The sequence below is a fragment of the Phyllostomus discolor genome, chromosome 1, assembly GCF_004126475.2.
Source record: "Phyllostomus discolor isolate MPI-MPIP mPhyDis1 chromosome 1, mPhyDis1.pri.v3, whole genome shotgun sequence".
Lineage (NCBI taxonomy): Eukaryota > Metazoa > Chordata > Mammalia > Chiroptera > Phyllostomidae > Phyllostomus > Phyllostomus discolor.
The window spans coordinates 56,426,865-56,984,833 of record NC_040903.2 but is presented as its reverse complement, the minus strand read 5'-3'; the positions used below and the strand labels follow the sequence as shown (position 1 = coordinate 56,984,833).

Here is a 557,969-nt window from a genome sequence, read left to right as displayed (position 1 = left end):
TGTGAGCAGCCACCACCTGAGACAGAGGCCCCAGGTTGACAGATGCCACTGCAGCTGCCTTCACCACAGAGATGACTAGTGGAGGCCATGGAAGGCCTGAGCATACAATGAACCAGGATCGGCACAGCTGCACACCCTGCATCACACACACCGTGACACTGGCTCCTGGGAAGAATCCCATTCTGCCTTCCCTCACCTCTCACACAGGCTAGAGGAGGATGCTCTCCCTGCCTCTCCCAGAACCCTCAAAGGAGCACACTCAGGTCCCTGCCAGCTATGAACAATTCAAGGTTTTGCCTGACACAGGAACCATGATTATCTCAGCCTCCCTGTGCCCAATTGAGTATTCCTCTGAGAAAAATGGAGATGAAAGAAATGAAAAGATTTGAGCCATGCCCAACTGAGGTTAAATAACACATAGTTTGGCTCAGAAATGGTGTCCATAAAATATATATACATATAACTCCCAAGTTAAAGAATATATCTACAAACTATGTGATATCTAAAAATTTAAACTTCCTATACCCGTAGCTCCACTTTCCTTCTCCAGCTGACTGCCTTCCAGGAGTCATGGCCAAGCTATTGAAAGAGTAAGTTGAGAGTAAGTCAGCATAAATGTTGAATCTTTGTGATGTGTTAGCTGCTGGCAGACAAAGATGAAAGATCAGAGTCTCAGGTTTCAAGAAGCTTTCAGTGATGCAGGAGAGACAAAGAAGTAAATCAATACAGGACATTGTTGGAATTACCAGAGGTTGCCTCCTTGGGAGGTCAGAGAAGGCTGCATCTTGAAGGATACTTTCCAAAAGCACAAGAGGGAGAGAGGCACCCAGGGCTCATACGGAGCATGAGGAAGGCACGGGAGGCCCTCCCTGGGAGCGGCCTCTGAGAGGGACTGCAGCTCATAACCCCGCGCATGTTTGGGAGAGCTCTGCACACCACTTACCACATATGTGTTCTGCTCATAAAGACAACTAAGTGCACATTGTTGGCTAACACACATGAAAAAAATCAAAATAAAAATAGTCCTTGTTCTAGAAGCATCTATGACAAATGGTCTGGAGGGTGGGAGACAAATATGCATTTATTTGGGGTAGAAGATTTCTAGGTAAAGCTCCAGGGGCCAGAGCAGAGGTCCCAGGCTGGTCCTGTGAGGGGACTTGCAGCAACTCCACTCCAACCTGGTTTGAAGGCTGGACCCCTGGTCCTCTACAGAGTACCACACAAAGGGAAGTCTCCTGTGGAAAATCTGGGTTCTGTGGAAACCATGTTTGTCTACAGACAGATGACTTTAGAACAAGTATGGTGTTAGAAGTAGCCATGGGATCAGTCATCCTTAAGAGTCATAAGCTTAAGAAATGTTCAAACACATTTAATAAAGGAAAAGAAAAACTTACCAAATTACTGTGCTTCAAGGAAGTAAATAACTAGTGAAATAGTTTTCATGTGATTAAATAAATTAGATTTAGAAGCAATGAAATGTTTAAGCATATGCACTACCCCCTGAGTTCCTCTCCCATAGAGTATATTAGAAATCATCTATTCCCATTTCAGACAGAACTACATTGGATCATACCCAGTTGTAGCCAAATTCTACCAATATCAGTTCTACTTCTTCAGATCCATTGCTCCCTCTCTATCACTATAGCCACTCATCTCAGTTTTGACCCTAATTTCTAACTGGGAATGTTGTAGTGGCAGTTACCCTTCATGTACTATTTTTGGTTGCAAGTAATAAATTCTAATTTGAACTAGCTTAGGAAAAAAATGTACAATACTGGATATCCTCATGGAATCCAAGGAACCTCAGGAACACGCAGGACTTAGGAAGGGCAGTGATCACGGTACCCAGTGCCTATAGCCACAAGAGCTCATGCTTGCTCCCCCTAGAGCCCTGCCATCAACGACCTGACTCAGTTCCAAATTCCCAGGGTCTGTCTTCAGTTCTTATTCTTAAGGAAGAATCTGATTGGGTGAGCTTTGAGTCAAGTGTTCATCCTGATCAAAGTGACCATGTCCAGGCCTGGCCAGACTGGCCCAGTTGGTTGGAGCGTTGTCCCATAACAGAAGGATTGCACATTTGGTCAATCCTGGTCAGGGTCCATGCCTCCATTGTGGGTTTGATCCTCAGTCCAGGCACAGACAAATCCTAGTACAGGCACATGTGGGAGGCAGCCAGTCAATGCATCTCTCTTGCATTGATGTTTCTTTCTCTCCCTTCCTTTCTCTAAAAGTAATGAAACATACCCTTGGATGAGGATTAAAAGAGATAAAATAAAAAATGACCATGTCCAAGACAGTGGAAACATGTAGCACAGATATGGCTCCCAGGGCCCACCCCTGTATATCAGGGATAGACGTCAGGGGAAGAAGTGTGGCTTGAGAGCTCTGTGGGGTTGACAGCATCCTGATAGGCACCATTGGTCACTTAATGTGCACGTGCACATACACACACAGCAGCAATGTTGTTCACTCACTCAATCATTCATCTGCTGGCAAATATTTATTCAGTGCCCATGAGGCCTGGCCCTGGAGATATAATGAGAATGAAAAACAGGCAAGGTTCCTGCTGTCGTGCAGATACATCTAAGTGAGAGAAGACAATAAAACAAATAAATGTAAAATTGCAACTACAGAAAGGAATGGTACCTGATGTAATGAGAAGCTGTGATGAAGACATCCCTGAGAAATTAATTTAAGAGCTGAGATCTGAAGGATGAAGAGCAGCCTGAGTGAAATGGAAAAGACTGGTGTTCCAGGGAGAGGAAAGCACACATGTGAGCTCCCTGTGGGGAAGAGGAGCGCGATTAGCAAAAGACACTTCTTTTTTCTTTTTTAATTATTAACTATTAGAGATGTCCCCCATTTACCCCCTCCACTCAGCCCCTACCCTCAGCCCTGCCTTCACCACAGCGTTGTTTGTGTCCATGGGCTATGCATATATGCATATATGTTCTCTGGGTAACCTCTTCCAGTCCTCCCTACCCAACCCCCACCCCTCTGAGATCTGTCAGTCTGTTCCATGTGTCCCTGGCTCGGTTTGGTTTTGTTGGTCTCTATTACACTCTAGAGTGCAATAGCCTTGCATGGGTGGTTCACTGCTTGCTCTCCAGTACCAAGAAGAGGAAACAGCCCCTGGCTGCCAGACTTCCTAAATGGTTAGAGAGCAAGGAGGAGACTGTGCCAAGGTGAGGCTGGAAAGAGAAGCAGAGGCCAGGCCCTATAGGGCCTAGAAGAGCATATCTAGGAGTAGTGTCTTAGTCTTAAAAGAAAGGAGAGTAGGTTAGCGGATTTTTGTTTAAAAGGAGAACTATTTAAAATGTGAAGCAATGATTGGAGAGGGTCCAGACTAGCTATACCAGCTGGGAGGTTAAAACAATAGTCCGAGAGAGATGGCAGAATTTCAGACTAGCAAGTGATGGCAGATGTAGACATGCCAAGGCCCACTGTTCTCAGAGCCTTCCATCTCCACAGAATGACTTTTCCTCTCTAGTCTGCATGTTCCCCTCTCTCAATTCTTCAGCCTATGGCCTATCCAGGCCTGTCCAACCCATGGCCCATGGGCCTCGTGTGGCCCAGGATGGCTATGAGTGATGCTCAACATAAAATCATAAACCTTAAAACCTTTTTGCTCATCAGTTTCATTAGTATTTATGTATTTAATGTGTGGCCCCAAACAACTCTTCTTCTAGTGTGGCCCAGAGATGTCCAAATGTTGGACACTCCTAGGCCCTATATATTTAATGGCCACCACACTCCCTTTATCAATTAAAGGGAAGATCTGAAGAAGACAAGGGGAAAATAATATAAATCTTTCTTAAAAACAGAAAAGATCTTTTTTATTCAAGTTATAGTACAGAGAGCAGAATGAACACATGTATTTCCAGCTCTATCTTAGCCAAATTGCTTTGAAAGAAGAGAAAAAAATGAGGAATTAATTCACAATAATCTTAAAAGGAAAAGGATATCATTAATGGACCAGAATTTAAATATTTCTGAAAGAGAAAGACCAGAGAGACTGAAACAGTACAGAGAAAGCAGCAGCCCCATACTGACTTGAGAGAAGCTATCGCAGAGTAGAGAGCCAGTTGTCCAGGCAGGATCTAGAGAAGTCTAAACTCCACTTTGACAGGTACATGGGCAGAGGATGCAAGAAAGGTCAACCATCAGAGTACTTAACGTAGGGTGTGTCATCAAAACAGCTGCATGGGTGACCTTAACGCTCACCGTGTCACACGTACCTACCCAGTAACTTACTAAAGCTGACAACCTGGCCTTTAATGAAATTAAACAACCTATTGTCACCCCTTGGCCAGAAAGAGCCAAGATTATATTGCATTTATAAAATAAAAACTAACCAATATGGAAATAATTATGTTTGCTGAAAAACAAATCAACAGATACAATAAATTTGAGATATCTAAAAATAATAAACAATAGACAAAGAGAAGGAAAAGGCAAGTGAAAATTCAAGAGAATTATGGGTTCAAGCCAAGAGTTCCAAGAAAATAGAACAGAGAAAACTAGAGGTAAGGAAATAAAGATACAAAACCTGAAAGTAACATGGTGGCCTAAATTCTCATACCTACTTCCTAACTGAAAACAGCAAAATTATTGGATAATATATTTAAAACATCATATAAGCATCATGATCTAGCTACAAATAAAAAATACACAGGTCATCTTAGCAAAGGCAGAAATCCAGAGAAGTAAGCCTAGCATTAAGCCATTTTGCCTTGAATTTATTTGTCAAACTTTGTGAATTAGACCTTTGATTTCATGGGAAGAAGGAGACTAAATGGCCTCTCTTTGCTAGCTCTGTTCCTTGCCAAGCTGTGGATGGCTGTAATCACCAAAACTTGCAAGCAACTCATTTCCTTTTTAAGATGTTTTCCCTCCCAAGCTGTGAGCTCCTTGAGGCCAGCAATTTTACTATTCATATTTGTGTACCCACACCTGCCACTGTGCCTGACATGTTGTATGTGCTCAATAAATATTTTATGAGTAATTAAAAGCAATAAGAATAGCCAACCAATGTCAAAGAACCACTATTTGTACAGAATAGAATCATGCAGAAACTCACAAAGGCCAGGAAGTTTATTTGCTGCTGTAAATTATTGTTAGTAAAAATGACCTGTAGCACAATTGGTTCCCTAAATGTTTGTGAATTGTCAAAAGAAGATGAAGCCATCTTTAATACACATATTAAACAAAATAAAGCATTGGTAGCAAATTCACTTTATTGGCCTCTAATAAAATGTATCAATACTTACTGTGCCTTTATAGAAACCCAGTTAACTGAAAATCATACTTTTCAATCATTCTAGATTAAATGGGGCTTGATTACACTCAAAAACTATATTAAAATATATTTCACCTTACAGGCAACTCATACCTGAACAAAATGTATTTTAGAATATGTTGAAATCTGGGATGAAACTAAACATAACACTCTGATTTTAGAATCCAACACTTGGGGATATAACTTGGGCAAAGTATATTTCGGTAGAAGTATCAGACAGAAAACTCCCTTGAGAGAGGGCCTTGCCCTGCATCTGCCACACTTTCATCTGGGAAAACCCAGGAATGCTTAAATACCTTAGCTGTTGCCCAGATTTCCTTGCCTTGCACAGTTACCATCTCAACCAGGTCGCCCAGGTTTCTTTGCACAAAAATGTATCTGGCACAGTTTCAGCAAGCATTCTCTCAAGTTTGGTACCTCTGTCTTTGATTTTTTTTAAATCTTTAAACATATTATTTTGCCCTAAATAGCTTCTATTATTCACTTAGGCAAACTTGACACAATCCAAATTTTAATGGATTCTGAAATAATATTCATGAGATTTTTTTTTCTCTAATTGCTGTCTTACCTGATTAATGCATACTCCCAACTGTAGCCAACAGTTGCCAACTGCCTCTACCGCTACATCATATTTCATCAAGCTCCAAACAGGTACAAAAAAGGAAAAAGGAATAGAAGACATATAGCTCCAAGGTTGGATCACTTAACACTGGAACAAGAAGTAACTTTCCAGAAAAGGAAAAGAGGACCCAGGATCCCTGCTCCAAGCCTTTACTTGCTCAATAGGAATTCCTCACAAACTTTTCAGGAGCCATTTACTTAGAATTCTTTCCTGTCTTTCAAGAAAAATCTCAGTCAGGAATCTATATCTCCAGTGTCCCAGTTTACAACAGTGAACAAGCCTATCAGCTGTACCCATGTGCAAAGCAATCTGCAGTAAGTGCTGGAGACTCATTGCCTTTCTGACCCTCTCCCTGCCTTCTCTTTCATCCCTGCCCACTTCTGCCCTGTTGTGAACTCAGTTTTGCTAAATCTGGCTTGCTAGACTCTAGATGGATTCAGAAGCATGGGGAAACTACAGTACATGTTGACTGAGGCAAGAGCTAAAACCTGACTTTTCCCAACATTGTGGGTCTGAAAGATACACTGCAAGGGACTTACATTGGGAAACAGGATTACTGTACACAAAGCAAACTGCAAGTATTAGAGATGCTCCTGAAATATTCTAATTATCATTAGTAACCTGAGACTTATATCATCTAAAATTATATTTGTCTCACCTCCACACAGAAACCTGTGACATCTCCCTAAAACCTTGTAAGAAAATTTTAAATAGTTTCATTAGCTTTTTTCAAAATCTGGTATTGAAGAAAACTGTCATCTTTTTTTGCATAGAAAGCTCTCACTGGGGCTTTTAAAATTCCAGTTACAATTTAATTATCCCCTGGAGCCTCTCACATGGCTACCAATACTTTACATAAAAATGCTTCACTTGAAATTCATGGCCACAATTTCTAAAAAATTAAAAAGGAGAGGATAAACTACATTGGTAAAGCTGGACTTGTATCACTCAGACCATTCCAGTGAATTTACTTCACCCAAGTGAACAGTGTAACGTAAAGGGAAAAACTGTGAAATACGTCAACTGCACATAAAACCAGTAGAAATTTCAGGAAGATGAATGAACCCAACATTGAACTGTACCCCTAATGTCTGAGTGTTCCTTCCCAATACTTTTCACCCCTTATCCTTTCCTCTACATCTTAATCAGCTTATTCACATGCAATACTCCCAATAGTCCCTCCCCCACACACTCACCCTTCAATGTGAGAGGAAGTCACCTGAAGTTAACTTTTCATCACCATGTTTTTAAAATATATTTTATTGATTATGTTATCACAGTTGTCCCAATTTTTCCTCCTTTACCCTCTTCCACCTGATACCCACCCCCATTCTCTCTGGCAATCATCCCTCCACTTAGTTCATGTCCATAGATCATGTACATAAGTTCTTTGGCTACTCCATCACCTATACTGTTCTTAACATCCCCCTGTCTATTCTGTACTTGCCAATTTGTCATTTTTTTGAAATATATTTTATTGATCATGCTATTATAGTTGTCCCATTCCCCCCCTTTATTCCCCTCTGCCCTGTACACCCCCTCCCACCTACATCCCCCCACCTTAGTCCATGCCCATGGGTCATGTATATAAGTTCTTTGGCTTCTACATTTTGTATACTACTCTTAATCTCCCCCTGTCTATTTTCTGCCTACCATTTTTGCTACTTATTTCTTGTACATTTTCCCCCATTCTCCTCCACCCCTTCTGCACTGATAATCCTCCATGAGATCTCCATTTCTGTGATTCTATTCCTGTTCTAGTTGTTTGCTTAGTTTGTTTTGTTTTCCTATTTGTTTGTTTAGGTTCAGTTGTTCATAGTTGTGAGGTTGTTATCATTTTACTGTTCATGGTTTTGATCTTCTTTTTCTTAGATAAGCCCCTTTAACATTTCATATGATAAGGGCTTGGTGATGATGAACTCCTTTAACTTGTCCTTATCTGGGAAACACTATATCTGCCCTGTCATTCTAAATAATAGCTTTGCTGGATAGAGTAATCTTGGATGTAGGTCCTTGCCTTTCATAACTTTGAATACTTCTTTCCAGCCCCTTCTTGCCTGAAAGGTTTCTTTTGAGAAATCAGCTGATAGTCTTATGAAAACTCCTTTGCAGGTAACTGTCTCCTTTACTCTTGCTGCTTTTAAGATTCTCTCCTTATCTTTCATCTTGGGTAAAGTAATTATGACGTGCCTTGGTGTGTGCTTCCTTGGGTCCAACTTCTTTGGGACTCTGAGCTTCCAGGACTTCCTGGAAGTCTATTTCCTCTGCCAGATTGGGAAAGTTTTCCTTCATTATTTTTTCAAATAAGTTTTCAACCTCTTGCTCTTCCTCTTCTTCTGGCACCCCTATGATTCGGATGTTGGAATATTTAAGTTTGTCCAGGACATTTGTAAGCCTCTCCTCATTTTTTTGAATTTTTGCTTCTTCATTCTGTTCTGGTTGAATGTTTATTTCTTCCTTCTGGTCCAAACCATTTATTTGAGTCCTGGTTTCCTTCCCATCACTATTGGCTCCCTGTACATTTTCCTGTATTTCACTTTTCATAGCCTTCATTCTTTCCTCTATTTTGCAACCATACTCAATCATTTCTGTGAACATCCCAATTACCAGTGTTTTGAACTGTGCATCTGACAGGTTAGCTATCTCTTCTTTGTTAAGTTGTATTTTTTTTCTGGACCTTTGATCTGTTCTTTCATTTGGGCTTTTTTTTTGTCTTGGCACACCTATTATGTACTAAGGGGTGGAGGCTTAGGTATTCACCAGGGTGGGGCAACCCATATTGCTGCATCATGGTTCTGTATGTGCAGAAGTTGTCCAAGAGGGAACGATGCTACTTGTTCAGCTCTCTGCCAGCTTTCAGTCACTTCCTCCACTACCCACAAGGAAATTGGGGCCTTCTGGTGCTGATTCTGTGTGGGTGGGTTTGTGCACTTTCTAGGACCCTGTGCATTTCTCCAACAAACTCTCCTGTGAGCCAGGCAGTTTCTCCCACCAACTCAACCCCCATAGGTTTTTTCAGTCAGAGGTTTTGAGGCTTGATTTTCCCATGCTGGAAACCTGGGCTGCATGGTCTGTCTTGTTTCCCAGTTGTTCCTCCCAGTTTACCCACACACAAATGTAGGGCCACACGCTCCACCAGCTGCCACCTTGCCTGCCTGGTCCACCAGCTTCTGCCTTGCCATGAGTCCTCTCTGCCTGCCCTTCCATCTCCACCACTCCTACTGGTCTGGATGAATATTTCTCCTTTAACTCCTCCTTGGTTGTTGGAATCCATACAGTTCAATTTTCTGGCAGTTCTGGTTGTTTTTTGTTTTTAAAGTTGTTTTTGTCCTTCTTTTGGTTGTGAGGAGGTAATGCATCTACCTATGCATCCATCTTGGCTGCCCAATTTGTCCTTCTTAATCCCTGTACCTTTCCCTCATTCTCCCCCTTCCTCCTCCCAGCTGGTAACTATCCGAATGATCTACATATCTATGATTCTGTTTCTTTTCTGCTTGTTTGCTTAGTTTGCTTTTTAGATTTAATTGTTGATAGCTGTGAATTTATTGCTTTTTTAATTGTTCCTAGTTTCAGTCTTATTCTTTTTCTTAAATAAGTCCCTTTAACATTTCATATAACAATGACTTGGAGATGATGAACTCCCTTAGCTCTACCTTGTCTGGGAAGCACTTTAACTGCCCTTCCATCTAAATGATAGATTTGCTGGATAGAGTAATCTAGGTTGTATGTCTTTGCTTTTTGTCACTTTGTATACTTCTTGCCAGTTACTTCTAACTAACAAAGTTTCTTTTGAGAAATCAGCTGGCAGTCTTACCGGACACTCCCCTCTAGGTAACCAACTTCTCTTGCTCATTTTAAAATTCTCTTTTTATCTTTAACCTTTGGCATTTTAATTATGATGTGTCTTGGTGTGGTTCTCTTTTTGTCCACTTTGTTTGGGGCTCTGTGCTTCCTGGACTTCCGTGTCTACTTCCTTCACCAAATTAGGAAAGTTTTCTTTCACTATTTTTTTCAAGTAAGTTTCCAATTTCTTGCTCTTTATCTTTTCCTTCTGACACCCCTATGATTTGAACGTTGGTATGTTTGAAGTTGTCCCAGAGGCTCCTTACCCTATCCTTGTTTTTTCAGATTCTTTTTTCTTCTTGCTGTTCTGATTGAATGTTTTTTTCTTCCTTATGTTCCAAATCATTGATTTGATTATCAACTTCATCTGCTCCACTGTTGGTTCCCTATAAATTTTCACTTGTTTCACTTAGTGTAACCTTCATTTCTGCCTGGGTCTTTTTTATGCTGAGGTACCCAATGAGTTCCTCATAAGCATCATAATAAGCTTATGATCATCATAATAACTGATGATCATCAGTTATTATGATCATCATAATAATGAGCATCATAATAACTGATGTTTTGAGCTCTGCATCTGATAGATTGTGGATCTCCATTTTGTTTAATTCTTTTTCTGGAGTTTTGATCTGTTTTTTCATTTGGGCCATATTTCTTTGCCTCCTCACTTTGGCGGCCTCCCTGTGTTTGTTTCTATGTATTAGGTAGAGCTTCTTTGACTCCCTCTCTTAGTAGTGTGGTCTATTGTAGAAAAGTGCACCAGTAAGTTAGATGGGTCAGTGCCAGGGTCCAGTCTCAGTAGGGTCTCAGGGTCCCCGAAAGATGCACGGCACAGGCAAAGAGACTAGAGTGAGACACCCGGGGAGCCAGAGGACAGCCAGGCTTTTTGGGCCCGACTGACTCACTGAGAAGAATCAATCTTTATTTCTATAGGGGAGGTTATACAACATTCAGTGCATAGTGTGATTATTAAAACAGAAATGGTTACCATAGAAATAATTTCAAAAAGTACAGAAGGTTTTACAGATCAATCCTGTTAAACAAAGAAATAACTAAAAAGTACAGGAGGTCCCACAGATCAACCATATTAAACAAAGGTTATTTTGACCAAGAGGGTTATTAATCAGATAGCCAACAAAGCTATATGGGCACAAACTTTCAGGTGCCAATTAGTAACTAGGTGTCTATTAAGATTCTAAGGATTGGTCTAAGTTAAAAGGGTGCAAGGGGTGATTTATAGGTTATGTAGAAATTAGCTATTGTCTGTTGAGGTTAAATTTGTCTAGGTTAGGTTTCCTAGGTCTTTTGATTTATACATCTTGGGGGGCCATGTTTTGTATTCATTTCCATGTATTGAGATTATTATTTTCAACTAGAACTCCTTGCTTCTTTACACTCCTGTCCAGGGTATGGGAGAGGTAGTGGCTCTAATAAATATTAAACTTTTAAGTGGTGACTTTTTAAGAAACATCCCTAGCAACAGCTTCCTTCAGCATTCTGGCAGTTGGTCTGCCCATAGTTTAATTTTGTCCTTAACTTCCCAGGTGGGAAAAGTAGGTAGCACTAGGGCTAGGGATTTCTGTTCTGTGGTCAGCAAGTCATTTCACACAGAATCAGAGGCATTTGTGCAGAATTTTTGTTATAATGCACAGGTATCTAAAAATCCCACCACCTATTGCTATCAGGGACAGGCATACAGGAAGAGACAGACAGGAGATCCGGCCACAGTTGCCTCTGCTGTGCAGATGCATCTCATCCATCCCAACTGTGTCAAGGGTTGGCTGTTGGTCAGCTCCTGACAGGTCAGAGCCTTAGGTAAGCACCAGGGCAGGGCAACCTATGTGAACCAGGTTGATGGAATCTCAGATATGACATGGCTACTATGTATCTGTGTGGTGGAGGGCTCAGAAAGGGGACAATGCTGCTGCCTGGCCTCTAGAGTTTTGTCTGTGAGAAAGCTATTCCCAAGCACTCACCCGATGCCCAACACTTCAGTTTCTCCCTATATGCCACTAGTGCCCTTCCAGCTGCTGCCCAGGTATGGAAGCCCAGAAGGAGTGAGTCTGTATAAATCCTAAGTCTGTCACAGACCCTTTAAGAGGACACTCCTGAGAATCCTGCAGTTTCTTCCACTGACTGAATCCCCACTGGTTTTTATAGTCAGAAGTTATGGGAACTTATCTTCCTGGCACTGCAACCTTGGGCTACATGGTCTGGTGTTGGGCTGGGATCCCTTGCTCCCGAGGTATCCCTCCCAATTTTTATCCATCACATGGGGGTGTGGGACCACCTACTCCACATCTCCTTGTCTTTGCACCTCTCTTCATGCCTTCACATTCTTCCCCTCCTACCCATCTGGATGAATGTGACTTCTCTAATAACTTGGTTGTCAGACTTCCATACAGCTTGATTTTCTTATGACTCTATATGATATTTGTTTTGTAGCCTCATTTTATGTTTTACTGTGGTTGTGAAAGGAGGTAAGCCATGTATACATATGCCTCCATCTTGACCATAAGTGTTTCATCAGCATCTTTATGGCTATGTCTAGCATGTATTTGATACTCAAAAACTAGTACCAGTATTATTATATCAGGGAATGTTTTCTAGAATCTAGTATCATATTGTCACCTCCATAGTTACAACCTATTAAAATGGTAGTGCCAGGCAGTTGCAGTATCTTCCTCAAGGAACTCACATTGTTTGCCCCCACTTGATGCGTACCTTTTAACTCAGACAGTACCTGCATTTGCAGTATTAACCTCGAATGTTCACTTAAAAAGAATGAATTATTCTAAGAAAAACTATATTATCTGGATCTTTATTTTTATTTTCTTCTACTTCTTTCACAATGCAGACACAAGGAATACATTGATATTTTTATTTTCAGAGCATGTGGTCTTCCCACAATGAACATAAGTTCTTGCAGTCTCTGTCATCATCATGAAGTTCTGGCTTGTGTACTCTTTAACCTCAATTTCTAAGGACATGCAGAAAATAATTATGTGGTATTCTTGCCATTTTCTCATCTTCATTTCTAACTCTCTATTGTGGTTCTTGGAAGGCAAATCTTTTCTCTTGCCATTTATCTATTCTTCATATATAATTAGACCCCTCAATTTCCTTTCACAAACAGAAAGTGGAATGGAACACAGTTAAATCAAGAGAAACTGTATTCTGAGCCATATTGTCAGCATACTGATGAATGCTATCACTGAGCCTGGTGAATTATAATTAATGTTTCCTTTAAAAAGTAAAATGAATATTTGACAAAGGAGGCAAAAACATACAATGAGGTAAAGAGAGTCTATTCAATAACTGGTGTTGAAAAATTGGACAGATGCATACAAAGGAAATGAAACTAGATCATCTTCTTATACCATATGCAAGAATAAACTCAAAATTTATAAAAGACTTAAATGTAAGGCTCAAAACCATAAAATCCTGGAAGAAAACATAGTCATAAAATCTCAGGCATTTCCCATAGCCGTAATTTTTCCTGATATATCTCGTCTGGCAAGGGAAGCAAAAGAAAAACAAACAAATGGAAGTGTATCAAACTAAAAAGTTTTTGCAAAGCAGAGAAAACCATCAATAAACTCAACAGACAACCTATTGAATGGAAGAACATATTCATCAATGATACATCTGATAAGGGATTAATATCCAAAATTTATAAAGCTCAACACCAAAAAAAAATCTAATTAAAAATGGGCAAGGGACTTGAATAAACACTTCTCCAAAGAGGACATACAGAGGGCCAATAGACATATGGAAAGATGCTCAACATCACTAATCATCAGAGAAGTGCAAATTAAACCACAATGGGATATAACCTCACTTCTATCAGAATGGCTATCATCAATAAGTCAACAAACAAGTTCCGGGGAGGATGTGGAAAAAGGGAACCCTCATGCACTGTTGGTGGGAATGCAGACTTGTATAGCTACTGTGGAAAACAAAATGGAGTTATCTCAAAAAATTAAAAATGGAACTGCCTTATGACCCAGGAATTCTGCTTCTGGGAGTATATCTAAAGAAACCTGAAACACTAATTCAGAAGAATATATGCACCCCTATATTCATTACAATGGTATTCACAATAGCCAATTTTTGGAAGCAGCCAAAGTGACCATCAGTAGATGAGTGGACAAAAAAGCTTTGTGGTACATTTACACAATGGAATATTACTCAGCCATAAAAAGAAGGCAATCTTATCCTTTGTGACAGCATGGATGGACCAGGAGAACATTATGCTAAGTGAAATAAGCCAGTCAAAGCAAGAAAACTACCATATAATTTCACTCATGTGTGGAATTTCTAATGAACAAAATAAACTTACAAATAAAATAGAAACAGATTCATAGATAGAGAACAGACTGACAGTTGTCAGAGGGGAGAGAGGTTGTGCAGCTGAGTAAAAAATGTGAAGGGATTAAGCAAAAAAAAAATAATCCCAACACCTAGACACAAACAACAGTATGGTGATTACCAGAGGGACAGAGGGAAAGAGGGGAGGGGAGGTGGAAGAAGGTTGAGGGGGGATAAATGGTGATGGAAAGAGGCTTGACTTCAGTGGTGAACACACACTACAGTATACAGAAAAATGTATTATAGAATTGCACACCGAAACTTATATAATTTTATTTTATATATTTTTAAAAGATTGTATTTATTTATCTTTAGACAGATAAGGAGGAAGATAGGGAGGGAGAAAAACATTGATGTGAGAGATAAACACTGATGGGTTGCTTCACATAATCACTCCAACAGAGAAATGAACCCACCAGCCAGGCATGTGCCCTGACTGGGAATCAACTAACCAACTGAGCCACACCAGTGAAGGCCTATATAATTTTATTAATCAATGTCACCCCAATAAATTCAATAAAAAAGACAAGTAAAATGACTGGTAATCTCCAAACGGCATATATGAAGCATTATACTCTCCACTGTTCAAGCCTGTAATGGGTACCCATTGGTTCTGTGAGATTCTACTATAAAAACATCTAACAGTAACTTACAATTAGGAAAAATGCACACACACATAAGTTTGGGGTGGAGGGGGGGGAAGAGAGAGTGAGAGAGAGAAAATGAGTGAGTGAATGAATGAATGGAGTCAGTGAGTAAATTAATAAGTCAATTATTAATATATTGGACTCTATATAATTGCTCTTCCCATTTCTGCAACCCCCCAAATATGATGGTAAGAAATAGTAAGAACAGGGGAAGAGTCAGGTGACTACAAGCCAGAATTGGCTCCCACCGGATGGAGGAGTTGGCTGCACGTTTCTCCATGTGGCACAAAACCCCACTGCAGGGCTCAGGATGCTGAGGAAAGAGGGTCACTGGCCCTTTCTCAGTCAGCTGGTTCTTTGCTGCTTTCTCCCCTCACCCCCTGCAATTAAGTAGAGAGCCCAAGATTCAAGAAACCATCCTGCAATCATTTGGAATATGATCGTGATAAAAATCACTTCAAATATTTTGATAAAAATATAAAACCTGGGTATATTTTTCTGTCTTTATTTTACCTTTTACAGTCCTTCCAAACACTCTATTCCATTTTTAAGTCCAGTTTTTTTGCCAAAATAATAAAACATGAGGAAAATCCAGCCAATACAGAAAGGTAGAAACAGAAGCTGGAAGCCCTTTCACAAATCCTTGAGAACCCATGTGGGGAGATTTGGCTCTATCATATCAGTGTTTTTTCTATGTTGTAAATGCATAGCAGTATAGGTATACAGATTAATAAACATATAGAATAAAAGTTGTATGTACACCTACATTTAAACATATTTGTAGGCATAGGGTGGTTTGTATATTTTACATGTATCATTGGCATAAAGGCAAGCATATACAGGGCAAAATTTGAGAAATACATAGATGTGTAGGGCTATATTTCTAGACACATTTGTATTTGTGTGAATGTGTGTGTGAGTATATATACATATATCATTTTTAACATATATAATTGTCTTCCACATTTTTCTGTTAACCCTGGCACAATTCTTCTCAGGATGGCAATTGCATTGCTTAAGAAAAGTCTTTGGCAAAGTCATTTGGAAAGGAGGTGAGACACCAAGGACATGGGTATCTGAAGGAGACAAAGTACCACAAGAGATAAATTAATTTTAAAAACCATTATTATCTCTGTTATGGCTGACAGTTATTTAGTATCTACTATATGTCAGGTGGTGTTTTAGCATGACCAAACAATTCCACAGAAGCACATGAGCAAAATATACTTCTGCCACAGGGAGGGAGGGAGGGAGGGAGGGAGAAAGGGAGGGGAGCAGAGGAAGTGACAGAAAAGGGTGGGAAGAGGGAGGCGGCCCAGCTGAGCACTAAGTGAGGTGCAAAGACAGTGAGGCAGCCCCAGCAGTGAGCCCTGTCTTTCTATGTTCACATCTCTTTTTCTACCCTTTCTCCCCTAGAGCAAAAGTTAATTCTGTGTGTTTCTTTCAGGCACAGAAACTTAGTGAATCTTTTTAGTGGCTTTTGTCAGTTTACTTTTTAATGTGTGGAGGAAAATTTTTGGTTTTTCTTTTATTTTAGTTTTGACTGTTGGTTTTCTTTTGGCAATAAAGTTTTAATTTTTACAGATGCAAATTTATTAACATTTTCTTTATGGATTCTGGTTTCATGCCAATTCATAAAGGCCTTCTATACTCCCAAGATTATAAAAACAATTTTTGCATGTTTTCCTTTATCACTACTGTGGTTTTATTATATTTAAAATTTTGTTTCATCTAAAGTTTTTTCTGCTTTATATTGTATTTAGGAAGTAATGCAGGAATCTACTTATTAATGACTTACCAGTTATTCCAACATTACTAATTCATCTTTTCACTGATTTGAAATTCTATTTTTATTTATACATGAAATCTTATTACTTCTTGCATTTATTTCTGTATTCTCTATTTCTTTCCATTGATTAGTCCATTTATTCTAGTATGAGTGCCTTACTGTATTAAGGGGACTTCATAATGCCAACAGCAAAGATTTATTGAATTCATATTATGTGCTGATACTGTTATGTGTTTTACAAGTAAAACATAAAGCATAGAAAAGTGCAATAATTCACCAAGTTCACAAAGATATTAAGTGGAAGAGTCAGGATTTGATACTAGATAGTCTCTAGACAGACAATTTCTTAGCTATTACCCTCAGTTGCTTCATAATTTCCCAAAATCTTGGTCTAGTTTTACGTAAGGATCCTAGTGAATACAACACTGATTTGGGAAGACTTAATAAGCATAAGATGTCCTCCTGTCCATGAGTAAGGTATGCTTCTCTATTTGTCTTCTTTTAAATCCCTCTGTAGAAATATTTGAAACCATCTTTATTGTGTCAAGATTTGGTTTGTCCATTTTATTTCCTAACTGATTATTGCTTATATAAAAAAAACTATTAACAACCTTACATTAATGTCAAGAAATAATATAGTGATAGCCTACTCTTATTTGTGATTTTTTCTGATACCCATCTTCCTTTATTTTTTAAATTATTTTATTATTGTTCAATTACAGTTGTCTGCATATTCCTCCCAGCACTTCCCTCATCACAACCAAACCCCCCTCCCTCACTTGCTTTCACCCTCCCCCTTGGTTTTATCCATGTGTCCTTTACAGTAGTTCCTGAAAACCCCTTATTTGTGATTCTAATATGAATGCTTCCAGTGTTTTGCCATAAGTATATTCCTACATTCTGGTTTAGCAGATGAATTTTAATATTAAAGAAGTACTCTTTTATTCTTGTTTGACTATGATTTTTTTAAAGTCAAGTATGGCCCTTGTTGGTGTGACTCAGTGGATTGCACACCAGCCTGAGAACCATAGGGTTGCCAGTTCGATTCCCAGTCAGGACACATGCCTGGGTTGCAGGCCAGGTCCCTGGTTGGGGGGGTGGGGGTAGCATGAGGGAGACAATGACACATTGATGTTTCTCTCCTTCTTTCTCCCTCCCTTTCTCTAAAAAGAAATAAATAAAATCTTAAATTAAAAAAGCATGGATGTTGAATTTGTATCAAATGCTCCTTCTATACCTATCAACATAATTACATCTTTATATCTTTTCACCTGTTAATATGGTAAATTATGTCAATAAATATCTTAATAATAAGCCTTCCTTAATGTCTTAGAATAAACTCCATTGGGTTTTGTGTACTTTTTTAGTTTATTGCTAGATTTTATTTGCCTTGTTATTTAGGATTTTTGCATAGATATTCACACATGAGACTAGTCTATAATTTTCTCCTTAGTACAAAATATTTTTGGCAAAACTTATATGCTGGTTTTTATTTTTAAAAAAGACCTTTCTTTTTCTCTGTTCTAGTACAACTCTAAAGGCATCAGAATTATCTATTTCTTGAACATTTGAAAGAACCCACTAAGGAAAACTTTGGATCCTAGTACTTCTTAAAAGCATAGCTTTTAGAAAACCTGAACAAAACAACAATAGAAACATGAACAAAGCTGATACCATTTTGACAAATGTCAATAGTTGGTTCAGATTGCCATAGTTTAGAAACAAACTGGAGTTAGGTAAACCCAAAGCTTATCCACAGACAGGACAGAGTACAGCCAAGATGCTCCACAAACAGATCGCTGACATCACAGACAGAGGTGTGAGCCCCTAGACCCCAACAATGCCCCTAGGAGATACACAACTGATGATGGTGGCAGAAGCCTTACTGCCTTCCTTCCAGGCAGCCCTGGAAAGTGGACAACCTCCATTCAATCAGCTGTGTGGACAAGGTCAATGTCACATAGGAGGTAAGAGGCCTTCTCATGGCTATGGGGACCTTCTGGCTCACAGAGGAGATATGGGCATCAAAGAAGTGATTAACTTCTTTACCCCAAATTCTGTCATTTTTGTGTGTGACTATTTTTCTAATTTCTCAGTTTTTATTTAAATTTTGTTCTAATGTTATAAAGTATCAGTACAACTAACAGTTTTCGATATCAGTCAATTCAATATTATATGTGATTCTGATACACATGTTCTTGTTTTCCTTTATCCAGATCACTTGTGAAAACATTTTAAAGAAAAAATTTTCTTCCTAGTGTAGCACCACAGAAGGCTCAGGCTTTTTCCAGAAAGAACTATGGGTTTAGAAGAAAATGTCTTTAAAAATCAGGAAGCCAAAAGCACAAAGTTTTGACTATACGCCTGTAGTAACAGATGGTAATACTAATTGTTGTTCAGGAATTGCATATTGTTTTAATTTTCTCAAGGGTAAAATATGAAAGTAGATATGCACAGATTTCTAATATTCTATGTCTATGCTCACCAAAGGAGCTCTGCAAATTATGTAACTCTCTCATTAAAATGTATCTTCCTTTTTTGAAAGGATGTGACCTTTTTATAAATAGAAACATTTTAGAGTGTATCAAAAATACCACTACTTAGAAAACCTCATTTGAAATTAAGTTGTATATTTGCATGTGAATGATATGCTATTTCTGTTCATTTCATTATAATCAGCATTATGCTTCCAGTAATATTCAGAAACTTGACTAAAAGACTTTCATTGCAAGTCAGTGTGATGAAAAGTTCTATATTCCTCACAGTTCAAAAAGACCAGAGCTCACTCCCTGGTTCACAGGCTCCTTTATCATATTATATGAAATTTTCAAAACAGTTGGAAGATAAGTATCATCTTCCAGCCATGCCACCTGGGTGAAACATACAGCTAAGAATTAAAAATAAAATATCATGTTAAAGGAGTGTGAGGTAGAGGATGTGTAGTTAATCAACTTGAATGTGGACAGGATACAATACTGTATACTGTACAAGGAGAACCTAACTCGAGACTTTGCCAAACCTAATCTTCACCTTGAAAAGATATCTTCTAATCTGATTAAATATATAGGAATTACCTTATGTCATGGACTTATGATATAACCAGTGGAACCTACCTACATTGTCTTCTGTAAGACATTTGGAAAATTTGGGAGGAAAGGTTCAGGATGGACTTTTCTGCCTTCCTTCCTCGAAACTATTTCAGTCAATGCCTTGCCCATTCACAGAGCAGGTGAATTTACTGTGAGAGGGCTAGTCCTTTGGACTACCATGGCCCTTTCCACACACCCTCTTTGAAAATGCAGGGAGGTTCAGTAATATAAAACATCAGTGACATCTTCACCTGAGAGGCTTTATCAAAAACCTGTGCAGAGAGTGTGGGTAACACAGGAAGGTAAGAAAGGAGAAGAAAATGGGCCTGTGGGGACACAGAGGATACTCTGCCAGTGTTACTTGAGTTCAGTGATTGAGTTGATGTTTTCCTCAGTAAAATGCTTCTAATATTTAACAAAATTGTTTCAAGTTTAGTTTCTTTTTCTTCGACTTGTTTCAATCATGAAACAACCTTGGTCATATAGCTTGTGTGATTTGAATTATGTTTATAACAAAGGCTTTTCTGCCACATTAAAAGAAGGGACTGCTACCACCTTCACTACACAGGGAGAACCCAAATAGCTAGTGAGTTAATTTGCAAGTCAACCACAATCTTGTTCTCATTTTCCCAATTAACATAGAGCTGATATGAAAAGGTATATAGACATTAGCAGCAGTCTTGACTCTGCTTTTCAGCCTAGAACTGGGCACAGAAATGAACCTGGTTCATTAGATATTTTTTTTCTCCCAAGAAACTGTCAGAGAGGGAGGGAGGGAGGGAGGGAGGGAGGAAGGGAGAAAGACCCCATATAACTGGGATGGGGATTGGGAAGTCACTGGAGCGTCTGCAGTGTCCATATTCTCTCTTAGAACTCAAGAAATGAGGAAAAACCATCCTGTTAGAAAGCAGGATGCAGTGGGTATGCAGAAAGGGTCCTGGCAGTGTTGCAGCACCCAGCTCCAGTTCCATACTGAGTCCAACTGGGATCCATGAGACACCTCTAGGCCCATTTAATAAATTTCCCACCACTACCACTTCATTTTTTTTTTCAGTTAGCCAGAATTGAACTCCGTTGCTTTCAAACAGGGTGGAAACCAACATGGTTCTTAGGATGGTACCCATCTCTGCAGATGTACCCTAATCTGTAACCACAGACTACACTAAGATGTCAGAGAGGAGAATTTCAGGTAAGCCTTCTGAAACAGAGTGCCTATTTTAATTAAAGATCAATGTATATTTCAGGAAAATGGCATGCATGCCATCCACAAGACTGAGCAGTTGGCCACTCCTTACAGAGGTAAGATCTGTCATTGGTATACCATGAACTTGAAAATAAGACACACAGGATTGCCCTCTGGAAATATAAAACAAATAATCAAGACACAGTGGATTGGATTAGACACATAATAAAGTACAATTTATAACAATCACAGTAGTACCTATGCCAAAAACTTGACTATAATATGACTGAATATGTACCCCTGAAACTAATACAAAATAAATATAGCTGTAACTGAAAAAAAACATTTTTAAGAAAAAATGTACAGTGAAGTCATACATTTGAAATGAAACAATTAGGCTAATCGAATTTGGAGATGACTTTGATCATCAGTAGCTTGGATCTGGGCCGGTAGGTTTCTGGCTTAAAAATACAGGCTAAGGGAATGCCCTTCTAGTCACTCAACGGGATGCTGCTCAATTTATGAATTGCTTAATAAAGCCAATTAGATCTTCAACACAATACAATGTGAAATTCTCAAAAAAGTATAAAACCTACAAAAGGAAATATTTTCCATTGGTTTTATTTAGGTGAATGTATGAGATCTGTCCAGAAAAAAATCTAGCCATTGTTAGTATAATGAGAATGGTTTGTGGGACATTGATGTAACCTGGCAGCCAAGGAGAGAGGACTGGAATGCGCATGTGTGAACAATGATGACTTCCCTGTACTAGTCAGTGGAGGTGGTAGATGCCATTGAGTGAGCATGTGCATCATGTGGCCATTGCATTCAAAATGAGTGAGTAGGCAACAAATCTGCATCAAATTTTATGATAAGTTTGAACATTCCTCCACAGAAACTATTCAGATGATTTAGAAGGTCACAGCTATGAACAATCAGTGATTGGCAGCCTTATCACGACAACACACCCACTCAAGCATCATATCTCCTGTAGAGTTTTTTGGCAAAACATCAAATCACCCAGGTGACTCAGCCCTTCTACAGCCCAGATTTGGCTCTCTGTGGCCTCCAGCTTTTCCCAAAACTAAAATCACCTTTGAAAGGGGAGAGATTTCAGACCATCAGTGAGATTCAGAAAAATACAATGGGGTAGCTTATGGTGATTGGGAGAACTGTGTGAGGTCCCAAGGTGCCTACTTTGAAGGGAACTGAGGTGTCATTGTCCTATGTACAATGTTTCTTGCATCTTGTATCTTCTTCAATAAATGTCTCTATTTTTCATGTTACATGGCTGGATACCTTCTATGCAAAGGCCTTATATTATATGAGTTTTTATATAAAAAGTACCTATATAAAATTGGCACAGTATTTTTAATGTTTATATTCCATAGTAATTAAAGGCATGAAGAAGACATAAAGAAATAAAGACTATAATATTACCATACTAATAATTGCACAGCTCCATATCTAATTATAAAGGTTGAATTGTGTTCGAGGAATTAGCTATATATTTGCCTCTAGAGAAATATAGTGTAGTTGTCTATATATTAATGAATTCTTTTATACTATGTCACATTTACTTAGGTCCTCTATGTATTTAAATGTTTGAAGTGCCTTACAAGCTTGCCATGTTTTTAAAATAAAATTTTGTTAAGCTCTGACAAAAAGCTGTAGTACATTTTTTATGAAGAAAACCAGTTTCTTACATTTATAATGAATATTGAAATAAAATATTTTCACATTACAAAATATTTTATTAAGCTCTAACAGATTTTTAGTAAAAACTTGAATAAAATTGAGGAGCTACACATGATTTATGGCTAAGAGAGCAGTAAGTAGAATTTTGGGTGAAAAAGTGCATATTTTAAAATACACAAAAAAATATCACATAGTAATTAAGATAATGGTTCTCAAAATGTGTTCCTTTGAACCCTGAGGCTCCCAATCCCTTCTCAGGGCATCCATGGGGTCAAAATCATTTTCTTAATGATTGTAAAATATATCTCTTTTTTTTTACTATGTTGACCTTTCAGGGCAAAATTAATAGTGAGCAAAACAGCATATGCTTCAGCATAAATCAGGGCACTGGCACCAAATGTAACACTATTCTGGTAGTTATTTGAGTCTTGCTAGCATAAATTTATAGTTTTTGAAAACATAGTTTCCCTAAAGACTGTCCTTGATGCTGCAATAAATGTGATTGCCTCCACCCATGAGAACAAAGGGATGAAATGATAAGTACTTACTCATAATGTACTTCTACTCATACTTTACTAAGACAGTTGTCTCAAGAAAAAATAGTCTCATAATTTAGTTGCAAGCTGAACTGTCCACTCTTTTCATGGAATATAATTTTTACTTCAAAGAATGACTGACAGAAAAACTATGGTTATTCAAACCTTGGTATGTAGCAGATGTTTTTCTAATGAATGAAAGGAGTCTGTCACGACAAGGAAAACAGTTGATATATTTGTTGCCAAAAATAAAATTCAAGCTTTGAAGCAAAAATTGAAATTTTTTAAAATTTGTATCCATCACCATGAACTTGACAATTCTGGTAAGATCAAGGGTGATTTTAATGAATATGATGTTTTATATTATATAATGAAATGTGTCAATATTTCAAATATCTGCTTAATTCAATAGCCAATATTTTCCACATGGCTGATTCATGAGGTTACAAAATTATATGCATTCAACGTGTAAGATAGAAAAATGGATTTCAGTTTCACCATTGCAACTAATTTCTATCTGAAAATGCTACTGTAATATACATTTCCTTTGCCAACAGCCCATCAACGTGAAGCCAAGTTGTCTTCATATACTTCAATCTACATGCATACATCTTCCCCACTCTTCTCATTTGACGAAGGGCTGTTTAGTTGACTTAAGGTTCAGTCTTCCTTATTCAGAGAAAAAATCTATTTGGAGCATTCCTATGTGGAGTGATTCTGTGATTTCTCTCAGCTTTAAGCAGAGCCTGTAAGTATTTAGAAAGAAGCAGAGTATCCTAAGTAAATATCTGTGGCCTGATAGATGAGTGTTATCATACTACACATCACTCAAAGGTGTCCTAGAGAATGAAAGATATCTAACTGGGAAAGGAAAGGGGTACTTCCTCTCAAGCAAAAGCTTGGTTGCTCTTGGATACATTGTTCTGATTTTTTGGAGGGGAAGAGGATGTCTTAAATCACAAGCTCAGTTATGTGTAAATGTCCCTTTCAAAAGGATAGGGGCTGAGAGAGAACGTCAGGAGTCTGTGTTTAGGATAACAGAAGATGGGAAAAGGAGAGATTTTCAAGTGACTGGCAGGCAAGTTTGAATCAAGAGCTTTGAGAGAGGAAGTGCTTAGCATCTTTCAGCAAGGTGGATTTTATGGAAAGGATCCTGTGGTAAGGAATTTCTCAAGAAATGTTATGGAATATTAGAGATGTTTTTCTTATCCCTACTTTGTTGGTTTACACAATCCTTTCCCAAATCTTTTACTTGTGTTTATACAAGACTGTGTGTGTTCAAAAACAATAAACACCAACTCTCTCTTTTTGGAAGGCCTTAGCTAATAACAAGTATCCGGTATGTATAAGATAAAACTATTTGGTATGATGAAGCAAGAAATGCTATTAAAAATGGACAAAAATGGTCAATTTCACCATAATCAATGTTGAAAATTATAGAAACAATAAATGTTCCTTACCATTCCATATTTTGTATGAGCTCTGTGAGACAGACCAATCCATCAGCAGTATTTCTCAGAGAATTTACAAGATAAAGATAAAAGGGTCATAAAAAATCTCCCACCACTTACCTTTATCTAGCCTTTGAAACCTGTAAACATTTATATAGGTTTTTCAGGAGACAAACCCCTGGTTCAATTTGTATCCAAGGTCTTTGAAGATAGTCATCAGTGTCTGCCACCTTTAAAACTCCAAATCACACTAGCACAGTCTCTCTTGACATATGTCTGTTGGTCTGATTTAAAACTTGCTCATTGAAACTTTTACTTCCACCTGTACAGCCTGAACTCTAAATATAACCCATTGTTCCTTAAGACATGAATTCAGTGGAGTGTAGATTCTATACAGTATTTCACACAATATTAAATGTTTATATTCAATTACTGCCTTAGTTGATCTTAAGTGTCATAAAATATAAAATTTTAATTACATAATTAAATCACTAGAGTCATTTACTTTTAGCTAATACCACACTTACATGGTCAGAGCCAACTATTTTAAAACCTCATTTTAGTGTTGAAACATTTCCAATGGCCTTATTTCAATTGGGTCAATACCCAATTGCCAGGAGCAGCAGTGTTCAGTGGAAGACCATCTAAATGTGCTCTGACATCAGGCCCCCCTTTTCCCACCTGGTTAGCTGCTTTCAAAGCCAGGCTCAACAGCAATGCTTTGCATCTTGCTCCTGACCCCACAGAAGTGTTTAAGAGGCTTCCTGGCTGGGGCAGAACTCTGTGTCTACATTTTCTCACCATCCAATTGTTCTCTTTCTGGGTCCCTTCCTCAGCCATTGCCTCAGAGCAGTTTTCTGAGATTAACCCATTTCCTATCTGGACTCTGTTCTTGAAACTTTGACTTGGCTCTCCCTGGACCCAGCTTCCTGCCCTGCTTGTGCTGACCCTCAGAATCAGAACCCTGCTAGCACAATAACCAGTTACAGCATCACCCTTGGGAAATGTCCTCATTCCCTTTACCCCACATCTGCCCAATTGCTTGTTTGAACTCACACAGTTATCAGTTTTTAGTCTTCTGCTTTCTTTCTAACCCACTATTCTTTCACATTCCTTTCCTTTTTAAAAATAATGTCCTTGGCTTCTATTCCCTCCTCTCACTCCTGCTTTACCATGTCAGTCTTCTGACCCTTCTTTCTCTTACTCTGTTTCTATGTCTCATCTTTTTATTTTATGTTCTTTCTTTTTTCTCTTCCAGATTTTTCTCTTTTCTCTTCACTTCCTTTTACGCTACAATGTAAGTTTTTATTGCAATGCCTGGCAAGTAGCAAGCATTGCCAAATTATGTGGTTTTGAATCAGCCCCCATATGTGCACTTTCTATCTGGGAAACTAATTGAGAAAATACCAGGTATTCACAACTGTTTCAAATTAAGGTTTGCTACAGCATATTACAAAATGAGCTTGCATCACATCCTAGGTCATTCTCTGGGCCTCTCCACACCTCTGCCCTGACTCTCCAGGAGAACCTTCCTGACCCTTGATGCTTGCCCAGAAATTCTGAACTCATAGTTCTCAATTTACATTAGTAACACCTACCAGCCAGAAGAATTGCACCTCCTCAGTGCTGCAAACTATTTGCTTTTTAAACAGTTTGTAGTGGTGCTACCCTTGGAAAGTCTATTTTTCTAAACATTGCAGAACTTTTTAAATTGAAAGCCCAAGCTTAATCATAAAAAAGGATAGCCTTCTAAAATGAGAACATTTTAAGGCATATAATCCAGTTCTGAAAATCCTTAAGAGAAAAATTCATGGTAATTTTTCTGTTGGAAAGTTATATTGAAGCAAGGCTATTCTGAGTGTTCTAAATTTGGACAGTCATGAGAAATGAGCTGATGAAGAAGCTCAAGAAGCAATGTGTGGCCACGCACGACTCTCACTTCCGCTGAGGTATTACCAACTCTTTAGAAGGAATGGTGTTTCATCCTGAAAATTACCTGCCGCTGAAAATCTCCTCAAAGTGTTTCATATTCTGTTTCCATTTCTATATTGAACTCAGTGTGTAATGAGTTTATAACACTTTAGAGAAAACTGATAATCAAAACTGAAAACATCTGGTGAGGAGTGAGCACTGATTCTCAGATGGACAGATGCCCTGCTGGTGAATACCTGCTACAATCAGCTCTAGTTTTGGAAGTGTCTGGGACAATGAATCCAAGAGATAATGTGTCAATATTTTGTACCATGTGTGTTTTTTATCCTTACCCAAGGATATATGTATTGATTTTAGAGTGAGTAGAAGGGAGAGAGAGAGAAACATCAATATGAAAGAGAAACATTGATCGAATGCTTTCCATTTGTGCCCCGACTGGGAGTTGAACCTACAACCTTTTGGTGTACAGGGCAATGCTCCAACCAGCTGAGACACCCAGCCAGGACCCTTGTGTATTTTTATTTTAAAAAAATTATTTGGGTAAGTATAAATTGGGAAAACTGCATTTCTTAAAGTAAAATTTAAAGAAATAAAATTATACAATTTAAAATTATAACTTAAATTATCAAGCAAGAGTTTCCTTCTTAGTAGAAGATGCCTACTGCACTGCCCAAATAGCATAGGTATAATAGGTAAAGATGGTGCTGCTAGTAACATATTTTTTTGTTACCAGATACTTATCAAGAATTTATTGAAAATCTATGTATAGGGAATTCAGAGGCTTCACAACAATATCTGACAGTGTAAAAAAATATCAGTTGAGCACTCACAGAAAATGAGAAAAAGGAAGAAACTGATGAATCTATAAAGTGGAAGGAGACAGAAAAAAAGTAAACATAGTAAACATAGACATGCTAAAATAAAGGGGAAATAAAAACAATCTAAGAAAACTAAGTAGTATAAGATGTATTTTGTGAAAATGCATAGCACTAGGAGAGGATGGCAGCCAAGACTTTGGGAACATGAAACTAAGAACTAGAGCAACCCTGATGATTTAGAGTGGTGCTCAGAAAAACTTTCAGTGTCTTTTCATGATGTGGAAGATAAAAGTGACCCTTTAAAAAGCAGTGCAAGCAGGATCTCCAAATGGCTCATCAAGCCCAAGAAGCATATGGACTTTTAGCCTCCTCCTCTGCCACTCACATCCATACTCCAGCCCTTGGATTCAGCTAGTTCCAGGAGCCTATGGTCTTCAGTTAGCTTCATAAGACAAACACAAAATAACAAAACAAGAAATACAAATTTAAAATAATTACAGCTACCAAGAAGGTAAGTTTGGCCCACTGGGAAGAAGAGGGGAAGTTTAAAGAGAGAAGGAATAATTCATTTCAGAACCACAATCCCATACTACACTTGCAACAGGAAAGGTATTCTACAAGTTTTGGTCAACTTCAATACATAAACATAGAGGGGTATATATAGGAAATAATCAAATGGCTACCTGCCGATTATATTTCATTTCTAACTTAATTACATATATATACTTAAGTCACATATTATTTAAACATCTTGTAATTTAGCAATGTTCATTTTTCCACTCTCAAATTCTAATAAAAAATATATTCTAATTATTCACCTGTACCTTTGACATCATCATCTTCACCATTACTCAAGCCACTTAGTCACTGAGTTCAGTTATCCAGAGCACATTGTTGTTATATTTTGTATGCATGATTCTGGCTGTGAAATCTTTATTCCAAGTCATGAATAACAATTCCCAGAATATTGTTCACTTTCTCAGTCATGTTACAGGTGCATATTCTTAATCTTTAAACATTCCTACTAGATGTATGACTCTTTAGAAAATATGTTAAATATTGAATAAACACAAAATATTCATGACATATATAAGAATTCAAAAATCATAAGAAAAAAACTAATGCATCCCATGCTTAACTTAAAAATAAACATTACTCGGCTTTTTGGAGCCCTCCTTGTGTCCCTCCCTAATTTTATACCTTCCTCCTTACTCCACTTCTTATAGTATTTCATCATTTTAAAGACTTTTTACATTCCTTTCATTTTAGTTATGGTTTTAGACTTATGGTTGTATCCCTGTGCAATATGTGGTTTCATTTTGCGCATTTTTATCTCTTTATAAATGAAACCATGCATGTCACACAACTTGCTTTTTTGGCTTAACATTATGTTTGTGAGATTCATCCATGCTAAGTATGCATAACTATAGTTCACTGATTTTCACTATTGCAATATTCTATTGTATAATTATATCAGCATAAATTTATCCTTTCCACTACTGATGAACATTTCAGTATCTTAGGTTTTGCCATTCCAAATAATGCTTCAATGAGCATTTTTTATGTCTCTTGGTGAAAATTTGAGAGATTTTTCTAGTGTATTTCATTGGTTTGGGTACAGCTGCAAAAAAAAAAAATCTATTCTATACAAATTTTTAAAGAGTTATTACAAAGTTAAAACAGATTATAAATTAAACTCCCTATTACAACTCACAAAGCTATAAGAAAAAGGAATGGGGATTATCTTTATACACAACCATGAAGTAATCATCAAAATATAATCTTTTTTTATTCCAGAAAGAATTTTTTTATTCCATGAATGTGAGAGAAATATCAATCAGTTGCCTCCTGTAGACACATCAACAGAGAGATGGAACCTGCAACCTAGGCATGTGCCCTAACCAGGAATCAAAACTTTGACCTTTGGGTTTGCAGGACAATGCCCCAACCAACTAAGCCACACCAGCCAGTGTTCAAAATGTAATCTTAAATGAATAAAAGTGAGCTCCTGGAACAACTTCAAATGTACCAACATTTGAATTATAAGGGTGCCAGAATGAGAAGATAAAGAGCAAGAAATTGAAAACTTATTTGGAAAAATAATTTTAAAAAACTAATTGGTGACAGAAATAGACATACAAGTCCAGGAAGCACGGAGTATCCCAAACAAGATGGACACAAAGAGGCCCATTCTAAGACACATCATAATTTAAATTTCAAAGGTTAAAGATAAAGAAAGAATCAAAAACAGCAAGAGAAAAGCAGATGTTACTTACAAAGAAATTCCCATAAGATTGTCAGCTGATTTCTCAAAAGAAACTTTGCAGGCTAGCAGTGACTGGCAAGAAGTATTCAAAGTGATGAAAAGCAAAGACCTATAACCTAAATTACTCTATCCAGCAAATCTATCATTTAGATGGAAGGGCAGATAAAGTGCCTCCCAGGCAAGGTAGAGCTAAAGGAGTTTATCATCACCAAGTTTAAGATTATATGAAATGTTAAAGCAACTTATTTAAGAAAAGAAGATTATCAAAATTTGGAACATTAAAATGGCAATAAATTCACAACTATCAACAATTGAATCTAAAAAAACAAACTAAGCAAACAAGCAGAACAGAAACAGAATCATAGATATGGAGCTCATTTGGATAGTTACCAGTTGGGAGGGGAAGGAATGGCACTTAAGGTGCAGGGATTAAGAAATATAAATTAGTAAATACAGAATAGGCAGGGAGATGTTAAGAATAGTACAGGAAATGGAGTAGCCAAAAAATTTATATGTACGACTCATGGACATGAACTAAGTGAGGGGAATTGCCAGAAGAAATAGGGGGCATCGGGTAGAGGGGAGCAAAGGGGAAAAATTGGGACAACTGTATTAGCATAATCAATAAAAGATATTAAAATATGTACATATACTTTCATTCACATACACCCTTTAACTTTTACAGGGTAGACTATAAAATACATTAAGGATTATCTTTTGGTGTTACAGTTTGAAGTCCATGTGCCTAACACTTCAAAAGGCCAAATCTCAAAATATCCGAGTGTAGAGTAAGGAAAGGGTTATTCCTCAAATCATTCTTAAGTACAAAGTTCAGACTTCTTTTATGTCAGGGGAAGACAGAATAGAAGTTGACTTTGTAAAAAGTCAAGCCTCAAGCAGAATTCCTTTAATGCTTCTCATGTCTAAAGCAAAAGCTATTAGCCTGGACCATGGCAGCAATGTAGGCTTGAAGAAGACAGAGTCAGAGACACTGATCATCTTGTTCTGTTACATAGGGTGAGGGAAGGGCCAGAGAAAGAAACTAGATTTTTCAGAATATAGCATGTATTGTAAACTTGACTTTATAATTACAGGAATATTTTGTATGACTAATAAATCAAAGTAAAAATAAAGCAATCCCTAAATATCAAAAGCAAAATGAACAAATATAGTCACCTGAGTATCCAATCAATGATTTAACCACACAGAAATTATTTCAAATGATTTTAAAATACAGTAATTTGACAATATATCAAACCACTTATGAGACAATTTGAAGAGATTCTCACTGTCTAAATATGGGACAATATGACCAAGAAAAATTACACACAAACCATATTTAAAAACCCAGTCATTCATAATGATACTGAGTCAGGTTAGTAAGAAGCTAGAAAAATTCACTGGCAAGTGGAATGGGGAAACTAAGATAATTATACAAATGGCCAATTAACAGCCAGTTAATGAATCTCAAGATCTTATCTTCCCTAACCAAGGACACTTAGGAGCAGATGGCTTACATCTCTTTTCCGCAACCAGAGTGAATAGCTTAAATCACCCTAGTCAGGGAGATAGATAACAGAGACCCAGTGAGTGCCACCAGTGCCAGCCAAACCCAAGGACAGATGAAGTGAGGGTAATAAATAAAGAAGACTTAATTAGAGCCAATCAAATTCAAATAGAGGTGAAGTTCACCAGAGAATGATCCCAAACCCCTCTATATACTCATTTTGATGCATCAGCATATTAAAAGGCACACCTGGACAGCTGGTGAATATTCTGATTGAAATCCTCCCCTGAGACCTCCCCTAAAATTACCACCTACAGAAAACAGATAAAAACCCCTCAAAAAAAGGACCTAGTATACACTATCCCTTTAGCACACCAGCCCTCCCCACCCCCACCCCCCTTTCTCAGGCATATATCTTTGCTTTCTTTCTTCTAAGCCCTAAAGAGGTCCTGGCAAGGTTTGCAACCAGGAGAGGAGTGGACCATGGCAGCTCGTCCTAGGCTAACTCCCTGATCCTATGTCCAAGGACCCTCTTTTTGCCTCTGTAACTTGTTTCCTGAGTCCAAGCAGCCTAGCATGGCTCACTTCTTCTGCCTTTGAGACCTTCTTTCTAAAGGAGTCCAAAGCAGCTCCACCTAGGCTAACTCCTGCTGCTGTGGTCTTGCCTATTCTATCCAAAACCCCTCCTTCCTTTCATTGTCCCAAGCTTTAATAAACATACTCTCAAAATCATCTGTGATTTTTCTTGAATTCTTCCTTGCATGAAGTCAAGAACCCACACATCCCAAATTGTGACAGAGCAGACCCATCTCAGCCTGGTCCTTTCCCAGTGCTAATGCTAAAATAACCAAATTAAACCAACAAGTGAACTTAATAAATCATTTAAGGGATAATTGGAAACTGAAGAGTCAACCAAGACAGTGACATAGGAGGGTCCTCAGCTCCTCTCCTCCCACAAGGCACCAAACGTGCAGCTACACAGGGAGCACTTCTGTGGGTGGGGAGAAACTAGCAACTCAGTGCTTCCTACACATCTAACAAATGAGAAAATACCCACAGGAAAACAGAGCAAAAAAGCAGAGATACTCTCTCACTATAAACCCCACCCCCAGTACAGCACCACAAAAGTGAGAGGATACCCCCAACTCCTAGCTTACCCTGAGGAATGAAGTATTTGGACCCACCTAGCACCTGAACTTTTATCCTAGACCCAAGAATGTACTCATTGACTTTAGAGAGAGGGAGGGAAAGAAACATTGATGTTAGAAACACCAATCAGTTGCCTATCATAGGCAACCCAACTGAGGATGAACCCACAACCCAGACATGTACCCTGACTGGGAATTGAACCCATGACCTTCTGGTTTATGGAACAATGCTCCAACCAACTGAGACACACCAGCCAGGGCTAGCACCTGAACTTTTAAGATTATCACCAGAGGTATGAGCTCCCAAATAACCTAGCTCTGAAAACCTACAGGCTTGTGCCCAAGAGACCCACAGGACTTAGCAAACAAAGAAGCAATTCTTAATGATGCAGGACACTTGCTGGAGCTATCCCTCCAGGCCTTATCCCAGAGGAAACAGGCAGTATTGCCCATCTCCCAGTCTTTCCCTGAAAGAGGTTTATCTGCATACTTTCAAAGCTGCTGCTGAGGGCTGGGCTTCTAATTCAGTAGGCACTGGGGACTAGGAAAAGAGAATAGGAAAGCCAGAGTATACCTCTCTTGCTTTCTCCCCCTAACCCACTCCAAGTTACCAGCATTCCCCTAGAAGTTTGTACAGCATCTGGCTTTCCAGCTTTTCATCTGTCAACCAATGGAAAAGCCCCCAAATCAGATGGCTCTAATACCCAATAGGGGTTGCACTTGAGTGCCACAGGATTGCAGCAGGCAAAGAAATAGTTCTTAATGGATGCAGGGACATTACCTTGCAGCTATACTTTTAGACACAGATGGAGAAAGCAAAAATGCCCATCTCCAAGTTTCTCCCTGGAAGGGACTTAACTACACACTTTCCCAGCTGCAACCTAAGGGAGCAGCTTCTAATCAGCCTGCATCTAGGTAATGATTACAATCTTCCCTCTTTGTGAAACTGATATAATGATACAACTCCTAGCTATATTTTCACTATTATATTGTATTATCACACTATATGTTTCTGCTATATAAAATTATATGTGGGTCCTTGAAAAAGTCCTTTTGGTTTAAATTAAAATGCTTTCTCTCCCTGAGTGTCTGTCTCTCAAGACCCTTTTACCTAGAACTTTTATTTGAGGACTAATTTCAGAATGTTAGTATTTCTGAAAAGCTTATTATTTCATAAGTAAAGCATTGTAGAGTGTACTGGAGAGCTAATCTTTTCAAACAAGAAACTCTTCTTGGGAATAAATAATTTGAAATATCTTCTCCCTACTTCCCCAAACTCCCACATCACTGAGTCAGTAATTCAGTGGCTATCCCTTCAACAACCTCTTAATCTGTTTATATCTGTGTTCCTCCATTTTTTTTCCTACCGGTCTCCTCAGATGGTTCAGAATTAGTGGAAAAAAGTGGCAGAGAAATCATTGGAAGCCAGGTGTTAAGAAAAACGTGCTTATTTTAGCAGTTGAAGAGATAGTTCAGCACCAAGGACAGGGGCACCCTTGGCAGCCCAAACTTACTTCCCTGTCCTCTCCTCCCCATTAGTATTTTTTGGTCATGCCATAACTGTATTCTTTAGGTTAAGTGCTCCCCCTCATTGCTGAGCTTATTTCTATCATAGCTGTCATCTTATACTGAAATTACTTGTTTCTTATATGTCTTCCTTACCACACTTAAGGGTACCCTCCTTAGCCTCACTTAGCACAATTCCTGGTGCATAGTAGACTCGGTAAATTTTACATGAATTAGCAAATGAGTCACTGACTCAATACATAAACAAATATATTTCTGAAAAAGAAAGAGTGAGATCTAAGGACACAGATAAAGCAAGTATGCAAGGAAGCAAAAGTCATATATTTGTTATTAGTAATTCAAACATAAGCTCTCAACCCTTGTGGCTGTTCATCAGAATGATCTGTAGAGATTATTAAAAATGCAAAACCCATGATGCTACTCCAGGAATTACGAATATGAATCTTGAGAATGGGGCATGGCACGTGTAAGAGAATGGGGGACAGGTGATATCCAAGGGCATGAAGTAGTTCTTCTATATATCGCTTTAAGTGCTGCTATCCTCGAGGGAGAATTGAACATCTGGGAGTGGAGAAAGCTCCAGATTTGTTTGTAAGAACAACAGGAACCAATATTTTCAACTAGGATAAAAAGAAATCAGCAAAAACTAAGTCTTTATGCTGACATCTGCTGGTCTCCTCCTCCTGCTGTAAGAGTGTCAGTGAGGTTATTCTTTCAGGCACCCCTTTCCTATTGGCAACCTACAGGTTTAGAGTCTTCAGAACCATTTCATTTCCTAGGTGGTGCCAGCACACAGAGCAGGTTCACTCTGCTTTAACCAAGGAATCAAAGAAATGCCAAAAACAGCACAGTGGACATGAGAGAAAATCTGTTTTGGGTTTTGATTTCCATTCTTTTAGCAAACTTCACCTTTAAGGTTATCATTGTGGAACTAGCTGCAAAAAATTGTCATCAAAATGTGAGTGCTAAGTATGTTTCATTAAAACTTGAAAGCTTCTACATGTATAAATAATTTGAACTGCCAGGCACATTTCAATTATTTCAATGAAAGGAATTTGATATTTTTCCCTTGTGTCCAAAAACTGGAGATTTTAATTTTAAACACTTATATAGAGGGCTTTCTGACAGATTTTCTACAGACTTGGAAGCATTTATTAACTGGACTTCATTATTCATTTCAATTCAATTAAAAAAGATTCCTGAGTCTCTCATTATATCCATCATTGTAGCAGTTGACCAAGTCCTTTCCTAAAGTAGCTTATGGTCTGGTTAAAGGACATAAGGCTGGCCTCAAATGATATTAATGGAGACTCTGTCCATCCTCCTCATCACTCTTTTGCCAGACCTAGGATATTCCTATCTTTTATAACGTAACTCTCCTGATAGAAAAATAATTCATATGACAAGGCTACAAGGCAGCTTAGTTCTTTTGTTTGTTTTTATCATTATTGTATTTTTCCCATTACCATTTATCCTCCCTGCCCCCAGTAATCACCACACTGCTGTCCATGTCCATGAGTCCTTTTTCCTTTTTTCTCAATCCCTCCACCCCCTAACTGCCCCCTCCATAGCTGTCATGCTGCTCTCTATCTACAAATCTGTCCCCATTTCCCTTGTTAGTTCGGTTTGTACATTAGATTCCACATATGAGTGAAATACAGTATTTGTCTTTCACTGACTGGCTTATTTCTCCTAGCATAATGTTCCCAAGGTCCATTCATGTGTTGCAAAAGATAAAATTTTCTTCTTTTGTACAGCCAAGTAGTATTCCATTGTGTAAATGCCCCATAGTTGTTTTAACCACTCACCTACTGATGAACACTTGGGCTGCTTCCATATCTTGGCAATTGTAAATAATGTAGCCATGAACATGAGGTGCTTGTGTTCTTTCAAAAGACAACACATGGAACAGGAGAACATATTTACAAATACATCCAATAAAGGGTTACTATCCAAAATTTACAGAGAACTTACAACACTCAACATTGAAAAACAAAAAATCCAATTTTAAAATGTTCAAAAGACCTTAATAGAAACATCTCCAAAGAAGACATATAGATGGCCAATAGACATATGAAAAGATGTTCAATGTCACTAATTATAAGAGAAATGCAAATTAAAGACACAGTGATATATCCCCTCACACCTGCCAGATTGGCTATCACCAGTACTTCAACAAACAACAAGTGCTGGCAAGGATGTGGAGAAAGGGAAACCCTTTTGCACTGTTGGTGGGAAGGCAGATTGGAGCAACCACTGTGGAGAGCAGTATGCAGATACTTCAAAAAATTAAAACTGGATCTGCCTTTGACCCAGTGATCCCATTTCAGGGAATATATCCTAAGAAACCCAAAACAAATACATTGAATGCAAAAGGATTAAATGCTCCAGTCAAAAGATATACAGTAATTGAAGGGATAACAAAACAAGACCCTTACATATGCTGTCTAGAGACTCACTTCAGATTGATGTGAGACACACACTGACTGAAGTAAGGGGATAGAAAAAATATTTTGTGGAAATGGAAAGAAAACAAAACAAAACAGAGAAGCTGGGGTAGCAGCACTTAATACCAGACAAAATAGACTTTTAGGCAAGGGCTGTATAACAAGAGACAGAGAAGGACTCAGCAATGCCACTCTGATTATTTATCCAAAGAAACCCAAAACAGTACATTGAAAATATATATACACATATATGTTTATCGCAGTATTGCTTATAACAGCCAAGATATGGAAGCAACCTGTCTATCAGTAGAATGGATAAAGAAGTGGTGCATATACAAATGGAATATGATTTGGCCATAAAAAATAATAAAATATTGATATTCTGGGTGAATAGGTCACACAGAGAATGAACGACAGATGATTTCACTTATATGTGAAATCTACAAACAAAATGAATGAACAAACAGACAGGAACAGATTCGTAGGTAAAGAGAACATTTTGAGGGTCTCTAGATTTGGGTAGGGGTGAGATGAAGGATGGGTAAGAAAGGTGAAGGGATTAAGAAGTCCAAATTGGTAGTTACAAAATAATGTGGCATAGGGAATATAGTCAATAACATGAGAACTGTGTATGGTATCAGAGGAGTACTAGATTTATCAGGGTAATCACTTTGTAAGTTATATAATTATCTAATCACTGGGTTGGACACTTGAAACTAATATAATATTATATGTCACCTATAATTTAAAAATTGAAAAATTGAAAAATAGGATTATTGTAAGAGCTTTATTTTTTAAGATTTTTAAATTTATTTTTAGAAAGGGTGTAGTCAGGGAGAAAGAGAGGGAGAGAAACATCAATGTGTGGTTGCCTCTTGCAGGCCCTCTACAGGGGACCTGGCCTGCAACTCAGGCATGTGACCTGACTGGGAATCAAACCAGCAACCCTTTGGTTAGCAGGCCAGCACCCAATCCACTGAACCACACCAGCCAGGGAGTAACAGCTTTATTAAGATGCCATTCACATACTCTGCAATGCATCCATTAAAATGCACAATTCAAAAAAAAATATTTTTTCTCTTGTATTTATAAAAACTCTAAAACTTGGTAATTTAATTCAAAATGCTACCTATGTTCCAGTAAGAGTCTTTTCATTCAGCTATTTTTCACAACTGTATTTGAAACCATCTTCACATCCAGACCTATATTTTTCTCCTTAAGAAATAGTTTGATATGTTGCTCCTCTAACACTTCTAAGTCAGAGATAAGTTCTGCTACACATTTCTCAGAGAGCATTTCTCTCTGGGAAAGACAGGAGTTATTAGAGTCCTTTCCTAAAGACTGTCCTGAAATAATATCGTTTTATACAGCGAACACTAGACCGAAAGTCAAGAAAACCATAGCCTGAGCAACTCACCTAACCTCCCCAGCCTGTGGATACTTTTGTCAGCTTCTTGTAAAAAAAAAAAAAAAAATGCTTTGAAATTTAACACAGTGAAATGCCCATATTTTTGTTCAAAGTCTTTTGAGAATTTGCCAATTATCAATTTATTGTCTCTCAATTCCAAATACACTGTTTCTTAATTTCTTAAAAAAATGTAACATTTTACTGAGATATAATTCACATGCTATGAAATTCACCCACTTAAAGGGAATAATTCAATGGTTTTTCAAGTACTCACACAGTTGAGCAATCATCACCACAAGCAATTTCAGGATATTTTCATCTCCCAAAAGCAAACCCCATACACTTTAGCTATCACCTCCCAATCCTCCAATCTGCCTGCCTCAGGCAATGGTTAATATACTGTCTGTCTCTACAGTTTGCCTGTTCTGGACAGTTTATATAAATGGAATCATATAATATTTGATCTTTTGTAACTGAATTCTTTCCTTTCGTATCTTTTCCACTTTCATCCATTTTATGCCATGTATCAGTACATCATTTTTTATTGCCCTATAACATTCCATTCTATAGATAGGCCACCTTTTATTTATCTTTTTATCAATTGATGGGCTTTGGGTTGTTTCCACTTTTGTGAATAATATTGTTATGAACCTTTGTGTATAATTGTATGGACAGGTTTCCATTTCTTTTGGGTGTACACTGCCAGATCATTTGATAACTCTGCTTAGGATTTGAGAAACCGCCAAATTGTTCCAAAGCAGCTGCACCATGTTCCATTCCTATCAAGAGTGTGTAAGAGTTCCAGTGGCTCCACACCCTCACCAACACTTTATGATCTGTCCTTTGACATCTTTTTGGCATTGAGAGCTATCCTAGTGTGTGTGAAGTGGTGCCTCGCTGTGGAATTCACCCCTCCACAGTGTGCTTTGTGATAGTGGAGCTAGACCTTGCAAACTTTTTTTCTTTTTGCCTGCTGGCACAAAGTGAGTCTTCTCTGCAGAGGGCATGCAAGAGGAAGGGACCTCTCTTCCTAATTCTTGTGTCCTTTTCTTCCCACTCCAATGGTCAGGCTGCCAGTAGCATGTGAAAGACCTACTAGTGCTCACTTATCAGTGAGTCTGGCTGACACCCTGGCCAGGCAATTTCCTTCTCACTAGCCCCAGGCCTACAGGTTTGGGTGAGCTCTGGTCTGAGGCACTTCAGGAACCTCATTAACATCTGGAAGGCAATGGCTGTACCCTCTCCAAGGAGGTCTGAAGATCAATCTTGGGGTGGGAGAAGCCTGTTACAAGTCTGTTCCTTTTTTAGATTCTCTCTCTTAGCCCTAGAGGTGACAGCTGTTCCCTACCTTTGCTGCTGTTGTATTATTTGCAGTTTTGTTTTACCTCTTTTGGTAATGCCTACTTTTTCCCAGTTAATAATTGCTAAAGTCTGAATATTTGTTTCCCCCCAAATTTCATATATTGAAATTCTAATGCCAATTGTGATGATATTAATAGGTGGCAGAGCCCTCATGAATGAAACTAGTGCCTAGTGCCCTTGTTCAATAACAGACATCCCCAAGAGCTCCCTTGCCCCTTCTGCCATGAGAGGATACATGAGAGGTCTGTGACCCAGAAGTGGGCCCTCGCTTAACCATGGGTTAGGTCTCCTAACTGGATGCTTACTGATCCAAAATTTGCCTTCTTTTAATACAATTGGATATAGTGAACATTTTTTATTAGATATACTGGAGTGACATTGGTTAATAACATTATGTAAGTTGCAAGCATACAATCCTATAGTACATCATCTGTATATTGCACTATGTGCTCACCAGCCGAAGTCTAGTCCCTTTACCTTCTTCATCCTCTCTTAACCCCTATTCCTATCAGGGAAACCACCCAAACCACCGTCCTGTTACCTGTGTCTATGACTTTGTTTGCTTTGTTTGTGCATTTATGAACTTTTTCAATTAGTCATATTAATACCACACTAAAACACAGTTCAATTATTTTTATAACCTTAAGTGTGTTAAACTATCACTGCAGTGTTATCTAAATTCACCTTTGTAAATTTACACAGTATTAAAATGTCAAAATCTCTAGTAAATAATTATGGAAAGAAAACTATAAAGGGAAATTCTACAACTGCTGAACCACCATTATTAAAATGAAACTACTATAACTTTATGTGATAGTTTACTTTCAAATTTTAATTAACTGTCATTTTAAGTGCATGCAAAAACATGTGTCCAACTCAGCATAAAATAGAAATGAGATGCTTTGTGCATTTGTAAGAAATGTATCCTTTCAGCAACTTCTTCCTACCATATATAACTATAATGTTATGATGTGTCTTCAGATTACAGGGAAAATGAAAGTACTAGACTATGAAAAGGAAATGGACAAAGGGGACTTTTCTCTGACCAAGTAGTTTTTAATGGAAACCAAGGAAGTGGCACTGCACTGTCATCAACTAGTACAGCCAAGTCTATAGACAGCCAGCCAGGGCAGGCATGGTCATGAAATGGACGGAACTCAATTAGTTCTTCTCTAATTTATTTTTATCTTCCCACTTCCTTAAAGCTGCCCTAAATCATGTCAGAAGCCCACATTCACGCCCAGTAGCCAGCATTTGCTCTAGCACCTGCTGACTTCATGTTTTTTTGAAGTGCATTTGACACTTCCTGCTTTGCAGATAACTGCTGGTAAATCCTGGTGTGAATCCCCTGATGCAGCATTGTGCCCTGCTGTTGATCCATGCTGTCCAGGCTCTGAGGCTGAGCTCCAGATTGCCCTGCAGAAATGCAGCCTAACTAGAGTTGACTTCGATACTGCCGTTTATGTTGCACATAGGCTACAACTCTCAAGGTGGTTCCTTGAATATATTTCTTTTTTTCTTGTTTACCTTTGTATTTAATTATATACATAAAAAGTACATATTTATTACAGAAACATTAGAAAATACAGATACCCAAAATTTTAAAAAGCTTTCACATGGTGATAATCATCACTGACATCTAAAATATATATTCTTTTTTTTTTAATTTTTTATTTCAATCATTGTTCAAGTACAGTTTTCTCCCCCCTACTCCCATTCCAGCCCCTCCACCCAACCCTCCCCCCTTCCCCCCATTACCCCCCACCCCTAGTTTTTGTCCATGTGTCCTCCATAAAATATATATTCTTACAAAAGTAGTTCTAATAATACAATATGCATTGATACATTAATTACTTTTCTCCTAAATCATGTATTTTCATATATATATATATATATATATATATATATATATATCACCATTTCAAACTACTGCTTAGTTCTCCATTGAAGGAGATACAGTATGTAACTCACCCCTAACATGCAGTTGCTTCTATTTTTTGCTTGTACAAACAACACTCCAGTGGATTTTCTTGTACATGTAACTTTGCACACCTATATGATTAGTTCCATAAGGTGGATTTCTAGATGTGGAATGTTATCTTTAATTAAATTTATTATGGTGACATTGGTTAATAGGATTATATAGGTTTCAAGTGCACATTTCTATGATACTAGTTCTGTATACTGCACTGTGTACTCACCACCTACAGTCAAACCATCTTCTGTTACCATATATTACTACTACCCATTCCCTTGAACATATTTCTTTTTAAAATTTTTCTGGTATTTCAGTGGGTGGAGGTTTCAGTACTGGGTGTATGTTGAGTAAAGTGGTCTTATGGTTATGCGTGTGCTACATGCCATTGAGTCCACTCCAATTCCTGGCAACCCTATGAGTGATGTCCACAGTGTCCTGTCCTTAACAGCCTTCCTCAGCACCTGTAGACTCATGCCTATGGCTTCTTTGATGGAGTCAATCCATCTCACATTTGGTCTTCCATTTTTTTTCCTGTCCTCTGTTTTTCCCAACATTATTGTCTTTCCCAAAGAACACTAACTTATCGTACTGTGCCTGAAATGGAACAGCTTCAGTGTTTTAATTTTTGCCTCCAGCAATGTTCGGGCTTAATTTGCTCTGGAACCCACTTCCTCATCTTTCTAGCAGTCCAGGGTGTCTGTAGAGCTCTCCTCCAACACTGTATTTCAAATTAATCAATTTTTCTCTATCAGCCTTCTTCACTGTCCAACTTTCACATTTGTACATAGTAACTGGAAATACAAGGGTATGGATGACCTTAGTCTTAGCTCTAATGACACATCTTTGCTCTTGATGATCTTTCCTAATTATTCCATTGCTGCTCATGGTTATAATGCCCACTTAATAGTAGCAAAACAAAACAGCCCAGAATCAAGAGGTAGAGGAATCCAAATACACTACCTCTTTTGGTTCCATTACATCCCAAGACATGGAACACTTTAGTTTATAAGATAAGGTGATGTAAGAAAAGGGCACAAGCTTTGAGATAGCCAAACAGAGTTAAAATTTATTTTAACTCTCACACAATGAAAAGATAGTATGCGAAAAGAGTAAGTGACTTGAAAAAAATGAAAGAAACTTCTCATTAATCTGTAGTATGCCTACAATTGTCAGTCAAATATCAGTTATGACAATGTCTCATAAGTCAATTCTCCCAACTATGTGAAAGCTCCATCCAGCTGCCACAAGGCATAGCTTGTCTTCTATGTCCCCCCACAAATTCACATGTTGAAGCCCTAACCTCCAGTAAGACTGTATTTGGAGATGGGGACTTTAAGGAAATAATTAAGATTAAGTGAAGTCATAACAGTGGAGCCTTGATCTTATAGGACTAGTGTCCTTATAAGTAGAGACACCAGAGAGCTCTCTCCGCCACTACATACCCCCAAATTTCCCCACCCCCTCTATGTACATTCACTGAAGAAAGGGCATGTGATAACATAGCAAGAAGACCAGAAGCAGACATTCGCCAGAAACCAAATCAACCAGACCTTGATCTTCCACTTCCTGCCTCCAGAACTGTAAGAAAATAAATTTCTGTGGTTTAAGCCACTCAGTCTTTGATAATTTGTTAAGGCAAACCAATGTAAAACATAAGTCTACTACCAAAGCATACTTGAAAGAACTATAAGCCTCAGAAAAAAAATTGTTTATTCTTTGAATAACTTTAATTCTTATGTATAGCAATCAAGCTCACTTAAATGCAAAACATGCATAACTTAGCATCCCTGATGTTGCAACAAATAACTCAATGTATAAACAGTTACAGTCTATACCCATAATAAATGCCTCCCAGTACTAAAAGACTAGGAATATTGAAATATATTCAAGTGAAAAACCATTTTATTTCAAACTAGTTTTTATAGAATTAAATAATGAATAGGAACTATTACATTAAAAGCACTAAGAAATGTTTGCACACCAGAATTTTACCAATATAAAGAGAATGATAATGCCTTTGAATAAAAATTACTTGAGGGTAGACTAACTCAGCCACATCCTATATTCCAATCTTTAATATTTTTAAAAAATTATAATTTCACTGACTTTAATGTTCACAGATTGAGTGTGGTCCTTCACTGCTAGCTGATGTCAAATGTGACTGGCAGGCACATTGCCACTTAATATGCCTGAAAATAAGCCACACACAGAACTGAGTGCATCGTCTGCAGCAGGCTTAAGGATCACTGGCTCATAGACACTTTGCCTTATCAGCCCTTCCACTCCATCTCAAACTTTGTTTCACAGCCTCTTATATGTACAAGTTATTCAGCCCAGTGTCACTGAGTTGTATTGAGATTTGGGTGATTCATAGCTGAAACAACAAAGAATTTTTAACTTGGTTTTGGTACTAAATACAGGTATTTCCATCTGTCATATAATGCTCCTTTTATTATTCACTGGACATGAAGTCTACCATTCTTTGTTCATTAGCTGAGTTAGAGGCTAGAAAAGAGGCACTTTGCTGATCTCCTAAGTATCAACACAACAGTAGACAAGTCAGATTCTGCAAGTACCAAGAGGAATGTCCCTAACAACTACAAAAATCATCAGTAACAAAGTCACCTCCATTGTGCAAACCATCTGATCATGTACATGGGGAAGCTGGAAATGTACTTTCTCCATAGTTTGTCTTTCCCACACTTAGGGATTCTTTAATAATTTGTGAAAAGAAACAGTGACATTTCATAGGGCAGGTTTTTGTCTTTCAGTAGAAAGACAAAACCATGGCAATCAGAACCATCTCTGTTCACTAGCTGCTATAGACTGACTTGCAGAGAGGACAAAACACAAAAGAAACAAAATAGAGATAAAGGCAAGTGACAAAAGGCAAGAATTCTTGAAGGTTCTAAGAACAAGGAAGTAAGTAAAGTATAACCAAATGCTTGAGAGAAAGACCCAAAGTCTTCACACATGAAAAAGAGCAAGAGTTTAAATGTTTTGGAAAAATCAACAGAAGTCAATATAACTAATGACTGATAGCTTCAGCATTTAGATGTTGAAGTTCATCATTAAATCTAGCTTCAGTTCATCAAAAGTTTTGTTGTTGTTACCTTAGTTAACATAAGTGAGAATTCTCAAACAATGCATTTCATAGTGTCTTAATTTATCTTAAGTGTTCTTATGAGCTTTATATAAACCCAAACAGGCACATGTTCACTTAAGCTGAAATTAGATCTACAAAATTTATGTGGCATTAACTTAGCAATTTGCTTTGTTTTCTAATAAATGTAAGAAAGTCCTGAATTTACTGCAATTACTAGATAAAATTTTAGTTTATATGTAAACCAACTCTAACTCCAATCCACAAGAAATAAGACTATAAATAAGACTAAATTCTGCATACATTAAACAGAGAATGGCCCTGGCTGGTGTGGCTCAGTAGATTGAGTGCTGGCCTACAAACCAAATGGTCACTAGTTCGATTCCCAGTCAGGGCACATACCTGGGTTGTGGGCTAGGTCAGATCCCCAGTAGGGAGCACATGAGAGGCAACCACACATTGATGTTTCTCTCCCTCTGTATCCTTCCCTTCCCTTCTCTCTAAAAATAAATAAATAAAATATTTTTTAAAGAAAGAACGGTTATTCATTTTTATGGTACAAAGCCAGCTCACAACTTAAATATATCTCAAAAGTACAGTTCTTTCATTGTTTTTACCTTTTTAAAAATGAATTTATTGGGGGTGATACTGGTTAACAAAATTATACAGGTTTCAGGTGCACGATTATATAACACATCATCTGTATACTGTATTGTGTGTTGACCACCCCAGGCAGTTTTTTAAAATGTTGGTTTCACAACATGTAAACACTAGATAGTGTTCTTTCTGGACAATCCAAGAGCTGTCAATCAGGCTTTTCTGTTTTCCAAGGAAGCTAGCAGGCAATCCACGAAAGAGATATGCTGTTACCACCTTCCTGATTGGTCCTTCCGAACATATTTAAGGATAAACAGAGATCAGGGAGCCCTTGTGAACCTCAAAGAAAGAACAGACACACCAGCATAAATGGCTTCCCTCAGACATCTGACTATCAATTTGCTAAGCAATTGTGGCTGGTTGTGTGTCAACATGAACCAACTGATTTAAAGTAATTTAAAGTACATTACATGTAAAGAATTGCTTTAGATCAAAGATAGCATTGGCAATGCCCTTAATCTAAAGCACTTCTGAACAAACTATACAGAAGAAACCAGCTGTGTCTGTTTCTCATTGGATTTATGTAGTTTGAAACACAACAATTTGTTCCCAACAGCTCAAGTAGGCAATCCTATCTTGGAAACAGTGACTGAAAGAGCAGTAGGAATTGCTGGTGTGATCCAGGTGAAGCTAAATATACTGGCACAAAAGCTATCGCCAAAATGCCAGATATAGCACTGAACAGAAGAGAGAATCTTAGAATTCATCAGAGTCCAGCCTGGACCCTGGCTGCCCCAGAGACAGTGATGTGTCTGGGTACCTTACACCACATTTGCATATGCTCATTAGTCCCACATTTGTACCATTCTTGATTATATAAGAGATCAAGGAAAACCCTTTGAAGACACTAGTCAGACCCATGGAATGCAAGGCCTGGTGGAAAACAAATGTGAAGATATCAGCCTTCCTGTCACGGGATAAGGTCATCTTGTGTGAGTCAGACACTGAGTTCATTTGAAATGTACAATAGTTAACTTTGTTTAACTGTTGACATCTGTGAAACACGGCCACCACCCTCTGTCATTAGATAATTAAAACAAGCTGACTGGCATGTGAAGATTATAAACATGAAAATATTTGCTTCAGTTGCAAAGCTGATTAGCACTCCTGAGGTATAATTCAAGGGTGTGGCAGGCTCCACTGGGACCCCACTGCTAAAACCAGCACTCAGGGAAGGGTCCCCACCACACTGCAGAATTCGAACTCCACTGAGCTCAGACTCCTCCTGACTGTTATTTAACTATAACGACAGGTGGCAAATGTTTCTACAGTTATGTTTAACAACAAAATTGAGGTCATCCACAGTAGCCCATGATGCCTAAACACCAGTCTGTTGTTCTCATTGGGTGCAGTGACATAGAGTGCTTTTTATTCCTTTAATCTGGAGATTTAGCCCAGGGTAGCTTTGAGCAGCAGATTTGGCTCAGGGTAACTCAACGTCTACAGGTCAGGGGTTGGCAAGCTGGTCCCTACCAGGTACTGAATAAGCCATGTCACTGACTGTAGAGCAGGCAGGAGAAGCCCCTTCATGTGCCTGACAAACCTGACTTTCTTGCACTTTTTGACTACAAAAATAGCTGCTACCACACAATCCAAAAGGGCATCTTTCTCAGACATCTGAATGCCCAGACATCTGAAGCCACCTATTTAGAAAGGAAATAATCTTCATAGCATCTACAATTTTAAATGATTTTCAATGAAATAAGTAATGTTCCATTTTATTTCAGCCTAAAGACATCCCTTTACCATTTCTTGTAAGACTGATCCAGTGGTGATGAACTCCTTTAGCTTTTATCTGGACAACTCTTTCTCTCTCTTTCAATTCTTAAGAACAACTTTCCTAAGTAGAGAATTCTTGATTGGCAGTTTTTTTTCTTTCAGAACTCTAAATACCTTCCACTTCCTCCTGGCCTTCAAGCTGCCTGATAAAAAACCCACTGATATTCTTGTAGGGATCCCTTATACATAATAGGTTGATTTTCTCTTGCTGATCTTAAGGTTCTCGTCTTGTCTTTAGCTTCTGACAATTTAATTATAATATGTCTCGGTGTGGGTCTCTTTAGATTTATCTTTTTGGTACAATTTGGGTTTCCTGAATCTGATATGTTTCTTTACCCAAGTTAAAACAGTTTTTAGCCATTTTTTAAACTAAGATGTCTGCCCCTTTCTCTCTCTTTTGCCCTTCATCAATCCTTCCAGGGATTGGTGTCCCAGAAGTCCCTTAAACTGTCTTCACTCTTTTTTACTTTTTCTTGTTGTTAGTTTGTTCCCTTTTTAACCAAAAGATTCTAAAGCTATACTCCAAAAGATGACTAGCCCAAAGTGAAGGAGGGGAAAACAGAAAATTAAAATAAACAAACAAAAAACTTCTGAACCATAAACACCTATCTTTTTTAGGCAAAAATTGGTTTGTAAGCTATACTACAAATTCCAATGAACTCTCCTTAATGTATCATAATTCAAACTAAATACACTTCCAATTTCAGGCAGGATTCCCACAACTACAGAGAGAGCCCACCTAATCAGGCAATAGGCTTAACCAGTAATAGCTATCCAGTCCCAGAAAGGACTTGTACAGTAAGGTAACTCCCAGGTCATTTGCTGATAAAGGGGACAAGTGCTCCAGGAACCTCAAGGCATCATTCAATCTTACACTGACATTTTCAGGTTTCTATCTTCAATCAACAACTTTTCTAATGTCTCATTAAAAATTCTCATAAAGATGATAACCAAGCCCTCTCTCAGTCTCTTCATTTTTAATCAAAATACACTCCTCCCTCACATTTGCAGCTGTCCACCCTGAATCATATTCTTTATTCCTGGAACTAATGTTGGAGAGGAATGATGAAAAAGCAGGGGCTTTTTGTGAACTTCTCCATGGGCTCAGTGAGCTCATCCCACAAAGGGAGATGCTCTGGGACCACACTCTTTCACTCCTCAAGGAAAAAAAATAAAGAATTTAACCCTGATAATGAATTCTTGCCATCAACCATGAGGGAGTTCCTATTTAATCAATGACCTAGTGCTAACTTTTCTTGAGTGGGGTCAGTTACTTGTATTAATTAAAGGAAGTATCGAGGAAATCCAAAATGTCTAACTCAGGTCATTTGGGCTTTCAAATGTATTAATTCCTTGGCATCCAGTTTACCTTCTAAATTACATCCTGTCTTGGTAACTATTAAAATACCATCGTGCTTCCTAAGAACTCACAGCCAGATATAGAGGAATTCCCAAAACAATGCTGAGAGGTGAAAAGAAGGTAATTGGGAACTAAAATTTCCCCCCAAAAGAGGTGAAAAGAAGGTAATTGGGAACTAAAATTTCCCCCCCAAAGTCAGAAATTTGCTAATTAATATACAGGTGGACAAGAATTAACAGCCTGTGTGTTTGAGTTTCTGAGAGTGTATATATATTTATATGGAGAGTGTGTGTGTATTTCAAAAAGCCTCAAGTGATCAAATCTGGATCTGTTCTTATCTTTTCTTACACTGTTAGGAAAAAACAGATATTTCATCAGTCGATTATCTGACATATACAGACATTTTATCCTTTTACCACATGTATTTGGAGAATTGATGCATTCACCTCTATCTTAAAAAGTATAATAATCATATTGATAATCCTCAAAAAAATACTGACAAACTGTATCCAACAAGACATTAAAAGATTATATGCCATGACCAAGTGGGATTTATCCCAGGGAAGCAAGGATGGTACAATATTTGCAAATCAGTAAATGTAATACATCACATAAACAACAGCAAAGAAAAAAATCACATAATCATATCAATAGATGCAGAAAAAACATTTGATAAGATACAGCACCCATTTGTGATAAAAACACTCAGCAAAGTGGGAATAGAGGGAACATTCCTGAACATAATAAAAGCCACATATAAGAGATATACAGCCAACATCATACTCAATGGACAAAAACTAAAATCTTTTCCATTAAGATCAGGAACAAGGCAAGGTTGTCCACTTTAACCACTTCTATTCAATATAGTATTGGAAGTTTTAGCCACAGTGATCAGACAAGAAAAAGAAATGAAAGGCATCCAAATTGGAAAGGAGGAAACAAAACTGTCATTGTTTGCAGATGACATGATAGTATACATAGAAAATCCTATAGACTCTAACAAAAAACTGCTCAATGTAATAAATGAATTTGGCAAAACAGCAGGATACAAAGTCAATACCTAGAAATCAAAGGCATTTTTGTATACAAACAATGAAGCAGCAGAAGCAGAAATAAAGAAAAAAACCCATTCGATATAGCAAAAAGAAAAATAAAATTCCTAGGAATAAACCTAACCAAGGAGGTAAAAGACCTGTATTTGGAAAACTACACAACACTGAAGAAAGAAATCAAGGAAGACACAAACAAATGGAAACATATACCGCGTTCATGGATCAGAATTAACATCATCAACATGTCCATACTACCCAAAGCAATTTACACATTCAATGCAATACCTATTAAAGTACCAATGACATATTTCACAGACATAGAACAAACACTTCAAAATTTATATGGAAGCATAAACAACCCCAAATAGCTGCTGCAATTTTGGGAAAGAAGAGCAAACTAGGAGGGATCACAATACCTAATACCAAACTGTATTACAAGGCCACTGTAATCAAAACTGCCTGGTACTGGCATAAAAACAGGCACATGGACCAATGGAACACAACAGAGATCCCAAAAATAAACCCAAGTCTCTACAGTCAATTAACATTCAACAAAGGGGGGCAGCAACATAAAATGGAGTAAAAATAGCCTCTTCAACAAATGGTGTTGGGAGAACTGGACAGCTACATGCAAAAAAATGAAACTCAAGCGCCAACTTAGACACCATAAACAAAAACAAATTCAAGGTGGATAAAACATTTAAATATAAGCTGTGACACCATTAAAGTTCTAGAGGAGAACATAAACAGGAAAATCTCAGATATTTCATGCAGCAACATTTTTATTGATATGTCCCCTAGAGCCAGGGACATAAAGGAAAGAATAAACAAATGGGATCTCATCAAAATAAAAAGCTTCTGCCCTGGCTGGCGTAGCTCAGTGGATTGAGCGTGGGCTGTGAACCAAAGTGTCATAGGTTCGATTCCCAGTCAGGGTACATGCCTGGGTTGTAGGCCATGACTCCCAGCAACTATACATTGATGTTTCTCTCTCTCTCTCTTTCTCCCTCCCTTCCCTCTCTAAAAATAAATAAATAAAATCTTCAAAAAACTATAAAAAAATACAAAGCTTCTGCATGGCTAAAGAAAACAGTATTAAAATTAAAAAAAGAACCAAACATATGGGAAAACATATTTGCCAATGATACCTCAGACAAGGGTTTAATCTCCAAAATATATGAAGAACTTACATGTCTCCACTCTAAGAAGACAAGCAACCCAATTAAAAATGGGCAAAGAACTTTAATAGACACTTATCCAAGGAGAATATACAGAGGATCCAGAGACACATGAAAAGATGCTCAGTATCGCTATCACAGAGATGCAAAATAAAACCATAATGAGATACTACTTCACACCAGTCAGAATGGCCATCATAAGAAAAGCAACAAACAACAAGTGTTGGAGAGGTTGTGGAGAAAAGGGAACCCTAGCATACTGTTGGTGGAATTGCAGACTGGTACAACCACTATGGAAAACAGTATGAAATTTTCTCAGAAAACTAAAAATGGATCTGTCTTTTGACCCAGCAATTCCACTGCTAGGATTATATCTTAAGAACCCTGAAACACCAATCTGAAAGAACCTATGCACCCCAATGTTAATAGCAGCACAATTTACAATAGCCAAGTGTGTTGGAAGCAACCTAGGTGCCCATCAGTAAATGCATGGATCAAAAAACTATGGTGTATTTACACAATGGGATTCTATGCAGCAGAAAGAAAGAAGGAGCTCCTACCCTTTGCAACAGCATGGTTGGAACTGGAGAGCACTGTGCTAAGCAAAATAAACCAGGTGGTAAAAGACAAATATTTTATGATCTCACCTTTAACAGGAACCTAAACAACAAAACAAATAAGCAAAATATAACCAAAGACACTGAAATAGAGAACAGGCTGACAGTGACCAGAGGGGAGAGGGGGAGGGAATTTCAGGGGGATAGGAGAAGGGTTTACAAGAACAAGTATAAAGGACACATTGACAAAAACTAGAGGGGGTGGAAATGGGAGGGAGGTGGGGAGGGCTGGGGGATGAGCTGGAATTGGAGTAAAAGACAGAAAACTGTGCTTGAACAACAATTAAAATTTTTAAAAAAGAAAAAAGTATAATAATCATATTGTGAGTCACAAAAACAGAGATGATGTTTTATATAATGTTTTGGTCCCCTTATTCTGAGGAAATTATCTACTTTTCTTATTAAACTATGAAAAGATAAAGAAACTTTAAACTGGAAATTCTGTTTAGATATATTTTGTTTGCAAATCTGCATATAAATGGGTATTTAGGTTACATTATTTTTGGCAGTATATTTTTTGGCAAATAAAATTTTTCAGGTTGTTCATTATGTACATTTAAGAATTAATTTAAAATATTTTACATTGACATATTTACACTTACCCAAGTAAAACTTAACCTAAAAGTCATAGTTATTTCACCCTGACCAATGTGGCTCAGTTGCTTGGGCGTCATCCCACAAAGTGAAAGGTTGCCAGTTTGATTCCAGTCAGGGCACACACCTGGGTTGTGGGTTTCGTTCTCCAGTAGGGGCACCTGTGAGAGCCAACCAATTGACATTTCTCTTTCTCTTTCTCCCTTCCTTCCCCTCCCTCAAAAAAAAAAAATGTCATAATTATTGTGACAACATTAGGGAATTCAGGCCACTGCCTTACAAGGGTATTTTTAAATTAATGATTACAATATTTCACCTAAAAGAACTGATCCATGTTTGTGGAACATTTAGACATGGGAAAAAATAAGCAGGGATGGAGTTCATTTCTCACACTTCAATGTTCTCGGAAAAACTGCAAAATTCCTCACTTTCACGAAAGTCACAGTCCATGGAGCTTCCTTCACCCTTAATCACTTCTGCATCAGCTTTCTGCAGAGATTCTGACTTATAGAGATGGCTCATCCATACTTGCTGTTGTTCTGTGAATTTCTGCTGCAAACCAGCAATGCCTGTGTGCTGGCTTTTTAGCATCTGTATGAATTTTTTTTTGTCCCTTTGTGATCCCCAGTGGTAGTGTGTCCTCGGATGGGACTTCATTTTCTCCTGTCATGGGAGACAGCAGTGATGAGTCCACATAACTGATCACTGTTTTTCCAGCTTAAGCACTGTGAGAAGGCTATGTGCTGAATTTAAAATGGCAATTTTAATAATGACTTCTTATTTCAGAAACTTTAAATTTAAAGAAAGGCAAAGTCTCCCAAATATTGTACCTATGCACCAACATGAAGTCTTAGCCTCTTCACTTACTTGCATATACAAAAAACTTAAATTACTTAAGATTTTATTTATAATATCAAAATTTAATAGATGTTTCTGAACATCAAAAGTAGTAGGACTTAATATAAAAACTCTGAGGGTTAGCCCTGGCTGGAGTGGCTCAGCTGACTGTGCATTGCTCTGAAAAGCGAGAGGTTCCATTCCCTGTCAGGGCACATGCCTGGGTTTTGGGTCTGTCCTTGATCAGATCATGTACCAGAGACAATCAATCTGTTTCTCTCTCAAATCAATGTTTCTCTCCTTCTCTTTCTCCCTCCCTTCCCCTCTAAAAATAAATAAATACAAATTTTAAAAAATTCTATGAGGTTTATTCATCCTGCACACAACTGTAGCTCAGCACAATGCCACATAGCCTGTGGTTACCCAAATTTACCCACAAAATTAAATTAACCATAAGAGAGAATATCATTATGCAGAAAATGCTAACTTGGCAGTTAATCATGGCCTTTAGAGGGGAAGGATAGTTGGATCATAATTCTTTTCTAACCCTCACCTGAGGATATGTTTATTAGTTTAACAGAGAGAGGAAGGGAGAGAGAGAGAAAAACAATAATATGAGAGAAAAACATCAATTGGTTGTCTCCTGTATACACTCTAACCAGGAATGCAACCCACAGTCTTTTCAGTGCATGGGATGATGCTGCAAACAACTGAGCCACCTGGCCAGGAAGGGATTATAACTTTTTCATGTGCTTATTTGTGTGCCTATGACTGGGTAGGGTATGTGCATGTGTGTGTTTTCACTTAATGTTCTGCTCCAGAGAGTGACTAATCTGATTAGAAACAGACTCTGTTTGTTTCTATTTATAAATCTAGGCTTGTTTATAGAAGGAAGGAAGGAAGGAAGGAAGGAAGGAAGGAAGGAAGGAAGGAAGGAAGGAAGGAAGGAAGGAAGGAAGGAAGGAAGGACTAACAAGGCTAGTGGATGCCAAAAACAAACAGCTCACAAGAGAGTTAGGGAGATAAATTAGGAAGGCTAATTTAATATGATAACCATAATATACTAATATCCCCTCCCTTTTTCTACTCACAGTCACAAAATTCATTTGCGTAACTATATGCCTGGATATTTGACTGCTAACATTCAGACAATTCTGCCCAAAAGAAACCACACAAGTTTAGAAAAAAGAGTGAGAAATTTTATCTAATGCCTGGAGATATAAAATAATTGTTGCTACACTTACTAATCAATTCTACAGAAAAATCAATAACTAAGTGGCACTAAGAGCTAAACTAATTTTATGGTTTTAAATAAGCTTTTTAGGGAAGGAGAAAAAGTAATATGGGATCTTGCTAAATATTTTCCTAATAAAAATCTCATTATCCCACACAGATTTTTTAAAAAATAAAAAATCTGCTTGAGGACTTCTGTACCTATGTTTTCTACAAATCATTTTATGAATTTGTTTAGCCAGCACTGAGATGTTCAAATAAATTATATAGTAACATTTGGGATAACAAATCAACATCCTTAAAGCTTCCGTTCTGACATCATAGAAATATTAGCATTACTCTCATACCGAAGTTAAATTCCTTGTTCACGTTCACCAGCTTGACTTCTAGCAAGTGTGAGTATCCTTTCATATGTTTACTGGTCATTTAAATGTTGTCTTCTATGAATCATTTTTGCCCTTTCTTTCCTTACATGTTTTCTATTAATTTGAAGAAGTTATTATTACAGATATTAATAGTTTTGCCTGCCATATCCACTGAAAATAAGTTTTCCAATCTACCTTTTTATTTAGTGTATAATTATTTTTGCCATGAACTTCAAAAATATATATGTAGGAAGACATATCTGTCTTTCTGATTACTACATTTTCTGGTTTGGAGGATTTCTCTATTCCAAAATTTGCTCTCCTAAATGTTATTCTAGTTGTTCACTGTTTTCTAATAGTAAATCTTTACCTTTTCTGTATATAGTATAGTATAAATTTTTACTCTTTCTGTATCTAGCTGTGTGTGGTTTTGTTGTTGTTATTTCCATGCATATAAAAATGTGTGTATTTGTGTGCAGTCTTGCCCCTCATAATGATGGTTCAGTTAACAACACACCACACACACAATGGTGGTCCTATAAGATGATAATGGAACTGAAAATTCCTATCACCTAATGATGTCATAGCCTTTGTAATACTGTAGCACAATGCATTACTCACATGTTTGCGGTGAGGCCCGTGCAAACCAACCTACTGTGCTGCCAGTCATATAAAAGAATAGCACATAAAATTATGCACAGTATATAATACTTGATAATGATAATAAATGGCTATGTTACTGGTTTATATATTTACTATACTATACTTTTTATTGTTATTTTAGAGTGTACTGTTTCTATTTATTTAAAAATGTTATGCCTCATTATGCTGGCAGCAACCTCATATATTTTGTGTTTACCACGTCCCTCGATTACATCATTTTCTCTTATGCTTGATTTATTTTGTATTGTTTTGTGCAGCAACATGTTGTACAGGCTTATAGCCTAGGAGCAATAGGCTAAGACCCTATAGCTTAGTGTGTAAGAGGATATACCATCGAGGTTGGTGTAAGTACACTCTGTGATTTCACGCAACTGTGAAATTGCCTAATGATGCATTTCTCAGAACATATCCCCATAGTCAAGCAGTGTGTGACTGTATATTACATATATTTTAATGTCTATCAGGGAGAGTAATGTACCTAAAATGGTGGAAGAGGGACCCTTGCCTTTGTCCCCAGTGAAGGTCAGCAATCATACAGTTACCCACAAGCAAAAACAGCTCTGGAAGAGCTCTGGAGTTCACTTAAGAAACTTCAGTAACACAGTGAAATGAAAAACTTGAGAATGACCACACCAGAAGGGAAGGAAGAGAGTTTCATTTGCCTGTGTCATCTCAGCCCACACAGTGCCATTGCTGAGCACCATGAGGAAGCTCCCCAGTTAGAAAAAGTTCCCCTCACAAGGAATGACATGACCCTCTCACCCAGCCTTTCTGGCTACCACACCAAGGTCCCACTTCAGTTTCACCCCACCCAGAGACCAGCAAAGCTGAGGTGTACAGAGAAGGCTAGGAGCAAGAAAGAAAAGCAATGTTTACCAACCACAGCCACATAGCAGGAGTGACTATGGTTTCCCAGAAACCTGCTCTGGAGACAAACTCAGCTGCTTTCACAACTGAAGAAGCCAATGCCAATGTGGCCACCACAGACCCCTTATATATTTCACTGGCTTTCACCCCAAAGGCACCTGCAATTGGCCCCCTCAGCCAAGCATGTGCACACCACCAGCTCCAGCCACTGCCACTGCTTATCCTGGTACTTAGTCATTGGACCTGGAGGCACTGCTGAGGACTCCAACTACTCCTGCAGCCTTTGTGGACCTTCTCCTGCTCCCCCTACAGTGCTCACAGTGCTCACAGTCCTCACTGCCATGGAGCCAAACAGCCTGATCCATACCCCCTGGAATCAGTGCCACCAAGTGCCTCTGCACTTTGGTGACTTGCACAACTAGACCTGGAGTCACAGTATACTCCAGCATTGCCCCATCCATAAGTGAAAGTCTTCCCTTACCAAAGGGATTTAATTATAACAAGTATCTTTTCTGAGCATAGTTTCATACTAGAAATCAGTGACAGGAAAATGAAAAATTTGTTAAGTATGTGGAAATTAAACAACATACTCCTGAATATCAGTAAAAGAAAAAATCAAAAGGGAAAGCAAAATATATCTTGAGACAATGAAAATGGAAGCATACTATATCAAAACCTATGGGATGCAGAAAAAACATTTCCAAGAAAGAAGTTTATAGCAATAAAGCTCTATAAAGGATGTCCAAACCTTTTGGTCTCTGGAACACACTGGAAGAAGAATTATCTTGGTCACACATTAAACACATTATAAAACATAATCACAAGAAAATCTCATAATGTTTTAATTAAATTTACAATTTTGTGTTGGGCCACATTCATAGTCATCCTGAGCTGCATGTGGCCCACAGGCCACAGGTTGGATACCCCGGCACCTACATTAAGAAAAAAAATATCAAATAAACAACCTAACTTCAATGAAACTAAGAATTGCTTTTTGCCAAAAGAAAAAATTAACCAACTTTAGCTAGACTTACCAAATTAAGAGAAAGGACTCAAATAAAAGTGTTGATGAAAAAGAAGACATTGCAACTGATACCGCAGAAATACAAAGGATCACAAGAGACTATAATAAATAATTATACATCCACAAATTGGACAACCTAGAACACATGGGTAAATTCCTAAAAGTATAAATCTCCCCAAAAAGAAAAGACCATGGTCAGATGGCTTCACTAGTAAAAAGAATCAATGCCAATTCTTTTCAAACTCTGTAAAAGATTGGAAATGAGGTAACCCTCCCCGACTTATTTTACGAGACTAGAATTACCCTCATATGAAAGCCAGAGAAGAACAGTTTAAGAAGAAGACATTCACAGGTTAATATTTCTGACAAACATAGATGCAAAAATCCTCAACAAAATATTAGCAAACTGAATTCAATAGCATCTTAAAAGGATCACACATCATGATCAAGTGGGATTTATTCTTGGGATGCAGAGATGGTATAACATGAAAATTAATTAATGTGACTTAAGTCATACTAAGCATATTCTCTGACCACAATGCTTTGAAATTAGAAATCAACTGCAAAAAGGAAGTAAAGAAAACCATTAATATGTGGAGATTAAACAACACACTACTGAAGAATAATTGGTTAATAGAAGGAATAAAAGGTGATATCAAAAGTTATGTAGAGACAAATGAAAATGACAATACAACATTAAAACTTCTGGACTGCAGCAAAAGCAGTAATATGAGGGAAGTTTGTATCATTTCGGGCCTACCTCAAGAAATGAAAAATCCAAAGTAAGCAACCTAACATTACATCTTAAAGAACTAGAAAAAGAAGAACAAAAGCAACCCAAAGTCTGCAGAAGAAAGGAAATAAAAATTAGAGCAGAACTGGATGGAATAGAAAACAAAAAGACTACACAAAAAAAATAATACAACAAAGAGCTGGTTCTTTGAAAAGATTATAAAATTTACAAACTCCTGATTAGACTCACTAAGGAAAAAAAGAGAAAAGACTCATATAAACAAAGTGTCTCACCATAATAAAGGCCATATATGACAAACTTTTAGCTAATATCATACTCAGTGGTAAAAATCTGAAAGCCTTTCCTCTAAAATTAGGAAAAAGACAAGGATGTTCATTCTCATCACTCTTACTCAACACAGTTTTGGAAGTCTTAGCCAGAGCAATAAAATAAGAGAAAGAAATAAAGGGCATCCAAACTGGGAATGAAGAAGTGTCACTTTTTGCAGATGATGTGATTCTATATATAGAAAACTCTAAAGACTCTACCAAAACAAACAAACAAAAAAACCTACTAGAAACAATAAACACAGAAAAGTTGCAAGATACAAAATCAATGTATCTAAATCCCCTGCATTCCCATATACTAACAATGAAATTTCAGAAAAAGAAATAGAAAAAACAATTCCTTTTTCAATTGCAACAAAAAGAATAAAATACCTAAGAAAATAAAGGATGTGAAGGACCTGTGTGTTGAAATCTACAAAACATTATTAAAAGAGGTTTAAAAAGAAAATGAAGTGCAAAGATATTCCATGTTCATGGATTGGAAGAATTGACATAGTTAAAATGTCCATATTACTCAAAGCAATATACAGATTTAATGCAATCCCTACCAAAACTCCAATGTCATTTTTTTAAATAAATAGAACAAAAAAGTCATCAAATTTTCATGGAACCACAAAAAAAACCCCAAATAGCCAAAGCAAGTCTAAGGAGAAAAAAAAAAGGACACCAGAGGTATCACACTGCCTGACTTCAAATTATACTACAGAGCTACAATAATCAAAACAGCATGGTATTGACAGAAAAACACACACACCGACCAATGAAATAGAATTGAGAATCCAGAAATAAAACCACATGTATATAGGCAAATGATTTTGACAAAGGAGCCAAAAACACACAATGGAGAAAATAAAGCCTCTTTAATAAATGGTGCTAGGAAAATTGAAAAGCCAGATGCAAAAGAATGAAACTAGACTACATTTTTTCCCCAGGTACGAAAATTAAAGCAAAATGGAGCAACAACCTAAATATAAGATCTGAAACAATAAATTACATAGAATAAAACATAAATACTGAACTTATAGACCTTGGTGTTAAAGAAGATTTTATGAATTTGACCCCAAAAACAAGGGAAGTAAAGGTAAAAATAAACAGGTGGGACTATATCAAACTAAAAATCTTCTGCACAGGAAAATAAACCATCAACAAAACAAAAAGGCAAACAACTGAATGGGAGAAGATATTTGCAAACAACAGCTCCAACAAGGGGTTAATATCCAAAATATAAAAAGAACTGATACAACTCAACACCAAACAAAAACTACAATTAAAAATGGGCAGATGACCTGAACAGACACTTCTCCCTAGAACTCATACAAATGGCCAACAGATATATGGAAACATGCTCAAATTCACAAGCTATTAGGGAAATGCAAATCAAAACTACAATGAGATACAACTTCACACCTGTTAGAATGGCTATTATCAACAAAACAAGTAATAACGAGTGTTGTTGAGGTTGTGAAGAAAAGGAAACCCTCATTCACTGCTGGTGGGAATGTAAACTAGTACAGCCACTATGGAAAACAGTATGGTGGCTCCTCAGAAAATTAATGATAGAGTTACTGCCCTGGCAGGGAAGCTCAGTTGGTTAGAGGACCGTCCCAATATACCAAAGTTGCATGTTCAATTGCCATTCAGGGCACATACAAGAATCAACCAATGAATGCATAAATAAGTGGAACAACAAATTAATGTTTCTTTCTCTCCCTTCCTCTCACTCTCTCTCAAATCAATAAAAATTAAAAGTAAGAAAAAAGGATAGAGTTACTGTATGACTCAGAGATCCCTTTTCTGGATATCTACCTGAAAAACTTGAAAACACTATTTGCGAGGATATATGAGTATGCGCCCCTATGTTCATTGCAGGATTATTCACAGTGGTCAACACATGGAAACAACCAAAGTGTCCTTCAATAGATGATTGGATAAAGAAGATGTGGCATATATATATACTATGGAATATAAGGGGGAACCCCCCAAAACAGAATTTATTTATAAAAAATGTGTCTTTATTCTAACATGTTTAAACTTCAGTCACCTTCAAAGTGCTCTCCATTCGATACAATACATGTAATGAGACATTTTCTCCACTGCTCCAAACAGTTTTTGAACTCATTGATTTTGATGCCTTTTAGTGCTTCTGCCATTTTTTTCACCTCTTCCATATTGACAAAATGTTTCCCTTTGATGACTTTTTTTCATCCAGAGAAACAAAAGGAAAAGTCACTTGGGACAAGATCAGGTGAATAGGGAAGGTGAGACACAGGGGTCATGCCATTTTTGGTCAAAAACTACTAAACACTCAGTGTGGTGTGGACAGGTGTGCTCATAAACTACCCATTGCAAAGTGGGTAGATGTATTGAAAGAGTTCAAAAAATTCACTTGTGCCAAATGCAGCCTCTCACAACAACACCAGCTAGTACACTGATACAGATGGGTTTCTAGAACACCCACCTAGTGGGGGAAGCCTCTATTATAAGGAGCCCATCCTCCAGAAGATAATTCCAGCTTTTGGGGGTCCCACCTCATACTACTCAGCCATAAGATGAAATACTGCCATTTGTGACAACGTGGAAGGACCATGAGAATATTATGCTAAGTAAAATAAGTCAGTCAGAAAAAGCTAAGAACCATATAATTTCACTCTTATGTGGAATACAAAACTGAAACTCATAGACACATACAACAGAGGGAAGAGGGGTGAGAGGGTAATAAAGAGTAAAAGAAGCCAAATATATAATGACGGAAGATGATTTGACCTTGGGTGCTGGGCACACAATACAATATACAGATCATGTATCATAGAAATCTACACTTGAAAACTATATAATCTTATTAAGCAAGGTCCCCCAATAAATTTAATTTAAAAAATCAGTTACATTGCTATACAGTTACAATGAACTCTCTGAAAAAAAAAATAAAAGAAAACAATCCCATTCATAACAGTATCAAAAACAATAAGATGTTTAGGAAAAAAATTAACCAAAAGGTTAAAGACCTATACACCACAAACTATAAGACATTAACAAAAGGAGCTGAAAAAGTACAAATAAATGGAAAAATATTCATGCTCATGGTTGGAAGAATTAATATTGTAAAAATGTTCATGCTACTTAAACTAATCTACAGATTCAATACATTAAAACTAACAAAATACAATTGTTGGTATTGTATTTGTATTCATGCTATACAATAACATAAAAAAATATGTAAAAATAACTTCAACCACAGATGTGAAAACTATAAGACCTGAATGAAAGAATTTGAAGTGCTCACAAACAAATGGAAATATAGCCTGTGTTAATAGAGGGGAAGAATGAACATTGTAAAAATGATCATACTACCCAAAAGTATTTATAGATTCAAAGCAATTCCAAACAAAATTCCAATAGCATTTTTCCAGATATAGAAAAAACAATCTTAAAATTCTTATGCAACCACAAGAGATCCCGAATAGCCAAACCATTTCAAGTATAAACAAAGATGGAGGCATCACACTTCCTGATTTCAAACTGTATTACAAAGCTATGGCATTCAAAACAGTATAATATTGGCATAACACAGACACATCAATGGAAAAGAACAGAAAGCCCAGAAATAAATCCGTATATGATCAACTTATATTTGACAAGGGAGCCAAGAATATTCAATGGGAAAAGAAAAGTCTCTTCTATAAATAGTGCTGGGAAAACTGGATATTCACATGCAAAAGAATGAAATTGGACCTCTATCTTATACCACTCACAAAAATTAATGCATTAAAGAATTAAATGTAAGAGTTGAAACCATAAAACTCCTAGAAGCAAACATATGGAAAAACTTTTTGGCATAGGTGTAGGCAATACATATTTAGATTTGGCACCAGGAGCACAATCAACAAAAGCAAAAAGCAACAAGTGAGACTACATCAAACTACAAAGCTTCTACACAGCAAAATAATCAATCAATGACATGACAAGGCTAACTAAGAAATTGGATAAAATATTTGGAAAGTACATATCTGAAAAGGGGATACTGCCCAAACAATATAAGGAACTTACACAACTCGATAGCAAAATAATCCAATTTAAAAATAAGCCAAGGACCTGAATAAAGATTTTTCCAAAAAGACATACAAGTGGCCAATATATACGTGAAAAGGTCAACATCACTAATCATCAGCAAAATGCAAATCAAAACTTCAATGAGATATCTCCTCACACCTATTAGAATGGTTATTACTAAAAAGACAAGAGATAACTGCTGGTGAGAATCTGGAGAAAAAGGAACACTTGTGCACTATTGTTGGGGATGTAAATTGGTGCAGCCAGTATGAAAAACAGGATGGAGGTTTCTCAAAAAATTACAGAACTACCATGTTACCCAGCAATTCCACTCCTGGAAATACATTTGAAGAAAGTGAAATCACTTTCTCAAAGAGATGCCAACACTCACACTGGCTACTGTGGCTCAGTTAGTTGGAGCTTTGTCCTATAAACCAAAGGTCATAGGTTTGATTACCAGTCAGGACACATGCCTAGGTTGTGGGTTTGGTGCCTGGTCAGGGTACATGTGAGAAGCAACTCATTAATGTTTCTTTCTCACATCGATGTTTCTCTCCTTCTCTCTCTCCTCCCTCCCCCTCCCTCTAAAATATAATTGTTTCCTCAGATGAGGTTTAAAAAGAGAAAGATTGACACTCCCATGTTCACTGCTGCATTATTTATAATAGCCAAGACATAGGAACAACCTAAGTGGACACTGATGAATGAATGGGTAAAAAAAAAACATACACACACACACACACACACACACATATATATATATATACACATACATGTGGGGTAGCTCAAGACATGGCCCCTCCACCTCAGAAAACAAGTGGCTGTCTGGCCAGCAGCCATAAGGAGCAAGGAAAACAGCCAGTATCTAGAGTCCAGCCTTCTCAAGGCCCCTGTGTTTATCACAACCCTGTAGCATTTTCACACGCTACCATGGCTGCCTCCCCACTGCCATTGCTTCCTACCCTATAAGTAGCACCACAGCTGGAGACGGTGCAGTCGTTCTCCCACCAGTCCACCACCATTGGTGCCCTCCCCTATAATGTGAGTAATAAATGGCATTGTTCACAGCATGCTCACGTCTACTGGTCCTCTGGGTGTTTTTTTCCAAAACATGACAAACACAAGTGCAGTGTAGCTACCCGGTGTGGAGCTCCTGCACTACAATATATGTTTATTTTTCAATTCAGTTTACATTCAATATTATTTTGTATTAGTATCATGTGTACAGCACAGTGGTCAATCATATATTTCACAAAGTGTTCTCTCCAGTATTTCAAGTACCTGCCTATCACCATACATAGTTATTACAATATTATCTACTACATTCCCTATTCTAAACTTTATACCCCCATGATTAATCTGTAACCACCAATCTGTACTTCTTAATCCCTTCACCTGCCCCCCTACCCCCCACCCCTCTGACAACCATCAGTCTGTTCTCTGTATCTATGAGTCTGTGGAAACTATTTTTTTAAAGGACCAAATGGAAATGTTAAACCTGAAATTACGATCAAAATCAGTTGGGTTTAACAGTAGAATACAGATCTCAAATGGGTAAACTAGAAGATAGGTCAGAAGATTAAATCACAGGAAGAAAAAAATAAAATTCAAAACTCCAGAAAAGAGTATAAGTGACATACAGTCCCAGAAAGAGAAGAGGGCAAAAGAAACTTTTGATGGGATTAGAGCTGAGAATTTTTCAAAACTGGCAAAAGGTATCAAACCACACATTCATTTCGGCACTCATTTCTCTGCTGAGAGGATTAGCTCACCGTCACATCCCAGGTCCCATGCTTGGCTTGTCTGCCCTGAGGTCTGCTGGGACCTCAGGTGTGCTGGGATCTGCTGCCTCCTCTCCACCCTGCCTTTGTGATTATCAAGCTCAATGCTCCTCAACCCTCAGAAGTTCTCAATACTCACTCAGAACCTTTTGGAGAACTTTGCAAAATTACACGTGCTCAATCTCTTTCTCCACAACTGAGATGATGAGTTACCTGCTCTAGGGGTAGGTGTCTGAGTATCTGGTGTTTTTATTTTTATTTTTTTAAGATTTTATTTACTTATTTTTAGAGAGAGGGGAAAGGAGGGAAAGAGAGAAAGAAATACCAATGTGTGGTTGCCTCTCACGCATCCCACACTGGGGACATGGCCTGCAACCCTGGCATGTGCCCTGACTGAGTATTGAACCAGCAACCCTTTGATTCGCAGGCCAGCACTTAGTGCACGGAACCACACCAGCCATAGCACTACCTATCGTTTTTTTTAAAAAGATCCCCAGGTGATATGAATTTGTAATCAGAGTGGAAAATCACCATCAGCTGCCCAGCCTGGTACCAGATGAGTTCAATTATATGGGAAATAATAGAAGCTGTTTTTTGCCCCAAATCAAATGGAATTCTCCACTTCAGACTTACCAATCACAAAGCTGCTCTTCTGATGTTTTTCTCTGAGAGGTTCCTATTCCTATCCTTCAGTGGACTCAGAATTCAAGAGAGGAGGAAAAGGATATTACTTATTAGCCCTGCAAAACCTAACAATCATTTGGCTACAGATTTTAATCTTGATTCATTTAACATGAAGAATTAAATTCAATCTGATATTTTAGTCCTGTATCTAGGTATGTGAATACTTATAGTGATTGAAATTGTAATTGGCATATGTCAGGATTTCAAGAATATGTAACAAGTTATGAGGCCTTATATCATATAAAAAGATCAGAGGTATCCTCATATTGGTCCCTGTGAGCTTTGTGTTTCTCCCCATTGAGTTTTACCTGCTTTTCCTGAAAAAGAAGTTGGTGATAGGAGATTAGTGGTTCTAAGTGGCTGTGAAACTACATGAAAGGTTTTGAGAGTGACTCTACCAGACAGAAGCAAAAAAAGCACTGCTGCATAACCACTGACCCATCACCTACCACCATCACCTGCATAATATTGTATATGAATTTATCATGAGGAAGATGGTCTCAGTATACAGGCAAATGAGCTAAACAGTAAGCAAGAAACAGAAGATAACAGAGTTGGCCCCTTGGTAGGAAGACAGGAAGACTTATTTACCTGACCAAGCCATCACTAGGAAGAGAGCAAAATCAATACTCACCTTTCGTACAAGTTGGTGGGAGGTGTTTGATAGCTTCCAACCAGGCATGGCTCTCAAATGTGTTATTCTCAGTAAAATTCCATGTGAACTGTGACATTGTATATGAGTGATTCATACAACTCTGACATGTTTCTGATAGTTATATTTGTTACTAAAGAGCTTCTTTATGCAAATGCAATTTGTATACTAAAAATACTGTTATTTGCATTGCAATGCATTATAAATTTATTTTTTATATTCTTTGTAATAGTCTTGATTATTTAGCCCAGTAATATTTAATTACTTTTCTCTTCATCCGTGTATTCTTTGCTTCCGTAAGTGGCATGTGCAGCAGCTTGAATGGGAAATCAACATGTGAGTTTCACAGACTCATAGATACAGAGAACAGACCAATGGTCGCCAGAGGGGAGGAGGGTTGGGGACTAGGTAAAAAGGTGAAGGTGTTAAAAAGTACAAATTGGCAGAAAATAGTCACAGGGATGTTAAGTACAGCATAGGGAGTATAGCCAATAATATTGTAATACCTGTGCATGGTGCCAGGCAGGTACTTGAAATACTGAGGGGACCATTTTGTAAAGTATATGGTTGTCTAATCACTATGCTATACACCTGAAATTAATACAAAGTAATACTGAATGTAAATTGAGATTGAAAAAGAATCTAAAAATCTGAGTTTCAAGCCAAAGGTAGCCTACATTACAAATCACCTTATCACACACACAAAAATTCATGTTGTGCATGCCTGTCCACACGCACTGGGACGTCCGGGACATTGAACACCTTCTGGCTGTGTGTGGACGCCTCATGCTCCTCATCTCTTCACTTGCCAAGGACGTGCAGAGTCCCCATTTATAGCTATGAGGACATTTCACATCAATGCCACAGACAGTGTCCTAGTGTTGATGACTACACGGTTGTGATTACTAAATTGACAGTTCTTTCTTTTAAAAAGGAGAGTGCAGAATCTATAATCTCCTTTCTTGAAAGTAGGTGACAGTGAACCCTCTGGAGGATGCTGGTGCCTGTACATACTTGTCATCACCAGGACATGTTGCTGCTGAAACCCCACTGTCTTGGCACCTGTCTGTGAGATCCAGTCTCTACATGAACAATTTTCAACCTTATTTTACCTCGTGGCACACATAAGCTGATTACTAAAATTTTGTGGCACAACAAAAAATATGTATTTTGCTGATCTTACAAAAAATAGGTATAATTTTGATTCATTCACACTGGATGTCTATTGTCATTTCTTGTGTTGTCTGCTGCCATTTTTTATTTGACAATCTAAGGGAAAAGAGGTTGGTGCCCTGACTAAATAGTCAAGTGTTGCATGTTTTAAAAATTATTTTTTTAATTTAATCTTTATTGCATTTTTCCATTACCATTTAGTCCCCTTATACCCCCTCACCTTGCAATCACCACACCATTGTCCATGTCCATGAGTCCTTTTTTCTTTTTGCTCCATCTCCCCACCCCCTAACCTCCCCCCTCCTCACTAGCTGTCATCTGCTCTCCATCTATGAGCCTGTACCCATTTTCCTTGTTGGTTCAGTTTGTTCATTAGGTTCCATACCAGTTGAAAATTACTGCCCCAGATTATTATGACCATTGAATAAGAGCAAACAGAGGTTCCCAGGAGTGAGAGAGTGTAAGATTGGGGGAGGAGAAAGTATTAAAGCAAAAGGGGTAGGAAAAAAACCGTGTTGTGAATAAACAGATACTCCTGCTGGAAAATACTTAATTTATGGGCAGGGAAGAGGGAAGGAATCGTTTAGCAACTATTTAGCTACCTCTGAAGTACTTTATAAATACTATCTCAACTAATCATCATAGCAACCATATGTTTAAATGCAAATAATAACATAAGACTCTAATATAAGACATACATTACTTCTACCTAGTAATTTTCCTTTAGTTTCTGAAGTAAATTAAATTATTCCAATTGAAACAGTTCAGTAACAAATGATTTAGAGAGTCCTGCTTAGATGAAAAGTATGTAACAAGCATAAGGAAACTATAGCATCACACTTATTTTACACTCACACACATGAGGGTCCAAAGAAGGAATGGGGAGCAGGCTGGAGGACACCAACAAGGCAACCTAGCTCTTTGAAGTTTGCTGGAGTTAGCTTCACAAGGTGCAAATGAAAGAGAATCATGGCATTATGAAATACATCCTAAGGAAAAAATGAGTAAGATTCTCTCAGAGTAATAATAAAAATAACTTAGAATTAGTTAAATAAGGATGGGAACTGAAATAAAAGAAGACTGTTGGCAAAACAGTGATTTTTACCAAAACCACCTCATTGACTGATTGCAGGCATAGCTTCAGGAAAGAAAAGCTATTCCATATGTGGTTTTCTCTTATTTGTCCCCTATCGAGAGTAAACTACAATTAAAATGTAGAGAAATATTTTTGACATGGTTTTAACTAGAAATTTAAATTTCCAGCAATGAGTTGTTTTATACATTTAGCTTAGATCGTAGCATATAAAACTGAGTAAAGCAAAACAAACTAGAAGTAGTTGAGATAGCTTTTGGGGGTCTTAACAACTCTGCTTGGTCATTTGATTACACCAGCATCCTCTAGTATCATTAGTCATTAACACTGAAAAACCTACTGCCTCATGCCTCACTATGCTTGAAATCCTTTGGTTCATATGGACTTTTTTACTTTGACCTGATTCCTTCTTCAATCTTGGCAAAGAGGGGAAGGAAAACAAGAAGGGAGGGGGAAAGGAAGAAAGAAAGGATATGGAAAAGAGAAGGTAAAAGAGGGAGGGAAGGGGAGAAAAGAGGGAATTCTGGAGTAAAGTGAATTAGAGAAAAACTTCCAATTCAAATTTTTTCTTTGCTGTGTTCATTGAAAGCATACAATAAACATGTTGTTACTAATGTAGCGTCTGAAGATGGCTGCCTGAGTGGGCAATGGAGTGCAGAATCCCTGAGGTCCCCAGAGGAGGAGATGCAATGCCGACTGAGGACTACTCCTCCAGCCACTCTGAGCTCACCACTTCATCCTTGGTAGAGTGTACAAGGGAAGGCACCTGGACAGTGTGAAGACCACATTAGCCTGAAGTTACTAACATCCATTCCTATTTATAGTTTTCGAAATAATCTTGCATGTGTGATCTGCACAACCCTGTGATTCAGGCAGGAAGACAATATTATTGACCTCATTTTACACTTGAAGGTGGGGAAGGAACATTAGAAAAATGCCTTCTTCTAATCTATGTTTCACAATCTGATCATGAATGTTTAAACTGAATATTCCACACAACTTCTATTAGAAAAGGCATCACTTTAGGATGATGTGCTTGGGGAAATGAAGGCTCTCTGAGTTCCCTCAGCCCCCTACCTCAATCTGCCCCTTGCCTGACTACTGCCTCTACACCTCTGTGGCTTTATGAGACTAACCTAACAGGAACAAGAGGTCATTTTTTACCTGAGACTAACAGGATGAGAAGATTTCCTTCAAGTAAAAAGCACAGAGATGTGCATTCTCGGTAATAGAGACCTCCCCAATACTCAGGAACAGACAGGAAGACACCTGCATGGCTTGAACTTAGTTTGCTATGAACAGAGGCAACTATGAGATGAGCTTGGAGAGGCAGGGTAGGCATCAGATCTTATAAAGCCTTGAAGGTCACAGCAAAAAGTTTCAGTTTTACCCTGAGTACAAGGGCAAATTTAAATTTTATGTGAACAAGGAATGACAAATCTGATATGTGCAGGGAGACAGGACATATAGTGGTTAATAGTATAAGCCCTAGAATCAGACCACCTAGATTCAAATACCACTTCTGCCACTTATGAAATATATGAATGAAGACATGTTATTTAATATCCACATATCAGTTTCCTCATTTATAAAATAAATATAACAATAGCACAGCATAGGGCTGTATTGAAATGATTCATTGTAAAACATGTAGAACAGTGTCCTGGTGTACAATAAATATTAGTAAATGTTACTTGTTTTATTTAAAAAAATTCTGACTTCTGTATGGAAAATGGATTGAGGGCAAGGAGATAAGCAACAAATTAAGCTGGGAAATTACTGAAGTGGCCCAAGCAATAGCTCAAGGGGCTTAGACAAAGTAGGTGAGGACAGACATAAAGAGAAGAGTATATGTTTGGGAAGTAGTGTCAAAAGGACATGCTAAGTAATGCATTAGACAAGGTAAAGAAATAAAAATAGAATCAATAATGACTCCTGAGTTTTGGACAAAGGGATCCCTTTTACAGAGATGAGAAAGACTGGGAGGAAAATCATTTTAAGGGAAAAATTGAAAATTTTGTTTTATTTACATTATGTTTAAGATACCTGTTGGTACCCAAGTGGAAAGGTGAAGAAAGTGGTTAGATAAAACCAGCTAAATGTAACTAAAACCATTGAGAATCTTGTGGCCAACAAAAGAATCAGGCTCACCACAAATAAGATTAGCAGGTAACCTGTCTAGCTTAACCATCCTGGTTACTGATGTCTCTCATTATCAGTGGGCTGATTTGCAACTGTATAAATTGTACAATACCGGTATTAATACAAATGATTCTTGACCTCAGAGATGTAAATTGCTTGTGTCTGGTGAGATAAAATTGACAATTTCCTTGAGGATAGACTGGTCTTTTATTTATCTACCTCTAAATTCATTTCAGCTTTCCTTTATTGCATACAAACATGTGTTTCTTTAAATTTTCCTTTGAAACTATTGTCAAAGGAGCAAAGTTTTTTACAGCTTTGCTGAGATACAATTGACATATCATAAACTGCACTATTTGAAGAGTTTGACATAAGTACACACCCATGGAAACCATCAACAAAGTCAAGGCAATGAACATGTTTATCACTCCTACAAGTTGCCTTGTGTCCCACATAATCCTCCCTTTTTCTCCCCTTCCTCCCCTTCCCAGTGCTTTTTCTCACTTGAGATTAGTTTGAATTTTCAAGAATTTTATGTAGATGAGATCATACAACATGTGTTCTTTTTTAAATCTGGCTTTTTTCATTCACCATAAATATTTTTGAGTTTCATCTAAGTTGTATCAGTAGTTTGTTCCTTTCTGTGGCAGAGTAGTATTCCATGGTACAATTATTACACAATTTCTTTATCCATTCATCTATGATGGACATTTGGGTTGTTTCCAATTTGAGGCTGCTATAAATATTCATGTAACAAGCCTTTGGGTGAACATATGTCTTTATTTCTCTTAGACAGGTACTCAGGATTGGCATGATCAAGTCATGATAAGAGTATGTTTAACTTTTTAGTGAACTGCTAAACTGTTTTCTGAATTGTCATACCATTTCCACTCCCACCCTTATTGCATGAGTGTTCCACTTCCTCCACACTGTTGCCAACACTTGGTATGATCAATCTTTAATTTTAGCCATTCTAGTGCATATTTAGCAATGTCCCACATGGTTTTAGTTGGTACAAATTTTGTTTAATTTTCATTCTGGAATGTAAAGCTCTTTTTAATTATAGATGAAATACACTATTATATTAGTTTCAGGCATAAAACATAGTGATTTGACATTTACATACCTTACAAAGTCGTCACCACAAGAAGTCTAGTAACCATCTGTCACTACATTATTACTGCAAAATTATTGACTATATTCCTTATGTCATACATTGCATCCTTATGACTTATTTATGTTATAAGTTTGTACCTCTTAACCCCCTTCACCTTTTGCCCATCCCCTCCACTGCCCAACTCTCTGACAACTACAGTTTGTTTTCTGTATCTATGAGTCTGTTTTGCTTGTTCATTTGTTTAGTTTTTTAGACTCCCCGTATAAGTGAAGTGATACAGCATTTGTGTTTCTCTGACTTATTTCACTCAGCATGATACCCTCTAGGTCTATCCATGTTGTTGCATATGGCAAGATGTCATTCGTGCCTGAGTGATATTCCATTTTGTGTGTCACACACAGACACACACACACACACACATTCTTTTTTATCCATTCATCTATTGATGGACACTTAGGTTACTTCCATATCATTATTCTTATAAATAATGCTGCAGTGGACACAGGGGTGAATATATCTTTTTGAATTAGTTTTATTTTAGTTGGTACAGAAGTTTTATTCTCAACAATTACTTTAAGATTCTGGTTAAGACATCAGTATTTTTATGACTCCCCTGGGCCTTCCAAAGCAGAGAATCACACTGGATGAAACGGGTGACCTTTTTTAATAAAAAAATATATATATTAAATATTGACTTTATAGCTTGCATTTTCACACATTTTACACTGAGAGCCCTAAACCACCTTATACCAAATTTGGTCTTTCACACAAAAGCTGACAAGTGGAAGCTACCACTGGCCACCACTGTGTGAAAGGAAATCGGGGTGGAAAAAGAGGTTTTTTAGGCCTTGCTAGGGTTAATACTGAGTGAGCAGAAACTGAATATGGAAGATGTACTATTCTCAAAATAAATAAAGAACTGTTACAATAATAAGACAACAAAACCAAATAAATATGGGCAAAAGATTTGAATGTACATCTCACTAAAATAAGACATACATAATAAATAAGCATATTAAGAGATGCTCAACATCATTTGTCATTGGGGAAATGCAAATCAAAATGACAAAGAGATACCACTCAATACCTATTAGAATGGGCTGAAGTTCAAAACACTGACAAAACCAATTATTGGGGAGGATGCAGAGCAACAGGAATTCTCATTTATTGTTGATCAATATACAAAATGGTATGGTCACTTTGGAGGGCAGTTTGGCAGTTTCACCAGATTCATGAAAAGCCAAACATAGTCTTATATAATCCAGCAATCATTTTCCTAGGAATTTACCAAACTGATATAAAAATTTATGTCCACACAAAATCCTGTATATGAAATATCCATAACTGCCAAAAAGCTGGGAACAATCAAGATTTCTTTGGTGAATGGATAAACAAACTTCAGTGTATCTACCCTAGAATACTATGCAGTGATTAAAAAAAGAGAAAGAGCTATGAAGCCACACAAACATATGGATAAATCTTAAGTGCATATCAATAAGTGGATAAAGCCAATCTGAGAAGGTTACATACTGTATGATTCCATTTATATGACATGCTGGAAAAGGGTAAATAAAAATGCTGTTAAGAGGAAACTATTCAGTCTGTCTTCTAGATAAGTGTTGGCTTTTTTTCCATTTTTATCTGACCCTCCCACCCACCCATCCACCCACACATCCATACACACCCAAACATTCTGACTTTTGCAATCATATTCATCCAAATGTTTGCCACTGTTTCAACAAAATCATAACTGTTCTTCAAAAAAAATGCTAGTCAAATAAAATCTGCATTAGTGGTCTGTTACCAACTCTTTACTAATTAGCATTTATAATCATATACAAATTATAATTGTCTTGCTAATTTGATATTAGCAAAAATATTAGTTAATGTCCAGGAGATAATATGCCCCATGACCTCACTTCCAGAGCCAAAGCTGTTCAGAACAGAAGAAAAATACCTAATTAAATATGGTCAATCAGAATCTGACTTCTAGGAATTTGGAAGTATAACATAGGGACACTCTTCAGTCCCAACTGTTGTTTGAGATGGGACATGAGGTCAGTCTGAACTGGGCAGCAAATGTGAATGCCCAAGGCCCAATGTGCCCTCTACACGAGTGGTAGCTGCTAACTGCTCATAGTTGAATACCTCTCCAAGCACTATCCTTGATCAAAGGGAGCTATTTTTCTCTAAAGGTATGCCCTCCTTTCCAGGGACAGCCAGCATCCAATGGCTGGTCAATATGGGAAGGTCAGAGGCCCTGCGTCCCTTGCCAGAGCTCTTTATAGAATTGGTTAAGGCCTCTGTTGCCAATACACCATAATGAAACTTCTTCCCAACCCTTCTTCCTTTACTCTTTTTTAGGCATCATTCCTGAGGTCATTCTCAATGAACTTTCTGCACAGAAATTTCCATCTCAGAGTCTGGAGTCCAGGGGATCCGATCCAAGGCAGTGGTCGAGTTTCACATAGAGAAAAGAAAGTTGGTTGGAAGGAACAGTTGGCCAGTGAATATTGATATAAATTATGTCAGCATAAAAAGAGATGAAATCCACAACAAAATACTACAAACTAACTTCAGCAACACATTAAAAGGATTAAACAGCATGACCAAGCAGGAATTTATTTCTGGGGTGCAAGGGTGGTCCAACATGTAAAAATCAATCAATGTAAAGAACTACAGTAACAGAATGAAGGGGAAAAATATCATATGATCCTCTCAATTGATACAGAAAAGATATTTGAAAAAAAATCAATATCCTATCATGATAAAACTCTAAAGAAATTATGAATAAAATAAACTATCTCAATATAATAAAAGCCATGTATTAAAAACCCACAGCAAACATCATCTCAGTGGTTAAAAACTGAAAGCTTTTCCTCTAAGATCAAGAAGAAGACGAGGGTGCACACTCTCACCACTTCTATTCAACATAGTACTAGAAGTTCTAGCCAGAACACTAAGCAAGGGGAAAAAAAAAGTCACCCAAACTGGAAAGGAAGAAATAAACTTATGACTGTTTGCAGATTATATAATCTTGTGTGTAGAAAACCCTAATGATTCCTCACCAAAAAAGTTAGAAATAATTAATTCAGCAAAGTAGCAAGATACAAAGTCAATACACCAGTATTGACAATTCCATTTACAATAGCATCAAAAAGAATAAAGTATTTAGGAATTAATTTAACCAAGGAGGTCAAAGACTTATACAAAGAAAATTTCAAAGCACTGCTTAAAGAAAGTAAAGAGGCCCAACTGGTGTGGCTCAGTTGCTTGGGCATCATACTGCAAAGTGAAAGGTCACCAGTTCAATTCCCCATCAGGGAACATGTCCTGGGTTGTGGGGTTCAGTCCCTGGTTGAGGCACATATAAGAGGTACGCAATTGATGTTTCTCTCCCTCTCTTTCTGTCTCCCTTCCCCTTTCTCTATAAGTAAATAAATAAATAAATAAATAAATAAATAAAATCTTTTTTAAAAAGAAATAAGTAAATGGAAACACATCCCATGTTCATAGATTAGAAGACTTAATATTGTTAAGATGTCAATATTACCCAAAGCAATCCACAGATTCAATGCAATACATATCAAAGTCCCAATGATGTTTTTGCAGAAGTAGAAAACCACAACCTAAAGTTCATATGGAAACCCAAGGGACCCTGAATAGCCAAACCAACCTCGAAAAAGAGGGACAAAGGTGGAAGACCTATACTTCCTGATTTCAAAACTTACTACCAAGCTACAGTAATCAAAAAAGTATGTTACTGGCATAAAGACAAATATAAAAACCAATGGAATAAAATAGAGAGCACAGAAATAAACTTTCACATATATGGTCAAATGATTTTGAATGAGGGTGCAAACACCATTCAGTTGGGGAAAGGATAGTCTTTTCAACAAAAATTAACTCAAAACATATCAAAGACTTAAACGTAAGACTTAAAATTGTGAAATTTTAGAAGACACTATACAGCAAAAGTTTCACAACATTGGCTTTAAAAATGATTTCTTAGCTGTGACACCAAAGACACAGGCACCCAAAGAAAAAAATAGATATATTGGACTTCATGAAAATTTTTAACTTTTGTGCATCAAGTGATAATACCCACAGAGTAAAATGGCAACCCTCAGAACAGAAGAAAATATTTTCAAATCATGTATCTGTTAAGGGTTTGACACCCAGGATATATAGAGGACTAAAATTCAACAGTAAGAAAACCAAACAAACCCACCTTAAAAATGAGCAAAGGATTTCAATAAACATTTCTCCACAGAAGATACACAAATGGCCAATAAGCACAAGAAATGATGTTCAATCTCACTAAATCAGAAAAATGCAATCAAAACCACAATAAGATACCATTGCCTACCCATTAAGGTAGCTACTATGAAAAAAAAAAAAAAAACAAGAAGAAAAACAGAAAATAACAAGTGTTGGTGAAGATGTGGAAAAATTGAACCCCTTTACACTGTTGATGGGAATATAAAATGGTGCAGCTACTGAGTAAAAAAATATGGCAGTTCCTCAAAAAATTAAAAGTAGAATCACCATATGATCCAATGATTCTTTTCTGGGCTTATACCTATAATAATTGAAAGCAGAAACTCTAAGAGATGTTACACCCATATTCATAGCATTATTCACAATAGCTAAAACATGGAAGCAACCCAAGAGTCCCTTGACAGTAAGAACGAATCAGCAAACATGTGTATGTGCAGTGGAATACTGTTCAGTCTTTAAAAGGAAGGAAATTCTGACTTAAGCTACATCCCAGATGAAACTTAAGGCCATAATGCCAAGTGAAAAAGAAAAGAAAGCCATTTTAAAAAAGACAAATACTGTACAATTCTATTTATTTGAGATACTTGGTCAAAATAATAGATACAGGAAGCAGATGATGGCTGCCAGGGACTGGGGGCGGAGAGAATGGAAGGAGTGTTCAATGGGTATACAGTTTCAGTTTTACAAGATGAAAAGAGCTCTGGAGACGGGTGGTGGAGACAGCATACGACATTATAAATGTATTGAATAGCACTGCATGTACACTTAAAAACGATTAAGATGATCGATTTTATTCATGTGTATTTTACCACAATTTAAAATTTTGAAAAAAGAAAAGAAAAAGAGAGATGGAGAGACTTCCTAGTGGTCCTCTCGTTCTGCAGGTAGGGCCCACAGAGGCCCAGCGGTGCTTCCTGTCTGACTTCACTGAGCTGTCACAGCTTCTCTCCACGAACTTCTTTTGGCTTGAGCCAGCCTGAATGGATTTTGTCCCTTGCAAATTAAACAATCACTGTTCGTTTTGTAGTTTTAGTCAATGATATCAGGTAGCAACCATAACTGCTTTACAGACACATGCTTGGGGAGATACTGTATGTGTATATGTGTCTTAGCATTTCACAGATGTTAATGCTTATCAAGTAACCTAACACTGGGCTCCCATGGGCATAACCTCTGCACAGTGTCAATGCAAAGAAACCATCAGCCAAGTTTAATTTTAATGAAGTACACAATTCTTAAAACCCCCCTTCCTCTCCATCTTACTCTCCACATGTCATATCCTGCAGTGTCCCCAAAACATCTTTCTCCTTGCTTTGCTCCCATCTTACCATCAAAAATCATCTCCCAAGCCTTCCTGGGCTCTTTTCTTTCCTACCTTCTACTCCTGCTATTATTCTTCCATCCAGGACTTTTCTTCCTCCTGCTGACTATCATTGGGGTGTGTGCAGGAAGGGGATGGCTGAGAACAAAGGCCAGGGACAAGTAGAAGGTGAAGGGTCAGGCAGATGGAGAATTTTGTTGGCAGGCAAGAAGAAATACATATACTATACATAAAACATACAACTAACAATAGTATATTAATTATATATGTATGCTATGATTAAAATAGAAATCATGAGAGGAGTTACTTTGTATTGCCAGTTTATAAATTAGAGCACAGAAGCTTTAAAAGGACAGAAAAATGAGAAGCAGAAGTACCCAAGATAGCATCTTGAATATCTATTGCTGTGAACAACTGAAAACTTTGAGGCTGAACACCGCTATTTATCACTACCTCTACAGACTCTGTGGGCTGATTTGGCTCAGCTGGTGTCTCCTGAAGCTGTATTTGGATAAGAGCTGGGGCCGGAGTCTGCAAGCCTTGGCGTGGCTGGGTGTTCAACATGGCATCTTCCCCCATGCCTGACGCCTCACTGCTCCTCCATGGGGCCTTGCTCCCTGAGGAAGTGGTCTGCCGGATGACTGTTCAGGGCTAAAAGAGACAGATAAGTGCTAAGCCCACCACCACTTCTGCTTTCCTCAGTTGGTCAGAGCCCTCACAGTACCTGCCCAGATTCTACCTCTTGATGGGGAAAGGAGAGATGATAGCCACCATCTTTGGAAAATACAGTCTGCTACAGATGGCATTAAAGTGATATATTTAAATCAGAAACAAATATTCCCTAAAATTAAGGACAACTAAATAAAAATAATTGAAAAAAACTCTATAAAATACTACACAAAAGAAAAAATAACCCCTCCTAAAAGACTGCTGCAGGATTCTTGACACAGATCAGCTCAGTCTCTTGCCAGAAGGTGAAAGTGCTCTTTAGCCAAAATATACATTGGACTTGGTAGATATGCCTAACAGTGAAGTAATAAGACAAAACCAAATTTAAGACAAAACTCAATTTAAACCAAGTTCTTCTATAGTCCCGTAGCCCACATTCTCTAGACACTAACCACCATCTGTATTTATAGTCCAGGAAGACTTCTTCTAAGTCCCTTCACAAAGAGGAAGCCACCTGGGGAGTTGTCTCCCACACCATCATCCCATGATATTGTTCTTCCTTGCCTGTGATTTATTCCACCATCGTCTTCACCACCTCCTATGCTTTTTCACTGCCACTTTTGTTATCTTTAAGCTATTTCTGGAGTGTTCCTCTATCCTAGGACTTTAACTGAGGATAAGGATACCATTATCCTTATTGGTATACCATTTCCAATGGATACCATTTCCATTGCAATTTTCTAAAAGAGAAAGTTGTGTTATTCTTTCACACTCCATGAAGGTGGAGTTCAGAAGGTGAGTTTTCTGTTCTCCATGATCCTCATTGCTACTTGCAGACCATTAGTAGCTCATCTTTAAAAAATTAAAAAAGTGAAAACTTTTCTCAGGAGGCATCACTGTCCCTGATTTCAAACTATTCTACAAAGCCTTAGTAAACAAAAACAGTAAGGTATTGGCATAAAAACAGACACATATGTCAATGGAACAGAATAGAAACCCAGAAGTAAACCCACACATATATGGGTTTACAACATTCAATTTATGACAAAGGAACGAGAATAAACAATGGGAAAAAAATAGTCTCTTCAATAAATGGTTTGGAAAAAACTAGACAGTTACAAGTGAAAGAATGAAACTGGACCATCATCTTATACCATACATAAAAAGCAATTCAAAATGGATTAATGACTTAAACATAGATTTGAAACCATAAAACTCCTAGAAGAAAACATAGCTGTAAGCTCCTTAACATAGGTCATGGTAATGATTTTTTCAATCAGACACCAAAAGCAAAAGCAACAAAAGCAAAAATCAATAAATGGGACTACATTAACCTAAAAATTTTCTACACAGCAAAGGAAACCATCAAAAAAATGAAAAGGTGACCTACTGAATACAAGAAAATATTGGTAAATCATATATACAGTGGAACCTGAGTTCTCAAGCTTAATTTGTTCCAGAACACCCTTTGAGGAATGATTTGTTCAAAAACCGAATCTCCTTTGTTTGTCGCCTGAGAGACATGTGATTGATCACACAGGAATCAGCATGAAAGGCTTGTCAGGTAGAAAATTGAGACTGGAAATTTTGCTAGACAATCGACTCAACTGTTTCCATGAACAACTTGTTTGAGAACCAAATTGTTGAAGAACCAAGACGTTCAAGAACCAAGATTTGACTGTATTTGAAAAGGGATTAATATCCAAAATATATAAAGAACTCATACAACTCAATAGCAAAAAAAATCAATTTAAAAATGGGTAGAGGATGTGAATAGACCTTTTTCCGAAGACACATACAGATGGCCAACAGGTACATGAAAAGATGTTCAACATCACTAATCTGTAAGGAAATGCAAACCAAAACAATGAGGTAACACCTCACAGCTGGTAGAATGGCTATTATCAAAAAGACAAGATGTAACAAGTGTTAGTGAGGATGTGGATAAAATGGAACACTTGTGCACTATTGGTGGGAGTGTGAATTGGTGCAAACACTATAGGAAATAGTATGGTGGTTCCTCAAAAAATTAAAATAGAACTACCAAATCATCTAGCTATTCCACTTCTGGGTATTTACCAGAAGAAAATCCTCATTTCAAAGAAAATGAAAAGAAAACTTCTCATTTACCCAAGAAAACCTCTCTCATGTTAAAACCCTGATGTATGACTTCCAGTCTTCTTTTAAGATGGCCTTAAATTTTGTCATCAACCTGTTGTCCAAAAGAATCGTGAATTACACCTATTTCCTAATCAGTTAGCATTTTGATTCTCTCAAATTCTTCCAGTCTCAACAAAAGTCATGTGGCCACCCCAATTCTGGATGACTTACACAAGTACCTAGAAAGATACACACAACCCCTTGGCCTCTCATTTCCTTGATCACCTCAGCTACCTAGGCCTATGGTCACACCCTGAGTAGTGTCAGAGCCCATGATCTTGCTACCTCTGGAAGCAAAATTGCTGCCTGTCTTCTGACCACAATAACCCATCTTCCCAGCTGGCTAGTTTGGCCACTTCCGTCATGGTTAACTGTTCTCCAAACCTAGGCAACCCAGCCCTGGAGAAGAGTCACACAACTGAGCAATTGCTTCCACCATAATCACCAATTTCAAACAGAGCCTCAGGCTGCCTGCAAAAACTATTACATTTTTTTTTATCAAGACATTCTCCCATTCTCTGTAATGACCCTGTCAAACTTTCTCCAACTCCCCTAATCTATGACCTGCCTACCTCTTACTTCACTTTCAGCTGATGTCCCTACTTCTTTTTTTACTTTACAAAGAAAATAGAAGCTTTACATTAGAACTTCCTTATTTCACAGCTCTCAAAAAGAAGAAAATCCTTACCTACTCTAAAATACTGGCTCACTTTCTGATAAAATGGAGGAGGTATCCTTTCTCTTATCTAAGGACCCACCCATTAATTTGTGCTTTGGACCTTAAACATTTCCTCATTTTCAAGAACTGTTCACCATTAATTAACTACTTTCTCTTTAATATTCAACCCCTCACTCTCATCCAGATTCTTCCTATCTGGAAACCATTTTTTTAAATAAATAAAACCTGCCTCAATTGCATATGCCCCACTTGCTGTTGTCTCCCTCCCCTTGCCTCCTCTTCACAGGCAAACTACTCAAAAGGGTTATTTTGCTTATTGTGTTCAGTTCTTTACAACCTGTTCACTCTTCAACCCAGTCTGGCCTCCAGTCCCTATATTGAAATGGTTGATTAACATTGTTAAAGTCAATGGGCAGGCCTCAGTCTTCATCTTCCCTTTCAACATCTCCCTCTCACTTTTTCCCATTCTTGTGACTTCCATCACACTGCCTTCTCGAGGCTCACCTCCCATCTGTGTAGAGCTCTTCCTGTCTCCTGTGCAGACTCACCTTCCTCTTTAATGACACATTGCTGAAACTTACACTTAAGCTGTTTCCTCATCCCACTCTTCTCTAAGCAACCTCACAATGGCCACCTTGGCCACTTATAGGTAGATTACTCAAACTGTCTGTCTCTGGCTCTAAACCACACTCTCCTCTGAGCACCAGGTTCTTTACACACAGCTCTCTACTTGAGTCTCCAACTAGATGTCCCAAAGGCTTATCAAGCTCAACTTGCTCAAAAGAAAACTCATTATCTTTCCTTCCCCAAATAGTCCTCTCCCAGGGTCCCTCATCTCAATGAACAGCAGCACCATCCACAATTATCCAAACCTGACTTTTAGGAGTCATTTTTGGCTTCTTCCTCTTCCTCACTCTGCCCATATCCAGCCATCACAACCTCCTGTCACTACCTTCTAAATATCTCTCAGGTTCATCTATTTCTTTCCATTCTACTGCCACCAACCTAGTCCAACCTAACATAATCCCTTACCCAACCCAGCTCAGAAACCTTCCTGCACCCGCTCTTTTCCTCACTTGGTCAATTCCCTAAATTATAGCAAAAGTTTTCATCCCATTACAATTTTTCTAGAACATAAATCCCACCACCTCACAGCTTGAAATATTATTTAACACACTCATTGCTTTTAGGATAAGAAAACAATCCTTGACATGGTCCTTATGGTCCTACAGGGTTTGTCCCTACTGACCTGTCTTCATCTAGCTTTGCCTCACAGGACAGTTCCCAGATCTCCAGTCACACTGGTTTACACTAAATTCCTGATCCCTCTGCCATTCCCCGACCCATGCTCTAGTTCATCAGCAAACACTGGTGGCTCTGCTCTGAAACTGTGTCTTGAAACCAAACTCTCCTCACCATCTCCACTGTAAGAGTCCAAATTAAAACTACCATCACCTTTCACCTGGACTATATATACAGCACAGCCTACTCAGTGATATCCCACTGCCTTTTCCCTTGTCCCATTCAATCGATGTTCCAATCACCAACCAACATGACGGCATATAACTGAAATCAAATCAGGCACTCATTGCTAAAAGCTTTCCAATAGCTCCCCATTGCAATTAAAATAAAATCCAAACTTCTCAAGTATGGCCCCAAGGTCCTGCTTGACCTGATCCCTGTCACCTCTCTGTTACCGTCTGCCACTGCTCTATTATTTTGCTATATTCCAGTCACACAGGCCTTCTTTCTAACCTTCTACATTCCTATCTCAAGCCTTTTTCTTTCTCTTCCTTCACTTGAATGCTTTTCCAAGTTTCTGAATGGCTGCCCTTTTCACTATTTTGCAAAGAGGTGCTCCCTGACCTCTGTCCTTTCTCATGAAAGTCACTCCACTGTTTGACTTGATGGCCTATATAGCACTGTGACTCTGTTCAGAACCCCCCCAGTGGCTTCCCATTACTCACAGCAGTGCCATCCATAGACAGAATATTCCCTTCCCTGTCCTTCCAAAATCTCAAGAGATCCCCTAACTCAGGACCTTTGAATGTACTATTTCTTCTACCTGGAATATTCTCATCCTCAAATCCACATGAATTAACCTATCATGCATTTAGCTCTGACTCAAGTGTCACCAGTTAGATCTTCCTTCATGGCCCCATTTAATATGCCCACTGCCATCACTATCCCTCACCTTTTCATTTGCCTCAAAATACTTACATGTGTCTATATAAGAAACATATAAACCTGAAGAAAATTTTTGAGTTTATTTGAGCCAGACTAACAATTGCTGGGAAGCAAAATCTCAACAGATTGAGAAAATGCTCCAGAGAATGGCAGTTTTACACCTTATTGTATGCATTACAATCAAAGGCACAAGGAGGGTTACAAGAAATTCATTGGTGACAGATTAGGGAAAACAAAAAGGGGGAATCTCTGAGACTGGACAAAAAAAATAAAATGAAGAGACAAATACTTCTGTTACACTGGTGGGTACAGGATAGTTAACATTTACAGCACATAGCTGGTATGCATGAGAAACAGACAACAATGAGGGGATCTGTTGTCTCTGTGTTCTGGTGGGAGATTGCGCTCTGAGGAATCTGGGAAAGATTTTTCCAACATACAAAAGGTAAGTTATCATGGAGGCAAAAACACAAGAGACAGAATCAGTTAAGGTAAAGATTGACCTTTGTCAGGAAAGACATCAGCCCAGGGCATGACTACCTGCCCTGACCCTGGCTTATACTTAGGAAGCTTTGACTGCTGTAGGTCTCTGAGTTTGTAAGGACACATCATTCAGGCCTCCCTGAGATTGTCAGGTTTAGTACATGGCCCCTTTTTTGAGCACACAACCTGTTAAATATTGATTGTATTCTGTTTTCTCCCAACTAGGATGTACCATTGGTGAGTGAAGGAATTATTTTCTTCACTATTTATCTTCAATGTTTATAGAAGGGTAGGTGCTTAATTGGTTCTCATTAAATAAATAACTGAAATTACCTAATTTATATGTCTAATTTATATCTTTATATCTCCACCACCTCCCCATAGAGAAACATTTGAACGCAGCTGTAGGAGGAAAGAGGAGGTTCATCCAACCCCCTTTGCAAATCGTAACTGATTTTAACTTCTGTATTTTCGGATCTCCCCCTTTCTCTCAGGAGACTGCTCTCCCAACAATCAGAAGTTATTTCCAGTCAGTCCTTACAAATAATACAGCCTGGCAAGTATGCATTACTTCTTTTCATCACTGAATCTTTGTAATACATTCTTAGAAGTGCAATCTCTGGGTCAAAGGATGATTGCATATGTAAAGTAAAATAAATAACTGTTGCTGAAAATACCACCCCCGAACCCCAGGGCTCATACCATCATGATTTTGGATTTCCACCAGCAATGTGTGAGGCCACAGCCTTGCCCTCAGAGTGTGTGTGGTTAAGCTTTGGGGGTGGGAGGGTTGCCAATCCGACCGTTGAAAAACGACCTCTGCAGAGCGCGCCCGTCCCCACCCCTACCCAATACCTCCACCCACTCCCGGGGTTACCGCGGGAGCAGCAGAACTGCGAGCAATGGTGCGTTCCCACCGGTGCACTGGCTGAACGCTCGGGGGCGCTTCCTTACCCACTCCCGCGCTGCGCCACCTGCAGGCTGGCTGCATGCTACCGGGAAGAGCCCTTGCACAACAGACTCAAAAGAGGAAGCACAGAAAGGGCTGGAGTAAGCACTTGGAAGACAGTTTTGAAAGAAATCGCTTCTCGGCTTTTGTGGAACCGTCATCTGGCCCCAAATCCCCTAGCCACTAATAAATATGTCGAAGCGACAAAGTAGAGTCAGCTCGCCAGGGAACGATCCTGAGAGAAGGGGGCGAGGCACATTTAAGGGAAGGATGAGACGAGTCACAACTTTTCCCAGAATTAAAAGAAAAAAAAAAAAAAAACGTGTTTCTTCAAGGTTGTAGTGTAGAGGGGGCTAGTAAGAGGAAATGAGACACAAACCCAATGAGTAGGACAGAGCAGGCTAGCTTTTTCGCAGTCGTTGTCCATCTATGTTTCTCGTGTGTGTCTCCAACCAGGAGCCCCCTTTACACTTCAATGCAAAGTAGCGCCGCAAGCGCCCCACGTCTGCGCGCCGCGGGGGAAGGGCAGGGCTGACACCACTTCCTCCCCGAGACAGCAGACCTGAGCCGAGTAGAGCCCAGTACAACGTGTCCCCTTCCCGGCTGGTGCCCCGACGCAGACCCGCACCCTGCCTGCGACCCGGTTAAGTCCAGCACAGCCGTCAAGGTAAGCTGTGTGGACAGGCCTGGGAGCGCTGGGAGCTGCACCTGGGACCCTCGGGGCTGTCACCGCATCATGTGTCACGCCCGTGGGGTCCCAGGTTCGACCCAGCGTTCCCGTGTGAACGCGCTCCCCCATTCCCCATTAAACCCCGACTCCTGGGGTCCCCACTGGTGATGGCCTCTCTTCACCCAGCTCCGCGAGGGTTTGGGGTTGGGGTTCGCCTTCCCCGCGCTGGATTTCATCAGATTTGACTGATTTCCTGCCCCGAAAATTGCTACAAGATCTAACCAGGAACCGGTATGAGCTGTCGTCTGTCAGCCAAGTCCAGGAGCCTGACCAACTCAGACAGGATTCCTGGAGCATTTCAGGGCACTGTAGATTAAGTGCAAGTCGTGTGGGAATTTGAGTTTCCTTCCTTTAAAAGTTTCAGACAACTGTTTCTTCTTTTTAAAAATAACGTTTCTCCGAATTATTGTCCTATCGTTAAAAAAAAAAAAAATAGCAAAGCCCTTGCTGGTGTGGCTCACTGGATTGAGTGCCAGCCAGTGAACCAAAAGGTCCCTGGTTGGATTCCCAGTCAGGGCACATGCCTGGGTTGCAGGCCAGTTCCCTGGTGGGGGTGCCGGAGAGGCAACCACACATTGATGTTTCTCTCCCTCCCACTTTCTCTAAAAATAAATAAATAGAAAATCTTTAAAATAAGATAGAAAAAAAAATCTGGACATCAGGCAGAATTCTTGGAACTTGGCTTGGAACTGAAAGTCCAAAGTGCGGTTTTACAGCATGAAAGAAACAAGTAGGATGCCTTACATCCTGCAGGACCTCAGCGCAGGGTCCCCACTGAAAACCTTGCCCAGTGTACCTCTTACTCTCCTTCTACGGCTGTATTTTTTATTACTCACACATGTGGAAGGCTAAATGTTCTGTGCCTAGCCATTCACAGCAAAGCAAGTCAAAAAGAACATTTAACGTGACCATTAGAGAGAGAGAAATGTAGTAACAGAGGAAAGTAACATAGAGGGAAAAGGCACATGAGTTTATTACTCCCCAGGATATTGTTTCTGGTGGTATAATGTGGTTTGAACAAAGGCAAGGGTACTAGTTATTAGCAATTTGAAATGCTAGGCCTTTGAGTGGAAATTTCAGAAAGAGAGCTTTGGTCCCATTGCATAAACCTCCCGTGGCAATTTCCCCCTGGCTTCATTGAAATACTGGAATGGCACATGGGCAGTCTTACAGCAAGTCTGGCTGGCAAAATTCACAGATGGTCCGCTAAGGAATACGTCGTGTTTTCCAAATGGTATTTCCTGTCTGCTCAATGTGTCATGAAAGGTCTAAGAAATTTAATGTCATCTTAAGACTTTCAGTACTTAATTATTTTCACAATGTTGTTATTTGTGTCTTTTCTGGGTATTTGGGAGACTTGGGTTCATGTCTGCCTTTAACTAGAACAAGGATGACACTGATTAAGTTGTCCTAACCTTTCTGCACCTGAGACATTTTACCAGTTTAATGAGATTATTGGACTACATTATATCTGTCATTAAAATAGCAGTTAAGAAATTGCTATAATGCTTTGAATTTGTCCTGTCTAGAATGCCAACAAAGTTAGAATTGCTAATCATTAACCAAAAAGAATGGAGAAAATGATGATAACAAATTTTGTTAGGTTCTGAAATATCAATGCTTTTGTTTCTCTAAAAACAGAGTCAATTTCTGGCCTATAGATGTTGAAAAGCTGAGTTGATGTGCCCAGGTTTGGGCAGGTCAATATTAGATTTCAAAATTCTTCCATTGTTATTTCTCAAGACATGTAACTGTAATGGATTACTTTATGATTTAGTTACTTTAAATCTTAACCATAATACTTACTAATGATGTAATGTCTATTAAATTTTTCTATTTTTATATCTTAGGAATGAATACTATTTACCCACTTCTTTTGTCTTTTTTCACTTGTAAATAAAAAGGTCTAGATATGTTCATATTATTCTTTGAATGAGCTATTTATAAAATTTATTTGTGTCCATGACTGTGTTCAATATGCACTTAAAATTTCTTTAAACTATCATACTTTCAAAAAGCATCATTATTTTCATTTACTTCTAATCCTCCTCCATTTTATTTTAATTATTTTTATACCTAATACCTTTTAGTGATTCCACAAATCTTATAATAAAGTTTGTACTTTATAGTCTATCACACCAAAATCAATTTTATAGAAGCTCATGAGTTTATTTTATAGACAATAGAATGATCTTAGTAATTCTTGCCTCAAAATACAACATCTTCTGAACGTAATTAATATTTTACTGTGAAGATATGTATATATTTTATAGCAGTCTTGTCATCCTAACTGGCAAGTAGTAACTTGAACTTTAAGCATTTATTATAGATTTAAGTACATGATAAATGCCAGAATTTACGGCATTGGTACACTGGTTGTATAGTAATTTTTATATGTTTTATATATATATGTTTATATATTTGTTTATGTTATATTTGTTATGTTTATGTTTATAATTGTTATGAGAAACATGACTTTTAGAGGAAACTACTATGTATTTGAAAAAGTAACAATTAGATTTCCCTTGAGAAGAAAGAATAGTAGCACTAAGGTATAATGTTTAATGACCTACAAATAGTTTAAGAAGCTAGATTGTGCATGAGATGTGACAAGTCAGGGCCTGAGGACAGCTTCTAAGGACTAGAGGATGTGACCTGCCACCACTGCATTTCTGTTGCCTAGCCAAATTCCTGGCACCATAGGCAGGACTCCAAAAGTATTTGTGCAATGTACAGATACTAGGTCAGTTCCCCATTTGGGCTGTACCATCGAAAGGTCACAAGCCCAGCTGACCCTGTTGGTACTGACCCTGAAGCATGAGCAGGCAGAAGTGTCCCACCGCTCGGAAGGACCACACCTTCTCAGTACATTCAGTACATTGAATTCGTGACTCAGTTTCCAAATATTTCATCAGCATTGACTATGCCCTTGAATCATTAAGACTCATAAGAGCTGTTTTCTTTCTTCTTTGTCAACTCAGTTTCCTCTTTATCACCAAATGGTAATTGTAAACGATAATTGTAGCTTACATTCTGTACCAGACAGTGTGCTAACTAATTTAGATGTGTCATTTCATTAATCTTCACATCCTGGGCTTATACTATTATTGTGCTCCCACTTTCATCACTGAGCAAATGAAAGCAAAGAGAGGTTAAGAAGATTACACGGAGTGTCAGAGCACAGTTGACCTTTGAACCAAGCCAGTCTGATGCTAGATCTGGACGTGCTATACCAGGGACAAGGGCTTAAAAGGTGAAAAAACAAGGGACCTTTCCTTGGTGCACTTCCAATCTATCGGGGAGACATCACTGGGCAGCTACAGTCCTATATGTGACCAGCACCTGTGCTGAGACAGCACGTACCAGACCCTTCCATCACACTGGGGTCCGAGAAGAGAGGCTGAAGGAAGTCAAAAAACTTGCCTTGTTAGTTTTTATTAGGTTCTTCTTAGTGGGAAGACAAGGTAGTGTAATCAATTGTGAAGTTATTATCTTTATATGTGTCTTTTGAAAAAATAATCTTTTTTGGCAGCAATAATATGTCTTCATTTTTATCTTTATTATATTCTAATCCATCTTGATATCTTGCAAGTTTGATTAAATCAATGACACAGTATAATTTTTTTTCTAATTCTGCTGGAGATCTTTCTGATTTGATCTCATAGCACAGGCTCCTCAGTGAGATGGTTTTCTCAAGACATAATCATTAGGCTGAATGTTCTGGTTTATCGAAAGCATTCAGAAAGCACGCACATGTGTTTGCGAAGACCTCAAACAGGAAATTAGAAGACATTGGTCCTTGGGAAACTGAAATTAGAGTAGAGTCTCTACCTACCATGGACATACTTAGTTCAGTAGTAGCTCGGTCATTCATGAAATGACCAAGATTCATAGGTAGTTACCTGTACCTTATAAGTGTAATAAAGAATGTGGAATTTAGGAACTACTGATTTTTACATACTGCTTAGATACAATTACAATTGTATCTATTTTAAATACAATTCAATCACTTCAAAGATATTTGCCAAGTACTATTCTAGGTGCTTGGGACATGTTGGTGAACAGAAGAGACAAAGATCTCTACATTTGTGGAACTTATATTCTGGTAAGGAGACACATACAGTAGTCAATAACCACAATAAATAAGTAAATAATATAGATATTAGTAAGTGAAAAGTACTATATTAATTTCAGGTGTACAACATATGGACTAGACATTTATATACTTCGTGAATAGAGAAGCCCCGTGGCTTCTCTGGTTGGAGCATCATCCCGTTGCCAAAAGTTTGCCAGTTTGATTCCCAGTCAGGGTGCACATAGAGGGCGACCAATCAATATTTCTCTCTCACATCAATATTTCTCTCTCTCTCTCCCCGCTCCTCCTCCTCTTCCACTTCCTCTTCCTCTTCCCCCAACTCTCTTTCTCTTTCTCCCTTCTTCTCTTTGTAAAAAAAAAAAAATGAACAAACATATCTTCAGCTGAGGATTTAAAAAAAAGACAAAGTTGAGCAAAGTAAAGTTACAGTATTATAGAAGTTGGTCAGGCTTGGCCTCGTTGAGAAGATAAGATTTGAGCAAAGCTTTAAAGGAATTAAGAGGCTATCTGAGGGAACAGTGTTCCAAACATAGGGAACAGCCAGTGCCAACGCTGTAAGGAAGGGGGATACCTGGTATACTCAAGGAACACAAAGGCCCATGTGGCTAGAGGTAAGTGAATAGGGAGAGAGTAACAGGAGATGTGGCTGGAGTAGAGCTGAGAAGAGGGTGAAGAGGTGGCAGATCAAATAGGGTCTCCTAGGCCATTTAAAAACCGTTAGCTTTTACTCTGAGTGAAATTGAGGGGCCATCGCAGGATTCTGAGAAGAGGAGTAAACCTGATCTGTCTGACAGTTAAAAGGCTTCCTCTGGCTGCTTAAGAATAAACTGGAACAAGCAAGGATGAGAGCAAAGAGCCTATCAGGAAGCTTTGGGAATTGGCATATATTTTGAAGATAGAACCAACAGGATTTTCTGGCGGAAAGTGTGAGGAATAAGGAGTCAAAGCCTTTGGCCTGAATACCTGGAATGATGGAATCGTCATCTAGTGAGAGAGAGGCAAGCCTGTAAATGAACACATTACAATGTGTCACGTGCAGTGATAGGTACAGAAATAATATGGTGAAGAGAGTGGTTATAAGGAAGGCATTGTATGAGGGTGACCAAGAGGCGCTTTGAAAGATAAAGATGTTCTGAGGTGGCCCGGTGGAAGAAGGCTGCCCTAGACACCACGTGTATAAAATAGTTCAGCAGTACTGGAGCACAAAGCACAATGGGAAAGGATATGGGAGATTCTGATTTAACACCTGGTTAGTAATATTCAGATTATATTGATCTGGTACAGTCACCCTAGTGAGCTTTCAGGCAAATGCTTAGGCACTTGTAATAACAGAGCTGTAGCATTCTAGACCAGCACTCTCCAATAGGAATATAATAGATAACTTTAAATTTTCAAGAAGCCACATTAGAAACAGTAAAAAGAAGCAAATGACTTCAAATTTAGTAACAAACCTTATTTAATATATATCTAAAATGGTCATTTAATTAATATTAATTATAGTAAATTACATTAAATTTAATATTGAAATTAAAATTATATAATTAAAATAATATTAAAATTACTGATGACCTCTTATATTCCTTTCTTTTTTGGGGGGAGGGGACTAAGGTAGGGGTGTCAAACTCATTTTCACCAGGGGCTACATCAGCCTCTTGGTTGCCTTCAAAGGGCTGAATGTAATTTTAGGACTGTATAATTTAACTCCTCCTTAACAGTTAAGCAAGAGTTCGGCGCTGCCACTGGGTAGAAACAAGGTGCTGGGCTGGATAAAACAAGGTGGAGGGCTGGATTCGGCCCGAGGGCCTCGTGTTTGCCACCTGTGGACTAAGTCCTCCAAACCCACTGCGTTTTACACTTGCAACACATCTCAGTTTGGACTAGCCACAATTCAAGCACTCAACAGCCACAAGTGACTATCTAACTGAAAGGTGCAGCTCTTGATAATGGCACAAATATTGTGTCCTGACTGTGTGTTGACTCTTCATGTAGGGTATTAGATGAATTATGAATTAGGTTGAAGGGAACAGCATTTTCTATCAATATAGGGCCCGTTGCTGGAACCCAATGTTAATTTGTGCTTAAACCTACACCCAGAATGCTTTATTGGCCTTCTAGCAACAGAAACAAATAACCTCAAGTCGTCATTGCTTACTTTTCTGTTAATTCTTTCTCCCCACTCCCTAACTGTTGGACTTCACCTACTAATAACAGGGGCTGAAAAAGAAGGGAAATAAATGGTGGAGCTGTAAGTCATAAACCCACATCCTGCAGAGTGATCTGTTGCTCTAGGCAACAGTGGTTGCCAACTTTTTTTTTCACCTGCTAGTTAAGAAGAATAACACACCCCCATCAACAGCAACGCTCTTTGCAGTGGTTCTCAACTCCAGAAATGCACATCTCTCCCAGGGGAGGCGGGTAATGATAAGATTTGGAATGTAGAGCTGGAGGTGCTGAGGGTACAGTTTGAAAAGTCTCAGGGATACTCTGATGCCATCCCTCTCTTTTTCAGAACGGTTAAGAATCTCTGTCCTAGAAACACTCCTTATGGATGTCCTCCCCACTTGGCTTAGTCTTTAATAAATGTGTCTGGCCTACAAGAAAATGGTAGTCCAACCCACTGTCCATGTACACAGAAATGCAAGTAATTATCCAGGTGTGGACTTGGGGATGTGTGTGTGTATGTGTGGGTGTGGGTGTGTGAATAAGTGACTGACATTTGTCTCCACTGGTGATTTTCGAGGAGTAATATAGCAATAAAAGTAATAGTGATGATGAGTATAATAATGCCTGAGAGTAGTAACACTAATATCACTTTTAACATGCCAACCACTCTACTAAGCACTTTACAGATACCATCTCATTCTTCTGAGGTGGGGACTATTTTCATTGCCATTTCACAGCCGAGGAAGTGAAAGCAACAGAGAGGTTGACTAACTTGCCCAAGATCACTCAGCAGCTAAGTATATGTGCTGAATACACGATATGCGTCACACAGTTGGGTGAAAATACAAGACTCCGTGCCTGAACTCACAGTGTGATGTGGATGGAAGACAGACAGAACCATGTATATTAGATCTGGACATACCGACACTGTAACAACAGCATGAACAAAACAGCTGCCACTTTCCACCTCTTCATAACCACAGTCCACATTTCAGAACTCAGTGTGACACTGGCTTTTGAGTTAGACCTGGGCATAGTCCAGTCCACCACTCACAGGAGCTCACACAAATTATTTACCATATTTTTCAAACCATAAGATGCACCTAGGTTTTAGAGGAAAATAGGAAAAAAATTTTTGAAACAAAAAATGTGGTAAAATATTTAATAACATAAATAACATAATATTTCACCAGTGTAAATGTAAACAGAACTCACCAGCAGCATTAACAACCATTACTCCTCCCAAATTTGGGGGGGTGGGGCACACAAAGTACATCTTATAGTCCGAAAATGTGGTAACTTTTCTGGGCCTGAGTTTGATAACATATAAAATTACAATACAATAAAATTAAAATACAATAGTGTCACCACATTATAAGATTGTTTTGAGAATTAAATGAGCTACTGTTATAGGTATCTGACCTACAGTAATTGTTCCATATTTATAACTCCTTATTCTAAAGTAGATGCTAATACATATTAATATGAGCTAGCCTATATTGACTTCCAATGCTAACCATGACATTATGCTGAGTACTAAGAAAGTTGAGGTGTAAATTTCTTTTTTTTTTTATGTTAGAAAATTTTTTTTATTTTAATCATTGTTCAAGTACATTTTTCTCCCCCTACTCCCATTCCAGCCCACCCACCCAACCTTCCCCCCTTCCCCCCATTACCCCCCACCCCTAGTTTTTGTCCATGTATCCTCCAAATTTGTTCCTGTAATCCCTACCCATTCCCCCCTGGAATTCCCTCTTCTCTCCCCTCTGGCCACTGTCAGGCTATCCCCTATTTCAGTGTCTTTGGTTATATTTTGCTAGTTTTTTGTTTTGTTTTGTTTTGTTGTTTAGATTCCTGTTATAGGTGATATCATGTAGTATTTGTCTTTCACTGCCTGGCTTGTTTCACTTAGCATAATGCTTTCCAGCTCCATTCATGCTGTTGCAAAGGGTATGAGCTCCTTCTTTCTTTCTGCTGCATAGAATTCCATTGTGTAAATGTACCATAGTTTTTTGATCCATTCATTTACTGATGGGCATCTAGGTTGCTTCCAGCACCTAGCTATTGTAAATTGTGCTGCTATGAACATCGGGGTGCAAAGGTTCTTTTGTATTGGTGTTTTAGTGTTCTTAGGATAGAGTCCCAGCAAAGGAATTGTTGGGTCATAAGGCAGATCCATTTTTAGTTTTCTGAGGAAGTTCCAAACTGCTTTCCATAGTGGTTGTACCAGTCTGCAGTCCCACCAACAGTGCACTAGGGACCCCCTTTCTCCACATCCTCTCCAACACTTGTTGTTTGTTGCTTTGTTTATGATGGCCATTCTGACTGGTGTGAAGTGGTATCTCATTGTGGTTTTAATCTGCATCTCTCTGATGGCTAGCGATATTGAGCATCGCTTCATGTGTCTTTGGATTTTCTGAATGTAGGTGTAAATTTCTCCACAGCCTCATCCACACCTGTGTCTATCACTTTGATGATGAGGTGATCAGGGGCTACAGGACAGACCCTGATCACTCTTGTAAAAGGCCTCAGGGGGGCAGTTCTTGAGGTTTGGGGTTTTTTTATTTTGTTTGTTTTGTTTGGTTTGGTTTGGTTTGGTGTCTATGTGTTTTAAGCCAAGGATTAATTTTCCTGCCATGTTAATCAATAATCTTTCTGTGGATCTAAACTAGTTTTGGTGGAGTCAGTTCTTTGCAGGAAGCAATCATAAACATACCCAAAATCCATTTAGATTGCTCCTGGATACCATAGTACAGTACTTGCTGCTATAGTTTCTTTTTATTTTTACCAGAGTGCCTGGTTAACTGATATGTAAATTTTTGCAAATGATGCAGTGAGTATATTCTAAGGGAATGTGTTTTGGGGAGTGGGGTCCTTTAGGTATAAAACTCTCTGCTCTCAATAGCACCCATTAAAAAATAATGACTCACACTACACAAAAGTAACTCAAAATGGATCATGGAACTAAATGTAAGAGCTAATATTACAAAACTCTTAGAAGAAAGGATAGGAGTAGACCTTTATGACTTTGAATGAAGCAGTAGTTCCTTGGATATAATATGAAATACACAATCAAAAAAAGAAAAGAAATAGATAAATTAGATTATACTCAACTTTAAAACTTTTATGCTACAAACAATGCCATCAAGAAAGTATAAAGATTAAAAACAGTGCATAGAATGGGAGAAAGTATTTAATTTCCAAAGCATATATCTGATAAGAGACTTGTATCCAGAATACTGAAAGAACTCTATTGTAACAACAACATAACATATTTTAAAGATATAACAATACATAATTATATAAGATATAATATATAATCCCTTTTAACACTTGGAAAAGGATCTGAGTAGAGTTTTCTCTGAAGAAGACACAGAAATGACCAATAAGCACATGAAAAGATACTCAACATCATTAGACATAAAAGAAATGCAAATCAAAACCACAGTGAGAACCTGACACTCACTAGGATGCCTATCATCAAAATGATAGACACAGGTATGGATGAAGCAGTGGAGAAATCTGAACCTTCATATACTGCTGGTAGAATGTGAAAATCATTCCATAGCTTTGGAAAAAGTCTCACAGTTCTTCAAAAACTAAATATAAAGTTACTGTATAGCCCAGCAATTCCACTCCTAGGAACTCCAAGAGAAATGAAAACATATGTGTGCAAAATCTTGTACACAAATATTTATAGCAGCGTAATTCCTACTAGCTGAAATGTGGAAGCAACTCCAGTGTCTACCATCTGATGAATGCACAATCAGACCCATGTTTCAATTCAGTGGAGTACTCAGCAATAAAAAGAAATGGCATGCTGATGCACATTAGTGTGGAAGAACTTGCTGGGGGAGGGGGTGTAAGGGGACTAAATGGTAATAAAAAATATAATAATGATTATATAAAATAAAAAAAGAAAACATGCTATGTGAAAGAAGTCAGCTACAAAAAGACCATATATTATATGATTCCATTTATCAGAAATGTCCAGAATAGACAAATTTATATAAAGAGAAAGTAGAGCGATAGTTTCTTAGTCCTGAGGGGTGGGGGGTGGGGTGAATGGCAAGTGACTGCTTAAAGGGTATGGGGTTTCTTTTGGGGAAGAAGAAAATATTCTAAAATTCTATCGTGGTGATGGTTGCAGAACCCCATGAATATACAAAAAAACATGGAATTACACATTTTCAATGGGTGAATTGTATGTTATGTGAATCATATCTTAATAAAGCTATTTTTTTTTAAATACAGAGCACACAACCTGTGTTCAAGGTGATGCTCTAATCACTGGAAAGATGAAAAGATGCATTAGAATTAATCTGTGCTCTGGCTTCAGTACATTAAGTGAGAGCATTTGTTATGCCAGGAGATTATAAAGAAAACTATAGTTATGACAGCAGAGCAGGTTTTATGGGGAGACCAAGGTTATGCCTAAAAGATGAACTTGAGGAGGGTGATTGGCTTGGACTGTGGATGAATTTAAAAGCCATGTACATTAAAGGGTTTAGATTATATTCTACAGACAGTAGAGAACAACTGCAAAGTTTTGCTATTTGAAAAGATAAGAGCAGAACTGGGTTTTAGAAAGAAAACTGGTGGCATTACAGACACTGCATGTAAGAGGGAAAGACTAGAAGTATGGAAATAAATAGTAAACAGGAGGCAGAATCATGGTAAGACCTGTGGAAGAGCTGAACTAGGATGGTAGATAAGGAAAGAATGGTACAAATTCAAAGGCATTAGAAAGGCTGAATTGACATGACACACTGACTGATCAGACTGGAGACTTCAGGAACCAAGTTAACAAGTGCTCTGGAGTTCCTGAGAAGGATGGCTGAGGGGAGCTAATCAGGCTATCAGGCAAGATGAATGTAGGCTGGTTCGGGGCAGGAGGGAAGTTGTTATCTGGGGAGAGGGCTGGTTGTGTCTCGCCGGCTCCGTTTAGAATCAAGGCTGAATCTGGTCATCACAAACACCCACAGCTATTAAGTTAGCCCACGCTAATGGTGTTTCTTCTCCTACCCTGTTCTTGCCTTTGTCTCATCTGCTTTCCCACTTCCAAATGTAGGGCTTCTGTTTTAATTTCGCAATTCTGGTAGCTCTTTTATTTAACTTTGTCAAACTCTCCCCTGACACCCAGTTCAGGCCTTACTTCACTGTACTGTTCATCCCACTCCTTCTCCAGGATCTGATTTTCACCCAGGTCCTTTTATGTGGACTTTCTCTTCTGTTCCCACAATAACCTCTGGCTTAGATCTAGCTGCACCACAGCCTATATTGGCAATCCAGGGGAACTGGGGATGGGGCAGAGAAGAGGAAGCTGGAATGGGGTGATGTTGCAGTTGAACCTCTAATGGGACCACCTTTGGAAATGCCCTGCAGATCATGCGAAGTCTAAATTCAGGGCTTAAAGTGAAGAGGGAGATGGAGACATCAATAAGTAAGATGCTGCTGCTTCATTCAATGTCTTCAGAGACTAGATAATAGGAATAAGGGTAATATAAATCAGGGAGGATCTATCTACCCCAGAGATAATCTGAATCATAGCTGAAATGTCATTTCACAGCTGAAATCAAGTCATTTTTATGAAAAGGCAAATTTTCAGCCACCTTTACTCCAGAAATAAGTGGTAAAGTAGCTACAAAACAAAGACTTTATAATATGCTAACCAAAAAAATTAAGACTATTTCATCTTATGTGTTAGATTGTTAAGATTATTAAAGACTGAATTCTTTGATGTTCTTGAATATATTTCTGCATTCCATGTGACATTATTATTCATTTTATTCCTACACTGTTACTGTTCTGTTTTAATTATTGTCATTGTGGAAGTTTCTTATTATTTCCCCCAAAGTGTCCCCTGAATTTAACCCTGGTTAAATTATGTATGTGTACATGCAGTTTTCATTGTGGTTATTTTTTAGGTCATTTGAAATTCTTCTTTTGAGATTCTCTTCTCTGATCCCTAAGTTGTTAGGAAAATGCTTTACCCTTAAGGATTTTTAAATTTATTTAATCTTTTATTATTAATTTATATTTTTATTATACTTTGGTTAGAGGATATAGCTTATACAATTTCTCTTTTAGGGAATTCATTGAGATTTTTTCTGTATATGACTAGTTTTTAACAAATAGCTTATGAGATAAACCTGATTTTTACTCAAATCTTATATAAGATTTTTATTTTTTCTTCCCCATTAGTCAATGCAATATAAAGAGGAAGTGTACTACCATTGCTAAGGTCATAATTTTGTAAACCAAAGTTTCAGTATTATATTTTGGAAAACATTGATTTAATCTTCAAAATAATTTGCAGAAATAAAAGAATGTATTCTTGGCTGTAAAGTTTAGTGATGAATCAGTTCTGAACCAACACAAATAATGCTAAATTGTTAATTGTGGTAGTTACCTCAAGAAAAATAAAGAAAATAACTAGACCATTGTGGTTCAGTTGGTTGGGCATCATTCCACAGGGCAAAGGTCACCTATTTAATTGCTGGTCAGGACACACACCTGGGTTGCGGGTTCAGTCCCCAACTGCAGCATGTGCAAGAGGCAACCAATCATGTTTCTCACATCAATGTTTGTCTTCCTCTCCTTCTCCCTCCCTTCCCCTCTCTCTAAAAATAAATAAATAAAATCTTTTTAAAAATAGTAATAATCAGCTGATGATAAGAAAAACTCTTCCTAGAAAGTTACTGAGCATAATAACAGAAAAAGAAGCAAATAAATTACCAATTTTACAATAAAATAGTCATCATAAAATTTGTCAATCAGAAATAACACACAAAGGATACATTTTAGTATGCATTTTGTTTTCACTAAGAACTTGGCGGAGTCTAGGCAACAAAGACAAGGAACTATTGCACTGCACTTTCCACTTCAAAGTCTCCTCCATTTCAAATTGATCTCCAACAATGCTTTGGAGAGTAAAGTCACAACTGAGTGGGGTGGAGAAGAGCTTCTTTTCCCCTCTTGTTGAGAAACCCTCACAGTAGAACTTAATAAAAAAGGCAACTAGTGGAATGGGAGGAAATATTTGCAAATCATATATCAGATATAGAGTTAGTATCTAAAATATATAAAGAACTTACTCCACTCAATAACAAAAAAGCACTTTGATTAAAAAATGCACAGAGGATCCAAATACACATTTTTCCAAATTAGACATCCAAGTGGCCAACAGATACATGAAAAGGTGCTCAACATCACTAATCATACAGGAAATGCAAATGAAAACCACGATCATACCTCCCTTCATTCCTATTAGAAAGTTCTCATCAAGAAGATAAGAGATAACAAGCATTGACAAGGTAACAGAGAAAAGGAATCCTCGTGCACTGTTGGTGAGAATTTAAATTAGTTCAGCCACTATAGAAAACAGTATGGAGGTTCTCCCAAAAATTAAAAATAGACCTACCACATGATGCAGCAGTTCAACTTCTGGGTGTATATTCAAAGGAAATGAAAGGGTCTCAAAGAGAAATCTATGCTCCCCTGTTCACGGCAGCATTATTCATAATAGCCAAGACATGGAAACAACCTAAATGTCTATCAATGGATGAATGGATAAAGAAGATGTGGTTTTTCATGAAACTGGCACTGAAAGCAAAGAAGGAAGACCTTACCCCCACCAAAAAAAAAAAAAAAAAAAAAAAAAAAAAAAAAAAACCCACAAAGCCAAAGCAAAGGCTTTGGAAGGCAAAGAAAGTGGTTCTGAAATGTGTCCACATCCACAAAGAGAAGATCTGCACATTACCCACCTTCTGAGAGCTAAACACACTGCAGCTCTGAAGGCAGCCCAGATATTTTCAGAAGAGAGCCCCCAGGAGAAACAAGCTTGATGCTATGCCATCACCCAGTATCCCCTGACTACTGAGTCAGACACAAAGAAGATGGAAGACACTGGTGCACTTGTGTTCATTGTGGATGCCGAGGCCACCATGCACCACATCAGACAGGCTGAGAAGAGGCTCCGTGACATTCACATGGCCCAAGTCAACACCCTGATCAGGCCTGATGGAGGGAAGAAGGCATATTTTCAACTGGGTCTCCAGGTGTTGCCAACAAAATTGGAATCATCTAAACTGAGTCCAGCTGGCTAATTCTTTCTTCTTTTTTAACTTTTTCTTTTATTAATTTTAGTGGGGGGAGGAGGGAGAAACAGAGGGAGAGAAACATCAATCAGCTGTCTCCTGCATATACTCAGACTGGGGACCAAACCCACAACCTAGGCATGTGCCCTGACCTGGAGTGGAACCCTTAACCCTTTGTTTTACAGGATGACGCCCAATCAACTAAGACAACTGGCCAGGACCAGCTGGCTAATTCTAAATAAAAAAAATATTACACTGTAAAAAAAAGATGTAATATTATATATATATATGTATATGTATATATATATATATAATCATGTATATATAGTCATGTATATACACACACATATACATACAGTGGAATATTATACAATTATGAAAAAGAAGGAAATCCTGCCATTTGCAAAAACATGGATGGACCTTGAGGGCATCATGCAAAGTGATGTAAGTCAGACAGAGAAAGACAAATACTGTATGATGTCACTTACATTTAGAATCTTTAAAAAGAACTCCTTAACACAGAGAGCACAGTAGTAGTTGCTGTGAGCTGCATGGTGGGGGAATTAGGGAGATGTCGTTTAAGGGACAAACTTGCTGCTAATAGATAAATAAGTCCTAGAGCTCTAATCCATAGCACATTGACTATGGTTGGCAATATTGGTTTGTAAACTTCAAAGTTGCTAAGAGACAACATCTTACTTATACTCACCACAAAAAAGAAAGAAATGAAAATTATTGTCATGATAAAGGTGTTAGCTACCACTGTGGTGGTATTTATATTGTAATATGTAAATGTATCAAATCAACACATTGTACACCTTCAATATACACAATGTTAAAGGTCAATTATATCACTTTTAAAATATATATACAAAATATATGTATACCTGGTTTTGCTCGCATGCCTTTTAAGTCACTTCTATGGACTTGAAGCCAATTGTGACTCTTGCTTTCTCATATTACTATAATATTACAGTATAAATTATGTTTATCCTATTAGTTTACATAAGTGTTATTATAGTCTTCATAGCCATCATTTTTAATGGTAACAAGAAAACCATTGTGTATATACAGTAATTAACTCTTCCCATATTTGTTGGATATTTAGATTGTTTTTAATTTCTTGCTCTGGCCAAAGGTTCAGTTGGCTGGAGCATTATCCTGTGCACCAAAGCACCGAAAGGTTACAACTGATCAATGTTTCTCTCTAATCTCTCATCTCTCTCCCCACCCGTTTCCTCTCTCTCTAAAATTCATGAGCATATTCTTAGGTGAGGATTTTTTTTTAAACATTTTTTAAAGATTTTATTTATTTATTTTAAGAGAGGGAAGGGAGGGAGAGAGAGAGAGAGAGAGAAACATCAATGTGCAGTTGCTGGGGGTTATGGCCTGCAACCCAGGCACGTGCCCTGGCTGGGAATCGAACCTGCGACACTTTGGTTCGCAGCCCGCGCTCAATCCACTGAGCTATGCCAGCCAGGGCTCGGATTTTTAAAAAATAATAATTTCTAGTAATGCTACAGTTCCATCTTCAGGCATATGGAGTTCTTCCACAGTTTATAAATTCCCCTGAGTTAAATTTCCAAAGGTTAAATTAGTGAACAAAAGAGAAAGAACTTTTCCATGATATTTAGATATTTAATAAATATTTATTGATGAACAAATGAATATAAAGGAGGGTCTTTTAAAGCTCCTGGATTTTAGGCCATGCTTGGAAAACTTACTACTCGTCATGATCAGAAAACAGGATCCATAGATTTTAAGTTCTCATCACAATGAAAGAAAAGTGCTAATTATGTATTGTGACAGATGTTAACTAGACTTACTGTGGTAATCATTTCTCATTATTTACAAGTATTGTATTATCATAGTGTACACCTGAAACTAATATAATGTTATATGTCAATTATACCTCAATTTTAAAAAACAGACTCTAACTTAATCAGGAAGGAGTTTATCACCAGGTGTATGGCTGCCTACAACACTGGGAAGATCAGAGAGTTAGGTCTGATGTTAACAGGAATAACACAGCCAGGAGAAACGCCCAACCATGCTTTTAGGACTGTTCCAGCCAACTCCCACTCCTCAATCTAATAGGGACAGGGCAGCTGCCCCCAGAAGATTCTGTTTCTCCACATGTGGCTCTCACCTCACATTGCTCATAGGTCTCCCATCACTGTGTCTCCTTTACTGGGTTACAGGAAAAACCCTAACTGCAAGGGAGTGTGGGAAATGTTATTTCTAGATTTTCAGCATCCATATTAAGAAAACATATCATAAATTAAGAAACTTGGAGTGAGGGGTCAAAAAATCTGGTTAGTAGTATCTACCACAAAATTGTAAAGAAGGGAAGGGAGGGAGGGAAGAAAGAAAACTTTTCTATTATTCTTATAGTTTTACTGTTACACTTAGGTTCTTAATCCAACTTCAATTATTTTTATTATTTTGTGTATGATGGGGATCCGATTTCATTTTTTCTAAAGAATAGCTAGTTGTCCTGATATCATGTATTAAATAATATATTCTTTTTCTACTGATTAACTGCCAAATTTTCATATATTAAATCTGAATTCCAAAATCTCTGTTCTTTTCCACTGGTTTATCTGTGCAAACTGTAAAGTACCAAAATATTTTTTCTTTAAAATACCTTTTTTGTTGTTATTTTAAAATAACATTTTTTTCTCAGATGAAGTTTAGAATCAGTTTGTCAGCTTTTCTTCAGTTATTTTATCAATTTGGGGGTTTAATTGGAATCACGAAAAGTTTTGTCTCCATTTAGGGAGAAAGCGGCATCTTCACCACACTGAACATTTCTTTTGAGTAGCACTGTGGTCTCTCCCCTTGTTCAGGTCTGCCTTTATGCCAGATAGTCGTCTCTACCTAGAACTGGAAAATTACTCACTAGTGTTTCTATATTTTTCACAACTTTTGTTGCTGTTGTAAGTTTGATTTTTGCCATGTTGTTTTCTAATATTTATTGCTGGATGTATAGAAATGTCATTGTTTTAAATACACATATTTACCTGACATCGGCCATCTTATTAATTCTACTCACTTCACTCTCTAAATTTTCTCTATGTAGGCAGTTATATCACCCACATATTATGCTAATTTTGTCTTTTCCCTATGGCCAATGTGCCAACTCTACCATGGTGCTTTCATAAATAAAGTTATATTGACACTAGCCATTCTTGTTCACATATTTATCTACAGCAATTATTACCCTACAGCAGCTGTGACAGAGACTATTTGACCTGCTAACCCTAAAATATTTACTATCTGGACCTTTATAGAAAAAGTTTGCCAAATCCTGCCATAGACTATAAATTTGAGACCTTTTCCCTGGACTTTTGTTTTCTAAGACCACCTGAACAAACATAATAATAGCAATGATGATGAGACTCTCTGGCTTGTATCTGACTTTAATGGGAACACTTTCTGCATTTTACAGTTAGAATAATATTACCATTGCTTTTGAGAGGTTTTTATCAGGAGTGGATATTGGATTTTACCAGCTTCCTATTCACCATACCTTGAGGTGATCATAAGAGCTATCATTTAATATTTAATGTAGTGAATTACTGTTTCCTACTAGTGAGCTGTTCTTGTATTCCTAGTTATTATATATTATTTTAATATACTCAAATTAATTTTCTAAAATTTTATTTGAGAATTTTGTATCTATATTTATGAATGATATTGTTTTCTTTTCTTTTTTGAAATTTATGAAAAATTTATTACACATTAGAAATTCCTGAGTTGCTTTTCTCATTCGATATGTTTGCAAAATTCATCCATGTTGATATACATAGTCATAGTTCATCTATTTTATTTATTTTAAATTGGAAACAATTTTTATTTTTATTTATTTTTTAATTACTTTATTGTTGTTCAATTACAGTTGTCTGCATTTTCTCCCTACCACTCCCCCCACACCCCAGACAAACCTACCTCCCTCCCTTGCTCCCACCCTCCCTCTTGGTTTTGACCATGTGTCCTTTATAGTAGTTCCTGAAAACCCTTCTCCCCTGAAAACCCTTCTCCCAACTATCCCCTCCCACCACCCCTCTGGCTATTGTTAAATCATTCTTAATTTCAATGTCTCTAGTTATATTTTGTTTGCTTTTTTCTTTTGTTGACTATGTTCCAGTTAAAGGTGAGATCATATGGTATTTGTTCCTCACTGCCTGGCTTATTTCACTTAGCATAATACTCTCCAGTTCCATCCATGCTGTCACAAAGGGTAGGAGCTCCTTCTTTCCTTCTGCTGCATAGAATTCCATTGTGTAAATGAACTACAGTTTTTTGATCCATTCATTTACTGATGGGCACTTAGGTTGCTTCCAACACTTGGCTATTGTAAATTGTGCTGCTATGAACACTGGGGTGCATAGGTTCTTCTGAACTGGTGTTTCCAGATTCTTAGGGTATAATCCCAGCAGTGGAATTGCTGGGTCAAAAGGCAGTTCCATTTTTAGTTTTCTGAGGAAATTCCATACTGTTTTCCACAGTGGCTGCACCAGTCTGCATTCCCACCAACAGTGCACTAGGGTTCCCCTTTCTCCACAACCTATCCAGCACTTGTTTGTTGATTTGTTTATGATGGCCATTCTGACTGGTATGAAATGACATCTCATTGTGCTTTTAATTTGCATCTCTCTGATTGCTAGTGATGCTGAACATCTTTTCATATGTCTCTGGGCCCTCTGTACGTCCTCCTTGTAGAAGTGTCTATTCAAGTCTTTTACCTGTTTTTTAATGGGGATTTTTGTCTTCGTGGAGTGGGGTCGTGTGAGTTCTTTATATATTTTGGAGATCAAACCCTTGTCCAAAATATCATTGGCAAATATGTTTTTCCACATAGTTGGTTCTCTTTTCATTTCAATGCTGTTTCCTTTAGCCATGCAGAAGCTTTTTAATTTGATGAGATCCCATTTGTTTATTCTTTCCCTTATGTCCCTTGCTTTAGGGGACATGTCAGTGAAGATGTTACTGTGTGGAATGTCTGAGATTTTCCTGCCAATGTTTTCCCCTAGTACTTTTATGGTATTGTGACTTATATTTAAGTCTTTTATCCACCTTGAATTTATTTTGTGTATGGTGTAAGTTGGTGCTCGAGTTTCATTTTTTTGCATGTAGCTGTCCTGATCTCCCAACATCATTTGTTGAAGAGGCTATTTTTACTCCACTTTATGCTTCATCCCCCTTTGTCAAATATTAATTGACTGTAGAGACTTGGATTTATATCTGGGCTCTCTGTTCTGTCCCATTGGTCTATGTGTCTGTTTTTATGCCAGTACCAGGCTGTTTTGATTACAGTGGCCTTGTAATACAGTTTGATATCAGGTATTGTGATCCCTCCTGCTTTGTTCTTCTTTCTCAAAATTGCTTCAGCTATTCAGGGTCACTTATGGTTCCATATAAATTTCTGAAATGTTTGTCCTATATCTGTGAAATATGTCATTGGTATTTTAATAGAGATTGCATTGAATCTATAAATCGTTTTGAGTAGTATGACCATTTTGATGGTGTTAATTCTTCCAATCCATGAGCACAGTACATGATTCCATTTGTTTGTGTCTTCCTTAATTTCTTTCTTCAGTGTTGTATAGTTTTCTGAGTACAGGTCTTTTACCTCCTTGGTTAGGTTTATTCCCAGGTACTTTATTTTTCTTGTTGTTATATCAAATGGGATTTTTTTCCTGATTTCTGTTTCTGATATTTCATTGTTGGTATACAAAAATGCCCTTGATTTCTGAGTATTGACTTTGTATCCCACTGTTTTGCCAAATTTATTTATTAGGTTGAATAGTTTTTTGGTGGTGTCTATAAGATTTTCTACATACACTATCATGGCATCTGCAAACAATGACAGTTTTACTTCCTCCTTTCCAATTTGGATGCCTTTTATTTGTTTTTCTTGTCTGATTGCTGTAGCTAGGACTTCCAGTACTATGTTGAATAGGAGTGGTGAAAGTGGACAACCTTGTCTTGTTCCTGATCATAATGGGGAAGTTCTAAGTTTTTGCCCATTGAGTATGATGTTGGCTATAGATCTCTCATATATAGCCTTTATTATGTTAAGGAGTGCTCCCTCTATTCCCACTTTGCTACGTGTTTTATCATAAATGGGTGCTGTACCTTATCAAATGCTTTTTCCACATCTATGGATATGATCATATGATTTTTGTGTTTCATTTTGTTTATGTGGTATGTTTATTGATTTGCAAATATTGTACCATCTTTGCATTTTTGGGATGAATCCCACTTTATCATGATATATGATCTTTTTAAACGTATTGCTGGATACAGTTTGCCAATATATTGTTGAGGATTTTAGCATCTATGTTCATCAGTGATATTGGCCTGAAGTTTTCTTTCTTTGTTATGTCTTTATCTGGTTTTGGGATTAGGATGATGCTGGCTTCATAAAAAGGGTTTGGGAGTCTTCCATGTTCTTGAATGTTTTGGAATAATCTGTGGAGAATAGGGGTTAGGTTTCCTTTAAATGCTTTGTAAAATTCTCCTGGGAAACCATCTGGTCCAGGGCTTTTGTTTGTCAGAAGATTTTTGATTACTGTTTCAATTTCATCAGCTGTTATTGGTCTGTTCAGGCTTTCTGCTTCTTCACTGAGTTTTGAAAGATTATATTTTTCTAGAAATTTGTCTATTTCACCTAGGTTTTCAAATGTCTTGGCATATAGTTCTTTGTAGTAATTTCTTACAATCCTTTGTATTTCTGTGGTATCAGTTGTAATCTCTCCTCTTTCATTTCTGCTTGTGTTTGAGTCCTTTCTGTTTTTTTCTTGATGAGCCTGCTTAAAGTCTTGTCGATTTTGTTTATCTTTTCAAAGAACCAACTCCTGGATTTATTGATCCTTAGAATTATGCTTTTAGTCTCTATGTCATTTAATTCTGCTCTGATCTTGGTTATTTCCTTCCTTCTACTAGCTCTGGGCTGTCTTTGATATTTATGAGTGATGTTGTTTCCTTAATTTCTGATTGATTTTTTAATAGCAACCTATTCTCATTATGTCATCTTAAATTTCTCTAAAGACATCAGTTGAAATTCCTTAAAAACCCTTTTTATATTTCTTTCATCAACTCTTTTTTCTCTGGTGTCAGTATTCTGGTTATGAGTCTTGATGCTCCCATTCTCTTGTTTTTCCTCAAATTCCCTCAAGTATTTCATAACCCTTGGTTACTGACTCATAATTTTAGTTGAAGGACTAGAATAATATAGTAATGTGGTTTGCATTTACTTGTCAGCTGTGGCAAGCCTCTTTATTGACTAGGAGGCTAACTGTAGGGTTCTGCAGATGAGTGTGGGACTTAATAGACAGGCAGCTTTCCCCTAGAGTTTGGGTAACAATCAGATATATAAGTTTCAGCCCTGCTTAAGTGCTGTTTGCTGAGACCAGCAAAGCTTTGTGCTGGAGGTGGGGCATGTGAGAGTTCTTAGTATGGAGGTTCCTCTTCCCACTCCCTTCTGATTAATTGATTAAATTGGGGTCTGCCTGTTGAGGTCCAAAATTTCCAGACACTGCTCTACTTGTGTTGGGGAGCTCAAGACCCACCCTAGGAACCAATGAGACATTGGCCACATTATTTAAGGCAAGAGTTCTGGCTGATTTTAAACTGGGGACAATTGTGGCATTTCATTGCTGCTTGTGACAGGGAAATCAAATGGCCTGTAGCAGTCAGTCTTTTAAATAATCCCTCCTCCAATTGGGTGTCCCCATATTCTTATCCTTGCTGACCCTGACCTTGGGTATTTTACTTGGCTAAATCTTTAGCAGCCCCCTGTCGGCCCATACTAAACTCTTTCCTTAGCTCTAGTTATTCAATCTACAGAGTCCCTTCTCCTTAACATCTTCCAGAACTTCCTCAAAATTTTTGTCTAGTAATGCCATCCTTTTTTGCTTTCCAGACTGTTATAGTAGAGTCATTTCACTAGAATTTTAAGGGAGTGCACTAACCACCATTTGGAATCAGAGGTTTTCAGTGTATGTTAAATATACCTACATGCAAGCACACTATGTCCCCATTAGTGCACCAGGGTCTGACTATGCTAATTCAGTCTCCACAAAATTTTTATGAGTAAGGTTTTCTTATCCCCACTTTACAGATGAAAAAGCTGAAGCTCCACAAGGTTCTCAAGGAGTGCCCTTGAGTAAGTTGCTCAAGGTCATGAAGTTGTTAGCATTGAACTCAGATTTGACTCATCCAGTTATCACATTCACACCAAATAAGTGTTTTGATGATAGAGCAGGGCCCCAGCAAGTACCATTTGAATGATGATCAAGGATAATTCCAAGTTCCTTATTCATTGTTTTTTTTTGTTCTTAATCCATGAATAAACAGAGAATTGGTTCCAGTGACTAAATATTACTAACAGAAGACTCTGGAGCACTTTGTGCTTTCAAGTACATTATTTCCATTCTATGCTTGTGCTTTCTCATAGCTGTAAGCAGTTTAAAATGCAGCAGCTATAGACTGGTTGTAATCATATGTAGACTGTGTGGAAAAATATATATATAAAATTAAATTAAAATGCTCCCATTTCCCATGTATAAAAATAATACCCACAGGATAATCATGTAAATATCCTTCACAAAGAAATTGGGAAAATTTATGTAGAGCCATTTAATATTATCAGAGTCCACGGAACTGATTAGCACCCTTTTTTGCTTCATAAATGTGCTCAGATCTTTACTAGTTGGCCATTAGTGATGTTCTGTAGACAAGTTAATTTTTACCTAGTTGGTCTTATCAGAGACACAAATTTCTGTAATTTTCATGACAAACATCTCATAATTTTGGTCAAAGAAATAAAATCAAATTATTAATATTGACTTTATTATATATTATATAGTATGATGTAACTAATTGTAATTAATAATTAATTATTTTAATTCTGATAAGTAGATACAAGGTTTAAATTGTCCATAGAAAAAGCATTAACCTTTTTAAATTAAAAAAATAGTATAACCTTGTCATAAATTTTTAGTTTTTGCCATCTCCTTCTTCTCATCTTTAGGTGGCTAACAACTGACATTTGGGGGGTTTTTTTATACATGGAATTTTGACATGAACTTGTCACTTACCAAATGTGTGCCCTTGCATGAATCACATTTATCTTAGAGACTCAACTTTTTCACTTGCAAATGGGGATGACACATAGCATTTTGTAAAGCAGTTGAAAGGATGAGAGGTACAGCACATAAAACATGGAATAGTGTTCAACGCATGGAAGGTTTTACAAATGGTAGTTACTGTGATGATTTGTTCCACTTCTCTACTGCTGCGTAACAAACCACGCCAAACTTAGTGCTGTAAAATGGGCACTTTCATCATGGTCAGGGATCTTGTGTCAGGGATTCCCACAGGCTACAACAGGGTGAGCTGTCTCAGCTCCACAATGTCTGCAAGCTTAGCTGGGAAGATTGAACTGCTGGGGGTGACCCACACAGCCAGAGACTAGGCTCTTCTGGAGAGATTTTCACTCACCTGCCTGGCTGCTAGGCTGGGTGGGGACTGGTGACTGGAGGGCCTCCTATGGCCCCATCCAGGTGGCTCAGGCTTGTCACAGCGTTGCCACGAGGCTTAGAAGGAATGTCTGAAGGAAGTTCTGGGAGGCCTGGGGGGTGGCCTACCCTCCAAAGCCATACAGTGTCACTTCCATCATACCACCTCCCATCAAAGAAGTCACAGCCTGTTCAGATTCAAGGGAGGGGACATAGACCGCATGTTTCAATGAGAACAGTGTCAAAGAATTGGAGGCCAACAATTACCATCATCATCATTATTATTATACTGTGGATATGCTTTCTGTAATAAATAAGGAAAGGAAGTGCTTCATAATCCTTCAGGAATTGTGTAAATATTTGCTTCAAGAGGTTATGCAGTGAGTGCCCAGGACAGGAACATTAATGGTAAAAATGAGTTTGATTCCTCAATATCTAAGGGTAAACACCAGGTTCTTTTTCATTCTGTTCCCTTAAATGATAAAAAAACATGATAATTTCTAATGCATTTTTAACATTGAGATAATGGAAGGTATGGCAAGTACCTTCTTTCCTTATGTCTGTCACAAGCCATTTCTGTCTGGGCTACAGGTTTTAGTTCTCATAATCCCTCCACTTTCTGCCTTGTAGGGCCTTATTTATTTATTTGGACTTTGCCATCTACTTATGCAGCAGTGGTTCTCAAACAATAGAAGCACATGAAAGGCATGTTAAAACACACATTGCTGGTTCCCACCCCCGACGTTTTTGATTCAGTCATTTTGGAGTGGGCCTCAAGAATTTGCATTACAAAGCATCTAGGTGCTCCTGCTGCTGCTGCTCCTGCTGCTGCTGCCAGTCTGAGGACCCCATACTGCTGGGGTGGAAACACAGAACCAAATCCAAAGGTTAGCTTTGGACTTCTCGTAAGACACGTGTACTGAGGAAACAAGGACAAAACAATACAACCACTGTTACCACTTACTGAACATTTAACATGTATCAGACATTTGGTAAGCCGTTTGCACACATTATCATATTTAATCCTTAGTAAACCCCAGCAAAATATTCCCACGTTATAGATTTAGAAACTGAAGCTATTAAGGCCGTGTAAGTTTCCCAGCACCATGCCACAGTAATTGCAGAGCTGAACCCAGATCTTTCAGAATGCGGGTGCATGCTTTTGCTCCTTCCTGCCATCCATCCCACTGTCTTCTCAGGCTGCCAAAAGTAACAAGTCACCCAGGAAAGTAATTGTCTTTCTTCTCTGACCCCCTTTTATTTTATTTATGTCTTTCATATTATTGCTTTAGAATATTATTTTCATGTCAGTCATCCTCTTTAGAACGTCACCTTCATTCATTTAACAAATATGCAAGGTATGGATTTTAGCAATTACCACGGAGTCTGGCAGAGAATTTGCATCCCATAAATGCTTCTTGAGCTAATGAATGAATGAATTCACAAGTGAAACATCATGGTAAAAAAACTATCACTGTGTATGCTAATGAGATTAGGTGAAAATAAACAAGTGATTGCTATGTATATGTTTGTATGTCACCCATTTCTCTAGCTTATGCCATCCTAAGGGAACAATCGGGAAATCTGGTTATTACCTAGCCACCCTCAAAGGCATGTGTGCAGCCCCAGCTCAGAGCCCTCCCTGGGTCACTCCTGGAGTACTGAGCACACCTCACATGAACCCTCAGACATAACTGTCCTGTGCCAAGGACTGCATTCATTCCTACTATACCACCTGTGACTACCAGCTACGGCACTGATGCTGTCCCTGCAGGTTACATGTTGTTCTTGTTGTGTCTTCACTTTCACCTTTCCTGAGGTGGCAGCTCTGCTTTCCTCTTTTGATTGCTGTGCAATTAGCTTGGACGTAGCAGTTATTCTGGACTGTTCCAGTGTTGCCCACAAAACAAACCTGCGTTCGTGATTTCTCCAGGGTTTCTAAAGATACAGTCTATTTTTTAAAATTCTCTCCCCTTTCTCTAAATTCATGACCTTTTCACCCCTCCAAATACAACCAAGAACATCCCTGCACCCAAGCCAGCTGCTTTTCCTGGTGGGAAAGAGAGTGGGGTGAGAGGGTAGATCCACGGCAGGAGATTGCTGACTCCCATACTACAGCATGCTGTAAGCACCATCACTCTCCTCTCCAAAACCATGATGGGACTGTCTGCCCTCAGCCTGTGTCCTTGCACATGAGATTCCCAGGCTTCCTGGAGGCTAGAAAAAATGGCTGCAGTTTCAATTGCTTCAGGGTATTCAGACCCATACTTACTGAGCTCTGTGATCTAGGCCAGACCCTGTTCTGTGCATTTCTCATGTATTAATTTCTAGAGTTCTCACTTTGACCCCATGAGTAAGCTTATTATCACACTTTTTCAAACAGGAGAGGAGGAAAACAGAGAGGTTAAGTAACTTGCCCAAGGTTACAGAGCCAACAAGTGGCACTAGACTCTGTTCGACTCTGTGTCCTCGTGGGAGGATCTTGTCTGTCCTGTGCAGCTCAGTGGTCTCCTGGACCAAGGCTCACCGAGGTGGGCCCACATGCCATGAGGGAAATGCACACAAAATAGAATCCCACCACACTGCAGCTCAGCTACTTATGGAAGATGATTTTGGAGGAAAATATAGATGTTTTTGTTTTATTTTAGGAGGTGAGGTGAATCATCCTGAATGTGGGAGAGTAAAAATTCAGTTCCTTTCATGCTTTAATATATGAGAATGAAAAGTACTGTTAGTACCATATTTGAGGGACAGGAGAGAAAAGTTACTAAAAGAAATAGGCAAAGAATTAAACCTGAGTTGTCACTGATAATTTTTAAACGTACTTCAAGTTTTTTTATATAAATTTTTGGCATGACATCGTTCACCCTCATAGATATTGGACACACAAACAGTCACAGATATGGCTGTAAATACTTTGCAATTGCAGAGAAATAAATGGGACTCACTCCGCTTGAGCTCACTAATGCAGTCTTTATCACACTTGACCATGATCTTCACCCAGTCCTTGGGGTTTTGGTGCCAGGTGCAGAACATTGACCAAGATACAGAAACAGAAAGTGCTTCACCCCACAGAAAGGCAAGAATTGGTTATTTCCAGCTTTATCTTTAAGCCACACCACATATATTTTTTCTGCAAATGAAAACATCTGGCTCATACCATCATGTCTTGAAAGGGAAAGCAAAATATAAATTTCCAGTAATAGAGAACTCATTAAATGATGGTGCAGTGCATCCACATTAAGGATGCTTGGAGCCATAAAAATGACTTTGGAAGAATTCCAAATGATAGAGAGGGAAGCATTTTACAATATCCATGGACCCCACCTTCTCAGGAATGTAGCTGTGTTCTTATCTCTGTTTCCCACTCGGAGTCTGTTTGGCTACCACTCTCAGAGTTCCTCCAGAGATAACCAGTGACTTCTGTGTGGTCGAGGGCAAAGGTCAGGTTTCAATTCTCATCTTTAGAACATTCAGCATTGTTATCATATTTCATTGATTAATACATTAACATTTTCTTTTTGGAGTGGGGGATGCTGCGTTCAATGTTCAGAAACATTTTAGGATGTAGCGTGCAGTTTCGTGGAGTTATATGTCACTTCATGTTAGTGTTACAAATGAAACGTGAGTCTTTGTTTCTTCAAACTGAAAATCTAAAGATTCCAAATTAAGAATCTGGGATGTGCAGAGCATTTCAGGACACTTGATGGAGTCTTGTTCCTTAAGGCCTCTGGAGTTTGCAGTATGATTGTTAGGCTTATCAAAGAAAGTTATGAACTTTCTATATTTCTTGTTTGTTTTAAAAAATAAGACTTATTTTTCTTTATTGTATTAAGCTCTGGTGGAAATTAAACAACTTCTCTTGAATTCCAGTTAAAAGCATTTGGTAGGTAGGCATTTGGTATCTAAATGATAATTCTTCACGATGCACAAATCTGCCCGACCATTTCCTTTTGACTTTGAAAATTATTATCAGAGACTTGGCAGTTTCTGGTGCCATGAATTGTGTGTCCTGGTCTGTGAATGGCAGTCTTCTTCAGACAGTAACTTTGTATTTCAGTGCTACATCATTGTAAATCTTATTGAAAGCTTTTTAAATGATGATTTGTGATCCAAATTCAAGTTAAGTTGCACTGTGTGTTCTACTATCGATACAGGTAACTTAAATGACAATTACATGAATACACACCTTTTCTGCTCTACTCAGTTTGGCCATTAAAAAGTACACCAAACCTGATCTGTTGGTGGTAGCGAAATTTCATATTCTACTAGATGAATCATGATTTCAGAACCATTAACTTTTTAAAATATGTTTTTAAATTAAAGAAATACGTTGCCTTCCTTTTGGCTTCAAGGTTTTCTGGTGTTCTGCAGCAACCTATAGATTTATTCTGCAATTAGAACCAACTCAAAACAAACCATCCATCTGGAGGAGTATTAGAGTAGATCCAGCACTTCAGTGGCTGCATATTGTGGTAGACTCAGCTCCTGGGTGGCTATGGTTTCTAAGCAAAGCTTGGATTATGTGTTCTACCTAGCACCGATTCCCAAGCCTCAGTGGACATGCCTGGTTCTCATTACTCCAGTGATGGCCAAGATCGTGACTATTAATTCTTTAGAATCTTTAATAGACATGCTCCTTGTACACATAGAAGTTAAAAAGCCACTTGACACTAATATCCCCACGCTTGGATATTTAAGAATTTTAGCAGTCACAGAGGGAAATCTTCTTGCACCAGAACACATTGGTCTTTACTGCCAAAACAAAATGAAAAATTGAAGCCACAGTGTTTTAGCCCTCTCTTTATTCTTTCCTACTTTCAGCTGAGAGTCTGAGAGGAGAGAGGAGAAGACCATTTTTTTGAAAATTAGCAATAAAAATCTTATGATTACCAGAAAATTTCCATTTCAACCTGTTTGTTAAATAAGACATTCAGACCCAGGCATATGCTTTCCTCTTCTTTGACAAGGATGGATCTCAAGGTCATGCCCAGATGTGAACCTTACATGGTTTTTATGAGAATTAGATGAGATAACATATCAGCAGTGCACAGGATGGATTTTTTTATGTTGTCTTTGCCTGCCTTTACTTTTTATTCTCCCCTCTTCCTCTTTCTTTTTTCTTTTCTTTTGCTTTGCTTTGCTTTGCTTTTTTCAACTCAGGTCTGTCTGACTTAAAAGACTGTTTTTTTTCACCCCTCAACTTTTTATTTTGAGACTTCAAAACTCCAACAACAACAAAAGTCAGAATAGTGCAGTGGACTCCCGTATTGCCTTCACCCAGATTTACTAACTATTTATATTTTATCACATTTGCTCTATTTTTTCACCATTTATCTGTTAAGAACAGGCATTCCCTTATATAACCAAAATACAATTATCACACTCAGGAAGTTCAATTAATTAATATATTTTACTAATTTATAGTCTAGAGTCAAATTTTCCAAATTATCCCCAAAATGGCTTTTTTTAAGAATCTAGACCAGTTATTTTGTTCATTTCCCTCACTTTGGAATTGCCATGTCGATCCCTCTTTACTAGCCAGGCTCAGGCCGCACACGTTGGCAGCCGTGTTGCAGAGGTGATGCCAGGTCCCCGGTCTGTCGCATCAGGGGCACGTGATGTCAGAATGTCTCATGAGTGATGATTCCACGTTTGATCATTTGGTTAAAGTGTGCCCACCGGGTTTTTCCATTTAAAGATATTCCCTTTCAAAAGTGTTTTATGTTTCTCTGTGTCATATACTGTTTCACCTCTGAGCTCTGTTGAGCATTTTGGGTTATATTCAACCCTCTCATCTGTCACCTACCCTGGAGCCTGACTCAGCAGAGTGGGGGTGAGACTTTGAGTGAATATCTTTCCCTAGCTGTTTCATCCACCGGTGTCAACATCCATGTTTATTCTTGTCAGCCTACACTGCAGAGGTTGTAGAATCATTTTCTTTTTTTTTTTTTAATCTGTCTCCTCTCTTCATTTCTCCTCTGGTACTCTGCTGTAATGCATTCATTTATTCAAAATACAAAAGTATTCAAATACTTTTGAAGGTCTTCCATGACCAAGGCAGGCACCATGCTCAACACTAGGAATACAAAGGTGTCCCCTGGCCTTGGGAAGTTTAGGTGACTATATTGCATTTTATATTTTTTATTCATCCATTCACTCAGTGTCTATCATGTATCTACATTGCTCTACTTTCTGGGAATTCAGCAGTAGGTAAAACAGTCAAATTTCTGTTTATGGGGCTTACTTCTAGTTGTTAAGTGAGAAGAGAACATAAACAGGGAAAACTGGAGTTGTGGGAAAGAGCTGATTTTGAAATAGGTCAGGGAAGGCCTCAGTAATAAGAGAACATTTAAGCAAAGTCCTGAAGGCAGTGAGAGAGGAAACCGTTTGGGGAAGTGGGGAACAGGTGTTTCAGACAAAGAGAAAGACACACAAATGCATGCTGACAGTGTTAAGGGACAGCTGGGAAGCCCAGGTGAGCAGACTTAAAGGAGATAAAATCAGAGAGGCAGGAGCAGAGTGGTGCTAAGTAACAGCTGAATGTGTGAAGTAAGAGAGACATTGGGTTAAGGGATGCACTTTTGGAGTTGGCAGCATGTGTGTGGTATTTAAAGCTTGAGATCACCTAGGGAGGAAATATAGATGGAGCCGGGGAGGAAAACTGGTGGATCAGGAAGATGACAAGGAGCCAATGGAGGAGGCTAAAAGAAGAGGCCAGTGAGGCAGGCAGGAATGGATCTGAACCCCTGGGACCTAAATCTTATACCATTTAGGAGACTCCCTTTTATTATGAATAATTTAAGAACAAAAGTCAATATTAATTTAGAGTGAGAAAGGAAATCACAACAAATTCCTAATTCTTTAAAATGCATACTATAAACATCACAAAATCCAAAATGTAACACACTTATATTACTACTAATTAACTGCCTGGTATGTTTTCTTCCACATTTTTGGCTGCATATTCTTTGATCAACTGTCCATTTGAGGATGAATTTGAAATACAATTTTCTATGGAAGAACATAATTTAGTTTTTCCTCTGGCACAGTGCTCAAAATTAATTTTATTATTGATAGTTTAGAAATAGTCAACTTCAGCTGTGGCTGGTGTGGCTCAGTGGATTGAGCACCAGCCTGTGAACCAAAAGGTCACCAGTTTGATTCCTAGTCAGGGCACATACCTGGGTCATGGGCCAGGTTGCCCAGTTGGGGGTGTGCAGGAGACAACCAATCAATGTATCTCTCACACATCGATGTTTCTCTCCCTCTCTTTCTCACTTCCTTCTCTCGAAAAAATAAATAAATAAAATATTTTTTTAAGAAATAGTTGACTTCAGTGTCACAGCTCTCTCTGATAAGGTTCCATCTGTGACTTCCTCTGTGGTTTTGCTCTGGGCTCCTTACCCAGGAGCAAGACCTCAGAGAGCTGAAGCATCTACTGCCACTAGATGTAGCATGACACCCTATGGCTCTCCATGGCCCAAAAAGTAGCTGGTGTGGCTCAGCCAGGACCACACAACCTTCGGTTCCTGCCCTCTCCCAACAGCTAGGTTGGTCCTGAGGGTGATATAAGGTGGCTAAAATGAAGCCTGGGTCAAGGTGACCCCATGCAGGGAGCAGAGCACAACAGTATCTCCTTTAGATCTTCTCCCTGAAATAAAAGATGGGGTCCACAGTCTGTGAGGTCTACTATGGATCCAGCCCTTGCCGGATTCCAAGCCAAGTGGAGGTGGTACTGGCAGCCTACCAGCCTCACTCCAAGCCTGGGGACCCCTACCAGGATGATCTCCTGACAGAAGAACAGTGTTCCAGGCTGCTGCTGGGTGCCAGAGGAGAAAAGCAGTCTTAGAAGAGGCCTATAAGTGAGGAGCCCTGACCCTTCAAAGTCAGTTGGCCTCTGTTAGGAGGAAAAGCAGGAAAGAAAGCTTTTATGTAGCCAAATGAACAAAGTATTTCCAATGCAGAGGGATCCATGCATGATGTTAAATTCTATTTAAGATGCTAAGAATCAACCATTGAATTAGCAACATGAAGGTCATTGGTAATCTTGACACAGTTTGGTGGCATGGTGGGAATGAAAGTCCAATGGGGTAATGTCTTAGTTATAAATACCCATAAATTGGATGGCTTAAACAACAAACATGTGTTTCTCATGGTTCTGGAATCTATAAAGAGTCCAAGATCCAGGCTCAGGCAGATCCTGGGTCTGGTGAGCACCTGTGTCCCGGTTTGCAGAAGTCTGTCTTCTTATATACTCACATGGTGGGAAGAGAGAGAAGAACAAGCTGTCTCACGTCTCTTCTAACACAAGGGCACTAATCCCAACAGGAGGGCTCCACCCTCATGCCCTAATGAGCTCCCAAAGTCTCCACCTGCAAATACTATCATGTAGGGGGTTGGGGTTTCAATATATGAATTTGAGGTGGGTGGGGACACAAATATTCAGCCACAGCAGGGTAAATTCAAGTACCTATAGAGGCAAGTCGGTAACAGTGTTTATGTATGAAAATTAATGTCCACAGTTTTTATTTACAAATGAGTGAATAATTTTTTCTATTTTAATCTCTTCAGAAAACCCTAAATTATGTTGTCACTTCAGTTACATGTCACAGTAGATCCTAAATACAAAAGCATTTCCCCATTTCTTATATAGTTGCTCAAAAAAATAAAAAGGGAACTTAAAATCTCCTCTCTTTCTCAACCCTTGTATATCCAAATGCAACTAGTCTACAACTTATTTCCCAGAGATATGGAAAAGCCATTTGGAGAGATGGAAGTGAGAATACTGTGATCCCATGAGCTGACGTCTGTGTCCCTATGTCACATGCTATTTGCTTCCCAGTCCTGTCGAACATTTTTGTGTCTTTTACAGCCGTATCACTTTTCATCTGCCCCAGAGCTTGATTTAGCAGAGTGTGTCACTCTGCCCCACTGCACCCTGCATTCTTTCAAAAGCAAAGCAATTGGGGAATTAGTGAACTTAAAAATAAAATCATACTTTAAATAATATGGTAACCCATTTCATGTCCTGTGTATATATGTGACTGTTTCTACATGGTGAAAAATTCTAAGGCTTTTCAAAGCAGCCCCTTAGTGGTTTTTAAATTATTGAAATAAATCATATTATTTTATGATTAGTTTTTCATTTTAAAATGTTTTTCCATCTAACTTTTGCCATCACAATATTGCTTAACAAAGAACCATATTGTTTGGACCATTCCTTTTGCATTACCGTACACATACACATACACATACACATCTACAGTGTCCACATGAATTTCCTTTGTGACAGTTGTGTTGGTCCAAATTGTTTGTATGACCATAGTGATTATCCTATTTATTAAATTAATAGGTCTGTTTGTTAGTCTGTTTCTTAACATTTTCACTTGTCTCAGGTGTGCCAAACCAAGCCAGTTAAGTTGATGCAAGAAATTTCTTCATCTTCGTTCTTTGTTGAGTATGATTTGATATTTTGTGTAAGTTCAGAGATGCTTCTGTTTCCTGTTTTATGTGACACAGAGGCTTTAGCTTCCTCCTCCCCCCAAACATTGCAAGAACATTTAACCATGTGCTGTGTTGTTCTGTGAACCACTTCCTCTTGATAAGTGCCTTCCTTCACTGCATTTTGAAAAAAAACTACACAGAAGGAATCAGGTGAAATCCAATATTGCCAGTATTTTCCAATCATACTGTACTCTTGCTGCTTCATAGTTTCCACCAGCACTTGTCATCATCTGGATTCTGCACAACATAGTTCATACTATGTATGACTCCTATCATGAACAAATTTTTTTAAAATTTTTTCTCTTCTTTTGTGTCTGTAGTTGCACTGCGTGAGCTGATTTTTCTCCTTGGAAAAATAAACATTACTATTTTTTAATTTTAAAAAAATAAAAATTCAAAAGAAAACTGATACCGACAGAGTCCCAGATTTTACACCTTTTTTCTCATTCTAGCTATCGTTTAGCTCTGGCAACCTAGCTATTGGCCCAAAACACTGTTCACCTGCACTAAGAAATACATGATAGGATGTAGGGTAAAAAAAAATGAACAGTCTCAGTGCAACAATGCAAACATTTTGACTTAATACTCTTTAACATGGGAAGGCATATGATATGTAGATTAAGTCTCTTAGATAGTTCATCCTTGGCACACTGATTAAGAAAAATACAGCTGGGGAAAACCAACAGAAAAAAGCTACCAGAAGTTTGTTTAGGCCTAAAACAGTATCTGGGATCAATAAATATTTGCTGACTGACTTAAATTGCATAACTTGAAGCAAGTTCCTTAATCTCTGGGTACCTTAGTTTCCTCATCTGTAAGATTAGGAAAATAAAATTGTCCTATCTTGGGTGGTGGTGAGGATGGATTTAATCAGAAATCCATGTAAAGCACAAGGACAGGACCTGGAACAGTGAGATCACCTAATAGTGAGTTATTATTTTTATTATCAGGCAGATAGAGGGGATGGGGAGAGTTCTCTCTCTCTGTGTCTCTCTCTCAACCCACAGCCATTCTCAGAAGCAAAAGAGGGCTGCTTTCTCCTTGGTAGATAGGTAACAACTGTTTTGCTAGAATTTTGAAGATCAGTTCTAACATGTCTGAACTTAACAGAGTGATCATTTTATTGATCAGAAAATCATTTTTAAAAAATTTTACCAGTATCTAATTTTATTTTTTTATTTTTATTGAATGTATTGGGGTAACATTGGTTAATAGAATTATATAGGTTTCAAGTGTATAATTCTGCAATACATCTTCTGTATATTGTATTGTATGTTCACCACCCCAAGTCAAATCTCATTCCATCACCACTTATCCCCACTTTACTCTCTTCTACCTACCCCCCTTCCCTCTGGTAACCACCACACTGTCATTTGTGCCTATGAGGTGAGTTTTATGTGTGTGTGTGTGTGTGTGTGTGTGTGTGTAATCCCTTCACCTTTATCACCCAGCCTCCCAACCCCCCTCCCCTGTAACAGCTGTTCTCTGTATCAATGAGCCTGCTTCTACTTTGTGTTAGTTTATTTTGTTCATTAGATTCCACATATAAGTGTAATCATATGGTACTTGTCTCAGAAAGTCATTTATATAATCCCCATGTTGTGTCCTTTAAATTTTTTACTAAAAAGTATTCTTTTTCTTTAATTCTCACTGTTCTAAAATTATTATTCTGTTATCAGTATCAGTACCTCAATCCAAGTAAAGATTATGCATAAGAGCACAGCTGAAAAGATGAGCTTTATAGCCATGCCAATTAGACTGTCCATGAGTTCATAACATCCTAGTTGGGCACCACAAGAAAGCAAACTTTTGACAAACAAACTCCTTATAAAAGTTTAAATAACGTGAAGCTCTTTATGGCATTGATGCTGGCTGCCACTGAATATATCATTTCTGTATAGCCAAGAATTGATAATAACAACAGAAAAATATTAACCTTTTGATTTTATGAAGTTGTTAGATGCACTTTATAAAATCTGTATGAAAAGCAGTCTTCTTAATTGTACTTTGTTTTATGGAAAATTTTTATAAGTTTATTATTACCTATTTTATTTAATACACAAACTTTTATGTTTATGAATAAATCTTTCAGTTATATATGCATTAATAATAATATTAATAATAAATAAACCCTTAGTCTAATATTATTATATTATGCTCAAAATGTAGTTTATAGCAAGGAAGTATAACATTTTAAGAGAGCAGTATTTGAACATGTTCATCTCTGTGTTCATTTTAATATCATTTAAATTTTAAACAAATTTAAACATCAGCACATGATCCAATAAATGGTTTTGGGAAAATTAGACAAATACATGCAAATAAAATGAAACTAGACTACCTTCTTACACCATACCCAAGAATAAACTCAAAATGGATTAAAGAACTAAATGTAAAACTCAAAACCATAGAATCCTAGAAGAAAACATATTCAGTAAGATATTGGATATTTTTCATAGCAATATTTTTTCTGATATTCTTCCTTAGGCATGGGAAACAAAAGAAAAAATAAGCAAATGGGACTATACCAAACTAAAATGTTTTTGCACACCAAAAGAAACCATCCACAAAATGAAAAGACAACCCACTGAATGAGAGAACATATTTGCCAATAATATTTATTATAAGGGGTTAAAATCCAAAATTTATAAGGAACTCAAACAACTCAATACCAAAAAAACAACAATTCCAATTTAAAAAATGGGCAAAGGACCTGAATAGACACTTCTCTGAAGAGGACATACAGATGGCCAATAGACACATGAAAAGATGCTCAAAGTCACTAAGTATCAGAGAAATGCAAAGTTAAACCACAATGAGATACCATCTCACACCTGACAAAATGGCTACTACCAGTAAGTCAACAAACAGCAAGTGTTGGCAAGGATGTGGAGAAAAGGGGACCCTCCATGCAGTGTTAGTGGGAATGCAGATTGGTGCAGCCACTGCAGAAAACAAAATGGAGCTGCCTTATGACCCAGCAATTCCACTTCTGGGAATATATCCCAAGAAGCATGTAACATTGATTCTTAAGAATACATGCACCCTTTTGTTCATTGCAGCATTATTTGGAATAGCCAAGATTTGGAAGCAGCCAAAGTGCCCATCAGTAGGTGAATGGATAAAAAAGATGTGGTACATCTACACAATGGAATACTATTCAGCTGTAAAAACAGAAGGAAATCTTACCTTTTGCAACAGCATGGATGGACCTAGAGGGTATTATGCTAAGTGAAATCAGACAGGCAGAGAAAGACAAATACTGTATGATGATTTCACTTACACGTGGAATCTAATGAGCAAAATAGAAACAGACTCACAGATATAGGGAACAGACTGAGCTGTCAGAGGGAAAGGTGTGTGGGGGGCTGGATGAAATAAGTGAAGGGATTAAGCAAAAAAAAAATTCATAGACACAAACAACAGTATGGGGATTACCAAAGGGAAAGGGAGGTAGTGGCAGGTAGAAGAAAATAAAGGGGAGATAAATAGTGATGGAAGGAGACTAGACTTTGAATGGTAGACACACAACACAATATACAGATAATGTGTTACAGAATTGTACACTTAAAATTTACATGATTTTGTTAACTAATGTAACCCCAACAAATTCAATTAAAAAATAAACATAACAAAAAATAAAAAATAGTAATAAATAATTTGTTGCCCTGACCAGTGTGGTTTAGTTGATTGGGCCCTGGCCTGCAAAGCAAAAGGTCACCAGTTCAATTCCCAGTCGGAGCACATGCATGAATTGTGGGTTCAGTCTCCAGTCATGGCATGTTCAAGAGGCAAGAGATTGATGTTTCCCTTTCACATCAATGTTTTTCTCCCTTTGTCTCCCTTCCTTTACCTCTCCCTAAAAATAAATAGATAAATAAATCTTTTAAAATAAATAAATAATGTGTTTTCCCAACATTCTAACTATAATCAAATATACACCTTGAAGAGAATTTGGAAACTACAATTGCATCAAAAACAAAATAAATAAATATACCCACATTTTAAAAAATCTGGTATCAGCAGATACACACATAGGCACATACAAGTTCTGTCCAGAAGGTATCCACCCATACAATGTGAAAAACAGAGACATTTATTGAAGAAGACACAAGATACAAGAAACATTGTACACAGGACAATGACACCTCAGTCCCCTTCAGAGTAGGCACCTGGTTACCTCACACAGTTCTCCTAATCTCCATCAGCTGCCCATCATATTTTCCTGAATCTCATCAACGGTCTGAAATCTTTTCCCTTTCAAAGGTGATTTTAGGTTGGGGAGAAGCCAGAAGTCACGGGGCATAAAATCTGAGCTGTAAGGGGGCTGAGTCACCTGGGTGATTTGATGTTTCACCAAAAACTCTGCATGAGACATGATGCATGAGTGATGTTGTCATGATGAAGCTGCCAATCACCAGTTGTCCATAGCTGCAGCCTTCTGAATAGTTTCCATGTAGGAATGTTCAAGCTTAACACAAAATTTGATGCAGATTCGTTGCTCTACTCACTCAGTCATTTTGAATGCAATGGTCACACTGTACACCTGCTTACTCAACAGTGTCTACTGCCCCCACTGACTAACTAGTACAGAGAAGTTGTCATTGTTCATGCATGCACATTCTAGTCCACTCTCCTTCGCTCAGGTTACATCAAAGTCACACAAATCTTTCTTGTCATATTAACAATGGCTGGACTTTTTCCAGACAGACCTTGTATAATTTATTCTCTACTTTGAACCCAACACAAGAAAGAGACATATAATTCTAAGTAAATACCAAAATGCATAAGTATATTATAAATTATATATTAAACTGACACAGATAACCTGATGTATTACTGTATAATGAAGCTGTTCTAAAGTAATACATAAATCTATGTTTATGGGGTTGAAGTTAATTAGATAAATGATGTGAGTAAAGGAATAATCAAAGTAGAAGGCATAACTTGTTTTTATACATCAAATAATGGTTAATGAACCAACTACTTGAAATAATAACTGAATACATTGAATCAGCTAAGAAGGAAAGTCACTGATAATGTCACTCAAGCTGGGTAGCTATTAGATTTTGCTCAAAAAATTTTGGGTTTGAAAACTGATTCAAGGTTAAATAGATATGAGCTCCAATGAAATCTTGTATTTACCAACAAAATGTATTTGTGTAAATAACAGTATTTACTTACTTGGAGAGCAGTGCAAAAAGTGAGTGAAGTTCCATAAAACTAGATAACAGCTTAGAAACAGATGTTTGTTTAATTGCTCTGATAGTTATAGGAAACATGGAGTTTAACAACTTCTAGGGACTGTCCAGCCCTGGAATGCAGTGTCAGGCCTCTAAGTGCGGTGCAACAGCGTCCGCATTCAGTGCGTATGAGGTAGGACACTAGCTTTCTATGCAGCCTGAGGCCTAGCTCACTTTTTTCTTATTAGTTTCTGAGGTTACTTAGCGTTTTCTAACACAAAGATGAACAAGATCTGATCTTACTAAATAACAGCTGCCAGTCTGGAAAGAGATTCTAACATGGCAACAAAAAGAGCATGATTCAGACTGGCAAATGCTCTTGTTGAGTATATAAACACCAAGGGCTAGATGCTATTTTCTTTAAATGTCACAACAATCCTATGAATTATATATGATTCTCCTCATGTTATAGACAAGGGAACAAGCCTAGGGGGGTTAAATTCATTATCAATGTTGTTGCTGGGACCCAGATTTACTGATATGGTTCCCAGAGGCAACAGCCGACAAATGTGTCCACTGATTTTGAAGACACCATTGAAGTATTGACACAAGAGCTGGATGTTGAATGATAAATAGAATTTTATGAGGGAGACATAGACAGAAGAGGATATTATTTCAAGGGGATAGCATATACAAAGACAAAGAGAGTTTGTTAAAGCTCTCAGCTTGTTCAGACAGGGTCGGGGGCCCTGAAGGGCATGAGTTGAACCCTGAAAAGTAGGTTGTGGTCAATTATGATGGACTTGAAAGATATGCTAAGACCTAAACTCTCTCTGCTTCATCTTGATCAGTCATGGAAGTTTTTTAAACAGGAGGATGACACCTTCGCATTTGTATTTCCGTTTGCCAGTGATGGTGGTGAGGTTTGAGGGGGTCTCTGGGAGACTCTAGGCTGGAGGAGCTGATGAGGGATGGGAAAATGGGAGGAGTCAAGGATTATGCCAAGGTTACTAAACTGGACTAATAAGTGAATAATGACCATTAGCCAAATTAGGGCACTGGGAGGAGAATGCACCAGAGGGTGAATAAAAATGAAAATTCCTGTTACATATTGAATGGGTGCTGTCCTGATCTAGGTCCCAAATCATGGAATTTCTAACCCAAATGGCAATGACACCTGCAGCCTAACTGAATTACATATAGGAGGCTAACTTCACCATAGACATAAAAAAAATATGCTATTGCTCATGTGTACCAGAGTACTTAGGATAGATTTTTCCAGCTTTAGTGAGATACAATTAGCATGTAACAGGGTGTAAGTTTGCATACAACATAATGATGTGATACATGTGTGTATTGTGAAATGATCACCACAGTAAGTTTAGCTTACACACCCATCACCTAACATGCATACCATTTTTTGCTAGAGATAGATTTTTAAAATATGTATATATGAAATTTACGTATGTGGAAAAGAGAAACTATTTGGGGATGAAAGCTGAGACTTAGAAATTTGAGCCTTAGGGAAGTATTCAGCATTGGGGGAAATTCCCTTGGAAATTCAGGGAATCTTAGGCAGGATTTAAGCCTCTCTCCTATACACTGCTTACCACCCTTCCTTCCAAAAAAAAAAAAATACTCCCCAACAAATCTATCTGATAAAGGACTATTCTAGTTTTCTCTTTTACTCAACAGTTTGTTGTTCTTCCCAGGACACAAAAGGAACTCAGAAATGACATACTCACAAAAAGATGTGAATTCCACCCAACATGATGTGCACATTGCTTGTTTTGCAATCTGTTACTTCACCAAGGCTGCTCCACCCTGCTGTTAACCCAAACAACACTTCCAGCCCTGGTGGCTGGGTGTTCTCACTCACTCTCTCTGCTTCTCGCTTTCATCTTGATTTTGACTTTGGAGAATACCACACATACAAATAGACACATTCCTATTTTCTCACACTTGTGTGTGTGTGTGTGTGTGTGTGTGTGTATTGTATATGTCTGTGTGCTTTGTTCTGTCCATTCCAAAAAAAGGTTTTCTTGCAGGGCAGGATGGATAAATCTATAAAATGATTATATTTACAGATTAATGCAAATTTATGAATATATATTAATAATAGCCTTTAACTCAAATGAATGTCTTGTTATTTTCACCAGGGATGCAACTCCTTTAAGTTGTGGTTCATTCAGTAGCAGACTCACTGATGACTTGATTTACAGCACATTTTTGATGCTGACTGCTTTTAGTGTTTTCATATCAACAGATTCTGGGGTAAAGGAATGAAAGGGCAGGAGGAAAGATTTTTACAGATGAGTCTAGGAGTTTCAGCAGAAGTTATGAGAATGTACTGTTTTGAGTTATTTCCATCTTAGATGCATGATTCATTCTGGCACGCCCTTAACCCATTCTGTGTCAGAGGTGTGTACAGGCTGAGAACCACAGTCTTTGGGCTCAGTGGGTTTTTCTGACTCATGGATATCATGTTTCCTTTTAAGACTTTATTCTTTATCATTTTAGTGCTTTTCCAAATTTACTGATATAAGATGAAACATCAATAGCAGGATTCTTCTTACTAGCATTGTCTTTGGTTCCTGTGAGTTTATTGTAAGACTGGCTAGCAGTTTTGAGGTCAAAACATAAATCTGTTTTTTCCACTTTGACTGGATTACTTTGCTGTTATTAAAATATTTTAATGTGTCCTGGTTGTAGTTCCATAGATTGAGTGAGGGCTTGCAAACCAAAGGGTCACCTTTTTGATTCCCAGTCAGGGCACATGCCTAGGTTGCCAGTCAGGTCTCCAGTAGGGGGAGCATGAGAGGCAACCACAAATTGATGTTTCTCTCCCTCTCTCCTTCCCTTTTCCTCTCTCTAAAAATAAATAAAAATCTTTTTAAAAATTTTAAATATTAACACTAATACTGTCAACTTTATCTGCTAATAATAATTAATCTGAAGGATTCCTCTATTTTTGTCACATTACTGTACTACATGATATTCTAATGAAAATGAATGGGCTGTTCTGAAATTTTACTGTTAATTCTGTTAATTTCCTCTTATTAAAACAATGAATGGAATACCATAATAATTTCTTGAGCAGGTCATTTATGAAACCCCGGGTACTTTGTTTACTGATATACTTTCTTTCCTCCACTATGTAGGTAATTTGAAGAAAGAAGAGTAGGATACAGATATTTCCTAAGCACCTGGGAGGGGATAAAACTACCTGCGAATGGATCCAGCTTTGACTCCCCTCCCCACCTGTAGTTCTTTTTCCTTCTTCTGACTGCAATAAACCCCAAGCCCAACAACCCACATAAAAAAGCATGAACATCTTCCGTGTTTCTTCACTGATGCTTTGTGCAAGTCCTCCCTGACCCCTTAGACCTGCTCACATAGACTCACACCAGCAGTGTCTGCCTTGCTGTTACTTTCATACCTGGGTGCTCACCTGCCTACCTTGTGTGATGGGACCCTGAGCATTCACTGAATGACTTCCTTGGATTCCTCCCTGTCCCGTGTATATGCACACCTGGTTCTCTCAGGTGTGTCTGCTCCTTAGGAATACACTTGTCCCATGGTATCATAGACCTCTTGCATTTTAACTGAAGTCCTTTTCCTGGCCTTTTCTTGGCCAGGCCAGTTTTGTAGTCACCCATGCTCTTGCAAGATGCCTCCCCCACTGGAAGCCAAATAGGGTGTCTTGGAAAATTAACAATCATCATGGGAATGATAGTATGGCTATGGTAAAAAGAGAGAGAGAAAATGAGGGAGGGAGGGAGGGAGGGAGGAAAGAGTGAGAAAGAAAGAAAGAAAGAAAGAAAGAAAGAAAGAAAGGGAGGAAGGGAGGAAGGGAGGAAGGAAGAAAGAAAGGCAAGCTGGCCATTTTGAGCTACATACTGAAATATTTATGAAAAATAATATTTGTCTCAAAATAATTATTGGGAAAAGATACAGATACGATATTTAAATTTAAAAGATCAGCCATGAGTTGATCCTTGTTAAAGCTGGACATTGGGTACATGAAAATCATGATATTATTTTCTCTAGTTTTGTATCTGTTTAAGTTAACATGAAATTATTAAAACACAAACACACCCATACACACACATAAATATTGTTTGACTTAAATATTACATGCCAATCCTCTACTTTTACCAGACTTATTAGCTTGAACTGTAATTAGCATTAATCTTCTAACATTTTAGAGCATTTAAGATCCTTAGAAATTATCTCCAGCAAACTCCTCATCTCACAGGTGAAGTATTATAGTTAATTCCCTTTGCTAAAAAGTATACTACTAATTAGTATCTGAAGGACGCCGAGTAATCATGTCTTTTAGTCTCTTAATCCAGCTTTGCAAAAAATGTCAGGCAGAAAGTAGCCAGCTGCACCTCAAGGTGTTTGGAAACATTGTATGGAAGCACTTCTCCTCTCTTGGGCAACCACTTCTTCTGTCCTGGGTGAAGAAAGGTTCTTCTGTGGGGTACAGCATGATATATTTCTGTCTCATCGCTTGATTGTGTCACCACTTTAGTCCTAAGTGTTTATCATCCCACTACTTCCAAATAAATGCGCCAAAACTGCTATTTCAGAGAATCATGTGGTAGAGACACTTACCCGCCCCTGACATGTGTCTGTTTGAATTTTTAAGTGGAGGTGAAGTTCCACATCTCTCTCCTTCATAACCACCTGTGTGAGGCTTTCTCCTCTTCTAATAAAGTGTCCTTTGGCAAGGTGAATTCCTGAACAATGTCCACTTTGTGCACTTGGCCCCAAAGAGACTAGTTTAGTCTGATTGTTGCTCTGAGGCCGTTTCCCAGGGTTTGGCTCAATCTTGGACCAAGTTAATTGGAGAGGAATCCATCATGGAATTTCAGACTGAAATGAACCTTCCTCTCCATAGGGCCTCCTCTTCTTGCCTTGTCCGCGGATGGGGCACTTGGAGAAAGAATAAGAGGTGCGACAGTTCTCCAGAAGTCAGGCTTTTATTGGACTGTTTACATCTGGGTTTCTTTCTTTTTCAGATGGGTGAGTCAAATGATGATATAGACCAAATGTTCAGCAATCTGCTGGGAGAGATGGATCTCTTGACCCAGGTAAATCCCCCTTTTTAACTTTCAAATTAGAAAAACATGGGGCTACCAATTTTGATTTTGATAAGAAAACACCTTTTTAAAAACTGGGCATTGATAATATTACATACTGCTGACGTTCCTGCGGCAGTGCTGGGGAACGGAATGGAGCTCTCCTCATTACACCGGGTGCCAACAGACTGCCTCCGCTGGTCATGCGCACATCCGGTCGTGGCGGTTCTCATGCTCATCATGAGCCACTGTTTAGCCAACAGAGCAACCTTCCCAAGGGAAGTCCTCCTACAGCCACCTCCCTGAACAATTTCTCATGCACTTACCCTTATAGAAAGGCTACCCTAAGAAAACTGCATGATCTTCAGTAAATATTCTTGCCCACTTTTTGAGGAAATGCTACATTTTAAAGGACTAAAAGGGAGTTCGTGGCCTCTTTGCACTTTAAGACCTTCATTCCCCCAAAGTAGTATGACGGCCACCCAGCCCTAGGCTGCAGGTCTAAGAAAGGTCAGGTTAACTCAGAGATCAGTCACTGGCAGACTGAGTGGGGCCCGGAGGCTGCGGGCCTGAGAACCCCTGACCCAGGCTGCTGGTGCGTCTGGTCGAGTCCTCACAGATGTGAGCTCCTCACTTCCTGTGTCAAGTGCTGAAATACAAATAACCCAGCTATTCCTCATTAAGGTAGGGGTCTTAAACTTTTCTACAAAACAAATGAAGAATTGTGTATGTTTGTAAAGAATACTGTGTAGTGTAGATGTCACAAATGCATCATTACAAGAAACTTTTTCTGTTGTTTGTAATACTTATCTCATTCCCATCTTTCTCAGTTGACTTGTTTTGTTTCAAGATGTACTTATTAGAATCATTTTTAAGTTGTAATCTTTTGTAGGGGAAAAAATTACATGAAACATTTTCAAATAGGAATGTCATTTCTAAATTTAGAGGAAAACTATGTAAACAGTAAATGACTTTTGACTTAATGGTTAAATTACTGCAGAAGTGTTGGTGTCGTGATTAACTGTGGGGGGTGGGAATCTGTTTCCACAGAGTTTAGGAGTCGACACACTTCCTCCTTCAGACCCCAAACCTCCCAGAGCTGAATTTAACTACAGTGTGGGTTTTAAGGATTTAAATGGTAAGTATCATAATTTCTTTCCTAAAGTAATTTGAAATCATGATAATGACTAAAATCAGTGTGAAACTACAATTTGAAAACAAAATGTAAGGAACCTAGACATTATGATAAGTATAATTTTTATAGCTCTGGATTTAAGATTGCATTTTTTGTGTCTGGATTGAATTGAGAGTGCAAGAAGATAATGTTGCTTGTAATGAAAAGGAACACTATCTTGTATTTGTGTAAAGTTTCAAAACCATCTTGTGTTTTTTAAGAAGTAAAGGGAATTTCTTATTTCTGGGCTTTTAGAGTAATAGAGTACAGTAGACTAAGAAAATATTAATAAACAAATATTTCTTCAAGGATAATGTTGAACTGTTCATTTCATAATGATTAATAATATATGAATGGATGTTCCAAATATAATATATTTTAATTTCTGTGTATAACTAATATATAATATAATATATTGCTCTATTTGACATTATTTATTCTCCCTGAGATCATCATGTTATTTTATTAACAAAAATCTCTCTTCTTGCCCTGGCCTGGCGGCTTAGTTTGTTGGAATGTTGTCCCACACACCGAAAGGTTGCAGGTTCAATTCCAAGTCAGAGCACATACCTAGGTTGCAGGTTTGATCCCCAATTGGGGTGCAAATGGGAGGCAACTGATTGATGTTTTTCTCTCACATCAATGTCTGTCTGTCTGTCTGTCTGTCTGTCTCGCTCTCTCCCCCTTCCTCTCCTTGAATGAGAATTTTTCTAAAAAATCCTCTCTTCTTATTTAATGCAAAGACAATCTTTAACCCATGTGCTATTCAAATTACAACGAATCTTGAAGTAACCCCTTCCAAATGAATGAGAAGTCATTGCAACACTTGAAAAAGATTTTCCAAAGATTGGTAGTCCTTACCAAAAGAATGGAAAGCAAAATAATAGAGAAATGCAGTTCTAGAAATCCAGAGTTCCAAGTTTTATTCCTGACACTCACTGGGTTTCTTTGTTTCTGTTTTTCCAGTAATTTTTCAATAAATGCTTAGGTGCCAATGCCAGTATCTCAATAAATTATAATACACATCTTTCAATTTTCTTTTTTCCCATCCTCTTTTCTATTACTTGCCATATAAATATATTATCATTATCTGCCATTTCCGTCATAACATTAAATGAAAGAAAGCAAACTATGAGCCACTTTCGCAAGGGTAACATTCATGAAGTTTGAGAAAAGCAATACACTTTTGTAAAATTATGACATTAATAGATAGCCTATACTTGCACATATGAGCAATGAAGATTTGCCTCTCCACACTCACATATGTATTCTTTTCTATAATTTTTATAAGAAGAGTTAAGTCCTACTTTGCTCACAGATTTCAGTTTTATCATACAGTGTTATCACCCATAGCCACCATTAGATCCTCAAACCTCACTCGCTTTATAACTGAAAGTTTGTACCCCTTCACCAGCCTCTCCCTATTTCCCCATCCCCATGGCAACCAGTACTCAAATTACTCTTAAAGTGACCTTTTTATCAGTTTTTCCAGGCACAAATCTTTGTTTTGATTATTAATGTGATTTTTCTCTACCAGAGTCCTTAAATGCACTGGAAGACCAAGATTTAGATGCTCTCATGGCAGAGCTGGTAGCAGATATAAGTGAAGCAGAGCAGAGGACCATCCAGGCACAGAAAGAGTCTTCTCAGAACCAACAGCATTCAGCATCTCTGGACATACCAGATTCCAGTGGCGCAGCCTCCCTCAGTTATGGAGCAAACGTCGCTGCAATTCATGTGAGCCAGTATGAGGATGTTTTACCACCTCCACCAGAGGATCCCCTGTTAGACCTTCCTCCGCCGCCGCCACCTCCTGAACCTCTCTCTCAGGTATGTGTGTGGGGCCAGAGATGGCAGGACTCTTGACCTCTCTACCCATCATCTTCAGCTTTCTTCAGAGTGAGAGTTATGTTCATAAGTTTGTACTCTGAAAGCTCTGAGATGCTAAGAAACAAGGATACAAAGTATGTTCATTACAAAGGCAGAGTCCTCCAAAAATAAGACAGGGTGGTGATTGCTGAGGGGAGGAAGGTATAAGGGGACTAAATAGTAATGGAAAAAAATATAACGAAGATTATATATTAAAACAAAAGAGTGATAGGTGTGTATAAAGAACCTATTAAGTCCATAATCAGGAATCACTATAGTCTGGCTAAAATCTATATTTATACGCAGCACTTCCTGATAATAGTCAACTTTGGAGGGTAATGGTTATTAACATGGTATGAACTATAGAACTGATTTATACATTTCTGAGTCCTTGATGCAAGCCGAGCACATGAAGAATAGAAGGCATTTCTTACATGTTTCTGAAATGAACTACATGGAATTTTGCTGAACTGGGCAGCCCTGTTCAGCAGGACAAAGATATATCTACGAATCACTTGTAATGTTGTCAGTGGGGAAGTGCTATAGGGTAGGCAGGTAACCAGAGCTTGATAGTAATACATTTGCACACACTGGGAAAACAACTAGAAAGTTGATATGGTCATTATTTGGGACATTGACTTACAGCATGTCTCTCATAAAAGTAAAAAAAAAAAAAAGAACTTTTAAGATTTGTTCTTAGAGTGAGCCACTTTATGAATATTTTAGTGTGAGAATTTCACTCCATTTATGGTGGCCTCCATATTTGTTGAGCTGAGTAACGATGGTTGGTGTTTCATAAATATGGTCCTAGGGACCCTGGAAGTTCCTGCAGTGCCTTTTGAATGAACAAATATTAAAATCATATTCATTGCCCTATTGTGTATTTATTCTAGGAAATCACTGAAAAATCAGTGACCCATATAGGGCAGAGGCTCCTTTTTTCCTTTTATTTATGAGTGACATCTGTAAGATTAAGGTATACAATGTGATGATTGTTACACACATGCATTGTGAAATGATTACTACAATGAGGTTAGTTAACACTTCCATCACTCCACATCATCACCTTTTTTGAGTATATATAATGAGAATATTTCCATCTACTCTTTTAGCAACTTTCAAGTATGTAATACAGTATATTTTACTACAGCCACTATGCTGGACATCAGAGCCCCCAAACTCATCTACCTTATAAGTAGAAGTTGGTGCCCTTTGACCAGCATCTCCCTGTCTCCTTCATCGCCTCCTCCTTGGCAACCACCATGCTACTCTCTGTCTATGAGTTCAGCTTTTTAGATTCCACATATAAGGGAGACCATACAGTATTTGCCTTCCTCTGTGTGGTTTATTTCACTTTACATAATGCCCTCAGAGTTCATCCATATGGTCATAAGTAGCAGGAGTTTCATCTTCCTTATGGCTGAATAATATTCTATTTTGTGTGTGTATGTATATACACTTATTTTTATAAATATATACATGTTTTCTTTATTCATTCAGCCATCAGTGAACACTTAGGTTGTTCCCAAGTTTTTGACTCTTGTGACTAATGCTGCAATGAACATGAAAGTGCAGATCACTTCAGAATAGTCATTTTATTTCCTTTGGATATATATCCAGAAGTGAAATAGCTGGATCATGTGGTAGTTCTATTTTTAGCTTTTTTAGGAACCTCTATACTGTTTTTATAGTGGCTGCAGTAATTCACCTTCCCACCAACAGTGCACAAGGGTCCCCTTTTTCTCCACATCCTCTCCAGCACTTGTTATCTCCAGTCCTTTTGGTAATAGCCACCCTAACAAGCAGAGGCCCTTACTAGAGGGTTCACAAAGATGTCAAGGCAGCCATGATTCCCTGGAAGTACATGCAAAGTTAAAGACATGTGTGAAGCTTTCTGAGCTCCATCTCTTGAAACATATATGTATTCCTAAAAAGGGTTCGTAGCTCAAAAAAAGAATTTAAGAACCACTGGTGCAAGAAGATATTAGAAGAATTAGAACCCAACCAGAACAGCTCATTTCCTCATTATTATAAATATATGTAGGGGAGCCTTAATAATCCTATTCTCAGAATGTTAATGTGTAAAAATCAAAGGGTTTAGGGCTTATAAAATGTTTAATTCTCTTTTCTGCCTGCTCATATGTGGTTGTCAGTGTTTTTGGTGAATTTTATGTTGAAGTTTGAGCCTAAGTCTTAACTTTGGGGGAAATAAGGACTCCTTTAGAAATCTAATGAAAAAGAGGAATCCCAGAAAAGTGCATATCAATCTGAAGTCATGCATAAAATGTCAACTTGCAAAACTGAAACTCTATACCTATTAAATGATAACTCCCTATTCCCTGCTTTCCTGAAGCCCCTGGCAACTACTATTCTACTTTCTGTCTCTATGAATTTAACCACTGTAAGTACTTCATATGAAGAGAGTGCTGGAGATGGTGATGGTTCACAACAATGTGAATGTATTTAATGCACTGAACCTGTACACTTAAAATGGTAAAAACAAACAAACAAACATATAACCCTGGCTGGTGTGGCTCAGTCGATTGAGTGCAAGCCAAAGGGTCACCAGTTGGATTCCCAGTCAGGGCACATGCCTGGGTTGTGGACCAGGTCCCAGGTAGGAGGCATATGACAGGCAACCACACATTGATGTTTCTTTCCCTCTCTTTCCCCCTCCCTTCCCCTCCATCTAAAAATAAATAACATAAAATCTAAAATTTAAAAACCCACACATAATTTCTGGAAGTTCCCAACCCCCTTGAGGTCCTCCAGTAAATCCCTTGAGTTGGAGCCCAGTTTTCAGCCAAGCAGAGATTTTTGTGGATCAAATATGTGAAGTTCTGTTAGTGTCATCATTTCATCATTTCATCATTTATGTTGCTATTCCTAAATATAAAGGATGATGACTGCCTCCTATATTCCTGGGCTGGAGGTTTCTGTTATGGTCACTGAATTCTGAAAATCAGTCATGTGAAATTTGGTGCCCTGCGTTACAGCCCTTGCTAACATAAAGTAACTAAGACACTAGTGATGGCACAGGTATTTACTGGCTGGTGTTCTTAATGGACTGTGTTGAACGCCCTGCCATTTTACAGGAAGAAGAAGAAGCCCAGGCGAAGGCTGATAAAATTAAGCTGGCATTGGAAAAACTGAAAGAAGCCAAGGTCAAGAAGGTAAATATGAATCGCTTTTGCATGGGGAAGTTAAATCAATGACATTTTGCTATATTTAATTATTCAAAAATAAAATTTCAGTTGATGCTTTCCAAATAATTACAATGTTTTTAATTTAAGGACAAAGATAAATTAGATAAGTAGTCCTTCTATGTCATCAGTTCATTTGTAATTGATTAATAAGAGACTTATGTTAGTATAAATGTGGAAGTTCTCAAGTATCCATACCCAGGGCTCCCTCATGGCCAGGGAGCCCTCTCTGATTCAGCTAAGCTGTTAGCTAACAGCAGGTGGCGCCACCCTCTGGGCCTGCCTTAATTGGGTCAGAGCACAGCTTCCATTGGCCTTGCTTCCATTTCCGTGATTGCTTTCATGCCTTTAGCATATTCCTGGAGACAGCCTCCAGCCTCACTGCCTACCCTGGAAGTCCAAGCTATCTATTCATGTAGCATATGTTGATTGGCTAGTACTCTGGTTCCCAAGTTGCATAGGTTTGAGAGACCTGCCCCAACGTATTTTCCTAATAAGCCTGAAATTTTCTTGTGCATTTTTTTGTAGAACATAGGTTTTTCAAGAGTACATATGCTGTATTATAACAGAAACACCTGCATTTAACTTTAGTAGAAGCATATAGCTAATTAAAGTTAATAATAGTTAATTGATAAATTAAAAGAAAGATGAAACAGTCTTTGTCTTATTTCAACCTGTGAAGTATATACTATCTCTGAAACTCATTAAGGCCTTTTTGTTTATAGTTGGGTGAACCATTCTTTTTATATAAGACCTTACACTTTATGTTCATGGTCCTTTGAATAAAGGTGTTCAGTACATGTTGACTGATATTCAACAAATATTCCATGATTATCCCTGGATCCAGACTTTCAAGGTTCATCTAGGACTTTCCAGATCAGCCTGATTCCATTCATGCCAAACATGCATTAACTTCCCTACCATTATTCTTCCCTGGTCTCTAAATGTGAATAAATTCTGTGATCATGCCCTGGCTGGTGTGGCTGGGTTGTGGGCCGGGTCTCCAGTTGGGGGAGTACAGGAGGCAACAGATCTATGTTTCTCTTCCTCTCTTTCTCCCTCCCTTCCCAATTCTCTAAAAATAAAATCTTTAAAAAAAATCCCATGATCAATAATTGAAATTCCGTATCTTTGGCTACCTGGCCCTTCTTCCCCTTGTACTTACTCTGTGACACCCTGGTCCGATTGTGCTCTCCTCCTCGGCCTGGGCCCTCAGTGCTGCCTAAACATTGCCAGTCCAGTCTACTCGCCTACTAACCTAGGACACGATTTCTACCTTGTTCTCTCTTAAAGCCTCCAGCACCTCTCTCCTCATCCGCATTCTCTCACCTGATGCTGTTGCTGCCCATTGCATTTACCAACAGCCTGCCTGCACCTGTGACAGAGTCCACAGTCTTTCCTGTCACTTTAAGACCAGCCTTCCCCCGTGTCCCCAGTTCCCATCCTCTCATCCTGTTCTTCTGCTCAAAAGCCTCCAATGGCACTCATCTCACATAGGAAAGCCTAAACTCACAATGGCCTAAAGCTCCCCTCTGATCTGGCTGCCCTCTATCTCCCACCACTCTCTCCCTCACTCGCCCCCTTCTAGCCATCTGGTCTCACAGCTGCACCTGAAATATTCTAGGTACACTCTGGCCTAGCTGCCTGGAAAGCTGTCCCCCAGACTCCAGTGGCTCTTCTCTGTCCCTGCTCTAGGCCTACCCAGTGAGGCCTTTCCTATCTGACATCACACACTCCCCAAAACTTCCTGCCCTTCCCAACTTTCTTTTTCCCCTCAGTGTTTGTCTCCTTGCAATACACTATCTACCTCTCTCTATCATATTTATGCCTACCTACATCTCCTCCTTACCCCCATAGAAGCTCCGCCAGAGAGGTTATGTTTTCTTCACTGATGCGTCCCCACCTCCTGGAACAGGTACTAAGGAGACAGAGAGGTGAGCAAGTCAGAGGAGGTCCCTGCTTGTGGAGAGGTGAATTCTAATGGAGGAGGTAAATGCCAAAAAGAAAATAAAGCAGGAAGAAGCCCAAGCGAATCTCTGGTTGTTTATAAAATGAGAGCTACGTTGGATATATTTTCAGAGGGGAAATGAAAAGAGAAGTTAATTCTTAGACGAAAAACATAGAACCACTAACATATTCAGTGTGTTTGCTTCAGCTGGAGGTTAAAACAGGGAGGAGGGAGCAGCTGTTTCCTGCTGTGTATGAGAAAGGAGGGACCATGGCCAGAGTCTAGCTGAGGTGAATTGTAACAGTAAACACTAATCACGACTTGCCCTGATTCAACAAAGAAGATGTAAAACAGAAAAGTCACTCTAAACAATGAGAAAGGAAAATTTAAAAGCCAGGTTGTATATTTGTGCTGATTTCAGAGCTCTAAATGTTTGTCTTAAAACAAAAGCCTTTGTGTGGCACAGAACATTAAGAAAATAAATGACAAACTCATACAATAGTAAAGTGACTAATATGTACTCACACATAATCTACACTGTGCCTTTGCAGGAGGGAAAACAAGTCATCTGAAGTACTTTGCGCCCAGGGTTCTGTAGGTGTTGAGATCTTTCTGGACCATGAATTGTATCTGCATCTTGTAGGACAAAGCTTTGAGAACTGGAAGCCCCATCAGATTCAGGCATTAATTTTGTTTGTTTGTTTGTTTGTTTGTTTGAAAGCTATGTATTCCAGGAGAACAATTCCATCTGTAAATCTTATTATAGAAGAAAAAAATGTTGCAAATGATTCAGAGCTAGGGTATTGTATTTAATAGCTTGCAAAAGAACAATACATATAAAAACTATAAAATCTTTCCTTAATGCAGCAATTTTCAACTTTGTGGTACACATAAACTGATAACTAAAATTTTGCAGCACACCAAAAAATGTATTTTTTGCCTTGAAGCGACCACCTGCTGGCAGTGACCACGGAATGCTGTGGATGGCTCCTCAACCCGGGAGAAAAACATACACAGAGACAACCGAGTCCTGTGGGGAAGTAGGAGCAGAAAGGCCACCCTCCCTGGTGGGGAGAGCGCCTGTTCCCCCTCTGGAGAGGCTTTTTATTGGTTTTGTTTGAAATAAGAATTCAGGTAAAAGCTCATTACTCATTGCTAGGAAGTAAGGATCAAACAATAGATAACGAGGAAGTCTGTGGGACTATTTTGAGTCAGGGCCAAAGAGCTGTAAAACTTTAAAGAACAATCTTACTTCTTCCTTGGGCCCTTATTGTTCAACTGAGAGCATTCTAAACAAAGCAGATTTCACAGGATCTTACATATTCTTTCTTCGGCCTGATCACCCAGGAACCCGCCCTTTTCAGCACAGAGCTGCACCACCCTATCATTGTTTCAGGCTTAGGTGAAGCAAAGGAAGTAAGGCAGCCAAGGGATAAGGAGATTTTCTCCCAGACGGTGAGGACTCAGGCTATATCATAGCCGAGGAGCGAGGGTCCATCACCCCCTTTTGCTGTAGCCCCCAAAGTCCTTTCTTGGGGGTCTCCCACGTGATCGTGCCTGTCTTAGGTCGTTCCCCCCTTGGGGAAACTTACCTGTCATTGGCTAACTGACCAAGCTTTGGGGTTCAGTTATGAATGAAGCAGCAGAAGCAGCACTCCTGCCGGGGAGATAAGCTTTTGTCTCCTTGCTGGTTTACGGTCCAAGGCCACTCCCTCAGCCTTAGCCAAAGGGGGGGGGGGGGGGGTTACAGCTTCTGATACCAGGCAGGGCAGTTCCCAACATTGCCTGTCTGACAAAAAATATATACAGGTATAATTTTGATTCATCCACACAGGACAGCTATTGCTGTGTTGGCTGTTATCATTTTTTTACTCAACAGTCTAAGGGAAAAGAGGTCAGTGTGCCTGACTACATAGTCAGGTACTCCATGTTTTAAACATTCTTGTGGAACACCAGTTGAAAATCGCTGCCGTAATGGATTAGAAAAAGGGAGCTTTTTCATTCTTGAATCGTTTTACCCTGTGTCACACAGTGTGGATGTGACAAGTGCTTAGCTTGTTAAATCACATGACTGCAAGTTAGCGAGTTAGCATTAGCGTGTTCTGTGTTGACACAGACCCCCATCAACCTGCAAATGTGATAGAAGCTGTGAGAGTAATAAATATGGTTCCTTCTCACTAAAAGTCACCAGCCTTCTCTTCATTTTCTTATTTTCTAAGTTTTGTAATTCTGGACATTCATAACTATATGTGGATTAAATTCTGTTTGCAATTTCTACAAGAAAAAAAAAACCTTTCATCGTTGTCAAATTATGTGGGTTTTTTTCTCTATATAAAAACAAAAGAAACAACCAACATGTTTTATTTCCTTAAGAATTCCTAAGTAAGAATGAAGTGTGGTCAAACATCATTAATTTTGCCATCATGACGAGTTGCTCTTCTAAAACCCAATATTGGCAGTGTTTCCTAGGACAAGTTTCCTAGAGCTACTTTATAGCAGTTATTTTCAACCAGTGAATGGCGAGAATGTTTAAAACACGCAGTACCTGACTGTTTAGTCAGGGCACTAATCTCTTTTCCCTTAGACTGTTAAATAGAAAGATGACAACAGCCAACATAACAGTGTGTCGCCATCCGGTGTGAATGAATCAAAATTATACCTATATTTTTTTGCCAGATCAGCAAAAAAATATATTTTTGGTGTGCTGCAAGATTTTAGTAATTAGTTTACGTGTGCCCTGAGATAAAAAGGTTGAAAATTGCTGCTTCATAGCAATAATTCTCAGCAGAGAGCAGCAGATATGCCTTCCACAGAAAATAACCCTGGTAAAGACCGCTGTTGGAGGAATATTTGTTTTTCCATGCAACTCTCAGTCCTCAATGCTCAGGTCAGATGAATGTATCTTAGACACTGGACCTATCATTTTAAATACATCAAAAAACAAACAGGAAAAAGAGCAACTACCCTGCAGTTTTTCCCGGCGGGGGTGGGAGGGCCAGAGAGTGTTCTCAGAAAAGTCTGAATTTGGCCCCGGGAGCAGACACTGCACTTTTACTGCCCTGATTTCTACATTTTGACTCTAGAGAAGGCAAGGCACTACATGAAGCTTCAACTTGTGGTCCTTGCTGGAGCCTAACCCAGATTTTATCACCACCTACACCTTTGGTTGCTGTCAGCAACTCTGCATAACAATTCACAGGAACTCCGCCTTCTCTCTGTTAACAGCATCAAGTTCTGAAGATCAGATTAAGTGGAAGTGGGACCTGAGGGGCAGTTTCCCAGTTCCTCCGAATCTAACCCAAACTTTGGGGGAGGAAGAAATGTTACCCATTGTTTGGCCTCTCTCCTCAGTCCATCTGATCATGTTTTAAACAATGATACATCTCATTCATAAATCACCATGACTGAGCCTGGGCAAACAGAAGAGGCAGAACTTGTCCTTAGCCATTTTACACTTCTCTTTTCAAATCAGAGTAGAAATTGAAGCAAGAGTATCAGATGCGTCTGGTTAATGGCCTTGTTTCCAGGACATCTCTGCTGGTTACGTGTGGAGCAGTTGCGGTCAGCCCAGGCAGGAAGCTGTCTGGAAGGAGGACCAGAGCTCCTCCTTCCTCCATGGGCAGCACTCACAGACAGACCCTAACTTCCACGGGGGCTACCTAGACTAACTCCCACTTAATTACGCAGGATCAGGTTAGCAGGCACATTTCCACTGTTGCTTTTGAAGACTGGATATACACCACCATTATAACCTGTAGCACTTGTAAATAACAAGCTACCGTAATTAAAAATATGCTACAAATACACACATGTCAAAGAAAACCCAAACCCTAGCTGCATTACTTCATCATCTAATTTTGTTGTATTACATCAGAATGAGGGTCTCCCTTGAAGGTCAGAAATTTAAATAACTTTATGAGTTGTCTGAGAAAAAGCCAGAGAAATCCTGTGTGCTTATTGGAAATGAGTAAATGCGGCTCCCACCAAACCCTCTAGATTTGGAATAACTACCAATCTGACTGTGAACTCAGTTCCAAAAGTCAGTCAGATCACTAATTTTGCCTGCATTCTTCCATAATGGCTTCTTTCTCAGTCTACCTTATTTCACGTAATGCACCTTTGATCTCAGCTGCCTTCTGCTATGAGGCAGCCTGGCTCCCAGCAAGGCTCTGTGGTGACGTCATGTCGCTGTGCACTCCCTACCTTCAAAGAATCACAGGCTAACCTACTTAGTCTTAACTGTGTCTTAGATCTCTTGGGTTGCATGAAAAGGAACCTAACTCCAGCTAAGCAAAAGAGAAAAATTTATTACAAAGATACAGGTGTGGTTTTCAGTCACAAAGTGCTTCTGGCCTCCAGGATGAACCTGAGTAAGTAACAGACAGATGTCAGGAAAACAGGATGTTGGCACCTCTTTGGTTCTGTTTGTCTTCAGCCTCCCCACCAGAATGCAAAGCCTCTGAAGCCTGGGCAAGGGCTTTGTTTATTGTATGTTTGTCTTTTTCGTAAGTTGGCTTCTCCACCTCTGTATTCCTAGCACCTTAAACAATTGCTCAGAGTGTGAGTTCGTGTTGAATTCGTTGATGGGACACAGTCTTACCTAAATGAGCAGAAGTAATAGCAACTTTGAAATCTTAAATCTTGGTGGCCTTCTTCAGTCACTGAAATTTAGTGGTTGCTCTGTGGCTTTGTCCTCAGCTGGTTGTCAAGGTGCACATGAATGATAACAGCACGAAGTCGCTGATGCTGGATGAGCGGCAGTTGGCCCGAGATGTTCTAGACAACCTTTTTGAGAAAACCCACTGTGACTACAATGTAGACTGGTGTCTTTATGAAATATACCCAGAACTACAAATTGGTAAGTCCCATCCCCAGCTATTGGCTATACTCCAAAAACCTGTGGGTTTGCTTTATTATGGGTTTTGGTCTATTATTCACAAGAGTTTGGTTCAAGGCCATCAAGACTTCCCATACATCACTTCCCTTCTGTCAGATTCAGTTCTGCCTCTTCATCTCTTTGTGGGGAAGAGACTCAGATCAGAGCAGGTGGCTAGACCTTGGGGAATGCAAGCATTATTGTTGTCACTTCTCTAGTGGCTCCTCAGGGAAAGAAAGTGACAGGATGATACTTCTTCCTGCATGCTTAGTAAGCTGAGCAGATGGTGGGAGGACCTGGGTATCTGTCAGCTAATGTCTCTTGAGAGTTTGCTTTTTTAAACTATATGTAACTCTGCCCCACATCAGTGTCCATTTCCCCTTTCTCCCTCCCACCCCCGCAACGTCTGACACTTTGTCTAGCTCAAGAGGCTCTGCCCCAGTGAGCAGAGTACTGTTGAGAGAAATTGTTCCAGAAAAAAAGAAAGAAAATTTTAAAAATGAAGAAATACTATTACTTCTCATCCTTAATACCACTCACAGAACAATTGTCTCCCAGGAGAGCTTGGTGGAATATAGAATTGCCTGTTTCAGAAGTTTTGGTGAAATTTTTTTTTGGAGGAAATGGCTTATACTGAAAGAAACTCTTGAAGTTTTCTTCAACTCTGAGTCTAGCAGAAACATCAAAGCCTTCCTTTATGTTTAGCTTTGGTTCCAATATTCATGTATTGTTATTAGAGTTTAAGGAGTGATGTTTTAGAGTGCTTATCACAATTTCATTCGTAGTTGTTTAAACCAATTATTGCCTAATTACCTTCCATACAGATAAGGTGTTTACCTTTACCCGGAACTACTTTCAATCAAAAATGCCAATATGAAAAAAATGCCACAGTTGATCATTATCACTGTGGTGTAGGTCCCTCTGCCATGTTTTTTATGGAAAATAAGTTGGAAGCCCTGGCTGGCATAGCTCAGTGGATTGAGTGGGGGCAGCGAACCAAAGTGTCCCAGGTTCAATTCCCAGTCAGGGTACATGCCTGGGTTGCAGGCCATGACCCCCAGCAACCGCACATTGATGTTTCTCTCTCTCTCTCTCTCTTTCTCCCTCCCTTCCCTGCCTAAAAGTAAATAAATAAATTAAAATCTAAAATAAATAAATAAATAAAATTATTTTAAAAAATAATAATAAGTTGAAGATCTGACCCTGAAGAATAAATGTAACGGGAATGTTACAATGTGACAGCGTGTGAGAATTAGGAGGTTCTGAAAACCTACATGAAGTATAAGGCATTGCGCTTAACTCAAAGTGGCTTGTTTTTCTTGTTTCATCAGAAAGGTTTTTTGAAGACCATGAAAATGTTGTGGAGGTCTTATCAGACTGGACAAGAGACACAGAAAACAAAGTGGTATTTTTGAAGAAAGAGGAAAAGTATGCTGTATTTAAAAACCCCCAGGTGAGATAACTTAGATACTGTTAAGCCATATAAAGTATGGAGGATTTTTTTTAAATATATTTTATTAATTATGCTATTACAGTTGTCCCATTTCCCCCCTTCTCTCCCCTCCACCCTGTACCCCCTCTCCCACCCACGTTCCCCCCCTTTAGTTCATGTCCATGTGTCATACTTATGAGTTCTTTAGTTTCTACATTTCCCGTACTATTCTTGCCCTCCCCCTATCTATTTTCAACCTACATTCTATGCTACTTATTCTCTATACCTTTTCTCCTTCTCTCCTCCTCCCAACCCCCTGCTGCTAACCCTCCATGTGCCCTCCATTTCTGTGGTTCTGTTCCTGTTCTAATTGTTTAGTTTCTTTTGGTTTTGCTTTAGGTGTGGTTGTTAATATTTGTGAGTTTGCTGTCCTTTTACTATACATGTCTTTTCTTTATCTTCTTTTCTTAGATAAGTCCCTTTAGCATTTCATAAAATAAGGGCTTGGTGATGATGAACTCCTTTAACTTGACCTTATCTGAGAAGCACTTTATCTGCCCTTCCATTCTAAATGAGAGCTTTGCTGGATAGAGCAATCTGGGATGTAGGTCCTTGTCTTTCATGACTTAGAATATTTCTTTCCAGCCCCTTCTTGCCTGTAAGGTCTCTTTGGAGAAATCAGCTGACAGTCTGATGGGAACTCCTTTGTAGGTGACTGTCCCCTTACCTCTTGCTGCTTCTAGGATTCTCTCCTTCGTTTTTACCTTGGCTAATGTAATTATGATGTGCCTTGGTGTGTTTCTTCTTGGGTCCAACTTCTTTGGGGCTCTCTGAGCTTCTTGGATTTCTTGGAAGACTGTTCCCTTTGCCAGATTGGGGAAGTTCTCCTTTATTATTTGTTCAAATACGTGCTCAATCTGTTGCTTTTCCCCTTCCGATTCTGGTACCCCTATAATTCGGATATTGGAACGTTTAAAGGTGTCTTGGATGCTCTTAATCTTTTCCTCAATTTTTTGAATTCTTATTTCATCACGCTTTCCTGCTTGGTTGATTCTATCTTCCTTCTGGTCCACTATATTGTTTTGAGACTCATATTCCTTCCTTTCACTATTGGTTCTCCTCCGCGTGTCTTCATGCATCTGTTTTATGGTAATCTGCATTCTTTCATCTAAATTTCGTCCAAAATCAACCAGTTCCATGAGCTTTCTGATCACCAGTGTTTTGAACTGCGCATCTGATAGATTGGCTAATTCTTGGTCGCTCAAAAGGATGAGTCCTGGGGGACTGATCTGCTCTGTTGAAAACATTTTTTTTTTTTCCCCTGTCTCTCCTTTTTTTTTCCCGGTCTGGTTGCTCTTGTTACAGTGGGGGGGCGGAGCCTTAGGTGCTCACTGGGGCTGGGCACCCCAGTTGCTAGAATGTGACATTATATGTGGGGGTGGGGCGGGAGCGGGAGCGGGACGGGAGAAAACAATGGCGGTAGTTCCGTTCCCCTGGACTCAGACCCTTGTCTGGGTTTCTGGGCGCGAGTTCTGCCCTGGCCCACAATCGCTACCCCTCTGGGTCTGCCAGCCGCAGCTTGCGTACTCAGGGATCACCGCTGCCTTCTTGCACCCCCGGATGGCTTTTGCGCCGATTTTGCGCCAAACTTTCCCCGACCTCCGCGCGCCGCCGACCCGAGCCAGCCCCGCGCCCGCCCGGCTGGTCTTCTCCTACCAGTCCGGATGAACGCATCTACTTCAACTTCTTGGCTGCCCGACTTCCATTCAGATAAATCCTCTGCCGGATCTGGGTGTTATTCTGATAGTAAATTATTGTTGTAAATTATTGGTTTTCTAATCTTGGTTGTACGAGGAGGTACGGTGCCTCCTCCTATTCCTCCATCTTGCCGGAAGTCTCCAGTATGGAGGATTTTTTTTAATGTCACCTGTGGACTGGCCACATCATTCACGAGCTCATGAAATATCACAAGTGTCTTCCTTTCAAAGAAACACACACTCAGCGCTTAGGCCACATATCAGCTAAGAGCCCTCTGAAACATCCAGAAAGGAAAGAACCCATTTTGTTTCTTTTGATTCAGAACCCAAAACATATCAATCTCTTGACTAATCCTTCTTTTGGGTCCATATTTCTCTTTGGCTCCATTAACCCGGTGTCCCTTGGTGCACTCTGAGTCATTAGCGCTTCATACTTTTATGTTCTTTGCTGTTCATATTTGGTGCTTATTGATGCTGAGACCACAAAAAGAGCTCCTGGAAAAGGTACAACTTCCTGTGCTTTATTGTACAGTCCACATAACAAAAAAGCATTGTTCTCCATATTTGAAAACTTCCTTCAAGTTATGTGTCCAAGGATGTCACAGAATATACAGGCCTTCCCACTGTGGCCTCCAGCCAACTGTGATACATGAAGGTGAAGTCTTTTTAGGAAAGTCAAAGAATGTCAGACACAGAGGAGAGCCTTGGGGACATCCAGACACCTTTATATTTTATAAGCTAAAAAACCAGGTCTCATTTACTAGAGTCGGAATTAAAGGAGACTCTAGAGCAGCTTCCTCAGGAGAAAATGAACTTTTCCTTACACTGTGCTTTTCTCTAGAGTCTTCTCTGGGTTCTATGGTGGCAGACTTACAACAGAGCAATAAACACTGTTGTTTGTGGCAAATATCGAAAAATAAAGGTACGAAGTTTTCAAACCACAACTACCTTCAGTCCTGTGCTTTAAAGCCTAAATTCGTTAGGGAGCCATCTAAGCTAGAAGCTCATTTCTTTCTCACATACCAGTCCAGACTGGAAGATCTAGTAGGATGGTTCTGTCATCCTCAAGAAGTGGCTTTGGTCTGTGGGTCCAAGGCAGCTTTCCACCTGGCCACTCCCCAGTGCGTAGGAGGGGAGGGCACAACCAGACTTCCTACTGGAAAGACCTGCAAATGGCCCTTTCACTTTTCTCATATGCCATTGACCAGAACTTAGTCGCATGTTGGTCTTGAGCTACAAGAAAAACTGAGAAACGTGGCCTCTATCTGAACAATGACACGCACCACTAAAATGGGAAGCTACTTTCAGAGCTGCCACTTGCACAGCTCCTCCACACCAAGTCTGTGAGGATAGTGCCCAGGAGTTGTGTAATGTGACTATGTTACTATTAAATGAGAAGAGGAAGAGGAGAACAGGTATTAGTGGACACCTGCACTCTGCTGCAGTATCTACTGAATTAGTGCACAAAACATAACTATGCCTGTGAATTTGTACCAACTAAGCGCACCCACTCAGTTCCCACTCACATCAGATGTAGAGCATTAACGCTGCTCCTGCAGCCTCCCTCCCCTTCCCAGACATTAGCCCCATTACAAAGGTAATCACCATTCTGACCTCTGTCACCTTTTACCCTCTTTTTAAACTTTATATAAAATGGAATCATATCATAGTGTCTTTTGTGTTTAGCTTTTTTTTATCCAACTTTCATTTGTGTTGTTGCATGTAGTAGGAATTTATTCTTTTTCCCTGCAGTTTATTATTCCACCGTGTGACTACCGAAATATGTTTATTCATTGTATTATTGATGGACACTTGATTTGTTTCCAGTTTGGGGATTTAACAAATAATGCTATTGGGAACATTCTTGCACATGTCTTTGATGAACATATGCAGACTTTGTCTTGCATGTAGACCTACAAGTACAATTGCCAAATCACAGCTTACACATACATGTAGCTTTAGGAAATTGTGCCAAGCTGTTTTCCAAAGTGACCCTGTGACTTGCCCTCCCACTAGCATTGTATGAGAATTCCTGGTGCTCCAGATGCTGGTCAGCCCTTGTTGTTGTCAGGTTTGGGTTGATTTGGTTTTTATTTTTGGCTGTTCTTTGTGGGTATGTAGTGGTATCTCCTATGATTTTAAGTTGAATTTTCCAGTTGCCAATGAAGAACCTACAGATGCCCTGAGGGAAAACAGGGCTCCAAGAAGATTTAGACTTCTCTCTTGGACCTTGGCCCTTTGAGTCATGGTTGCCTCTGCAGCTCTCCAAAGCCTTCAGAGAGATTTTTTTCACCCAGCTTTTTAAGCTATTTTTGTGGAGCATTGGTCTAACTGCAAGCTACTGCATGGTAGGGTCAAGCAGAAATCTTCCTAATGAATTCTTCTGGATAATAGTGTATTTTTTAAAACCAAGTAAGTAGATTCTCCTAATTTACAATCAAATGTGAAGACCAAAATTGAAGAGGATGTATTTTTGAAGAGACTGATTTTAAGCATTTCTGTGTCTTCAATGTTTGGTTAAATACTCTGTCTTCTGATCAGTACTCTGCATGGACAGTACTTCAGCAGGTTGACCTTACGGTGAGAGAGGCAGACTGTGGACATTTTCCAGGTTGTGTTAGCATGAGAAACGTCCTCCAGAAATTCTCTCCTATCTACCCTACCACCATCTTCTGAAGATAAAAATGTCCTACAATTTTCTTCTGAATCCCAAAGTTCATTAATTATATAGCTATGTTGTCTGTAAAGTCATTCACATGCTATTTCCTGTAAGGTACTGCAAGATTTTGTCATAAACATGTTCACCTTTCCTCTTCACTCATCCTAGATCAGGGCAAGATTGTTCTACAGTCAGTACCCGTCAACAGGCAGAGTCTAAGGTTGGCCCTCAGCCCCACTCTGTATGCCTCTGTGCCGTGGATATGTATTTTTCTGTAGGGTCGGGGCTTTGTTCTTGCAGAAAAATGATTTATGGACGTAGAGATGATGAGTGAGCAGTATCTGCAGAAGACTATGATATGATGGAACATTCTGAAGCCACCAACAGTAGTCAAAGATACTGCTCATTGGATTTCCTGCCATCTGCCAAATTATTATTCTACTCTCTGTATAAAAGTATGTGCAAAGGCATGGCCCGGGCCACTGTTCTTGGAGAGCCCTCTGCTATCTACCAGTCACCTCGCTTTACATGGCAAATGACATCCTCTGTACCCTTAAGGGAACAAGGGTACATATTCTCATAGGTCTGCACACACAGGTCCCTGGAGTGCTTGAGAGCTCCGATTCTGACTTTGTCCTTGACATCTCCACTCATGATGCCAAGGTCAGTGCTCTTGGCCTACCTGTAGCCTGTTTGCTGTTGACATACACAATTCTTCAACACAATTTTTTAATTGAGCAAAAAATAATTTCTTTATATAAAAATTAGTGGATACCTATATACAATGTTTTTTTAAATGAAACCATGTGTATATAGTTGTATTCATAAAGATAAGTATACTAATCAAAAGCTATACAACATTAGCAGCATATCCAAATGCAAACAAAGATATTCCTCCGGATTCCATGTTTCATTGAGCATTGAAAACCACCAACCCTGCCCTGGCCAGTGTGGCTCAGTTGGTTGGAGCATCGTCCCACAACCAAAGGGTTGTGTGCATTCAATTTCCAGTTGGGGCACATGCCTGGGCTGTGGGTTTGGTCTGCAGTCGGGCTGGTAGAATCCCTGGTTGGGGCGTACGAGCGCCAGTCCAGACACAGTCCAGGCATCCAGGTGGTGCTTCTCTCTCACATCGATCTCTCTCTCTCTCTCTCCCCTTGCCTCTCTCTAAAAAGGAATAAGAAAACATCCTCCAGTGAAGATTTTTTTTTAAATCACCAATCTTTTAGTTCTTTTCTTATATATTATTCTTTATCCACATTCTCTGCATCTGATGGATCCCTGGATTTTATTTCACTTTCTGTGTGACATTCTCCACAGATATATATCATTGGCTGCTGCTTTGGGAGTTGGACATCCCTTTGGGTGTCCAGTGTTAGTCCGTCAAACCAAGAAACTCCTCACTCTGCACTTCCAAACAACACAAGTTTAGATAAATGCAAATAAGGCAGGATGCAGCTTATTATAAAATTTTGACATTTTAAAAAGCTAGCCAATGAAAACTAGCCACAGTCCAATGGCAATTTAATTCCCACCGGTATCCATTTAAAAAGTACATAAATAAGGGTTTTTTAAATAAGTTTTATATTTTAGAGCAGTTTTAAGTTCACAACAAGAGGGAGTGGCTGGCTGAGGGCCAGAATAGGGACCCTCTAAAGTGTGGGATCAAAACAGGGGCCCCTCTTACCCAGGTGGCACAGCCCCAGTTGGGTAAAGTGTGTTGGGACAGTAGACTCTAACTATCCTAATAAAAAGCAACGTTATTCAAGAAGCAGCTTCATTTCTCAATCTGGGTGTCATTAGGAAAGTTCTCCCCGGCCTATAGTAGTCACAGGTGGTCCATTCCTCCTAAGGGCCAGGTGTTCAAATGGGGGTCTCCTGTAACCTAAGGGGTTTTGCTTTCCTAGTTATGCTGCATGTAGTCCTCCTATGCAAAGGCCAGTGAGGTTGCCTGAAACCAAAAGAGTTCTAGAGACTGTGCATGGAGTGGGAGAAGGACTCAGTATTCATGTTAGCTATTCTTCTTGCTAAAACCTAGAAGAATCTGTTTTTCAGAGAAGGTATTGGTTAAGTTGACTAATATAAGGTTGGCTGCTTATTGTATCACTTTGTATTTCTTTTAATAACATCTTTTATTTTTCTGGCTTCAAAAGTAATATCAATTTATTGTTTTAAAACGTTGGAAAATGAGAGAGGAAATTTACATCATCCATAATCCCACACTCTAACAATAATTACTATTGATATTTTTGGCAATTTCCATTCCTTTGTTGGGTCTGTTTCTTAACTGAAATTCAGTGGTGGTTGTGGTTTGCTGTTGGCTGCTTGAGTGAGGGGCCAAGAGAGAAATGAGAAACACAGCTTCATTCTTCCCCTCAGGTGTAGAAGGGTGCCAACCTTCGTGTGAGACCTTTCCTCATGCTGTCTTCCCTTCATTCCTTTCCAGCCTCCCTCTCCCCCCAGGTTCATCTTTACCTCCCAGGACCAGGCCCAGCTGGAGGAAAAGTCATGTAGTGATCACATCTTGGGTCCTCAGGATGGCTACTGTTTTAAAGGAAAGTCTGTTTGCCCTTGGCTTTGGTGGATAGGTCCTTTTACCAGCTAGAGCGGGTGTGTAGATTAGACTGTTTGTTGCATAAAACAATCTCGGGATCCCAGTGGCTTATAGCAACAGACCTTTCCTCTCTCCTGTGTCCACAGGTCAACTGTCCTTGGCTCCAGATTATGAGTCAGATTCATGTAGCTCCAGCTCCACACGTCCCTTATTGTCCTCAGCCCAGCAGCTTTTTGTGACACAGTCTTCTCACAGTGACTGGCAAGAGGCCGGGAGACTGAGTGGAAACATGCCGCTGCCTCTCAAATTCTTGCTCACAGTTGATGCTCACAGCGCCCTATACGCACCGTCCCCCCACACCACCACCACCCTCATGCTACTGCCACAGCAAGCCATGGGGCCAAACCCAGCATGAGTGGGACAGGGAAATACACACTTCCCATTCTAGGGGGGAGACTGCATGTCACCTGAACACAGGCAGCAGGTGCAGTCTGTCTCAGGGAAGAAGAGAAGAATCGGGGGTGGTGATCTGGTCTTCGTCGGGTGTGCTGTGTTAACCGCCAGCTCTAGCCAGGCCAGCTCTTTGCTGGTGGTCCAAAGATGCCCAATGTTTAACCACTTCCAGGCCTTTGTACATGCTTTCCTTCCTGCCTCAAATGCTCTCCTTATTCCCTTTTTCCTATCTGAATGTTGAACATCTTTCAAGATCTAGTTCAGATTTGACCTCCTCTGTGAAGTCTTTCTTGACCATCTTGGCCCACAGTGATTTCTTCATCTCTGAAAACATGCAGAACTTGACTCATTTTAAATGTATGGAGTACCTCCTATAGCTCCCCCATCTATAAATACGTACAGAGGTGGGCAAAAGTAGGTTAATAATAATAAATAATACAATAATAAATAACCCAGGAGTAAACTGTTTTGCATACTCACAACTGTAAACCTACTTTTTCCCCACCCAGTATATAGTCATTCGTACATCTACCTACTGTCTATTTAAATGTTTATCTTCTCAATATAATAGAAAGCTTCTTAAGAACAGAGGTGTTTTACATGTAAAAGATACTCACAAATATTTATTCTTGGACTGGTAACTATTGGTTTGATTAACTCTTTATTCCAAGAAGGTGGTATTTAAATAAGGAGTGTATTTGCTGTTTTTTTCCTACCCAGCTATCCCAAGTCTTGCATTTTCAGAAGCTATAAGAAAAGGGATCAAGCTGTGACTGAAACTCTCATTTCCCATTTTAAGATTCTCTTGTTATTCAACTCAGATTGCCCACAGTTTCTTTTGCTGCAGATAAATTAACTTCTGAGTTCTGCTGCTCGCTGCAGAGCAGCTCACAGTGAGCTGCCTGACCACATGACAGGCGAGAGTTCTGGCCCAAGGGCAATCGGTCCTCTCAGCTCAGATTTACTTTGTGTTCCTGCATTTTCACTGGAACAAACACACAGTGTAGCACCGTCACTCTGGAGGGGAAAGAAGTTATTCAGAAGCTCAAAAAGAGAGGGGTCTCAGAGAAAGGCGTGGCTGCAGACCCTGACTCATAAAATGGGGCCCTTCACAACTGGGAAAGACCCTCACCTGCCCCTGCAGAGAGTGACTCATACTGTCCTTTCCCCAGATGAGGATGAAAAGCGCGTGCCTCGGAGTCTTCCTGGTGTCCTCTTTTCATCTCTCCACTCATCGTGATCCACTTTTCCAGATTCCCCAGCAAACTGTGTTTGCTAGAAGCCCCCTCTACACTCTCTCTTAGGACTAGGTCATCTCATTTTTTTTACTGTGGCAAAATACACATAACATAGCATTTACCATTTTAATCATTGTTAAGTGTGCTCAGTGGCATTAAGTACATGCACACTGTAGTGCTAGGTTCTCTCCTGTGGGATTTAGAGCAGAGGAGAATTATGAAAACCTCAAAGCTCTGGCACTGACTGGCCTTGGGTAAATTGCTTAATCCTTCTGTGTCCTGATCTATGAAATAGCAATTATACCTGTGTTGTGGGGTTCTTGAATGGATGAAATGAAAGTGTACCTGTAAGGCCTTAGAGTCGAGTCCTGGCAGGCATCACATGTCATCTATTATGGCTAGTCACAGTCTTCAAGCCAAACATGCAAAATTAAAATAGTTTCTGAGTCCCAGCCACAAACAGTTGGTTGGAGGGTCATCCCATAACCAAAAGGTTGCAGGTTTGATTCCCGGTCAGGGCACATACCTAAGTTGTGAGTTTAATCCTGGATCTGGGTGCATAGGGTCCCCAGTCTGGACGCTTACGGGAGGAAACCAATCAATGCTTCTCTCTCACATCAATGTTTTGCTCACTCCCTTCCTCTCTCCTTTCCCCACCCTTCTCTAAAAACAATGGAAAAATGTCTGTGGATGAGAACAAAGGGAAAAAAAGTATCTGAACCCTATATGAAATGACCCTATCTGAAATCACCCTATATTAATTCACAATATACTATCTTTCCAAATAACAAGTAAAAGTTAAAAGTCTTAAACACACATTAAAAAATAATTCAATAAGAATTGTCAAAGGAATTGTACTTGACTTTTTCCCTCTGTTTAAGTTAACAAGTCACCATATTTATATATCCTATTTTTAGGAGATATCTTAATTCTGCAAATTTTGTTTGCCCACAGTTTGCTTCCTAACTCTCCATCCAATATACATGTTCTCAAACTTCAATATGAATAAAAATCATCCAGAAAGAATGTTGGAATGCAAGATTCCAAGCCCTGACCCAGAGATTTCAGTTCAGTATGTTGGGAGCTCAGTACCATGAATTTTACGGAGCATCAGTGTGATCTGGGGATCCCACACGGGAAAACCCTCCAATGGTGCAAATAAACATTTGTGTCGATACTCACAAGGGTCCTTAATTTCTTCACTGTGCTCCAGAGATATGTGTTCCAGTTTTCTCACATTTTTTCATGCATTATTTTACAAAGCCCTACATTTTCACTTAAAAATCCTCAACTATGACATAATAAGCACTCTGAACATTGATACTGCAGTTGTGAAAGTTATGTAAAATTTAACCCTTAGACGCTCACAACTTTTAAAAAAATGTTTGCATGTAACATTTCATTTCAGCCACCTCATTGATATTCAGAATTAATGAAATATGATACACAGATTTATACAAACTCTGCTTAGCGAGCACATGCCTGTCTTTGAGGGCCTAGTAACCTTGGCCTTTCCTGCCTGGTTGGTTAGGCTGGGTCCCTCTTGGGAAATGCTCTTTCTGCTTCTGTCTGTCCTTAAGAGTTGCCAAGCCTCATACTCTGTGTTATGATTGACCCACAGTTTGTTATATTTAAAATTATTTGCCAACATTGATGAAAATCCAGACTTCAAGCTTCTCTTGATAAGCAGAACCTCTAGTCCACAGGCTGTGGACTCCTGCATGGCGTCCTCCAGCCGGAGCGGGTCCCCTCCTGGCCCTGAGACACGGGCTCCAGCTTCACCGCAGCCCCCAGCTCTTCCCAGGGCAGTAGGCCGTCCCAGCTTACAGCATTTGCCTCATGTTCTAGGCCATGGAATTCAATAGTCAAATGACGCCATGTCCTCTTTGCTAGTGTTTTTGGTCTGACATTTGTTTCCTTGTTGATGGTGCACTCCGGGAGGAAACAGTGTTACTTCTGCCCGGTCGTGCAGTAGGCAGCACTCAGGATGCTCTGGTTAGGCACTTGGTTGACGGAGAGCACGCACAGTGGTTCCCAGCTGTTCCCACAGGCACATCTTCTCTCTCCGGCAAGGTGGTGACTTCCCGGCAGGCCAGCATGGTGATGAAGACTAACTGATCAATCTTTTAATATTTTATTTAGAATTTTTACTTGGATAACAAAGGAAAAAAAGAAAGCAAGGACACAAATGAGAAAATGAATGCTAAGAACAAGGAATGCTTACTTGAGGTAAGTTTAACTTTGCAGAATAGAAGAAAAGAGGAGGATGTTAACCATTTTTAAATTTTTTGCATCTCAGAACAATGGGTGGTTCTGAGACACACTGAAATTTTAAATTGGGCTTTTAAATCACATTATTACTAAAGGATAACTATTTAGATAATTAAACTGGTTTTTTGAGTCAGCAGTTAAAGGTATGGTTGTAGACAATATATTTTACTCTTCATGAAATTGAATTAATAATTCTTGACTAAAAGATTTATGAGTCTGCATAAAATTCATCTCCTAACATTCATTACGAGTCATTAATGAAGTCCCCCACACAAGTCAGATGTAAGGATTTCCGGATTGCTCTGCAGTGAAGTCTAAGGTACTCTCCCAGCAGCCAGGTGTGGCAGGAAGCAGAGACCTGATACAAGGCTGGCTGTGCCTGTGACATCCCTGTGCTATTGTCCAAGAACTATGGTTTCTAGAATCTTACTGAATTGTTACAGAGGTCCAGGGGGTAGTGGACGCAGAGAGTGTCAGTTACTGTACAGATGTCTGTGGTCATCACCGTAGGGCTGTCTTCCAGAAGTTCACTGAGTGGCTGACTCTTTGAAACTCCTGATGAGTTTTCACACAGCAGCTGTGCTGCCAGTGCAGGCCCTGCTCAGCATGCAATGCAGAAGGCCGCCAGACCTCAGTCACCACTGGGCAGGCACAGTGCGGCCCCAGACAGGTTTTCTTTGCCCTTCACAACCTCTTTCCAGGTTAGCAGATTTGGGTTTCTCTTGATAAAACAGAAGACCTGGCGGTGCCTGGACCCACATTCTCACTCAGAGTCAGTTCTCAGATGCCAAACGGTGCTGGCCCCCACTCACCAGGGTCTTTCCCAGGTTCCCATGCATGCTTCTACTCCCTCCAGGCCCTCCCAGCTCTGTACCAGTGGGTCAGGCACCAGAGCCTTGCTGCCTCACTCAGGGTCCTGAAAACACATTACAAGTTCTGCGCCCTGGGACCAGGATCACAGTGGACATTTACCAAGGAGACCCAAGAGAGGGAATGGGGACATTTTTTCTGCATTTGCCAAACAGACTCCAGGTTGAGCTGAGGAAGATAAGGCACCAGGTGTCCCTAGCAGCAAGGAAACTCAGGTTCTGAGCATGTGCACCCAGCAGTGACGAGACTGACAGGCGTGGGAGGGCTGTGGGCATTCCCACATAGCCACTGTCTGTAGTGCTTGCGCATCAGCTGCTGAAAGGCAGGGACTGATTATGCCTTCATTCATACAGTTGCCCGAAGAGTTCTTGTCATAGGGCTGCAGCAGTGTTTTAAACGCTTGTCATGCTATGAAAAATCAGCCCTATCCACTTTCTAATTTGGCCCAAAAATCTGATTAGATTTAAGAGATATTGACAAGACAACTAATACTAGCTAAAGCTGGAGAAAACTGGGGGGAATGTTAACAATAAAAAAACGTATCCCAGCTTCACTACATATAAATGAACTTGAATGGTGCAAAAGTAAAAGTATTCTACCTTTATGAAACTGAATGAAAGGAGGTTGAGAGTTATAAAATAGAAAGCAAAACAAAGTTTTGAGTATTTGAATTGGAAGATGGGATGATATGGAATTTTACTACATTGCCTTTTAAAAGAAATTTACTAAGAATTATAAATTCACCCTCACTGGTGTGGCTCCATGGATTAGGTGTTGTCCTGTGAACCAAAAGGTCACCAGATCAATTCCAGTCAGAGCACATGCCTGGGTTGCAGGCCAGGTCCCCAATTGGGGGGGTGTGAGAGCCAACTGACCCTCTCCCTCTCTTTCCCCCTCTCTCCTCCATCTCTGAAAATGAATAAATATAGTGTTTTAAATTTTTTTTAAAGATTTATAGACTTATGCAAGTTCTGACATTTGAAAATCTACACTTCAGCACTAAATTTTCATAGACCACAGTGTTAATGATTGCTTCCTTTGATAAGAAGCCATCCCATGAATAAGTTACTGACTTATCCATATTTTATTACAGAATTATATATTGTAACTTTTCTATTTCTTAGCAATGAAATAGTAATCTTTTTGCTTATAGGAAAAGTAATAATTTTTTTATTTACCAACTTATAACAGTAATAGCCTTTAATACTTATTGTAACAATACACCGAAATCCTACTCACACTCTCCCTCATGCAGTTGGCGCTATTATTACTCCATTTTTGCAGGTAAAAGGAAACTGAGGTTGGGAGCCTTGCCTCAAGTGGTCAGGAAGCCCTGAAGTCTACCTCAGGAGCCAGGACTCTAAGGCACCAAGGATTCTCCCTTTCTTTAAATAAACAGCATGCAACAAGAACATATGCTTTCAATCAAACTGTAGACAAAAATGAGTTTTAGCTTAGAGTCTAGTTTGCCAGTTTGTTTAAATGTGAGCAAAATGTGTTTTATCTTTCATGTGTTTATATAATCAAAATCTCAATTTCAGGAAAGTTTCTGCGGAACATCCGTCATTGTGCCAGAGCTTGAAGGAGCCCTTTATTTGAAAGAGGATGGAAAGAAATCCTGGAAAAGGCGCTATTTTCTTTTACGAGCTTCTGGAATTTATTACGTACCTAAAGGGAAGACTAAGGTCAGAAAGAAAAAATACTAGCACAAACAGTTTTCATGAAAGTGAAACTAAAGAAGTCCTCAGGTGGCAATTTAAGTACACTCTTTTTTGCTGTGAGAATGATGTTATTACAATTTTATACAAATACATTCTCTATTGGGACAGAGTTCCAGAAATCCTTTTGTAATTTTTCCCATAGCTCTCTCTTGAAGTTGAAGAATTTTATCTACTTTTAAATCAGGTTTCAAAAGTTATGGCCAAAGCATTTTTCTAGAGGTTAATTTGTTACTTTATGTTTCTATTCCTAAGGACTTTTCTCCCTGTATTTATGCTCTTCTTGTTCTATAGTCATTATAGCAAAGCTTCCTTAATTGGAATCATAGAGGTAGGAGAAGTCTTGATAGATCTTCATTTAGATCTTAGACCATATCCTTTGAACAGGTAAGCTGTTCTCTAAGGTTACCTGTTCTCTAAGCTGTTCTCTAAGGTAATATTTCTAGTGAAATATTTCCATCTAATTTAGCAAAAGACTTTAGACATCATTTAACTTCTACTTGGTGGTTTAGGGTTAGCACCTCAAATCTATAAGCAAACAATAAATTCTTCTTAGAAATAACTTTAACTCTCATTCTGACCTTTAGCTTTTTCAAAGGCTCAGGGCATTTCTATCTTTTGTTTACCTCTTTACAACTTTAGAATCTCACGTGTATCTGGGGTAAGCCGAAACATGTTCCCTTCACTACAGATTGCAGCCTTCTTCTAACAGGCTTGACCCACAGTCCCATGCTGATGAAGCCATGCCGATATCCAGGTCTGCTCCCAGAACCTGTTCGAGGACTCTGCAGTGTCAGTCGGAACACAGGGGAGGCCTCAAGGGTGATACTCGGCCCAGGGCAGCTGCTGCTCCTACTTAGTCTCAACCTTGGAGCCGACACTGTTTGCGGATGGCATCTCCAGTCCAGTCCCAGGCTGGGGACATAACAGTGGACCCACAAATACTTTGTTTTACTTTAGAAATGTTACATCTTTGGCATTTACATACAAATGAGGCATAAATAAATCTACCACAGACACCACACTTAGTGATAAAATTAGAAGTGTTCGCATTGGAATAGGACAAGGGTAATTTCTCTCATGGCTAACACTGGAATGGAGGAATTAACTAGAAAGTCAAGAAAAAGAATAAGAAATATAATTATTGGAAAGAAAGAGGCAAAAATTCTCTTTATTCACAATATAAGACACTCAACTGAAACACTATTAGGATCAAATAACTTACCAAATAAGAAATTCTTTTCCTTTACACAAACAATATGCTAATTAAAATATAATGCAAAAGGTTCTATGCATAATAGGAACAAAAAATACAAAATACCTAACAATCAACAAGAAATGTTGAAGACTTATATGTCATAAAATATGTAATTTAATAAAAGAAGCAAAATAACTGAATAAAAGGAAATGTGTTACTAGATGAAAAGATATTAATTCTTCCCCCGCAATTTTATATGTATTCAATCCCAAGAAAAATTTCCATTGTATTCTTTTTACTTGATGTGACAGGTTCTAAAATTAATCCGAAAGGTCATACCCCCCAAATTATGAAGCACACCGAGGTAGAACTCCTCCGCCAAAAAAAGTTAGACGAGAGCAGGAGAGGCGGAGACAAACGTGGCAGGTGAACAGAGCGCCATCTAATGCAGAGGAAACTGAAGAAAGTATTTTACAGCAGTGGGGTGAGAACTTGGCTTCCATCGATAGCATCGAAGTAAATGTATGTCCACTTGAAAAAATAGTTCCCTGACTTTTACACCAGGTTCCAAATTAAATTCTAGATGACACATACTTAGGAAAAAGGGGAATATAAAATCTTAGAAGAAAATATAGATTAATATTTTCACGATGTGGTGGTGGGAAAGTCTTCTTAAGCAAAACTAAAAGCTCAAAATTATAAGGAGAAAATTGACAGATTCGACTGTATGAAGATGTTCTTCCCTCGTGGCCACAGATCCGAACAGGAAACTGAAGACTCGCTCTAGAGCCAGAGAGCACATTTGCAGCCGGTATAACCAACACCAGTAAAACCAAGTACAAATATCCATAAAATAGAAAGGTCAGCAAATCAATGAGAAAAGGATAAACATACTCTTAAAAAAAACAGCAAAGCTTATTTAATGAAAATTGACAGAAAAACAAATATCAGTAGCCACCAAATATTTTAAAAGTTGCTGTATCTCATTAAAATCAGGGAAACATAAATTAAATAGTGAAATATTTCCTCCCATGAGATTGATAAAATTAACAATATTGATAACATCCAAATTTCAGCAGGAGTGGATAAGAAAAATGGGCACTCTTGCACAGAGGCTGGAATGTAAATTGGTATGAAACAGTATTTATACTGAAGTCTCCGTCATATTTTTTAAATTGTATATGTGTAAGTATATATATGTGTGTATGTGGGTATATATACACATATACATGTAAATGCTTCCCCAAAACCATTAGGAAGAACACTACTGAACTATTAACAATAGTACTCAGGGGGAAAAGAATGAAATTAAAAAAAACAGTGAAAAAGGAAGATTATCATTTTATTATATATGTATATGTGAATTGTTCTTTAAATAATGATTAATATATTTTATTTTCTAATTAAAAAACTAAAACTTTGAAAATCCAGAAGAAAATATCATACAAAAAAATTGAACCATAAATAAAGAAATAATTGTGTGCTGGGGTGTAACAGTTCTGCCCTTCACTCTTTATTCACTAACTAGGTAGAGAATTATACAATGTGATGGGGGGCAGTAATAGAACAAATTTGTAATTGAAGTGTAACCAAATATGTAGATTAGAGGTTGCAGTCTTCACAATGCATATTATACATGGAGGAGAGGTTTCTGTTTCCATAGCAACACCATCAGCCCTTACAGAGAAAGCGTGAAAGGAACCTTTTTTCCTCCTGAAAAAATGCATGACGTGTGTGCTAATTTACTGGACATCAGACCTACCTCTCATTGTTCCTCCTGAAGGGGGCATTTTTTTTCTTAATGCTCAATCATGAAATCCATCACTGACTTAGAGCAGCAAAAGTCAAAATGAAATTTCTGATGGATTTTATCAATCTCACGGGAGGAAATATTTCACTGTTTAAGAGGTGGCGGGTCACCTTGTCTTGACTGCATCAATAACGATGTCTCAAAGTCAACCAGTCAGCTCTGAGCCTGGGAGTACACGTGCAGGTACCAGAACGGAGCGTAATTTTCATGCCACTTCCCAGCCTGTGGCATGCAGTTTTGTCTTGGGTGAACTCTTTCACCTCTTAAAATGCCGGCTTGGCTTTTAGAAAACTAACCATGGTAGATGCTTCAATAAATTGCCTAAAATTCATTATTTTTCTACTGAAATGTCATTCTTAGTTGTACCATCAAGAACAACTTTGGAAAAACTATTAACTGTCAGCTGTGTTGAGGTTATTTTTTTCCTTCTCTTTCAGACATCTCGAGACCTGGCGTGCTTTATACAGTTTGAAAATGTCAACATTTACTATGGGATTCAGTGTAAAATGAAGTATAAAGCACCCACTGACTACTGCTTTGTTTTAAAGGTATGGTGTAAGAAGTTCTTACCTTGTATCTGTAAGCAATTTGAGTTAATATTTCCTTTTAAGGAAAAAATATTAAATGTTATATAGTTAACCTCAAGTATAATATAATAAGCTTTTTATTTTAAGCCAAAATAGGAAATGAGGAAACATCTCTACCAGTTTGGATTATTTGTTGAGTCTACAATGTTACAGTGAATATGTCTGTCAGCATGCTGGTTACCAGAGGGGAAGGGGGTGGGTGCTGGTAGAAGGGGGGAAAATGCTGATGGAAGAGGACCTGGCTCAGGGTGGTGAACACACAATACAAAATACAGATGATGGATTATAGAATTGTACACCTGAAACCTATATAATTTCATTAACCAATGTCCCCCCAATAATTACAGTTAAAAAAAGGAAAAGAAAAAAAGTAAAATGAATCTGCCTGAGCTTCCTCATCACTCATGAAAATGAAAGCTCCACATTTTGAATAAAATTTTATGTATAATTTTATTGATAATACTGAATCAAATTTTCAGTTCTTTATTTATTGGACTTCTACTCCATTGTAAAAAGTTTTTAGAAATTAGGAAATTGACAAGATTTCCTAGAAAAATAGAGAAAATATAAAAAATGGGAAAAACTTTTTTCTGGATAGTTTTTGGTTTTTTCTTAGTCAAATACAATAATTGGGCTAAATCTTATTTAATAATTTTGACTTCTAAATGACCTTTCCCTGCACATTTACTCCTATTTATTATTGTTGTTATCATCATCATCAAATAATCGGTCGATGTGATTGGTTTCATCGAGGACCTGGGATAATGTGCGGTTTTCAATGAGACGTTCATAGTCCTCTTCATCATTTCTCGGCATCCACTTTCAATGCAGATGATAACGACCACCACCACTGTACTAGCTCAGTCAGCCTGAAACCCCCCAGCATTTCTCTACCAGGGCTATTTTGCCCCACAGGAGACCATTAGCAATATCTAGGGACATTTTTGTTTGTCATGACCAGGGCGGGTCTATTACTGCTTACATCTGATGGACAGAGGCCCTGAATATGCCAAATACACTGCCATGCGCGAGGCAACCCCACAACGAAGCAGTGGCTGCCTGCACACGTCAGCAGTGAGCAGCTGAGAAGCCTGCCCTAGACAGAGTGGTCCCAGGACAATGGCTGCAAAGGGACTGGGGGATGAGAGAGAGAGCCAGATTCCTTCATTCATTCATTCAGTATTTGTCAAATGCCAGCTACCTGTTAAGCACCGCCCCATGTGCTGGGAATACAGAAGGGAACCAGATACATGACAATCCCTGACCTCGTGGAGTTTACTTTCAGTGATAGGGAAATGGCAATAAGAAAAAAAATGTAATGTGATATCTGGGCGCATTATCCCGGGTCCTCAATGCAGCTGTGGGTGTGAAGCAGGGTAGGGGATGGATGTGCCAGGACTAGGGCCAGCAATTCTGTGGATGACGTGGTCACGGAATGACTCTCCGAGGGAGTGACCTTAGACCGAAAGATGTGAGTAAAATAGTGAATGAGAATTATCTGGAGGGGATCATCCCAGAAATGAGAATAGGCCCCCTGAGGTGGGGGTCTGCTGGGGTTAGGGGCCAGAAGGAAGAGAAGGTGAGGAGAATTAATTCCCCATCGACTTCAGGTTCCTGCCCTTCCTTTTCTGTTCCTGATATAAAAAGGGTAATGAGAATAATGGCAAACACTTATATAGCATCTAGAATGCATGTTTTAAGAATGTCCTAGGTTAACTCATTTAATCCTTTTATCGCTCTTGTGCAGTGAGAGCCATGATTCTCCTGAGTTCATAGATGAGGGGCCTGAGCCAGGATGAGAAGCCAGGTGGTGGCTCAGAGGCCACCGCTCTCTCAGACACTGTTTACTAGGAACACATCTTCTCTTAATCACCTCGGCCCCACTGCTCATGCCTTTGAACCATATCTCTAATGTTCCTCTCTGACCCCACGACCCTCGTTGGGAATCCTGAGACCTTGAGAAATTACCCCTTGGAGGCCCTCATTTCTAGGCACTTCATCTCTGAAACGTTGCCCACATCTCTTGAGCAGGGGGAAGGGTCTGGAAAGAGCCTATAGTAGGAAGAGCCTATAGTGGAAAAAGTCATTTCGAAATGCTAGTCAGCAAACTGGCTGGATCACAGTCAGGGGAGGCCTGTTAGAAATACAGGTGCTGGGGCCTGGGACCCACCAAATCAAAATGTTTTAAGGGTGGGGCCCAGGAGTCTTCATTCTTCCTCAGCACAGTCAGCTTTTGCGCTCAGAGCCTTAGGAAGTGTCCTACCTCGAAACGTCAGCTCACCAGTGACGTTCAGCTGGTGATGAAATACCCTTCCAAGTGGACAAATGGGATGAAAGCTGTCAGAAGGATCAAGGGCCCCAACCCCAAGGCCAGGGCCAGAGGCTGGAAGAGGGATGTCTGGCAGGAGAAAGATGACATTTCAGACATTGGAGACCCTAAGAAGGGACTTTAGACACAGCGAACAGGCTTAGTCCCTGGTGCTGACTCACACACTTGGGACTGGGTCCTAGAGCCATAGCTTGAGATGAGTTATAAGACTGGGACAGAGGTTGTCCTGGGCGTCACTGAGAATGGCAATGCTGAGACCCAGGACATTGGACTAGAATTTCTGAAGCCCTCATATCCAAGGCCCGTGTCTTCAGGAAAGAGTTGGGGCCTCCCCACCAAGGGAGAAGCTCGGAGAGGAGAGGCCAGCAGCACCATGGGTTGAGGAAACAACAAGAGTCAGGAGCAACCCCAGCAGGACACGTATTTCCTTTTTTCTCAGGACAACGAGCAATTCTGTCCCCAAGACGAACTCTTCACGAGCAGACACCCTGCTCATCTTGCTTGTTTGCATGTGTATCATTTCCTTCCCAAAATATTGAGAATTTTTGTTAAGTTGCTGAGTATAAGGCTCTGTTATGGTTTGGAGAAGTTAATTTGTTTATGACTATGTTGGTCACTTATTTCCTTTTCTGTCCACTAGCAAAAAAAAATTGTTCCTTCCTCTCTCTCTCTAAAAAAAAAACACAAATTTTGAAAAATTCTTGATATGCAAATATCTCATTAGGATAAGCCAATTTACAGAATTCAAGGAATACATACACACCTTTCAAAAGGAATTCACACTATGGAGAGGCGTGTTAAGAGACTGCATGATGGACACATGCCTACTGGTACGTCCAGCCCAGAAGGTTTTTGTTCGGTATGAGCTCACTGACCACAACAGACCACAAGGGCCTCTACCAGAGAGATTGGAATTTGAGTCCTGGCCCTGTGACCATACCTGTCAGGGCCCTGTCTCCCCCTCACCCACTCCTTCATTCCTCAGTGCCTCTCAAGACCAATGATACCATCACCCACTAGATTAGTGTCCGGTGCCTGCCGTAACCAAGTACAACGAACTAGGTGACTTAAAAACAGAAATGTGTTCTCTCACAGTTCAGGAAGCCAGAAGTTCAAAATCAAGACATCAGCAGGGTTAGTTCTTTCTGAAGGGCCCTGAGGGAAAAATCCGTTCAGTGCCATCTCCTAGCTTCTAGCAGTTTCCTGCGACCCTTGACATTCCTGGGCCACAGCTGCATTGCGCTCCTGTCATCCTCCAGTATCGCCTGGGCCTCCTCTGTCTGTGTCTGTGCTTTCGCTCCTCTTCTTACAAGGGCACCAATCAACAAAGATTCTATTTCGGACTTCAGTTTGTCTTTGGAGGGAACACAATTAAACCCATAATACCCGCCTACTTCTCTAAGCTAGAAATAGAGAAATCATCCTTGAAGCCTCTTCTCTTTCCTTCCTCGTCCAATCCATCATCAAGTTCTCATTCTCCATCGGAGACCTCTCTCATCCAGCCCTGCTCTCTTTGTCTGTTTGTGCTCCTCACTCCAGTCTCCGCCCCGCCCCCCCCACAGAGCCAGCAGCTCCGTCTGTATGACTCTGCTCTTTTAACGTGTCTGTTGGACCCACTGCCTAGAGATCAAGTCCAGAGGCTAGTTTGACACAAGGCCCTGGACTCTGACTTCTGTTGAGCTTGTTAACTGCCTCCCCTTTCCATTGGTTCCCAGGCCTTGGCCACACAGACTTTCTAGGGGTTCCTTAAACATACTGCAACATTCCATCACTTCCCCCAAAGAGCCTTTCTCTGCCTTCATTTTCCAACTTTTACTAAGAAATTTACCATGCCATTAAGTAATCACATATTTGTTTACATGTGTCCCTGACCCAGCAACAACCCCAGGGGCCCCTTCCTACTTATGAGTAAGCCTCCCTTACTCACCCTTATTTACCCAGGGGCTGGCCTGTTTCCCAGCACCCAGAGGTATCTGTTAAATGCGTGGGGCCTGGGTTGTAGTCACGGCTCTGCCTCTCTCCTTGGACGTGGACACATGGCTTATCCTCCCCGCCCTTGGTTTCCTTGTTTGTAACTTTAGGAGCCTGTAAGTTCCCTTTTAACAGTAACGTTCTGCAGTTGCCCCAACTCTGTGTTCTGCTCTGAGCTTCTCTCTTTTTCTGGTCAGGAACAATCAACCCAATTGCAGAAGAGTCTGCCCAGTGGTACTGAACCAGCATTTTTTTCCCTTAAACCACTTTGCAAATGACTTTTCAATAAAAGGCTCAGTCAGGCAGCAACCCCTAGGCAAGGTTCTAAGACGTGACTGGAGGACCAGCACTGTGACTTGCTCCAAGATGCCCTGGGAGCCGGGAAGGAGCCTGGTGCCCACTGGTAGTTCATCTTAGAACCATAAAATCCGAGGATTGCAAGAGACCTTCGAGCTCGTCTGACGCTGAATCCTGCTGTATATGTTCGTAGCACGCATGTGGTCTAAGGCAATCAGTGAGACCAACCCCATGAATGTTGGAGAAAATGAAGCGAGATCAGGACACCCACCTCCTCATCATAGCAGGAGCCACTGTTAGAATTAAAGGCCAAGAGGCCTTGCCTCTGTTTTATGCTCAAAAGCTGTATGTTAAAGGGAAGGGTTGCATTTCACCCTACTTGGATGAGACCGTTTATAGGGCTGGTTAAGTGGACACCTCTACACAGGCGTTGCCTTGTGCAGTTTGCCGCGAGCACAGGCCGGTGACCTGGCTCTCCCGTGAAAGGCACTGAAGAAAGAAAGAAAAACCCCAGACTTTTAAGATAGCAAGGCCAAGGGAACAATGTCAAGTTTTTTACCTTCTCAGGAAAAAAAAAAAAAAGGTGCTTCCTAAGAACCATTATAAACATTAAATTGCTGAAACGGCCCGTGTTCACCCCTCTGATATGACAGAACAAGAAGGTTGTTGTAAGTTGGGGAACTCTGTTTCTGGTGTGGGAAGAGGACTTGGTTTGGTTTTGTGAGTTTCATGGCTGAAGAGAGCACTTCAGGCATTTGTGGTATGTCACAATCCACTCAGGGGATAAATCCTCAGCTTAGTGTATTTTTCATCAATATGACTGACCTTCTGATTAATTAAAGTTAACAAGTCCTTTTTTGCTGTTGGGCCACATTATCTGAGTTGAGAGACAGTTTCAGTTTTAAGGAACTCCAAAGAAGATGCTTAGTTGGAGTAACACTTATACAAATAAAATCTGCTGTTCAGTTTAATGAGGGAGCATTCAACCCCAATGTATTGTTACATATTCAAAACCCATTCGAAGATGTTTGCTGCCATCTGCCGGTAAAGGTGGAAAACTACAGGTAACATTAGGGAGCCTAACTTGGAACTCGGGAGAGAGGGGACCTGTTGTACCTAAATAGAAATTGACTGTTCTTCCAGTAATGCTGACACAAATTCTAAGGGCCGAGGGACCTCCATAAAGCGAACCATTTATATAAAGCTAAAAGTATAAAGTTAGACTTTTTTCCATTGGCTCAAAAGCCTAAAGCAGGAATTCTTTACACTTTCTGAATTTTTCTGAGGTATCTTTAGATTATGGAATTTTGGCTTAATAGTTTGCTATAAATGCATAAATTCTAGGGGGTGGGACAAGAGATCCCAAGGTTCCAGAAGACCACAGGGTAAAATACATAGTAACTTCTCTGAGCCTCAGTTTTCTCATTTGTAAAGCCAAAAACTACTGGCCTCTCATCAAGCTCTCGGAGTCTCTGTGGGTCTTGTGGTCTGTTCTGGGCACAGACAGCAACTCCACTGACTCTCGCTGCTGCGTCATTAGGTAGACCAGCAAGGTGACCAGTGCAAATGCTGCTTCTCAGATTCAAACTGAAGTTCAAGACACAATGCCCTTGGCTTAGATCAACTTTGAAAATAGCCATTCCCTGGAAGGTCAATGACTAAGCCAAAAGCAAAAGTGAAGTGGGAGGTCTGTGCAATACCCTGAGGGAAGAAGCAGACAGCTTCACCAGCTTCCTGCCCACAGGAGGTGGCTTCCGGTTCTGTGGCATTCCATCTCACTTGGAGCACCACCGGCAATTTCATGCTTATCCTATAGCAGGAGTAACAAACTCCTCTGAGAACTGGAGGAAGAAAAAAAGTGGTAGCATGGGTGTGCACACACACACAAAGTGGTTGTGCATGGAAACCATTTTCTACATCATAAAGCTAAATGAAAAACTACAGTGTCCCATGAAAATGCACGCAGTACACATCTTAGAACCTAGATTCGGTTGCCTGCCCCTTGCCTTAGGGCTATAAGACTTCTGGATGAACAGGAATTCTTGCACTTCCTTATTTCTTTTAACAATTATTTCCACCTCTGGACTGGAATACCGACCACGTACCAGGTCAAGTGTTAAGCTCCAGGGTCCTCAGCAGTGAATGCGGACATGATTCCCACCCTGGTGGAGCACACAGGCCATCAAAGACATAAAACAGAAATTACAAAGGCAGCGAGGATTCAAAAAGACAAATGCAGGCTGACCTGTAGGACCAGGGACCTGTGGTCCCTTTCCCTTCATGTCTGCCCACATCACTGTCCTCACTGACCCTGAGCTCCAAGGAGGCCTGGCTGATTCCCGGTGCAACATCCAAAGTCAGGGCCACGTGAGACTGGACAGAATTGTTCCTTCTCCAGGCCATCCGTCCCGAGGCCAAAATGGCCCATTTGGATAGGAGATGACATTTAAGGAAGGATAATTCCTGGTAGCAGAAATCACCCAGGATTGACTGGGAGTCACAAAAACACTACTAATTTTGTGACATAAGAATTACATCGGGTAAATTCCCCAATCTGATAAATGGAGAAATAACTCAGATTTCTTGTGGGGATCAGAACATGATAGATGTGAAAGTTTGCAAAAGTTGAAAAAGCAGAAATGAGAATTATTATTGACAAAATAGTAAGAAGTCCCAGATTTTTTCAATCCTTTCCAAACTTAGTCCATTTTGAAAGTATCCGTTTTCCTAACCCTAAAATTGCTCCCAATAATTTTTGCCACCATCTCAGGAAATCATATACATTGTTAAAGTTTTAACATTTTTTGAAATATTATAAATTGTACACCTGAAACCTTTATAATTGTATTAACCAGTATCACACCAATAAATTCAAAGTTCTAAGAAACTTTTTTTGAAAGACACTAATGAATAGTTTACTAAGGGTCTCTGAAATGACTTTTTCCAGCATCCCCAAATTCAGAAGGAGTCCCAGTACATCAAGTATCTCTGCTGTGATGACGGAAGAGCGCTCAACCAGTGGGTCACGGGGATAAGGATCGCAAAGGTGAGTGAGCGTTGGGACTCCAGCCTACCTTGCATTTGAATCTGCCCACTGGCTTCCTGGCGGGGTCCAGTCTTTGTGCTCCTGTGAAACACTTGACTCATACTCAATAGGTCAATGCCATTAGTAGGCTGATGCTACTGGCATTATTTTATTTATTTGCCTGTTGGGTTTTTTAAGTAGGTAACAGGGATAGAAACACAGACCTCTCCAAAGACCTGAGAATCAAGAATTCACTTTCACACGAGACTTTCCAGATCTTTATTTACTTATGGAGAGCATTGCAAATGTAGTGTGTAATTAAGAAACATGAGATATGATTATATGCACAAGGTGTAGAATTATATAAAGACATATGTAATCAGAATTACATGGCTAAAGCTCTCCCCCAATGTCTAGGTAAAAGTATGAACTGTCTCCGCTAACCTAGAAAATCATTTAACACACAAAGAAGCAATCTGTGGATTTGTTACTGAAATAGTGATACCACTGACCCTCAAACAACCCAGGGGTTAGAAGCGCCAACCCCAGCACAGTCAGAAATCTTGAATATAAATTCTATCTCCCCAGAAACTTTACCAATAGCCTACCTATTGACTGAAATTGCCAATAACATAAGCAGCCAATTAACACATATTTTATATGTTATATGCATTATATACTGTATTCTTACAATAAAGCTAGACAAAAACTGGTATTAAGAAAATCATAAGGAAGAAAAAAACACAAAAAAGTCCATATATAAGTAGATCCACACAGTTCAAACCCATATTGTTCAAGGTCAACTGTATTAAAAAAAAAAAAAAAAACTCGGTAAAGGAGGAAAAACAGGAGCATGAAGTACTTTTTTTCTCTCAACATGTAAATTTCAGTTGAGTGCAGAATCCAGGAATAACAGATAACTGTCTTGTTTCTCTTGTTTCCTCCCTAGTATGGAAAGACTCTCTATGATAACTACCAGCGGGCCGTAGCCAGGGCCGGGCTGGCCTCTCGGTGGACAAACATGGGCACCGTCAACACAGCCACCCCAGCTCCGCCTTCTACAGGTACCACTCAGAGCAGAGATCCTGACACTGCTTCAAGCTCAGAGCTCATGCTCAAGCTTACCCAACACATCCCAGACGAGCAGAACTCAGTAGACAGTGCAGAATACATTTCCCTTCTGACAGTCAGGCTCAAGATCTGCACATACACACACTTGCATCCATTTCTCTGTAAGTGACGTTTAGCAAAGCTTTGACCCTTTTTCATAGGATGCTTGTGGATAAGATGCTGGTCACCAGTTTAGGGTGAGCTGGTAGGAGTGTCTCATCGGAGTATAAGTGTTCTATTTGTCCAAGGCTTCGTCAGTCCCCAGCACACTGCCCACACCAAGGACCAGATCATCCCCTGAGGTTTTGTCTCATTGACATCATGGCTAGAGCTTTGTACCCAGTCCTGGAAATCACATTTTAAAGGTAGCAGGACAGCTACTTGTTTGTATTTCTAAGGAGAACAGGACATTGAGGGATGAAGTAGGTACTGTGTGCCATGTTGCATAGTTTCTGGTTCTTACAACAGCCCTGCGAAGTATCCATTATTACCCCCACACCACCGATGAGAAAACTGAAGCTGAGAGAAACTAGATCTAGTATCTCCTCAGTGGCTGAACTGTAATACTAACACATTTATCTTTATGATAAATAATGGTCCAAAACACTGGAGCCAACCATTTGTGGCAGAAGAGTCCAGTCATCATTCCCAGTGATAAAGGGTGGTCACAGCAAAGGCCAGCATTTATGGTCTTTGCTGCTTCAAAGGGTAAAACAAGCTTGAAATTGTGGAAGCTGCCATGAGGTCGACTTGACCCAACATGTGAAGATGCTTTTATCACATGCATCCGGTCTGGCTATTCTGTGTGCGGTGCGTTTCCTGGAAGTGTTGGCCAAGCTGTTTCCTGCAGAGCACTTGTCATAACTTGTAAGTCTAGGTATTCATTAGTTTGTTCGTCGCCTAGACTCTCCACCAGACTCTAAGTCTCCAAAGAACAAAAATCATTTCTGCATGTTCCACATCGTGCTCCCGGGTTCACAAGCCTGCATGCAATACAGTAAATACGTGGAGAGTTAGTAAATAAAAGGTCACTGAGACTGATTGGGAGCCAGGATGGGCTTTATTGACCTTGATCACATGGCCGGTGATTAAGTCAATCATGCAGATGTGATGAAGCCCCACTGGAAACTCCGGACACTGAAGCGTGGGGCGCCTCCTGGTTGGAGAACATACTGATGTGGCAGGACGGGGCTGGGCCCTGACTCCTCAGGGCGAGGGCCTGGGAGCTCCACGTAAACACTCACAGAAATCAGGAAAATGCTATTCTTATGACTACAGTTTCATTATGAAAGATATAAGTCAGGACCAGCCAAATCAAGAGACATATAGGATGAGGTCCAGCTGGGTCCTGGGTTACAGGGCTCCCATGTACCCTTCCTGAGGGATTAGGGTGCATCTCCCTCTCTGATTTTTTTTTTTAAGATTTTATTTATTTATTTTTAGAGAGGGGAGGGGGGGAGAGAGAGAGAGAGAGAGAGAGGGAAGGAAACATCAATGTGTGGTTGCTGGGGGTTATTGCCTGCAACCCAGGAATGTACCCTGGCTGGGAATCGAACCTGGGACACTTTGGTTCCCAGCCCGCGCTCAATCCACTGAGCTACGCCAGCCAGGGCTTCCCTCTCTGATTTTTTATTGGAATTTCATTTCACAGACACAGTTAATTGAATCATTGGCTACATGACTGAATTCAGTCTCCAGCCCCCATCAACTCCCCAGAGGTTAGGGTCTTTCTGGTAAGCAGCCCCTGTCCTGAGCCACAGTGTTAGCATAAACTCAGATGTGATCCCAGGGGCTCCTAAATAACAAAGATATTTAGATCACTTGGGAGATAACAGGAGTTTTAGAAGTTCTGTGCCAGGAACCCAGGACAAGCATGCCTTTCTCCCCTACTTTCTCTCCTGCTCTACCAGGTTCTCCTCACCAACATGGCTCCCTTCTTCAAACAAACAAATTTTAAAACCTTCTTAGGATGCCACATCCCCCTCCTGCTACTGCCCCACCTGACAGCTATTCTAAAGGGTGGACCACATTTGCTGTTTTCTACTTCCCACTCTCTCTCCCACCTATTCCAGTCAGGGTCAGCCTCCATTACCCCATGAAAAATGCTCTTGTTAATCTCACCAGTGGCCTCTATGTTGCTAAATCTAGCTATTGCCAGTTCCTCTTCTTATCTGACCTTTCAGCAACACCAACATAGTTGAACACTCCTCCTTGAAATAATCTCCTCTATTGGCTTTCAAAATATCACTCACTCCAGGTCCCCCACCCCACCCCACCCCACCCTTCTCTGGTCACTCTTTTCTATCTTCCTCTACTAACTAATCTCCTTCTACTCCACATTAAATTACCCAAGGCAAAGTCAATCCTCACCTTCTTCTCATTTTACACAATCTCCCTAAGTGATTTAATTCACTCTCAGTACCATCTATGTGCTGACTGCCTATAAATATACATCAACCCAGCCTTCTCTGTTGACCTCCAAACAGATACATTCAACAGTCTGTTCAGTGGCTTCACTCGGATACATCACAGACAACTCAAAGCCAATGCCTGTAAAACTGATCTCATCAGCTCACCCTCCCAACTTGCTCCCCACTGTTGTTCTCTAATTCTGTAAATGATATCATCATCTGCCCAATTGCTCCTGTAGTACACATGCAATAAAAGCTCACTCGCCCTCAAATCCAATTACTCCTAAATCCTGTTGATTCTACCTTGTAATTATCGGTCAAAGCTGTCCTTGTCTTTTCATTTCTATTGCCATCAAATCCAAGCCACCGTGCTCTTTCACTTGGACTCACGCACTGGCTGAGTCAAGTTGGCCTCCATCTAAGCCTGTGTTTGCAGGCGCCTCCCCATCCGTGTCACCTTCCCCTACCAAAACCCTTTGGAAGCTTCGCATCGCTCTGAGATAAAGTCTCAAATCCTTAGCCGAGTAATATGGGTTGGCCCATTTCTCTTGCCTCTTTCTCCACCCTTGTCCTTGTTTCTGTTCATACCACATGTGCCATTTGCTTTTTCCCAGTCCTACAAAGCCCCCAGCACCACCCTTTCTCAGAGACTTTACAGATGCTATATCCCTACGTTCCTCAGGTCTCAAATGAATTGTCCTTTGTGATTGTTCATTTAGATTCTGATGGAAATCATGAGGTCAGGGACTACCATGTCTTGTATGTAGTGGTTTCCCCAGCACCAAGTGCAATGCCTTGCAGATAATAAATGCTCAGCTGGAATTCAAAGATGGTTGGGACAACGAATGATTTATACCTTAGAGAGTTTCTCTAAAGATTAAGTAAACTAACGTAGTTGATTTCATTAATACTAAATGCACAATAAATGTTAGTTCCATTCCTTCCTTCTAGATGATTTCCTAAAACCAATTTTTGAAGAATATGATTATAGCACTCAGCTGAGATTTCCGTTGATTAAAAAGGTGGATCTTGTACACGATGGAATATCCTTTAGTAGATGGTAAATTAACCCACATTGGTGCTGCTATAGAATCAGAGAACAAATATTCTGAGATTTCAGAAATAAACCATACTGGGAGGCATCTTGCTTATTCATAAAATGCTTCCGTGAGCAACTAAACAGAAAAAAAATCCTCAACTTAGACTTTCTCTTAGCTTACTCTTAGAATTTATTGCCATCAGCACTGGCTGTGTAGGGCTTTAAGTTCTACATTACTGACCAGCATGGAAGGAACTGAGGATGAGTTTAGAAGGAAGTGAAGCCATTTTCAAATAGAAGGTGAAGTTCATTCTTCTCAGTAGATACACACACATATGCACACACAGTGACTGTGATCACATCTCATCAACAAAGACCTGTTTGAAATGACACCATCTTTTAAAGTTCAGTTCTTGCCAAATGCTGTTATCAAAGCCTCTCTCTTCACCTGAACTCATCCTACAAAATCAGTAGGGCCCTCAGGGAATGTTTTAGGGACCCGTGTCCACCCAAAGGGCGTAGTACAAATCAACTACGTGTTCCTTCCAATACCCCCTCCTCCCACGAAAAGCTGTGAAGGTGAACTTCAAGAACAGTGTTTAAAAAAATGTTCCCAAGGGTCAGAGACTACTAGCTGACTGCACTTACTTGAACCTCACCCTGTTTGGGGCACTAGTCAGGGAACCCCCCTCTTTACCCAACAACTGCCTGCCTGAGTCACTGGCCTGCAGAGGGGGCTTCCCTCACAGGGGAGTGATCTCCTGGGCCTCGGAACCACGGAGGGTAGCTCAGAACAAGAACCGAGGCTGAGGGCCGGCACTGGCCGCATCTGGGGAGAACATGCTGTGGAATCACCCGAGTGGGCTGGAGTAAGCCCACTGCCTGATGCCTCCCCAGCTTTAGCTGGCTCCTTTTCTCTGGGAATCTGGATTCCCTTCCTGCCTACCTCCTCCCCTTCCTCCTTTCCTGTCCCCTCTTCCTTACACAGTTGAGCCAGAGCCCTGGAGAAACATACCATGTGCACCAGCAAGGTCACTGGCTGGGAGGCATCAGCCACATGGGACCCACATGTTTCTGCTCTGATCACCCAACTGAAAAAACACAGAGGCATTGTTCTACATCCGGAGTGCTTAACAACAAGTCATTTGATTCTTGATAAATGACAATCTTCTTTCATATTAGGCAACAGCTGTGGAGGCTTTTTTAGTACTTATTAAATGACTTCAGCAACTATTTTTAATCAGGACACTATAAGGCAATTAACAGAAATCCAAGTCACTGTAGTTTAGGCAACAAAAAGGGAGGGAGAGAGATTTATTAACACACAAAACTGGGAAGTCCAAGGGCACAGCAGGATCCAGGGGTTGAGTGATTTCATCAAGACCCTGTTTCTTTCGTAAGCACTGTCCCCATGAGGTGACAAGGACTGCCACTGACTCTCCAGGCTTAGTTTTTCACACAGCAAAAATCTTAGTTCAAAGATTCTCACCTCTGAAAAAGCCCCGGGAAGGGCTCTGTTTCATGCCCATTCCTAAGCCATCTGGCCTCACCCCACACCATGCCACCTTCTCATTTGCCAGGCTGAGTGTGGGGATCGGCCCTTCACAGACCTTGTGGGTTAAGAATGACGGAGGGAGGCCAGGACTGAATTTCGGTGAAGGTTGCACATTTGCTCAATTCCCTCTACTATTTTTGTGCCCAAAGTAGTTTATGCTGAGGATAAGGTTCAAAAGTTGTTCCTGTACACAGCAGGGTATGAAACCAGATATATTTCAACAACAGGAATTTTTTAAAGAGGTTTCAAGGTTTACCCTCCAATGACCAAAAAGTGTTTGAGATCATACTATTCTCTAACGTCTCAGTTAATCCAGGTTTCATAGCCTGTATAAAGCATTTTCTTTCTTGAACCATTTGTTGAGCCTCACAAAGTCCGGACATAAAAAGTCTCAGATTGTTCATAAATCCCTCAGTTAACCAACTGTGCCCATGAATCTCTTCCTTTTGCACTGGAGAGAGAAACTGCTTTATATTTTCAGATGAACTTTCAAGAATGTTGAAATGTCCCCATTTCTTCTTGTCTCTCTTCCTCCCTCTCAGGACTTAAAGCAGGCCCGGCCCAGGCCAACGGTCAGATCCCCCAGGCCACACACTCTGTGAGTGCCGGCCTCCAAGAAGCCCAGGGACACGTGGACACACCTAAGGTAGGCCAGAGGGGAACTGGCGTGACCCTATCCAACGCTCGCCTGTAAACCCGTGTGCCAAACTGTTGGCAGAACTCTAGTAACCGCTCTTTTAGAAAGGGCAAGCACGGTCCCAGCACTAAGTCACTCTTACTTCCTTTAGGTAATTGCTTTTATCTTCTTTAACTTAAAATTACACGGGCTAGAATGGAAAGTTAAAACCCACTGCTATCACACTGCTTTGGGAAAATGTAAGAGGTTTATTTTAATGCTGAAGATTGGTAAGTATTTTTAGTTTAGTTTCATTTATTGTGTTGGACTGGAGTGATTTTATTGTCTTGGTTGACTGGGTTTTGTACTCTCTGAAAGTGACTCTGAGTTTGAAGCCCTTGGGATCTCTACTTATTTTTTTTTAACAAATCAGAGCAACAGTTAGTGAGAAGCCCTATAGTAAATGCTTACTGAGCCGCAGAAGCAGATTAGAGGACTACAACTAAGAGGATTTCACTATCAACTGTGCATTTTATATTTTCTTGTTTTTTTTCTTTTTTTTTTTATTTCAATCATTGTTCAAGTACAGTTTTCTCCCCCCTACTCCCGTTCCAGCCCATCCACCCAACCCTCCCCCCTTCCCCCCATTACCCCCCACCCCTAGTTTTTGTCCATGTGTCCTCCAAATTTGTTCCTGTAATCCCTACCCATTCCCCCCTGAAATTCCCTCTTCTCTCCCCTCTGGCCACTGTCAGACTATCCCCTATTTCAGTGTCTTTGGTTATATTTTGCTAGTTTTTTGTTTTGTTTTGTTTTGTTGTTTAGATTCCTGTTAAAGGTGATATCATGTGGTATTTGTCTTTCACTGCCTGGCTTGTTTTACTTAGCATAATGCTTTCCAGCTCCATCCATGCTGTTGCAAAGGGTATGAGCTCCTTCTTTCTTTCTGCTGCATAGAATTCCATTGTGTAAATGTACCATAGTTTTTTGATCCATTCATTTACTGATGGGCATCTAGGTTGCTTCCAGCACCTAGCTATTGTAAATTGTGCTGCTATGAACATCGGGGTGCAAAGGTTCTTTTGTATTGGTGTTTTAGTATTCTTAGGATAGAGTCCCAGCAATGGGATTGCTGGGTCAAAAGGCAGATCCATTTTTAGTTTTCTGAGGAAGTTCCAAACTGCTTTTCATAATGGTTGTACCAGTCTGCAGTCCCACCAACAGTGCACTAGGGACCCCCTTTCTCCACATCCTCTCCAACACTTGTTGTTTGTTGCTTTGTTTATGATGGCCATTCTGACTGGTGTGAAGTGGTATCTCATTGTGGTTTTAATCTGCATCTCTCTGATGGCTAGCGATATTGAGCATCGCTTCATGTGTCTTTGGATTTTCTGTATGTCCTCCTTGGAGAAGTGTCTGTTCAAGTCCTTTGCCCATTTTTTAATTGGGTTACTTGTCTTCTTAGAGTGGAGTCGTGTAAGTTCTTTATATATTTTGGAGATTAAACCCTTGTCTGAGGTATCATTAGCAAATATGTTTTCCCATACAGTTGGTTCTCTTTTTATTTTGATACTGTTTTCCTTAGCTGTGCAAAAGCTTTTAATTTTGATGAGGTCCCATTTGTTTATTCTTTCCTTTATGTCCCTTGCTCTAGGAGACAAGTCAGTAAGAAAGTTTCTGCGTGAAATATCTGAGATTTTCCTACCTACGTTCTCTTCTAGGACTTTAATGGTGTCACGTTTTATATTTAAGTCTTTTATCCACCTTGAATCTATTTTTGTATAAGGTGTAAGTTGGTGCTCGAGTTATTTTCTGTTAATGTTCTACACAGATCTTCAGGGCGATGGAGAAGAAAACACATTTTAAAATCATAGCTAAATTGGTATAACATTCTATATAACTGCTTTTCTCAGTAGAGGAGATGAATGAAGATTTAAATCTATCTAAAATCTGTAGCTAAAAGCTATAATTTATTTTTTTAAAGATGTTATTTCTTTATTTTTAGAGAGAGGGGAAAGGAGGGAGAAAGAGACGGAGAGAAACAAACTGGCTGCTTCTCTCCCACCCCCTGCTGGGGACCTGGCCCACAACCCAGTCATGTGCCCTGACTGGGAATGGAACCGGTGACCCTTTGGTTTGCAGGTGGCACTTAATCCACTGAGCCACACCAGCCAGGACTAAAAGCTATAATTTAGTTACTAACCCAATTGGTAACATTTCAGTTTACTATACAAGTTTCTTTGAATATTTTCCATGTGTGGTTCAAAACAACCTTAAATAATTGTACCTTCAGAAATTTTTCACTTCATTTCCATCTTTCATTTTGTCCATCCACCAGTGGTGGAAACAGCTAAACCTTATATTTATTGAATGTCTTATAATTTTTGAAAACTACCATAAACTATTAACAGTTGTGTTTCTGCCCTGGTTGGTGTGGCTCAGTCGGTTGGGTGTCATCCTACAGATCGAAATGTCGCCGGTTCAATTCCCTGTCAGGGCACACACCAGGGTTGCATGTTCAGTTGGTGTTTCTCTCTTACATCAGTGTTTCTCTCCTCAAATCAATAAAAGAAAAAAATAATTTTTTAAAAAATGTGTTTGACATTCTCATCATGCTTTATTATTTTCACCATTTCTGTGATGCCAGCTGAAGACACACATTTTAAAATGCTGAAAGCAATCAAAAGGATCCCAGAATAGAAATCACTTAACTATGTGTGAATACCAATGCCCCGACTGCCTGTTCAGAAAATTTTTTTAAACATATCACCAGTAAATTAGCTTATCATGTTAAGCAAATAAACTAAATAAAATAGAAACTTTATCATAAGGCACTTTCATAGAGGAAAAAAAACTTCTAAATGGAATCTTTAGTGGGAAGAAGTTATTAAGCAAAGAAAAATAAAATGAAAACCTCATAAAATGTAAGATTCACTGATAACTTTCACTAAAAGAGAAGGATTCAATTCGGCTGGCTGGAATTTCTGGGGGAGTTGCATTATATAAATATAATTTATTATGATCTATTCTGTCAGCAGAAGAACTACACTTTTGTTAACTTTTGGCCAAGTTTGGAGTTCTGTTTTCTACCAGTAGCGCACGCATCATGATTTTCCTCTTTGGAACCACTCACAGTTATCTCATTTGATCTCATCATAACTTGAGACATAGATAATAATGATTATTAATTAGCCAGCTGGCTTTCATATAGCTAAGGTAAATCGTTAGGACTGCTCCACCCACCCACCACCTCCCCTGAAGCTGTTTTGTGAGCGAGCGCAAAGCCTATCGTTGGCTTCCCTCTACAAGCCCACAGTCCTGGGGAAAGGCACCTTTGCTCCCCATGCAAACAGGGAGGCCCTGAGGCAGGACAGACGGCCTTCATGCTGCGGCTTGCACAAAGGTTACCTGCAGCCCAGAACTACTCTGGTTTTCTTTTTCCCTTCCACCTTCTTGGTGCTAATCATGGTAGGGCACTTAAGATTTGGGGAGGGTTTTGAGATGCTCCTTAACCACCTCTCTGCCACTGAGGGTGTGGTACAAGCACAAAATAACTTTATAGACACCTGCTCCTGACAACTAAGCCTCACAGCCAGCTCAACACAAACCAGGAGAAATGTTGCTGATGGACATGCCTGCAGCCCCAGGGGCTTTCCTTGGGAACCGAGGCGACGTGGGGGTTCCAGGAGAGCCAGTTCATTGCCATTTTGAGTTCCCTAAGCAACCTTTCAACTAGCTAAGCTCTATCCCACTAAAGTTCTGTTAAAGATAACAGATTCTGAGGCAACAGGCACATAGTCTAAACATAATGTACAACTGCTTGAATGGGGCTGTCTTCCATTTAGAGGAGACATGGTAGATTAGTGCTCCGGGTAATAGTGTTAAAGGCCTTTTGAGTCGTTCTCCAGCCTCAGAGCGAAGATAAGCTCAGGAACAACCTTGCAGTCTCCGGGCTCCTCCCAAGCAACACCGCCTAGAACTCACACGTCAGCAGGAATGTCACCTCCACTGGGGCTGTGTGCTAAGACTAACGCTGTTGTTGCTTTGTTGAAGGACAAGAAGCCAGTCCTTGCTAACCAGGTCCCAGGACCGCCCAGGGCCCATCACCCTCCGAAGTCCAGCCTGCCACCGCCCCCTCCCGTGCGACGGTCCTCAGACACAGGTGGCAGCCCAGTGATACCCCCCAAGGCCAAGGGCACCGGCTTTCCAGCCCCATCGGATGACTTTCTGCCACCGCCCCCGCCGCCCCCACCCATGGAGGAGGATGAAGAGCTGCCACCACCACCCCCGGATTTTAACGAAGGGCCACCAGACTTCGTGCCTCCTCCTCCCCCTTCGTTTGCCGGGGATGCGGGGTCCTTACCACCCCCTCCTCCACCCCCACCCATCCTTGCCCCCGAATCCGAGAGGCCGTCCCCTGTTGTTGCCAAAAGGCCTCCGATTCCCCCCAAAAGGCAAGAGAATCCAGGACCACCCGGCGGGGGAGGAGGCACGGAGCAGGATTTCATGTCAGATCTCATGAAAGCTCTGCAGAAGAAAAGAGGCAACATGTCCTAAGGGAAACATCCAGATGTCTTTGTGTGATAGGTACCATCGTTTCTAACCTCAAGTGCATTTTTGCTACTTTATTTTCGTGATATGTTGGTCATTTCGGATAAAATATAAAGTGTGCAGACTAGAAATGTAAAACGTTTCACTGTTGCTGAAGTGCATTCATAACCATTAAGCTAACACAGAATTTACAGTATTTGTCTAAATGTACATACTCTTCCTGTGAGGTGTACATCGGTGGAATTTCTCTCACCTTCCAAGCTAACCAAAATAATGTTTTATCTTCATTTATTTTATGACATTCAGAAGCATGGAATTAATAAAAGTAAAATTTTTCTTCCTGAAGATGGTATTTCTAGGAATATCTGTACAAATCTAGGGCAATATTAACACTTTTTATAATATACTTGATATTTTGAAAAGAGCTTTTGAAATCCTGCACCTTCTAAAGTCTTATTGATCTTCCACATATTTTCCACCTTCATCTCCATGACTTCCAGAATTTTCACAAAAACCAAAGAGGAAAATTTTCTGAAAGCGAACTTCTTTGGCCCCAGCGGAGTTCAGGGTCATTCCTTTCACATCATTTGTACCTGAAACTTGACCAAGGGGGTACTGGGGCCCATGGCTTGGATCAAGGGCACTGAGAGCACAGGGCCTGGGCGCTGGGCAGGGACAGGGAGAGATGTGGTTGTCAGGGCGTCAAGAAGGACCCCAAAACAGTCACTTCACACTTGTTCCCAACTTAGAGAAGAAATAAGCCTGCGGACGTGCTTAACCGAGATCCCGCAGAGCTGGATCACAGCCGGGTCTCCTCACTTCTCTCCACAGCACACCCTTCCCTTACAGGGGAAAACTGTAAAAATTACTGGGTTTTGATCCACTCTCATAGTTTCTGTCTTTTAACTGCTGTGTTTAGACTCTCGATGTTTAAGGTGATGGCTGGCCCGCTGGGCACCGTCCTTGCGACTGTGCTCCACCACGGCCCTTGTTGTCTGTCCCTGCATTCATCTTCCACTCTGGCTCTGCCTTCTGTGGTTTTAAGTGAGCACTTTATATGATTTCATTTTATTTCCCTTTTTAGCACATCAAGTATACTTTTTTTCACTTTGCTAGTAATTAATTCCAGGGCTAAGGTATGAAATATACAGGATGAACCTGGAACATCTTACCACACCAGAAAACAAGGTAGTTAGCAAAAACTTCTAGGATCGTGTCAAAAGGAGCCAATATGAATAAAACCTCACCAAATCAAATGCGGGACACTTTGTACATCAGTAAGGATAATAAATGCAATTGTATGAAACATAAAATATGCTTAAATTCAAGAGTTTGTACTGACACTAACATAAACAAGACCACTGCCTGTCTTTAGAGCATGCTTGGGAACCCACTCGCGAGTCTGCCTTTCTGTATCGCAGGATAACCAAACAATAAATAATGGGAAGTTTTCCTCTCTAGAAGGCTCCTGACAAATTAGATTATCATCATCTGCAGCCTTACTGAACCAGTGGGTCGAGGTGATGAGTGTCAGTGACCAGTGAGATTACACAGGGAGACCTGGGGGACGTACACAACACTAGCCTCCTGACAGCAAGTATTTCTACCAAATAAATCAGATCTGCATCTGAATCAGGCCCTAGATTTACAGAAATACAGGGGACACAGCAACATGTTAAACAAGACCACAGAGATGCAATCAGCAAAATGCAGACTGGGAGACACTAGAGGATGAATTATCTGGTTTCTGTAACCAAAACAAAACAAAAAATTGCAAGAAAAAAAGATGTAAGTGGCTCAAAGCAGTTATCAAAAGAAACTTAAAAGATTTATCATCTAATTATAATGAACAATCTTTATTGGGATCCAAATTCAAATAAGCAACTATGAAACAATAGTGATGGTGATGCCATAAAACAATATGAAAAACTGAAAACTGGCTACTTGATTTCATGCATTCGGGAGTTAGTTGTTCATTCTCTTAAGGTGATAATGACATTGTGTGTATGTATTTTAAATCAGTAATGTCCAGAGATGCATACAGACATATGGTAAATTAAATGAAACAATGTCTGCAAATTTCTTTAAAACACTAGGGACACTGAGAAGTGTGCAGAGGTCTAGATGAAGCAAGACTGGCCACGCATTGATAATTAATAAGCTGGTTGAATAAAAGGTAAACGAGGTTCATTAAACTATGCTCTTAACTTTGGTAAGTGTTTGAGGATTAGCATTATAGACCAAAGAAAACAGCTGTAAGAGTACAGTTAAGCTAGCATACTCATTGGATGTGCTCCAAAGTGCTGGGCACATAATAAGTGTTAGATGAATACTTACAAATTCATTATAAAGCATTATCAAAATTTTTTAGTTATTGAGAATAACTCACAGTTTACCAAAAACCCCTTATGGTTCCATTAAAGTTATTAATTAGAACAAAAATGATCACAAAGATGTTTCAAAGAACAGGTTCAGTTTATTTAGTTGAGAAATATTTTTTATATAATCATTATTATGAAATTCAGGATTGTCACCAAAATGTAGAAGGTCATTAAGAATTTATCAAATTGATTATTCTATGTTGAATTCAATGATGGAAGTATTCTTTAATTTAGTTTTTCCAAATTAAGATGAGCAGCTAACTCTGAGATCTCTGGCCCAGGAGGGTGTGGGTGAGGAGTAGCCTGCTCTCTCAGCGGCAGGGTGCTTCTGGAAAGGATGCTGGAGAACTCGCTGAAGAAGACGGACCTGGCAAACAATTTAAGTAGATAAATACAGATTTCCTTCCTCGGAACACTTACTAAGTTTCTCAACTTCTAAAACAACAAGCTAAGTTTTAAATGTGTTTGAAAATGCTTAAACATTTTATATTTTATTAATACTTGTTCAACTATAGTTGTTACTTAAATTTTCTACCGTTCCACAGAAAGTTCTTCAAGTACTAGTTTTGTGCTACAACAGGAGAGTGAATGTGTACAGTGTCACGAAGCCGACATATGCACCCTGATATTAAAATTCACAGGAGTATAAGGATTATAATTTTTCTAAAACATTTACAAAAATAAAACAGTGTCAATATTTTGCCATCTTTCTAAATCAAGGGCATGGATTCCAACTTAAGCTGGACCCTCTTTTGTAATTTTGCCCCATGGTAATAAACTGAGGCATCAAAGAACATACCTCTTGAAGCAATAATTCTAGGATCAAAATGTATATTTTCATCCAGTTATAAAATAATTAAGTCATGGGGATGTGAGGTGCAGCATGGTGACTGTAGTTAATAACACTGCATTGCATATTTGAAAGTTGCTAAGAGAATAAATCTTAAAAGTCCTCATCCCAAGGGAAAAAAGAGGTTTTGTAACCATGTATGGTGATAGATATTAACGAGACTTATTGTGGTGACCATTTTGCAATATGTACAAATACTGAATCATTATGTTGCACACCTGAAACTAATACAGTGTTATATGTCAACCATATCTCAAATATTTTCCCATAGATTTATTACTTCCTTAGATAGTACTAAGGAAATGCCTAGTTCTGACAGAAAAAGGTGGATGATTATCTACAGTGAGAAAGTAAAGCCAAGAACTCAAATAGAATACATTGTTACATTAAATAGAAAGACTGCATCATCATCAATCTCAGAGCCCCTTCTAACTTCTCCCCAGGTACTTTCTATAGACAACCTTTAATTAAAGTTTAAAGTCAGTTTTAGACCCACCAGTTTAAAAGCTCCCTGAATCAGTTTTTATGCTTCTCCACAGTGCCTCACATACAGTGGATTCTCAAGAAACGTTTGAAGCAAGAAGGTAAACACAAGTTGTGTATGTGAAGGGTTTTGTGTCAAAGGCTTAACCAAATATTTTCCCTTTCCTGCATAAGAGTGGAACCCTTAGTTAACGCTCCAGGTGTGCTGCCTGGTAACCTGATGAGGTGGTATGTCGACTGTGTCACCATACAACACTGCTCCTGCCTGACAAATAGCGTCTGGGCTCGGAAAACTGCAAATTGCTGATGGAATGCTTAGGGCTTTCTTTAGCGTGGTGACCCTTAAGGCAGGTGTCTCGCAGGGATACTGGGAACTACACCGATGGCCTTATTCCAAGAGACACTGGTTTCTGTGTAACACGAAGTTTTTTTATTTTTAAAATTTTATTGAATCTATTGGGGTGACAGTGGTTCATAAAATTTATAGGTTTCAAATGTACGATTTTACAATACATCATTTGTATCTTGCATCGTGAGTCCACCACTCCAAGTCAAGTCTCCTTCCATCACCGTTTATCCCTTTACCCTTTTCTCCCTCTCCTACCTGCTCTCTGTCCCTCTGGTCATCACCATGCTGTTATCTGTGTCTATGAGGGATTTTTTTTTTTTGCTTAATCCCTTCACCTTTTTCACCCAGCTCCCCAATGTCCTCTGAAAGCAGTTGGTTTGTTCTCTATGAGTCTGTTTCTATCTTGTTTATTTTGTTCATTAGATTCCACATGTAAGTGAGATCACATGGCATTTGTCTTTCTCACACTGTCTTGTTTCACTTAGTAAAATAATCTCCAGGTCCATCTATGCTGTTGCAAAAGGTAAGGTTTCCTTTTTTACAGCTGAGCAGTACTCCATTGTGAAAATGCACCTTAGTTTTACCCACTCATCTGATGGGCACTTGGGCTGCTTCCCAATCTTGGCTGTCATCAGTGACTCAATAAACAATGAGTGTTGGCAAGGATGTGGAGAAAAGGGTGCCCTCATGCACTGTTGGTGGGAATGCAGATTGGTACAGCCACTGTCCTCAAAAAATTAGAACTGCCTTTTGACCCAGTGATTCCACTTCTGGGAGTATATCCAAAGAAACACAAAATACAATTTTGAAAGAATATATGCACCACTATGTTCACTGTAGCATTATTTACAATTGCCAAGATGTGGAACATTAAGCTTTTAAACCAGGGCTGCCCCTGCCTCTTCTGAGGGTGGCTCTTGTCTCCTCGGACCTGGGCGTTCATGTGTGCGTCCTGCTGCTGCGAACTGCTGCCAGAACTCCCGCCAGCGAGGACCCTGACACTGCCCTTCTTGAGAGCCGGGTTTCTGTCCTGTATCTTTCTGAGTTGAGTGGGGCTGAGAGCAGCCTGTAATAGTCTTGTGGGTCTAAATATTTTCTTGAACTTAGGAAGACACCTCCCCACACAGTGAGCACTGCATCATTACTCAAGTACAACTTTGAGGAAGGGAAGAAAAGAAGGAAGAAACAAACCAACAGAACAACTTATTACACAATGTTTAGTTTCCTCAGCTTAAACTGCTTTACCTAAAAACAAATGCTCAGTTATCTCCCTTCTCTTTGTTTTTCCTTACCACCATAAAAAGATTACATGTAAGAATATTTTATTTTCTGAAATGCAAACCTAGAGTTGTCAGCCTAAGTAAACTACTGAAATAAAAAAATGATTGCACGTTCCAAATGAGAAATAGCCAAGTTTCTCTCTCACGCCAACTCTAGCAGCGTAAGTAGTGACTCCCCAGTGGACGAGTGTGATTCTGAGGCTACAGTCCATTTTGGGAGTAAAAGGTCTGTGGCTGTCAACACTGCCTGCTCCGGTGCAGGACAGACAAGTGACAGCATGAGTGCCAGGGCCACTCCAATCCCAAAAACAGAGATTATATGCAATGCATTTTCAAACAATTAACTATGAAACACTGAGGCATAGAACAAGGTACACAGAATTACATAATGAACTGTGTAACCTCCATTTGGCTTCAGAAATAAAATACTTCCAATATAGTTGGAACCAAGTATCCTTCCCTGACTCAAATTTCCTCCTTCCTGCAGTCGCCACTGTCAGAAGTTGATGTTTGTCATCTTTATTCATTTTGTTACTTTTACTATTATGTGCATATCCCTAAGTAACATATAATATGATTTTACATGTTTTTCACTATAATTAAGTGGTAATATATTGTATGTATTTTTTTCCCACTGCTTGTTTTGCTTAATGTTATCCATGCGGATACATTCAGACCTAGTTGATTCCTCTCCCTACTGTCCAGATTAATTTTAGTGGACCCCGCTCCCCGCCACCGTCTGCTGCTGCCATGGCGACCTGCTGGAGGGGGGTGCCCTCCGTCCGGCTTCACTGGACTTCAGACATTGAACCCAAGTTTCCCAAATGTAAACAACACACAGCAGAACAAGACCCTCAGATGCTCACATAATGTACCTCTATGATATAAATGAATGTTTAAAATTTTAAGTACATTAGAGAATAAATCGGAAAATACGAGAAAGTGATTTACTGATACACACATACACACACACACACACACACACACACACACGAGAGAGAGACCAGGCAATGAAAATTCTAAAGCTGGTGCTGGCAGTGGTCTAATTTTGCATTCTGCAAACAAAATCAGTGTGTTTAAAATGTGACATATTTAAAATTAATAAAAGTAAATGCAGAAAAGTCAACCACCTTACCTCTGAAAAGTCATTCCTCTCTGCTTTCTGCACTGCAGATTCCGCCATCCAGTTCTTCAGCACGTATCTAGGGTTAACAGCTTAAACAAGAGGGAAAAGCACACACTGAAACTATAAATTATGGGTCAACACAGGCTGCATGAAATCACAGCTGAAATCAGAAAATCTTCAAGAACTTTGCTGGAATGCTCAAATGAGAGCACCAGTTAAGCATCATTACACCAGTCAATGGTGGCTGTCTGTAAACTGTGTGGTGTTTGTTGCCCTACGGTACAGAAGAAACTCAGCAGATGAGCAATGTTGCTTTGCCCTTTCAGTGTTTCATCACGAGTTTGTCTTTTTCACTATGTTCAGTTTGCTACTCCTTTTATAAAGGACGGAGAAAGTAGTGAGTTCATCTCACCTAGGCCCTTTATTCTAAGTGGAGAGGGGAAAGCTGCCGCTGTTAACATCTTCACTCACAGAATTAAGGTCTGACTCAGCAGGACTGCTTCATGCTGATGTGGCCAAGAGCGTACAGGAAAGCTTACCTGCAGACAAAACTCTTTCTACATTTATATTTTTATAGTAACCATGCATTTTTAAATATTGAAAATTATTGTAACAATAGCACATTTAGAAAAATTTCAGGAACTGTGTCTTTATTTGAGATGAGACTTTTCCAAAATATCAACTGGGTGGCCTAAGAGAAATTCTAGAAGCCTCCAGAAATCACGGTTTTGTGATTCCCAACAGCAGTTGCCTGAGTTATTTGAATGGAAGGAACAAACAAATTGCATTTCAAGTTGGTTTTAAAGATCTGACAAAATATGAAAGATAATCTAAAAATATAAGTACCCTACGACTCAGTCATTCTAATTCTCTGAAAATATAGTCTATGGGAACAAATTCAAACATTAAAAATACCATTCATATTGTTAAGGAAAACTAGAAACAACCTAAATACTTAATAATAGGAAAATGGTTAAGTAAAACATAATATATCCTTTTGAGAAAGTATTATTATACTGCCAGTAAAAATGTTACATTATAATGAATGAAGAAGCAAGAAAAACTGCTTAATTTATTTTTAGTGAAAATAAGATATAAAATTATACCCCTGTATGTTACTACTACATGTTCTTCTAATCAGTACATACAAAAAAAGAGAGACTAGAAGTAAATGCATCAAAAAGTAAATTTAGAAAAGCTCATATATGACACTTCAACTCAAGTAAAATTTATTCATCTAGAATTCTTCTAGTTTGAAAAAAAAATCTCATGCCTTGGCTGGGTAGCTCAGTTAGAGCTTTGTCTCAATATGCCAAGGTTGCCAGTTCGATCCCCTGTCAGGGCACACATAAGAAGTAACCAATGAATGCATAAATAAGTGGAACAACAAATTGATGTTTCTCTCTCTTTCTCTCTCTCTTCCTTCTTCTTTTTCTCTAAGATCAATACATTTTTTAAAAAATATGTAATTTATTAAGTTTAAATTAATTCAATTTTTAAAAAACATTTAACTTAAAATTTTATTTTTAAAGTATATTTTATTGATTATGCTATTACAGTTGCTGTATTTTTTTCTCCCCTTTATTCTCCTCTGTCCTGCATCCTCCCTCCCACCAGCATCCGCCCCCACCTCAGTTCATGTCCACAGGTCATATATATAAGTTCTTTGGCTTCTCCATGTCTTATACTATTCTTAACCTCCCTCTGTCTATTTTATAACTACCATTTGTGCTTCTTATTCCTTGTACCTGTTCCCCCATTCTCCTCTCTCCCCTTCCCCAATGTAACCCTCCATGTGATCTCCATTTCTGTGATTCTGTTCCTGTTCTAGTTGTTTGCTTAGTTTTTTTTTTCAGGTTCAGTTGTTGATAGTTGTGAGCTTTTTCTCATTTTACTGTTCATAGTTTTCATTTTCTTCTTTTTCTTAAATAAGTCCCTTTAACATTTCATATAATAAGGGCTTGGTGATGATGAACTCCTTTAACTTGACCTTATCTGGGAAGTACTGTATCTGCCCTTCCATTCTAAAGGATAGCTTTGCTGGATAGAGTAATCTTCGATGTAGGTCCTTGCCTTTCATAACTTTGAATACTTCTTTCCAGCCCTTTCTTGCCTGCAAGGTTTCTTTTGAGTAATCAGCTTATAGTCTTATGGGAACTCCTTTGTAGGTAACTGTCTCCTTTCCTCTAACTGCTTTTAAGATTCTCTCCTTATCTTTCATCTTGGGTAATATAATTATGATGTACCTTGGTGTGTGCTTCCTTGGGTCCAACTTCTTTGAGACTCTCTGAGCTTCCAGGACTTCCTGGAAGTCTGTTTCCTTTGCCAGATTGGGGAAGTTCTCCTTCATTATTTGTTCAAGTAAGTTTTCCATTTCTTGCTCTTGTTCTTCTCCTTCTGGCACCCCTATGATTTGGATGTTGGAACATTTAAAATTGTTCTGGAGGTTCCTCAGCTTCTCCTAATTTTTTTGAATTCTTGTTTCTTCATTCTGTTCTGATTGAGTGTTTATTTCTTCCTTCTGCTCCAAATCATTGATTTGAGTCTCAGTTTCCTTTCTGTCACTATTGGTTCCCTGTGGATTTTTCTTTATTTCACTTTGCATTGCCTTCACTTTTTCCTCTATTTTGTGGCCATATTCAACCATTTCTGTGAACACCCTGATTACCAGTATTTTGGACTCTGCATCTGATAGGCTGGTTATCTCTTCATCACTTAGCTATATTTTTTCTGGAGCTTTGATCTGTTCTTCCATTTGGGCCATTTTTTTGTCGTTGTTCTATTTCGTGTCTATTACATAGTAAGGGGCAGAGCCTTAGGTATTCGCCAGTGCAAGGTGACCCACATTGCTGCAATGTGGCACTGTATGTAGGGCAGGAGTCAGAGAGGGAACAATGCCATCTGCTGGGCTTTCAGACAGGTTTCAGTCACTGCCTCCACTACCCACAAGCAAATTGGGCCCTTCTGGTGCTGATTCCCAGGTATGTGCTTATGTATGTTCTAGGACACTGTGGGTCTCTCCAATGAACTCTCCTGTGAGGCTGGGAGTTTCTTCTGCCAAGTCAACACCCACAGGTTTTTACAACCAAAGGTTTTGAGGCCTTCTTTTCCCATGCTGGAACCATGGGCTGTCCAGTCCGTCTTGCTCCCCAGTTTTTCCTCCCAATTTATCTACACGCAAATGTGGGGCCACTGCCACTGCCTTGCCTGCCCAGTCCTTCAACTGCCACCTTGCCACGCATCCTCTCCACCCCGGCTGCCAGTCCCCACCCCTTGGGCTAGTCTGGATGGATATTTCTTCAACTCCTTGCTTGTTGGACTTCCATACAGTTTGATTTTCTTGCAGTTCTGGTTGTTTTTTGTTTTTAAATTTGTTGTCCTCCTTTTGGTTGTGTGAGGAGGCAAAGTGTATCTACCTACACTTCCATCTTGATCACCAGTCTTTAATTTTTTTAATTTTTAAATTAATTTCATTTTTTAAAAAACAACTCAGTTCCCTCAAGTAGTTACTGCTGGTTTTCAAAAATGTTGCTTTTATGTGATTTAAAGTGAAATAAAATCAAAATGATTACTTACTTGTCATTCTTTCTCTTCTTTTGGAATCTGAATCATTCACGTTACTAAAAATGAATAAACAAAAGACAAAATTATCTCCTGACTCCCAAAATTATATCGTTTTTCAAAAGGGTAGGAATTATTTCATAAGACAAATATTGACAAAAAACATTTTCAAATCACAGTGCATCAGTGTCTGAAAGGAATGCAGAAAATACCAAGTTGGGCCCTAGATGGTGTTGATCAGTGGATTGAGTGGTGGCCTGAGAATCAAAGGGTTGCTGGTTTGATTACTAGTCTAGGGCATGTGCCTGGGTTATTGGGCAGGTCCCCAGTAGGGGGCTCACATGACAGGCTACCACACTTCGATGTTTTTCTGTCTTTCTCTCTCTCTCTCTCCGTCCCCCTCTCTAAAAATAAAGTCTTTAAAAATAAGAAAATAGTGGGTTGATTAAATAATGTGTAAAACACTACCTTGTCTAGTTATTTTAGATAATACCAAACCTTCTTTTATTTATACAAATCAAAAAATATTTTTGTCTAAAAATAGTCTAGGCTCTGGTCAGGCGGCAGCTCAGTTTGTTAGAGCATCGTCCCAATACGCAAAGGCTGGGGATTTGATGCACAGTCAGAACCGACTCATGAATGCATAAATAAGTGGAACAACAAATCGATGTCTCTCTCCCTCTCTCAATACATAAAAATTTTAAGAAATAAATTTATAAAAATAGCCTAAATTGACATGAATTTCCTTATCTTAAACTTAGTCTTCTGAAAATATTTTGACTTTTCTTTGATTACTCAGACTCATCTCTATAAAGAGCCCTCAGTGGCCACTAAACTGTGAAGGGGTATGTGCTCCTGTGTGATCTGTGGTTTTCTTGTCTCTCCCTACAGCTGCCTCTACTTACCACTCCTTTACTCTGTCATGTTTGTTGCTTCTAATTCATTTTAGGTTATGAAACAAAGTAACTTCTTACAGTAGTATAACATGTACCAGTAAGTAAACATCGGAAGAAAGCCTGAGGAACTCTTCTCCAGCTCAGAGCTTGAGAAAGAGAGGGAACTGTGTTATTGGAGAGTCGAGGTGGACAGACAAGTACCCTGTCCATGGGTGAGGGGTTACTAAGATGCCTGAACTAGTGCAAGGTGCGTGGGAGTAAAAGGAAATGGGGAAAACAGAAAGGAAGGAAGGGATCTGATGAATTCACTATGCTAAAGTAACACATCACAAGGTTTTTTGTAAATCATTAGATTAACCTACCTCTTCAGTCTCAAGAGGTACTGGGACACCCAGACAGGGAAGAGTTTATGCTTTGAAATCATCTTCAGTGCCCAGAATTGCTGAATGAAAATACAGTAATACAGTGCTTAGTCTACTAATATTTGTTCAGTTTAACTCCATGTTCCTTTCAAAATATTCTTTAATAATTTATATCCAGATTTTTTAAAGTGTACTATTTTGAGTAGAAGTAATACTAAAAAGGAATAATATTTTCCTTTGCTTTATATAACATTCAACTCTAAAATTCTACTTCATGGAAATCCATGTAATGGAATGATTTAAGAGAAATAAAAATATATATATAGTTCTTATCAATTGAGATTACATACACATGAATACTTGTATAACCAAAAGTCTTCCTTTAAATAGGGAACTGCCCTGGCTGGTGTCGCTCAGTGTATTGAGCATCAGCCTGCAAACCAAAAGGTTGCCAGTTTGATTCCTAGTCAGGGCACATGCCTGGGTTGGGGCCAGGTGCCCAGTTGGGGGTGTGCAAGAGGCAACATGATCTGTGTATCTCTCATGCACTGATGTTTTTCTCCCTTTCTTTCTCCCTCCTTTTCTCTCTCTCTAAAAGTAAATAAAATCTTTACAAAAATAAATAGGGAGCTCCCTTAAAGTAATTTACTTTCAAAAACTTAATTTGCAACTAACATTTATTTCATTATCTGTTCATTAAATAAATATTTATGCAACATCAACTTCTGTTAGGAACTTTATTAGGAGGGAAGGATATAAAAATTAATGACATGGTCCTCGTATTTAAGGAAAATGTGTAAAAATATTCAATGCCATTTTAGAAATATACATATTTATAAAATATATATTATAGAACTATAAAAGGATAAGGGAACACAAAAGAATAAGCAATTAGCTCCACCTACTAGTCAGGGGGTTGTAAAGGTTTCATATTCAAAAGGCACAGAAATTTACTACTGAAATAATTGAAAGTGTAATGATCTCAAATGTTCCAAGTAAATGTTAAATTACTAAGTACTTAAATACTTAGTAATTTAAGTATTGATATCTGTCAAAAACTTGAAAAAGTCACTTTAACAGTACTTTCAGTTTTCTACACATTAAATGATAATTAGTGATTATCACTAATTAAATAATTAGTTGATAGATGAATGAATCATTAATAATTTTTTCAATTATATCAAAGATTCTTATTGGTTAACATTCTTCTGTATTTCCTACTGTATAGGTAGGCATTTTTTATTCAAATAACTACTAGAAATGTAATTTAAGGCTATCCATGCCCATGAGAAAAATAATCTTTCTTATAATTAGAGTGATCCACACCACCTTTACAGGATCACTTGTTATGCTTCTTTTTCAAAGAACATTGGTTTAATTCTCACCTCCTACACTGACAGTTATTTTTTGTGAAAATAATTGTAAATAAGTGGTAAGAGCTGAAGCCTCTTGGTAGTGTAGTTTCAATAATGGCACCCTTCCTTCAAACCCCAGGCAGAGATCATGCTGAAAACACAGCAGTCTGAAATCTGTTCTGACAGCCAACAATTACTGAGCATGTATGAGATAGGCATTACCATTAACCCTGTCTCACAGATAAAACAAGGGAGGGTTAGAGAACCAGGTAACCTGTACAAGCTCACACAGCCTGTCCTGGGGGCACGGGATCTGAAGCACCCAATCTGCCTCCAGGGCCTCTCTCTCCAGTCACTACAGCACACCGCCTCCTAAGCACAGTGAAAATGACTGGAAAACCTACAGACGTATTCCACCAGACTCTCTTTCCTGGCCTTATGACTTAGCCCAGGCTAACTTTCATCTGGTGACTGACCGGATCAAGGGACTGAGGGAAGAAGGGTTCTATCTTTTTCTTACACAAGAAAGATGCAGCAGAGCTAAGGAACCAGGAGCATGGACTCTGGAGAAAGCTGCCTGTGTTTGAATCCAGCCAGACTTTCATTAGCTGTGTGACCTGCTGCTAGTTAAGTAAACTCTCTGTGCCTTAGTTTCTTTATCAGTAAAAGAGAGATCAACGTAGTATCTACCGCATATGTAATGCAACAGATTATACATATAAAATCTTACAATGGTGCCTAGAATGTAATAAGCACTCAATAAATGTTACTTATAATTGTTATTATATTAATAATAAATTTTCATTATTTTGTGAAGCATTTACTATAATTCCTGTCCCAGAATAAGCTGTCAATAACTGTGAGTCCTCAATACTTGTTGAATGATTGGATAAATGAGTTTGAATTTTTAAAAAACTGTGAAAAGATAACATTATACAGAGAATGTCATGAAAGATAATGTTCTCCATTGAAAAAAATAAGGCTAGGTGTTAATCACAAGAGGATAAAAATGATCACTGCAATACAGAAGACTGAGATCTTAAAAACAGATCTATGTTTCTAAAAATCTGTAAGTAGAAATCTGCTGGCAATACCCATATTAGACCATATATAAATGCAACACATATTCTCAAAAGTGAACTACGTGCAGGCACTTTGGAAATAGTTTGGTGGTTTCTTTAAAAATTAAACATAAATTTACTAAACCATCCAGTAGTTCCACTCCTAGAATATACACAAGAGAAATGAAACACATGTTCACACAAAAACTTGTACATAGATGTTCAGAGTCAGTATTTATTCACAACAGCCAAGAAGTGGAAATGACCCAAATGTCCATCAACTGGTGAAGGGGTCAGCAAAACGTGGTGCAGCCATAGGATGGAGCACTGCTCAGAAATAAAGAAGAAAGCACTACTGATGTAGGTCACAATGTGAACGAACCTCAGAGCATGCTAAGTGATGAGGCCAGATGCAAAAGACCACATATCGTGCGATTCCATTTATAGGAAATGTCTAGAAAGTGCAAACCTTGAGAGACAGAAAGTAAATTAGTAGTTGCTTGGGGCTGGGAGTAAAAACAGAGATTGACTCAAAAGGGCACAAAGGATCTGAAGCGTGATGGAATTGTTCCAGAACTGAATTGTGATAACTGCACAAATCTGTAAATTATTTGAAAATCACTAAATTATATATTGAATGTAAGTGAAACTTTATGGTATATAAATTATACCTCGATAAACCTGTTAAAAAGAAAACGAAATTAAGAAAAAAGCCAAATGTCACACACTAGTACCTGAGGAATGCTGAGCTCCTGTAACTGGCTTTGAGTAATCTCACTGAGCTGCCGAAATGTCATTGTAAAATCAGCTTCTTTCTCTTCCATGAGCTAATGAAAATAAGTGTATTTATCAACGTCAGTTCTTTGAGAAGATATTGATTAGTAATTGAAATGTTAATCAGAAAAAAAGATAAAATGACAAACTCACCTGTAAGAGAAATGCAATTAAATCATCATCACCCTTTGTTTCTCCAAGTAATCCCAATTTGGCTTTGAACAATTCTCTAAATCTAAAAGAAGAAGTGTCAAGGTAATTTGTTATTACAGTTCTCACTATTTTAAGAACTGTCCTCAAACCAACCAGGATGCTTTAACATTTGTATTCAAAAAGAACAAACCTGCCCTAGCTGGTGTGTCTCAGTGGACTGAGTGCCAGCCTACAAACCAGAGTCACCGGTTCAATTCCCGGTCAGGGCACACGCCTGGGTTGCGGGCCAGGTCCCCAGGTGGGAGCATGTGAGAGGCATTCACACATTGATGTTTCTCTCCCTCCCTTCCCCTCTCTATAAAAATAAAATAAAATCTTTAAAAAATTTTTTTTAATTTTTTTAAAAAGAACAAACCTTTTGTAATAAAGAACAGGATACCCCTCAAGAATCTGAGCAGTGCTATGGGAAGAAAAAAGGAAGAACAGTTAAACGTTGATTTATAATTAGCATCCTTAAATTACATTTTACAAGAACAAAGTGAACCTTCTCATGTATTAAACGACATTAGATTATGTGCTGCTGACTCTGGTTTAGTGCAGCATTATCTACAATTGCCAAGATATGGAAGCAGCCCAAGTGCCCATCAGTAGATGAGTGGATAAAACAACTGTGGCACATTTACACAATGGAATACTACTCAGCCATAAAAACAAAGAAAATTTTACCCTTTGCAATAGCATGGATGGACCTCCAGAGCATTATGGTGAGTGAAATAAGCCAGTCAGAGAAAGACAAATACCATATGATTTTACCTATATGTGGAATCTAATGAACAAACTGAACTAACAAAAAAAATAAATACAGACTGATAGGTAGAGAGCAGGATGACAGTTATGGAGGTGGGAGGGAGGTCATGGGGTGGAGGGATAGAGCAAAAAGGAAAAAGGACTTAAGGACATGGACAACAGTGTGGTGATTGCAGGGGTGAGGGAGGCATAAGGAGGTTAAGTGGTAACAGAAAAAATACAATAAAATTTTTCTAAAAATTAAAAAAATCATTAGATTATATGCTACTGATTCTGGTTTAATGATGTAATTATATATCATATCTTAGAGAACACTATCAACACAAATTTACTGCCTCAAAGGTTTGGATACAGTGCAAATCATACCATGGCATTCCTGAAACATTACTATATATAATTAGCATGTAAGATAAATGTTAATATACCAAAAACTTATATAACTTTTGGGTATATTTTAAAAATCATCTTAGACCCAATATAATGTATTACAAGTAGCTCACACAACAACATATTTTACTTGTCTGAAAGTATGAACATAGAGTGAGATATTTCATATAAATATAAAAATTAAAGCACTTTTAACCACAAACCCATCTTTAAACAATGACGTTTCTATTTCTTAACTGTCTTAAATGTATATTCAATTATACAAACTCGGCACATTCCTTTTACCTTCCTGACCTCATCTCCTACAACACTCCCCCTTGCTCATTCTGCTGCAACCATCGGCCGTTCCTTACACGCCCCACGCACACTCCCACCTCAGGGCCTCTGCACAGGCCCTTGCCTGTAGTTCTCTGCCCCCAGATATCTGCTCCTGTGACTCCTCCACGCCTTTGCTCAAGTTCTTTGCTGACCGTCCTTCTAAAACTGCAAGCCCTCCCACCCTCCCTCCCTGTATTCCCTACCCACTGCTTTATTTTTCTCCAGAGTAGTTATCCCCTCCTATGTTATATAACTTATTTGTTTATTAAAAGAGTAAATTATATAACTTATTCTGTCTCTCTGACCAGAAGTAAGCACTATGAAGTCACAGTTATTGTGCTGCCTCACTCACTATTATCCCCTTAGCACTAAGAACAGTGTCTGGCACATACCAAGTACCTCAATAAATCTTTGTTGAATTAATGAATGAACTCTACAGGGTAAAAGGGAGAAAAAAATTAATGCAGATAGGGTGGGATGAAGACTGCTTAATGAACATCATTTTATACCGCTTTGATTTTGAACTATGTGACTATATCATCAATATAGTTTTAAATTAATTAAGAAAACTATATAGGGGACATAAAACTTTTTTATCTTAATTGTAATAATGTTTTATTTGCTCTCCCCCTTCCACCTTCCAACTGATAACCCTCCAAATGATCTCCACATCTATGATTCTGTTTCTGTTCTGCTTGTTTACTTCATTTATTTTCTTGATTCAGTTGTTGATAGTTGTGAATTTATTGCCATTTTAATTGTTAATAGTTTTGCTCTTCTTTTTCTTAAGACCCCTTGAAATTTTATAGGATAATGGCTTGGTGATGATGAACTCCTTTAGCTTTATCTTGTCTGGGAAGTACTTTATCTGCCCTTCCATTCTAAATGACAGCTTTGCTGGATATGGTAATCTAGATTGTACATCATTGCTTTCCATCACTTTGAATATTTCTTGCCAGCCCCTTCTCGCCTGCAAAGTTTCTTTTGAGAAATCAGCTGACAATCTTAAGGGAATTTCTTTGTAAGTAACATCTGCTTTTCTCTTGCTGCTTTTGATTCTCTCTTTATCTTTAACCTTTGGCTTTTTAATTATGAAGTATCTTGGTGAGGTCCTCTTTGTGTCCACCTTGTTTGGGACTCTCTGCTTCCTGGACTTACATGTCTATTTCCTTCACCAAATTAGGAAAATTTTCTTTCATTATTTTTTCAAGTTCAACTTCTTGCTTACTCTTCTCCTTCCAGCAGTTGTCCCAGAGGCTCCTTAACCTATACTTGTTTTTTTGGATTCTTGCTGTTCTGATTGAATGTTTTTTTCTTCCTTATGTTCCAAATCATTAATTTGATTCTCAGCTTCTTCCACCCCACTGTTGGCTCCCTGTACATTTTTTTCACTTAGTGTAACCTTCGTTTCTGCCTGGGTCTTTTTTACGCTATTGAAGTACCCAATGAGTTCCCTGAGCATCCTAATAACCAGTGTTTTGAACTCTGCATCTGATAGGTTTTTTATCTCCATTTTGTTTCTTTTTCTAGTTTTATTCTATTATTTTATTTGGGCCATATTTCTTTGTCTCCTCATTTTGGCAGCTTCCCTGAGTTTGTTCCTATATATTAGGTAGAGCTGCTTTGCCTCCCTCTCATAGTATCATGGCTTATAGTGGAAAAGTGCACTGGTAAGCTGGATGGAGCAGAGCCTTAGGTAATCACCAGGGTGGAACAACCCATGTGAACTAGGTTGATGGAGTCTCAGATATGGTATCACTACTCTGTGGCTCTATGTGGGGAAGGGCTCAGAAAGGGGACAATGTTGCTGACTGGCCTCTGGAGTTCTGTCCACAAGAAAACTGTCCCCCAGCACTTGTCCTGATGCCAGACACTTTCGTTTCTCCCATATGCCACTGGTGCCCTTCCAGCTGCTGCCCCTGTGCTGGATCCCAAAGGGAGTGAGTATGTTTAAGTCCTAAGTCTGTTAACAGCCTTCTAAGAGGAGACTCCTGAGAATCCTGCAGTTTCTTCTGCTGCCACAACCCCTACTGGTTTACAGCAAGAAGTTATGTGGACTTACCTTCTGGGTGTGTAACCCTGGGCTGGGTGGTCTGGTTTGGAGCTGGAATCCCTTGCTCCCAAAGCATCCCTCCCAGTTTTTATCCACCTCACATGGGTGTGCGACCACCCATTCTGCATCTCTGCATCTCCAATCCTCCTACCAATCTGGATGAATGTGACTTCTTTATTTCCTTGGTTGTCAGACTTCCACACAGCTCAATTTTCTGACAATTCTGCGTGATATTTATTTTATAGTCTAGTTGTAATTTTGCTGTGGTTGTGCAAGGAGGCAAGCCATGTTTACCTATGCCTCCATCTTGACCAGAAGTCTCAATAAGCTGGTTTTTAAAATGTCACTTTCCCCTTCCCAGTAAGAACACTGTACTGGAGGAAGTCTCAGGGATTATTGATTCCTATATGTCAGCTGGGACTCTCTTATTTGCTAGGAACTAGACACATTACCAAAGTAAAATAAATTAATGCTTTTTAAAATTGTAAAAATAAATTAATACTTGCAAAAGGCAAGTTGAAGAGGCGTTTGGACCTGGCAGGACCAGGTTCTCACACTCTTGCGGTGAGACGTGGTCCTTCTCCTGCTAAGTGCCTGCTAAGTGCCTTTGGGTAACGCCAGTCACAGGCAGCGTCTCTCTGCCTGCATCAACCACCTCTGGCATCTCGGGGCTGGCACCCACTCACCAACCATTCTGCTGGAAAGGGTTCTCCTTCCCTTGAGTTCCATGAAAAGTCACAGCTTAAAAATACAAGTTGGATACTGAAAATATCAGGGGGAACATTTTGTAAGGCATATGATTGTACAACCACTATTCTGTACATGAGAAACTAACACAAAATATTATATGAAAAAAATAAATAAAGATAAAAATATCAAAAAATTCCTTTGGCCTGGCTTAGTCACATTTTCATCCTTGAACCCGTCAGAGCACCCAGGGGACAGAAAGTGGGACTGACTAGACGTGGGGTCAGCCCTTTGGAACTGATTGGACTGGAAACAGGTGAGATGAATTCCCAGAGGAAAGCTGAGGTGATGGATTTGGGCCTGAAGACAGATTCTAGGTTGGGGGAGGCAGCAGACTCCACATCACTGACAGCCTACTGCACAGCTGTGGGACCTGAAGCCCGGATATGGAAGGGAGTCACTGTGGGTCAAGAGCTGCAGCACCCCCCCACCACCGGCCAGTTTGCTCTCCTCCCTCAATGGCAAGAAACAATTCCACTTGCTGAAAAGGCAACACTGTTGTTAGTGGTAAACTCAAAGTTTCTGCCTTTGGCTTTGGGTTCTTTCATTTCCTTCCCTTTGGAAAAAAAGATACCAAAAAAATCACAATATATTTTGGATTTAAATAATGTTTTTGTGTAATAAAGAGCATGAATCAAAAAAAAATTTGTACAATGTATCCTGACCAAAAGAATGCTTTACCTTCCAAAATAGCCTTTCTCCATAAGATAAAGCAGTTAAGATGATCTAATGAATAAATCCAGGAACAAGTGGCTTTTCTGGACTGTACCATGGCTCCCGCCAGACCTGGGAATTTCACAGCAACTCCTTTTCCTAGATCCTTTCAGGATTATATTTGCCAGCTAAATGAACTCATGCGAGACTTGGGAAACAGAGAGAAATAGAGGCCAATACTCTGACGGTCAGGGCAGCCAGAAGCACAGATGCTAAGGTGCCTGGTGGACTCCAGCTTTTCCTCAATCTCCCCCACTCCACAGCCAGCTCAGGCTCCTGACTACTGGCCCTGCTGACCAACTTGAGCACAAGTTACGTACTTGGTATCAGGTCTGCTGAGGCTGTGACTTCCAAAAATCTTGCCCCATGACAACCTTCAGACCCAGTGTAGCAAACAGATATGCAGGGATTCTCAAGGCTCCTCAGGAAGCTCCAACCTGTCCAGAGTGCCAGTATTTCAAGTGCAAATGCTTAGGGGCAGTTCCTCTGATTCCTGGTGCCTCCCTTCCACAGCCTCCCTTCCCAGTGTGTCATAGACCTGTGTAAGCTTGAAGCCCGCATTAAACCCCTTGTTTCCATAGAAAAATAAATAAATGTCATTTTCTTTCAAAAAATGATCATTATACAAATATATTAATATATTTAGGATTTACTCACAGCTGCTTTTGCCCAGGATCCAGTAATGGGTTTATAGCTTGTAACAATTTATTTAAATTAAACATCCCAATATTGGCCTGATTTCCTATTTTATATCTTCTTTCATCATCAGATGTGTTAGGTACAAAACCTGTTTTAAAAAAATACTATCTTTATACAGTGAAGGTAGTTATAATAAATAGCTTTTTCCCTCATTTTTAATTTTGTATTTAAACTTAACAAATTTATGTTTATTAAATAAGAATCTTTCTGACATTAAACATTTAACTCAAAAGTAATATAAATACTTAATGCCAATGCACATGAAAATATTTTACAGTATGAATATTTTCCTAATAAAAGAATGCATTGCTAACCTATAAGAACTTCCAGGTTATGGCATATGCACTTCCAACTCCAAAGCAGCATGTCGTCCACAAAGCCTGCTCTGACCCTTCTAGTGGTATTATATTACTATCACCTGTACTTCACAGGTTACTAAGTGAGAGGTTAAGAAAATTGTCCAAGGGCACACAACCTTTATGGGTCAGATGTCAGATATCAAGCCCACATCTCACAATGTATTCCCTGCTATCCTTCACGCCCTCTTCTCTGATATGTGATTCCCTAAGGGACGACGTCACAAAGAATCCATTGTTGTACCCCTGCGGCACCTGGAAGATCGAGTACCACAGAAAAGGACCATTCTATGAATGATCCCAGTTCTTTTACTATCCCATCACTGCATTAGCTATAAGTTTATCTAAAATAAACCTGTAAACCAAGGCACATTTAAATACATACATATAAATCATACATACCTGGGTTATAGGCCTCCATAAAACCAAATGGACCATAGTCGATTGTAATGGATAACAAACTGAAGTTATCGGTATTACAAACACCTGAAATTTTTTAAAAATTGCAAAAACATGATAATAAAATAAAGTATACTTTAACTGTACAAAATTATCTGGAATAGGAAATGTCATGGAAAACAGTTGTTTTAGAAATGAAACAAAATGAGAGTATAGATTGAAAGTTTAACTGATGAAGACAAATAGCTTAACATACATATTAAAACTATATTTTAAAATTAAATCTAGCCTTTTGTTTTATATTTCCCCCTTCCCAAAGATTTCAGATACTTTAGGAACAAAAGCACCAAGAAATGAAACTTTCTCTTATTTATCCTTAATTTCTAACACTTGTTTAAAAAAATGTTATTTGGAATGGAATTGAAACTAGTAAAGGAATAAAATTGTCAAAGGCTATGAAAAGGGGAAAAGGGGAAAATAAGTATGTGTGCACCCCATGCCAGTCCTGAGGTGCACAGCACTGGCAGTGGGGAGGGGTGGGGGGAGTAAGTGACCTCTTAGGTGAGAGGATCAAGGGTGGGGGCAGAGTGTGGGGTGGGAGGAAGCAATGACCACACCAGCCTAATACAGGCTATGTGGGCATGGTGGCATGGTACTCAGTTAGAGAGTTGCAACGTTTTTCAGAGCAAGATGGCCCTGTTTATCAAAATGCTAAATGTAGAGACTCACTAACTCAACCACTCCACTTTTAGGAGTTCATTCTCAAAAACTCACCTTCGAGAACAGACAGATGTAGCTGCACAGTGGTCACTGTGGCACAGTTCGTAACAGCAAAAACTTTGAAACACCTACCCTGTTCCCACCCTGCCCCAAGTGAGATATAGAGAGTGTGTGGTAATTAAAGCAGATTTCAAGATGTTTTGCAATGTGGAACCCCCCTTTGGCATTTATCTAGAGACTTCAGTACATACAGAACTTGCTTCTCAGTTGTTCCTAGTTGAGGCAGATATTCCTTCCAATGCAGCCCCACACACTGAATGGCTTCAAACATACACAAGCCAGCCCTGCTGTTTTTGTAGGCGACATATGAATATCACCAAATTAAGTCTAGAAAACTTGATATGAAATGGTTAATAATGACTATCCTGGAGAATGGAACTAAAATCACTTCTGTATATTTTAAATTCTTTAACAGAAGCATGTAGTGCTTTCATAATTAAGATTTTTAAAATACCTTTAAAGAGATCTAAATTTATACTCACAGGGTATCCTTATTCTATTTTGTGTATGCTGTTCAATTCAAAACCATTTTAAATATGAGAAAATTGTTTCTCTGTTGCTAAAAATAAATTCATATATTATAAATGTTAAGAAGCTCATTGGCAGGAATCTTTTGAAATATACAAAAAGAGAAATCTTCCACCCCAACAGATTAATTCTACTTTCTCATCAGAAGAGTGAAACACCAATAGATAACTTACCATGAGCAAAACCAACAGACATCCACAAAGCAATAAGTTGTGCCGTCTTGGATACCACAATGGAAAAAAATCCCTAAAATAAAATTTAAAAAATTTTCAGATTTTTAGCAATGTATACTCTTTTAGGATCTTCTGATAAGTCACAAGGAGAACACAGAAAGAATTCAAAGGTGGGCCAACAGATGACTGAAGGAATAGAAATTAGATATAGAAGAACATAAAGTTATTCACCCAGAAACAATACATAAAAGGCTCAGACACAGTATTATGACCAAACTTTCTCCATGTCCAATAAGAAAAGGAAAAGGCATCAGATGATTCAGCACAGGGAAGTTAAATGTAAGCAAAGCAAGTTGTTAAACTTTGAAATGAATCACTAAGAAAAATAATGGGATTCTCTTCTCTGTTAAAAGAATGAAAAGTAGGTATAAAAATCAAAAAATTACCACTAGAATAGCAAATCATATTTTCCTATTATGTACTATGTTTATTTATTAGAACTACTATAGAAATATCTATGTATCTGATAGATAAGAAAAGAATATATGTGACCAACTCATAAATGCTGCTCAAAAAAAACAATGTATATAGTCAGGATGCAGTAGCACCTGTTCTTTTTTTCTAGATAACCTTCAAACAAAGCAACTTGCTTATCTATGCCTTGTTTACACAGTGGGTCATCTTACCTTTCTCTAACAAAATGCTCACGGTGCTCCACATTTCCTTTCCTAAATGTAGTTTTTTTAAGTCCTAAGTTGTAACCACTAATGTTGGCAGGCCAATGAGGGAAAACAGAGTACTGCCCTTTCTCCTTAAAAACTTACCACATATCTGTTAGGTTCTTTGACATCTACTGAGGGGAAGTGTTCCCGTATGATGAAGTCTAATAATGTCCTGGAGATTAAAAGGAGATAGCATCAGTGTTCCTCAGAATACAGTATCAAATATCTAACCATCTAAATCTACCCTTGCCATTCACAAATTCATTAGATTCACACTTTGAAGTTTTTTAATTAAAATAAGAATGTATAAAACAGCAATGAAGAAATATTTCCTCAAGACCAATCAAAACTGGAAATGTGTTTCTAGGGTCATATTAGATTCCATCTTATTACGTCATAAAATCACATTAGTTCAATAAACATCCATGGAGCACCTACTGCACCTACTGTATGCCACACGCTGTGCAAGTGTGAGGAAGAAGGATGACAAGGCTCAGACCCAGCCCTCAAAGCACATACTTGATTAGGAAAAAAGAACACATTAAAGATAATGACATTACAGCACAATACACGCAATAATAGAAGCATATAAAAAGTATAAAAAAAAAACAGAGGAGGGAATGACTATGTGTGAAGGTCACAAAAGTTTCACAAATGAGATGAGAAAAATCTGGCCAATATTTGAAGTTAAAATAAGTTATGTAGGTATTATGTTTTTTATTTCCAATTTTAATTGACTGTTCTAGTCAACTAAGTACTTTTGTTATTGCATTGCATAAGAGAAAATCCAAATGAAAAACTGGAGCTTATAGATATGATTTGAGAATTATTAAAACCCAGGCAAAACAATAAGAGTGGATTAGAGTTGTACATAGGCATTTTTTGATAATTTAACCATTTAATAACTTGAATAAGTGCTGATGTGTCAAGAATTGTTTCAGGCATTTAGGGAACAAAAAGGTATATATAGTTATGTTAGCCAGTGGAGGCACTTTAAAGATGAAGAGGTCACCAACGTATATCAATGTCAGAAAGAGAAGTGACATATAACTGAAGCAGGACCACCAGGTGGAACAACTTCAGTGACATGGTGAAACCAAACAGATGTGACTCAAAAAACAAATGGGAAGTTAGAAATAATGCCAGTGAGAGTAGACAACTCTGTCAATGAGCCGAGATAGCCATGTACTCAGCTAACATTTGCTAAAGTAAGACACAGAGATGCTTCTGGCTAAAAGGTGGTCTAGGTAAATGCAGTACTTGGAACCTGCCACACTCACATCAAAATTACAACGGAACAACTCATCATCCAGAACTGCCTAAAATCTAGCCAAACAGAAGTCCTGGAAGGAAGGGTGGAGATGCAGAACAGGCTGCTCCCTCACCCATGTATGGCACTTAAAAATCAGGAGGGACATCTCAGCCGCAAAGGTCCCCACTGAGGAGAGAGGGGTTCCAGCCCCACACTGTGCCCCACAAAGCCCAAGGTTCCAGTGCTGTGAAGAGAAGTCCCCAAAACTTCCAGCTATGAAAGCCAGCAGGGATTGAGACTGAGTGAGACTAAGAGCTTCTGGAGTCCCAGATTCCCAGATATTACTCTTAAAGGGCCCATGCACAGACTTACTTGGATTCACTCACTCAGCATTGGGGTAACACTCGAAAGGCACCAAAGACATACAAAATGGAAATGAATTGTCTGACGTTGGGGTAAGAGCTGGAGGACAGCTTTCTCCCAGACAGAAGTGCTAACAGAGGTCATTGTTCCTTTGCTGAGCACCCACTGCCCCCCACAGAGCCAGCAGGCAGGCACTATATCTGAGTCTTCATCAGCCTTGCTAACACTATTCACCCCACCCTGAGACCCTGTCCCACCCAATTTCAGGCACACCCAAGCCAGTTCCAGTGGCTTTTCCATACAAACAGCCTATCTTGGCTCATGCTGCAGCCTTTCCTAAAATCTTTCAAAGGTTCACAAACTCCAAACAAAAAGCATCTGGCCTCAGCATGCCCCATACTCTTGCTTAGTGATCCCAGGCCCGCACTAGCGGCAGCTGGTCTTGGTCCAAAGTTTGGCTGCTCCCAGGCATTTCCAAGCCAGCATAACTAGCAGCCACCCACAGTTCACTCTGTGGCTTATGTTCTGTGGCCCTGGACAGAGCAAAGATGGTGGCTCATCTTGGCTTAAACCTCCTGGGAGGTTCCTGAGACAGCACACACCATGGAGAGCATGCCAGAGCATCACCCAACCACCTCTATAAGAGACACACTGAATGGGCAGACCTGGGGGGCACCACAGCACTGCTGAAGCAAGTTCTGCACTGTGAGGTCAGTCCCTGCACAGCAACACCTCCACTGTAGTAACAGCCAGTCTTTACAGCCAACTGGCCTGGGTGTAAATCCCTCCCATTAATGTACTGACAGCAATGAAGGCTCACCTGCAACAAGAGAATTCACACAGCCCACATGGTGGGATGCGCCTGGACTGCCCAGCTCAAGTGACCAGGAAGGCTGCGACACAGGGTCCTCCAGGGCACCTACTACACAAGGTCACTCTACCAAGGCTGAGAGACATAACAGCTCTACCTAATACATCAAAACAAACACAGGGAAACAACCAAAATGAGGAGACAAAGAAATAAGTCCGAAGTGATGGAACAGAATAAAACTCTAGAGATAAAGAACCAAATAAAATGAAGACAAGCAACCTACCAGATGCAGAGTTGAAAATACTGGTTATAAGGATACTCAATGAAATTAGGGAAAAAGTAGATGAATTTAGTGAGAACTTCAACAAAGAGATAGGAAACATAAAAAAGAGTCAGAAATGAAGAATATTATCACTGAAATAAAGGACATATTACAGGGATTAATAGATAAGATGAAGCAGAAAATCAAAGCAGTGATTTGGAAGAGAAGATAGAAGAAAACACTCAATCAGAACAGCAAAGAAAAAAATATATATCCAAAAAATAAGGGTAGAATAGTTTAAGGAGGCTCTGGGTCAACTTTCACATCATGGTGCTAGAAGGAGAAGAGACATAGCAAGGGACTGAAAACCCATTTGAAAAAATAATGACAGAAAACATCCCTAACCTAGCAAAGGAAATAGACATACAAGTCCAGGAAGCACAGAGAGTCCCAAACAAGATGAACTCAAATAGGCAGACACCAAGACTGTATCATAATTAAAATGCTAAAAGTTAAAGACAAAGAGAGAATCTTAAAAGCAGCAAGAGAAAAGCAGGTGATTACCTACAAGGGAGCTCCGATAAGACTGTCAGCTGATTTATTAACAGAAACTTTGTAGGCCAGAAGGGACTGGCAAGAAATTCAAAGTGACAAAGGAAGGAACTACAACCACAATTACTCTACCTAGCAAAGCTATCATTTAGAATGCAAGGACAGATTTCCAGACAGGAAAAAGCTAAAGGAGTTCAACACCACCAAACCAGTATTATAAGAAATGTTAAAGGGTCTTCTTTAAGAAGAAGGAGAAAAAATATGAAAAATATGAATAATAAAGTGGCAATAAATACATATCTAACAATTACTTTAAATGCAAATGGATTAAATGCTTCAATCAAAAGACACAGAGTGGCTGAATGGATAAGAAAACAAGACCCTTATACATGCTATCTACAAGGAACTCACTTCAGATAAAAAAATACACACAGACTGAAAGTAAAGAAATAGATAAAGATATTTCATGAAAACAAGAAAAGCTGAGTTAGCAATAGTTATACCAGACAAAATAGACATTAAAACAAAGGCTGTAACAAGGGGCAATGAAGGACCCAGCAATTCCACGTCTGGGGATTTATCTGAAGAAACCCAAAACACCAAATCAAAAAGACATATGCATACATCCATATGTTCATTGCAGCACTATTTACAATAGCCAACATATGGAAGCAATTTAGTGTTCATCAGGAGATGAATGGATAAAGAAGAAATGGTGTGTATATACAACAAATATGACTCAGCAATAAAAAAGAATGAAATCTTTCCATCTTCAAGAACATGGATGGACCTAGAGCATATTGTGCTGACTGAAATAGAAAGAGAAAGACAAATGCCATATGATTTCACTTATATGTGGAATCTAAAAAACAAAATAATCAAACAAGCAGACCGGAACCAGACGTGCAGATACAGACATTTTGATGGTTGCCAGGTGGGAGGGGAGTTAGGAGGATGGTTGAAAAAGGTGAACGGATTAAGAAGTACAAATTGGTAGCTGCAGAACAGCTATAGGACTGTAAATACAGCATAGGAACATGAAATAATATTGCAATAGTTATGTATGATGTTTGATGGGTACTAGATTTATTGGGGTGATCACTTTATAAGTCATATAAATGTATAATTATAGGCTTGACTACCTGAAACAAATATAATATTGTATATCAACTGTAATTGAAAAATAAAATATATTAAAAGTAAGTATTTTTAATTTTAAAAAGACTCAGAGAATTGTCATGTCAAATGTGAAAACTTATCTGCTCTGGTCATTCATTTCCTTCATTTCCTTAATCCCTGCATTCTTCATAGATTAGGAATCTGGATTTACTAAACTGACAACTACAATATAGAATCCATATTCCAAATGATTCTAGTTTGTTTAAGTAATTTTTTATTTATACATATATTTATAATGGCTGTATTAGCTTAACAAATGGAAGCAGTATCTTTCTTAAAGGAAGAAATGTGTTTGTTTGAAGACATATCTCGCTAAATTGGCTTGAAGAGGATGGCCTTGTGTGCGTGCAGACACCTCAGGCACCGAAGTAGCAGAGGACGGTGGGGGCAGGACTGCACGACACAAAGGGAAGAACTCTGCTGCTTTTGCTCTTTCGAAGCAACCGTTTCTCGCTCTTTCCTCAGAAATCTTCAGTAAGATGCACTCTGTTTCTAACTGCTTTGTGTAAGTTTAGTCTAGTGTGTGTTTGTTTTTTCATCCTGTTGATGGAGCTGAGTTTCACATCTGGATAAACCCAGGGTGAAACAGGCATAACACACATCAAAACTGGAGTCCAGGAAAGAAGAGACATGAGACAGAGGACACAGGCTGGGAATCCCAGAAAGTGGAGGGAGAGCTTTGGACCGCTTGAGGTTGCAGAAATGGGGAGTCTGAGTCACTTCCACCCAAGTCCCTGAGTGGCACAGAGACCCTTAGCCACAACTGGGCCACATACTAGACAAAAACTCCATGAGTTTTCCTCTTAGAAAACTCACATGATGTTAGACATACAACAAGTATTTAAAATATTTATTAATTTAAATTTTGGGTTTTAATTATAAGAAAACCAAAACTATTTTAGCTTCCCAGCACGTAAATATTTTCCGATTGTCTTCTACCATATAAAAAACGTTATTTTCTAACCTTAGTAAATCCAGTTCACCATAATGAGCCAAAATTTCTAACGATCCAATTCTAAACCATGATTTTGCAATACGCAGTACCACCGCACCTGCAAAAGAAACATTTATTTCAGCACGAAGTATTTCAGGCTATGAAAACATAGCCTAATATGCTCTCCTTCTTCTTTTAATCCTTATTCAAGAATATATTTTTACTGATTTTAGAGAGAGAGGAAGGGAGAGAGGAAAAAGACAATGTGAGAGAGAAACATCTATCAGTTGCCTCCGTACGAACCCTGACCAGGGATCAAACCCGCAACCTTCTGGCCTGCAATATGATGCTCCAACCAACTGAGTCACCTGGCCAGGGCCTAGTATGCTTTTCTTAAAAATAAAATTATTTAATAAAAAAGAATTCAGTATCTGAATTTATTGGGGAAAAAAAACTAATTTATACCCTTGAAAGGACCAAGGAATTTTCTCTATTTCTCTAAGCCTGAATCTGTTAGAATGTTAGGAACCACAACACTCTCAGAAACGCAGAGGCTCCGACCTCCCTAAAGGCTGCTCAGTCCCATCGTGAGGCTCCGAATATCGCAGTCCCACTGTCTCCTCGACTGTGGCCTTTTCCCTGTACTCTTCCTGAAGCAGTGAATTAGGAATTATTTCTATGGCATAGTCTCCGTAAGTGCCTTTCATGTGTGCAACTAACTGAAAATTAACTTCAGTTACTAAATGTTTACATATGCTCTAATGTATGAATATACTGGAGAAATAAAATGAATCTATGCATTTTGTGTTTGTTGCCTTCTACTGCTGCCTTCTGTTTTGATTATAGACAATAGTAACAATTAATGAACAGCATTCGCATTTCTTTCTTATAAGGAATGCTGTACTTACATGCGTTTGACATGAAGATGCAGTCTATCCCAGGTGCTCCCACGCTCTTCAACAGACTTCCTGCTTGCCGCTGGGCCTTTCTGCTTGTCTCCCCTGCTCCACACGCCCCACTCCCTCTTCCCCCCATACTGAAATCTTGCCTAATCTTAGGTAATCAGCAGGGTGGGGCAACCCATGCTGCTGTTCTGTTGCTCTGGGTGGGGAAGGACAATGCCGCTGCCTGGCCTCTGCAGTTTTGCCTGGGAGAAGCTGTCTCCCCACTCGCACTTCACTTTTTCCCCATGTGCCACCGGTGCCCTTCCAGGCGTTGCCCTGGTGCTGAATCCCAGAGGGTTTTAGTCTGAGTCTGAGTGAGTCCTAAGTCTGTTGCAGGCCATTTAAGAGGAAGCAGCTTCTGACCCTCCTACTCCTTTAGATGAATATGGCTTCTTTAAATCCTTGGTTGTCAAACTTCCACACAGCTCCATTTTCTGACAATTCTGGGTGATATTTGTTTTGTACGTAGCTGTATTTTTTGCTCTAGTTGTGTATGGAGGCGAGGTGTGTTCACCTACTCCTCCATCTTGACCAGAAGAGGAGGCTGAATTTCTTAATACCAGGACTACAATATACACTTACTACTACTGGACCCCCTAGAGTTTGGTACCATGGGAGGAGGCCTAGAAAAGAGCCAATTAGTATTTTCTTGATTAACTGAATTACCATATAGTCAGGATTAATTCACAATATTAATCTAGACAATATTTATTTTGATGTGGGGGTTTTTTGAGCAATAAAAATATAGCCACTTAGAAAAAACGTAAGAGCTCAATAAGTTATTCTAATATTTATTTAATGAATAGCCATCAAATCACTGAATGTTAGGAACGAAAGACACAAAAGGTATCATCTAATCTAACCATCTCACTTTAGATGGAGAAATAGGAACAAAATGTGACTGGCCCAAGTCACAAGTCAATTCCCACAGAACCAGTTCTAGGCTTCACATATTCTTTCTGTCTGTCCAGCACTTTTCTCATTGTACCGCTGGGCTGCTGGGCAGATATTGGCATAAAAGCACAACCAAAATACCTGTATATATGTGAGCATTTAGATATGGAAGTTATAGTAATGCCCTAAAAAGGAGAAATACTTGGGACCATTTGAAACTATTAAGACTACAGTTTGGAATTCATTAACAACATATATAAGTTACAGCCACAGAAGTAAGTAGTGTTGTATCCATCAAATGAACAGTCTGTGGTTAAACTCTTACTTCCAACCACCAATAACAAAAAGACCTAAATGGTTGTTATAGGCTTGTGTACAATAGGATCCATATTACCCAGATGAAATTAAGAGCAGAGAGAGATGCCACAAAAAAAATAATAATAAATAACCCTTATTTCTCTTAAGCATGAATACTTTAGAGAGATTGTTTTTTATGAAAATCTTATCAAAACATATTATGCACTAAGTATAAGAACATGAAAATGTGCTCTGGTGAATCACTATGAACCTCAGTAAAAATGCTGCCCTGTGAAACAATGACCCAATTAAGCATGTTAGGTTGTCAACAGTGCTGGATAGCTCTGCTTTTTTAAGCAGTTAAATATGTTTATTATCGATATTCAGGTCCCCTCCCTCCCCAGAGACTTAGAGCCAAATTTCTCCCTCTCTCCCTTTTTGCTGTTCTACAGTACACTTTCTCAACCCCTTTCTAGGTTTGTTTTATTTCTAACCTACTATAGGCTGAGGAAAAAGTTCATTGAACTTATTAGAAGTAAACATGAAGTAAGAGCAGCCAGGCTCTGAAGAAAGGTCCCTGGGCTCTGCTAGGAGGAAGGGGTATGAACTTCTGCATACTGGCTTTGTTAACATGCTGTCAACTGTCCATAAACAACTTTTGCTCACTTCCCAGATGTTTGCTGTTTGAAATGGATGGATTAGTGATGTAAGGATGTGGGAAAGGGAATTCTATGATAATATCATAATACTGAAATATCTGGAAGAACCACAGGTCATGTTTTAAGAAGACCGAAAAGATGTCCCATATCTGTTTTTCTTTAAGAACTTAGTTTTGAGTCCCTATTTTCACTGTAGCACTATTCACAATGGCCCAGATGTGGACGAAGCCCAGGTGTCCATCAGTAGATGAGTTGATAAAAAGAGCTGTGAGTACATTTACATAATGAAATACTTCTTGGCCATAAAAAATAAGGAAATCTTACCTGATGTGATAGCATGGATGGACCTGGACAGCATTGCACTAAGTAAAATAAGCCAGTCCACAGAGAAAAAAGTACCATATGATTCAATGAACAACATAAACTAATAAACAAAGTAGAAACAGACTCACTGATAGAGAACAGAACAAAGGAGAGGAGGCTTGTGGGTCTGGGTGAAAAAGGTGAAAGGACTAAGGAAAAAAAAACTCATAGACACACACAACAGCATGGTGACTACCAGAAGGAAAGGGAGATCAGGGGAGGAAGAAGAGGGTCAAGAGGGTATAAATGGTGATGGAAGGAGACTTGACTCGGGGTGATGAACACATAATACAATATACAGATGATGGATTACAGAATTGTAAACATGAACCCTACATAATTTTATTAACCAATGTCACACCAATAAATTCAATAAAACAGTAACAAATAAAAATAAAAAAGAACTTAGGGCCTGGCTGTGTAACTCAGTTGGTCAGAGTGTGTTTTTCTGATACACCAAAGTTATGGGTTCAATCCCTGGTTGGGGCACATACAAGAATCAACCAATGAATGCATAAATAAGTGGAATTACAAATCAATGTCTCTGTCTCTCTGTGCCCCCTTTCCTCTCTGTCTAAAGTCAATAAATAAAATTTTTCTTAAAAGTACATACTTAGACTAATTATATATAAAATCTAAAAATGGTTATTACCTCGTTCTTTCACAATACTCCCATTGTAGAACTGGTCTCTCCATACTTCATCATCACTCACAACCAGGCTGGAACATAAGAAAATCAAACAATTAAACGTACACTTTAACTGCAAGCAAGCCCTCAAAAATACCTAAAACTGTTAGAAACTACAAGTAGAAACTTATCTGATCAATTTACTGACATGATTCTGGAGACAAAATGATCCAGTCCTGAAAGTCAGTTTCAAGGAAGGAGGAGTTACCTGGCAGCTCTGCTGGTTGGAATTCCCAGATAGTGCATAGCCTCACTGCACAAAAATTCTCTCACTGAGGAACGAAGCACAGCTCTGCCATCACCATTTCTATGGGAAAGAAGATTAAAAGAATTTCAATGGTAAAGACAATATCAATTTTAATTAAAATAAGGAAACAAACAAAAAACTGTACCGGGAATATGGGGTCTTCCCTGAGCCTTTTAATTGCAGCTCCCACTTTTCACCTTGCCTTAAAAAAAAAAACTAAGTATTAGAAGGTTCATGTTAACATTTAGCAGAAAAGCTACTCTACAAGAAAACATATGGTACCTATTCATGTAAATTCCAATAAGATGGGCTCTTCCATCCCCAAGCTGATCTGCCCATATCCCAAACTAAAAGGGAAAAAGGAAAAATTAGTCATGTTTATTAATCCTTATTAGCTTTTATAGTAATTTTATAGCTGAGGTTCTTTCATCAAAATTGAGAATGAGGTATTGCATTTTGGGAATTACAATAATCAAAAACTCCAATAAAGCTGAAAATAAAATTCAATCAATAAAACATAAGTGAAATTCATTTAAAAATATAAATTTAAGACATATAATTAATTTCTTCTTATCTTATAGCAGAGCTTAAGTTTGTTAGGTGTAGAAAACTAAAAGTGATCTATTTAATTCCAGAATATGAACTAGTAACAATTTACTAGTAGAAAAATTTCCTGTATTTCCTGTATTATACATATGCAATACTAAATCAGGAACACACTTGTACCTAAAAAAAAAAAAAATTTTTGAACTTGTATAATTAGCTGTTTTCAAACTTGTCTGTTAAAATCTGTGGTTGTTCAATTCCCAGCTGTCATTTATTAGTTGTAGAAATTTGTTTGGGTTACTTATTCTGCTGAGACTGACCTTTCATTTCTGTAAAGTGCAATAACCCTTGTCAGATTATTGTAAGACTGAATGCTGTTACATATATGCAAAATGCTTTGTACCGTGTTTGACATTTTCAAGTGCTCAAAATATGGTAATCAGTATTATTGCCAACAATTATTTGTTAAGTTACATGTCACTCCATCCTCCATATAGATGGTGTGTCCACCAGAAAGCTTCCTCTAAATTTCTGGGACTAGGAGCGAGGTTCTATCAATTCCCTTAACTCCTACACTTACTCCTATCACAGCTGATGTTATAAGAATTTATTTATTTATCTATCCACTTCCCCCCACCAAAATATTAGCAATTTGAGTGAAGGGGACAGGTCTCATTCACCATGATAGCTCCTAGCATTTAAAAGGAGTTCTAGAAACAGCTGTGGAATATTTAAACAATATTTACAGTTCTAGGAAAAAAATATGAAATTGAGAAAAATTCATCCAAGCCCTGGCTGGCGTAGCTCAGTGGATTGAGCATGGGCTGCGAACCAAAGTGTCGCAGGTTCAATTCCCAGTCAGGGCACATGCCTGGGTTGCAGGCCATGACCCCCAGCAACCACACATTGATGTCTCTCTCTCTCTCTCTGTCTCTCTCTCTCTCTCTCTCTCTCTCTCTCTCTCTTTCTCCCTCCCTTCCCTCTCTAAAAATAAATAAAATCTTTTTAAAAAATTTATCCAGTATTTTAAATTTTCATCTTAATCAGAAATGGACCACCATTAATTAATTTTGACTGTGAAATATGTCTAAAAGCACAAGTCTGAGAGGTGGTCTCAGCATATTCTGGAAAGTTCTAAAGTTGACAATACATTAAGTATACCCCACACCATGATAGGTAAGTAGAAAGAACAGTGAATTCAGAGCTAGGAGTGAAATCAGGAAACAGAAAATTAGTTTTCTGTTAATAAATGACAAAGCATTTACTGCACTGTAGGTTCAATGGCAAAACTATCCTTATACATAAATATTTATAATTTCAAATTAGGGAGAAACAGCAAGACATGAAATTGATAAAAGCTTAATCTAATTTACTCTACTACCAAAAAGAGTACTAAAAAGAATAGCTTGAGGATATCCAAGGTGGCAGAGAAGTAAGTGGAAGCTACACTAACCTCGTATCAGAACCAATCTGGAATTACAACTAAATTGTAGAGAAAGCATCCTGAATAACCAACTGAACACTAGCCAGAGAAAAACCTTATAACCACAGACAGACAGAAGAAACTACTTCACCACAATGTAACTGGGAGGGAGTGCAGAGGAGATGTGAGAGGGTGGCCGGGCTCCCACGGGCAGCAGCTGAAGATCCAGAGGGATATTTCAGCAGCTGGGGGTTTCCCCCTGAGAAGTGGGGTGTCTAAACTCCAAGTGAGACTCCCCAGCCTACAGCACCAGAGCCAAATGAACCCAGATAACATTCAGCTGCGAAAAGCAGCAGGGTTTCTGTCTGCCAAGGAGAGATGGTGGGAGACTCAGAGAGCCTCTTAAAGGGCCAACGCACAAAATTTTGTTTAAAGTCACTTACCCTGGGCTCCAGCAGAGGGAGGGCAGAGAGGACTAGAGACAAGTGGCATCAGCCTGAGGGGAAGCAAGAGCCCCACCTTTTAAGCTGGGCTGCTGATTTCCACTTGATTAGTTTAATAACTTAAGTGGAAAGTGCAAAAAAGCAGCCAAAATGGGAAGACAAAGAAATAGACTACAAATGAAAAAACAAGAGAATTCTACAGAAATAACTAGCTAAAATGGAGGCAAGCAATTCATAAAATATAGAGTTTACAGTAATTATTATAAGGATAATCAACAACACGAAAAAAGACATAGAAACCATAAAAAAGTACCAGTGAGAAATAAAGAATGCAATATCTGAAATAAATAATACCCTGGAAGGAATAAACAGTAGGTTAGATGAAGCAGAGGATCAAATCAGTGATTTGGAAGACAAGGTAGAAAAAAACACCCAGGCAGAGCAGCAAAAAAAAAAGTGAATTTTAAAAAATGAGGAGAGCTGAAGAAATATTTTGGACAACATGACGTGGAACAACAACCACATCATGGGAGTACCAGAAGGAGAAGAGAGCAAGAAAGGGATCGAGAACCTATTTGAAGATATAATGACTGAAAACTTCCCTAACCTGGTGAAGGAAAAAGACACACAAGTCCAGGAAGCTCAGAGAATCCCAAACAAGTTGGATCCAAAGAGACCTACACTGAGACACATATAATTAAAACATCAAGGCTTAAAGTCAAGGAGAGAATCCTAAAAGCTGCAAGAGAAAAGCAGGTAGTTACCTACAAGGGAGCATCTATAAGACTATTATCTGATTTACTCACAGAAATATTTCAGTCCAGAAGGGAGTGGTGTGAAATACTCCAGGTGATAAAAAACAAGGACCTACAACCAAGGCTACTTTACCCAGCGAGGCTACCATTTAAAATCAAAGGAGACATAAGGAGCTTCCTAAATAAGAAAAGGTTAAAGGAGTTTGTCGACACCAAACCAGTACTGCAACAAATGTTCAATGGCTTGCTTTAAGAAGCAGAAAAAGAGAAAGAAAAAAAAACATAGGAAAACAGTCTAAAAATAAAAAGGCACTACACATGAATCTATCAATAATCACCTTAAATGTAAATGGCTTAAATGCTCTAACTAAAAGACAGAGGGTAGCTGAATGGATAAGAAATCAAGATCCATATATATGCTGCCTCCACGAGACCCATCTCAGTTCAAAAGATACACAGAAACTAAAAGTAAAGGGATGGAAAAAGAAATTTCATGCCTATGGAAAAGGAAAAAAAAGCTGGGGTAACAGTACTTATATCTGACAAAAAAGACTTTAAAACCAAGGCTATAGTAACAGACAAAGAAGGACACTACATAATGATAAAGGGAACTTTCCAACAAAAGGATATAACCTTAGTAAACATTTACATACCCAACATAGGAGCACCTAAATATGTAAAGCAAATCTTTTTTAAGTATATTTTATTATTATGGTTGTTCCAATTTCTTCTCCCCTTTATCCACCTCCTCCTTGCACTGCCCCCCGCCCACCCTCCAGCATTCCTCCCTGCTTAGTTCATGTCCATGGGTTGTACATATAGTTATTTAGCTTCTTCATTTCTTATACTATTCTTAACCTCCCCCTGTCTATATTGTGCTTACCAATTATGTTTCTTATTCCCTGTACCTTTTTCCCTGACTTTCTCCCACTCCGCTCCCTGCTGATAACCCTCCATGTAATCTCCGTTTCTGATCTGTTCCTGTTCCAGTTGTTTGCTTAGTTCATTTTTGTTTTGTTTTGTTTTTAGGTTCAGTTGTTGATAGCTGTGAGCTTGTTCTCATTTTACTGTTCATAGTTTTTGATCTTCTATTTCTTAGATAAGTTCCCTTAACACTTCATATAATAAGGGCTTGGTGATGATGAAATCCTTTAACTTGACCTTATTTCAGAAGCACTTTATCTGCCCTTCAATTCTAAATGATAGCTTTGCTAGATAGAATAATCTTCGATGTAGGTCCTTGCCTTTCATGACTTTGAATACTTCTTTCCAGGCCCTTCTTGCCTGCAAGGTGTGTTTTGAGAAATCAGCTGACAGCCTTATAGGAACTCCTTTGTAGGTAACTCTTTCCTTTCCTCTTGCTGCTTTTAAGATTTTCTCTTTAACTTTAATCTTGGGTTACTTAATTATGATGTTTGTTGGTGTGTTCATCGTTGGGTCCAATTTCTTTAGGACTCTCTGGGCTTCCTGCAAGCCTATTTCCTTCAACAGACTGGTGAAGCTTTCTTTATTATTTGCTCAAATAAGTCTTCAATATCTTGTTCTTCCTCTTCTCCTTCTGGCACCCCCATGATTCGGATGTTGGAATGCTTAAAGTCATCCCAGAGGTTCCTAAGCCTCACCTCATTTTTTTGCATTCTTCTTTCTTTATTCTGTTTCAGATGGATGCTTATTTCTTCCTTTTGTTCCAAATCATTGATTTGAGTCCCAGTTTTCTTCCTTTCACTGTTCATTCCCTGTATATTTTCCTTCATTTCATTTTGTGTAACCTTCATTTCTTCCTTCAGTTTGCAACCGAGCTCAATCAATTCTGTGAGTATCCTGATTCCCAGTGTTTTGAACTCTGCATTAAATACCTTGGCTATTTCCTCATAGCTTAGTTCTTTTTCTGGAGTTTTGATCTGTTCTTTCATTTGGACCATATTTCTGTCTTGGTGAACCTGTTACATAGTAAGGGGTGGAACCTTAGGTATTTGCCAGGCAGGGCAACCCTCTTTGCTGCATTGTGGTGCTGTATGTGGGGAAGGGATCACAGAGGGAATAATACTGCTTGCTCAGATCTCATCCCACTTTCCATTACTTTCCTTCCTTCCCACAAGCAGTTTGTGCCTTTTCAGGTGGTGATTTGCAGATGGGTGGGTTTGTGTATGTTTTTGGACCCTGTGGGCCTCTACAATGCACTCTCCTGTGAGGCTGGGAGTTTCTCCCACCACAGCAACCCCCACAGATTTTTTCAGCCAGAGGTTCTGAGTTCTTCATTTCCAGCACTGAAACCCTGGTTTTCAAGGTCTGTCTGGTTCCCCTGTTGTTCCTCCCAGCTTATCTGCACAGGAATGTGGGATCACCCACATAGTCTGTCATTGTGCCTTGCCATGTGACCTCTCCTCCCCAGCTGCCTGTCTCCAACCCTCCTACCAATCAGGATGAATGCTTCTTGAACTCCTTGGTTGTTAGACTTCCATGCAAATGATTTTCTGGCAGTTCTAGTTGTTCTTTGTTTTTAAATTGGTTGTTATCCTTCTTTTGGTTGTGCAAGGAAGTGTTTCTGCCTATGCCTCCATTTTGGCTGGAATTCTGTAAAGCCACTCCTGACGGACATAAAGGGAGAGATCAACAGAAATATAGTCATAGTTGAGTAATTAACACACCATTGACTTCAACAGATAGATCTTCCAGGCAGAAAATCAACAAGTAGAAATAAAGAATTAAGCAGCCTTAAACTACACACTAGAACAAATGGATTTAATTGGTATCTTCAAAGCATTTCATCCCAAAGCAGCAGAATATACATATTTTTCAAGAGCACATGGAATGTTTTCTAAGATAGACCACATGTTAGGACACAAAACAAGTCTCAATAAGTTTAAAAAGACTGAAATCATATCAAGCATCTTCTCTGACCACAGTGCTATGAAACTAGAAACCAATCACAAGAAGAACACCGAAAAACATGCAAAGACATGGTAGCTAAATAACATGTTATTAAACAATGAGTGGGTCATCAGTGAGATCAATGGAGAAATCAAAAGATACCTTGAAACAAATGAAAATGAGGACACAACAATCCAAAACCTAAGGGAAACCTAAGGGTTTCCCTGTGGGACACAGGGAAAACAATCCTAAGAGGGAAATTCATAGAATTACAGGCCTATCTCAAAAAAAAACAAGAAAAAGCTCAAATAAACAATTTGACTTTACACTTAGAGGAACTTGAAAAACAACAACAAGCAAAGCCCGAAGTGAGTGGAAGGAAGGAAATAATAAAGATCAGAGCAGAAATAAATGAGTCTAAAAAAAGGATACAAAAAATCAATGAGTCCAAGAGCGGATCTTTGCAAATATAAACAAGATTAACAAAACTTTAATCAGACTCATCAAAAAAAAAAGAGAATGGGCTCAAATAAATAAAATCAGAAAGAGGAGAAATAACAACTGACACCAAACAAATACAAAGGATTGTAAGAAAATATTATGAACAACTATATGCCAACAAACAGGACAATCTGGATTAAAAGATAAATTCCTAGAAGCATACAGTCTTCCAAAACTAAATCAGGAAGAATTAAAGAATCTGAATAGACAGATTACACCTAGTGAAATTGAAGCAGTAATCAAAACACTCCCAACAAACAAAAGCCCTACCCGGGTAGCTTCACAAAGGAATTTTATCAAACATTCCAAGAAGAACTAACACCTCTGCTTCTCAAACTATTTCATTAAATTCAAGAGAAGGGAAGGTTCCCAAACCCATTTTATGAGGCCAACATTATCTTAATTCCAAAACCAGATAAAGAAACTACAAAGAAAGAAAATTACAGGCCAGTATCTCTGATGAACACAGATGCTAAAATCCTCAACAAATTATTAGCAAGCCAAATACAGCAAAACATCAAAAAGATCATACACCATGATCAAGTGGGATTTATCCCAGGAATGCAAGGTTGGTACAACATTCACAAATCAATAAGCATGATTCAATACATAAACAAAATGAAGGATAAAAACCACATGATCATATCAATAAGTGCAGAAAAACCATTTGATAAAATCTAGCACCCATTTATGACTAAAAACTCTCAGCAGAGTGGGAATACAGAGAACATACCTAAACACAATAAAGGTCATATATGACAAGCCCACTGCCAGCATCATACTCAAGAGGCAAAAACTATAAACATTCCCCTTCAGATCAGGAACAAGACAGGGATGTCCACATTCACCTTTCTTATCCAATGTAGTACTGGAAGTCCTAGCCACCACAATCAGAGAAGAAGAAATAAAAGGCATCCAAATTGGAAAAGAAGAAGTAAAAATGTCTTTATTTGCAGACAACATGGTACTGAACACAGAGTACTCAAAAGATTCCACCAAGAAACTACTAGAACTGATAAAGGTATTCAGCAAAGTACCAGGATACAAAATTAGTGTCCAGAAATCAGTTGCATTTTTACATGCCAATAACGAACTAACAGAAGGGGAAATCAAGAAAAACAATCCCATTCACAATTACTTCAAAAAGAATAAAATACCTATGAATAAACCTAACCAAGGATGTCAAAGACCTTACTCAGAAAATTATAAGACACTGAAGAAACAAATTGAAGAAAATACAAATAAGTGGAAGCATATACCGAGTTCCTGGATAGGAAGAATTAACAGCATTAAAATGTCCATACCACCCAAAGCAATCTAAAGACTCAATACAATTCCAATCAAGATTCCAATGACATATTTCACAGAACTAGAACAAATATTTCAAAAATTTATATGGAACCACAAAAGGCCCCACATACCAACAGTGGTCCTGAGAAAGAAAAACAAAGTTGGGGGAACCATGCTACCTAATATCAAACTGTACTATAAGGTCATAGCATCCAAAACAGCATGGTACTGGCATAAAAACAGACACATAGATCAATGAAATAGAATAGATGGCCCAGAAATAAACCCACACTTTCACAATCAATTAATATTCAACAAAGGAAGCAAACACCTACAATGGGCTAAAGATAGCTTATTCAATAAATGGTGTTAGAAAAATTGGACAGATAAGTGCAGAAAAATGAAACTACACCACCTTCTTATACCACACATAAGAATAAATTCAAAATGGATCAAAGACTTAAATGTTAGACCTGAAACCATAAAAATCCTAGAAGAAAACACAGGCAGCAAAATCTCAAACACTGCTTGTAGCAAGTTTTTATTGGCTATATCTCCCCAGGCAAGGGAAACAAAAGAAAAAATAAACAAATGGGACTACATCAGACCAATAAAGTTTTTGCACAACAAAGGAAATCATAACAAAATAAAAAGGCAACTTACAAAATGGGAAAACATATTCTTTGATACATCTGATAAGGAGTTAATATCCAAAATCTACAAAGTACTTACAAAACTCAACATCAAAAAAAAAAAAAAAACCAAGAAGACAAAAAAACCAACCCAGTTAAAACATGGGAAAGAACCTGAAAAGACACTTCTCCAAAAAAGGACATACAGATGGCCAGTAGACATATGAGAAGATGTTCAATGTTGCTAATTGGAGAAATGCAAATTAAAACTACAATGAGATACCATCTCACACCTGTCAGAATGGCTATCATCAATAAATCCACAAACAACAATTGCTGGTGAGGATGTGGAAAAAGGGGAACCCTAGTGCACTATTGGTTGGAATGCAGACAGGTGCAGTCACTGTGGAAAGCAGTATGGAGATATTTCCAAAAATTAAAAATGGATCTGCCTACTGACCTAGTGATCCCACTTCTGGGAATATATTTGAAGGAACCCAAAACACTAATTTGAAAGAACACAAGCATCCCTATGTTCACTGCAACATTATTTACAATAACCGAGTATGGAAGCAGTGCAAGTGTCCATCAGTGAATGAGTGGATAAAACAACTATCCAACATTTACACAATGGAATACTACTCGGCAGTAAAAAAGAAGAAATTTATCTTTTGTGACAGTATGCACAACCCTGAAGAACATTACGCTAAGTGAAAATAACCCAGCCAAAGAAAAACAAATACCATATGATTTCACTCATATGTGGAATGTAATGAACTAAGTAAACTAACAAGAAAGATGTGGACAAACTCACCGATGGGGAGCAACATGACAGCTAGTAGAGGGCAAGGAAGGGCAGTGGGTGGAAGAATTGAACAAAAAGAAAAAAGGACTCATGGACATAGACAACAGTGTGGGAATTGCTGGGGAGAGGGGAGTTTAAAGGGACTAAAAGGTAATGGGGAAAAATACAACAAAGATTGAATTTATTTAAAAAAAAAGAATATCTTAACAAAACCCCACAGGACTTAAGGTTTGCATTTAACAGCACATAACTACTGGTATAAAATGCTAATGATAAATTTACCCTATATGGGGAGGGTTTTTTGAACCATGGAATCCTGTATTTAAGAGCTAGAAAAAAACACAGAAGTTTCTAAACTGAGAAATGTAGTTCAGCAAAATGTTGATAGTTATTTCCTCAGAACAAAACAATCACACACCCCTGCAGTAAAAAAAAAAATGTTTGGAAAATGGTGTGGCAAATAAAATTAAGCAGATTTCTTTCCCACAGCACTTCTCACAGCTGCTGGAATGACCCTGCACAGCCCTTACATACGACAGATCAAGACACTGAGGTTCACGTTTGTCCTAGGTGACCAACAGAGTCCTTTTCAATTCAAATGGTCTTGTCACTTTGCTTCTTAGTTTATGTTAGTTTAGCTTCTTAGCTTCTGCTACTTTTGCTTCTTAGGAAATCGAAAAATGGAAGCAATAAAAATCTGAAAGGAGTTAACTTCCACAACAACCAGGGCTTCATACTAAACATTGTAATAACTATCATGAAAGCACTTTGCATATATTTCCTAACTTAATCATTACTCCAACGCTATTATACTTGGCTACTTGTCCTAAAAACCATTTCTGACCAAACCAGTCCCTAAACAGCCAGTGCTAAATTATAATCTTCTCTAACTCTCAGAAAAGTCGCAGTAATTGCAACAATTGGTCCTGTGTTCCTTCTCTCTCTTTTTTTTAGTCAGATTCCACACCTGAGCTTGCTTCAACATCTTGCTTTATTTCTAGAAGGTGCTTTTTAATTGCTTTAGCATATATGACACTCCCCATTAATCCTGACTTAATTTCTAGCAGTTCTAAAACTCTGCACTACAGCTATCCTAGCAAAATTATAATCTATTTGTCCTTCTGAAGTTTTAATTTTTTTTTATTTTTGGAGAGAGAATAGGGGAAGAGGAGGAGAAAGAGGGAGAGAAACATCAATGTGTGGTTGCCTCTCGTGCATCCCCTACTGGGGACCTGGACCACAACCCAGGCATGTGCCCTGACAGGGAATCAAACCAACATCCCTTTGGTTTGCAGGCTGGCGCTCAATCCACTGAGCCATACCAGCCAGGGATACCTTCTGAAGTTTTTACACTAACTCATTGTGCTACTTGATTTTGCCTAAATCTCCAGAAACGTATTGTTGAAGACCACTGGCTGGTGTGGCTCAGTGGGTTGAGCACAGGCCTATGGACTGATAGAAACTGATTGAAGTCTCAATACTCTAATATTGGAGAGATTGATGCAAAATATCTTCCCTAATAAGACTACATTTCCACCAACTGTTTATGTTTCGTAAGTGAAGCAGCGCATCTGACGCTACTCTTACCTGGTGGCCGCCATATCTGTGAGCCAGTGGAATGGATCCAAACACTATCTTTTCACCACTTACAAGCTGGATAAAATCCTCTGTTTCTGAGACAGACAAATCAAGGTCCAAAATGTCTTCTAAAACTTCCTGAGGTGGGAAAAAAAAAAAAAACACCTCCTTACAAACTTAAACTTAAGTAATCCTTAAGGGTTTTTGAGAAAAGAGACTTAATGTAAGAAAGAAAATTTTAAAAAGTAAACCTCTTCCTGAAATACATTAATATTTTTTCATAAGAGAGGTACAATGACTCTATGATTACTTGTTATTTGGGAAAATTATTTCTATTAGATAGTTCTAAAACTTTTATTTCTTGTGATGCATAAAGAATATTTTTCCTACACATGTTCTTTAAAGGAGATAGAAAACATAAATGTCCTATTTTTGTCCCAAATTCATTTATACCATGAAAAAACAATTTAGAATTTGTTATTGGAGTCCATTTCTAAGAACTTAACTCACCCCTTCCTTGTAAGATAACTTTAAGATGAACCTGAGAACTGGGCTCTAGGAATAAGTATCAAAAAAAAGTGGTTTCTAGGAATGACATTCTCCAAGTGGCTGAATTTTGAGCACAAAGATAGTCACTTGTCAATAGACTAACAATTTAACTCTGAAAAGAATATTAATATCTTTTTAGCCGAGTTATAGTCAGTTAGGTATTTGTGTTATGAAAAAAAATAAAGCCTAACCTTTGAAACTGCTACAAGATGTACTCTTGATTTAAAAGGAGTGGGCAAGGCAATTGAAAAAATACAGTTTTTCACTTTACGAACATAATTTTCTTTAACAGGATCAATTGGCAACACAGCTGATAAAAACAAAAAACAAAAACACAACCTTCTTAATGTTCTCATTTGTTGCATTTACAGCATTAATATTCCTTAGAAATGCTACGGTTCTTCATGAAAATCAACTTAAAATACTATTTTCTTCACACTTTGTTATTGAGAGTCTATTTTATCATTTGTAAACATATCTATCCAATATTCATATAGCAAAGTACATGGAACTGTCCAAGATGGGAGATGTAAAAAGTTTAAAACAAGACACATACCTGTCTTCAAAGATTTTCACGTGTGGCAGATCAATAAGATGTGCAACATATTCATAAATAAAAATATATAAATAAAATGGAAATGAGCTGTATCACAGTATTAGAATTATTAGAATTAGTGCTGGCCAATTCAATGGAATCCAACCAAAAAATATTAGGCACTAACCACATTCTTTCTGCCTTTCAGAAAAATCGTAACTGAAGGAAAAAGATATATACATAGATGTTTTACTAAAAGTACAAAGCCACTTCCAATTCCACCAGAAACTTCAAAACATTTGCTACAGCCTCTAAAAATTGCCTCAAAAGAGATAAAGTATTGTTCATAAAGTCCAGGCACTAAAGCACATGCACTTGGTTTAAAAATCAGTAGAAAGCACCAGCCGGGTTGCTCAGTTGGTTGGAGCATTGCCCCATACCCCAAAAGGTTGTGGAATCGACTCTGGTCAGGGCACATAGCCAGGTCTTAGGTTCAATCCCAGGTCAGAGCACATAAGGGAGGCAACTGATGGATGTTTCCCTGTCACATCAGTGTTTCTTTCTCTCCCTCTCTCCCTCGCTCTCTTTCTCTCTTTCCCCTCCCCCCTTTCTCTTGACACATATCCTCAGGTGAGAATTTTTTTAAAGCTGTAGAGAAAAAAAAAGAGAGCTTTGCACATGCTTTAGATCCACAGAACATATTTACTTTAAGTACAATTCTTAAAATCTTAATTAAGGTTAATTGCTTTTCCTAATCCAAAGCAATTAAAAAATAGAAAAGATATATGTATTACTAAAACTACAGGACAAAGGGACACAAAAGCTTACATCACTGAATAGATAAGATACTATGTTGTCAAGATGACAGTCATCAAATTATTTAATAAACATAATGGAAATCCAATCAAAAACCTAGTAGGATTTTTTTGAAGAAACATAAAACTTATAGTATAAATCTGGAAAAAATAAAAACTTTTTTAAATAGGAGAAATGGGAATTTCCTTATCACATTGAAAATTACAAGAATACAATAGCTAAAAATACTGTTACTCCAAAAATAAAGGCCAAAATTAATGGGACTCAACAAAAGGTACATAAAGTGCCCAAAGTAATGTAAGCATTCCCTATATAATAAAAATTATCTTTTGAAAAAATAGAGAAAGGTGACATGAGGACAATTTGCTCAACTATTTGGAACAACTCATCACACTGAAGCCAAGGTGAACTAAAAGTCAATTATAACAGAAATAAGAGTAATCTTGTATCTTCCTCATATTAGTATAAAAACATGCAAGTGTGGGCCACCTTTAACCTTTTTACTTCCCCTAAGAACATGGTGAATAAGGCAGCATCATAAGAAAAGTGGTCAGCAAAAACCAGATTTTAATATCTACCACAGAAAACCCAACGGTATGATTAGAAGACCCAAAAGTATATTTTCTTCTTTTAGAAGTGGCCTCTGTGTAGAAATAAACCAATATAACTAACACATTTTTTTTCTTTAATGATGCTCTAACATTCTGGTAGAGCACAGGCAGTATATAATTTCCATTAGTACTTATGATTTTGTAGTGATTCACATTTTGCAAGGTAGCTGATCATTGGCTACCTTATGATCACTAGCTTAGGAACAAAAACGGCTAACTGCTTCAGAGGACCCAACCCTCACCCTTGTTACAGTTTAACCACCTAATCAGCCTTAGACTAAAATCACCAGCAAAAATTCTAAATGTATGTTAACCCTTTAACTTCCCATCTCAGAGAAACCAGTAATTCTAAAATTCTTTAGAACTCAGTTTGGCCTAAGAATATAAAATTCCCAAAAACTGCTAACCTTTTCAGTGCAATTATGTTTGAACCTAGTCTCAATAAATGTTCTTCCCAGTTACCTTGATAATTCATTGCTCATTTTTCATAACCTCAGGATGAGATGCCTTTATGCAGAACTATTAACCAACACATGGTTAGTAAGTATGTAGTATTATGTATACAATCTGTAAAACCTGGTCCAACCATGTTTTGAACAGTATCATCAAGGAAAGAAAATGTCTTGAAGTGTAGCCAAGTCCCTGACACCAAAATAACAATTTTGAAAATGCTTTCAATTACACTTATTCCATTTTTATCAGTCAGTACTGGTTGTTTCATTTGCATAAGTGCAGTCAAAAAGGCCGTTGTGCAAAAGGAATTGTTGGGCAGTTTCTTACACAGCTCAGACTGTTTTTTAACTTCCTAGACTCATGCTTGGTCTGACTGGGTCAAGCACTATTAGCTGGTATTCTCCATGTCCTACTGATAGGCTACTGTGCATCAGTTTAGTCATACTATGTTAGAAGCCTTCATGAATTTCATCTGCCCTCCCTACTCAGCCTTGCCATATTACAGCTTTTTAAGAACCAGGTGTTTTGATTTAATCTGGAGAAACAATTTCTAAATAAAAATGACCTGATAGAATTGTGTTGTATCTGTCAACTATGTGAGCTTGGGCGAGACACTTAATTCCTCTATCTCAGTTTCCTGATCTGTAAAACAGGGCAAATGATAGTATCCAAGTAATAAAATTGCAAGTACAAGTTTTAACCACTACATTCTACTTTGGCAAATTCTACCTGTTGAGTATTTAATACATAAAGCTTTATTAAGATAAGCCAGAGGTGTGTATTAACCACCTTCATTTGTAAAGCACTTGAATTTGTTTCTGGGGTTTTTTTTACATAATATTCAAGTTTATGGGGGCAGGGAGACATAAAATTAGACTAGGAAATTTCTTTGTTCTGTATTTTTATTCAGTAAAAAACAATAGTTTCAAGATAAATATGATGCATGCTCACCTACACAAGATACTTACACTCTGATGCAAAAAGTTTGGTTTCCAAGAACAAAAAAAAACAAAAACAAAAATCCCCAGCCCTGGCTGTCATGGCTCTGTGGATTGAGTGCCAGCCTGCAAACCAAAGGGCCACAGGTTCTATTCCCAATCAGGACACATGCCTGGGTTGCAGGGCCAGGTCCTCAGCAGAGGGCACGCGAGGGGCAACCACACATTGATGTATCTCTCCCCCACTCCCTTACCCTCTCTCTATAAATAAATACTAAATAAATAAATAAAATATTTTTTAAAAATCAGAGAATTGCAGTTGTATTTTTGCTGGTCTATTTCCTCATAGCGAATTTTTTGAGGACAGAGTTTCTTCCCTAAAGCTTACACTTTCTCTCATTGGCTCTGTGTTTGTATGCATTTGTGGAATGATTACTTCTATCACAGTCTTGTTATAAATACGCCCTCTCATGACCGTGGGAAGAAATCTGGCTTTGGAATTAAGGACAGGTCTGTTTAACTCACATCGAGCACTAATCCTGTACAATATCCACTATCCCCTGGGCTGGCTACAAGTAGGTTCAATATTACTAAATATTAAACAATACCCCACAAGTCAGTACACCCATGCGTGAGACTCACACATCCAGATGTGCGCAAGACGGCCAATTATGCCACCATATACCTATAAGGTTTTCAGAGGAGAGGGTCCAAAAGTCGAGAGACGAGGCTAATCTAGTTTCTGCTTCACAATAGCTCTGCTCCTGATTTGACTTGTTACTGAAAAGGTGCAAAAGATTGGCACTTCCTTCAAGGCTAGGTTGTAATAAGGAGCAGATGACAAGTTGGCAGGTCATACACAAGAGAAGCAGCCGTGGAATGTGTAGCCTCCGGATTAAGAAACAAAACGGGAACCCTATTCTTCGAGTCATATTTCTGCCTAAATATGTAGGACAGAAGTCATTGACTGGAAGTCCGGCGCACTGTGGCACTTCTTTCTAACAGCCGGTCACCCGAAGGTACATTTCGCTCTGTTCGAGTTACTGGCTCCCGGAGAGCTTTAGAGAGGATTCGGGAGAGACGGCTCGCCAAGTGCAAGGTCACGGTTAGTTTCTCCCCGGCCGGGATACCACTGGTGGGGAAGGGGCCCAGCCGCCGCGCACCCCTTCGTCTGCCACTTCCGCCGACAGCCCGGAGGTTCCCGCCGACTCCCACGCAGACAAGTGCCCGAGGCCCCGCGCGGCCGCCGCTGGAGAGCGCTGGCGGCCCAGCCCGAGGGAAGAACGAAAAGAGGCGCCCCGGGCGCGACCGAAGCTCTTCCTGTGCCAGGTTTCCGGCTCCGGGTCCCGGAGGAGGGCCATCGGTCCCTGGGCGGGGCTGCCGCCCGCCGCGGCTTTTAGACTCGTACCATGACCTCGTGCTGGTGGCGGTGGCGGCGCGGCTGTCCCTGGAGGCCCGCGACGCGGAGCCCCGGGCCCGGCTCCCCTGGTCGTGCGGGACCATGCGGGCCGCGCCCCACGGCCGCTGCCCGCGCGCAGGTAAGGCCGGGAAGCGCACGTCTTGACGGGCGCAGAGGTCACCGCGCAATGACAGCCGCGCGGAGGAATGAATGGGCTCGAGCGGCACGTGTGCTGGGCAGGGGGTCGCGGGGCGGTGCTAGGATGGGTCCCCGGGCTGGCCGGTGCCGCGATGGGTTCCAGCCGCCAGGTGGGACGAGGAGGGGTGGGCGCCCAGCGTCAGTCTACCTAAAGTAGTGGCACCCCTCGCGGAATTGCGGGGCGGTGTTCTGGGGACCGAAGAGAATTTAGGAATTGGGAAGGGCGGATTGAGGAGCCAGGTCTCGGGGGAAACGGAGGACGAGTGGTCAGATTGTCTCGTGGGGTACGGACAAAATCAAGACTGGGGACCGTCTGCAGCTCTTTCCTTTCGAGTTTCACAGCTCAGGCTTCAGAAGATCAGATTTTAGAGCTAAAGGTGCTCTGTATGTAACCCTCAAGTGATACATACAGAGGATCCAGGTGGTCTCCCTGATGGCCTCGATAGGTGGAATAGGTCTTCTGGAGCATGTGGGGCTGCTGCTGAGGGTGGGCAGGATTTCAGCCGTACTGTATGTAGCTGTTTCTGGGGGAGAGCTTACCTGGGCCGGGTGCAAGGGCACTTGAAGGAGAAAAGCCCTGAAGATGGCAAGTAGAGAAGCCCTTGGTTATCTGTCATTTGACCTATGACTTCTTGAATTAGAGTCAGAATCTCAAGCACTAACCATGGTTCTTTGATTCTCTCTCCTGCTGCCTATGGACCCAATTTCATTTTTCTCCCTTTTCTGTCAGTTTAGCCCTTGTAAATTGACATGTTTCTATGTCACTATGAGTCCTTTCTGCACTTTGTAGTGATTAATTGTCAACCTGCCTTAGGCCCATACTGTTTAGCATAACTGCCCAGAGTATGGATTCACTGTTCTTTTCACAGACTCTCTAGTCACATAATAATTGTATGTGTTCAACTCTCATTCTCAAGGCTTACTTTTTTGTTTTTTTAAGTTTATTTGAATTTAGGGCTTTTATGTTTCAGTCAGATTTGGTACACTTCAAATTCCCATGTACCCATCAAACATCATTTACCAATATGAAATAGGCAGTATATATAAGTGTCTACTTTGCACCATAGTGGGTACATATCACAACTTACCCAAAATGGACATTTGGGAAGATAGTGGCAGCTGGGCTAGCAGATAGACTTGACAGTAAAGGGAGAATATGGGCAAAGAGCCTCAGGACTTTGCTGGGATCCATTTAAGTAGCATCCTAGCCAGACTCCAAATGTTCTAGGATCACAGATGAGGATATCATTTGAAGAGTGGATGCACCCGCCTTCTCATGCCACTGGATACTTCTTTTCTTTGACATTCTTTTTTTTTTTTTTAATTCCATGCCCTCCAAGCAACTTTCTCCGTGACAGAAAGTCTGCTTTGGAGAGGATGCACCTTAGAGACCACAGGAGGGACTGCGCTGAGGCTGCTAGTGCCATGTGTTTCTGGTTTGTGTGTCCATGGTGTCCTTCGCTGTAAATTAGTGCACTAGCCTTCTGTTGTCTGCCTCAGGCTTCTGTTTTGACTAGTTCAAGTCACTCAGGGCCTGATAGGGTGAGCCTTGGGGACACAAAGCAACAATAATAAAACCACCTCCAGCACTCTAACACTGCTCTGCTACTTCCTGATGCATGTACATTCTCCCAACTTCTCCATTGCTCGTGTTAACATTGCTATTGTAATCAGGCAAAACCAGTGTGCATTAGATCGAGGCAAATCACTTGTCAGGACGTCTTTGATTCTTATTCTGCATTTTCTCTTTTTTAAAAAAGTAAATTCATAGGAGGCAAGGTTGGCTTTCAGGAAAGTAGTGATGGAATCACAGGGAACAAAATTGGAACTGGACAGTTGCTTTTGGCTAGTGCTAATGTTGGCACACGGAGTGATTCAGCTCTAGTTTCACAACTGCCTTTTAATACTTTACAATAGTCCCCTCTTTTCCACAGTTTTGTGTTCCAGTTTCAGTTACCTGTGCTCAACCATGGCACAAAAATATTAAATAGAAAAGTCCAGAAATAAGCACTTCATAAATTTTAAATTGTGCACTGGATTCGGAGTAGTATGACGAAATCTTGCACAGTCCTGCTTAGTCCCACCCAGAGTGTGAATCCTCCCTTCATGCAGCATGTCCCTGCTGTGTATCCCCACCCATTAGCCACTGAGCCCACCTCCCAGTTAGACAGCGGTGGTATTGCAGTGCTTCTGTTCAAATAACCCTTATTTTACTTAGTAGCAACCCCAGCATACAGGAGTAGTGATGCTGGCAATTCAGATACGCCAAAGAGAAGCTGTAAAGTGCTTCCTTTATGTAAAGAAATATATATGTATAGGAAAAACATAATGTACGTAGGGCTTGTTATTATTTGCAGTTTCAGGCATCCAAGATGTATCCCCCACAGATAAGGAGGGGCTCTTGTAATGTTCTTTTACACTACTTTGGCAAACATTGCCCTAAGATACTCCTAAAGCAGAAATATAGCTTGATTGAATAGATACTATATTAAATGTATGCAGTGTATTAAGCACTGAGCTCAGAGCTTTACATATACCCTCTAAATCAATCTCAGCATCTCTCTAGGAGTAGGTATTATCAAAAAGATGTCACAAGGTAATGGAGCCAGGAAACTCTGGGATTTGAACCACGGTCCATATTCCAGATTTAATTAATGTGTAATGCTGTGGTGGAAAGCATAGAACTCATACCATCTTCTTTGGCCCCACCTGCCTGGCAAAGTCAAACTCTATTGTCATTTTAATATGTCCAAAGCAATACCTGTTCACTAGAGAAAAATCAGAAAATATGAGCAAAAAAGGAATGAAACAAAGGAAACCTAATCCTAATTATTCCAGAATAACTTTTTAGTGCCCTGATTTATATGCTTTCAAAGCCTACCTTCTGCATTGTATGTGTGTGCCTGTGCATAAATTTCTAGTGGGAATCACATGTTTTTTCTTTTGATATTCCCCCTCTTAGTTTTTTTGGCCAGTCAAATAATTAAAATGACATAAAACATATTAAGAGTAGAAAATAACCAAATTTAATTATGTATGTACATATGAGGGTTCCATAAGAATATGGGGCCAGAAGACCTGAGGAGAAAAGGGAAGGTAGTGGTTTGGGACTGCAAGAAGGATGAATGAAGCTCATGTAGAGATGAAAAGGTGAGTAACTGACAAATGTTTGCTGGGCCATCATCTTTAACAATGAAACACAGGGAGGGCCTGCCCATCTGTCACACCTAGTTCATATTAAGCCATAATCATCTGTGATGATAGTTCACTTCCTGGAGCAGGTCCTCTGTCTAAAATCTTTAACACAGTTGGGGGAAGAGCAAAGGTTCTTCCTTCCCTATGGTGGGGATGGGGGGCTCTGCCTGCAGAGCCCCTGCTGTCAGCCATGGATGAAAATAAGTCTCCCAAGACATGATCTGCTTGAGGAGGAAAGGTGGCTGATCTCTCAAAGGAAAAGGGCCAGGAGCCTGTTCCTCAATGTTCCTCAATGGGCTTTTATTGGGTTTAATTTGCATAGGAATACAGGATATATACATAAAGCCCATCATTCATTGTCAGGCAGTAATGATCAAACAATAGATAACATTTGAAGAAATCTAAGGGCTTATTTTGAGTCAGGGTCAGATAGCTAAAGGGCCATAAAACTTTGGAGAAACAAACTCATTTCATGCTTGGACCAGTATCATTTAAATTTAGGATATTCTTAGGAAAGCAGGTTTCACAGGACTTTATGCACTCTTCCTTAGGCCTGATTGCCCTGGGGAACCCGCCCTTTTCAGCACAGGGCTGCATCTACCTCCGACATTGTTACAGGCCTAAGGCATTGTTGAAGGCTTAAGGCATTGTTGCAGGCTTAAGTCAGGCCGGGAAAGTAAGGCAGCTAAGCGATTAGGAGACTTCCTGCAAGCAAGATGAGGATCAGGCTATGTCAAAACCGAGGGGTGAGGGTCTATCACCCCCTTTGTCTATAGCCTTCTGAGTCCTTCCCTGAGGGCTCCCTTCATGACTATGCCTGTCTTAGGTTGTCCCTCCTTTGAGGAATCTTACCCGTCAGTGGCTAACCAGTCATCCACCTAAACCAAGCAGGGTGAAGTGAAAGGGGGCAGAGGTGGTGCCCCTGCCAGGGAGATAAGCTTTGTCTCCTTAGTGGCTTCTGGTCCCAGGGTCTCTTTAATCAGCCTTAGCCATGGGGTGGAGGGATTACAGCTTCTGAAACCAGGCAGGGCAGTGGAAAGTCCCAACACTTTCCGAGTCTTTGATTCTTAAAAATAATCATTATCCCAAAGAGGCATATTTTGGGCTGGCAAACTCTGCTCCCCTTCAATGCAGGCATGTGCCACATAATGACTGGGACATGTTCTTAGAAATGCACTGTTAGGTAATATTGTCATATGAACATCATCGAGTATGCTTACACAAACCTAGAAAGTATAGCCTACTGCTGTGCTATATTTTTATGTGACTGACAGTCAGTAGGTTTGTTTATGCCGCCACCACCATCACAAATGTGGGTGATGTGCTATACTACAATATGAGTAGCCAACAGAAATTTTTCAGCTTCGTTATAATCTTACGGGACCACCATCAGATATGAAGCCTGTCATTGACTAAAATGTTACAAAGCATATGACTGTACAGTGTTGTAGATATCTGCATAGATGTCCCTGAATTACAATGGCTCAATTTAAGATTTTTCAATTTTACAGTGGTGCAAAGTCATATGCACTCAGTACCAGCTATGCTAAGCTCTGATGTTCAGTAGGTTAGGTGTATTAAATGCTTTTCAGCTTATGATATTTTCAACTTATAATAGGTTTATTGAGATATAACCCCACCGTAAGTCACGGAGCATCTGTATACCAGTTTTCAAATTTGACCTCTCAACTTCAAGTTCTCTGGTTGTATATAAAGCAAATAGTTGTAAGGGTCAAATAGTGTAAAAGCACGTTGTAATATTTTATTACTAATAGAATGAATTAGTTTTATTTTCTTGTGCTAAATTTACCCTTTTGTCACAATGCTTTCTTCAAATGCTCTGTAAGAGCCATTACATTAGATGAGTAATTTTCGAAATGGTTGTGTCCTGAATTCTTTGAGTATTCCTGACCAGGATATTGCTCAGTAGTTGTTGGAACTAACATTTGTCATTACCATCTCTGCTGGAAGTTCTGCTCTTGGCCTCAGATTAAGTTAACATCAGAATATGCTGCTGAGCTTGTTTGTTTGTGTGCCATTACATACCAAGAAGTAGCATTTCCAAAACTGATTAAAAAATAATAAAATAAAATAATTTTAAAAAGAAGCATTTCCAAATAGGTTTAGGGAAAATGACTTAAAATAGGCACTGTTTGTGTACATGTAAATTTCCTCTGTAACACTGAAATCTTTTTGCTTTTTAACATCTGGGCTGATGCTTTTGGAATCTTGATTATTCTTGTTTTAAATCAATGTAAGAATTTAAAAGAATGTGAAAAACACTGATCTTTTACTATTCTCTGGCCAGTCTTAGTTAAATAGAAGGAAACTGATTTAAAACTACCTTCAGATCTGCAAAGACAGATGTGAATAGGGAAGCCAGCTTTCTTTGGAGGCAGGGATAGATTATAGATGGTTTTTATTTTCTGCCTTTTTTCTTATTTACATGTTCTGTAATGACAAATATTACTTTTGTAATAAGGAAGAGAAACTTTTATCATTTTTCTAAAGTTTACAATCTACCTATAACAGACAACTAAAAGATCACAACTATATCTATTATGAATTATGGGAATTTTTATTAATTTTTATTTTTTGCTTTTTAAGAAATTTTATTTTTCAATCACAATTTACATTCAATATTTTGTATTAGTTTCAGGTGTACAGCATAGTGGTTAGACAATCAAATACTTTACAAAGTGTTCCCCCTGATATTTCCAGTGCCCACCTGGCACCATCCATAGTTACTACACTATTATTGACTCTGTTCCCTGTGCTGTACTTTACATCCCGTGACTATTTTCTGACGACCAATCTGTACTGCTCGGTCCCTTCACCTCTTTCACCCATTTCCCCTACCCTCTGGCAACCATCTTTTCTATGGGAGTTTTTATTTATCTAGCGTAATAAGATTTTTATGAATATGCTTACAATTTTTAATACCTTTATTTTCTAGATATCCTATTTTTATCTTGTGAAGAGTTTAACATCTGCCTGTTCAAATATGTACAGTATATCACGGTAAGTTTCTAAGCTGTATTGCAACTCCAAAATTATTAGCCATATTGTCAGCAAATTTCTATTCTAAATTGTGGTGGGCTAGTCCAGCAAATTGAATATGTTGTTTAAATAAGTGCTATAATATCTGCTCTGTGTGATCTCTGTCTTTTCACCAAAAAATGGTGATATAATTAAACTTAACTCAGAACACAATAAACATGCTTAGTCTTCCTTCCTTTTTGATTTTGTGGGTTCTCAAGGCCCTGGTTGTAAAAATAAACTGGTAATGTTTAAACCACTATTATTTAGCAAGAACAGAATTCTCTGTTTTTCTAAATTATATTGACCCTTTTGGATTAATGCTTAATTTCCAGCAAGTATCTGGGCTTAAATTTTCTATCATCTGACTACTATACGTGTCTGTATATGCATGTGTGTGTATAATTCTTACTTCAAAAACTTATGATAACACTCAAGTTTACCTTTTGTGCATTTGCACTTGTCCCAGGCTCCATCACACCACATCGGCCACGTGCTGTTGTAGTAAAACATGGAGTGGTGAGAAATACACTGATCCTTTCACACTTGGGAGGAGATACTTGAAAGGCCTGTATGAGGACATTAGAAAGGTAAGATGCTTTCACGATGCTGTGGAGTAACATTGAGCTTTTAGAATTAATGAAAAGACAATGCAGGTTTCTGGTAGGTACAAAAACTTGACTCACAAATGGCCAGTTTCAGAACTCGAGCAACAGCAATAGGGCAGCATGGAGGATGAAACCCATTTCCATCCAGAAAGAGGTTGTCACAGAGTTGGGCAACTGAAACAGTGGTACAGGCAGCACCCGCCTGTCCGGAGGGCTAGCTAACGTCTTCTCTTCGATTGCATCACCTACCCCACACGACTGAAATACTCAAGCCTTCGTGACTCCTCTCTCGTCTTCCTTACCTAGTTCTACACATCAATGCCTGACTGCCACAAATAGGGCTTTCTTCATGAAATGCTTTTCTCCCCAAAAGCTTCAGTGGTTCCCAACCAACCTCATTAGAATTCTGAAATGGTGTCCAGAAATGTTTACATGCCTCCCTCAGCTTCCTTCCCCTTTCGAGGTTCTCTCCTCCTCCAGCCTCCACCCCACCTGGCTGTGGCCACAGCAGCCCCACTTCCCATTTGACAGGCTGAGTGGACACCATGAGGAGGAACCCCCTCGGTGCCTGCTCTGTTGCCATGGACAAGCTCACCTGTGCCCGTCTACATGTCTCTTCCTTTGCAGAACGGTCCCTTTACGGCTACTGAAGTTCCATCCCCAGTGCCTTGGGAACTGCACCCCCAGTGGTCTATTCTTTATCTGCTGACTCTCACTCTTCCTGTCCCTTTCCTGTCCTTTTTAGGTGCCCCAGTTTGTTCATGTCCATCTTTTAAAGGGCTGTCCAGTGACCCGGTGCCCCACCCTTTCCCTTCTATCACTGAACGCCCTAACTCTGCCTCTGTTTTGCCCCTTCATGTTCACCCTGCCATCACACTATGCCTTTCCTTCCAGCCTCTTCTCTGAACCTACCTTTGCCTAGGTCTTTAATAGCTCCCTTCTAATAAACCCAGTGGACACTTCAGTTTTTATCTTCCTTGAGTATTTTTTAACATTGGACACTGTTGACCACTCCCACTCCAGGAAGCCCTCCCCCTGGCTTCCTGCACATCCCTTGTTCTAATTCTTCACCCTTCAGTGTACGTCCTGGGTTCCTCTCTATCCCCTCTACCATATCTCCTTTAGCTTTGCCATTCCCTGGGGTTCTGTTGGCCCCTCCTCCATGTCCTCAGCTTACCCATTTTCATACTTAATGGTACCCAAATAATATCTCTGTTCCAGATTGAATCATCACTCAGAAACCAATACACCTAACTGCCCACTGGCAGCTCCATTAAGTGGCCATGACTATATCAAACTTAACATTTCTGAATCTCTACTCTCCTACTCATTGTCTTTTCTCCTGTTTTTTTTTTTTTTTTTCAGGAGCCCCAGAAGGACTCTCCACTCATCCCTCTCTATCCCCTCCACATGCCCTAGTCTGTGTCTTGCCTTCAGTCGCACTGCTTTAGGTTAGGTCACCCTCATTTCCATGGCCGTCATCCTTGCTGTCTCCCCACCTCATTCACTCTGAGCCAGAGGTGCCTCCTGTGTGATTCCAGGGTAACAGCACCTGTCACACTGTTGTCTTTTATTGCAATTATTGTTTTATTACTTCTCCCCATCTAGACTCTGAGCTCCTTATAGGCAAGGGCTGTCTCATTTATCTTTATAACCTCTGCACTTAGTATGGTGCTTGGCACCAAGTCAGTAATTGAGTGAGTTAATAACTGACTGAGGTATGGTTTTTTCCTTCGCTGCGAGGGGGGTCCTCTGCGTCCATTCTTAGCTCCCACTACTAAGGGGCCAGCTCTGATTCATTCTAGCAAGTCCTTGAGTAGCAGGTAAAACAAACACATCTCCGTGCCTGAAGGCTGATCATCTTCACAAATCAAAGGCCTACCTATCCTTTAATACCAGATTAAAACTTATCTTTCCTGTGAAATGTTGGGTCTTTCTAGTCCACACTGCTTTCTCTTTTTTGAACTTACAGTATAATATTCAATGTATAGTACTCTTCAAGTTACAACTGCATTATTCACTGAATATTTATTTTTTAAAGCAGTGTTGTCTCCTCATCTCATTTGTAAGCTGCTGGCCATCAGACAAATCACGTCTTACACTTCCTTTATGAGCTTAGTCCTGCTGTTTCTCACCACCGCCCACCCCCACCCCACTGCTCCAGGCGCAACCTTGCCTCCCCACCCAGAACAGCCTGCCCTCCTGCCTCAGAGGCTCCCAAACTTGCATCTTTGTTCCCTCCACTCCATCTTCCAAGCTGGGCCCCCTCAAGCTTTCCTCCCCATCCTGCTGTCTCTGGGAGCCACTGGGGGCAGCTCAGTTGCACAGCAGCCAGGTTTTTTGCCATGCTACATAGGAACCTTTTTCAACTGAGTGTTGACTTTCTCAATTAAAATTAATACACTGAAATCAAATCCAGGTTTTGAAAAAGAAATCCTGTTGCCTTCCTATTCAACTATGATGCCACATTAACACAGAGAAACTTTATTTCAGGAACTACTCATATGTCCAACAGAACTTAAAGAAATGTCTGAATACTACTTTGATGGAAGAGGGAAAGCCTTTCGACCAGTTATCGTGGTGCTAATGGCCCGAGCGTGTAACATTCACCATAATAACTCCCGGTGAGTCATTTACTTCCATTCCTCTGTTATATTTCACAGGTCCTCCTTCTTCCTGAGGCTACCATTTAGTTTCCTGCCTGTGCTTAGGTAGCATTAGCTAAGAATTCACTTTGTGATGAGTAGCTTCTGATTTGGAGTCACTAAGGCCACTCTGGAATCTCGTCTGGACACCTTCCTTTTCCACCTTTTTCATATCCATGGAAGAACAATTTCAGCTGCAAACAGGCATTTTAGAAAGAAGTCTAAAAGCCAAATGCAGTTTTCTGATACAGAAGTAAAGGCTACCAGGATGTATGCCCACATGTAGTCATTTTCCACACGGGCCTGTTAGTCCAAAGGTGGGTGGTTATAAAGTGATAAGCTTTGCCATAATTCTGGGCACCTCACCCATCAGTGCCTGCCTTCCTGTGACTTCTGGAAATGTGCCAGAGGGAAATCTTTTTTAAAAGAGGTGTTTTAACTGTGGTCCTCAACTTTTGAGTTTTGAATATATTTTTAAAATTTTTAAAGATTTTATTTATTTCTTTTTAGAGAGAGGGGAAGAGAGGAAGAAAGAGAGGGAGAGAAACATCGATGTGCTAGAGAAACATCGATCAGTTGCCTCTTGCATGCTTCCAATCAGGGACCTGGCTGGCAACACAGGCATGTGCCCTGACCAGGAATTGAACCAGTGACCTTTCAGTTCACAGGCCAGTGCTCAGTCCACTGAGCCACACCAGCCAGGGCAAATATATTTAAAATTTTAAAATATTAAAGCAACTACAATGTTAAATGTTAAATCCTAAAAGGAAAGGAATATGTTAAATCCATATTGTCTCATGTAGCCATCTTTGCCATTGCCTCTACTCCTCCCCTCTTGTACTCAGTCATTTATAAATAATTTTGAGTTCTGCTTTGTTTAAAGTCTTTACCACTTTGCTGGAGTGTCTTCATAGTTATTTTTACATCATGTGATCTGTTGATGGAAATTCCAGTAGACCATAATGTACTTACACATTTCCCTAGTATTGAACATTTGGGTTCCATTCCCTTTTGTCAATAGAGAGTATCTTAAGGGATGCCTTTGTCAGCACTAAATTTAAGGATGCTCTCCGAATGAGCATCAGATGTTTCCGAGTGTGCTCCCCCCTCTTCCTCCTCCACTGCAGCCCCCGCCCCAGTTCCAACACAGCACGCCATGCTCCACGCATCTCCCAATCACCTGAGACTTTCAAAGAGCTCCCAGTGTAGTTTGAACAAGCAGTGAAATCTCCAGTAGTGACTTTTTAACCATTATCATACTCATTTTCAATCCACTTAGAAGGCAGAGCAGCAGAAATGCTCCCTCTGCACCAAACTTGAGTACGTCTCATGTGGTCTCGAGCAGGGTTTCTCAGTGTGGGTGTGACGGATATTTTGGGCCACGTCATTATTTGTGGTGGGTGGGGTTGTCATGTGCATTGACAGAGGACATAGTGGCACCCCTGCCCTCTACCCACTAGGATGCCATTAGTGCCCCTCCCCCCAGGTGATGACAACCCAAAAGGCCTCCAGACACTGCCAAATGTCCCCTGGGGAACACAATCATCCTTGATTGAGAGCAACTTGTCTAGGGCGATTGTGTTTTATATTTTAAGTTTCTTTGATTAGTACATAATACCGATGGTTGCCCTCAGAGATAACATGGAAAGGGGTGCTCTAACTCCTGTCAGCTGTTGTCCCAATAGGTAAAAGGTTTTTCAGTCTGCTTTACTGCCCTGTATAAACTGTTGATTGCAGAAAACATGGGAGAATATAGCACAGAAAAAGCATTGCTGGTTCAAAAAGTAAGTCCAAGACTGCCCTCTCCAGGAATGTTTTGCTACAGTGTCGTTCTCCCTGTCAGCAACCAGAGCAGGAAGGCCCTGTCCAGCATTGGGCTGTGAGTCCTGACGGAGGGTGGGCGTTTGGGTAGTACAGTATCCCAGCTGTGTTACTCTCTAGGCCCCAGGTTCTTGAGAATAAGGACCCCCTCTAAGGACCCTTTGGATCAGACTCTTAATGAGCTAAACATCTAGCTGTTCCATGCCACTTAAAGCAAGAAAGGGGCAGGGGGAGCTTCTGGAAAGCTGGGCCAGGTGTGGTTCTGCTTGTTGAGAAAGACTGAGGACAGCATGGGTCTGGCAGAGCAGACCAGAAGATGAGGAAGGACACATTCCACCCTCAGTACTTCAGGGACCCAAACTCATGGCAAGTCTGTTCAGTTGCATCTAAAGATAAAGTCTATTTGAAACTGTAGGGATGTAGGGTTCAGCATACTGAAAACAAAATGTGGACTTTTATCAGGGAGCAGTAGGGAAATGCAATTCATATCCTGAGAACTGTATAGAGAAAGACAGAGACTTCATTTTCATTTTTTTTAAATCCTCACCCTAGGAATTTAGATTTGTTGATTTCAAAGAAAGGAAGGGAGAAAGAGAAAGAAAGATCAGTATGATAGAGAAACATAGATGGGTTGCCTCCTGTACACGCCCCAACTGGGGATCAAACCTGCAACCTTTGTTGTAAGGGACACACTCCAACCAAGTGAGCCACCCAGACAGGCCTCGTGTGCATTTTATTAACTAATGAGTTTCTTCAGAATGAAACTGACGAAGTTCTGTTCGCATTCTTTCAAACACATCCTTTGAAAGATGAGTTCCAAACTCCTTCAGATGTGGAGGATAAGAGGAAAGAAGGGTCTCCCTCCCATGATTGTGTTTCTCAGAGCAGGTGAGCCTCTCTGCTCATGGGCTACGAAGAGACTTGGGAGGGTCCTCAGCACAAGACCTCTGAACTGATGCTCCCAACTTTCAGGTCACCTTTAGGAGAGGACAGATTTGCATTCCGTTTTCCCACCCTTTATTAAGGTGATGCAGCAGTGAGCCAGCAAAGGCTGAGCCTATACCAGAGCCCTTCTTAAGAAAAGCTTCCATTTGACTTACAGTAAATTAAATGAATGCTCCCACTAGACCGAGCCATGTTCCCAACCTTTGTGCATCGGATTCACCTGGCACGCGTTTTAAAAATGCAGATTCCTGAGCCCCACCATTAGAAATTCTGATTCACTGTGTCTGAGCCTCAGTCTGTATTTTAAAGAGTGTTGGTTCCAACGAGGTGGTCCAGGGATAGATATGTAAGAAACGCCGAGTTTGTCAGAGTTCCAACAAGCAAAGTGAAGCACTTATTTTTAGAATTGTCAGGAGAGATAAACAGAAGAACATTTGAAGTAGAAATAGAGCCTTTTGTATACCACTTGAAAATTCTGTTCATATATAACTTCCAGATTTAGGAATAGAAGTTTCTCTGTCTCTATTGTTAAAGTGAAATTTTTGAACTTTTAAAATACATTTGCTTATCTCCATTATTCCAAACCACGTAATACATTGCCAAGGTTTGATTTTTTTTTTTATAGACAGTTTGTCCTCACTGGGAGTTGTAATTTGTTTCAGACTTCACATTGTGTATTAGTATGAATAGGGAGAAATAGGGAGAAAAAGTATTTTTTTAAATCACATGTAAGCTGGCTGAAGTGTACAAGGGAGGTCATTATATTATTACATCTTTTTTATCTATGCTTCAAATTATTCATTATCAAAGTCTTGTTTTTAAATCTAGTGAAAGAAAGACAAATGTGCTGAGGGTGTGAATCACGCCATGCTCTCGCAGTGTGATGTAGAGAGGACCCAGCCAGCCTGCAGGATGCGGGACCCCTCTTCTCATGCCGCCTGCCTGCCTGCCTGGCTTTTCTTAGCACCTCTTCAAGAAGCTGGGAGGGTGGGGCAGCTATTTCACAGCAGGAAGTAGAAATGGTGCCCAGCTTCTTGAAGGCATGACTCAGTTGGCACTTCGGAGAGTTCGTCTTAAAGATCATGTGAGATTTTTCTGTAGTCTTTAGATTTTGGTTATCTGCCCCCTCCCCCACCCCATTATGCTGTGCTCTGGATAAGCAGTGGCAGTATTTTCCAGATACAAGCTGACACACGTTAAGACCTAATTGTGTGGGGAAAAGTACATTAGATAAAATTACAAAGCATCTAAAATGCGATGTTTGTTCTATGTAGGGGCTATATCAAAATGCCAGATAAAATTCTAAGCAAGAATCTTTTTTATCTGTCAAGAACTTAGCCATGCAAAATGACATTTTCATATACTTACAGTGTCTGTGAAATTTAAAAATATTTAAAGAAACCTTTGTTGTTTTAATATCTTCACAAAACCTCTAGTGTCTCAGTGAGGAACCCCTGTCTGCTGACATAGTTTGTGGTTGTGGAAGTGGTACCCAGTGTAGGAATGCATGAGACAGGCTAGAGGCTTTAACATTTTTTTTAAGGTAAGTTCCACTACTAACCAGTAGGAAGTATATATTTTATTAGATCGAAATCCAACTGAGAAAATATTCTAAAAAATAGCCTTTATATTGAAAAAACAAAACTGTAAAAGTCTGTATCTTTTCCTGTGCATTCAATTCAAATAAGATAGGGCCCAATAAATATATCTGAAAAATGCTTAAGGTCCAAGCTTCCCACTCTAGCCTCTGTGGGGGTCTCACCAAGAGATTCAGAACAGGCTCGTAGAAGCCACCTGAACCTCCATTCTGTCATTTAAGAGAGTGGTTTTATATGAAGACCTGTCCCTATCCTCTTTGCTTTACTCTTTCCCTCCTTAAAGAATGTGTTGTGATCGGGAAGTACTTAGAACTGTTATGATTGTAACCTATTAATAAATAATGAGCAGCACTTTACAATTGATTTCCGAGCTAAAAGCTATTGGAAGGTTCTGAGGTTTAGTTCTAAAATCTTAGGTCAGAGGAGCCAGCAAGCCATCATAGTATACAATTATATTTAAAGCAAGATCAGGAGATGTTTTCATGCTGATTTAGTGTTTGTAGGTAAAGTCCAGCATCTTCAATATAGCTACACTTCGTTTTTCATTGCTTTCTCCTGGGTCTCAGGAATCAGAATGAGCACTTGTATCTTTTACATCTGTTCACATTAGGTTTTTCAAGAAAAAGTCATGCTTTAGTATCCCTCTCACTTTTCTCCCCTCTAAGAGATGACTTGATGATATTTGAAAAGTAAGCTATTGAGTAAGTGAAGCATTTGATTAACATGTTTGAGTCAGGCATATGTTCTGGGTTCAAAGAATTCAGTGGACTATTTCCCCAGTTAGATATTCTTGAAATTCAGTGTTGTTGTTGTTTTTTTAATTCTCATAGGTCATGATGGTGATAATGAGGATTAAAAAGAAACTGGGAGCCGTTCCTTACTGGGGGCTGTAAAACTCAACATCTACGTATCTTCTTGAGAGTGTTTATCCTATAGTTGGTTTAAATCTGGGAAATGAAAGGAGAAATTTCTAATGTAAAGTTTAAATACAAATCAGAAGAAAGTTTTCACCAAAACTCTCTCTTGGTTATCAAGGTCTTCTTGCTAAACAGTTAAGAGCATGAAAAACCTTGAACATAGTGACTGCAGGTTCTCTAATAACACTTTTTTAGAATGCTTCTCACCTGTCTTCCCCCTCCACCCCTAAAATTTAATTGTAACCTAATTGTAAACTTGACAACTGACCAAGACCAGTAATATAAGAAAGATGATTCTTGAGCCTGATGGCCAGATATCTATGATATTTTTCTCTTTTTGTTGTTAACCATACAAATTCTATTTCTTAATTAATGTTGTGTCCATAAAACAATCTTAGCATGAAACAAAATGTAATCCTAGTGATAGAAATGTCTCTGTAGGGAAGCTAGAGTTTTTCTACGGTTTCTCTTAGAGAAATAAAATTCTTTGTCCTAGATCTGATGCCCAGTTTTCACAAGATGATTGCTGAGGAGGTAATAGGCGGCGTCTCTGTTAAAAAGCATTACTTTCTGTTAACTAGAGATGTGCAAGCCAGCCAGCGTGCCATAGCCTTAATTGCAGAAATGATCCACACCGCTAGTCTGGTTCACGACGATGTTATTGATGATGCAAGTTCTCGGCGAGGAAAACACACAGTTAATAAAATCTGGGGTGAAAAGAAGGTATGTTTTTTCTTTGTTTTATCTTATCAAATCACACACTGTTTGGATTACATTTATTTTTCAGTTGTGTCTTATTAAAAAATTATGCATCCTCAAATGTGGTCTTCCAACTTTCAGAATAGTATTCATGTCTTCTCTTTATAGATATTCAATGATAGATAATACCATAGAAAAATAAATAATATTTCTGGTTATTCTCTGTTTTCTATAGAATTCCTTTTGATTTTAAGGGAAAAAATTTCTGTAGTTTTCCAAAAATCATATTTCATGTAGAATCACACATTGTACTTTTGGGTTCAAATTACTCAGTTCAGTTTAGTTCTGTAACCACTTATTGACTGCAATGTGTAAGAGTGTTATAAAACTTTTTTAAAACTTAAGTAAATAAAAGTTTTAAGATAACAAATTCAAAAATATATACCAAAGGTACTCTTTTACAATGAAAATTTTACCTTTTGATACAGAGGCTCTATAATTGGGATTGGTTCACATACTGTGTCTATATTTTAAAGCATATTTCTATATTATTAGCATTTCTTTAAAAGGGTGTGCAAAGTGGACAGTTTCGTTTGAGGACATTAAAACACAGTTGAAGAGTGGGAATGCAGTTGAACAAATAAAAGTGAAGACGTGCGGGCCTCCTGGGAGCAGCTGCCTCCCAGCGCACACGCGCCACCCTGACAGGCCGGAGCACAGACAAAACACTCATGTGAGAGGCTCCCTCTCCTCGCTTCCCCCTTGCTCACATGTCGATGGTGCCTGGCTCCCACTGTCCTCTAATTGGCCTTATTAAAAGAAGAAATACATGTTAATTGTTATCTTCACATGCTACTTTTGCCTTAATATCCCTGGCTTTGTTGTATAATTGAGTCCTTCCATTTCACTTGTAAGGTTTTTATTTCAAATTTTACAGAAAAGGTTTTGTGTTCTGGTGACAGAATTCCATACCTCAGAACACTGGTAAAGAGGGGTCGAGTTTTGTTTTAGAAAAGTCATAGGTAAGTTTATGATGTCTCCTGCAGTTAGCTAGCTGTCTGTGTTTGGGGCCTGTCCTAAAGCCTTATTTGAGCTCTTAGATGAGGAGGAGGATCTCTTAATCCTTGACCAGTCCCTTCTGTGACTGCCTCCACTTTGGGGGGCCTCTTTCTGAGTGTGGTTGAAAAGAATATCTTTCCCACTGCCCTCTGCCTCCTTGAGGTATGAGACTGCCCTGCCCTGCCCTGCACAGGGTCACCTGCCAGTCTTCTCCCCTTTTCTGCCTCTCAAAACTACTATATCAGACCTGGCTGAGTAGCTCAGTTGGTTAGAGCATTGTCCCCATACACCAAGGTTGTGGGTTTGATCCCCTGTCAGGGCACGGACAAGAAACAACCAACGAATGCATAAATAAGTGGAACAACAAATCAGTGTTTCTCTCTGCCTCTCTCCCCATCTCTGCCCCTCTTCTCCCCCTTCCTCTCTCACTAAAAATCAATAATAAAAAGAAAAGCTACTATGATATCAATTTTAAGAAAATCCTATTCATACAGCAACTCCTCTATGAGCCCCCATTACCCTGCCAGGGTCGCCAGCCCTGCCTTCCTTTAACCCTTCACTTCACCCGCTTCTAGTGGCTTCAATTCCATATGCTGGAACTTTCGGCCTCTAGGATCCCTGGGGCTAGAAGAAGAAAAAGGTAAAAGCCTAGAGATCTGAGCCCTATGCTACCAATGGTATAATACAGATGGATGGGTCTCTATGTGTATACATGTGTCATAACTATAAAATGACGATTAATAAACATAGTGAACATCACTAATTTTAGACACTAGAGAACCAACAGACAATATAAACTTTTAAAATATGGTTTAAACATTCTATGAATTAAAATTTCTTTGAACTTAAGCATTTTTGATACTTATTCTGTAACGTAACACTTAGGCATATCTTTCAGCATGCAAGTTAATGTATTCGATTATAGTATATAATTCAATCATGTCTACTTTATAATTAATTGCAAATACAGTATGGACATTTATTCACAATCTAAAGAAAATTGGAAAAACATTATGTAGTGTTAAGTGAAAGAAAAAGATTATGTGTAGGAATGAGAGAGCGTAACATATTGCAGAGAGCATTGCCCAGATTCCTTGGTTTAGTTGTCATTGAAAAAGTGTGTATTGTGCCCTGCAGTGGGGCAGGCTAAGTCCTCTCTGGGATAATTCCCAGTCTGAGCCATCGAGGAGTTCAGTAAATAGGAAATAACTAATTGAGGGGAAGTGTGCAGGCAGCATTGTGTGACTCGTGCTGTGCTCCCAGAGGAGAGAGGCAGCTAATCGAACTGAGGGATCTGAGTGGACTTCCTGGAGGTGCCATCTGAGCTAATTATGCAAATAAGTGCTAGATGAAGAAGGGAGGGACTGTGGGGGCAGAAGAAGCTGTAAGTGCATAAGCACAAGAAGATGGTTTTAGGGAAGAGTAAATGGTCCAGCGCAACTAAACTGAAGGCAGCTGCCTCTTGGTGGGGCCCGGGGCCTTCTTTGACGTGGAGAGCTAGGCTGGGTAAACTCTGAGAGCCAGTGCATGTCAAACAATGTCCCAAATCTGCTACTGAGATTTACAAGCTCCTTCTGAGCAAAAAGAAGGGAAAACATCCAAGACCCCTTCCTCCCATTCTGTTTGTATCTTCTGAGAAGTCAACTTCATTGTTGGTGCCATTGTTCTGACACTTTTCTCTAAAAGCTTTTTTTTTCTTTTCTAGGCTGTTCTTGCTGGAGATTTCATTCTTTCAGTAGCATCTATAGCTCTGGCAAGAATTGGAAATACAACTGTTATATCTATTTTAACCCAGGTTATTGAAGATCTGGTGCGTGGTAGGTTAATTCTAACTTTTCTTCTTTTTTTATTCCAATTTACACTTAGCCAGGCAATAAAACCATGTCTCAAATGACCCTTTTCCTTCTTTATAGGTGAATTTCTTCAACTCGGGTCAAAAGAGAATGAGAATGAAAGATTTGCACACTACCTTGAAAAGACCTTTAAGAAGACTGCGAGTCTGATAGCCAACAGTTGTAAAGCAGTATGTACGTTCTGTCTTTTTTCCAGTTTAAAAAAAAGCCTCACGGCTCTTTCTTGGAAGCTAATGATCCTAGAAAAAAATTCACTGAAGAACTTTTAAAATAGTAACCAAAACACCAAGAGGTCTCTGAGAAAAGAATTAATCCCCAAACGGGAAACTGCTATGGTTTTCGTGTTTCTGTGTCCCTTTGCTCCGCAGACATTCACTTCTCATTGTTCTCCCTAAGAGTTTCATCAAAACAAGCTTTAGTCACTAAATCTAATTTTTAAACTATGTTACCTATCGGGCAACTTATGAGTAATTCTTCTCATGATTGTTGTCCCACATACTATTTCTGACATTTTTACCTTTAAAAAGTTATGAAGTGCTATGTTCTTAAATATCATATTTACCCAAGAGAAAATGTGTAACTATAGTATTGGATTGTACTAATGCTATCTCCTTTTTTAGGAATAGTAGTTCCTCCCGTTATTTTTTACATGAAATATAGACAAGCCATTTTCTGCAGGATATAAATTGTGAGCCGTAACTTTTTTTCCCCGGCATTCTCTTTGGCCTTTCCACTATTCTCCATATACTTTTCTTTTTAAAAAAACTCAGCCTTATCTTTAATCTATAGGCTAAAATGTGTAGTGTTCAGTGCTACCCTATAAATAAGGGTTCTGTCCATGAAATTATCCCTGTAACGTGTCTCAGCCTAACAGATGTAACAGATGAAACCTGGGCAAGTAATAGTCCTTTGTAAATAAAGCAACAAGAAAGAAAACCTGTAAGGGGCAAATGTCAATTGCTGTCACGGTGCACTTTTTAATCCTTACCAGAGGACATTTTTTTCGTTGCTTTTAGAGAGAGAAAGGGAAACATCAGTGTGAGAGATTGGTTGCCTCCTGTATATGCCCAGATGAGGGATTGAACCTACAACTTTTCAGTTATGGGATGATGCTCCAACCAACTGAGCCACATAGCCAGGACTGTCATGACACACTCTTAACACAATTACAGTTAAAGAGCTTTTCCTCATACCTCTCAGGTAAATAAAAATCCCTTGCCCATAGTGTCTCTATTTGGAAAAGTGTGAAGAAATGGATAATTGTGAACCAGAAAAGAATGAGGACATTTTCTTCCTAAATAAGACCTATTTAAACCCTAAGGACTGTGAATTATGTAGAACATGCTGGCCACAATTTCAGCCACTTTTGTCTTTATTGAAAGGGCTATTTTTTTCCAAGAAATTGCAAACTTTTTTTAAAAAAAGAGTCCAATCAAAATCTGATAGGCACTGAAATGCCAACTAAAAGAATGACCTGTTTAAAATGGGCACCATGGCAGCCAGCCTTGGTTCACAGCCTGGCCTTGCTTGGGCACCTCTAAGCCCAGCACATGTAGCAGCCAGCTACAGATCACTTTGTAGGTTATTCAGTGTGACCCCAGACAGAACACAGGTGGTAACTGACCTTGGACATACTAATAGCAATCAAGGCTCAACTACAACAGGAAGATGTACACAGTCTATGCAGTAGGTGCACCTGGAGTGCTGAGCTTGGGTAATAGAGAAGGCTGTACCTGGGCCATACAGGACATCTACTACATTAGGCCACTCTACCAAGCCTGGGAGATGGAGCAGCTCTATCTGACACATAGAAACAAAACACAGGGAAGCTGCCAAAATGAAGAGACAAACATGGCCCGAAAAGAACAAAATTCTAGAAAAATAAACAGAATGGAGATAAGCAATCTACTAGAAGCAGAGTTCAAAGCATTGGTTATAAGGATGCTAAATAAACAGTGAAGACCTCAACAGCATAACAAAGGACAAGTCAGAAAGGAAAGACACGCTAATTAAAATAAAGAATAATTTACAGGGAATCAACAGTACAATGGATGAATCAAATCAGTATTTGGATTATAAGTAAGCCAAAACAACCAATCAGAACAGCAGAAAGAAGAAAAAGAATCCAAAAAAATGAGGATAGTGTAAGGAGACTCGGGGACAACTTTAACAGTACCAACATTTGCGTCATGGGGGTGCGGGAATGAGGAAAGAGACAAAGAAATTGCAAACCTACTTGAAAAAATGACAGAACTTCCCTAGCTTGGTGAAGGAAATAGACATACAAAGTCCAGGAACCACAGAGTTTCAAACAAGATGAATCCAAAGAGGCGCACACCAAGACACGTCATAATTATAATGCTAAACGTTAGATGCAAAAGAATCTTAAAATCAGCAAGAGAAAAATCAGTTACCTGCAAGGGTACTCCCATAAGACTCAGCTGATTTCTCAAAAAATTTTGCAGGCTAGAAGGGAGCATGAAGAAATATTCAAAGTGATAAAAAGCAAGGACCTACAACCAAAAATACTCTACCCAGCAAAGCTATTATTTAGAATCTAAGGATAAATAAAGAGCTTCCCAGACAAGGTAAAGCTAAAGGAATTCATCACCACCAAAGCAGTATTATATGAAGTGTTAAAGGGTCTTCTTTAAAAGAAGATCAAAATTATGAGTGATAAAATGGCAATAAATACATATCCATCAAAAATTGAATCTAAGCCCTGGCTGGCGTAGCTCAGTGGATTGAGCGCGGGCTGGGAACCCAAGTGTCCCAGGTTCGATTCCCAGCCAGGGTACATGCCTGGGTTGCAGGCCATAACCCCCAGCAACCGCACATTGAAGTTTCTCTGTCTCTCTCTCTCTATCTCCCTCCCTTCCCTCTCTAAAAATAAATAAATAAAATCTTTAAAAAAAAAATTGAATCTAAACAAGCAGAACAGAAACAGAGTCAGATACAGAGAATGACTTGATGGTTGCTCAATGGGAGAGGGTCGGAGGTTGAGCCAAAAAAAGTGAAGAGATTAAGAAGTACAAATTGTAAATTACAGAATAATCATGGGAGTGTAAAGTACAGCACAGAGAATAGAATATATATATGTGCACATGATCCATGGACATGGACAACAGTGTGGGGATTGCTTGAGGAAGTGGGGAGGGGCCACAGGGGGGAAATTGGGACAGCTGTAATAGCATGAACGAAATATAATTTTAAAAAAGTAAAATGGGTGCTGTGCCCTTGTTGATTGGAGCTTCATCTCATACACCAAAAGGCTGTGGGTTCGATGTGTCTTTCCCTCTCTCTGCCCCTTCCTCTCTCTTTAAAATCAATAAACATATCCTCAGGTGAAGATTTAAAATAAATATAATACAATAGGCATCAAAGGTGTTCCATTAGTTGATGGCCAAAATTTCTGTGAAGATCAAGATCCATCCTCACAAGGCATCGTAGTGTGTTCGGTGAAACTCCTTGATGATTTCAGCATCAGTTAGAAGCACGACCAGGTAGAGAGGCTGTTGGAACTAGAAACACAAAGAATCATTGTCCTCACTCAGCACGCATCCCATAGGTACATAGCAGCAGCACCACTTGGAGCCAGAAGAGGGACTAAAGCACCCCGTGATTGAATCCTTTGAAGGGATCAAGGAGATGAGCCCAGGTCATCAAAGAAAGGCTTAATTGTGGTCAGTGTCCTTTGCTTAGGAAGTCAAAGACACTATAGCACATGTATCAGTTTATAAAGAGCACCTTGTTTTTCACAGATTAGCATTAGACAGTGGATGTGGATGTTAACATGGCTTGGCCCAATTAAAAATGAAATGTCTTATGCTGTCCACTAGGAGGCATGCTGGCATCATCCCAGATCTGCCCACTTACATGGGATTTACTCCTAAATTCTGAGTAAAAGTTTCTGTATTTAAGTGCCTATGGGTAGAAGTATCCCAGAGGTGTTAGGTTTTCAAAATTGCTATTTTTATGTAGCCAGGTATTAAAATGCAAATATACATAGGCTCCCAAAGAATGAATGCAAGACAAATTAGAGATGCCAAAAGGAGGGCATAGAGAATTTAAACATCAAATTATTACAGGAGATCTAATGAAATTCCATGATGTTATGAAATGAGAAGGAAATCTGGCAGCTTATAGTTCATTCTACTAAGGACACCATGTCTTCTGCCATCCCTGTTTTTAACCACTCATTGTATTTTATTAAAAATACTACTCATATCTTTTTAAAATAATATTTTATTGATTGTGCTATTACAGTTGTCCCATTATTTATTTTTCTCCTCTTTATTCCCCTCCACCCTACACCCTCCCACCCATCAGCATTCCCCCCACCTTAGTTCATGTCCATGGATCATACATGTAAATTCTTTGGCTTCTCCATTTACCATGTATTCTTAACCTCCTGTTGTCTGTTTTGTACCTCTGTTTGAACCTGTCTATTCATGCCTCTTATTCCCTGTACCATTTCCCCCATTCTCCACCCACCCCCTCCCCACTGATAACCTGCCATATGATCTCCATTTCTGTGATTCTGTTCCTGTTCTAGTTTTCTTAGTTTTCTTTTTGTTGTTTTAGGGTCTGTTGTTGATAGATGTGTTTGTTGTCATTTACCGTTCCTAGTTTTTATCATCTTTTTCTTAGATCAGTCCCTTTAATATTTCATATAATAAGGGCTTGATGATGATGAACTCCTTTAACTTGACCTTATCTGGGAAGCACTTTGTCTGCCCTTCCATTCTAAAGGATAGTTTTGCTGGATAGAGTAATCTTGGATGTAGGTCTTTGCTTTTCATGACTTTGAATACTTCTTCCTAGACCCTTCTTGCCTGAAAGGTTTCTTTTGAGAAATCAGCTGATTGATAGTTTTACAGGAACTCCTTTGTAGGTAATTGTCTCCCTTTCTCTTGCTGTTCTTAAGATTCTCTCATCTTTCATCTTGGGTACTGTAATTACGATGTGCCTTGGTGTATGCTTTCTTGGGTTCAACTTCTTTGGGACTCTGAGCTTCCTGGATTTCCTGGAAGTCTTTCCTTTGCCAGATTAGGGAAGTTCTTCTTCATTATTTTTTCAAATAAGTTTTCAACTTTTTGCTTTCTCTTCTCCTTCTGGCACCCCCTATGATTCAGATGTGGGAATGTTTAAAGTTGTCCTAGAGGTTCCTAAGCCTCTCCTCATTTTTTTGAGTTCTTATTTCTTCATTCTGTTCTGGTTGAATGTTTATTTCTTCTTTCTGCTCCAAGCCATTGATTTGAGTCCCAGTTTCCTTCCCTTCAGTGTTGGTTCCCTGTACATTTTCCTTTATTTCACTTTGCATAGCCTTTACTTTTTCCTCTATTTTTTGACCATACTCAACAATTTCTGTGAGCATCCTGATTACTAGTGTTTTGAACTCTGCATCAGATAGGTTGGCTATCTCTTCACCACTTAGTTGTATTTTTTCTGGTGCTTTGATCTTTTCTTTCATTTGAGCCCTTTTTTGTTGTTGTTGTTGTTGTTATAGCATGCCTATTACATAGTAAGGGATAGAGCCTTCGGTGTTCTCCAGGGTGGGGCAACCCACAGTGCTGCATTGTGGTGCTGTGTGTGGGGGAGGGGTCAGAGAGGGAACAATGCCACTTGCTCAACTCTCAACTGGCTTTCAGCCACTTCCCTCGCTACTCACAAGCAAATTGGGCCCTTCTGGTGCTGATTCCCAGGTGGGTGGTTCTGAGTACATTCTAGGACCCTGTGGGTCTCTCCACCAAAGTCCCCTGTGAGGCTGGGAGTTTCTCCCACCGCTTCAACCCTCACAGGTTTTTACAGTCAGAGGTTTTGAGGCATTGTTTCCCTGTGCTGGAACCCTGGGTTAAGTAGTCTGTTTTGCTCCCCAGTTGTTCCTCCCAGCTTATCCGTATGCAAATGTGAGACCGCCCAGTTTGCCTTGATGAGAGTCTTCTCTGCCCTGGTTGCCTGTCTCCTCCCCTCCTACCAGTCTGGATGTATCTTTCTAACTCCTTGGTTATTGGACTTCCATACAGTTTTTCTGGCAGTTCTGGTTATTTTTTGTTTTTAAATTTGTTGTCGTCCTTCTTTTGGTTGTGCTAGGAGGCAAAGTGTATCTACTTATGCCTCCGTCTTGGCCGGGAGTTAGAAATAGTATTAAAATCTAAGAGAGGATTGTGTAGGATTGTTTTGTGACACTGATTAATATTAAAATAGAAGCAACCTTAGATGATTGCCTATTTATTTATATACATAGTGATGCCAAATACATTCTGTAGCTTACCAGTGAAGTATATGACTTGTTCTCCAGAAAATCTGATGGGAGTAAGACCTGAGAGGTCTGGTTGCCCATCCAGCGTTATTCTGTCCGACAGTGGCTGAGATGGGATTTGAACCGAGAACTGTATATAGTAATCCTGCATTTGTTTCCCCCCTTTTCTTCCTGAATTATGTGGGTTCACATGGCCTGTAGTGACCTATCTTCCTACTGCTTTGTTTTCAAAGGTCCAGTCTTCCACTACAGATATTTAGGTGGTCATATCTGTAGAATGCTCAACTTTTTGGCTATGATGCTGTTATCTAATGTACAGATAGACCTGATTCAGATTTGCCAGTTGTCCTAATACTGTCATAACACATGGAAACAATTTTTTTCTGGTCCCAAGATCTAATCCACGTTCTCATGATGCATTTGTTTGTCATAAATCTTTAGTCTCTTTTATTCTGGAATACTTATCCTACTACTAGTGATGTTGACTTTGGTCACTTAAATAGGGTGATACCTGCCATGTTTCTTCACTTTCAAGTTCAAACTCAGTCTCTGGTTTTAGCATCTATTTATAATTCTTCCTTGAGGCAGTTATTACTAGGCTAGATGTCAAATGATTGTTTCCCTCCCATGACTGGAATGAGCAGGTTCCCTCCCATTCTAATGGCATAATAATTCCATTATTCCTCCGCATCACGTTCCTACAGTTGAGTTGGTATTTTAGTTTAAGGACGATTTTGCCTATGTGGACTCTTGGATTGTTATTTTAGTCTTTGGATTATAATGCTTTGTTATTTGTATATTTTAGTGCTCAATTGTCCCATATTCGGCCAGCAGGGAAGGCCCTTTAAGCTGGTTCCTGTGTCCAGCTAACATCACCCTTCCTTCTTTCAGCACTTACTTCATCTTGTCCTTCCCAGCACTGGGACCCATCATTTCTTCAAAGAGCCCTGGTGCCTTTTGGTGGAAAATGGTACTTAGAAACCAAGATCTGGATGCTAAGCATTCCCAATGGACAGAACAGGAAACACCTGTCTGTATAGCATATATGGATATGTGTATATCTTTTTCTATATTCACCTAAATGTATTTAAAACCATGAAGTAGCATACTGATTGCTCCAAAGCCATCAGACACCTCAGGATTCATGATTTATCCCAGCATTGTCTTGCCAGAATGCAGCTCCCTTCCCCAACAGTGAGAAAACCAGCTCCCATTCTTTACAATACAGTTATTTCACTCAGTCCTAGAATATGCCACAGGAGCTTAAAAATTAAAACTCACACTTCTTTGAAAAACAAACTGAGTAGCCAGAGATTAGTGTTTGTTTAGTTTCTTTAGCCTGATGACAATATAATCAAAATTCTGTATTCAGTGTTATCTTTCTCCCCTGTTCCACTGTGGTTATGTTATTATTTGAAATTGAGTTAAGTGCTTTTTTTGTTCCATGTTAAGGGTTCCCTCCCATTCTTTCCATTTTGTTTTTTGATTTTGAGGTTATTATTGTTTTGAGCATGAAACATTAACATAGCTCCAGAAGTCTGAACCATACAGAAAGTGAACTGCCTCTCTTCCCCTTTACCCTGTTCCCACTCCCCATCGTTTCCACCCACCCTATAAGAAACCAGTCTCATTGGTTTATGGTTCTTTTTACACAAATGAGCAGATGCATGTATGTTATTTCCCCTTCTTTCTTGCAAAAAGTAGTATGTTATACCACTTTTTGTTTTGCTTTTTCACCTTGCTTTCTTCAGTTAACAATATATTGTGGAAATGACTCCATGCTGATTTGTAGAATCTTACTCATTTTTTCACCTTTTTAAATATAGTTTATTGATTATGCTATTACAGTTGTCCCATTTTCCCCCTTCACTCCCCTCCACCCTGTACACCCTCTCCCACCCGTATCCCCCCTTTAGTCATGTCCATGTGTCATACTTATAAGTTCTTTAGCTTCTACATTTCCCATACTATTCTTACCCTCCCCCTATCTATTTTTAACCTACAATCTATGCTACTTATTCTCTGTACCTTTTCCCCGTCTCCTCCTCCCACTCCCCTGTTGCTAACCCTCCATGTGATCTCCATTTCTGTGGTTCTGTTCCTGTTCTAGTTGTTTGCTTAGTTTCTTTTGGTTTTGCTTTAGGTGTGGTTGTTAATAATTGTGAGTTTGCTGTCCTTTTACTATACATGTTTTTTTAATCTTCTTTTCTTAGATAAGTCCCTTTAACATTTCATAAAATAAGGGCTTGGTGATGATGAACTCCTTTAACTTGACCTTATCTGAGAAGCACTTTATCTGCCCTTCCATTCTAAATATGAAAGTTTTGCTGGATAGAGTAATCTGGGATATAGGTCCTTGCCTTTCATGACTTGGAATACTTCTTTCCAGCCCCTTATTGCCTGTAAGGTCTCTTTTGAGAAATCAGCTGACAGTCTGATGGGAACTCCTTTGTAGGTGACTGTCCCCTTATCTCTTGCTGCTTCTAGGATTCTCTCCTTCATTTTTACCTTGGCTAATGTAATTATGATGTGCCTTGGTGTGTTTCTTCTTGGGTCCAACTTCTTTGGGGCTCTCTGAGCTTCCTGGACTCCCTGGAAGTCTGTTTCCTTTGCCAGAATGGGGAAGTTCTCCTTTATTATTCAAATACATGTTCAATCTGTTGCTTTTCCTCTTCCCCTTCTGGTACCCCTATAATTCGGATGTTGGAACGTTTAAAGATGTCCTGGAGGTTCCTAAGCCTCTCCTCGTTTTTTTTTAATTCTTATTTCTCCATTCTTTCCTGTTTGGTTGTTTTTTTTCTTCCTTCTGGTCCACTCTATTGTTTTGAGTCCCAGTTTCCTTTCCATCACTATTGGTTCTCCGTGCATCTTCCTTCATCTCTTTTATGGTAACCTGCATTTTTCACCTAATTTGCACCCCAAATCAACCAATTTTGTGAACTTCCTGATCACCAGTGTTTTGAACTGTGCATCTGATAGATTGGCTATCTCTTGGTCACTCAAAAGGATGAGTCCTAGGGCATTGATCTGTTCTTCTGTTTGAGACATGTGTGTGTGTGTGTCTCTCTCTCTCTTTTTTTTTTTTTTTTTGGTCTGGTCGTTCCTGTTATGGTGAGGGGCAGAGCCTTAGGTGTTCACCAGGGCTGGGCACCCCAGTCGCTAGATTGTGACGTTGTATGTGGGGGCGGGGGCGGAAGGGAACAATGGTGGTAGCTCCGTTCTCATGGGACCTCAGTCCCTTCTCGGGGATCCTGGGTTGTGCTCTCTGCCCTGGTTCACAATCGCCGCCTCACTGGGTCTGCCAGCTGCAATCTTGTGCGCCCCAGATGCCTTACATGCTCCCGGTTGCCTAATGCGCCCAGTTTTCCCTGTTCTCCGAGCGCTGCAACCCACGCCCAGCTGCTCCTCTCCGCCCCTCCAACTGGATGAACGGGTCTACTTCAACTTCTTGGCTGTCCCACTTCCATTCAGATAAATTCTCTGTCAGTTCTGGGTATTATTCTGCCTCTAAATTGTTGTTGTTCTTATCTTGGTTGTGCATGGAGGTACGGTGCGCCCACCTATGCCTCCATCTTGCCGGAAGTCTCAGAATCTTACTCATTTTTTAAAAAGCCACATCGTATCCCATTGTGTGGACTTACCATGATTTACTCAGCCACTCAGGCATTAAGGTTTCCAGTAGTTCACAATTACAGATACTACTACTATAATGACTGACCTTGTGTAAATGTGTTTTTGTATTGCTAGAGGTGTACCTTCAGGGTATATTTCAAGGTATTTATAGATGTTTTGAGAAAGTTCCCTCCACGAAGGTTGCACCATTGTGCCTTCCTACCAGCAGTCAGTGAGAATTTCTTGCCGGTTTCCCATCAGCCTCAGTGAATGTGTTGTAAGATGTCAGTTTTTGCCAATCTGATGACAGATGGGAAGTGGTATTGCAGTGGAGTGTTAATTTGCATCTCTCCTTTCAGGGTGAAGTCAAATATCTTTTCAGATGCTTAAGAGCCATTTTTATATCTTTAATTTTTACGAATTGTCAGTCCATGTCTTTTGCCCATTTTCTGATGGGTATTTGGTCTTTCCCCCACCTCAGTTTTAAAGAGCTCTTCATATGTTAATAATATTAGCTCTTTATCTGTGATATTATGTTGCATATTTTTCTCTCAATATTTTCAGTTGGTTTTCAACAATAACCTGTTTTGATATTTTTTATGTAATGGTGGAGCTCCAGTAATCTCCACAATTTTTTAATAAATAAGACTACAATACATATATGTATCTATCAGAATATATATCTTAACTTACAATGGCACAAACACACACTTCAGAGATGGAGATGCTTGATAAATATCAATTGCTATGGCCCTCCTAATCTTTTTGAGACAAGGCTCCTGAGGGTCTTACAATAGGTGTGGCCCTCCCCAGAAGGATCCCCATGTGCACACCGTCACCCGGTTGTGGACCTGCCTCCGACTGCACAGCTTCCCAAGCTCCACTTTTTTACTTGATCATTCCATCCACTTCCAGAAAGACATGCAGCATCCTTCCTCTGGTGCCAAGAACAAGCCACGTCCCTTTCATGTCAGCACACTTCCTATCTGGTTTTACATTGTTTCTGATTTCCTAGTTGAATAGAACAGATCCACAGTCCCTACTTGGGTTGGAGAGTGAGGAGTGATCTTCACACTGCAGTAGTCGAAATCTGAGTAGAAACATCCCTTCACAGCCTGTAAGGCAGAAGCTGCCCACTAAGAAGTAGCTTGGTTGTGGATCAGCCACCATATGTGAGCTGCAAGCAGGCAATGCAGACCTCAAGAGCTCTACACTTACGTGAGCACATTACTTGAGCCCCTAAAGCTTCTGTTTTGTTGCCCATGAACAGCAGCATAACAAAGGAAGAGAACAGTCTCTGGAGCCAGACAGTTTGGGTCCAAATTCTGATTCTAACACAGGGCCACAGAGGGAGGGACAGAAGTCAGGGAACAGGGTTATCATCAGTGACCCGTTACAGAAAGAAGACTGGAGAACCCATCTGGCTTTCTCAGGGAGGATCCATATAGATGCTTCCTCTCCCATTTTGGTCGTTACTGTCTTTTGTTTCCTAAAAAATGCGCCTGGGCCTGCTTAGCAGAGCAGCAGGAACTGCACTCAGGTGGCCAGTGCCAGCTAGTTTTTTGGCTTTATTTTATTTTTTATTTCATTTTATTTTTTGAGTTTTAAGAACAACTTAGCTAAAAGTCTTATATCTCCCCCACTGGAAAGGAAAAAAAGAAATACAGAGGAGACTAGGACAAGTGAAGATCCTTTGATAATGAAAGAACAGTATGTCTGAAGCATGAGGCTTGAGGCTATTACAGACATATCAAGAAATAACTGCATTTCAAAAATAAGTGAAATCACTAAAAACTTATTAAAAGGACTACAAATAGGGAAATTCATATATGGCAGCATTGTGTGTATGATTGTATTAGATGCCTATCCCTAAAATAAAGGCTACCTCAACAGAAAAATAACAAAGCCAACCATTGGGACAACTGTCAACTGCTAGAAGCTAGCATTTCACATAGTGGCATCTCTTTTGCATATCAAAAAGTTAACCAGCAGAACTGGTCTGGGGTAGCTGGGTTTTTCCTAAGCAGTGGGAAAGGGCTTATCCTGTGAAAGAAGGGAGGGACTAGTTTTCTTAGAATTTAAGAAAACAATCTGAGATTGAAATCCTTTCATTAAAAACACAGGTACAGCTGACCCATGAATAACACAGGTTTGAACTGTGCAGGTCACTTATATGCAGATTTTTTTTTCAGTAAATATTGAAATGTATTTGCCTTATGATTTTCTTACTTTTCTCTAGCTTTATTGTAAGAATACAGTATAATACATATGTAAAATATGTCAATCAACTGTTTATGTTATTGGTAAGGCTTTGTTCAATTAGTAGACTATTAGTAGTCAAGTTTTAGGGGAGTTGAAAGTTATATGTGGAGATATATATATATATTGGACTGCCTGAGGGTCAGCACCCACAATCCCACGTTGTTTAAGGATCACCTGTACTTGTACATGTTTGGCTTCCGGATAATATTTCCTGGTTGTCCATAATTTAGCCACACTGCCTCCGAAGAGAACAGGTGTGATTCCTTCCATGCAGTGCTAGCTGCTTATCTGAGAATCCTCTTTCTATTTCAGGTCTCTGTCCTAGGATGTCCCGACCCCGTGGTACATGAGATTGCTTATCAATATGGAAAAAATGTGGGAATAGCTTTTCAGGTTGGTCTGCTTTGTGGCCTGTTAGTACCGTGGGAAAGGTGCCCGTGATGTTAGGATGGTGGTATTTACAACATTCTTTTTGTCCTTTCATTAGCTCATAGACGATGTATTGGACTTCACCTCCAGTTCTGACCAGATGGGCAAACCAACATCAGCTGATCTGAAGCTCGGGTTAGCCACTGGCCCTGTCTTATTTGCTTGTCAGCAGGTAGGTTTTACAGAAGTCCCTTTGACACACTGCTGTGTAGCCCTGCAGAACCTGTATCTTCCAGGCACAGCTGATGGGGAGGTATAGATAAGGAGCAGTCAGGTAAGAGACCTCAGATCTAGATCTGATCCTGACTCTGCCTGAGATTTTGGGGCCAGTCATTTTACTTCTAAGTTTTTATCTGTTTTCTATCTGTAATACTGAGAAGATTACAGCCTTCCTGCTAGGGTTGTTGTGAGGTTAACTGAGATAATATTCATGGAGATACTTTGTAAATTAAGTGCTGCCTGCATTTAAGGTAGTATGATTATTTCCATGTATTTGGCACACTGACAAGGTGGTTTCCACATCTTGATTATAGGACTGGACTTTGGGTGTGCCTCAGAACCCCTTAAAAAGGCACAGAAAGGGCCTCCAAGCTAAGAAATTGTGAGAAATTCTCCAGTTCTAGAAGTTTAATGGGACTGTTTGCTGCTCTCAGAGAGCCTCGACCACTGCCTCAAAATGTCAAGAAATCAGTGGAATGCACTGCTAGAACCACACAGTTCCTTCTTCCTTCAGATTGAGGGGCTGTCAAATTAAGGAAGTAAGTAAAACTGCCTTTATGTTCTCAATATGGGTGCAAAGCTCAGGAAACCTCAAAGACACTGCAGTGACATTCAAGGCAGACGTTTTCAGAGCTGCTCTGGAACCTGGCCACATTGCTTTGGCTGTGCCAAATGTCATTTGGAGCATTTGTCCAAGTGGGACATTGGCTGGTATTTGGACATCTTTTTAATAGATTTCATATTAGTACTATTTAATTCATTATTTAGCAAAACAGTAAGATGTTCATCATCATGCCCTGAAATTAAAAATTAGCTCTTCGGTCTAAAATTTTAGTAACTTTTAGAGATTTTGCGTCTATTTCTCAAAATTTACCAAGATAAATCATGTCTTTCATAGAACTCTGTTTCCATTCGGATTAGAAACCAGTGGCCTTGCTTTCAATCAGTTTCTGACCGAAAAAGGAGAGCTCATCTGTTTTCTACTATCTAGTAGAGCCACAACCAGGTCAGCTCTTCTCAGAGGAGGAGGAAGGCTTGGGGGGTTGGGCCAGGTTACCTTGGGCAACACACTAGTGGACAGCAGTCAGCTGAGGAATGAGGGGTGTGAGATGTGGGAGCATTTTGTGGGAACATAAGACCTCATTACCAGGCTCCATCCTCTCAGCATTTTGAGGCAGAGGTGAGAAGTGAAGGGTGCTGTAAATGGGTCTTTTCTCCTGTTGAGAGTCACTCGCCAGCCCAGAATTCAAAAATATTAATACATGTGCCAAGTTCTTATAAAAATTTATAAAATTCCCTTATGTACATTAAAGCATGAGTGAGGAACATTTTATTTACCATTAACCCACCAAAAAAGCAGAGGTTTGGTGAGCCATGTAAAAGTGAGTCCAATATTAGAAAAGATCAGTCATTAGCTACCCATCTATACAAGAAAAACTGATCTGCTGCTCAGTCCCTGGTTAGTAAATGTCAATAAAGAACAAGAAGATTGCCCTGGCTGGCGTAGCTCAATGGATTGAGCGCAGGCTGCGAACCAAAGCATCACAGGTTCGATTCCTAGTCAGGGCACATGCCTGGGTTGCAGGCCATGGCCCCCAGCAACCACACATTGCTCTCTCTCTCTCGCCCTCCCTTCCCTCACAAAAAATAAATAAATAAAATCTTTAAAAGAAAACCTGGAAAAAAAAAAAAACAACAAGATGGACTGAGCCCTGAGATTCTGCCAGCTGACTAAAGATTCCTTTAGTTAGGCTCTGAAGTTACCAAGATGACTAAGGAACTGGTCTTTCCTAAAGCAGCTTACAGTCTACTGAAAATCTCAATTATAAATAATTGTCATGAGCTCCATGGTACTAAGTTAACAGCTGAGTCCTACCTTAAACCTTGAGGTAATTGAGAAAAGATGACCCTTCTGATTGTGTTTCACTATGAACATATTTCAAAAGAAACAAATTAGCTTTCTTCTACACAGAGGAATGACTAATTGTGCCTTCAGATATAGTGGGACAAAGTCAGGAGGCAAATGGACCATTCCTACATATCAATTTATCAGTAATCTGCAAGAGATTGAATATGCTATTTTATAAAAGAACAAGGAAAAGGAACAAAGCTTATAGTGCCCCAAACCACAGTTTTCTGTGTATTTTACTGAGAAAACCCAGCATCACGAGGCACACACTCACCCTCACCAGACAGCACTTTTCCCATCTGCCCATTAGGCAATGGAAGAAGGAGCTAAAAGACACATTAAAGCCTTAGAAAAGGGAACACAGAATGAGGCAGAGCAGGAAGTGACTCTGGACAGGACCTGTTTGCTAAGTAGACTGATTGTTCTTTCTCGTGACACATGGGCCAAAAGTTAGTCAAATATGTATTTATAACTTGTTCTCAAATAAAACATCAAGTGTAGGCTCTGAGGATTACACTGTCAAAAGAGGCCAGAAATTTCCTCTTGGCCAGAAATGTGTTTAGGGTAAAACAAGTTCCAAAAATAACACAGAATGTGCAGTATCTCCACTTAATGAAAATGCACTGTTTTCATAGTTTGCAAAGGATTCTTTTATATATTGTCTCTAATCTCACAAATCCTCTTTCATTGAAGGTATAATGTCCATTCTACAAATAAGAAAGTGATGCTCAAAGATGGCCAAAATTTAACATACAGTAAATGGCACAGCAAGCAATGCAACACTCCAAGTCTTCTAAGACCAGTATTCATTTTAGTACACAATGTAGTATTACTACCACTGCTAGAAAACCTAGTACCTGAGGAGCTTGTCTGTCTCCAGTAGGTCTTCCCAGAGTAGGAACTGGTGTACTGGCACTGAAAAAGCACAGATGACACTCACAAAAGCATCTCCGTGTCAGCTTTCATTATTTGTGATTAACCTACCCATTTAGTGAAGTGCTTAGTTATAAGACGTCTGGACTCTTTTCCCATAGGCAGGTGAGCTTTGTTTGCAGATTAGAAAAATCCATGTCTTGAACTTTCCCATTTGTGAACACCAAGTCTCACTGGACCAAGAAAATCAACCTTGGGAAACAGCTTTTCCTTGTTGACATAGCATTGGGAACTTGGCATTTGTTGGACCTAGCAACTTGATAGGAACTTCCTCTCTAGAATTCACTATTTTTGACATCTCTCTGAAGGGGTTTCTTAACAACAACTGGTATAGAGTGTTTAAGGAAAGTTGTGGCATTTTTAGAGAGGGCCCAGTGATGACAAGGTCCTTCCATAAACATGTACGTGTTTTCTTTAAGAACAAAAACCTCATGTTAAACTTTAACAATATAGGTCTCGAGTTTGAAATCTTCAGAAACAGAATGGAAGTGTGTGTGTGTGTGTGTGTGTGTGTGTGAGAGAGAGAGAGAGAGAGAGAAACTACATTAGTGTGTTCTCAAATGTCCTTTAAGCGATCTTTTTCTTTCTTCTGGTTCTCATCCTCATTTGCTAAGTCACCAGAGCTAAATGCCAGCCTGTAGCTGTACTTCCAAATGCCATCAACATCACCAGCCCCTACACCAGCTGCACAAGCTTCTGCTGTTGTGACTTAAGAGTTACTCAAGTTTTGTTTAAGCTCACTCCAATGTACAGATCATCTTATAGTTTAGTTCATGGTATAGTTTAGGTTTCACAGAGGTAGAATCTGATTCATCCATAGCTAGTTTTCCTACTCTTAAAAATAGAGACTGAGAAACTCACTTTTCACAAAAACTGCAGGAAGGCGACTGTTTTTCCTGTTATGTTCCTCATTTCTTCTCTACATACACATGAAGGAACAGAGGAGTTTCAAGGGGAAGAGTTTGATATTTGCATAGTAAAGCTGAACACCATACATGTTTCAAAGGATGGAGATATTCCCATTAATGCAAATTTTTTTCAAATTCTGTTTTCGCAGTACTTTTCATAATAAAAGGAATCAAAAAACCATCCAATCTGCACATTTTACCACACTTGGTATTGAAGAAAAAGCTCATAGCTATAAACAAGATGACGGCACCAGATGCCCAGGACATTGTCACATCAGCTTTGAGTATACAACCTTTTAGAAATCCAATCTTAGAATGTAGTATTAATAAACCAAGACAAATGCCTTTTAACCTCTGTTAAATTTTGTGGTTAAATTTTTTTTACCACAAACATTGATTGATTTGAGCTTCCCTGATTGGTCTCCTGTAAACCTTAAATCATTTGATTCTTAAAACACCAGTAACTAAAGCAAATTACTGGTTTTCATTAAGAACTAACCAGTTGCTGGCTCTTTAAATATTATGAGCATGTTCTGACACATACTTTGCTCTGAAAGGAACATTCTTAATTCTTCATCTGCCATCGTCTGGTCGAGGTCTGTTTGTGTGTCTTATTTTTAGTTCTGGGATTACTAATGCCGTGCTGCTGGTTGCAGAATAACAACTCATTTCACCCATCAGGCTCGCCACTAGGGAAGAGCTGGCAACTGCTGTAAACACTGACATGTCCAAACCCAAACACATCACCTTACCCCATGCTGTTGGAGCTATCGGATTTGAAGTCCTATAGTTCAGCTCCTCCGTGACACAGATGAGGCGGCTAGGAACCAAGAGATCAAGGAACTCACTTAGCTGTGGCAGCACCAACATTGGAGCTCGCATCTAGAAAACGAAGTGACTTGGTGTCCTGGATTCCTAATTCTGGCAGCTGCAACAATTCCCCTACATTGTTGCTAAGTATCATAGAACAGATTTTTCTCATCAATGCCTTTTGTGCCTGTTTTTTTTCCTCTTATTACCATCAGTTAACTCTGTTCTTTATAATTTACTGCAGTAACCTGACTAGTATTTGTACCTCTCTCTCCTCTAATTCAATGGTTTTTGACCTTGGCTGCACAATAAAACATGTAGGAAGTTTTTAAAATCCTGATGCTGGTGCCAAACCCCAAGCCAACATAATCAGAGTCTTTGGGAGCAGATCCGAACAACTCTATTATAAACCCCCCCCCCCCCCCCAAGGATTCCAGTGTACAGTCGGGGTTGAGTACCACTGCTTTAGTCCAGTCCATTCCAGGAGCTGCTAAGGCAGAGCTCTGCTCATAATGCACGCTGCTCAGAAACCTCAATAGCTTTTAAGTCACTCAATTTAGTACTACAAGTAGAGTGCCTAATTGCCACCCTCATCCTCCGCCAGTGGTTCTCAGAATGACAGCAGACACCACCAGAATCAGCATCGTCTGGAAACTTGTTAGAAATGTAACCTCAGGCCCACCCCTACTGAATTAAAGATTTGGGGGAGAAGCCCAACAAGTCTGTAGTGACTGTGCAACTCAAAGTTCAAAAACCATAAAAAAAGTGAGGAGACTTTAGAGATGTACTTTGTTCCTTCTCTTTCCTACTCAGTACTGGACCAACGATAGAACAGAACATCATCACGAACCACTGCACCAGCCCAGTCACTGGGCATGGAAAATGGATGTCTTTCTTAGTTCTGATTCTTTTAATTACTGCTTAAATTACCATAATTTACTGCTCCCCTACATCATATGATCACCTTTTCTCCCCCTGTTGTTAATAGTACTAGACCACTTGATTCTGCCAGGAGCAATAAACAGATCTTCTTTCTTTGTGGTTAGTTCCCAGAAATGAATGCTATGATAATGAGACGGTTCAGTTTGCCAGGAGATGTGGACAGAGCTCGACAGTATGTACTACAGGTAAGAAAATATTATTTTAAAAAGAAAAAAGGCAACAGCAAGTACAATGTGGAAAAGTTCTTTTTCAACCAAGTAACAATAACATTAAATTCTAGATACAAGACCAAGATTTGACAAAAATTAAGAAGGAAAAAATTGTATAATTCAATTTTCTTCTAGAATTTTTCCTAATAATTCACGTTTCATTGGCCTTGGTAGGAATTAGACATTAACATATTTTGAAAGCTACCCAAGTGGTTCTAACACACAGTCAGGGTTGAGCCCCACTGGTTTGGAACCAGTCTTCCCACATCCATCAGTGCAGCACAACAATGCTCCCAGTCGAACAGACTTGCCTCCGCCCTGGTCCAAGCCCTCACCCTTGCTGCATAGATAGACTAGAACACCAATCTACTCAAAATTGGCCTTTTCCTACTCCATCCTATATAAGTGCCATAAAGGTCTAACTACAGAAACGTTAAGCCCTGGCCAGCCAGCTGAGTTGGTTGGAGCGTTGTCCCGTACACTGGAAAGGTCGCAGTTTCATTTTCCAGTCAAGGCATGTGCCTGGGTTGCACGTTCAATCCCTGTTTGGAGCATGTACAGGAGGCAACTTATCGATGCTTCTCTCTCACACTGATGCTTCTCCTTCTAAAATCAATAAACATACTTTTGCATGAGGAATAAAAAACTTAAAAAATTAAACCAACATAGGCAAACTAAACTATTTAGCCTTCAGAGCTATAAGCCTATTTCAAATATATTGACACATATCCTCAGAGCTTTTTGGTTGAAGCCAGATTTTTTAATATATTTTCAGTTTTGATAACTATCTTTTGAGAATGACCTGTTTGTAAGAATATCCCAATCTAAAGTCACTTGAAACCAATCAATATAGTTAATGAGATGGAGCGAGCAAACAATTTTTAGTAAGTAAATATGGTCTGAGATTTATAGTTAGTCCACTGCTTGAAAGAATTCCAAATAATTTACTTTTCAGATTTTTTTAAATTTCTAAAAAGCAGAAGCCCTCCAAGAATATAGTTCTCTTTTAACTCTATACTATTAAGCATTGTAACTTGCTATGGGTTACCACCTTTTTGGAGGGCACTTTGGGAGTACTAGTAAAAACCTCAACCTAAGCCCTGGCTGGGTGGCTCAGGTGGTTGGAGCTTCATCCTGTGTGCCAAAACGTTGTGGGTTCTATTCCTAGTTGCGGCATGTACGGGAGGCAGCCGATTGATGTTTCTCTCCCCATGTTCTTGTTGCCCTCTTCCTCTAAAATCAATGAAGCATGTATATCCTCAGGTAAAATTTTAAAAAAGAAAAAAACTCAGTATGAGAAGGGGCCGTAGCTGATAAAGAAGTTGCTGTGCCCGGGAGAGGTTATGGCTTCAGAAGTAATAGTACATACTGAAGGCAAAAAAGAGAAGTGGGACTGAAGGGAGAAATTAATTGTAGCTCTTATGCAAAACACTAAAGTCCAGCAAGCCTAGACATAAATGCACTTAGAAAACCCACAGAATGTCTCTAAACAAATTCTCCAAAGATCTCAGTTCTAGCTCCCTTTCCACTCATAGAGCCTCCTAATCGCTATTTCCTCATTAAATATGAATGGACAAGTAAGATTTATTTAGTAGGATTACTAAATAGTTGATTAAAGTTTGCTGAATAAAAAGAGAAAAAGATGAACAGAAATAAAGAGGAAAACTATTAATTCAGGGGATTCAAAAATAATTGCACTCATAAAACAAGAACAGGATATTACCCTTAAACAATGAAAAGGAACAAACTCTCAAATTTCAAATGACTGGAAAACTAACTCCTAAGAGTTAGAACATGGAATTGAAGAAATCTTCCAAAATATAAACATCAGGGGAAGATAATGAGAAGAAGCTCCTAAGACCATCAGTAAAATCATGTAACAAAACCAGAAGGCAGTAAGCAAGGGCTTCCAAGTGATGAGAAAATATTTTAAACCTATAATTCTATATCCAGTCCAATAACTCTGAAAGCAAAAGTCACTATCACACTTAAGAACTAAAACACTGGCTTCCAATACACATTTTCTGGATAAATTATTTATGGATGTATTTCAGCAAAAGAATGAAAACACCAAGAAAGAGGAAGATGTAGGTACTAAAACCAAGAATTCAATTAAAAACTCATCCTGCAATGGCAGTTGTAAAAGAGCTAAAAACAAGTATAAGCAACAAATGGAATGATTAAGGCATTAGAAATGTTAGGAATCAGGAGCACCTTTTTTTCCAAAGAGGAAGAAAAGGAGGCAATTACATTCAGAAATAGGCTTCTGTAGAACAGTAAGGCACAGCAAACTAAAATGCACTGTATTTTGTATAAGTTGGTAGAGTATAGAAAATCAGAGGCCTTTCAACATGTTAGGAATATTCTACTTTCAATGACACAGGTATTGTGAACTTGGAATTATGGAGAAAGAAATAAAGTTATTGATTATATAGTAAACATTTTTACATTATGGAAAATGATACTTTATTAGTGTTCAGCTTTTAGAAAGAACCAACATAAAAACATGATTACAGACTCGAATGCAAACCTAACTATGGTGTTATGGTACAGTTCAAAGCAAAAAGAGAGAGACTTCTAGCCAAGATGGAGGTATAGTTAGATACACTTTGTCTCCTCACACAACCAAATGAAGGACAACAACAAATTTAAAAACAAAAAAATAAGCAGAACGGCCAGAAAATCCAACTGTATGGAACTCCAACAACCAAGGAGTTAGAAAAGAAACATTCATCCAGACTAGTAGGAGGGGCAGAGATGGGCAGCTGGGCTGGAGAGTACTCTCATCTAGGTGGTAACTGGCGGACTGGGCAGTTCCACATTTGCCTGAGGATAAACTGGGAGGAACAACAGGGAAGCAATACAGACTATGCAACCCGGAGTTCCAGTGCAGGGAAATAAAGCCACAAAACCTCTGACTGAAAAAAGCCTGTGGGGGTTGAAGAGGCAGGAGAGTCTGTTAGAGAGAGCCACAGGGTCCTAGAATGTACACAAACCCACCCACCTGGGAATCAGCACCAGAAGGGCCCAATTTGCTTGTGGGTAGCAGAGGAAGTGACTGAAAGTGGACCAGGAGCTCAGCAAGTGGCATTGTTCCTTCCCAGAAACCCCCAGCATATAGTGCCACAACACAGCATGCGGGTTCCCTAGCCTTGACAAATACCTAAGGCTCCGCCCCTTACTAGGTAACAGACACACTGAGACAAAAATATATGTCCCCAATGAAAGAACAGATCAAAGCTCCAGAAAAAATATAGCTAAGTGATGAACAGATAGCCAACCTATCAGATACACAGTTCAAAACACTGGTAATCAGGATGCTACAGAAATGGTTGAGTATGGTTGCAAAATAGGAACAGATTCACAGAAATAGAGATCACATGGAAGGTTATCGGTGAAGAGAGGGAAGAGGATGAGAGGAGAAAAAGGTACAGGGAATAAGAAGCATAAATGGTAGGTACAAAATAGACCAGGGAAGGTAAGGAATAGTATGAGAAATGGATAAGCCAAAGAACTTACATGTACGGCCCATGGACCTTATATGAACTAAGGTGGAATGTTGGTGGGAGTGGGGTACAGGATGGAGGGGAATAAAAGAGAGAAAAAATGTGACAACTGTAATAGCATAATCAATACATTTTTTTAAACAAAAAGAACAGAAGCACTGGTTTCCTCATCTCAAAGTCAGAAGATGATGCTACATGATGGGAAATGTAATCAATAGAAGATCTAAAGGCAGCAATACAGTTGTTCATGTGGAAATAATATAATAATACAATAATTAATAAATAATGTAAGAATAAACTGGCATACACACAACTATAAACCGACTTTTGCCCTACACTGTATAATCAAATTTGGATCATAGGAGAAAGGCAATAGATAGTAACTAAAATCGGCAATTAAGAAATAAAAACCAATGTGTAAAAGCTGGTACCTTTGGAAAAAGAGAACTGTTGATTTTCACCATCAGCTCTTATGTACATTTTTGTTATGTACATTTTTTTAACTTTAGATATTTCTCATTTAAAAATTTATTGTATATGGAAGGAGATCTGACTTGGGGTGGTGGTGAACACACAATACAGTATATAGACAATGTGTTGTAAAACTGTGCACCTAAAACCCATATAATTTTGTTAACTAACAAGTATCACACCAATAAACTGAAAAAGGGAAAAGTTATTATTAGATATTTTATATGAGTAGAACTTTAAAAAAATAAGTTAAAAATAGATTGCTACTTACAGGAACAATTATAAAGAACACCTGGACTCCCCCTGGCTGGAGTAGCTCAGTGGATTGAGCGCGGGCTGGGAACCGCAGTGTCCCAGGTTCGATTCCCATCCAGGGTACATTCCTGGGTTGCAGGCCATAACCCCCAGCAACCGCACATTGATGTCTGTCTGTCTGTCTCTCTCTCTCTCTCTCTAAAAATTTGTTTTAGTTTGAGAAAAGGGCCTCAAAGAAGTAGGCAGAGGATGCTAGAACTATGAGTTGAAGAGAAAACTTTAGAAAGAGTTGGGCTATTAACTAATCTAACCTCAAAAATAGGTTTTAATTCACTGTAATGAATTTAAGAGTTGATCCAGTAAGTAAAATGCATCTGTTCTGTTTCTGTATCTCATAGAGTGATGGTGTGCAACAGACAACCTACCTCGCCCAGCGGTACTGCCACGAAGCAATAAGAGAGATCAGTAAACTTCGACCATCCCCAGAAAGAGATGCCCTCATACAACTCTCAGAAACTGTACTCACAAGAGATAAATGACAAGGCTTTCTGTTATTTCTGGCAGCTATTTTACCAGACTGTGCCTAAAGAATTTTGTGGAATATACTTTGCTTCATGTGCAGATAACCAAAAAATCATTTTTAAAAGTCATTTCAACCTTAATGATGGGCATTTCTTTTTTTGTCAGTTTTTCAGAAAAGTTTTAAAATAATTAAATCATTTGAAACTGTCATTCTAGTCCTATGAATTCTAATTGAAGTATCTCAATGGTTATATGTGGTATTGTTTACACTGTTAATATTCACATGTAAAGCCATTACACAAATAAATAATCAATGTTAAAATTCAAATGGTTTATCTTGTTTCACCATAGGAGTAAATGTCAAAGAACTGTGAGGTCTACATTTTAATCAGAATTAGATTTTAACAGTATCCAAACCTTCATATTGGAGAATGGTTTATTATAAAAGACTGTACATAAAATTTAGATGAGTTATATACAAAACTGAAAAAAATGAAATGAAAACAGTAGCTTAGCTGATCACTAAGGATATGAAATCATGTTTAAAATTAACAAGGCAAAATGCATATGCAGCAGTCACACTGATTTGATAGCAATGGTCTTTAATTCTCAGAAACAAATGTTTTGCACTAATCTTACCATTTACTATACTCTTATAGGTCTGTAACACCCAGTACATAACTGTAATTTGAAATCCAAACAATTGCTCAATACACAGAAACCCACACTTGAGTGCTCTACGTTAATATCCTAAGCAATACAGATTTATACACAAAAGAAAATATCCCTCTAAACCTCCCTGAAATTAAGAGACACAGAAAGTGCATGTGTTTCATTCCAATTAAGACAATACAAATCTGTTGGTCATGTATATCACTGTTCACTGGTTAATATATGACCCACCTTTTCCCCAATTATTTAAAAAAATTTTATGTTGCTAGTGCCAGGAATAGATTAAATAGTGCCTATTCAAAAATCAATTGCATCCACTTCTGCAAAACAGTATGTAAAAGATACTTATAATCTCCCTTCACTGAACAGCAGCCCACTGGAAAACTGAAGAACTGACTGATAAGAGCAATCCTTAAGAATTTACCTACAGAATGTGTATACTTTTATACATTTTCTTAGTTCTGAAAAGTTACTTTAGAAAAGCAATTAAAAGTAGATTTACTTGTAAATAACCACCTCAGATTTTAAATCTGCAAAAATCAGTCACATTTGATGTTGGGACAGGTTAAGGCTAAAATTTTTTTTCCAAGTTTATATATTGAGAAAATAGAACCATAATTCTGCAATAAATCAGTATCTTTTATTTATTTTTCTTAAAAGTAAATCAATGAAAGAAAGGACAAAAACCTTTGGTTCACTTATGTATTTATGAATGGAAAAAATTTATAATGCAAATTCACTCATTAAAAAACTCAGGTACAAATGACATTACAGGTAACCCTTTTTTTTGTTTGTTTTGTTTCACATGGAAACCTTAGGGACTCGATTCATTTCAAGATATCTAAGTACGAGTACTCCAAGAAAATATTACACAAATCGGAAGCATCTTGGATTTTTAAAGTATATTTCAATACATAAATTTGTATGCATGCTTTGAACAAATATAGTTATATTTCAAGAATGAGGAGTCTAAACAAAATATATGACCAGCACCAGCATTTAAGTTTCTGATTTTAATATTAGTCTGACATAGCATTAGTAACCATGCTGCACTGAAACATGTAATGGTACAATCTGAATCACGAATTGTTAAATATTATACCCCACATCCCCAGAATATTTAAGCTGGTCATAAAGTTAACATTGTGTAAGTAAATATATAAGCATAATCAGTTGTGGACAGCATCTTGTATAAATTGCTGTTTAGCAATACACAAATTGCCTCAAAAGATTTATGCTTACAGGTAGACATTCAATTATACCAATAAAACAGCATGTTCTGAAAATATGGGCACATTTTAAAACAATCTTGTTAACCATTAATAGTCCCACATTATGACTGAGTAATAATAAGTATCTACTTTAAAAGCAAAAAAATTAATCAGTATAGTGCATGATTGATTCAACATAGTTCCCAGGGAACAGACCAGTCACTCGATTGCAGACTCCTTCATACCAGCCATCATCATTCTTCTTTATTACATAAATGATTGCACCCTCCATGAATGATAGCTCATCATCCTTATCTTTTGTATAATCATATATTGCCACAACTATGGAGAAAAAGAGTTGAAATAAGTGAGTACACTATATCCAACATTTAATTGCATTTTAAAATGTAATGCCAATTAAATCTATAGTATAACAAAACCAACTATTTTTATGAATAATCTTAACTCTTACATATACACATATAGGTAGACGAGTGACCAACCACGTAAGCTAGAGAAATCAATAGTTCTCTACCAACCTATTTAGGGAAGATCTCTGGATTTTAGGATTTATTAAATAGTTCAATTATTTTGTCCAAATATCTACTAAGTGCCAACCATGTGCAGAACATCATTTTTCAAAATAACTATCGGGCAAAGCTGATTGGCCAATTAGTAAACCAGCTATCTAATTGAAAATACACATATCTGGAGATAAACATCATGTACTCCCGCAAGAAAAAATATTCATGTAATATGGGGTTATATTTAGAATTATGTTATAGAGTATTTATATACTTTAAAGGTCAGCAGGAGAAAAAAACTAAGACTTAACTATTGCAGTTCTTTAGTTATCTGTGATTATTTTGAACTTAAAATATTCACTTTCTTTGCAGTGTTGTAGAAAGAAAAGACATCGAAAAATTACTAGTTTTCTAAACTACTAGTTCATGAACCTATCCCTTCATCCTGCCTTTATAGCATAAGAATTGTGAAATTATATGTACTTTTCTAGTAAATGTGAAATGGTATGTGATACAGATTTTTTTCATTGATTTGCTTCGTGTAGTTTTTCTTACAACAGAGTTCTTAAGACATTTAAAATGTTCTGGAACTTTTCCCCTACGAAAGGTGGCTATTCCCCATAATTATTCTGAATTAGGGAATTATAATAAGAAGAGACCTAAAATACTAACTGATAGCATCATTTGATAAATTAAAATAGGCAGTCTTTTTTCCCCTTTATAAAATGCTGTATTAAGTAAACTCAACAAGCCCACTCCCCTCCATTTTAATGCTGCAGCAGCAGGATCATAGTACTGTTATTTTAAGATCAATGACATGTAAAATCATCTTAAAAACCATAAAACATAAATAATATTAAATTATTATCCTATTATTTTTGTCAAAAAAAAACACAAGAAAACTGATTGCTAGATATAGTAAGGAAAATAATATAATAATTAAAAGTCAACTATTAATTATTAATTTGTCAATATACTTGTTACTTTTGGTTTAACATTGATAACATTGATTTCTTTGTACTCAGAGTCACAGTGAGTTAATTTTGAGTATTACAGACTTTTAAACTAATCGTGACAAAGGCCTGACACCCTCAAAGTCATTCAGCAGAATAAAAATTTTATTTCCCCTTGTTCTTATTTCCACTTACACAGGGGCTGGTAAACATACCAAGCTCAATTAATAATGTTTCGATTTTCCAAGTCCCCTTTGTAAATGAAACCTCCCCTCCCCCAATGCACATATTCTCTCAGTAACTCTTACTGTTGAGCACTTGACCATTAGTAATTTGATGTCCATTTTCCTCTCCAGGATCCTAATTCATACATGTATAATCCTACTAAATATCAGCTTTTTGGTTTAGAATAGGGGTCTGCAAACAATGGCCCATGGCCAAATTCCAATCACTCCCTTTTGTGTAAATAAAGTTTTACTGGAATACAGCCACATCCACTCACTTGTTATTGTCTATGGCTGATTTTGTGCTATAACAGTGGCATGGAGCAGTTATGAAAAGAGACTACGTGGCTGGCAAAGTTTTAAACATTTCATTTTGCAATATATACAAATATTGAACCATTAGGTTGTACACCTGAGACTAATATAATGTTATGTCAATTGTATCTCAATTTTTTAAAAGCATTTACCTAGTCATTCCCCTCCCTGCCCCCAAAATTGTGATGATCCCTCATTTTAAGACTCATCATTTCAAACTGGGAAGGTGTTTTTTATTCATCCTGAGTTACCAACTGTAAAAGTAAACAGTACATTTACTTTTACCTATGTATTCAAAACTTGGGCAGGAGAGAACAGGACAAGTCTCAAAGGTTACCGCTACTTGCTTAATTAAGGTCAGTTAATCCAATATAGCCAATGGAAGGGAATAGATTTCAAATGCAATCAAATGTGATCACCTAAATTATAAGCATCTTTCAGAACTCTATATATACAAATACAGATTTTTAAATAGCACATAATTGCATGAAAAAGAGCAAACTCTAAAAACAGGATTTGTTTCCCACCCACTATTTCTTAATAAATAATTATAGTGATTGTCAGGCAAGTTAGGTCTATTTGGACATTAGAATTATACATATATGTAACTTCATGAAATAAAGTTCTAGTGATTATTTTCTCTTTTTTTATAAGATCAACTAACTGAAAACCTTAAGTGAGACTTTTCTCATGATAATCCCAAACAATTTTAAAATACTTAGCTATGAAAGGTTTCTATTTTTATTATAAGAGCTTAGAAATTTTGTTTTAAATCTTTACTAATTACATGATGAGTAATATGGTTTCATTCCTTTTTTGTGTCTTAGTTGTTTCATCTATAAAATGCAGACAGGCAAGTTAACCTCCAGCTGGAAGCACTGTCATTTGAAAAAGCATATCTAACATTATATTTTTCATTTAAAATATAAAGAATGTTCTCTTTACACTGAAAATTTATAGGAAACAAGGTTTAACTAAACCATCTTGACTAGTAAAATCATTCAAAAGGTTGAGAAACATTAGATTAGACGTTCTTTATAGCTCTAAATTCTATAATTAGGTTATTTTCCTTTACGCTAATTCAAAGATAATTGCACCTTACCTTTCTCAATATAATTCTTGGGGGCCCAAGCAGGATCCCCATCTGCATATGGATCATTATACTGAACTACTGCAGCCTCCTCATCTTCATAATCCACAGGAGGTGGTGGTGGTGGAGGTGGAGAGTCATCAAACATGGGAATGTCATCTGGTGGAGGTGGTGGTGGTGGAGTTGGACTATCAGCAACTAAAAAATTTCAAATAATTAATATGAATCAGGAACTAGACTAAATGGAAATTCATAAATTAAAAGAATTTAAGAAAGCTCTAATTCATATACAGCATGCACTATAATAAACCATGCAATGATTAGAAATAAAAGCTTGGTATGTTAAAGCTTCCACTACTCTTAAAAATAATTTCCTGTAATAAAATGAGCTAAAAATGAAAGTATTAGGAAGTACTACAAAATAACAAATGCAGGAGGTTAGGAAAGAGTATCTCTTTTTTTAAGAATTATAGGAGTAAAGAAGTTTCCTTATTCCAAGACTCAGGTCAGGATAAATGTCACTCTTTAGTTAGCCTAGCTCCTTAAATAAGCCTTATGTCACTTTTCTCATTTGGGTAACAATAAACATTATCAATAACATTACAATGAATAGTTTTATAACCATTCATTGTATATATTCATGTCCTTGACTTCAGCTTTTAATATCTGTAATTCCCCAGAAATAGGTGTCCAGTGGGTAGATATTTAATTTTATTTGTTTTAATGGAGAAAAAAAAAGTTGGTGGCATTAGGTCTGCTTCTATGTATAGGTTTTCTATTCTTCTCTGTAAATTTTCATATGAGAAAATTAAGTTAAAAATTCCAAACTAGTAGAAAATCTCAATGAGTATTTAAAAAAATGGTTGTATTCATAATAAACATTTATAATGTAGATAGCAGGTTAAGATTTTTGCCTTATTGCTAGTAAAATATAAGCACAAGATGAGAGGAAGGCTATATCCTAAAGATCCATTCTGAGAATACATCCACAACAAAGATTTTAAAAATAAAGTATTGTGGTAAGGTAATTAAAACAAACAAATACACATAAAGTAACTTATATCATGCAAAAATAAAAACAACTCATACCTCCAATTCTAGATGGTTATGGGATGTGTCTGTGTGTGATTTAAATAATCAAAAGTGTAAATGGCTAGAACTCTGTCACTGAGCTATTTTGACACCAGGCAACAAATGCTCCCAACACTAAGGAATTCAAAACTGGTACACAATTAATTCTTAATTTAAAGACATATGAAAGTGTTTGATACAAATTAACATGAGAATTACATGTATCTTCAGGGAAGAAGTTTAGAATACTAACTCAAATGCCAATTTCTAAGGCTATTTATATGATCAAAAGAAGCAGTCATTATCTATTGTGTAATACAGGTTTTAAAGTTTACCCTATTTAGAATAATGTGCTGAGAATATAACCAAGAAATCAAGATTTAGAACATTTGCAGATGATGGCCCTATTTCCACTTCAACTCTGTGAATTTCTACTTTACCCTGTTGAAGAATGCAAAGGGCTATTAGAAAACAAGTCCTGTGCGGCAATGTTCATTCTGATAGACTTACAAATTATTCTTCTATTGAATGTTTTATTTTTGCCCATTAATAACCCTTAAAGCTTTCCATTATTATTGAGAGGAGAAGAAAATGGGTACAAATCTATGCTGACATCAAAGAGCCACAGCTTATGTTCTTAATTTGGATTAATGTATAAATTATGGTTTGCCTTAAATCCGTAAATTGCATTTACTCTTGATTTATGCATAACTTACTAGTTTAATGTTTTCACTCAATTATCTTTCTGTCCAACTACCATGAATCTACACTGGCTTATCTTCAAACTATATATACACATAGGGGCAGGAGCCTGGTCAATCCAGTTATCTATGCATAATACTTTACCTAGCACCCTGTGTTAGTTCAAAAATGCTTTCTGATAGCAATCCTAAACATATCTTAAACTGAAACATATTTATTAGTAGGTTAACTGCTACATACATTCATTATCACCAACTTTGAGTTGATGGAACTCAATACTTAATATTTAAGTATTATTTAAGAGAACTAAATATTTAAGAGAACACAAAATAATTTCTATTTTATATAACATTTAAGATATTGATGATACTCAGTTTCTCACCAACCTTCCTAACATGCTTTCAAAGAAGATAGATGGCAAATAAAGTTGGACATTCTGCAGCACAAAAAGAATAACTGACTGGCTCAAGTTCATCTGTTTGATGAAAGGAACTAAACTAGTACCATGTGCCTCATTAGCAAAAACCAGGCATGTCTAGAATGTACATTTAACTCTTGAATTTCTATTTAAAGTTACCAAAAAGCTTGTCAATAAGCTCTGGACCCACTAAATGGTTGCACATTATGATTAGTTTTAAATAGTTTCTAAAAAATTCGTGGCTGTAAGGCAGTTCAAAAGGTTTAACTGATTTAGGTTTTAAACTCTTGCAGATTTAAAGACCAACAATTTACCCTTATTCACTTAGTTTTAAAAATAAGATTCACTTATTTTTGTTATTTAAACACAGAGTTTTCAAACAAATTTCAAGGTTGGTTTACACTAGAAAACTTCAATATTTTGAAACTACAATGTTTATAAAAAGTCCATTAAATTATATATTTCTTTCAGGTAGGTACTTTGTCTTAGACTATGTGTATTACTCCCAAAAGAACAGCACGTAATGCTAAATTAACAAATATTTAACTGGAAGAAGGGAGGAAATAGTTCGTACAACACAAGGTCAGCAAAAGCTGAACAATAGAATTTGCTACAATGTATTCTCCTCAAAGATCAGGTGGGTTACATATTTGTTCAAACCATTCTGAGATTTATTTGGATAGTCCTGGTCCCAAATAAAGTAAATTACTACTAGACCATCTTACCTTACTATCTTAATCTCAAAAGCTATTTCGGCATAATAAAATTTTGTAATAGTAGTATTCTTCATTTTGCCAAATTAATATTCACTATGATCATATAACTAGGAATATACATCTTCCAGAACCTCAAAGTAATCAGACAACAATATAAACTCTGTATCCTAATTAAGTTTGTATATTTAAAATAACTTTCAAAACTCTGACTTTCCTTCAGAGAAGTCCTTAAAAAGATGACAGATTTGCATGCACCTACATGTAGCTAGCCACAACATGACGAGGGCTCTATAATGACCATCACTTATATAGATAGAGAACATGATATAATTTATTTATTCTTGCAGGTTCATTCTTATTTTAACAATGAATCTTTATATAGGTTAAAAACTATTCATGTATCAAAATCTGAGGCCACAAACCTTTTCTAAAAATTTTTTGTAACTAAATTAAAAAAAAAACCCTGTCCCAATTACATAATAAAATTAACTTCACAGTGTAGCAATCTATATCTTGATGAATTTGGGGGAAAACTAAACACAAAACGTTTTCTTTCTAATACCCCTAATAATTATTGAAAGCTAGTAGTTTCAATACAACTTAAATTTTTGTGTTCGATTATCCTTTCCTTAAGAGTCTGCAAAGATCAGATTTCACATTTTAGATCATGTAAATTACCTAAAGTTACAGTTTGGAAATTTATATAGGTCAGTAATCATGCACAAGAGAAAAAACTGAAGACCGTGCTCTTCAGTTTCAATAACATATCTGCACCTGCTTTCAAGGTAAGATTAGCTTCTCAACAAGAGTAAGGAAAATGATGACTCATCAGCCATGCATGCTATAAGGAGAGAACCTCTACCCTTTGATAGGTAAGTTTTTCCAAACTTACTGTTTTCCTGCACCCTGGCCACGAAGCCTGTGAGAGGTATCTGTGGAGTCAACTGAGGCATAGGGGGAGGAGGTGGAGCAATAGAAACTGATAGCAACAACACAGTATGGGGAAGTAAAACAGATAAAGGAAAGAAAAAGAAACAAACAAAAAGCAGAAGTCAGTTACAAGGACCACAAACATAAGTATGCAAAGAACAGTCTGCAACTGAAACAAAACAAAAACAAAACAGAAACCTGCAGACACTTCAAGTTCATTACACACAAGAAAATCTAAAGCTAGTTGTCCTTATTAGCCAATTGGTTAATTTTATTAAAAAAAAAACAATAATTTAATCCTAATGTTTTATTGGTTGGGGAAGATTTAAGTTTACCCCCTCACATTCACTTTCATGCAATGGAAATTTCAAATTCTAAAGCTTAAAAAAGTTAACAGTGAAATACTGATAGAGATTTCTGTGATACCGTATCTTTGCCATATTTCTATAACCTAACAGGTTGGTCTACCATTACGGTAATGTTATAAATTAGAACCCAAATAAATATTGGTAAAACAAATATGTTATGAAATAGCTATTTGTCCCATATAAATAATTACATTATCACAGGTTTCCTTTAAGAACGGTTCTTAGTTTACATATATATACACACACAGATCACACACATACATGAAAATTTACATATAGCTCTCCAGGAAAAACCCTTGTTTGTAAAACAAGGTTATTACTCTTTAAATTGAGAATTTTAAAGAGAGCACTCCTAATTTTACTAGGGAATAGGAGTGCTCCACATACCATGTTAGTTGTTTGTGAGTTTTAGGGAGTAAGATATCTCAAAAGTTACCTTCTTTCTTTTTATCACTGTTCTGGTAAAGGAAACCTGATTTAACAATAGTTTAAAATATGTAATTACCTGCATTTAAGTAATTTCTAAAAAACCACTGAGTAGCTAGAAACATATCCCAAGTTCTTTGTGGAGAGGACATAATTTATACCAAATAAATACCAAATGCTCATGTGCACAACAAATGTATTTAAAAAACTGTTAATAAACTAAAAGTAAATATACAAGCTTACCACTTGGTCTCATTTTAACAAGACAGTAATTTCCAAAAACTGCTCAAAAGAGTCAATAGGAATGGATCACAAAATTCTGTTTACTGGTAATCACACCAAGTTAACAGCACTAAACTGACAGAGAAACACAATTTACTGGTTCCCAAGATTGGTGTAATTGAAGGGTTGCTTCAATTAATCTAATTTTAAAATTTTGTTGGTAAGCATAAAAATTTGAAGAGGTTCAGTGTTCAAAAACTCAATAACTTAAAGGAATTAATTCATTGTATGTCTAAAAACAGCATTCAATTCACTGTAACACTGATCCTTGTTCATTCTGATACTTTATATATAGAAGGCTCTCTGATGAATAAAATGCTACAGTTTTTAATTTTAAAAAACTCCCACAAACATGAAAAAAAATTTCTAGAAACACCCCTTAGTAACTAGCCATGCTGGTTAGTAAGTAAAGAAAAAAATAAAGCTTTGCTGTAAAGATACTAATCTTTATCACCACCACATTTAGACAGAAAAGGAAATATGCACATCAAAACACTAAAAACATTTACATCTACTATTATAACACCAACAGTAACTCAGATTGAAGGATAATTCATTTGACAACATGTAATAGTATATTTAAAAATCTGAAACTAAACTTGCTTTACAATATCCAAAAGACAGACATTCAGTAATGAAAATGTCTTGTCTATGAATAAGCAATCCACCCAGGTACTGTTCAAATATAATTACACAATCATGGATTAGGTGAAGAGTCACCAAAAATCCTATTTACAGAGTAAATTAAATGTCCAAGTGAGGGGAAGAAAAAAATAAACATAAAGATGGGATCTAAAAATGCAGCATAATATGAAAAAAAGTTCATAAAACTAATAATCAGGTAATCTGTGGAATAATAAGACCCTAGCTACCTTTCACTACCAAAGGAGACCAGGGAAAATGTAAGGTAAAATTCTAACTGGTAAAGTTTGTTTGGATGAACCATTTTAGTCTAGAAAAGGGTTGTATAATTTTGGGGATTATTTGTGAATTCTAACATTTCTGCTAAAGTGGTTTTCAAGTCTTAGGAGGTTTTTCTTTTTTGCCACAATACAATTAATCTTTAACTCTAAAATTTAAACAAAAAAAACAAATAAGGTAACTCCCCCCCCACTCTGCTTTAAAATACATGTTTAGAACATGTATTATAAATGAAAAGAACTTAAACCAACTTCCTATTTAAACATCAAGTATTCAGGGCTTTTCTTTTTCTTTTAATACTTTATTTTTAAATTATAATTAATATGCGGTATTATATTAGTTTTAGGTTTACAACCCCATGATAACTTACAAAGTGGTCACCCTGATAAATCTAGTACCTATCTGACACCTTATACAGTTATTACAATTATTATTGACTGCATTCCCTATGCTGTACTATTTTACATCCGCATGACTATTCTGTAACTACCAATTTTATACAGTGATTCTAAAGTCAACTAATAAAACATGCATCCCTAGAAAGTAGCCACAAAAGCTCTGTGAGGAAAGTGTGTTTCATTCTAGTCCCAGTGATCACCCTCCAAGCCAGCAACAAACACTGGAAAATGGACTGATTTCAGATCTGTTTATCTGTTGTTGCTTTTTGGGTTAAGCATCCTGATATGGAAAGTGAAACGAATGACTACCACAAGCAATTCAAATTTCCAAACATTATATGCCCAAACTATTTTCTAATCTTAATACCTTTAAACATCAGTTGCAGTTAGTGTTGAGATGTGCAATTTGAGGTGAACGAGAAGAAATCAAAAGAAAATCCTCCCCACTGTTATAATTATTCAGAGACAAAATAAACAAACACCACTAATTTTTTTAATGATTCTGAACTCAGTATAGGTTAACAAGCTTAAAAGTGATAGCCAGCAATTTTATGTTTAAGAAAAACATTCAAGGTGTTTAAAATTTTACTGTTATTGAACAGCCTCAAATATGCCAATAAAAATAAATTCAGTTTAATTAATTGCAGTGTTTTTCTTTTCTAGTTCTATCTAGAATAAAAAATACATTAAAGCATTACTGTAGTTAAAGTTCAGTATACAAGTACCCTAAGCTTGAATTATTTGAGAGAAAGTGATAAGCAATTACTTTTAATACGGTATGATTCAAGACACAACTTCTTTAAAGCAAAAATAAATATCAAAATAGCACGGTTTCAATTGTTGTCTATCACTGGCGAAAATAAGTTTCCAATAATTTCCTTCAAAAGGAGCTCCACTGATGCTGTATGCCTGCAAAGCACAAGCTTACTTGAATTCTGAGAATAAAGTGGACCTCCATTAACATGAGGCTGAGCAGAAAATTGAGCAGTCACAGAGGGAGTTCGTCTGTATCCACCAGAAGATGTCGAGGAAGTGGTAGAGTTGTGCCGAGAAATCTGCCTGGTCATTGTGCCATACTGGGAACCAGGAGCTGAGCCCGGGGCCGCTGAAAAGCATTAGTCAAAGGCAACCAACAAAGAATTTGAGCATAGTATTATCACCTCCAACAGCAGAACGAAGAGAGGGGGACTCTCAGTAAGAAATATTTATTATTTTTAAAGCCCACAGCACAAAACAAAGAGAAAAGTAAAGGAAAAATACAAATATCTCTATCTCTGAAATTACAAACAGAAGGAAAAACAGATACTTTTGGAAAGCTGCAAAAGTAACATTCTGAAGCCTTTTAATTTAACATAATCCCAAGTACTTTGCTAATATTATACATAAGTTTTTCTGTATCACTTTAGGACCCATAGCTTTTATACGTAAACTATGTCTCTCCAAAAGACAGTCTAAAGTAATAAGCATCAGCTTTTAAATGTGAATATATTAATATGTGGTTTACAAACTTCTTCCTTTCCATTGCCAAATCTTCAGATGCACAGCATAAGAATCTATCCAGCCCTGGCCAGGTGGCTCAGTTAGTTGGGGCACCATCCCACACACCAAAAGGTTGTGGGTTCGACTCCCAGTCAGGGAATATACCTAGGTTGCAGGCTCAATCCTCGGAGCACATACAGGAGGCAACCAATTGATGTTTCTCTCTCTCCCTCTCTCTCTACAATTAATAAACATATCTTAGGGTGAGGATTAAAAAAAAACACTATCCAGGCAAATCCAGGTTAAATTATAAATTTCAAACATCTAAGCATATTTTCCACATATTGTACTATATTTATTTGAATGTTTACTGTACTAGCAGTTATCAATACATATTATAGTAGAATCATTTTTAAGTACAACTTCTAGTTTCAAAGCTCTTACATATAATGTCTGATTTCTTGTGTATCTCCAAGCCTTAAGAATAGCATATACTTTTCCATATCACTTAAATTTCTGTACTAACAAAACTGGAAAAAATTTTAGATTCTGTAAAATATGGACATTTTAAGGCAGCTTTGTGGGGAAAAATCCATTCTCTTTCTCCATGTGTTAAGGCTTTCTTTCCATACTATACTCAAAGCAATCTTTTTTAAAAAATTATCACGCATAAATTGTCTAAAGTATTAACAACGCTTAAAATTTTATTCACTGTCATCTTCACCAACATTTCAGAAGTTTAATACCAAAAAGGTTAATATAGTTCAAAGCCTCTAAAGTTAACTATGCTTTCCAAAGGTTACTTTGGGATTAATAGTATCATCTACGCCCAATTCAAGCATCTAACAATGACTAAGTAAAAAGACAGCATCCTAGTTTATTTTCATTCAGTTGTCTAATTTAACCTCCCCTAGAGGTCATAAAAGTTATTAGATAAAACCATACAGCAGAGGTTGTTCATTAAAAGAAGTACTAATATTTAACATTTTGGAGCTCCCAAGCCATAGGCAGTCACTATTTGAATCATCCACATGCTTATTTTCTAAATAGAAACACATTTTTAAAATAATAGTCTATTCAAAAAGTTTTCATGAGTAACTGTGGACAGCTAGATTTTCTAGAAAGCTAAAGAAGTAACCCTACAACCATTTTAAATACAAATCTCTCTAAAATAATTTTTATATATTTCTATGACCTGTATAAAAAGTATATAAAATCCAAATTATTCTTCTTGGTGATTTAAAAATCCAAAATCAACTATTCAGCAATTCCAAGTTATGTCTATTTTGGAATTTATTTTAATATTTTTATAAAATAACAATAATTTGTTATTTTGTAACATAATAATATGTATGCATATGGTTATATGCTAATATATAATTATATGTAATGATTGCATATAATTTACTTATGTAAATACATATAACTTTTTAAAAATAAGATAAATTTCCTGCTGCAAGAAATAAAATATTACCAGTATCATTGAAGTTTCCTGTAAGCCCCTTTCTGGATCCCAAACTCCAAAAGATAAGTGTTAAACATTCTTTCTTTACTATATATAGCTTTTAAAAAAAATCACATATATATATAATCTTAAATACAGAGATTTTGCAAATTTATAAATTTTCATAATAAAATGATTGTGTTTTGTTAGCTTCCTATTTCTTTTGATATTACTTTTTTAAAGATTCATCCATGTTCATAAGTATATCAACATATCATTCATTTTTATTGCTATGTTTACATATAAACATATCACAATTTATTTATCCATTCTATTAATCACACATTTTGGTTACATCCAGAGTTTTACTATTATTAATACTACTACTATGAACATTCCTAAATATGACCTTCTCTGGAACAGTTCTCAGACTTCAGTGTTGATCAGAACTACACCTGGAGAGGCTGTTGTAATACAGACTGCTGGGCTCCAGTCCTCAGAGTTTCTGACTAAGTCTAGAATGGGACCCAAGAATTCACATTTCTAACTGTTTGCCCTACCATGATGACAATGTTGTTCTGGGTGGGGCTGGGGGTGTCATACTCTAAAGGCTACTGCTCTAGGGCACTGGCTTTTAAGCCTCATGGTTTTAAGGTTCACTCTTTAAAGAATGTCTAAAAGCTTTTGTTGAGGTAGGTTATAATAATAAGTAACAAATTAAAACTGATATAGCTTTAAAACACATGAATACACAAATATACATTCCATTAGCTGTCAAAGCAGTGATTTTATCATACATCATACAGCCTCTGGAAAACTCTACAGTACAAGAATGAGAATTAAAAAGGCAAATAAACCTCAGAAACTCCATGAAAGGATACTGGCAACACTTAGAAGTCCCATAACCACATTTTCAGAACCAGTACTCTAGGATAAATATCTAGAAATGAAATTGATAAATCTAAGGTAGAAACACATTCAACTTGACTGGCTAACGAATTACTTTCCAAAGTGAGTGTATCAACTAATAAACTTCAACCAGTAATGTACTATATTTTGCTGTGTATAACACACACCCACGTTTTTGTGAGCATTATACACAAGATTATTATGCCCATTATTATACCCATGGTATGTACTCATTATACCCATATATAATTTGCATCCTTATTTTTCCCTCAAAAATTTGGGCAAAAATGTGGCATATACACAGCAAAATACTGTACTTTCTTGTTACTGTACCACCTCCAACAACATCTGGTACTAGGAGACTTCTTTATTTTTAACTATTTGCTGGGTGAAAAATGGTATGTTATTGTGGTTTTAATTTTCATTTTCCTCATTATCAATTAGGTTGAGGGAATTTTTCACACAGGCACTCTGTCAACAATTTCTATTATTAGGGTCTCTTTATTACCTCCTTTTCCCATTTTCCTTTGACCATAAGTGAAAATGTTATGAAAAGACGTTGCTAATGTTGTCAGATGGCTTTATTTCACACTACTGAAACTTAGCTCTCATTATTTAAAACAACTGATTATCCATTTCTACTCAATTATTGATATTATATATTTCTAGGCGGAATGGTTTTTTTTTATATGGAGTCTATATTTGGATTTCCTTATATGCCCAATCAAGTCACACTCAACTTAGGTAAAATTTAAATGTATTTTTCTGAAAAAATATGTTTCAAGGCATCTTCAGATGCCCTAAGTACTGGGCTATATCAGTTTTTCAAATTGTGATCCACAGGAAAGCCTCAAAGCACCCTGTACCACACATCACTTTCTTTTCCATGTTTCTTCCTCCTGTCCCCCACCTTCACTCTAATACTTTGACTGTTGTATATACCAGGGAGTTCCAAATCGAGTTTCATTTAAAAAAAGGTTACTAGTTTAAAAAAATTTTTTGAACAATCACTGCTATAATTTTCCTAGAAAAATCTAAATAAACAACAAATACAAATCACATTAAATTGGTTACAAATTAAGCATAGAAACATTTCATATTACAGAGAAAGTTGTATTTGTTTTCTGTGTAACTTCAGAGGCCTTTCACCAGAAGAAATTAGTGTAAATTAGATTTAACACTTGTATTACCGCTGACAACCTAATAACTATAAAAGCTAGCAGTCTAACAGAGGAGTTTAATATAAATTATGCAAAGTAAGTTAAATCACTCCAATGGTTATGCAATCTCACCTATCACAGTGTTCCCTGGGAGAAGTGGTGGAAGAGGTGGTGCTGGTGGAGCTCCAGAAGGAGGAGGGACAGAAATGTTTTCTAATAAAATAGTTTATAATTCAGGTCAGAGTACAAGAAAGAGAACTAAACATTCTGAAACAGTAAGAAAGTACAATGTTTTGGAAAGAAGGAAAAAAAGAGAGAGAGACAGCCATATGTAAAGCATGTTCAAATACATAAGAATTTTACTAGGTAAAGAGGTCATTGAGTTCACATCTACATTAACTATGAAATACGCCTGTTTTTGTGAGTAGCTTTTTCTCTTTTCAACAACATCCTTGAGCAGCTAAAAATATTCCCTAACAGTATTGATTATCATTCTTATTTTTAACACTACAGAGTCTTCATTTCATTTACTAAGAAATTGAGGGACTCATTTAATGCTCTATAATAATTTCTTAAATTTTTATATAATCTAACATGTAAAAGGACTTTTCCTTTTTAATCCCATCTAATGCTCATGGTATTTTATTGAAATAAGTACTAAATATCATACATACAGTAAAGTCACAGAACAAACTAACATGAGCTGAGATACTAGCCTACAAGGCAACATCAGAACTCATTAATACATAATTCACCTTATAGACACTAATTCTTTTGTTGCAGTATCAACAATATTGGTTTGCTCTTGAAATAATAAACATCATTCTTGACTATGCCCAAGAGAAGTACTTTTAAAGCAAAATGGCCAAAAGGTTATAAAGCTATTCAATATGCTTCATCTGTAAGGAGAAATAGCTGGTTTAAAAAATAAACCCTCCAGACTATATGAATACCAACCTAAAAATGTTTTTAAATTTGATGTTAGTGTTTTTGTTCTAGCAACAATCACAAAAATTTAATAAATAATTTGATTTAATAACTAAATTATTTCAGGCTTCCACGATCAAGCTCATAAATACTACCACATATTAAAATAGACTGATAAATAATATACCTGGTCCAATAGTGGGTGGTGAAGGTGTAGGCACGGCAATGGGAATGCCAATACTGCTGCTTCCACTATTTTCTCGACTTCCACTTCCCCCACTACTTCCACTGCAAAGAAGAGAAAAAATTGTGGAAAAAAGCAATTCTAGTGATTTATCCAAAACAATTACAATAATCAACTCAAAACCACTAACTACTCCCTTAAATGATGTATATACAAAGAAATTTTTAGAACTGTTAAATGCAAATTTTAATCCTAATACTTGAGGTGGTTTGGTTCTTGTGTTTCTCATTCTACACATCTATTGGCAACCAATATAATCTTAACATAACACCCAGAACTATCAGAAGAGATTATCCTATTAAGAAATGAATAACCAATGAAATCTTACAATCACTAAGTCAATAAGGATTTATTTAAAACCTGCTATGGACAGCGGTGAATAAGGCAGACATGAGGCACGTTGTCATGGAGCTTACAGTTGAGAATGGGAACATAAGACATGAAAAAACAAAAGAAAATGTACAAGATGGTTTAAATGTTACATACAAGGTAACCAGTTTTATTCTGGAATTAGTATAAAAACCTCCACTCATCTCAAAAGGTAGTGATAAAACAGAAAATTTTCTGGAAAATGAGCAAAATAATAACAAAAAGGCAGTAGTGAAGTGTCAATGTGAGGCATTCTAGAATAGTCATTCGTTACTGTTTAACTTTAATTCCCTACTATTCAAATTACTATGGATTTCCTATCCCTTTAGGTATAAGACCTCACACTATATAGTTGTGCTTAGTAATGTGTACATGTACATCTATGCAAATGTACATGTGTGCATATATGCCTTAATTTCCATATTATATGTTAAAATCAGTATTAACAGGATCAGAAAAAACACAACAGGGCAAAGACTTGCACTGCCTAGATAAAATTGTTTCTCCAATGTGATCATATGTTAATGAAAGAAAAACAGAAAGCTGTTTACATTACAAAAAATAGCTTCAATGTACAGGCCTCCCTTAACTCCTTCAAGACAGGTGCTCTTGCTTTGTGCTACCAATACATAACAGACATGAATATTTCTGTACTTATTATCCTCTTCTATAATTACTGGCTTTTTTCTAACTTGGAGATTGGCAAATTATAGCACAAGAGAAATCTGACTCATGATCTGCTTTTTTATGACCTGAAGCTAAGAATGTTTTTTGCATTTTTAAGTAGTTGAAAAAATCAAAAGAGGAATAATATTGTACGACAAATTAAAAGTATATGAAAGTCAAATTTCACTACCATATATAAAATATTATTCAATCAGCCCTCGCTGGTGTGACTCAGTGCCAGCCTGCAAACCAAAAGGTTGCAGGTTCAATTCCCAGGGGTTGTGGGGCAGGTTCCCCAGTAGGGGGAGTGCAAGAGGCAACCAACTGATGTGTCTCCCACATATTGATCTTTCTCTCCCTGTCTTTCTCCCTTCCTTCCACTCTCTCTAAGAAGTAAGTAAATAAAACCTTTAAAAAAAAATCACCCGCTCATTTAGGTATTGTCGGTAGCTGCACTCATGCTCTGATGGGAAACTGAGCAATTGCAATGGAGACCACATGGCCCACAAACTTAAAATATTGACAATGTGACCCTTTATATGTTTGTTCACTCCTGTTCTAACAAAATGAGCTTCTGAAAAAAAGAACTATATCTTACTGGTATATCTCTAGTATCTAATTAAGCAACTCTTCATAACTAGTTGTTGCATATGATTAAACTATAGAGAAAAACCATGCTTTGATGCAATAATTCAATAACAAACATAAAAAAAGGACCATCTGGTCCTTCACAGAATTTGACCTGATACAGTAACTGCAGATATCAATATAAGAATTTATTTACTAACAGCAACAATAACAAATGCCAACTACATAGCATCTCAAAGCCTAATACCCTATTATAGTTGAAACCCAAAAAATATTCTAAGTTCCAACTCTAACATACCAACCCAAAAGTCAAGGTAAGGAGAGGTTCTTACCCAACTTATTAAGAGGTATTATTGAAGAATAAAACAAATTAAGTTATACAATAAATTTGTCTGGCTTTATAAACATACCCCAAAATGGAGTGGCTACTATTGAGGGAAGAAGGTAGAGGTCATAAATGGGAAAGGGCCTGAGGGAGACTTACAGGTTGATGGTAACGTTTCATTTTCTGACCTGGGTGATGGTTATATGAGTGTGTTCAATTTGTATTAATCCATTAAGTTATGTACTTAATAAAGTGTTTACTTTTCTAAACATATGTTATGTTCCACCACCAAGTTTCTAAAAATCTACTGAATAACTGATTTCTAGAACTTTTAAAAACAATTTATACAGTAACATATTCTAGAGTATATCAAATCTTTTTAATTAATTCTTCCTCAGATCTAAGTTAGGTCTTCTTTCTTCCAACCTCTTAAAAGTTTAAATCATGTTATATAATTTCTGATATTTAACATCTTATCCAAGAATTTTTAAGAGTGGTTACCTTGATCTTTAAAGACTGTCTCAAAAAATATTCTTTAGCCTATATCAAAATATACATCTCTACCTCTGACAAAAGGAAGAAACAGTAGCCATCTGCTTATAGTATAAATTATATTTAAAAATCTAAAAATCAGAAGTTTTAACAGAAACATATACAATATTACCTCAACTTTTACATTCTGTGTGAACATTATAGTTAGTACTCTACTCAGCAACAGTATAGAGTCTGTGTACAGTCAGTAACCCCCACTCTCAAATGTTTACAGGCTCAACCTGAATGATTACCTGTGTGTCCTTGGTCTCTGATTTAAAGAAGCTGTCCTGCCTGGGCTATGCTGACTTCCAAGTCTAGCAGGACTTGTCATGTAGTCATTAGGAACTGTTGGGGGTTTAACAGGTTCCAGGGTTTTGTAAGGAGTATTCCGTCTAAAGAAGCATTGGAGAAAGGAATAATGAATAAGAAAGATAAAATGGCGTTGCCACCCCAAATCTGTGATTGTCCATTTGTAACCAACTACAACACAAGTTTAAAAAGAGTAATAAGTTTAAAACAATTCTTAATTGGAGTACATGAATTTCTTACTTTATGCAAAAACTAAAATTTGTTACCTTTTCTGAGGAAAAGCATAGAAAAGGTAATTTAAAAGTTCTACCCTATTTCTGCCTTGACTAGTGTGGCTCAGTGCATTAAGCGCCAGCCTGCGAACCAAAAGGTTGCTGGTTCAATTCCCAGTCATGGCACATGCCTGGACTGCAGGCCAGGTCCCCAACTGGGGACATGCAAGAGGCAACAGAGCAAAGTTTCTCTCACACATGGATGTTTCTCTCCCACTCCTTCTCCCTCCCTTCCCCTCTCTCTGAAAATGAAGAAATAAAATCTTTTTACAAATAAAATAAATAAAAGTTCTAACCCTATTTCTAAAATTAATGGTTCTAATTTTTGAAATGCTCAGTAATATCACACTTTGAAATATACACTATTCCCAGTTCAGACACCCACAAGCCACTGTCCTATTATACATTAGGCAAGCTAAATATCTCCTTTGCAATTTACTGCTACCTCAATATGGAAATATATGGACAATGGGCAAGTACAATACATGCTAATCCTAGATGTAATGCCATTAATTTCCCAATAAATGATTTTAACTTTTCTATTTAATAATTTCACATGTTTCTGCAAGGGCAAGGAGCTTATAAAATGAAAAGAAAAATTAAGTCTATAAAAAAAAGTTTACTGTTGATCCCTATTACTATAAAATAATGAGTCCCCAGCCCTCCACTAGAAAGAGCTCTAATATATTATTTCCTATGTTAAGGTGAACAATCTTTCAGAAATGGCTTACCAATTATTCAATATTTTTATTGCATTGAGAACTGAGAAAGAAGAAGCCAACTGTTATCTATTTTGCTTCTCCAACTGGCCTTCCCACAAAGCTACTCAAGTATGAAGGGCCCTAAGATTACAAACACAAGCACAGTTAGAAGTATTCCAGGTCAAGAACCCCTTAGTCTTAGATGGAAAGTAACTGGGAAAACAGAAAAGCTGCAGTTTACCAACCCAAACTACACAAAGTAGACCACTTATTCAAAGTTCTGCAATATAAATATTGTAAATATACATGTGAAAGCACCATATGGAATACACTGGTAATTTCAGTTAAAGTAAGTCAAATTTATATTTTTAAAAAATGAATTAAAAGATAAATAATGCTCATTTCTACATACACAAAAGAATGCCTAGTAGAGACTCCTATAAAGAATATTGTAAAAGAAGTAGATGCATTTCAGATTCTGTTAAAAAGAAAAGAAACAAGATGAACTGTAAAAGCTAGTGTCATATTGAGAGGGTCCCAAAACAAGAATCCATACATTTACCTAAACACAAAAACATCTCTTCCTTTAGAATATGAATTTTCTTGTAAAATGTAGTTGAATTCTTACCCCAATGTTCCCCGGCCTGACATGGGAGGACTTGGTGGTTTCTGAGTAGGAGGATTTGTTCTTGACAGTGTGCCAGTTCTTGCAGGCTGATTATTCCCATGCTAAAATGCACACAAAAAAAGAGCTTTTATTTTTATACCAAATTGGTCTCTTGTGTTTTGACACCATGTATTATTGTTTTTTTTTAATATCAGGAAGTGAAGTAAGGATTCCCAGACAGTTTTAACAACAGACTTTGCTTCTACATTTTAAACGTAAAGAAACCTCTTGCACTTGGCTCTTCTAATTCATTCTAGTTTATAATAAAACACAGGTTTTATTATTATTTTATTATTAAATGTTCACTGAGATAAAATGTATCTGCATCCAAATAGTAAGTTTCCCAAAATTTTTGAAATGTGTGCATGAATATGAACTACAGATCTCAAGGTCAACTTGCTAAAATGTTCATCTGAAAAATATCTTTATCCTAGTAACAAAGTCATATGTGACGTCTGGGAAACCTCCTAACTGTAAGTCTATAAAAGCAAGGCAACTATCAGAAAATAAGCAAAGCAATAAATGTTAGCAAAATTAATGTTCCTATATAAATGCAGATGTCAATATATCTTTGATATATTAACACATCCAAGCTAAATGTAGCTGATTTGTACTGAGTTTGAGTGTATTTAATCTACATAAATCCTAAGGGGAAAAAGCAGACAGACATAAGAAGAGTTTCAAATTTTAGTGGTTCTGCAGCCTCTATCAACATAGAGGTAAAACTGTGGATCAAATGATAAGTAGTATCTCTTACCTTGGCTTTTAGCCACTTTACGTTGGCAAAAAAAAAAAAAGGGGGGGGAAAGTAGAAATTAATTCTAAATACCTTATGTCTAATAGGACAAGTTTATATTTACAGTTACTCAATTCATGTTAATAAGCTTTAACTTAGATATTATTTCAAATATTTTGTAAAGAAAATGATATCCATAATCAACTAGGAAACATTCATGAGTATCATATTTTTCAAAACAATATATTCTAAGGAAATATATTTATGCCAATCTCATGCAGGTACAATAATTTCTCTATTCTGTATTTTTACCTATGGAACTAATCCAACTGAATCACAGATGATAAACTTTGATTTAAAAACAAATGCTGATAAAGCCTTCCCATCAAATTAGGAATTAGAACAGGTGGAGTAGAAATGGGCAAGCAAAATCCAGTTTCAGTTAACACTATGTTTAATAACATGTCATCATACAATTAAGGAAGTGATTCTTTGAACAATCAGAAGGTGATAGGAGATAAAAATTTGATGAAAGGATAGGAATTATCCTGGAAAATTCAGAAAAGACTTTTCTTAAAAAGTGTTAAGTGGGGACTTTAAAGGCAGTAGTAAAGTAGGTGGATCTTACACTCACCTCCTCCCAGGACCAAACTAGAAATACAACTAAATTAAAGAAAAATCACCAGAATAACCACCTAAGACTAGCTAAAGAGGAGTCTTATTACCAAGGATTTACAGAAGCCACACAGAAACTGCACTGCACTGCAGTTTACACACCATTGCTGGACTTGAGCCTCACAGTCAGCCAGCCTGAGAATCAACCCACCCACAGACAGACAAGAGCAATCAAGGCTCAATTAAACAGGAGGCCCCAAATAACCCACACAAGGGACATTCCTACACCACCCAGCTTAGGATCAAGGAGACTACACCACTGGGTCCCACAGGATACCTACTACATGAGGCCACCTCACAAAGGCTAGGAGTCATAGCAGATCTGTCTAATACATAAAAACAAATACAAAGAGGCAACTAAAATAAGAAAACAAAGAAATAGGCCTCATATGAAAGAACAGGAGAAGTCTCCAGAAAAAGAGCTAAATGAAATGGAGGCAAACAATTTCTCTTACATGGATTTCAAAGTAATGGTTATAAGGATGCTTAAGGAACATAGAACTTAAAAGAGCATGAAAAAGGACAAAGAAGCCATGAAAAAAAAAACTAGTGGAAAATGAAGAATAAAATATCTAACATCAAGAATATACTGGAAGGTAAATGATAATAGAAAAAATACAATTAAATAAAAAGAATACACTGAAAGGAATAAAAAGTAGGGTGGATGAAGCAGAGGATCAAATCAGCAACTTGGAAGACAAAGTAGAAAAAAAAAAAACCCCACCCAATCAGAGCACCAAAAAGAAAAAAAAAATTAATGAGGAAAGTTTAAGGGATCTTGGGAAAAAATGAAGGGTATCAATATCCACATCATAAGGGTATCAGAATAAGAGAGTGAGCAAAAAATTGAGAACCTAATAGAAGAAATAATGACTGAAAACTCCCCTAACCTAATGAAGAAAAAAGTCCCGTAAGACCAGGAAGCATAGATAACCCAAACAAGATTAACCCACAGAGGCCCACACAAAGACATATCATAATAAAAATGGCAAAAATTAAAGACAAAAAAATCTTAAAAGCAGCTTCCTACAAGGGAACTCCCATAAGATGTCAGATGATTTATCAACAGAAACATTTCAGGCCAAAAGAGACTGGCATAAAATATTCAAAGTGATGAAAAACAAGGACCTACAACCAAGACTACTTTACCCAAAAAGTCTATTAAATTGAAAAAGAAAGAAAGAGCTTCCCAGATAAGAAAAAGCTAAAAGAGTCTGTTAAAACAAACAGGTATTACAAGAAATGTTACAATGACTGCTTTAAGAAGTGGAAGAAGAAGAAAAACACCAAAAAAGAGGAACAGTTAAAAGAATAAAATGGCAATAAGTACATACCTATCAACGTTTAAAGGTAAAGGTAACATTTAAGGTAACATTTAACATTTTTTTACATTTAAAGGTAAATGGCTAGAATGTTTCTATCAAAAGACAAGGGGTAGGTAGCCCTGGCCAGTGTTACTATTGGTTAGAGGGTCACCCCATAAATCTTAAGGTCATGGGCTCAATTCGAGGTCAGGGCACATGCCTAGGTTGCAAGTTCGGAACCTAGTCGGGACACGACTAATACATGTTTCTCTCTCATATCAATGTTTCTCTCCCTCTCTGCCTCCCCTCCCTTCCCCTCTCTCTAAAATCAGTAAGCATGTCCTTGGGTGAAAATTTAAAAAAAAAAAAAAGGACCTGAGGTACAAAGACTTATAACTGACAAAATAGACTTTAAAACAAAAGCTACAGTAAAGACAAAATGGATAGTACATAATGATAAACAAGACAATCCAGCAAGAGGATGTAACTCTGGTACACATTTATGCAGCCTATATAGGGTTATCTAAATATGTAAAGCAAATCTTGATGGGCATAAACAGAAAGACTGACAGTAACACAGTCATAGATAGTAGGGAATTTTAACACCCCATTGACATCAATAGATAGATCTACCAGGCAGAAAATCAACAAGAAAACGGTGGCCTTAAATAACAAACTAGATCAAATGGTCTAATTGACATCTTTTGAGAAATTCACCCCAAGGCAGCAAACTACACATTCTTTTCAAGTGCACATGGATCATGTTCTAGGATAGACCACATGTTTGGACACAAAGTAAGTCTCAATAAATTTAAGAATAATAAAATCATATCAAGCCATCTTCTCTGACCATAATAGGATGAAACTAGAAATCAACCACAAGAAAAATAACTTAAAAAGACACACACTCATAGAGCCTGAATAACATGTTACTAAACAATGGGGGGGTCAACAATGAAATCAAGGAAGAAATCAAGTTACCTTGAAACAAATGATAATGAGACACACCAGCACAAATCTATGGGACACACTGAAAGAAATCCTAATGAGATAGGATAGTAAAAAGCCAGGTAAATTCCTGAGCAAGTAGAATGGGGAAACTGAGACATGTATATCAAACAAACATATTCTCAAAATAACCTGGACTCATGTTGTGAAATCTTCCCTACACAAAGTAAAGAACCACACACTAAGGCTGGCCTGAGGCAAACCTGCTCCTAGCGAGTACCTATCCAGTAACACCAAGAGGGAAATTCATAGCATTACAGGTCTACCTAAAGAAAGAAGAAAAATCTCAAGTAAATAATCCAAATTTACAATTAAATGACCTTGTTTAAAAAAAAAAAAAAAAGCAAGCCCAAAATGGGCAGAAGCAAGGAAATCATAAAGATCAGAGCAGAAATACAAAATAGAGCCAAAAATACATTTTAAAAAATCAATGAAACCAAAAGCTGGTTCTTAGAAAAGATAAAGACTGATAAACATTTAACCAGACTCATCAAGGAGGAAAAAGAAAAAAAAAACAAAATATAAAAGATAAGTAACAAGTAACACCAAATATAAAAAATTATAAGAGAATATTATAAACAAGTATATGCCAACAAATTGGACTATCTGGGAAAAAAAAGATAAATTCCTAGAAACACACCATCTTCCAAAACTGAATCAGGAAGAATCAGAGAATCTGAACAGACTATAACTAGTATAACTGAAGCAATAATCAAAAAACTCCCAGCAAATAAAAGTCTTGGACTGCATTGCTTCACAGGTGAATTTTACCAAACATTCAGAGAAGAACTAATACCTCTCCTTCTCAATTTCAAAAATTTTCAATTGAAGGAAAATTTCTAGCTGATCTGATGAGACCAGCATTATCCTAATTGCAAAACCAGATAAAGACACAACAAAAAGAGAAAATTATAGGCCAAGACTCCTAATGAACTTAGGTGCTAAAATCCTCAAATGTTAGCAAAACAAGTCCAGCAATACATTAAGAAGATCATATACCATAATCAAGTGGGATTTATTCCATCAATGCAATGTTGGTACAAAATCCAAATTAATAAACATGATCCATCACATAAACAAAACGAAAAACAAAAATCACATGATCCTGATTAAAAGATGATGAAAATGCATTTGATAAAATCCAACACCCATTTATGCCAAAAACTCTCAGCAAAGTGGGAACAGAGGAACATATCTCAACATAATAAAGGCCATATATGAGAAATCCACAGCCAATGTCAAACTCAATGGGCAAACATTAAAAGTGTTTCCCTAAGATGAGGAACAAGACAGGAATGTCCACTTTTACCACTCCTATTCAACTCAGTACTAAAAGTCCTAGCCACAGCAATCATACAAGAAGAAATAAAAGGCATACAAACTGGAAGGGAGGAAGTAAAACTGTCATTATTTGCAAATGAAATGATATTATACATAAAAAACCCTAACGACTTCACCAAAAAACTACTTAGACCTAATAAATGAAACTGACAAAGTAGGATACAAAATCAATACTCAGAAAATGATAGCTTTTTTACACATCAATAATGAACTATCAGAAAGAGAGACTAAGTAAACAATCCCACTTACCACTGCAACAAAAAAATAAGGTACCTACACATAAATTTAACCAAGGAGGTAAAAGACCTGTACTCAGAAAACTATAGAAACTCAAAAAATTGAGGAAGATACAAATAAGTGAAAGCATATACTGTGTTCACAAATTGCAAGAACTAACATCATAAAAATATCTACACTATCAAAGGAAATCAGTAGATTCAATGCAATCCCCACTAAAATAGCAATGGCATATTTCACAGATCTAGAACAAATATCCAAAAACTTATATGGAACCAGGTAAGAGCCCAAAAAGCCTCAGCAATCTTGAGAAAGAAGAACAAAGCTGAAGGTATCACAATATTTTATATCAAACTATGCTACAAGGCCATTATAATCAAAACAGCCTGGCACTGGTGAAAGAACAGGCATATAGATCAAAGGAACAGAACAAAGAGCCCAGAAATCAACCTATACCTATTTGGTCAATTAATATGTGACAAAGGAGGCAAGAGTATACAATGGAGTCTTCAGGTAGTCTTTTCAATAAATGGTGTTGGAAAAATTGGACAAGTACATGCAAAAAAAAAAAAAAAGAAAGAAAGAAAGAAAGAAACCAGACCATCAACTTATACCATACACAAAAATACACTGGATAAAAGACTTACGTGTAAGTCACAAAACCACAAAAAATCATGTAAGAAAGCACAGTAAGTAAAATCTCAAGCATCATTAATGACATTATTTTTTCCCCATTTGTCTCCTAGGACATGTGAAACAAACAAACAAAAAATACACAAATGGGAACACATCAAACTAAAAAGCTTGTGCTCAGGAAAAGAAAATGTCAACAAAATAAAAAGGGAAGATACTATATGGAATAACATATTTGCTAATTATTCATCTGATTTTAAAAAATATGCACCCATATGTTTATAGCAGCATTATTTACAATAGCCAAAATCTGGAAACAGTCCAAGTACACATCAGTAGATGAGTGGATAAAATAAAAAAGTTGTAGTACATTTCACAACAGAACATTACGCCACTATTTAAAAAGAAGGAATTTGTACCTTTTGCAATAGCATAGATGGACCTGGAGATTATTATACTAGGTGAAACAAGCCAGTCAGAGAAAGACAAATACCATAAGGTCTCATTTGTATGTGGAATCTAATGAACTATATAAACTTATGAACAAAACAGAAACAGAGGCATGGATATATGGAACAGACTAATAGCTGGCAGAGGGAAGGAGTGTTGAAGGGGAGGGAGGCTAGATGAAAGAAGGTGAAAGGATTAGCCAAAGAACATACATGCATAACCCATGGACACAGACAACATCATGGTCATGGCCAGAAGGAAAAGGAGCAGGGGACAGGGTGGAGAGGGTCAAAGGCTGGGGATGGAGATGGCGATGAGGACAACTAAAACAGTGTCAACAATAAAAATAAATAAAAAACCTAACACATGATATGTAAGTTTACTTTGACATATAAGTGAACAAAACCTAAGACTAATGGATAAAAGTGCCCAAGTATGAGTATTCATTATTTGAACAATACTATAATATTTAAAATACGGTAAACTGCAAATATTAAAATAAAAATAACGGGTTGCTTCAAATTCAGAAAAAGACCTAACACCTTAGTGTCTAACAACAAAATCAATATGCACAGTAACAGCCTAGCCAGATTTTAACTATGGAATAAATAGAGTCCAGAAACCCTCTTGTTCATAATTTATAAATCCAAATCTGAGCAGGCCAACACTTGTAGGAAGTTATAGGTTTAGTTCTAAGTTTTCTTCTGAACTACTTTGGCCAAAATTCAAAACTGAAGACATGCTACTTTGATATTAAAGGCTACTCAATGAAACCTGGCTAGTCTATATCTTAAAAAATATGTACATATGAAATAATATGAACATATGTACATATATGAACAATATGAAATAATGTGTACAGTCCTAAGGCATAACTACTAGGACTATGCTACTTAAAAAAAGTCAGGTTGTAGAAACTTAATTTTTCTTAAACTAACTTAAATTTTTAGGGTTTCCAGTTCTTCCCATAATATGTGTTGTTCTAAATATATATCACCCATTTTTCAGGTGATGATAAAAGACAATATTAAAGACATCATCCACAACAAGAATATACGAGTACTTTTCCTTAGCTATATTATTTCTAGAAACTATCAGAACTTTGATATTCTTTAATTTTTGTTTAGAATATTGCTCATTTTTGTCTGGAATTCTACCTAGCCACATTTCACACCTGGATTTAGAAATTAAACTTGGGAGGACTTCCGGCAAGATGGAGGAATAGGTGGACGCACCGTACCTCCTCGCACAACCAAGATTAGAACAACAATAATTTACAACAATAATTTACAGTCAGAATAACGCCCAGATCTGGCAGAGGATTTATCTGAATGGAAGTCGGGCAGCCAAGAAGTTGAAGTAGATGAGTTCATCCTGACTGGTAGGAGAAGACGAGCCAGGCAGTCGCGGGGCTGGCTCGGGTCGGCGGCTCGTGGAGGTCGGGGAAAGTTTGGCACGAAATCGGCGCGACAGCCATCTGGGGCGCAAGAACCCAGCAGTGACCCCTGAGTACGCAAGCTGCGGCTGGCAGACCCAGTGGGGTAGCGATTGTGGACCAGGGCAGAACTCGCAGCCCGGGAGCCCAGAGAAGGGTCTGAGTCCAGGAGAACGGAACTACCACCATTGTTTTCTCCCGTCCCCACTCCTGCTCCCACCCCGCCCCCACATATAACGTCACAATCTAGCGACTGGGGTGCCCAGCCCCGGTGAGCACCTAGAGGCTCCGCCCCCCACCGTAACAAGGGCAACCAGACCAGGGGGAAAAAAAAAAAAGGAGAGACAGGGGAAAAATATGTTTTCAACAGAGCAGATCAGTCCCCCAGGACTCATCCCTTTGAGCGACCAAGAAATAGCCAATCTATCAGATGCACAGTTCAAAACACTGGTGATCAGAAAGCTCACAGAATTGGTTGATTTTGGGCGCAATTTAGATGAAAGGATGCAGGTTACCATAAAAGAGATGCAGGAAGATATGCGGAGGAGAGCCAATAGTGAAAGGAAGGAATCTGAGTCTCAAAACAATACAGTGGACCAGAAGGAAGATAGAATCAACCAAGCAGGAAAGCATGATGAAATAAGAATTCAAAAAATTGAGGAAAAGATTAAGAGCATCCAAGACACCTTTAAATGTTCCAATATCCAAATTATAGGGGTACCAGAATCGGGAGGGGAAAAGCAACAGATTGAGCACGTATTTGAACAAATAATAAAGGAGGACTTCCCCAATCTGGCAAAGGGAACAGTCTTCCAAGAAATCCAAGAAGCTCAGAGAGCCCCAAAGAAGTTGGACCCAAGAAGAAACACACCAAGGCACATCATCATTACATTAGCCAAGGTAAAAACGAAGGAGAGAATCCTAGAAGCAGCAAGAGATAAGGGGACAGTCACCTACAAAGGAGTTCCCATCAGACTGTCAGCTGATTTCTCCAAAGAGACCTTACAGGCAAGAAGGGGCTGGAAAGAAATATTCCAAGTCATGAAAGACAAGGACCTACATCCCAGATTGCTCTATCCAGCAAAGCTCTCATTTAGAATGGAAGGGCAGATAAAGTGCTTCTCAGATAAGGTCAAGTTAAAGGAGTTCATCATCACCAAGCCCTTATTTTATGAAATGCTAAAGGGACTTATCTAAGAAAAGAAGATAAAGAAAAGACATGTATAGTAAAAGGACAGCAAACTCACAATTATTAACAACCACACCTAAAGCAAAACCAAAAGAAACTAAGTAAACAATTAGAACAGGAACAGAACCACAGAAATGGAGGGCACATGGAGGGTTAGCAGCAGGGGGGTGGGAGGAGGAGAGAGGGGGAAAAGGTACAGAGAATAAGTAGCATAGAATGTAGGTTGAAAATAGATAGGGGGAGGGCAAGAATAGTACGGGAAATGTAGAAGCTAAAGAACTCATAAGTATGACACATGGACATGAACTAAAGGGGGGAAATGTGGGTGGGAGGGGGGTACAGGGGGAGGGGAGAGAAGGGGGAAATGGGACAACTGTAATAGCATAATCAATAAAATATATTTTAAAAAAAAGAAATTAAACTTGACTAATATTATTATCCTTGAAGATATACTATTCAATTAAGCTAGCAATGATCTTTTATAAAAAATCAGAAAGCTGGAGAAATAAAGCAACAATGAAACTATTAGGGGCAAATAATTATATTTGCAGTTGTATAACACAAACAAAATATGGACAAATATGCCATGTAACAGCTTCTAAGATACACTATTCTAACAGACCACCCATCCTCTTAACCCAGTCGACAATACATTCTAAGGTTTCTGATCAAGATGGCAGCATAGGTAAATATGGTACTGGCATCCTCCCACAACAACATCAAAATTACAACTACACTACAGAACAACCATCATTCAGAACCTCCTGAATGAAAGTCCTACAACTAAGGATATAAAACAGAGGTCACATACAAACTGGTAGGCAGAGCAGAGACACAGAATAGGCTGGTCCCATACCACATGTGGCTTTTAAAAATCAGCAGAGATATCTTAATTGTGTAGGTCCTACCAGAGGAGTAAGGGGTTGCATCCCCACATAAGACACCTAAGCCCAGGGTTCCAGTGCCAGGAAGAGAAGTCCTTCTCTCTGTCAGCCTTCTGGCTGTAAAAAAAAAAAGTGGGGACTGTAGCTGAGTAAGACAGAGCACTGCTGATTACTGAGGCGCTCCTCTTAAAGGGCCGACACAGGCATACTCAGACTCACTCCCTCTGAGCTCCAGCACTCAGGCAGCAGCTTGAAAGGCACCAGGGACACATAGGGAGGAACTGAACTGTCTGGCATCAGGGCAAGAGCTGGTGAGGATGCAGCTTTCTCCCAGACAGAGGTGCTGGAAGAGACCACTGTTCCTTTTCTGAGTCCTCTCCCACACAGAACTGGCGAGGGGGTGCCATATCTGAGACTCTATCAGCCTAACTAACACTGTTAGCCCTGCCCTGGTGATTCCAAGACCCCGCCCAACCCAACTTGTGAGCCCACCCAAGCTGTTTCCAGTGGCTTTTCCATACAAATGGCCCTTCCTGGCTCATGCTTAAGACTTTCCTACAATCCCGAAATAAGCATCATCTGGCCTCAGCGTGCCCTTCATCTCTTGCTAAGTGGCCCCAGCCCCATAATAGTGGCAGCTGGCCTTGGTTCACAGATTGACCTCTCTTGTGCACCTCCAACACCAGCACAAGTAGCAGCCACTAGCAGACTGCTTTGTAGCTCAGGCCAGGTGGCTCCAGGTAGAATGTGGGCAGTGACTAACCTTGGTCTGTACCTCCCAGGAGGCCCCAAAACCAACATACCCAGTGGAGAGTTTTAGACCACGTTCAAACCACCCTACTACCTCCACAAGCAACACACTCGAGGGGCAGACTCAGGGGATACCAGAGCCCCAGTGAAGTAAGTCTTGCTCTATGGTTTTGATCCCTGCCTAGCTGATCCTCCATGGTGGTAGCAGCCAGTCTACAGCTGATCCACCTGGGGTGTAAGAAATCCCTCCCACCACCTTGACTGGTATAGCTCAGTTGACTGAGTACCAGCCTGTGAACCAAAGGGTTGCCAGTTTGATTCCCAGTCTATGGCACATGCCCAGGTTGCATGCCAGGCTCCCAGTAGAGAGAGCACAAGTGGCAGCAACACATTGATATTTCTCTCCCTCTCTCCCCCTCTGTCTAAAAATAAATAAATAAAATCTTTTTAGAAAAAAAGGAAGCATAATGCATTAAGAAAAAAAATCCCTCCCACTGACGTGCCAACAGCAATCAAGGCTCAACTACAACAGGAAGGTATACATAGCCCACACAAGAGGCATACCTAAAGTGCCCTGCTCAGGTGAACAGGGAGGCTGCTACACTGGACCCTATAGAACAAGTACTACATTAGGTCACCCTAACAAGACAGGGAGGTGTAGCAGCTCTACCTAATACGTAAGAACAAACACAGGGAGGCTGCCAAAATAAGGAGACAAAGAAACATGTCCCAAACGAAAAGACAGAAATCCAGAAAAAAAAACTAAACAAAGTGGAGACAAGCAATCTACCAGATGCAGAGTTCAAAACATAAGGATGCTCAATGAACTTAAGGAAAAAGCAGGTGAACTTGGAAAGAACCTCGTCAGCATAAAAAAGGGCATGAAAACCATAAAGAAGAATTAGATATGAAGGATACACTAACTGAAAAGAAAAAATTTACAGGGGATCAACAGAAGAGATGAAGCCAAAGATCAAAACATTAATTTGGAATATAAAGAAGCAAAAAACACCCAGTCAAAACAACAACAAGAAGAAGAAAAAGAATCCAAAAAAAAAAAAAGAGGATAGTGTAAAGAACTTCTAGAACAACTTCAATAATACCAACATTTGCACCACGGGGGTGCCAGAAGGAGAAGAGAAAGAGCAAGAAATTAAAAACCTACTTGAGAAAGTGAGAGAACACTTCCCTAATCTGGTGAAGGAAATAAAACATACAAGTCCCAGAAGAGCAGAGAGTCCCAAACAAGATAAGCCTAAAGAGGCAAAAACCAAAACACATCATAGTTAAAATGTCAAAAGTTAAAGACAAAGAAAGAATCTTAAAAGAAGAGAAAAGCAGTTAGTTTCCTAAAAGGGAGCTCCCATAACACTCATCTGACTTCTCAACAGAAACTTTGCAAGCCTGAAGGTACTAGCAAAAAATATTTAAAGCGATAAAAAGCAAGCAATTGAAGGACATAAAAAGAGCTTCCCAGACAAAGAAAAGCTAAAGAAGTTCATCATCACCAAACCAGTATTACTTGAAATAGTAAAGGGTTTTCTTTAAGAAAACGAAGAAGAAAACAGACTAAAAAATATGAACCATAAAGTGGCAATACATATCTATCAAAATTGAATTTAAACAACAAAATAAATGAACAAGCATAACAGAAACACTCACAGATACAAAGAGCATTTTGAGGAGGGCTGGGCGGATGGGTGAAAAAGGTGAAGGGGTTAAGAAGTACAAATTGATAGTCACAGAATAATCATGAAGATATAAAGTACAGCATAGGAATACAGTCAATAATATTGTAATAACTATGTATTATATCAAATGGGTACAAGATTTATTGAGTAATATAATGTTTAATCATTCAGGTATATACCTATAACTAGTAAAATATGGTATGTCAACTGTAATTAAAAAAGAAAAAAATACATGTTAAAACAGCCTGAATAACAATGTGAATGTACTTAATGACACAGAACTGTTCACTTAAAATGCTTAAATGGTAAATTTAAGTGATTATATTTTTACAGCAATTTTTCAAACTTTGAAAATATGCTGAGCCTAAACTATCTATTTTACAAAAAGCAGACTGCCAAAACTCACATCTGTATATTTTCAGTATATTATGTTGTGTTTATGCTAGAGATCTGATCAGATCACTGGGGAGAGGTAGGGAGGGGCTGTGGGAGGAGTCTGCTGAGGCACTGGTAAACAGTCTAGTCCGGGACTGGCTGCCACTGGCTCTTGGCTATCTTCCTCGAGGATGCCTAGGTGATAGAATTTCCCAGTGGATGTTATTATGCATGGGAAGGAACTCCGGGCTCACTGTAGGGTCAGGATGGCCTGGTAGAGGGTGGCAGTATTATTCTTCATTGGGTGTTCTAAAGGGAAAAACCTCTGAGGCAGAAGCCTGCCACGGTTCCAAAATTGTGTAGCTTTTGTATCTTATGTTGTTTTAGTTTGTAAACTAACTGTATAGAAGATAAAAACAAGCAAGTGGAATGACAGGAGAAACCAGGTGTTAGAGTTTAGCCTTAATTGATAGGTTTAAGTGATTAAAGCTGTGACTTGACAGTCTTAAGTGACTGCTTTTGAATAAAGATTCCTTTAGCACTAAACCTCTGCCTCTTGAATTTTTGTCTAGAGTGTGGCAGCAGGCTGCAGGATGCCAATTGCTATTCGGTAACAATTGCACTTCCCATTTATACATATATGATAAAATAATTGAGTATTCTCACCCAAAATTTCATTGTCAAATAAGTTTTCTTTTTATACTCTGGTAAGTCCTATGTACAATTATAAGTGAAGAGACAGTACAGGATATTCACTTATGAGATGGTGACAATTTTTTTCATGTGTGTATTTCTTTTTTTTTAAAGATTTTATTTATTTATTTTTAGGGAGGGGAAGGAGATAGAGAGAGAGAAACATCAATGTGTGGTTGCTGGGGGTTATGGCCTGCAACCTAGGAATGTACCCTGGCTGGGAATCGAACCTGGGACACTTTGGTTCCCAGCCCGCGCTCAATCCACTGGGCTACGCCAGCAAGGGCTTCATGTGTGTATTTCTTTGGCAGAAAAAAATCAAGATTAGGCAAAAGAGGAAGTAGTAAGAACAAGTGAATGAGTAGGTAAGTATGTACACATACACATGTGTAAGGTATATACATCATTTTTAATCCAAAGGCACATAATACAAAAAAAGTTATTCTAGATTCTCATAACCCAAATCCTATAGATCAATATAGTCTAAAATAAATGAAATTTGAATTTAAGCTCTTACATAACCCTCACCACATCCTTGGGTAAAAGTACAAAAAACAAAGAGCCTCCTCAACATTTGCTAAGTGTCCCAACTTTACATGTAACTTCTAAGCACGACAGCAAAGGGGAGAGTCTAATGGTCTCAGAGAAGGGCAGAATGAAGGCTTCTTGACCTAGATAACTCAGAATGCAACAGATCCTGCAATAGTACTAGTCAGAGATCAAACAACCAAGAAAAGCTTTAAGATTCTAGCTGACTCACAAAAATGATTATAAATATTCTGAAGACCAGGAATAAAATCACAAGTTGGTCCTCCAGGAAAGGGACTGTCAAATTTCAGAGGAACAGTTTATCCTGAGCAGAGTTGACTAAAGAATTCACAACATTCCCAATGCTTCCATAAACACGAAAACAGTTTGACAGACTGTAATTATCTTTCATGAGCAGTTAATTCTGCCAGTCTAGGAAATGGCCACAGGCAGCGAATAATCTCCTTCCTAAAAGCTTATTGGGGTGAGGGAGATATGGGGTAGTACACAGAAAAAAACTGCATAAATTTTATTTCTCCTAGGCTGCTAGAATTACATCCACACAGACACACAAATAAAAGCTTAAAGTACTTATACATTATTTTCTAAGCCAGTTCTGAAAAGCATGTAAGTTTTTTATTTTTAAATATTCATTCAGTAGTGAAAGAAAGGCATGGTATTCATACCACAATATTAGTCTAGGATTCAAATAGTTCAATTACTGAATAATTATTTCAAGTTTTAATAGCTTCCCGAATATAGCCTATTCAACAGGTAAAACTCTGCCCCAAGTTTGGTATAATACATAACTAATACTACATAAATGTTCTATGAAAATTGTAATGCTACTTACTAGCCAAGAAAATAATTCTTGAAGAAATGATCTTTATGAGCATTTTGCTACCCAAAATATTTACTAGATAAATAAGTTATGTTAGGTTAATGTAATATAAAAATGCTTACCTTGACACCATGGCCCACATCATCCAGAACTGTATAGTCAATAGGTTTCCGAATATACCTTACAGGTCGCTCCATATTTGCAGGTGCTATTATTTTGTGAGTTCTTGATGTATTCTTGTTTGTTGTCAAAATACCAATCTCTCTTCGAGCCACTTTCTCTTTATGAATGTCCACCGTCTGTATTTTAATATAAACAATGCAAGAAAGTATCAGGCACAGTAAATAATAAGTATGATGTCCATATACATTGGATCATATATAGATTAGACCATGTGACTGTATTACATGTCTATTTTCCAGTGAATACTGTATCTTTCCCTTCAAAATAAAGCAAATTAATATCCTCAAGGCTCAAAACAAGGAATATCTTAAGGATAATTAAAAGTAGAAATTAAATTAATGGATTTGATCCCAAAGCAATTTTTTCCCTAAAGATTTGGTGTTTGTGGGAAGGGGGGGGGGGGGGTCATGCTCTGAGTGGCTTACACTTTATGAATTGAGAATGCAGACCAGGAAAAAAAATCAATAATTAGAACACAATGCAGTAAGAGCATAGTGACCCATGCACAGTTTATTAGAAATTAAAGGTGTTCAGAGCAAGATACCAAATTAGACCAAGATGGGTTCACATAAAGGCTTCATAAAGTAGGTAGAGTTTTTATTTCTTTTTTTAAGATTGTATTTACTTTTAAACAGAAGAGAAGGGAAGGAAAAAGATAAGGAGAAAAAGAGGGAGGGAAACATCAATGTGTGGTTGCTCTCACATGCCCCCTACTAAGGACCTGGCCTGCAACCCAGGCGTGTGCCCTAGGATGGGAATCGAACCACCAACCCTTTGGCTCACAGCCTGGTGCTAAATCCACTGAGCCACACCAGCCAGGGCTACAGATGAGGTAGGTTTTTAAGAATTAAAAGAAAAGGCAAATATGGAAATGATTCAAGGAAAAAAGAACTGCACATTGTAGACAACAGTATAAGAGAAAAGATAAGAGCAAAGGTCACACAGCCTACCTAATACTAGTCTTTATGGCTTAAAAAAAATTTTTTTTAATTTACCTGATAACATTTACGAACACAACAGTAGTTAGCACACAGATGTAATTACAAAACTGCTCAACAATTTAAACTTTGCCCTAATAGTAATGGGGAACCAATAACAAATTTAAATTGAATGACATAATGAGATCTACATTTTAAAAGATGCCTCTAGCACAGGTGTCAAGGATAAACAGAACAAGACTACAAACCAGGGAGACCAGCTAGGCAATTATGGTAGTCCAGGTGAAAAAGATCAAGGATGTGAACTGAACTAAGGAAAGGGGCTAAAGGGTAGTGTCAGGGAAAAAAAAGTTTAATACTAATGCTCAGTTAAGATTCTGTTTCACCAGAATTTTAAAAACTGACTGGGAAAGAACCTGTAATCAAAAATGTTTTCCCAACTTCAAATAAGATACAGAAGGACAACTCTCCCTGGGTATTTAGCACTTTTGCACACCTTGCAAAAGAAGACACTTGATTCCCTTTGCTCTGGATATTTACATACAAACAGCCTTAGAAGATACAGTAGTCACCCTGGAAAGAAAAACTCAGGTTTATTTCTTGTCCAGTATAATAAAGAGAATGTTATCCCCCAGGGCAAAGGTAAGGAAGGCTTATTGCTCTGTTATAAAAGATCCGGTCCCCTAAGCTCGGAGTTCCTTTCTTTTAATACATCCAATTCAGAGTGCAACATCACTCGGCTCTTTGCAGAATTCTATAAAAATTTGGTCTGGTTAACTGGCACAACTGCTGACACTCTGACTACTGCTATTGCCACAAATAATGAAGTCCTTTGTATAACCCAAAAGTCTCATGTGTCCTAATAGTATCCATGACATTGTGGCAGGCTAACTTGGTGAGCTTGTACAAAGGGTGAAATCTCAAACCCTTCAAAATTTTTGACAGTTTTGACAATGAGGATGGAATCTGACAGAGACAAAGCTTTCTAGAATGAGAGACTAGTTAACAGAAATTGAGAGAAGTCCACGGGAACTGTAAGTCAATGTATTGATCAAACTATACAGTCAACCAAGCAATGGATGGTCCTCCATTTCATCACCTGTTAATGAGGCTGAATTGAGGAGGTAGTTTCAGGCTGAGGACCCATAAGTAGGTTCAAAGACAGCAGTCTGAATAATGCCTCACTCACTGTCAAGTCTCTACACCAAACTGATAGCAGGTCTCAGCAGGTCTGCCCTATGAGCAACTAGTACTAAGATTTGTCTGGTGGAGAGAACAGAGCACATAATGTTCTTTCTCCTACAAAGAACCGTGTCTACACTGGCTGTGAAAGGCAGAAAACTGCAGCCACTATGATCAGAATCAGAAAAATCTTTAGAACTTGGGCTAATTTGTTTGGGAGATTTGGGGTAGGGTACATAGGCTTGTTAAAAGAAAGGCAACAGCTGTCTATCTTATTGTTCAGCCCCTCCTGTAGTCTATCTTGTCAATATTCAATCCACTGAATGAGTAAAAGGTGTATTTTCTGGCAGTGGGTCTTGTCTTCTATAGAAGAGCTGTGGCCCCCTTGCAGAAATTTCTGAGACAAACTCTGTATACTGAAGTGGGTTGAAAATGAGGACGAAAGTGATTTCACTGAAGAATGAGAAACTCACCCAAAGAAATCTAGATGAATTCTTGCTATCAGCCCTGCCAGCCTAAGAAAGCTACCCTAAATCCTTATGTAGAAATCAAGTAAGAATTTAAGAGACGGTATTTTGACAGTGGAGCAACAAACAGCCCAAGTTAGGTGTATTCCTAAAAATAATGATACCACTGCATATCAAGCCCAAGTCAGCCAAAATGCACAAACCCATGGCTGCATCAGAAAGCAATGTGGCTGTAGATGTTGAATAAAGGTGTCCCCAAACAAAAATGGACAATGTCAGTAATGATGACCTTGCTGCAGAATACAAGACTTCAGGTAGACCAAAAACAACATGGGTTTATTTGGTTGATCGGCACTGGGCTACAGTACCACTCAACGTGGAAGTCAATGTACCTTGTTTACTGATGTAGAACAGCTCTTTCCCAACCCCTCTGGTACACCCCAACCTCAGCTGCTTTTAAGAGAAAGATGAACAGGGGTTTGGTCAAGCTATCCCAGTCTCCAAGGGGAATAAAGGACCAAGAAAACCTGGGTATTAGATCACTCTGGGGAGGGGAGGGACTCAATATTTTACAACTCTATAAGATACCCATCTATGGATGTAGAAAAAGAAAACACTAATTCGAAAAGATATATATGCACCATCCCATTCTCAATGAAGCACTATTTACAACAGCCAAGATATGGAAACACCTAAATGTTCATCAATGGATGAATGGTTGAAGAAACACACACAATAGAACAGTATTTAGCCATAAAAAAAATCTTGCCATGTGTCACACCACATATGGACATTGAGGGCATTACTGAAGTAAGTCAGACAGAAAGACAAATATTGTGTGATATCACTTATATGTAGAATCTAAAAAAACAAGTAACAACAAGGACAAAAATAAGCTCATAAATAGAGAGAATGGTTGGTGGTTGCCAGAAGGGAGAGGTTGGTCGAAAGGGGTTAAGGGAGAGGCAAAAACTTCATTATAAAATAAGTAAGTTATGAGGATGTAATGCACAACATAGCAACTATTATTTAATAATACTGTATTGCATATTTGAAAGTTGCTAAGAGGGTAAATTTTAAAGAGTTCTCATCACAAGAAATTTTATAATTATATATGGAACAAATGTTAACTAACTAGACTTATTGTGGTGATCACTTCACAATATATACAAATATTGAATCATTATGTTGTGCACCTGGAACTAACACATGTTGTATGTCTATTATTATACCTCTATTTTTTTAAAAAAAGAAAATAGCCCTGGCTGGCGTAGCTCAGTGGATTAAGTGCAGGCTGGGAACCAAAGTGTCCCAGGTTCGATTCTCAGCCAGTGTACATTCCTGGGTTGCAGGCCATAACCCCCAGCAACCACACATTGATGTTTCTCTCTCTCTCTCTCCCTCTCTCTCTCTCTCTCCCTCTCTCTCTCTCTCTCTCTCTCTCTCTCTCTCCCCCTCCCTCCCTCCCTTCCCTCCCTAAAAATAAATTAAAAATCTTAAAAAAAAAAGAAAATACAAACATACATAATAAAATGTTTCCTTTTGCTTCCATTACTTTAATCCCAGTCAATTTACTATAATTGCTCAACCTGGTTATTGCAACAGCAGTCTAACCGATCCATCTGCACCCAAGTCTAGCCTCTTTCAACCTGTTCTCCATGGTGATCTCTAGAAAAACAGTTCAAAGATATATGCAGCATTATTCACAGAACCCAAGACATGGAAACAACTGAAGTGTCCTTCAACAGATGATCAGATAAAGATATGGTCCATACATAAAATGGAACACTATTCAGGCATAAAAGCTGAAATACCGCCATTTGTGACAACATGGATGAACCTTGAGAATATCATGCTAAGTGAAGTCAGAAAGAAAAATTTAAGAACCATATGATTTCACTCATATGTGTGATATAAAACTGAAAGCAACAAACAAACAAACAGGAAAAACAATCAAAAACTCATAGGCAGAGAAAACAGTATGAGGGTTACCAGAGGATAGTAATGGTTAAAAGGGGTCATACATATGGTGAAGATTTGACTTTGGATTGTGGAAACACAATGCAAGATACACGTGAAGTAGCACGGAATTATACACTTGAAACTCATATAATCTTATTAACTGATGCTGAGGCAGGAGATAGGAAGGAAGAAACTCAGGATGTACCCCAGGGCTAAGATAAAGGACATCCATACAGGACAGAGACCCTGTTCTAAGACCAGTTGTTCCTGATTTCTGGAAAAGCGCTGACTCATGGTGACTCACCTGCACAGGAGATGCTACATGACCCCTGCTTCATTATAATATCATTATAAAAAATTAACATTGTGCAACCTCCTTCTCCAGTGGCCAATCAAGGAAAATCAAGGGAGACCACATGCACAGTAGCTTTAAAGTAATACAACTACTTGTACATAAGTAATAAAAGCCTGCCAGAACTAGCCAGGAATGATCCACCCTGTAAGAATAGAATCCCTCCGGCCCCTGAGTTCAGTCTCTGCTCGGAGTAGGCCTGCTCTCATGTTCTATGGAGTGTACTCACTTAATAAATCTGCTCTCTGTCTGCTATAAACTCTGTTTGTTTGGTTCAATTCTTTGTCCGCAATCACCAAGCACTTGGCTACGTGTGTCTACCTGTGACAATGTCACCCCAATAAATTTACTTTTTTTAAAAAAGAGTAAACTTGAGAAAACAAAATGAAAGAAATTTAAAGACATCTCAACTGCTTAAATCCTTTTAAAAGAACATCCCACATGGTTCTCAGTCTTCATGGGAAAAGAAACTCAAAATGGCTCGTTTGTTACATATTCCTCTCATCTATCACTGTGTCCACGATTATCCTTAAAAGTCATCTTTTTTCATCCTTTCTACTTCCCTCACACATTGCAGAACTATTCAAGACACTATCTCAAATTACTTGAAAATTTTTCTCTGAGTGTACTCCCTCTCCAGTCTCCCAATTAGGAATCATGAAAGTCCAAATCACAATCCATCAGGCAATGCACAACCCTCCATATGGCAGAGTGAGTGAATAAAGCAGGTAGGAGGAGGGGAACAAGCTTAGAACATTTGTATAACAACAGTATGCATATGTTCACCGAGACAAAGTTAACTTTTTCAGGGAGATAATTCCTTCACATACTTCAATTCCCTTTCACACTTTCTTCATCTTTAAATTGAAAAAGAAGCAGTTTAATATAAAGAAAGTTAATTTTCAATTCTAATGTACTGGAAATAAAACTTAAGAGTTACCAGTGAGAGAGACTAGAAAGCCCAGGTGATTACCCTGTAGCAACCTCTGGACCTACGAAGCACAGCTGAAAACCACTGGTTACACACACACACACACACACACAGTATCAGAAAACCTAGGCGCATTCACTTACTAGTTGTGAAGTTTTATACAAGCTTTTAAACTAAGATTTTTACTTTTATAAAATGGGGATAGAACATTATTAGAACTTATAATATTGCTTGATACTAAAGTACAAAAATATTAACCAAGTCTAAATCTGATTTCAAACTATCCAATCTCCAACAACGATTAAGATAAAGTCTTTCTCAATGTTAAAACACAAACATGGACACATCACACCTTCTATTAGAAATATAATGAATGTCGCCCTGACCAGTGTGGCTCAATTGGTTGGGTCTAGTCCCACAGAGTGGAAGGACACCAGTTAGATTCCCAGTCAAGGCACGAGCCTATGTTGTGGGTTCAGTCCTAGTTGGGGGGGCGGATACAAGAGGCAGCCAATTGATATTTCTCTCCTTCTCTTTCTCCCCCCTTTCCCTCCCTCTACAAAATAAGTACAGCTTAAAAAAAATAAAACAATGACTTTAAAAAAAGAAAGAAAAATAATCAATGTGGCCGTGACCTTGTGGCTCAGCTGGTTGGGGGAATCATTCTGTAATGGGATAGGTCAAACCTAAGATCCCTGGAAAGCAGGGGATTCCCCTAAATACAGCACTGAGGTCTCTCTCCCTCTTGCCAGGAAAGCAGGGCAAGAAGAGCTGCCAACGCTGCAAATTAAAAGCACCCTGCCTTCTCCAAGTCAGGGAGGAGCCATCTGAGCTGAAGGCACAGTGCTTAAAGCACACTGCATAACAAAGGCAGCTATCAACTGTAAATGAGCCAGTATGCGTTACCCGGACAACCAGGCAGCGTCCCTTTCCAACCCCAAGAAGCTACCAGAGGAGACTGACTCTTACTAGGCAGGAGGTGGGACAAAGCCAAATAAGGCCAACAAGAGCCTTCATTGGTTGGAAAGCTGGACACTCCCACCGGGTTCCGGAGTGAGAGGACTTTTAAAACAGGAGGTGGGGAAAAGACCGTTCTCTTAGCTCTGGTTCTCTGGCCTTCACTCTGCACATGGACAGGAGCACTCATGAGTCCAGCAGATGCCAGGCCCACCAGGGGCTTAGGCCCCACATGGCTGAAAGCCCGGTGCTGGAGGCAGGGTCCCTCATTGGGATGCGTGCCCCACCAGGCTTCAAGCCTCTGGGGGGACACTATGATCCAGTGCAGCGGAGCACATGGAGATTGAAAGCAACGCACACCAGATCTTGAGAGAGAGAGCTCCTGCAAGAATATGGCAACTCTGAAACCCACGAGTGCACATTCCAGTGAGGGCCAGCTTAAGTTCCCAAAGGACAGATAAGAAAATGGAAACTTCTGGTTGTGATTTTGGCTTTTAATCTTTTGGGAAGCAAGAAGTTCTGGGTCTCATGGGAGAGAAGGGCTCAGAGTAGAAGTGCTCTCAGACCTCTCCAAAGTGGAACCCTGTTAATAAAAATCTGTTTCCTTCAACACAAGTCTTCAGGTCATGCATCACAGCAACAAGCAGCCAAGCTCCGCACAGTAACAATCGATACGCCAAAAGGTTGCAAATCCCTGGTCTGGGCACATATGTAGGTTGAGGGTTTGATCCCTGGTCAGGGCACATACCAATCTATTGCTCTCTCACTGACGCTTGTGTGTGTGTGTCTCTTCCCACCCCCACAACTCCCCCTCTACAAAAATCAGTAAACATGTCCTTGGGTGAGGATATTTTTAAAAAACAGAAATACAATAAATGTAGAACCTGGAGGACATTATAATAAGCGAACTAAGCCAGACACAGAAAGTTAAAAAGTTGCATGATCTCACTTATACATGGAATTTAAAGAAGTAGAACACACAGAAGAAGAGTAAAAGATAGTTACCAGGATAGGTGTGGGACATGGAAAATCTAAAATTAAAGTTTGAACATACAAAAGCAGAGTAGAAGGTGGTTACCAGAATCAGGGGGTGGGACAAATAGAAAGATGTGGACAAAGGCAACAAAGTCAAGTCTAGAGATCTAATGTATAGCATGATGATCATTTAATACTATATTGAATACAGCAGATTTGCTAAGAGAATTAATTTCAGGTGGTCTCATCACTAGAAAAAAGATAACTATGTAAGAAGATATGTTAATTAGCTTGACTAGTTATTTCACTATATATGTATCAAATCACGTGTACACATGAAATATACACAATTTTTATTTTAAAAAATAAAATTTTAAAAAGACAATAAATGTGGATTACGTTTAAATCTTCAGTTCTGCCACTAGCAATAACAACATTTCGGATGACTCCTCAAAGCCAATCTAATAAACAGTAACATTCTGAAAGCTTGAAACTCAGTAATTCTAAAGTAAATATGCTATAAAGGCTAAAATTCACTTGAAAGAAGAAAGCAGATGTTACACATGTGGATGTCAGTAAGACAAACTAAAGACAGAAAATCAAGGACAAAACCTGATACATGAAGATCATGCTTGAGGATTCAGCAGCACCTGAAGTAGAGTAATAAAGTAAAAACAGAATGTATATGAGATGAATTTGGAAGTGTGGGTAGAATGAACATGTTTAGGGGGATCACCTTTTAGACATGAGTGTATTTTTAAGATCTTATATATAACTCAAAGCTCACAAAATCCAAAAACTAAGTTTAATATAGGACAGTGTTTCTGTTTAGTGCCCAAACATCAAATAACAATGAAATAAGTAGTTTAACAACTTTTTTGTCCAATTTTGAAATTATGCTGTGTTCATCATTTTTTAATTTGAATATTCATATTTTTTAAACAATTTTTTGATTGTTACTAATATTCTGCATTGCAATTTTAGCACATAAAAGGAACTGTACTGCATGGGCTGGTAACAAAATATAATTGCAGTAGTCTAACAAAGAACAAATAAGGCCTTTGAATTTGGATAATATAAGAGGCAGAACCCAAAGCTAATATAACCACCTAAAAAACTGTTTTGACAGATTCAATATAACAAGTAGAAATAATATAAAGAATTGTGAACAAGAATAACAACAATATGGAACATAAGATAATCAAAAATAAAATCATACACTCTATCCCCATCCAATTATAAAGAAATAAGGAAACAATGAAATTGGAGTTTGAAAGGTTAACCTGAAAAAAAATAATTATGTAGCCTTCAAAGCTAGGTACAAACATGACCCCACTCCAATGTAGTATCTGATGTCAAATCTTCTCAAAATGATCTACAATGATTCCCAATAAAAACTTCAACAGGATTTTTCATAGTTTCAAAATATATATGGAAGAGCAAAGGGGAAAGGAAAGGGGAGAGGATGGAAATTAGAAAGGGGCTGGGGTCTTGCCCACTGACATTTATTATAAAGCCATAATAAGTAAGACAGTAGGGTTCTTACACGGGTTAAATAAATGGACCAATTCAACAGCAGAGAGACCTCAAACAAACTTGATATTTTACAGTGATGGCACAGCCGGAAAGAATGCATTATTCAAAAAGGGCGACTAGTTTGCCATTCCAAAAATGGATCCCTACCTAACACCATAGGGGAAAAAACAACTTCAGAACCATTAAATGTAAATGCAAATAAGTGACATGTTCATAACTTAAATATTACACATTAATGAGAATAAGTGAACTACTATGAATGAACTATGTATGAAATATAGATAAATCTTACATAAAGCTGAATGAAAAAAAGTAAACCATGCCAGACTATATTCAGCACGAATCTATTTTTATTAAACCCAAATACAAACAAGATTAAACAACAATTGTTTAGGGATACACATATATTTGATAAAACTTTTTAAAAGGGGAAGGAAATAAACATTTCCTTGGGGGTACAGAATTGATCCTTTTCTAGTTAACTTTGGTGGTGGATTCACAGATATTTGTTTTATTACAAATTTTATAGCACATTACATTTATTCTTTTGAATGCATTAAGTGTAAGATAATTTCTCAAAGGTCTTCAATTGCACACGAAGTACAAACAAAGCATAGAGAAAAAAATAATTAACCCTCCCGGAGCAACATCAAAAGACTCCAACCAAAAAGAAACCTCATTTTTAGCCAGCCATATTTGGCATGCCAAAAAGAAGAAAGGAAGAAAAGGGGCAGAGAAAAAGTCAAGCAAAGGGAACAGCATAAACAGAGCCACAGAGGCATGAAAATACACCACCTGCTCAGAGACTAGAAAAAAATTTAAAATAGCATGAATAAAAATAAACTGAACTCTACTCTTCAGAGTTATTAAAGAAAGGCAAAGGAAACTGAAAAAACAAATTTCATTTCTTAAGGACCAAGCAGCCCTTTATGATATGAGATTAGGAATTGAATAGACAAAACAAATGTTATAGAAAGCAAAGGGTCTGAAGCAATGACTAAAATATTCCAAGTGATTCTATTTAGAAAAAAAAGTAATTTTAAAACAAATGTTAAAATAACAAGTTAAATTCCATAAATACACAAGATTTTCAAGTTATCTTTTAAAATGATTATTTAAAAGTATTGTACAGAAATGTAATTTTAATTAATTTATCTTTCCTTTCTCTTACCAGTTTGAGAGGAAAAGAAAACATTCTTCTTTTAAAGATACTCCAAAAAATCCTATTATCAAAAGACAGAAAGGCAGGCAGGAAAGAAGCATGACATAGCAAAACTATTTAATAATGCACATATTTTCTATAGCATCACACTGCAGGGCTGACTAGCCTCACAACTACCTCTGCCAGTAGAGACAGGTATAGGTTTCAAATGAAGAACCTAATAAAAGTTAAAAAGCACAATAAATGTTTGCGGAAAGAGTAACTACAGAATAAAAATCAAAACACTTAGCCTTAAATAGAAAAAGGAGAGGAGTATGAAATGGGTAGAAAAAGTGTAAGAGTCCTGAGACGAGCCAAACAGAGAAAGTCTTCAGCCAAGAAAGAGACAATCTTTGTCTGTTACTGCTTATTTGGACCAGGCTCTGGAAATGGCCGTATGCCCAAAATTCTGAGTTACAGAGCTTTGTTCAATAAGCTTGAAACAAGGTCCCAATCAACTGTGAAGTTAACTTGATTCAGAATGACCTATATACACACTATAAAATAGTTCTATTTAGAAAAGATGAGCTTCAAAATAAGACTCTGGTGGAAAATAGAATATAAAACACTTGCATCAGAATTACTCTGAAATATTTAATCCAGGGAAAAACTAGATCTGGCACTAATACTTTGCCCCATACTCAATCTTTCAGTAACACCCAATGACATTTCTTCTGTATCCTCCTACTTAACAATATAAGACACACTTGTACTACTTGTATTATAAAACAATGTTAAAAGATAAAAGGATGAAGAATTTGTACACTGTAAGAAGTGAGCTATTCAGAACAAATAAAAATTTTAATTTAGTTAGCATAAAAGTCTTCATTATCTCCAGATAACAGTCAGACAATGAACACATTTGATTTGATGAAATTTGAAAAAGCACCATGCACAACAGTTTCGTGGTCAACACTGAAAAAAAAACAGCATGTGGAATTCTGTGATACTGAGATTTAAAACTGGTCTAGTAATTGCCAGAGATACGGTGCCTTGGATAACTCTACTTACTCGGGAGAGTTTGAAAAGTACTGGGCAGTTCAGAGAAATACATGGGATATGTTGTCCAAAGCACTCTATAGAGTTGTTACATATCATTACAAGTTGTTCTTGTTAACATTCCAACTCTCGAATTTCTTGGTTCATAGTAAGTGCAACATGCTCAGGGTGGCTTTGACATTTACTACAGATGCTGTGCTGAGTCAGGTCATCACACTATGTAAGGTAGTGAAATATTATGAAACAGTGCCTTTCCACCCTTCAGGTTTACTTCAAAAGGAGCTGGTGGCTTTCTGGACCCTTGGTAATTCATAATACCAACCCAACACATCAGTACCAGTGAGTAGAGTCTTGCTGAGAGTAGATGGAAGGGTTTGCTTGGTGCTTTAGTAAGTGGCACTTAATCTCAGAGTGGAGTCCTGCAGGACTTCTGCGTGCCTTACCAGCTAGATAAGTGGTATTCCAGAGGGCCCATAAATTGACACTCAATCTCCAACCTGAGGATCAGAGCACCAGTCATTAATTACCAGTCACTAAGCAAGCATTTTCGTTGTTAAGTTCATGGGCTGGCACACATGCTCCAGGTGTGGAATGTGCTCCCATTTGTGTAACATTTTATAAATCCATCTGAGTAGATCATATTTACTTTCTGGTGAAGAAGCACTAAAAATTTTTTATACTATTTTTTTATTGATTGACTTGAGAGTCAGAGAAACATCAATTTATTGTTCAATTTATGTATGCAATATAAGCATTTATTGGTTGTTTCTTGTATGTGCCCTGACCAGGGATCAAATCTACAACCTTGGCATAGTGGACAACACTCTAACCAACTGAGCCATCTGGCCAGGGCTTAAAAAACCTCTTTTTAAAAAATTATTTGTGTTTTGTCCTTGAACTGTCTGTATCAAGGTGTGTTACTTAGAGATAGCCATTCACTTTATAATTTGACTAAGAAATATTTTGTAAATGTTCTTTTTTTTTACTTTTCAAACTGAGTAAAATGTGTGATGAATTTTATACAAATTATTTTCCAGTTGTTTGGTATATTCTCAGAGTACAGTTACTCTGATCTAACTGTGCAAACAGTAGTAGTCCTGTGTAGCATTTTGAAACACTGTTTTCCAACACCACTGTCTTGCTTCAGTTGTTAATGGGGCATTGTGAGGAACTGTGCAAAAAACATTTTTGTAGTGTCCCAGGTTCGATTCCCATCCAGGGTACATTCCTGGGTTGCAGGCCATAACCCCCAGCAACCGCACACTGATGTTTCTCCCTCCCTCCCTCCCTCCCTCCCTCCCTCCCTCCCTCCCTCTGTCTCTCTCTCTCTCTCTCTCTCTCTCTCTCTCTCTCTCTCTCTCTCCCCCTTCCTTCACTCCCTAAAAATAAATAAATAAAATCTTTAAAAAAAAAAAAAAAGAAAACATTTTTGTTACAAACCTGTAGACCTGTTGCACTACTTTAAAAAAATTTTATTCCATTTTTTCTTGTTTTCTACACACACTGCTATTGCTTCTAAATAAGCTTGAAATGCTTTGTCCAGTATGGCTCAGTTGGTTGGAGTGTCGTCATGTAAACCAAAAGGTCATGGATTAGATCCCTAGCCAAGGAACATGGCTAGGATGCAGGCTCAGTAGCCAGTCGGGGCACATACGAGAGAAAACTGATAGGTATTTTCTCTGGCATCAATGTCTCTCTCTCTCTCTCCCTCCTTTCCCCTCTCCCTAAAAATCAACAAGCATGTCCTTGAGTAAGGATTTTATAAGTAAAAAAATAAATAGGCAAGCTTAAAATATTTTCATTCCTCATGTACTGTACATTAATCTTATTTGCCATCATCCTGAACACAAAAATGTATATTTAAAATACCTGTATAATGGTATAAAATGAACAAGGAATTATGTGATCACTGCATTGTTTTTTAAACTGAAAATCACTTTGTTTTAAATAATGAAAACCATATTAAAATTGGATAATGTGATAATATATAATTGAATATAATGAGATATGCAAAAAAGAATGTAAGACACACTATAGAACACTCTACATGGTAACTATACATCGGTCTCAAAAAAAAAATGTTGTGCTTAATTTAATGATAATAAACATTTTTTTATCCAAACTAGGTTCTAAGGCAAATATGAACTTTTAAGAGAACGTAAAATCCCAATTTATCTTCTAAGTATCAGGTCACAAGTTGTACTTATTCCCCAACCTACTACTCCTTTCTAAGAATTAACTTTGGCTTTAATATTTTATGAGTGTCTCTCCCTTTCTAAAAAGATAATGTATTTAAAATTTGGTCAAAATGTCAGGCATCATACTCTAATGATTAAGAGCACAGGCTCAGGAACCAGGCTGCAGAGATTTCAAACTACCATCTGCTAGCTGTGAGGCGTTGGGCAAGTTACTTAACCATTCGATGCTCTCACTTTTCTTACCATATTGATGAGATTTTAAAAGAAAAAGTTGTATCAACCCCACATCGTTATTATGAAAATTAAATGAGTTTATATACATAAAAGATTTTTAACAGTGCTTTGCATGCAGAATAATAGCTTTTATTATATTATTATATTATTTTTATTATATTATTCTCTGTTCCCCAGTCTATATTCAAGTGTTTAAATCTGAGTTTACTAAATGATAATAAGCCAGGTAAAGCCTATAGCCAATAATAAATACAACTCATATAAAGCAATCTTAGAAATTAAGAATTGTTATTTAATTCATCTTATTAATTTAAGGTGTCATAACTATATTACTATGAAACAAGGAGTGGAAATCTATGTTGGAAAAAAAGTCAGGTCCAACACTTTGAAAGGATTTGGACTGTACTCAAAAGTAGCCCTTTCTGAGCCTCATTTCTTTCATGTTTATCATAGGAGTATTTTTTGGTCCTATAATTCTTCTTACAAGAAATTACCACATTTGGGGATATTGACTAACCAGAAGAGAAGCTAGAACTCTGCAGACTGCCAGGCAATTTATCCTGAAATAAAAATATGGGGCGTGGAGGGAAGCACCCCATATTTTTATTTCAGGATAAATAAAAGGTGAAGGGGATTAAGAAGTACAAACTTGCAGTTACAAAGTAAATAAATCATGGAAATGCAGTGTACAACACAGGGAATATAATTAAGAAACCTGCAGTAACTTTACATGGTGACATATTTTACTAGACTTACTGTGATTATCATTTTGTAAGGTATATAAATGTCAAATCACTACATTGTACACCTGAAGCTAATACAGTATTGTAAACTGTATTTCAATAAAATTTTTTAAAGTAAAAAAAAAAAACCTTTCTTGAGCGGTTCAGAATTTGGAAGTGACAGGTTCTACAGACTACAAAAGTGAGAAAAAGAATCAATAAATGGCCCTGGCTGGTGTAGCTCAATGGATTGAGCTTGTGCTGCAAACCAAGGCATCGTAGGTTCAATTCCCAGTCAGGGCACATGCCTGGGTTGCAGGTCACGACCCCCAGCAACCACACATTGATCACATTGATGTTTCTTTCTCTCTCTTTCTCCCTCCCTTCCCTCTCCAAAAATAAATAAATAAAATCTTTAAAAAAAAGAAAATTATAAAAAAAAGAATCAATAAATGAAATACCACCTGACACCCACTGAGAAAAAAGGAAGGGAGGGAGGGAGGGAGTTTGCAAGGCTGTGGAGAAACTGATACCCTCAGAGACTGCTGGTGGAAATGCAAAATGGTGCAGCTGCTTGGGAAAACAATGCACAGTTCCTTCAGTAGTTAAACACAGAGTCACCATGTAATCCTAAGCATTTAAAATATATGTCCACACAGAAACCTGCACACAAACATTCACAGCATCATTACTGATAATAGCTAGAAAGTGGAAACAACACAAATGCCTATTAACTGATAAACAGAGAAGTAAAATGTGATACATCCATAGAAAAGATATGGCAATAAAGGTGTAATACTGCTGCATTCTAAATCATGGATGAACTTGAAAACATCATTCTAAACATCATCATTTCTGTCTTTGTGACAGAAACCATCACAAAGGACCATATATTGCATTAATATAAAAAATATCCAGAACAGACAATATCCAGAGGCAAAAAGTTGAATACTAGTTGCTTAGGGCAGGGTGGAGAAAGGATGTAAAGATTGAGGATTAAGAGCAAAGGCATATATGAGGTTTCTTTTCAGGGTAATGATAACGTTTTAAAATTGTTAATGGTGGCAGATGCATAACTCTGTGAATATACAAAAAGCCACTGACTTGTATACTTTAAGTCAGTGAATTATATGGTATGTGAACTTATCCCAATAAAACTGCCTTTTTAAAAAAATGAGGAACAGGGCTGAAAGTTGCAGAATTACTGTCTAGATACTAAACGAGTGGTATTCCCTCCCAGTCCTTCCACTTGCCATGTTCTCAAAATGCCCTCATAAACACAGTTCTCACGAAAGAAATCAGAACATTCTCCACTACAGAAATAGAATGGCAAAATAAAGAGTCCTACCTATTAAAAATTTGGGATCACTAAATTATTTGAGGCAACAGTTCATAACAACATAGAGAGGGGGCATCTAAAACAAAACAGAAATTAAAAACCTTTAAAAAAGATTTTGCAGAGACTAGAGAAATACTTTTTTAAAAACTTATATGCAGAATAACGAAAGATAAACAATCAATAAATAAGAATTCAGCTTCTGAAAAGTAGGAACAAGAAAACTTAGTCTCCCAGAGAGATAGAAACTAAGAAGGTAAATAACACTAAAATATTAATATTAAAGGCCTAATATGTGAATAAAACATCTAGAAAAAAGAACAGAGAATATAGTGGGAAATAAATTATCAAACAAGTAACACTATATGCCAAAATATAGTAGTATAAAACCAGATTGAAAGGTCCAAACAATGTACTTTTAAAAGGCCAGTTAACAAGTTATATCCCTGTGAAATTTCAAAATACTGTAGCTCCAAGAAAATTCCAAAGGTCTTCAGGCACAAAAAGACAAGTTGCACATAAAGGATCAAGAATCAGACACATATATCAGACACCTTAATGACAATGCTGGAAGCCAGAAGAAATGACTATTGTCTTTAAAGATCTAAGGAAAAGGAAATTTGGGCTAAAAGTAAGAGCAGTACAACATGCTGATAAGCAGATTCTACACCAGACTGCCTGATTCAAATAATGTCATTTAACAGCTGTATTATCCTGACAAGTCACATAATCTCTTGGTGGATTAGTTTCTTCATCTGTAAAATGGAGTTATCTGAGGATGAATTAATTCACAGGTATTCACATGTGTGAAAAGCCTAATACACACTACTCACTATGTAAGTGCTCTACAGAGCAAGACTCATTACAAAAAGGGATGATACAGAACTTGACTTTTTATTATAATCCCTTAGGTAGTATCTGACTGGCTTTTAACGACATTCACATATTATCAAAGGGAGGAAGGAAATTATAAAATGATGCTCAATGATAACATCTGGCTACAGATGTTATAATATCTGCACGCATTTAGCTCAAATAAGACAGTCAAAAAAGCAGAAAATAAAAATTTTAATTGAAAGAGAACCACCTGACCAGACAATCAAGAAGGAAGGCAGGATGTGGTAAGAGATTCTTTGTCTGGATGAATAGGGAATCAAGGTAAACCAAACGGGCTGGGTCAGATTACAGAGAAGAGTTTTTGATAAGAGTAAAAGAGAGTGTTCAAATAGAGAAAAAGATTTTAATCACAGTTAACTGACAAGATTTTTCAAAGATGAGATTCCTTGAGATTTGTTTTTCAATTGAAGCTAAATAAACAGCATTTTAGAGAACTTCCTGTCAAGATGGAGGTGTATAGGTAAACATGGCTAGTCTCCTCTCACAACCAAATAAAAATTACAACCATAGAACGATCACAAAGAACCATCAGAAATTAAACTGAATGGAAGTCTGACATCTATGAAATTAAAGAAATCACATCCATGCACACTGGTAGGGACGACCTGGTTCCACACCCACATGTGGTAGATAAACTTTCAGGAGGGATATCTCAAGAGCAAGGGGTTCCAAATCCACACCAGGTCCCCCAATCCTGGGTTCCAGTGCCACATAGATAAGGCCCTCTAACTCTGGCTACAAAAACCAGCAGGGACTAAGTCAGTGGAAGAAACTGCTATATTCCCAAGCTTTTCCTCTTAAAAGGACCAGCTCATGAATTTACTCAGACTCATTACCTCTGAGCTCCAGCACCAGGGTAACGGCTTGAAAGGCACCAGTGGCATACAGGGAGGAACTGAAGTGTCTGGCATCAGGGTGAGAGTTGGGAGACACCTTTCTCCCAAACAGAACAGTGTGCAGAGGCCACTATTCCTTTTCTGAATCCTCCAACAGAGCCAGCAGGCAGGTGCCATATGTGAAGCTCCATCAACCTGGCTAACATTGTTTGCCCAGACCTGGTGATTCCCTAAAGCTCCACCTCAAACAACTCACAGGCCCATCCAAACTGTTAACAGTGTCTTTTTCATATGAATGCTTGTCTTGGCTCAAGCTTCAGATCTTCCCAAATCCTATCCTCTCAAACAAGTAACAGCCAACCTCAGCAAACCCCAAGCCCCCAGAGCCACTTGCTAAGTGGCCCCAGGCCCAGCACTAGCAGCAGCCAGCCTAGGTTCACAGCTTGGTTCACCTGGAAACCTCCAAGCACAAGTAGCAGCCATCTCAGACTGCCCCATTACTCAGGTAGGGTGGCCCTGGGCAGAACACTGGTGGGAGCTGACCATGGCCTGCACCACCTGGAAAACCTCAGACCCTGAGCAACCAATGGACAGCTACAGACCACATCAGAGCACCCCCACTCTGCCCTGCATAGCTGATCCTCCACATAGGGTGGAAGCTGGTGGTCAGTGGTCACAGCCAATCCTTACAGCTGACTGACCTGGGTAAATTCTTTCCATTCACCTGCCAACAGCATCAAGGCTCAATTACAAAACGAGGGTATTACACAGTCTACACAGAGGGCACACTTCGAATACCCAGCTTGGAAGATGAGGAGGCTGTGCCACTGGACCCCTACATGATACCTACTACACTAGGTCATGCTATCAAGACAGGGAGTCATAGCAGCTTTACCTTATACAGAGAAACAAACACAGAGCAACTGCCAAAATGAAGAGTAAAAGAAATGACCCAAAGGAAAGAAGAAAACAAAACTCCAGAAAAAGAACTAAACAAAATGAAGATAAGCAATTATCAGATGCAGAATTGAAAACACTGGTTATAAGGATGCTCAAGGAATTTAGTGAGGACCTCAACAGCATAAAAAAGATTCAGTTAGAAATGAAGGGTACGCTAATTAAAATAAAAAACAAGTAGAGAATCAACAGTAAAGTGGATGAAGTTAAGAATAAAATCACTAATTTGGAACATAAGAAAGCAAAAAACAACCAACCAGAACAACAAGAAAAAATTAAAAAAAAAAAAAAAAAAAAAACCAAACCAAGGACAATATAAGGAACCTCTACAAAAACTTCAAGCATTTGAACATTCGAATCTTGGGGTGCCAGAAGAAAGAAAAAAAGCAAGAAACAGGAAACCTGTTTGAAAAAATAATGAAAGAAAACTTCCCTAATTTTGTTAAGGAAATAAGACATACCAGTCCAGGAGGCACAAAGAGTCCAAAACAAGATGGACACAAAGTGGCCCACACCAAGTCACATCATAATTAAAATGCCAAAGGTTAAAGACAAAGAATCTTAAAAGCAGCAAGAGAAAAAAAGTTAGTGACCTACAGTTCCCATAAGACTTTCAACTGATTTCTCAAATGAAACTTTGCAGGCTACAAGGGATTGGCAAGAAATATCCCAAGTCATGAAAAGCAGGAACCTATAGCCAATATTGCTCTACCCAGCAAAGCTATCATCTGGAATTGAAAGGCAGGTAAAGAGCTTCTGGGACAATAAAAAAACTAAAGGAGTTCATTATCACCCAAACCATTATTATATGAAATGTTAAGGGACTTATTTAAGAAGATCAAAACTATGAACAATAAAATAGCAATAAGTACGTATCTATCTAAGTACAACAACTCAATCTAAAAAACAAACTATTCAAACAAGAACAGAGACAGAATCATGGATATGGACAGCACTTTGATGGTTGCCAGATGGGAGGGGGGTTTTAGGAAGTGGATTAAGAAGTGAGAGGATTAAGAAGTACAAATAGGTAGTTACAGATAAACCATGAGGATGTAAAGTATAAAATAGGAAATGGAGTAGCCAAAGAGTTAGTTACATGCAAGACCCATGGACATGAATGACAGTATGAGCACTGCCTGAGGTGGTGGGTGGTTTTGGGTGAAGAGGCGCAAAGGGTGAAAACTGGGACAACTATAATAGCATAATCAATAAAGTATAATGTGATAAATAAATAAATTAAATTAAAGCATTTTAAAGTATAACAGAAAAAAGTGTCAGAGTTTATGTCTTATTAAAACTCATTAGCACTCTGCTAAGGTAAGGAATGCCAAGTGGGGCAATAAGGTAGATTAGATAACCTGATGTCCCACTGCAAACTACCTAAACATGCTTCATAGACCATGACAGCCATCTTTTTAAAATTTATAGTCCAATATTAAAGAAAGCAAAAAAAATTTAGGGAAAGTAGGAAGAAGAGAAAACTAAAACCCAGAGCACAAAACATAAAACAAAACATAAACTACTCTCTAGAGGCTTGAACTTCTGTACCAAATGGGAACAAAATATAAGGCCTCAGCTTGCTGAAAGTAGGAAGGTAGAACTCACATGCAGGTGATTAAGGATCTTGAGATAGAAGGATTACCTGAGATTATTGAGGTAGGCTCATGTAATCATAAGGGTCTTTATAAGAGAAAGAAGGCAGCAATTAGTGCTGATCAGAGTGATGTCATTTCTGGCCTGGGGATGGAGAAAGAGGCCACCAGCCAAAAAATGTAGGAGGCCTCTAAAACACAGCTCTACCTATACCTTAATTTTGGATCAGGGAAACCCACACCAGATTTCTGACCTTCAGAACCATAAGCTAATAAAGTTGTGGTTTTTCAGCTAACTAAATTTGTGGTGATTTGTTATAGCAGCTATAGGAAACTAATACATACATATATAAACATACATGCATACACAGACACATGGGGTAAAGGGAGAAGCAGCGCTTGTCCTATAAAGTGTAACATGTTTACATGAAGTTTTCAGGTTCAAAACTCTTAAGTACTCCTGGACTGAAGGTTATCCTTAGTACTATACACCTGGCAAAACAAAACTGTCTGGGAATATATTGATATCATCAGTTTATCTTACCAATGGTATTCTCTTTAGGCTGCACAGAGATCTCAAAGATGAGATCTTAAGATGAGTTCACAATCAAAATTTGTAAGACAAATAAGGAAACAATTCACCATAAGCAAGAAGCAGCATACGTACATATGCACATACATACAATAAGGCCTCCAAAGAATGTTAATTTAAAACAAAGTTAACTCAGAAGAGAGAAGGGAGAGGGGAGAGGGGAAAAGGAATAGGGGAGAGGGGGGAGGGGAGGGGAGGGGAGGGGAGGGGAGGGGAGGGGAGACGACAAAGGGTACAATATACTGGTGATTCATTTGAATCCAAATATACCAGTAACTACATTAAGTGTAAATGCAGTAACTATCCCAACTAAAGGAAATAGCACAGTTTTCTTTTAACCCAGTTATGCCTAGAAGAAACAAAAACAAAAAAGTTGACAGTAAAAAAATGAAAACAATATAGTCTATATATTAATATGTAGCATATAATGCTGTATCTTATTTAAAATACTCTTAAATGAATATAAATACTCAATGAAGGTTTAATAATTTAAACTTTGCTCTTCAAAAAGAACAAACGAAAAGCATTAAAGAAGCTACTTACATGCCAAGCTTGGGATTGGGGTGTGGAGGGGTGCAATTACAGAAAAAAAATGAACTCAAGCAAGTAAACATAAAACTGCAGGTGGCTGGAAAGGAACCAATTCAAAGGGAAGAAAATATCTAAAAATAAGCTTAGAAAAGTGATTCTGACTTCCTTCATTTGGATTTTCAAATTATTTCACAGATCGAACTGAGAGCTAAAAATATATACAATTTGTTTCTAAACAAGTAGATTTTTTTAGAAATAAGATCTGCCATAATTAAATATACTTCTTTATGTCATATGACTTCTCAAGTACCACTTGTAATCCAAACCAAAGAATTTTTAAATCATTAATGATCTGAATAACAAAATATAGTAAAATCAATTATTTCTGATTAGCTGAAATAAAAATTCCTATGACAATAAATTTTATTGGTCTCTTACACAGTACTTTAAGGGAAGTTGTGCCTTGAGGTACATGGCAGATTCCTTACAGATTTCTTCTATCTTTATTTAGAGATTATTATGAATTTACAACCCCCAAAACTAAAAACACTTAGAAAAAGACTTAACATGTAAACAATAGACAAAGTTCTTTCAAAAATGAAGACAATTGGAGATGATTTTTAAATAGGAATCTATTATTGCCTCAAAATCATTATCATCACCAAATCATAAGGAAACATTAAACATACCAACACTGATAGACGTTCTACAAATTAACTGGCCTATAATTTACAAGAATATCAAGGTCAGGTAAAGTCAGGGAAAAACTAAGAATCTGCTGGAGACTGAAGAAAGCTAAGGAGACACGATAACTAAATGCCTCTGCAGTGAATCCTCTTCCTATAAAACACTTTTGGAACAACTGTCAAATTTAAACAAAATTTGAGAATTAGATGGTATTGATGTTAATTACCTGATATTTTTTTAATCCTCGCCTGAGGATATTTTTTTCATTGCTTTGCAGGGGTGTTCAACCCACGGCCTGTGGATCCCATGCAGCCCAATATAGCTATGAATATGGCCCAGCACAAAATCATAAATTTACTTAAAACATTTTTTTTTGGTCGTCAGTGTTCATTGTTTGTATATTTAATGTGTGGCCCAAGACAACTTTTCTTCCAGTGTGGCCCAGAGACTCCAGAAGGGTGGATACCCCTGATAGAGAGAGAGAGAGGAACACAGGGAGGAAAGGAGGGAACGAGGGAAGGAGGAAGAGAGAAGGAGAGAGAAAGAAGAAGGAACAGGGAGAAAGAGCAAGAGAGAAATATCAATATGAGGTAAACATTGATCAGTCACCTTCTTGTACGTGCCCTGAATGGGGGTGGAACACACAACCTGGGCATGTGCCCTACCGGAAATTGAACCCACAACCCTTTGGTTATGGGACAATGCCACACTGGCTCCAACCATCTGAGTCACACTGGCCAGGGATAATTACCTGATTTTGATGATTGTTATGATTATGCAAGAGAATGTACAGTGTCTAGAAATTACACACCAAAGTATTCAGGGATAATGAGACATCGTAACAGCAAGTTATTCTCAAATGCTTCAAACAAAAAGTTCTGTGCCTTGTACTTGCAACTTTTCTGGAAGTTTAAAATTCCCCCCAATGTTTTATGTCATCTTTGAGTCATAAAAATAAGAATAGGACTTATTTTTAGTTTCCTGATTCAGAGGTATTTAGTGATAAATGTTCTAGGGAAGAACACAACTGAATAAAATTTCTCTAAAAAGAGGATATACAGACTTTATTCATGAACTTAAATTAAAAAGGGTGGCTCCATTCAAAATAAATAGTGACAAATTTGAGTGGCCCTAAATTCTCTGAATCGCAGTCCTCTAGAGAGCCTCTTGACCTTCCACTCCAACGTTCTTCCTTCTTATGTTTTGAATAAATGGGTATGTGCATGTTAGGCACTGGGAATATAGCCATGATCACATCAGACTCCTGTGGAGGACAGATATTGAATGATAGGACAAATAACTATACAAATATAATAATAAATGCTATGAAGCAAAAGTATAGGATGCTACAAAAACAGCTGATAAAGAACCCTAATAATATGCGTACAGGTGAGAGGCAGGACAAAAAGGGGCATTAGGAAAAAACCATTTGTAAGTACAATTTATGGTTAAGACCTCAAGCATGAATGGGAGAGTTAGCTAGGTGAGACATGCCTTTAAGAATACATGCCAGGCCGTGGCTGGTGTGGCTCAGTGGACTGAGTGCCAGCCTGAGAACCAAAGGGTCGCTGGTTCAATTCCCAGTCAGGGCACATGCCTGGTTGCGGGAAGGGAGGGAGGGAGGGAGGGAGGGAGGGAGGGAGGGAGGAGGGAGGGGAGGGAGGGAGGGAGGGAGGGAGGGAGGGAGGGAGGGAGGGAGGGAGGGAGGGAGGAAGGAAGGAAGGAAGGAAGGAAGGAAGGAAGGAAGAAAGAAAGAAAGAAAGAAAGAAAGAAAGAAAGAAAGAAAGAAAGAAAGAAAGAAAGAAAGAATATATGCCAGGGCACTGCCATGGCAGAGAGCATTTATTAAATCCTGGAATTTAAAGGTCCAAAAGGGTTAACAGTTAAGGGGTATAACTAAAAATAATGATAGACATCAGGCCTTTAAAGAGCCATAAATGCCATTTAAAAGGTTTTAAGATTTTTCCCTTGCAGTCACTGATTTGCAAGCCTTTTTTGTTATTCAACCCTAATTTCAAGTCAACTCTTACATAGAATCTCAATATAAAATACAAACAAAAGCAACACTGTCCTGCCTAAAGTGGAAGAAGGGCGCTTCAGAACTTCAACTGAGCCTCCTATCTACTTATGCGAGGGCAAAGGCAAAAAAAGACAGCCACTGAACAGAGAGAAAGCAATATCAGAAATAATATATGGAGGGTCAATAATAGACTTCTATTAAGAAACTGATAAAATATTTGAACTGAACAGATAAAAAATTTTATTTGTATAAAAGGAACTAAACCCAAAGGAATGGTGAGAGATACGGGAACACAACGGAAGGTATAGGAACTAGTGTTAGCAGCAGGAGCAGTATCTTTAAATCCCAAATAAAATGGGGCAGAAGAGACTATGGGAATTTGGAAGAGAAAGTCACATAGAGGAAAGCCACCTTGAGGGGAGTAGTAACTTGTCTTGGGACATAGCCAACCCAAGGGAAGAAGCCAGGGAAATGAATATTCTTAGCTTACCTTCCTCACCGCTTTTGATCTGCCTATGTTCCACACTGGCTGCACTCAATCTGTAGCCAGAAGTCAAAGATGCCCATTGACACAATCCATAGAGGGAAGCCTCCCAGAGGAAAGGCCAGGGAAGAGACAGTACATCAGGAAGGTCAAAGAGAAGTTATCTGTCATATAGAAGTATGCACAGAAGTACTAGGAAAGATCAAACCTGACCTTCTGGAACCTAGGAAAAGGTATTCCTGAGCGGGAACAGTTAAGCTGAAGCCAAAAGAATGAGCAGAAGTTAGCCGGTCAGAGGAAATAGGGTAGACAGACATTCTAAGCAAGGCAACCAGCCACGATAAAGGTACACTTCTAGAACAGTAAGTGAATTAGGATGTTTGAACCACAGAATATGAAGCAAGAAAGGCAATGGGATTCTGAAGCTAAAGAGGCAAGGGTGAGGCAAGATCATGCTGGCATCAAAACCATGCTAACAATGTAGCCTTTATCCTGAAGGCAAACTTCACAGATTGATACATTACCTGATAGAAGTGGGTGTGGCTTTTTAATAAAAGTAACAGGCACAGGTTTTGGGGGTTTTTTTTAATATGTGTTATAAGTCAATTTTCTTATCTCTTGATTGAATAAGTCTTACCTGGTCATTTCACAAGAACTGCATGCCAGAGTGGAAGTATGGAGAAGAATGTGAATATGTACTTGCAATATGTAAGTTCTAACCACTTCAGCCTTTTAAAAAAATTCTCCACATTCAGACTTTTTCAGGGAGCAGGCAGGCAAAGATACTGTTAGTGACCACATTAAGTGATCTATTTAAGATTCTGAACCAAATTACTGGTAATTCAAAATTTATACTAGGATACATTCATTGTGTTTTGAAATGGAGAACTTCCTCAAAACAACATTGATACCTCAGTCCTATTTACAAAGGATTTCAAATAGATCAGATTTTTAAAAGTACTACGATGATAATTCAAAGATTTAAGGATCTATTCCTTGCTACACCCATGAGATAGGGATACAATGATGCACAAAATAGATGAGGTTCCTGTCATCACTCAATTTACCTCTAATAGAAAGTACAGGCACTAAGTAAGTAAACATTACAAATTTGTTATGTGCTACAAATATAAGCAACAAGGATGAGGTGAAAAAGAAATATGTTATTAGATTTAAAATAAAAACATCATTGCTGTTCTTTGCAAAAGCAACATCCATGGAGTGGAAGAGACAAAGGCAAATCACAGTGGATTGAGGAGGCATGCATATGTTTGAAGGAAGAAGACATGAGATGAGAGAAATTCAACAACGTGGGTTGTAAGCTGTCAAGGGAGAAAATATACCTCAAAGGGAATGCTAAAAAAAAAAAGCTTTTTTTTTTAAATGGGAAAAACAAAACATGCCTGCATGTCAACTGGAAGGGACAGAGGAAGAGAGGATGAATATAAGAAAGAGAATGGATGATACTAATAATGCCAACATCTTATTTTCAGGCATTACACCAAATAGTTTATGAGCAATTCTTTATTTTTATCCCTAACATTAGCACTAACATCCCAATTTTGCACCTGAGAAAACTAAACTCCAAGTTAGGTAATGTGAACAAACACATGGTGGCAGAACTAGGATTCAAACCCAGGTCTTTATGAGTCCAAAGCACACCATACTGCACTGCCTTATTCATTCAACAAATACTTGTAAAACTTCTTCTTAAGAGTCAGTTACTATGTTTGGAGAATACAGAGATGAATTAAACATGCTCTTCTCAAGAGTGAGGAAGGGGACACAAACATATCTCAAGTTATTGACAAAAATAGGGACAAATTAGATGGCAGAGTACAAAGACAGAGCCAGTAATTCTACCTTGAGCTAATCAGTGAAGACTTCTGATGGTCCTTGTGTTAAGCAGAACAAAAACAAGACGAAGTTAATTCCAAAACAAATAGATTATGAAAATGCAAAGAGGCCCATATTTACATACTATGTTTGGAACATGTCAAGAAGTTGGGATACCCAGAGACAGAGAAGAAAAGGCCATGTTAGGACCCAAGCAGAGATTGGAGTGATGCAGCCACAAGGCAAGAAACATCTGAAGCCATGAGAAGCTGGAAGAGGCAAGGAAGGATTGTATTCTAGAGCATTTGGAGAGGGTGTGGCCCTGCTGACACCTTAATTTTGAACCTCTGGCCTCCAACAGTAAGAAAATAAATCTCTGTTGTTTTAAGCCACAAAAAAAAAAAAGAAGAAGAAGAAAGAAGGAAGAAGAAGGGGGGAGAAGAGGAAGGAAGGACGGAAGGAAGGGAGGGAGGGAGGGAGTTGGGCATGGCAGGAATGCAATGAGAGTTAGAAGAAACCAGATCAAAGAGCCTTTATAACAGTAAGAAATCTGGGGTTTAAACTATACCATTTCCAGGCTTTAAAACATCAGCTACTATGAAGACTCAGAAACCGATTAGGAGGTTCAAGTTACAGCCTCATGAATGGCTTACAGATGACCAATGAACATATGATCTGAAAGAGACCCCCAAGCCAGCAATTTATAATCAGGCTAGAAGAAGAGTTCCTGAGTCCTTTCTGAAAAAGGCAGTCCCTACTCTGAGATGAGAACAGTCCCTTGTTATACTGTTAATTAAGATAGAATTAAAACTGGTTTAGCCCAAACTTTGTGATCAACAGGACAAAGACTGGAGGTTTCCTCAACAACACAATAGACTATTTAAGACAAAATGTGGGCTTGGGTGATTCTTTTCTACAAAAAGCATATTGAACCGAGGCAGGATAGCCTGTTGTTTACCTTGAAAGCAAAGAACAGAGCCTCCAATTTCCAAAAAATACTCTTTCCTTTGCTTTAGGGCTTAATCATGTCAGCCTGCCATTAGACAATGGTTTAAAGAGACTGATAATTTTTCTTCTAAACATGTCACTCAGATTCAAGAGGTGTATATTTCCAACACCAAGCAGATATCAGAGACAGAGAAAAAGCGAAAGGAGACCATCTACTCCCCTAACACAACACAAGTTGTCATTCAACATCATCAGTGAAACCAAACTAAAGGGAAATGAAAGTCAGAACTTCATTCTTCCAAACTAACCTCTAGGAACATTCCCCATTCCAAACATTACACACTATACTCTCGTCACCTTGAACAAGCCACCCATATCTTTGTCTAATGCTGTCTCAGACTAGAATGCATTTCACTCCATGTTAACAAAATAAATGCACAGGCTTCCTTCAAATCCAAACTTAAATGTCACTCCTTCAATGTCACCCAAACTAATATGCCCACAGGATTTTTTACTGTTTAAAGTGTTTATGAAATACATTTATAGGGTGTATTTAATAATATACATACCAACCCCTCCCAAATGAAACTTTTTACAAACACTGAATGATTAGTCTATGGCAGGTTTAGGGTTAGGTTCTAGAATTTTTAAAAATTGAGTAATAATAAAACAACCTGCTGCCTCCCAAAAGCTCCCACAAAACAATGAAAACACAATGCTACACAGTTAATGTAGCACTTACTATTTATAATACTAGGGGAGCACAGATAATGTCAATAAACTGAACACTATAGTAAAACTAGCTCATTCAATCTTCATTTCACCGCTCCAACCCCAACCTCAAGATTACCTTCTTGCTCTGCAGAAGCTAAAAAGCTAAAAACAACATTGCCTAACTTCTTACAGATAGGTTCCTGGATACAATTTCTGATCTGTCAATGAAATACACCTAAATAGAATACGAAAATTGGAAGTGAGGTAAAGATTACTCACTACCTACTACTGTGTGAATGTCAAGAGGCAGCTAAGGCAGCAACAATGGTGACAGAAGCCTTTTAACCCTTGGTCAAAAACCTTGAATCAGGTCCTTAAATTCAATAATTCTAATGACATCATCACTAATTTTACTACAAAATTAGAGCTTCCCTAGTAGGTCAGTTCATAAGAGTTCTGGGGGTTACTCATGGAAACTAAATTTCTACTTAAAATACGTCGATTGATTTCTGTTTCCTTGCTCTTGATTCATACATTAACTAAACAAGTAATGCCTTACAGGGGAAGAAACCAAGAACAAGGGAAAATGAATAGTACTAGTGTAAGAGACTAGCAAACATTTAAGTGTAGGTTAGACCTTAAGCATACATGAGGAAAAAGTACTTAAGAATGAAACTAGAACTAATGATTTGACATATCCTTTAACTTTCAGAATTGGTCAAATAAAGAAACAGTTAGGTATATAACATGTTCATCATCTAACAATTGATCTCTACTGATTAGCTTTTAAGTTTTGGTCAAGCTTTCCCATTTCTGCATAGGTGTAGTAATTATAGACACTGTGTACATGTAACTGATACCCCACCCCCAGAAACTCTAAATCCTACTATAGTCCTCTAAAAAGTGTTGATAGTAAACTTAGCTGGACCTTAAAAACTTCAAACTCTCTCCTCCAACTGGGGAACAGCCGAAATCTTTGTCAATTCGTTTAGCCTTAGCTAGATTGCTTGCAGCTTATTCCACATGTGTATAGTTCAGGGTTAGCCAGTGATACTGGTTAACTTTTACTACAAAATCGGGAGCTATCTCTCCTCAGGTCTCTTTTTCCTCTTATTTTCTAGATGTTGTGGTCACCATGAACTCCACCCTTTGGTTCATCAAGCAGTATGCACTTTTCTATCTGAGCTTTGGTTGTCTAGCATGGTGTCAACTGGCTATAAAAACAGCAAACACATCAGGGCTGTTTCCTTTATCCAAGCCTAGACTAACACCCACTCTCCCCTAGTTTCTGCCTATTGGCTGCTCTTGAGATAGTCTCCGTCTTCTATATTTTGTTCAGGGAACATTGGTTTGATAGGAAATACCATACCATTACCAAAGGATGCTTAGTTCATTTACTCTGGAACAGAACCTAAATACAAAGCTTTGCCCCTATTCTTATTAGCTTTAAAAAAAAAACAATAATGGTTTTTCTGGTCCTCTAAGGTTCACGGTAGAGGTCGCTTTCATTCTTTGTTCATTCAGAGGTCAGATGGTGGGTTGGTATGCATGCATGTGTTCGAAAGAAGGTGACTGGGATATGGAACAGCTTGAGTTCTTGTAACTGAATTTCACAGAGCAGTAAATGAGAGAGGGGGAAGGGGAATGGGGGGGAGAGGGAAGGGGGAAGAGAGGGGGAGGGGAAAAGGGGTGAAGAGAAGGGAAGGGGGGAAGAAGAGGAGAGAGCAGGAGAGGAAGAGGGGAAGAGGGAAAGAAGGAGAGGGGGAGCTAGGGAGGAGGGAGGAGGACAGGGGCAGAGGGAGGGGAGAAATGTCAGCAAATCAACCTCCAGAAAAATTATCTTTAAAAAACAAAGTTACTTACTATAAGTAGTTGGAGAAGTTGGTGTGAAATCCAGAATACTTTTTAATTTTTTTTGAAATAAATGTTTTGTATAACGCTACATAAGAGGTTGGCAAACTTATTCTGGACAGTGCCAGAGAGTAAATATTTTAGGCTTTGCAGGCCGTATGGTCTCTGTCATAACTAAATTAAGTCACTATAGTGGTGAGAGCAGCAATAGCAACTATGTAAACAAAGGAACACTGTTATAGTCCAGTAAAACTTTATTTGCAAAAATGGGTGCAGAAGGCATGAATTTATCCCACACAAATCATAGTTTACTGCACTAGATTAGTTATTCAAATACACATAAAATATATCATCTGATAGCATGACCATACCAGTAACTAACAGCCTTAGAGACAAGATTAATACATTTTTTAACTGAATTTAAAGTAAATATATACATGTTTTAATGTTATAAATCATGTTAACTGATATATTTTTAACAACACTAACCATGTTAGCTAATATATATTTTTTAATGATACAAATCACATTAGCTAATATATGCATACTTCAATAATGGGAAGAAAAAAAATGAGAAAGAACCAAAGCTATGTGAGAAATCTTTATTGTACTTCAGTGTATTTTCATCTAACCAAAATTTTCAGATGTTTGAAACATTAAAATTCAAAAATTCCCTCAGCTACCATGAAAGCAGCAAGTAAACATGAAAGCACTGTGCTAGATGCTGTAAATCCTGGGATTATGCATACGTAACATTTGAAACAAATGTTTATCCATATAGTGAAAGAACTTTATTTCATAGTTACAAGATAGTAACAAGATATGGTTTAGTGCTGAGATAAGGTTTAGTACTTCAACTCCCCAAATAAATATTCATATGCTCTGTGGTATGTAGTTATATTCAGGAAAAAAAATCTGTATTTCATATTAGTATTCCTTTACTATAGCTTGTTCCTCTACAGCTTATCTTTTTAGTAACTGTAATTAAAGCAAGAAGGCTTCATTACTCTAAATTAACAAAAGATGTCCACCCTCCAAAATGGAGGTAAGGGAATTTACCCTATATCATTTGGTTCAGGGGCCTGCACACTTACAAGAAAAATAGAGGGAAGTCAGCAACTATTTAGGTCAGATATCAGTCTTAAAAAATAGCAGAGTTGAAGATAAGAAATACTACTCTATAATAGGATTTTGGCAGGAATTTTAGAGAATTTTTCACCTTTTCCCCATGATTTTAAGATTATAAAAAGAGAGTATAGGGGCAATAAATGGTGATGGAAGGAGACTTGACTTAGGGTAGTGACACAATATAATATACAGATGATGTAGAATTGTACACCTCAAACCTATGTATTTTTATTAACCAATGTCACCCTAATAAATTCAACAAAAAGAATTATTATACAATTTTATATCCTTTAAAATACAATTTTAATCCACATCATGAAAAAGACAAAAACCAATCTCTACCAAACATTTACAAAAATACAAAGATATACAACATTTAGAACTGATCTGTTATAGCATGTGTATTAGTTTCCTAATGCTGCTGTTAACAAAACACACACTTCGTGGCCTCAAAAGATAAAACCTACTAAACCTAAAGCCTACTAAACCGACTAAATCAAGATATCAAAAGAGCCACACTCCCTTAGAAGGTTTCAGGGGAGAATTTATTTCCTAGACTCACTCTTCCAGCTTGTGGTGGCTACTGGTATTCTTTGGCTTGTCACCACATCATTCTAATCTATTTTCCCACTGTCATTTCATTTTCTGCTCTTCAATTAAAATCCTCCCCTGCCCGTCTCTTATAAGAACATTTGTAATTACATTTACAGTGGGCTTGGATAATCCAGGATAAAATCTCCCCATCTCAAGATCTTTAACTTACACCTTTGAAGTCCCTTCTGCCATTTATTACAAAGTAACATTCACATTTCCAGAGATTAGGAACTGGGCATCTTTAGAGGACATTACATAGCCTAGCACTATACAGTTCATCCTAAAAATATTAGATGCATAAATAAATCTACTAGAATACTGAATAGGGTAGTTAATATATTTTTCTCATGGTAAATCATCCAATCAAGTGAGTGCTACAAAATGCTCCAAACCATTGGGTACTAACTCAACAAACCATACTTTCTTGTTTTGAATGACATTCAGTAATCTGCATTGTATCTCTCTGCCATTATTTCAGGTTCTAATGAACCACTTCTATCCATAGTAGCTGACAGAAAGTATAAAAGTGATAGTCCTAAAGATGGCATAACAGTAACAAATTAGTTTGCTAGGGCTGCACAGTATTAAATGCATGAGATTTTTTTGATTGACGAAGTATCTACTTCAAAGACACCCATTACAAATAAGGATACTGTCAGCTGTAATACACAGCTACTAGCAAAACAACTAGATAAGGAAGCAGGCCACCAACACCAAAAAAGTTTCTCTTTTAGAAATCCCTGGGTAACCTAGAAAACGGATCACTTGAGTGATCCTACTCTTCTCTTCCTGTGCCTTAATTTCCACTCATAGGCTTTAAATTCACCAAATAAAGAATGAATTCACAAAGCCCTAGGCATCCCACCCACAGACTCTAGTAAAGGAAGAGTCTCAGGTCCACGATTCTTCCCTCTCTCTCTAACCCTCACCTCACTATGTGGCTCTCAGGCATGACCTGTACCCTCCAAGACCTGTGAGTAACAAATGTTGATTCTTCAAAGTTCCCTGATGGTTTTGCAGAGGTGACCCTGAATCATAATACGAACCATAGGGTCCAGTCCAGCCATAGCACTGGCCCCAGTGGTAGTGAGAGGAACATATGTGGGGCTCACAGTAGGGCCTGTCATATGAGCCAGGTGAGTATGTCAGACATTCCTAGCCAAGAACATCACAACAGGCTGCTATAACAAAGTACTACAGGCTAGATGATTTAAAAAATGGAAATTTTAGGCCCTGGCCAGGTAGCTCAGTTGGTTGCAGTGTTGTCCCAATACGGCAAGATTGTAGATTCAATCCCCGGTCAGGGCACATACAAAGAATCAACCAATGAATGCATAAATAAGTGGAACAACAAATCAATGTTTCTCTCCCCCAACCCCCTTTCTCTCTCTAAAAATCAATTAATTTATTAACATTTTTTTAACACAATAGAAATTCTCTCATGATTCTGGAGGCTACAAGTCAAAAGATAACATCTTGGCAGGGTTGGTTTCTTCTGAAAGACTCTCTCATCGGCCTATAGAAGGCCCTCTTCCCTCTGTTTCACAAGGTCTGCTTTCTATGTGTTTCTATGTTCTAGTCTTTTCCTCGTATAAGGACACATATCATATAGGATTAGGGACCACCTAGTGACCTCAGTCTAACTTAATTACCTCTTTAAAGACCCAATTCCAAATACAGTCACATTCTGAGGTACTGGTGTCTAATACTTCAACATAGAAGGTCTGTCTGGGGAAAGTCCAACTGTTATCAATATAACGACAACAGTTTGTGTGACAGTGATGTAATCCAGCAGCCAAGGAGAGTAGACTGAAATGCACGTGTGTGAACAATGACAACTTCACTGTACTAGTCAGTGAGGGCAGTAGATGCTGCTGAATAAGTATGTGTACTGTGTGGTTGTATTCAAAATGACTGAGCAAGTAGAGCAATGAATCTGCATCAAAGTTTGCACTAATGTCCTGGCTATTATAGCTCAGTGGACTGAGCACGGGCTGCGAACCAAAGGGTCACTAGTTCAATCCCAGTCAGGGCACATGCCTGGGTTTTGGACCAGGTCCCCAGTGGGGGCCATGTGAGAGACAATCACACATTGATGTTTCTCTCCCTCTCTTTCTCCTTCCCTTCCTCTCTCTTTAAAAATAAACAAATACAAATAAAAATAATTTTTGCATTAAGCTTGAATAGTCCTCCGCAGAAACTATTCAGATGATTCAGAAGGTCACAGCTATGAGCAACTGGTGATTGGCAGTTTCATCATGACAACACACCCAGTCATACATCAATTCCATGCAAAGTTTTTTGCCAAAACATCAAATCACCCAGATGACTCAGCCCCCCTACAGCCCAGATTTGGTGCTCTGCAACTTCTGGTTTTTCCCAAAACTAAAAGCACCTTTGAAAGAGCAGAGATTTCAGACCATCAGTGAGATTCAGGAAAATACGATGGGGCACCTGGTGGCAACTGGGAGAACTGTGTGAGGTCCCAAGGTTCCTACTTTGAAGGGAACTAAGGTGTCATTGTCCTATGTACAATGTTTCTTGTATCTTGTACTTTCTTTAATAAATGTCTCTATTTTTCATAGTGCATGGCTGGATACTCTGGACAGACCTTGTATGAATTGAAAAAACACAACTCAGCCCCTAACAAGTACCAAAGAAGAGTAGCATGCTTAATCTTAAAATTCATGAACTATCTTTAAGAAAACCTAAAATAAGTATCAATAGGCCATTAGGAATTAGCAGAAGTCACTTGATATTATGGATAAAGACACTAAAACTATCACTGAAGTCAATAAGGATGGACCAAGAATTGTATAACAAAGAGCCAGAAAAACTATAGATGGAAACATATTTATAAATTTGGGAGATTTTTATAACTGGAAACATGATGGCCAGTATATAATATTTTCTTCTGTTCATCAAAGTGCCCACTTTATTTTTTTAATTTTTTAATTATATTTTATTGTTCATATTATTACTAGTATACAATATTGGCAATACATATTACTGGGACTCCATAATGTAATGGTTCTCCATCTGTGGTCTAAAGACTTCTGGGGTCCCCGATATCCTGGTATTTTTAATGATGAGGTAGGGCAGAATGCCTGCTTGACTATGGTTGGTAGGATAATAATATGGGTATAATAGTTTACGGCTTTATTTTTAATATTTTGCCTAAAATGCCATATGGTGTGCTTGAGTGTGATATTGCTATGTTACAGAATTACATGCTTATGATTCTGTAATAAAGAAGGGACGTTATTTGTGCTGGACCCTGTATATTTTTGTATATGCCAGACTTTCTTCATATAGTTCAACCAAAATAACAAATCACAACAGATTAAATGCAACCACAAATATAAGAATCTATCTTTTGTTAAACAAAATATTTTAAAGATTTGCAGAAATGGAAGGAACAACATCACTCTTGCCCTGACTGGGTGGCTCAGTTGGTAAGAACATCATCCCATTCACCAAAATGTTGTGGGTTCAATCCTAGTCAGGGAGCACACAGGAGGAGACCAACTGATGCTTCTCTCTCTCTATTTCTCGTGCCCCCTTCCTCTCTCTCTAAAATCAATAAAATATCAAGGAGAAGATTTTTTTTAACTGCCACTCTTCTCACAGATTTTTTTATTTTGGATAATTATTTTTCATTAAAATGTTATTTGTATTAACATGTCCTAAGTTTATTTTACTGTTAAGTGGGTTAACATAAATATTTTAACTTATCAGTTTTAATTTCTGCTATGATAAGTACTGGACGATCTCCCCAAGTAAATCAAAAGTCTTTTAGATCTTCAATGATTTAATACGTTAAAGGAACATGAGAACAAAAAGTTTAAGAACCCAGAGCACTGATTCAATTAGCACTTCCAAGGAACTTACTCTACCTCCCTAGTCCCTGTAATAACTAGTTCTGCTTTGTTAGTTAAACCTAGGTTTACTCATGACAAAAAGTCTTCATAATGATAAAGGAGTCAATTATTTATCAATAGAACATTGCAAACCTAAGTATTTAGGTACCTAATAACACAGCTGTAAAATATATAAAATAAAAAATGATAAAAATTCAAAGAACAGGCTAATTCAAAATTATAGTTGGAGATTACAACATACCTTCCTTAATAATTAATAAGTAGATAGAAAAGATATAAAACTGAACACTATTATCAACCAATGTGACCTAGAGATTTACAGAATATTCCACACAACTACAAAAAAACTACATATTCTTCTCAAGTGCACACAAAAGACAGACTATATTACCAAGACAGACTATATTCTGGGTTATAGAATAATTCTTAATAAATTTGTTGAAACCAAAATCATATAAAGAATATTTTCTGTCTATTTTGCATTTAATTCGAAATCAACAGCAAAAAGGATCCTTCAAATCTTGTAATACTTGTAAACTAAATAACTCATTTTCAAATAACCGAAGTTTCAAAGAAGAATCAAATGGTAGAATTAGAAATTTCTTTGCGCTGAATAAAAAAGAAAGCATGACATATCAAAATTTATGAGTTATAGATAACACACTTGAGGGAAATTTACAAAGCTAAAACCCCTATATTAGAAAAGATAAAATGCCCTGGCTGGTGTGGCTCAGTTGGTTGGAGCATTATCCCATAACCAAAAGGTTGCAGGTTCAATTCCCAGTCAGGGCACATACCTAAAGTATGGGTTCGATTCCCCTGCCCAGGCACATATGTTCCCCAGGGCCAGGCATGTGGGATCCTCGGTCCAGGTGCATATGGGAGGCAATCAATCGATGCGTCTCTCTTGCATCAATGTTTCTCTCTCTCCCTTCCTCTCTCTATTGAAAAAAAAAAAAAGCAATGAAAATATGACCTTGGATGAGGATTAAAAAAGAGAGAAAGAAAAGACAAAGGCTCTCAATGCCTTCAGTTTTTACTATTAGAAAGTATAAGAGTAAATTAATCCCGAAACAAGGAAACAAAAGGAAATAATGAAGACCAGAATGAAAATCAACAGGAAACAGAAAACAACACAGAAGATTAATGAAACCAGAAGCTGAGGTATTTTTTAGACAAACTAACCACACTGGTCAATTAAAAAGAGAAAAGACACCCATTACCAAGATCAAAAATTAGTCATGTGATATCACTATAGTTCTATAGTTATTAAAATAATAAGAATGTTACTAACACCTTTATGCAAATAAATATAACTTTGATGAAATGGCCAAATAATCCTGGAAAAACACACAGCTCACTCAACATGAAACAGATAAACGGAATAGCTCTATATCTACGAAAGTAACTAAATATATAGTTAAAAACCTCCCTACCAAGAAAACTCTAGCTCCAGATGGCTTCACTGGTGAATTCTGTCAAACATTTAAAGAACAAATACCAATTCCACACACGCTTTTCCACAAAATTGAAGATGAGGAAAGAATGTCCAATATATTCTGTAAGAACAGATTTACACTGACACCAAAACCAGGCATTATTAAGAAAACTACAGACCAGTAACTCTCCAGAGCATAGAATCAAAAGTTATTAACAAAATTTTAGCAAAGTAAGACTAACAATCGATGAAATGGATAATACATCACAATCAAGTAGAGTTTGTCCCAGGAAAGCAAAGCCAATTTAACATTAAAAAAACTGTAATTCACCATATTAACGGACCAAAAAATATATACATGATCATTTCAACAGACACAAAAAGTTATTTGACGAAACCCATTGCCCATATCTGATAAAAACTCTCAGCAAACTAGCACTAGAGAGCAACTTCTGCCTAAAGCATACTTCTGAAAAACCAATAAACTTATAATCATAGTAAAAGACTGATGTTTTCCACTGAAATACGAACAAGACAAAGACGTCCTCTTTCACTATTCACATTCAACATTGTCTTAAAGCTTCAAACTAGCTCAGTAAGGCAAAAATAAAAAGAAAATGCAAGAAAAATAGAAGGGGAAAGAAGCGAAACTTTTTTAATAAACATGATCTTCTATGTATAATATAAAATCCAATGAGTCTACACAGTAACTACTATAACTATTAATGACTCTAAAAAGGATACAAAGTATATCAATATCAATTGCATTTCTGTGAATATAAACAAGAAATAATCAAGTTGAGATTGTAAAAATAATATAAAAATGCATACACTTACAATAGTCAAGTGCTGGAAACAACCTAAGTGCCCATCAATAAATGAGTGGATCAAAAAACTATGATACATTTACACAATGGCATACTATGCAGCAGAAAGAAAGAAGGAACTCCTACCCTTTGTGGCAGCATGGATAGAACTGGAGAGTATTATGCTAAGTGAAATAAGTCAGGCGGTGAAAGACAAATAACATATGATCTCACCTATACGTGGAACCTAATTAATCAACAAAAGAAAAAATGAGAAAAAAAACCCACAGACATGGAAATAGAGAACAAACTGACAGTGACCAGAAGGGAGGGAAGAGGAGAATAATGGGGGAAATACGAGGAAAGGTCAAGTCAAGAAACATGCACAAAGGACCCATGGACAGGAACAATGGGTTGAGAATCTCTTTGGGAGTGGGGGTTGGGTGGGACAGAGGACAGCAACAGGGGGGAAAAATTGGGACAACTAACTGAACAACAATAAAATAAATAAATAAATGTATGTGTATGAGCTATGTCTTGTTCTGATGGGATACACATATATATTTTTCAATGGGAAAATCAAATTGTAAATTAAAGTATATGATTCTGTTTTTATATGAAATAAGTCCTACATGTGTTTGTTTCTGGGAACATGAATAAAGGTGTAGGAAGGTGTTTAAAAAATGCATATACTTTAGAATAAATACGACAAAGATTTGCAAGGCTTAAATACTGAAATCCAAAGAGAAACCACATGAAAAGATGTTCAACATCATTTATCAATAGAAAAGGGAGATTAAAACCACAATAAGACACTACTACACACCTATTAGAATGGCTAAAATTAAAATTGACCACAGCAAGTGCTGGTGAGAATGTGAAGCAACTAGAACTCTCATTATTAGAGGTGGGAAAGTAAAATCATACAATCACTTTGGAAAACATTTGGCTATAAATTTGGTTATAATGTTAAATAGGTATCTACAGCTATTCCATTCAGTGCTACTTAATTTACACAAGAGAAATAAAAACAAATGATCATATAAAGACCTTTCCACAAATGTTCAGTTTCATTTGTAATAGACAAAACCTGAAAACAATCCAGATGTCCATCAACACGTGGATAAACAAAAATGTGGAACAACAGAACAGTTTTCAGCAATAAAAAGGAGTGAGCCATTTTTACATACAACATGGATAAATCTCAAAATAATTATGCTGATTGAAAGTAGCCAGAACAAAAAATAATAATAACGATGTGACTAAGTTAGTGAATTACAGTGGCTATTCACTATTAGAAAAATCTTTGCATTCCTCAAATAAACCTTGCCCAATCATTTTTAAAAAAGGGGTGGGGGAGTAGCCAGACAAAAAATAGTATATACCATTCATATAAGATTTTAGAAAATGTAAACTATTCCATAGTGACAGAAAGCCTAAGAAAAGGGAATGGAAAAAAGGAGTAACAGAGGAGTACTACAAAAAAATTTTTTTTAAGGTTTTATTTAGCCCTGGATGGTGTGGCTCAGTGGATTGAGTGCTAACCTGCGAACCAAAGGTTTGTCAGTTCAATTCCCAGTCAGGGCACACGCCTGGTTTGTAGGCTGGGTCCCAGGTTGGGGATGTGTAGGAGGCAACCACACACCAATGTTCCTCTCCCTCTCTCCTTCCTTTCCCCTCTCTCTAAAAATAAATAAATAAAATTTTTATTTATTTATTTTTATTTTTTAAAGGCTTTATTTTTAGAGAGAGGGAAAGGGAGGGAAAAAGAGAGGGGGAGAAATACCTATGTGAGAGAGAAACATCAATCAGTTGATCCACCCCTAACCAAGGACCTGGCCCACAACCCAGGCACATACCCTAACTGGGAATTGAACTGGTGACCCTTTGGTTCACAGGTTCCAGAGCAGGAGTATGAGGAAATTTTGGGAGAATGTTTATCATCTGGAACATATTGATGGTCTCATAGATAATGTACGTACCAAATTTTATAAAACTATAGGCTTTAATTGTGTGCAATTATTTTACTTCAAGAAAGTCTTAAAAGGAACAGAGTAAGTGGTAATGGCTGCACAACAATGTGATTATAATTAATGCCACTGACCTATACACTTAAAAATGGTTAAAATGTAGGCTTATACTGAACTCAAAGCTAGAGGTGAAAGTGGTAATAACCACAGTCAATCAGTAAGAAGATGAATAAAGAATCCATATATCCAGGCTACCTACTCCTTTGACAAATGCTGCCAATTGCTTAAATGTGAATTTAAAGCTGTTTACAAGTTGTTACCTGGGAGATGTGATTGATGGAAGACTCCATTCTCCGAAGCTGAGAGGCCTGGATGTCCAGCAATTGGAGTACATTGTTGGCCAATGCATTTATTTGATAAGCAACACTAGCTAGGGACTGGGTTGTGTAGGCTTTGGTCTCTTCTAAAGCTTTTCTCTTGTCTGTAGCCTGAAATAAGAAAAACAACCAATACTTAATTAACATTAATTAAACTCATATTCTATAAAAAAAAACCCAACTCAATCAAAAAACTTACCAGGCCAATCTGATAGTCTCAGGACACCTGTAAAGCCATGGCAGAAATCCCTATCAGCCAGATGTGAACTACTTCCTCCTGAGTCGCCCATCCACTGGGGTGCACTAAAGGAACCACCAAGCAACTGACATCAGAGGCACACTGTAACACTTGGTGCCAAGTTGCTTCAAGTCTCATAATCATCAATTTCTTGCATTATATCTTTAGGACCTGATGTTAGCCCAAGCTCCCAACCCACTGTTGAGATTTTAGCTAAACGAGTTCATAATACTGCTGCCTTGGCATCTATTTGGTGTGTCTAATGAGCCTGAAGGGCTCTTGAACTGACACTAGCTCCTCCACCAAGTACATACCCTCGATAACAGCCCTCAAGAGTTAAAGAATGAATGCTTTCCACTAAAATAGGAACTAGACAAAAATGTCCACTTTCACTACTCATTCAACAGTGTCTTTAAGCTTCAAAGTAGTACAATAAATAAACACGTTCTTGATATGACTCCCCCTCCTCAAGGCCCTTTGTCTCTTCTGCCTCCCAGCTCTTTCCCCTTTTGTTTCCCTTAGATAAGACCCCATCACCATTGGAGATTATCAAAAACCTGCTCTCTTTGGTTTGAATTGACCAATCCAGCCTTAGCCCAGGAACCCCAAAGCACTCTACCCACAGACCCTAACTGAAGGCATTTGCCCCAAGTCCTGCTGCTGATACTCTGTACACACTCTGCACTAACCTCCCCCATGTGTATATCCTCAAGGCATACTGTATACCTCCTCCAGAACCTATAAGTAATAAAACTTCTCTATTTTACTTCCCTTTCAGTCTTTTGTTGAACTTTGACTCACCATCTGATTATATCCCAAGGTTCTACTTATCTAATGTTAACAAAAAATCCTAACACCCACTAACAATGATATAGACTAAATTCATTCTACCTTATATTCCTGTTTACATTAATCACCATTAGAATCCTACCTTTCTGTTATCCATTATGATCAAGAATCTCATCTACACAAAAACTGTTAATCTTACAACCCAATCCTCTACTCACCCATTCTTCCCAAACTCCTATACCTAACTCAGAGTAAGGTGGTGAGCAAAGTTCAAAGTGAAGTTCAAAGACAAGTGATAAAACTATGGTGGCTGGAGGGGAAGCAACTTATATCACAAAGGGTAAATATCATTAATAATCTAAAAATGAAGAAAGGCCAAGAATCAATGAGGAGAGAAATGAAAAAGAGATCTAACAGTTCACAAGCAGTGCTTGTGTTCAAGTAACCCTTATTTTACTTAATAATGGACCCAAAGCATAATAGTGATGCTGGCAATTCAGATATGCCAAAGAGAAGCCATAAAATGCTTCCTTTAAGTGAAAAGGTAGAAAGTTCTTGACCTAGTAAGAAAAAAAATTTGTATGCTGAGGCTGCTAAGACCTACAGCACAAATGATTTTTCTATCTGTGAAATTGTGAAGGAAAAGGAAATTCATGTTAGTTTTGCTATAGCACCTCAAACTGCAAAATTTATGGCCACAGTACATGGTAAGTACTTAGTTAAGCTGGAAAAGGCATTAAATTTGTGAGTGGAAGACATGAACAGAGATCATACTGACATAACTTTTATTACACTATATTGTTAAATTGTTCTATTTTATTATTGTTAATATTACTATAACTAGTTTATAAATCAAACTTTATCATAGGTATAAATGTAGTATAGAAAAAAATATAGTACATATACAGTTCAGTACTATCCCCAGTTTCGGGTATCCACTGGGGGTTTGAAGCATATCTCCTGTGGATAAGGGGGACTACTATACTAAATAATGTCAAGAAATATCATTATTACCACTACATCATGATCTGCAGAATATTGCTAAGGTGAAAAAACAACATGAAAAAAGATGTTTACAGAATGCTAACTATTTAATTGGAAAGGGGGGAAGACAGAAAAATATATGCTTATATTCTTCAAGAAAGAATAAACCACTACTTTTATTTTTAATTATATAAGGGTGAGCACTTAAGTTGGAAGGAACATGGATAAAATTCTTCAAGCATTACCCTGTTTAGTAGATTTATTTTAGGAACTGTGTAAATAATTTACACAATGAAACAAAATGAAAACTTAAAAAGTAATTCCCCAAAATTAAATATAAAATTAATCAATGAGCCTAACTATGCATCCAATTAGTGGCTTAACCAGAGAGGAAACATTCTAAAAGTGACTTCAAAGCACAGGAATTTGATTGTATACTCATAATGGGATTTAATCCTGAGGACAAAAAAATAATTGAAAGAGGAGGAAAAAAACTGAAACTGTTTTCAATCATTTTATTCCTAATGGTAGTTTCAGAATTTTTATCCTGAGACTGTTGTTTGTGTAGTGTGGGATAAAGGAAGTCATTCATTATGTTTTGTCATTGAGAACTGAGATTTTTGGCATGGTTCAAAAGAAATTCTGATGTAAGACAAAGTTAAGAAAAAAACTGTAGCTCTGGATCTAAACTGAAAGCATCAGTTTGAACCCAATTTGTATTTTTTTCATATCATAATCAATATACTAGTTCTGTCCAACGAAAAGGCCTAACTGTATAAAACATGGTGACTATAGTTGATAACATCGTTTTATATAACTGAAATTCACTAAGAGAGTAAAACTTAAATGTTCTCACCAAAAAAGGAAAGATAAACATGTGAGGTGACGAATGTGTTAACTAAATGGGAGAAATCCTTTTACAATGTATGTACGCTTACATCAAATTATCACGATGTAAACTTTATATATCTTACAGTTTTGTCAATTATAGTTTAGTAAGCCAAAGGGGGAAAGAGAAAATAAAAGATCTAAAAACAACGACTGCCTAACAGCTATGCAGCACCCCTTATTATTCAAATTGTGATCTCTCATATTATTCTCCAAAGCAATAAATCAGGGCTCCTAGATGGCTACAGGTCTAGGACAAAAGATGTGCAAGATACACTTGGAACATGTATATCACAAAGAATGTGGAAGGAACAAGGACCACTCTAGGGTCAGGTCAAAAGGACTCAGTAATCAACTGCAATAAGCTGCAATATAGGCCAATGATGGGACAATGCAAACATCAATGAGGATAATTATAATAGAATTATAGTCTGTAACAATATTAAAAAATAAAAACTAAAAGTCACTGGCCAGTTTTGGAGGCGGCTAAGGACCACCTCATCTAGGGAAGGGAGAGGGCAGCTTTATTAAAGTATGAAATATATAAAATACAACATACTTAAGTATGCCTTCTTTTCAAGCTTGGTATTTGGGTGATGGGTTTCCACATGAGTTCAAAATGTGTATCATGAAGTGTTTGGGGCCCATTTACCCCGGCCATTGCATGTTTGTCCATGACTGCAAGGTGTTCCAGTTTTGTAAATCCACGTGTCATAAAAGCTTGACAAAAAAACACAATCCTCAAAAGGTCAGGTGGACTAAAGCATTCTGTAAAGCAGCTAACAATGGATGATTCATCTGAATTTGAAAAACACAGAAATGAACCTGTCAAATACCAGTGAGAGCTAAGGAATGAAACAACTGATGAGTTGACACAATGAAGAGTCAAACAGATCAAACAGAAACATCAAACTAAATTTATAATTAACAGGTTGGAGAAAAATAAAGAACTACAGAAAGCTCAGGACATCAAAGAAGTCAAGCAAAACATTTATCTCATCCAGGCCATTTTTGCATGCAAAAGAAAGCAGCTGGAAGGCCAAAATAGTACAGAAATTACAAGAGGATATGGACATGTAAGTTGTTTCTCACAATCTTACTGTCTACCCATTTCTATGAGTGCACTAGAAAATCTGCTTTAGAGACTTAGAATGTCTAAGTTATTATTTCTTACAAAAGGTGACTCAAATGAAAAGGTAATTAAAAATATATCTCTTCTATATTGCTGTCTGCAAAACATCAGATATCACAGATACCAGGTGGTACCTTACCACCTAGTGCATTAATGAAGTTAAACCTTTACCAATAGATGTACTTATGTAGATCATGAAAATTCTGTAAATACAGAAGTGAATTGTGGACATAAAATGATTGCACCACATGGATGATGACACTAGGCAGCATTTCTGTGATAACTAAAGGCAAAAATTTATGGCTAGTGACATAAAAAAATTTTCCTTGCAGTAAAAATATCCCCTTTATTAACGTTATAGAAAGAGGGATACAACAAGGAACTAACAATCTGTACGATAATTAGCCTCAAGTACGAATATCTTTTGTTTTGATTTCAGTATTTCATGTTTTAGTTTATTCATATCTTAGAGGAACATAATGGCCTCATATATTGAAGCCTAATTCTAATGGACTATTTTGACCTGGTTTAACTATTTGGATAGGCAATGGACACTGGGGGTGAGAGCTGAATGGTCTCTTTCTGAAATGGCACTCTGCTGTAGAATTCCCACTTTTGAGAAAATTCTAACATGAGATTCCTAGTAGAACAAGCTCAACAATGATTTAGAGGCAGAGGAATACAAAGCCTTTTAAAATCTACAATGTGCTTTTCTTTCAAAAAGCTGTTTTGGAAAATTTAAATTATGGGTAGAATATTTACACATTATTTGCCCATAAAATCATATCTATAGTAAGTACATACGTATTTGTTACTTAAAGGTACTAAACAAAGGTATGAAGTATCAATTACTTGGGAGAAAGTAACTTTGCCCATATGTACTACTCAAGTAGGAGATATATTTAAAGAAAAATACATACTTAATACTTAAAAAGAAAATTTAAGCAACTCAATGCATTTTAACAAATGTATACAGTAGTGTAACCACCAGCAGAAGCATGATAAAGAACTTTTACACGTCATTTCCTTTACAATCAACTCCCTCCCCATTCTCTTGACCCTGGAAAACCACTGATTTTCTTTCTGCACTACAGTTTTGCTTTTTCTAGAGTTTCCTATGAATGGAATCAAAAGTATATAGTCTTCTGTGTCTTGCTTCTTTCACTTAGCATATTGCTCTTGAAATTCATCCTTATTGCTAAGTGGTATTCCATTGTATGGGTTTATCACAATTTGCTTATCCACTTACTAGCTGATAAACATTTGGGTTGCTTCTAATTTGGGGCTACTATAAATAACATTGCTATGAACATTTTTAGTCTAAGTCTGTGTAGGAATATGTTTTCAATTCTCCTGGGCAATACCTAGGTAAATATCTTGGAGAAGAACTGCTACATCCATGGTAAGTTAAGTACTGTATATGTTTAATGTTGTAAGAAACTGCCAAAGTAGTGGTACCATGTGGCGTTCCCACCAGCAACGTAGGCCAAATTCTACTTTCTCTACATCCTTGACAACACTTGGTATGGTCAGTCGTTTTAATTTTAACCATTCTAGTAAGTATACAGTGATATCTCATTGTCGTTTTCATTTCCATTTCCCCATCAAATCATGATGTTGAGCCTCTTTTAAAGGACTTATGTACCATCTAATTCTTCTTTGATAAAATGTTCAAATCTTCCACCCATTTTTTAACTAAGTTGTTTGCCTTCTTACTGAGTTCCTTACACAAGCCTCTTATCAGACAGACTTTGCAAATATTTCTCAGTCTGTAGCTTGTCATTTCATGATTTTCAAAGTCTTTGAAAATAAAATGTTTTTCTATAGATGAAATCTAACTTATCATTTTTTATTTTATATTTAATGATTTTTATGTCATATTTTTTAAAATATTTGCCAAACTTAATCAAGGCCACTAAAATTTTTCTCTCATGTTTTCTTCTAGAAGTTTTATAATTTTTGCTCTTGCATTTACAGTGATGGTGTATTTCATATTAATTTATTGCACATGGTGTGAGTTACGATAATGGTCAAATTCTTTCATTGCATATAGATATCCAATTATTCTACCATCATTTGTTAAAAAGATTATTTTTTCTTCCGTGAACTATCTTGGCAGTTTACTCAATAATCAATTGATTGCATGAGTGTGGGGCTACTTCTAGACACCTCTGGGTTCTAATGATATAGCCCTTTTTTTACTATTTTTTAAGTTTTATTTATTTTTAGAGAGAGGAGAAGGGAGTGAAAGAAAGGGAGAAAGTGAAGGAGAAAAGCATTGATCAGTTCATCTCTAGCACACCCCCAACTAGAGGACCTGGCCTGTAACCAGGCATGTGCCCTGACCAAAATCTAGCCAGTGACAGTTCGGTTCATAGGATGGCACCCAACCGACTGAGCCACTCGTCAAAGCTATTGATATATCCCTTGAGCCTCATCTAGTACTATACTGTATGGACTACTATAGCTTTTGTAAGTTCTTAAGTCAGGTTCTGCAAGTTCCCCAAATGTTTTTTTCTTTTTCAAGATTGTTTAGGATATTCAAATTCTTTTGAACTTTCATATAAATTTTAGAATCAGCTTGTTAATTTCAACAAAAGAGCCTGATGAAATTTTGACTGAGATTGTACTGAAGTTATATGTCATCAAACTTGGGGAAAACTTGCATCTTAACAATGTTAACTTCCAATCCATGAACACAATAACTATCTCCTATTATTCAGGTCTCTTTTAAATTTCCTTAGCAAAGCTTTTTAATTTTCACATGCTGGTTGCAGACACTTCACTATATTTATACCTGTATATTTCATACTTTTTAATTGTATCATGAAGAGGACTGTTTTATCATTTCAACTGCCTATTATTCATTGCAAGCACATAGAAATACAATTGACTTTTGAACACTGACCTCTCAATTCTACAACACTGCTAAATTCACTAACTGTCGTTGCTTTTCTGTAAGATTCCTTTGGATAGTCTACAAAGACAATCAATCAGTAGCTAAATCAAATACATCAGTCTTCCCTAAAAAGTTACGCTGTTTGTAAATAAAGACAATTCTACTTCTTTCTTTCTAATCTGTAATACTTGTTTCTTTATCTTGCTCTACTGCACAGGCTAGAAACTTCAGTCCAATGTTAAACAGAAGTAGCTGTTCCTTGCATTAGAGGGAATACATTCAATCTTTTATCATTAAAACATCAAATGTAGGGATTTTTGTAGACACTCTTTATGAGGCTATGGAACAACCACCTATTCTTAGATTGTTTACCAAACTTGACCGTTCAATCTTGAGTGAGACTGAGTAATTTTCAGTCATCCGTTGTATTCTCGAATTTCACCTGTTTTCTTATTTTCAGTGTACTTGATTCAAACTGCACACTTCTTTGTTTTGTCTTACACGAGAGGAGGAGACTGTTAGCTTTGCATTAAAATGTATTCCCCCTTCCTCCAGAACATAAAATTACACTTTTATTTTCCTGCTTCCCTAACTGCTTGGTCACATAACTAAGCATTGTCAATGGGATGATAGCAGAAATGGATTCCACTTCCAGGCCTAGTGAATCTCTGAGGCATCAGATAGAAATGGTAAGTCAAGGCCTGAATAACACAGTGGGGACTACCAATCAAGTCATACCAATAAAGATTTAATCATGAGTCCTAGGTTGGTGGTTCAGTTGGTTGAGGCATCACACTGAATACCAAAAGGATGTGGGTTCCATTCCCTGTCAGGCATGTACCTAAGCTGCAGGTATGTGCCAAATATTTCACATCAGTGAGTCTCTTCTCTCCCCTACTCACCTTCCTCTCTCTCTGAAATCAATAAATAAATCTTCAGGTAAGGATTTTTTTTTTTAAAGAAGGCCCCACAATTATCTTCCAAGCTGCAGACACCAATGCTATACCTTTTGATGCTGGTCCTTTTTTAGTATTATTTTTAGGTTTTATTTTTTTATTTTTAGAGAGAGGGCAAGTGAGGGAGAAGAAAGGGAAAGAAATACTGATGTGTGAGAGAAACTTCGATCAGTTGCCTCTTGCATGCCCTTATCCAGGGGACCCAGACCACAAACTAAGCATGTGCCCTGATTAGGAATCGAACCAGCGACCTTTTGGCTTGTAAGCCAGCACACAATCCACTAAGACACAACAGCCAGGGCTGATGCTGATGCTTTCTTATCTTATTCGTGCCAAAACAAGATTGATGGTACCAGCATATGATGTAGAACTAACTGTAAACAATGACTAAGTTTTCCCTGCCTCATTCAACTGGAACTCCTCATGAGGCCACAGGTGTAGGATGAGAGTGAAGAAGCAAAAAAGAGTATGAATCACAAAACAGGTATATAAAATATTCAATAACTCCCAGTCAAGATGGAGGCATAGATAGATATGCTTCACCTCCTCATGCAACCACAAAAAAGAGTTACAACTAAGTCTCAAAACAAGTAACACCCAGAACTGTCAGAAAATTGAACTGTATGGAAGTCCAACTGTCCGGGATTTAAAGAAGCCACATTCATCAAGATGGGTAGGAGGGGTAGAAACACAGAGACAAGGCAGAGAGGCATGGAGACACAGAGTGGTGTGAAGAGGAGGTGGTAGCAGAATGGGCACAGACAATCCCACATTCACATGTGGTGAATAAAAATCAGAAGGGAGCCCTAGCTGGTGTGGCTCAATGGATTGAGTGCCAGCCTGCGAAATCAAAGGGTCGCCAGTTCAATTCCCAATCTAGGGCACATGCCTGGGTTGTAGGTCAGGTCCCCAGTAGAGGGTGCTCAAGAAGCAATCACACACTGATGTTTCTCTCCCTTTCTCCCGCCCTTCTCCTCTCTCTAAAAATAAATAAAATCTTTTTAAAAAAAAAATCAGAAGGGATACTTTGGGAGCAAGCATTCCCAGCCCCAGGCCAAATGGCACAGCCTAAGGTTCTAGCACTGGAAGATAAATCAAAGTAACTTCTGGCTGTAAAAACCAGTTGGATTTAGAGCAGCAGAAAAAAAACTGCCTAATTTTCAGGGAACACCACTTTAAAATATACATAAACCTACCCACTCTGGGATTCAACACCAGGGCAAAAGCTAAAGGGGCACCAGTCACACACAGGAAGTGGGTGAAGTTACTGGAAATAGGGCAAGTGCCAGACAAACACCCAGAAGCCAAACAGAAGCACAGTCACCTCTCCATGCCCTCCCCTCACACAGAGCCACAGAACTACAAAGCAGTGAAGTGTACTGCTCCACCCTGATGGTTATCCAAGACTTCACCCCACACAATTTACAAGTGCCTTTTATAGGGAGTCAAAACAGCTCTACCTAATATACAGAAACAAACACAGGGAGACTGCCAAATTGAGAAAACAAAGAAATATGGCCCAAATGAAAGTACAGAACAAAACCCCAGAAAAAGAACTAAATGGAATGGAGATAGCCAACCTATCAGATGCAGGGTTCAAAACACTGGTGGTCAGAATGCTCAAAGAACTCATTTAGTACAGCAACAACATAAAGGAAGAAATGAAGGTTATGCTAAGTGAAATAAAGAAAAATATACAGGGAACCAACAGTGAAGGAAAGGAAACTGGGATTCAAATCAACAATTTGGAACATAAGAAAAAAACATTCAACCAGAACAGAAAAAAGAAACAAGAATTCAAAATAAAACAAGGACAGTATAAGATGACTCTGGGACATCTCCAAACATGCCAACACCTGAATCATAGGGATGCCAGAAGCAGAAAAGGAAGAGCAAGAAACTGAAAACTTATTTGAAAAAATCATGAAAACTTCCCTAATTTGGTGAAGGAGGTAAACATACAACTCCAGGAAGCACAGAGTCTCAAGCAAGTTGAACCCAAAAAGGAGCACACCAAGACACAACATAATTAAAGTGCCAAAGTTTAAAGATAAAGAGAGAATCTTAAAAGCAGCAAGAGAAAGGCAGACAGAGACCTACAAAGGAGTTCCCATTAGACTATCAGCTGATTTCTCAAAAGAAACTTTGCAGGCGAAAAGGAGCTAGCAAGAAGTATTCAAAGTGATGAAAAGCAAGGACCTATAACTCAGATTACCCTATACAGCAAAGCTATCATTTAGAAGGGAAGGACAGATAAAGTGCTTCCCAGACAAGGTAAAGCTGAACGAGTTCATTCATCATCACCAAGCCATTATTACATAAAATGTTAAAGGGATTTATTTAACAAAAAGAAGAAAATCAAAACTATGAACATTAAAAAAGCAACACAAAACTATTGACAGCTGAAACAAACAAACCAAAAAAAAAAAAAAAAAAAAAAGGCAAACAATCAGAACTGGAACAGAACCATAGGTACATAGATCATTCAGAGGGATATTGGCTGGGAGGGGAAGGTACACGTATTAAAAGGCATAACTGGTAGATAAATAATAGGGGGATATTAAGAATATTATAGGAAATGAAGAAGCCAAAGAATTATGTGCACGACCCATGAGCATGAACTAATAGGGGAATTCCTGGAGGGAACAGAGGTACCAGGTGGAGGGGTGATACTGCTAGAGAGAAGCAAGTACCAGGCAGAGGGGGGCAGAGCTGGAGAAATCGAGACAACTATAATAACAATATAATTTAAAAATATTCAATAATAAAAGCAGGTTATAAAATGATTATGTACCTTTTTCAAATAATTGTGCATATGAACACAAAAACATAAAAGAAATTTTATGAATATATTAACAGTTATCTCTAGGTAGTAAAATATGGGTGGTTTAATATTCTTTGTATTTTTTTTGGATCCAATTTTTCCAATGATCATTACTTCAATAATCAGAAAAAATGATTATTTTAACCACACAAATTCTCTTGATACAATCTTTTTTTTAAAGGTTTTATTTATTTATTTTTAGAGAGGGAAGGGAGGGAGAAAGAGAGAGAGAGAGAAACATTAATGTGCAGTTGCTGGGGGTCATGGCCTGCAACCCAGGCATGTGCCCTGACTAGGAATCAAACCTGCAACACTTTGGTTCGCAGCCCATGCTCAATCCACTGAGCTACTCCAGCCAGGGCCTCTTGATATAATATTAATAGGAAAATAAAACAGAAGATGTATCTGTATATATATAGTATGACCAAATTTTGTTTGGTATAAATACCTATACAAACTGACTCACCAGATACATCAGCACGTTAGCAGTTGAATTATAAATGATTTGTGCTTTCATTCTGTGACATTTTCAAGTAAACATGTAACTGCAATCAACTTGCAGACACCAAAAGACTAAGAGTAAGCTAATGATACCTCACTATCACACTTCCAAATATGAAGAGGAAAACAGAACTTGAATCCTTGATGACACTGAGCTAAAGAATTAGCCAACCTTGGGACAATCTTACCTTGCAATTTCTGGTAATATAAAATGATGTTCTCTAGTATTTAAACCTAATTGATTTTTGTTACCTACAACCAAAAATATATCCTAAATAATTTAATTTTACATGGGGAAGAGGGAGAATAAGTTTTTAAAAAAAAGTCTTCATTAAACTTAAAAGTGACAATTTATAGTAATACTCCTTAGTCATGGGGTAACTCCTAAATTACAAAGGCTATTTTTTTCTAAACTAGTCTATTAATTTACAGCTGATTGTGTTACTCCTTAAAATGTCATCTGAGAAATCAGTCTAGTTTGCCCTTCCCATATGGCAATTATATTTCAATCTGTATTAGTCTGTTCATAATAAAATATCATACAGGTTTAAACAACAGAAAATTATTTTCTTACAGTTCTATAGGCTGGAAAATTCAAGATTGGGGTTGTGTCTTGTGAGAGTTCACTTTCTGGCTTGCACATGGACCCCTTCCTGTGTCCTCACATTGTGAAGAGAGACTAATCTCTGATCCCTCTTTTATAATGATATCAGTTCTATGGAATCTGGGATTCACCCTAGACCTCATTTACCCCTTAATCACCTCCTTCAAGACCTTACCTCCAATACAGTCACATGGAAGGTTAGGATTTCAACATATAAATGGGGGAGACATAATTCAATCCACAGCTTAATCTTTCTTCTCAAACATTAATACAGCCTTCTTACAAATACCCAAAATAAAATCTTGATAGTAATACTTTTTATCAGTTATGCATAACTATTTAGTTTTCAAAACACGTTCACATAGAAAACTAAGCAAACATCTTGGTTTCACAGATAAAGGCACTATATCAAACTCGGAAATACTAATTTGTCCAAGGATACCCAAACTAGTAAATGAAGAAGCTAAGACTAGAACCCAGATCTGAATTCTAGTCCAATGCTCTTTACAATGCTTTTAATCTTATCATACGCACTCAAGCAACAGAAATTTTATTTCACATAATGTTCTAAACAACAAAAGCAGCTTGAAGGTAAGGGAAGGGCAAAGAGCAAAAGACAGGGTTCAAAGCATAATGAAATGAACGTTAGCTTTGGAGGTGAGCAAGCTTAAGCAGTCAGCAGGCCCAAAGGGGAAACAGACCACAAGGCTAGAGAAATCTGGTAAGCCCTTAAGGAATTTAGACTTCCTGGGCCACTGAATAATTTTCAGGAAGAGGCATGGCTGGTTTTTGGCTCCATAAAGATTACTTCAGCTGCAGTTTTATGAAATGGACTGGAAAATACAGAGAAGACAAGAGTGGAAACAGGAATTCTGTTTTAGTATGTGCTCTCTACCACACACAAGAAAGGCATCTTTATGTTAAATATTCCCACTTTAACACTGAGGGAAAAAATTTTGGTGAGGTTAAGTAACTTGCCCAAAGTAACATGGCTAAGAAACAATAAAGCCATTTTGTCCCCAAAGGTCATAGTGTTCCACTATGCCACACTGCATCCCGTCTATAATCCTAAAAGTGAACAAAGTATAGTTCTAATGTGTCAGAGTGGAATTTCTAAAGTATATTCTCTAAGATAATACTTTACCACTCCAAGTCATCATTAACTAATTTCTGTACCACATAAATGTTTTTTAACAGGATGAAAAGAGTTTTATTTATGCATGCAACACATATATATGTGAGAAAACTTGAGTAACTCAAAAAAGGTGATTATACTTTGAGGCTTCTATACCATCTTAACCAAGGACAACAAATTGGAGAGAAGTGACCAAAGGAATGAGAAATTTGGGCTCCCGAGTGTGATAAATTGTTGCAAGGAAACTAGGAAAAGTATGGTAGATAAACGTTGTTTAGTAAGGTTTGTTATGTGTACCACATGAATTTTAATTAACTGGAAGGAAGAGACTAGAGAAAGCTTTCTCAGGAGAGCTGAGAATGTTTTTGATCTATAAAACAATTAATGCTCTATGCATGGGTTCTATAAATGAAACAAAAATTAAACATCTAGCCCTGGATTGAGCACTGGCCTGTGAACTAAAAGGTCGCCAGTTCAATTCCCAGTCAGGGCACATGCCTGGGTTGAGGGCAAGGTCCCCAGGTGGGGGCACATGAGAGGCAACCATACACTAATGTTTTCTCTCCCTCCCTTCCTCTAATAATAAATATTTTTTAAAAAATTAAACATTTAACACTTTCTACAGTATTCCTCATCAAAGTAACAAATTTATATCTTTCATTCATATCCAAATAGATGTGACTTTGCAAGGAAATTACTTAAGAGAATGTAGTATAATGCATAATTTCACAAACTGCTAGGTAAGGTGGTTGTTAATACCGTCACAATCAGCCCACCCTGAATTAACTGATTTAAAAACAAAGTACTTCTGCTTTAAAAAAAAAAAGGATCCTATAAATACCAACAAAAGTACCTTGTCCTACCACTGACTATTTTCCCACTTATACCAGTTTACAATACAGTCTTACAGAATTAGTCTTGGTTGTCTCCATTCTGTGATTTAATAGCCATATTTTCCAAATCAAAAATCAGAACTAGTATGATACTATCTGACAAACTACATTTACCCTAACTTCTTAACCTGTTACATGAAAGTAAAATAATAATAAAAGTGTGAGAATCAGTTGAGACATCTTTATTGAAATCAACTAAATTATTAACTTATAGATATTCCAAAAATAATACAATATATAGTCATTCTCATACCTATTCCAAATAAAAATCTGGCAGGTGAACAGAGAAATATTCTGTTCATACACATCAATTATAACATAGAAAGAGACAAAAAGGGAAAATATTTTATTTATAAATTACTATATATGGAATCCAAACCAAATAATTTAACCAAGAAGAAATCCAAGTACCAATTAAAGGTAAACAAAAGCATTAAAAAGAAAACTAACAAAATATGTATAAGACCTATACAAGCAGTACCACAAAACTCTGATGAACAAAATAAACAATTAAATGAAAGAAGAGATATTTCATGGTCATGGATAGAAAGACTCCCTATTGTCAAGATGTTACTTCTTCCCAAATTGATCTATAAATTCAATGTAATCCCAATAAAAACCCCAGCAAGTTATTTTGTAAAAATCAGCAAAGTGATTCTGAAGTTTATATGAAATGGTAATGTCACCAAGACAGCCAAAGACACCCTTCATCAAATCCACCTTCAACAACAATGTGGCATCCATCCACAGACACAAGTGCCTCTGTGGGAGCTGTGGGATTTAGAGAGGAGACTGTGAAATGTTAGTGGAATCCAAGATCAAAAAGAGCTGTTGTAGAGAGGCCTGCACCCAGGCACTGACCCAACTGTGCTCTTGGCTACAGAGTTAGAACCAGCTCCATACCAGAGGACTCAGCTACAGCCCCATTTAGCTTTGCTTATGACACCAGCACCAAATACTAAAGGACCTGGGAGGACTCTCACCCATTTGTGCATTAGGTAATAGACATATGGACACTGATCCTAGATGTGGATTCTGAAGTGGCCCGTGAAATGGCTCGAATCCCTTGCAGCTATAGTCCAGGAGCTCCCATAGAACAATAATTTAGACAATCGCCACAGACAAGAGAACCTTTGTGGAAGTCCAGGAGTGTAGTGGGTAAGTTCCAGCCCACCAGTGGAGCAAAAAAATCTAAGTTACTATGGACTGGAAAGGATAAGATAAACATTTTGATTTTAATCAAGTTTATCCCACCTAGAAGACAGCACAGCTCAATGCCAAGAAAGCTCTTCTCAGACAATAATTTCTCCCAGAGGTAATGTGAGAGTGTGTGAGGGAGTGCCCTACTCCCCCGGCTTTGTGACACACTGCCAAAGAAGCCTATTTCTCTCTCGCCGCATCCAGAAATACCAAGTAGTGAGCAGCTAGGAGACCGGCATTTACACCTCCAAATGAAACAGGTTGTGGATCTTACTAAGTAGGTCAAAAACTCCATTTAAAAAGCCTGGGCCATGAGCTGCTAGGAAAGCTCTGCCTGGAGATTCCCCCAAACTGCCCCACAGGCACTGCCAGTGCCTCATGTGCCTGACCCACACACACCCCCACCTCAGCACTGGCTCCTAGGGTGAGTGAGCTTTTTGCAAAAGGCCAGTGAGCATGCATGGAAACCAGCACAAATCTGCAGGCCTGAGAGAGATCATAAACTTGGGCTTGCAAGGCCCACCCTTGGGAAAGCAAAGAGGAGGCTGTTAGCAACCAGCCTGGTGCTTTGCAGATTGCGAGAAGACATACAACTTAAGAATTCTGCCACAAGGAGGAGCAAGAAACATTGAGCAGGCATGTATACATAAGACCTGAAAAAGCACCTGAATCCCTAGCAGAGCTGACAGAAGCTATTCCTCCTGTGAACTCAATCAATAAAAACCAAAGGAGGTGACTACTACTTCAAATGTGAAAGACAGCAACACAGAATTCAAGTAAAATGAAAATTCAAAGAAACATAAAAACCATCAAAGGCTCACAATAATTTTCCAGTAACCAACACCCAAAGGCATGGGAATGCTTCAATTAACCCAATAGGGGCTTCTGGCCAACATGGAGGCATAGGTAGATATGCTTCGTTTCCTTGCACAACCAAAAGAAGGATAACAACCAGTTTAAAAACAAAAACCAATCAGAACTGCCAGAAAATCAGACTGTGTGGAAGTTCAACAACCAAGGAGTTAAAGAAAAAAACATTCATCCAGATTAGTAGGAGGGGCAGAGGTGGGCAGTTGGGACAGAGAGGACATGCGGCAAGGCAGCAGCTGGTGGACCAGGTGTACCTCCTGGTTTATCCCACATTCGTGTACAGATAAACTAGGAGGTACAATTGGAAAGGGAGACAGACCACACAACACAGGGTTCCAGCGCAGGAAAATAAAGCCTCAAAAACCTCTGGCTATAAAAGCTTAAGGTGGTTGCCACAACAGGAGAAAGTGCCAGTCTAACAGGAGGGTCCGCTGGAGGGGCCCACAGAGTCCTAGAATATACACAAGAAGCCCACCCACCTGGGAATCAGCACCAGAATAGCACCTTGAAGGGCGAAATTCCACAATTTGCATGTGGGTGATGGGGGAAGTGACTGAAAGCAGAGCGAAAGCAGAGGAAGTGACACTGGTCTCTGACCCCTCCCCCACATACAGCACTGCAATACAGTGAAGTGGGTTGCCCTACCCTGGCCAATACCTAAGGCTCTGCTCCTTACAACATAACAGGTGCATCCAAAGAAATATGGCCCATATGAAAGAACAGATCAAAACTCCATGAAAAGAACTAAGTGATGAGGAGAGAGCCAGCCTATCAGATGCGGAGTTTAAAAAACTGGTAATCAGGATGCTCAGAGAAATGACTGAGTATGGTCATGAAATAAAGGAAGAAGTGATGGCTATACAAAGTGAAATAAAGATATACAGGGAACCAACAGTCAAGGGAAGGAAACCAGGACACAAACCAATGATCTGGAACAAAAAGAAGATATAAACATTTAAACCGAACAGAATGAAGAAACAAGAATTCAAAAAAATGAGGAGAAGCTTAAGAACCTCTGGAACAACTTTAAACATTCCAATATCCAAATCACATGGGTGCCAGAAGGAGAAAAGGAAGACCAATTGAAAATGTATTTGAACAAATAATGAAGGAGAACTTCCCCAATCTGGCAAAGGAAACAGACTTCCATGAAGTCCAGGAAGCCCAGAGAGTCCCAAAGAAGTTGTACCCAAAGAAGCACACACCAAGGCACATCATAATTACATTACCCAAGATGAAAGATAAGGACAAGAGAAAAGGAGACAGTTGCCTGCAAAGGAGTTCCCACAAGACTCTCAGCTGATTTCTCAAAAGAAACCTTGCAGGCAAGAAAGGGCTGGAAAGAAGTATTCAAAGTCATGAAAGGCAAAGACCTACATCCAAGATTATTCTATCCAGCAAAACTGTCCTTTAGAATGGAAGGGCAGAAAAAAGTGCTTCCCAGATAAGGTCAAATTAAAGGAGCTCATCGTCACCAAGCCCCTATTATATGAAATGTTAAAGGGACTTCTCTAAGAAAAAGAAGATCAAAACTATGAACAGTAAAATAACAATGAACTCACAACTATGAACAAATGAGCCTAAAAAAACAAAAACTACACAACCAGAACAGGAAAAGAATCACAGAAATGGAGATCACACGAAGGGTAATGAGCAAGGAGGCAAGAGAATGAGGGGGAAGGTACAGGGAATAAGAACATAATTGATAGGTACAAAATAGACAGGGGGAGGTTAAAACAAGGATAGGAAATGAGGAAGCCAAAGAAAGCATAGGTACAGCCCATGGACAGGAACTAAGGGACAGGGTAAATGCTGGAGGCAATGGGAGTACAGGGTGGAGGGGGACAAAGGGGAGAGAAAACAATGGGACAATTATAACAGTATGATCAATAAAATACACTTAAAAAAATAAAACCACCAGATTTAAGCACACACACAAACAAAACCCAACCCAATAAACAATTCCAATACCTGTTTCAAGGAAGCTCAATGAACTACAAGTTAAAGATAACTTAATGAAATCAATAAACACAATACAAACAGATCATAATGAAGAATTAAACAGAAATGAATGAAATAAAGAATTCAACAGAGACCATCAACAGCAGTATAGATCAACAGATGAAGGAATCTGAAGTATAAGATAGGAACTTTGAAATTATGCAGTTACAGAAGAACAAAGGAAAAGTATGAAAAAGAAGAACACATGGACAAAGACAACAGGGAAGAGGGGAGGACTGAATGTGATGTGAGAGGGCAGTGGATAGGCCAGGGGAGAGTAATGGGAGAAAAATGGGGACAACTGTAATTGAACAATAAAAATGAAAATTAAAAACAGTAGGAAAAAAGCCAATGTGATTTTGGGATACCATAACAAGAAAATTTGTGAATTATTAGAATCCCATAAGAAGAGAGGGAGAAGAGGGCAAGAAGCTTACTTAAAACTATAATAGCAGAGAACTTCTCAAATATGGGATGAGAGTAGGACATTCAAGTTCATGAAGCCCACAGGTTCTCAAACACATTCGAGTCAAAGCAGTCTCCAAGTCACATTACAAGGAAACTGTCAAAATCCAAAGACAAAAAGAGAATCTTAAGAAACAGCAAGAAACAAGAAACTTGTCACCTACAAGGGAATCCCCATAAGGCTGTCAACAGATTTCTCAGCAGAAACCTTACTCTTCACAGAGTGGCAGGATATATTCAAACTGCTGAAAGAAAAAAACTGCTGGACAGGAATACTTTATCCTGCAAAGTTTTTCAGAAATGAGGCATCGAGGCCCTGGCCAGGTAGTTCTGTTGGTTAGAGCATTGTCCTGATACCCCACAGTTCCAGGTTTGATCCCTGGTCAGGGCAAATACAAGAATCAACCAATGAATGCATTAAAAAGTGAAACAACAAATCAATGTCTTTGTCCCTCTGAGGAAGGGAGGGAGGGAAGGTAAAGAGTGTTCCAGGAAAGAAAAACTGAGGATGTTTGTCACCATTAGACCCTCATTATGGGAAATGCTGAAAGGGGTTCTTTTAGCTGAAAGATAAAGATAAGTATATTCCAACTAGCAACACATTCCCCTCAAGCACACACAGGTCATTCTCCAGAACAGATCCTATGTTACAGAGTTTCTTCTGGTATTATTCTTAGTAACTATTGTATTATTTTCGATACAAACAACTGTAAACCTACTTTTGCTCCATCCTGTATAATACTGAAATTATACCTAAGAATAAGCCAGAGAAAGACAAATATCACATGATTTCACTTATATCTGGACTCTAATGAACTAAATAGAAAAAAAAAGAAAAAATAGAAAAAGACTCAAATATAGAGAACAAGACTGACCGTTGTTACAGGGGAGGGGAGCTAGAGGGACTGAATGAAAAAGGTGAAGGCAGCCCTGGCTGGTGTGGCTCAGTTGATTGGAGCGTTGCCCCACAAACCAAAAAGTCAAAGGTTCAATTCCTGGTCAGGGCACATGCCTAGGTTTGCAGGTTAGTCCCCAGTCAGGGCACATGCAAGGGGCAATGAATTGATATTTCTCTTTCATATCAATGTTTCTCTCCCTTTCTTTCTCCCTCCCTTCCCCTCTCTTTAAAATCAGTACACATGTCCTCGGGTGAGGATAAAAAAAGTGGGGGAAGGGATTAAACAATACAAATTGGTATTACAGAATAGCCACAGAGATAAGTATTACAGCATTGAAAATATAGTCAATAATATCGAGATAAGTATAGGGCCAACTGGATAACTGAAACAGTGGGTAGACCACTCAGCAAAGCACATGATTTTATAACCACTTTGCTGTACCCCTGAAACTAATACAGCATAATACTGAATGTAAACTGTAACCGAAAAATAAACTTTAAAAAACCATACCAAGGATCTTTTATGACCACAATAGTATAAAACTAGATATCAGTAACAGGAAGAAAACTGGAAACCTAGAAGAAATCAATGAATTCCTAGAAACATACAACCTACCAAGCCTGAATCATGAAGAACTAGAAAATCTGAACACAGCAATAATAAGTAAGGAGATCAAATCAGTAATCGGTTATATCCCAAGGGAAAAAGTCATTACAAGATGGTTTCCCTGGTGAATTCTACCAAACATTGAAAGAAGAATTAATGCAAACCTTTCTTAGACTCAATACACTGCCAAACTTATTTCACAAGGCCAGCATTATCTTTATACCAAAGCCAAATAAGAACAGTACCAAAAAACTATAGGCCCATAACCCCAATCAATATACATACGAAATTTCACAACATATTAACAAACTGAATTCAACGGCACAATAAAAGCCCAGCCCTTGCTGGGTAGCTCAGCTGGTCAGAGCATTGTCCTGATTCACCAACACCAGAGGTTCAATCTCTAGTCAGGGTACATACAAGCAGCAATCAGTGAATGCATTAATAAGTGAAAAAACTAATCTCTCTCCTGTCTCTCTCGCTTAAAAAATATCAATTAAAAAATCATACACCATAATCAAATAGGATTTTATTCCTGGGATGCAAGGATGGTTCAATACACACAAATCAATAATTGTGATGGTACACATTAATAGAATTAAATATAAAAATCATGTCATTGTCTCAATATAATGCAGAGAAAGTATTTCACAAAGTTCAATATCCTCTCATGATAAAAACTGTCAACAAACTGGGTATGAAAGAAATGTACCTCAACATAATAAAGGTCATATATCTATCATACTAACAACATATTTTAAGGTGAAAGGCTGAAAGACTCTCCCCTAAGATTAGGAACAAGACAAGAGTGCTCATTCTAACCACTCCTAATCTGCATAGTACTGGGAAGTTTTAGCCAGAGCAATTAGGCAGGAAAATGAAATAAAAGGCATCCAAATCAGAAAGGAAGCAGTAAAACAGTCTCTTTGCAGATCAGATGGTCTTCTATATATAAAATTCTAAAGACTCCCACCAAAAAAATGTTAGAATGAGAGAACTCAGTAAATTTGTAAGATATAAAATCAGCACACAGAAATCAGTTGCATATCTACACACTAACAATGAAGTATCTGAAATTGTTTTTAAAATCCTGTTAATGGCATACAAATAAAGTACATCAAAAGTAATAAAATACAATTTTAACAATGTATTTGTATTTAAGCTATACAATAGCATTAGAAACAATAAAGTATACAGGACTATATCTAAGTAAAAAAATCTGTGCTGTGAAAAGTATTAGACTTTGATGAAAGAAATTTAAAACACAAATAAATGGAAAGATATCCCATGTTAATGGATTAAAAAATTAATATTGTTAAAATGTCTGTATTACACAAAGCCATCAATAGACAGTGCAATACCTATCAAAATTCCAATGGCCTTTTTCAGATAGGAAAAAAAAATCCTAAATTTTGCATGGAACCACAAAAAGATCCCAAATAGGCAAAACAATTTTGGGGAGGAAGAACAAATGTGAAGACATCACACTTCCTGATTTCGAACTATACTACAAAGCTAAACTAATCAAAAGTGTGTGGCTTCCTGACTACAACGTCAGAGCTGAGTCATTGTGACAGACCATATGGACTGCAAAGCCTAAAATAGCTATTATCTGGTCCTTTGCTGAAAACATCTGCCCGCTCACGTTTCAAACAGTGATTCCAACCACAATGTGTCCCCCTAGTGAGCATTAAAAGAAAAATTCCACAGCCCTGGACCACACCTAACCCTCACTTCCCCCCTGAAAAAATTACAATTACATTGGTCTAGTGTAGGGCCATTTAGATACTACTGTATCAGTACAAAAATGTATACAATAAAACAGGAAAACAGACAAGATAAAAATCATGATATCCATTGTAAAAGATAAAGGCAAGATGTTAATATACTGTTTATCACAGAAACCAGAGTACTATGTAATAAATTGAAGCCATGAATTTCGCTCTGATCTCCATCAATGCACAAAAATAACAAAACAAGCCATTATATAATTTATATAGCCATGAGCTTAAAACATCTTAGTGGAAGCAAACTTTTTTCTAAGACTTCTGTCTGATTGTAAACGGAATGCTTTAATCCAATTCTTCTCAGTGATGTAAATATATCATTTACTCCTCTCACAAAACCCCACTTTTTCACTCATACAAAACATAACAAAATAAAAACCTCAATAATGGCAGGATTTTCATACAGATGGTACCATGCTGCCTTTCCTTCCTTTTTTTTTTTTTTTTTTTTTTGAGAGGATGGGGAATAAGGATGAGTAAAAGAAATGCGCAACTGAAATTAAGACAAGTGGCTCTACATTCCACAGCTATTAATAAATTCTAATAATAAATCTACTAATGCAAACGGTCCCCAAGTTATGACACTTACTTCATACAAAAGTGATTTTATTCAGGTCTTTAACTCATTTCTCCTGCATTTACCCCCTTACTCAATGGTCTCTGTTGATTATACCAAATACATCTAGACAAAGGAACAGAATATATATTATGACATAGCAAAAGTACAATTTCATCTTACCAATATTAAATTTAAAACATGGTTTCTCTGTTTTCAAACATGGGAAACACCTAACTGGTTTTCTACAGTTTAATGAAGCAGTTTGGGTGCACAGGGTGGGTGGGGCAAAAGGAGGTTTACAGGTATGAGTATGCAAAAAACAGTTTACTCTTCTATTATTATTATTTTCCATAAGAACTGTAAACCTCCTTTTGCCCCACCATGTCTTTTTCAATGAGACCTCATCTCCACTACCCTCTCTCCTGCATCTTACACTGTCAAAAGCAAACTTCTTATAGCTCTCTCAAACATGCCTTAGTACACATGCTGTTTCTACTACCTACTACCCTTCCCTCCAAACTCCCCCTTCCTCTTAACTCTTTAAACTCACGACTCAGCAAAATTCACTCTATGAGAAGCCTTCCTTGAAAACCCCAAACAGGGCACTGTTCCTCAGAATTTTCTCTAGAAGTTCTTTTTCAAAAGGAACAGTTCTCAATCCACATATAAGTCACTATATGTTGAAAGTATTTATAAAAAGAGTCTAAGTGTCAAAATATGTCAAGGCCCATAACATAGTAGGTTATGGCAGGACATCAAAATTAATATTAGAAGGAGAAAACTGCACCTCAATCTCATGCCCCAACAGTATATAGTCAGAGACCTTGGTGTCCCTTTCCTTTTCTCCCTCTCCCCATTTCACCCACAGCCAAGTAACAATCAAGGCTCATTCCTATTTTCCAACCCACTGCTCTGCCAATCAATTCAACTGTGGGGGAGTAAAACCTAGAAAGTGTCAGAACCAAGTGTGTCCTAAAGGCTGAAAAAGAAAGGGTCTCTAGATTCACTTCTGTGACTGCAAACTACCTTCTGTGGACATATTATTAGCTTTATGTTGAGGAGAAGAGCTACAAGTTAAATAAGTCATCTATGAATTCTTCCTTTTTCTATCTACCGATATTTCCTTCACCAAGGCTTACTGATTCTCACTTTTATCTATTCCTTCTGATTTCAATCTTAACAATACCTATATCAATTCAAGAAATACTCTTTATATCTGGACAAATATAACAGTCCTCTAACTGGTCACTCTGTCCCTTCACAAATCCATCCTGGAAAAATGCCAGATGAATCTTCCTGAAGCACTTCATCCTTGGTGCAAAAAGTAAAAGGATACAAAAGAAACTTAAAAACAGTTTTGGGGAGGGTATGAGTAGGAATATGAAGAGAAGAAAAAAGGAATCATAGGTTTTGCTTTTAAGACAAGGGTACTATTTGAATCCTTTATAGGAATGTATTAACTACCTAAATGCTTAAAAAAATTACGCTTGACTATTTTTTTTCCTTTCCATAAGCAAAATTCTACTGGCTGCCGAAATTAAAATTAAAAATCTTTCAAAAATGACAATTATTTTCTACTATACAGAACACTGCCTCATTTAAATATAAGTACTATAGATCGATTTTCTCTTCCCTAAATTTCAGGTTTTATAATCTATCACTCAATGCTGTATATATAACTATTATATCACATATAACACAGACATCATGACACCACAAACCTAGAATAGTCTTTCACAGAGCAGGCAATTAATAGCTAATTGTTGAATATGAAGAAACTACTTGCTGAATTACTTCTAACTCATCCATATAGCCTCAAACACTTCTCTTTCTGGAAAATAAAAACAGGGAGTCAGCAGCCTACTCCATAATGACTCCAGGCACCAAAGAGTTTAAATAATTCACCATTTCCTACTATCACGTCTAGGCTAGCTTCCACCCAATCTCTTCTTGAGCTCCTTCCAATGTATTGTCAAACCTTCCAATCTGTTCTCCACTCTAAACAAGAATAATCTTCTCAGCAAGTAAAAATGATAATGTCAACCCACTGCTTAAAATTTTCAATGTCTTCTTATCAGCTTCAGAAAAAAAGTTTAATATCTTTATCAGCTATAAAGCCTTTTTTGATCTGGTCGCTACTTGACTCCTCACAAATGACTATCCCCTCTTTGTTCACTATGCTCTAATGCACACAGGTCTATTAACTTGTTTAAAATCACTGGGCTTTTTACTCACCTTTGGGCCTATACACATAATGTTCCTGTTCCCTCTGCTAGAGACATTGTTTTTCCTTCCCTTGAAATGACTTAATTAACATATATTCATCCTTCAGATCTCAACTCCAACATTACTACTATGAGGGGGGCAAAAATAATTTTCCTCCCACCTTCTAAGTTTTTCTAGCTGGGCTAATAATCAAATTAATATGAGACAGATTAATAAGAGAATATGTGCAAAATTTATTATGGATTTACATGCATGCAGGAGTTCCATAAGAATGAGATTCAAATATACATTGGGCAGTTGAGGTTTATATGCCATTTTGGACAGAGGAGGAGGCAGGGACCTGGGATTTCAAACAGAAAGCAGTTAATTTACAGATAGATGAGAAAGAGTGAACAAATTCTTGCTGGGCCACTCAAACAATGGGATACAGAGAGAAGTTCAACAAACAGGCTTTGCTAGATTTCTTCCCGTCTGTCAAATTTAGTTCATATTATGATGCTAGGGTGATGATGCTCCTTTCCGTTAAGCAGGTTTTTCTATCTGAATTCCTTTAGGCAGGGAAAAGGAGAGGATCAGAGGTTTCTTTCTGAATTTGCTCTTTCTTAATAACCAGCATAAAATCAATATCCCAAAAGACATATTTTGGGGTGGCTAAACTTTGGTCCCCTTCAGTTCTCTGACACACCAAGCTGATTGGAGGCACCTGATACTCTATGTCAACATGTAACTAGGTGCAGCCAGGGCACCCCCCTCCCCCCGCCACAAAGAGGGATTTGTAACGGGGTCCAGAATTCGGGGTATACAGGAAGTTTTAAAAATATATAAATGTCCTCACCCCCACAAGTCTGAACTGGGCAATGGGATACATGGAGCAGGGTCATTGAGAGTTATTTTGCACATTAACAGTTGGGCCAGCTTCCTATATAATATACAAAAATGGTTATTTAACATTATCTATAACAGCTGGTTAGTTTCGTAGATATGTTAAATAGCTGTGGCCATGCTTTGAGCCAGGGAGACAGGAGTGACTTCCACCCATGACACAACTGGGAGGCAACTCCACCTGGTCACAGTGCCTGCATAAAAGCTTGGAGATGGTTCGCTCCATGCCACAGGACCACACCTGCCTGGACTTACTATGGCAGCCAAGAAAGGCTGGAAAAAAATACAGGAATGCAAGCACACAGGCAACTGTGGAAGGAGTCAGTAATGGGGTTGCAGAGGAAAATTCACTCTGGGATTTAAACCCAGCTGTGGCAGCCATGGGTTGGAACCATGCGGTTTTGGGGCTCCCTTTGCTCATGGGGCTTAGGAAGCAGGAGAGACAATGCAGGACTAGGGACGGGGCAATGGGAGACCTAGTCTTTTCCTCCCTGAGGGAAGGAAAGGAGTGAAAGAACTCTTGCTGGTGGGCCATGAGAAGGTGCCATGCAGAGATCATGGCAACACAGTCAATGCTGCTGGGAACCCCAGAAGTCCTGCCAACCAAGCACAGATTACTGGCAAGAACTGGGGGCTAGCCAAGCCACAGACTTCTATTTTTTTTTCCTGAGATATGGTACCCCTGACTGGGCAAAGAAGGGAAAGGAAGAACTGTGTGTGTTTGTGGGCATTTTAAGGGACTTTGGGATTCTTTTTTTAAGATTTTATTTATTTATTTTTAGAGAGGGAAGGGAGGGAGGTAGAGAGAGAGAGAAACATCAATGTGCGGTTGCTGGGGGTCATGGCCTGCAACCCAGGCATGTACCCTGACTGGGACTCAAACCTATGACACTTTGGTTCACAGCCTGCACTCAATCCACTGAGCTACGCCAGCCAGGGGGACTTTGGGATTTTAATGAAGGCATTAAGTCATTACTCTAAGTCTGTGTAACTTTTAAATAGATAGTTTCTTTCCTTTTCACCAAACTCTGGCATTGAGAACCATAATTCCAATTCCCTGGCAGGGGCCAGGGCAAAAAGTACAGGGATACCTCAGGAGGTGGGGTCCATTGGTAACAGTATCTTGTCCCCCACTCCGGGTCTGTTCTGTAACAAACATGTATTTCCCTAGATAAAATGTATTCTAGTATGTGATTTCTATCATTAATGGGGGAAGCAGAGATTATATCTGATTTACAAAACACAATCTGGCACAAAATAGGCAGTAAAAAGATGCTGAATAACTAAACAAATGATTCCATTTACATGAAACAGAGAACAGATACATTCATAGAGACAGAAAGCAAATTGGTAGATGTCGAGTGCTAAGGGATAGGGATGGAAGTGAAATGAGTAATGGATAGGAATCTTTTTTAGAGGAATGATAAAAATGTTTTGGAACTAGACCAATGTGGTGGTCACGCAACACTGTGAATATACTAAATAATACTGAACTGTACACTCTAAAATGGTAGGTTTTATATTAGATAAGTTGTAACTCAACTTATAAAATCATTATAAAGCAAATAATAATACAGCTATATTCTAATCAACCTGTGGCAGTGGCAGGAATCGCTAACAACATTAGCTGTAAATTAAAAATATACTGACTGTTTAGCCCTGGCCAGGCAGCTTAGCTGGTCAGCACATCATCCCGAGATGCCAAGGTTGTGGGTTTAATCCCAGGTCAGGGCACATACAAGAAGCAATCAATGAATGCATAAATACAGTGGAACAACAGGTCAATGTTTCCCTTTCTCTTTCTTTTTCTCTGTTTCTCTGTCTTTCTCTCAAATCAACCATTTTTTTAAATGATAAAAATACATTAACTACTTTAAAGCTTTCTACATTTTGCCACAATTATAGTAAAATTCATTATTTTTTTTCCCCACATATAGAAGTTATGCAGTAGATTTAATAGGCCTCCATCTGTTAGAGATATGTACTAAAATATTTATGGATGCAATGATATGTCAAAGATGAGCTTTACAATAATGGTAGGGAGACAGGAAAGAAATATGGAGGAAAGGAGACAAGCTACAAGTAAATAACTGTTAAAACTGGGTGATAAATAAATGTGGGTTCAACTTCCAGTCAAGATGGAAGCATAAGCAGACATGGTTCACCTCTTCTCACAACCACATCAAAATTACAACTAAAATACAGAACAACCATCACTTAGAACTGTCAGAAATCAAGCTGAATGTTAGCCTGACAACTACAGAATTAATGAAATCACATTCACCTAGATTGGTAGGAGGAGCACAGACACAGAATGGGCCTGTCCCTCACCCACACATGGTGGATAGAAACCCGGGAGGCATATCTCAGATGTGAGGAGTCCCAGACCCATACCAGGCCCTCCAGCACAATTACAGTGCCAAGAAGATAAGCCCCCACAACTTCTGGCTGCAAAAATCAGCGGGGATTGAGTTGGTGAAAGAAACTTGAGCCCCAAGCAGTTCCTTTTAAAGAACCCACATAAGGACTCACATACCCAGGCTCACTCCCTCTGATCTCCAGGACTGAGGAAACAGCTTGAAAAGCACCAAAGGTATACAGGGAAAAAATGAAGTATCTCACATCAAGGCAATCAGAGGCCATTATACCTTTTCTAAACCCTCCCTGCCACTAAGCCAGCAAGTCAGTGCCATATCTGAGACTCCATCAACCTGGGTAACACTGTTTGATCCCCAATAGCAGATCCCAAGACTCCACCCACCCAATTTCCAGGCCCACCTAAGCTCCTTTTTCATATGAATGACTAGTCTTGGCTCATATTTCACAACTTCCTAAATCCTCTCAAATAAGCAACAGCTGACCTCAGTGAGCTCCAGGCCTTGTACTAGCAGCAGCCAGCCTAGATTCACAGCTTGGCTTCACTTGGGAATCTCCAAGCCCAGCACAAAAGGCAGCCATCTCAGATTGCTTTATAGCTCAAGCAGGATGACCCGAGCAAAACACAGGTGCAGGGCTGATCTTGTCCTGCACCACCTGGGAAATGCACACACAGTGGACAGCTACAGACAATACTGGACCACCACTACCCTGCCCCTGCACAGCTGATCCTCCAAGGGACAGACTGGTAGTAAGTGGTCACTGCCAATTCTCACAGCTGACTGGCCTGGGTAACTCCCTCCCATTGATCTGCCCATAGCAATCAAGGCTCAGCTATAAGAAGAGGGTGTTCTGAGTCCACATGAAGGGCCCACCTTGAGTACCCAGCTTGGGTGATAGGGGAGGCTATGCCACTGGACCCTACAAGACACCTACTATATTAGGCCACACTACCAAGACATGGAGTCAAAGTAGCTCTATCTAACACATAGAAACAAACACAGGGAGCCTACCAAAAGAAGGAGACAAAGAAACATGGCCCAAATGAAAGAACAAATCAAAACTCCAGAAAAAGAATCAGAAACAAAGTACACACTTATTAAAATAAAGAGCAATTTACAGGAAAACAACAGTAGAGTGGGTGAAGCTCAGAATCAAATCAATGATATGGAACATAAGAAAGTAAAAACAACCATGCAGAACAAGAAGAAAAAAAGAATCCAAAAAAATGAGGATAACATAAGCAACCTCTGGGACAACTTCAAAGGGTCCAACATTCACATCATAGGGGTGCCAGCAGGAGGACAATGAATTAGAAATCTGTTTGAAAAAATAATGAAAGAAAACTTCCAAATTTGGTGAAGGAAGTAGACATGCAAGTTCACGAAGCACAGCAAGTCCCAAACAAGATGGACAAAAAGAGGCCCATTCAAAGACATTCATAATTAAATGCCAAAGGTTGAAGACAAAGAGAGAATCTTAAAAAGCAGCAAGAGAAGTAGTTACCTACAGGAGAGTTCCCATAAAATGGTCAGCTGATTTATCAAAAGAAACTTTGCAGGCTAGAAGGAAGTGGCAAGAAATATTCAAAGTCATGAAAAGCAGGGACCTACAGTCAAGAATGTTCTACCCAGTAAAGCTATAATTTAGAATTGAAGAGCAGATAAAGAGCTTCCCAGACAAGAAAAAACTAAAGGAGTTCATCACCAAACCATTATTACATGAAATGTTCAAGGAACGTATTTAAGAATAAGACGTTCAAAACTATGAACAATAAAATAGCAAAAAATACAAAAGCTATCAACAATTCAATCTAAAAAAAACTAAGCAAACAAGAACAGAAACAGAATCATGGATACAGAGAGCGTTTTGATGGTTGCCTGATGAGAGGGGGTTGTAGGGAAATGGGTGAAGAGGTTAGGGGATTAAGAAGTACAATTAGGTAGTTATAGAATAGCCATGGGAATGTGAAGTACAGTATAGGAAATAGAGTAGCCAAAAGACTTATATGCATGACTCATGGACATGAACAATGGTGCGGAGAATTTGCCTGAGGGATTAGGGGTTACTGGGTAGAGGGGGGTAAAGGGGGAAAACAAGACAAATAGCATAATCATTAAAATACAATTTTTAAAAAATAAAAAGTATGGGGGTTCATTATCTATTCTCTCCATTTCTGTATATGTTTGGAATCTTCTATGATGAGTTATTAATTACTATGCTAATGATTAATAAATAAGACCTAAAATTAGTTTCCTTATACTTCAGCTACACTTGAGATGGTCCTACCAATATTCTTTAGTCAACATAAATCACAATTCCACACACATCTGGTGAACTTGCTATGCTACGATGCATATCAAAATTAGAATCTTCTTGCTAACAAATACACATTATTTTCCTTAGGATATTTTGTTTTGCTTTCAGGTTTTCTTCACAAACATTAGTTCACTACCAACGATTTCTGAAAAAATTTCATTTGTAAATGGAGAAAGTTAGCAGAGCCAAGGTTAACTGTAGTTAATTGGGTTTACAGAGTGGTAATACTAAAAAACTTCAAGTCTCCTTTCTAAGCAATTAATGTTTGATATTAAAATGACCAGGTCAGTTATTTCTTTTAAAACAAAATCCACTGGCCAGTGTGACTCAGTTAGTTGGAGCATCATCCTATGAGCCAAAAGGTCACCAGTTGGAATCCCAGTCAGGGCACATGCCTAGGTTGGGGGTTCAGCCCCCAGTGGGTCAGGGTGCAGATCAATGTCTCTCTTAAATCAATGTTTTTCTTCCTCTCTCCTTGTCTCCCCATCTCTCGAAAATCAATAAGCATGTCTTCAGGAAAGGATTAAAAAAAATAAAAATTAAAAAACACCCATACATTTAAAAACAAAATCCAGTAACTGCCATTTTGCAAGTGTCTCTTCTCAATGCTTTACTTCTTTGAAAATCCCTTATTTTTTTCATCTGTTACTATCTTCTTTAGAAAGAGGGAAAGGGAGGGAGAGAAACATCAATGTGAGAGAGAAATATCAATTGGGACCAGGCCACAACCCAGGCATGTGTCCTGACAGGGAATCAAATCATGACCTTTCATTCCATGGGTGGTTCAACCAACTGAGCCACACTGGCCAGGGCAAAAATTTTTTCCCTTGTTTTTCAGTAGTGTCTTATTAAATATTAAGGTCTATAAAGTTTGTGCTTCTGGGATTTCATTATTATTGCTTCTAGAATCAAACCGTAACATCAATAAAAATTATAATCGACACACAAAAAAACATTAGAAACACAACTCCCCCAATTCAAACTTTTAAATGCCCCCAAATTAGCATTTAATAATCTTTACATTACTTTTCATACCAACACTATTCTCACAGAATTACATCTACATAATCTGCTAATGTTTGATTCAACACCTTCTCCCAGTATCAGCACTCTTCCTTTCTAGCTAATATGTTCTTGTCTGTTAACTCACAAGTATCTAATTCTTATAACATAATTTCACCCAAATAAATTGGCTATTCTAAATGGCCAATTGTCCACATACTTCTTTCCCACTACAAGGAGTATTAGCATTCTTCAGTTGTCAGAACCAACTTGAAAAAACAGAAACACACAAGAATTACAACAATGTCCTTACTCTAAGATTTTACTTCAACAATTTTCTAAAAAGAACCTCTCCAAATGACACAAACTTGCTAAAACTGAGGCTCTAAGCATACCAGGACTAGATCAAAGTACCACATGTAAAGCTGTTATAAGTATTAAAGTTACAAAAGAAAAACAGTCTTAATACAAATTCTTTTAATTAGTTTTAATACAAATTTCAAATGACATACGGCCCTAAAGAATATTCAATATTCTTGAGTATTATTAGTAGCTGACATAATATTCGTTAAGACCTAATACTCAAGGTCAGATCCTGCCTGCTTGACAGCAGAATTAATAAGCAGGCTGTGACTACCGGTCAATCTAACAACTAACCTGAGGATTTCCATAAAAATATCCAAAACTGTGTCTTGTTTTTTTTTTTCTGAATTGACATATGGTATCTCAGGTACACGACATAATGATTTGATATGCACGTATACTGGAAATGATCACAATAACTCTAGTTAACAGCTATCACAACAGCTACAATTTTTTTCTTGCAGTAAGAACCTTTAATACCCACTTTCTTAGCAACTTTCAGATATACAGTACAGTATCATTAACTATAGTCACCATGCTGCACATTACTAAAACCATGTTTAATTCACTAGATTTCCAACCTGTATCTCTAATTTTACTATCTACTCTTACTCACTGCAAAGTGTGAGTGTAAAATTCTACCATTTCCAATCGGTCCTAATCTCCTCAATCATTCTGACTACCTTTAGCTGAATCTGGTTTGCGTAAAAATCAAAATGTTTCAATACATTCTGTTTTGTTAACTTCTACTAATTCTAAGTTTTCTTACCACAATTGCAAAGCTGAATCAGGATAGAAAAAAAGCAGGCAATGATGCACAAAATGGGAAAGATCCACTGAGTTCAGTGAAAAACTAGCCTATGATTCCTATAATTCAGCACTTCAAATGCCAAAGCTATCATCCCCAAAAAACAAAAATATTGGTTCTTATCTTTGCAACTTGGAACTCAGAAGAAACAATGGTAAAATAGTTAGGTTCCCAGACATGCTAAACAAAAGTCTATTTATTCCATCCTGGCTGGTGTGACTTAGTGGTTGAGTACCAGCCTATGAATCAAAGGGTTGTCGGTTCAATTCCCAGTCAAGGGCACATGCCTGGGTTGCAGGCCAGATCCCCAGTAAGGGGCAAGCAAGAGGCAACCACAAGTTGTTTCTCTCCCTCTCTTTCTCCCTCCCTTCCCCTCTGTTTAAAAATAAATAAATAAAATCTTTTTTAAAAATAGTCTACTTATTCCATGACATCTCTAAAGTAGTCTGAGTTCCAGATTCATTCACAGCTAGAGAGTGCAACAGGAAGAGCACAGCCATGGAACCTGTAGAGCACGTCCAAGTTGGGCAGAAACCCTGACTGCCAATTACTAAGTATATGACCAAACAAAACTCATTTAACTTTTTTGAATCCTAACTTCCTGATCTGTAAGAGAATACTGCTTATCATGGAGAGTTTTTGTAAGGAGTAATGCTAACACAAATCAACCTGCAGAGACTGTAATAAAGCATGTACTCAATAAATATAAGCAATTGCTATATATCACCCTCTTCTCTTCCCTATTCCCTTCTTCCCACTATCTTTTTTTATCCCCTATCCTACAGTAAGCACCCTACTCAGTATTCATTAAGTAGAATATAGAATCAGAAAACCTCAATTTGATTCCAGGCATTATCTCTCATGAGATATGCAACTTTAGGGGTATTTAATGTCTCTGAACCTTTAAATTGCTCATGATAGATAGATAAATAAATAAATGGAATAACTGACTTCATTTATAAATTGGCATAAACTGTACATTACCAGAAATGTTAGCTTTTACCAAAGTGCTCCTACACAAAAATTACCTGCCCTCCAAGATTAAACAGGCATAATCAGCAAATGAGCATAAGCTAGCATCACAGGAGGAAGAAAACAAGCTAAATTAACTAACCCACTTATGAGATCCCCTTTATACAGTATAACAAGACTATACTTGTTAACCCAAATAAAGCTTTTATTGGGGGAATGCCAGGCCAAATTTTTAAATTAAATTAAAAAGTTTAGCTGTACGGAAGACCTTTCTGTCCTTACTCAACCTAGCAATTCGCACAAAAATCTTTCTTAAACAGTTTCTACTCCTTTTAGCTTTGCTTGCTTCCTACTCCCCAAAATAGTTCCCATGATAAAGGCACTGTGGACACTAAAATAGAGCAAAGAGAACTGGCTAGATGAATAAGTGTGTTCAAGTTAAGTAGCAACTGTCCTTGACATAAACTACTAAAAAAAAAAAAATTCAAACTGGGCAAGTCAACCAAAAGATGGAAAAAAGCATCTTTTTCTCTATATAAAAACCACTTTCTATTTTAAATATCATTTCCTCATAACTTTCAAAAATCTTGTCATATTTAAGTAAGTATACTTTTTGGAGAAGTTTTGCTGTCAATAATACAATTTTATTTTAATATTTTTAAATCCTCACCCAAAGATGTTTTTATTCATTTTAGAGAGAGAAAATAGGACAGAGACAGAGAGAAACATTGATGTGAGAGAAACACCTATAACACTGATTGATTGCCTCCCCACACATGTCCCAACCTATGTGTGTGCCCTGACTGGAATAGAACCAGCAACCTTTCCGTGTGTGGGACAATGCTCCAACCAACTGAACCACCCAGCTAGGGCTAATAATACAATTTAATAATTAAAGTCAAAAGGACCCCAAGAGCTAATGAAGTACTCAAGGACTCAACTGCATTACAGCCAAAAGAACTTGGCAACTGAACACCTTAGCCTAACAGGACTGTACTTCCAAACTGTAGGAAAACAAACAAAATGAAAACTGAAGTCTCAGGACAAAAATCACCCATGCAGTAACTTAACTCGCCTTGGGTATAAAAAAATCCTCAAAACACAACTACCTTATTTTTCAGACCATAACACGCACCAAGTTTTAGAGGAGGAAAATAGGGGGAAAATTTTTGAAGCAAAAAATGTGGTAAAATATTTAATAACATAAAGAACATAATATTTCACGAACGTAAATGTAAAGAGAACTCAACAACATCATTAACAACCATTATTCCTCCCAAATGGGTGGGAGGGGTGCGTCTTATAGTCTTATACTCCAAAAAATACACGTACATATTTTCCCTGAGAGGAGACATATTTATGTAAGGTGCTGATTATAACCCAGTAAGAGTCATAAAAGGGATACAGAAAGATCTCAAAAGACAGTCATATGGGTACTTCTAGCACTCTTGGTTCCCTATTCATTGCACCAAAGTTAGCCCAACACATCACAAAGTCAGCTACCACAACAACTTCCACAAAGCCTTCATTATTATCTAAGCCTGTCTTAGCCTCAGGAAGGCAGATAGTGCATCATATAGTCCAAAAACTTAAAAGCTACTACTATGATACCTGACCAGGTAGCTCAGTTTGGGGGTTCGTCCCCATATACCAAGGCCGTGGGTTCCATCTCTAGTCAGAACACCTACAAAAATCAACCAATGAATGCGTGGATAAGTGGAACAACAAATTGATGTTTCTCTTTGTCTCTCCCTCCCTTCCTCTCTTACTACAGTCAATCAATAAAGATGATAGATAGAGAGATAGAGAGATAGATAAATAGATAAAAGGCTACTAAAATAAACATATTTTTACCCCACTAAAATCAGAATACTGACTGATGTAAAGTTTAGGACCACCACCAAAAAAAAAAAATGGAGCCACTGATAGTGGCTCTTGGCACCATGGTACTAACTGGTACTAATATGTTTAAGAGTAAGAGACTACATGAGAATTATCATGACTTAATTGGGGATACTACCAATAAGTCTAAAAGTGCTTCAAAATTACATGATATTGCAGGAAGGGAAAAAGAAAAGAGATGAGTGAGTGAGAGAGAGAGAGAGAGAAGCTTCATAGCAGACAACTACCTGAAAAGGACATAGTCACCAGACAGGTTAAAACATGTTTGAATTTGCCAATACTTAGTAGTTACCACACCATATTATTGTCAGATTTCCCAACATGCAAAACAAAAAGAAGCCACCCTTTGTTAAGTACTTATCTGCTGATTTCTACAAAGAAATTACTTCTGGAATGGGGGCAATTTAACTTTCTGCTATCAATCTTTTTGATTTTCAAAACCCTTAAAACCTTCAGCAAATTAAAATTCACCTCAATGTTAAGGCTTTCCATGTTGGTTGAATAAAACTTGTATATTTGTAGTATCAATAAACTATAAGATCACTTTTCTATTTCAGAACTACATCCACACTTCTACTGGATTTTAGAGTATTTTTAAAAGGCTAAATATTAAGTTTGCAAAAACAAGAAATACAGTAGATGTAGCAGGCATTCAACAAGTTTATCAGTAAAATTCCTAAAGTAAAAGCTTGAAAAAAAATTATGAGATAAATTCCTAGTAATGCTACTGAAGATACAATGTTACTAATATAGAAATTGAGAAATATTCAAAATATTCTGAAAACAGACTTGCCTTCTAAAAATAAGTAGGAAAAGCATTTGTCAACCCAGAAACTACTGGTTCTTAAAAATGATAATCACATGGGAGGCTCTCTGTAAATACTTTAGTTCTGAATTGCAATAACCCTAATCTTTCAAAATATGTTTGGGTCATGCCTTACCACTTATAAGCAAATTTCTGGTGCCTTTACATTAATACAAAGGACTCGGCTACTTTTTTTGCTTCTGCAAACTGCCGGTTTACGCAAAGATCTACCAACTACCACACCATAGCTCACTTTCAATCATTAAAAGAAAAACAATTATCTGCCACAATTTTTCTAATAAATCTAAAATAACATATTTTAGTTATGGTTCTAAAGACTACACATGATCGGTAATCAATCTGAAGTCAAATTCTATACATCTACTTCAGTTGGAAAGAGAGAAACCTACAGAAAATAAGCAACCGACGATCACACCATTATATTTTAAGTTACTTATGAAACCAACAGTTCAAGAACTTGGGGGAAAAGAGTATTAAAGACATTTCTAAAGTAATTAAATCATTTTTGTTTTATAATGACGATAGCCCTAACAACCTCTAGACGTGCATTATGGTGGGACGGAAGTGAAAATGATGAGATGGGAAAAAACCCGACTTGAAAACGGACCGGCAGGCAGATATAACAAACCTTCAATTAAAGGAATTTTGAGATTAACTTCTGAGACGCCTTCCCTCACTCCCCACTCGCTTCCTCCTCTCCCTCGGGGAGGTCTGTGTAATGTGACTCATGACAAATTTTTTAAATAAATAAATAAAAGACACACCCTCTGGGTTAAACTGACATAATCGCCCCCACCCCATCCTCCCCCGACACACACCCCGCTTTTCCTCTCCTTTCTGCTGCTCCTCCCTGCGCCTCGTCCCTGCCCTTTCCTCTCCCCTCTCTCCTCGGTCCTAGACCCCTCTCCGAACGGAGAGGCAATGGGGCGGCAGCTGAGTCTCCGGACAGAAGCCCAGGGAACTGCAGGCTGCTGAGGGGCAGCGCGACTTGGGGCGCGGAGCCCGCAGGGGGATTCCGGGCTGCGACGGGTTCCCGACTCCCTCGCCCATTTTCTCTCTCCGCTTCTATCGGTTTCAACCACCACAGCCACTTCCTGTAGTAACGCAGCTCGACTCCCTGAGCCTGGCCACTTGCTCTGTCCCTGGCTGGGGCTTGGGACTGAGGCGGCCGCTGAGGTTAAGGCAGTTCCCCACCCCGCCCAGTGGACTGGTCACTCGGGCGTCCAGCGGCGGGTCGTCGGCCCAGCGCCCACCCGCGCGCCCGCGCTCCTCACCTGTATGTAGTTGTTTTCACAGTAGTCCGCCACCCGGGTCAGGTTCTGGTAACTCTCTATCAGCGCCCTCTTGCCGGACGGGATCTCCTCCTCTAGTAACATCTGCAGCTCTGCCATTTTCCACCCCTCCGCATAGCTTCCTCTCGCGTTAAAGACACAGAAGCAGCAAGGTCCGCGGAGGCTCCGAGCACCACACAGCCCGGATACAAACCGCCTACCCGCCCTCCCGCCTGGTATTGTGGGACGGCACCTCCTCTTCTTCCTCCTCACTCACTCCACCCCCCTCCACCCACTTCGCGCAGGCGCCTCAACCTCGTTCTCTCGCGAGCCTTCAAGCCATTTCCCTCCTCCCCCACCACAAGATTTTTTTTTTCTTTTGGCATGGTCTTCTGGGAATTGTAGTTTCTCACGGGCCTGCTTCCGGTCAAAAGCGCATGCGTCCAGGGAGCCTCCAACGACAAACCCTGAGGAGAATAAAAGGTGGACCAAGGGTGGTGGTTTAAGTACGGTGTTTCCTAAAAGCTCAGGAAGAAGGAGCCACAGGACGATTCCAGGGAATAAAACCGTTCCCGAGGAGGCCATGAAACCTGGCAGAACTTTGAACATGGAACTTACCTCACACCGTACTCCAAAATGTAGTCAGGATCTGTCTATCATACGTCTAAATATGAGGTAAAGCAATAAGCTTCTGCAAAAAAAACATACAGTAATTTCACAAACTTGGGGTAGGCAAAAGTTTTTTAACTAGGATACAGTAAGTACTAAGAAAAAGTTAAATTGATAAATTGCTTTTTATTGTAATAAAATTAAAGATAAGCCATTGTTTTGTTATCACTGTAACAAATTTAGCGACAAAACTAATTTATTTCATAGATCTGGAGATCACAAGACTCGGTTGGGTAAAATTAAGGTGTCAAGAGGGCATTGTTGCTTCTGGAGACTCTGAGGAGAATGCATTTCCTTGCCTTCAGCTTGTAGAACCTACATGCATTCCTTGGTTCACGGCCCCTTCTTCCATCTTCAAGACAGCAGCAGAGCATTTTCAAAATTCTCTCTGACTCTGCTTCTGTCACCAAGTTGCCTCCTCTCTGACTCTGACCACCAACCCTTCCTATTATAAGGTCCCCATGACTACATAGGTTTCACCTAGATAATCCAGGATAATTTCCCCATCTCAAGATCCTTAACTTGACTACATCTGCAAAGTCCTTTTTGCCATGTCAGGTAATATACTCACAGTTTCCAGGAATTAGGACATGGACGTCTTTGGAAGTCCATTAGTCAGCCTGCTATAGCCATCACTAAAATTAAAGCCCTCTGTTCATTAAAAGACACTATTAAGAAAGTGAAAAGATAAGCCACAATGCATACACTTGACAGAGGACTCATTCCAGAATATATATATTTTTAAAAAATTCCTCCAAGTCAATAAAAAGATAGATAATCCAATTAAAAAATGGGCAAAAGAAGACAATTGCACTTCACAAGAAGCCAATAAATATATGACAAGGCACTCAACTCATTACTCATCAAAGAAATGCAAATAACAGTATTCTTAGGATGCAGTGTAAAATTAAAAAGACTACACTGCACACCCCATTAGAATACCTAAAATTAAAAATCCCTATCATCACAAGTGCTAGTGAAAATGTAAAGTTACTAGACTCAAATGCATTACTGGTTACAAACTGCTACAGTCACACTGGAAAACAGTTTTAAGTTTCTTGCAAAGCCAAACATATACCTAATACAAAACCTAACATCCTACTCCTAAATATTTACCAAGAGAAATAAAAATGTACATGTATGTTCATTTAAAAAGCATTATATAAATGTTTATAATAACTATTCATAATCTCTAAAAGCTGGGAACAACTCATATGCCCTTCAACTTGATAAACAAACTGGTACATTCAAACAATGGAGTACTATTCAGCAATAAAACCTAATGAACTATATGTAAACACAAAGTCATGGGTGAATCACAACTGCATTTTGCTAAGTGAAAGAAGTCAGACACCTCACCCCACACCCCAAAAAAGACCAACAGTATCTAGCGTTGACAAGAATGTATTGTATCTAGCATACACACACACACACACACAGTGTGCTGCATGTATGAGTGTACAAGTGTAAAAGGGCTTAATCACTTTGGAAGTACCTATTTGGTTTGGCAGTACCTATTAAAGCTAAATACATACATCCTTAAAGAACAGCAATTCACACCTATGTATGTATATGTCCACAAAAGGGGATGTACAAGAATGCTCATAGCATCTTTATTCACCATAGTCAAAAAATGGAAACCCGAAACCTTGTCAACTAAAGAAAGGATAAATAAACAGTAGTATATTTATATGATGGACTGTTACATGGCAATAAAAGGAACAAACTATTGATACATGCAACAACATGAGTAAATCCATTGCTAGATGCACTTTCATGGATGAAAGTTGTTTTATTAAGTGAAATTAGGCAGATATAAAAGAGTACATACAATATAATTGATTCCATTTCTATGAAGTTCCAAAAAAGGCAAAAGTAATCAACAATGACAAAAATTCAGAGTAGTCAAATGTTGTAATGAATACATTGGGAAGCAACATCAGGAAATCTTCAGGGGCATGAGGAATATCTTTTCTAAAATAATTTTTGCCCTGGCTGGTGTGACTCAGTGGATTGAGTGCTGGCCTGCGAACCAAAAGATCGCTGGTTCAATTCCCATTCAGGGCATACACCTGGGTTGTGGGCCAGGTCCTCAGTTGGAGGCATGTGAGAGGCAACTGATTGATGTTTCTCTTGCACATCGATGTTTCTCTTCCTCTCTTCCGTCCTCTCTCTGAAAATAAACAAATAAAATCTTTTAAAAAATAATATTTTATTATTCAATTACAGTTGACATATGATGATAGCTCCATATGTAAAACATAGTGATTAGACATTTATGCAGTAGGAATACTCTGTCTGGTCAGTGGTTGTAAGTGTGCATATATAAATTAAAAATCATCAATTGCTTTACATGATTTACTGTATGTGTGTTATACTTCAATTTAAAAATAACTAAAGAAAAAATAATTTTTAAAGCCTCATTTATAAAAAGGAAAAATCAACAGACAAAATCAAGAACAAAACTTACATATTGGCAAATATGCTGAACTTTAAAGATAAAAATAAAGGAAACTTCTATTTAAAAAAAAACAGGTTATCTTCAATGGAAAAAATACCAAGTCGACCTTTTCCTCTGCAATAGATGTCAAAAAACAATGGAACAAAGTCTATAAAATCCTGTAATAAAATTAATATGATTCAGTGATTCTTTATCTAGTGTGAAAGATAACAACATCTAAATGCAAAGTTAAGTATAGTTAAACATCAAAGTAAGTTTGAATTGAATTAATAAAATAACTGGTTATTAGAATATCAAAGCTAGAATGAAAAAAAAATTAAAACTACCAGAGAGAACAAACAGATTTTTCTACAAAAGGATGACAATTAATAGAACTTTTATCAACAACCATAAACACAAAAGATTAAGAACTTATATCCTGAGACCACTGAGGGAAAATAATTTCTCAGCCTAGAATTTAACCCAGATAAATGTCATTCCAAGGATGATATATCTATAGTTCAGACATAGAGGAGAGTTTACCACTCAAAAACCTTCAATTAAAAAAAGCAGAGCCCTGCCCTGGCTGGTGTAAATGAGTAGATTGAGTGCCAGCCTACAAACCATTTATGCAGTAGGAATACTCAAACCAAAGGATTGCTACTTTGATTCCCAGTCAGGGCACATGCCTGGGTTGAGGGCCAGGTCTCCAGTAGGGGGCATGCAAGAGGCAAACCACACAATAATTTACTCCCTCTTCCCTTCCCTGCTCTCTTAAAATAACTAACTAAATAAAATCTTTAAAGAAACAAAAAATAAATTAATAATTTTTTTAACAGCACAGTCCTGACTGGTGTCACTAAGCATATTACAACGTCCTCCCACGTACTGAAGAGCCATCAGTTCCATTCCTGGGTTGCAGGCCAGGTCTCCAGTTGGGGACATGCAAGAGCCAACTGATTGATATTTCTCTCACACATCTGTGTTCCTCTCCCTCTCTTTCTCCTTCCCTTTCCCTCTCTCTAAAAATAAATCAATATAATCTTTAAAAAAAGCAGAGGGAAAGTGTGGAATAAAAGAAAATGAAAATGAAATGCATTGGTGTATTTGATTACTTATGACTTCACAAAATAATGTTTGTTGTTTTTTCAAGTAAAATACGTATCTGAGATTCTTCATATGGTGTTTTTTTTGTTTGTTTTATTTATTTGTTTTTAGAGAGAGGGGTAAGGAAGGAGAAAGAGAGGGAGAGAAACATCCAAGTGTGGTTGCCTCTTGCATGTCCCCAACTGGGCAACCCAGCCTGCAGCCCAGGAATGTGCCCTGACTGGGAAGCAAACCAGTGACCCTTTGATTCGAAGGCAAGTACCCAATCCACTGAGCTACACTAGCTAGGGCTTCAAATGGTATTTTTAAAAGGAAAACATCCAGCTATGCAGTGCTTATAAGAGACACATAAAACAAAATCTTATTGAAATAAAGGGATGGGAAAATATTTACCAAGCAAATATCAACCTAAAGAAAACTGTTGTAAATATTAATAGACAAAAACCTCATTTAAAATGAAGTCAGGAGGCAAGAAGTTCAAGCTCTCACACCCTAAGTGGATTGCAGAACAGAACAAGAACTCTGTTTATAATAGCTCTCCTAACTTCCTCTTCTCCTCTAAAAAAGAGTTTCCGCTCCTTTGTTTCTGGGGACTTGAACATGGTTCACCATTAGATCACCTTTTCCAAATCGCAATTCATTGTTGCTCCCAAATAAACCCATTTTGCTGGGGAAATATCTGGCTATTTGTTTATGATCAACATTATTATAGCAATAATAATAATGTCAAAGTAATTACATCAAGGCAAAAAAAAAAAATTAGAAAGGATAAACAGGAAATCACAGCCAATCAATATATAAAGCAAAACGGTTACAAAGAAAAATTGACATATCAATAATCATAAATGGAAGATTTATTTTTATTTTCTTTATTTTTTTCATAAATGGAAGATTTTCACACACCCCTACCAGAGACCAAAAAGCAAGCAAAAGTTGATGTAAATTTTTTAACAATAAAATTAACAAAAGCACAAATAACCAATATTAGAAATGAAAATGAGAACATTACCTAAATTACAATAATGAACACTAAGAAATTTTCATACTTCCAGAAGGGACTCGGTTGAATAATAAATAGCAACTCTACCTGTATTTCCTTCAGTTTAACTGGTTTGGAGGAAGTAGTACAGACAAATTTGTGCACCAGTTAATGTTCCTTACTTGTGCAGTGATGTGAATTTCAAAATATTTTCTGGAAGTTATTTTAATTCGAGATTGAAAAATCCCCTGCCTAATTGAAATAGATCATGGACCTAAATAAAAAAGATAAAATAATAACATTTCTATAATAAAACTTAAGATAAAAATCTTAGTGCACTTGGAGTAAGTAAAAACTAAAAAGTACATTAAAACATACAAAATGAAATAAAAAATGATAAATTGGATTTCATAAAAATTAGCCCTTACTGGTGTGGCTCAGTGGGTTGGACCTTGTCCTGCAAACGAGAAGGTCACCAGTTTGATGTCTGGTCAGATGACATGCCTGGGTTGCAAGCACAATCCCTAGTTGGGGGCATGCAAGAGGCAGCCTATGTACGTTTCTCTTGCACATTGATATTTCTCTTCCTCTCTTTCTCCCTCCCTTCCTCTCTCTCTAAAATTAAATAAATAAAATCTTTTTAAAAATTAAAAACATTTGCTCCTAAAAAGACACAATTTAAAAAATGAATATGCAAACCAAAGATATTTGCAAAAATAATTCTAATATGGAAGTTGTATCTATAATATATAAAGAACTCTTACAACTTTATGATAGGATGACAAATAAGTCAATTTTTTTAAAGATTTTATTTACTTTAGAGAAATGAGGAAGGGAGGGTGAAAGAGAGGGAGTGAAACATCAATGTATGATTGCCTCTAGCACACCCCATACTGGGGATATGGCCTGCAACCCAGGCATGTGCCCTAACTGGGAATCAAACCGGCGATGCTTTGGTTCACAAGCCTGTGCTCAGTCCACTGAGCCACACCAGCCAGGGCCTAAATCCATTTTTTAAAAAGATTTGAACCAGGTACTTTACCAAAAAAGATATAAAATGACCAATAAACACAAAAAAAGAAGCTCAATTACAGTAGTCATTAAATAAATAGAAATTTAAACTTCAATAAGATACCACTAAACTAAAATTTAAAAGATTGATAATACTAACGCTGTCAATAATGTGGAGCAACTACAACTCTCATACAGTACTGTTGGAAATGCGAAATAGTAAGGCCACTTTAGAGCACAGTTATATAGTTTCTTGGAAAGGGAAAAAGTACCTATCTTCAGTTCCTACAATTTCACTCCTACAATTTCAGTTCCTACAATTTCTTGAGTATTAACTCAAGAAAAATTAAAACGTATGGAAGACTTAAAAACAATTGTCTCAAACAACCAAAACCTAAAAAGAACCGTATGTCCATGCGGATAAACTAATTATAATATACCCACACAATGGAATATTACTGAGCACTTAAAAGGAACAAAATGAAGGAACATGCAACAAACAAGAATGGACCATAAAAGCATTGTGCATAGTGAAAAAAAGACAGACACACAAAAATATGTATCCTGTATGATTCCATTTATATGAAATTTTAGAAAAGGCAAAACTAAAGTGATAGAAATCAGATCAGACTTTGCCAGGGATCAGAATGGGAATCAGGGTGTGACTCTCAAAGAAACAGAACTAAACTTTTACTTATTGATTTTAGAGGGAGAGAGAAATATTGACTTGTTCCACTTATCTATGCATCCACTGGTCAATTTTTATGTGTCCTGACCAGGGATCAAACCCACAACCTTGGAGCATCAGAACAATGCTCTAACTAAATGAGCTACTCAGCCAGGGCCTGTATAAGTAAACTTTTAATGGTAATGGAAATGTTATATATCATGAGTGTAGTGGGAATTACATTGTTAGATACGTTTGTCAAAGGTCTTAGAATTGCAAGTTTAAAATCTGTAGGTGTTAATTGTAACTAAATTATATCTAACTGAAGTTAACCCCCAAAAAGTACAGCCTATAGAAAATTCCTCTGATGTGAGAACAAAAATAAAACTTATGTATTTTTATCTCCCTTGACATATGATAAAAAAAAATACAATCCCAAAACCAAAAGATAGGAGATAACATGATTTCCCTAGTAATAAAGGTGACTAAATGGTCACAAGGTAACATTAAGAATTATAATCATTATGTTGTATACCTGAAACTAATACAATGTTATATGTCAATTATATCACATTTTTTAAGAAATGGGGTGTTGAGGGTTTTTTTTACAACCACAAAGTAATGATGAATAAGAAAGCATTTCAAAGGATGACACCCCCTTACCCAGGTTCATGTGGCTCAGTTGCTTGGAGCATTGTCCTGTGAACAGAAAGGTCACAGGTTAATTCTGGTCAGGGCACATGTCTAGATTACGGGTTCAGTCCCCAGTCTGCACATGCAGGAGAGGCAACCAATGTCTCTCTCTTGCATTGCTGTTTCTCTCTCTCTCTCTCTCTCTTCCCCACCTCACCTCCCTTCCCTCTTTTCTAAAATCAATAAGCAAGTCCTTGAGTGAGGATTAAAAAAAAAGATAACCCTTCCCAAAATTAAGAATTGCAGGTAGATAATATGACATTAAATTATGAGCACCATACTAACATTTCAGAGTCCAAATTTTCTCCCACATTGTGTACTCTTATGCTGTTTATTGATTTAGTATTTTCCTGTGGGTTTTGTTCAAATAAATTATAATTAAATGCCTTTCAAATAAATCCCAACAGAATAAATAATATCCATGTTTCTGTAAAACTTAATAATGTACTCCTTGGACTCAAGCTGAAAATTAGACCTTGTACATTCATTTCATGGATGTCTAGTTAAGCTAATCAATTTGGTCATAAAAAACAGTAAGTGCAAACCCGGCACATATGCATGGGTAGAAACTGAAATTTCATGTGTTTCACTTTGAAAGAACAGATTGCTGACTATCATAAATACCTTACTTCAAAGGGATTAAGTTATGTGCCAGGCAAAATCATAATTTAGACTATCTTGGTACACAATTGTTTATTTTGTCATCTGGAACAGATGGCAAGGAGTGATGCCGTATACTTAATGAACCTCAGACATCTGCAAAATTAATTCACTGCATTGTATCCCAGGATGATCAATTGGAACTGGGTGGTCAAAACAAACAGAATGTAGAGTACCAATGTGGTACAGTGGAAAGAAACCAGGAATAAGGCAACCAGGGTTATCCTTCCATCCCCTGCTATTCCCATCCACCACAACTATGTAACATAATTATATTCTTTACCGAGAAAAAAGGGAGGTGGTGTTGTCGGTAGTGTATTACTCTGCTCAGTCTGCCATAACAAAATACCACAGACCAGATGGCTTAAACGACAGAAATTAATTTTCTCACAATTCTGGAGGCTGAAAGTCCAAGATCAAGGTGTCAGCAGATTTAATTTCTCCTGAGGCCTCTTACCCTTGATTCAAAGAGGGGCATCTTTTCTCTGTGTCCTCACACAGCCTTCCCCCTGGTTCTGAGTGTCTTAATCTCTCTTTGGATAAAGATACCAGTCATATTGGATTAGTGTCATACCCTATGACCTCACATAACGTTAATTACCTTTTTCGAGGCCCTATTTTCAAATACCATCAACATATAAATTTTTTTGGTGGGGGGACACACAATTCAGTCCATTACATGAAGTTTACTGACACCCCAGGATTCTACAACCCTCAACTATTATCTCTCCTTGCTTCTTTTCCTATTAACAATACCATCCAGGAATTCCCAGGAGGAAAAAAGGGAGGGTTAATAGAGCACTCTGTTCAACAGTTTAGAAAGGCCCATACAAGACAGGAGGAGTTAAGGTGACAGAATAAATCATGAACCCTCATTTAAATTTTGACTCTTCACCATTGATTATGGAAGAGACCATAATCCAGGCAGAAACCATCAATTATGGTGGAGAGTCATGATATTTGTATAGCAGGCTAGACCCACAGGCCAATATTCAGGCAGGTCTGATTGTTATTCATTTAATACAGGGAGAAAAATTCTTTCTTATACACATTAAGCCAAACCAATGCAGAATGCCAGAGTTATTCTAGTGTGGAGCAAACTATTATCATTAAATTATTAAAAATTAGCAATGGCTAAAAATGCAAGGTGCCAGTAGTCCTTGGGGAAAAAATATAATAGTCGTTAAGTGAAATCACATGTTGTGTTTTTCCTCTCTTTTTCATGAGCTGCAATATTTCCACTATGGTTTGAATGAATTAATCACTTGTTAATTTTGAAAGCTGCTGAATCAACACATCCCTGTCCACTTCCCTTTCCCTTTCTCAACTTCAGTAAGATGCTATAGGTGTCTGTGATAACCAGGGCGGTCTCTGGAGCTGTTGGCCTTGCCAGCAGTAACAAGTATCTCATTCTTTCAACCTAGTGATGAACTGAGGGCTAGAGATGGCCCTTCCCTGAACTTTGTCCCTCCAAGCCTTCTAACAGTTTTATAACCCTCTTACTGTTGGCAAATTCTACAGTAATTACTCTTTTCCTGACTAATACAACTGAACAAAATAATATTTAAAAGTTCTAAAGACAAGTGACAACCTGTGTAAAGTTAGTATTTCTTTCATTAGAAGTTACAGAAAATAAATCAAGATAGCATAAGAAAAGAAGAAAAATGAGGAAAAGAAGAAAAAGAGGACTATGTTATGGTAACTCAGGCTTACTTACAGATCTCAGGAACAAATGCATTCAGCCCTAAGAAAGTACTTGTACAAATCATTTGTTAGGCTAGCAGAAACCAAGGCAGTATTCTCTTGTAGTGTCTTGTTCTTTGCCCAAAAAGTTTGGATTGTTTTGTTTGTTTGCTTGTTTGTTTGTTTGGCTACCCTGTCTAAATGGTAGAGAGAGCATGGCAAATTTGACTCCCAAGTTTTTCATCTTTGTCACTCAAGATGCTAAGTTCGAAATCTCTCAAGTTCAAACCCATATTCTTCAAAGAGAAAATCTGATAAGTCGAGCTTGAATTGGCTCTTCTTCCCAAGCATGGCATAGTAGTGGACACATGTACAAACAACACTAGCATGGCTGCTTGAACCACCTTGAGATTGGTGTGGAAAGTTTCCAGAAAAAGTAGATAATCAAAGAAAATGATAGTGGCAGGTGTCCACTACAATTGGGAACATTTTTGCAATACATGCACATATGGACTGGGCACTGTCCAGGTCTACCACATATAAGTGTGCAGGCTACTCAGCATCTGGCTGAGGGTTAAATAGAGGATAAAATCTTACAAGTCCAATGTCCAGAGTTCCTCTGGGACAGTTTCAATTGATTATTCTCTTTTTTCTTAATATGATCCATACTTTCCTGATTATTTGCAAGTCTCATTATTTTATTGTTGTTGTTGGAAACAGGACATTTTAATGAACACAAGTGGCAACTCTAGAAATCAGATTTCTCCCTATCCTCCCCAGGGTTTACTGCTGTTGCTTTTTTGTTGTTGTTGTCATTTGTTCATTAGTATAAGAGCTTTTCTGTGCTATTTCTGTAATATCTGTATTCTTTGTCATGTGTAACCACTAAATACCTATCTAGTTATTTTAATGGTCAGCAAATAATAGGACAGAGATTCCTTTACTGTTTCAACCAAGAACTATGCTACCCTTTGCTGAAGCTGTGTGTGTGCCGGGGCATGCCATCAATTCTCTGACAGTCAGTTTACAGCTCTGCCCTGGCCTTCAGTGCAGCCAGAGGTAAGGCAATAGGGCCATCTCAGTGTCTCCTGGGCATGTGCACAAAGCTGCATATATGTGAGGCCTTCCAGATTTCCAAACACACGTTGCTGCTTTCGAAGCTCTCTTTGGACATCTCATTCTCCAGATTTTCCTTTTAGGTTTTTGATTTAGCTTTTTACTTACCCCAACAGTTATTGATACCACAGCCACTACAATGGTAAACAACTGTAACTGATTAGTTTTGATAAATGCCCTGAGGATAGGACAATTGACACTAAAGTGAGTTCTGAGTCAAGTCAGAAACAAACAAACTCCAAACAACAGTATGATGGTTACCAGAGGGAAAGGGGGGTTGGGGTATTACTGAACAGCAAGTGGGGCCCTGCTGCCTGCCTCCACCTTCTAAGTAAAATTCCAGAGGCGGACATCTGATAAAAAAGGAAAGGAGTCTTTAGTCAAAAACTACATAATTTTGGAATAACAGCTTTCCACATGAATTAGTCACTTAAACCTAGCAACTAAGGCTAAACTCTTTAATTCTTGAGTCTCCCTATCATTCCTCCATTAATTTTTAATTATCTTATTTCTATAAGATTAGTTGACAAACTGAAACTACATAAAATATAAAAGCTACACAATTTGGGGAGAAATGTAGGCTTCTGGCCTCAGAGACCATCCCCTGTAGAACACCCACAGAAAAATAACCCTGCCACTCTCTGCCTTGCCAGACCAGTCCTTCTCCCATTTAAAAATGCTGTCCTTTGGCAAATGCAGGTGGCTACAGCACAATCATCCAGGCATTCCAGAGGAAGAGCAAGAGAGCAAGCTTCTGCCCAACTTTGCTTTAAATCTTCTGGCCCATAATTCCCTGTGCTCTGGAGGCAACCAGCTTTTCAGCCAATCCCATCATAGATGCACAGATTTGCACATTCATCCTCCCACCTCTGTGTCTCTGCCCAAGGTAGGAAGATCGGTAATGTGCTGCGTTACCCTATTTACCATTGCCTCAGGCAACCTTTTCCTAAGGGCCCTCTCTCACTCCTCCCCAGTGATCTGGTCAGATCTATCTATATCAGGGGGAGGATGGGAAAGGTTAAGGGGTCAATATAAATACAGTAGGACAGGGGTGTCAAACTAATTTTCACTGGGGGTCACATCAGCCTCATAGCTGCCTTCAAAGGGCCGGATGTAGAGCTCCTTGCCCCTAGTTAAGGAGTAGTTACATTTATGTAGTCCTAAAATTACATTTGGCCCTTTGAAGGCAACTGCAAGGCTGATGTGGTCCCCAGTGAAGATAAGTTTGACACCCCTGGTGTAGGACAAAAGTAGATTTACAGTTGTGAGGATGTAAAATAGTGTTTATTCTTATATTATTATTTATTGTATTACTACCCACATGAACAACTATAAACCTACTTTTGCCCTACCCTGTATGGTGATGAAAGCAGACTAGACTTAGCTGGTATGCATACACTATAATATACTGATGATGTATTATAGAACCGTACACCTGCCCTGGCTGGTATGGTTCAGTTGATTGGGTGTTATCCTGCAAACCAGAATGTCATGGGTTTTATTCCTGGTCAGGGCATTTGTCTGGGTTGCAACTTTGGTCCCCAGCTGAGGCGCATGCAAAAGGCAACCAATGGATGTTTCTCATATCAATGTTTCTCCCTCTGTCTCTCCCTCCCTTCCCCTCGCTCTAAAATCAATAAATGTAAAACAAGAATTGTACCCCTGAAACTTATATAATGTCATTAACCTGTGTCACCCCAATAAATTTAATTTAGAAAAAAAAAGTCCTGAAAATAGGGCTTTTCCAGGGAGTTTCCAGCAAGGTCAAATAGTAACAATTCTTTAAGGATGGAACTTTGTTGGGTACTCCAAACCTGTTCTACACCTTCAAGTGGGTGCTGGATGTTGCTTTTCATAGCCCTATGATTTCCAAGTAGTTTCTTTTCAAGGATATTTTAGGGCTGAAATTGGAAAAGTTGGCATTCATGCTGCCTGTCACTACCAGAACCAGTAAGTAGAGACAAGGGTTAAATCTTTATGGGCCCTTTATCCAGATGCCAGCAATCTAAGAAAACTGCAGGTTGTATACACTCAAAAAACATCTTAACCTCTCATCTTGAGCCAATCCTTTTTATAAGAAGAAAGGGTCAGTAATGGTTTTGGAAAAATGGTTAATTGGATAAGAATTGCAGTTTGAGGCAATTTTCTTAGAACTATTTCTTTATCTGTTGATCAATTATTTATTTGTGTCACAGAGGTTCCCTCCTGGGAACACAGTGGCTCAGATACCACTTCCATTGCTTGCAGACCCCTGGGGAACAAGGTTGAATTGCTTGTGGAGCCCCCGGAGTCACATGGTCATGCGTTCCAGTTTCTGAAACAGCAGCTTTCCACCTGTATTAATCACTTGAGCCTATTAACTATGACTGAAGCTAAAAATCTTCACTTGATCTTAGCCAAAAGCCTGAGAAACAGTGAAGCTAAAATCTTTAACTCTTGAGTTCCCCCATCAGAGCTAGGGAAGAGAGGAATGAAAATAGTGTTAGTTAAAAATACCACAAATATTGCTATTCTAACTGAGATTCAGTTGTTTTTCTTGAATCAATGCTTCTTAATTGGTGAAAGTCTTTGATTAATTTCCAGAGTTTGGGAAAAAAGTGATTATTTGCAATATTTGCCAGTGTTCTTGGTGTTTTTATGGAGGAGCAGTTCTTTGAAGGTCTCTATTCCACTGTTCTGGAAGTGACTCCCATCATTTGCTTTATATCTAGGTTTGACTATCCACCAGTTGTGAGATGCTGGGCTAGTGTGGACTCCAGCCAGCAGTGTCAATGGTGTTGTGGATGCAACAAACAAATTCACATGGACTACAGAAGTCCTGCAGAGAAAAAGGGACAACATGGCCACTCTCTGAGAGAGAGAGTACCCTGACCCTTGCCTGGACAAGCTTTTATTGGCTTTTTAATAGCATACTCCAAGGAAGGTTCTCATTCATTATGCTCAGGTTTGCTTTAGGTGATTACTTTTTACAGGTAACATAGGAAAGGATGTTAGTGATTACTTCTTATAGATTAACAAGGAAAAAATATTGCAAATGCCAGGGAATGATAAGAGTGACTGACCTGGTTACACTCAGTCCTTAGGAGAATTAGCACAGACTTCAGGAAGTTACTTTAAAGATATGCAGTAAACATTTTCTGCTTCAGTTCAGGGTGAGGGAGTTTTAGCAAGAGCAAGCCTCAAAGCAGCCTAGGTATAATGCAGGCTTGGTTTCCCACAGGAAAGCCAATGGGTTTGGCTTCCTGTGTGCCAATTCGCTCCTGTCGGTTTTCTGATAGGGCTGGGCTACCTTTGCCACGTCAAGTGGATCGGTTCCCTATACTGGGTGATTATAGAAATTCTTTTCTTGAGAATAATAAATGAGATTAATCATAAACTACTTAGCATAATAATGAATGTTGAAAAGTGAGTGTTCAGGAGAGGATCCTGGGGAAATGGCATAGTAGGAATCTGTTTCCCAACCTAAACAATAATTGCACTGGCAGAATCTGCCTGATGTAACTATCTTGGAACTCCAGTCTACTGGCAACTTCCTGGAAAAGATGTAATGGAAAATTGAAGCTAATATTGGTCAATTTCAGTTCTTAGGACATTAGCAGCTGCCTACCCTCTTTGGAGGTAATTTGGTTCAGATTAGGTCAAGAGGGCACTGGCCAGGTGGCTTAGTTGGTTGGAGCATTGTCCCATGCACCAAAAGATTGCAGGTTCAATTACTGGTGAGAGCATGTACCTACATTGTGGGTTCAATCCCCGGTCTTGGCCCTATGAAAGTCAACCGATTGATGTTTCTGTTTCACATCGTTTCTCTTTCATATCAATGTTTCTCTCCCCGCTCCTTCTTCTAAGTTCAACACACTCAGATGAGGATAAAAAATAAAAAATAAATAAATAAAATAGATTAGGTCATGATGGAATTAGTGTACCCTCATAAAAAGATGAAGACGAAGATAATGAACATGCATCACACAGAGGAAAAGGACCTGTGAGGATACAGCAAAAAGGCAACCACCTGCAAGCCACAGATGGTGCCTTCACCAAGGACCCCACCATGCTGGCACCCCAATCTTGGCCTTCCCAGACTCTAGAATTCTGAGAAATAAATGCCTGTTGTTTAAGCTACCCAGTCTACAGTATTTAGTTATTGCAGCCTCAGCTAGGACATGTACCCATATTTTCTTTTTGCAATTCAATTCTTGGGGTTTGTTAAGTGAATCTTTCCTTAATATGTAACCACGAACAAGATCCCTGTGCTGCACATCTTCAGGGGACACTAATTCATATGGATCACAACATGAATGGCACCCCCAGGAGTGGTGCAATACAGTAGCTATATATTTCTTCTGATTTTTAAAAAGATTTTATTTATTTACTTTTAGAGAACAGGGAAGGGAGGGAGAAAGAGGGAGAGAAACATCAATGTGTGGTTGCTGCTTGTGCGTCCCCAACTGGGGACCCGGTCCACAGGCCAGGCATGTGCCCTGACTGGGAATCAAACTGGTGACTTCTTTTTGCAGGCTGGCACTCAATCCACTGAGCTATGCCAGCCAGGACTTTTTCTTCTGATTTTAAAGATGTATCTTTACATTAGATCATTGACCTAGATGGAATTTACTATGTGTGTGTTGGAGGTAAGGATTTCATCTTCGCTTTCTGTGTGGAGCTATCCCATTGCTATTCATTATACATTTCATCCTTTCTCCACAAATTTTTAAATTTATTTTAAAATTATAGTTGACATAGAGTATTATAGCAGTTTCAGGTGTACAACATAGTGAGTAGGCATTTATTCTCCACTAATTTTTAATGCCTGCCTACCTCTGGGTTCTCTAGTCTGTCCCACTAAATAGTTTTTCGTCAGTCAATGTCTAATTACTACTGATTGTTAAGTGTACTGTTTTTCAGGACCAGTTCTTTGTGGTAGAGATAGCTATTTGCTCACCAAGTCCAGTTGTTTTTTTTCCTCTACACATTTAGACTAAAAATTTTCAGTATTACTTGAAGTTAAGCACAACTAATGAAATGTTGGTGGGAAGTGGTATTTGCCACTTCCACATCTGGCTCCTAAAAATATCCTTTGAGATTCTCAATGCCTTCTCTCTAACCTCTTCTACTGGCTAGATGCAGTGGATCCAGTGGAAGACTCTGAGGTCCTACTGGACAATGGATCCACTCCTGCATTCCTGGATGACTAAATGGAACAGAGTCTACCGTCCCCCCTCCCCCCGCCTTGTTCTTCTTCCACTGACTAGTATTGCACTGTGGCATGCATTAAAGATAAACGTTATTGTGCTAAGCCTCTGAGTAACTGTAGATGTTGGTGAGAGTAGTTAGCCCACCCTAATTATAACTTTCCTTCATGTTCTTTTTGGATTCATCTTGCCTGTTCCGGGCCTCTCTGCAAGGTTTTCAGAGTCAGCGTATAAAGTCCCTCAGAGTCCTGTGAGAATTATAATTGAGTTATATTGTATTTATGGATTAATTTGGGAAGAATTTTTGTCTTTATATTGTGGATACTATACTATCATATGTCCATTTAGTCAGGTCTTTTATGCACATTGATAAATTTTATTGTTTTTCTCCTTTAAGTTATTATATGTCTTTTATTGGTTTCTATTGGAATTTATTGTAATATGTTGGAATTTATTGCTAAGGTAAATATGATTTTCTGATTACATTATCTAATTTATTATTTATGCTTTAAAAGATCACTATTGACTGATCTTATGTTCAACAACCCATTGAACCCTTTCTTAGTTATAATAATCGTAGGTTCTAAATTTTCTATGTGGATAATATAACATCTACAAATAATGAAATATTATTTATTTCCTGATGCTAACATCTTATTCATATTTTTTGTATTGCATTAGCTAAGACTTTCCTATCCTCTAATTGTTTGTAATTTTAAAAGAAAGCAGAGCCCTGGCCCAGTGGCTTAGTTGACTGGAGCATCGTCCTACACACCACAACGTTTTACCTAGGCTGTGGAACCTATCCTCAGTCAGGACGCATACAGGGAAACAACAATTTATGTTTCTCTCTCAAACTGATGTTCCTCTCTCTCCCTTCCTCTCTCTGTCTAAAAGATCAGTGAGTATATCCTCAGGTGAGGATTAAAAATAATAATAAAGTCAATAAAAAAATAAGAAAACAAAAGACAAAAGCTTGCAGTTTCACTTTTTTAAGTTTAAGTCTTTAATCTATTTAAGCTTGATATTTTTATTCCTATATTCTAACAGGAAACTATAGGTTTTGTATGTTTATCTTGTTCACCTTCTTGAACTCTTATATTAATTCCAATGTAATTTTAGTCTCTTTAATGTTATTTTTCTAGATAGACAATTCTGGTGACAGCTCTCTACTTGGCTTGTGGATGACTGCCTTCTTGCTGTGCCCTCACATAGTTAGGAGAAAGAGCTCTTCTTATAAGGGTGCCAGTCCTATTAAATGAGGGTCCAACCCTTATGGCCTCATTTTGCTTTTACCATAGGTGTCCACATACAGTCATATTGAAGATTAGGGCTTCAATATAAGAATTTTGAGAACACCAACACTCAGTCCATAACAGGTTGTATTCCGAATAACTGCCAAGGTTTTTTGTTTGTTTATTTCATTTTCTCTTTTTATCTATGTTAGTAGATTTTTAAATGTTTACTTTGGTATATATTCTTGGAATAAACTTTGGCCACTCTGAAAGCAACAATTACAATAATAGTGGTGAATTGTATTGAGTCACCATTCTTAGAGAAGCCAGAATTGTATCTCCCAGAATTCTCTTCCCTGTATTGTTCCACTTTAGGGTTGGCTATAAGAACTAATGTGAGATTTGGAAGAAAAAGTGAAGCAGCTCTGAATGGTACCAGGCACAGAGTATCAACTTGACCCACAGCTTCTCTGAGTCTTAGGTCAGGCATGAGTTCATCTCCATGGAGATTGGTACCATTTCGTTCTAAAGGTCATCCATGTCATTGAGCTTGGAAGTGGTGAGATAAGGTAGGATTCCATTTGTCCTCATTAGTTCTAGTTTGCCTTTAGGGGTTTCAGTTTGTGTTTGCTCTTCTATGTTTCATACCAGTTCTGAGTATAAGTCAGGCTGACCTATAGCAATTTTAGGCTCCCCTCCACACACAGAGTCAATAACCTTCTAGAGGACTCTTTATAAGCTCTCTGAAATATATGAAGTCTAATCCCTATAATTAATCTCATACCATATCTCTTATAGGATTCCCAGTGGTTCTGCTTTCCAGATCTTATTGTAGCTGATACAAAAACATATAATCTATAGATTTATGAACAAAGTACAAATTCCTTTGCACAGCATATAAAACCTTTAGCCAGTTTTTTATCCAATATCTTGTCCTGTCTTCCTTCATATCTATCATCCCATCACCTGAACAAACTTGTTGCTTATTACATATGGTGTAGTACTTTATTTTATTTTAAATGGGAAACCTGTATGTGAACTGTAGTGGAGGGTGCAGTGTACAAAGGCCATTTTTAAAAATGATTTTATTGATTTTTAGAGAGAGAGGAAGGAAGCAAGAAAGAGGGAGAGAAACATCAATGTGAGAGAGAAATATCAATTGGTTGCCTCTGGTATGTGCCTGGATCTGGGACTGAACCTGAAACCAGGCATGTGTCCTGACTGGGTATCAAAATGGTGACGATTCGATTTGCAGGACATCACCCAATCAACTGAGCCAACCCCGTCAGGACTGTTATGAGCATTTTTATAGTTGTCTTTTGGTACACACATTATAGCACTTTTTATATCCTTCAATTTAAACAAATTTGCATTATATTTACCACACTAGCACGAGTTCCCTGAGAGGCTTTGTACCCTCAGTGTCAATTACATCATCCAGGACATAGCAGGATTTTTTAAATGTTCGTAAAGGAAAGAGCACCTAAAAGACTCCTTTTAAAGTTATTTAATATTTATCCCATTATATTTCTTAAAACTTGTAAATGTCCTATTTTACCTTTCTTTTTTTTTGAAGATTTTATTTATTTTTAGAGAGGGGGGAAGGGAGGAAGAGAGGGAGAGAAACATCAGTGTGTGGTTGCCTCTCGCATGCCCCCAACCCTTTGGTTCCCAGGTCAGTACTCAATCCACTGAGTCACACCAGCCAGGGCCTATTTTACCTTTCTTATGGTTGTGTGTAAGAAGCAGGCCTATCCTTAGCAAGAATACATTACTAATTGTGGTGATGATTTTGTAATATGTACAAATATTGTATCATTATGTTGTATGCCTGAAACTAATACAATGGTATATGTCAATTATATCTCAATAAAAATGCTTCATATTAGGCACTGTACTGAAAGTGTCACAGGTGGGCACAGGTCACCAGATTCTTAGTGACTGGGACAAAGAATTGAACTGAACACCCAGAGTTTATAGCAGAGAACATGGGAGCAGGCCAACTCCAAGCAGAGATTGACTTCATGGGCTGGAGGGACTCTAATAGGGCAGATCCTTCCTGGCTAGTTTTGGTGGGCTTTTACTGAGTATGTACAAGTAGTTGTATTACTTCAAAGCTACTGCACAAGTGGTCTCCCATGATTTTCCCTGATTGACCACCAGGGAAGGGGGTCCCACAATGCTACCAAATTGATCCCCATTTCTCCTGGGGTTCCCCTGTACTAGATTCACCTTTCCCTTTGCCAGAGAATTATAGCTCTCCGTGTTAGAGGCTGGTGAAAAAGAAAGGGGTTATTTACTCAAGTTATACAGACTAAGAGTAATGACAATGTCTTCATCAAAATCCCAAAGTCCCTTGAAACACCCACAAACACACACAGTCCTTTCTTCCCCTCTTTGCCCAGCCCGGGGTACCGTATTTCAGGGAAAGAAACAGAAGCCCATGGCTCAGGCAGCTCTGGGTTCTTCCCAGTAATCCGTGCTTGGCTGGTAGGCCTTCCTTGGTTCCCAGCACCATCAGCTGTGTTGCCAGGATCTCCAACTAAAGCTGCGTGGTGATTCTTTGCTAAAGCCGTATGGTGATTCTTCTCATGGTTGCGGGGGTGGGGGGGTCCTTCTGTGCCAAAAGTGCGTGGTTCTCCTTACATAGCTGCAGGCACGTGGTCCTCTCTCCACGGCCACAGCTGTGTGGCTCCCTTCCTTACATGGCTGCAGCCGCGTGACTCCCTCTTCAGTGGCTGCCAAGTCTGGGTTTAAATATCCTTCTAGCTTTACTGAGCTGCCATCATGAGTCTGCGCAGGGGTAGCCCCATGTCGTGGAGCTAGTCATCTCCAAGCTCCCACAAAGGCACTGTAACTAAGGGGAGTTGCCTCCCAGTTACATCTTGGGGGGAAGTTCCTTCTGTCCCCCTGGCTCAGAGCATGGCCACAGCTATTTAACATATCTATGCAACCAGTTAAAGGTTATAGATGTGTTCAATGACCACACCAGAGGTTAGCTGCAAAGCTGTTGCTATGCAAAACAGCTCTCAGTGGCCCTGCTCCATGTGCCCCTTCCCCCAACTCACACCTGTGGTGGAAGATGAGGACATCCTATATATCTTTCTAATACTTCCTGGACACCTTGAGTTCTGGACCCCATTACAAATCCTTCTTTTGAAGGCCCCCTGGCTGTACCCTCCTACAAAAGTACTGAAAAACATCAGTATCCCACATACTTTATTTTATGAGATGCCTCTTTATTTTACTTTTATTGTGTTCCATATATTTTTCTTTTTTTAGATTTTATTTATTTATTTTTAGAGAGGGAAAGGAGGGAGGAAGAGAGGGAGAGAAACATAATGTGAGAGAGAAACAGATTGGTTGCCTTCTTTGTGCCCCAATCCAGGGAACCAACCTGTAATCCAGATTTGTGCCCTAACCAGGAATCCAGCCAGTTACCTTTTGGTTTGCAGGACAACAACCAAATAACTGAGCCACACTGGCTAGGGCTCCATATATTTTTGCTCATATTTGAAAGGCACTTTGGGATATGATTCAATTCATATTCATCATTACATTTTAGCAGAAGTTACCACATCTAAAACAGCATGGTTATATGAAAGAGCTGCTTTTTAAATACCTAACGGTAAACATGAATAACCTCAATTTTCTTTCTTCTTATGCTAATCCCCTTGACTGGAAATTCATACTACCAGCAAATGGAAATTCAACAGAAATCATCAGCTGGAAATTCTTATTTATTATTACCTTAAGACCAACATACTGTAAGTCAGTTTATTACAGAAGCTTAATAAAGTTGTCAAAATTAATACCCAGATTAGAAATAAACACCCAAGCCCTTTAAAAAGTATGCATGAGTGAGTAGATTGGAAATGATAACAATGTGTAAGAAAAAGAAAAGAGTAGAGGAAGCAGTAGATATTAAACACAGTCTTCCTCGTTCGAGTAAATTAGAAAAATTTAAATTAGTCACACTTTGGTGTTCTGTTTAAAATCCAAGATTTTAAAAAAAGATTTTTTTTTGATAGTAGGAAGGTTGATTGGCTCCTAGTTCTGCTACTAATTCGTAGGGCCTTTGGCAAACCAGTTAACGCAATCTGTTTCCTCATTTGTTTGTCTTATACACTTGGCAAATACCCGGCACTAAGTAAGTCATAGTTACTACCTGATGGTTCTCTGTTATACTTAATTTCAAAGTTAGTAAGCAAGAAATTAGACCGCAAATTTCTGACTCAAGCCCGGCCACTCCAAGACACCTCTAAAAGACAACACTACGTGTCCACCTGGCTGAAGCGAATGTGGTATTCTGAATTTGCACTGAGTGGGGCGAAGTAGGGATTTCCGCCACTACAGCTTCTAGGGCGAGTAAGACCAAGCCCAACCCAACAGGTGGGAGGAACGCCCTCGGGGAGGTGTCCGGAAGCGCCCAGTCGGAGGGACTACATTTCCCACAAGTCCTCGGGGCAGAGCCTGGGGCGGGCGTCAGGGACGTTACCGGACAGGCCTTGAGGGGCAATACCAAGGTAAAAGCCGGCACAGCAGCTCGGAGGGAAGAGGAATTATAGTCTGTGCCTAGATTTGTATTAGTTATCCTCCTAACCCATCCAGAACTGACAAAAATGACCTAGCGATTTTGGGGTTTCAGAGCCGCAGGACTCCAACCCCACGCTCCACATCAGTTACCCCACTGTGGGCCGGTGGGCCGGGGGGTGGGGGGCGCGCTTCCTAGAGGCCTTAGGAAGCCGGACGTTGTGCCGAAAAGGTGAAGGTTCAGGGTACCCCTTCATTGAACAGGCGATCGTACAGATTCCTCTTTCGCCCCTCCTCCACGCCCTGTCGCCTATTAAATGGGGATGCAGCTGAGTTGTGCTCAGCTCCCTGCGAGTCGGTGTTAGAGGTGGTGCAGGGGAAGGTGTTTTCCTTCCCCGGCCAGACTAGTAGCGGCGACCTCCCCTCTCCTTCCTTTGGTTGTTGCTTGGGTGTCTTTGTCTCGAGTGGCAAAAGCTATCGAAGTCTTGCAAGCCAAACACTGTGAAACACCATCCAGCGTACCTAAGCCCTTTCATCTACCCTTGGAGTGGTCTAAAGATGGTCACCGGAGAGGCTGTTAACTTGACCTAGGTCGCAGAACTTAAATGGCAGGTTTAAGGTTCCCACCAATACTCCCGATCTAAAGCCCTTTGCTTAGGTCTCATCACCTTTTTCTAACCTTAACCTAACAGAGGGCAGACGCTGGTGACCAGAGTCTTTTTTTTTTTTTTTTTTTTTTTTGCCAGCGGTATTGACAGGCGCTGCTTTGGGCCCAGGGAAAGCAACCCGCGTCCCAGGCGCGCTGCGCTGGAGTGGACGCAGCGGTCCAGTCTTGAGCACCCCGGCCCTCCGCGCGTCCATCTCTTTTCTCCCTTCTCTGGCCCTTCTCAGGGCACCGACTGACAGCTCTCGTTAACACTGCGGCCACCAGGCGGGTGGGTGGAGTTTGCTGCACGGGAGCCGCAGCGGCAGCGCGTGGGTCCTCGGGTGGCTCTGGGGCGGGGCTGTGGGGAGTTCTCCGAGGGACAGAGAGACCCGGCCGCGATGGGAGGTGTGGCTGCTCGGCAAGGAATCCGCGGGTGGGAGAACGGCTTCGCGACCACCGGTGGCCGTAGCCCCAGCGCCTATTGCTAGAGATGGTCTTCCTGTCGGTGAGTTCTGTCTTCGCCGGCCGGCTTCTCGGCTTGGTCACGCCCCCGGGAGGAGGAAAGAACCGGGCCACCTCGGTCTCCGTGGCCTGGATAGGGCAGGGGGACTGACCAGTTGCGCTCCTAGGCCTCCTCCCTTTGGGCATGTTGATTCGCGGCTGCGCTCCTTGTTCTAGTTTCATGCAGGCCCTTGGGAAAGCTGGTGTTGCTGCTTCCTGATTCCAGTCAACAGACCTTGGGACCGAGACTGGTGTTGGCGGCTGGAGATGGCGGACGAGAGATCCGTGCATGAAACCAGGTTTGAGGCGGCGGTGAAGGTGATCCAGAGTTTGCCCAAAAATGGTACGTGCCCTGGGGCTCCTGCTGAAGAAACCTGCAGAGGCCTGAGGCCCCAGTTTATGAACCTTATCTCCTTTAACCTTTCTTCTGCTGTTGCTTATTTAACCTACTTCTTTTCTGCGTTTAAAAGGAGTGTAACTAAAGGGAGGCATCGAATGTGGTTTAATTCCCTTCTGATTTTTCAAGCCTGAGCCAAATACGTTATCCAGATTTTAAGTACTTTATATTGTTGAAAACTAAAGTCTTGTTTCTTAATGACTGCAGTGTGGGGTGCGTTAAAAAAACAACTGGCATGGGGATGCCTGGTGTTGCATACTCAAAAAATCTGTTATTTAAGCCTTTTGAAAACTTTTGATATGAAGGGAGAGAAAGGAAAGAACAACTACATTCATTTTAAAAACTACTTATTTTAATAAATGTATATATTTACTACTGTTTTTGCTATTGTACTAGTTTCTCTTTTTTACACTAATATTGGACCTAGCAGGAAAATCATTGGAGTTGTTCTTTTGTATTTAATGTGCTATTTCTGTAGTTAAGATTTTTCTCTTTACCTTTGATTTTCTGCAGTTTGACTAGGATGTGTCTAAGTATGGGTTTCTCCATATCTGTTCTCTTTGGGGTTTCCAGTACTTTTTGAATCCATAATTTTATGTCTTTGACCAATGTTGGGAAGTTTACTGCCATTATTCACATTTTTTTTTCCTGTGGAGAAGCTTGGAGAGGGGGATTTTAATTTTTCACTTCATATCCTCCTACAATATATGAAAAACTAATCTTGTATTTTAAATGATACTTTTAAGTACTATTATTGTGCCAGAGTGTGATACTAACTTAATACAACATTAGTGTATGACTATAGTACTTAATGTTATGTTCTCTATTTTAATCATCACTTGCCTGCATATTGAATATTCAACAGCAATAAAACTTAAGCTCAAGTTCAAAAAAATTGGAAACATATACACAAAATAGTATTCTCTTTGTAATCTTCAAACATAGAATTGGAGGAGGACATGGGGGGATTGAAAGATAAGAGTAAACAAAATGTAAAGAAATGTAGGAACTTATTTAGGTGTTGAGTTTTTAAAATGCACAGTTAAAAGGGTTGTTAGAAACGCATGATTCTTAAGAGTTTCGTGGAAGTTGTACCTTTCCCCTAAACTATGTGTTTTTATATATTTTTGAAAATTGATAAAGCTAGACTTGATGTCTCTAGTGTACTTACTACCTTTGTTGACATTACATATCACTTATTATTTTTGTTTTTTATTTTCTATTTTGTTCTTTTTTATCTTTTATTTTTCTTTTTTAAAACTACATATCACTTCTTAAGAAACCATGCAAATGTAAATAAAGTTTTTATTACATAACAGGATAGTATTGCAAAGAGAGGATGCCCTGCCAAGTGGCACCTGTGTTGGACAATGTTCAGAACACTGCTATTCCCTGAAACTAAATTGACATTAATTGAGGCAGAAGTATTGTTATAATGAATTATTAAATATTTTTACATTACTTTTAAACTGTTAAGTCTGCTCTGAACTGTTTTGCAAAGAGTGAGATCTTAGAGTTTTTTTTACATTACTTTTAAACTGTTTAGTCTGCTCTGAACTGTTTTGCAAATAGTGAGATCTTAGAATTAAATACGGATTTTTGCTTAATCCGTATTTAAGGCCTAAGGTTATAATGAATTCTGTAGCATCTATGTTTGATATTCTCTTGGCTTTCAGAAATTTAAATTCTTAGATAAAATTTTAAACCCATATATATCAAATTTATTATGTATGAGCACCTTGAGGACAGAGATTATACTTTAATCCAGTGTTTTATAGGCTACATTTCAATATATGTTTTCAGTTTCTGCTCTAATCTATGCTAAAGCATATTATCATCCACCTTAACTAATAGACTTTCAAATTTTTTGTTAACTTTGTGAAAATATTATGAAATGAGGCTTTTGATGTTTTAAATTTAGATTTGTGTTACTTAAATAACCATTTCTAACTGTAGTATTTTCATTTTTTCCCTTTCTATATAAAGAAGGACTATATCATTGAAATAGTATATCTAATAGATACTCCTAAATGAGCATATGCTATATAGATAATTATTATTGTGGTTTTGGAATTATTTACTCTTGGCCAAACCTGAAACACCCGCTCTTGTCTGTGCTCCAGTTTTCACATTTATATACTACTAGCTTTTGATTACTACATGTTTTCTGTTTATTATGTAATGTATAAAGTTTTAAAAATAGATTTTACAGTTTATATTTTTATAATTATTGGTATAAAAGTAATAAACACTGAAAGTAAAATTTTTAAAAAATTGTCACCCAAGGATGTATTTATTGGTTTTAGAGTGAGAAGGGAGAGAGAAATACCACTTGCATTCTGTAGACACCCCATCAGTGTTTGAACATACAGCCGTTTACCCTGTGTGCACCCTGACTGGAACTGAACCCACAGCCTTTTGGTGCACAGGACAATGCTCCAGCCAGCTGAGCCACCTGGCCAGGGCTAAAAGTAAATATTTATAAAACAAGGGAAAAGGAAAATAAATATAATATGTATGCCTACTATGTAGAAAGATCACCTTTTAACTATTTGATGTGTTTTCTTCTACTATAATTTTTATGCGTATAAATACTTGCTTTGCAAAAATGGATTGTACTGCATAGACTGTTTTTAAACTGCCCTTTCTTATTTTATAGATCATGAAAATTTTCTCATACTATATTTATATTTTTTCTATAATATAATTTTTATGGGCTATAGTTATAAATTATCATATGCTATAAGGGTTTTATATTTACTTAGTCAAGTACTTACTATAAAATATTTATAGTCTAATTTTTCCCTGTTACTGAGTATTGCACTTGTTTATACAATTTGAAAATTTTAAACATAGAGGTTATAAATATGAAGAAACATATATGAAGGCTGATTTTTAAAGAAATTAATAGGTCCAAAATTATAGAGGTAGGGAGTGAGAAATCTATTTTGTCTTGGATTAATTCTCTGTAGCCACAGTACTCTCTGGTTGGCTTTAGACAAAGTTCTTTAGCCATTGAAAAATTGAAATTTGGCCAAGAGGAGTTAAGTTTCTTTTTTCTTTTCTCTTTTCTTTTTTCTCCTCTTTTCTTTCCTTCCTTTCTTTTGGAGTTAAATTTCTTACTGTTGCAATTTTATTAAACAGAGTATACATATAACTTTTTCATTTATGCTAGTCAGTTTTGGTTTGTTACAATCTTTGAATAAAAATACCTTATTACAGTTGCATAATATAGTTATTATGTGTTTTAATATTTGTGTTGTTAAGTGATGTTTGCCAGTTATTTTGGTTACACCTATGGCATGTTCATTCATTTATTCTTTTATTTATTGAATTGTATTAGGCATTGTTTTTAAAGTGTAAAACCTGAGAGTTTCTTTTTTAAATTGAAAGAGTAAAGCACCTAACAGAGCCATAACATTTGTTTCTGTAGGATAGAAATAAATTATTATCTGAACTATTAATTAAATATTAAAAATCACAGTTTGTATAGATCAGCAACTTTGCAGACTTAGAGTATCAATTGTATTCTCCAAGTCATCTTTAATTAATGTTCGTTTCCAATAGGTTCATTCCAGCCAACAAATGAAATGATGCTCAAGTTCTACAGCTTCTATAAGCAGGCAACTGAAGGACCCTGTAAACTATCAAGACCTGCATTCTGGGATCCTATTGGAAGATATAAATGGTAATTCTGTTATGAAGGAAATTTTATTGTAATGATTGTTATGTATGTAGTTATATATTATCCTATTCATAAAGTATTCTAGGTATAGGATACAATTTTTATCTTCCATGTGCTCTTAACCCACTTTCACACAAATAGGAAAGTCTTAGGGAAGAGAGGAAAGCAATAAAACCACAAGGGGTAGTTGCATCAGAGATAATAAAGCATTTTCATTTAGTCTTTCCTTTAATGGAGTTTTTCTGTTTTTATTTTGCCCAAGACCAACTCCCAAACAGAGTCAAAGGAACAAAACAAAGTTCTGCCTCTTTGACCTGAAAAAGAATGACTTTTGCTTGTCAAGTGGCATTGTTTGCTTTGAGATTTTAAGATAAAAAGTAACTAAGAGCATGGCTCAGGTGCTGTCATATTAACATTTTATCTAAGCTACCACTCCTGTCCTACTATACCTGAATAAAAATTTGATTTTTAATATACTTAAAAGAATCATTATATCCAGAGATACCTTTGCCACTTTTCTAATTGACTGATGTTTTTAATACTCTGGAGGACGTTACAAACATCTAACAAAATGTCTGACTAGACTGTTCTGCATGAATGGAGTATGCTAATTGGTGAAGCATGTCTTCAGAGCCACACATTTTGGTGGCTAAATTTCTTCTCCCTGAATTGGAAGTCCTTAAAATCCTCTGAGGATTTCTTAGTTATCTACTTTTCTATGAGAGCTTCATGAATAGTCTTAAAGTAATAGGTTAAGTATAATAGCAACATGTTATCTAATCTGCTTTAAGAAAATTTATTTATTTACCATTTTCCCTCAGAATTGAACTTTGGTGGAGTTAAACTGCTTCTGGAAAAAAAAAACATAAAAAGAATGGTTTTCATTTTAGGCAAAAGTTTTAAAGGACTGTTTTCATTATCTAGGGGTTTAAAATTTTCCTGTTCCTTATGTTTTTATGTTTTTAGAAGTAAGAAATTGTTTCCAACTTTCAAATGTGTAAGTTAAATTCTTATCTAAATTAATGGACACTTGTAAACAAAACTTCTGATTATTGAAAATAGGGCTGTGACAGTTCACATAGAGGCTTCTACAATATTTATTTCTGTCATTGTTCTTTCTAATGATACGAAAACCTTTAAAGAGTTCTTAGCAAATATTTATTAATAGTTTATAGTCTATGTAATATAGTATCTATATCCATAGTCTATAGAGGGGTGATATACTTATGAATTTAAAATATTTTTTAATTGTCAGTTTATTTTCTGTGACAGTTTTTTTCAAGGTGGTTCATTTAAAGACATCCTTTGGAAATATAATATGGCTTTAAATAGAGCTCATTTTAAATTTATGGTCCTATACCATTAACTATAAATTGTATTCTGAGCACTTGAAAATCAGATGTCTCTTTTTTAAAGAGAGGGAGAGAAACATCAATGTATAGTTGCCTCTCACTGCGTCCCCCACCAGGGACCTGGCCTGCAACCCAGGCACTAACCAGCGAACCCTTTGGTTCACAGGTCAGCACTCAATCCACTGAGCTGCATCAGCCAGGGCTCAGGTATCTTCTATTTATTTTACTTTATTATTAATCCTCACCCGAGGACATTTCTTCATTGCTTTTAAGAATTTTATTTATTATATTTTTTTAGAGAGAGGGGAAGGGAGGAACAAAAAGAGGAAGAGAAACATCTATGTGTGAGAGAAATATTGACTGGTTGCCTCTTGCATACCTCCAGCCTGGGGCCTGGCCTGCCATCCAGGCATGTGCTATGACTGAGTTTTTTACCTACAACTTTCCACTTAGAGGAAGACGCTCCAACTAACTGAGCCACAGTGGCCAGGGAGAAAAATCAGGTGTCTTTTAAATTAGTGGTTACAAAATAGTCATGGGGTTGTAAAGTATAGCATAGGGAATATAGTCAATTGTTGTAATAACTATGTGTGGTGTCAGATGGGTGCTAGCTTTATCAGGATAATCACTTTGTAAGTTACATACATGTCTAATCACTAGGTTGTACAGCTGATACAATATTGTACATCAATGTAATCAAAAAGTATACATTATTTTTTAAAAAGAAAATTAGGTATCTGTTTGTTGTTATGTGGATATTTTCATTTCTAGGGATGCTTGGAGTTCCTTGGGTGATATGACAAAAGAGGAAGCCATGATTGCATATGTTGAAGAAATGAAAAAGGTAGGAAAAATAATTTACAGAAGAAGATAAAAAGTACTCAGAGTGATTCTAATTTAATTTGGTTATCAGGCAAATTAGTTGCTCTGTTTTAAGGAACAAGGAGATTGTAATATATTAAAAGATAGAATCTAGATTATTGAATTTATTAGGGTTTTATCTGTCATCAGAGATCATCTTAAGGTAAGTGTTTTTTCTTACATAATATTGGGGTGACATGACATTTTGTTCTTCCCCCCCCTTTCCTGTCTTTCTGTATAAGTTCACTTTTGCAGAAAGTATATAAATATGAATGTTTCAAAATATTGACATCCCTTACTCAGGGATCTAAAAAGTACCTGGGCTATCTGGAAAGCATTCTGCTTTGGGATTTTTTTATTTAGAAAAAATAGTTAACAAGACTGCCAACGATGGTCTCACATACCTTTTGACTCATAAACTCAGGTATTACCAGTCCTGTTCCTCAATAACAAGCATTTTTCTGTCCATGTAAAGATCTTAGAAACAGAACGAGAATGCTTTTTGTTTCTCTGGTAACAACTAAAAAGTGTATCCCTTATTAACTAGCTCTTTCAGGTCTGTTCAGGGCATTGCGTAGGGGAGCAGATTTATGAAGAGATCATAGATTTAAAAGATGGACTTAGTGCCATTTTATAAAGGACCATTTTTATGTTGGAGATGGATGAGAAATGTGAAATCTAGGTCTGTTATAATCTTAAATTATCTTTGAACATACAATCTATAAAAAGAGTAGTTTTTTGCAGTGTGGTTTGACAGTATTAATCTGTGTAGTAATTTCAATTTAGTAGATTCAAAATAGTTTTTGTTTTGTTTAATCACATCTACACTGCTCAAAGTTGTGCCCTTTGTTACATTTTCACAATTTTTTTTAGTGGACTTTGTTTATAACAGGGCAGAGTTTGGTCCTTTTGGCTGTTAACTATATCAGTAACACAGCAACAAAGGATCCTTTCAGAAGCAGAGAAACAAAGAGAATCTACAGGCTTTTTGTTTTGATAACTATTCCTTTTTACCTTAAATATCATTATAATTTTTAGGACACACCTCGGTAATGTAAAGCAAAATTGACACATTGAATAAAATGTACTCATTTTTCATACTGAGTTTTACTAATAATACATGGTGTAACCCTAGTTTAAAGTGGGAGTAGGGGTGAAAAAATGCGTTACACTTTTTTTTCCCCAAGAAAGATTAAAACTATAGTGCTGCCTTTTAGCTGTCTTAAAATGCTTCCACTGTGCCTATGGATTTCTATAACTACTTCTGTAATTAAAAGAAGACACCAACTGCTCTGGCTGGGTAGTTTAGTGGCTTAGATCATCATCTCAATACACCAGTGTTTTGGGTTCAGTCTGGTCAAGCACATACAAGAAGCACCCAATGAATGTATGAGTGGGTAAACAGCAAGTTGATGTTTCTCTTTCTCTTTCAAATTAAAAAAAATACACCATGTGTTTTTACGTAGACTAAGATTTTCATTCCATGGAACTTTTATAGATCAACTAAAATATTAAAGGTATAGATTGAAAATTTGGTTAGTGTTTTAAGTTGTTTTCCGAGTTTAGCTTTGTGGACATCAATAGATAAAATACATCCTTTCAGATAATCTTGTGGGGGTAGTGCATTACGCCAAAGGTTTCATAACTGAATTGGAGACTTTTTAAAATAACAATAATTTACTAACTGAAGCAGTCATTGAATTATGTTCTTAAATATAGTTCACAAATCACTGAACTGTTGCTCTTTAGAATTACTTTTAGTATACATCTCATTGCATGCCTTTGTGTTTAGGGTTTTAAGAAACCTTATTAATTTTATTTATATGTTATAATAGATAATGACTTATAGAAAATTGCTTTTCATAATTTATAAACTATTCAATGAAATATCACCAAAAAAGTTGCTGGAATAAAAATTATTTTAAAATAATTTAATAGAATTTTAGCTTTGAGGGATAGAATAATGTAGTTTGGGGTGAATAATCCATGTTTCTGTCCATAGGTGATTTTGATTTATAGTCAAAGGGAAATATAAAATTTTTTTTGTATAATTTTACAGGTTATCTTAAGGGGATTTCCAGAAAACCAGCCAATACTTGAATAATGTGCATTATGTCTATTGAGTTTAAAGAGGGATCAGTGTACATTCCAGGACCCCTAGTTGACGCCTAAAACTGCAGATGGTACCGAAACTTACGTGTACTGTGTTTTTCTCCTGTACATACATAACCTTTTCACTTGAAACAGTTTATAGCTTCTCTTTTGGCATATTGCTTTGATATCAGTTACCAATCAATGGCTATTTATTTGAATCCTTTTCAGTTAATATACCTTGCTTTTTTAATTTGATGATTAGATATTGGCCCATAGTTATAAAGGTGTCTGAAAATAATTATTTCCTACTTTTAGAAACGATACCATAGTTAAAGAACAAACAATTTTATACTAACCCAACAGTTTTCTATTTTATTTAACATTGGTACTCTTAGGTTGTCTTTTAATTTTTCTTTATTGGCTTGATAGAGAGAGTGAGAGAGATCCACTTGTTCCACTTATTTATGCATTCATTGGTTGATTCTTGTATGTGCCCTGACTACGGATTGAACCCACAACCTTGTCATATGGGGACAATGCTCCAACTGAGCTACCCAGCCATGGCCTAGTGCCCATTGTTTTTAATGCACACTTTACAGATCATTGTGTAAAGTTTTACATGAAACTTATGTGAAATAGTTTTTAAAATGGGGACACTTTGAGTCTTTAATATACTTGAAACTTTGCTAGATTATATGTGTTAAGTATGTATTAATACAGATACTTTGGAAGTCTATTAAGGAACCTCACATCTCATTTATCAATACATAAATTGTAAATGTTATATTATTTTATAGTAATTTAAATCAGATTAATAGTTTATAATTTCACAGTATTTGTTTTGATTCCAGATTCTTGAAACTATGCCAATGACTGAAAAAGTTGAAGAATTGCTACATGTCATAGGACCATTTTATGAAATTGTAGAGGACAAAAAGAGTGGCAGAAGTTCTGATTTAACTTCAGGTTGGACTATTTTACCTTGTTTTTAACTCAGCAACTTATATATTATGCATGCATTAATAGTTATATACCTTAATTTTTTTTTTTTACTCTCACATGCCAGTCCGACTGGAGAAAATCTCTAAATGCTTAGAAGGTAGGAATAATGAAATCCATTTAAAATTGTGTTTAAAATTTATATACCAAAGAATTGTACGCAAATTTATGTAACTTACAAACTTGTCACTCAAGAGTTTTAATTCAAGCAAATGTATTACATAAAGTTCTAAAATATTATAAACCCTTAAGTTATTGATACATGATAGGTGCTTCACTTAGCATGTATAAAATTATAACAGAATTATAGTTTTATTTTGATGGATTATATTTTCTAATTTGCTTTTGCATTTTATTAGCAATGCCATGGCTGAAATTATTTTCTAGCTAATGTTATTTTTTTAATCCTCATTGGAGGATATGTTTATTGATTTTTAGAGAGAGAGGAAGGGGGAGAGAGAGAGAAAGAAAGACATCGATATGAGAGAGTAACATCGATTGATTGCCTCCCATATGCACCCCGACCTGGGATCGAACCCACAACCTGGGTATGTGCCCTGACCAGGAATTGAACCCGCAACCTTTTGGTGTACAGGATGACGCTCCAACCAACTGAGCCACCCTGCCAGGGCTCTAGTAATTTTAAACTGCTATGTTTACAATATGGTTTAACTGTCACCATGCAAGCTACAACAAAAGTGAATTCACTTAGTTTGGTTTTTCTTTTTAGAATTCTCTTTTTGTTCTCTCTAAAGAATTGAAAGGTGTATCTTTTGCATATTAGCAGGAGTTGAATAATATCCAGATATGCTGGTGTTAATTTTAAACATTTGCTCTTTAAATTTTTTTAGGAAGCAGAGTGAAATGAACATGGGAGTCATTTTAAGTGAAAAATTATACGTATTTTAATATATATGGTACCCCCCCTTTTTTCTTGTTATCTCTATTTTCAAGGCATCTTTTACTAATTGATGGAAATTACGGTGTTTCTGAACAGTAATCATCCAGTCCTATCATAAGGTCTACAGTTTGTGTCTGCCATCACTACTGTGATTGCTTACTGGGCATAATTCTTCACCATACCGTGTATGTGTGATTTGCCTAGAGGAGTCAAATGTTATCAGATAGTCTTCCTTAACATACTTGTTCAATTCAGAAATAATGTTGTATGAAGTATCCATATTTCTCTGTATGAAGTATGTTTTTAGGATGTAAAGGGCATAAATCTAGACCTGCTTTAGTAGTATCCAGCCTACTGACCAGAGGCAGATGTTTAAACAACGAATTATAAAAATAAGGAACTGTGAATAATAATAATAATAATAATAATAAGATTTGGGTTTACAAATTCTTAGGTATAATTTAAAAATTCAAAACACTTGATAAACCAAAAAAAAATTTTTAAATAACTTATTTGACAGTAAAACTTGCCCTGACATGTTGAGGGGCAATCAATTGAGGGGCAAACCCTGACCTAAAATGACACAAAGCTATTTTAAGTCTTTATCCCATGTATTTATATGTTTTGCTGAAAAAATTGTTAATTTTTTTTTTTAGCCAGAGCTGCCTAAACTCTATTGGTGTTACATAATATATAGCATACATAGTATATGACCTTTGCAAAATTAGAATATTCTGGATTTTGAATCATACCTGAATGCAAGGGTGGACATGTAGCATGATGTATTTAATGTGTACCATTCTAATGTATATTAGATTGTTTCCTCTTATGATCTTCAACAAATGCTACTGAAATTGACCATATGCAAATATCATTTTAATATGTGGAAGAGTATCATAAGAAATAATATTAAAACTAATTGTTGGACCAAGGGTATGGGTATTTGATAGGTGTTTGCAATTTTATAAAATATTGCCACATTTCAGAACAGTTTACAATATTTACTTTTTAAAAAAATATATTTTATTGATTATGCTATTATAGTTGTCCCATTACCCCCCTTCACTCCCCTCCACACCCTCTCTTACCCACATTCCCCCACTTTAGTTCATGTCCATGTGTCATAAATTCTTGAGCTTTTACATTTGCCATACTATTCTTGCCCTCCCCCTGTCTATTTTCTACCTACCATCTATGCTACTTATTCTCCATATCTTTTCCCCCTCTCTCCTCATCCCACTCCCCTGTTGCCAATCCTCCATGTGATCTCCATTTCTGTGGTTCTCTTTCTGTTCTAGTTGTTTGCTTAGTTTCTTTTTGTTTTTGTTTTAGGTGTGGTTGTTAATCATTGTGAGTTTGCTGTCATTTTACTATACATGTTTTTTATCTTCTTTTTCTTAGATAAGTCCCTTTAACATTTCATAAAATAAGGGCTTGGTGATGATGAACTCCTTTAACTTCACCTTATCTGAAAAGCACTTTTTCTGCCCTTCCATTCTAAATGAAAGCTTTGCTGGATAGAGCAATCTTGGATGTAGGTCCTTGCCTTTCATGACTTGGAATACTTCTGTCCAGCCCCTTCTTGCCTGTAAGGTCTCTTTTGAGAAATCAGCTGACAGTCTGATGGGAACTCCTTTGTAGGTTACTGTCTCCTTAACTCTTGCTGCTTCTAGGATTCTCTCCTTTATTTTTACCTTGGCTAATGTAATTATGATGTGCCTTGGTGTGTTCCTTCTTGGGTCCAACTTCTTTGGGACTCTCTGAGCTTCCTGGACTTCCTGGAAGTCCATTTCCTTTGCCAGAATGGGGAAGTTCTCCTTTATTATTTGTTCAAATAAGTTTTCCACTGGTTGCTCTTCCTCTTCTCCTGCTGGTACCCTTATAATTCAGATGTTGGAATGTTTAAAGATGTCCTGGAGGATCCTAAGCCTCTCATTTTTTTGAATTCTTATTTCTTCATTCTTTTCTGATTGTATGTTTCTTTCTTCCTTCTGGTCCACTCCATTGATGTGAGTCCCAGCTTTCATTCCATCACTATTAGTTCCCTGTGCATTTTTCTTCATTTCACTTATTGTAGCCTTCATTTGTTCATCTAATTTGCGACCAAAATCAGCCAGTTCTGTGAGCATCCTGATCACACCAGTGCTTTGAACTGTGCATCTGATAGGTTGGCTATCTCTTGGTGGCTTAAAAGTACTGGTTGTGGGGTGTTTGTTTGTTCTTCTGTTTGAGCCATCTTTTTTTTTTTCCTTTGGTCTGGTCGCACCTGTTACGTATGAGGGATGGAGCCTTAGGTGTTCACCAGGGCAGGGCACCCCAGTGGCTGGGTTGTGATGCTGTATGTGGGGGCGGGGTCCAAGAGGGAACAATGGCGCTTGCTCTGTTCTCCGTGGAACCTCAGTCCCTTCCGCTGCTTCCCCTGAGCAAACTGGGCCCATCTGGTGCCAATTTCCATGTGGGTTGGCTTGTGCACACTGTGGGACCCTCCAAGGACCTCTCCTGTGAGGCTGGGAGTCTCTCCCTGCACCTCAACCTCCACAAGTGTTTTCAATCAGTGCCCCAAGGCTCTATTTCCCAGCGCTGGGATCCTGGGTTGCGCACAGCGCCTTGCTTCACAATCACCGCCTCACTGGGTCTGCCAGTTGCCACCCCTTGGCTGGGGTCTGCCAGATGCCACTTGTGCACCCAGGGTCCGCCCGCTGTGGTCTTGCCCGCCCCGGATGCCTAATGTACCTGGTCCCAACACTCTCTGCTCTCTGTGCCATGACTAGTGCCCAGCTGTCCGACTCCACCCCTCCTACTGGTCTGGATGAGCATGTCTATTTTAACTCCTTGGTTGTGCAACTTCCATACAGTTCAATTCTGGTTGTTATTCTGTTTCTAAATTGTTGTTGTCCCTATCTTGGTTGTGCGAGGAGGCACAGTGTGTCTACCTATGCCTCCATCTTGGCCAGAAGTTCAGATTTGCTCCACTTCTGCCTACTTTTTTTTTTTAGACAAAGCATTTTGTTCAAAATAGCCACTTAGGTCCAGTAGAGTAGATGTATCTTTTTCACATGGGCTTTTTCAGAATATACATGAAGAAATTATGTAATTTCTACATATACATAATTGAAATTATGAAGTATGAGCTGTCCAATGTTGTTCTTTTTAAAGATTGTTTTGATTATTCTTGATCCCTTGCATTTCCATATGTATTCTAGAATAAGTCTGCCAATTCTTGGCAAAAGTGCCTGCTGGGATTTTGGTAGGAATTGAAGCAAATTATAGCTCATTTAGGGAAGTACTGTCATATCAACATTATTGCCTTCTAGTTCATTTATTTAGATCTTTAATTCCTTGCAACACTGTTTTGTCATTTTCAGTGTATAATTCTTATACTCTTTTTTGTCTAATGTGTTCTTAATTATTTTATTCTTTTGGGGGCTTTGTAATTTGAATTGTTTATTAATTTTATTTTTGGATTTTTATTGTTAGCTTATAGACATACCATTGATTTTTATGTATTGACCTTGTATCCTGCAACGTCACTAAACTGTTTATTAGTTCTAATAGTTTTTGTAGATTTCTTAGGACTTTCTAAATAGAAGAGCATGTCATCTGCAAAAAGAAGTTATTTTACTTGTTTCTTTCCAGTCTGAAAGCTCTCTGTTTTTCTTCTTGCTTAACTGTTCTGGCTAGAACTTCTAGTACAATATTAAATAGGGATGGCAAAAGCAGATATCTCTGTCTTAATCCTTATCTTGGAAGCACAAAATTCAGTCTTTTTGTGTTAAGTATGGATGCTAGTTGTGAGTTTTCTTTATTCCTTTTGTCAGATTAAGGAAATTCTCTTGTATTAATTTCTCCAGCATTATTATCATGAGAGTGGTGGATTTTTTCAAATGCTTTTCTCTGTATCTGTTGCAATAATCATGTAGGTTTTGTCCTTTAGTCTGTGAATATGGTGTGTTGCATTAATTAATTTTTGGATGTGGAGTTAACACTCATTAGTAATTTTCTGTGCTTTCTACAACTCTCATCATAGGACTGTTGTGATGCTGTTTTTTGCTGTTGTCAAGTAGTTTTTGACATTCATCCATTTGATGACTACTTTTGGGGGTTCCCTGTTACTTAGTTTTGTTGAAGATGTCTGTGAATGGTGGGTGTTTTTGTTTTCTGTGGAAGATCTCCTGCCTCTTCCTGAGCATGAACTGGCTCCATCCAAGTTAGGAGAGGAAGTGGATGATGTTCATCTTATTTGAGTCAAGGATTACAATGCACTGAAGAAAGATGTGCTTAGCTTTTTTTCATACTGCAGAATCTGCAAATGGTGAGAATGAAATTCACTTCTTAAGTAGAGATGGGAAACCAAAGGGTGATGCCTTAATTGAAAGGAAGTCAGAGCAGGATGTGCAGAAAGCCTTAGAAAAGCATTACTTGTACATGAGGCAACAGCATGTGGAGGTATATGAGATAAATCATAAAGATGTGGATGCCTTAATGAAGAACCTGCAGGTCAAATCTTTACCTGTGGTAAATGATGGTGGAGTTCGTTTGAGAGGACTTCCTTATAGTTGCAATGAGAAAGACATTGCAGATTTCTTTGCAGGACTGAATATAGTAGACATTACTTTTGTGGTGGACAACAGAGGGAGAAGAAAAGCAGAAGTCTATGTGCAGTTTGAAGAACCATAAATGGCCAACCAAGCCCCACTGAAACAAAGGGAAGAAACTGGTAACCGATATTTAGGTTGGTAAGAGAAGACATATTGTTGAGCAGAAGGAATGAAATTTGAACACATGTTGGTTCTCATAAGGAAAAGAAAATGGCATCTCATAATGCTAAGTATATAACTGAGCCAGAAGTGGTCTTTGAAGAACATGAAGTAAATGAGGGATTTTGACACATGACCACTTTTGAAAGTGAGGAAGTAGAATTGCCTAAGAAGATGTCAGGAAAGCTTCCAGAGTTGTTGATTTTGGAATTATATCTTCACTACATTTTGTTCACATGAGAAGATTACTCTTCCAAGCCAGTGTCCAAGACATATAAACTTCTTTGTTCCACTACAACCTATTAGAATCACCATGGAATATAGTCCTAGTAGGAAGGCAACTGGAACAGCTGATGTGCACTTTGATACAGTAAAGATGCTGTTGCAGCCATGCTCAAGGATCAGTTCCAAGTTCACCATAAGTATATTGAATTGTTCCTGAATTCACATCCAAAGGGAAAATAAGACTTCCAGGGACTCCAGATAATAAGGATGAAGCAAGAAGCATTTAATCTGCACATATTTCTTGGATATGGGACGTAAAGTTCCAGGTTTTTAGCAGCAATTGCTAGAGAAAGGATTTTGGGGTTTGGGGCTAATTGCTTACAAGAAAAAAATTCCATAGTGGACTGCTTAGAAAGTAAAAGGAAAGGTTAAGTTTGGGCTTAAATAAACTATAAATTTACATTTGGTTTAAACTTTTTTTAGAGTAGGATCTGATTTAAAAATAGGATCTTTATTTTATGATTAAATAATTTGTTTTCATAGAGAATATGTTATCCAGTGTTAGGACTGCATGTTTTCATTCAGCACTGTCCTTTAAAATCTTTGTCCCATTTTGAAAATGATTTGTTTGAGAGCTCTGATCTAAAACTTCCTATGCAATAAAATACTGATTTCTTTTAACTAAACACACCCCAAAGCAAGGAAAGGTTTCCTTTCCTTCCGTTATGGTTTGGCAGAGTCATTATAATTTTAGGTGTTTTTGATGACTTAGAGGTAGGTATTGGAAACTGCCATGCCTGATTTCAGAAGCTGTAACCACACATGGCTAAGGCTGAGTGAGTGACCTTGGGACCATAACCATTAAGGAGACAAAGCTTGTATCTCTGGCAGGGGCACCCCCTCTGTCCCTTTTACTTCACCCTGCCTGGCTCCCAGTGCATGATCAGTTAGCCAATGATGGGTAAGATTCCTCAAGGGAGGGACGACTTAAGACAGGCATGATCACGGGGCCCCCAGGGAAGGACTTGGGGGGGCGGTTATAGCAAAAGGGGGTAATGGACCCTCACCCCTCGGCTTTGACATAGCCTGAGTACTCATTCTGTCTGCAAGAAGTCTCCTAATCTCTTGGCTGCCTTACTTCCCCCACCTGACTTAAGCCTGAAACGATGCTGGAGGGCCGTGCAGCCCTGGGCAGGAATCCGTGGTTTATTCCCTGGGGCGATTAGGCCTAAGAAAGAATGCATAAAATCCTGTGAAACCTGCTTTGCTAAGAATGCTCTCAATTAAATGATAAGAGTCCAAGCAGGAAATGAGTTTGTTTCCCAGTTTTGTAGCCCCTTGTTAACAGACCCTGACTCAGAATAAGCCCTCGTAATTCTTTGTATGTTATCGATTATTTGATCCTTACTGCCTGACAGTGATTAATGAGCTTTACCTGTATTCCTGTGCAAAATGAACCCAATAAAAGCCCACTGAGGAACAAGCTCAAGACCCTTCTCCTTTGAGAGATAGGCCACCTTTCCTCCCCAAGAGGATCAGTCTTGGTAGACTTATTCTCATCTGTGGTGGCTGGGGGACCCTGCTGGCAGACCCCCTCTGCCCCAGGTAGGACTTAAAAAAAAAGATTCAAAACAAAAATTAAGTACCACAGCGTAGTGAATGTAAATGACAGCTATTTGTTGGTTTGATATCTTTAGAAATGTTTTGGCTTTTTAAGCCTGTGCAACTGGCATTTACCATCAGTACCTGCATGCTTTAGGAGGGAATTCTAGTCTCAACTTAAAAGTTGTCTGAATACATCCTCCCCACCCCTTTTTTGGTTTTGGGTGAACATTAAGAGTGTTAGTCTCAAAACTGAAGTGACATATCAAAACAGTCCCTACTGGTAAGGACATTAATACCCTCACTGGAATTTAAAGCAGCTCTAGATAGGAAAAAATATAAATCCCCTCATTTTCTTTTTCAGTGAGGTAGCACATCCCATATTTTAAAACAAGTAGGGACATCTTGCTTAAATAAAAATAGCATTTAACATATAATTGTGTGAAGGGTTTATGGATAAGGCTGTACTTTTGTCATGTTGTGGTAGTACCTTCTGCTTTAATATTAATATAACAGCTTATTATAAAAAGGAAAAAAAAGAATAGGTCTGGACCCAGTGATTCTACTTCTGGGAATATATCAGAAGAACCTGGAAACGCTGATTTGAAAGAACATATGAACCCCTGTATTTATACCAGTGTTATTTACATGCCATGATTTGGAAGCAGTCTTAAGTGCCCATCAGTATAGGAGTGGATTGAAAAACTGTGGTACATTTACACAATGGAGTACTACTTGGCTGTAAAAAAGGAGGAAATCTTACTTTTGCAGTAGCATGGATGAACCTGGAGAATGTTATGCTAACTCAAATAAGCCAGTCAGAGAAAGACAAATACCATATGATTCACTCCTGTGTGGAACCTAATGAACAAAATAAGCAAACAAAAGAGAAACAGATTCACAGATACAGAGAACAGATTGTCAGTTGTTAGAGGGGAGGTGGGTTGGAGGCTGGGTGAAAAATGTAAAGGGATTAAGGAAACAACAACTCAAAGACATGTAACAGTATGGTGACTACCAGAGGGAAGGGGAATGGGGGAGGTTAGAAGAGGGTGAATGGGGGATGAATGATGACAGATGGAGTCTTGACTTTGGGTGGTGAACACACAATACAATAGATAGGTGATGTATCATAGAATTGTACACTTGAAACATAATTTTATTACTCAATGTCCCCTGATAAATTCAGTAAAAATTAAAAGGGAAAAGAATATAGGTTTGACTATTTAAGATATGTGGAGATTTTGAAATTTAATATTATTTGTGTTGCAGGGAAGCATCCAAAGTGCATTTGTATAAGTGAAAATAAAGCCCAAAAGTTTGTGGAGGAAGACTACTGTTTTTGTCAATAACTACTTAAGAGATCTTTAATGTCTTAAAGAGTTGATGGGAATGTAATTCCCTATATCTCAAAATGAGGCCCAGTAACCAACAGCATTAGCATCACATGCAGAATCTTATATCAGCCCACACTTACTGATTCAGAATCTGCCTTTTAACTAGATCTCAAGTGATTACTATGCATATTAACACTTGAGAAGCTCTGGTGTTTACTCTCAAGATGTGACTTTGGGCAATAGGACCATTTGACTTTGTATTTATTTTATTTTTTAATTAAATTTATTCGAGTGACATTGGTTAAAATTTGCCTTTTTAAATGATCACATTAACTGTACTTTTTTTTTTAAAAAAGCTTGTGTATAAAGACATAATTGTGCAAAAGGAAATAAATAAGTTGTGGACTTTAAGTCCTAAAGGTAACAAAATAAAAAAAAATTCAATGTAATCCAACTATAATAGTGATATGATTGTTGTTAAGGCCAAACATAATATATTTATGTTTTCAGTGTGCTTACAGATAGCAACTGTCTGTTACCATGTGTAAAGATCATTTAGCTGTAGCTTTACTATTTTTTTAAACTAGAATTTCTTTCTTTTTAAAACTTTTTTTTTTTTATGATCTTGTTTATGTATTTTTAGAGAAAGGGAAGGGAGGGAGAAAGAGAGGGAGAGAAACATCAATGTGTGGTTGCCTCTTGCATGCCCCCTGCTGGGGACCTGGCTTGCAACCCAGGCATGTGCCCTGACTGGGATCCAACCTGTAGACTTTTGGATCCTAGGCCGACACTCAATCCACTGAGCCACAACAGTCAGGGGTATAGCTTTACTATTTTGGTTGATGTTAACTTAAAAATAGTTTATCCTTTGCCTTTTCAGAAAGGTTTTAAGATTGTTTTATTGTTTATAGTCAAAGAAAAGAATATTATAATGGTGTATCAATATCTGTTTACTGCAAAATTATTCTATTACTTGTAAATAACAGTGTTATTGTATATTATATCATTAGAGATTAAATGCTCATTTTCCTATTTTAGATCTTGGTAATGTTCTGACTTCTCCTCCAAATGCCAAAACTGTTAATGGTAAAGCTGAAAGCAGTGATAGTGGAGCTGAGTCTGAGGAAGAAGAGGCCCAAGAAGAAGTGAAAGGAGCAGAACAAAGTGATAATGGTAAACTATGGATGATGGGATAATAATTTTACAATTAAACAAGATAAAAGGATATGGGGAGGTTTGGGCTAATTTGACCTTGTATTGGAGTGGTGGAATGTGGATTGTTGACCCTGTAACCAGGTTTGTTGTGGACCAAAAGTCCTACAGAATTAGTGAAAGCCATCCTTATGTGTAGATGGAATACATGTCCACTGAAGGCTAACAAGAAAATGCGGCTCTTCGCATTGTAATGCTGCATTAGAAACATAATCATCTAATCTGTTATTTCCAATATGAATATACATATGTTACCAAGGACAGAAGACAACCAATCTCTTGTCAAGCATAGAGTGGAACCCAGAGAACAGGATATACACAGAAGTTTTGATGAAGAGGGAACATTGGAATTGGGGGCCCTGCATTGGGGTGTCCTTATCAGTAAGAATACCAGTGATTCTTGGGAAGACTGTTTTATTTATTTATTTTTACTTTTTATTGTATTTTTCTCCATTACCATTTATCCACCTTATACACCCCTTCCCCCTGTAATCACCACACTGTTATCCATGTCTATGAGTCCTTTTCCGTTTTTGCTCCATCCCTCCACCCACTTGACCCCCTCCCCAGAACCATCAACCTGCTCTCTATGAGTTTGTCTCTATTTTGCTTGTTAGTCCAGTTTGTTCATTAGATTCCACATATGAGTAGCATCATATGCTATTTGTCTTTTTCTGACTGGCTTATTTCAGTTAGTCTAATGTTCTCCAGGTCCATCCATGCTGTTGCAAAGGGTAATGTTTTCTTTTTTATAGCTGAGTAGTATTCCATTGTGTAAATGTCCTATAGTTGTTTCATCCATTCATCTACTGATGGATGAGGGGAGACTGTTTTAGAAAGGAGAGGCAGAAAGGCCCTAAAACAAGCTGCACAACCTAATTATGCCTTCCTGTTTCATTAAGGTATGACAATACCTTCTTTGAAGGATTTTTTTTTATTGGTTATATATACCTCTTTGTTCTGCTGGGTCTCATTGAACAATTTGCCTATGCTGAGAGAGTGCGAAGACCTTGAGAGCTTATCTCTTAAAGGGGTCTAGAAAACTCACAGAGAACTAAAGTAGTTTTGAAACCAACACAGTTTGTATGAATTCTCAGCATATAAAACACCCTTTTTTTAGGAGTACCCCATCTCTGGTCCAAGTAGGAAACCCTTCAAAGCGATTATGGTAGGTTGAAGAAATGACTGCTTGACATGAGAACATATACTACAAAGGTTGATCTAATGTGAACTTTTATGACTCTCTCCATTTTCACATAAAAGATAAGAAAACGATGACGAAATCCACACAGCATAAGAATTTGGAAGTCATTGTCAATAAAGGCTGTGATAAAGACAGCTTTATTCAAGATGTGCAGAATGCTATCCATGCCAGGTCTTCCCTAATTGGCACAAACACTGAGGAAGTCACACCTGTAGATCAAAACTTGGAGCAAACTGGAAAACCTGCTGTCGGCATTCACCAAGGTATTCTCCCAGAATAATTATTTTTCCAGCCTCTTTCCTATGAATAAGATATTCTTAAAAATATATATATTATTTATTTATTTTAGACAGAGGGGAAAGGAGGGAGAAAGAGGGAGAGAAACATCAATGTGTGGTTGCTTCTCTTGTACCCCCTACAGGGGACCTGACTTGGCCAGCAACCCAGGCATGTACCCTGACTGAGAATTGAACCTATAACCCTTTGGTTCACAGGCCAGTGCTCAATCCACTGAGGCACACCAGCCAGGGTGGAATAAGATATTCTTTTAATAATTTCAGATTATTAGGATCAATGTGGAGATTAAAATCTCTTCTTCAGTAGTATCTAAGGATTTATTAATTTTACAAGGGTTTAATAGCTTTGAAAGACTGTGAATTAGGGCCAGGGCATTTGTGTGGTTTTTTGTTTTTTATTTATTTATTTATTTATTTTTAGAGAGGGAAGGGAGGGAGATAGAGAGAGAGAGAGAGAAACATCAATGTGCGGTTGCTGGGGGCTATGGCCTGCAACCCAGGAATGTACCCTTGCTGGGAATCGAACCTGGGACACTTTGGTTCTCAGCCCGCGCTCAATCCACTGAGCTACGCCAGCCAGGACGGCATTTGTGTTTTTAATGAGATTTTTTAATTGTTTTTAAATGGCATTTAAAACTAAAATTTTGAAATTTCTATTTTTATTCCTGATTTTCTTTAACTTAAATCCCTGATTATATGATAGCTTTGTTCTCTAATCATCAAGGTAAGTTATACTCTTTTCATATCTTAGGGCTCTAGGGGTGAGCATGTAATATGTATGTGGTGAATTATTAACATTATTGCAATTCAGCCAAGAAACTAAGAAACTTAATTTCTAAGTGTTACAATGAAACTTGTAATAGTTGCCTCAAAATTTAGACTTCCTAGCTGCTATTCAGTTTCCTCTTAAAAGTTATTGAGTTCTGTAAGGTTTGATCTGGACAATGTCTTTCAACAGTTCCATAATAAACTACTTCAATATCTTTTCAAATAAAAATTATCAACTAAACTTAAAGTTTTGGTAAATTAAAAGAAAAAGGTATGGCTTGTTAAATCAAATTTTTCTCCCAGTATGAAAATAATATATAACTAAGAAATTTTGAAAAAAGAATAAATGCATTTTTTCTTCAGTTAGAGAATAATTCTACCTGGGCATTTATTCATATTTAGATACAAATGTTGATCATGTTGAAGATGTTGCAGGAATTCAACACTTGACAAGTGATTCAGATAGTGAAGTTTACTGTGATTCTATGGAGCAACTTGGACAAGAAGAGGTAAAAATTATATTTTTTTTAAAAATTGGTAAGTTTTCAAAGTGATATATCAGAATTTGATACATAACTTATGTTAATGCCAGATGTACATGCTGTTCATCACTTTGAAAACATATCTTTAAAATGTTTAAATACTTGTATTTTAAATTAATTATGAATTAGAAAGTATATTAAATTCCTGAATAGGTAAAACTTAAATATTATAATGCATAATATTTGTCAATATTCTGAGAGAGATGGGATGGGGAGGCAGAGTGTAAATTCCTTAATGTTAGTCCCTATGTTTAAAATACTGATTAACATTTTAAGGAAATTGAATAATTTTCAAAAAGATCTGTTTTTCACATTGACTTTAATATGTTGAACCGAAATTTTGAGTTGAAATACTTTCCAAGTTTTAGTTAATTAAGATTCAGTATTGGAAACTAACATTTAAAATAATGTGAAAACTTCTGAATTTTCCTCTTTGACAACTTTTTCTGATAATGACTAGGGTGGTTTTGATAGCTGTATTTTTGTTTGGTGGTTTTGAATCCTTCCCCCCACTATTCCCTACTCTTGTTCTAACAAAGTTCAGTGCATCTTATAGAAAATTATTTATCTTTTGCCTCCCTGCAGTAATGACTTTAACTTACTCTCTTTCTGTTTTCCTTTCTAAAAAAATTTTATAACGCAACTAAATTTACCTCTTAGCTTTCTGAAATTTAAAAACACATGAACAAAATACGTTTTCACTAAGGTTGAACACAAATAACTAGTATAGAATAATGGTAAGAAGTCCGAATTTAGAATGAGCTAAAATTAGTGAAAAATGTAGTGATATAAATCCAGATTTCCTTTTAAAAAGATTTGTTGGGGAAAGTTGGTGAAAAAGGATTGGTTGAGATTAATCTCAGTAAATATCTAACAACTAAATTGTAGGTTTGCTCCTATTTTTTCTAAACATCAGTTGATGGACTAAAATTTGTCATGGGGCTCTGCCTGAGCTGGTTCCTGCTTACCTTTTTGGTCTCTGTTCACACCGCTCTCCTGTTTGGGTTTTGCTCATACCCACCCTGGCCTTCTCGCTGTTCCTCTAATATGTCAAGTCCTTTCCCCTTCTCTCCTCCAGCACCAGCATCTTTGCATTCTTTTTGCTTCAATGTAATTGACCATTCACTGCCCCGTACTCTGGAGTTAACTCCTGTACATCCTTTAAACCCTAATTCAGATGTCCCTTTCTTAAGGAACTCTGCTTAGATAAGATACAGCCCCACCACATTACCCATCCTAACCAAGTCTACGTTAATTATAGGTTGTCACCCACAAATTTTCCAGGTGGGTTCTTTTAAAAATAGATTTAATCTCTATGATTAGTTTTGGAGTCCTTGAGAATCAAGATGTTTGTTCAAGTTCTTTTTGTGGACAACAAATATCACATTCATTTATTGTTTGCTGATTATGATTTGAACATTTTCCTTTTCTCATTCATCTCCACTTATAAAACTACTTTAAAAAATTTATAATTTCTTCTTGAATTCAACAGTTAAGCATGTTCCCTATCTGCAATACACATATGCAGAGTAAATGATACTTTAAATTTGTTTTAAAGATTTTATTTATTTATTTTTTAGAGAGGGAAGGGAAGGGAGAAAGAGAGAGAGAGAGAGAAACACCAATGTGCGGTTGCTGGGGGTCATGGCCTGCAACCCAGGCATGTACCCTGTCTGTGAATCGAACCAGCGACCCTTTGGTTTGCAGTCCAGAGCTCAATCCACTGAGCCACACCATGCAGGGCAATACTTTTAAATTTTTTTGATACATTTATCTTGTTGCAATAAAGTGTTTAGCCAGATAATATGATGTTTAGGATTTGTTCCAGAATAATTCACTGGGGATGCGCATGGGAATCATAGGTAAAATAAAACAAGAGTGGCCCTGAAGTGATAATTGTTGAAACAGAGTGATTGGTACTCTAGTTTGTTTGAAATTTTCCATGATAAAAAGTTTTAAAATGAGCATTATAGTTTTCTGTGGAATATTTCTTTTTTATTGAAAGATTTTATTTATTTATTTGTAGAGAGGGGAAGGGAGGGAGAAAGAGAGGGAGAGAAACATCAGTGTATGGTTGCCTCTCTCGAGCCCCACTACTGGGGCCCTGGCCTGCAACCCAGGCGTGTGCCCTGACTGGGAATTGAACCGGCGACCCTTTGGCTTGCAGGCTGGTGCTGAGTCCACTGAGCCACATTAGCCAGGGCTGTGGAATATTTCTTTATCCTTCTATTGTATTTTCTAACTTATGTTGCTTCTGTAATTTTTTTTCTTATTTATTTTTCCTTTTTCCATGAGCATGTTGAATTTAATTATGTTCTATGTACAGTTGCACCATCATTATTATTGCTCTGTAATTCAGTTATCACTTCATAATGAGTTCCTTTTGCTGTACTTTCTTATGACTTATAGAATAATATGTTCTAAAGAGTCATTATTTATTTTTTCCTCAAGCTTCAACTGCTCTTTATCCATTGAGGTATTAGCCAATTTGCCAATATAATTAAAATCTTGTTTTAGTACCTGACCTGTTGGTAATCTAAGCTCAATCTTAAATAATATTACTTTTATCTATAACTTCTTTATCTATGACAGATAATCTGTAATAAATTATTTTTATAATTTTATTTTCAGGATTTTTGTAGTGGTTTTTGAATACAGTAATGGTTTTACCTTGTTTTATGTAATATTTTCTTTGTTTCTGTCCTTTCCAGAGGGCTCATGGTCTGAAAGCACTGTATCCCAGTGGTTTTACTAAATTCCTGAGGTGATAGACAGCCTAATGCTTTCAAGGGCCTCATCTCACTAAACAAAATATTGCTGAAAAGGAAGTCAATTTTTTTATTTCACAGTTTTTATTTTCAGTCCATTTAAATAAATTGAGTAACTTACTGATCCCTTTCTAAAAGATTGAGATTTTGAAAGATCAAATTATTAGCATTTAGTGCTTTGCAGAAGCTGAAAGCAAACCATGTTCTAGAATAACCACTTAATGGAATGGATAATAGTTTGGAAGTACTGTTCTGAAAATGAAGTAAAGACTTGGAGATATGAACTGTTTTATATATACATACATATATACATACATACATACATACATTTCTGATATCATTTCAAACTATTATACCAGTGCATAGCAGTACATTGGGAATTTTGTCAGGTGAGTTAGAAGTCTCAAGATAAAAGGATAAGAGAGAGAAACATTTTAGGTGTTTTTTTTCCCCCTTTGTTTTATACATTCTTCTTATCTATTGAGCAGTACTTCTCAAACTTTAATAGGGAGCTTGTTAATAGCACAGGTTTTTGGGCCCGAACCCCACAGTTTGTCATTTGCTAGGTCTGGGGTAGAACCCATGCATTTCCATTTCTAAACAGCTTTCAGTTGGTGCTGATGCTGCTGGTGTGCAGACCACGCTTTGAGTAGCATCTAAAGCATGAGGAATAGGTGATGTGAGTAGGGGATTGATACTTGTTAGTCCCATTTCACCTTTCCCTTCCTTTCATCAAGTAATTTTATTTACTCTTTCACAGAGAAGATAGACACCGTTAGGTTGTTACTCCTTTAACTTCACACCTGGACACTTACTTCTCTAAGGACTTACTATAAGCTACACCCATTCAGACCTTGCTACCTTTCTTCCCACCTCAGTGGAAAATCTTCTTCTCATCTAAGGCCAATTTCTCCAATGTGTATCTTATTTACTCCCACTTCTTTGGAGATGTTCATTTTTTATACCCTCTAGACTAGGCTTGTTCCCAACCATTGTGTCTCTTCTGGTGCTTCTTCTCAAGCTATTCATATTCCTTCCATCTTTAAAACAAAATACTTTCTAAACCGTCTGATGGCCTCCATTCCTTTATGGCCAGCCTTTCTGTTGGTCATGTTCATTCATAGTATTGATTCACTTCAGATACATGCCAACATGCCTTTGTTGCTCATTCAAATGGATCAAAGGATTTCCTATCTCACTTAAGTATCATTAAACATTAGCCACTCTCTCCTTCAAAATATTTCCTTGGCTTCCATTACACTATTTTTAAGGGTTTGTCTGCCTTTCTTTTTCTTCCTCTCTCCTTCCCTTTCTCCCTCCCTCCCTCCTCTTAGCTTTCCTCTGTGAGTTTCTCTTCCTCTTGTTTGACCCCTTAAATTTGGTATCTATCCCTAATTATTACTACCCTGGTTTCAACTATCATTTACATGCTAATGACTCAAAGTGATATCTCCAACCCTATATCTCTCCTGAATTCTAACTGCCCTATTAGACATCTTGCTTAGGAACCTCATTTTTTTTCTTATTTATAACACTACCATTTTTTCTTTTTGTCCCCTGAAACCTCCTTATCTTCTATATTTTCTATCTTGATGAGTATCACAAAATCATCTAGTCTTTTCCTTTTCATTACTCTAAACATTCAGTCTTCAAGTCCTATAGATTCTGTGATCTCAGAAGTTCTCAAATCATTCTCTATCCCACTAGTACTTTATTAGTACGTGCTGTCATCATTACCACACCTTTGAACTGGCTTATAATCATCTGTTCTTCAAGTTTAGTTCATATCATTTCTTCCAGGAAGGCTGTCTTGACCAAGCCTCTACCCAACTCCAGTATGAATTAGACACCCCACCAGTGAGCTCCTATAGTACTCTTTGTACATCTTTTTCATAACACTTACCAAACTGTGTTGTAATAATTTTCTGTCCTTTGCTAAAACTAGAAACCTCTGGCAGACAGAGATTCTTTCTTTTTTCATATTTATCTTTAGAGTTTAACATAGTAACTAGGATAAAAGTACACATTTAAATGTTTCTTGGATGAATGAATGACCCAGGAGAACAAGTCACTGATGTAACATCCCAATTCTTTGCTCATGGACGATTCATTTCTGTCTCATTTTCCCCCTACATATAGGAGGCAGAATATGAATTGAAGAAATTTTTTAGAAAAATAATATTTATAATAACATGAAAAAACATTTTATGAAAACAGTAACCTATTACCAAGAAAACTTTGTGGTGTATAATTTATGTTTATAGCTTTTAACTACCTGTTGTTTTAAATTTGTAGTCTTCAGATAGCTTTACATCAAACAGTGGACCATTTCAATATTACTTGGGTGGCGATTCCAATAAGCCCTTGGAAAATCCTGTTTTTCCTGAAGATGTTCAAATGTCTCCTGGAAATGGCAACATTGGGGAGATGCAGATGGTAGTGGTCGAAAGAAAAGGGGAAGTAAAACATGGAGGAGAAGATGGCAGAAGTAACAGTGGAGCACCACACCGTGAGAAACGGGGTGCAGAAAATGAGGAATTATCTAATGTCCGAAGAGGGAGAGGTGTGTATTACTTTTAAGATTTTTATTTATTGTTTTTAGAGAGAGGGAAAGGGAGGGAAAAAGAGAGGGAGAGAAACATCAATAGGTTGCCTCTCGTACTCCCCAGTGTGGGGATGGAACTCACAACCCAGGTATGTGCCCCAACTGGGAATTGAACCAGGTGACTTTTCACTTGCAAGAGAATGCCTAACCAACTGAGCCACAAGGGTCAGGGCTCTTTTTTGTTTTTGCTGACTGTCTTTGTAAACTGATTAGTGAAATGGGAAGTTCTAGATAGAGCCTCTAAAACTATCAGTCTCTACAAAGGGAGTGTAAAAATTGTCTGTATATAACATCTGACCATTTTTCTTTATGTCTAGTTATCTTCTTTGATTCCACAGGTCATAATAGTATGTTCTCAAAAGTAGTAGGGGAAAACATTTCTATTTTTACATCTTTTATAATTTTTTTGAAGTAGCCAACTTTGTATTTTATTACTGCCTTGAACAATCACTTAACCAGTTGCTCCAACTGTTCTGAGGCTTACTTTACTTACTTTTGGTAAAAGTTAGAACTTGTTTTGATTTTTTCACATTTTCTCACTTAGGTCAAAGGATATTATTTAAAGTTGAAAAATTATGTAATAGAGATAAAATAACATTTAACAATTCAAAGGTAAACATTTAGAGAAATAATGTGACGAAGTGATAGAAAGTTGAGTGGGGAAGAAAAGTAAATAATTCATAATTGTAGTAAGGAATGAATAGATATTATAAAAAAAAAGAGAGAGAATTAATGGAAAGACAAATGCCATGTGACCTCACTGATGTGGAATCTAAAATAAAAATACAGGGAACAGATTGGTGGTTCCGAGAGGCAGAAAGGGGCAGGGGTTTTGAGGTGAGTGAAATAGGTGAAGGTGCTCAAAAAGTACAAACTTCTAATTATAAAATAAATAGTCATGGAGATGTAATGTACAACATTGTGACTACAGCTAATGATATTTTATTGTATATTTGAAAGTTGTTAAAGACAGTAGGTCCTAAAAGTTCTATCACAAGAAAATAAATCTGTGTATGGTGATGGATGTTAACTAGACTTACTGTGGTGATCATTTCTCAATATATACAAATATCCAAAACTTCATGAGGTCATAAAAAGGTAAAGGATTATCTATGTATGTGGTTGAAAAATCTGCGTAAAATAAATGAAGACATGGCTTTGGGAATGCTGCTGCTGTAGGGTTCCAGGATGCTGAAGGGCAATGAGGTAGGTAATTTCCTATTTATGATTTAAAACAAAACAAACAGAACTTACCCATTATATTGGCAAATGTAAAAACTTAAAATATTTCATTTCTGCAAACATACAGTAGTGATATAGTACCTTTTATATACTGCAGTATAGAATTATTTCAGCCTTTTTGAAAAATAACTTGGCAACACTCATGAAGAACTTCCACACAGTTGTTAACCTTTTGACCCAGTAATTCTTCTTCAAATCTGTTGGTCCTAAAGAAATCAGCAGAAATTTGGATAAGAATTTGTATACAATGACATTCATTTCAATGTTGTGTGTAATCACAAACATTTGGAATCATCCTAACTATCTAAAAGTGGATAAAGTGAGTAAATTGCTTCATGTTTTACTAAGGAATTTAAGCAGCCATTTCAGTGTTTTTGAAATAAAATTTAGTGATGTGGATAAATGTTTATAGTATTTTTTTAAAGTAGGATACAAAATCATGTATAATTTATGTGTAAAAAAAGAATGGATGGATATATAATGAAATTTAAAAGTAATGAAATTTCAATGTCTGTAAGAAAAACATTTTTAAAACCATTTGTAAGGCTTACAAAACTAACAGGAAAATTTTAAAAAATAAAGCTATTTAGTATAGATTTTATTTTATTTTTTTAAGATTTTATTATTTTTAGAAAGAGGGGAAGGGAGGGAGAGAGGGAAACATCAATGTGTGGTTGCCTCTCCTATGCCCCCTACTGGGGACCTGGCTTGCACTGCAGGCATTTCATTCCCCAATTGGGAATCAAACTGGCGACCCTTTGGTTTGCAGGCTGGCACTCAATTCACTGAGCCACACCAGCCAAAGGGATAATGTGGATTTTAATACTCTAAAGAAAGTCTTCAAATTTTTTCAATCTTGTTACCTTTTAGTAAAGAATTTTTGAGAATGCACACTGAATATTATTTGTAAATTATACACATTTAGTCATGTGCTAGTATGTTAAGTACATCATAAAACCTTAAAAAAATCCAAGAATATATATTAATAGAAATAGAAGTATACATATATACTCTTTGATCTCAATAATTTATTTTGTGTAGTTCCTGATTGCTTCCACTCCATTGTGGAGATTTGGATCTCAAAAAAAAAAATAATATGAAAACGAATAAAACACACCATTTCTACTTTTACAGAAATAATTTACAACTAACCTGTTTTGCTCTCTTAAACTAGGGCATAGGATGCAACAGCTGAGCGAAGGAACCAAGGGTCGGCAAGTGGGAAGTGGAGGTGATGGGGAGCGCTGGGGTTCAGACAGAGGGACAAGAGGCAGCCTCAATGAACAGATTGCTCTTGTGCTCATGCGACTGCAGGAGGACATGCAGAATGTCCTTCAGAGACTTCATAAACTGGAAACACTGACAGCTTCGCAGGTAAGCTTCCGAATTTGTCTTATCTTCTACTTGTTGATCCTTTAAAATAGTTTAGAATCTGTATTGATCAGATTTACAGAAACCAATGTATTTTAATTGTTTTTTAAAAAATTAATAGGACCTATTTTTGAAAATATCACTTAAGACTGACCCAAATGCTAAATTCCAGTTAAAATAATAGAAAATGTTTAGTGTAAAATTAGCTGTACCATTTTGGAGGAAAGAGTAGATTGCTTGGTATTAGAAGAATAAGAGCTCTAAAATAGTTTAATTTAAGGAACTAATAAAGATATCATACCCAGTGCCCTAGAGTTCATCATTAAGAGTCATTCTTTTGTAGTAACATTGTCCTTTACTGTGACTTCTTTTTAAAATGCTGTAGAGTTAATGTGTTAAATTACTGATCCTTGAGTGCAAATTAGTTTTAGGATCAAAACTTTAAAGCCAAAGAGTAGTGTGGGGTTATAGTTTGACCTTTGCTATTATTTGACCCTGGAACGTTAAAGGCATTAAATCTTTAAAAAGGCAGTACAACTAGAGAGTTGAAGAAACTCAGGCAGAACTCAGACATACTATGTCCCAGGGCAGTGCCCTTTCTGCTGTGATAGAATGCTGTACTGTACTGAATAAAGCTAGGCAGCTGAGTATGGAGAAGGTACTGAAACAAAAGGAAAAGGATTCATAGGAAGGGACAATTCACCTTGGTTCACAATGTTTTTTGTGTGTATGTTTTTTAAATTTTTATTTATTTGTTTTTAGAGAGAGGGGAAGGGAGGGAGGAAGAGGAGAGAAAAATCAATGTGTGGTTGCCTCTCACATGGCCCCCACTGAGGACCTGGCCCACAACCCAGGCATGTGCCCTGACTGGAAATTGAACTGGTGACCCTTTGGTTCGTAGCCCATGCTCAATCCACTGAGCTATACCAGTAAGGGCTTGGTTCACAGTTTTGATTGGACTGTGATAATCCCTGGACTCAGCTGCAGAGCTTTCAGGTAGCTACTAGTGATGTGGCCCATTTGTCCCCTGAACTGTTCTTCCTTGAGTAATGTTGGCTGGAGACAAGAATGAGGCAGCTAGCCATGATATCTGACCTAGCTTCAAATATGATACAGCATCAAAGTATCTTGCTCTACTAGATGTTAAGAAGAATTTGTAGGAATTAATCAGAGAAGATGTACTTCCATTACAAAATGAACACATTAAATACAGGTATATGTAAATAAACTAATACTGTATGCCTTCTAAACAGTCATTGTGAATAACTTACCTTTTACCTAACTTATTCAGATTATCACAAGGTTTCTCAATTATATGTGTTTCAATCACTCTCAAGTACATTTTCTTATCATTCAGATTAGGAATCTCCAGATGTTTGTGAGGCTTTGAACACCCTAAAATAATATGCAAATTTTTGTATGGTTTTGCATTTTTGAAGAGAGAGGGTTCTTCACATTCTGCAGATTCTCAGCAGGGTTCTATAATGACAAAGAGGTTAAGAGTCATATGTTAAACAAATGACATTATCTTGTTTGCCCAGGTAACTGTAGGTTGTTGATATCAAACTATTCTATTTTCATCTTTCATTAATAAGAAAATTCTACTATTGCTTATTACCTTGCGAAGTTTAGGCCCATGATCCCATCAAACTATCCCTATATTAAAACAGAACTGTTAAAGGAAGCAAAAAAGAACTAACCCATGTGGGAAACCTCGTTGGTTAATTTAGTATTATTGAACATCATTGTTTTGATAGTCTGTATTTTCTTGTTCTATGATTTTTTAAAAAATAATATTTTGTACATTTTTAATGTTTTCAGTGCTTTTTTTTTTGAGGAAGGGAAACATCACATGTGATTGCCTCTCACATGTCCCCCACAAGCGACCTGGCCTGCAACCCAGGCATGTGCCCTGACTGGGAATCGAACCAGCAACCCTTTGGTTTGCAGCCCATGCTCAATCCACTGAGCTACACCAGCCAAGGCTTTTTAAATTCTGCTAAAAATTCTTTTGATCTTTTTCTAGGAGTTTTTTGCTCTTGTCTTACAAATAAACAAAATTTAAAAAGATTCTAACACACTAAGGACTTTCCCCTTAAAATTTGCATAGTTCATGTGTATGAGTAAAATTTGCATAATTGGTTTGCATAACTAAAAAATAAATTGATGATAGTATAGCAGTAGATAATAGAACTGAAGAAAACTTGGTTCAGTTCTATTATCTTGGTTCAGCAGATGAAGAAGCTGAGATATGGGAGCACACATTAATTAGTGGCAGAGCCAGGTCTGTAACTCAGTTGCTGATTCTCATGCAGTATATTTTCCACATCAGTAAACTTTATTATTTTGTAAAATACTTCCTTAGATTAATTCACTCAATAAATATTTGTTGAATAGCCACAGACCAGATACTTGTCTAGGTAACAGACACAAAAGTGAAAAGGGAGATAGCACAGTGTGGTTGACCTTAAAGAAAACTACCTAAGTTCAAATTTTAGCTCTCCACTGTGATGTTGGGTTAGGTTATTTAACCTCTTTGTGCTTCATTTTTCTTATCTGTAAAAAGAAAATATTAATGCCTACCTCACAAGCTTGTTCAGAGGATAAAAAAGAGTGTTTAGTACAGTGCATGAAACATACATGAAAGGATGATGATGACAACAGTGCTGGTAAAACAGTGCGTTTTCTTCCCTCAGGAAGTTCACAGCCTTAGGGAGGACCTAACAAATAATTATTTGCCTTCATATTTTCTTTGCAATGGTTACTATTATATTAGATATTTTTCTCTTCAAAATGATTTTCCAAAAAATTTAGTAATCCTTATGTTAATCTACCAATAGAATACTAGTAGAATTTCTAAATATATGAAAGCTACATAGAAGCTTGTTGATATTAACAAAGATTTGTTGCTTTCCCAGACTTTAGTCAGGCTCCTGAACCATCTCTTAGGCCCATCTATTCACTTCTTCCTTGTAAAATCGTTTTCACAAGAACCCTGCTTAGTCAGTTTAACCAGAACTGCTTGCCTTCAGTATCTGAACAGGCTCTTTATCTTCTAACATCACCCAGGTGGTGAGATCACCTTGGCTTGTCTTTAGCAAGAATCCTGTTAGGGTGGTTTAGCTAGAATCTCCCTTACCCCTGATGTTTCCTCTGAGTAATTTTCCATCTGTTGATTACCACCCTACTCCTTGAATATAAATTCCCACTTGTCCCTGCTACATTGAGACTTAAGTTTAATCTTTCTCCCCCACTGCAGTGGTCCCTGTACTTATAGTGATAGCCCCTGCTCCCTTGAATAAAGTCTTCTTTACCATGGTTTAACAAGTGCCACTGAATTTTTTCCTGTAACAATATATATGGATATATGGATAAATATCAATAAAGCCAAAAATTATAATGCTAATTATATAAGTATTGTTGGTTACTTCTTAAGTGTAAGCAGTTGTCTTTGGGAATCTTAATTTGCCTTTCCAGACCATTTATTACTTAGAAAAAAAAATTACTTATAAGCAGAGGTCTGTCTGGAAAAAGTCCAGCCTATGTTGATATAAAGAGAACAATTTGTGCAACATTGATGTAACCTGGCAGCCAAGGAGAGTGGACTGGAGTACCCATGTATGAACAATGACAACTTCACTGTACTAGTCGGTGGGGGCCGTAGATGCTGTTGAGTAAGCATGTGTCCTGTGTGGCTGTCGCATTCAAAATGACTGTGCTAGTAGAGCAACAAATCTGCATCAAATTTTGTGTTAAGCTTGAATATTCCTCTGCAAAAACTATTTGGATGATTCAGAAGGCTTTTGGGGACGATACAATGAGTGCAGTGTAAATAAAGGTGTAGCACAAATGCTTCAAAGGTGGTTCAGAATCTGATGAAAGTGATCCATGTTCTGGAAGGCCTGCAACAAGCAGATCACCTGAGAATGTTGAATGTGTACAGGCTGCAATCAACAAAGATTGATGACTGACAGTGTGAAAACTAGAAGCTAATCTGTGGATTCCAAAAACTACTGTGTCCGAGATTTCGACGCAGGATCTTGGCATAAACGTTTCGTGGCAAAATTCATCCTGCGACTTCTGCTACCAGAGCAGAGGGAACATCATGTTGCAGTTGTTAATGACTTGATTCAAGCTGCTACTAATGGACCGGATTTCCTCAAGAAGGTCATAACCAGAGATTATGAATTGTGGGTCTACGGCTATGATCTGGAAACTAAGGCCCAGTTGTCCCAGTCACCTGGTTCTCCACCCCCAAAGAAGGCATGACAAAGTCACAAGATCAAGACCATGTTAACTGTATTTTTTGATTGGGAAGGTGTTGTCCATCATGAGTATGCTCCTCCAGCCCAAACAATTTATAAGGACTACCACCTCAATGTATTTTATTGGTTGGAGATGCAGTATGATGAAAACGGCTGCAGCTATGGGCAAACTGGTGATTGGCAGCTTTATCTTGACAGTGTGCCCCCTCATGCATCACATCCTGTGCAGAGTTTTTTGGTGAAACATCAAATCATCCTGATGACTCGGCTCCCCTACAACCCAGATATGGTGCCCCGTGACTTCTGGCTTTTCCCAAAAGTAAAATCACCTTAGAAAGGGAAGAGATTTCACACTGTTGATGAGATTCAAGAAAATAGAATGCGGCAACTTATGGCAACTAAGAGAACTGTGTGAAGTCCTAAGGTTTTGCCTACTTTGAAGGGGACTGAGGCATCATCGTCCTATCTACAATGTTTCTTGTATCTTCTTCAATAAATGTGTCTATTTGTCACAGTATCTGGCTGGATACTTTCTGGACAGACCTTGTAGTTGCATTTAGTTTGATTTTATTTTAGTAGTTGTTAGTAGTTGCTGCTTTAATGTAGTTGTGTCATTACATTGGGATTTGTTCACCTCGAGTTTCTTTCTGAATCACACTGAATAATGGGACCTTAGATAAGTCATCAGATTCCTAGGAGCCCAATTTTGTAAAGCTATCCTTTATTTCATTAAGTCTGGGGAAGTGCCATTAAGGTAAATCTCTTGTTTAGATATTATTATGCATGCAAAGGTACCATTACAAGTAAAATCATAAAAATACTTACCTTGTCTAGATTCTTTTTTTTTAAGATTTTATTTATTTATTTTTACAGAAGGGAGGGAGGGAGAAAGAGAGAGAGAGAGAAACATCAATGTGTGGTTGCTGGGGGCTGTAGCCTGCAACCCAAGGCATGTGCCCTGACTAGGAATCAAACCCGCGACACTTTGGTTCTGAGCCCGTGCGCAATCCACTGAGCTACGCCAGCCAGGGCTCTTGTCTAGATTCTTTCTGCACTTGCAACTTGAGTTTACTGTAACTGTAACTTCCTTAATACCTGAATGGCCTGAAGGATTAATGCAACATTCAGAGGAAATTAGTTTTACCTGTAAGGTATAGTCATACTGGGCCACACACACTTGCCAGCAGGCTCCCTCCCACCCCATATCTTTGCTCTTGCTGTTCTTTCTGTAGAGAAGTTAGCCACTAGCTTACAATTGTCAGCAAAGCCTTCCCGGGCTGCTCTTGCTTCTAAGCTTTCCAGCCTCCAACATGTCTCATCTCCCCTCCCTGTTTTATTTTTCTTTATGGCATTTATCATTACCTGACATGTATGTTACTGATTTGTTTATTATTATCTGTAGCCTTTCATTACAGTATAGGCTTCATTAGGGCAGTGGTTTTTGTCATTTTTGCTCCTTGCCTAGAATAGTGACTAGGACATAATGGATGCTCAGTAAATATTTATGGAATTAATCAGTGAATGAACTCATTAATCTTCATACCATTTCTCTAAAGTTATAATAAGTGGAGAAACTGGAGCAATGAATTGCTGACACCTAGCATAAGGAAACTTGTGTTTGGGATGAGCTCAGTTTCCTGAATTAGTTTCAAATTTTTCTCCTTAGTATATACGTCTCATTAAGAAACCTATAATACTCTTTCCTCAAAGGTAACTATATGAGATCTTAATTGACTTGATTATGGTAATCATTTCCTAATGTATATATCAAATCTTCAAGTTGTATATTTTAAATATGTGCAATTTTATCTGTCAGTTATACCTAAGTACAGCTGGGGCAAAAATCAAAACCTACAACACAAATACTTCACTTCTTATATCTATCAATAAATACCTCTTCTGCTATAACTTACGGATTTCCAAAACAGATCTTTGGATATTATTTATATAATCTCTATAATTTTCATTAATAATGAAGACTTTAGTTCTGAAATGTATTTGTAAATTGGTAGTTTGTATGGAAATTAAAGAAGCAACGAGAGTCCTGGCCAGTGGCTTAGTAGGTTAGAGTGTAGTTCTGGTACGCCAAGGCTGTGGGTTCCATATCCAGTCAGGGCACATACAAGAAGCACCCAATGAATGCACAAGTAAGTGGAAGAATAAATTTACTGTATTTTTTATTCGTCAAAACTAAATCACTTTCATTTGCATTTATAGGCAAAATCATCATCACAGACTAATAATCAGCCCCCCTCACAGGTAAGAAATCTTTTTTAAATCTAAGTACCACGGTTTCAAGTTAGAATTATTTTAGATTATATGAGACCCTTAAAGAATTCCAAATGATTTCTACCCTTTAGAACTTTAAAGTTAAAAGGATATGTGTGTTTATTTAAGTCTGAAGTACTCCTGAAAGTCTATTTATTAAATTATGCTCTGAAATGCAGATCTTCCCTCTAACAGATTAATTATATATTTTTAAAATTATGAATTGTTTTTAAGTTTATACACACAATATGTAATAGATTAGTGACTAGTCTATTTTATTTTCACAGAAATCATCTTGGTGGCCGTTTGAGATGTCTCCTGGTGCATTAACCTTTGCTATCATATGGCCTTTTATTGCCCAGTGGTTGGTGTATTTATATTATCAAAGAAGGAGAAGGTAATACTATAGTTTTATAATTCAAGTGGTGTATAAACTCTTACAATAGACAGAGCTTTCAGCTGCAGTTAAAAGGATAGGTCTAAGTGTCCCAGGTTCGATTCCCAGCCAGGGTACATTCCTGGGTTGCAGGCCATAACCCCCAGTAACTGCACATTGATGTTTCTCTCTCTCTCTCTCCCTCTCTCTCTCTCTCTCTCTCTCTCTCTCCCTCCCTCCCTTCCCTCCCTAAAAAATAAATAAATAAATAAATAAAATCTTAAAAAAAAATGTTTAAAAGGATAGGTCTAGCCCTAACCAGAGTGGCTTGGTTGGATGTCATGCCACAAAGCAAAAGGTTGCCAGTTGGATTCCCCATCAGGGCACGTGCCTGGGTTGGAGATTCGGTTCCTGGTCATGGCACATGCAAATGTAACCTATCAATATTTCTCTCCCTCTCTTTCTTCTTCCCTTCCCCTCCCTTTAAAAAAATGTAAGGAATAAATAACATCTTTAAAAAAAGGATAGGTCAGTTTCATAGATATATTGTCATGCTGAATATTCTGTACTGATCCCAAGGCTGAAATTACCTTGGAAATGATATCTGGTTGGTGTCTAGTTTTTTGTTAGACTTAAAACTTTTCCTCTCGAGAGCATCTGGTGGATTTGTACACCTTTGATGTAAGCAACAATAAGAAATTATTACAGGCTTAGTTTTATAGTTTATGAGGAAACAATGTTCTTAAAGTCCGATGTTTATTTTAGGCCTTTTGCTAATAAAAAAGACAATGGCTATGCCCAGGCTGGTGTGTCTCAGTGGATTGAGTGCCAGCCTGCAAATCGAAGGGTTGCCAGTGTGATTCCTGGTCAGGGCACATGCCTGGGTTGTGGGCCAGGTCTCCAGTTGGGGGTGTGCGAGAGGCAACCAATTGATGTATCTCACACATTGATGTTTCTGTCCATCTCTTCCCTTTCTCTCTAAAAATAAATATGTTCAAACTTTTTAAGAAAGGATAGAGGCTAGGTAAAATAAATAAACAATGTGTGCTCTGTCTAATGTCTCTACAGACACCAACATTTCAGAAAGTGTTCAGCCTGGTCATTGGCTATCTCTAGAAATAGGGATTATTCTTATTTGGGTGCCAGAAATTCCAATTGGGATACTAGGAGGTAACTTAAATAAGTCTGAGAATAATAGATTGCAGTCCTAGTAAGTGCTCTGAGATTGTCTAGGTTAAGAAAACCTGAAGCCAAAACTCTTTGGGTTTAAGAAAATCTTTAAAGCACTTTTTTGGGCACTATGTCAACTGAATTACTTTCCATGGGCCGGCCCATAGACAGTTGTTTACCTCACTGATGGACGGCCTCAACGATGGTGTTTTTGTACTTTGTGTACCATTTCCCATTAAGTGACAACAGATGGGGAAAAGAAACAGGGTATTTGATAATAAGTCTTAAGTGCTTTCTTAACTATGTGTAGTAGAAACGCATCTTTAAACTTGTTCAGGTTTAAATAAACAGGTTTGTTGTTCCTCTACCAAAGAACCCAGGTTTCTAATTATTACATTTGATAACAAAGCAGAAACCAAACACTTGCGCTTCTCTGATGTAGAAGGGATTATCAGCACAGTAGTGCTAATGCTCCAGTTGGAATATTTCATAGTAGAGAAACTGAAATGCATGTGGCATTGGGTGAATTGTTTCAGTCTTCCTTGTTCTCTGCTTTATGTTCATAAATGGACTAAATAAGTTTTTGATACATTAATGTGTTAGAATATACCTGCTCACTTAAAAAATCTTTAGTAGGGTTTCAGAAGCATAATTTGCTTTCTCAATATTATTTACTCCCTTCCTAATCCTTTTGTGCATGTGTCATTTCAGCTGTTAAGGTATAGACCCTATTTTAAATTCTTTCTTTTCTTCTTTCACACATTTCACATTTCTCCTACAATGGTTGGGCTTAGTGCTGTACAGTGTTTTAAATTCTGATGTCCCTGATAACAGGAAGAAAAAAGAACCAGACGTTTTTTCAACCTGTAGTAAATGTAACATGTAGTAATTTAAGCTGCAGCGAATAGTGGCACTATCACCAGGTGTTTATATATTTTGCAATGCATTTCAAAGTTCCCTTTTATGTTTCTTATATAGAAAGCGGAGAATTGGAGGGTAGAGAAATTGGCATATGACAAAACCTAAAGCTTAACTTTGGTTAATAATTTATGCCCAAGGTTGAAGCATCTAGTTACTTTATTAAAGACTGAATAAACAGCCCTCGCTAGGTACTCAGTTGGAGCGTCATCCCACACACCAAAAGGTTGCAGGCTCGGTTCCCAGTCAGGGCACATACCTAGGTTGTGGGTTTGGTCCCTGGTCAGGGTGTGTACAGGAGGCAACCGATTGATGTTTCTCTCACATCACTGTTTTTCTCTTTCTCTCTCTTCTCCTTTCTTTCTCTCTAAAATTACTACTACTACTACTACTACTACTACTAGGCATATACTTGGGTGAGGATTAAAAAAGAACAGACTGAGAAAACAAAGTATACTTTGCTTCAGCAGTCACCCAGCAGTTATTCTAAAATTATTTATTTATTTATATTTTTAAAAATATTGCATTTATTTTTACAGTGAGGGGAAGCTAGGGAGAAGGGGAGGGAGAGAAATATTGTTGTGAGAGAAAAACATTCATCCCTGCATCTCATACACACCCCCATCCAACCAACTAAACCACACTGGTCAGGGCCTAAGATTGTTAACTGTTCCTTACTAATGGAAATATATACCATTTCTCCTAAATATCTTTCCATTGTTTACAGATGTCTCTGAACAAAGAAATTCCTCCCTATTTTTAGTTTTCCATTACTATTGTATTGTTATCAAGTTTTCCAGTGTATGTTAGGTGTATAGTTCTTTCAAATTGCATGTTATTTAGCACTGACAACTGCATTTGGATGTGACAGTGTTTTTATGTATTGTTTGCTTATATACGTAACAGATTAACTGGGGTTAGAGACAGGAGCTATATTTGACTTAGAGGTAAGTTTGGCTTTGAGGGGATTTAGGCAGGATTTAATCTGTCAGGGTTTAACAGTTTTGAATCTGGTGTTACAGGAAGAAGGTTAGAGAGGAGTGTGTCTGGTTTGGAGGAGATGGGTCTGTTTTAGAGATGTAGGGAAAGATCTAGAAGTTCAGTTAGGATGGGACAAGTGTGGGCAGGAGAGAATTTGTCATACTCATAATAGGGACTGTCCTGCACCTCATCCCCTAGTACAGTGTGTGGCAGATAGTAGGCTTTCAGTAAATATGTGCTGAGCGCACAGTTGCCCACTGTTGTCAGGATGGCAAACTGACATGCCATGACATGGAAAAGCTTTCATTTCATCTTAATAAATATGCATCTTGACCCAAACAGATACACTGAGATAGTCTTATACATATGTACCATAAGTGGCTATTTGTGGTAAGCTTTAAAAAACTTTTTTGACATTGAAAGTAATACTTAAGGTCCACTGCTTGATTTTATTTTAATATAGAAGAATGTAAATTTAAAAGTAAAAGATTTCTCACATCACTTTGCAGTGGATTAAAAAAACATTCTTCCTGTATGTGATATGAAGAACAACACCTGCAGATCTGTTCAAAAATAGGCCCTGAATAGTCTCCTATAGTGCCACCTCTCCCCAGTTACCTAACTTCATGGTACTACTATTAAAATTATCCATGAATTAAATACTAAAAACAGACTTGTAAAAGTCAACTCTTTAAAAAAAATTTTTTTTTTATTTTAAAGACAGGGAAGAAGGGAGAGGAGAGAGAGAGAAACAGAGAAACATCCATTCGTTGTTCCACTTATTTATGCATTCATTGGTTGATTCTTGTATGTGCTCTGACTGGGGATCGAACGTGCAACCTTGATGGATCAGGATGATGCTCTAACCAACTGAGCTACCCAGCCAGGGTTAAAAGGCTACTCTTAATGTATTACTTTTTCTGATTACTTTCTTTACCAGTCTGCCTAGATTAATAACTTTGCTGTCATACAGTTTCCTTGGAAATACTGAGCTTTCAGTAGAGAGATAATCATTAAAAATTGGAGGGGAGGATCTCAAGAGAAACATACTTCAAATGGAGCCTGGGGTAGATGGTATTGGCCTAAAAAGGCAGGCCCACACTTTTGAGGATGGGAAAGAATCTTTAGCAGTACAGCCAGAATAGAGTTCAGCAAACTAGGGCAAAGGCAGAATTTTATTCCTATTCCCTTATTTGTTGTTTTCTGTAATTTTTATTTCCTTATACCCTATATTTTGTAAGTGAATTTTTAAAAAAGGAGAGACAGATCTTATTTATTTTTATTTTTTATGATTTAATAATTTATTTATATATTCACCATTCATTTAGTCATTTCTAAAAAATTTTATTATTGTTCAAGTACAGTTTTCTGCCTTTTCCCTCCACCTCTCCCCCACACCCCAACCACGTTCACCTCCTTCCCCTGATTCCTCCCTGCCTTGGTTTTGTCCATGTGTCCTTTATAGCTGTTCCTGAAAACCCTTCACCCTTTTCCCCCCCATCTCTGTCCCCGTCACTGTCCATTTGTTCTTAACTTCAAGACACAGATCTTATTAAGAGGCTGAAAAACATTCTAAAGTTCTGAAAATACTGATAGTGATTTATGTATATTCTGTTGGGTTGGCCAAAAAGTCCATATGTTTTTTTCTGTAAAATAAAAGACACATTTTTCATTTTCACCATTAACTTTATTGATTTGGATATTTTGAGTATGTCAGCTATCTCCTGCATGATATAACTTCGATTGTTTTCGGTTCAGGTCTTGATTTGATCACTGTCAACTTCAGCTGGTCTACCTGACAGTAGAGCATCATCCATTGAGAAATCTAAACTTCACAACCAGTTTTGACATGTTCAATTAGTTACAGCACCTCCTCCATACACTGCACAAATCTTTTTTTTGCATTTCAGTTGTGTTTTTACCTTCCTTGAAATAATAAAGCATAGTATGCTGAAAATGTTGGGTATCTTCTTACATGTTCAATATTAAAATGTCTACACAAAAATTAACCAATTTTGATAAGTTTTTTAATGCATGCTGATATGACAGCTGTCACAATATAATATAACAGATTTTTTTCAAATTAAGTTAAAGACAACTGAGCAATACTAGAGTCTTCTTATGGAAAAAACCAAATGAGCATTTTGGCCAACCTAGTGGTTCCCTGTTGTAATTGAATAATGTAGAAGATTAGCAGTCATAGACCCAAGTCGTATAAACCTACAAAGGACTTTGCGTAGTTATCTGCATCACATGGGTTCTTGATAAATTTTGCTTACTGTTCAGGCACCTTCTACATTCTGCTAAAACCTCACTCAGGCAGTTAGAACCACCTGCAATTTTATTCCTCCAGGGGCCTTTCTTCTTTTCTTTATATTTTTTAACTGTTTTTTTTTTTATTGTTGACACTATTACAGATGTCCCCATTTTGCCCTGCTTTGCCCACCTCCACCCAGCCTGTGTTCACCCCCCTTTTCTTCCACACCACACTGTTGTCTGTGTCTATGGGTCATGCATATATGTTCTTTGGCTAATCCCTTCACCTTCTTTCAACCAGTCTCCCTTCTCCACTCCCCTCTGATAGCTGTCAGTCTGTTCCATGAGTCCATGCCTCTGTTTTTATCCAGTTTGTCAGTTTATTTTGTTCATTAGATTTCACATATAAGTGAGATCATATGGTATAAGCCACAGGTGGCAAACACAAGGCCTGCAGGCTGAATCCGGCCCTCCACCTTGTTTTATCCGGCCCAGCACCTTGTTTCTACCCAGAGGCAGCACCAAGCTCTTGCTTAGCTGTTAAAGGAGTAGTTACATTTATACGGCCCTTTGAAGGCAACCACGAGGCTGATGTGGCCCCCGGCGAAAATGAGTTTGACACCCCTGGTATAAGCCATTAGTTACATGAAAATTGATCTGATTATTTAAAATATCACTCCTGCCAAGGAGGTGTACCTAAGAAGATTTCTACACAGCATTAAGAATGATCCCATTATTTAAAATAGCACTCCTGCAAAAGGGGTTGTGTAAGAGTAGTTACAAAGAGGAGAGGAATAAGTCTGCACTGAGGCAGTTACAACCATTTGGGCATCTTTAGTGCTGGTGAGGGTATAATTTTACAGCTGGGGGAACCTTTCCCAGAACTCAGATCATATGTGGTTATTGTGTCTTGTGCTAACAAGCCCACTCTTCTCTGATAGCTCATTCACTCTGCTATCATTAAAACCATCACATTATGCATATCTGAATTGTTGGTTTATATGTCTCCTCACCCACCTCAACTAAACCAAGAGGTCTTTTCAGGACTGAGAGCCTGCCTCATTTATGTTTAAATCCTCAGTACATGCACAGTGTCTGGAAGCTATCAGATATATAACATATGTTGATTAAATGAATAGTCTAGGCCTGGCTGGTGTGCCTTAGTGGGTTGAGCACCAGACTGCAAACTGAAAGGCTACTGGTTCGATTTCTGGTCAGGGCCCATGCCTGGGTTGTGGTCCACGTCCCCAGCTGGAGGCATGCAACAGGCAACCGATCCATGTTTCTCTCACACATTGATGTTTCTCTCCCTCTCTTTCTCTCTCCCTTCCCCTCTCTCTAAAATATAAATAAAATCTTAAAAAAAAAAAAGTCCAGATTGTACATCTATCAATGTTTTGTAATTTTATTAAGATTTTTTGTTTCACAGTTTTTCCATTCTGATAATATTGTGAAATAGTTTTAAAAAGTCTGAATTGTGTAATAGCCAACTAGAAAAGGGTGAGAATTGAGAAGCTATGAGAGGAAGAGTGTACATTTACAAGATTTATTGAAAACAATTTTGATAATGTCAGCACTTGCATTAGATCATTCCTATAAGTGACGTGATTTCATAGGGATCATTTGTAATTTCATGGCATTATTTTGAATTTGAATATTATGATTATGTTAGACAATTCTTTGGCATGGGGTGTATTTCATATCGAGGTTGCATTTTTATTCATAAGCACGTGGTTTTTACTTTCTTTTTAAAGAAAACTGAACTGAAGAAAGTGGCATTTTACTCCAGAAGACCACTGGGCCTGGATGACCTCGGAATGAAATGGATTATGGAGCTCACAGGAAAAATCTAGTTTGTGATGATTACGTTTCTTTTTGTTGTCCAGTAGTTTGGTTTGTGTACATATATACATATGTATTTTGCACTACACAAATGATAACATTTTAAGGACTAATATTACTGATACTTGAATAATCAATCTCAACTAGGTTGTAAGTAGCATACATAGATTCCTCCTACCCTGGAACTTGAAGGACATTAAATTATTAATTATTGTGTGGTAACATGTTTACCTGATTATCTCCCATAGAGAAAAATAACCTGCTTAGGTACAGTTGTGATAATGAGATCAGATTTATAACTGGGTATTTTTCATTTTCTAAATTAAATATGAGAAAGAATCCAAACCAGGGGTGAATTTCAAGTGAAGTTAAATTGACTTTATACCTTAGTCACTCAGTTACCATGCCTGGGAGTAGAAGACATCCATAATCTTCGTTGGGTGTTCACAGCTCTGACTTTAGCGTTCAAGCAACATTATTATAAACTAGAGCCCTATATCTGAGGCTTAGTTTTTACAAATGATTCAGACTATACATATAACCTGCTGATGGAAAAGATGAAGAATGGACTTAAAGTAGGTTTGAAAGTTTGTTCTGAACCTGCAGATCATTAATAAGATTTTTATTCAATCCTATACATTTACCCCTTTGCAATCATTTGTCTTTAACTGAGGATATCTTGTTTCTGCTTCATCGGGTGCTTTGAAATACAAAATGAAAAACTTAACACTGTTTCTACAAAGGTCAAAAAGGACACACGTGAAAATTACTTTTCTGCAACAGGTGAACTACACAGACTGGACTCCTAACCTCTTAGTGCCTCAGACTTCCCTTCGGGGTATAATATTTGTGAGATACCTATTTCACAGGGATATTAAAAGGATTTGCAAGCTAGCAGGATATGTGCTTCCTTTTGAATAAGGCATACCCAACTAATGTAAATTTAAGTTTCTTTCCCACACCTCTCACATTTAAGCTAAAAGGAAGACTGTAATTTAGATCCTTGAAGGCTTTGTTTGGAATGATTTTTCCTGGTACCTGCTCATTTAGGTGTACTTTGTACTTGAAAGATATCTCTGATTCAAAGGCTTAGTAATGAATGTTTTAAGCATTTTTGGTTTGTGTGACGTTTGGTTTAGCATCATGTGTTCAGAGTGTTTGCCATAACAGAGAGAGTGATCCATCTCTTGTATGGAGGTGGTCCTTCATTTGCCTGAAGAAAAAAAGTTAAGAAACAATTTGCTTTTCCCAAGACTCTTTTTTCCATATTTTTTTCTTTCATGTAACTTGATCTTTTCCATTTTTAAATCCCGTCTTGATTAAAATGTGTCTATCCAGAGGGATCTACTAAAATTGGTTTTTAAAAATTCCTCCATTTAGGAAAAAAAATAGAATTTAGACCTGTGAATCAGGGATTATTTAAAAAAATTAGATTGTCAATTTAAAATATAAAAAATTAATATCAGAAAAGGGTGGCTTTTCTCTTAGTATATAAAGAAATAAAATGCAAATTAAGAATGTAAGCAGTTAAATAAAAAAGAAGAAGAATGTAAACAGTTGTGATTTGTTTCAAGCAATTGGCGCTTATTAACTCTAAAGGTTAACTATTTGTATCCTATTCCAAAGTCTTATTTTATAGTTTGAAAAGCACTTTGCACACAGTTCTTGTACATATGATTAAAGATGTAATTATAGGATATAGTGTTTTGGCTTTGTTTAACATGAACCTCATATAAAATTTTAAATTGACAACTATGGTATTTTTTTTAATGATCTATACTTCTTTTCGATTTCTTTATTGTAAACCTAAGATAAAAATAAAAGGTTAATGAGAAATGATATGGTTTTGTTATTTGTTACTCTTAGAAGGCATTGATTATATGTATAATGATTAAATGAGAATAATAGAAATTCATAGAAAGGAATCATACTCTTTCAAAATAAAGCCATGCTATTGCATGTAATTTTATAGAAATCAGAAATTGGGATAAAGATTAACTTAGTCATTTAGTTGAGAATGTTATTGATCCAGTCAAAAAATCTGTTTCAATTCTTATATCAAATAGACAGCTTCCCACAGCCACTCAGTGCCCCCTTACTTAGATGTCTTAGATACATACAGGTGTCCTTTGGTGGGAAATGGTGAGAGGGTTTGTGTTTTTAATACAGATATATAACTTGTATATAGTGATAAAAGTGATGTTACCTATTTGCATCATTTAAGATATTAGTGTTCTGCTACATGTAATAGAATAGTAACTGTGTGGCTTGACCAAGTAAGGTTTGTAATTTTTCTCATACACAAGGAGCCTGGAGGCAGGACGTCTAGAGCTGGTAAGGTGCTTCCGCAATGCCATGAGATTCCTTCTTTCTGTTCTGCCTTCTTTAGTATGTGGTTTTTGTCTTCAGTCTTGCTAGATGGCTGCTGTATAGCTAGGTCTAAGGTCTACATTACAGGCAGGCAAAGATCCTTATCAGGAAACTGTAACTTCTTGGAAGTCTCACACAGGACCCTCCTCCTGTCTCATTGGCTATGTCTTTTTCTATAAAAATATTATTTAAAGAATAAAGTTAGGTCCTATCTGGATAGCTCAGTTGGTTACAGTGTCGTGATATGCCGAGGTTACGAGTTCGATCTCTGGCCAGGGCACATGCAAGAAGCAACCAATGAATGCATAAATAAGTGGAACAATAATTGATGTTTCTCTCTCCCTCTTCCTTACTCTCTAAAATCGATGTTTCTGTGTGTATCAATAACTGAAAAAATTTTTTTAAAAATTAAGAATAGTGCCCTGGCTGGTGTGGCTCAGTGGACTGAGCACTGGCCTGCACACCAAGGGGTTGCTGGTTTGATTCCTGGTCAGGGCACATGACTGGGTTGTGGGCCGGGTCTCTGATAAGGGGCACATGAGAGGCAACCGCACATTGAAGCTTCTCCCTCTCTCTCCTCTCCTCCCTCTCTCTAAAAATAAGTAAATAAAACCTAAAAAAAATAGCCCTGACCGATGTGGCTCAGTTGGTTGGAGCATTGTTCCATAACCAGAAAATTGGAGCATCATTCCATAACGAAAGATTGCAGGTCAGTCCTGGTCCAGGTGCATATGAGAGGCATCTGATCAGTGCTTTTCTCTCGCATCAGTGTTTCACTCCCTTCCTCTATAAAAGCAATGTAAAAATGTCCACCAGTGAGGGTAAAAAACAAATTAAAAATAAATATATAAATTTAATTTTGCCCACACATGGTAGGAGAGGCCATGTTTTTTTTTTGGTTTTCAATGCCCCCTTGTTCTCTTCTTTCTTGGTCTTTTTTCCCCTGCTTCTCAACCCTTGTTTTCTCACTGAGTTTCTCTCCATTAATCCTTCTTCCCAGCTGTACCACACTTTATAAGCTGGAAAATGATAAATGTCCTTTTCCTTCTTAAAAACAAAAAATCTGTTAAATTTATACATAATATAGGTGAGGGTGTAGCTATTGCGTTTTTGTGTGTGTTTGTTTTTCTGCCTAGCACCCTTTTCACCTTGTGATGAGAGCACCACTCTTCTTTGTTCCTTCCTCCCCTTGGAAAGTTTTTCCTCTGCTACTCCAATCAGGTGATTCTGGGGAGGAATGGCACTAAATGGAGCTAAATGGAACACCCAGCTATGCCCATTCCTGCCCTGCCCCAAGCCCCAGTAATGGGCACATAACCCAAACCTGGCCAGTGCATATCCCATTCTGACTGACCACAGGGATGGTCCTTGGGGTGTGCATGTGACCATCAGTGAGGCACAGTTATTGTCTGAATTCATTTCATGAAGCTGAGAGAGAGCATTTCCTTTTCCAACATATTATGTAGTTGGAGTCATACAGAATATAGCCATACAGACCCCTTTTATACAGAAATTTACATTTTTATTTAAGGTATTCCAGATTGGCTCCTTTCACTTGGCAATATGCATTTAAGGTTTCTCATTATAATTTCATGGCTTTATAGCTCATTTCTTTTTACTTATTTTTTTTTATGCCTGTGTTTCAGTAAAACTTTACAAAACAAGCATGGGGTGAGATTTGGCCCATGCTCTATAGTATGCTGACTTCAGAGTTAAACAGCTCATTTCTTTTAGCACTGAATAATGTTGCATTGTATATTTGTACCACAGTTTATTTATCCATTCACTTATTGAAGGACATCTTGGTTGCTTCCAAATTTTAGCAATTATGAGTAAAGCTGCTATAAATGTCCTTGTGTAGATTTCTCTGTGGTCTAACTTTTTCAACTCATTTGGGTAAATGGCAGAGTGTGATTGCTGGACCCATATAGTAAAGTTGTTTTTAGTTTTGTAAGAAACAGTCTTCCAAAGTGGATATACTATTTTGTTTTCCCACCAGCAGCAAATGAGAGTTCCTGTTGTTCCACATCTTTGTCAGCATTTGGTGTTGCTAATGTTTTGGATTTCAGCCATACTATAGGTGTAGAGTGGTATCTCATTATTGCAGTCTTTCTTTTTGAATTATAGCCTGTTAGTTTATTACCCTAGGGGTTCTGGGGCCATACATCCTGCCACTTGGAGGAACCGTAGATAATAAGGCCAATTTCTAGACCTAGGAACTTAGACAAGTCAGAAACAATGAGTTCAAGTCCTTTAATCCATTTAACTCTGAATCATTACCCCTTTCTTTATTTTTTTCTTTATACAGTTTGTTTATATGAGTTAAGAAAGTTCTATTTTTTAATTGAGTTTTAGAGAGGAGAGAGAGAGACATCAATTAGTTGTTCCACTTATTTATGCATTCATTGGTTGTTTCTTGTATGTGCCCTGACTGTAGATCTAACCTTGGTGTATTGGGACAACGCTGTAACCAACTTGAGCAAAAGCCAGCACAAGAAATTCCCATTTTGTAAAAGGTAGTTTGGGTTAGGTTTCTGACGTTTACTTGTAACCAGAGTCCTGACTAGTGTAAGTAGCTCTTGATTCTCAGGACTGAGCTCAGGCTCTGGAGACAGACTATCTAGGTTCGAATTCTTTGCAATCAAGGGAAAGTCCCTTTTTAAGTTTCCCTGTCTGTAAAATTTGAATAGTGTGTAATAGGGTTAATACATCTAAAATACAGAGAGCAGTGCCCTGGATGCAGTAAGTACTTCATAACTGATAGCTATTGTGATGGTAATAATAATAATTTTGGCTATTTCACTGTCAGTGCTTTTATAGAAGCAGGGCAAGAAGACATGAAAATCCAAATCCCTTTTATAGAGGTGGACACTGGCAGTGTTGGTGCAAAAATACAGATTTTTTTTTTTAAGCCAGAGCTGGTCTCTTCCACTCATCCTCTGGGTATTCTCCCTTTTCTCAAGGACTTTGCCACATTTTTCTTCCCCAGAGGCAACTACTTTTATCATTTTTGGCTAAGTGTTTTGTTACTTACCTCCAGGGCTCAAATAAAACAAGTATGTTTCAACTGCTGCTTTTGATATTTCTGTCTTAGGCATTATCTATTTACTTCTCTCTACCAAAATTGAAGATGTCATTCTTTTTCCTTCCTTGACAGTCACTGCTCATGTGTATCCTGTTCATGTACCCACCTTTGAAAGGTAGTTTGTTAAAAACTGTGGAGGGTCTAAGATTGTATGCGACATTCAGACTAACAAGTTTGCCTGCCACAGGCTTATGGAGGCCAGTAGAAGGAAGGAGAGTTTGTTCCACATAACAACATTGATAGGTAGGGGTATCAGCATTTTTACTGGTGCTCCAATACCCAGTTCCCATGGGGGGATGCCAAGAAGCCAGATGACACCTGCACATACCTTCCAGGAGAGGAACCTTGACTTTAGGAACCTGAATCTCTTATGATGGGTAATAAGCAGGACTAAACTTTAGTCCAGAGAGAAACCTTATCTATATTATATTAGTAAGTATCCTGGATTTATGCAAAAGGAGATAGCATCTCTGTCTTCCAAGGCCATTCACTATACAAGCATCCTTGAAAAGATGGTCCAGAATGAAGAGAAGCCAGTGCCTCACTCACAGGATATACAGAAATGTAAGAGAGCCTTGGAGAAAGGTCTCCTAACACATTTGTGTTATATTTATGGTTAGGTCAGTACTCAGGGTTCACATTGTTGAGGCTGTGCAAAGACTCTTCACAGCTGAGCAATTTGTTAACCTATGATCATTTCCCTTTCCTGCACAGCATTTTATCGTTGTTTCTCGTGTCTTTCTGAGTAAGGGTGCACAGGAGGGACGTCTTTAGGGACTTTACATGTGTAAAAATGTTTTTATTTTTTCTTCCAAAAGTTTAAAGATGTTGCTCTGTTGCCTTTTTGTTTGCAGTTGTAACTGTTAAGAAGTTTGAAGACATGTCAGATGCTTCTTTCTAAAAACCAATTGTGTAGAAAAAACTATCTTTCTCCTGTGTTTTCCCTTTATTCTTACACTACTCGTACTCACAACACTTCAGATACCAGCTGTGTGGATTTTTCCTCACACCAGTAAACAATTCTATGACATCAGCTGAGTGTTCTAGAATTTAAATCAATTCTGGGACTAAGCCAGGTAAGCATCAGATCCCCCAGGTTAAGGGCTCAGTCGCATCCTTTTACCTAACTTCAGATACCAATTACAAGTCAGGATTCTCACCTGTGCTTTTGACCAACTGGCTACAAATTGGAGGTTCCCACAATGCTCTCCTTGCATTGCATTAATTTGCTAGAGTGGCTCAGGGGTCTCAGGAACACTTGCTGCTTACCAGGTTACTATAAAAAATATGATAAAGAATACAGAACACTCAGATGGAAGAGAGATGTAGGGCCAGGTATGTGGGAAGGGGTGTGGAGCTTCCTGGCCCAGAGTGCACCACTCTCCCAGCACCTCCACGTGTTCACCAGCTTGGAGGCTCTCCACACTCTGTATTATAGGGATTTTTATGGAGGCTTCATTATGTAGGCATGATCAAACATAAACTCCATTTCCACTCTCTCTTCTTTCTGGAGAATGGAGGAGTGGGGCTGAAAATTCCAAGCTTCTAATCGTGGCTTGGTCTTTCTGGTGACCAGCCCCATCCAGGAGCTCACCCAGAGTCACCACCTTAGAACAAAGGACATTGCTATCACCCAGGAAATTTCAAGGGATCTAGGAGCCCTGTGTCAGTAACTGGAATCAAAGACCAGCTATTAGACCCAAAGATGTCCCAAATGTTCTTTATCACTTAGGAAATTTGGAATTTTAGGAGCTCTGTAGCAGGAACTGGAGGTGTATGTGTATATATATAAAGATATATATATATATATATAAAGTGTGTATCTAGTGTATATATATATATATATATATATATATATATATATATTTCTATTACTTCACACCAGTCTTTTTTCCTTCCTCTTTGGATGCTCATAGGATCTGTACTTTGCCCCAATGTTTAAAATTTTAATGTTAGTAAGTATAGGAAAGATATTTGCTGCAAATGACCTTAAAACCCAATGGTTTAGTGGTATTTTTTCCTTGCTCTTGTATCCCTGGGTAGGCTGTTCCTGTGCTGTGCTCAGCTTTCTCAAAGCTGTAGGCTGTAACTTAAGTACCGCTCTGCTCCACGTGTCTCCTCTTCCTATGTGAATCCAGCATGCATAGTGTCTACTAACCTTCCATTGACCAAAGGTCAGATGGCGAGTCCAAGATCAATGGAATAGAAATTTTGTAACAGCTACTCTAATGGGAACACTGCCCTGTTACATGACAAAGGGTGTGGTGTGGATTGGGAACTACAGTCCCATCAAGCCTAGTATGGTTCTTTTTTTATGCTGTCTGAACTTGTGTGTCTATGACCTCCACCAAGTTGGGAACTTTTCTTTCATTTTTTTCCCAATAGATTTTCAATCTTTATTCTCTTCGTCTTCCAGCACTTCCATGATGCAAATGTTGGTATGTTTGATGTCATCCTAGAGGCCCCTTAAACTGTCTTCATTTTTTTGGGATTCTTTTTTTCTTTTGCTATTCTGATTGGGGGTTTTATGCTACCATATCTTCCAAATCACCAATTTGATCCCATACTCCATCCAATCTGTTGATTCCTTCTAGTGTACTCTTCATTTTGGTTATTGTATTCTTCATTTCTGACTGGCTCTTTTTTTTAATCTCCATTTTTGTTTCATCTTTGTTGAAGTTCTCACTGAGTTGATCTATACTTCCTCTAAGTTCATTGAGCATCCTTATAACCAGTGATTTGAATTCTACATCTGGTAAGTTGCTTGAGTCTATTTTGTTTAGTTCTTTTTCTGGAGATTAGTCCTTTTCTTTCATTTGGAACATGTTTGACTCCCCATTTTAGCTGCCTCCCTGTGTTTTTTCTATGTAGTAAGTGGAGCTGCTACATCTCCCAGGCTTCGTAGAGTGGCCTTATGCAGTAGGTGTCCTATGGAGCCCAGTGAGCAGCCTCCCTGGTCACCTGAGTGGGGCATCCCAGGTGCACCCCTCTTGTGTGTACCCATTTATTGTAGTTGAGCCTTGATTGCTGTTAGCACACCAGTGGAAGGCACTGACTCACAGGAAATTTGTTTGCAAGGACCAGTGGTGGTTACAGTGGAGGAGTTGCTGTGCAGGGCCCACCCCACAGACCGATTCACTTCAGCAGGGCTCTGGTGCCAGCTGAGTCAGCCCTTTGAATATGTTGCTAATTGAGGAGGTTAGGTGGTGTTCCGTTGTAATCTGAAGATGTCCACTGGGTACACTCAGCAGATCCCTAGGAGGTACAGACGAAGGTCAACCACTGCCTGTGCCCTGCCTGGGCCAATTGACCTGAGCTACAAAGAGCTACAGATTGCTACCACTTGGTCTAGGCTCGGAGGTGTCTGGAAGCACCAAGCTGTGACCCAAGGCTGACTGCCATTAATTCCAGGCTTAGGGCTGTTTAGCAATAGGTACAGGGCTGAGGCCAGTCATTTCTTGCCTGGGGTTTGTGGGCCTTTGAGAAACTTTGTCTGAAGCATGAGCCAAGACAGGCTGTTTGTTTGGAAATGCCACTAGAATCACCTTAGGTAATCCACACATTGAGTTGGATTAGGGAATCACCAGGGCAGGGCAAACAGCATTAGCCAGGTAGACAGAGACTCAGATATGGCTCTGGGACTGCTGGGGTAGAGCTCAGCAAAGGAACAATGACCTCTGCCAGCACTTCAGTCTGGGAGAAAGCTGACCCTGGAGCCCTTTCCTTGAAGTCAGACAATTTAGTTCCTCCCATATGTCCCTGGAACCTTTCAAGCTGTTGCCCCAGGGCTAGAGCTCAGGTGAGTCTGAGTAAGTCCATGCATGGCTCCTTTAAGAAGAAAGCCTAGCTCTCCAGCCACCCTCCATCTTACTGAGCCACAATGTCTACTGGTTTCCAAAGCCAGAAGTTACAGGGACTTCTCTTCTTGGCACTGAGACCCAGGTGTTGAGATCTTAGTGCGGAGCTGGGACTCTGGGAGGCTCATTGTGAACATCTGCAGCAGAAATATCCCTGTTTTTCTCTCACCCAAGGGCATTCTTTCATTGTTTTATAGAAAGATAGGAAGGGAGAGACAGAGAAACATTGATGTGAGAGAAACATCAATCAGTTTCTTGCCTCTTGTAGGCACCCTGACTGGGGATCAAACCCACAACCCAGGTATGTGCTCAGATCAGGAACTGAACCTGTGACTGCTCAATATATGGAACAACACTCCAACCAACTGAACCACACTGGCCAGGGCTCCCTCCCTGTTTTTAACTGCTACATGTGGGTGTGTGATTTGCCTATTCCTCCTACCAGTCTCAGATGTGGCTTCTGTATATCCTTAGTTATAAGACTTCTGTTTAGTTAGACTTCAGGTGGTTCTCAATGATGGCTGTTTAGTTTAGTTAATTTTGATGTAGTTGTAGTTGTGGGAGTATGAAAGTACCAATGTCACCTACTCAGCCATGTTGACTGGAAGCCTCAGGTTTTTCCTTAACCAGTTTTTGAACCCACCACATCTTAATAGGTGTATTAAAGGGTTTAAATTTAGATAATAAATCACTTGTTCCCTGTATACACCACTACAGCATGCACAGTTCCAGGTGACAATAGTTGCACACACTAGGTCCATAACTGCAAACTTCCACTTAACAACATGGGCACTTGCCCTGGGAACAGGATCCCTGTACATTTTCCGAATTATTCAGTAATGTTTCAAGTACCTGATAATATTAGAATACTGGGCAGTTCTATTAAGGAAATGATTTGGTCCATATTATTTTTTTTAAATCCTATTGTTATTTTTAATTTTTCTTTGCTAGTTTCTTATTTTTAATCTGCCTATATAAGTAAACAATCACTAGCTTAGAGTTTTACCTGCCCAAGGTCTTTTATGTGGTACAGTAATAGTTTAGACTGTTTGTGCTTGATTCCACAGCCACTATTCTTCCTACTACTTAAAAAAATTATAAAACGCCCTGGTTGGTATAGCTCAGTGGATTGAGTGTGGGCTGTGAACCAAAGGGTCACCAGTTCGATTCTCAGTCAGGGCACATGCCTGGGTTGCAGGCCACATCTCCAGTGAGGGATGCATGAGAAGCGACCACACATTGATGTTCCTCTTCCTCTTTTTCTCCCACCCTTCCTCTCTTTCTAAAAATAAATAAATAAAATCTAAAAAAAATCTATCTGAAAAAATAGTGTGAAAAATAAAAATAAAAATATATATATTATAAAAGAACCCTGGCCTGTGTGGCTCAGTGGTTAGAGCACCATCCAGTAACTGAAGGGATGTGGGTTTGATTCCTAGTGGGAGCACATCTAGGTTGCAGGTTCATCTCCAGTCCAGGTACAAACGAGAGTGACCCCCAGTTCAGACATGTACAATTCCTGATCCCCAGTCTGGGTGTGTTTGAAGGCAACCAAGCAAACCTTCTCTTGCATTAATGTTTCTCTCTCTCCCTTCCTCTCTCTAAAAAAGCAAAATGAAGAAAAGTGTCCTCAGGTGTGGATAAAAAACATATACATGCCATATAAGAACAATAAATTATCCTATGTTTTTACCTAAGGGAAAGATATAATATATATTAAACAAAGTTTTAATAACTTATTTTAAATATTTTATTAGAAGAAATGACTATTAGGAACATTAAATTGAAGTAGTTATTACCAAAACAAGCTCAGTAAAAATATTAAACCTTGGATTCAATTATATAGCATAACTATAATGGTTTATTTTTCACTAAGTTTTACACTTGTACTAGCTTTTTCAACTAGATTAGCAGGGCTCTTTCTGGGACAGTAATGGAAAGTAAAAACAAATCCAAGTGCAAAAGGAACAATAGTATTAAACAGATTAGCAGCAAATTTACATATGGTACATTTAAATTTGAACTCTGCTCTGTTACGAGGTAAGTATGCTGAAAGCCTCAATGAATTTAACATATGACCCATGAAGCTGAATCTTGTGTGTGTGTGTGTGTAAAAGAATGATGTTGACAAGTAATAAATATACTTGAAGTATGTTACAATTACATTTATTAAGCTAAAGTAAATTTTTCATAAAGGATCAGGCTGTCTCTGGTAATGCTGCCTATGTTTTAAACAAATTATTTTAAGATGTAAACCATCATGTTTTATTAAAACTGAACAAGCTGTTAAAATTGCTACAGTATATCACACCTAAGCTTCCTAGTACTATTTTAAACAAATATGTATCGTAGAGAAAGTATCAGAAGCAGTCCAGAAAGAGAAATGTATTCATAAGAAGTCCTTTTGTTCATCCCTCATCCCCCCAAAAAGCTGTACTACTGGGTGAAGGAAATTTACAGCTGCATTTTGAGGTCACAAATTCATTCTTAAAGGATTGCCTTTGAGATGACAGTTCTTGGAGGCAATCATGTATAAATAAATAAGTTACATTAAGATGAAATTGTACGGCGTTTGTTATTTTAACACCAAACTGAATGGTGGACTGAAATCAACAGATGAGAAAGAAAATCAAGCTTAAGTCTCACTTCCTCTAAAGTGGTAGTGCCATTCTAGTTTTATTGTTGCATTAATTTTCATAAAGTGCAGTGACAAAATAAATAAGAAGCTGTGAAGATCTATATACAACTTAGAGATTAAGATAAATTATTGATAATATTCTTGATAGCCTTTTACCTCTGTGGAAGTTGTAACATATATTGAAAGCTCATTGATCCAGGGAAAATGATTTCCTCCCCTTTAAATCAGTCCAGTATTAAGGAGTATATAATTATGCTAGCTTATCCTATCAGACAAGGTAAACTTTAAGGGCAGGCTTCTGTGCTATAGACTAAATCCAGATACAGTCAGGTGCTGAGCATTATTCCTGGCTTCAAAATAGGAGGTATCTGTTTCGCCATCTGGTTGGGGTATGAAAGGCATAGTTTGATGCTGCAGATTTTCCCAGTCCACCTCACTGAAGAGAGGATGATGTTTCAGCTCTTTAGAAAAATATAAAACAAAAAAGAATATTACGACATCATCATCTAAGCAAGTACTCTTCAGCAGGAATGAAGGACACTGCCACACATCTATCTTCCCCTACTTAATTATGCCACTTTCATAGGCATTTGTTTGTCTGTTTTTCTATTCAATTACTTCCTTCTCAGTGACACACTCTGCATCATATTGTACATCACTTGATATAGGATGTCACTGACTTGCATCTTCACAACACACTGACTAACCACCTAGCAGTACAGTACTGCTTCCACTTATAAAATCTCAACTTTGCTTATCTCTTTCCCTGCATTTTCGATACCTGTCATCTTTCCTATTTATTTCCTTCTACAGACTAAAATGAAAATATGCTCTTTTGATCACTTCGTGGTATTTTGTTACGAGACCTAACTTCCCCTTTCAATCCTTCATTTCATAAGGCAACAATCAAGACATTGACAAGAACAGAAAGTGGCAGTTAAGGCAGTAAACAGCTAAAAATATCAGCAACCAAATTTGAGGAGAGTATTGGGAGAAGACTACACAGACGACAAAGAATCATGGGTCTGCACTGGGGCTGGGCTGGATGGTGGGCTGGGAAAGCTGTGTGTCTACATGTTGCCTTTTTCCTCATTTGAGAGACTGGTAGGAAGAGATAAAAATAGCAAAGACAGTTTTTGTTTAGAGAACTTGTCTTTTAATTTTTCAAAATACATACCCGAGCATAGATTACTTTAGAGTTACTTATTGTAGTAACTCTTAAACTGTGATATCTGGATGTGATGCGATGCTTTATGACCTTCTCATCATAGCTGTTCATTTAAACTGAATCTATAACAAGTTGTGATCTAGGTTACGATCAACTAAACAAACAGCTGAAGCCACTGTTTTTTACCTGAGCAATATTCCTACCATTGGCTTCACTATATGAGCTGTTCATTAAACAACCAAAAATCTGAGGTTATTGGTAAGGGTACTTTTCTTCTGTCTCTACTTAATTTGAGCAAATCACAGTATATTATAGTAATTTGCCAAACAATGGTTTCTCAGCTTCAGCACAACTGACATTTGGGACCAGATAAATCTTTGTTGTGGGGACTGTCCTGTGCACTGTAGGACGTTCCCAACAGTTGTGACAACCCAAAACAGATCCAGACAATACCAAATGTCTTTTGGGGAGCAAAATCACCCTAGTTGAGCATCCTTCTACAGTAAGTGTTAGCGATCAGTCGTCAAATATCTGTACCCTCACTTTACACAGGCTTTTGCTTCAATTCTACTCTTCACAGAGGTCTTACTAACCACTCCATCTAAAAAAAATCTGCCACACTTTGTATTCTCTTACTCTGCTTTATCTTTCTTCATGGTACTTACAACTAGATGGCATTATGTCATGGTTGTATTTATTTACTTTCTATCTTTCCACTAGAACATAAAATCACAGGGATTTTAGTCTGGTTCATCTGTAGGGAACCTCTAGCACCTGTAACAACACTGTCTGGCATCTAGAGGTCACTCTATAGCATTTGTTCAACCAACCAACCAACCAACCAACCAACCAAAGAAACAAACAATGGATCTTATTAGAGGGAATACCCAGAAGCTGATGCAAATGACATTACTATGGCTTAATTTTCTAAACATACCCTCCTACTTCACATGGAAATGTACTCTGTGACATAATGCTTATTTGTCCTAGGGCAAAAAGGGTCTTAGGGCAATTGATGAGATTTACCAGAGGTTCAAAACTGCAGTTTAACATATCCCTTGCAGTGGGAAAAATCCACTGAATGGATCAAAATGTAACCTGGCACCTGAAACATTTGTCAATCAATAAGGGTATCACAAATGAAGCAGCTAGACATTATAGAATTAAAATTTTGGTATGGTAAAAAAATATTTCTTGTATTTGTAGATCGTTAACTTTATCAGGCCCTGATAAACGGAGACATTGACAGGATAAGATTGTTTCAGGTACCTACTTGAGGTTAAAATTCAGTGAGTGACTATTACAACCTGATCGCATTAAATTTTAATGTACAATAAGGGCAAATGTATCAATGGATACCTGGAGGGCAAAAACAGACTAAAATTCTTTTTAAACTAATTTAATAGTCAGATTATCTGTAGCATTGTACTAGAACTTAGTATCAGTATTAACATTCACCTGCTGAAACAAATCATGGGTTAAAGGGTTTATTAATACGAAGCCTTACCTTTCATTCCAGCTCTCTTTGTATCATCAATGGTTAAAAGTATTTCTACTGCACTTTGAGCATTATCAGATAACTTTTCTTCACCTTCAGGCCAAGGGATATCTACAAATATGAATAAGCCTCTTGATCATTGCTCAAAATAATACACAGAGATAAATTAATCTGTGTTAATAGGATAAAAAGAATCACCTCTTTTCAGAATATTCTGGAATACCTGTTGTGGTGTTTCATCATTGAAAGGGGGAATTCCTGTTAGAAACTCAAACAAGCAAACTCCAAGTGCCCACCAGTCTACCGCAGGACCTGGAATTTAAGAGTAAGTAGTTGAACTTGCAAGCATTTTCAACAAATGTTTGACCAACTAGACCATTAATATATGGCTATTTGGGCACAATCAAAGCATTCATTTCCTGAGGCTTACTTCTGGCTTCATTGGGTGCAAAAAGTCAAATGACCTTCAGTTATGCAATATGGCAATTACTTTCTCTAGTTCCTAAGAAGTTTAGATCAGCAATTAATACAGCTAGTTAAAGGAAAGTTAAAGCTTTCTTTGGTCATTTATTAATAACTTCTGATATTCTGGATAGTTTCTTGTTCTAAATCCTAAAACACAATCAAAGAATGCATTTAATCTAAAGATTATTCTCTATAACAGTCACAGTACTTCTCAATTTCAAATTGGTAAATAACAGTAAGACAATTCCATGCCTACTCATTTCACAAATGTATGAGATGAGGTATCAACATTTACACTAATTGGAGAATAGCCTGGTAATTATAGAAAGCTGTACTTACAGAGTGTTTCCATGGGTTTTATTCCTTTTAAGATCACAGACAGACAAATTAATTTAACAAAGAATATTCTCTTAAACTATAGCTTGAGGTAATTAGGATATGTCTTAATAAATAGGAAAAACTGATTTCTACATAATATCTTTATTGAAAGCACCATTTATATACTAAGATGTTTTAAAGGATTATTTTAAAGATGACTGTATAATCTGATGCACACTTTTGTTTAGTTCTGACTATGAATAAGGTGTTTACTGAGCAAAGGTTAACTTTAGTCCAAAAATGGCTAACCTCAATGTAAACTTAGAACGGGGACTGTAGTCTAATGCTACATTTGTCTGGAAATCACTCTTTAAATGCAATTTCACAAACGCTGTTACTGTGGTTGAACAACTACTGCCCTTCCATTTCATAACATGCAGGAAAGCACTGTGGAATCCACCACTAGGAAAAAGTCACATGCATATGGAATGCCTTTTCACCTGCAAGCCATTAACAACCCCACTTTCCCTGAGAACACAAGATGCAAATAGTAATAGTATGTTTCTATAGTAATCACTACAAAAACATAAAAGCCACCTCTGTTAGGAGATCTTTTAAGCAGTACTGAGAAAGTATTTCAATTGATTCAATGATACAACTAAACAACAGAAAAGTAGGGGGAAATCAGGAAAAAAACATAAATTTTATTTCTTTTACTCAAGTTAGAAATTAGGACCCTTTTCCCAGTTCAGCCAACATGTACTCATGTCAAAAACATACATGCTTTCTCCATGGATATGTCACACATATCCATATATGTGAGTCAAAGTCTAATAAGATCATATATTGTCACCAATCCTAGCAATTATAGCATTAGCCAGAGAAAGAGAACTTACTTTACATTACTTTCTAATTCACAACCCACTTCTGTAATTTGTGTAGATACTCTTTATGCCTATTTTCTAATAATAATGGAATTAAATGATTTATGAAATTCCAGCCTTTTTGTAATTGTTAATTCTAATATTTTTATCAAGCCCATTTCCTCTGTTGCAATTAAAAAAGCCGTATCTTCACTCTTTGCTGCCTTTAAAAGTCATAAAAAATGTCAGATGCCTACATTTGCTTTCAGAGAAAAGCAACCTCTCTGGATGTCTTTCTGCTCAGAAAACAGAAGACACTTCATTTTTATATTTCATATGTGGGCCAAAATGAAAAAAAATTTTTTCTGCCATGTGATCTAGTTATACTTTGACTGTTCAGTTTAATGTGCTTTGCCATATTACTTAAAAAGAAGCTCACTCACCCGAAATCAGAAATCCTGTATGTAAGAAAAGAGTAGTTAGGTACATTGTATTCAAATTATGAGTTCATTCTCACATCATTCATTGAACTAGATACTAGGGATTGTGTCAGATATAAGGGGTACAAAGATGAATAAGAAAGAGAGCTTTTCCTCAGGAGAAAATAGCCTGCTCTGGGAGAGACAATACAGGTAATTTTAACACAATGTTAAGAGAACTGAAACAGAAATGTGCACAAGAAGCTACGGGAGACTCTGGCCAGAGTTCCTAAGTCTGCTTGTTGAGGGGAAGACGGTGGAGGGCATCAGAGGAGTCGTAGTTGTGCCTCAGCATGATGCTAGGAAACAGAGAGGTATGTGTACAGGATGGAGCATAGGCACTAAGTGACTTGCCCCTGGGGCCTGGGGGAAGAGGTAGGGAATAGGGAGCTGATTTTTTCCTCCTTTTGATTATAAATTTTATAAACTATGTATTAAATTACTTTTATAGAAAATAAAAACTTAAAAATATATCACTATCTAGCTGAGGTAACTAGATGTCCCACTAAAATAGTGGCAAGATCTAATAAAGTAAATCTTTACATTTGAAGCTTACTTTCATAATATATCCTAAGTTAGACAACATACAAATTATAATATAGTAAATGGCCTAGTATATCTGTGACTAAGTGAAAAGGACACTGTACATAAATCAGTTAAGTGCCCAGAGGAACTTAGTTGCTTTGGCTAATAAAGGAGAATATTAAGTGTGTCCACTTGCAACAAGGTAGAGATTATTCAGAACAGTGCTGAGTGCTGCCCAGGAATTCTCATGGAGTGCTATCTATAGGGAAACCTTAGACACTAGTCTTGGGAAACTTTCTTAAGCTTTTGTAGTAGAGAAAAATATAACAAATAATTATAACATAGGTGAATGACATAAGTTTTAAATAGTTTCTTTTGGGATTGAACTTGCAACCATGGTGTATTAACGATGATGCTCTAACCAACTGAACAATCTGGCCAGGGCTAAACAGTTTCTACTTAAGTGATACGGCAATGAAAAAGTAAATCTCTGTAATTGGTTAAAGGATACATCATGGAAGAGGTGACACTTAACTGATCATCAATGAGAAGAAATTGAACATGAAGATGATTGGGGACTGGCTTTTTAAAACTAAGGCAAAATACTCGTGCAACATAAGGAAAATTTGAAAATACTGTGTCTAAGGGGTGGAATGGGATTATAAGGCCAAAACACGAATCTCTTTGAGAGATGTGGCCAGTAGGACAGTTTGGAGCTTCATGTGCAATGATCACTAATGTCGCTTTTAAGGAGACGCCATAATTTTTCAAAGAGGGAAGCAGCATGAACCACGTTACATTTTAAGAAAAATCTAGATTTTGTGCTGCTGCCTTCTGGGTTGCTTGTGGTCTTTCCTACCTTGGACTCTGGTCTTGAAAAGTGGGGCAAGGGAGTATAGGCACAGGAAGAGAACAACTTGAATTGAATCCAAATCTAGACTGCAACATGCAACACTGCTTGGCTATCTGAGCATTTTCATTTTTTTTGAATAAAATGTAGAAAAATTTGCAATCAGGGAAACAAAACAACAAATATGGGGGAAAAAGGAAAACTCTGGTAGCAATGATTATAAACAATAAAATGAAATTGAGGAGATCAGAAAGAATGCTATTAAATAATCAAAAGGCAAAGATGAGGCAGAGACAGTGGCAGAGATGAAAAGGCAAGAAGAAATACTGCAGAGATGTAATCAACTCAGAGATTTAAATGCCAGAATGTAGGGACAATGTCCTTACAATGTCCCTGTATCACCACAAAGATGGTGAAACTGAGATAACGAACAGAGGAAGTGAGAGCTGGATAACAAGTACGGTTTTGACAGGCAGCATTTGCAAGACCTGTAGAATACTGACTAGATATTAAGGCCATGTGTCTGCTGCCAGGTGAAAGTCAGGACTAGAGATTGGTCACTGGGAAACATTAGCATAGGCCCAACTGAAGTCATGGGAGTGATGAGATTAACAGGGAACACCTGAACAGGATCCAGAGCAGAATCATGAAGAACCTCCATATTTACAAGAGCTAAGGAAAGAACTGAGGAGTAGCAATACAGATAGGAGGAGTGAGACTGAGAAGAGGCTGGTATTTTGTAAATAATGACATCACAGGTGACTGCTAATAAAAGTTTCAGTTAAATAATCAGATTGCCAAGAATCCTGAAACACCAATTCAAAAGAACATATGCAGAGACTCCTAGCCAAGATAGAGGTGTAGGTAGATACACTTTGCCTTCTTGCAAAACCAAAAGAAGGACAACAACAAATTTAAAAACAAACAAACAAAAAATAACTAGAACTGCCAGAAAATTGAACTGAATGGAAGTCTGATAAACAAGGAGTTAAAGAAGAAACATTCATCCAGACTGGTAGGAGGGGCGGAAACGGGCAGCTGGAGTGGAAAGGACTGGCAGCAAGGTGGCAGCTGGAGGACCAAGGTGGGCGAGGTGGTGGCAGGCAGTCTCACATTTGCATGTGGATAAACTGGAAGGAACAACTGGGGAGTAAGACCGCACAACCAAGGGTTCCAGCATGGGGAAATAAAACCTCAAAACCCCTGACTATAAAAACCTGTGGGGGTTGTGGTGGCAGGAAAAACCCCTAGCCTCACAGGAGAGTTCACTGGAGAGACCCACAGGGTCCTACAACATACACAAACCCACCCACCAGGAATCAGCACCAGAAGGGACCCAATTTGCTTGTGGGTAGCAGAGGAAGTGACTGAAAGCCAGGTGAGAGCTGAGCAAACAGCATTGTTCCCTCTCTGACCCCTCTTCCACATGCAGTGCCACAATGTAGTGATGGGGGTTGCCCTACCATGGCAAATACCTAAGGCTCTGCCCCTTACTATATAACAGGCGCACTAAGACAAAGAAATATGGCCCAAATGAAAGAACAGCTCAAAGCTCCAAATACAGAACTAAGTGATGAAGAGATAGCCAACCTATCAGATGCAGAGTTCAAAAAACTGGTAATCAGGGCTCAGAGAAATGGTTGAGTATGGTTGCAAAATAGAGGAAGAAGTGAAGCCTATGAAAAGTGAAATAAAGGGATCCAACAGTGAAGGGAAGGTAACAGGGACTCAAATCAACGGTTTGGAGCAGAATGAAAAAATAAACATTCAACCAGAACAGAATGAAGAAACAATTAAAAAAAAATGAGGAGAGGCTTAGGAACCTCCAGGACAACTTTAAACATTTCAACATCCGAATCATAGGGGTGCCAAAAGGAGAAGAGGAAGAGCAATACATTGAAAACTTATTTGAAAAAATAATGAAAGAAAACTCCCTGAATTTGGTAAAGGAAATAGACATACAAATCCAGGAAGCTCAGAGAGTCCCAAAGAAGTTGGACCCATGAAAACACACGCCAAGGCACATCATAATTACATTACCTGAGATGAAAGGGAAGGAGAGAATCTTAAAAGCAGCAAGAGAAAAAGAGACAGTTACCTACAAAGGAGTTCCCATAACACTACCAGCTGACTTCTCCAAAGAAACCTTACAGGTAAGAAGGGGCTGGAAAGAAGTATTCCAAGTCATGAAAGGCAAGGACCTACGTCCAAGATGACCCTATCCAGCAAAGCTATCCTTTAGAATTGGAAGGCAGATAAAGTGCTTCCCAGATAAGGTCAAGTTAAAGGAGTTCATCATCACCAAGCCCTTATATGAAGTGTTAAAGGGACCTATCTAAAAAAAGAAGATCAAAACTATGAACAGTAAAATGACAACAAACTCACAACTATCAACAAGTGAACCTAAAAAAACAAAAATAAAAACAAACTAAGCAAACAACTAGAACAGGGACAGAATCACAAAAATGAGAATCACATGGAGGGTTATCATCAGAGAGGGGGGAGAATTGGGGGAAAAGGTACAGGGAATAAGAAGCATAATTGGTACATAAAAAAAGGCATGGGTAGGTTAAGAATAGTATTAAGAATAGTTTGATTAAAATAAAAAAAAGAGAAAACTGTATTTGAACAATGATTAAAAAAAATAGTATAGGAAATGGAGAAGCCAAAGAACTTATATGTATGACTCATGGACATGAACTAAGGTGGGGAGATGCTGGTTGGAAGGGGGTGCAGGGCAGAGGGGAACAAAGGAAAGAAAAAAATGGGACAACTGTAATAGCATAATCAATAAAATATATTTTTTAAAAAAAGAACCTATGTACCCCTATGTTTATAGCAGTGTTACTAACAATAGCCAAGTGCTGGAAACAGCCTAAGTGCCCATCAGTAAATGAGTGGATTAAAAAAGCTATGGCACGTTTACACAATGGAATACTAAGCAGCAGAAAGAAGGAACTCCTGCTCTTCCCAACAGCCTGGATAGAACTGGAGAACATTATGCTAAGTGAAGTAAGCCAGGTGGTGAAAGACAAATACCGTATGATCTCACCTATAAGTAGAACCTAATCGACAAAACAAAGAAGTAAGCAAAATAGAACCAGAGATAGGGAAACAAAGAACAAACTGATAGTGACAAGAGGGGAGTGGGTGAGGGGACAATGGGGGGAGGGAAGGGGAAGGATTGGGTCAAGGGACATGTATAAAGGACCCAGGGGCAAAGACAATGGGGGAAGGCAGTTTGAATATGGGAGGTAGGGGTTGGTAGGGCAGGGGAGAGTAATGAAGGAAAACTGGGGCAACTGTAATTGAACAATAAAAATAAATAATCAGATTGCCAAAGCAAAAATGGTGAGGCAAAGAAAAGCAAGCTTTGAGAAGTTAGGTAGTGAGGGGAAGATAAGGGTGGAAGATAATTTTTAGACTAAGGAAAAAAGTCAGCAGAGGAACAAAAATGAAAGTTGTGGAGTGGGGTGGGAAGATGAGACAGATGATCTCACAAAGAGTCCAAAGCAAAGGGAAATGATTAATACCAAAAAGTAGAATACAGGGTTATGCTGTGGGTTAAATTATGCCCACTTGAAAAAACTTTAAGTCCTAACCCTGAGGGCCTCTGAATTTTACATTTAAATTAGGGTCCGTGCAGATATAGTTAGGTTACGATGAAGTCATATTGGAGTTGGGTGGGTCCCTAATTTGACTGGCATTCTTAGGAGAGCACACCCGTGTGACCACAGACAGGGAGAACATCACATAAAGAGAGGAGATTAGTGATGCATCTACAAACCAAGAAATGTCAAAGATTGCCAGCAAACAATAGAAGCTAAGAAAAGGCAAGAAAGCATTCCCCTACAGGTTTCAGAGAGAGCATGAGCACTGTCAACACCTTGATTTTTTCGACTTCTGGCTTCCAGCACGTTCAGACAATAACTTCTGTTATTTGAGCCACCCTGTTTGTGGTACTTTGTTACAGTAACTCCAGGAAACAAATACAGTACATTTTAGATGTAGGAAGGGAAAATAAGGTAAGTGAATATGCCATCCTTTCATTCTTATGTTGCATTTTGAAGGATGGCTTGTCTCTGGCTTGGCCCTTCTGGTGAAGATGTAAACGAGGGTACATACACTCTAGACAGAAAGTCTTATGCAGACTGGACAGAATTTTAGGCTACTATGTATTTTTGAGCCAAAACTACAACAGACTTGAGGAGCCAGTTAGAGCAAAGACAACCAGCGAGTGAAAGGTGGGACTTCTTTAGATCACTGAGACTGTACCAGAAGCAAAGAACAAATGGCTGCATGTCTTCTTTCCTTGTAACAAATGTCACATACAGGAGACAACTGCATGACTTAATTTTCTACTTCAGGTAATCCAAGTAGCAAAAAATGTAAAACAATTTTACCTCAAAAGAAAATGTACCCCTGGCTGGTGTGGCTCAGCGGATTGAGCGCTGACCTGGGAAATGGAGGGTGGCCAGTTTGACTCCCAGTCAGGGCACATGCCTGGGTTGTGGGCCAGTTGGGGGGCATGTGAGAGGCAACCAATGGATGTTTCTCTCCCTTTCTTTCTCCCTCCCTTCCCCTCTCTCTAAAAATAAATAAAATCTTTTTAAAAAGAAAAGGAAATGTAGTGATAGATAACACTTCAAAAACTCAAGACATGTGCCTTACCATGGGCTCTGCCTAATAACAACTCAGGTGCAAGGTAGTCTGGGGTTCCCAGAATTCGCCCATCGTCCACTGGGGCTGCCCCTCTTCTTACACTCTTTGGAGTTCGATATGGAGTTCCTGACTTGACCTGATTTGGGGTCTGCTATTGAAAAAGAGTTTTTAAAAGACAATTAATTCCTTTTACAGTGAACAGAAATGCCAAAACAAAAGAGTGAAGCTGCTTAGCATGGAGAACATATTCAAGTCCTTCATCAGCTTTGAAGAAGGACTCATAACTAAGTATAATTATAAAAAGCCCTTATATCTAATGATACTCCAAAGGCTAGGTAACACCAACTATGGTCAATAAGATCTGGATACACAAGAAACAATAAAAAAGTTGGCAAGAAAAACCTCTTGATAGCATAGAATAATGCAAGCCTAAGAAGTCAACGAGGGAGGCTGCGGCTGACAAATGACTGAAATGTTAGGATAATACATAAGGTAGAACTAAATAAAAATAACCTCTTGTGCTAATTGGCATTTGAGTTTTTAAGATATTTAGTTGTCTCACAAGGACTCTGTGAGACCAGCAGGAATAGGTATCATTATATTCTACAGACAGGTGGTGCACAGAGGCTCTGAGGGTAAAGGCCTCCAAGTCCCCCAGTGAGTTCTGAATAAAAAACCCAAGTTTTGTAACTCTGAATTCCAGGTTTCCACTTTTTATATTATGTTTCTTCATAAGGGGAGAAAAAAAAGATAAAGGGTTAGAAAATAAAAACAAAATAAGAATTAAAATGTATACTTTCATTTTTTTTCTGTAAAAAAGAGATTATCTAAACATGTGCTTAGAAGATGGTCGACTTTACTTTTATAACGCACTGTTTCTGGGATCAAGTGAAAATATGTGATTATAAGTATGTGAATGTAAATATGTGAAAGTATATAGAGCAGTATGAATGAAGGTGGTGTTGTCGTTAAGAACAATAAACATGACTGCTAGCTTTACTTTTCTGCATTGAAACTTTCAACAATCCAGAAATTTCTGACCAGTAAAACAAGCCTACATGCTTAATATTGTATAGTGACTATAAGACTACATGCATAATATTGTATGAAGGACAGGCAAGAGTCTGGCCTTCATAATTTATTCTTTTACAATTCAAAGAACAAGTGTTAGAAAGTAGTAACATACCTGATAGAAGTAGGGTTTTTCCTTTTGAGTAGGGGTTATGGCCATGGGGTCCGAACCACTATAAGCACACGACATATCCATTGCATCTAAAGTAATGCTCATTTTGGATGGTTCTGAGTTATTGGATACATTAATATGGCTGTTAAAACTTCGAAAAGCTACAGCATTTCTTTTAGAGCAGGTTAATGTTGTCAACACCTCCGAAGAAGGTGCTAATGTTTTTTGGTTACTGACTTGGACAGCAGGGTTCGAGTCATCTTTTGGCAAGGAACTTTTGTGGCAGCTGAGTGGTACAGTAAGTAGGTCTTCAATATTTGATTCTTCAAAAGAAGATTCTTTGATGCTAATATTTGGATCTAAGGACTGCCTTTCTAGTGGACTTTCCATTATAGAAATTCCAGGAAAAGATGAATCAGAATCTACAGAAATATTTTTAGAAGCTCTGTCATCATCAGAACACAGAAAACTAGAACTTAAGTTGTCAGTATGCTTATCACAATCTTCATCCAGTTCACACATAAGGTTTTTTGCTATCACTGGGATAGGTGTTTTTTCTGGTGTGTGTTGTTTATCCATAAAAGAATCAACTATGTTCTCCTTATTAGCACAGTCATTTTGCTGACTTCTATATACTGATAGCTTAAGGCCCTGAATTTCAGTGGTTAAGTTTGTATTTTGATTTGTATAACAATCTCTCATTTCATTACTATGTTTATATTCTGTACAACTTTTTTTATTCTGTATGGTTTTCTGACAAGGACTGGAGTCAACTAACTCAAAATGTCTCTTAACACTTCTTTTCCCAAGGTGTTCTTCAGTAATACCATCAGAATCCACAGGCTCCTGATGTGGCTGATGAAAACCAGACTGTCTTGTGTCAGCAGCCATATTAATATTATTTATATCCAGTTCTCTTGCTTCCCAAGAAACTTTCCCAGAGAAGCAGTTATTAGCAAGGTTTTTACAAGAGCTTCCACTATCAGGAATGGCACTGCTGTTCTGAATGGGAGACAGGGCCAACTCAAGATCCTTCTTATTGAAACTTCTGATCTTGATGGCATTTGTAGATTTTGTACATAAAGGCTTTTCAGTCGTGTTCCAACTCATCATTGTAAAGCCCAATGCCTCGTCACTTTCCTAAGGGGAAAGGGAAGGACCTTTTTTAGTTATATGAAGCTGAGATTCTTTAACCTGTGTTAAACCTCTGCCCACTTAGGTGGAATAAATGATCCCATAAGCTATTTATGGTACCTATTCCCACTTTCCAATGGAACAAAAGAACAATGATAACAGATAACTAAAAGCAATATAAAAAATTTTAGTATACATTTAAATACACTATTTGGAGTGAAACACTGGTCTAAAATGTAAATCAAATTTTCTATAATACTTATTTGATGGTGTATTATATGTTATTTAAATAGAACAAATTAGCAGGCAACATGTTCAGAGAAATTTGGGGGAAGGCTCTATTATGCATATATCTGCTTTGCATAGGAGTATAGACAATTCTATTTTGAATTTCAAAATGTATAAGACTTGATATAAATATAGTTAATGGGAAATTATAGATAAAAATATTATTAATATAAACATGTATCACTTCAAACAAGTAAAAGAAAACCAAGATGATATGGGTAAGGATAAATTAGTGGTAATTTATAATGAGAAACCAAAAATAACAGGAGTTAAATCCATTGTCAACAAGTTGCCAACAAGGATAACAAAGTGTTTTCCTTGAAAACTGAATTCCAACCATCTGCAGAAGCTATTGGGTGATCAAAGCTTTGTACCTAATATTGCACATTGGTGCTTGGTAATGAGGATTTTTACATGATTACTCAGAGGGAATCTTCAATAACTCTAATAGTGACAATTTTTGACATGTGAAAATTAAACTTTTTAAAGTAAGTAATAACACAGAGCACTTAGTCATAAATCAAAGAAAATTCCTGAATTACAACTCATTGATCTTTAAGCACAGAAAATGATGCATTTGGGGATCAGCACAGGGCTTATCGAGGTCCCTTGCTCTTCTGTTGACCAACTTGAGAGGAACCACCAGAATATAATCATTGCATTCCTCGGGGATCCAGGAGTAGGAGCAACAAGGTAAAGCTGTGTCTAGTGGAAACAGTATATTTTTTTCTTGAATAGGACAGAAATGAAATAATTGTACTAGGAATGTAAATCTGGTTTATTCTGTAACATATACATATTATCTATAAAGTGGCCTATAAGGAGAGAAGAAAAAAATTGAGAAATCCTGCCTTAACTAAAAAATTTGACCTTACTTATAAAATGCAAACATCCAAGGATAATAAAGAAAATTATAAGACTGAGAATAAGGGGCAAATACAGTCCAAATTATTTTATCAAACAGAAGGTTTATTCTTTGTGTACTACCATTCTTCTAATGTGACATTATTTTATTGGCATTTTATGAGGGCAACTTTATTATAATTTAAAATTTCAGTTCTTCTCAGCTTTAATTGCTTTTAAAAAGAGAAAGGTAGAATATTTAAATTAAATATAAGAACTAAGTAAATTCATTCACTTAGCAAGCAATTTTCTTAGAATTGATACTTTTATTTAAAAAATTATTTATTTTAGAGAGAGGGGTAAGGAAAGAAAAAGAGAGGGAGAGAAACACTGATTGGCTGCCTTTCCCACACCCCAACTCAGGCATGTGCTTTGACCAGGAATTGCACCAGAAACCTTTCAGTCCTCAGTCTAGTGCTCAATCCACTGAGCCACACCAGCCAGGGAAGAATAGATAATTTTTAGGGTACATCTACATTATCTTTGTGGTCTAAAAGTTATCTCTGACTCAGAAGAATTGCCATTTCGTTAAATGAGAAACTGGCGGAAATCAGTACAAAGGAGGTAGTGCAAGTTTAAAAATAAGATATACATTAAAAAAAATCAACAAGCTAATATCTGTGTCATGGTAGGGAACTGAAAAAAATAAAGTTTATATAGATGCATAGAAGCCAAACATTCTATCAATTTATAGCAAAAATTTAAAAATTTGGAATCTCATTATATAAAGTGGGAATAATTTCAGGCTGGTACATCTCTCCATACTTTCCTTTCCTTTCTTGGAGAGTGAATAGAAACTTCATTCTCTTAAAAAAAAAATCGCATTTGAATGAGAAATAGATATTTCAAAAGAATTTAACACAATGTAAAGGTAAATAAAGACTACCTTGACTGCTATTCACGTAACAGTTTCATTTCCAAAAAGAATTTAAACAAAAAGGTAAAACATGTTTCTCTTGTTAACTTCACATACATAATTGGTTATGGTTAAGATAAATTTCACTCTAACCTGGCAATCCTTTTCCCATCTGGGGCTGCTGTGGCAGTCAGATTCCATACTGGATAAAAAAGTGTGGGACTGACTGCTGGCACTCGATGTAGCCAGCCTTTTCCTAGACTGGAGTAGATTAGAAGTTAGACACTTTACAGGCATTCCAGGGTTGGAGGCAACTGTTTCAAGACCTGGAGGGAAGAGAAAATATTGAACCTTATGTCACATCTTTCCTAGTTCCTCACTGAACCTGAATCCTGACAGATAGTTAATTAGGCAATGTATCAAGTATTGCTCATCAGAGCTATTTCTATATAAACATTATCCAACCCACAAAAATGACTCTTCATATTTTTGGCATACAAATACTGTTCTGAAAGTTAAAAAAGAACCTCTCAACATTTGTAAAGTAAAAATCAGGACAAGGGAACTAATTTATAATCAGGAAGAAATCCATTTAATATGCATTATCCAATTTGAAACTCCTCTAGAGAAAGGAGCATTGTTGATGGGCTATATCCAGATGTGATGTGAGGCCAGAATGTGACTAAATTTACCCAGTTCAACTTGCATTTAATAAAAACTATAGCTTTATTTTAAAGTTGAGGTTTATGTGCTTACAAGTGTGAATTATGCACAACTGTAAGGGATTTTTTTAATATCATTAGGTAAAACGAATAAATAATGGTAAATTGGCTAAGAGTGAGCTATTAGAAGCAGCACTATCAACACGATACATGTGCCTTTATTGTATAAATAATGATGCCAAAAATTACTGCTCCTGAACCTAAATTAGATACAGTAGACCATTATGCTTTTACCAAAGATCAAAATATATAAAATATAAAGATTTTATACCCATATGAAAAGATATATTTATCTTGTTTTCCTTTTTTCAAAATGGGTAAACATGACTTCAATTCCAAATAAATTCTTAGTCTTGAGTTTTTTGACTTAATAAATCTTATAAGAACTTTAAATCTGGAAGAATTTCAAAGTACATCTAAAACAAATTTCTTTATGGTACATAAATCCTCTCAATGGAATTCTCGAAACTCACTGGACACTGATCTTGATATATGACCAGGCTATTCCGTTGCCTTTCCCCATAATATGGAACCCGTGTCTGATCAAATGCTATGTGCTTACTGTATATCTACTGAGTTCTTTCTGGGTCATTGATATAATCAGACCATTTCCTACTTTGGCATTTTTGATACAGCTTAAATTTTACGTCCCCTGTAATGACATTTGATCCTTCCTTCTCTATCTGCTAAGCTTTCTTTGTCATTGTACATACTTTTTGTTCTCACATAATACATTTAGTCCCTATGATGTGAAGATGGAATACAATAATCTTGTCCATGTGTCCATGCCTTTTCTCATGCTAGTGCCTCTATCTGAAATGCCCTTTCCCACTATACTGGGAGCTATCAAGGTCCTGTTTCTCTTTCTGGGTCTGGAAAGAAAACCTATAGCTTTGTTGTTGCTGTATCTTCATTTAGAACCGTTCCTGATTTTCCCAGTTAGTGTTTGTCACTTTCTGTGTCGCATAAAAGGAAACCTCTGTGGCATTTACTTTATAGGATTGTTATCCTTTTATAACTGTAATCACCACAAAATTAAAATTTATTTTGAGGCAAGGATATCTCGTAGCCATCTTTATATCCACAGTACTGCCTTCCACCTATCTCATTCTGACTGGATTAAAGAATGACTAAGGGAGCTGCATGATTTTTTCTTAAGACTAAGGCTATAAAATAACTTCGGCATATTACGTATTTCAACAGTCTGTTTATCAAATCTATAAATATATATTTAGTCATTTTCATTTTTACACTGGATTTTGACAGAAGAAACAAGATTTACAAAATTCGGAGGGAAGGGTAAGTGAGCAGAAAATTGTATTTGTAACCAGGACTTGGCTTTCCCATTTACTAGTGTGTAACTAAGTATTTTCAAATATTAGCTTTCTCATAGGCAAAAAGAAGACAATACTGTATGTTCTAGATATGTACAGATTTGTTGAGGACCAAATTCAAAATGAGGTAACATCCATGAAAACAACTAATGGTAATTACCCTTCAAAGCATCATTATTCACATTCCCAAGATGAAGAATTGAGTGCAAAAAACTAAATTGTCCACTGTGGCCAAGTTATAAAGGGTAAAGTTATGTGCCAAACAAGTATCAAATGTTCCACTCTTCTCTTCCAGTATTTGACTTTGTCTTTTATTGTGTGGTATTAGCAAAATTATAACTTTTCTTCAGCTATTTTATTTCAAAAATCTATTTTATTATTTATTTTATTTATTTTAGAGAGGGGAAGGGAGGGCGAACGAGAGGAAGAGAAACATCAATGTGTGCAATGTGTGGTTACCTCTCACATGCCCGTCCCCCAGGACCTGACCTGGCCTGCAACCCAGGTATGTGTCCTGACTGGGAATCGAACTGGTGACCTTTTGGTTCATAGGCTGGCACTCAATCCATTAAGCCACATTAGCCAGGATGTATTTCAAAAATCTTTCAGAAGTAATTTTATAAAGACAAAACAATATTATAGGTACTACATCTTCTCTATATAAGATTTCTGTAGATCCAGTACACTGGGTGATATCTACCCAATGATCATTGTATCATTATAGGTAATCAAAGAATCTCTCATTAGCTAGACATTTTGTTCTGTTCTGCGGACTTAAAGATCTACAATAACTCCTGTCAGAAATGATGTCTACGTAATGAAATATAGGAATGCCACAGGCTGTTCAAATGTTTGCATTTTCAAATTGTTAAACTGATATTAGAAATGAACTACCTTTTCTTGTATACTCACATGATTTTAGTAGTTTGCTAGAATAAGGAGTACTGTCCTTTTGATCTATAGACATAGGACAAATTAGTCCTTGAGAAAGCTGTGATGTTTCAGAAAAATGAGTTGGAAGAATATTTGCAGATTCATCACTTTTGTCTGCACCCGGTGGTGGGTGCTATTAAAAAGAAAGACAAATACAAATGTTAACATTTATCTTCACAAAAGCACCACCAAAGACAGTTATACCTCCTGAGTAGATTAACTGTTAAGTAATCTAACATGCTTGATATTTACATTCATCTTGACCATTTTCTTTAAATATTTTATTTACTTATTTTTTAGAGAGAAGGGAAGGGAGAGAGAAAGAGGAAGAGAAACATCAATGTGTGGTTGCCTGTCATGTGCACCCCCACCAGGACCCTGGCCTGCATCCCAGGCATGTGCCTTGACTGGAAATTGAACCAGTGACCCTTCAGTTTACAGGCCCACACTCAATCCACTTAGCTACACTAGCCATGGCTTGATCGTTAAAAAAAAGACAAATGCCAGCAAAATAACAGGATTTTAAATTTTAAATGGTAATCATGAAAGGGCAGGTTATATGAGGTATTTTTTGTTTAAAGTACTTACGAATCCCAAAGAGCTGATGAGAGATAATACTTGTCCTGGGGTTCTTGAATAATCTTGTCTAGGTTTAGCCATTGATGGTGTTATAAGGATATCCATCATATTGATGTCTATATATGAAAAGAAAGTATACGAAATTCTTTAAAAACTTGAACTGTCATTGACTAAGTCTATAGTCATCTGTTTTGAACTTTGCCCCTCTTTCCACATTAAATCACCTAGAAATTGGCTTGTGCAAGACAAATATACCCAGGAGAGTCAGATGCCATAGAGTAAACATACCAAATTAAGCAACTGATTTAAATCACTAAAGTTTGATAAAAAAGATAGAACCTAATGTAATGATCCAAAGTCTTAGTTTTTCAGGAAGTATTTGGTCAATAAACACGGGTGTTATGTAACTGGCATTAAAATAATCCTTGATAAATCAAGTATTAGAAGAGGAGGTAGTAAATAAAGGAATCACGATAGTGGGAATGTAAGTTAAATTTCAAATCAGAATCTAATTAAGGAATTAATACAAATTATGTGCCCTTCATGTTAATTAAAATGTGCAAGTATAGGTCAAGATAGAGATACAGATTTTTACAGGTTTTGGTGCATAACACTGTAAAATAAAATAACTCAACATGCACACATAATATCATACTATTTTCTTTATATATAAAAAATGGTAATAGATGTATGGGATATAACACTTTTAGGGTAGACTGAAAATGTCAGCTTAAGAAATTTCATTTTTACCTAATACTGATGAAGCAGTAAGTTCTCCTTTTTTGCTAGCTTAATAGTGTAAAATGATTCACTTATTATTATTATTTTTATTGATCTCATTGGGGTGACATTGGTTAATAATATTATATAGGTTTAAAGTGTACAGTTCTACAATACATCATCTATATATTGTATTGTGTGTTTATCACCACAAGTCCATTGTGTGTTCACTTTCGTTCCCCCTTGTTTTCCAAGGCCTTATTGGTGGTCAAGTATATTTGAGTAAATTCTTTAGGGATTAAGTGTTTATCACAGATATTTTAGTCATTTTACTGACATCGAATTGGTCAGGACCAGTGTTGGTAGGGATAAGAATTCAAAAGAACAGAAATTGTGAATTTCTCTGTGAAGATCCAAAGAACTTCAAGGACCTCTGAGGATTTAATAATGATTCCCATTTTTCATCTTTAATTGGAAGAAAGATACCATTACATCTTTCTAGTCTATTTTAGAACAAATAATCATCAAATTTTATTCATTGTAAACAAAGAAACAAACAAACAGTATAAGTTAATAGGAAAAAACATAATTTGTTGGAATTTTAAAGAAATACTTACCTGCTATTTTTTCTTACCTCTATTCAAAGTAACTTTGGAAAGGCCAAAATCCGTTAGTTTAATATGGCCTTCATTAGAAATAAGCATATTGTCTGGTTTCAAGTCTCTGCACACACAAAAGATAAATAGCAGAGAACTGAAAGAGAGCTAGTACTGATGTTAGAATTCCTGGGGGAAAAAAGTTACAGACGTCTTAAACACCATTTATTTTCTCTGAAATATGGCACTCATTGATGGCTTTGAAACTGCAGTAAAGTTTAAAAAGCAAACCATCTTTTGTATAAATGAATCAACAAGAAAGTAAACTGATTTAGTGGTAATCTTTTGCATTATTCATTTAGATAGTCCATTAGATAATCCATTAGAAAAAAATCAACCTTATTAGTTAAAATAAACCTCAAGCCAGGTCAAAATCATATTTACCTCATTCAAAGACATTAAGGTCAAACTTTCATAAGGCAGAACCACTTACCTGACTGCACAGAGCAAAACACTATAATCAGCTGGGATTATAAAATACAGCAGTTTTGTATGATGGTACAGGAATGGAAAAATGATTCAATATTCATCACAATAAAATGGCATTTTCATGGTCAAAGCAATGTATTATAAAAACACAAGGAGATGAAGGAAGAGTTGATGGAATTTGTAAATTCACACAAGTTAGTAATAAACTTTAGGTAACTTGGATATATGGCTAAGTGGTTATACAACTATTGTAGACATAATTTGATTTTTGTATTTTTAAGTAATAGAGCGGAGAAAAGTCAGTTTTTACCGGTGAATGATTCCATGTCTATGAAGGTAATCTAGAGCCAGTGCCACTTCAGAAATATATTTCACAGCCATCTTTTCATCAAAATAACCATATATATGTAGGAGAGACTTGACATCTCCACCGATAAGATATTCCATTACCTACAAAAGGGAGCATAAATGTTACAGAATAAAAACAATATGATTATACTAAAATATGTATTATTTGAGCATCGTGGTTACATATTTTTAGCATGGTTCTGTACAAAACACATTTTCCTGGTGCCACTCAGTATGCATTAATACCAGGTTTGGTCATGTTGCCTTATGATTTTTTTTATTTTTTTTTTTATTTTAATCTTTGTTCAAGTACAGTTTTCTCCCTTTTACTTCCTTATGATTTTTTAAATATAAATTAAACTGTTTAGTCTGAACAAAAATTTAGACTTACAGAAAGGTTTATACCTTTCTAGTACAATAGAATGATTTCCCATATACTCTTCATGTAGATTAACCTATTGTTAGCATTTTGTCGAATTTACTTTCTTCCTCTCCCCACATATGACTGTACAATAAATATTTATGTTAACCATTAACATAATTAAATTACATAATAAACAGAACATAATTACTAACCTCATTAACGGATTAAAGAGTTTAATTTAAAAAACTATATGGCAACATTAGAAACTGGTATTAGTGTATAACTTTTAAATGTTGCTGAATGAGTCAAGAACAAGTTGACAAGATCATGACCCATCACTGCTAAATTCTTCATCATGTATCTACTAACAAGGGCTTTCTCACATAACTATGGTGTAATATAATCCTGAGAACTTAACATTAATATAATGCTATTACCTAACGTATATTCCACATTCAAGTTTCTCTGATTATCTCAATATTGTCCCTGAGAGCTGGAATCAAGAAAGGAATTTAGTTGTCATGTCTCTTTGGTACCCTTTAATCCACAGGTGGCAAACACAAGGCCCACAGCCCGAATCCGGCCCTCTACCTTGTTTCTACCTGGCAGAAGCACTGAGCTCCTTGCCCCTAGTTAAGGAGTAGTTACATTTATACAGTCCTAAAATTACATTCAGCCCTTTGAAGGCAATGGCAAGGCTGATGTGGCGCCCGGTGAAAATGAGTTTGACACCCTATGGTCAGAGAACCCGAACTGTTTTTTAATTTCAAGTTCTTATCGAACTCTCAAGAAAGAGGAGGAGACAACCATAGTGACAGAAAGGCACTGAAGGGTTGACAACGTGAAATAACAGACGAGGGCTGGGGAAGGAGTGACGAGAAGGACATCACTGGTACCCTCATAGCACAAAGGAGGAGTCAAGAGATCCTGTCTATATTTGATGAAACTAAATTAAAAAAGTAAATAAAAAGGTAACATATGACTTAGAGTCTAGAAATAATCAAGGAACTGAAAAACAGTAATACAATCATTCTGGGATGGAGGCAGATAGGTTTGGGTCAGTGATTCAAAAAGCTAACCATACTACATGACTTTTTAAAAGATTTTATTTATTTATTGTACACACATAATACTTAGATCACACTAGGATTTCAAGGTGGGCAGTTTGGCTTTAGGGGCCACACTCCTACCCCCCAAATTAATTAAGATGCTTCCACTAAGACATATTTGGTAAATGGAAATTAGAAAAAAAAATCTAACATGTAGCATTTTATAGACCAGTGATCTCCAAGTGTGATTTCCGCATCAGCGGTATCAGCTCTACCTGGAAACTTTTGAGAAATTTGATCTAAGTATTCTATGTGGTTAAAAATCCACCAGCCCCCACAGAGACACACTTAATCAGAAGCGGCGGGCATGGGCCATCAGGCAGCTTCAGCAAGTGTCCCAGGAGGCTGTGCTGCCTGCCGAGGTTCGGGAAGCACCGTTCAGGATCCAGGAAAAGCTGGAAAGCATGGACGCCCCAGGACAGGGCCTAGGACTTCCCTGCTCTTGTTTTTTAATCAGCAAATGTTGTTTTCATAATGAATATACTATATTTTCCTGTGTATAACACACACACAAGTTTTTGTGCGTTATATACATGGGATTATTATACACATTATTAGATCCATAGTATGTAATCATTACACACATGTATATGCACATCCTGAGTTTTCCCTAAAAAATTTGGGCAAAAAAGTGCACATTACACATGGTGAAATACGGTAGTTTACACATGGGCAAATGTAAGCATGTAGATGTGTGTGTCTCACTATAGCAAAATATAGAAATTTTCCAGAGTCATCAAGATACTTATTTAAATATGTATACTTTCCCAGAAAATAGATGGGAAGTTCTAGATAGATGTATTCTCTAGACTATGTAAGACAGGAAACTGAGAAAGAGATAAACAAATACACAAATACAACAAACATACCAGAAGTTGATTAAGTCTAAATAAATGCATATACACCATCAGAAGCATAACAATATTTATGTCTTTCATATTCCTCAATGCCACATCCACACAAAATACACCAGGAAAAAAAATTAACTAACCAAAGCAGATTAAATTTCTTCCTCACAAATGTTATTCTAATTCTGGCAAAAAAAGATCCCATGTTATTTTCCAAGTATCTGTCTGGTACTGCTGATCATCTTTGCTTTTCACCAATTACAGTTCAACATATTTAATCGCAGACTTTTTAATCCAGTGATTCCATTCAACTAGATACTTTGTGGATCCTATTTAAGGTAAAGAACACCTTTAAGTTAGAAAAGTTCTCAATACTTGGGATAAAAGCTGTTTGTGTATAAAAACAGTTTAGAAGCAAGAGGTAGAATTGAAAAAATGAAATTATAACTAAAAGGAGAAAAAGAAAAGAGATGACAAGGATAACGGACTGGGGTTCAAGTTCACATTAAAGAAAGCAGGTAAAAAATGAAGGGAATGCAGAAGAAAGACGACGAGTCTGGATGCCACCAAAGAACTCCGACAACAGAATCACAAAATGAAACAGACCTGGAGAAAATGGAAATTTAAAAGCCATCATTATATTTGATTTATGTAATCTGGCTTACCTGCCTGTTAGAAAAACATTTGGTTCACATCTATCAGCAATTTTTAAAAAACTGTTCTCTTTTTAGAAGGTTTATTTTCAAAAGCATTCTATGGCTGAAATTCTGTAACAATGGTAAATGCAAGTGCATGTATGTCTGTAGCTCTAAACTTAGAAAATGTCTCTTTCTCCTCTTTTGGAAGAGCAGACACCTACAGTCCCAAGTCCAAGTCCAATGAAGGGTTTTGCAGGCAGGGCACAGACTCATCATCAAAAATGTGCCCAGGTGCCCTGACTCAGTGGCTCAGTTGGTTGCAGAGTCATCCCATACATCAAAACGCTGTGGGTTCAACTCCTAGCCAAGGAACATATCGGGGTTGCAGGTTTCTTCCCTGGTTAGGGCACATATGGGAGGCAACTGATACATGTTTCTCTCACACTGATGTTTCCTTCCCTGTCTCTCCCTTTCTCTCTCTCTTAAGCAAGGTGGCAAACGAAAAGACCCGTGGGCCGAATCTGGCCCTCCACTTTGTTTTATCTGGCCCAGCACCTTGTTTCTACCCAGAGGCAGCACCAAGCTCTGCTTAACTGTTAAAGGAGTAGTTATATTTATACAGTCCTAAAATTACATTTGGCCCTTTGAAGGCAACCACGAGGCTGATGTGGCCGCCGGAGAAAATGAGTTTGACACCCCTACTTTAATCTGAAAGTTATTAGCCTTTTGGGGGGATAGTGGGAGGCAGTATTTTTTGACATATTATTACTTTTTCATGATTCAATTCAACTTATGCCTTTTTGGCAGGAATACTACATTAGAGATGTTGAGTCCTTCTCAGTGACTCCCACCAGGTAGCCACTCAACTAACATCAGTGTGCTCTATGACTGGTGATGTTAACTTTGATTGCTTATTTAGGGTTGTGCCTTCCAGATTTCTCCATTGAAGAAGTACTTTTCCCCTTTTGTAATTACTTTAATCTAGGGAAGAGACTTTGAAACTATATAAATAACCTATTTCCCAAAAAACTTTCATTCAATGACATTAGCATTATGTAACTACAGATGATTCCATTATTGCTATGTGTGGTTTGCAAAGCTCTAGTTTTGCTTCTATATGTACTCATTTTAAATCATAAAATTTTCTATAGTTTTAAGCTGTAAAATACTGCCTTAACTAAAAAGTTAATAAAACAAGGTCATTTCTTTCCTCCTTAGGTTAGTACTAGTTTCCCGGGTCCACAGAAGTTAGTTGATATTTGTTGATGAGATCAATCATTAAAAACATTGATGAAACACAGAATCTGTGCTGAATACTGTGCTAGTGCTGGGAATATAATGCACAAATAAAATGTAGTCACTGCACATAAAGAGTTTATAATTCAGTAGAGGGAAATAAATAAGTAAACAGATAATGTATTTGAGCTGATGAGGTTCTTATTTTCTTGTATCCTAGTCAACAGTGATTACTAATCCTTTTTATCTTCGCCAGTCTAAGGAAGAAAAGATGGACATGTTTAAATGTTTATTTATTTTTAGGGAGATGTAGCATCTTTTCACACTGTTTTTGGCCATTATATTGTATTTCTTCTGTGAACTACTTCTATTCTTTGCTCACTTTCTACTGCAGTATTTATTTTTTTTATTGATTTGTAAAATATGTTTACATAGTAATAAAATTAGCCTTTTGTCTGTCTTCTGGATAATAAATATTTTCTCCAAACACATCATTTGACTATGTGTATGGTATTTTGTTACATGTTTTAAAATTTAAGTACTGTATTTTGCCATGTATAATCTGCAGTTTATTGCCCAAATTTTTGAGGGAAAAATAAGGATGTGCAATTATACATAGGTAGTACTAATTCCATATCTACATAAATGTTTTTAATTCTTTTATTTATGCTATGTGTTAAAAGTGTAACTCTAGAAAGCAATAACAATATCTGTATGCAAAATAATACCCTGGAATATAATCCATTTATATATAAATAGAAAATTAAAATGAAAGATTTTTTCCTGAAAGTTTGGGCCAAAAACGTGGGTGCATAGTATACATGGGAGTACATTATATACAGCAAAATATGGTAAGTATTATGTTGTACGTGGTGTCTTGCACCATTCTATGATTATAAAAATACATCAGTTTTCTTCTAGTACTTTTATGGATTCTTCTTTTTAAGTAGAAAGCTCTGAAATGAAAGGGGAACAAATGAACCTAACTCTACATCAAGTTTCATACCCACACAGAGAATTATTTCAAGTGACTTCAGAAAACAGAATTTGAAAGTATATCCTAAGGACAAAAAAAACTGCAAAGAAATCCTAAATTGAATCCAGTTGTTTTAGTGTTAGTAAAACCATATTTGTACTGTTATTTTGAATATTAGATATACAGATACTGTATGTTAAAGCAAATAAGTAATTATGTTAATTTTATTAGGATCTCAGATTCTCAGTGTAAAACAAATATTTTCCCCAAATATTTTTATAATTTATATATTTTTCAAGATGTTAAACAAAAATTCTATAATATTCCATTGAATTGAAAATATCAGTATGCATTCATGACATATTTTTTCCCTTTTTATAAAAATATGTGTTTTCTTGTCTATTTGCTGAAAAGGCCTAAAGGGACTGATCACCCTAGATTGTGGTGTCTAAACACTATTTCACAATAAAAGTAGATAGACTTCCTTGCTTAGGTCTAGTACAGGACATTTACAAAATGACCCTTACGTATCTTGTCATGCCACAAAGAAAGAAAGCTATCAGAATACTAGGACAGTATAAAAAGACAGATTAACCAAAGGGGTTCCCGCTAACTAAAGATGGGACAATATGAACATGACCACAGTGGATTAAAAACACATAAAACCTACGTGTTATATATCTATAAAATTCCATTAATTCATAAAGACACTTAACAAAAAATAAAAGTAACAGTATAAACAGTTAGAAGTAGCTCTTTTGAAAATTGGTGATGAAAGGAAAAGAATCAAGGATTTTTCCTGCTTGCCTCATAATAGCTGAATTTCAAAGTAATGAATTGGATGATAAAGGAAAGTTCTTTATAAAAGAAGTCCAGCTAAGGTGCCGTGTTAGCGCAGTAGGTAGTGTGTCAGTGTCATAAAAGAACTCCAGCTAATAAGAGCTAAAGCAATAATAAAAGTGTAAAAACCATCATTTTCAAGCTTTAATAAAATAATGAATCCAAGCAATGACTTAAGGGAATCAAAACTATTATGTGAAACGTTGATCTAATTAATTATGTTAACTTTTGACTTCTGTGTATGTTTAAATGTTTCCATAATAAATGTTTTCATCTTGACCTGGCTGGTGTGGCTCAGTGGACTGAGCACCAGCCTGCAAACCAAAGTGTTGCCAGTTCAATTCCCAGTCAGGGCACATACCTGGGTTGTGGGCCAGGTCCCCAGTAGGGGGCACACAAGAGGCAACCACACACTGATGTTCTTTCTCTCCCTCTCTTTCTCCTCCCTTCCCCTCTAAAATAAATAAATAAATCTTAAAAAAAAGTTTTCATCTTCATGTTCTTGCTCCTAGCATAGTACCTGGCATGTAGTAGTCAATTATTTTTTATTTTTGTGGCTAAGCTCAGTCATACCTTATCTTTTTTCCTCAAACTAGCTTCCCATTTCTAGAAAATCTTGTTTTTCTCTAAACCAGTGCTTCTCACATTTCAATGTGTCTCGGATCTTGTTAAAATTCAGATTCTGATTCAACAGATTTGGAGTGGAACTTAGATTCTGCATTTCTATTAAGTGCCCAGATGATGCTGACATTGCTTATTTGTGGACCACACTTTGAGTATCAGTGATCTAAACCTGTGATAAAGTTAGTAGACAAGCTATGGACTTCTATCCAATATCAGGAATAGGAAATAAAAAAAATATTATAGCTGTTTACTTATTCCACCAATTTTAGGACACAGCATTGGAAAAAAAGCCACCAGTTGAGCAGGTTGACCTGCCCTTCAACTACTACCATTAGACTAGGGTTGTGGAAACCCCTGGCTGCCATAGGGCTAAGTCATGACTGGTGCCCAAGCCAGTCATGGCACTGGGGAAGGCACACACACTGTGTAGGACATAGTCCATGGTAAAGGTATTAAGAGAGCCCCAATAAGAATTAAAGGATCGAGCAGCTTCCTATCTTCTTTAAATAACATACAATGTTCCCTTCTTTTTCTGTAAAGAGCCAGATAGTATATATTTTTAGGTTGTGGTAGCTATAAGGTCTGCTGCTACATGAGAATAAACAATTTGTAAACAAAAGGAAGGGGTTGTTTGTGTTTCAATAAAACTTTACTTATTCACTGAAATTCAAATTTTATATAAATTTCATGTATCACAAAATATTATTTTCTTTTGATTTCCCCCCAACATTTTAAAAATGGAAAAGGTATTCTTGGCTTACAGGCTATAAAGAAATAGCAGGTCAGATCTGGCCCATAGTTTGCCAACAACTGGCTTAAAAGATGGAAAGTCCATTATTCTTATTCTGTGGTTTTCACCTCTTTACTGCTACCATGTATTTTTTTCAACTCACTCAAAAAGTGAATATTCCTAAAAAGTAGAGCCCCATCTCATGCCTTTTCAGAACGTAGGGGTCTTCCTCTGAGGGTGAATTTCAATACAAAGTTGTATCTTTACTCCATTATGTTTCCCTCAAACATTACCCAGTCTTATCTCCCATAGTTAGGTTGCTACAACCAGGAACTGCAATTCATGCTAAAGTATTCATTGGAGTGTTGTTTAGAATAGTAAGAACAAAAACAAAACCCAACCATTTAGTTAAAAAGAAATTACAGAATTCATAAATAAATGTGTAATGTTATATAGTCATTAAAAAGGATGAGGTCACCACTAAGTAGAAAAAACAGGTAGAAGAATAGTATTTACAATATGATCATACCTTATGCATTCATTAAACTGTGATTTGTAACATTTAACATCAGTCTAAGTATACTCACAGATTCACTAAAAGATTAGAAATGTATTTAACCCTCAGGTACCAAAGGGGTTTTAAAATAGACTCTTTTATAACCTATTCTAAATGCTCAGACCTATAGCTCAAAGCATATATCATGTTCTTTAATATTAGAGTTCTGTTTAATCTCAAGTTTTGGTATAGCAAGAAGTTGAAGTGTGGCACAAATATGTTCCACTGACTTGCAAGAAAGCTTTAGCACATTAGGGATAAAGGGCTGGCACTCCTAATGATAATCAAATCATGAAAAAAATGAGCCTTCTGTTGATAAACATAAACCACAGGCTTAAAATCTAACATCCTAAAGTCCAATTCATTCCCAGAAAAGCACTTGTATATATTAAGCAAAAGCTATTGGAGTTACCAAACATTTAAACCACAGACTGTCTCTGAAGTCAGGAGACCCTCTAGCATGTGTAGTCAAAGTACCTTCTATCCTTACCTCTTCCTCACTGCCCTTCTCCAATTCCTTACTAGCATTAAAAGAGTGTAAGCTTCTGCTTTAAATGAAAAGCAAGCACCTCTCAAACTCCACACACCCCAAACCCACACCTTCCAAATAGCTTTCCTATTATATACCAAACTTTACATAATATTTCCAGTTTATGTCCTTTTCTTACCAGATATTTTAGCACTATGTACCCCACTGTTCTTCATGCTTTTCATTAACCTACCAAAATTTCGTAACAACCTTTGAGGTAGATACTATTATCATCTCACTTTGTAGACATGCGTCATTTGATGAAGGAAATATATTCTGAGAAATGTGTCTTTAGGCATGTTTGTCATAGTGCAAACACTGTAGAATAAATACACTTACGCATACCCAGCAGTACAGCCCACACTACACACCCAGGCTATGATGTATGGCCTATTGCTACAAGCCTGTACATAACAACATGAGATTAAATACAGATGAGAAAATGACATAATCAAGAGAGGTGTTAAACTCAAGATGCATGAGAGCACTTCTGGAATATTGTGGCATACTGTTTTACAACAATGAGTAAGTAGAAATAGTACATTGCAAAGTAATGAAATAGTGATAAAACGTGTAGTATATAGTAAGTACATAAACCAGTATCATAGTTATGCATCATCATTATTAAGTGTTATGTACTGTACATTACATGAGTTATATTTTCATATGACTAGCAGTGTTGTAGGTTTGTTTACACCAGAATCACCACAAACACGTGAGTAACGCATTGCACTATGATGTAGAGATGTCACTAAAAGGCAGTAATTTCTCAGCTCTATTAAAATTTTATGGACCACTGTGCTATATGTGGTCTGCTCTGGATCAAAATGAGTGACACATGACCATAATTAATTTTATGTGAACTTGGCTAAGCCATAGTACTGTGATTACTTGGTGAAATACCAATCTAAATGCTGCTGTGAAGGTATTTTTGAGTAAAAGATGATTGTCTTCCATAATGGGGTTGGGCCTCATCCTACCAGCTAAAGGCCTTAAGGAAAAAAAGAGACTTCAGTGTTGTCACTTACTTGCAGCTGCCACCCTAACCTCTGTCTCTGAAAGAAGAGGGAATTCTGCCTCTGCACTGCTTTGGGATTGGTGCTACAATGTCAATTTTTTCCTGGATTTATAGCCTGCCAGCCTACCCTGTAGATTTCAGACTGGCCAGCCCGCACAATCACCAAGGGCAAGTCCTTAAAATAAATCCCCTGCTACACACACACACACACACACACACACACACGCATGCATGCACTGTTAGTTCTTTTTCTTTGGAGAAGACTAACAGAACAAGTAAGGTAACTTAGCCAAGATCCTAAAGCAAGTAAGTTCAAGAGCTGGAATTTAAACCCACATACTCTGAATCCAGAGACTGGAATCTTAAGTCACTGACTTCAGTGACTGCTGATGAAAGACAAAAAAGGAAGACTGTTTACTCACCAAGTAGATATTGTTTGCTGACTGCAGTGAATAGTACAAATGGACAATGAAAGGACTTTTGCTTAGGGCCAGTGCATCCCTCTCAGCTTGTACCTGATGAGTCATATTTTTGTTGATCATGTCTGCTTTTTTGACAACCTATAGCAGGCAACATGACAAGAGACATTCAGTTTACTTTTTTATTACAAATTATTCTCAGGGTTGAAATTACCATCATGAAACAACCAGAGAAAGAAAACACATCGATGTCATTTGGACCTCATATTGCCATCAGGAAACTGCCAGAAAAACAACTAATGTGGAAAAACAAAAACAGAACTTTTTCAACAGAGAATTGCTTATCTTGATATCAAATGTCATAAGTACCATGTCCCTTTTGAGAAGGAAAAAGAAGCAAAATAAATGTTCCCTACTGAGCCTGTATATTAGCAGGAAAAAAAGACTCTGTTCTGCTCTTCTTATAACAAAGTGAAAAGATAGTAATGTTCCTAATAGCTCACAGATAACCAGGAACCTAGACACAGAGAAATATATATGTATATGTATGTGTGTGTATGTGTATATATGTATATATGAATGTGCATATGCATATATATATAAAAAAATTCTGATTCTTTGATGGATGGAAATAGAATCAGAAAGAGGAAGAATGTAGAAAGTTTGCCTAGAAAATAAAATTTTAAGAATGGTTAGAACTAGTGAAACAGTATCAAATGCTATGGTACGGAAAATAACTGATCACTCTTTTCAGGTAATTAGTACAGAGGCAAAACCATTAAAGGTGGAGCCCTAACTGAATAGTCAATAACACTGAGATCAAGTCTCAGGACTATCTCAAGAAAAAAAAAAGGCATATTTCTCCCAAAGATTCATTAGAGTATTTAATAAAATCATGAATGCATTGTACATTCCAGCCTTATATCCTTTCCATAAGGAAACTGTGAACCATTGACAAAGCCAGTTTATAATACGATTTTTACCTATCATTCCATTAGATTGAAAACTCTATGAAGGCAGGTTTGTTTTGTTCATGATAGCCCAGATCTGAGAAAGGAAGGACATGCTCAGTAAATACTAAAAAATGAATTGGTGTTCTCACTTCAACAACAGATAATGACTGATTAGTAAGCACAGTAGAAGGAAAAGCAAAACATCTTGGGAACATATGAAGCAAGGAAGAGTTCATTTCAATGGGTCAGGGTAGGTATGAAGGTGAGCTAGGATAAAAAACACAGGTGCAGAAGAGCAGAGAAGGGTAAAAGAAAAGCACTTAAGGAGCATAAACATAAGCTCAGAATGACCATACACAGAATTATGAGACTAGTCAATTGTCTGGAGTGGCTAGAACACATAACTTGTGTTCCACAAGAAATGTGGAAGATACAGTGGGAGTTTAGAGTCAGAATGAAGCATGAATGTTTCCTTTCTTCCTTTTAAGGAGTTTGGACTTTAGCTTGTATGTCACAGCCTAAGGAATGGATGTAAAAATGAATACTGATTCCAGTTAGGGGGCTATTTCAATAGACTAGGTATGAATATTAAGGCCTGTTGAACCTCAAAAACATCATGTTAAGTGAAAAAAGACCACAAGTTATACATTTATGACTATATGCATATGCAGTGTCTAGAAAAAGCAAACATATAGAAAGTACAATGGTGGTTAAGGGTATAAAAGGGGGGAAGCACTGCAGATGGGAAGGAGAGATCTTTTGTGGGTGACAGGAATATTTTAAAATTGGACTGTGGTGATGATTACTCAATCTTTAATTTATTAAGAAATCAAATTGTGCTTTTAATAAGGAAGGAAGGAAGGAAGGACGGAACAAAGAAAGAATAAATTAAAGGAGGAAGAAGACAAAATGAAGAGCTGTACTTGGGCAGACTTGGGAATGAAATGGAAGGAGTAATAAGAATATGAGATAGAATTGACAATACTTGTTAAGAAGATGGGATACACAGATGAAGGAGAGAAAAGTTAAATGACGCAGGCTATGACAGGGATGACTGGTGGTATTGAATGGAGAGGGAATGCAGGAGGTTCAGAGTTTAGGTAGTTAGGTGGAGAGCACTAGTCTAGGTTAGGCAAGTACTATTTGGAGTTGCCTGCTAGACATTTACATAACAATGTCCAAAGTCTCCTGCCACTCACATTGCTGGCTTCTTTCCTTTATCACTTTCACTAATTGCTGAAATGTGCGTAATCTGAAACTGTGAGAGAGTGGATACCCAAGAATGGCCAGAACTGTTTTAATACATGGGAAGCTCTTGAATGATTTTGGAATGCTATATACTGCTGCAAAGATAAAAGACTGATTTAGGCCATATTCCAGTTTAGTCTTTAAATAAAAATGCATTCTAGATTTATAATGGAATGTTGGAAGAGGAAAAATGAGGTTGCTTAATGAGATCCTTTAATTTATAGGTCAGAAATTAATGTACATCAAACTGACGGAATTAAAAAATAATTTGGAAAGTAACTTTAAAATTTAAAGTTTCAAATTTAATCTTCATAAAGGCCAAATCAGTATAAAGGATTCCGAGGTTCTGGTGTCTCGTAAGTATTCAGGGTGTGAAGAGAAGGGCGTGGCAGAGGAGAAACAACCGACTTCCCTTGCTGATGTGTCACCCTAAAGTGAGAAGTCAGCTCGCAGGGCTGTGCAGGCGTCAGCAAGCCAGGCCACCCAGTCTAGTTACTCCAGCAGCCCAGGGGCCTGCCCAATTCAGAGGACAGAAAGAAGAGCCGAAGGGCTGGCTTCTAGTCCTTGACTTCTTACCTTCACTGCATACAACTTGCCACCTTTCTGTCCCAGATACACCTTCCCGAAGGCGCCACGACTAATAGGCTTCACTATGGTGAATTCCTCAATGGAGGGAGGTCTTGGCACCGAGATCCTACTCACGCATTTCCCTGCAGCCGCCCCTCGTCCACTCTCCTCGCTCCCGGCGGTGGGCTCCATTGTAGAGCAGCCAAGATTGAAAAGCTTGAAGCAGCCGCCAATGCTCCCTTCCCAGCCACCACTCCCGCCAACTAGGTTCAAAGTAAGGTTCCGCCCACGCCGCCCGCAGGTCGTGACGTCACCGCGTCGCGCTAGCCCCGAAGGACCCAATGGGAGTGAGGGTGGGGACGCTGGGAAATTCTCCAACCAACCACACACTCTGCCAGGGCAGTAACCACTGCCCACTTTGTTTGTAAGGAGACTGGGGTTGGGGTAGGCGTTGCCCCTAACAAAATAAATACATATATACAAGCATAAATAAGTAAATAAATAAATGGGCACTGAGGATCAGAATCTGAATCATAGGATTTGAATAGTTTACACTTGACTTTCAAAGAAGGCTGTTGGGACCCTGACTTTTAAAAAAATTTCTTCACTACGTTCTACCCACCCTCTCTCTGCCCTCCGACTAAAAGTAAACCGGTTGGATTTATTCAGGGAAATGGTGGCTAGTGAAATCGTAAATGTGAAGAAACTGGAAAAGCAGGAAGTGGTGGTGCACCTGTAATCTGACATTTTAACAGGATGTAATTTGCCTGATTAAAACAGAATAAGAACAAGAGGAAGAATTTTCGATTATTGTGAGGAAGGTAGAGAACACTAATTTGTAAGAAAAGACCTTACAGCTTATTCTGTTCCAGTTGCAACAGAATACATTGCATAAAGAAGCTGTGAAAAGGTTTAACAGGGTGGATGCCGGCCCTATGGAAAGGAAAAATACAGTCAGAAACTTTTTAGGGTCACTATAAAATGTCAAGTGCACTATACAATGTGAACATCAACTACTTTTGGAGGGCAGCAACACAGATAGGTACTCCGCGGGAAAAGGCCGAGCGCCGACGATTACAGGGCTGGAGGCACTCCTCTGCCCCGGAAGTAATGTTGCTTTAGAGCTTTGCTTTCCGGGGCGGATTGTCGACGCAGCTGCTGTAAAGAGGGGAGGCCATTTTCTGTTTCTAGGAAGATTGCGGGTAAGGGGTGGGAGAAAAAGAAGGGGAAAAAAGGGCTCAGCGCCTCCCTGCCTGGACGGAAAGGCAGTTTCTGCAGGCAGGTCAGGTCGCTGAGGTCCCGGAGGAGATGTTTTCCCTTTCGAGCACGGTGCAGCCCCAGGTGAGTCTGGGCATCCAGTCCTTATCGGTCCCCCTCCCCAACCCCCCAACCTTCCCTCCCTCTCCACCGCCCAAGGCTGTTTGCCATTTGCTTTTCTTGGAAGCAGTTTCTCTTAAGCGGTCGTTGGAGGGAAGGGAATAGAACCACACAAATTCTAGGCGAGAAGGGATCGGGCAGCGCTGAAAGTTAAAGGGCTGACTGACGGTGAAGCAGAGCGTGATGGAGACCTTGGCTTGACGGGTTGATTGCGTGGAATTTTTGCTAGAGAATTCATCAGGCATTGTTCAGCGACCGACTTTCAGGGCTGGAGGTTGGGTGGGGGAGACCATTGCCATAAATGTAAAGGAAGCAAATAACAGTCCTTTTCTATCTTGCCGCCTTTGGCCCCCTATTCTTTTCTTTTACTTTAAGTGGAATTTAACCAACACGTGATGTAAGCATTTCAATAATTTGCCACGAAGGCTTTCCTTTTTTTTTTTTTCCCAGAGATGACTAAACAAATAGGTATTTTTAAGTTATTGATTGCTTGCAGTTAAAATTTTGATTGGCTTTCTCCCCGGCTTTTCCTAGAGCAGAAGATGGGGCAGGGAAAAATGATTCCAACAGTTTTCAATGATCTTTTCTTAAAACATGCTACTTGTAACTATTTTGCTCATGGTTCACTTAAAAATCTTTTTTGATGGTAACATTTTGACAGTTTTTCTTTCCTTGAGAATTCTTACAGTTTTGCAAATGGGTTTTGGAAAACTTTCAGGTTCAATTTTTTTTTTTTTTACTATTGATTGATTTTAGAGAGAGAGACAGGAAGAGGAGGAGAAGAGAGAAAAATCTGTTTGTCATTCCACTTATTTCTGCATTTATTGGTTGTTCTTGCCCTGACTGAGGATCAGATCTGCAACCTCAGCATATCAGGATGAGGCTCTAACGAACTGAATACCTGGCCAGGGTGAAAATGTAAAATAATTTTTGGATACTCTTTGGTTTCTTGGTAAACATATACTTAGGTTCCTTTGTATAACCCATAAACCCTTGGGTTTTATATATAACCCATATGCAATTCTTTTTGTTGTTTGTTTGTTTTTCTGGATAATAGAAAAAAGAAGTGATTACTTAGTGGGTATCAGTCATGTGCCAGGTAAAGAAAGCAAACACAAAATCTTGATGCTGATATGAAGTAAAAGATGAGTAGGAGTTTATCAGGTGAAGTATAATGGAAGTGAACAGGTGTCCCAGAGGGTCGGAAGACTGTCTGGAGGTCCTGAGGTAGGAAAGAGTTTAGCAGATTAGAGGAACAAAAATAAGACCAGTGTGGCCTAGAGTGTGGTTATTAAGGGGCACAATAACTGAATGAGGTTTGGGGAGAAGCCTTGAAGCAGGCCATTCAGGGTGTTATAATAAGGAACTTGAGATTTTATTTTAATTGTGTTGGGAACCATTGACTACTTTTAAGCAGGAAGTGACATGACCAGATTTACATTTTTAAAGCATCACTTTGGCTTATGGCTGTATGGACAATGTGATAGGTCAGGAGTGGACATATGTTCAGTAAAGGATGCTACTGCAGTAATCCAGGAGAGGGATAATGCACAACTAAAGTGGCAGTGGTTATGGAAAGAAGGGGGTGAGATTTAATTTGGAGAAAATAGAATTTCATGAAGATTGAATTTGAGGGGTGATGGGAAGCAGTGTTTATTGTTTGATTAGCTGTATGCATGAAGATGTTATTTACCAGGATGACGATGTCTGGAGGAGTCCTACCAGTTGTTCAAAAAAGAAGTGTGACTTGGCCTGTAGAATACAGTATTAAGCCTTTTGAAACTGGACTTCAAGATGTTTACATCCAGAAGACCCTAGTTTAGGAGAATTTTATCATCAGCTAGATGGAGAGTTAGTGGTACATGATGTTGGGGCACTGGGGCAGCAGCTTGAAAGGCGCCAGGGACATATGGCAGGAATTAAATTCTCTAGCTCTGGAGGGGTCAGCTTTCTCACACATAGAAGTGCTGTCAGAAACCATTATTGCTTTGCTTGAGTACCCCCTGCTTTTGACCCCAGGCAGGTGCCATAACTGAGACCCCATCAGCTTGGCTAACACTGTTTGCCTTATGCTGGTGATTCCCTGAGACCTGGACCCACCCAACATGTTTCCAGTGGCTTTTGCATTACAGCCTGTTTTGGCTCATACTCTGTGTTTCCTAAAATCTCTCAAGGTTCACAAAACCCAAACAAGCAGTATCTGGCCTGGTATATCCTGTACTTCTCACTAAATGATCCTAGGCCTGCCACTAGCAGCAGCCAGCCTTGGTTCACAGCTTGGCGGCCTCTCCTGGCCATCTCCAAGCACAGCACAAGTAGCAGCTATCTGTAGAGTGCTCTGTAGCTCATTCTGGGTGGCCCTGGGCAGGGCACATGCAACGGCTGATCTTGGCTTATTTCTGCTGGGGATGCACACAGCCAGCACTCACCCTGGACAGCTTCTGATCACTGCCTAACCACTTGCACAAACACCACATCCAAAGAATGGACTCAGCAGGCACCAGAGCCCCACTAAAGCGAATCCTGCTTTGTGGTGTCAGCTCCTGTTCAAAAGCCCCTCCACTGTAGTTGTGGCCAGTCCTCACAGTCAGTGACGAGTCACCTGAAGGTAATCCCTCTCATCGATGTGCTAACACCAGTCAAGGCTCAACTATGACAGGAAGGCACACACAACCCATACGAGTGACACACCTGAAACACCCATCTCAGGGGACTAGGAGATGGTGCCACCATGGCCCACGGAACACCTACTAGTTAAGGCCACTCTACCAAGAATGGGAAACATAGAATCTCTACCTAATACATAGAAACAAACACAGAGAGGCAGTCAAAATGTGGAGACAAAGAAACATGTCCCAAAAGAAAGAAAAGAACAAAACTCTAGAAAAAGAACTAACCAGAAGTATCCAACCTGTGGCCTGTAGGCTGCATGCAGCCCAACACAAAATCATAAATTTACTTAAAACATTATGAGATTTTTTTGTTTTCATTAGTTTGTGTATTTAGTGTGTGGCCCAAGACAGCTCTTCTTCCATTGTGGCCCAGAGATGCCAAAAGGTTGGTTGGATACCCCTGATAATAAAAGCAACCTACCAGATGCAGAGTTCAAAACATTCGTTATAAGGTTGCTTAATTACCTCAGTGAGAACTTCAACAAAAAGATAGGAATGAAAATGGAGATAGAAAACATAAAAGAGGCTGTTATTGCCACTGCTACTTGGGGAACTTTTATTTTATCCTTTGGTACAGACAAAAAGCAAGTAGCAGTTAGGAAAAGAATGGCATTGAAACAGATTTTCAGCAACAAGTGCTTTGGGGAATTGTAGAAAGTTTTTGAACATGACATTGTTGAACTGAAACTGCAAAATGAAATTTGCTATCTACTACCAAAGACAGAAGCTGGAAAATGCCCTGTACTATGTTGGCTGTCTGGTTTAACTTACACAGAACAGCATTTTATATCAAAATCTGGTCATCATCAGGCTGCCTCAGAACAGAGCTTTGTTTTTATTGTTTCTGATACTGACTCTCACAGCTACAGTATTAAAGGAGAAGGTAAGAACTGGGACTTTGGCACTTGTGCTGGGTTTAATGTGGATGCCAATGAAGATCCTTGGAAAACTAACTACACAATGTATTCTTATGTAATGGAGGAGCTTCCCCAACTTGTAAATGCCAATTTTCCAGTGGACTCCCAAAGAATGTCTGTTTTTGGCCAGGCTGTGTGGGAGGCCATGGAACTCTGGTTTGTGCTTTAAACAATCCTGGAAAATGCAAATCTGTGTCAGCATTTGCTCCCGTGTGCATTCTAGTCTTCTGGGGCAGAAACACCAGTAGTGGATATTTGGGAACAGATCAAACTACATGGAAGGCTTACGATGCTACCTACCTTGTGAATACTATGCAGATTCTCAGACAGACATACTAATTGATCCAGTAAAAGATGTCCTGTTTCTTTCAGATGGTCAGTTACTTCCTGATAACTTCATAGTTTCCTATATTGAAAAGGAAACCCCTGTTGTTTTTAGATTACAAGAGGATTATGATCACAGCAACTACTTCACTGCAACCTTTATTGATGTTAACATCACACAGGCAAATACCTGAGTGCTTGAAAAACTTAAGAGAATCTTTTCAGGACTATGGAAATTATAATAAACAGGATCCCAGGAAATAAAGATTTCCAAACATTGTATTTCAAATGCTAAAAATGCTTCATTTGATACATGAATCACTTTCTGAATAAATAAATGAAAGTGGAAAAAAAACCCCACAAAAGATCAAGTTAGATAGGAAGACTACAGTAACTGAAATGAAGACTGTATTAGAAGAAATCAATAGATTAGTTGAAGCAGAGGATTGAAACAGCAATTTGGAAGATAAGGTAGCAGAACACACTCAATTAGAACAGCAAAAAGAGAAAAGAATCCACAAAGAGGATAGTTTAAGGAGCCTCTAGGACAACATCAAGCATACCAACATTTGCATCATAGGGGTTACCCGAAGGAGAAGCGAGAGTGAGTAAGGAGTTGACACTTGAAGAAATAATTAAAAATTCCCTAACCTGGTGAAGGAAATAGACATTCAAGTCCAAGAAGCACAGAGAGTCTCAAAAAAGATGAACCCAAGGAAGCCGTAATAAAGACACATCATAATTAAAGTGCCAGAGGTTGAAGACAAGAGAAAAATCTTAAAAGCAGCAAGAGAAAAGCAGTTAGTTACCTAAAGGGGAGCTGCCATAAGACTGTTAGCTGATTTTTCAACAAAAACTTTTCAGACCAGCAGAGATTGGCATGAAATAGTCAAAGTGATTAAAAGCAAAGACCTACAACCAAGATTTCTCTGCTGAGCAAAGCTATCATTTAGAATAGAAGGATAAAGGCCTTCCCAGACAAGAAAAAGGAATTATCAACCCCCAAACCAGTATTGTAAGAAATGTTAAAGGGACTTCTTGAGAAGAAAAAAGATAAAGAATATGAAAAATAAAGTGTCAATAACTACAAATCTACCAACAATTACTTTAAATGTCAATCGATTAAAAGTCCCAATTAAAAGACAGTGGCTGAACAGGTAAGAAAACAAGATCCTTACATATGTTGTCTACAAGAGACTTCAGATCATAGGACACACATAAGACTGAAAAGAGAGGGATGGAAAAAAATATTTTGTGAGAATAGAAGCAATGAAAAAAACAAAACAGCCTTTAAAACAAAGACTATAAAACACAAAGAAGGATCCAGCAGTTGCACTTCTGGGTATTTATCTAAAGAAATTCAAAATACTAATTCAAAAAGACATACAAGGATATGCATCCTTATGTTCATTGCAGGATTATTTACAATACCCAAGATAAGGAAGCCAGTTAAGTATTCATATAGATAAATGGATAAAGAAGATGTGGTACATATATACAATGAAATATGATTCAGCCATATGAAAGGATGAAATCCTGCCATCTGCAACAGTTGGATGTACCTAGAAGGTATTATGCTGCATGAAATCAGACAGAGAAAGGCAAATACCATATGATTTTACTTACATGTGGAGTTGAAAACAAAATAAATGAATAAACAACGCAAATAAACTCATAGATAGGGAGAACATATGATGGTGGCCAGATGGGAGGTGGTTATGTAGAAGGGAGAAAAAGGAGAAGATACTAAGAAGTACAAGTTGGTACCTACAAAATAGGCATATAAAGTATAGCTTAGGGAATATAGTCAGTAGTATTGTAATAGCTATGTATGGTGTCAGGTGGGTGCTAGATTTGTCAGGGTGATCATTTTCTAAGTTATGTAAATGTCTAATCACCATGTTGTTGTATACCTGAAACTAATATAATGTATGTCAACTATAATTGAAAAAAAAAAAACAAAAACCATTAAAGAAACCTAGCTGGTGTGTTTCAGTTGGTTGGAGTCTCATCCCGTGTACCAAAAAGTTGTGAGTTCAATTCCTGGTTGGGGCACATACCTAAGCTGTGGGTTTGATTTCTAGTGAGACCACGTGCAAGAGACAACTGATTGATGTTTCTCTCTCACATTGATGTGCCTGTCTCTCCCTCTCTCTCTCCTTCTCTCCCTGTCTTCCTCTTCCTTCTCCCTCCCTCCTTCCCTTCCTCTCTGTCTGAAAGCAATGAAAAAGGTCCTCATATAAGGATAAAAATATAATGAAAGAAAAGGTAATTTAACACATTAAAAACAAGAGAGAAGAGATCAAACTAGCAATTTAAAGCTTTTTTTGAATGAGAATAGATACAACTAATTAAAATTTTCAAAGAAATGGGAAGGAAATACGCATCTTAACATAATTTTATTCCTATAGTTTTAAAAGAGCTTATCATTTATCTCTGGCTTTAAAAATAATACAGCTCATTGCAAAGAATGCTGAAAAGAAAAATATACATAATAAAAGATCACCCATAATCTCATTACCCAAGATCACCTATTATAATAAATTCTTTTCTACTTTTTAAAATCTCTACACAAATAGGCATGTGTATACTTATGAAAAGGCATTACAGGCAGTTTTACAGTTTTTTTTCCATTTAACAGCATATCATAAATTTATTTCTATATCAGTAACTAGGGAATGGAAAGTCTTTGTTTGGAATCTAGAGTTGTATTATCTGGGTTAGAATTGCTCCTGTACTTACTAGCTGTGTAACTTCAAACATGCCACTGAATCTATCTAAATTCTTGCTGTCTTAATTAAATAGGAACTTATGTTTATGGTTGTTAAATGAGGATTAAATGATAATGTAAGTAAAGCACACAGTATGAAACCTGGCAAACAGGGAGAACCTATTTAATGTGTTCACCCAAAAAACGTTTACTTAGCATCTGCTTTGTGATTGTTGCTGCACTGAGCTACAGTATTGAATAAAATACACAAAAATAAAGTAATATAAGAAAAAATTTCTTGCCACACAGAACTTATAATTTCGTTGGAGAGTGTGGTATAATGAAAAATACATATTTAATCTTTATTCCAGTTCTTGGCCCAGAGTTTCTAACACCCTCAGAATTTAGTGGTAGGAGTGTCATTATTCATAAGGAGTCCTTTTGAGATCACTCCTGGATTTATGCTAACAAAGTTACTTAGGGTGGGGTTTCTAGAAATTATCAGGGCTAGGTTGGTTATCTTAGTGATTAGCACACAAACTGTCATCTCTAACCTCTGGAAGGGAGGGCGAGCTAGCTTGAACATTGAGCTCTTTGAAAACTTTTAACAATGAAAATCAATGCAGAGATTACAGTGTGGGAGAGTGGTACACTTTGGATCCATAGGTGAACTCCTTTTGAGGTAAGAACTCAAGGGTATAAGAGAGCAAGTTAGGTGACAAATGGACAAGAGGGAATAAATAGTGCAAAGACCTTGAGGTAAGGATCTGCCAGTTGTATTCTAGGAACAGCAAGGAGCCCAGTGGAGTTGGAGAATGAATATGAGCATAGCAGTGGATAAAAGATAATCAACACCTATGGATGACTTTGGCTTTTAAGTGAGAAGAGAAGCAGCTGGAAAGTTTTGAACAGAGGAGTGATGGATCTAACTTTGGCTCTCTTAGAACACATGTAGGGAGAGCAGTTAGGAAGCTATTACAGAAATCCACATACGGGTAATGGTGACCTAGAACAGGATGGTGCAGTGGGGAGGTTGAGAAGTATCAAATTCTGGACACATGCTTGCTTTTTAAAATGTTGTTGAACTATTTCATTCTGTGGTGGTACATATTACTTAATATCAACTTTCATAATTTTCTAGGTTACAGTTCCTCTGAGTCACCTCATCAATGCCTTCCATTCACCAAAAAGCACATCTTCCGTCAGTGCATCAGTTTCTCAAAACCAGCATCGAGATGTGGTTCCCGAGCATGAGGCTCCCAGCAGTGAGGTAATAGGTTTTACTCTGGTTGTGTGAGAAAGCATTTTGATTTAGTATGTTGTAAATATGTTTGAAGTATTTTTCTATGTTTAGGCTTTTGTAAGAAGGTGATTTCTGTTACCAGCTTAATCTCCTTTACGATTAAGGATGTCTAATTCTGGCTTTATTATACAGATGGGAAAGTTATTGTTTTATTCTTTAGCACCTTATTAAAAAATTTCATGTGGCAGTAGATTTGGTATTCACTTCCAGGTTACCACTTGTGTGATACCATTCAGGTTTTCTTGTTTTGCTCCAACAGTAGCAGTGAATCCATAGTTACTGACCATGTTTGCCTGCCAAATCTCAGGAAGGCTAGAATAGTAAAAAGTTATCATCTGCCGCCTGATAGGAGCTTTCAGTATAATTGAACAACTAGAATATAAGTATCTGCAAGTGAATTGTACAAGCTATGAAATCAGTATTGGCCTAGGGTATAGGGAATTCTTGCCCTGGGAACCCTTGTTTTTACAAGATTCATTAGTAAGATAGTAGCTCAGAATACATTTTGAAAAAAAAAAAAAGAAAAGAAAGAAAGAAAACAGTATAGTCTGTAGGCAAGTTTCCCAAAGCCTGTTTAACCAATAAATAGCTTGTATTCTTAGTTCTGATATCAAGTACCATGGCAAAGGATAGTAGAAGAAAAGTTGAGAGTTTACTTTTGGGGGAGTGATTGTTGGGTCAGTCTTAATATAAATTTTTTTTTTTAGATTTTATTTGCTTTTTTTAGCGAGGGGAAAGCAGGAAGAGAAGGAGAGAAACAGATTGGTTGCCTCTCGCACACCCCCAACTGGGGACCTGGCCTGCAACCTAGGCACGTGCCCTGATCCTGAATCAAATCAGCGTGTTTCAGTCCGCAAGCTGAAGCTCAGTCCACTGAGCCACACCAGCCAGGACTTAAGATAAAATTTTAATTAGATGAAAATTTGTCTTTGTCATCTTTTTTTAAAATTGTTGTTCAAGTATAGTTTTCTGTCTTTTACTCCCATCCCTCCCCACCACTCCAGCCCTCCCTGCCTTCCTCCCCTAATTCCACCTTCCCTTGTTGTTGTCCCTATGTCCTTTATAATTGTTCCTGTAAACCCTTCTTTTTTTTTTCTTTTACACTTTATGTTTTATAATGGGATCATACTGCAGTGCTGATTTAGTCTCCTGTCTTCATTTAAGTGTCTTATGAACTTGTTATGCCATACGTTTTCCAAAATTTTAATGACTATATAAAGCCTTCATTACATAATATCCCATTGTTGGATATTGTTTTAAATTTTTTGTTGATTTTACTATCTTGTTGCTAAATCTTGGATTGTTTCATCAAGTGAAATTGCTAGGTCAGTAGTGAAGTACATTTTGGGGGGCTTGAAAAGTAATTAAACTCTAGAAGCCAGTGTTAAGACCAAAGGTCTCAAATATAGAATTGGCATTCTTACCCTCTGATGATACCTTCGTTAGTCCTATTGTTTGTCTTTAATGAGTGCTTGTTATTGCTTCACAAACATTTTTATTCTTAAGCATCCTATCTCATCTCTGCTCTCACCTCCTTTGCTATGTGGTGACTTTGCTTTCATCAAGTCTTGCTCATCCAAATACCCATGACACAAACAAAAATTTTTTTTCTTTTCACTTCCTTCAAGCTATTAACTTCTTTATTCTCTGCTTTCAGACTTCTTGAAAAAAGTAGTCTTAATTTCTTTCCTTTTTTTAAAGATTTTATTTATTTCTAGATAGAGGGGAAGGGAGGGAAAAAGAGAAGGAAACATCGATGTGGGAGAGAAACATTGGTTGCCTCTTGCATGCCTCTAACTGGGGAACTGTCCTGCAACCTGATGTACCCTGACTGGGAACTGAACTGGTACCTTTCAGTTCACAGGTCAGCACTCAGTCCACTGAGCCACATCAGCCAGGGCTATTCTGAATTTCTAACTGTACACTAGCCTCACCTTATCAGTGGGGGATACATTCCAAGGTTCCCCATTGGGTGTGTGGAATTGTGGATAGTGCTGAACCATATACACATATACTATGTTTTTCCTATACATACATACCTATGATAGTTTTATTTGTAAACTAGGCATAGTAAGGAATTAACAACAATAACTAATATAAAATTGAATGGTTATAACAGTAGGCTGTGATAAAGTTATATGGCTGAGGTCACTTGTTCCAAGTAATCCCTGCTGAAATCTTTCTATAGGCTCAATGCTTTCTGGTGTAACACATTCCCACCAGCCAGGGTATGGTTTTTGTGCATGTTTTCCACTGACATATTTAATGCCTTTTCCATCTTAACTAAGCATTTAGGCACTGTGGCTGTATGTTTCTCAATTTGAGATATAAAAACAAAGCTAACATGAATTGTTTTCTCTTCACAATTTCAGATAGAAGATTCATTCTTACCATAGATCTTAGCAACCTCAGCTTACAATTTTTTTAAGTCAAGAACTTTTGCCTTTTCACTTAAAGCAAGTACTTTATGGATTTCCCTTTGACATATCCGAATTGCTAGCATCACTCCTTTTGTGCTTTGGGCCCATTGTGTATTGAGTACAGGAAGGGTGACTTCAACACGTGACAATCCGTCTGATAACCAAAAATATAGTCTTGGATCTGATGACCAAGAAGGCTGCTAAGTGACTGACTGGTGGGGAGAGTATTCAGTATGGAGACACTAGACAAGGAATGATTCTTGGCCCCAGGCCTGACAGAACAGATAGCACAAGGTTTCATCATGCTACTGAGAACAGCACACAATGTAAAATTTACAAATTGTTTATTTCTGTCATTTTCCATGTAATATTTTCAGATGGTGGTTGATTGCAGGTAATTGAAACTATGGAAATCAAAACTATGAGTAAAGGGTACTACTGTACTTGTTAAAGTTTATTCACACTGCATCCTGTCATAGTTTGGTTACCACTTTTACCATTTTTTAGACCTATTTTTGCTAAGGTCAGCATTGACTTTTTCAGTGTTAAATACAAGTCTCTTAAAATGCACATCTTTTTCAACTTTTCTTAGCATTTGACCTTGCTGAGTATGTACTACTTCCAACATATTTTCTTGGATTGAGTGATAGTACATTGATGATAACTTTTCTCTTTTTGTTTCACTGGCCTTTTTTATTGCCAACCCCTTACATGTAGAGTGTACCATGCATTTATCCTTAATCTAATTTTCATTCTGCACAGTCTCTCAGGTTATGTAATCCAATTTTATATCTTCACTCAACATCTATATATATGTATATGCTGACAACCCTAACGTCTCTCTAAAGTTTTCAAGTAATTTAGATAGTGGCTTATTAAATTACCCCTCTGGGTAGGCTCAAGAGACTTCAAAATTAAGGTGTCCAAAACAGAGCCACTCCCACATATTCCACTGTATTCGATCTTACAGTGGTTTTAGCCCCTCTTTATCAGTCTGGGTCCAACCATGAACAAGAAACCACACAGTCATTTGAACTGTAAACGTAATATAAAAAGTGGAAGTGTAATATAAAATACAGTTTTTAGTTTAATGTTTTAAAAATTCTGTTTTTATAGGGGATTGGAGTAACTAGGGATTGGCCTATAGTAAGTAAAGAAAACTGAAATTTATAGGACAAATACATTTACGGAGCAGCCAATGCTCCTGGGGTTCAAGTAGAGCTTCCCAGGAAGAGTTCTCCACCCCTAGGTCAAGGTTTTGACCTTGTTGGAGAGAACATGGCCTTGGCTCACTGAATGGCACAGAAGTTACTATGGTGCCATGCAAGCTGAACGTGATGGAAATCTGCCCTATAAGGTACCAGGGCGAGTTGTTCATGGGATGTGTATTACTGGAGAAGCTGCTGGGTATTGCTGACCACTGCACCACAGGAGCCAGGCTTTGGAGAAGAAGCTGCAGAGGAAACAGGAGCCAATGAATGCTGCAGAAACCATGGGGTGGTGCAGACCAGAGCTTTGAGCACACCTGAACCAGAAATAAAAACTTTCCTCCTACAATGTCTCCAGTGCTCTGTACTGACAAATCAAAAACAGTTAATGGGCCCAGATCCTTGTTGGTAGAACCAACAACAAGGATGTAAAGGAAAGAGACAACAAATCAGTAACCAGCACATCCTTCCAGAAACTTCTCAGTTCCTACATTCTACTGGTTTCTTCAAATTCTTTTGTCTGTGATTTGTTATGTCCATCCTTCTTTTGTTTTTAATACATTTTATTGATTATGCTATTACAGTTGTCCCATTTCCCTCCTTCATTCCCCTCTACCCCCCTCCCACTCACATTCCCCCACTTTAGTTCATGTCCGTGTGTCATAAATTCTTGAGCTTCTACATTTCTTGTACTATTCTTGCCCTCCCCCTGTCTATTTCCTACCTAAAATCTGTGCTACTTACTCTCTGTACCTTTTCCCCCGTCTCCTCCTCCCACTCCCCTGTTGCTAACCCTCCATGTGATCTCCATTTCTGTGGTTCTGTTCCTGTTCTAGTTGTTTGCTTAGTTTCTTTTTGTTTTTGTTTTAAGTGTGGTTGTTAATCATTGTGAGTTTGCTGTCATTTTACTATACATGTTTTTTATCTTATTTTTCTTAGATGAGTCCCTTTAACATTTCATAAAATAAGGGCTTGGTGATGGTGAACTCCTTTAACTTGACCTTATCTGAGAAGCACTTTATCTGCCCTTCCATTCTAGATGAAAGCTTTGCTGGATAGAGCAATCTTGGATGTAGGTCCTTGCCTTTCATGACTTGGAATACTTCTGTCCAACCCCTTCTTGCTTGCAAGGTCTCTTTTGAGAAATCAGCTGACAGTCTGATGGAAACTCCTTTGTAGGTTACTGTCTCCTTGTCTCTTGCTGCCTCTAGGATTCTCTCCTTCATTTTTACCTTGGCTAATGTAATTATGATGTGCCTTGGTGTGTTTCTTTTTGGGTCCAACTTTGGGACTCTCTGAGCTTCCTGGAAGTCTGTTTCCTTTGCCAGAATGGGAAAGTTCTCCTTTATTATTTGTTCAAATAAGTTTTCCACTGGTTGCTCTTCTTCTCCTTCTGGTACCCCTATAATTCGGATGTTGGATCGTTTAAAGATGTCCTGGAGGTTCCTAAGCCTCTCCTCATTTTTTTGAATTCTTATTTCTTCATTCTTTTCTGATTGTATGTTTCTTTCTTCCTTCTGGTCCATTCCATTGATGTGAGACCCAGCTTTCATTCCATCACTATTGGTTCCCTGTGCATTTTCTTCATTTCACTTATTGTAGCCTTCATTTGTTCATCTAATCTGCGACCAAAATCAACCAGTTTGGTGAGCATCCTGATCACACCAGTGCTTTGAACTGTGCATCTGATAGGTTGGCTATCTCTCGGTTGCTTAAAAAAACTGGTTGAGGGGCTTTTAATTTTGTTTGAGCCATCTTTTTTTTTTTTCCTTTGATCTGGTTGAGCCTGTTACATATGAGGGATGGAGCCTTAGGTTTTCACCAGGGTGGGGCACCCCAGTGGCTGGGTTGTGATGCTGTATGTGGGGGTGGGGTCCGAGAGGGAACACTGGCACTTGCTCCCTTCTCTGTGGAACCTCAGGCCCTTCCAGTGCTTCCCCTGAGCAAACTGGGCCCATCTGGTGCCAGTTCCCGTGTGGGTTGGCTTGTGCACACTGTGGGACCCTCCAAGGACCTCTCCTATAAGGCTGGGAGTCTCTCCCTGTGCCTCAATCCCCACAGGTGTCCTCAATCAGTGCCCCAAGGCTCTATTTCCCAGTGCTGGGATCCTGGGTTGTGCACAGTGCCTTGCTTCACAATCGCCACCTGGCTGGGTCTGCTAGTTGCCACCCTTGGCTGGGGTCTGCCAGCTGCCACTTGCGAGTTCAGGGTCCACTTGCTGTGGTCTTGCACGTCCCGGATGCCTCACACGCCCGGTCCCAATGCTTTTCACTTCGCGCCCCACGCCCAGATGCCCGACTCTGCCCCTCCTACCGGTCTGGATGAAGGCGTCTATTTTCTTGGTTATTTGACTTCCATTAAGATCAGTTTCTGTTGGTTTTGGTTGTTATTCTGTTTCTAAATTGTTGTTGTCTCTATCTTGGTTGTGGGAGGAGGCACAGTGTGTCTACCTATGCCTCCATCTTGGCCGGAAGTCTGTCCATCCTTCTTAGATGAAATTTAAATCAAGCTCATACCATTTTTCTTTTGTTCCATCAGCCTTCTCTCATCCAGTTTATTACCTTCTATTTTCTTCCTGTAAAACAAAACTAACCATATTATCTATAGAATTAAATTCAAATAAGGCTCTTCACAATTTGGCCATACCCTGTCTTTTTTGTCCCTTTCATCACTGAACTTTTTACTATATCTCAGACATTCTAGGCCCTTTGATGACTTTTTGTTTGCTCCTTCTCCAAGGCTTGCTTCATCATTTTTCAAAGTAGGTGTTACCTCAGTGAAGCCTCCTGTGGCTTATGACATTAGTTGCTCTGTGTTCTGTGTTCTCTCACCACTTTTGAAACCATCTCTGTAATAGCAGTTACCGTGTATGATAATTACCATTTTATATGTTCCATATTTTTCTTTACAGTTCCTAGGAACTGATACCCAGTGAGTGAGGGTAGTAATTTTACGTCTTCGTTAAGTCTCCATTTTCTTTTTGAAGTTTGTATTATAAATAAACTTTTAGGCTTCCCATTTTAAAAGATAACTTTTGAATATTGTAGTCTTTCTGTTTTCATTATAATAATGTACTTTATATTGTATGTTTTTTAATCATTTAAAAGGTACTTTTAAATATTTTATTTTGGCTTACCTCTTCCTTCCAGTGGGTAGCACAGCTGCTGTTGGAGGAGCAGGTAAGCCTAGAGATCAGTGGCCTTGGGCACCTTTACACTGCCTGGACAGGATAATGCTGTGAGGCTGGCTCTGTGCATAGAGAGGAGGGACTATGTGTACCCTGGGTGTCTTCATGTGGCACAGGTGCTGGTCCCAGGGCAGCAGCTATGATCCTTGGGGGCTGCTGGTTTCTCCATGCTTTGGAAGGGATTGGACGTTGTAACTGGCTCTTCAGAAAACCCTGCTTAGCTAAAGCTTTAAGAAGATCTCTTCGGAGACTTCTGGCAAGATGGAGGCATAGGTGGACGCACTGTACCTCCATGCACAACCAAGATTGGAACAACAAAATTTAGAGGCAGAATAACACCCAGAATTGACAGAAAATCTATCTGAATGGAAGTCGGACAGTGAAGAAGTTGAAATAGACCCGTTCATCCATACTGGTAGGAGGAGAGAAGCAGCCTGGTGCAGGTTGCGGCTCAAAGAACAGGGAGAATTGGGTGCATAAGGCAACAGGGAGCACGTAAGGCATCTGGGGTGCGCAAGATCACAGCCGGGGACCCTGAGTACGCAAGTGGCAGTGGCAGCTGGCAATTGTGGAGCAGGGCAGAGCGCACAACCCAGGATCCCAGGGAAGGGACCAAGGTCCCACAGAGAATGGAGCTACCGCCATTGTTCCCTCTCGGCCCTGCCCTCACATACAAGGTCACAATCTAGCGACTGGGGTGCCCAGCCGTGGTGAACACCTAAGGCTCTGCCCCTCACTGTAACAGGAGCGACCAGACCAAAAAAAAAAAACAAAAACGGCTCAAACAGAAGAACACATCAGTGCCTCAGAACTCATCCTTTTGAGTGACCAGGAGATAGTTAACCTATCAGATGCACAGTTCAAAACACTGGTAATCAGGAAGCTCACAGAATTGGTTGATTTTGGTCACAAATTAGATGGAAAAAATGCAGGTTACCATAAAAGAAATGAAGGAAAATGCACAGGGAACCAATAGTGATGGGAAGGAAACTGGGACTCAAAACAGTAGAGTAAACCAGAAGGAAGAAAAAAACAACCAAACAGGAAAGAATGGAGAAATAAGAATTCAAAAAAACGAGGAGAGGCTTAGGAACCTCCAGGACATCTTTAAACATTCCAACATCCGAGTTATAAGGGTACCAGCAGGGGAAGAGGTAGAGCAACAGATTGAAAACGCATTTGAACAAATAATAAAGGAGAACTTACCCATGCTGGCAAAGCAAATAGACTTCCAGGAAGTCCAGGAAGCTCAGAGAGTCCCAAAGAAGTTGGACCCAAGAAGAAACACACCAAGGCACATCATAATTACATTAGCCAAGGTAAACATGAAGGAGGGAATCCTAGAAGCAGCAAGAGGTAAGGAGACAGTAACCTACAAAGGAGTTCCCATTAGACTGTCAACTGATTTCTCAAAAGAGACCTTAGGGCTGGACAGAAGTATTCCAAGTCATGAAAGGCAAGGACCTACATCCAAGATTGCTCTATCCAGCAAAGCTTTCATCTAGAATGGAAGGGCAGATAAAGTGCTTCTCAGATAAGGTCAAGTTAAAGGAGTTCACGATCACCAAGCCCTTATTTTATGAAATGTTAAAGGGACTTATCTAAGAAAAGAAGATACAGAAAAAACTGTTATAGTAAAATGACAGCAAACTCAATGATTAACAACCATACTTAAAAACAAGAAACTAAGCAAACAACTAGAACAGGAACAGAACCACAGAAATGGAGATCACATGGAGGGTTAGCAACAGGGGAGTGGGAGGAGGAGAGAAGGGGAAAAGGTACAGAGAATAAGTAGCACAGATTTTAGGTAGGAAATAGACAGGGGGAGGGTAAGAATAGTATGAGAAATGTTGAAGCTGAAGAACTTATGGGCATGACACATGGACATGAACTAAAGGGGGGGAAGTGGGTGGGAGAGGGTATACAGGGTGGAGGGGAATGAAGGGGGGAAATGGGACAACTGTAATAGCATAATCAATAAAGTATATTTAAAAAAAGAAAAAAGTTCTCTTTGATCTCCATCTCCTTTCAAAGTCACTTCTGAAGGTACTTGAGAAAAATGATGTGACAGTTCTTATCAGAAGCATCATTGGAAACATAATTTGTGAAGAAAGTGGCCCTTCTTCCCTTTTGCAAAAAAGACATTCTCAAATTCCAAAATATCCTCAAATTCCAAAACACCAGCCAAGACCTCAATTAACCTGAAAGCTGCTAATAAAAAGAAAGGAAAGAAATTTAGCCCTGGCACAGTGACTCCATGGAATTTCATCTACACCTAGAGGTTGTAGGTTCAATTGATCAATGTTTCTTTGTCATACTGATGTTTTTCTCTTTTTCTCACTCTCTCAGATTAATAAACATATCCTTGGGTGAGGATTTTTTTAAAAAAGGAAAGAAATTTAGACTGAAGAACATTTTGTCTCGTGATATGGTCAGTCTTGCCTTTGGATACTTTCAGCACACTAGTCACATTGGTAAGGAGGGCCAGGGATGGTCTCTTTGGAGATATTTCCTTTCTTTAAAGGAACTATGAGCTTTTTACCTGGAAACCAGGTGAAAGCATGCTGGAATCGGTTCTCTGGGTGTCTTGAGTCCTTCCAGGCCAGCAGCACTTCAGACTGTGTTCACAGAAACACCCTCTCCTGTGCTCAAAGATGTCATCTCTCTCCTGACCATGGAGGATCCCAAGCACTCACGTTGCTGTTACTGTCGCTGGTGATATTTAATTTCAAATAGGAGACCTTTGGGCCAGCGCTTCCCAGCCTTTGCTGTGAGCCTGTCATGGAGGAAAAGGCTCCGGAGAAAAGCAGTCTGTTAGAGATCAGGACAGTCTACCACGGAAATGTCTTGGGCTCCAGTGGGTCTGCATGGCTGTACACTTAGGTCAGGGACAGCCATTCCTCCAGCCTTTCAGAACAGTACCCTGGCTGCCCTGCTAAGGACATGTTTGACCATCCCACCCCATGCAAGCTTGTCAAAGATAAGACTAAAATCAGAGGAGTCTTCTGATCTGATGGGCTCCCTCCTCTCCCTGCAGCTCAATCTTGGGCCCTCATTTTTGGATGAGGTGCTGAATGTTCTGGATAAAAATAAGTATCAGGTTGTTACCAGCAATTCCTTTGGGGTAAAGATATCCAAACCAAAAACAAAATAAAAATAACCACGGTCAAAGAGAAGAGATTCACTGGCTGTATTTGCAATAGTTTATGGGTTTTCTAAAATAATGTTTCTGCAAAGTATTTTTTTTTATTTACCTGGTATGCCCTGTTTGCAAAAACATGGTAAAAAGAAGAAAAAGAAAAACAAAAACAAATCTGTCTTGGAAAAAGAGGAAGTGAGTCAGTTAGAACCGATTTTCACCAGGCCTGGCTGATGTTCAACTTACATGTGTCATTTGTAGACACATAAGAAATCTGACTGGGCCAAGATGGGCACAAGCTATGAAGTGCTGCATGAGTCACATTGAGGAACTTGATAATGCTCCAGCACTCTCTGAGCAAGAGAAATCAAAATTTAATGCCTAAGCCTTTTTTCTAGACTCTTTTCTACATTATATTGTTTGGTTTACCATATCGGATTCTTCAGTGTTAAAACTTCTCATTTCACGTTTAAATAATTTTATGAGTTTGGGGATTTTCTTGTAGCTTTTATATATATCCCTTATATTGATGTTGCAAAGTTTTGACTGTCAGCTACATGTTGGTAAGACAAGCAAAGTGTAACTGTAACTCAGTTATTTTTGAAGTTAAAATAAATTTTTATTTGCCTTTGACTTTTTATTGCAGACTCTGCATTTTGTAAATGCTACATCAGATGTTGTCATTTGACTTTTTATTGCAGTTCTATAGTAAGCTATTATGTGTATATTTGGAAAAATGTATTCATATTTAGCTTTGTTTTTTTTTCTTTTCTTCATCTGTAATACTTTTCACAGTAACCAACAATAGATTGTAAAATATAAAGGCACAGGGGTAACTCATGACACTTCTGCAAAGACTGTGAGCTATCCCACATAATGTTCTTTGTAAATATGAGTACTTTAGTACATTAACATACTTGGTGGTACATAGGTACTTCTTCACCCAGCATATTAAAGAATATGCTAAAATGAAAACATTTTTTATGTCATCATGGCTTTAAATATCTTACTGTGTAGGAGAGGATATGTAGATGAGCAGCGTGTTATCTCTTCCATTGATCTGTACTATCTTGTGAAACAGGCAGAACATATTTCATGATTATTTTACTAATGAGCAAATGGATTCTGAGAATATGAATCACCTGTTACAAAGCTCACTAAGTGACAAACCCCTGGATGTCAATCTAGGACTATAGAATGCATGAATCTAAGTTGACATAAATTATAAAAAGTTGATACTTGTTCTGATTATTTTTATTCTCTTTACTTGAAGTTCTAGCTGTTTGGGGCTTGTAATTGTTACCTGTCTTTAGTGTCTCAGTCAGCTCATGTGGACAATAAAATAGCTCACCCCTATCTGTTTGTAGTCATGTTAGAACTGTTTTAGGTAAGTATAGTGCATGTTTTCACACATTTTTTACTTTGTTTAGTTTCCCTCTTATTGGAAGTTAGATATGGGTAATCACAGAACCTCTCAGCTCAAAGAAGGATTTCTGCAATGAGGCCAGAGCAGTGAGATATCTGGTGGTAGCAGAGCATACCCTTTATTTGTCAAATGGGTTTTTAAGGACATTAAAGACTGGAGGATGCTTGAAAGTTCTAAGGACTGGTGATGATACCACTGGGAATATATTTTTTTTCAATGTTTGTCAAACATCACATGACTGACCTCAGGAAAACTAGAAGTATAAAAATATTTTCACCAATTTAAATATTAAAAAGAACAAAGAAACCAATACGTTCATTAGATTTTTTAAATCCATATTGTTTCAACTGATAAGTACTCTGTAAATTAAATATCTTGATAACATTAATGCTTACTTGGTTGGCTTAATGTTTTACAGCCTGTGCTTAGCTTAAGGGACCTTGGATTATCTGAATTAAAAATTGGACAGATCGATCAATTGGTAGACTACCTGCTTCCTGGATTTTGTAAGGGTAAAAACATTTCTTCGCATTGGCGTACTTCTCATGTCTCTGCACAGTCCTTCTTTGAAAATAAATATGGTAAGTAATATATTTTCTGTTTTAATTACTTTTAGTACTATTAACAATTATAGCAGGTACCATTTATTAACATTCACTATGTACCACATTCTTCGCTGAGTTCCTTCCCTCCTGCCTTCCTGCCTTCCTGTCTTCCCTTCCTTCATTTTTTTGGCTAACTTTTTATATTGGAATAACTTTAGATTTGCAGAGAAGTTGCAAAGGCAGTACAGAGTTCCTGCGTACACTTCACCTGACTTCCCTGCTAATGCTGACTACTTTCGTAACCATGGTGCATTTGTCAAAACTGAGAAATTAACATTTGATGCATTACTTTATTTTTTATTATATATATTTTTTACTTTAAACTATAGACTTCATTTAGGTTTTACCAAATAAAAGTTTAACTTCTCCAAATGAGTAGTTTTTCCACTAGGATCCATTTTTTGTTCCAGGATCTAATAGAGCATACTACATATTTTGGATTCCAGGTAACATACTACTGATCTCTGAGAATATATTGAAGGAATAGTCACAGTCCATTTTATAGAATGTCTATATATTTTCTGGAGGCTTTTAACAATCTGGAGTTATAATAAGTGGACATTTTTGTTGAAAGGGATGTCAGATTTATTCATTTCTTTTTGGATGGTACTTAAGGAGTGTTAGAGGTTTGTCAAAATACTTGTTCTGTCGTGACAGAACAGACTTTTCAGATTAGTATAAGTTATTAATAAAAAAAAAAAAAAGCCCAGGACAAAAGAGCAAGCAAGTTTGAATAGTTTTATGTTGAAGGTTTGATTTGAAACTGTGCTTTGTATAAACTTAATTCATTTGCTAATTCTGTGTGTGTGTGTGTGTGTGTGTGCGCGTGCGCGTGTGTGGTTTTAATTCATGTAAGGGCTGGAAGATAAAGAATTCAGGAGTGAGAAAAAATGAAAATATTTTGAACTTGGGGCTTAGATGAAAAATCCGCTTCTATTTGCTTATCTTTCTTTGTGCTATCCTATCTTTTACCTGAGAGAAGCCCTGAGACTTAGTGCTTAAGAGAGACAGATAGAATAGGATCAAACTCATTCCTGCCACTGACTGACTATGGTATTTATTTAATTTCTCCAAGTTTCTGTTTTTCCACATGAGTGTGAGGAATAACTACCTCACTTTAGAGGACCAGATAAAACAATTTAAAGTACTTGGGGCCCATGGTAATTGTTCAGTAGAATAAAATATTTGTTACATGTTACTGTTACTTATTATCATTGTTACTGCTCTTTTAATCTTCATATTTACATTTCCTTATAAGGTTGTTTCTCTTATTGCTAGCCATTTTCTAGGCTTAGGTAGGCAGAAGTATTAGGAAGGGGTTTCTGACTTCAGTCTAAGTGTTCTTAGAAGAATTCCTGAATCCTAATTGGGATGTAGGGATAGATGAGAACCATTGTTTTTCTTGTTTCTGTGTACCTTTTCTGATCATGGATGTAAAGTTGGATGGGGCCCATTTGTCAAGAATAGGAGTTAGGAAGGAACACCAAAGTATTCATGGCTTATAGCTATGGAAGGAACTTTCTTTGTTCCAAAGAACTGTGGAAGCTTTAAGAGAGCAAGAGAGCAAGAGAGTAATACCTCTGGTTTTACCACATTGTTCATTAGAGGTTTTTAAATTGTCTTTAGGAAATAATGATTCTTTATCTTTTTGTGCTCTTAACTAAAAGTAACTTTAGATTAACATATATGCCTTATTTATACATAAAAGGCAAAACTCATATTTTGTTTTTTTCTAATACTTGGTGAAATTATTTTCATTTTCCCTCCAGGTTACATAGATGTGTTTAGTACTTTGCGTTCCTCTTGCTTGTACAGACGACATTCAAGAACTCTTAAAAGCATTTGTTCAGATCTTCAGTACTGGCCAGGTATGAAGCAACAACTTTATTTATTTTGAAAAAAATAGGTATATTTATTATATTCTGATTTGTTTTTCTTAATGATGCTAATGATTTTAAACATTCATTTGTAGCTCACAGTAAAACTTACAGAGTATTTGTTATTGATTAGTTTGAGTATGTCTATATAATTATTTATTTGAAAAATATAAAGTAGGAGCTAAATTTTGAATGGGAGTGACAAATGCCACAGTAAAATATTTCAGGGTACTTACTGATACCTGCTTCAGAATAAATAAGCATATTTGTATACTTCCCCTCATTTCCCAAATCCATCTGCAAGATAAGAAAATAGAAAAATGAGAAAGAAGTGAGGACAAGAGAGAGGGATTTTATCAGTGGATCAGAAATTTGAGGACTTTGCATGAGTTATAATATAGATGACATCAAATTGATAGCAAAGTTGAATATGTATTGATTCATATTTATTATGATTATATGATAATATGTCAGATACTAGTGATGGGTTTTAGGTGACAGTGATAAACAAAAAAGACCTTTATGAAACTCCGATTAATATCAGAGGTGTGTACTATTTCCAGTGGAACTTTGGAAAAACTCTGAAGTTCAAATCAATAACAGTGGGATCTGGGATGATTGATATAGTAAACAGTTGAAAGATTGCCACAAGTGGGTCAGTCACAGAGCTGATACAGCTTTTAAATTTTAGGCTACAATTGGCAAAAACACCTTTGTTGTCTGGGAGAATGGGTGTGTGCATGTGAGTCTAAAGGAGTTTGTCTCTGAATCCTCCTGGATTGAGCATTGTTACCAGAGAAGGAAGCAAGACGGGTACTCCAGATTACTCTTGGGCTTGAATCATACACTGAAGTTATCCTGCTCAGTCACCATAACACTATGTTTTGTATTCCAAATACATTGACCACATCAGTGGATTAGCAAGACTCTCCTCCACATACTTTTAGCATTAAAGAGAGGCACCAGGTTGAACAGAGACCAATAATCCTCTGAAGAAATTATTAATGTGGAAGACAGAAGTATACTTAAGGATGACGTATTTTTATTGTTTTTTTTTCCTTTTTTATTGAATATATCAGGGTGACACTGGTTAACAAAATTATACAGGTTTCAGGTGCACAGTTCTACAATACACCATTTGTGTACTATAAGGATGATATATTTTAAAATATTTATGGAGACATAAAAACTAACTGTGTATTTGGGTATGAAATATATCTTCATTTTTCAAAGCATTTGTAGCTCAGAGCTCAGGTTCTCTAATCATATAATAAAACAAATCAAATAACAGAAAGAATAGCTAAAAAATATGGTAGATATTTTTCTTTGTGTCCTGTGATCGAAGGGAAATCTCAAAACTGAAATTACAAACAATTATTAATGACTCATAATGAAAATCTGCATATCAAAATGTTTGGGTTGAGCTCTGGCTGGTGCAGCTCACTGGATTGAGCACTGGACTGTGAACCAAAGGGTCGCAGGTTTGATTCCCAGCCTAAGGCACATGCCAGGGTTGCGGGCCAGGTTCCTAGTGGGGTGCACATGAGAGGCAGCCAAACATTGATGTTTCTCTATCTCCTTCCCATCTACTATCTCTAAAAATAAATAAGTAAAAATGTTTAAAATATATATAAAAAAATAAAAAATGTTTGCGTTGAAGACACACTGATCCCGAGAGCATTCTATAATTTATTAGGCAATAAGGAAGATTGCACATAAATTGATTAATTTTGAGAATTTTTTAAAATGTGAGAAATTAATATGGATAAAACAAACATTAAATGAATATGTAAGCAAGAACATTTTACTTAATTAAACCAAGAACAAGTTTACTTTGAAAAAAAAAAAAAAAAACTAGTACAAACAAACTTGATTAAGAAACAATAAGGGCCCTGGCTGGCGTAGCTCAGTGGATTGAGCACGGGCTGCGAACCAAAGTGTCACAGGCTCAATTCCCAGTCAGGATACATGCCTGGGTTGCAGGCCATGACCCCCAGCAACTGCACATTGATGTTTCTCTCTCTCTCTCTTTCTCTTTCTCTCTTTCTCCCCCCTTGCCTCTCCAAAAATAAATGAATAAAATCTTAAAAAAAGAAACAATAAGGAAATATGAACACTATTAGAAGTGAAAAGTGGGACCTGCCACAGATGATGAATATTAAAATATAAGAATATTCAGAAAGAGAATGACGTACTGTATGATTTCATTCATATAAGGAATCTTGAAAAACAAATCAACAAGCAAACAATGCAAAAACTCATAGATCCAGAGAACATATTAGTGGTTACCAGAGAGAAAGAGGGTAGGGAGATGGGCCAAAAGAAGTTAAGGGGGTCGATTGCATGGTGATGGATAGTAACTAGATTTTGAGGGGTGATCACTTTGTAGTATATACAGAAGTCAAATGATACAGTGCTCCTGTGACACGTGTAATAAAACTTCAAAAAAATTACAAGATACTTTGTATAATTTTATATTATAAATAAAAATGTGTTGAAATAGGTAATTATCCAAGTTACAAATTAGCAAAATGGATCCAGTAAGAGATAAAACAATAACCATAACATTTGAAAGGTGGTAGTTTTTTCTTTTCTAAAGATTTTATATATCTACTTTTAGAGAGAGTAAGGGAAGAAGAAAGAGGAGAGAAACATCAATGTATGGGAGATATATCTCTCAGTTGCCTCTCATACACCCCCAACTGGGGACCTGGCCTACAACCCAGGCATGTGCCCTGACTGGGAATTGAGCTGGTGACCTTTGGTTCTCAATCCACTGAACCACACTAGCCAGGGTAAAAGGTAATAGTTTTAAAGTGTAATTCCTTTGTCCCAAAGGCACTAAGCTCAGATGGTTTTCTGGCTACATTTTTAAAAAAGATTTTATTTATTTATTTTTAGACAGAGTGAAAGGGAGGGAGAAAGAGAGGGAGCATCAGTGTACGGTTGCCTCTCATACAACCCTACTGGGAACCTGGCCCGCAACCCAGGGATGTGCCCTGATTGAGAATTGAACTGACAGCACTTTGGTATGCAGGCTGGCGCATAATGCACTAAGCCACACCAGCCAGAGCTTATGGCTACATTTTGTTTTCTAGGATTAGGAAAAACTTTTTCAGTAAGGAAAAGGTAAAATAGGCTTCCCAGTTTATTTCATAAGATGACTGATACTAAAATATTAGCAACAAAAAAGATACAAAGGATCGACTTTGCTAATATGTAGAAATTCTACATACAGAAGTTCTAAATAATAGTAAAAAAGTTTTAGAGTGTGCTGAGAATTACAATTAAGGGGCGCAAGAAAAAAGTATGTTATCATGTTAATTGATTGGAGAAGAAAAGCAATGCTATTTCAGTGTATGATTAAAAGGTGTGTGATACAGACTTATGGCCGAGGTGTAGGTGAATACATTTAGCCTCCTTGCATAAGTGAAAAGGACAACAACAAATTTAAAAATAAAAAATAACCAGAATTGCCAGAAAATCAAGCTGTATGGAAGTCTGACAACCAAGGAGTTAGAGAAGAAACATTCATCCAGACTAGTGGGAGGGGCAGCCAACTGGGGCAGAGAGGACTCATGGCAAGTCAGTGGCTAGAAGACCAGTGCAGGTGTGATGGTCGCCAGAGGACCGGGCAAGTCAGCGGCTGGTAGAGTGGACAGTCCCACATTTGTGTGGAGATAAACCAAGAGGACAACTGGGGAGTAAGACAGACTATTCAACCCAGGGTTCCAGTGTGGGGAAGTAAACCCTTAAAACCTCTGACTGAAAAAAACCTGTGGGGATTGAGGCTGTGGAAGAAACTCCCAGCCTCATAGGAAAGTTCTTTGGAGAGACCCACAGGGTCTTAGAATGTACACAGACCCACTCACCTGGGAATCAGCACCAGAAGGGCCCAATTTGCTTGTGGGTACTGGAGGAAGTGACCTGAAAGTCAGCTGAGAGTTGAGCAAGCAGCATTGTTCCCTCTCTGACCCCTCCCCCACATACAGTGACACAGTGTTGTGACATGGGTTGCCCTGCCCAGGTGAATATCTAAAGTTCCTCCCCTTACTACATAACAGGTGCACTGAGACAAAAAAATATGGCGCAAATGAAAACAGATCAAAGCTCCAGAAAAAATACACTTAAGTGATAAAGAGATTGGCAACCTATCAGATGCAGAGTTGAAAACACTGTTAATTAGGATGCTCACAGAAATGGTTGTATATGGTGGCAATATAGGGGAAAAAGTGAAATGGAACCACAGTGAAGGGAAGGAAACAGGCACTCAGGTCAGCGGTTTGGAGCAGAAGGAAGAAATATTGAACCAGAACACAATAAACAAGAATTTAAAAATGTGAGGAGAGGCTCAGGAACCTCTGGAACAACTTGAAATGTTTTAATATCTGGATCATTGGGGTGCCAGAAAGAGAAGAGAAATAGCAAGAAATCGAAAACTTATTTGAAAACATAATGAGAGATAACTTCCCCAACCTGGCAAAGGAAATAGATGTCCAGGAAGCTCAGAGAGTTCCAAAGAAGTTGGATCCAAGGATGCACACACTAAGGCATATCATAATTAAGTTACCCAAGATTAAAGATAAGGAAAGAACTTTAAAAGCAGCAAGAGAAAAGGAGTTACCTACAAAGGAGTTCCCATAAGACTATCAGCTGATTTCTCAAAAGAAACCTTGCAGGCAAGAAGGGGTTGGAAAGAAGTATTCCAAGTCATGAAAGGCAAGGACCTAAATTCAAGGTAACTTTATTCAGCAAAACAATCATTTAGAATAGAAGGGCCGATAAAGTGTTCCCCAGGGAAGGTCAAGTTAAAGGAGTTTACCATTACCAAGCCCTTATTATATGAAATGTTAAGGGACTTGTCTAAGAAAAATATAAAAATACAAACAGGAAAATGACAACAAACTCACGATTTCCAATAGCCAAACTTAAAAAAACAAAAACAAAAATGAACTAAGCAAACAACTGTAACAGGAACAGTTTCACAGAAATGGAGACCACATGGAGGGTTATCATCATGGAGGGGAAGAGGAAGGGAGGAGAATGGGGGAAAAGGTACAGGGAATAAAGCATAAATGTTAGGTAGAAAATAGGCAGGCGTTGCTTAAGAATAATATAGGAAGTGGAGAAGCCAAAGAACCTATATGTATGACCCATGGACACGAACTAAGTTGGGGGAGTGGTGGTAGGATGGAGTGCTACAGGGCAGAGGGGAATAAAGGGGAGAAAAAAGGGATAGCTGTAATAGCATAATATATAAAATATGTATTTTTAAAAAGTATGTGATGTATTTTAATTGCTGTGTTTCCTAAAAATTCTTAGAAAGCTAGAATATAAATTTTAATTTCTACTAGCCAAGATGGAGGCATAGGTAGACATGCTATGCCTCCTTGCACAACCATAAGAAGGAATACAACTAACCTCAAACAAAAAACAAGCAGAAGTGCCAGAAAACTGAGCTGTATAGAAGTCCTTCAAGCAAGGATTTAAAGAAATATTCATTCAGATGGGTGTGCCAAGATAGGGAGTCAAAGTAGCTCTACCTATTACAGAGAAACAAACACAGGGAGGCTACCAAATTGAGGAGACAAACATGGCCCAAATGAAAGAATGGATCAAAACTCCACAAAAAGAAATAAGTTACAAGGAGATGGCCAACCTATCACATGCAGAGTTCAAAACACTGGTGATCAGGATGCTCAGAGAACTCACTGAGTTTGTCAAATGCATAAGGGAAGAAGTAAAGGCTACACTAAGTGAAACAAAGAAGAATCCATAGGGAACCAACAGTGAAGGGAAGGAAGGAGGGGTTGAAATCAACTATTTGGAGCATAAGGAAATGAACAGTCAACCAGTACAGAATGAAGAAGCAAGAATTTAAAAAATGAGAGGATTCTCATTCTCTGGGACATCTCCAAAAGTGCCATCATCTTTATCATGAGGATGCCAGAAGGAGAAGAGGAAGAGCAATAATTTAAAATTTAGTTGAAAAAATAATGAAAGAAAACTTCTATTTTGGTAAAGGAAACATTTAAGTCCAGGAAGCACAGAGAGTCCCAGACAAGTTGGATGGAAAGAGGGTAACACTAAGACACGTTATAATTAAAATGCTAGAAGTTAAAGACAGAACCTTAAAAGCAGCAAGAAGAAAAGCAGTTATTTACAAAGGAGTTTCCATAAGACTATCAGCTGATTTCTCAAAAGAAACTTTTCAGGCCAGAAGGGACTGGGAGGAAGTATTCAAAGTGATGAAAACAAGGATCTACAACCAAGGTTAATCTACTAGCAAAGCTATCATTTGGAATGGAAGGGACAGTAAAGTACTTCCCAGATAAGGTCAAGTTAAAGAATTTCATCATCACCAAGCCATTATTGTATGAAATATGAAAGGGACTGATCTAAGGAAAAGAAAAAGATCAAACCTATGAATAGTAAAATGACAACAAACTCACAACTATCAACAGCTTAACCTAAAATATACAAAAACAAAACAAACTAAGCAAACAACTAGAACAAGAAGAGAAGGAGATCATACAGAGAATTATCAGCTTGGAGGGGGAAGGGAGTGAATATAGGAAAAGATGCAGTGATTAAGAAGTATAACTGGCCCTGGCTGATGTGGCTCAGTGCATTGAGTGCTGGCTTGTGAACTGAAGGGTTACTGGTTCGATTCCCAGTCTGGACATATATCTGGGTTGTGGACCATGTTCCCAGTTGGGGGCTTGCGAGAGGCAACTGATCCATATATCTCTTGCATATTGATGTTTCTCCCCTCTTTTTCCCTCCCTATCCCTCTCTCTAATAATAAGTAAAATTTAAAAGAAAAGTAGTATAATTGGTAGGTACAAAATAGGCACAGGTTAAGAATAGTATAGGAAATGGAGAAGCTAAAGAACCTATATGCATGACCCATGGACATGAACTAAGGGGGGGATTGCTGAAGGGAAAGTACTGGGTGGAGGGGGGCAAAGGGGAAAAAATGTGGGATAACTGTAATAGCATAATCAATGAAATATGCTTCAAAGAATTTAATTTCTTTAGGATATCTGTTAGGAACAAGATGTTTAGTGTCCTGTTTTTGTGCAGCATTAAATAGGAGGCTCTGTGCAGTGTGATTGAAAAAAATAAGGGATGTATGTGTAAGTTAGCAGAAGGGGAAGAATTATAATTAGGAGTGATATGATTATTTACATAAAATTCAAGAACATCAACTGAAAGGCTACTGAAATAGTAATAGTTCATTACATTGGTACCATATGAGATAAATGTATAAAAATCAGTAGCTTTCTTTTATTCTAACAATAGATTTTATGTGTAGTTTCTTCAAAACCTGCTTAAATACTTTATTCTCACAATCATGCAGCATAATGTATACACACATATGTATATACATTGAAAAGTCCACTGAAGGAAATAAAAGAAGAGCTGAGTAAAATAAAAAGAAAAATACCATAATCCTTTTTGCAAGGACTTAGTGTTATATCAGTATCAATATACACCCAGATTTATCAATTTATTACAATTCCAATAAAATCCTAAAGACTTACTTTGAAAATCAAGAAGTTGATTTTAAACTGATATAAAAAAATCATTTTCTTTTCTTACATTAAAAGAGAAGTTCCAAATAGGGCAAAAGTCTGAAGACAAAAAAATTCAAAGTATTAGATAAAGTCAGTAGACTACCTTTAAAATCATAGTTTGTGGATGGGACTCTCTAAACAAAACACAGTGCAGAAAACTACAAATTAAAAAATAGAGCTAGGTCAGTTTTATAAATTACTGTATCACTTAATTGAAAGAAAAAGACATTAAGTGTTTAAAATATGTATAACTAAACATTAGTATACATGGCATCCGTATTCTAGAAATGAAAATGTGTGTAAATGTTTGAGTAGTCAGTTCACTAAAGGATAAAAATATTCAGTAAAAATAAAAATACATTTCAAAACTCTCCATTCTCAATTCTAATCCAAAATGCAGATTAAAACAAGGTACTACTTTTTGTGTATCAGATTTGTACAAATTAACAAGTTTTATATTATCCTTTGTTGCAAAGGCTGTGAAGAAAAGGATCATATTCATTGGTAGACATATAAATCGATAATAGCCTTGTAGAGGGGAATTCCTTAGTGTTAAATCATGTAAACCTTATAGTTCCACTTTTAGGAATTTAGTCTATCTATACTGAAAGATAATATGTACAAGAAAAAAAATAGGAAACTGCCTTTTTGATGTGGCTCAGTGGATTGAGTGCCTGCGAATCAGCGTGTCACCAGTTCGATTCCCAGTCAAGGCACATGCCTGGGTTGTGGCCCAGGCCCCCAGTAGGGGACTGCGCTAGACATAACCGCATACTGATGTTTCTCTTTCTCTCCCTGTCTTTTTCCCTTCTGTCCCCTCTGTCTAAAAATAAATGAATAAAATCATTAAGAAAAGATAGGAAACAACTAATGTCGGGAGTAGGGAAATGGTTGAATAAATTGCTATGCTTAGATCAAAATTGGGAAACTAAACAGCCAATAAACTAAATGTACTGTCTGACCTATTTTGATAAATGTCCATAATATAGGAAGTGAAAGAAGACAATACATACTATTTTTATAGAAAGAGGATGTGTTTAAGTACATAGAAGCATAGTTATGGAATTACTAATTTATACAGATTACGTATAGGAAATAGCAGTGGGATTTGAGGAATTAGGGAGCAGTTACTTATTTGATACTCATCTATGGGTTTTTTAAATGTATTTTTAAATTATCAAAAAAATAAACTGTAGGTTAAATCTATTCTAATAACAAGTGTGTTAAAGTGTCAGGGAAAGAAGTGTGTTAAAAAACAAGCCAGAAACCTAGGATGTCCAGATAGGTTGTCAGCATTTTGAATTTTAGGCATTATTCTTTTCTTGTGAAAATTTATAATGAGAAGTAAATGTGATATTGTTTCATTCAGTTTTTATACAGACTCGGGGTTTTAAAACGTTAAAATCAAGGACACGACGCCTACAGTCCACCTCTGAAAGATTAGCAGAATCACAGTATATAGCACCATCGTTTGTGAAGGTAATTAGACCTTTTTTTGTTTGAAAGAGCAACAATTTGCTAATTAAAATGAGAACCTTCAGTATCTGATTTCTTTTGTGGGCTGATTGATTTTCTCTTTTTTATTTTATGAGAAAGGATGAATAACCCATGTAATCATAACTGCAACTCTTTTGGGTGCTAAACTTGTCTCTCCATTGACCTATTAGAAATACTCCGTCTGTTTTTTTCTCCCTACCAACCTATACCTGCTTAGGGGTGGCATCCACTCAAACTAGAAGCCTGCTGATCAACTTTGATTTGTCCATCTTCTCTTTACTCCCACATCCGTTAATCACTGATTCCTGTTGATCACTAAAATCCTATTGATCCAGCCTCTTAAATATTTCTTAAATCTTTCTTTTCATTCCTACCTAGTTAGTTCTATTGCATAGACAGACTATTAGAGTAATCTAGGCAAGAAATGGTTATAGACACTCATGTAGTCTCCATGCCTTTTAACTTCACTTTAGCCTCCAGACTGCTACTTGCCCGTCTATCTAAAACGTGTTACATGGAATAATTGTATTCCTCTGCTTTATTGTCACCTGCCCTGGTACACAGAGCATGTCATCATCTGTCCTCTGCCTGTCATTTTTCTGTTCTCATCTCTCATTGTGTAGCCCCATCTCTACCCCTTCCCTTCCTCTCTTGGCATCTTCAAGTCCTGTCATAGGAGATTACTTGCAGTTCTTCACTACTAAAGGCTGTTTGAAGCTTTTGTCAGTGTCCATGCTGATCGCTCCCTGTGGCTAAGATGTCCCATCTCTGTAAGGCCTTCCTTGACTTCTTAGGTAGCATTTATTTTACCATACCTCATACTTCTAACATATCAAAACATTATTTATGTATCTCTCCTCAGTAGATGGGAAACATTCAGATCAGTGTTCATACATCTTTGCATCTTCACAGTCTACACAGTGCCAAGTACATGAAATGTGCTCACTAAACATTTAATATACTAATGAAGTTTTCCTGTAGTACAGTTAAAGGAGTGTGAACATCAAGCCTTTAGAACCCTAAGTTGACCTGTTTTTATTATAGTGTTCTTACAGAATTTCTTTATAGCAATTTATTGATACAGTTATTGGATCCAGTGTTGCTTTTCTATCCATTGATAAATAATGTATTATTGAGTTCTAATAACATTTGTCACATTGACAATAAAATTAAAAATTCTAGAATTTCAGTGAATTTTGTGTGTGTAAGTGGTCAGGATGTTTCTGGGGGGTGTTATTACCTGTATAGTCAGTCATTACTGTTGTGTTATTTGTATATTTAGGGATTTCTTTTACGAGACAGGGGATCAGATGTTGAGACTTTGGACAAACTCATGAAAACGAAAAACATACCAGAAGCTCACCAAGATGCATTTAAAACTGGTTTTGCAGAGGGTTTTCTGAAAGCTCAAGCACTAACGCAAAAAACCAATGGTAAGCTAATTTGACAGTCATGTTTGAAGAGAATATCTCAAAGTCATAGTCCTACCTTCAAATTATTATGCATAACTTTTCTACTTATTATCCATTTTTCCTTTTGTTATATTCTGTTATATTTATAACTGAACCTGTGTAGAAATATAAATAACTACTGGTAGGGTGCTGAAAGGATATCGTGGCAATTATGCAAAAGAACACCAGTTTCTAAATTTGCATATGATGAAATATAATTCCATCAATAACCTAATGTTTGCATTTCATTGAGCTGTCATTTCTCATTGATATCATCTGACTTGAGGCTTTTTTTTTCCTCCAGATTCTCTAAGACGAACTCGTCTGATTCTCTTTGTTCTGCTGCTATTTGGCATTTACGGACTCTTAAAAAACCCATTTTTATCTGGTAAAGGCTCTTTTAATGTATCTGACATTAATGTGAAAAAATCTTTTACATTCTCATTTCTTTTTCATAGTCTAGTTAAGACTGAGAGAAAAAACATTAATGTTTGTAGTCTAGGATCTAGGCCTTTCATTCCTAAGTCAAGACTTCTCAAATTGGGTCACTTTGAGGTTGTGTTTATGCACTAAAGTAGAAAAGTTTTAATATCTTATAATTGTGTACCATCTGCCATGTCAGAGGACTTGTTATATTTACACTGTTTTGTGGATTATAAGAAAAGTTTCTTCATGCACTGTAAAAATTCAAGTTTAATGCATTTTGAGGAAATAATGTTTTTATGAAAGTTCCATGGATAGTGTTAGAGTGAAAATGTTATTTCATCTGCTAGTAGTGGTTGGTTTTCTAGATTTTTAGAAAATAATACCTGTCCAATTATTAAAGAACATTTAGCAGAATTTTATAATAGCAGCACAAAGTGACATAGATGTCTATTTTAAAAACAAATTAATAAATTAATTTTATTTAAAAATTAATGTATATAAATCATGTCCCGTACTTTTTCAGTTTGCCAGTCTAAAATGAAGTAATAATGTGAGGTTTAAGTGGTTCTAATTGCTTTTTCAACTACCATTTAATTTTTACCCTGTGTTCTCTACTCTCTTTGTGATTATTTTGAGAGAAAACAGCTTAGGTACAATAAGAACATCAGTTGACTTGGATCAGGACTTCACCCCAGAACTTACATATAGCCCAAGATAGTTAAAAAATTTTTGTGGCATGAAACGTAAGATGAGGTTTTAAAATACAGGAATAGTTCTTATATCTAGATTCACCGTCTCTTGTTTTCTTCTATTTTTAAAAAAGAACCAGTATACAGATGATAGAGTAATATTGGTTGGTGGAGGGGATGGCATACGCTCTGATTATTCATATTTTTTTTGTTTCTTGCTTGATGTCTTATATTAAGCAAAATACATATTACAGTGTGACATTCACTGCCTTTGGAAAATTACTGTAGCTTTTTTATTAGGTCCAGGTGTTCCTGCTGCAAATTTATATGGATTATTTATTAAGTCCATCTACCTACATCTTTAAACAAGTAATTCAGTGGGCTAAACCAGTTAGTGTCTGTTCTAGAATTACTGTTTTAAATTGCTCTTCCAACTTGTATGTTCTTTTTTTCCTTAATCCTCACCAAGGATGTGTTTATTAATTTTAGGAGGGAGGAAGGGAGAGACAGAGAAACATTGATGTGAAAGAGAAACATCGATCGCTTGCCTCCTGTATGCACCCCGACCAGGGATCTGACCCCCAATCTAGGTATGTGTCCTGACCAGGAATTGAACCTGCAACCTTTTGGTGTATGGGACAGTGCTCCAACCAACTGAGCCACCTGGCCAGAACCTGACTGGTATATTTTGATATGTTAGATGTTTCTTGTTAATCCTATATTTTTGCCTACTCATTTTTGGCTTTTATATTTCAATCTATTTTAAAGGCCATATTTTTTACTTATTCTGAGGAAATTAGAAATTCATCAGTTTACTCATTTATAGCTCTAGTATGGAAGTTTACTTGAGGGGGAGAGATTTAAGAAAGCTTTTTGTTCCCTGTAGTTGATTTGTTTGTTCCCCATAATTGATCTCAAATATTTTACTGTCCTCCCAAACTTTTTTTGTCTTTCTTATACTTAATGATGTCATTACTTATAAATTATCTAAGGGCAAATAATAATAGTTGTCAGAGGAAGAAGTTCATTTGAAAAGTGGAAGTGTTGACTTTATTTTCCTTTTAATGCCAGTGTCAGTTTTGTATGCTAGGATAAGGGAAAATATTTTAGACAGTAACTGCCTGACCAGTTGTGTCTAGATAACTAAAGGTGATTGTTAAAAATGCAAACTCTATCTACAGTGCCCTTTTCCTATATGTATAGAAGTTCAGTGCCATGGCCCAAAAACCTGCATTAACACATTCCTCAAGTGATTTTTAAGCACATTGGAGTCTGACAACCATTGGTTTAACATTTCTGTTATTAGTTATTACAAGGAGAAGAGGAATATAATTCTTAGTTTTAATTGGAAAAATATGAAGATGTGATTTAAATGTGAGTCATTTATTGCTTGAATGTGGTCTAGAAATCCAGAAGACCTAGTTTCTATTTCTCACTCTGATTTAATGTATGTGAAGTTGTGTATTTAATTTTGGGGGGCTTTCTTGCATCTGAAAAATTAAGGTGGTTGGAGTTTTATGAACCTATCCAATGTATAAACATTTTCTTTCCTTTAGTCCGCTTCCGGACAACAACGGGGCTTGATTCTGCAGTAGATCCTGTCCAGATGAAAAATGTCACCTTTGAGCATGTTAAAGGAGTAAGTTAAAAAGTTTCCCTTGACCTCTTCAGACATTGACTGTACAAGGTCAATATGTGGTTCTAAAGGTGTGGTTAACAGAAAATATATGTATTGTTCTTTGCCACCATTTCCTGGTGCAGAGCTCCTAAAACTTGTAATTTCCTAAGTGGTGGGAATGCTGGGAGCATCTTTTGTGCAACTATTTGGTCTTTGACCACTATTCCTGACACAGCTTCTAAATCCCTTGGAATTTCCTAGGCAATACAGAATATGTTTTGTTCTAATTAGGTGTCTGTTGGTGGGCTTCTGAATAGCTCTAGGAGGGTGACTGGTTACTAGTAAGACCAAAACTTCATTAGAAGCTTGGAACTTTCTGCCCTACCTCACATTCTCTAGAAGAGAAAGAGACTGGAAATGGAGTTAATGATTGTATTTATATGGTGAAGCCTCCATAAAAACCCTACTAGTTAGGATTCAGGAAGTTTCCAGGTGAACCTGTGGTGGTGCTGAGAGAGTAGTGTATCCATAGAGGGCATAGAGGTTCTTCCTGATCTTCGTAACTTCAGTGTCTGGAGCATCTGTATCTTAAGTCAATAAAATGGATGAATGCTAGTTCATAGCCAGTTAATGAAATATCAGTTTGACAGATATTTAATATTGTCTCCTAAGTTACAGTCACTGTTTTAGGTACTGGGATAGAAGAACTAAAACAAATTTCTGCCCTCATGGAGTTTTAATTCTAACAGGAATTGGACAAGGATATGGTATATAAAGAAATAATAGAGTATGTTAAGTAATAAAGGATTATGGTGGAAAAATAGAGGGTATAAAGAGGATTGGGAGTTCTGGGATAAAGGTTCACAATTTTATTATTTTTAAATATTTTATTTTTCAAATTATAGTTTACATTCAATACTATTTTATATTAGTTTCAGGTATATAGTATAGTGGTTAGACCATCATATACTTTATAAAGTGTTCCGCCTGATGTTCCCAACACCCACCATAGTTACTAAAATACTGTTGACTATATTCTCTATAGAATATCCCCATGTATATCCCCATGAATATTTTAACTACCAATTTGTACTTCTTAATCCTTCTACTTTTTTTACCCACTCAGCCTCTCTCCCCTCTGGCATCTATCAGTCTGTTCTCTGTATCTATGACTCTATTTCAATTTTATTTGTTCTTTAGATTCCACATGTAAGTAAAATCATACAGTATTTATCTTTCTCTAACTCATTTCACTTAGCATAATTCCCTCTACATCCATCCATACAGTTGCAAATTCTAAGATTTCATTCTTTTTTATGGCTGAGAAATATTCCATTGTGTATATGTACCAACTTTTTTATCCAATCACCTATTTTAGGTTGCTTCTATATCTTGGCTATTGTAAATAATGCAGCAGTTAACATAGGGGTATGTATGTTCTTTCAAATTAGTGTTTTGGAAGGATTTCTTTGGATATACACCCAGAAGTAGAATCACTGGGTCATAAGGCAGTTCCATTTTTAAGTTTTTGAGGAAACTTCATACTGTTTTTATAGTGGCTGCACCAACTGCATTCCCACCAACAGTACACTAGGGTTCCATTTTCTCTGCATTCTATTATTTGTTGTTTGTTGATTTATTGATAATAGCGGTTCTGACAGGCGTGAGCTGATAACTCACTGTGATTTAATATGCGTTTCTATGATGATAGCGATGTTGAGCATCTTTTCATATGTCTTGGCTATCTGTGTGCTCTTTGGAGAAGTGTCTATTCAGATCCTCTGCCCATTTTTAAATTGGATTGTTGCATTTTTGATGTTGAGATATATGAGTGCTTCATAAATTTTAAATATTAACCCCTTGTCAGATATATCATTGGTGAATATGTTCTTCCATTCAGTAGATTGTCTTTTTGTTTTGTTGATGGTTTTCTTTATGCAAAATCTTTAGTTTGATGTAGTCCCTATTTGTTTTTTTCTTTTATTTCCTTTGCCTGAGGAGATATATCAGAAAAAACATTACTATGAGAAACGTCAGAAATTTTAGTGCCTATGTTTTCTTCTGAGAGTGTTAAGGCTTAAAATCTTTAAATCTTTAATCCATTTAAATTAAATGCCTGAAGGGGTGCATTGTTGTGATGAAGCTGCCACTCACTGGTTGCCTATGGCCGCAGCCTTCTGAATTATCTGAATAGTTTCCCCAGAGGAATGTTCAAGCTTAACACAAAATTTGAGGCAGATTTGTTTCTCTACTGATTCAGTCATTTTGAATGCGATGGCCACATAGTACACATGTTCACTCAAAGCATCTACTGTGACAAGTACAGTGAAGCCATCATTGTTAAAGCATGCGCATTCCAGTCTAATCTCCTTGGCTGCCAGGTTATGTTGATGTCACACAAACTGTTCTTGTTTCATTAACAATGGCTGGTCTTTTCCTGGACAGAACTTGTATATTTCCTTCATCATATTGAGGTACACTACCTCCATTCACACTTTGTCTAGAGTTTTTATTATAAAAGGGTGCTGACTTTTATCAAATGCTTTTTCTGCATCTATTTGATATAATCATGATTTTGTTTATGTGATGTATCCCATTAATTGATTTTCAGGTATTCTACCAACCTTGCATCCCAGGAATAAACCTCACTTGATCATGGTGTATTATTTTCTTTATGTGTTGCTGGATTCAGTTTGCTAACATTTTGTTGAGGATTTCTGCATCTGTGTTCATCAGAGATAGTGGCCTGTAATTTTCTTTCTTTGTGGTGTCTTAATCTGGTTTTGGAGTCAATAATGCTGTCTTCATGAGATGTTTTGAGAGTCTTCTCCTGAATTTTTAAGAAATGTTTGAAGAGGATAGGTACTAGTTCTTCTTTGAATGTCTAGTAGATTTCACCTGTGAAGCCATTTGCCCAGAACTTTGGTTTGTTGAGAATTTCCCCTGCCCCAATTCAATACATAGCTTTTATTGCATCTTTAAAATACTGCAGATAAACCCGAGGAATCTTTCAGCATCTTGCTCTTTCTATAGCTAGACCACTTAGATCTTATTCATCAGCCTTGTTGAACAGTCCCTTTTTCAAAAGTAGATACCATTCATTAAATTTTTTGATATCCTTGTTTTTAACTATTGTGGTTTGTTGAAGCACCTGGATTTTATACATGTTTGATGTGGTTTTATTGAAGAATTAACTCTTCTTTCTGGGCTTGAGATAGTGAACAAGCAACACCTGGCTTCCTCCAAACCCTGCCAATGTCATTTGTTTATGAAATGTCTGATCTCAACAAGAGAGCCATTTTCCTGAATTACTGTGTTGATGGGGAAATGAGCACACACAGACCTCATCTTGTAATGGAAGCCGTTGTGTCATCCTTGTTCATGTTCTGCACATGACTGCAGATAGTGCCAACGGTGGCCAGGTTCTTTCTATTTCCTCACCATTTGTCAACCTGGAGCTTCTTTTTTCCTTTCCAAGGAGAGTGAGTCTGACATTGATGTGATTGAAGTTCCTCCACAGGGTGTCTCTTGGTCCTTCACAAAAACTGTATGCCCCTTTAAAGGGATTTTGACATGTTCTGGAATGTTGACAGTCGGATTGCTAGAATGGTCCTTATCCTTGCAGTAGATGCAGCAAAAAGAGTGTTGGGAGTTTGATAACTGCTTTCATCGGTTTAATTGGTTTGTTCAGATTTTCTGATCCCTCTACTCATTCTTGGGAGTGTGTATGTTTCTAGGAATTTAGTCTGTCACTTCTGAATTGTCCAGTGTGTTGGCATATAACATTTTTTGTAGCATTTTCTTACATGCTGAGGAGTCCTTTTTATTTCTGTAGTGTCAGTTACTTCTTTCATTTTTGTAAAGAAATTTTTCTTTCTTTAAAACAGTATTTTATTTATTTTTAGAGAGGGGAAGGAAGGGAGAGAGAGGGAGAGAAACATCACCGTGTGGCTACATCTCCCATGCCCCCTACAGGACCTGGCCTGCAACCCAGGCACATGCCCTACACTGGGAATCAAACTGGCAGCCCTTTGGTTCACAGGCCAGCAGCACTCAGTCCAGAGCCACACCAGCTAGGGCTCATTTTTTATTTTATTTATTTGTGGCCTTTTTTTTTTTCTTGATGGGTCTAGTAAACAGTTTATCTTTTTAAAGAACTGGCTTTTGGTTTCATTGTGTGTGTGTGTTTTAGATTCTATTTCATTTAGTTTCGCTCTGGTCTTAATTTTCTTCCTTCTACTTTGGGCTTTTTTGGTTGTCCTTTTTCTTATTGGTTTAGGTATAAGTTTAGATTGTTAATATGAGATTTTCCTTGTTTCATGAGATAAGCCTATAATGCTATCAATTTCCCTCTTAGAACTGCTTTTCCTGTATCCCATAGATTATGGGTTGTCATTTTCTCATTTTCATTTGTCTCAAGGTACCTTTTGATTTCTTTCTTGATCTCATTGTTAACCCATTCATTGTTTAGTAATGTGTTACTTAGCATCATATGTTTTTCAGTTTGTTTTTTCTGTAATTGATTTCTAGTTTCCTATATGAGGGTTGGAGAAGATGCTTGAAATGATTCCAACCTTAAATTTGAGTCTTGTTTTACAGCTTAATGCGTGGTCTGACCTGGAAAATGTTCTGTGTGCATTTGAAAAAAATGTATATTCTGCCATTTTAGGGTGTAATGCCCTGTAAATATCAATTAAAGCCATTTGGTCTAATGAGTCATTATTTCCTTACTGATTTATTTTTTCTTTTGGTCTGGAAGATCTGTCCACTGATGTCAGTGGAGTGTTAAAGTCCCCTAAATGACTGTCTTACTGTTGATCTCTCTCTCTCTTTATGTCCATCAGTATTTGCTTTATAAATTTAGGTGCTTGTATGTTGGGTGCATGGATTTTTATAAGGGTTATTTGGAACTCCTGTATTGGTGCATGAATTTTTAGAAGGGTTATTTCCTCTTAGTGGGTTTAAAAAAATCATTATGTAATGACTATCTGTGTTTCTTGCTATAGCCTTTGTTTTAAAGTCTGTTTTGTCTCATACAAGTATTGTTTCTCCAGCTTGTTTGTTTTCACTTGCATGAATATCTTTTTTACTCCTTTACTTTTGGTCTGTATGTGTCTTTTGTTCAGAGGTGGCTGGCTCTCTTGTAGATAGCATATATGAATTTTGTTTTCTTGAATACCTTCAGCTTTTTCTTGGAAAAACATTTCTAACTCAGTTTTAAATGATGTCCTTGCTGGGTAAAGTAGTCTTGTTTATAGGTCCTTGCTTTGCATTACTTTGAATATTTTGTGCCATTCCTCAGGCTTGCAGTGTTTCTGTTGAAAAATCAGCTGACAGACTTATGGGAGCGCCTTTGTATGTAACTAATGATTTTCTTTTGACACTTTTAAGATTATCTCTTTATCTTAAACCTTTGCCATTTAAATTATGAAGTGTCTTGGCTTGGGCCTCTTTGGGTTCATCTTGTTTGGGTCTCTGTGGTTCTTAAACTTGTAAACTTTTTTCTAACTAGGTTAGGATAGTTTTCAGTCATTATTTCTTCAAATAGTTTTTCTTTTTTTTTTTTTTTAAAGATTTATTTATTTATTTATTTATTTATTTATTTTTAGGGAGAGAAGGCAGGGAGAGGGAGAGAGAGAGAGAGGGAGAGAGAGAAACATCAATGTGCGGTTGCTGGGGGTTATGGCCTGCAACCCAGGAATGTACCCTGGCTGGGAATCGAACCTGGGACACTTTGGTTCCCAGCCCGCGCTCAATCCACTGAGCTATGCCAGCCAGGGCAAGCAAATAGTTTTTCAATTCCTTGCTCCTTCTCTTCTCCTTCTGGTACTCCTATGGTGTGGATGTTGTTAGGCTTGATGGCCCTAGATAATTTTCCGTTTTTTTGTTGTTGTTTGCTTGTTTTAGCAGTAGTTGCGTCTTGGATGAACCTCATTGGCTGTGATACTGCCACTGTTTTAAAGCTCAATTCATTTTTCTTTATGGTGTTCTTCTTGGGTGTTTTCTTGTACCTTGTCCTTCAAGTCACTGATTTGGCTCTCTGCTTTACCTCCCCTCTGCTTTATCTCATCTGTTGTTGATTCATTTTAGTGTATTCTTCATTTCAGATACTGCATTCTTCATTTCTGACTGGTTCTTTTTATTGTTTCTCTGTTCTTTTTATGCTATGTAAGTTCTGAGTTCATCCATTTTCTCCTTAAGTTCATTGAGTATCATAATCATTGTTTCGAACTAGGTATGTGATAGCTTGCTTGCCTCCATTTTGTTTAGTTCTTTCTGTGGGGATTTCTCCTGTCCCTTCATTTGGGGCATGTTTCTTTGTCTCTCCATTTTGTCAGCCTTTCTATTTTGTCAGCCTCTCTGTGTTTCTTGTCTCTGTGTTAGGTAAATCTGCTATGCCTCCCAGTCATGGTATAGTGGCCTTATGTAGTGTCTTGTGGGACTCAGTTGTGCAAGCTCCCTAATCACCCAGCCTAGGTGCTCAGGGAATGTCCCTTGTGTGGGTTATATGAGCCCTCCTGTTGTAGTTTACTCTTGATTGTTGTTGGCTTATTTGTGGGTGGTTTTGGCTCTCAGGCTGGCTGGCTATGAGGATTGATCCTTATCACTGTGTCCAAGCTTCTGTGCTGATGCTGACTCCATGAAGTAGAATTCACCCCAACAGGATCTGGTGCTGGCAAAGATCTCCTTTTTAGTGTGCCACTTTTGGAGCTAATTGGGTTGTGCTCTGAAGCCCATCACTGTGTGTGTAGGTTCCAGGGCCTTTGGGGACGGACTCTGGTGCAATTAAATGCCAGATGCTGTCTATAACCAGCCTTCAGTTACCTGTCTGGAACTGCAAAGTGATCCCCAGAATTTATCTGCCTCTGCCAGGTCTGGGTGCATGTGGGAGAAGCTAAGCTGCTACCAAAGTCTCCTTCCACCTTCTCTGGGCTTGTGGGCAGATTAACAAGTGTCTCAAGGAACCCCAAGGTCCACCTCTGACTGCCAGCTGCCTGTTACAGGGAAAGCCTATTGTGGTGCAAGAGTGGCTTGAGATAGGTTCTCAGCAAGTGGTGTTCATCTGGTTGATAGAGATTTAAACCTGGTGCCAGTGCTGGGTCTGAGGTCACTCAGCAAGTCTTAGGGTATGCCAAAGCCAGCTCTCCCACCTGGAACCTGTGTACTTTTCTGGTGGGGCAGGGTCTTGGAGTCATCGGGATGAGGCCCGCAGAGTTCTCCAGGCTAAAACCGACCAAGATTTGATGGTGTGGAGTGGGAGCTCTGCATAGGAACAGAGGTGTGGCTCAGGCACACAGGGAAAAATGGCCCTCCTCTGCAGCCCCATATGTCAGTGTCTTTCCATGTGATTGGCACTGTTGAAGCCTTCCTGAAACTCGTGGAGAGCTCCTGAGTAAAGTCTACACCATGGGCCTAGCCTGGAGTCTACAAAAGACTGGGAGCAATCAAAGCCAGGCAGGGCCTCCAGGGGTCAGCAGGGAGGGGCCATTGCCTCTCCCCAGGCTGATGTTGAATGGAGGGGAGGAATTGACCATGGATGACGTGGGAGAGGGACCCAGCACAGGGACGCCTGCTGCTGTCACTTCAGCCCTACCCCTAGAGCCATGCCACTTAATTTCTCCCTTTATGGCTCTGGTCCACCCCTAGCAGTTGTTCTTCTGTAGAGCCCAGGGTGATTCCTGTGACTGATCTTCTGTGTACTGACCCATCCCACTTCTTACAGGGCTGATAGAATCCCTAATGTTTCTCACACCCAGTCAGAGAAAGACAGATACCTTATGCTCTCACTTGTATGGGGAATCTAATGAACAAAATAAACTGAGGAACAAAATGGAAACAGAGGCATGGACACATGGAACAGTTTGGGCACTGTCAAAGAGGAGGGGAGGCGGGTACTGCATGAAGGAAGGTGAAAGGATAAGCCAAAGAACATATATGCACGACCCATAGACACAACAGAGTGGTGGTGGCCAGGAAGTAGAGGGAGAGGGGGCTGGGAGGAGTGGAGTAAAAGGGGACAAGTGGGGTATCTGTAACAGTGCCAACAATAACAATTAAAATTAAAAAACAGATGTAAATAAGTGCCCACACAGATATATTTTTAATTTTAATGGGTAGCTAACATTTGTAAATTGAAAAATTTCACCTATAAAAGATTTTGGGTTTTTCTCCTTAGAGAATTGAAGTCTGGAGCACTAGGTCTGTATTTCTTGGTAGAGCAAAGTTGTGATTTTGGCCTCTTCAGTGGACTGTTGTTTATTAGTTTAGCATCGCCACCACTATTTAACAGCACCTGGCCTTCTGCACTAATTTTTGGTATCATTCTGGCACTAGGTGTTTGTATTTGTGACTTTTCCTAGTTATGCTAACTAGGAAAATTGCTCATCATTTCTGATAGGCCGCTTTTGTAATCTTATATCAAGAGCTTTTAAAGTTGAGCTAATGTTCTACATATCTTTGTTGGCCAGATTGGCCTTCATTCTTATTAGGCATGGCAGTGTTTTGAGGTTTAAATCTTCTAAACTGTGTTTGCCATAACCCTTTACAAAACAGTATCAGTACACCATAGCTTAATTGTGGTCACTGCCCTTTGGCATTTGTTAGGAACTGAATCATTTATAATCTAGTAGTAATTTCTTATAATGAAACAGCCTCATAATTTCAAATTAATGTTTGAAGTTAAATGTAGATTCCCTTTTATCATTAATATAGTATAACAATATACTACTGTTAACATATCATATAGTAACTCCTTATTAATATAGTATTATAATTCCACATAATTTGCTCATGAAGCTTGTAACCAGGTCCCCCCAAAATTCTGGATTTGAAACTTGCTAGATGAAATGCCACTGACACATTTGACTAAAATTTTGAATGTAATATTTTTTGTTAACTGGAGGAACCCAGTTTTTTAAAAATGGAAGAAGTTAGCCCTGACTAGCGTAGCTCAATTGGTTGAGTGTCATCTTGAAAAATCAAAAGATTCCCAGTTCGATGCATATGCCTGGGTTGCAGGCCCACTCCTGGTTGGGGCCCGAGGGAGAGGCAACCAGTTGATGTTTCTCTCACATGTCAATATTTCTCTCCCTTTCTTTCTCTCTACCTCCCCCCTCTCCAAAAATAAAAAATCAAAACATTTTTTAAAAATGTAAGAAGTTAAACATTTGGTGGGATATGTAAGGAGACTTTGTATAATTGGCAGTAAGGGTCAGGAGAAATCCTTTTGTGTATTTGTACAGGGGTATTTTTGTATACTCCTACTGAAGAAAAAAAAAGACAAATTAATTTCCAATTAAATTTACAATGTTCCAAGAGGATTCCTTGATAACTTAATCATTATTTAAAATTGTTTGGCAAATTGTGTCACTTTAGGTAGAGGAAGCTAAACAAGAATTACAGGAAGTTGTGGAATTCTTGAAAAATCCACAGAAATTTACTGTGCTTGGAGGCAAACTTCCAAAAGGTAAGGTATCTTTTTTTTATCAGACTTGATATAAAAAAAATAGTATAATATATTACTAATTCAATTTTTATCAGATTTAGCTGATTAAAGTTTAAAGTTCTTAATTGCTATTTTATAAATAAGTGCTTATTCTGAATATACTGGTGTACATCTATTGGGGGTAATTTTAAATGTTATCATTTCAAACTTGAAATGAATTTGCAAGAATAGGACAGAGAACTCTATACTCAACCCACATTCAACAGTTTAAAATATTTTGTCCTATTTGCTCATTTACTTTCTTTACATGTTTTTTTAAGCAGTTGAAAGTTATAAATATCATATGCATGCTTCTTTATTCCTAAATATCTCATTGTATATTTCCTATGAATAAGGATATTTTCTTTATACAGCTCCAGTACAGTTATTAAAATAAGGAAATTTAGCATTACTCCAAAACTTACCAATTCACAATCATATTCAAATTTCAGTATTTGTCCCAGTAATACCCTCTGTAGTTTGGTTCCCTCATTCCCACTCTTCACCCCAAGCTCAGGACCCAGTCCAGGTTCACATGTAACGTTTAGATTTTTCTTTAATCTGAAAAAATTCCTCAGTCTTTTTTTTGTAGGGGTGTGGATGCTTTATGATCTTAAAAACTGTGTAGAATACACATAAATTTATAGAATGTCCTCAGTTTGGTTTTGTCTGGTGTTTTCTCACAGGTACTCAATATGATTTTTAATTATTATGTGACATTGTGATTTATAATAAAAATATATTTAGTCTCAATCACTGTTTCAAACACAGAGATCCTAAAACTATTGGAATTTCACAGTGAAGAGAGCAGTGAAGATATGTTTTGTTGTATTAATGAGGTAACTTTTGGAACACACCTAAGGATGGGGACAGGTTGCCAGGAGAACCTACCCTGCTCTTAGAATGTTGGAACATTTAGTACTACCCACCCACCCATTTCCCCACCCCTGGGGAGTGAGAGGGACTGTATGTTGAGTCATTGTCCAGTGTCCAGTATCAATCATGTCTGTGTAATGAGGTCTCTGTAAAAACACAGAAGGATGGGGTTTGTTTGCCCTACCATCTGGCTGTTCTTTAGTTAAGAATACTATAATAAACCAGTAATCTACTAAGTAAATGTTTCTCAGAGTTCCATGAGCTGCTCTTGCAAATTAATCATACCCAAGGAAGGAGACATTGGAACTTTTAACCAGCTTGTTGGTCAGAAGCACAGGAAACAACCTAGCCTTGTCACTGAGATATCGAGTGGGGGTGGGGAGACTGAGTTCTTAACCTATGGGATCTAGTGCGGTTTCCAGATAGGTAGTGTAAGAATTGAGTTAAATTGTAGGATATCCATCTGATGTTAGAATTGCTTGTTGGTGTGAAGGAAAAACCCACATACTGGAATTGGGTACAGAATTGTAATGAATTAATGGTGTCCTTTATATGGTTGTACTATACTTTAACCATTTATTTCTAATCTTTTACTTTTGAAATTAGCACTGTGATGATCACCTTAACATCTTAAGGCTTTGTTCATATGCTTAATTATATCCTTAGGACAAATTCTAGTTTTATTAATTTGTCATTTATAGGTTATTGTAGATTCCAATGCTGGAAATGGAGACCATGAGTTAAAGAGGGCATTCCTATTTTTAAGGCTTGTTTTTAATACTATGTAGTATTTTTACTGAGAATGTTCAATAGTATATAAAAATAATATGCACAAATCTGCTAATTTAGGATTCATTTATTAAATCAATACTGTAATGTCATAGGAAGCATATTTAAAATAAAAATAATCACATTTTGCTTTCTGGTCACAAGGAATATTTTATAAATTTGTGGGGAAGTCCTTGGGTAGTAAGATATAATCTACAGAAATTGATAGATGATGATTTAAACCAGTTAGGAACTATAATAATATGAAAATACAAGAACGGTCTATTTTTTTAAATGCTCACCCAAGGATATGTTTATTGATTTTAGAAATAGAGGAAGAGGGGAAAGAGAGACAAATATTGATGTGAGAGAAACATCAGTTGGTTGCTTCCTGCACATAACCCCTACTGGGGATTGAACCTACAACCTTTTAGTTTATAGAACAGTGCTGCAAACAACAAACCACCTGGCCTGGGCTAGGGATAATCTCAGGGATATTTTTGAGCTGTACTTAAAATGGGCTTCTTAATGTTAAAATACATCATTAATACAGTTTTTTGCTTTTTCAAATGTAGTCTGAAAAATGAAAAATTATCTAAACCAGGGAATTCTGTTCTAACCTATGAAAGACTTGTTAAGACAATTTTCAAACATGTGGAAAAGTCAGAAAGAAAGTTGTAGACATTGGGTACTTTAAATCTAAATACTGTGTTATACATCACCCAAGAGTAAGGGCATTGTCCTAAATAAACAATAATTTATCCTACCAAATAATATTCAACCCTACTTTCTTTTTAAAAATATTTCATTGTTTATTCTATTAAAGTTGTCCAACCCTATTTTCTTAATATCATGTACTCTTTAGTATTTTTCACATTTTTTTATCAGATGTTTCTGGAACTTTTTAAAATGTGTTTTTCATGGAAGAATATCTGTTCAAGGTTTGTGCATTACATTTGTTGTCTAGTCTCTTAAACTCTTTTTATGTGAATTTTACTTGTTTAGTGATAAGTTTATTCCTTTCTTTGAAGGTTCATTCTTGTTTATGTCTGATATGTAGACAGTACTTAGATGATACCGGAAAATGAGTTATGGAGAAGATCCTGAAGTGAATCATTAGTAGAGACAAATATGTTTTGTTGTTTCAAATTATTGGGCATTGATGTGCCTTTAACCTCAAAATTATAAAAATTAATAACTTTGGTTTTCAGATTTATATCAGGATTTGTTTTTGTTTCTTTTTTCTTTAATTTGAGTCATTCTTACATACTATTTTTTTCCTTTTAGGAATTCTTTTAGTTGGACCACCAGGAACAGGAAAGACACTTCTCGCCCGGGCTGTGGCTGGAGAAGCTGATGTTCCTTTTTACTATGCTTCTGGATCAGAATTTGATGAGATGTTTGTGGGTGTGGGAGCCAGCCGCATAAGAAATCTTTTTAGTATGTTTTAATATATCTTTTATATAATAATTTTTTTAATTTCAGGGAAAGAGGGTTTCTTTCTTTTCAGGTTTTGTTTATTTTTAGAGAGGACGGAGGGAGGAAGAGAAAGAGGGACAGAAACATTGATGTATGAGAGAAACATGGATGGGTTGCCTTTTGTACAACCCCAACTGGGGACCTGCTGGCATTCCAGGCATGTGCCCCAACAGAGTGAACTTTTAGTTTTCAGGACAATGCCCAACCCACCCAGCCACACCAGTCAGGACAGAAGAGGGTTTCTTTCTTTTTTTATAAAAATATCTTATTTATTTTTAGAGAGAGGAGAAGAGAGGGAGAAAAACATTAATGTGTAGTTGCCTCTCATATGCCCCCTAAACAGGGACCTGGCCCACAACCCAGGCATGTGCCCTGACTAGGAATTGAACCTATGACCCTTTGGTTCACAGGCTGGCACTCACTCTACTGAGCCACACTAGCCAGGGCAGAAGAGGGTTTCTTACCTTTTCTTAGCTACTTAAGATTGATAGTGAGCTGAAATAGCTATTGTGGGGTCCTGTTTTCCGGTAAAATACATATGTCAGATAAAACAGAACTGTACTTTTTTTGCAAATACAGTCAGAATAGCTAGTGGTAGTGTTAGATTTGGTTGGGGACTGTGGAAAAGCTATTTTTTTTAATTCATCATTTCTGTAGAATGTAATTAACCTCTATTGGTTGTGTAAGGTTTCTACAACTAGGAATAAAGAGTAAATGAATACTCAGTTTTTATTATATGTCATTTTTTATGTTATACTTTTCTTCTGAGGTTATTGTTCTTTAATCAGAAAAAAAAAACCACAAAACCTTTTTGTGTGTGTGTGTGTGTGTGTGTGTATTTTCTCCCTAATGAATATCTTTTGACAATCTTATAGGTTTTTAATATTATAGAATTTTGTTCAGAAAGGGTTGATTTCATTAAACTTATTTGAATCTTCTCTGTTTTCCTAGGGGAAGCAAAAGCGAATGCTCCTTGTGTTATCTTTATTGATGAATTAGATTCTGTTGGTGGAAAGCGAATTGAATCTCCAATGCATCCATATTCAAGGCAGACAATAAATCAACTTCTTGCTGAAATGGATGGGTAATTGACTCTTCCTGCCTTTCCAGTGTGGTGATATATTTGGTAACATTCAAGAGAGAGGAAAAATGTTATGTTTATAGGTGACAGAGTAGTCCCTCATGCAAGAAGTCAAGAGAAGCTGTTTTCAGGGTTGTATTGTTTTTCATTCTAATGGGGTAATTAATGTACCAGCTCCTTTTAGTTGGTGATATCTACACATTTTTAACATTTATTGTATTGTGACAGGAAGGCAGCGATTCCTGCTGAGACTAGTAGCCTATTTGGAGATGTAATGGGAGACCATGCTGGTCCTTGCACAATTTGTGACCAGACTGGAGTGTTGAGATACATTAAAAGCTTGCATCAGCATTCATAATATACAAAGCAAGAGTTGAGGTTGCTTTGAAAGAAGCAAAAAAGTTTGTTGTATATATATGAGACATTTTGGAACTAAATAGGAAGTCTAGGAGCAAATAATTTGAATTGATAAACTTGAAAATAACTTTTCAAAACTTAGATGCCCAAGCTTTTTTGTGTCAGGACATTTCTTCCTAAGTAGAACAAATATTTTGCAGGTATATAATTAGAGATGATTTGGTAATTTATTATTAGCAGTTTTATTGATGTACACTGGCATAACATTTGTTCCTTTTAAAAAATAGATCATTTGGGGCATACAAAATACTAGTCCATTTTCTTTGCTGTTAAGTTAATGTTAAACAGTTTTGTGTTGAACATTTGTATGTGTGCTGTTTTAATTTTTAGTGAAAACGTACTCTTTTTTAAATAGTTTCAAACCCAATGAAGGAGTTATCATCATAGGAGCCACAAACTTCCCAGAGGCATTAGACAAGTAAGTATTAAAAGAAGATTTTTGTGAAGTACTGATACATGCTGGAACATGGATGAACTTTGAAAACATTAGGCTATGAGGAGGAATCCCATCAGAAACATCACATATTATATGGTTCCATTTTTGTGAAATGTCCAAATAAGTTCATAGCAGTAGAAAGTAGATAGATTAGCGGTTGCCAGAGGCTGGAGAGATTGAGGAATGACTGCCAGTGGATATGGGGTTTCTTTTTGAGGTGATATAAAAATATTCTGCAATTAGATTGTGGTGATGTTGCACAGTTTGAAATATATTAAGACCCCCTGGATAATGCATTTTATTTATTTTTTAAATTACGAGAGAACGTTTATTTAGAAAGCCAGAGATGTAGAAAAGGTGAGCCAGGTCTCAGGAAACAACAGAGGCAAAAGAAGGGCCCTCAGAGCTCAGGAAGAAGAAAGGCAGAGAGAAGGTGCCTGGGGTGAGGGAGGAGGGGAGACACTGGCGTTCTCAAAAGAGAGGGTGCATGGGTTGCTCACTTTACATTTGCTGGCATGTTAACTGTATCTCCTGAAATGTATTAAAATATCCTTCTGACAACTTACATACCACACAAGCTTTTGTGAGTGGAGAGCATTTTAAAAATAAAATGTACTGTAGTTTTAATTTTTGTTGATGTTTTATAGAAATTAGTCATATTTTTATTTCATCTAATGGTTTGTCTTTGCCTGAGACTCTAGTTTAACATTCTGCACTTACAAAGTTAAGATGGGTATGTGGCTCTCATAATAGACAAGTGTAGAATTATTGGTTTCCTACCTGACTGACTCGCACGCTTTTGTTTCTGGAGGCTGTGTACTGTCTAGATGCACACATATATCTGTGTATACCGTTGTTCTGCCTTCCGGTTGTTGAAGCTTATGTGAGCCACTTTTAGAAGGAACTAGTTGATACTTACGTTCAGAACTCCTTCTAACCTCTGGTTGCATTGTCTTTCCATCCTCTCCTTAGAGTGGTAGTCCTGGTTAACTTGACATAGATAACTTATTAATTTTCATTTGTTTTGTATTCTTCCTTTAGCGCCTTAATTCGTCCTGGTCGATTTGACATGCAGGTTACAGTTCCAAGGCCAGATGTAAAAGGCCGAACAGAAATTTTGAAATGGTATCTGAATAAAATAAAGTTTGATCAGTGTAAGTCTAATTCCATGATACAAACATTGTTATCTCTTTTTTTTTTAACTCTTTTTTTTTTTTTTAAGATTTTATTTATTTATTTTCAGAGTGGGAAGGGAGGGAGATAGAGAGAGAGAAACATCAATGTGCGGTTGCTGGGGGTTATAGCCTGCAACCCAGGCATGTACCCTGGCTGGGAATCGAACCTGCGACACTTTGGTTCGTAGCCCGTGCTCAGTCCACTGAGCTACGCCAGCCAGGGCAACATTGTTATCTTCATAAAATGGTAGTAAGCCAGTCTACCTTATTGGAGCTTCTTACCTGATCAGTGTCTTAAAAGACCAGTTCCTTTATTTCTTTTTTTCTTCCATTTATATAGCCTTAAAGAAAAAGTCCATATCATAATTAATGTATATCCAGGAGATTTTAGGATTTAGAATCATGCTTCTAATGAAAGTTTTCTTTTGAGTATCCACATAGATAATACTTTAAGATGAATACATGTATGTTTTTTAAAATGAATGTAAAAATGAAATGATAGAAAAAAGTGTCTGTATATTATGAGCACAGTACCTCATGATATAATCACTTTGGTGCCAAAGGAGGGGAAAGCCACCTATAAAAACACAAGGGAAGGAAACTTCCTAGACCAACCCAAATAATAAAATATAGGTATTAAAGTTGCAGTATTTTCAAAGCTATCAGAATCAAGTGATAAAACCAAGTATGTTTCCCGTAGTAAAGGGTGCTTTCATGTCCAAAGTATTCCAAGGTGAAACTTAGAAAACAAATTGTTGTCTGTGAGTATGCTTTTTGGATTTGTCATTAGGCCAGTAAACATATAGGTCATAATTAAAGGCTTTAAAATTGCCCCATAAGTCTACATTTCTTTATTTTTCACAAAGTTATTTAAACTTAAGAACTTTTGTGATTGTCCCAATGTCAATTTTAATGGTATATTTAATAGCAATTTTGGCTTTTTTCCCTTAGAATTTAGTAAAGGAAGTATATTTTTTTAGTTTCATTAAAATATTTTAGCCCTGGCTGGTGTGGCTCAGTGGATTGAGCACTGGCCCATGAACCAGAAGATCACTGGTTTGATTCACAGTCGGGACACATGCCTGGGTTGCAAGCCAGGTACCCAGTTGGGGGCGTGCAAGAGGCAACTGATTCATGAACCTCACACACGTTTATATTTCCTTCTTTTCCATCCTTCCCCCTCTCTCTAAAAATAAATAAATAAAATCTCCAGAAAGAATCAACCAATGAATGCATTAAGAAAGTGGAACAACAAATTGATGTTTCTCTCTCTAAAAATGAATTTAAAAAGTTAAAAAATATATATTTTATAGTTCATAATGGCAATTTTCTTTTTTCTTTGGAAATTTGAGTTCTTTACAACAAGCTTTGTATTAACTGTTTTGCAATTTTAATATTGTGTTCATGTTTCTATATAGCTGTTGATCCAGAAATCATAGCTCGAGGTACTGTCGGCTTTTCTGGAGCAGAGTTGGAGAATCTTGTGAACCAAGCTGCATTAAAGGCAGCTGTTGATGGAAAAGAAATGGTTACCATGAAAGAACTAGAGTTTTCCAAAGACAAAATTCTAATGGGTAGGTTTTCTTTTTTTCCTATCCTATACTATTCAGTATGTTAGAGAATAAATTCATTTTGAGATGTTATGAAAAACAAAGAGGAACATGAAAATTTTTATTTGAATGTAGCAAAACAATTTGTCCTCTTACAGGCATATATAGATTTTATAATTATACTTTTTGGGGGGCATGGGTGTGCATGTTTTACACTTGTCTGATATTGTTGATAAAAGAATAGTTAATTTTACTCTTTTAAGTATTTACTTTTTATTTTAAATTTTGCACTGACTTCAAAACAAGTTAGTTATGACATTCCTTTTAAATTGGAAATTATTTTCTATAAATGGAATTAAGCTTTCTTTTCTGATATAAGAATTAAGATGATAGTTCTAACAATTTGGGTTTTCAGTTGAAATTGTTGTAGTTTACAACGTCTGTCCAGAAAAAGTCTCACCATTGTTAATATAATGAGAATGGTTTGCATGATATCAATGTAACCTGACAGCCAAGGAGAGTGGACTGGAATGCACATGCATGAGTAATGACAACTTCACTGTACTTACTAGTCAGTTGGGGTGGTACACACTGTTGAGTGAGCATGTGTACTGTGTGGCCATCACATTCAAAATGACTGAGCGAGTAAACCAATGAGTCTGCCTCAAATTTGTGTTAAGCTTCCACACATTTCTCTGTGGAAGCTATGTATTTGGATGATTCAGACGGCCACAGCTGTGGACAATTGGCACCTGGCAGCTTCATCACAACAGTATGCCCGCTCGGGCATCATGTCTGCTGCAGAGTTTTTTGGCAACACATTAAATCACCCTGGTGACTCAGCCCTGCTGCAGCCTAGACTTGGCACCCTGTGACTTCTGGCTTTTCCCAAAACTAAAATGAGATCCAGGAAAGTAGGGACAAGGCAGGTGAGGGTGATTGGGAGAACTGTGTGAGGTCCCAAGGTGTCTACTTTGAAGGGGACTGAGGTGTCATTGTCCTGCATACAGTGTTTCTTGTATCTTGTAGCTTCTTCAATAAATGCCTTTAGACTTCTGGCCGAGATGGAGGCGTAGGTAGATACACTTTGCCTCCTTGCACAACCAAAAGAAGGACGACGACAAATTTAAAAACAAAAAATAACCAGAACTGACAGAAAATCCAACTGTATGTGAGTCTGATAACTGAGGCAGTAAAGAAGAAACATTCATCTAGACTGGTAGTAGGGGCAGAGCCGGGCAGCCAGACAGAGAGGACTCTTGGCAAGCTGGCAGCTGGTGGAGTGGGTAGTCTCACATTTTTGAGTGGATAAACGAGGAGGAATACCTAGGGAGGAAGAAGACCATGCAACCAAGGGTTCCACTGTGAGGAAATATACCCTCAAAACCAGTGACTGAAGGAAACCTGGGGGGATTGAGGTGGTTTAAGAAATTCCCAGCCTCACAGAAGAGTAAATTGGAGAAACCCACAGGGTTCTAGAACATACAAAAAACCACCCACCTGATATCAGTACCAGAAGGACCCAGTTTGCTTGTGTATAGTGGAGGAAGTGACTGAAAGCCAGCCAAGAGCTGAGCAGGTGGCATTGTTCCTTCTCAGAACCCTCCCCAACATACAGGGCCACAACGTAGAGATGTGGGTTGCCCCACCCTGGTGAGTACCTAAGGTTCCACCCCTTACTACAGACAGGTTCATCCAGACAAAAAAATATGGCCCAAATGAAAGAACAGATCAAAGCTCCCCAAAAAATACAACTAAGTGAAGAGATAGCCAGCCTCTCAGAGGCAGAGTTCAAAACACTGGTAATCAGGATGCTCACAAAAATGGTTGCATATGGTGGCAATATAGAGGAAAAAGTGAAGGTTATGAAAAGTGAAATAAAGGGAACCAACTGTGAAGGGAAGGAAGCAGGGACTCAGATGAACAGTTTGGAGCAGAAGGAAGAAATAAATGATCAGCCAGAACAGAAAGAAGAAACAATTCAAAAAAATAAGGGGAGGCTCAGGAACCTCAGGACAATTTTAAATGTTCCAACATCGGAATCATAGGGGCGCCAAAGGGAGAAGAGGAAGAAGAGCCAGGAATTGAAAACTTATTTGAAAATATAATTGAAAGAGAACTTTCCCAATCTGGCAAAGGAAATAGACTTCCAGGATGGACCTAAAGAAGCAAACACCAATGCACATCGTAATTACATTATATTACATTAAAGATGAGAAAATCTTAAAAGCAGCAAGAGAAAAGGAGACAGTTAACTACAAAGGAGTTCCCATAAGACTATCAGCTGATTTCTCAAAAGAAACTTTGCAGGCAAGAAGGGGCTGGCAAGAAGTATTCCAAGTCATGAAAGGCAAGGACCTGCATTCACAATTAACTCTTTCCAGCAAAGCTATTGTTTAGAATGGAAGGGCAGATAAAGTGCTTCCCAGATAAGGTCAAATTAAAGGAGTTCATCATTACCAAGCTCTTATTATATAAATGTTAGAGGGGCTTATCTAAGAAAAAGTTAAAAAATACGAACAGTAAAATGACAACAAACTCAACTAACAACTGAACCTAGAAAAACAAACTAAGCAAACAACTACAATAGGAACAGAATCACAGAAATAGCACATGGAGGGTTATCCGGGGGGAGAGAGGAGAGGAGAATGGGGGGAAAGGTACAGGGAATAAGAAGCATGAATGGTAGGTACAAAATGGAGAAGCCAAAGAACTTATATGTATGACCCGTGGACATGAAACAAGGGGGGAATACTGGTGGAAGGGTGGGGAACAGGGTGGAGGGCAATAAAGACAATAAAAATGGGATAACTGTAATAGTATAGTCAATAAAATATATTTTTAAAAAGTAAATGCCTCTAACTTTGATATTACATGGCTGGATATTTTCTGTACAGACCTTTTATGTATAGAATTCTACTCATTTTTAAACTTTTGTTTAAAATATTTATTAGTCATATTAAATTGTGTTCCTTTAAGAACAGCTTTGAGGCCATTTGGTTTTATTCACTTAAATAGACCTTTCTAATGGAGTGTTTTACCTGATTAAATGTTTGTCTTTAGGTCCTGAACGTAGAAGCGTGGAAATTGATAATAAAAACAAAACTATCACTGCATATCATGAATCTGGCCACGCTATCATTGCATATTACACTAAAGATGCAATGCCAATCAACAAAGCCACGATCATGCCTCGTGGGCCAACACTCGGGCATGTAAGTACTTTGTAGGTTTTTTTGCTTTCTAATAGCACTTACCAGAAGCTCATGTATGGAATCGCTGATAAGAATCACTTAAAAAGAAAATTAAACTGCTTCCCAAGTTTGTTGAGACTTTAACTTCCCAAACCATCTTGAAATTGGAGATACTTGCGAAAGTTATCCGTTAATAAAGAATTTCCTTAATATTTCAGTTACTACACATTTACATTATGAAATCTGATTCCAGAATGACAACAAAGTATAATTATTAATTATGTAATTGTTATTTTCCCCTCACAGAAGAAAGTGTATAGTTCAGTAGTTTTTCTAAGATTTTTCTTAGTACAAATATTGTCATATCTTTCTATTTAGAGATATTTTAAATATTTTTGTGCAGCAGGATAAAACAGGCCTATAGTGGCATTATCTACCTGTTTGTTATTTATAAAACCCATTTTGCTTTATAAAGAATTTTCCTTTTTTTATAAAGTGATGGTTTTCTCATCAGTCAGTCACCTGATGACCATCTGTACTAAATGTCTTTGGGCATTCAGCATCATGGTATTAAGTAAGGTGAGAGAGCCAGATGATAATTCTGGTTATTAACATCAGTGTTTCAAAACTCTCAATTTTGCTGTGGGTTTTGTGGCTCAGTTGGTTGGGCATCAGAGTGCAAAGCGAAAGGTATCTGGTTTGATTCCTAGTCAGGACACATGCCTGGGTTGCTGCTTCATTCCCCAGTTGGGGCGCATGTGAGAAGCAACCAGTGTTTTTCTCCCTCTCTTTTTCCCTCCCTTCCCATGTCTTTAACAAACAAACAAACAACCCTGTCTGAGTTTTTTTTTTCCTGTTTTTCAATTATCTAGGTATCCCTGTTGCCTGAGAATGACAGATGGAATGAAACCAGAGCTCAGCTCCTTGCACAAATGGATGTTAGTATGGGAGGGAGAGTGGCAGAGGAGCTTATATTTGGAACTGACCACATTACAACAGGTTGGCTGTGTTGAGTGGCTTTAGTTCAAATTATGTTGGTTGGCTTGGAGATATTTTAAAAATTGACTTCTATGTATATTTTTAAATTTTAGGTGCTTCCAGTGATTTTGATAATGCAACTAAAATAGCAAAGCGGATGGTTACTAAATTTGGAATGAGTGAAAAGGTATTGACTAATTTTATTTGTCCTCATGTCTCAAATGATAAGTGCCAAGTCCTCTGTGAGGGAGGGTTCTCATTATTAATTGATAACATTTATTTGCCTCTCATTCCAAATGCATTTGTCCCAGTTTATTTTAACTAAACCTTTTCTGAGGAATCACATGTATTGTTTCTATTCTAGCTGCTCAAACAGTAACAGTTGTTGCTTCATGAGTTAACCAGATGATAAGACAAATTATTTAGTTGTTACTGTTCATATGACATAAAAGACCTACTGGCTGAGTTTGCCATACTTTAACCCTTTGCACGTATTCCACTCGCTTACATTATCACTGTAGTTTCAGGAAGCAATTCCAATTCTCTGAGTTGTGGGTTTCTGGACTTGGACTAGCTGCCAAGGTTGTCTAAGAAGGCACTCACGATGGTTTTGAATGTTCTCTCTTGCTCACTCTCTAATTTTAGTCCTATACTTTCAGAAGAATAATGAAATTTCCTTGCCCTAAAGGCCATTTTTATATTGAATTTCTTCTTTGCCCCTAACCCCGTGAAATTTGTTTTCTTAATGTATAGGATAATACTCCCTCTGCTACGTTTCTGTTTGGGTGTTGTCACTTTTTTGTTGTTGTTGTTGTTCAATTTCTTCCCATTCATTTTAGCTTGGAGTTATGACCTACAGTGATACAGGGAAACTGAGTCCAGAAACGCAGTCAGCTATTGAGCAAGAAATCAGAATCCTTCTGAGGGTAATGATTGTGTTTTTCTATGCTTTTTATTTAGCCATAAGGTGCCTAAGTGTTTGGGTGCTTCCCAAATGGTAACTGAAGACTTTTGTTCTTGGAAAGATGCACCATTGTAACCATGACTTAAATATGTTGTTAGAGAACCTCTCATCACAAACTGGATATTTATTTTATTCTGGCCATAGGCTAAGAACAGTTTATATCAATGATTATAAATACTCAGTTTTCCTTTATCTGCAAAATCATAAGAGATATTAGAATTGAAGATATTGATTATTGAGTCTTCATTGTTTTCTCTTTCTGACATAGATTCAACATAAATTGTTATTTGCTTGTGCCTAGCGCCGTACATGTGCTGAGAATACAGAATAAGCAAAACAAATGTCATTTTGACTGCAGTGTCCAATACAGATGAGGGAAGAAGAATGTGTAAGAGTAGATTCAATGAGATCACTTAAGTACTGTGGTAATCTACTCATAGTATAATGGATACTTGGATTAGGTTGGTGAAAAGTAGAAATTGAGAAACATGGGTGGGTTCAAGATATACTGATATAGTGGATCAAAATTTTGCCTTTGTGATGTTTAGGATGAGAGAGAAGCTAATTCAGTCTAAAAATATAAATTTGTTTAGATTCTGCCTTATGCAGCTATTTAGTTGTGTCATTTACTGAGCAAACACTGGTGGCTAAGGCTGGGAAGGATGTAGATCATGAGTTCAGTTTCATACATGTTAAATTTGAGGTGTCTTAGTGAAGATTAGGGGTTGGGAGAGATGTGGGTCTGGAGCTAGTTCAGAGGTTGGATATGTGTCCATTTGGGCACACATGAAGGCAGGTCTTAGAATGGAGGAGGAGACTGGGCAGAGTGCCAGAAATCCTTAGTGAATGAGGACTTAGGTGGCACAGTGAAGGGAGCTGGGGAAGGCTGTAGTCGAATAGTATGAACTTCAAAGGAATGCTGCTTGATAGAAAACAGTAGTCTAGTAATGGTCTGGAAGTGTTGATGGGAACAAAGAGCTACCCTGGAGTATCTGGGATGAGAGTAATAACGGCCGTTTGGAGTTTCAGAGAAAGCAGTCTCCCCAGGAGGGCCAAGTTTTGATGAATTTGAAGGAGGTAGAAGAAATGCTTTAGAGTAGTTAAGGGCATGGGAAGTTTATGTAATGGAAAAGTTTAGAAAGTGTTGCAGAAGAAGTCTCTGACTTTCCAGAATCTTAATGCTCTTTCCCTTACCGTTTATGTTATTCTGAGTAAATTACCTATGCTGTAGTAACTAGAGCATCAGAAATACTGTTTCTTTGCTTTAATACATTTCTGAAAATTCAGAACACAAAATGGCAAAAATTGGATTTTTGACTTTTAAAATCATAGATTGGGAAGGCAGTAGGTACTCCTTCCATTAGCCCAGCTTACATTATTAAGGGGACATGATTACTAGTTAATAGTAATTTAGGTTCAGATGTAATAATTGCATTATGTTTACATGATCTATGCTTTTTGGTGTTAGTAAATTTACTTTTATATTTTCCATTCAGTTGTATAAGGGCAAAAATGCGATTAAATACTCAAATATTGGCAAAAACACTGCACAGACAAATGTGGCACTGCCAAAAACGAACTGTTAGTGGTGATCACACTTATGGCCTAATATACTTAATCCAGACTCACATTTGGAAAAATAATTGCAGGATTTAAGTGACAAATTCAAGGTGGGGTAGAAAGAAAAAATGCATTTGAATCAAGGATCAGTTGTAACAATACTGTTACAGTTGTCACATATGGACAAGTGAGTATATTACCAAGTAAAAAAATGGAAAGGTAGATCTTTTCTGGCCATTCTAGATAAATGGTGAAATCAAGAGGCAAAAGGATCAAATTTCTCTTTTTAAACATATATATTGAATAGAGAAATAGATTTCTATGTTTATAGTCATTATTTAAAAAGCAGATAAATAGAGAGCATACTTTAATTTTTTAAAGTAACTTTTTGTCTAAGGTAATCATTTTTCTATGAGATGGATTTTACAGTTCAAAATGGAACACTTGAAAAATACAAAAGAGTTATCTTTGGGAATCAAGCTTTTAAATGCTTTTGTCTTTTATAAATAGAAATAAATAGATTTCTCATTTGTAGGGTACATAAAGTTTTTTTTCTCATTTATGGTTTTTGCTTGTAAGTTTTTGCCTCTTACATATCTGCTTTTCTGTTTTAGGACTCATATGAACGAGCAAAACATATCTTGAAGACTCATGCAAAAGAGCATAAGAATCTAGCTGAAGCTTTATTGATCTATGAGACTTTGGATGCCAAAGAGATTCAAATTGTACTTGAGGGGAAGAAATTAGATTTAAGATGATAACTCTCTTGAGATGGGTATATTGCTGGTTTTACTGCAAGAATATAAGTAGCATTGCAGTCAGCTCCTTTTACAACATTTTTCTCCCATTTTTGATGTAGTACCGCTCAAGGATGTGAAACATATTGTCAACCTTTTGTCACATTTATCTAATTTTGATTATTTTCATGATACATATTGCAAATTAGCAATCCATAGCAAATATGTTAAAGAAAATAAAGAACTATCAGGATTGAAAACAGATTGTCTGAGAAATGTCCATCAGTTATTAAGTCGCACATATGTAACAATTTTATGGTCTGTTACTCCACTAGATGTAAATAAAATTGTGCCTTTAGCTCCTTGGAAGTGTTTTTACTTAGCAAAATGAAATTGTTGAAGAATTGTCCTTATTTCTAGATAGTGCCATTGATCTTAGACAGAGAAGTGCCGCTGTTTGGCTGCTGGTAAACCATGTTTCTACATACGTCAGTGGAAACTTCATTAAAATGCACTTAATTATGCTCCAGGTGGTCCACATATAAAATGTTTTTTAAAAATCTCCAGAATGGAGAATTGTTAATGTATAGATACAATCAGAATGTTATGATTATAAACTTAAAAGTGCAGCTTTCATTTTCATGGTCTTTATTAACTTTATCATGCTAATGAAATATATTTCAGAGTGGCAATATTTTGTTAAATAAAAAAGCATTTCAAATTCTGAATAACTGTATAATTATGCTTGGTATTAAAAGTAAAATTAGACTGAAATCTCAGTCCCCTTCAAAATGAACTTTTGAATTACCCTGTGTCAGAAATGGAAAATGTGTGTGTTTTTCATTCAGATTTTGTGAATATGAACATGTTGTTACAGGATTTACAGATAAATTTATTTGACTCAGTAGAAAAAGTATTTTAGGGTACATTGTATTGGTTTTTATATTTAACCAAATTATATTCTTGAAGTGATTTTATTAAAATTACCTATAGTTTTCTAATAACTTTTAAGCTGTATATGGTCTTCATTGAAGATGCTGATAGGAGGAATTTGCCACATGAGAATCTTGCCCCTTTTTAAAATAATTTTAAATTTTGATCTAATTTCAGACTTGCAGAAATGTTACCAGAATAAAAAGAAGGAACTTCCATACATGCTTGACACATTTCAATAAATTGCATTCATTTGCCTAATTTTTTTTTATTGCCACCTCCCTTTTTCTCTTTTCCTCCCTTCCACTCCTTTGTGTGTGTATATGTATGTGTGTGTGCAAGTCTTTGTTGTAGATTCATATTTCATTTTCTTGGATAGACTTGTAAGATTAAAATTGATGAGTCATGTAGTAAGTTTTACTGACCTGAGGAACTGATTTCAAAGTAACTGTACCATATGATCCATTCACCAATGTTTGAAGTTTCCAGTGTCTCCACA

At 37.9% G+C, this 557,969-nt stretch overlaps 7 protein-coding genes, 1 long non-coding RNA gene and 4 pseudogenes across 34 annotated transcripts; 8 read left to right on the top strand and 4 right to left on the bottom strand.

The window, feature by feature from the left end:
- The first annotated feature begins 83,005 nt into the window (after nt 1-83,005).
- LOC114492907 (amyloid beta precursor protein binding family B member 1 interacting protein) lies at nt 83,006-180,290 on the top strand. The gene is made up of 14 exons (XM_028507526.2): nt 83,006-83,415; nt 127,081-127,152; nt 128,191-128,278; nt 129,852-130,144; nt 133,279-133,356; nt 140,033-140,192; nt 141,542-141,663; nt 152,446-152,532; nt 154,986-155,129; nt 158,608-158,718; nt 166,302-166,400; nt 167,329-167,443; nt 173,037-173,140; nt 177,164-180,290. Exons 2-14 carry the CDS (start codon nt 127,081-127,083, stop codon nt 177,665-177,667), a joined length of 1,977 nt encoding a protein of 658 aa, XP_028363327.1. The 5' UTR covers nt 83,006-83,415; the 3' UTR covers nt 177,668-180,290.
- On the bottom strand, nt 171,974-226,528 carry LOC114492908 (protein adenylyltransferase SelO-like). 7 transcript variants are annotated; one of them, XM_036022948.1, is made up of 19 exons: nt 225,852-226,462; nt 222,005-222,123; nt 221,274-221,402; nt 210,703-210,767; nt 210,566-210,622; nt 210,382-210,480; nt 210,138-210,205; nt 206,359-206,446; nt 201,078-201,147; nt 200,254-200,326; nt 198,776-198,859; nt 197,976-198,105; nt 192,708-192,752; nt 192,293-192,374; nt 192,100-192,192; nt 188,950-189,029; nt 187,707-187,750; nt 184,140-184,219; nt 171,974-172,030 (listed from the first exon to the last, which is right to left on the bottom strand). In XM_036022948.1, the coding sequence occupies exons 1-19, from the start codon at nt 226,096-226,098 to the stop codon at nt 171,989-171,991; spliced, it is 1,695 nt and encodes a 564-aa protein (XP_035878841.1). In that variant the 5' UTR covers nt 226,099-226,462; the 3' UTR covers nt 171,974-171,988. The 7 variants fall into 7 exon arrangements, with proteins under 7 accessions (XP_035878841.1, XP_028363328.1, XP_035878858.1 ...); XM_028507527.2 differs by lacking the exon at nt 171,974-172,030 and adding an exon at nt 180,118-180,409; XM_036022965.1 differs by lacking the exon at nt 171,974-172,030 and adding an exon at nt 180,118-180,409 and having other exon boundaries at nt 225,809-225,989.
- On the top strand, nt 226,523-268,692 carry PDSS1 (decaprenyl diphosphate synthase subunit 1). Of its 3 annotated transcripts, none has more exons than XR_004902546.1 (11): nt 226,523-226,704; nt 232,915-232,979; nt 233,467-233,587; nt 236,099-236,229; nt 242,113-242,254; nt 244,995-245,106; nt 245,203-245,312; nt 257,591-257,671; nt 257,766-257,879; nt 258,241-258,465; nt 263,533-263,613. XR_004902546.1 is itself a non-coding variant. In XM_028507563.2 (11 exons), exons 1-11 carry the CDS (start codon nt 226,576-226,578, stop codon nt 268,406-268,408), a joined length of 1,227 nt encoding a protein of 408 aa, XP_028363364.1. In that variant the 3' UTR covers nt 268,409-268,692. The 3 variants fall into 3 exon arrangements, 2 of the variants coding, with proteins under 2 accessions (XP_028363364.1, XP_035878938.1); XM_028507563.2 differs by lacking the exon at nt 258,241-258,465 and adding an exon at nt 268,268-268,692 and having other exon boundaries at nt 226,576-226,704; XM_036023045.1 differs by lacking the exons at nt 226,523-226,704; nt 232,915-232,979; nt 233,467-233,587; nt 258,241-258,465 and adding an exon at nt 268,268-268,408 and having other exon boundaries at nt 236,100-236,229; nt 242,028-242,254.
- Nucleotides 268,693-268,813: 121 nt separating this feature from the next.
- ABI1 (abl interactor 1) lies at nt 268,814-382,780 on the bottom strand. Of its 10 annotated transcripts, XM_028507550.2 has the most exons (12): nt 382,472-382,780; nt 345,235-345,402; nt 305,099-305,275; nt 290,964-290,978; nt 290,168-290,268; nt 288,509-288,649; nt 285,719-285,819; nt 284,737-284,817; nt 280,541-280,717; nt 277,180-277,266; nt 273,393-273,578; nt 268,977-270,616 (listed from the first exon to the last, which is right to left on the bottom strand). In XM_028507550.2, the coding sequence occupies exons 1-12, from the start codon at nt 382,586-382,588 to the stop codon at nt 270,441-270,443; spliced, it is 1,527 nt and encodes a 508-aa protein (XP_028363351.1). In that variant the 5' UTR covers nt 382,589-382,780; the 3' UTR covers nt 268,977-270,440. The 10 variants fall into 10 exon arrangements, with proteins under 10 accessions (XP_028363352.1, XP_028363354.1, XP_028363351.1 ...); XM_028507551.2 differs by lacking the exon at nt 284,737-284,817 and having other exon boundaries at nt 268,814-270,616; XM_028507552.2 differs by lacking the exon at nt 277,180-277,266.
- Nucleotides 346,868-350,330, top strand: LOC118500021 (annotated as a pseudogene).
- Nucleotides 382,781-404,378: 21,598 nt separating the features above from the next.
- Nucleotides 404,379-451,723, top strand: ACBD5 (acyl-CoA binding domain containing 5). 8 transcript variants are annotated; one of them, XM_036022904.1, is made up of 14 exons: nt 404,379-404,443; nt 405,775-405,940; nt 409,562-409,682; nt 411,803-411,875; nt 414,838-414,952; nt 415,053-415,085; nt 424,846-424,980; nt 426,283-426,486; nt 427,690-427,796; nt 432,893-433,160; nt 435,619-435,818; nt 442,298-442,339; nt 442,636-442,745; nt 449,804-451,723. In XM_036022904.1, the coding sequence occupies exons 2-14, from the start codon at nt 405,865-405,867 to the stop codon at nt 449,814-449,816; spliced, it is 1,497 nt and encodes a 498-aa protein (XP_035878797.1). In that variant the 5' UTR covers nt 404,379-404,443; nt 405,775-405,864; the 3' UTR covers nt 449,817-451,723. The 8 variants fall into 8 exon arrangements, with proteins under 8 accessions (XP_035878797.1, XP_028361646.1, XP_035878791.1 ...); XM_028505843.2 differs by lacking the exon at nt 404,379-404,443 and adding an exon at nt 405,218-405,601; XM_028505845.2 differs by lacking the exon at nt 415,053-415,085.
- Nucleotides 419,341-421,621, top strand: LOC114491414 (annotated as a pseudogene).
- Nucleotides 451,724-461,263: 9,540 nt separating the features above from the next.
- Nucleotides 461,264-495,706, bottom strand: MASTL (microtubule associated serine/threonine kinase like). Of its 3 annotated transcripts, none has more exons than XM_036022878.1 (12): nt 495,419-495,706; nt 492,645-492,782; nt 482,717-482,856; nt 481,956-482,044; nt 480,611-480,717; nt 480,002-480,155; nt 477,187-477,359; nt 473,856-474,992; nt 472,679-472,820; nt 464,731-464,819; nt 464,517-464,618; nt 461,264-462,302 (listed from the first exon to the last, which is right to left on the bottom strand). In XM_036022878.1, exons 1-11 carry the CDS (start codon nt 495,599-495,601, stop codon nt 464,562-464,564), a joined length of 2,409 nt encoding a protein of 802 aa, XP_035878771.1. In that variant the 5' UTR covers nt 495,602-495,706; the 3' UTR covers nt 461,264-462,302; nt 464,517-464,561. The 3 variants fall into 3 exon arrangements, with proteins under 3 accessions (XP_035878771.1, XP_035878761.1, XP_028363460.1); XM_036022868.1 differs by having other exon boundaries at nt 464,706-464,819; nt 472,679-472,817; nt 495,419-495,704; XM_028507659.2 differs by having other exon boundaries at nt 464,706-464,819; nt 495,419-495,601.
- Nucleotides 495,707-496,551: 845 nt separating this feature from the next.
- Nucleotides 496,552-557,731, top strand: YME1L1 (YME1 like 1 ATPase). Its single transcript, XM_028505702.2, has 19 exons — nt 496,552-496,750; nt 504,551-504,679; nt 516,514-516,676; nt 518,470-518,568; nt 527,527-527,636; nt 528,937-529,087; nt 529,410-529,493; nt 531,777-531,859; nt 541,214-541,304; nt 544,254-544,406; nt 545,397-545,529; nt 546,299-546,361; nt 547,421-547,533; nt 548,973-549,128; nt 552,168-552,319; nt 553,171-553,297; nt 553,390-553,463; nt 554,116-554,202; nt 556,415-557,731. The coding sequence occupies exons 1-19, from the start codon at nt 496,718-496,720 to the stop codon at nt 556,556-556,558; spliced, it is 2,145 nt and encodes a 714-aa protein (XP_028361503.1). The 5' UTR covers nt 496,552-496,717; the 3' UTR covers nt 556,559-557,731.
- On the top strand, nt 499,793-501,169 carry LOC114491413 (annotated as a pseudogene).
- On the top strand, nt 513,543-515,932 carry LOC118499991 (annotated as a pseudogene).
- On the bottom strand, nt 518,579-528,148 carry LOC118499993. Its single transcript, XR_004902512.1, has 3 exons — nt 528,137-528,148; nt 528,052-528,054; nt 518,579-519,095 (listed from the first exon to the last, which is right to left on the bottom strand). It is a non-coding gene; the product is annotated as an uncharacterized LOC118499993 (long non-coding RNA).
- Nucleotides 557,732-557,969: the final 238 nt, after the last annotated feature.

Bases quoted from the DNA above. Each gene is read 5' to 3' on its own strand.
- ACBD5 (XM_028505843.2), top strand. The intron at 426,487-427,689 runs GTATTCTCCCAG...ATTCATATTTAG, and splicing joins TGCTGTCGGCATTCACCAAG to ATACAAATGTTGATCATGTT. The intron at 435,819-442,297 runs GTAAGCTTCCGA...TTGCATTTATAG, and splicing joins AAACACTGACAGCTTCGCAG to GCAAAATCATCATCACAGAC.
- MASTL (XM_028507659.2), bottom strand. From the start codon at position 495,601: ATGGAGCCCACCGCCGGGAGCGAGGAGAGTGGACGAGGGGCGGCTGCA. The intron at 474,993-477,186 runs GTTAGAGTGAAA...CTTTCCCCTTAG, and splicing joins GATGGGAAAAGGATTGCCAG to GAAAGTGACGAGGCATTGGG. The intron at 464,820-472,678 runs GTAAGGCACATG...CTTAAATTCCAG, and splicing joins GTTATTAGGCAGAGCCCATG to GTCCTGCGGTAGACTGGTGG.
- YME1L1 (XM_028505702.2), top strand. From the start codon at position 496,718: ATGTTTTCCCTTTCGAGCACGGTGCAGCCCCAG. The intron at 504,680-516,513 runs GTAATAGGTTTT...AATGTTTTACAG, and splicing joins ATGAGGCTCCCAGCAGTGAG to CCTGTGCTTAGCTTAAGGGA. The intron at 544,407-545,396 runs GTATGTTTTAAT...CTGTTTTCCTAG, and splicing joins CCGCATAAGAAATCTTTTTA to GGGAAGCAAAAGCGAATGCT.
- LOC114492908 (XM_028507527.2), bottom strand. From the start codon at position 226,098: ATGACTCGAAGAATAGGGTTCCCGTTTTGTTTCTTAATCCGGAGGCTA. The intron at 210,623-210,702 runs GTACCATATGTT...TTTTTTTTTAAG, and splicing joins ATTGGAATTTACATGAATAG to GCAAGGTGAAAAGTGGGAGC. The intron at 192,753-197,975 runs GTGAGTAAATCC...TTCTTCCCATAG, and splicing joins GATCCTGGGCAAAAGCAGCT to CACTGCTCAGATTCTTGAGG.
- LOC114492907 (XM_028507526.2), top strand. From the start codon at position 127,081: ATGGGTGAGTCAAATGATGATATAGACCAAATGTTCAGCAATCTGCTG. The intron at 127,153-128,190 runs GTAAATCCCCCT...CTGTTTCCACAG, and splicing joins AGATGGATCTCTTGACCCAG to AGTTTAGGAGTCGACACACT. The intron at 167,444-173,036 runs GTACCACTCAGA...CCTCCCTCTCAG, and splicing joins CCCAGCTCCGCCTTCTACAG to GACTTAAAGCAGGCCCGGCC.
- ABI1 (XM_028507550.2), bottom strand. From the start codon at position 382,588: ATGGCAGAGCTGCAGATGTTACTAGAGGAGGAGATCCCGTCCGGCAAG. The intron at 305,276-345,234 runs GTAACAACTTGT...ATTAAAATACAG, and splicing joins CCATCAATCACATCTCCCAG to ACGGTGGACATTCATAAAGA. The intron at 288,650-290,167 runs GTAAGAATTCAA...ATGCTTCTTTAG, and splicing joins TCAGGCCGGGGAACATTGGG to ACGGAATACTCCTTACAAAA.
- PDSS1 (XM_028507563.2), top strand. From the start codon at position 226,576: ATGACCTCGTGCTGGTGGCGGTGGCGGCGCGGCTGTCCCTGGAGGCCC. The intron at 232,980-233,466 runs GTAAGTTTCTAA...CACTTGTCCCAG, and splicing joins AATATGTACAGTATATCACG to GCTCCATCACACCACATCGG. The intron at 263,614-268,267 runs GTAAGAAAATAT...TGTATCTCATAG, and splicing joins CTCGACAGTATGTACTACAG to AGTGATGGTGTGCAACAGAC.